General features: G+C 48.7%; 7 protein-coding genes across 16 annotated transcripts; 3 read left to right on the top strand and 4 right to left on the bottom strand.

Moving 5' to 3' along the window:
* Positions 1–3,977: 3,977 nt before the first annotated feature.
* creld1b (cysteine-rich with EGF-like domains 1b) lies at positions 3,978–44,249 on the bottom strand. 3 transcript variants are annotated; one of them, XR_011934205.1, is made up of 12 exons: positions 44,033–44,249; positions 40,462–40,631; positions 39,353–39,435; positions 35,983–36,093; positions 35,453–35,544; positions 18,885–19,061; positions 18,004–18,099; positions 16,660–16,743; positions 15,946–16,041; positions 14,636–14,776; positions 13,928–14,284; positions 3,978–8,498 (listed from the first exon to the last, which is right to left on the bottom strand). XR_011934205.1 is itself a non-coding variant. In XM_072472789.1 (11 exons), the coding sequence occupies exons 2-11, from the start codon at positions 40,615–40,617 to the stop codon at positions 14,064–14,066; spliced, it is 1,257 nt and encodes a 418-aa protein (XP_072328890.1). In that variant the 5' UTR covers positions 40,618–40,631; positions 44,033–44,249; the 3' UTR covers positions 9,752–14,063. The 3 variants fall into 3 exon arrangements, 2 of the variants coding, with proteins under 2 accessions (XP_072328890.1, XP_072328891.1); XM_072472789.1 differs by lacking the exon at positions 3,978–8,498 and having other exon boundaries at positions 9,752–14,284; XM_072472790.1 differs by lacking the exon at positions 3,978–8,498 and having other exon boundaries at positions 9,752–14,284; positions 43,893–44,038.
* Positions 44,250–57,480: 13,231 nt separating this feature from the next.
* Positions 57,481–179,089, bottom strand: LOC140388499 (interleukin-17 receptor C-like). The gene is made up of 19 exons (XM_072472788.1): positions 178,636–179,089; positions 142,095–142,116; positions 139,591–139,722; positions 133,325–133,420; positions 131,117–131,241; positions 128,429–128,531; positions 127,467–127,511; positions 125,906–126,036; positions 124,696–124,752; positions 115,646–115,703; positions 113,892–114,076; positions 112,826–112,876; positions 99,640–99,685; positions 95,020–95,165; positions 93,055–93,102; positions 90,374–90,431; positions 76,082–76,177; positions 65,347–65,400; positions 57,481–63,693 (listed from the first exon to the last, which is right to left on the bottom strand). The coding sequence occupies exons 1-19, from the start codon at positions 178,744–178,746 to the stop codon at positions 62,993–62,995; spliced, it is 2,265 nt and encodes a 754-aa protein (XP_072328889.1). The 5' UTR covers positions 178,747–179,089; the 3' UTR covers positions 57,481–62,992.
* Positions 179,090–234,248: 55,159 nt separating this feature from the next.
* Positions 234,249–351,551, bottom strand: LOC140388497 (interleukin-17 receptor E-like). 3 transcript variants are annotated; one of them, XM_072472786.1, is made up of 17 exons: positions 351,409–351,526; positions 312,359–312,374; positions 300,636–300,699; positions 286,994–287,137; positions 286,036–286,142; positions 284,002–284,125; positions 281,469–281,608; positions 280,564–280,620; positions 275,312–275,378; positions 272,720–272,892; positions 259,455–259,502; positions 256,261–256,306; positions 245,545–245,693; positions 241,006–241,071; positions 237,406–237,457; positions 237,075–237,179; positions 234,249–236,188 (listed from the first exon to the last, which is right to left on the bottom strand). In XM_072472786.1, the coding sequence occupies exons 4-17, from the start codon at positions 287,067–287,069 to the stop codon at positions 235,539–235,541; spliced, it is 1,860 nt and encodes a 619-aa protein (XP_072328887.1). In that variant the 5' UTR covers positions 287,070–287,137; positions 300,636–300,699; positions 312,359–312,374; positions 351,409–351,526; the 3' UTR covers positions 234,249–235,538. The 3 variants fall into 3 exon arrangements, with proteins under 3 accessions (XP_072328887.1, XP_072328885.1, XP_072328886.1); XM_072472784.1 differs by lacking the exon at positions 300,636–300,699 and having other exon boundaries at positions 351,409–351,551; XM_072472785.1 differs by lacking the exons at positions 241,006–241,071; positions 300,636–300,699 and having other exon boundaries at positions 351,409–351,551.
* Positions 311,204–311,510, top strand: LOC140387754 (histone H4-like). Its single transcript, XM_072470898.1, is given in 2 exon segments — positions 311,204–311,370; positions 311,372–311,510. Coding segments are annotated over 2 exon segments (306 nt in total).
* A 155-nt stretch (positions 351,552–351,706) lies between the features above and the next one.
* Positions 351,707–419,690, top strand: LOC140388498 (uncharacterized). Of its 3 annotated transcripts, none has more exons than XR_011934204.1 (2): positions 351,707–351,857; positions 416,736–419,690. XR_011934204.1 is itself a non-coding variant. In XM_072472787.1 (2 exons), the coding sequence occupies exons 1-2, from the start codon at positions 405,776–405,778 to the stop codon at positions 417,876–417,878; spliced, it is 1,455 nt and encodes a 484-aa protein (XP_072328888.1). In that variant the 5' UTR covers positions 405,746–405,775; the 3' UTR covers positions 417,879–419,690. The 3 variants fall into 3 exon arrangements, 1 of the variants encoding a protein (XP_072328888.1); XR_011934203.1 differs by lacking the exon at positions 351,707–351,857 and adding an exon at positions 405,746–406,035; XM_072472787.1 differs by lacking the exon at positions 351,707–351,857 and adding an exon at positions 405,746–406,087.
* A 6,615-nt stretch (positions 419,691–426,305) lies between these two features.
* On the top strand, positions 426,306–448,789 carry cidec (cell death inducing DFFA like effector c). Of its 4 annotated transcripts, none has more exons than XM_072472780.1 (7): positions 426,306–426,322; positions 429,698–429,777; positions 437,938–438,014; positions 440,232–440,370; positions 444,675–444,824; positions 445,019–445,206; positions 447,574–448,789. In XM_072472780.1, exons 3-7 carry the CDS (start codon positions 437,962–437,964, stop codon positions 447,707–447,709), a joined length of 666 nt encoding a protein of 221 aa, XP_072328881.1. In that variant the 5' UTR covers positions 426,306–426,322; positions 429,698–429,777; positions 437,938–437,961; the 3' UTR covers positions 447,710–448,789. The 4 variants fall into 4 exon arrangements, with proteins under 4 accessions (XP_072328881.1, XP_072328882.1, XP_072328880.1 ...); XM_072472781.1 differs by lacking the exon at positions 426,306–426,322 and adding an exon at positions 437,405–437,482 and having other exon boundaries at positions 429,331–429,777; XM_072472779.1 differs by lacking the exon at positions 426,306–426,322 and adding an exon at positions 429,335–429,543 and having other exon boundaries at positions 429,639–429,777.
* LOC140388495 (mitochondrial mRNA pseudouridine synthase RPUSD3-like) lies at positions 447,194–482,073 on the bottom strand. The gene is made up of 10 exons (XM_072472778.1): positions 481,766–482,073; positions 479,619–479,750; positions 478,838–478,998; positions 470,994–471,038; positions 464,870–464,963; positions 456,399–456,506; positions 455,197–455,281; positions 454,507–454,633; positions 453,402–453,541; positions 447,194–452,072 (listed from the first exon to the last, which is right to left on the bottom strand). The coding sequence occupies exons 2-10, from the start codon at positions 479,747–479,749 to the stop codon at positions 451,848–451,850; spliced, it is 1,116 nt and encodes a 371-aa protein (XP_072328879.1). The 5' UTR covers position 479,750; positions 481,766–482,073; the 3' UTR covers positions 447,194–451,847.
* Positions 482,074–516,458: the final 34,385 nt, after the last annotated feature.

Raw genomic sequence — 516,458 nt, 5'->3', positions numbered from 1 at the left:
CTGAGAAATATGTCACCGTTCCTTCACTGTCGCTGGGGCAATATCCTGGAACACCCTCCCTAACAGCACAGTGGGTGTACCTACACTTCAGGGGAGCCGATTTAGCTCAGTTGGCTAGACAGTTGGTTTGTGATGCAGAGCGATACCATCAGTGCAGGTTAATTTCCCATACCGGCTGATGTTATTCATGAAGGCCTGCCTTCTCAACCTTGCCCCTTGCCTGAGGTGTGGCGATCCTCAGGTTAAATCACCACCAGAAAGCTCTCCCCCTCAAAGGCTTTTAAATATCCTGGGGGGGAGATTTGTTAGTGCTCTTTGGGGGGGTTTAAACTAATGCAGCAGGGGCATGGGAACCTGGATTGTAGTTTTAGGGTAAGGGAGAATGAGAGTATAGAGGTCAGGAGCACAGATTTGACATCGCAGGAGGGGGCCAGTGTTCAGGTAGGTGGTTTGAAGTGTGTCTACTTCAATGCCAGGAGTATACGAAACAAGGTAGGGGAACTGGCAGTGTGGGTTGGTACCTGGGACTTCGATGTTGTGGCCATTTCGGAGACATGGATAGAGCAGGGACAGGAATGGATGTTGCAGGTTCCGGGGTTTAGGTGTTTTAGTAAGCTCAGAGAAGGAGGCAAAAGAGGGGGAGGTGTGGCGCTGCTAGTCAAGAGCAGTATTACGGTGGCGGAGAGGATGCTAGATGGGGACTCTTCTGCCGAGGTAGTATGGGCTGAAGTTAGAAACAGGAAAGGAGAGGTCACCCTGTTGGGAGTTTTTTATAGGCCTCCTAATAGTTCTAGGGATGTAGAGGAAAGGATGGCGAAGATGATTCTGGATATGAGCGAAAGTAACAGGGTAGTTATTATGGGAGACTTTAACTTTCCAAATATTGACTGGAAAATATATAGGTCGAGTACAATAGATGGGTCGTTTTTTGTACAGTGTGTGCAGGAGGGTTTCCTGAAACAATATGTTGACAGGCCAACAAGAGGCGAGGCCACGTTGGATTTGGTTTTGGGTAATGAACCAGGCCAGGTGTTGGATTTGGAGGTAGGAGAGCACTTTGGGGACAGTGACCACAATTCGGTGACGTTTACGTTAATGATGGAAAGGGATAAGTATACACCGCAGGGCAAGAGTTATAGCTGGGGGAAGGGCAATTATGATGCCATTAGACGTGACTTGGGGGGGATAAGGTGGAGAAGTAGGCTGCAAGTGTTGGGCACACTGGATAAGTGGGGCTTGTTCAAGGATCAGCTACTGCGTGTTCTTGATAAGTATGTACCGGTCAGACAGGGAGGAAGGCGTCGAGCGAGGGAACCGTGGTTTACCAAGGAAGTGGAATCTCTTGTTAAGAGGAAGAAGGAGGCCTATGTGAAGATGAAGTGTGAAGTTTCGGTTGGGGCGATGGATAGTTACAAGGTAGCGAGGAAGGATCTAAAGAGAGAGCTAAGACGAGCAAGGAGGGGACATGAGAAGTATTTGGCAGGAAGGATCAAGGAAAACCCAAAAGCTTTCTATAGGTATGTCAGGAATAAGCGAATGACTAGGGAAAGAGTAGGACCAGTCAAGGACAGGGATGGGAAATTGTGTGTGGAGTCTGAAGAGATAGGCGAGATACTAAATGAATATTTTTCGTCAGTATTCACTCAGGAAAAAGATAATGTTGTGGAGGAGAATGCTGAGCCCCAGGCTAATAGAATAGATGGCATTGAGGTACGTAGGGAAGAGGTGTTGGCAATTCTGGACAGGCTGAAAATAGATAAGTCCCCGGGACCTGATGGGATTTATCCTAGGATTCTATGGGAGGCCAGGGAAGAGATTGCTGGACCTTTGGCTTTGATTTTTATGTCATCATTGGCTACAGGAATAGTGCCAGAGGACTGGAGGACAGCAAATGTGGTCCCTTTGTTCAAAAAGGGGAGCAGAGACAACCCCGGCAACTATAGGCCGGTGAGCCTCACGTCTGTAGTGGGTAAAGTCTTGGAGGGGATTATAAGAGACAAGATTTATAATCATCTAGATAGGAATAATATGATCAGGGATAGTCAGCATGGCTTTGTGAAGGGTAGGTCATGCCTCACAAACCTTATTGAGTTCTTTGAGAAGGTGACTGAACAGGTAGACGAGGGTAGAGCAGTTGATGTGGTGTATATGGATTTCAGCAAAGCGTTTGATAAGGTTCCCCACGGTAGGCTAGTGCAAAAAATACGGAGGCTGGGGATTGAGGGTGATTTAGAGATGTGGATCAGAAATTGGCTAGCTGAAAGAAGACAGAGGGTGGTGGTTGATGGGAAATGTTCAGAATGGAGTACAGTCACAAGTGGAGTACCACAAGGATCTGTTCTGGGGCCGTTGCTGTTTGTCATTTTTATCAATGACCTAGAGGAAGGCGCAGAAGGGTGGGTGAGTAAATTTGCAGACGATACTAAAGTCGGTGGTGTTGTCGATAGTGTGGAAGGATGTAGCAGATTACAGAGGGATATAGATAAGCTGCAGAGCTGGGCCGAGAGGTGGCAAATGGAGTTTAATGTAGAGAAGTGTGAGGTGATTCACTTTGGAAGGAATAACAGGAATGCGGAATATTTGGCTTCTGGTAAAGTTCTTGAAAGTGTGGATGAGCAGAGGGATCTAGGTGTCCATGTACATAGATCCCTGAAAGTTGCCACCCAGGTTGATAGGGTTGTGAAGAAGGCCTATGGAGTGTTGGCCTTTATTGGTAGAGGGATTGAGTTCCGGAGTCGGGAGGTCATGTTGCAGCTGTACAGAACTCTGGTACGGCCGCATTTGGAGTATTGCGTACAGTTCTGGTCACCGCATTATAGGAAGGACGTGGAGGCTTTGGAGCGGGTGCAGAGGAGATTTACCAGGATGTTGCCTGGTATGGAGGGAAAATCTTATGAGGAAAGGCTGATGGACTTGAGGTTGTTTTCGTTGGAGAGAAGAAGGTTAAGAGGAGACTTAATAGAGGCATACAAAATGATCAGGGGGTTGGATAGGGTGGACAGTGAGAGCCTTCTCCCGCGGATGGATATGGCTGGCACGAGGGGACATAACTTTAAACTGAGGGGTAATAGATATAGGACAGAGGTCAGAGGTAGGTTCTTTACGCAAAGAGTAGTGAGGCCGTGGAATGCCCTACCTGCTACAGTGGTGAACTCGCCAACATTGAGGGCATTTAAAAGTTTATTGGATAAACATATGGATGATAATGGCATAGTGTAGGTTGGATGGCTTTTGTTTCGGTGCAACATCGTGGGCCGAAGGGCCTGTACTGCGCTGTATTGTTCTATGTTCTATGTAAAGGGGAAAGGAGTATATGTCATCTGGGACTATGGCGACTTTACACTTACACTTTACACCTCAGGGACTGCAGCGTTCAAGAAGGCAGCTCACCATCACTTTCCGAAGGGCAACTAGGGATGGACATTGAATGCTGGCCCAACCAGTGACACCCACATCCCGTGAATGAATTAAAAAAGAGATGTCTAACACAACCAAAGCATTATTCCTAAGTGTGTATGACATTATGTAGCTGCAGAGTTCCATAATATGCTGTTCTTTAAACACGTTGTCCAGATCAGGTATCCCAACCAACAGCTTTCACCTTCCAGTTTCACAGGTATGATTATCATCAACAAGGCACTGGGAAACTTCATCCCATCAGATCGTGGCAGTCCTGATAGTGTAGCTCTCCACAATTCCTTTTCAGTCGACTAACCGCTGATTTACGTTTCAGCTATTTCTGGTAAAACATCCAACTCTTTAGCATCTCAGAGCTATTCACGCAACCTGTTACATAGTGCATTACATATTGTTGCCAATTCGCACCAGAGATGCCAATAATGTTGCTCTTTTTAACTGGATACCGATATGAGTTATTAATGATGATATTGCTTTCAGAGTCGCCAGGTATCAGATGATACCACCACAAGGTTTAACCGGATATCGATCAAAGACCCAACAACCAGTTAGTTAGTTCTAGTTCAAAGTTAGTTTATTTACACACAAGAATTGCTTCGACATGCAACATAAAACACTACGAGCTAAAATACACCTAACACTACAACAACTGGTACTTAACTTCAGGCACCTGGCTTTATGCAGAGGAACAAGGCCTTTGTTCGGATCTTGCGTGGCTGGGTCTGGAGAAGTGGCTTCGTTTCTGCTGGGCTCATCCGTCTGGTAGCGATCGTTGGTCTTGAACTTGCTTCTGGTCGTGGTTCTGCAATTGGTATCAGGCGTAGGCCGGGCCAAAGGAGTGCCGGTGTGCCGGGGCCAAGAGACTGAACACATGGCAGTGTCTCTTTTTATCCTTTGGGGGTTTCGCGCTCTTTTGGGCGGTCCTTAGCTTTGGACCCAATAATTCGGCAGGCTTCGATTACTGCCTTCGATTTTAGCCAATAAAGGGGCGGGTGCCTTGATGGCTGGGCGTATCTTGAGCGATCACTGACCTTGGCTGTTTGGGCTTCCTGGGTGAAGGGAGTGGTGCCGATGAGTCTGGATTTGTATCTGATACCTGAGTACAAGTCTTTTGTTCTGGGGAAATGGCCATTAGAATGCAAATTGGCTGGGGGTTTCGATAGTGTCTGGTTATCTAGTGGCAAATATACACTTAAGCTCGGAGTTCGTCTGGATCCTGCATTGGCCATATTTGCCGTGATTCTTTGCAAGTGGCCATGTTTCCCTTTGTAAGTGGCCATCCCAGATGGCTACAATATTACTCAAGTAACAACAATGCTACATCATGTTTACATAACAAGCTTCATCACAGTGTTACTTTACAATACATTCACCACACTTTATAATATTGTTACCTTCCCTTGTTCTTTAAACTCTCGACAGGACATCCGCAATCATATTGTTTCACTGCCATATGTCGAGTTGGAGAGGTTGGGGTTGCTCTCCTTGGAGCAAGGGAATTTATGGGGCAGATTTGATAGCGATACACAAGATTATGATAGGTTTAGATAAACTGGGCTTAGATAAAGTGGGCAAGGAAAAACTGTTGCCTTTAGGTGATTGTGAAAGGACAAGGGGACACACAGATTTAAGATTTTAGGCAAGAGGTGTAGGGGGAATGTGAGGAACAAAATCTTTACGCAGCGAGTGGTAATGACCTGGAACTCTCTGCCCACGAGTGTGGTGGATGTGGAAATGATAAATGATTTCAAAAGGAAATTGGCTGCATAACAGAAGGAAATAAACTCTCAGGGCTACAGGGAGCATGTGGTAGATTGTTCAATGGGAAGCTAGCATGGACATGAGCTGGATGGCCTCCCTCTAAACTGTCAATGGTTTATCTCTAAATTAACATCACAAAAGAATAAATTACTTGGTTAGTATTACAGTGCTGTTTGCATGACCTTGCTGTGCCCAAATTGTCAGGTTTCCCATATTACATTGGTGACAACACTTCAAAAGTATGTCATTATCTGTAAAGCGCTTTAACACAGTGGTTAGTACTGTGCTTCACAGCGCCCAGGATGCCCGGCTGGGTCAATGTCTGTGTGGAGTCTGCACGTTCTCCCCGTGTCTGCGTGGGTTTCCTCCGGGTGCTCCGGTTTCCTCCCACAAGTCCTGAAAGACGTGCTGTTGTGGAATTTGGACATTCTGAATTCTCCCTCCTGTACCTGAACAGGCGCCGGAATGGGGCGACTGGGGGCTTTTCACAGTAACTTCATTGCAGTATTAATGCAAGCCTACTTGTGATACTAATAAAGATTACTATAATTATTGAGGCATCTGGTGGTCATGAAAAACGCTACATAAACGCAAAACCTGAAATTTATGCCTGTTGGCCGAATGCACTTGGTGAGCCCAAACCTGCTCCCGGCTACAGCCGGCCCCGGAGCACAATTTAATGCTGGCCAATTAACAGGCATTCAGTGTGAAAGGCACGCTGAGCATGGCCGACCACTGCCGTGGAGGGTGAGAAGAGGACAGACACTGAGAAAAAGCAGTGTGTAGGCGGACGCTTCTGATGGGCTCCCTCGGGGGGCAGCCCCTGTAGAGCTGTCTCGGGGAGCTGATGACAGGTGAAAAATAAATAGCGACAGAAAAACTATGCAAAGAATATCTAAGAAGCACATAACGTACGTCCTTCCTTGGATCGAGATTGATGCCAAAACGTGAAGGCCGCCTGATCAATCGGCTCAACCGTCAATCACAAAAGCAGACGGGCCAGGTAAAATAGTGTTCAATTGATCCCCTTAATGGGCTAAATTGCCCGCTAGATTGTCAGGGGACCCGCGCAAGAGTCAGAAGCATGCCCACCGACTAAAATAAAGGTCTCTGTGCCAGCCCCTTCTCCAGGACCACATCCATCCAATGTGGAGCCTTATCCGAGATAACAATCGCCGAATATTCTGCCTTCCGCATCCTGGCCAACAGCGCCTTCCTTATGAGAAACCAGTAATCCTAGGCTACACATTGTGTACTGGCGAAAAGAACGAATACTACCCATCCATTGGTTCATAAACCTCCATGTGTCCGCCTCTCCCATCTCCATCGGCTCCGGCCAGCTAGCACCACAGGCAATCCCATGATCTTTAGATTCTGCCTTTGTGACTTGTTCTCCAATCTTCCACTTTGGCTCTCAGTCCTTTGTTACACTCCACCACCCTCCGCAGCTCCTCACCCATCGAGATGGACTGGTCAATGTGCTGCAACAATGTCTCCTCCACCCCCTTCAACGCGTCTCTTTGCTCCCGCGCTGGCGTCGGCGTCTTTGCCAGAGCCTCCTTCATCGGGGCAAGTGTCTCATCCAGCCACTTCTTGAGCAAGCCATCCTCTCCTTGCGATGCCTGTCAATGTTTCTCAAACTCCCTGACCATCACTTTGGCCAGTTTATCCACTGTAATGGGCACGGCCCCATTCAGCGGGCCTGCTCCTGCCATTTTTCCTCCCGCTCCGCCGGCAGACTTTCGTTCGCTCTCCCCCTTTTCCCCCCAGATTCTTTTTCTGGGTTTTCGACGTCCATTGGTCACCTTAGACTTTCCAACATATAATCATTCAAAATTCTCCCCAAAAACTGGGTGTGAAGGGCCAAAAAACAGAAGCTCGAGCAGGAGCCAAGCAATATGTGACCTCCACCTACATGTCGCCACCGGAAGTCCCTATTTAAATACAGTATTGCCAGTGTCACAGTGGTAGCACTCACTTTTGGAAACAAACCCAATTCCTGGTCTTGAGCAGATGACCTATGCAGGCACTTTGGTGCAATACGAATGTGCATTGTCAAATAATACCCTAAACCAAGGTCCTATCTGCTTAAGATGAGACATAATAGATTCCATGGCACTATTCAAACAGCAGGGGAGGTCTCCTAATATCCTGCCCTGTGCTTCTTTACCCAAAAAGTGCTGAAAATTTGGACGCCACTACCACGATAATTGGGTGAAATGAATACTGGACAAACATGAGGGAGAAGGGAATAGAATGTTATGCTGATAAATTCCGATGAAAGATAGGAGGCTGAAGTGATAAACCATTCTTTATTGTTCACAAAATCAGCTAAACGCCCTTGCAGTTTCCTGGCGCATGTCTTTGATGCGCCTTTGCCTGTCCTAGTGCTGCTATGCAGTGGAACTCCAGTGGTTGCAGCATGACAGCTGAATTTCAGTGGGAGGATACTGCAGATGGCTTTGGAGGACAAGCTGAAACAACACTGGGCCTAAAAGGACTGCACCATGGCAGCAGCTGCCTGGATTTTCTGGCTGACACACGCAGGGAACTGCAAAGCAGGAGTATAAATGCGGTCACTCAGAGAGGATAACCGGTTCACATTCTCCCAGAATAGTACTTCATCGATCTCAATATTCTGTTGGAGGTTAGATCACTGGATTATTGTGACACCCTGCAAACTCCTTTGAATGCTGGACCTTCAGCCACAATGAGCTGGCAGGATTGCAAGCTGATCTTGCATTACAGAAGTCTGAGCTTCCACTGCAGTGCACAATGTTTGGTATCTTCTACTTGTGGTGCAATGGGAGTGAGACATCAGCCATTGGACACTATGATGTTTGGGTCCACAAGTGTGCTAATGGAGTTGTCCATCCATCCCTTACATGTTGGTAAGGCTGGGCTCGAAATTCTACACAAAGCCTTGTACCAAGTTAGTGCTGGTCTCCTCCATACTCCCTGCCCTTGTGCACAGGCTTTATGGCTGGCCTGCCAATACACCCAAGCATTTCATTGTGCATATTCAACAATCTTCTTTTATAGTCCTCACAGAAGTGCTTATTCGGGTCCTCTACAGCAGAACCCGTGCAATCTCCCCTTCCAGCGAGCTGGCACCTACTCTACCCTTGTCTCGCTTTGTCTGCAGGGACTCGGCCCTGCTTCCTTACCATGTGCTGATCCTGCCTCTAATCTTTCTCTAAAGTGCACAGTCAGTATTTGAGCTAGTGACCTAGACTAGGAACGCAAATGATGGTGTTCTTTGTTCATCACGGTCATCTTGTTCTTCCATCAATGTCTGGTCAGGTTACAGTTCTTGACATCTGAAAGAGGAAAGGCAAAATAGTAGGGTCGAAGTGAGGGGTGGAAAGCGAGTGATAGATGCTTTACACTGTCTGCAGTTTGCAAATCAGAAAAGATCGAGAGATGAGGGGCAGGTGGATGTAGAGAGAATTAGGCATGAGGTTGTCACTGTGGACAGTTTCAGCCCCATTCCTAAGACTGTGATAGCCATTATGGCAACCACTGTCACCTCAATGGGGGAAGGACATGCCTGTACCCTGCCAATTACGTCAACTTCTTAAGCGAGAGAAATGTGTTAGTACATGCAATTTGTTTGGATGATGTGCCGGTCATGGTTAAATAGCTGTTACGATGTGAAATCTTGAGAGATGTGAATGAGAGGTTTGCAACAATACGAAGGGTGTGTGAGGTAAAGCGAAGAATGCTAGGTATGAGCAATGAATGATAGATTGTTGGTAGATGAAGGATGGTGGTGCATTGTGCAATATATGAAGGTATATTCATTGACCATAACCACCCATCAGGTCACCAAGCACTCCCATGCATTGCATCCAAGTCCTTGTGGCTTGCCCATCATTATCTCTTTCAACTGAAGTTGCAAAGTTTGTCCTCTGTAGATATATCATATGTCCAGCATAGCAGAGAACCTTGGTGCATCCTCCCCTGTTCCACCATAATTAACTAGTCTTCCTACTCAAGACTCTGTTCCACAAACAGTTTAAGCTGTTAAACGAAATCAAGCAAAAATGCAACTCTCCTTTAAGAGGCAGAGCTTGGCTTTAAGTAGTGGGAGCCTTGAACAAACTTGGGCCCTCTGCTGTGGCATGCAGGCACCCAACAGTGGGTTTAGTGCTGGCTGTCTGCCAGTATCATTTAAATTAACAGCCAACAAGATGATGGTGCTCTGCCTGTATCAGAAGCAACGAGTGTGGGTTAATCAGACATCACAAGCTCATCAGCGGTGCCCCAACTGATTGGCAATCAATGTACAATTTCTAGCAATGTCTAAGCTGACAAACAAGCAGGGGAAACCAGTTCTCCACTACAATTCCATCCTCACAGTTAACTCCTGCTTTAACCAGCTTTATGTCAGAATAATGTTACAGCCTGACGTCACTTCAGTGAAGACAAATGCCATTTGTCAGAACGGGCTCCACTGACAGCTCACTTGTTCAGGAGAAATGGTTATGTGGCCTTATCATGACTTGGAAGGTTCCGCTAATGGAAGCTGCAGGCGCAAGGGCTTTTGTAATAAAGGACGAAAGCATCAACATAAAAACAAAGACACAATTCAACTTTTATTTACCACAAAATGTTTTTACTAGAATTTCAGTGCTAGCAGCGCCAGTGTTCAAGAGGATCTACCCACACCCATTTCCCCCATCCCACCATATTTTACAACTGAGGAACATAGCCATTGATTCCAGTCGAATTTTTAAAAAATTCAGTCAGGCCACTTCCAAAGGAAGGTTGAATTTAAGGTCAGAGAGTTAACTGGTTCCAGGTGAAATATCTGGGCACACTAATGAAACACTTCAAACTATGGAATCAGTCAAAAGAATGAATAGAACCAGATTGTTTTGCACTCACCCAGGTCCAGCACATTGAGTTAAATGAAGATAGCAACGAGTGCATGGCCCTGATTATGTAGCTAGCCTAAATATACAGATGCAGGGTACAATACAGAGAAATGTCAGTGTTACTTCTGCTCATCTAGTAAGGGCAGCATGAGAAATGTGCAGCATAATCACATATACAGCAGTTACTTTGTTTATAGAGAGGGAATACAGTCAGTGTATGATAGCAATACTCAACTAGTCCATTTGTACAGGGTCAGTAGCAGAAAATACACACTGTTACACTGGCCAATATGAAGAAACCTCCATTTTCTTCTTTAAAAAATGTATTTGGAATAACTGTCTATGATAGTAAAGCAGTAGGTTCCGAGTGAGAATATCTGGCTGAAGCTGAGGTATGTCACAGTCATGGGGTAAATATAGGAGAGCATACTTTCAGATTTAAGCAGTGGGGAATTGCAGAACATCTTTTGAAAGATGGAGGCAAAGCCTTCCTCCATTTAGCCCCAGGGTAAAACAATGGGAGATTCAGCACTGGCACTTACATCTTACACCAGCAGATGGCTGCTGCACTTTACAAATAGCTGCTTTTTGACATGGGTGGAACACACGACACACCTTCAATTAGAAAGAGTAAAATTCCCGAGTACAGCCCTTTGAGGTAAACTGCCAAACTAAAAACTATTAAATTATTTAAAGCTAATTTTGTGAATATATGGAAGGAAAACAATCCTATCAGACTAATTCACAGCCATGTCCTTTGACTCAAAACGAAATACAGAACAGGAAAGGGACACCTTAAAAATGAATGCTGGAAAGGGCGGCACAGTGGTTAGCACTGCTGCATCATGGCGCCGAGGACCAGGGTTCAATTCTGGACCTGGGGAGTTTGCACATTCTCCCCGTGACTGTGTGGGTCTCACCCACACAACCCAAAACGATGGGGGATAGGTGGATTGGCCACGCTAAATTGCCCTTTAATTGGGAAAAAATAATTGGGTATTCTAAATTTATTTTACAGAAACGAATTCCAGGTCAGCACGTTGATGCAGTGGTTAGCACTGCTGCCTCACGGTGCCGAGGTCCCATGTTCGATCCCGGTTCTGGGTCACTGTCCGTGTGGAGTTTGCAAATTCTCCCCGTGTTTGCATGGGTTTCGCCCCCACAACCCAAAGATGTGCAGGGCAGCTGGATTGGCCACGCTAATCTGCCCCTTAATTGGAAAAAAAATTGGGTACACTAAATTTATAAAAAACAACGAATGCCAGAACTATGGTTAAAAATGGGTTTTAATGAAGGGCCTATTTGCTATTAGAAGTTCTGGTAGATTAAAAATCTTTCTGCAAATCCTTCAAATTTACTGAGGGAGCAGGAGCAATTTTGAAAGGGAGTGTGGGGAGAAACTGGCTGGATGTCAAATGAAACATCAAAACCAAATCCTTCCCAATTCCATCCAGTTAAGGCTATACAGAGAACTTTCAACTGCTGCTCATTCTGATCCCATGTAACATGGAAAATAATTTCCCCACAGTTAAGTACAATAAATTAATACAGTTAATACAGAAACAACAAATGGCCAATTGTAAGAATTTGCAAAGTTCTACTTGGTGTGGGGTGTGGTGGGGTGATGCATCTCATGGGCAGATCTGTACTGTACTGAGAAAGGATTAAGAAAAAAGATTTGACACACACATACAGAAAATGCAGAACAACTAAATGCTGGAAATACACAGCAAGTCTGTCAGTATCTGTAAAGAGAAATCTATCTAGGGGTGTGTGCTGCTGAAGGCTACATACCCGAAAAATCTTAAGCTCCACATGTTCAGCAGAACATATCCAAAATATCATAACCAGTCTTTTTTCTTTACTGAAGCTGACAGAAGTTAGAAAATTCCTATTTCTAATATTTCACAGCTTATTTTCTGCAAATAAATCTTAAAATATAAAACAAAATAATATGCAAGAAGGAGCAGCAATGGGCCAGTGACAAAGATCAAAGATTGAAAGAACGGATTCATTGTAAGGACACACACACACACACACACACACACACACACTGGAATGGCTAGCCGAGAATCATTCCCCAGGAACTCTACACCCACTCGGATCCATGAACCATACCGAAGTCAGTAAGTGTTTGCAGGGGGAGAAATTGGAAGAAAAATAAAGCCAGATCTCTCAATTAAAGAAATAATGCTCAAGAAACAGATCAGTAAGATATAAATATAGATCCTTTCCAGTGTAAAGGTACATTCCAATTTCATGGTAGTTTAGTCATGGTATTATTTCACAGATCAGTTAGGGGCTCCAATGACGACGCTCAAAATTCACGATTATTACAGTTTGAACAAAGGCGCTGGTTGCTCCTCTGATGAACATACCAAAAAATCCTTTAAGCATACTCACATTCCTGTCTCAAAGAGGCATCAAGGATATCTTTTTCATAGTTCAATCTACTTATGCTTAATATGCCGACTCCCTTCCAAAATGACAGGCTCCATTCTCCATGAGAAGGCAAATACAGTACCAAGAGTTTGCATGCAATCTTTCCCAAATAGCTCTCTTCTGCCACTCACCTTAGGAACACAGCTGAAACCTGGTTTTACCCTCAACTCAGATGCTCCACCAGTTCTACCTCTTTGATCTAAAAAAGTTACCTCCAAGGGCACCTTCTGATTTTGACCACCTCCAATGTGTTATCTTTCAGCCATAATTTCCAAAAGCATGAAATGGAATCAGCTATCGTGCTTATGTCTCTTCTTACAATCCAAAGACTGTTGTTCCTATCGTCAATGCCTGTCGAAGACAAAGACCAGAACAAGGTTTCTACTACCTTAATGCTAAACTGAAGCTATCTTGCTCTACTCCAGCCATTATCTAAAATGCCTCTGATTTATGCTCCACCAGCTAACTCCTCAGGCAGATGCACAGATTTCTCATCCACATCTAATCCAACTTTCTTTCAGGCCTGTAACACTGCCTGCCTTTGTACCTAATGGAAGCCATATTCACGCTTTGACTATGTCACACCTAGACTCATTCAACATTTTCCTAACTGGATTTAACTCTTAACAAGTTGCACCTCACACAAAATACAACAACCCACACACTCAACCTCTCTCACCTCAATTAGTGTTCAATGTCTACTGACTGTATTCGCATTTCCATCTGTTTTCTTAACTGGAGGTCACTTAACATCTGCTATGAGGAGCATGCCACAAAGGTCAGGAAAAAGGTCACTTACAGAACAGCACATCAAGTATGCAAGCTACTTCCCAATAATCCCACCCCCACAAATTGAGAAGCAATCTTAACCTGATCTGTATTCATTCACACTTGACCCCATCACATCTTCAATCCATTTATCCTCATGAGTTGGATAACTTTAGGAGTAAACTTGCTTGAATGAAAACTAGGATCGTGAGACTGTGGTCAGACACTAAAGTGGGACTAGACCAATTACCAGACTCTGATCCTGGAAGAGTACAAACTGGGAATTGACAGGTTTATTAGACAAGGCCACGCTCCATTCAGCTGAAGTTGGGACATTTTTGCCAAAAATAAGATATTTTGTAAACGGAAGCACAGTTTTGCGGAGGGTGTTACAGAAGATAATTCTTCTCCCCTGAAAGTTAAATATGCTTCTGGGTCAAGACCATGCTGCAGCTTTTTACAATAAATTAGAACAGTGCATTATTCAGAAAAAACTATCATTGTACATTTCATCAAAACTCTGTATTCACCAAAAGTATAGCATGAGAGTTGTTTCGATATAAACAACCCCACGTATGCCATCTGAATATAAATAATCTTGTGTTTTCAGACATGCAGTTTACTTGTGTTGAATTCATAATTTATAGATTGCTATTTACCCATACTTCCAAGTGGCAATCCCAGCCGCTGGCTTGGTCAAAACAGTCCACTGGATAAGAAGCCAGTTTTGTTTTAGATAGTCAGCTATTACCACAGATAACCATCCGATTCACTGCACTCAAATTATGTTCCTCATTATTTTCCTTTAAGAAATCCATCTACAAGACGATCTGATTTCTCCGACAGCCAGTAGCCTGCCGTTGCGGCAATGGCACCAATGAAAATGGAGGTAAAGACCATATCCCCCTTTGCAGCAAGTGTTGCCAGTGCACATATGATGACACCAAAGAACATCTGCTGCAGAACCACCATCTCATCCTCAGTCACATTGTCAAAGAGGCCTTCCTCAGGGACAGCTGTTGAAGGAATAGAGAGAATTGAGTATCAGTTATTTAAAAATAAAACATTTCTATTTACAAATTTAAAGGGGCAGATGCAGAATAAAACGTTTCCGGCTCTGCCCCACTGAGCATTTCTTGGATGGTACCCCTTCCCCTTCCAGCTGCTAATTGATCTGCTGTGCATTTCCAGCACCTATTTCCCTTTATTATAAAAAGTTATTTCATCGACATTTTTCCAGCTAATGTAATATTGCCGTGCACTATGTTATATTAGCTCTACTTAAACTTTCAAAAGGGAATCATGGCTGTTTTATCCTGGAATAGAGGGATACAAGTCTGGGTTAGAAGAGGAGATGTAATACTTACGGGTCAACTTGTCTTCAACACAGAGATCATCCTGCTTCGAAAACCCATCAACACATGCACACGTGTAGCTGCCATCTGTGTTTTTACACTGCTCATGAGCACCATTACAGACTTGTTTCTCACTGTTACACTCATCAATATCTGTAAAAAAAACAGAACACATTGAGACACCAAACTTTTCACAACTGAACTATTTCTCCAGTCTCCAAAACACTTGGAACAGAACTCCCACTTCCTCTCCAGCTCCCAACCGAAATAGTTTTGAGCTGCAAACGCTCCTTTAATCTGAATGTAATTTACTGGAAGTGTTTGCTCTCCATCAAATTCTTCCATCAACTGGGATAGGGACACCATTGCACCTAAACCATAGACTGTTTCAAAAATAGGTGCTATCAATTTCACTGGTCCTCTGTTAAATTCTGTGCTGCAATCTGCTTGTAATGGATGTTGTTTGCCCTTCCTTACTTAGACTGTTCATAGAAACATAGATAATAGGAGCAGACCAAGCCTGCTCCGACATTCATTATGATCATGGCTGATCACCCAACTCAATAGCCTAATCCAGCTTTCTCCCTATGTTTTTTGATCCCAAAGTGCTATATCTAACTGCTTCTTGAAAACATACAATGTTTGGAACTCAACTACTTCCTGTGCTAACGAATTCCACAGGCTGAACACTCACTGGGTGAAAAAATCTCTCAACTGGGTCCTAAATCGTCTGCACCTTTTCCTCAGGCTACGACCCCTGGATCGCGACACACCCACCATCAGGAACATCCTTCCTGCATCCACCTCTGATTACTGACCAACGGAAGCAATTTATATATTTTTAAAAATCTTATTTTGAATAGTTTGTTGCGATATCCACCGAACCTAGTGGCACAGTGGTTAGCACTGCTACCTCACAGCACCAGGGACCTGGGTTCGATACCAACCTCGGGTGATGGTGTGGAATTTGCACTTTCTCCCCGTGTCTGCATGGGTTTCTTACAGGTGCTCCGGTTTCCTCTCACAGTCCAAAGATGTGCAGGTTAGGTGAATTGGCCATGCTAATATTTCCCCAAAACGTGAGGTGGGATTATGGGGATAGCAAGATAGGGCCGAGGTAGGATGCTCTATTGGAGCAAGGGCCGGTGCAGACCCGATGGGCCTCCTTTTGCACTGTAGGGATTCTATGATGATCTTCTATTCTAGTGAAAAGAGATCAGTTTCACTAATTGATCCTCATAACTAAAGCTTCTATCTTCTTGCTTTCTGAAATCGCTCCATGGGCTTGACAGCCTTCCTTGTGCACATACTAGAATACTTACCGAGGCACTTTGCGCCATCCATCTTGTAACCTTTGTTACACTTTTTACATCTGCTAGGTCCACCTCCCATGCAGGTCAAACAGGCCTTGTCACAAGCTAGAAATCAGACAAGTATTAGGTGTTACGCACGGCACAGAGTGTCCCAAAGCCTGGCAAATTGCTTATTTTCTTTTTATTAGTCTTCTTGGTCTCACTGAAGCTCACTAAGCACTGATAAAGAAAATAAGCTGGAAGAGTGGATTATTCTGCTCCTCGAGTTTAAGGCCACTTCCTCTTGACCATTACCAAATGCTTTGCTTAAATCAATGATTTCTAACCTGTTCTCAGGAATGCCTTGTAGTGACATGAAGGCAAAAATCACTCCACAATACTAACAAGTTGTAATAGCTAAACAAGCAAGAAATTGCTTTCACACGCTCAACTTTCCCTTGATTTTGTGTGGTGGTCTTTGGCAAGATGGTTGATGAAAATTTGCTCTCAACATTCTGGCAGTATCTGAAGACAGGAAATCTTAGAAGTAGGAATTACACATTGTCTTGTCTTGCAAGATTTTACTTTGGCGAAGGTCCAACTAAGATCAAGTACTTGTTAATGTGAAGAATCATGAGACAAGGGAGGGAAGTTCTGCATTTTCACTGCATTGTACTACGTCCTAAAATGTACAAACTGTAGCTGGAAGGATGATTTTATCATAGAAAGGAAAGCAACACTGACCTCTGCACTCATAGGAGCCATCCATGTTCACACAGTAATGGCCAGCTTTGCAGTTTGCCAACTCATTGTCACACTCATCAATATCTGAATGAGAGAAAAGAGATGATTAGATTTTGTTTAAACTAAGAAAATATCAAACAAGCTCTCAAAGATTCCAAAAATGCTTTTCGTACAAGTTACAAAAAAGTTGCCCCTCTCGATTAAATACTGTTTTAGATTTCTGGATTTGTGTTTAAACGAACAGCCCGTAACAGCCTCCCCGAACAGGCGCCGGAATGTGGCGACTAGGGGCTTTTCACAGTAACTTCATTTGAAGTCTACTTGTGACAATAAGCGATTTTCATTTTCATTTCATTTTTTCATTTTCATTTTCAGACCGCGACTCTCTCCACTTTGTGTTGTGATCTTGTACTTTGGTTCTAAACTGTCCCTAGTAATAATGAGTGGTTACTGGATCCTGTAAAATGTCAAACACATTTATATTGAATGTTATAGCTGTAACTAGCCCATAGTACGGGGGACGATTTGAACTAAGCTGGCTTTTTATTAGGAAGATCTAAAACTAGCCCCATCAACTTGCTCTCCCGAATCTTCTCGTCAAAGTGTTTATCTACTTTTCCCTTAAAAGATGCAATGACCGAAGCTCCCAATGGTAAAGGATTCAACTTATCTGGAAAGTGCTATGCAAGTGCAAGATCTTCCGGTCACAAATTTCTACAAAAATAAATTTCCTCTAGATTTGATAGATATGTTCAAAATCATGAGGGAGTTGGTCAGAGTATATAGGGAGAAATTGATCGTAAAAGATCAAGGCTGTGAGAGCACAGATATAAAGTGATCTGTAAAAGAAGCAAATGTGATGTGAGAAAACCCTTTCTCACATCAGGTCTGGAATGCACTGCCTGGAAGTGTGGTAGAGGCAGGTTCAATTGAGACATTCAAGAGGGCATTAGATGATTACTTGAATATAAACAATGTGCAGGGATACAGGGAGAAGGAAGGGAAATGGCCTAAGCCATGATGCTCATTTGGAGAGGCACGCTGGGTCAATTGTCCTCCTTCTCTGCCGTAACAATTCTGTGATTCTACTCTTCTCTTCTGACTAGCTAAGTGCCAACTTTAAATTGATAACCCCAGTCACTGATTCCGCAAACAAAGGAAAGAATCCATCTCAATGTACCATCTCAAAACCATTCATAATGTTAACCGAATCAACAGAAATACTTTATTTCAAGGCCAGAGGAAAGAATAATGAATTGAAGTGTTCCGACTGTGCATTATTCACGTTGAAGTTTAATCCTCAACAGGTCACAAGGATTGCAAAGATAAACAGCAAGAACTTACCTATACACTTATCAACATGCAGGAACCAGCCAACTTTACACTCTTGACATTTATAGTCCTCAGGGCCTGTGCACTTCTTACAGGATTTGTAGCATTCTGAAACACAGCAGCCAACAGGACATAAAATCAAGCTAACTGCGGTAATATCTCACAAAGCTTAGAAATCATTTTTCCAATTGAGGGGCAATTTAGCGTGGCCAATCCACCTACCCTGCACGTCTTTGGGTTGTGGGGGTGAAACCCGCACAGCCAGGGGGAGAATGTGCAAACTCCACACGGACAGTGACCCAGGGCCGGGATTGAATTGGGGTCCTCAGCACCGTGAGGCAGCAGTGCGAACTACTGCGCCATCTTGCGCCCTCGAATTGAGAATAATTGACAAAAAGAGGGGTTCTGGATTTGCCATTAGGCATGTCGATAAAAGCCATCTGATGAGAGGAGGATGTCACTTTCAGTTTTGATATCAAAGTCTGTTTGCTACTCTTGGAATCTTTGACAGATTTAAAATGTAGCTGAATACTGCAGCCAATGTAACAGAGTGAACATGCTCTCTGACATGTCACATAAAATCAATATTTAAAGAAAAATATAGATCAGAATTCTTACTAGTGACAATTGCTACTACAGTGTTCCATTCCACAGAAAGATTCTGCGCAGGCTTTGATTCCAAAAAAGATGCACCTCACACATAAAATGATCACTCGGATGAGATAGTCAGTGACTACTGATGCCAATGAAAACAAGATATAAAAATGAAATTTATTATGCATCTGCTTCGCCATTTATCTCCATGTACAAGATCTACACAGATTATTTGTGCTTTCCTTACATCGTCGGGTTATATTTACAGAATAAAAGATATGGAAATACATTTCACATACCTTGACATACCAATTGGGTTTCATTCCTTGACTCTTCAAAGTATCCATCAGCACACTCCATACAGATCGATCCTGCGTAGCCTGAATCACAATTACATAATCCAGTTCCAGATCGGGTTCCGTTACCATCACATTGACCATATCCATTGCATGGTTTTGTAGAGCCACCTGTACATGCTGTAAATATGGAATAAAAACTTAATGATTAGAATGCAATTGTTCCTTTGACAGCACCTTCCAAACCCACAATCTCCACCACCTAGGACAAGGGCAGCAGGTGCATGGAGCGTCACCACCTACAAGTTAAGCTCCAAGCCACATACCATCCTGACTTGGAACAATATCACCGTTCCTTCACTGTCTCTGGGTCAAAATCCTGGAACTCCCTTCCCAACACCATAGGTGCACATGCACCACATGGCTACAGCGGTTCAAGGCAGCTCACCACCACCTTCTCAAAAGTAATTAAGGAAGGACAATAAATGCTAGCCCGCCAACAAAGTCCACATCTGGCGATCGGATAAAGAAATTAAATCAATTACTTAGTTAAAACAATTATAGTGTCCAAGACACCAACTTGCAATTAGATAGGACCCATGATCTTGCAAAGCACTTTGCATAAGCATTAACAGACAAATCTGATATCAAATCTTGGTCAAAAAGGTAGGTTTTAAGAAGTATCTTGCAAAGAAGAGACAAAGTTGGAGCAGCTTAGGGAAAAAAAATCCAGAGCTTACAGCTCAAATAGCTCAAAGTGCAGTGGTCCCAACAGTGGGGCAATCGGAAAATTGATGATGCACAAGCGGCCAGAATTGGAAGAACAGGAGTACTGTAGGTGATTACAGATGTAGGGAGAAGACTTGCGCATGTCACTGGCTCAGGTACAACAAACTTAACAATTGATGATTGCAATATTAGGCTACTTACGAAGGCAGAGCTACTCAGCATTTTAAACTCTTAGGAACTTGAAAATAATTTCAATTTCAAAATCTTTCAGACAGTACCTCATGTATTGAACAGACTTGGAAAAAGAGTGTACAATATATTTTGAAGTTCAGAAATAGTATTTTGTGCCTCCTGCAGGGTCTGTGGCAATTATTTGAGATGCCATGCTTATCTTTTGTATTTTCTGCATCCAATTAACAACATACCCAACAATATGGTACGATAAGCAATCAGTACATCACCAGGCCACCCACAGTACAAAAACATTTTGGCCTTCCAGTTCTCAGAAATACTACTTCCCCTAGCCAAGAATTTCATAGTCAACTTCTTTGGAATAACCGCCTAAACATGATGCCACTCACAATCAGCTCAGAGACTGCATGCTATTAGGCTAGCTGGGGCATATGTCAATCACCTGTACAAGGAGGAAGCTGAAATTTTCAAAATATGCTATCCTTCCTGAAAGGGCAATTTATGCATCACAAGAGGATGAGAAACTCCAAAACAAATCATACAATAGCAAGTTGTACTTTTTATTAGAACAAAAGGCACTACAGGGAAATCAGATAAAGGTGATCAAAATTCTGACGGGTTTTTTTGTCAAGGTTAATGGGGAAAAAAGGTCAATGGGAAAAAATGAGCTGGAGTCAGTAAAAGGCAAAACACTTTTGAAACGGAGAGAAGTTAGAAGAAATCCTCCCCTACCGCCTCCATCCTCACCCAGAGGATGGATAGATGGAATGCTCTTCCAGAAGCAGCAGGAGAAGTATAATTCATTAAATTGGGGAAAACAATGTTAAAGGAAAGGGTATTGGGAATATGACTTTTTAAAGAGCTTGCACAAACACAATGGGCCCTTTTGTGTTGCAAGATGCTACGGTCATGAATTTCCTCTTTTGGCAGGTAAACTATGACAGCTGCCATAAGTTAAGGTCCACCTCAATCTCTTGATTCTTTGATACAGCTTCAGCAACCAGCCATCTCACACACTAGCAGCTATCAGGGAGTCCCTGGACAGAGCAGTCGGCTAGGAGATGGGAAGCTCCAGTTAAGCAGGAGTGGGAACATGTTGCCAAGCAGGAAGTCTTGTAATTTAGAGAGGAACATTTGTTTTCCGTAGCTAAAATAAATATATTGTCTGAAATACAAGGTTCAGTTGTCTTGTGTTTTGTTACTTATAGTTAGGGCAGTTTCATTTGGCATGGACTTCGTCACTTTAAGCCAATGAGGTCTGCTGCACTGCCATCAGTCAGGATGGGTAAAAGGAGATGAGACTAAGGTGCTGATACTGCAGTCATCAGTCAATGAAAACTTCTAATACATTTTGCAGCTACAAGTGAGGGGAATGCCCGGTTTACATTAGAAGATGAGACAGATATCTGCGGAAAAGAACCCTTCCTATTTACTTATACCAGCCGCTGCGCGGTTGCCACATGTGTGCCAGTATGTTGCCCTGCACACTGGGGAAGTCTGTAATTATGCTTTCAGGGAGATGGCTGGCACCCACATGGAGGAATTCAGCTCTTTATTAAAGTGTGCAGTCAGCCACTTGCATGAAACGTGTCCTGACTGCTCCCCAATGAATGCTGCATCGATGTTCTGTGGCAGCCTGGAAGGTGGTGGAGGTGTGGAAATTGAGAGCCACTCCCAAAATATTTGCCGTGTAGGAGTAGATTGGTTGAAAATCACTATGAAGTTGGCAGTTGCACAATGGCATTTTGGAAAAGGTCTATGACCATATGCATAATGCTTTGGAGAGATCCTCAGAGGACTCATTTGACCTATATGCATGTTGGGGAGTACAACTATGAAGGCTATTGAATTGGATGATCAGCCATGATCATAATGAATGGCAGAACAGGCTCGAAGGGCTGAATGGCCTCCCCCTGCTCCTATTTTCTATGTTTCTATTAAGCTGCTTTCTGCCATCAGATTGCCTGATTCTCCTGACCTGGACATGCTGCTGATACCACTTTTCCTCCATTATGGTGACAGAAGAGTGAAATGCCCACAAGATAAGTCACCCCTTTTCAGAAGTTGATCTAAGGTTTCGGTTTGGGGAAAACTGTCCCAAAACCTTTTCTGGGACGAGAGGGAAACACTAGGAGAAAATAAAGTGCAGGAGACAGTGACATTAAAACGTAAAGGAAATAAATATTTTTTTTAAATGTTTCTCAGAAGCCTGTAATAAAGTGAAGTTCATGTCCTCTGCAGCTCACTAACTCTTCAGTCATTATAGAGAGTGAGTTACTAGATTGGGATGTTTTGGATTGGAAAATTACATAGATTACCAAAACAGCATAAACCCAGGGAACTAGGAATTCTTAAACAATGCTGTGGCTCAACCTGGACAAAAGTGAAGTTTTCCCGGTGAACCAGAGAGGAGGAGGGGCATAGCTGGGGGGTTCTTCCATTTAAAATAGCCTGAAACAAATTCTGGTACCTGGGGATCCAGATAGCCCATGACTGGACTCAGACCCACAAGCAGAATCTGACTGACCAGTCTGGCGCAGGAAGTTAAAAAGGACCTACAGAGATGGGGTGCACACCTGCTTTCCCTGGTGGGGGAGTGCAAACAATCAAGATGAACATATTGCCCAGGTTCCTCTTCATATTCAGATCCATACCCATCTTCGTCCCCAAGGCCGCCACAACACTCCCATTCCCGCCAGCAAAAAAAACACTCAACCAGCCTACTGGTGGTAGCAACACTAAGAACCTGGAACCTGATGAGGCACCACTTCAGGCTAACCGAGGTATCCACCATGGCCCCCATTTGTGGCAACCACTTTATTCCTACTGCCATGCTAGACCCCACTTTTAAGATATGGAGACAGGACAGGGGGTCACTGACGGTTCGGGATTTTTACACAGGGGACAGACTAGAAGAGCTGACGGAGAGACCGGAACAACCGAACGGACAGGAACTCTGGCATTTGCAAATCTAAAACTTTCTCCACGAGGAGACGACGAGGTGCCTTAGGGCCCCGAGAGACACAATACTGGAGGAATTACTGGAAGTGGACAGACAGGGAAAAGGGAACTGCAGGGACGACTTTTAGAAAGGACACACTCTCCACTGGACGGAACAAGGGAGAAATGAGAAGAGTTAGGGACGGATGTAGGGTGGGGTCTCTGGAGCGAAGCACTGAACAGGGACAACTACACCTCCTCCCACACAAGGCTAAGCCTCATGCAGCTGAAAGTGGTACACAGAGAACACCTAACCTGAACCTGAATGAGCAGGTTCTTCCAGAGGTGGAGGACAAGTGTGAGGTCCCGGCCAACCACGCCCACATGTTCTGAGCATGCCCCAGACTTGTTGGATTCTGGACAGTCTTCTTTGAAGTAATGTCCAAGGTTGTGGGGGTGAGGTTGGAGCCGTGCCCGAGTGACAGTCTTCAGGGTATTGGACCAGCCAGAACTTCATATGGGAGAGAGGGCGTATGCCCTTGCCTTTGCTTCCCTAATTGCCTGCCGGGGACTCCTGCTCGGCTGCCGATCAGCAGCACCACCCACAGCTGCAGACTGGCTGGCAGACCTAACGGAATTTCTCTGAAGAAGATCAAGAACACCATCTGAGAGTCGGAGGACAGCTTCCACAAAGCCTGGGGGCCATTTATCAGCCTGTTCGAAGATCTGTTCAAAGCCAACAACTCAACACCGACACGGGGATCAGAGGGCCCAACACAAAGCGACAAGAAAAAGACAAACACCAAACAAACCACCTGCATGAAAGAAAGGGCCCAGGATAAGATCCTCAAATAGCGACCTCCAGTGGCGGCCAAAGAGGGGTCGGTCGCACATTTGATAGCTCCCGCCTGTAACGGACTTTTGGACCTTTTTCCCCCGGTTTCTTTTTGGATTTTATGGGATAAAGCAGTGAAGAGTGAGACAGTATGGAGAAATCCCCCCCCGGTGTATGGAGAATTGGACCAGAAGTGGATGTGTGAGACGACAAACGGGACAGCATGGCGGAGGGCAAGGGCGGTGGGAGACAGCATAGTGGTCGACGGAGCAGCTGGTGAAGTTTTTCGAGGATTACTTCGCCAAGCTGAAGGAGGACACACTGGACCCGATTAAGGCTTTGATTGATCAAGTGGTTCAGAATCAGGAAACCCATGGTAGAGCGATCCAGGAGGTCGAACAAAAGTAGTCCGAGCACGAGGAGTATATAGCCATGCTGGAAAGCAAGGTGGGGATGATGAACGACCACCAGAAAAGAATGCAGGAGAAGCTGGAGGACCTGGAGAATAGGTCCAGGAGGCAGAATCTCAGAATTGTTGGCCTCCCTGAATGCAGTGAGGGATCGGATGCGAGGGCCTACGTGACGGACATGTTGGAGAAGTTGATGGGGGCTGGGGCGTTCCCTCGACTCCTGGAATTGGACAGACTGCACAGAGCCCTCGCGAGGAAGCCCAGAGCGAACGAACCGCCGAGGGCCATGGTGGTACGTTTTCACCGTTTCATGGACAAGGAACACCATGTCCCTCATGGACATGGACATTTCATGGACAAGGAACACAGGGCAGCACGGTAGCCTTGTGGATAGCACAATTGCTTCACAGCTCCAGGGTCCCAGGTTAGATTCCAGCTTGGGTCACTGTCTGTGCGGAGTCTGCACATCCTCCCAGTGTGTGCGTGGGTTTCCTCTGGGTGCTCTGGTTTCCTCCCACAGTCCAAAGATGTGCAGGTTAGGTGGATTGGCCATGATAAAGTGCCCTTAGTGTCCAAAATTGCCCTTAGTGTTGGATGGGGTTACTGGGTTATGGGGATAGGGTGGCGGTGTTGACCTTGGGTAGGGTGCTCTTTCCAAGAGCCGGTGCAGACTCGATGGGCCGAATGGCCTCCTTCTGCACTGTAAATTCTATGAAAAATTCTATGAAACACGTTTTGCGGTGGACCAAGAAAGAGCGGAGCAGCAAATGGGAGAACTGTGAGTTGCGCATTTATCAGGACCTGGGAGCAGATTTGGCCAAGAGGCGAGCTGGGTTCAATCGGGCAAAAACAACCCTCTTTAAGAAGGCGGTGAAGTTCGGGATGCTGTACCAAGCCCGTCTGTGGGTCACACATGAGGAACTCCTACTTTGAAACGGCAGACGAAGTATGGAGCTTTATTAAAGAAATGAAGCTGGAGGCGAATTAAAAGACACTTAAGCCTTGGAGAAGTACTGTGGCAGCGATTTGCGGTGCTGGATTGTAAAAGTTTAAGTAGCTCTATGTGAAATAATTGGCTGTGTGGATGTTTAAAGGTAGGTCTGTCTTGCAGGGACCTTGTTAGAGGGGGGAAATGGGCTTTGAATTTAGTTCTGCTTTTTGGGTGACTATTTTTCTAAAGTGATTGTTTTTTCACTGTTTTTTTTTCTGTTGTTAGTTTACTGGGGAATGTGATGCTTTTAAAATGTTTATTCATGTGGGGGGGGGGAAGAGAGAAGAGTACAATAGGGAGACAGACTGCTTGCTGGCGGGGACGGGAGCTATCGAGTCAGCATGGGTCAGCTGACTCTCGGAAGCACAGTGGGGGGTGGACAGGTGTTAAACTGGAGCTTGACTTGGGGGATTGGGTTTTTAGTGTTGTTGCGGGGGGGTAGGGGAGCTGCTTTGCTGACAGGGGAGGAACGGTTACTAGGGGACAAATGGGAGGTCGGGAACAGCAACAGCCCGAGTGGGGACTCGAGGAAGCTGCTTTGCTGACAGGGGAGGAACGGTTACTAGGGGACAAATGGGAGGTCGGGAACAGCAACAGCTCGAGTGGGGACTCGAGGAAGCGGAGGGCGCGAGCTCGAGGCTGGCTGGGGGGGGGGGGTTGGAAGCCCCCCGTCCAGGCTGATCACATGGAACGTGAGAGGACTGAATGGGCCGGTCAAGAGGGCTCGCGTGTTTGCGCATTTGAGGGAACTGAAGGTGGACATGGCAATGCTACAAGAGAAACACCTAAAGGTTACAGATCAGGCGAGATTGAGGAAGGGGTGGGTTAGCCAAGTATTCCACTCAGGGCTGGATTCAAAGACGAGGGGGGTAGCGATCTTGATCAGCAAACGAGTGGCATGCGAGGCAGGGAGAATCGTGTCAGACAGGGGGGGGGGGTACATAATGGTGAGTGGGAAGCTGGAGGGGGTGCGAGTGGTACTTGTGAATATATATGCTCCGAATTGGGACGACGTGGAATTTATGAGGCGGGTGTTAGGCAAGATCCCAGACTTAAGAGTCACAGAACCTGCTCATGGGAGGGGACTTCAACACAGTCATTGATCCTGAATTGGACCGGTCAAATTCCAGGACAGGGAAGAGGCCAGCTGCGGCAAAGGAATTGAAGGGTTTTATGGAACAGATGGGGGGAGTAGACCCATGGAGGTTTGCACGGCCGAGGACGAAGGAGTTTTCCTTTTTTTCACATGACCACAAGGTATACTCTCACATCGACTTTTTGGTTCTGAGCAGGGCGCTAATACTGAAGGTGGTGGATACGGAGTACTCGGATCATGCCCCGCACTGGGTGGATCTACGGGTTAGTGCAGAGAGAGGGCACGCTCGCTGCGGAGACTGGATGTGGGGTTGTTAGTGTACGAGGCGGTCTGTGTGCGGGTTAACAAGTCCATCCAGAACTACCTGGAAACAAATGATATGGGGGAAGTCTCTGCAGCAACGGTCTGGGAAGCTTTGAAGGCAATAGTCAGAGCGAAATTAATCTCAATACGGGCCCACAGAGTAAAGGTGGAACGGGCTGAGAGGGATAGATTAGTGGAGGAGATACTCCAGGTGGACAGGAGATACTCGGAGGCCCCGGCCGCGGGGCTACTGAGGGAGCGGCGGAGGTTACAGGCGGAGTTTGGGCTGTTGACCACAGGTAAAGCAGTGGAACAGTTGAGGAAGGCAAGGGGGCGATCTATGAGTACAGGGAAAAGGCAAACAGAATGTTGGCGCACCAGCTCAGGAAAAGAGAGGCAGCCAGGGGGATAGGTATAGTAAAGAGTAGAGACGGTAATACTGTCCTGGACCCAGCGGGGGTGAACGAGGTGTTTAAGGACTTTTATAGTAAATTATATGAGTCAGAACCCCCGGCTAGGGTGGAAGGGATGAGGCAATTTGGATCAGTTGAGGTTCCCGAGGGTGGAGGAGGACCTGGTGGAGGGGCTGGGAGCCCCAATTGAGATTGAGGAAATAATCAAGGGGCTGGAGGGCATGCATTTGGGCAAGGGCCCAGGGCCCGACGGCTACCCGGTGGAATTCTATAAGCAGTTTTCAGAGATATTGAGCCCACTGCTGGTGAAGACATTTAACGAAGCAAGAGAGAAGGGAGTCCTCCCCCCAACAATGTCGCAGGCCTCGATTTCATTGATCTTGAAAAGGAAGAAGGATCTGGAGCAATGCGGGTCATACAGGTCGATTTCTCTCCTAAATGTGGATGCCAAACTGCTGGCTAAGATACTGGCCACAAGGATAGAGGACTGTGTCCCGGGGGTGATAGAGGAAGACCAGACGGGATTTGTTAAGGGCAGGCAACTCAAGGCCAATGTTCGAAGGCTTCTAAATGTTATTATGATGCCCTCAGAAGGAGAGGAGGCGGAGGTGGTGTTAGCGATGAATGCGGAGAAGACGTTTGATTGGGTGGAGTGGAATTAACTGTGCGAGGCGCTGGGAAGGTTTGGGTTTGGCGAGGGCTTTATTGACTGGGTGCGGTTGCTCTATCAGGCACCAGTAGCGAGTGTGCGTACGAACCGGCTGAGATCGGGGTATTTTGAACTACACCGAGGGACGAGGCAAGGGTGCTCCCTCTCCCTGTTTGCCATGGCGTTAAGAGCCTCTAGGAACTGGAAAGGGCTGGTTCGGGGGGGGTGAGCACCGGATCTCGCTCTACGCAGATGACCTGCTCTTGTACATTTCGGACCCGTTGGAGGGGATGGGGGAAGTAATGCGAACCTTGGGGGAATTTGGCAATTTTTCAGAGTATAAATTGAACATGGGAAAAAACGAGATGTTTGCGATCCAGGCAAGAGGAGAAGAGACTGGGAGAGCTGCTGCTTAGAATGGTAGGGAAGAGCTTTCGATATCTGGGAATCCAGGTGGCCCGGAAATGGGAGGTACTACACAAGTTAAACCTATCCCGGTTGGGACTTTAAGAGATGGGACATGCTCCCGTTATCACTGGCGGGGAGGGTACAGACCATGAAAATGACGGTCCTCCCCAGATTTCTGTTTGTCTTTCAGTGCCTCCCCATCTTCATCCCAAAGGCCTTTTTCAAGCAGGTGAATAAGATTATTTTGGGCTTTGTGTGGGCGAGTAAAACTCCACGAGTGAAGAAAGTGTTGCTGGAGCGCAGTCAGGGGGGAGGGTGGGTTGGTGCTGCCGAACTTCTGTAATTACTGCTGGGCGGCTAATATAGCCATGATCAGGAAGTGGGTAGTGGGGGAGGGGTCGGCATGAGAGTGGATGGAGGAGGCATCATGTAAAGACAGAAGTCTCGGAGCATTGGTAACGGCACCTCTGCCATTCTCGCTGGCCCGATACTCCACAAGTCCGGTGTTAGTGGTGGCTCTGAGGTACTGGGGGCAGTGGAGGAGATACAAGAGAGTGGAGGGAACATTGATTTGGACGCCGATTTATAACAACCACAGGTTTGTACCGGGTAGGCTTTTTGGCGGGTTCCAGAGTTGGCAGAGGGCAGGAATTAGAAGGATGTGGGGTCTATTTATAGATGGGAGCTTTCCCAACTTGAAAGCTTTGGAGGATAAATTTAAATTGCCAGCAGAGAATGGTTTTAGGTATTTGCAGGTGCGCGACTTCCTGAGAAAACAGGTGCCGGCCTTTCCGCTGCTGCTGCCATGGGGGATACAAGATAGAGTAGCTTCCAGTACCTGGGTGGGAGAGAGGAAGGTATCGGATATTTACCAGGAGCTTTCGGAGGCGGAGGAAACTCCGGTGGAGGAGTTTACGGGCAAGTGGGAGGACGAGCTAGGAGGAGAGACAGAGGCGGGTCTATGGGCGGATGCCCAAAGCAGTGCGCCAGGCTTAGCCTGATACAATTTAAGGTAGTCCATCGGGCACATATGACAGCGGCTAGGATGAGCAGGTTTTTCAGGGTAGAGGATAATAATAATCACTTATTGTCACAAGTAGGCTTCAATGAAGTTACTGTGAAAAGCCCCTAATCGCCACATTCTGGCGCCTGTTCGGGGAGGCCGGTACAGGAATTGAACCCGTGCTGCTGGCATTGTTCTGCATTACAAGTCAGCTGTTTAGCCCACTGTGCTAAAGATGTGCGAGGTGCACGGGAAGCCCAGCAAACCATGTCCACATGTTTTGGGCATGCCCGAAGCTTAGAGGGTTTTGCTAAGGCAATGTCCACGGTGCTAAAAACACGGGTGATGCCGAGTCCGGAGGTAGCAATCTTTGGACTGTCGGAAGATCCAGGAGTTCAGGGGGCGAAAGAGGCCAACGTCCTGGCCTTTGCCTCACTGGTAGCCTGGAGACAGAGCTTTGTGAGTAGTGTAAAAATGAAAACTTAAAAGAAAGTTTTTTCAACAAACAATGCTTTGGAACGTGCAAAATTTGGATAGTTAAACAGGGAAATCAGGCGTTTAGCAAAATAATGGCAAAAATGCACCTAGGTGAACCTAAAATACATCGCCTTTCTAGCCCAATCATGGGTTTAATAATGGAACAAGTCCTGATGATAACTAGAACAGTTATGGTATATGATTCTAAAGTTTTAATTCCGCTTTATTCTCAAAAGATAAAAATGAATGCCTGCTTAGGAACATTAGAAATGGGAGCAGGAATAGGCCATTCAGGCCAAAAAACCTGCTCTGCCATTCAATAAGATCACAGCTGATCAGATTATGGCCTCAACTCCACGTACCTGCATGCCTCCCACAATCCTCGACTCCTTTGTCAATCAAAAATCGAACTAAGCCTTGTATACATTCAACGACCCAGCCTCTACTGCCCTCTGGGATAACACTCTTAGGAGAAATTCCTCATCACCTCAATCTTAAATGGGTGATGCCTTAATGTGTAACTGTGCCCTCGAGTTCTTGATTCCCTCAAGAGCATCTAGTGTTAAAACCCCTCAGAATACGTTTCAGTAAGATCCCTTTTTCTGAACTCCAGAGTATAGACCCCAATCTGCTCATTCTTTCTTCTTAAGACAGTCTCTTCATCCCAGGAATCAACCTAGGGAACCTTACCTGAACTGCCTTCAATGCAAGATATTCCCCTTTAGATAAGAACAACAAAACTGGTCACAGTATTCTGGGTGTGGTCTCACCATGTCCTGTAAAGTTATAATGGCCTTCCCTACTTTTATACTCCATCCTCCTTCCAATAAAGGTTATTTTTTTTAATTGTAACAGCTTGGCTGTTTTAGATTTAAGTCAAATGTATAATAATCTTTATTAGTGTCACAAGTAGGCTTACATTAACACTGCAATGAATTTACTGTGAAAATTCCTTAGTCGCCAAACTCTTGCGCCTGTTCGGTTACACTGAAGGTGAATTCAGGATGTCCAATTCACCTAAAAAGCATGCCTTTCTGGACTTGTGGGAGGAAACCGGAGCACCGGGAGGAAACCCACACAGACACAGGGAAAATGTGCAGACTATGCGCGGATAGTGACCCAAGCCAGGAATCAAACCTGGGACCTGGTGCTGTGAAGCAACAATACTAACCACTTGTTCTATGTAGAAATAAGTACCTGTATCAGTCCAGGTTAGGACTTAAACGACCCCCTGCTAGAAAATAGTTTTAACATGAAGTATTTTACTCAATAGAATAGGTTGAGTTTGAACTGTAAAAGATTCTTACAGAATCTAAAATTAGAAGAGTATATAACTTTCCCATTTGTCTTTAAAAGATTAATAAATATAAACAAGGCCAAAACAAGGCCTATTTCAGATGATAATGTGCTTGGTACAACTTTCATGTTCCAACATCAAGTGGCTAAAAAAACATACACACAAATCATTATCTCATTCAGTTGTTTGCATATTGTACTGAATTACATCCACACCACCTGGCTCAGTTGCAAGGTAAGGGGAATATTTAAATTATGTATTTGCCAAAAGATTTTATTGGTTAATGGTTACCTCACAAATCTATGTTTCTATTATGAAGGTCAGAGCAAGTAAATGTTTAATATTAGCCTTGGGTAATAATAATGAACCAAGCATTCAGAGAACAAAGTTCTTTCAACATCCCCACTACACAATCAAGCAAAGTGCTGATAATGATCCAGGGTGCCAATAACGCAGGATATTAGAAGCCTTATCATATTTTATGTATTTTCATTTACAGTCAATCTTGGAGTAAAGTTAGAACATGGACCTTGGACAACCAGCTTCAACCTGAATAGAATCATCAATTGTAATCAACAGAAAGAATAAGAACATACTTCCAACAAGTCTGTAATTCTCCCTGCCATTAAGAACCACCCCCACCCCCCATGGGGCAGCATGTGGCGCAGTGGATAGCACTGGGACTGCGGCACTGAGGACCCGGGTTCGAATCCCGGCCCTGGGTCACTGTCCGTGTGGAGTTTGCACATTCTCCCCATGTCTGCGTGGGTTTCACCCCCACAACCCAAAGATGTGCAGGATAGGTAGATTGGCCACACTAAATTGCCCCTTAATTGGGGAAAAAAAAATAATTGGGTACTCTAAATTTATATATATATATATATAAAAAAGAAACCCCCAATGTTAATGGACATGCAAATAACATACGGGAGAAAAGGGGACGAATGGTTCCAGTTGGGTGATTTTGAACCCGGCACAGAATGTTTTTGCTTAAAAACAAAGTAAATGGGCCAGATCTGGTGGTCAGGCAGCGAAGTGGAGGAGTACACCACTGTCTGTGTTTTAAATGAGTTTGCAGTTGGAGCTTGCTCCTCCAGCAGCAGTATGAATCCATCAGTGAAGTTTGTATGGAGGCCTCATCCAATCCAGTGAAGCCATACATCCTTCGATTACTTGAACTGAAGATATCCCCTTGGGGTTTTCCTTCAGCTCGATGTCGGATGCTTTAATGTGCTTTTAATCATTTAAAATATTTTCTTTGTTCAACTTTTAATCCCTGCTCCCTCACTCTAGGTTGTGAACAGAGCACAGGTGGGGCAATATTGGGGGTTGGGAGGGGGATGTGGCGTTGGAGTGTTTTGACATTCCACCAGAGTTAAAGGGCCCCATTCCTAGCAGTTCTAACTTCATTTTTATTCACTCATGTGATGTAGGCGTCGCTGCCTGGGCCAGAATTTATTGCTCGTTTCTAATGGTCCTTGAACTGAGTGGCTTGTTAGGCCATTTAAGAGTCAACCACATTGCTGTGGATCTGAAGTCACATGTAGGCCAGGCAACGATGGCAGATTTCCTGCCCTAAGGGACATGAGTGAACCAGATGGGTGGTAAGTAAAGGACTATCAGTCCAAGTTTACATACTGATAGGTGAACAGTGCGCACACTCTCCCCTTTCTGGCAAACCACAACTTCTGGTTGTGGTTCTGCTGCAGCCCTCAATAGTGGTGAACAGCTCCATGTTTGCTGCTATTGGGACCACAAGAGCCAGACTTATATGTATTTTTCTGTTACACCAATGCTTCACATGAACACTTAAAGATAGTCCAACAAAAGCAATCAGTTCAATGCCACAGCATCATCATAAAGCATGTAAGCAGCAAGCAAGTCTTCTACAATATTCAAAGGATATTTCAATAGCTGCAGAGGTGTAAAAAGCATGCAGTCTCAAACTTTAGTTCCCATATGTACGCTCAACATTTTGAACTTATTTGCAAAATACAAGGAGAAAACACAAAATAATAAAATGCCTTGGTCAATGGAGCATTTCTTTCTGCTGAATGAACAAACAATTCTGTCACACATGTACTGGGATTGCGAGTCTCTACGTGGGATTTACAAACGGGGTTTAGATATTTCAGTAAGCTCAGGGAAGGTAGTAAAAGAGGGGGAGGGGTGGCATTGTTAGTCAAGGACAGTATTACGGTGGCAGAAAGGACGTTTGATGAGGACTCGTCAATTGAGGTAGTATGGGCTGAGGTTAGAAACAGGAAAGGAGAGGTCACCCTGTTAGGGGTTTTCTATAGGTCTCCGAAATGTTCCAGAGATGTAGAGGAAAGGATTGCAAAGATGATTCTGGATAGGAGCGAAAGCAACAGGGTAGTTGTTATGGGCGACTTAAACTTTCCAAATATTGACTGGAAACACTATAGTTCGAGTACTTTAGATGGGTCCGTTTTTGTCCAATGTGTGCAGGAGGGTTTCCTGACACAGTATGTAGATAGGCCAACGAGAGGCGAGGCCGTATTGGATTTGGTACTGGGTAATGAACCAGGACAGGTGTTAGATTTGGAGGTAGGTGAGCACTTTGGTGACAGTGACCACAATTCGATTACGTTTACTTTAGTGATGGAAAGGGATAGGTATATACCGCAGGGCAAGAGTTATATCTGGGGGAAAGGCAATTATGATGTGATAAGGCAAGACTTAGGATGCATCGGATGGAGAGGAAAACTGCAGGGGATGGGCACAATGGAAATGTGGAGCTTGTTCAAGGAACAGCTACTGGGTGTCCTTGATAAGTATGTGCCTGTCAGGCAGGGAGGAAGTGGTCGAGCAAGGGAACCGTGGTTTACTAAGGCAGTCAAAACACTTGTCAAGAGGAAGAAGGAGACTTATGTAAAGCTGAGACATGAAGGTTCAGTAAGGGCGCTCGAGAGTTACAAGTTAGCTAGGAAGGGCCTAAAGAGAGAGCTAAGAAGAGCCAGGAGGGGACATGAGAAGTCTTTGGTAGGTAGGATCAAGGATAACCCTAAAGCTTTCTATAGATATGTCAGGAATAAAAGAATGACTAAGGTAAGAGTAGGGCCAGTCAAGGACAGTAGTGGGAAGTTGTGCTTGGAGTCCGAGGAGATAGGAGAGGTGCTAAATGAATATTTTTCGTCAGTATTCACACAGGAAAAAGACAATGTTGTCGCGGAGAATACTGAGATTCAGGCTACTAGACTAGAAGGACTTGAGGTTCATAAGGAGGAGGAGTTAACAATTCTGGAAAGGGTGAAAATAGGTAAGTCCCCTGGACCGGATGGGATTTATCCTAGGATTCTTTGGGAAGCTAGGGAGGAGATTGCTGAGCCTTTGGCTTTGATCTTTAAGTCATCTTTGTCAACAGGAATAGTGCCAGAAGACTGGAGGATAGCAAATGTTGTCCCCTTGTTCAAGAAGGGGAGTAGAGACAACCCCGGTAACTATAGAACAGTGAGCCTTACTTCTGTTGTGGGCAAAATCTTGGAAAAGTTTATAAGAGATAGGGTGTATAATCATCTGGAAAGGAATAATTTGATTAGACATAGTCAACACGGTTTTGTGAAGGGTAGGTCGTGCCTCACAAACCTTATTGAGTTCTTTGAGAAGGTGACCAAACAGGTGGATGAGGGTAAAGCAGTTGATGTGGTGTATATGGATTTCAGTAAAGCGTTTGATAAGGTTCCCCACGGTAGGCTACTGCAGAAAATATGGAAGCATGGGATTCAGGAAGATTTAGCAGTTTGGATCAGAAATTGGCTAGCTGGAAGAAGACAAAGGGTGGTGGTTGATGGGAAGTGTTCAGACTGGAGTCCAGTTACTAGTGGTGTACCACAAGGATCTGTTTTGGGGCCACTGCTGTTTGTCATTTTTATAAATGACCTGGAGGAGGGCGTAGAAGGATGGGTGAGTAAATTTGTGGATGACACTAAAGTCGGTGGAGTTGTGGACAGTGCGGAAGGATGTTACAAGTTACAGAGGGACATAGATAAGCTGCAGCGCTGGGCTGAGAGGTGGCAAATGGAGTTTAATACAGAAAAGTGTGAGGTGATTCATTTTGGAAGGAATAACAGGAAGACAGAGTACTGGGCTAATGGTAAGATTCTTGGCAGTGTGGATGAGCAGAGAGATCTCGGTGTCCATGTACATAGATCCCTGAAAGTTGCCACTCAGGTTGAGAGGGTTGTTAAGAAGGCGTACGGTGTGTTAGCTTTTATTGGTAGAGGGATTGAGTTTCGGAACCATGAGGTCATGTTGCAGCTGTACAAAACTCTGGTGCGGCCGCATTTAGAGTATTGCGTGCAATGCTGGTCACCACATTATAGGAAGGATGTGGAAGCATTGGAAAGGGTGCAGAGATTTACCAGAATGTTGCCTGATATGGAGGGAAGATCTTATGAGGAAAGGCTGAGGGACTTGAGGCTGTTTTCGTTAGAGAGAAGAAGGTTAAGAGGTGACTTAATTGAGGCATACAAGATGATCAGAGGATTGGATAGGGTGGACAGTGAGAGCCTTTTTCCTCGGATGGTGATGTCTAGCACGAGGGGACATAGCTTTAAATTGAGGGGAGATAGATACAAGACAGACGTCAGAGGTAGGTTCTTTACTCAGAGAGTAGTAAGGGTGTGGAATGCCCTGCCTGCAACAGTATTGGACTCGCCAACACTAAGGGTATTCAAATGGTTATTGGATAGACATATGGACGATAAGGGAATAGTGTAAATGGGCTTTACAGTGGTTTCACAGGTCGGCGCAACATCGAGGGCTGAAGGGCCTGTACTGCGCTGTAATGTTCTATGACTATACTCACGGGAGCAGTCGGGTCCAAAGGTCCCAGGAGGACAACACACTTTGATGGTATCCATACAGAGCCACTGGAATAGATCTGGGTATTCCTCCTGCCTGCAAAGGATGAAACAGATGACAGAGTGAAATATGGAAAGTGGAATGAGTCCCTCATGCACTGGTCAGGTCAATGCTCCCCCAACAATGAAGGAGGTCATCGTATCCAGGTCAGTGCACAAAGAAATCACCAGTGGAAGAAAACCCCTTCCAGATAGTGTCAGGATGCTGTCCCCTCTCCTACAAGAAATAAAAGCCTACAAAGACACACACACTAGCGGCACTTGTAGAGTAGCAGCACATTTTTCTTGACCTAATTGGGTGTGTCTAAAGACAGTTCCACAGTCCAATTACAACTTCCAAAGTTGAGGAACAGAGGAGTTTTAGAATACCGCCAAATCACTCGCTGACCCGAGAGATGGTTGAGAGGCATTTATTGACAAGTATGGCAAAGAGAAGGATAATGCAAATAGCAGCATGACAAATTCAAACACTCACTTTTTGAACCACCAATTTTCAATGTGCTCTTCATTCTGTTCCACCATCTGATTACAGTCAAAATTCATGCTTTCACATACCATTTCTATGATTTCCAGCAGGCGAGTCTCACTACAAGCAACATAAAGAAAGGAAATGGGACTCATTAAAATTTTATGTACTAAAATATTAACACAATAATATTTAAGGTAATCACAATCACCACTCGAGGACATGCCAGCAAAAATGTGGCCACTCGGTCCACAAGTGGAACATGAGGAACAGCCCAAATGATGACTGTGGACAACCAAGTCAGGATATCGCCCATCTACTGAGCTTCTGCCCACAGATATCCATTCCTAGTGGCATCATACGGCAGATGCATTGGTACTCAACTTCCATAATTCCATATATTCTGGAAAGGTTCCTGCAGATTGGAAGGTCGCAAACATAACCCCACTATTTAAGAAGAGGGAATGAGAAAATAATTGAGGACTCTGGGTCGGTACTCGTTGGAGTCCAGAAGGATATTTGGGGGGGGGGGGGAGAGAGAAGGGGGAGAATCTTCTTGAAACTTACAGGATACTGTGAGACCTGGATAGAGTGGACATGGAGAGGATGTTTCCATGATTAGGAAAAGCTAGAACCAGAAGGCACAATCTCAGACTAAAGGTACGAACCTGTAAAACAGAGATGAGGAGGAATTTCTTCAGCCAGAGGGTGGCGAATCTGTGGAACTCTTTGCCGCAGAAGACTGTGGAGGCCAAATCACAGAGTGTGTTTAAGACAGAGATATAGGTTTATGATTAATAAGGGGATCAGGGCTTATGGGGAGAAGGCAGGAGAATGGGGATGAGAAAAATATCAGCCATGATTGAATGGCAGAGCAGACCCGATGGGCCGGGTGGCCTAATTCTGCTCCTATGAGGCAGCACGGTAGCACTGTGGCTTCACGGCGCCAGGCTCCCAGGTTTGATTCCCTGCTGGGATACTGTCTGTGCGGAGTCTGCGCGTTCTCCCCGTGTCTGCATGGGTTTCCTCCGGGTGCTCCGGTTTCCTCCCACAGTCCAAAGACGTGCAGGCTTGATGGATTGGCCATACTAAATTGCCCTTAGTGTCCAAAAAGGTTAGGAGGGGTTATTGGGTTATGGGGATAGGGTGGAAGTGAGGGCTTAAGTGGGTCGGTGCAGACTCGATGGGCCTCCTTCTGCACTGTATGTTCTATGTCTTATGGTCTTAAAACAAGGAACTAAAGACCTATCAGCCAGATGTCAGCAGGGCAAAAAAAATAATTGGTAGAGTCAACATGGATTTATGAAAGAGAAATCATGTTTGACAAACCCGTTAAGATTTGTTTTGAGGATATAACTAGCAAAATAGATGAGGGATAACAAGTGGATGTGGTGTATTAGGATTTCCAAAAGGCTCTTTATACGGTCACACACAGGCGGTCAATGAGCAAAGTTAGACACAGTATTGGGGGTGATATACAGGAATGGATTGAGGATTGGTTGATCAGAAAACAGAGTAGGAATCAATAGGTCACTCTCAGGTTGGTAGACCGTGACTAGTGGGGTACCGCAAGGATCAGTGCTTGCCCCTCACTATTCACAATCCACATCAATGATTTGGATATGGGGGACCAAATATAATATTTCCAAGGTTGCTGAGGACACAAACCTTAGTGGGAATGCAAGCTGTGAGGAGGGTGCAGAGGCTTCAAGTGGATTGAGACAGGTTAAAAGAATGTGCAAGACCACGGCAGATGGAAAATAATGTAGAAAAATGTGAAGTGATCCACTTTGGTAGGAAAAACAGAAGGGTATTTCTTAAAATACTTCTGAAGTGTTGGTGGCCAAAGAGACATGGCTGCTCTTCATTGGAAACTAACACACAGGTGCAACAAGCAATTATGAAGGCCAGTAATATGTCGGCCTTTATTGCAAGGCGATTTGAGTACAAGAGTAAAGAAGTCTTGCTGCTGTTGTATAGAGTCTTGGTGAGGCCGCACCTGGAGCATTGTGTACACTTTTGATCGCCCCTTATTTGAGAAAGGATATACTTGCCACAGAGTTCCATAAAGGTTCAGTAGACTGATTTGAAGAGACTGGGCCTGTATTCACTAGGCTAGCAGAATGAGGGGTGAACTCATTGATGCATACAAAATTCTTACAGGGTTGGACAGAGTGTCTCAAAATAAGAGGTAGGCCATTTAAAACGGAGATGAGGAAGCGTTTCTTCACTCAGAGTGGGGTATCATTGGAATTATCTACCTTAAAGGGCTGTGGAGGTTCAGCCATCTTATGTTCAAGACAGAGGTTGATAGATTTCTGGATATTAAAGATAAGAAGGAATATGGGGATAGTTCAGGAAAATGACACTGAGGTATTGAGGTATAAGATCAGCCATGATCTAGTCGAATGGCAACCAGACCGGAGAGGCCAAATGGCCTACTCTTGCTCCAACGATCCTATTAACACCGTCAGCTGAAGCCGTTGAATGGATTGTAGGCCTCCACATGAAACTATAACTGCTTCCCCAGCAATGGGAATAAAATAAATACAAGTAAGGAAGGCCTATGGCCCATTTAAATGTATCCATCCAAAAAGATCCCTTGACCCCCCACCCAGATGTTTTCTTAAATAATTTCTTGATTTTTACCGTTACCATAAATAACTTCTTTAGTCTTAAATTTACCTCCCTTCAGTTTGAAACACAAGCCCTTGTAACACTCTCAATTCTGTTTTGTCGTTATTTTCCAGATCTACAGTTTCCACAATTTTTACTGTCGCACCTTATATTCATCTATAAGAACAACTTGTCTTATCACCAATATATATGGCACTCAATGAGATCATGGTTAACATGCCACTGTAACTAATTTCACAATCAATGCATCAGTGGACCAATGCTCCAGGGCAGTACCAGAAAATTTCAAAGCTGGTATGCTGCAATTTTTTTAAATAGATGAATACTGTAATCTAAAATGAAGCAAACTAATAGAACCAATGACATATATTGGATTTAACTATCTTTTACCGTTAGACTGGGCAATCCTGCTGTATATACTTTCAGCATTTGCAGTTTCATTTTTCTTCTCTTGCAGAATCATGGCTTAATTATGGTGTGAAACATTTAATGAACTTGTATGCCACAAATGATGGTGGGAAAGCCACGTTTTTCAACAGAATATGGGAACTACCAACAGAAACCGGCAAACCATTTTAAATTTAGTTCGTAACAAATGTCTAAATCAACCTGATTCATCCTACATGCATAACTACCTCTCTATTTCAACAATACTGGTCATCCATAACACATCCAAGTACCTGACCTAAATGCACATGTTCCAACCTATTTGTAAATACACACTGACCTTTTAAGCGCTTACCTGATTTCATACTTTGCCAAATTTTTGTTTTCCCAGTCAGTGTTTCCACCACCAAAATTCTTGTTTGCAGTATTTTCCATTCCCTACAAACATAAATAAGGCAAAAGACTCTACTTACAATGATTTGAGTTAAGCCCCTTTTATTCAGCGCCATTGAATGTCTCATGTTAATTTTGTTAGAGCCCCAGCACTAGCTTACTTCGAGTTTTTTTTTCAACAACATATTTAGCTTCTTCCTCCCTTTGTGGCTACAGCTATGAAAGACAAGAATTGAAGCCACTGAATACATTTCAAGGCAAATGTATTCAGGAAATGCTAAGGAAAAGGAATAACAAACACACCATATAAAACTGTCAAAACCATTCCCACTAAAGGGATTAACTGAAGTTTGGAATTAAAATGTATATTCTTTCTGCTTGAATTGATTTAAAGATTAAAGTGCACCTTCTTACCAGCAGGCAAATTGCAACCAACCTGGTCTTTAAAAAGACAGCCCAGAAAACTGACTAACGAATTTCAGACTACATAATACACATCACTGGAGAACTATCACGGCAATTCTACAGGAGGAAGGAATGAAAACCACTCGCTCAATTCCAGTCTGGCATTCAAAGGTAAATTAGTCATCAATGCTGCAACATATGGTTCAAACACCAGGCAGCACTCGAGTTTGAGAAAATGTGTTCAAACCTCTTTTTTTAAGCCCCATTTGTGAAAGTAATTTATTGAACAGAATGAGGTAGACAGCCCAATGCTCTTTCCTTTCATTTTACTAAGGGGAAGCACTTTGCATTGACTTAATGCCTCCCCCTTTGGTCCCTTTTCAGATCTTGTATCCCACGACTCTTCAGAATCACAAGATGAGTGATCAGAGGAGACAAAACGTGGGTTGGAACTGAACAACTAAAACTGCATGACTTTGAGCCAGCTGTCTGGTCGCAGTTTCAGTTTTTCAGTCCTATCCCACGTCACACCAAGTTACTTCAATGACAATGCAGTTCCCCTCGTGGCGACAGTAACTTTATTGCAGTGTTAATGTAAGCCTACTTGTGACACTAATAAAGATTATTATTATAGCTAAAGTGAGATTCATAGCCACAATTCCTTACCTTTCTGAAGTTTTCAGTGATACGACGACAAATCTGACAGGAGTCCTGTTTTGTGGCAGTAGACTCCAGAGATAGCAGAGGATCTATAGAATAAAGGATGAACCATAGAACTGGGGAGATGAAGAGCCTGTGGCTCAGGAGCTGACAGATGTTCATTGTGAAGATCAGGGCTGCACAAAAAGGAAGAAAAAACATGAATCATATTAAAATAATTAAGTTCTTGAAAACTTCATAGAAACAAAAGTTGCACAGCCCTTGCATTGAATAGCCAATGAAGGTTGGATCCCATCCTTTCCCCAGGCCACGAATGCCAGCTACCAGTTATAGTTGTATATATAATGGAAAATAAGGGCACTAGATGGATGCACTATGTCAAATAGTCGTTCTTCAACTTTCCTTTGTTTCATCTGAGGCTTATATCCCCATTAAGACAATGGTGCCATCATTGATATTGCCTATTGTTAGTGTTTGCTGGTCATCATTCTACAAAGTTTAGAACTAATCCATGGCACTGAAGGAATTCCATACAGTCCCATTTTTGAAAAGAAAATGGAGTGATTGATACCAATAATTACAATATAAAATCAAATGCTGGAAGTAAGAAATGAAAACAAATCCAGAAAATGGCAAAAATACTCAGCAGATCTGTAAGAAGAGGAACACTCAACAGAAAACGTAAAAGATGTCCAAATTCTTTGTATAGAGCTAGCAGGAGAAATCCAAAGGAGTTCTATACATGCATTATACCACACTGCCCCCCTCAACTCAAAGCTACTTAGTGTCTTTCAATTTGGTTTAAAACTGTCCCTAATCAGTCCCTGGATGGCGAAAGTTCACTGAAGACAACAGGTTGTAGGGTGATGGCCCCTCTCCCTGGATGGTGAAAGCTCAGAGGACAGCAGGGTAGGTGGGTGTGATATTCTCCCCTCTCCCTGGATGGTGAAAGCTCAGAGGACAAATGGGTGGGTGTGATGTTCTCCCTAGATGGAGGAAGCTCTCGGAGGACAGCAGGGTGGGTGGGATATCCTCCCACTCCCTGGATAGAAGAAACTCTCTGAGGAGAGTAGGGTGTGCGTGATGTTGCCCCTCTCCCTGGATGCAGGAGGCTCTTGGAGGACAGCAGGGTGGGTGGGTGTGATGTCTTCTTCTTTCCCTGGATGAAGATCCCAGAGGACAGCAGGATGGGTGTGATGTTCCTCCCTCTCCCTGGATGCAGGAGGCTCTCGGAGTACAGCAGGGTGGGTGTGATGTTGTCCCTGGATGCAGGAGGCTCTCTGAGGACAGCAGGGTGGGTGTAATGTTGTCCCTGGATGCAGGAGGCTCTGAGGACAGCAGGGTGGGCGTGATGTTCCTCCCTCTCCCTGGATGCAGGAGGCTCTGAGGACAGCAGGGTGGGTGTGATGTACACCCTGGATACAGGAGGCCCTCTTGAGGACAGCAGGGTGGGTGTGATGTTGTCCCTGGATGGAGGAGGCTCTCTGAGGACAGCAGGTTGGGTGTGATGTTGTCCCTGGATGCAGGAGGCTCGCTAAGGACAGCAGGGTGGGTGTGATATTGTCCCTGGATGCAGAAGGCTCCATGAGGACAGCGGGGTGGGTGTGATGTTGCCCCTCTCCCTGGCTGGAGGAGGCTCTCGGAGGACAGCAGGGTAGGTGTGATGTTGCCCCTGGATGCAGGAGGCTCGCTGAGGACAGCGGGGTGGATGTGATGTTGCCCCTGGATACAGGAGGCTCCCCGAGGACAGCAGGGTGGGTGTGATGTTGTCCCTCTCCCTGGATGGATGAGGCTCTCTGAGGACAGTAGGGTGGGTGTGATGTTGCCCCTCTCCCTGGATGGAGGAGGCTCTCTGAGGACACAAGGGTGGGTGTGATCTTGTCCCTGGATGCAGGAGGCTCCCTGAGGACAGCAGGGTGGGCGTGATGTTGCCCCTCTCCCTGGATGGAGGAGGCTCTCTGAGGACAGCAGGGTGGGCGTGATGTTGTCCCTGGATACAGGAGGCTCCCTGAGGACAGCAGGATGGGTGCGATGTTGTCCGTCTCCCTGGATGGAGGAGGCTCTCTGAGGACAGCAGGCTGGGCGTGATGTTGTCCCTGGATGGAGGAGGCCCGCTGAGGACAGCAGGGTGGGTGTGATGTCCTCCCTCTCCCTGGATGGAGGAGGCTCACAGAGGACAGCAGGGTGGGTGTGATGTTGTCCCTGGATGGAGGAGGCTCTCTGCGGACAGCAGGGTGGGTGTGATGTTGTCCCTGGGTGCTGGAGGCTCTCTGAGGCAGCAGGGTGGGTGTGATGTTGTCCCTGGGTGCTGGAGGCTCTCTGAGGCAGCAGGGTGGGTGTGATGTTGTCACTGGATGCTGGAGGCTCACTGATGACAGCAGGGTGGGTGTGATGTTGTCCCTGGGTGCTGTAGGCTCTCGGAGGACAGCAGGGTGGGTGTGATGTTGTCCCTGGGTGCTGGAGGCTCTCGGAGGCAGCAGGGTGGGTGTGATGTTGTCCCTGGATGCTGGAGGCTCTCTGAGGCAGCAGGGTGGGTGTGATGTTGTCCCTGGATGCTGTAGGCTCTCTGAGGACAGCAGGGTGGGTGTGATGTTGTCCCTGGGTGCTGGAGGCTCTCTGAGGCAGCAGGGTGGATGTGATGTTGTCCCTGGGTGCTGGAGGCTCTCTGAGGCAGCAGGGTGGGTGTGATGTTGTCCCTGGATGCTGTAGGCTCTCTGAGGACAGCAGGGTGGGTGTGATGTTGTCCCTGGGTGCTGGAGGTTCTCAGAGGACAGCAGGGTGGGTGTGATGTTGTCCTTGGGTGCTGGAGGCTCTCTGAGGCAGCAGGGTGGGTGTGATGTTGTCCCTGGGTGCTGGAGGCTCTCTGAGGCAGCAGGGTGGGTGTGATGTTGTCCCTGGGTGCTGGAGGCTCTCTGAGGCAGCAGGGTGGGTGTGATGTTGTCCCTGGGTGCTGGAGGCTCTCTGAGGCAGCAGGGTGGGTGTGATGTTGTCCCTGGATGCTGGAGGCTCTCGGAGGACAGCAGGGTGGGTGTGATGTTGTCCCTGGGTGCTGGAGGCTCTCTGAGGCAGCAGGGTGGGTGTGATGTTGTCCCTGGGTGCTGGAGGCTCTCTGAGGCAGCAGGGTGGGTGTGATGTTGTCCCTGGGTGCTGGAGGCTCTCTGAGGCAGCAGGGTGGGTGTGATGTTGTCCCTGGATGCTGTAGGCTCTCTGAGGACAGCAGGGTGGGTGTGATGTTGTCCCTGGGTGCTGGAGGCTCTCTGAGGCAGCAGGGTGGGTGTGATGTTGTCCCTGGATGCTGTAGGCTCTCTGAGGACAGCAGGGTGGGTGTGATGTTGTCCCTGGGTGCTGGAGGCTCTCTGAGGCAGCAGGGTGGGTGTGATGTTGTCCCTGGGTGCTGGAGGCTCTCTGAGGACCACAGGGTAATAGAGATGCTGCACCTGGGTGGAAAGCCCCGGCCGGCCGGTCTCACTCCGACACACCCCCGGCACCTGCGGAAAATCAGATCACAAGACGGCTCCGGAAGGAGAAGACGGACAGAGCCGCGGAGGGCGAGCGGAACAATAATGGCGGCGCTCACCCGGAGATGGCAATAGGAAAGCCGGGTCCGCTCCTCAGCCCGGAGTCTCCGATCGCCCTTTCCCCACTACCTCACTCCTCTTTATTATTTTGCCTTTTTTTTTGTGGAAGGCTCGAGTTTTATTTAAATTTCCCTTTTCCCCAAAAATAAATTCCAGCGAGCGAACAACCTGCTGACAATCTAATAACATTCAACCTGATTGGCCGGCTGTCGGGAGCCGCGTAGGCCAATCCGATCGCGCCGTGGCGTTGGGGGCGTGGTCGGGAGGAGGTGACGTCACGCCCCACCGCGCACATGCGCAGTGACTGCGGGTGAGAGCACGTGCTCTGGGGTGGGGCAAGTCTGGCTGCAGGTCGATACAGGGCTCAGGTTACATTAGGTAGTATCAAGCGGGGAGGGGGTTGCATATAGGGTTTAGAATGAATACCACAATCTGATATCAAAGCAGCAAGTGCAAAGTCCTCAATTTAATTGAAAGCAAAATACTGTGGACACAGGATATCCAAAATAAAACCAGACGCATCTGAACATGATGATGGGAGCCCAGCATGTCAGTGCAAAAGATAAGGCTGAAGCATCTGCAACAATCTGCAGCTAGAGGTGCTGAGTGGTTGATCCTCCATCTCAGCCTCCTCCAGGTGGAATCATACTTGGCACAAAGGAAGATGTTTGTGGTTGTTGGAGGTCAATCATCTCAGTTTCAGGACATTACTGCAGGAGTTCCTCAGAGTGGTGTCCTAGGCCCAACCATCTTCAGCTGCCTCATCAATGACCATCCTTACATCACAAGGTCAAAAATGAGGATGTTTGTCAATGATCAGTGATTAACTCTAATACGCAACTCATCAGATACTGAAACAGTTCTTGTTCAAATGCAACAATATCTGGACAATATCCAGTCTTGCCTGACAACTTTGAAGTAACATTCACACCGTACAAGTGCCAGACAATGACCACCTCCAACAAGAGAGAATCTGATTTTTGTGAGGGCCACGAAGAATCCAGCACGAGTTTTAAGGATACAAAGTAATAACATTTATTTACAATAACATATAGATATATATATATAACAGCAGCAGCAACTTCCCTTGCTGCACACTCCTTCCTGCTGTTTCCAAACTGGTCAGCTTTATTTATACTTGGAGTTTACTAATGGTTTCTCCGCCCCCCTTATTGGGGAAGCTCATACTCCCACAGGATTGTGGGATTGTCATTAGTCCCCAGCCAATGGTAAGTAGGCAGGTTATAACACTGATCTTCACCCCTTGACGTTCAATGGCATTACCATCACTGAATGCCCTGCTATCAACATCCTGGGGGTTACCATTGACCAGAAACTGAACTGAATGAGCCACATAAATGCTATAGCCACAATCGCAGGTCAGATGCTAGGAATCCTGCAGTGAGTACTGACTCCCCAAAGCCTGTCCACAAGGCACAAATCAGGAGTGTGAAAAAATACTTTCTACTTGCCTGGACGAGTGCATCTCTAACTCTCAAGAAGTTCAACACCAGGATAACAAACTTGGCATCTACAGGGGCAGAGAACAACGAAAATATGGGCAAAAGACGGGACATACGGCTGAAGCGGAGGTGAACGCGAGACGACAACGGCAGTGAAAACCGTCCGGGGGAAGCAAGCGGCAACACCAACACCAGATCCATTCACGTATTACCCTCTGTAATTGTTCTGTAACTGTTTCTCCAGCGCCCAAATGCATATGTACCTCCCCAGCCCCCCCCCACAAACAGATGCCTACTTATGTGCTAAAAATAATATTGCCAATTGTACAGAGTTGCTGTTGTTGAGCTAGCGCAGAATACCCTACCAGTTATTTTATTCTAATTTTTTTTTCTTTTGTTTTTTGTGCGTGTTCCCTTCTCTTCTATGTATGTATATATATTTTATTCTGTGTACATAATGGTAAATATACTTTGCTCAAAAATCCTATAAAAAACATTTATTAAAAAAAAGAAGTTCAACACTGTCCAGGACAAAGCAGTCCACTTGATCAGCATCCCATCCACAAACATTCACACCCACCATCAGCAATGCACAGTGGCAGCAGTATAAACCATCTACATGATGAACTGTAGGAACTCACCAAAGTTCCGGAGACAGCGAATTTGAAACCCATGACTGTTGGAAAGAACAGGGCAACAGATACATGGAAACACCATTACCTGGAGGTTCCCCTCCAAGTCATTCACCATCCTGACTTGGTAATATATTGCCGCTCCTTCACTGTTCCTGGGTCAAAATCCTGGAACTCTCTCCATATCAGAACTGTGGGTGTACCTACGCCTCAGGGACTGCAGCAGTTCAAGAAGGCAGCTCATCACCACCGTATGAAGGGCAATTAGGGTGGGCAATAAATGTGGGCCTTGCCAGCAATGCCCACATCCCATTAATGAGTAAAAAGCATGGGCGGGATTCTGCGAAAACCGGCAGGGCGGGCAACTCCGGCGCAAAGGGGTGGCATGAATCACTCCGGCGGAGTAGTTTGCGCCAGCCAGCATGGAAGGGGCTTGGCTGCAACAAGTCAGTCAAGTATTTTTAAGGGGATGGTCTGAGGCGTTAGATGTCCCATGTCTTTACCGATATACCCTGCCCTGCCGTTGTCCCTGTCCCATTTTCCCCACCTTGTTGAGATGAGGAGAACTGTCACTTTAAGGCTTTGGAGGATGGCTGGAAACTGTGGAGCTATCAAAGTTAAGTGATGAGGAGAGATTAGACAAATTAGGCCCATTTTCTCTGGAATTTAGAATGGTATGGGGTGATCTGATCAAAGTCTTCAAAATATTAACAGGAAAAGACAGGGTTAGATAACGATAAACTGTTTCCACTGGTTGGAGATTCTAGACCTCGGGAGCATAGTCTAGAAATTAGGGGAGACCCTTCAGGGGAGATGTTAGGAAGCACTGCTACTCACAAAGGGTGGTCGAGGTTTGGAACACTCTCCCGTAAATAGAAATTGATGCTAGATCAGTTGTTCCTTTTAAACCTGACATAGATAATATTTTGTTAAGCTAAGGTATGAAGGAAAAGGGCCAAATGCAGGAATATGGAGTAAAGCCACAGATCATGCATGATCGCGTTGAATGGTGGAGCAGGCTCGAGGGGCTGAATGGCCTACTCAATCGTGCTCTGTTCCTAAACGTAGGTGACATTTTGTCATTTTTATTTACCTCACTTGGTGTGATAGTTCATGTTACAACCTGACAAAGAACTTTCAACCTGCTCTCTCATTGCACTTCAGCGTATCGGCATACAGTTACAGTTTTACAATTAATTTTCCACCTATTCCTATCGTGTTACATGTTGGTCCAGTTTTTGTGTTGTGAAAGTTCTGATCAATCCTACAGCTAAATAGTTCCATCCTATCCTATTACATTATCACCATACTGTCTTGTGTTGGTATAGCTCTCAATCCTATAATGTTTCTAAAACTCTTCCCCGTCCTAGTATGAAACTACACTGTTCCATGACGTTCAATTACACCTTTACCATGCTTGTCCTGTCGCAACTATTGTGCAATTATAGGCTCTTCTCATTTTGTAGTCATGTACCTGCTCAATCTCCATTAGTTCTGAGGAGGCCTCGGTGGTGGAGTTGAAAGGTAAGTGGGAGGAGGAGTTGAGAGAGGAGATCGAAGAGGGGACGTGGGCAGATGCCCTAGGGAGGGTGAACTCTTCCTCTTCATGCGCGAGGCTCAGCCTCATGCAGTTTAAGGTGCTGCACAGGGCACACATGACCGGGACAAGGATGAGCAGGTTCTTTGGGGGTGAGGACAGGTGTGTTAGGTGCTCAGGGAGCCCAGCAAATCACACCCATATGTTTTGGGCATGCCCAGCGCTGGAGGAATTTTGGAAGGGCGTAGCAAGGATGGTGTCGAGGGTGGTAGGATCCAGGGTCAAACCGGGCTGGGGGCTCGCAATATTTGGGGTGGCAGAGGAGCCGGGAGTGCAGGAGGCGAAAGAGGCCGGAATTCTGGTCTTTGCGTCCCTGGTAGCCCGGCGAAGGATTCTCCTTCAGTGGAAAGATACGAGGCCCCCAAGCGTGGAATCCTGGATCAGCGATATGGCAGGGTTCATTAAATTGGAGAGGGTGAAATTCGCCTTGAGAGGGTCGGTACAAGGGTTCTTTAGGCGGTGGCAACCGTTCTTAGACTTTCTGGCAGAACGATAGACATTGGTCAATGGCAGCAGCAGCTCGGGGGGTGGGGGGGGTTTACTTTATTTTTGTTTATGTTATTTACACTGGAAGGGTCTGAGGGGGTGTATACACCTGTTGTCTTAAGTCGGGGTGTTAATGTTAATTTATTATTTAGGTACAGGGGGGAGGGGTTTGGGGGGTTGCTTTTTTAGATTGTGTTTTGTACTTAACCCTGTTGGGTTCTTTTTTCTTTCTCATTTTGTTCGTGATATTTTATGAAAACCTTTAATAAAAATTATTTTTTTTTTAAAAATCTCCATTAGTTCTTCCATATCCCAAGCAGAAATGAGATGATTGATGGGGGAATATATTTTTGATAGCGTTGATGGAGGCGTCAATATTGACCAGGCCACCAGGAAAACTTTCAGCTCCACTTTCATTTCTGCCAACTTTATATCACCTGAAACCACAAGTTGGAACTTTGGCTCTAATTCCTTCAGTACAGTGCTGATGTTATGGCTCAGATATTGTGGTTGAAATATCAAAACGGTCAACATTTGCCGTCAGTCTGGGAACTGGAAGCAATTTCTGACATCCACACATATGTGTTAATTTTTGTCTTTGTTCCTTCAAGGGATTCGGGTGTCACTGCTAGGCCTGCATTTATTGTCCATCCCTAATTTCCCTGGAGAAGATGGTGGTGTGTTGCCTTATTGAACCGCTGCCGTCTATGTGGTGTAGGTACACCCATAGTGCTTTGAGGGAGGGTCCAGGATTTTGACCCCGTGGCAAAGAAGGAATGGCAATATGTTTTCAAGTAAGGGTGGTGAGTGGTTTGGAGGGCAAATTCCAAATGGCGGTATTCCATTATGCTGCCCCTGCCCTTCTAAATGGTGGTGGTCATGGGTTGGAAGCTGTTCTCTAAGGAGTCTTGGTGAGTTGCTGCCACTGTGCATCGGTGGTGGAGCGTGTGAATGTTTATGGAACAATGCCAATCAACTGGGCTACTTTGTCCAGGATGGTATCAAATTCCTCCAGTGTTGTTGAAGCTGCACTCATCCAGGCAAGTGCAGATTATTCCATCACATTCCTGACTTGTGCCTTGTAGATGGAGGACAGGTTTTGGGGAGTCAAGAGGTGAGTTGGTCACCGCAGGATTCCTAGCCTCTGACCTGCTCTTGCAGCCACAGTATTTATATGGCTAGACGAGTTCAGTTTCTGATCAATGCTAACCCCCAGGGTGTTGATAATGGGGGTTTCCATAATGGTACTGGCATTGTGTCAAAGGCAATGGTTAGATTCTCTTTCATTGGAGATGGTGATTGCCTGACACTTGTGCGACACGAATGTTATTTGCCATTGTTAGCCCAAGCCTGGATATCGTCCACACCTTCTTGCATTTGGACATGGACCACTTCAGTTTCTGAGGAGTCGCACATGGTTTTGAACAGTGAGTAGTCATCAGCAAACGTCCTCATTTCTGACCTTATGAACGAAGGAAGGTCATTGACGAAGCAGCTGAAGACAGTTGGTCCTAGGACACTATGCTGCCAAACTCCTGCAGTGATATCCTGGAGCCGAGATGACCGACCTCCGGCAACCATATTCCTTTGTGCTCTGTATGACTCCAACCAGCAGAGTCCTCCCTGATTCTCATTGGCTCCAGTTTTGCTGGAGCTCATTGGTGCCACACTCGATCAACTGCTAAGCCAAGGATAGTCACTCTCAGCACCTTTGTCCATGTTTACACCAGGATTGTAATGAGGTCAGGAGCTGAGTGGCCATGGCGGAAACCAGACTGAGCATCAGTGAGCAGAAAAATGCAGAAATCCAGACTTTGCTGGTAGTGATTCCCCACTCTACAATAGGGTGAGTTTTTGCATACGTTGTTGATGTTCTCGCAGATGGAAACCAATTAGAAATTACTGAATTGGTTGAGTTTTCATTTTCAGCTATTATTCTCACTGTAAAACCTACGCCAAATGGTGTGTAACTGGGGTTTTAGTAGCCTACTAAGTCATAATTCCTGCTGAACAACCTTTCTGGCCCTGAAAGATGAATTTTATCATAGAATTTACAGTGCAGAAGGAGGCCATTCGGCCCATCGAGTCTGCACTGGCTCTTGGAAAGAGCACCCTACCCAAGGTCAACACCTCCACTCTATCCCCATAACCCAGTAACCCCACCCAACACTAAGGGCAATTTTGGACACTAAGGGCAATTTATCATGGCCAATCCACCTAACCTGCACATCTTTGGACTGTGGGAGGAAACCGGAGCAGCCGGAGGAAACCCACGCACACACGGGGAGGATGTGCAGACTCCGCACAGACAGTGACCCAAGCCGGAATTGAACCTGGGACCCTGGAGCTGTGAAGCTATTGTGCTATCCACAATGCTACCGTGCTGCCCATATTTGTGGAATGTCAAATTTCTCAATTTGTACATAGAAAAATATAAAATAGAAGCAGGAAGAGGCCATTTGGCCCTTCGAGCCTGCTCTGCCATTCATTATGATCATGGCTGATCATCAAGTTCAATACCCTGATCCCGCCTTCCCCTCATATCCCTTGATCCCTATAGCCCCAAGAACTACATCTAACTCCTTCTTGAAATTACACAACTCAACTACTTCCTGGGTAGCGTATTCCACAGATTCACCACTCTCTGCGTGAAGAAATTTCTCCTCAGTCCTAAAAGGTTTATCCTTTATTCTTAAACTATGACCCCGAGTTCTGGACTCTCCCACCATCGGGAACATTCTTTCTGAAGCTACCCCGTCTAATCCTGTTAAGAGTTTTGTAAGTTTCTATGAGATCCCCTCTCCTCTTCTAAACTTCAATTCATATAATCCTAATCAATTTAGTCTCTCCTCACATGACAGTCACGCCATCCCAGGAATCAGCTTGTTAAACCTTTGCTGCACTCCCTCCAGAGCAAGATCATCCTTCCTCGGATAAGGACACTAAAACTGCACACAAAACTCCAGAGTGTGGCCTCACCAATGCCCTATACAATTGCAGTAAAACATCTCTATTCCTATACTCAAATCCCCTCACAATGAAGGTCAACATACGATTTGGCTTCTTTACTGCCTGCTGTACCTGTGCGCTTACTTTCCATGACTGATGCACAAGGACACCAAGGTCTCGCTGAGTATCCACCTCTCAATTTACATCCATTTAAATAATAATCTGCCTTCCTATTTTTGCCATCGAAGCAGATACCCTCACATTTGTCCACATTATACTGCATCTTCCATGCATGTGCCCACTCATTCAGCCTGTCCACATCCCACTGAAACATCTCTGCTTCCTCCTCACAGCTCACCCTTCCATCCAACTTTGTATCATCTGCAAATTTGTAGATAATACATTTAGTTTCCTCATCCAAATTATTAATATATAATGTGAACAATTGGGGTCCTAGCACAGATCCCTGCGGTACCCCACTAGTCACTGCCTGCCAATCAGAAAAATAACCATTTATTCCAACTTTTTACATCCTGTCTGCTAACCAGCGTTTTATATATCTCAAGACACTACCTGTAATCCCATGTGCTTTAACTTTACATGTTAATCTGCTCTGTGAGACCTTGTCAAAAGCCTTCTGAAAATCTAAATAAACCACATCCACCGGTTCTCCCTTGTCAACTCTACTAGTTACATCTTCAAAGAATTCTAGTAGATTTGTCAAGCATGATTTTCGTTTTGTAAATCCATGCTGACTTTGTCTGATTACACCCTGCTTTCCAAATGCTGTGCTATGAAATCCTTGATAATGCACTCTAACAACTTCCCTACAACCGACGTATGGCTCACTGGCCTATAGTTCCCTGTTTTCTCTCTACCTCCCTTTCTGAATAGCCGGGTTACATTCTCAACCCTTCAATCTGTAGGAACCATTCCAGAGTCCAAAGAATTTTGGAAACTGACCACCAATGAATCTACTATTTTTAGGGCCACTTCCTTAAGTACTCTGGGATGAAGATTATCAGGGCCTGAAGATTTCTCTGCCTTCAATCCCATTAATTTCCCCCAAACCATTTCTTTACTAATAATAATTTACTTCAGTTTCTGAGAAGCAACAGGTTTTCGTGAAAACTCCCAGTACAATATTCATGTCTTCCTTTGTGAATACAGAAGCAAAGTACAAATTTAGTTCCCCAGCCATTTCTTTGTTCCCCACTATGAATTAGCCCATTTATGACTGTAAGGGGCCTACATTCGTTTTTATTAATATTTTTCTCTTTACATACCTACAGAACGTTTGACAGTCAGTTTTTATGTTCCCGCTAGTTTATTTTCAAATTGTATTTTCCCCTTCTTAATCAATCCCTTGATCTACCTTTGAAAAGTTTATGATGTTTCAGTTCCGAAATCCCATGTCAATGTCCAAATTTATATTTCACTTCCTGTAAAATTATAAAAAAGTGTGGGGGAAAAAAACAACTTGTTATTTGCTGGTTTGCTGTCTATGAGAATTCTTCATTGTGATTGGCTCCTTAGCCTGACAATGGCATCATTATTGATGGATGCCAGAGATCCCTTGCAGCTGGGGCCAGAATGAAATTAACATCAGGAAATGCAAGCTGCAGAACTCACTTGATCTTTACGGACAGCTTTCTTCAAGGTCAGCAGCAAGTGCAGTCACTTCACTGACTGTAAAATTCCAGGCCAATATGCTTCAATCCTTGATCAGGGCTTGTACTCAGAGCTTAACGCTTCTCATTAAGCCAAGCTGGTAAAAATAAATCTGTGTGTTCAATTATAGCTTTACTAAGGTTTGTCTTTGCATTTCTTATATCAGCAAATGTTGTTTTTGACTGCAAGTCTTTTCCAATTCTCCTTACCTCGTGTCCAAATTAACCCTGATGCTCATCCATAAAATTTAGGCGAACATAGGAAGCTACGACTCGAGTCATAATATTTTATGAGAGGGTATTCAACCCGCATATTCATATTGTCTGTCTGAAAGACCAATCTGGCAGTGTGCAGGAAAGCTCCATTCTTCACTGATAAACGATACATCATACAGTTCTTGAAACCTGTCTGGATTGTGTACAGAACAGTATTGAGGCACGATCAATTGGACAAAGGACGATAGTTGAATCCAACTGAGGCTTTATTGCTATCAGATATGTGGCCTACCAGAGCAGCTGGCGAAATGGCTGCTGGCTGGAGGACATGCATATTAATACCCCGCCTCCTGGGCGGAGTCAGCAGGCAGGGTCTACTGGCAAACCTGTAGTACAGGTCCTACTGTACATCACCTAATACAGGTGCAACAGTGGTTTACCACATTCACCCCTGTTAAAAATTGAGTCCGGCGGGGGTGGTGGATAACTATATACAGCAATGAGTTAATATTTACAAGGTTTGAGCAAACAAATGTCCTTTGATGTCCGGTGGACCGGTCAGAGGTTTAGCCAGTCTGGGGCCTTGACGTTCCTCTGGGAGCGACGCAGTGGTGTCGGCGATGTTGGTGCTGATCTGGTCGATAGTGACTCCGGGAGCGTGCCAAAATCCTCTTCATCGTCGGGCATGGGCAGGGGGGGGGGCGGATGGTCCTGGGGGGAGTGCTGTTGGGAGCGACGGGGGAGGGGAGAGTGGCGCCGGGGGCATGGGGGTGGAACCTGCTGGTGCCAGGTCCCTGAGGGAAACAGTATCCTGGTGGCCGTCGGGAAACGCCACGTAGGCGTACTGGGGGTTTGCGTGGAGCAAGTGCAGCCTCTCCACCAACGGGTCCGCCTTGTGGAGTCGGACGTGCTTACGGAGAAGCACAGTTCCCAGAGCTGCGAGTCAAGTCGGGAGCGACACCCTCGATGTGGACTTCCTGGGGAAGGCAAAAAGATGTTCATGGGGTGTACTGTTAGTGGCAGTGCAGAGTAATGAGCGAATGGAATGTAGTGCATCAGGGAGGACCTCCTGCCAGCGGGAGGCCGGGAGGTTTCTGGACCGTAGGGCCAGCTGGACGGCCCTCCATACCATCCCATTCTCCCTTTCTACCTGTCCGTTTCCCCGGGGGTTATAGCTTGTCGTTCTGCTGGAGGCGATACCCCTGCTGAGCAGGAACCGGCGCAGCTCATCACTCATGAATGAGGATCCCCTGTCATTGTGGATGATGCCGGGGAAACCAAACAGAGTGAAGATTGTGTTGGGGGCTTTAATTACGGTGGCAGACATCATGTCAGGGCATGGGATGGCAAAGGGGAATCTGGAGTATTCGTCGATCACACTGAGAAAATATGTGTGATGGTCGGTGGAGTGGAGGGGGCCTTTGAAGTCCACGCTGAGGCGTTCAAAGGAGCGGGAGGCCTTCACCAGGCACGCGCAGTCCGGCCGGTAGAAGTGCGGCTTGCACTCCGCACAGACCTGGCAGTCCCTGGTGATTGTCCTTACTTCCCTCGGAGTAGGGCAGATTTTGTGCCTTAATGAAGTGGTACAACCGTATGACTCCTGGGCGACAAAGGCTGTCGTGCAGGGCCCGGAGTCGGTCTGCCTGTGCGCTGGCACATGTACCTCGGGATAGGACATCTGGAGATTCGTTGCGTTTGCCGGGGCGATACATAATCTCGTAATTATAGGTGGAGAGCTCAATTCTCCACCGCAAGATTTTATCATTTTTGACCTTGCCCCGCTGTGTGTTGTTGAACATGAAGGCTACCGACCATTGGTCAGTGAGGAGAGTGAATCTCCTGCCGGCCAGGTAATGCCTCCAATGCGGCACAGCTTCAACGATGGCTTGGGCCTCCTTTTCGACGGATGAGTGACGAATTTCTGAGGCATGAAGGGTGCGGGAAAAGAATGCCACGGGCCTGCCTGCTTGATTGAGGGTGGCGGCAAGGGCGATGTCTGATGTTTTCTTCTTGGAAGGGCAGTGTCTCATCTACAGCATGCATTGTGGCCTTGGCAATATCAGCTCTGATCCGGGCGAAGGCCTGTTGGGCCTCGGCCGTCAGGGGAAACTGGGTGGACTGTATGAGTGGGCGGGCCTTGTCCGCATAGTTTGGGACCCACTGAGCGTAGTACGAAAAGAACCCCAGGCAGCGTTTGAGGGCCTTGGGGCAGTGGGGGAGGGGGAGCTCCATGAGGGGGCGCATGCGGTCGGGATCGGGCCCCAGAACTCCGTTCTGGACCACATAGCCGAGGATGGCTAAGCGGTTTGTGCTGAACACGCACTTCTCCTTGTTGTAAGTCAGGTTTAGGAGAGTAGCGGTGTGGAGAAATTTAGCAAGGTTGGCGTCGTGGTCCTGCTGGTCATGGTCTCAGTGCTGCGTTGTCTAGATATGGAAAGGTGGCCCGCAACCCGTACCGGTCGACCATTTGGTCCATCTCCCTTTGGAAGACCGACACCCCATTTGTGACACCGAAGGGGACCCTAAGGAAGTGGTATAGGCGGCCGTCTGCCTCGAAGGCGGTGTGGGGAGCTGGTGGTAGGCAGATTTCAGGTCTACCGTTGAGAAGACCCGGTACTGCGCAATCTGGTTAACCAAGTCAGATATGCATGGGAGGGGGTACGCGTCTAGCTGCGTATACCGGTTGATGGTCTGGCTGTAGTCCACGACCATTCAGTGTTTCTCCCCAGTTTTAACTACTGCCACTTGAGTTCTCCAGGAGCTGTTGCTGGCCTCGATGATGCCTTCCCGAAGCAGCCGCTGGACTTCGGACCTGATGAAGGTCTTGTCCTGGGTGCTGTACCGTCTGCTCCTGGTGGCGACGGGTTTGCAATCTGGAGTTAGATTGGCAAAGGGGGAAGGTGGGTCGACCTTTAGGGTCGCGAGGCCGCACACAGTAAGGGGTGGTAAGGGCTCGCCGAATTTCAGAGTTAGGCTCTGGAGGTTGCACTGGAAGTCCAGGCCGAGGATTAGAGCAGCGCAGAGGTTAGGGAGGACGTAGAGGCGGAAGCCGCTGAATTCTATGCCCTGGACCGTGAGCGTGACCGTGCAGTACCCCCGGATCGCTACGCAATGGGATCCGAAGGCCAGGGAGATTTTTTGGTTGGCTGAGTATATCGTGAGGGAGCAGCGCCTTACCGTATCCGGGTGTATGAAGCTTTCGGTGCTCCCGGAGTCCAGCAGGCAGGAGGTTACATGTCTGTCAACTTTCACGCTGGTGGATGCGTTGGTCAGGTTATGCGGACGAGACTGGTCGATTGACATGGAGGCGAATCTTGGTTGGTCGTCGGGTAATGGGGCGGCTGGTGAGCCCGGGTCCTGGAACGCTGGTGGTGCCCATGTGCTGAGGGGTAGACAAGATGGCGATGCCTGAAGATCTTGAGGGTGACAAAATGGCGGCGCCCATGGAACGCATGTTGCGGGGGTGGAACAAGATGGCGGCACCCATAAAATGCACGTGTTGCATGGAGGGGAAGATGGCGGTGCCCACTGACCGCACATGGTCTGACGGGGGGGATGGCGGCACCCATTGTCCTTGACCGAGGGGGGTGGGGGCGATAGTGGCTACTGAGCGGGCCTGGCACACTGCGGCGAAGTGGCCCTTCTTCCCGCAGGCTTTACAAAGGGCAGCGCGGGCCGGGTAGCGTTGGCGGGGGTTCTTCCGTTGGCCGCAAAAATAGTATCGGGGGCCCCCGGGGTTCGCTGGCTGGCGTGCATCGCAGGCGTAGTGGGTGGGCAGCAGCGCCCCCGCTGGGGTGGCTATCTGTGGGGTCCACAAAGCGTAGGAGGGGTGGGCCGTGCTTGGGGTGTAGGACTGGACGTTGCGCAGGGCGACCGTCATGGAGAGCGCTAGCGTTTTAGTCTCTGCGAGGTCGCGCTTGGCCCCTTCTAGGAGCCGCTGGTGTATGAGATCTGACCCAATTCCAGTCACAAAAGCGTCCCACATAATGAAGTCTGAGTGTTCCGTGGCCGTAACAGCCTGACAGTCACAGTCCCGGACTAGTGGGATTAGGGCCCGCCAGAAGTCTTCTATGGACTCATCAGGGAGTTGAGAGCGAGTGGCGAGTGTGTGCCTGGTGAAGAGCGTGTTCGTTTTCTGTGTGTAGTTGTTCTTGAGTAGAGTCATGGCTTCGGTGTAGTTCGGCGCGCCCTGGATTAACGGAAAGACTTTGAAGCTCAACCTGGAATATAAAATCTGAATCTTCTGAGCCTCCGGAACAGGGGTTGGTGCTGCGTTGATATACGCTTCGAAGCAAGCTAGCCAGTGCTGGAAGTCCTTTCTGGCGTCGCTGGAGTGCGGATCCAGCTGTAGGTGATCCGGTTTGATACGGAGGTCCATCCTTAGAAATTGATAGCAATAAATTGAGGCACGATCAATTGGACAAAAGACGATAGTTGAATCCAACTGAGGCTTTATTACTATCAGATGTGTGGCCTCCCGCAGCAGCTGGCGAAATGGCTGCTGGCTGGAGGACATGCATATTTATACCCCGCCTTCTGGGTGGAGCCAGCTGGCAGGGACGACCGGCGAACCTGTAGTACAGGTCCTACCGTACATCACCTAATACAGGTGCAACAGTGGTTTACCACAAGTATAAAACAGATTATGTAAAGTGTGTGTGCAGGAGGCCCCTACAACAAACAATATTGCTGTTCTGAGAGTATTTGCATTTTCCATTATTTTAGCGGCCTAACACAATGAGCTCCATTTTCCAATTCATTTGGGTGTCACCTGTTTAAAGTTATGAAATGTTTAACAGAGCACAGAATAAATGAGCTGCCACAATGGTTTCACATTTCAGTTGATTCTTTCTAAATGATTAGTTGAGTTCAGCAAAAGTTGAACTCACTGGGTAACGCAGCTATATTTTGCAACACAAGCAAACAGTTCAGACTTTGGTTAAAAAATGAAGTTGTCTTATTGAATTTCTATTTTTCAATGGGACACTAAGGCAGACTTTCACCGTTTTCTTTAGCTAGTAATTCCCAGAACAGGTTGCCAGTGACTTATAACTTGAGGGGGCAGCATTCCACATCAAGTGTGGCTGAGCTGGAGGCTTCCCTATTCTTCCTGCCAGACATTGGTGTATATGGAAGGGTTTGCAGGTTGATGTGCTCAACCTGTTTGACCGCATTATGAATGCACCTTCCTTGGCCATCAAGTCCTGGGGTGAAACTTGAACCCGGAGCTTCTGCCTCAGAGGCACAGGTGCTACCCACTGCGCCACAAGCCCCCTGTCTTATTGTCTAGCTTCTATTTAACATGGTACTGATCCTGAATTTTACGACAGCAGAGGCAAAAGCAGGTCTGGAGTCCACACTTGCTGGCAGGACCACAGGAGGCCTCCCAATTGGCTGACAGCGAGCCTGTTGTCCAATTAAGGATGACGGGCAGCATCCTGATGCTACTGGCCCAATCAGAGGACCAGTGGGCCTGAAAACACGGCAATGTCACCGACGAGAGAGGTGAGTGCTGCTGAGGAATGTAGGCAACCCTGGGAGCGGAGGCAGGAAAACTTAAAAGAAATAAATCAAGGAGGCTGAATGTTCAAGGCAAACTCGTCTAAAGCCTACCCTGTCCACAGCCTCCTTTTGGGCTATCAAGCCTCCCAATATGGCGGGGGTGGGGTGGTTGCCCGGCCCTTGGTGAAATGTCCCTAATTGGTCCTATAAAGAGGCCCAAATTGAGCCTGGAACTATCTGATTGCCTCCTTGTAACAGTCAGCCACTCTGTATCCATTCCCAACACTGGTAAAATGTCCTATCTGCAGGGACTTATAGCTGCAGGGGTGCGTTGGCAAGGCCACCTCTTTGATCCCTCGTTCCCTGCCTTGAAGGGGCCTGTAAAGTCTTAGCTTAAATGTTTTCAAGCCAGAAGACTGAAAATGTATGGAGAATCAAGAAATTAGAGAACCGTGTAACAAGGAGTTGCACTATGATGAGGAATAGCCTCACAGAGAACATAATAGGAACAAAAGGTTCCAGTCAGAGGTGGGATGCAAAGTAGTTCAAAGAAATTATCCCAAAGACTATAGAGTCCAGTTTGTATGTGCAAATTGCCCAACCAACTGTTGTGGTCCATTGTATCCAAGTTGCATCACAGAATCCAGTGCACAGACAGATTGTTCATTAATCTCATGTTTTTTTTAAATGTAGAAATTGCAACATGGAAGCAAATTCCTGTCCACAACTCGCTGTTTAAACAAAATGTTTCTCCTGCTTTCTGTCTCATCATTTATTCCTGCATCAATGCTCCTTCTTTCTATATTCATTAACTGCTGGAAACACTCTATCCTGTCCAATAGCACAGTGGTTAGCACAGTGGGCAACAGCTGGCTTGTAATGCAGAACAATGCCAGCAGCGCGGGTTCAATTCCCGTACCGGCCTCCCCGAACAGGCGCCGGAATGTGGCGACTCGGGGCTTTTCACAGTAACTTCATTGAAGCCTACTTGTGACAATAAGCGATTATTATTATTATTAATAATGTAAGCCTACTTGTGACACTAATGAAGGTTATTATTATTCATGATTTTAAACACCTCCTACTAAATCATCCTGTAAACTCTTCTGGTGTAAGAGAAACAGCCCAATTTTTCAAAATGTTGTATTTGTATTTTCTCACATTAGCCAACATCTTCATAAATATGTACAGTAACCCCCCTATACCCCTTCAATATCATTCCAATTGTGTTGAGCACAAAGCTGCCCACAGTACTCCCACTCTGGTACTCCAAAGGTTTTAGATAGATTTACCAGTCCGTCTTCCCTTTTATATGTATACTTTGTGCCATGGGGAGCTGGTTAGCTCAGTTGGCCAGACAACTGGTGTGTGGATCAGATTAATGCCAACAGCATGGGATTCAATCTCAATTCCAGCTGAAATAGACTTGTGGCTTACCTCCTTGGCCGACCCATGGTAAAAGATTCACAGCATTTTGCCACGGTTTGTTGAATAATCACCAAGAACCTGGCTTTGGGCAGAGAAATTACGGCGGCAGCAACTTGCTGTAAACCTTGTATCTTTAGCTTTTCTTCAATGAGTTGCTGCTTTTAATGTCTTTTGAACTCGCAAATCTCTTTGCTCTTGCCCATCATCAACTGTCCTCCATTAAAACAATCAGTCAGAATTCCCAATCCTTCTTGTCATATACATCAGTACATTATGGTGCAATCACATACACACACTGATGGACATGCAGTAGGACCAACCAGCATACATAACACCGCAGCTAATCACCAGTGAGAGCACAAGCACTATAAAGACAGGGGACAGGAGAGTTCCCGCTCATTCTAGCAACAACCATCTCAGAGCACAGAGCTCATAGCCTGCATCACAGACATTCACCATGTGCTGAGTGCCTCACTATAGCTAGTGATAGGAAAGGGTCCACAGTTAAGCTGGTATTGCTTATACCCACGTTTACAGCATATTAGCATAGTTGAACAGTTAATAAAATAGTGTTACACCACTTCCAGCATTGTTGGCTTGTTTGTGAACCAGAACACCCAACAGAAATGTAAAGTTTGTGTACATGGACATTGAGTAGAGATGGAATTCAGCTTTGGTGTAATGCTCTGTGACTGCATTTGCTCTAAAGGCATAACCATGAAGAGTAGCAATTATTTCTCCATATAATTAAACAGAAATGGTCCAGTGATCCAGTCATTGAAGCATATTCAATCTATTATATCTAAGCAGTATGATGCAACCGACAACATTCCTCTCTATTTACAATACAAACATTTTATGTCCAAAAAAAAATGTCAGATTGAAAAAGTACTTGTGACTCATTGGTCTTTCAGCAGTTACAGAATTAATTGTCCAAACATTTAATACATTTGGCTACATTTTACTATGTTAGAGATGATAAAAAGATGCAAGCTGTTGGTATTCCAGTTCTCTAGAATTCTGATATTCTCGCCCAAATCCAGAGGAATACCTCCCAAATCCAATCTGGAGAGGCATCTCATTTGACACTTTTAAAACTTGTATTAGGCTGAGTAAGGAGTTATTTTTATGTACAAAGGAATGACCAGAAATAAATAAGATATATGAAATAAATTAATAGGTCAGTGAAACAAATACAGTGGAACTCACTATAGTAAATATCTGACAAAAGGTATTTGCCAACTTAGTGAATGAAACCAGTAGAGAAATTATTTTCCTATGACTTCCACATTTTCCAGAATGCTCAAATTAACTCTTAACCCTAAATGATGATCTGCTGTTGCCTCCCACTCCGTCCTCATCTCGCACCACGCCTGGTGCCACATGTCCTCTCTGAACCCTGCACTGGGAATATATTATGTGACTTCATTACCAGTTGAGATCTAACTGCAGCAGCTTACTTCACCATCCACAGACCATAGAATGACTGAGCTAAGAGAAACTTATGTCCTCGTTAAGATAAAAGCAAATTACTGCGGACGCTGGAATCTGAAACGAAAACAGAAAATGTTGGAAAATCTCAGCAGGTCTGACAGCATCTGTGGAGAGACCAGAGCTAACGTTGAGTCTGGATGACTCTTAAAGACCTGATGAGATTTTCCTGCATTTTCCATTTTTGTTTGTGCCCTCATTTATTGGCAGCAGTTATAGAATCATAAAGTCGTACAGTACAGAAGAGGCCCTTCGACTCACTCAGTCTGCACCAACAAAACTGCACTACATCTACATTAATCCATTTTCCAGCACTTGGCCCATATCCTTGAATGTTACGACATGTAAAGTGCTCATCCACATACTTTTTCAAAGGTTGTGAGCTTTCCTGTCTCTACTACCCTCCCAGGCGGTGCTTTCCAGACTCCCGCCACCCTTTGGGTGAAAACATGTTTCCTCAAATCCCCTTTAGACCCCTGCCCTTCACCTTAAAATTATGCCCTTTCGTTATTGACGAGGTTATGGTCCACAGGCCTGGAACTGGAAACAGTAGCCTCACGAGGGCCAAGTGACAATTTATAGAAGACAAGGTTGGGAGAACCAGCGGAACGTTGTTATGTGAAATAACATTATTTCAGTGAATAACTGAATAAATACTTTTGACAAATAGACTGTGCACTTAAATGGGCTCCACTAGTGTAGATGGAACCAAATAGTTGGGATGCTGAAGGAAGAATGATTCGAGGGAGATGTGAAAAAGGTGGAGAGAAGATCATCCAAAAGAAGGGCAATGATCTTGGGTATTCCCCATTGCTAACGTTTCTGGTTTCAAATGACTGATTTGTAGTGAAAAAAACTAAGCGATATCAGAGTGATCATACTGGATACAAAACATTTCAGGTATTTACACAGATGTACATATATATACACACACACATAAAAGACTACAGTTATAAAATTACTGAGTGCCTGAGGTTGACCGTCAGACCATTGGCTGAATACGGTCTTCCTGAAGTCTTTTCCAATAAAGTCTACTTCTGCTGCAGTGCATTAGATCCGTGGTGTTTTGTGTTTAAAATGGTCAAAACCTGAAGGCCAGACTGACAACACATCTTGGTTTGACAAGAATGTGTCTCTGGCAGTGAATACATTGACTTTTTTTTTGGTCCCTTCATTAAAGTAGCAAATCATTTCATGATTTAATTACTGCAGAAAATGAGAACTTTTGTTTTAGCTCAATAAGGTTTGCTACAGCTTTTGCTCTTCACCTTTGAAGCTGAAGAGAATTCCAGTATTGTGTTGCCAAATATTGGTTTAAAACACTTCAGCTGTTCCAACCATACCGACTAAAATATTATCTGTTTCAAAGATCGTCAGCAGACTTAAATTACAGTTATTGGTTTGGCATGCCGTACAGCTATTTTTCACAATCTTTCAACACAGTTGGATAGACACCTGGTGTTTAAGCAACACAGCAGGGGACAATTTTTGCTCAGTGCATTGTTGTATTGTCATTATGGTATTTTCAGACCATTGAAAGCATCTCTATTTGTATCAGTGGACAGTGCATCATTGCCTCATAGCCTTGTTGTCCTTCAGGTGTCCACTCTAACTTGCAGTTGTCCTGGCACCAGGTTAAATTATTTTGTTCCCACAACTGACACTCCTTGATGACGCCATGAAGACGGTTACTAATGGTTGACTGATGGCTGGTTGCTTCCTGCTCAGGTTTGAAGTTGGCCGGCACGCCAAGCTCTTGGAGGAACTCAGAAAGTTGAGCTGGCAAACTGTAGATTGGCATGTTACTAAATACCTCTGGTATTTCTTCCTTCTTCTGCAAGTCTTCAAAATAGACAACAACGTACTTCCCAGAAACATGTCCTTTCATGATATCAGGAAGAACACAGTTCAAGGAAGCCATAAATCCGTCATATGGGTCATATGTGGCTTCTGTGCTTACAGTGGATTGAAGCCATTCATTGTATTTCATACTGGCACCCTTCGAGAGGAGGATGACGATTTTTCCACCTTCATCTGCAACTTTTTTTTTCTGGGAATGGACCCATGGCAGGGGACCTTGGGCGCCCACTTCTCCACGTTTCCATAGGTCCACAATTACTTGGAATTGAAGTTCGCACAGGACAGACGCAAAAGTGTTAACCAACTTTTCAAACTGATTGTGATCCAGCGAATAGAGAAGGAGGACATTCCTATTACTCGAAGAATCTGGAAAAAGCCAAAAAGTATATTATAGGCCATAACATAAATTTTAAAAACGGCATTTAGATAGAATGCCATCACAGACTCAATGTTACATGGCACAGTATAAGGGATTGATTCTTTGTAAGTGCAACCATTGTTATGTAGGCATTGTGTTGACCATTTATGCAGAGCAAAGTCTCCTTAGTGGCAGTTGGATGAATGACCAGATAATCTTTTTTGACGGTGTAGAATTGTTAACTGGGGCACTGAGTGACCTTTCAGCCATTCATCAAATAGTGCTGTGGGGTACATTTGGTCCACCTGGACAGGCAAATGGGGACCCTGATAATGCAGCACTCTAGAGAAAGCTTAAGATCCCTGTAGAGGCCGATAACTTTAAACAAGAGAGTGGGATTCGAAGTGGCCATCTTAAAGGAATTGTATAACAAGATTTCAAGTTTGAAGACTTTTACTGTAATAAACTAACAAAAGCAGCATTGACTAAACATTACCAAGTAAGCAATTAATAGTCTAAACTACAGAAAACCTAACCCTTAATAATGCTTAAATGCAACTGATAATCCTATGACTAATTAGTATGCATTACAGCACATTCTCTGCAGGATTACAGTCCGTAACTATTCCCAGTTTCCAATAGATTCATGCCTGTCATAATTCGCAAAGAATCTGCAGCCTTCTCTCTGCTGACCCCACCAGTCACAACCTTTTGTCTCTGAGACCTCCTTCTCTCTCCCTTTCTGTCCAAAAACTTGAGAGACCAAAGTCTGTCTGCTTTGGTTGTGTCAACATCACAGACTAGCATCCGTATACCACCAACATTTATATGGTTAGTGCTAGTTAAACCAGACATGACCAGCTGATATTGCAACCCTGTCATTGAAGGACTTGAAAATGGAAATTATCTAGAGATGGGTCCTGAAGATTTCAAGTGATAGGGTTGTGACTATTTCCTCTGTCCACAGTTAGCTCAGCCAATTTTGCTTTTGTTTTCAGGTGTCAACATTTTGCACCTTGCTTCCAGTAAATCTCAGCCTAGGCTCCCCTGTCCTCGTGGTAACCAAGGCACGCATGCCTATTGGGCAGCGCTCACAAAAAGTCACATGATCCTAATCACAACTCCATTTTTGCTTATTTAGCTTAAGTTAAAGAGATGGTTTAAAACATAACAATCATGAAACCTCATGGGTTAATGGTGTGACAGTGAGGATGAAAATAATTGACAGCAACACGATATAGATAGACCATCAGAAGTGGCAGATGGAATTTAGAGAAGTGTGAGATGATGCATTTTGACAGTGGGAAGGGAGCAACAATATCGACTTAAAGGCATTGTGCAAAAGAGTATGCAGGGACAGAGGGACATACGGTTTTGTGCACAATTTTTTTAAAGCAACAGGACAAAATTGAGAGAGCATTTAGAAAAGCATGCAGAATTTGGGGCCTTATAAATAGAAGCATTGAGTACAAAAGTAGGGGATTTATGCTGAACCTTTAGAAAGCTCTGGTTAGGCCACAGTTGCCACAATTAGAATATCATGGCCAATTTCAACCACTCGGACATCTAGAATGTAACCAAGCATCACATATCTCGATATATTTCAAGTCCAGGCTAACAAACAAAAATGGCTATTTCTGTTACCCTCAGTAGAGGTTTACCTGCAACTGTAGAACCTGTTGCAAAGGGTTTCCATTTGATCACCTTTATACAACCTGGAGGAACAAAGCAAAATCTGAGTTAAGGTGGTACTCAAGAAAATAGCGACAAATAAGGAATAGAAGTTTGCTGAGATGGGTTGAGAAAATAGCAATACATTGATACAGGCAGGATTCCTGTTACATATTCACACAATTAAACTTCCCTCTAATCCTGTTAAATAGCATAATGATGTGAGTTTGATCAGGACCAATATTTAGAGGGAGGCAGAGGACAACACCGACACGGTTATAGTTTAAAAAAAAACGCATTTTATTCAAACTTCTATCAAAGTAGGTTACCGCAAATAAACACCCCGGGAAACATTCTTCCCAACAATCAACTATACAGTTTGTATAGAATTTCCTCCTTTTTCACCGCCCCCCCCCCCCCCCCATCAAACACGGTCACAAACATCCTCCACTTTTTCTCGAACTCCCCTGCTGAGCCCCTTAACTCATACTTTATCTTCTCTAACCGCAGGAAGTCGTACAGGTCACCCAACCATGCTGCTACCCCCGGTGGCGATGTCAACCGCCACTCCAGCAAAATTCTTTGCCGTGCAATCAGAGAGGCGAAGGCCATGACATGGGCCTTCCTACTCTCCATGAGCTCTGGTTCTCTGAAACCCCAAATATTGCCACCAAAGGGTCCGGGTCTGCCTCCTCCTCCACTATCCTGGCTAAGACCGCAAACACTCCCGCCCAGAATCTTCCCAATTTTTCACAACCCCAAAACAGGTGCGCATGATTCGCTGGCCCCCGCTCACACCTCTCACACTCATCTGCTAGCCCCTGAAAGAACCCACTCATTCTCGCCCGAGTCATATGCACCCTGTGCACCACCTTGAACTAATCGTTGCACAAGAGGAGGTCCCGTTTACCCTTCGCAGTGCCTCACTCCATACTCCCCAATTGATCTCCCTTCCCAACTCCGCTTCCCATTTCTCCCTGATCTTCACAACCTGCTCGCCTCCCTGCTCCCCCAGCCATTTATATATATCCCCAATTCTTCCCTTCCCTTCCACATCCGGAAGCAGCAGTCGCTCCAGCAGGGTTTATCCTGGCAATCTAGGGAACTCCTTTCAGACTTTTCGTGCAAAGTCCCTAACTGTAGATACCTGAACTTACTACCCCTCGGCAGCTCTACCCTCCCCCTTAGCTCCTCCAGACTGGCGAACCCTTCCTCCAAATACAAATCCCTCACCTTGACCAGCCCCACTTCCCTCCACCTCTTGTATACACTATCCATCCCCCCCCGGCTCAAACCCATGCTTCTCGCACAGCGGTGTTAGCACCGACATCCCTTCCACCCACAAATGCCTCCTCAGCTGATTCCATATCTTCACCGTGGACTGCACCACTGGGCTCCCTGAATACCTACTCGGAGCCATTGGCAATACTGCCGTCACCGTAGCCCTCAAGCTAGACCCCTTACAAGATTCCTCCTCCACCCTAACCCACTCTACCCCTTCTCCTTCCACCACCGCCGCACCTTGTCCACATTCGCCGCCCAATAATATTGAGTCTTACAACACCAGGTTAAAGTCCAACAGGTTGGTTTCGATGTCACTAGCTTTCAGAGCGCTGCTCCTTCCTCAGGTGAATGAAGAGGTATGTTCCAGAAACAAATATATAGACAAATTCAAAGATGCCAAACAATGCTAGGAATGCGACCATTAGCAGGTGATTAAATCTTTACAGGTCCAGAGATGGGGTAACCTCAGGTTAAAGAGGTGTGAATTGTGTCAAGCCAGGATAGTTGGTAGGATTTCGCAGGCCAGATGGTGGGGGATGAATGTAATGCGACATGAATCCCAGGTCCCGGTTGAGGCCGCACTCATGTGTGCGGAACTTGGCTATAAGTTTCTGCTCGGCGATTCTGCGTTGTCGCGCGTCCTGAAGGCCGCCTTGGAGAACGCTTACCCGGAGATCAGAGGCTGAATGCCCTTGATTGCTGAAGTGTTCCCCGACTGGAAGGGAACATTCCTGCCTGGTGATTGTCGCGCGATATCCGTTCATTCGTTGTCGCAGTGTCTGCATGGTCTCGCCAATGTACCACGCTTCGGGACATCCTTTCCTGCAGCGTATGAGGTAGACAACGTTGGCCGAGTCGCACGAGTATGTACCGCGTACCTGGTGGGTGGTGTTCTCACGTGTAATGGTGGTATCCATGTCGATGATCTGGCACGTCTTGCAGAGATTGCCATGGCAGGGTTGTGTGTTGTCGTGGTCACTGTTCTGAAGACTGGGTAGTTTGTTTGAGGTTGCGCAGTTGTTTGAAGGCAAGTAGTGGGGGTGTGGGGATGACCTTGGCAAGATGTTCATCTTCATCAATGACGTGTTGAAGGCTGTGAAGAAGATGTCGTAGTTTCTCCGCTCCGGGAAAGTACTGGACGGTGAAGGGTATTCTGTCGGTTGTGTCCCATGTTTGTCTTCTGAGGAGGTCGGTGCGGTTTTTCGCTGTGGCGCATTGGAACTGTCGTTCGATGAGTCGAGTGCCATATCCCGTTCGTACGAGGGCATCTTTCAACGTCTGTAGATGTCTGTTACGCTCCTCCTCGTCTGAGCAGATCCTGTGTATACGGAGAGCTTGTCCATAGGGGATGGCTTCTTTAATGTGTTAGGGTGGAAGCTGGAGAAGTGGAGCATTGTGAGGAAACAAACCTGTTGGACTTTAACCTGGTGTTGTAAGACTTCGTACTGTGCTCACCCCAGTCCAACGCCAGCCTCTCCACATCAATAATATTGAAGCAAGTTTGGCAACGCCAACCCCCCCCTGCTGCCTCTGCCTCTGTAGCAGGGTCTTCCTCACCCTCGGCACCTTCCCCGCCCATACAAAGTCAGAGATGATTGTGTCCACTTTCCGAAAAAAGGCCTTTGGTATAAAGATCGGAACAGCCTGAAAGATAAAGAACAACCTCGGCAGAATATTCATTTTCACCACTTAGTCCCTCCCCGCCAATGTTAAGTGCAGTGTATCCCATCTCTTAAGATCCTCCCTGGCCTCCTCCACCAGCTTCGCTAAGTTCCACTTATGGAGCCCCGTCCATTCCCTCGCTACCTGAATCCCCAAGTACCTAAACCTATCCCTCGCTACCGTAAATGGCATCCCCCCTAAATTAGCCCGCTGTGCCAGCTCATTCACCAGGAATACCTCACTTTTCCCTACATTCAGCTTGTATCCCGAGAACCCTCCAAACCTCCCCAACAGGCCCATAATCCTTCCCATACTCTCCAACGGATCCGAAACATACAGCAGGAGGTCAGCGGCATAGCGCGACACCAGATGCTCCCTCTGTCCCCTCATTATCCCCCGCCACCCTGCCGACCCTCTGAGAGCCATTGCCAAAGGCTTTATGGACAGCGCAAACAGCAGCGGCGACAGCGGGCACCCCTGCCTCGTACCCCTGTGTAAGTCAAAGCTTCGTGAGCTCATATCATTCGTCCTCACCCTCGCTCTTGGCGCCACATACAGCAACTGCACCCATGCCACAAATCTCGGCCCAAACCCAAAGCTTCGATCAAGTACCGCCACCCCATCCGATCAAATGCTTTCTCCTCGTCCATGGACACCACCACCTCCGGTACCATAGTGTTGAATCCCAAATTTCTTTCCTCTGTGAGTCTGGCCTCAATAAAAGTCGAGATGGATTTGCAAGTAAAAAGAAGTTATTTTATTCAGCTTGCAAGCTACCTAGTCCACAGTGATACAGATAACATGTTGCTGTCTGCAGCCCCGGGAACTAAGTGTAGGTCCCAGACAAAGAGATCAGTACTCATACATTCAAATGGCATCAAGTTTCACATACTCGACACCCATAGGTCATCCTATGTCCCTCCTGACTTGTTTGATCTATTCTGATTGGCTCACTTCCAATCCCTTTCTCCGGCCCCTATCAATGCAGCATCACTCTCATAGACACACCTCTTCCTGCTCTTTCCATGCGGTCTAAAATCCTTTGTCTCTACCTGCCAGAATCAAAGTGGCTTATTTCTACATTACATTAACTAATATCTCTAAAGTAACTATTTTATATCACATTCATCATTAGCTCTCGACGGATTCATCACCACATTCAACAGCCGTCTTATATTACTCGCGAGCTGCCTGCCCTTCACGAAGCTTCTGCAACCACCCCCGGGACACAATCCTCCCCGCCAGAAACTTAGCCAATACTTTCACATCCGTGTTCAATAGTGATATGGGTCTATATGACCCACATTCCGCCAGATCCTTCCATTTTTTTGGGATTAGTGTGATTACCACCTGTTTCATCGTCTCCGGCAACTCCCCCTTCTCCAGTGCTTCATTAAACGCCCCCAACAGATGTGGTGCCAGGTCCGCCTCAAATTCCTTATAAAATTCTGCCGGGTACCCATCCGGCTCAGGGGCCTTCCCCGACTTCATACCCCTGATACTATCCAGCAGCTCCCTCAGCCCCAGGGGCTCCTCCAACGCCTGCCTCTTTGATTCCTCCACCTGGGGAAATTCCAGCTCGTCCAGAAACCACCCCATGTCCCCCTCCTCTCCTCCTGGGTCTGATCATAAAGTTCCAGGTAATACTCTTTAAATGCCCCATTTATCTTCCCTGGCTCTGACACCACATCCCCAGTCCTATTCTTTACTATTTCACTGGACGCAGCCCGCCTTCTCCCTATACTCGTATTGCACCCCTCTTGCCCTAACACAGTTGCCCTACCGCCCTCCCCGTTGTCAGCCTGTCAAATTGCCCCTGCAACTTTTTCCTCCTCGCCAATCTCTCCACGGTGGGCACCCTCGAATATTCCCTGTCCACCTCCATTATCTCGTTCACTAGACGGTCATGTTTCACCCTCCTTGGATTCGCACAAACCTTAAATGAGATAATTTCTCCCCGGACCACTGCCTTCAGTGCTTCCCAAAAAATGCCCGCCAACTCCTCAACATTCTGATTGAACTCCACATAATCCCTAATCGCCAACCGCACCTTATCACAAAAACCTCCACCTGCCAACAACCCCGAGTCAAACCTCCACCCCGGCCTCTGCTTTCGTCCCGTACTGAACCGAATATCCAGCCAGTGGGGTGCATGGTCCGGGATAACTATCCCCGCATACTCTGCCCCCTGCACCCCAACCAAAACCTCCTGACTCACTACAAAGTAATCAGTCCTCAAATACACCTTATAGACGTGTGAAAAGAAGGAATACTCCCTTCCCCTTGGGTTCTAAAAGCACCATGGATCCACCATACGCATCCTCTCCATAAACCCCCCCCCCCCCCAGCTCCCTTGCCATTTGTACCCTACCCATCGACCTGGGGCTCGATCTATCCACCCTCGGCTCCAGGACACAGTTAAAATCTCCTCCCATGATCAACTGGTACGTGGCCAAATCCGGGATTGCTGCCAGCAACCCCCTCATAAAACTCACATCATCCCAATTTGGGGCATACACACTTAACCTGGTCCTTCACATGGAGGTGTGTCTCCTGCAAAAAGACCACCCCCGCTTTCAAGCCCCTGAGGTGCACGAACACCCGTGACCTTTTAACCGGCCCATTCAGTCCCCGGACATTCCATGTTACCACCCATACCGGAGGCTTGAGCCTCTAATCCCCTCTACCGTCTGTCATAGATCATAGAATTTACAGTGCAGAAGGAGGCCATTCGGCCTATCGAGTCTGCACCAGCTCTTGGAAAGAGCACCCTACCCAAGGTCAACACCTCCGCCCTATCCCCATAACCCAGTAACCCCACCCAACACTAAGGGCAATTTTGGACACTAAGGGCAATTTATCATGGCCAATCCACCTAACCCGCACATCTTTGGACTGTGGGAGGAAACCGGAGCACCCGGAGGAAACCCACGCACACACGGGGAGGATGTGCAGACTCCGCACAGACAGTGACCCAAGCCGGAATCGAACCTGGGACCCTGGAGCTGTGAAGCAATTGTGCTATCCACAAGGCTACCGTGCTGCCCGTCATCTTCCCCACATATCTCCTGCCTCTTTAATTCCACTCTGTACCTAGCCCATCCCAGATGGTCCCTTTCTTCGCACTTGACCATGTCATCTCTCACCCCCTGCCGTGTTGCAAACCCCCCCCCCTCCCCGCCGCTTTTCCCCTTCCCCTTCTTCCCTCCCCTTCCCATTTCCCCCCTCCCCTGGCCACCCCTCGTGGCCTTATCCCCCACCACCTCACTTCCGTTCACCAGCATAACCTGCTAGCATGGCTGCTCCTGCCCAAAGGCACATCCTAATGACCCCCCCTCCCTCTCCCCCCGCACTCCTCAGCTCAAATGAGAAGGCTCCCTGCTGACCTTACTCTCCCCCAACCAAACAAGGACTTCTCCTGAACTCCAGGTAGCCTTCTCCAAAAGCAAACAAACAGATGTTAAACACACAGTCCCATAAAACAGGATGGGGGGTGGGAACATCCATCCCCACATAAACTTTTCACCCCTACAACTCCTTACAATCTCAACATTGAACAGAACCCCCGCCCCCCCCCCCACCCCTCAGCAAAAAAAGGCGAAAGTCACCCAATCCCTACACCCACTTCAAACATGCTCCCGCCCATTACATAGTGCCAGCACCCCGGTTTGCAAGCATTGTCCACTCAGTTCTCCCCCAGTTTATGCTCCTTAATGAAGTCTTCGGCCACTTCTGGGGCCTCAAAATAATACTCCCGGCCTCCGAACGTCACCCATAATTTCGCCGGGTACAGCACCCCAAACCTGATCTGCCGCCGGTACAGCACCACCTTGGCCTTGTTGAAACCTGCCCGCCGTTTTGCCAACTCGGCTCCGATGGCCTGATAAATCCGGACGCTATTTCCCTCCCAGTCACAGCTACGCTTCTCCCTGGCTCACCGTGGAATTTTCGACACGGTTTTGTGAGCCACAATCTTGGCATGTACAGAGCAGATTTGAGATTGGAAAAGATATAGAGAACTGTAACACGTACATACTCCAAAACAAATGAAGAATTAGGTTGGAAAAAAGCATTAATATATTACGATAGGATCAGAGGCTCTTCCTGCTTGACTCAATGCTGAGCGTTCCATCTTACATTGCTTTTCCACTTATACATGGCATTTGTTTTCAGCTGGCTCTCGCATTACGAAAGCTTGTCTTATTCAGTGTTGTACTACTTTACCTGTCACCTGATTTTCAAAACTTATTGGGCAGGATTCCCGGTTTGCCGACGCCGAAATCGCGAAACGCGATTGGGTGGAGAATAGGTACAGACGCCAAAATCGCAGCGGGCGCCAATTTGACGCAAAATCGCGATTCTCTGTCGCCTCGACAGCGGTGTCAATGCGTACCGGTACGCACGTACAGTAAACACTGTTTGCACATCATTAGCGTGTCCAACCTGGTATTCTCCGGGGCCTCCGCGAATCTTGGCGGGTCCGACCCGGTGTTCTCCGGGGCCTCCGCGAATCTTGGCGGGTCCGACTCGGTATTCTCCGGGGCCTCTGTGAATCTCTTCCTCCGTTAGGCCGAGTTCCCGATGGCGCGGTTCACTTGTGCTTTTAAAAATCGTCAAACCGGCATTGTGGCTGATAAGGGAGAGAGAGGAGGTAGGGTACAGAGAGGTGCGACGGCGGGCTGCCGGGCTGGACTGTGGGGGGGGGGGGGGGGGGCCCTGCCAGGGCCGGGGGATTGGTGGGGGGGGGGGGTAACGGGGGTACAAGCCGAGTGGCCGGGGTGACTCCCTAAGGGACTAGGCGGTGCCTGGGAACGGAATGCCATTACCGTGGCCATCTTGCTGCACGCCCCCACTGGCCACCCATCTTGGCACCTGGTTCTGCAGAGTGACACCAGCCAATTGGGTGCCCCCACCCTCCACCCCACCCCCATCCCCGCACCTCTGCCACACCTTCCCCCCAACCTGGCCGCCACCCACCTGGGTGGCCCACCCAGGGCACCACCTACAGCCCCTACGGGGGCAGCGGTGCGTACCCCTGGCAAAGGCGTTGCCAGCCGACAGTACCTCTGACATCTGAGACAGGTGCCAGGGCCAGAGGCCCCCATGGTGCCAGCCACCGATGGGGCCAGGGGTGCAGGGATGGGAGTAGGGGGGTAGGGAGGGACATGCAGGGACAGAGCCAACAGTGCCTGGGGCCACCATGTAGCCCGGTGGATCTGGTTGGCACGGGGGTACACACCATGCTAACATGTTGGCCTTTCACCTCCTGCAGACAATGGATATTGGAATTCAACCAGCAACGGTGGCCTTCCTTCTAGTTGTTGCAGCTCTGGGGGATGCCCTGCGGCTGTAAGAGCGGGCGCTGCTCGAGGAGGAGGAGGGAGCTGCAGCAGCGGAGTGGACAACAGCAGAGCATGCCGCAGAGGAACAGGGGACAGCTGCCCAGGATGGATGGCGAGCCGCCCAACATGCCAAGGAGGAGGCACCAAGGAGGTGCCGCATGAGGCTTTGTGTGTACCGGCACCACCTGTCATTCGAGGAGCTGTAGCACCGGGCATGCTGTCGAAGACTCCGGCTAAGCCGAGAGACATTGTGACATATCTGCCAGATGATACGGGGGTATGGGGGAGGGCAACCGCTCCCGTTGGCCGTCAAGGTGGCGGTCGCCCTGAACGTCTACTCCACGGGGTCCTTCCAGGCGCCGAGTGGCGACCTGTCTGGGATTTCACAGACCTCGGTGCACAAGTGCACCCGTGCCATCACGGAGGCCCTATATGCCCAGGCAGCTCAATACATCCACTTCAATGTAGACCGAGCCCAACAGGATGCCGGGCAGCGGGATTCGCCGCCATCGCCAGGGTGCCACAGATCCGGGGGGGGAGGATCGACGGGATGCATGTCTCCCTGCAGGTACCTGCAGATAACAGGCCACTGTACACAAACCGAAAGGGGTTCCAGTCAATGAATGTGCATCTGATATGTGACCATCAGTTGCGCATCATACATGTCTGCACTCAATACCCATGTGCACGACTCCTTCATGCTGGCACACTCGACGATTCCCGAAATGTCTGAGACTCCCCCCACCTCCCGGCAGGGGGGTTGGCTTCTGAGCGGCAGGGGTTATCCGCTGCGGCCGTGATCGTGATCGAGCAGTGCGTCGGCCTCCTGAAGATGCGGTTCAGGTGCCTGCACCAGGCTGGAGGGGTACTCCAGTATGATGCTGAGAGGATCCCCCCGTATCATGGCTGCCTGCTGCATCCTCCACAACGTTGCGCAGTAGAGGCGCTATGTGCTGGAGGAGGTGGAACACCAGGCCTCGTCCAATGAGGAGGTGCTGGCCAGGAACACAGGCACTGCATCCCAACCACACACACCCTCACTCCCCAAACTCCCCCTGCCTGCAACTCCCTCCGTGATACATACCGGTCGCACTATGGGGTGGGGACCCTGGGTTGGCAGTAACAGTGGGTCTGAACGATGGAGGATGATGACAACCCGCTCTACAATGAGCCCTAGTGCTCCACATCATTTGACAATGTCTGACTCCTGCCTACAGTAGCAATTTCCACTGTCCATCTGGGTGACCCCTGCATGTGAGCTGGCCATTCCATCACACGGTCCCATTAAAACACCTGGGGTGGCAGTGGTGGGGACAGTCAGGTGGGGGAGGGGGGGGGGGGGGGTGGTGGAGCCCTGGTCACCAATAGGGTCCGCCCATTCCCCCCCAATGTCTGCCCATTTCCTCCCCTTGGCCAGCCCGGACCAGACCACCCCTCACATTGGACAGAGCACCAAGGCAGGTTGTAACAGTTGTTTAATGTGAACAAATATATACAGATTTATGCCCTAGCCTCTATAACTAAATTGTGCCCGGCACCCTTGCCAACTTAACTGGTGTCTAACTTTCTGGCCTTTTGGGCCCTAATGCTATGCCTAGGTGGTTCCCCAGACAGTACAGCAGGGGGCGGCCTGCTATGACTCCTACCCTGCGATCTGGATCCCCGTTGGCGGGTATCTTTTGGAGGGGGTCAGAGGTGCTGCGGTGTTCCGAGACATCCCCTACACTCTGTCCTTTTAACATTTCTAAGTTATTTTAAGTCCACATTTATAATAGAAACTTGCCGCTCTATGATGATCCTCCCACCAATGCTAGCACTGGTGCCTCCTACGGGCAGCTGTGTTCAATCGGAGGGGGGTGGGGGAGTCAGGGGGGTGACAAGTTTACTTCGGCTATTTCCATGATAAATGTTCACATCGGAATTTAGAATGCAAAACGATCACAGGAAGTGTACACAGATAGAAGACACATGTAAATTTCAAGCTTTTGAAATGCCTCAAAGCCATTGGCACAAGGAATTATTTTGTGTGCAATGCTTTTTGTTGTCGGAGTCCCATGTGGCTGTTATTCTCTATCAGCTACGTCCTACGAATAGCCATAAAATGACCAGTAAGTCTGCCTTTTTTTGGTGATCTTTGGTGAGGAAAGAACGTTGGCTAGGAACTGGGAAAACACCTTGTTCCTCATCAATTAGCACCGTGGTATTTCAATGCCCAGAGACAAGAGGATGCAACTCTAACAACCTATCCAATAGTCAGTACAGTACTGCACTAGAGCCTCCATCTATGTTAGGTGTTTAAATCTTGCTATGGGACTCAAACTTGAGGGTGAAAGTGCTCTGCTCGCGTTTGACAAAAATGTGATATTCACACAGAATACTTTTAAACTGCCAGGTCTCCTGTCTGGAGACTTTGGATTACAGAATGGCTGTTCCTTACCTTTCAGTAACTGTGTCTTGATAGTAATTGTGGCAATCACAATTAGGAAAAGTATCAAAACTAATAACAGAAAGGGAGCCCATCGCTTTCTGGCATCTGCAAACAGAAATAAGGCATCAGCAAGTCTACAATGCATTGGTAGAAAGCAGTATTGGTGACAATACAGATGTGTTTACATCATGAAGTCATAGTGACCTCCCCATCCCACTCATTATGCCATGGGTTGAATGCACGGACTAGGGTTTCTACAACCTGCATTGTAATGAAGAATTAACTGTGCCTCTATGTAGAGTCAGTGTCACTGGTAAACTTAGAAATGAAAGTAAGCAGAAGGGTGGGGGGGAAAGAGGGAGGAGACAGGGAACAATAGAGGGGAACCAGTGGGGTGGGGGGAGGCAAGGGAATGACAGCTGGAAGGAGGGCACAGGAAACAATAACAAACTTGGCATCTACAGGAGCAGAGAACAAGGAAAATCCGGGCGAAAGACGGGACGAACGGCTGAAGCGAAAACCGTCCGGGAGAAGCAAGCGACAACACCAACACCAGATCCATTCGTGTATTGCCCTCTGTAATTGTTCTGTAATTCCTTCCTCGGTGCCCAAATGTATATGTACCCCACCCAGTTCCACCCCCCCCCCTCCACAAACAGATGCCTATTTATGTGCTAAAAACAATATTGCCAATTGTACAGAGCTGCTGTTGTTGAGCTGGCACATAATACCCCACTGATGCACGATCAATCACGACTGAAGCGAGATTGTAGTCCAATTGAAGGCTTTAATGAACAAGTAGTTACCCCAGCAGCTCCGGTACAGAATGACTGCTGTGGGTGAAACACAGATTCTTATGCTCCGCCTGCTGGGCGGAACCAGGTACCGCGATACCCCTAATATAGCCCACCACATTCACCCCCTGTTTAAAAGTCCGGCGGGGGTGTTGGCCTTGCTTTTACAGTGGTAGAGGTTATAGCGGTACCCTTCGGTGCCTTTACATGCAATACACATATTTACAGACAATTATTTACAAGTTCATTTTACAATGAAACTATCAGCCGGCTGGGGCTCCTGATCATCCTCTGCGATCGTCACAGTCCCGGCAGTGTTGCTAGCATCGGCTCGGGCATCCATGGCTCTGGGAGCGTGTCGTCTTCAGCTTCATCGCATCTGGATGGGGCCAGTGGGCCTGGCCATCGTCGCCCTGGCGATGTCTGCTTTGATGCGACAGAAAGCCTGGCGGGCCTCTGCCAATAGGGGAAAAACCGTGGACTGGATTAGTGGGCGGGCCTTGTCCGCATAATTGGGGACCCACTGGGCGTAATAAGAAAACAAGCCCAGGCAATGTTTCAGGGCCTTGGGGGAGGGGAAACTCCATGAGGGGGCGCATGCGTTCGGTATCTGGGCCTCTGACTCCATCATGCACTATGTAGCCGAGGATGGCTAGGCGATTGGTGCTAAATACGCATTTGTCCTCGTTATAGGTTAAGTTAAGGATTTTTGCGGTATGGAGGAATTTGCGGAGGTTGGTGTCGTGGTCCTGCTGGTCGTGGTCGCAGATGGTGACATTGTCGAGGTACGGGAACGTGGCCCGGAGACCGTACCGATCAACCATTCAGTCCATCTCCCGTTGGAAGGTCGAGACCCCATTTGTGACACCAAAGGGAACCCTTCGAAAGTGGTAGAGCTGCCCATCTGCTTCGAATGCAGTGTACTTGCGGTCGTCCGGGCGAATGGGGAGCTGGTGGTAGCTTGATTTAAGGTCTACTGTGGAGAAAACCTTGTATTGCGCTATCTGGTTGCCCATTTCAGATATGCGGGGAGAGGGTACGTGTCGAGATGCGTATACCTGTTGATGGTCTGACTGTAGTCTATGACCATCCTATGTTTCTTCCCGGTCTTTACAACCCCCACTTGAGCTCTCCAGGGGCTGTTGCTGGCCTCAATAATGTCTGCCTTTAGTAACCGTTGGACTTCCGACCTAATGAAGGTCCGGTCCTGGGAACTGTACCGTCTGCTCCTGGAGCCGTCAGCCAAGGTGGAAGCGAGACCCCGGAAGTAGCGGTTGAAAGCTGTTGTACCCTCAATAACGACGCTTAGAGAGTAAAACGGTAAAGAAGGCTTTAATAAGCTAAGAACTAGCCTGGTGCCGCAACGGGTGCTAACTGGGTGCCGCCCACAAGGCAGTCCCTTATATACGGCTCCCAGGTGGGCGGAGCCGGAGGCAGAGTCCCCCAGGGTTCCAAGCCCGGTCTTAAAGGGGACATCACCTTACATTATGACAAGGGTACAGTAGTACAGTAACCGTTCATCACATTCACCCCCTGTTTTTAACATAAAGTCCGGCGGGGGTGAAGTGCCATCATAAGTCCATTTGTCTCGATGGCCTGATCGTCCTTATCGACCTCCTCAGCTCGGGCGGTAGTGCTGCGGACACAGACGTCTTAGTTGAGGGAACATGGAGCACGGTGGTCGGAGCCTTGGTCCGGGTCGGGGTAGGGGATCGGGGCGCAGGGGGAATAGCTGGGGCTGGGGGTAGCGGTGCCAGCGCCGGCGGGGTGTGTAGAGGGGGGGGGCGCGCGCGGTAGGTGCCCACCAACGGGGAGTGGGGCCGGGAGGGGGTGTGTTGTAGTGGGTGCCGGGTCCTGCAGGGGAGCTGCGAGAGAAGGGGCATCTGTAACGGGGAAACCAGCGGGTGCCAGATCCCGTAGGGAAACCGTATCTTGCCTGCCGTCGGGGTACTCGACGTAGGCGTAATTGGGATTTGCGTGTAGTAACCGGACCTCCTCGACCAGGGGGTCCGTTTTATGGCTCCTCGTGTGCCTCTGGAGAAGAACAGGTCCCGGAGCCGTCAGCCAAGGTGGAAGCGAGACCCCGGAGGTAGACTTCCTGAGGAAGACAAACATTCTGTTGTGAGGGGTCTCATTCGTGGCCGTGCAGAGGAGCGATGTAATGGAGTGTAGGGCATCGGGTAGGACCTCCTGCCAGTGGGTGGTTGGGATATTTCTCGACCGCAGGGCCAGAAGGACAGCCTTCCACACTGTCGCGTTCTCCCTCTCCACCTGCCCGTTGCCCCGCGGGTTATAACTGGTCGTTCTGCTCGAGGCAATGCCTTTGCTGAGCAGATACTGAAGCAGTTCATCGCTCATGAATGATGTACCCCGGACTTCCGGGTCGCGGCGATGCGGAGCTAAGCCGCGCGAGTCGGCAGCTCCCGCAGAAACGGACTTTTGGGCCCGCTAACGGAGCCCCAACGGACCTGTAAAAAAAAAAAACCGGTGGGGAAGAACAGAGGAAGCCCCCTACAGCCCTGCATGGACCGGACCCGCAGTGAAACGGCGAGGAAGGCGGCCCTGGAGCAGCGGGAGAAGAAAGAAGAAAAAAACAAAATGGCGGCGCCCATGGACAGAGAGGAGATGAAAGAGTTCATCAAGGGCTGCTTCGAGGAGCTGCGTAAGGAGATGGTGGCGCCTATACTGGCAATGGTGGAAAAACTTGGAGCAACCCAGAAAGCCCAAGAGGTGAAGATTCAGGAGATCCAGGAAAAAGTGAGTGAGAACGGCGACGAGCTCGTGGGCCTGGCGGAGAGACTGGAGCGGCACGAGGCGCTGCACAGGACGTGGGCGGGAAGACTCGAAGACCTGGAGAACAGATCAAGGAGAAACAACTTGAGGATCCTGGGTCTCCCAGAAGGAATGGAGGGGGCCGGTGCCAATGATCGGGACGCTGATGGGTGTGGAGGCCCCCCCGAGATTGCTGGAGCTGGATGGGGCGCACCGAGTGCTAGCGAGGAAGCCCAATGCAAAAGAGCCGCCAAGGGCGATGGTGGTGAGATTTCACCGGTTTACGGACAGAGAGAGGGTCCTGAAATGGGCCAAGAAGGAACGGAGCAGCAAGTGGGACAATGCGGAGATCAGAATATACCCGGACTGGAGCGCGGAGGTCGCTAAGCGGAGAGCGGGTTTCAACCGGGCCAAAGCGGTGCTGCACCGGAAAGGAGTGAAATTTAGAATGCTGCAGCCAGCGCGACTGTGGGTTACACATAATGGCCAACACCACTACTTCGAAACGCCCGAAGAGGCGTGGACTTTTATATTAGCAGAAAAATTGGACTCTAATTGAGGGTTTGTGTGGGAGGGGGGTGTTTGAGTGGTGAAGTATGATGGTTGTTGTACATAGGGAGTCAACCACGCGCAGGAAAGGATATATGGGCTGGGGGAGAGGGACAAGGCCATGACAGGAGCAGCGCCATGGGGGGCGGGGCAGGCTTTGTGAAGCGCGGGGTTGTCTTTCCCGCGCGCGGCAAAAAAAAAAAAAACGGGGCAGGAAGGGGAACAAAGGAATGTACATTGATTGGGAGATTCCCACACGGGGGGGTTAAAGGGATGGCGGGGGAAGCCGGGGTCAGCAGGTGTCAGCTGACTTACGGGAGGGATATGGGGGAGCAAAAAAGCTAGACGGGGATCTAGCGGGGGGGGGGAAGAGGAGGGGGGGGGGGAGAGGAGGGAGGGGGGGAAGGGGGGGGGAAAAGGGTTGCTGCTGCACTGGCCGAAAGAGAACGGGACACAGAAGAGGTGGCTGGGACGGGGGTCCCCCAGCTGGGGGACTGGAGAGTGAGGGAGACGCGGACAAGGGACTGGCCCAGAAAAGGAGATGGCTAGTCGGCGGGGGGGGGGGGGAGAGTCCCTCCAATCCGGCTGATAACGTGGAACGCTAGGGGCCTGAATGGGCCGGTGAAGCGGGCTCGAGTGTTCGCGCACTTGAAGGGACTGAAGGCAGATGTGACAATGCTCCAAGAGACACACCTGAAGGTGGCGGACCAGGTCAGGTTAAGAAAGGGATGGGTAGGACAGGTATTTCACTCGGGATTGGACGCAAAAAATAGAGGGGTGGCAATTCTGGTGGGAAAGCATGTGTCATTTGAGGCCAAGACTATCGTAGCGGATAATGGAGGGAGATATGTGATGGTGAGTGGTAGGTTGCAAGGGACGTGGGTGGTGTTGGTAAATGTATACGCCCCGAACTGGGATGATGCTGGATTCATGAAGCGCATGTTGGGACGCATTCCGGACCTGGAGGTAGGAGGCCTGATAATGGGAGGGGACTTCAATACGGTGCTGGACCCAGCACTGGACCGCTCCAGATCAAGGACGGGAAGGAGGCCGGCGGCGGCCAAGGTACTTAGGGGGTTTATGGATGAGATGGGGGGAGTGGACCCATGGAGGTTTGCAAGACCGCAGGCCAGGGAATTTTCTTTTTTCTCCCACGTGCATAAGGCTTACTCCCGGATAGATTTCTTTGTTCTGGGCAGGGCGCTCATCCCGAGAGTGGGGGGGACGGAGTATTCGGCCATAGCCGTTTCGGGCCATGCCCCGCACTGGGTGGAACTGGAGCTGGGAGAGGAGAGGGACCAACGCCCGCTGTGGCGGCTGGATGTGGGACTGCTGGCCGATGAGGTGGTGTGTGGGAAGGTGAGGGGGTGTATTGAAAGGTACTTGGAGGCCAACGACAATGGGGAGGTGCGAGTGGGGGTGGTATGGGAGGCGTTGAAGGCGGTGATCAGGGGAGAGCTGATCTCCATCAGGGCTCATAGGGAGAAGATAGAGGGAATGGAAAGGGAGAGGCTAGTGGGGGAGATCTTGCGGGTGGACAGGAGGTACGCAGAGGCCCCGGAGGAAAGATTACTTGGGGAAAGGCGACGGCTCCAGACGGAGTTTGATCTGCTGACCACGGGCAAGGCGGAGGCACAGTGGAGGAAGGCGCAAGGGGCGACTTACGAGTACGGGGAAAAGGCTAGTCGGATGCTGGCGCACCAGCTCCGTAAGAGGGCGGCAGCGAGGGAAATAGGGGGAATCAAAGATGGAAGGGGAGCCACGGTTCGAAGTGCAACGAAAATAAGTAAGGTATTTAAAGACTTCTATGCTGCTATACGTGGCGGACCCAATGGAGGGGATGGTGGAGGTCATGCAGACTCTGAAGGAGTTTGGAGAGTTTTCGGGCTACAAGCTTAATGTAGAGAAGAGTGAGCTTTTTGTATTACAGGCAGGGGACCAAGAAAGAGGGATAGGGGACCTACCGCTGAGGAGGGCGGAGAGGAGTTTTCGGTATCTGGGGATCCAGAGAGCCAGAAGTTGGGGGGCCCTACATAAACTGAATTTGACGAGGGTGGTGGAGCAAATGGAGGAGGATTTTAAAAGATGGGACATGCTCCCGCTCTCGCTGGCGGGTAGGGCGCAGTCGGTCAAAATGGTGGTCCTTCCGAGGTTTTTGTTCGTGTTTCAGTGCCTCCCCATCGTGATCACCAAGGGCTTTTTCAAGAGAGTAGGTAGGAGTATTATGGGGTATGTGTAGGCAAATAAGACCCCGAGGGTTAGGAGAGGGTTCTTGGAACGCAACAGGGACCGAGGAGGGTTGGCTTTGCCAAACCTAGAGAGATACTACTGGGCAGCAAATGTGGCGATGATCCGTAAGTTCGTTATGGAGGGAGAGGGGGCGGCATGGAAGAGGATGGAGATGGCGTCCTGTAAAGGAACGAGCCTGGGGGCGTTGGTAACGGCACCGCTGCCGCTCTCGCCGACAAAATACACCACAAGCCCGGTGGCGGCGGCAACACTAAAGATCTGGGGCCAGTGGAGAAGACACAGGGGTGCAATGGGAGCATCGGTGTGGTCCCTGATCAGGGGTAACCACCGGTTTGTCCCGGGGAAGATGGACGGGGGGTTCCAAGGCTGGCATCGGGTGGGATAAGAAGAATGGGGGACCTGTTCATCAACGGGACATTTGCGAGCCTCGGGGCACTGGAGGAGAAATTTGAGTTACCCCCAGGAAATGCATTTAGATATATGCAGGTGAGGGCTTTTGTGAGGGGACAGGTGAGGGAATTTCCGTTGCTCCCGGCACAAGAAGAAGATAGGGTGATCTCGGGGGTATGGGTCGGGGAGGGCAAGGTGTCGGAAATATACCAAGAGATGAAAGAAGAGGGGGAAGCGCTAGTAGAAGAACTGAAAGGTAAATGGGAGGAGGAGCTGGTGGAGGAGATTGAGGAAGGGCTATGGGCCGACGCCCTGGGTAGGGTTAATACCTCCTCCTCGTGTGCCAGGCTCAGTCTGATACAATTTAAGGTGGTTCACAGAGCGCATTTGACGAGGGCGAGGCTGAGTAGGTTCTTTGGGGTAGAGGATAGATGTGGAAGATGTTCAGGGAGCCCGGCGAACCATGTCCATATGTTTTGGTCATGCCCGGCATTGGAGGGGTTCTGGAGAGGAGTGGCGGGATTAATATCCCAGGTGGTGAAAGTCCGGGTCAAGCCAAGCTGGGGGCTAGCAATATTTGGAGTAGTGGATGAGCCGGGAGTGCAGGAGGCGAAAGAGGCCGGAATTCTGGCCTTTGCGTCCCTAGTAGCCTGGCGAAGGATCTTGCTATTGTGAAAGGAGGCGAAGCCCCCTAGCCTGGAGGCCTGGATAAACGACATGGCTGGGTTCATAAAATTGGAGAGAATTAAGTTTGCTTTGAGAGGGTCTGCACAGGGTTTTACAGGCGGTGGCAACAGTTCCTAGAATATCTCGCGGAGCGTTAGAAGAAGGTTGATCAGCAGCAGCAGCAACCCTGGGGGGGGGGGGGGGGAACGAGAGACTGTTTGAGGGGATGGACGAGCGGGAGATAGCATGGAGGGTGGGGGGAAACGGTACGCGCGGCCAAGAGCCAGTGTATAAAGCTATGTAAATACACCATCTTGCCTTGTATATATCTTGCTCAGGGAGAATTTGCGTTATTTTGTTACCGGGGGGGGGGTTATTGTTTGTAAGGGGAAAAAATTGTGTTGTTAAAAAACCTTAATAAAAATATTTTTTTTAAAAAATGAATGATGTACCCCGGTCGCTGTGGATATAAGCGGGGAAACCGAATAGGGTGAAGATGCTGTGCAGTGCTTTAATCACGGTGGCAGAGGTCATGTCGGGGCAGGGGATGGTGAATGGGAAGCGGGAGAACTCATCGATAACGGTGAGGAAATAGGCATTGCGGTTGGTGGACGGGCGGGGCCCCTTGAAGTTCACGCATAGTCGCTCAAAGGGCCCGAGGCCTTCACGAGCCGAGCCTTGTCTGGCCGGTAGAAGTGCGGTTTGCACTCCGCACAGATCTGGCAGGCCCTGACCATGGCCTTGACCTCCTTGGTTGAGTAAGGTAGGTTGCGGGACTTGATAAAGTGGACGAGCCGGGTAACCCCCGGGTGGCAGAGGTCATTGTGGATGGCTTGCAGGCGGTCCTCCTGCGCGTTGGCGCACGTGCCGCGGGACAGGGCATCTGGGGGCTCGTTGAGCTCCCCTGGATGATACTTGATATCATACGTGTAGGCGGAGAGTTCGATCCTCCACCTCAAAATGTTATCGTTTTTTATTTTGCCCCGTTGCGCGTTATCGAACATATAGGCAACCGACCATTGGTCGGTGACGAGGGTGAACCTCCTACCGGCTAGGTAGTGCCTCCAGTGCCGTACAGCCTCCACAATGACTTGTGCCTCCTACTCGACTGCAGAGTGTCGAATCTCGGAGGCGGTGAGGGTCCGGGAGAAGAACGCTACTGGTCTGCCTGCCTGGTTGAGGGTACCTGCCTGACGCATCGCTCTATACCTGGAAGGGGATAGTTTCGTCCACCACGCGCATAGCGGCCTTGGTGATATCGGCCTTGGTGCGGTTGAAGGCCAATCGAGCCTCAGCCGAGGGGGGAAATATGGTGGTCTTTATGAGTGGGCGGGCTTTGTCCGCATATTTGGGGACCCATTGGGCGTAATAGGAGAAGAGCCCCAAGCACCGTTTGAGGGCCTTGAGGCTGCGGGGAAGGGGGAGTTTCTTTAGGGGACGCATGCGGTCGGGAACCAGGATCCGGTTTTCCATGACATAGCCGAGGATGGCTAGCCAGGTTGTGTGGAAAACGTATTTTTCCTCGTTATAGGTCAGGTTAAGGGCTCGGGCGGTCTGGAGGAACTTTTCGAGGTTTGCGTCATGGTCCTTCTGGTCATGGCCGCAGATGGTGACATTGTCCAAGTACGGGTATGTAGCCCGCAAACCATACTGGTCCACTACTGGGTCACCCTTTGAAAGACGGAGACCCGGGGCGTCATTCTCCGACCCCCCGCCGGGTTGGAGAATCGCCGGGGGCTGCCGTGAATCCCGCCCCCGCCGGTTGCCGAAGTCTCCGTCCGACACCGGATATTCGGCGGGGGCGGGAATCGGGCTGCGCCGGTTGGCGGGCCCCACCGCTGGATTCTCCGGCCCAGATGGGCCGAAGTCCCGCCGATAAATTGCCTGTCCCGCCGGCGTGGATTAAACCACCTTTTGAACGGCAGGACAAGGCGGCGTGGGTGGGCTCTGGGGTCCTGGGGGGGGTGTGGGGCGATCTGACCCTGGGGGGTGCCCCCACGGTGGCCTGGCCCGCGATCGGGGCCCACCGATCCGCGGGCAGGCCGGTGCCGTGGGGGCACTCTTTCCCTTCCGCCTCCGCCACGGTCTCCACCATGGTGGAGGCGGAAGAGACTCCCTCCACTGCGCATGCGTGGGAAACTGTCAGCGGCCGCTGACGCTCCCGCGCATGCGCCGCCCCGAGATGTCATTTCCGCGCCAGCTGGCGGGGCAACAAAGGCCGTTTCCGCCAGCTGGCGGGGCGGAAATTCCTCCGGCGTCGGCCTAGCCCCTCATTCCGGACCTTTGGGGCGGCGCGATGCCCGTCTGATTGGCGCCGTTTTGGGCGCCAGTCGGCGGACATCGCGCCGTTTCAGGAGAATTTTGCCCCCCATTTGTGACGCCAAAGGGGACCTGAGGAAGTGGAAGAGCCGGCCGGCTGCTTCGAAGGCAGTATAGGGGCGGTCTTTTGGTCGGATGGGGAGCTGGTGGAAGGCGGATTTGAGGTCGACCGTGGAAAATACTCGGTATTGGGCGATCCGATTTACCATTTCTGCGATGCGAGGAAGGGGGTACGCATCAAGCTGCGTGAAGCGGTTTATGGTCTGGCTGTAATCCACGACCATCCGTTTCTTATCCCCGGACCGGACTACCACCACTTGTGCTTTCCAAGGGCTGTTGCTAGCCTCGATGACCCCCTCTCCCAGTAAACGCTGGACCTCTGACTTGATAAAAGTCATGTCTTGGGCACTGTACCGCCGGCTCCTGGTGGCGACGGGCTCACAGTCAGGAGTGAGGTTCGCGAATAGTGAGGGGGGTGCGACTTTCAGTGTCACAAGGCTGCATACCGTGAGGGGGAGGGGCAAGGGTCCTCCGAACTTCAGTGTCAGGCTTCGGTGGCTGCACTGGAAATCCAGTCCGAGCAGCAGGGGGGGGCAGAGGTGGGGGAGGATATAAAGTTTGAAACGGGTGTATTTGGCGCCCTGGATCGAGAGATCCGCGATACAGTACCCCTTGATTTGTACCGAGTGGGACCCGGATGCGAGGGCTATGGTTTGGGACACGGGATGGGTGCGCAAGGAGCAGTGCCTTACTGTTTCCGGATGAATAAAGCTCTCCGTGCTCCCAGAGTCGAAGAGGCATGAAGTGTCGTGCCCATTGACTTGGACCTTCATCATCGAGTTCTGCAGATGTTTTGGCCAAGTTTGGTCAAGGGTGATCGCTCCCACTCGTGGGTAGTCCGAGTCCTCAGCCGAGTCGGACTTGTAAAATGGCCGCCGCTGTCGGTCGCATGTGTCGGGTCGAGAAGATGGCCGCCGACAAGATGGCAGCTCCATGATTTGCATGAGGCGGATGACGCATCAGAAAAGGGCGTGTCGGGTCGGTGCGCAGCCGCATTGTGATGCCTGCGTGCCTGAGAGCCTGATTTTCGGGCCGGCTGTTCTTTGTTATTCTGGCCCTGGGCCTGGCCAGGCAGACCCTCGCAAAATGCCTCTTCTTCCCGCAGTCGCTGCAGATCGCGGAGCGGGCTGGGCAGCGTGGGCATGGATGCTGGCCCTGCCCGCAGAAGTAGCACGGTGTGCCCCCAGGATAGCGGGTCGTTGCGCGGCGCAGATCCGTAACGTGGCTGATTCTGAGGAAGTCCGAGGGGGGCTCGCAGAGTCCGCGGGGTACATACCCAAATTATGTCGGGCCACCTCCAGCGAGGAGGCGAGCGTTAGCGTGTCCTGGAGCTCTTTTGCCCCGTTTTCGAGTAGCCGCTGCCGGATGTAGGTCGCGCGGATGCCGGACACGAACGGGTCTCTGATGTGCAGGTTCATATGGGTTTCCCCTGTCACATCCTGATGGTCACAGTCCCTGGCACGCGCGGTGAGCTTTTCAACGAATTCGTCTAGCGATTCCCCCGAGCGCTGCCGTCAGGTAGAGAGCAGATGCCTGGCGTGTATCTCGTTGATGGGTTTGACGAACCGCTTGCGGAGTAACTCGACCGCCTCTTCATAAGTAGTCGCCTTTTCGAGTGTGGCAGAGATTCTGTGACTCACCCGGGCGTGGAGTAGGCGCAGCTTGCGTGGCCCCAGGATGGGGGTCTCTGAGGAGTCCAGATAGGCCTCAAAACATCGGAGCCAGTATTTAAAAATTTATTTTGCTTCCGGTGTCCGTGCTTCCAGGTTGAGCTTCTCTGGGTTTTATCCTGCGTCCAATCTGATGTAGTTTAGCTTATTAAATTGTTGTATCCTCAATAACGACGCTTAGAGAGTAAAACGGTAAAGAAGGCTTTAATAAGCTAAGAACTGGCCTGGTGCCGAGACGGGTGCTAACTGGGTGCCGCCCACAAGGCAGTCCCTTATATATGGCTCCCAGGTGGGCGGAGCCAGAGGCGGAGTCCCCTAGGGTTCCAAGCCCAGTCTTAAAGGGGACATCACCTTACATGATGACAAGGGTACAGTAGTACAGTAACACAAAAGTTCATCACAATAGCGTTCGCCGCCGAGACTGGTCCAGTGTCACTTAGGCAAGTTGTGGCAGAAGCTGAGAATCTCGTCGGACGATACACGGCCACCCGAGTCGGGGTCCTGAGACATCATGCAAGATGGCTGCCCCCATGAATCGCATATGGCCGGCTGGGAGATCTCATCAGGCGATACATGGCCAGCCAAGTCGGGGTCCTGAGACACCATCCAAGATGGCTGCCGCCATGAACCGCACATGGCCTGTGAGGAGAGGAATGGTAGCGGGCCCAGTTCGCCTGTGGAGACAGCGGCGGCCGACCGGGCCTGGCATACTGCCACGAGGTGCCCCTTCTTCCCGCAGCCCTTGCAGATTGCGGATCGGGCCGGGCAGCTTTGCTGGGGGTGTTTGTTTTGCCCGCAAAAATAGCATCGCCCCCCCCCACCGGGGTTTCCTGGCTGCCGCACTGCACAAGCTTGTGGGGAATTTAGGGATGCTTTGGAATCAGCCGCGGTTGGGAACGTAGGCCTGGGCGATGCGGGAGGCTACATCTAGGGAGTGCGCAAGTTTCTGTGCCTCTTTAAGCCTTAGCGTGTCGTTTTCCAGCAGTTGCTGGAGGATTTTAGAGGACAGCATGCCCACAACAAAGGCATCCCATATTAAGAGTTCGGTGTGGTCATTGGCTGAGACTTGTGGACAGTTACAGTTTCTACCTAACACTAACAATGCGCGGTAAAAATAGTCCGGTGATTCCCCTGGGATCTGCCGTCTGGTAGCTAAAAGATGCCGAGTGTATACCTGATTCACAGTGCGGACGTAGTGCTCTTTTAACAAAGTCATTGCGTCCTCGAAACCGTCCGCGTCTTCGATAAGCGTGTAGATTTCTGTGCTCACCCCTCAGTGGAGGACTTGCATTTTCTGTTCCCCCGTGGGGGTAGTCGGGGCCGTCCTGATGTACGCGTTGAAACATGCCAGCCAATGTTTAAAAGTTGCTGCTGCATTTGCCGCGTGCAGGTTGATTTGTAGACACTCTGGCTTGATGCGGAGAGCAGCCATTCTTCAATTCTTGTTCATTAAATTGATGCACGATCAATCACTACTGAAGCGAGATTGTAGTCCAATTGAAGGCTTTAATGAACAAGTAGTTACCCCAGCAGCCCTGGTACAAAATGACTGCTGTGGGTGAAACACAGACTCTTATGCTCCGCCTGCTGGGCAGAACCAGCAGGCAGGTTCCACCACTCATACTACAGTATAAGGTCCATCCCACCTCGGTACCGCAATACCCCTAATATAGCCTACCACACCCACCAGTTATTTTATTCTAACTTTTTTGTTGTTGTTGTTTGTTTTGTTTTTTGTGCGTGTTCCCTTCTCTATATATAATTCTGTGTACATAACGGTAAATATACTTTGTTCAAAAACCCAATTAAAAACATTTATTAAAAAAAAAGAAATCTGATAGTTTGACGCCTATATATTTGCATTGCACAGAACAGCATTGGATACACAATCCTCACTTTATACTACATCAAATATCAGTAAGGGTGCCAACAATGTCCCAGGATTCACACCAGGGCCAGCTCCCGATTTGTATTGAATGAAATCTGCTGAAAGTATCCATGTGTGAAACAGCGAGTGAGAATAGGACTGGCCCTGGCTGTGATACCTGTTGTGGTTGAAACCTTTTTGATGCCACCTATACTCATGCACTAATATTGGCTTCAAACGAAAGGTGGCAGGGGATGGCTGGAATCCATAGAATTGTGATCAGCAGCACCAATGCTTAGCAGAAGGGAAGAACAAAAATGGAAGCGATTTGGAGCAAGAGGCTACCTTGCTGGGTTACTTGAATGAAATTTGAAAGGGGAAGCAGATCTTTTACTGGTGCACCCAAATGTGTTTACCGCATCCTTCAACTGATATACCTGTTTTGTCTTGTTTTTCAGGTTCAGGATGACTGACACCATTGCTATAAACTAACTTTGTTAATAACACATTTTCAGAACATGAACAAACAACTGCAAAGCACCTTTAGATTTGTTGCAACCTACTCTATATGTGCTATCTGACCTTCGACCCTCAGGTCAGATGACCCCCATGAAGTGCAGAGTGGAATGTATTATATCCACTATTGGAGTCCACTTCCATAATCACCCTATTGTCACAACAGCCTTCTCTGCTTCTACTTGCATTTCAGGAGGCACAAAAGGCTATTTTACTTGATGCCTTGGTCATACTGTGTGACACTCCCTCCCTCATTTATATCCATTAAATGCCACTGTTTTTAAAATGTAGACTGACTGAGCATGATTCCGATATCTGTGCATGACTGCGTACCACCATCTGGCCACAGCATATGCACAAAATGCTGATTTCAGTGAAAAGAACATCCAAATTTGTTACTGAAGCAATAAAATTTCATTAGGCTAACAATAAATGATACAATACTTACACATCTCATAAGGACAGATGGTGATTCTGGGTGAGAACTTGACATCTGATCGCCAGACCTGAAAGATAGAAACGGCATTAGATCAGCTTGGTCATGAGTTGATTAAGGTTGCCATTTTCTATCACACATTATCCCATGCCTTTTGGATGAAGCATCAAACTGATTATGGAGGGCACGTTCTTGAATCCCTGTAATCCACATGGTGTAGGTACACCCAGCTACAGAAATGGTGAAGTAATTCCAGATGAGGATGTTGTGTGACTTGGAGGAGAGCTTCGAGGTGGTGACATTCCTATGTGCCTGCTGCCCTTGTTCTTCTAGGTAGAAGAGGTCAAGGCTTTGGAAGGTGCTATCGAAGGAACCTTAAAGTTGCTGCAGTGCATCTTCTACAAGGTAAAAGGGCAGCTCCAACTTAGTTCAAAATATTTTAAACTTCAGTATCCGCTTTAGCCTAGGCTCAGCATTTGACTCTTCCCAGAGTCCGAATATCATGGGTTCATGCCCAACTCCAGAAAATACTTAATCCTGGTTAAAACATCAGTGCAGTACCGAGTAAGTTGGCTTGTTCTTTCCTTTGTCTCTTCTTTTCCTTCCCTTTCCAAGGTATGTAGCAGTTTACTCTTTATGTTCAGTGGCCACATTTCCAGGCAAGAAAGGCAAGGTATTAAAGAATATTGTTGATATTCAATAATGCCTTTGAGTTTGCTACAAAGGGTGGTATCATCTTGACTGGTGTCTGCTGACTTCAAGAAAGTAGCAAAAAACTTTGATACTATAAGCTAGATTTTTCTGGAATGTTGCAGGTCAGGGAGGTGGTAGTGTCACTAGATTAGGAATCCCAGGGTATTGCGCTGGGGACCTACGTTTGAATCTCACCGTGGCTGATGGTGAAATTTGAATTCAATAAAATTCTGGAATTTAAAATCTGATGATGACCATGAAACCATTGCCAATTGTTCTAAAAACTCAGAAGGAAATCTGACATCCTTACCTGGTCTGGCCTACCAGGTGTGACTCCAGATCTACAGCAATTTGGTTGGCTCTTAAATTCCCTCTGAAATGATCTGGCAAGCCACTCATTTCAAGGGCAAATAGGGATGGGTAATAAATGTTGGCAGAGCCAGTGATGCCCACATCCTATGAATAAATTAAAAAAACATACCGATCCAGCACAGGGATTCCACCTTGTTAATAGTTTATGGAAATGTATCTATTTTTGAATGTATGTAATTTACTTCCTCTGTTAGCTGGAATGATGATGCAGAATCATATCAACACTGAAAATTTTCAGGCATCGGGTACCAATTACCCATCCTGACCCTGCTCACTTGTGCAGTGCATATTCTTACAGAAGGCAGTGAATTTACAGGCCAACCCCCAGTTCACTGGCCAGCAGATGGATTCCTGTGGTGGGAGGCCCAGTTTAGCTCAGTTGGCTGGACTGCTGGTTCGTGATGCAGAGCAAGGCCAGCAGCGGGAGTTCAATCCCCGCCCCGGCTGAGATTATTCATGAAGGCTCCGCTTTCTCAACCGTGCCACTCGCTTGGGGTGTGGTGATCCTCAGGTTAAATCACCACCAGCCAGCTCTCCCCCTGAAAGGGGAAAGCAGTCTATGGTCATCTGGGACTGTGGCGACTTTAATAAGCAAAATAATCAGATGCTGGAATCTGAAACAGAAATAGAGGACGCTGGACAAACTTGGCAGTCTGGCAGCATCTACCAGGAGAGAACACAGCGCTAATATTTTGAATCCTTCTGGTTCTCTGTCGGAAGAGAGGATGCTAAGATTGTTTCTCCATAGAATCAGCAGAGAAGATCTTATATAAATGCACATTCCTTGTTGTTTCCTTGCACTCTGACAAAGAGATATTTTTACTATTCAGCCTCAACAGAATGGATCAGAAATAGACAGACCGAACACACACCAGGCAGTCACAAAGATGCAAAAAAGTATCTAATTCCTCAGCGTGAACCCCTAATTACTCATTTCTGAATGGAGAAACCTCTGCCACTCACCACTCATCGAATATTCTTTTTTTTTAGTTCATTAACCAGAATATGCACATTTCTGCATTTAAAAACAAATCCTTCTCAATTCACGTTAGCGGAGGGTTTATGCATCATAATCACAGTATTCTAGCGCTGGCTATTGAAATTCTTTCTAAGGTTTGGGGAGAGTATTAGATCCAGGAGGTTAATTGCGGAAGTTAAATTAACATGGCAAGAAGTCAAGGATCTTTACTGGAATAACCAGATTTCCAAGAGACAAGGTAAGTGGTTCCGGGAAGGCTGCACTGCTTTACATGTTATTGATCGGTAAATAAACAGGAACTATAGCTTCCGTAATGCAGATCTTATCTGTCAGGACAGAATAAAAAGGTGTCTTTTAACAGTAATCCCTCACTCCTGATTTGAATTGGTATTCCTTTCCTACTTCCTGAAGGGGCCTGTCTTCCTGTGTGAGCCTTTCAGTGACCACTGGGGGGGGGGGGGGCGGTGGAAAACATCACAGTCAAGGCCAGACATGTCCCTCACTTAACTTCCAGTTAATAGCGATGTTGCTGAGGCTAACTGGTCTTTCCAGTCTACAGGATACATTTCTAAACCAGGCAATCCATTTGTCCTCGAAAACACTTTTAGAACTATTCCAGTCGTATTAAGAGGGCTACATACACACCAACCTGAATGCAGTCTTGGGAAACAAAGTCCAGTTGCTTCTTCTGGTCAAGCTGCATTAACCATGGAAGAAAACTGAGATTAGTAACAGTCACAAAGATGCAAAAAAGTATCTAATTCCTCAGCGTGAACCCCTAATTACTCATTTCTGAATGGAGAAACCTCTGCCACTCACCACGCATCGAATATTCTTTTTTTTTAGTTCATTAACAGAATATGCACATTTCTGGCCAGGCCGGCATTTATTGCCCATCCCTAATTGCCCTTGAGATGGTGGTGATGAGTCACCTTCTTGAACTGCTGCAGTCCATGTGATGTAGGTACACCCGCAGTGCTTTTAGGGAGGGAGTTCCAGAATTTTGACCCAGCGATAGTGAAGGAACAGCGATATAGTTCCAAGTCAGGATGGGGAGTAGCTTGGAGGTGAACTTGCAGGTGACGGTGTTGTCGTGAATCTGCTGCCCTCATCCTTTGAGGTGGTAGAGATCGAGGGTTTGTAAGGTGTTGTCGAAGGAACCAGAGTGAGTTGCTGCAGTGCACCTTATATATAGTACACACTGCAGCCTCTGTGCGCTGGTGGTGGAGAGGATGACTGTTTAAGCTGGTGGATGGGTGTCAGTCAATTGGGCTGCTTTGTCCTGGATGCTGTTGAGTTACAGAAAATAATACCGGTTCAGACTAATCCATAGTGAGTGTTTTGGGGGACGATTCTTTCGTTTGCTAAAAGTTTAGGCATATCAGAGCTAGGGAATGGAATTGGTTTTTCATTTTACACAATTGTCATCAACATCATGAGCTCCTAACTTATAGCATGGTCAGATAGAATACAACTTCCATGGATTGCTAAATATTATGGCTTAAACACAACCTCATAGAATACCACCTTTTACATCAATGACCAATATGTCCCCACTGAATGTCCCCATTGTATTCCCCATTGAATACAATTAGAAATTCATTACCAAATTCTGTGTATATTTTTTGTACTATTGATCTCAGTAAGGGGAGGGTTAGGGTTGATGAAACCCATTTCAATGGAGACCCTTTGGAGAGCTTAGAAAGTGCAGACTAGATGTAAATGAAAGGATTATTCAGAAATGGAATGAAAAGTCATTACCGTTGCTGCTGACAAGGAAAACAGTATACCAAAAGAAGTACTTCTGACATTTGTTTCATGGCATCAGCAAGCAAGATTATTTTTCTCCACATTACACTGTTTCAGTGAAACTCTTTTACAGTGCTTGCTTGATGGTGATTTGACCAGTCTTGTTTCAGTAAATGGCTGTGGGATGTGTCCCAGGTTACAGGGATATGCATGTCCAAAGACCAATATACAGAAAAAGACATGATACCGGCACTAGGCAAAGTGGGCAGCATGGTAGCTAGCACAATTACGTCACAGCTCCAGAGTCCCAGGTTCGATTCCCGGCTTGGGTCACTGTCTGTGCGAAGTCCGCAGGTTCTCCCCGTGCTGCATGGGTTTCCTCCGGGTGCTCCGGTTTCCTCCCACAGTCCAAAAATGTGTAGGTTAGGTGGATTGGCCATGCTAAATTGCTCTTAGTGTCCAAAAAGGTTAAGTGGGGGTTACTGGGTTACGAGGATGGGGTAAATACATGGGTTGAGTATGGTGCTCTTTGTAAGGGGCGGTGCAGACTCTATGGGCTGAATAGCCTCCTTCTGCACTGTAAATTCTGTGATTTCATGATTCTATAGTCATAGAGTCATAGAGGTTTACAGCATGGAAACAGGCCCATCGGTCCAACTTGTCCATGCCGCCCAGTTTTTACTACTAAGCTAGTCCCAGTTGCCCGCATTTGGCCCAAATCCCTCTAAACCTATTTTACCCATATAACTGTATCAATGCTTTTTAAAAGACAAATTTGCACTCGCCTCTACTAAGTCAGTGGTTGGTTTTCAGCTTACAAGCGCTTCAAAGCAGGACTGAGTTGTCCATTACAGATTTAACTTACCATTTTTACGTTCGGCTGCACATGCTCACACTTATCTCCTTTCACAGCACAGATTGAGAAGTTCATTTCCTTTTTTCTATGAGATATCGTCAAGGTAACATTTCTGTGCTTCAATTTGGTATCCACTTCCCATGGGAGTGAGTGATCTAAAAAAATTAATTGATAATAGGAACAATTATACGTATCATAATCAGTCTACAATTGTAACAATACATAAATATACAAGGGGAGGGAGTGGCGTGGTAATCCAGAGACCCAGATGGTGAAATTTGAACTCAATAAATATCTAGAATTAAAGCTCTAACGTTGACTATGTAACCATTGTCAATTGTCGTAAAATCCCATCTGGCTCCTCAGGCATCTGCCATCCCTATCATCCTCCATGTCATTCCTAGCAAGCCACTCGATTAGGATGGGCAATAAACACTGGTCCAGCCACCAAAGCCCACATCCAACCAGCTTTCATGGTGATATAGGTCAGTCAGCAGTTTTTAAAAAACGTTAAAGCCTCCATAGTCCCAGATGACCATAGGCGACTTTCCCCTTTGAGGGGGGGAGAGCTGACTGGTGGTGATTTAACTGGAGGATCACCACACCTCAGGCAAGGGGCAATATCCTCAGCTGGTACGGGAATTGAACCCAGAGTGTTGACCTTGCTCTGCATCACAAACTAGCTGTCCAGCCAACTGAGCTAAACAACACTCGTTTAGTCAGATGGTTAAATGGCTCCTTTACAGCTCTCCTGATCTTTGTAATATCTCATTATAAAAGCAGGTAAAGTTATGAAAGCTGAAGCCCCGTTTCTTAATTGTGCAATACCAGAACATAAAACAGCATCCAATATAAAATGCTGGGAAAGTGAATAGCTCCACAGAGGAAATTGCTACATTATTTATGTTTTGTATCCAAATGATATTTTACATATTATTACTAATTATGGTACAAAAGTAGTTGCTTATATCAAACAAGGTTTAACACTGACCCACATAAAGTGATATTAGAGCAGAAAACCAAAGTCACCAAGAGGTAGATTGTAAGGAGGGTTGAAGTTTGAGGAGGAGGAGAGGTCCAGCCGGGGAACTCAAGGCTTATTGAGATTCTCAGGGGGGCTTGACAGGGTAGATGGTGAGAGGTTGTTTCCCCCCAAAGTTTCCGATTTGAACATTGCGGTGTTTGCTCCGCTGGTGGCTGCTGAACTATGGACTCCCCATCGGAGATTTCCGATGCTTCAGTTTCCATCGGTGTTCATGGCCTCAGTCATCTTACTGTCTTGACCCCCTCGACGTCCCCTGACAGGCTGTTTCGGCAGCAGAGGCGGCTGGGTGAGGACGTGGAGTTCATGAGGAAGCAATCAAAGTGGTCACCTGGACCGAATGTGATCAAGTTGTTTTCGCACGATCAATAGAAAACCAGCAGAGGATAATTTTGGAGACCCACTGGGCAGCGTCTGCAAAGTTCAGAATACACATCGAATCACCTGGTACAAAGCGTCGAGGTGGTCAACGCTGAACGGGCAACGCCCTTGCAACTCCTTGATGTGGTGTACTTATGCCCAGGAAAATCATACCAAGGCGGGTTTGAAGCCCATGCCTCATCAGCATTTCAGCCGGGACTACCCCAGTCACAGTGTGTGGAGTGGTCCGGCAGCAAAATGAGAAACGAGCCAGCATGGTGTCTGTCAAACCTGAAGACTGCTTCTTGAGGCCCCTTTTGAATGTCTGTACCACCCGCTCCATTAAACCATTAGATGATGGGTGGTACAGAGCAGTATGAATGTGCTATACCCCATTCGCCTTCAGAAGCCCCCGAGAACACCTCCCTCGTGAATAGGGTCCAGTTGTCTGTAAGAGCACTTCCGGAATGCCGTGTGTGCAAAACGGCAATCGCAACCTCTCGATGGTTGCCCGGGAGGTGGTCGCCGCCATCTTGTGGACTTCCAGCCATTTTGAATGCCCGCCAATTAAGAGGAAGAACATTGAACACTAAAATGGCCAGCAAAGTTGGCATGCAATTGTGCCCATGGCCACCCTGGCCATTCCCAAGGGGAAAAGGCGTAGAGGTGGGAGCTTCTGGTGCTCCTGACAGATGGAGCTTTGCTGAGCCATCTTCTCAATGTCCACATCTTTGTCGGGAATGATGATGCACATATTCCATCCTCTGTCTACAGGAATAGCGCCAGAAGACTGGAGGATAGCAAATGTTGTCCCCTTGTTCAAGAAGGGGAGTAGAGACAATCCCGGCAACTGTAGACCAGTGAGCCTTACTTCTGTTGTGGGCAAAATCTTGGAAAGGTTTATAAGAGATAGGGTGTATAATCATCTGGAAAGGAATAATTTGATTAGACATGGTCAACACGGTTTTGTGAAGGGTAGGTCATGCCTCACAAACCTTATTGAGTTCTTTGAGAAGGTGACCAAACAGGTGGATGAGGGTAAAGCAGTTGATGTGGTGTATATGGATTTCAGTAAAGCATTTGATAAGGTTCCCCACGGTAGGGTACTGCAGAAAATACGGAAGCATGGGATTCAGGGAGATTTAGCAGATTGGATCAGAAATTGGCTAGCTGGAAGAAGACAAAGGGTGGTGGTTGATGGGAAGTGTTCAGACTGGAGTCCAGTTACTAGTGGTGTACCACAAGGATCTGTTTTGGGGCCACTGCTGTTTGTCATTTTTATAAATGACCTGGGTGAGTAAATTTGCAGATGACACTAAAGTCGGTGGAGTTGTGGACAGTGCGGAAGGATGTTACAAGTTACAGAGGGACATAGATAAGCTGCAGCGCTGGGCTGAGAGGTGGCAAATGGAGTTTAATGCAGAAAAGTGTGAGGTGATTCATTTTGGAAGGAATAACAGGAAGACAGAGTACTGGGCTAATGGTAAGATTCTTGGCAGTGTGGATGAGCAGAGAGATCTCGGTGTCCATGTACATAGATCCCTGAAAGTTGCCACTCAGGTTGAGAGGGTTGTTAAGAAGGTGTACGGTGTGTTAGCTTTTATTGGTAGAGGGATTGAGTTTCGGAACCATGAGGTCATGTTGCAGCTGTACAAAACTCCGGTGCGGCCGCATTTGGAGTATTGCGTGCAATTCTGGTCGCCGCATTATAGGAAGGATGTGGAAGCATTGGAAAGGGTGCAAAGGAGATTTACCAGAATGTTGCCTGGTATGGAGGGAAGATCTTATGAGGAAAGGCTGACGGACTTGAGGCTGTTTTCGTTAGAGAGAAGAAGGTTAAGAGGTGACTTAATTGAGGCATACAAGATGATCAGAAGATTGGATAGGGTGGACAGTGAGAGCCTTTTTCCTCGGATGGTGATGGCTAGCACGAGGGGACATAGCTTTAAATTGAAGGGAGATAGATATAGGACAGATGTCAGAGGTAGGTTCTTTACTCAGAGAGTAGTAAGGGCGTGGAATGCCCTGGCTGCAACAGTAGTGGACTCGCCAACACTAAGGGCATTCAAATGGTCATTGGATAGACATATGGACGATAAGGGAATAGTGTAGATGGGCTTTAGAGTGGTTTCACAGGTCGGCGCAACATCGAGGGCCGAAGGGCCTGTACTGCGCTGTCATGTTCTATCGCCAGTTTCAGAATTCTATGAATTACACTTCGTAATTCAAAGAAACGTAACAATAAATGCTACACGGTAGATTCCAACTGGGTTTGCCTTGTCGGTGCCTAACTGGCTGGCTTTATAGCCCATACAACTATCCATTGTTCAGGGGTCTCCCCCCCCTCCCTAATTGGGGAGCTCGTATTCTGCAAGGGACACGGGGAAGTTAATTGTTCCCACCCCATAAGATACTTGCAGGTTACAACAAAGCTGAAACTCAGTTAGTAAAATGCATTGCCTCTTGTAAATCCAAATCTGTAATGAGGGGGGGATTCTCCGACCCACCGGTCCAGATGATTATACACCCTATCTCTTATAAACCTTTCCAAGATTTTGCCCCGCGATGGGCTGAAGTCCCGCTGCTGGAATGCCTGTCCCGCCGGCGAGAATCAAACCACCTCTCTGACCGGCGGGACAAGGCGGCGCAGGCGGGCTCTGGGGTCCTGGGGGGGGGGGGGGGGGGGGGGGGGGGGGGGGGGCGCCGCGGGGCGATCTGGCCCCGGGGGGGGTGCCCCCACGGTAGCCTGGCCCGCGATCGGGGCCCACTGATCCGCGGGCGGGCCTGTGCCGTGGGGGCACTCTTTTCCTTCCGCCTTCGCCATGGTCTCCACTATGGCGGAGGCGGAAGAGACCCCCTCCACTGCGCATGTGCGGGGATGCCGTGAGCGGCTGCTGACGCTCCCGCGCATGCGCCGCACGACAAATTCATTCCCGTGCCAGCTGGCGGGGCACCAAAGGCCTTTCCCGCCAGCTGGTGGGGTGGAAATCAGTCCAGCGCGTACCTAGTCCCTCAAGATGAGGGCTCGGCCCCTCAAGATGCGGAGGATTCCGCACTTTGGGGCGGCGCAATGCCGGACTGATTCGCGCCGTTTTTGGTGCCGGTCGGCAGACATCGCGCCGATTGCGGAGACTCCCGCCCGAGAAGTGCCATAAAGAGCCATCAAGAAAACATGGTCGAGAGTCTATCAATAAACAAAAAACTATCAGGCGGTAAATCCTACTCACCAGCATCAAAAGGGCAACTAAAATTGTTGTGGTCTCCAGAGATAATCTAAGCAAAGAAGAAAACAGATTCAGAAGGGAAAATCAGCATCATGAGGTACAATTAGAAAACACATGACACAAGTTAGAAACAGTAAATAAATTCCATTTTTAATGGCTGGTTGATGGTCATCAAGTACTTTTTCTTTTAATAAACATTTTATTGAGGTATTTTTGGTATAGTGACAACAACAAAATAAACAATATACATGAAACCATAAACATAGTGCAAAAGCCATTTACCTCTCGTCCAGGTCCCACCCTTATTGACCCCCTACTCTAATCTAAACTACTCCCCCCCCCCCCCCCCCACCCCGTTTGCTGACGATTAATTTCCCACAAAGAAGTTGACGAACGGTTGCCACCTCCGGGTGAACCCTAACAGTGACCCTCTCAAGGCGAACTTGATTTTCTCCAAACAGAGAAAGCTAGCCATGTCCGATAGCCAGGTCTCCGACTTCGGGGGCTTTGAGTCCCTCCATGCTAATAATATCCGTCTCCGGGCTACCAGGGAAGCAAAGGCCAGAACATCTGCCTCTTTCTCCTCCTGGATTCCCGGGTCTTCTGACACCCCGAAAATCGCCACCTCTGGACTCAGCGCCACCCTTGTTTTCAACTCCGTGGACATGACGTCCGCAAACCCCTGCCAAAATCCCCTAAGCTTTGGACATGTGCAAAACACGTGGACATGATTCGCCGGTCCTCCCGCACATTTTGCACACCTGTCCTCCACCCCAAAGAATCTGCTCATCCGGGCCATTGTCATGTGAGCCCGGTGAACAACCTTAAATTGTATTAGGCTGAGCTTGGTACATCATGTTGCAGACACGCTGACTCTACTCGTCACGTCTGCCTATAGACCATCCTCTATCTCACCTCCCAGCTCCTCCTCCCACTTGCGCTTCAGCTCCTTGGTTTGCGCCTCCTCCGACCTCATAAGCTCCTTATAAATGTCCGAGATGCTCCCTTCTCCTACCCACCCTCTGGAAACTACCCTGTCCTGAATCCCCCTTAGCGGTAGGAGCGGGAAGGTTGACACCTGTTTACGAAGGAAGTCCCGCACCTACAGATACCTGAATTTGTTTCCCCTCACCAACCCAAACTTTTCCTCCAATGTCCTCATACTCTGAAAGATCCCCTCTATAAACATATCCCCCCTCATCTCAATCCCCGCTCTCCGCCATAACCGGAACTCCCGTCCATACACCCCAGGGCAAACCGGTGATTATCACAAATTGGGGCCCAGACCGATGCTCGCACTGCTCCCACATGCCGCCTCCACTGGCCCCAATCTCTCAGGGCCGCCAACACCACTGGACTGGTGGAGTACCGTGCCGGCAGGAAAGGCAGAGGCGCAGTTACCAACGCCACCAAACTGGTGCCCTTACATGAAGCCGCCTCCATACGCACCCATGCCAACGCCTCCCCCACCACCCACTAAATGATCATGGCTATATTAGCCGCCCAGTAATAGTTGCTAAAATTTGGCAGCGCCAGCCCGCCCTCTCCCCGACTCTGCTCAAGCATTACCTTCCTTACTCGCGGGGTCTTGCCCACCTAGACGAAGCCCGTGATCACTCTGTTGACCCGCTTAAGGGAGGACCACGGAATAAAGATGGGGAGACACTGAAATACAAATAGGAATCTCGGGAGGACCGTCATCTTCACCGTTTGCACCCTCCCAGCCAGAGACAATGGAAGCGCGTCCCATCTCCAAAAATTGTCCTTCATTTGGTCCACCAGCCATGCCAGATTCAATTTATGCAGCCGGTCCCATTCCAGCACCACCTGGATGCCTAGATACCTAAAGATTCCCTTTACTAACCTAAACGCCAGCTCTCCCAGTCACCTCTCCTGTCCCCTCGCCTGGACTAAAACATCTCACTCTTTCCCATATTAAGCTAATACCCCGAAAACCGGCCAAATTCCCCTCGAGTCCTCATGATTTCTTCCATCCCCTCTATTGGTCCGAAACGTACAGAAGCAGGTCATCCGCATAGAGCGAAACCCTGTGCCCCCCCCAGACCAGTCCTCTCCAGCTCCTTGGGGCCAACGGCTCAATAGCCAGCGCAAACAACAGTGAGGAGAGGGGGCATCCCTTTCTCGTCCCCTGGTGCAGTCTAAAATAGTCCGATGTTGTCCTATTCATCCGTACACTTGCCACAGGAGCCTGTAACAGTAGCCTGACCCAGTCAATAAAGCTCCGTCCAAATCCGAACCATCCCAGTATCTCCCACAGATAATCCCATTCTACCCAATCAAAAGCCTTTTCTGCATCCATTGCGATCACTACCTCCACCTTCCTACCTTCCGGGGGCATCATGATCACATTTAACAGCCTTCTTACATTGGCCACCAACTGCCTGCCCTTAACAAACCCCGTCTGGTCTTCCCCAGTAACGTCCGCAACACAATTCTCGATCCTGGAAGACAAGATTTTGGCCAGCAACTTGACATCTACATTCAACAGGGAGATCGGCCTGTAGGACCCACACAGCTCAGGGTTCTTGTCCCGCTTAAGAATCAGTGAAATCGTTGCCTGTGACATCGTCGGGGGCAACACCCCTCTTTTCCTTGACTCATTGAACATCCTCAACAACACCGGCCCCAATATCCCCGAGAACATTTTATAAAACTCGGCGATTATTCAATTGTTGAGACATTCTTTCAGGCTTCCTAACCTTTACCAGTAACAATTGCCTGTCACGTCTGCCGACTGTCAGTTCAGATACAACTATTTTTCCATCATGTTTCAGGTTGGTTCCTGGCTGTAACTTCAAGCACTTTCCAAACGTTCGACACTGTGTTCATCTTTGGATGAACGCCGGGTGCTGTGACTTTCACCGATATTGACATTGAAGTCTCCTATTTCACGTGGATTGTGGTATTTTATTGGATCAGGAGAAATAGCAGACGCAAATTTGACAATCTGTACTTCCCACACGGAGTATTTAACTCACACTACTTGAAACTGGCCTTTTAGAATTGGGTTAAAATTGGCCAAGATCATATTAAAGTCACCGAAGTACTTTGTGTTGAAAAATTGCCATCATTTTCATTTTAGCTTCAAGTTGAAATGCTAAATTTAATGCTGACCACTTTGTTTCCTGAGATCAGTTGCTATTATCATTAATTGCTGATCTATTGATTATTTCCACTGATTCATTTCTTTGATGTGCCCCGTCCGGACCCGGGGCCTTAGCCGCCTGCATGGCCTTCAAGCCCCCCACTATCTCCTCCAACCCGATTGGGGCCCTAACCCCGTCTATCCCCTCCCCGTCCACTTTTGGGAAATTCAGCCCCTCCAAGAAGTGCCTCATCCCCTCCATAGGGTGTTCCGACCTGTACAGCCTGTTGTAGAAATCCCTAAACGCCTTATTCACCCCTCCTGAATCACCAACCAGGTTCCCATCTCCGTCCTTTACTTTCCCTATCTCCCTGGCTGCCTGCCTCTTCCTACGCTGCTGTGCAAGCATTCTGCTGGCCTTCTTTCCATGTTCATACTTCACCCCCCTCACCTTTCTCAGCTGCTCCATCACCCTCCCTGTGGTCAGCAAGCTAAACTCCGCCTGTAACCTCCACCGTTCCCTTAAAGGCCCTGCCTCTAGGGTCTCCGCATACATCCTATCAATCTGTAGTAACTCCTTTACCAGTTGGTCCCTTTCCGCCCTGTCCACCTTCTCACTATGGGCTCGGATCGAGATCAGCTCCCCCTGACCACCGCCTTCAGTGCTTCCCACACCACTGCTGCTGAAATTTCCCCCGTGTCATTGACTTGCAGGTAGCTCTGGATACATTTCCTCAGCCGCTCGCACACCCTTTCTTCCGCCAAAAGTCCCACATCCAATCTCCAGTGCGGGCGCTGGTTACTGTCTTTACTAACCTGCAGGTCAACCCAGTGTGGAGCATGGTCTGAGATTGTGATCGCCGAGTGCCCCGTGTCCACCACCCCAGCCAGCAAGGTCCTGCTCAAAATAAAGTAATCAATCCGGGAATACACTTTATGCACGTGTGAGTATAAGGAGAACTCCTTCACCCACGGCTGTCCAAATCTCCATGGATCCACCACCTCCATCAGCTCCATGAACCCTCTTAGTTCCTTTGCCATTGCTGGCACCCTGCCCGTTTTAGAGCTTGACCGGTCCAAGCCAGGATCCATAACTGTTTTGAAGTCCCCTCCCATGACCAACCTGTGCGAGTCCAGGTCCGGTATCTTCTCCAGCATCCTCTTTATAAACTCCACATCATCCCAATTTGGCGCGTACACATTTACTAATACCACCTGCACCCCCTCTAGCTTCCCACTGACCATAATGTACCGACCTCCCACGTCTGAGACTATTCTACCCGCCTCAAACACCACCCGCTTATTGATCGGGATCACGACCCCTCTAGTCTTTGAATCTAGTCCCGAGTGAAAGACCTGACTAGCCCAGCCTTTCCTCAGTCTAACCTGGTCCGTAACTCTAAGGTGCGTCTCCTGCAATATTACCACATCCGCCTTCAATCCCCTAAGATGCGTGAACACACGTGCCCTCTTGACCGGCCCATTTAACCCTCGAACATTCCAGGTAATCAGCCTAGTTGAGGGGCTCATTGCCCCCCCCCCCCCCTCTGACGATAAGCCATCCCCTTTTTTAGGCCCGCCTCCAGCCCATGCTCCGCACCTCCACCGGTCCATCCCCAGGCAGCCCCCAACCTCCTCTCTGTCCCTCAGCCCAAGTCCCTCCCTCGTCAGCAGAACATTCACCCATCCTCCTCCCCTAGTAACAACACCCTGAAACCCAACACCTTTACTAAACCAAACATATGCACCCCCCGCCCCCCCCCACTGCGCTTCCGAGAGCTAGCTCGCCCAGCTAGCTTGGTGGCCCACATCCCCGGCGCCAGAAAGTATCCCACCTATTGTTCCCTTCCCCCCCCCCGCTCATACAAACAAACTCCAACATCAAACAATCCCCACACAATTGCCTAACAGAAAAACACCAAGATCAAAACAAGCACCTCTCAGTGCAACATTGCAAATGAAAACCTTAACTCACTCAGCTCTACCCCTGGTTCCAAATCAATGCAAACAGCATCGCAAACATCTTCCATGAAATGCAAAACGGGAAACTTTTTGCAAAAACAGAGAAAAAAAAAACCATTAACGTTGCAGCCAAGTTCAAAGGTTCTCAATCCATCACCAGCCCTTTCTTTTTCGCAAAGTCCCGGCGTCCTCAGGCGACTCGAAGTAGAAGTGCGTGACCCAGAGACGGGCTTGGTATAACGGTCCAAACTTCACCTTTTTCTTAAAAAGGATCGACCTGATCTGTTTGAAGCCTGCTCTCCTCCTGGCCACCGCGACACTCAGGTCCTGGTAAACCCGCAGGATGCTATTGTCCCATTTACAGCTCCGTGTCTGCTTGGCCCACTGTAGAAAGCGCTCCTTATCCGAGAACCTGTGGAATCTCACCACCATTGCCCTTGGGGGCTCTCTCATTCGCGGCTTCCTCGCGAGTGCTCTGTGAGCCCTATCCACCTCCAAGGGCCGGGAGAATGCCCCATCACCCAGCAGCTTCACAAACATGTCTGTGATGAATGCCCCAGCGTCCGTTCCTTCGGACCCCTCCGGGAGCCCGACAATTCTTAAGGTTCTGCCGGTGGGATTTATTTTCTAGATCCTCCACCTTCTCCAGGAGCTTCTTTTGCTGGTCCCTCAGCATCCCCACCTCCAGCTCCACCACAGTCTGATGTTCCTCCTGCTCAGCCAGCACCTTCTCCACCTTCTGGATCGCCTGATCCTGGGCGTCCAATCTATGCTCCAACCGTTCAATCGACTCTTTTATCGGGTCCAAGCAGTCCCGTTTCTGCGTAGCAAAGCCTTCCTGAATGACTTGCATCAGCTGCTCCATAGACTGCTGGGTCGACAAGCCAGAGGTCCGAACCTCCGCCGTGCTGTCTCCTGTTGCAGCTTCAGCCCCAGCCTTCTCTATCTTTTTGTTTCTGCCCTTACGAACACTTCTAGTCCTTCTCGCTATGCACCAAAGTGGGAATTCAGTAAACAATTGCCACTAACATCCGTTTTACAATTCAAGTCCGGTAGCAAAACGGGGGAAAGGTCCAAAAGTCCGACCAGAGCGGGAGCCAACAAAAGTGCGACTTACTCCTTCATAGCCACCACCAGAAGCCGTCATCAAGTACTTTTAATGGTTTAATGATTAATTTAAAAAAACATTTGGGAATTTTAAAAATGTACAATGAGTAACATTCTGTTCCTCTCTCATTAAAAGGTAAACAAACACTTGCTCAGGGTGTTCATTCAGGCAGAAGATCACTATTTTTAAAAAATATATATTTTATTGAAAGTTTTTGGTCAACCAACACAGTACATTGTGCATCCTTTACACAATATTATAACAACACAAATAACAATGACCTATTTTATAAACAAAAAATGAATCAATAATAAATAACAAAAATGAAAACTAACCCTAATTGGCAACTGCCTTATCACAAGTAACACTCTCCAAAAATATAATTTAACAGTCCAATATATAATTATCTGTCGCAACGACCTATACATATTATACAGTATATGTTAACAACCCTGAGAGTCCTTCTGGTTCCTCCTCCCCCCCCCTCCCCCCCCCTTCCCCCCTCCCCCCCCCCCCCCCCCCCCGATCCTGGGCTGCTGCTGCTGCCTTCTTTTTTCCATTCCATCTATCTTTCTGCGAGGTATTCGACGAACGGTTGCCACCGCCTGGTGAACCCTTGAGCCGACCCCCTTAGAACGAACTTAATCCACTCTAGCTTTATAAACCCTGCCATGTCATTTATCCAGGTCTCCACCCCCGGGGGCTTGGCTTCTTTCCACATTAACAATATCCTGCGCCGGGCTACTAGGGACGCAAAGGCCAAAACATCGGCCTCTCTCGCCTCCTGCACTCCCGGCTCTTGTGCAACCCCAAATATAGCCAACCCCCAGCTTGGTTCGACCCGGACCCCCACTACTTTTGAAAGCACCTTTGTCACCCCCATCCAAAACCCCTGTAGTGTCGGGCATGACCAAAACATATGGGTATGATTCGCTGGGCTTCTCGAGCACCTCGCACATCTATCCTCCACCCCAAAAAATTTACTGAGCCGTGCTCCAGTCATATGCGCCCTGTGTAATACCTTAAACTGAATCAGGCTTAGCCTGGCACACGAGGACGACGAGTTTACCCTGCTTAGGGCATCTGCCCACAGCCCCTCCTCGATCTCCTCCCCCAGCTCTTCTTCCCATTTCCCTTTTAGTTCATCTACCATAGTCTCCCCTTCGTCCCTCATTTCCCTATATATATCTGACACCTTACCATCCCCCACCCATGTCTTTGAGATCACTCTGTCCTGCACCTCTTGTGTCGGGAGCTGCGGGAATTCCCTCACCTGTTGCCTCGCAAAAGCCCTCAGTTGCATATACCTGAATGCATTCCCTTGGGGCAACCCATATTTCTCGGTCAGCGCTCCCAGACTCGCGAACTTCCCATCCACAAACAGATCTTTCAGTTGCGTTATCCCTGCTCTTTGCCACATTCCATATCCCCCATCCATTCCCCCCGGGGCAAACCTATGGTTGTTTCTTATCGGGGACCCCCCCAAGGCTCCAGTCTTTCCCCTGTGCCGTCTCCACTGTCCCCAAATCTTCAGTGTAGCCACCACCACCGGGCTTGTGGTGTAGTTCCTCGGTGAGAACGGCAATGGGGCTGTCACCATAGCCTGTAGGCTAGTCCCCCTACAGGACGCCATCTCTAATCTCTTCCACGCCGCTCCCTCCTCCTCTCCCATCCACTTACTCACCATTGAAATATTAGCGGCCCAATAATACTCACTTAGGCTCGGTAGTGCCAGCCCCCCCCTATCCCTGCTACGCTGTAAGAATCCCTTCCTCACTCTCGGGGTCTTCCCGGCCCACACAAAACCCATGATGCTCTTTTCAATCCTTTTTAAAAAAGCCTTCGTGATCAAGACCGGGAGGCACTGAAACACAAAGAGGAATCTCGGGAGGACCACCATCTTAACCGCCTGCACCCTCCCTGCCAGTGACAGGGATACCATATCCCATCTCTTAAAATCCTCCTCCATTTGTTCCACCAACCGTGTTAAATTTAACCTATGCAATGTGCCCCAATTCTTGGCTATCTGGATCCCCAGGTAACGAAAGTCCCCTGTTACCTTCCTCAACGGTAGGGCCTCTATTTCTCTACTCTGCTCCCCTGGATGCACCACAAACAACTCACTTTTCCCCATGTTCAATTTATACCCTGAAAAATCCCCAAACTCCCCAAGTATCCGCATTATTTCTGGCATCCCCTCCGCCGGGTCTGCCACGTATAGTAGCAAATCGTCCGCATACAAAGATACCCGGTGTTCTTCTCCTCCTCTAAGTACTCCCCTCCACTTCTTGGAACCGCTCAACGCTATCGCCAGGGGCTCAATCGCCAGTGCAAACAATAATGGGGACAGAGGGCATCCCTGCCTTGTCCCTCTATGGAGCCGAAAATATGCAGATCCCCGTCCATTCGTGACCACGCTCGCCATCGGGGCCCTATACAACAGCTGCACCCATCTAACATACCCCTCTCCAAAACCAAATCTCCTCAACACCTCCCACAAATAATCCCACTCCACTCTATCAAATGCTTTCTCGGCATCCATCGCCACTACAATCTCCGTTTCCCCCTCTGGTGGGGGCATCATCATTACCCCTAACAGCTTCCGTATATTCGTGTTCAGCTGTCTCCCCTTCACAAACCCAGTTTGGTCCTCGTGGACCACCCCCGGGACACATTCCTCTATTCTCATTGCCATTACCTTGGCCAGGATCTTGGCATCTACATTTAGGAGGGAAATAGGTCTATAGGACCCGCATTTTAGCGGGTCCTTTTCCTTCTTTAAGAGAAGCGATATCGTTGCTTCAGACATAGTCGGGGGCAGTTGTCCCCTTTCCTTTGCCTCATTAAAGGTCCTCGTCAATACCGGGGCGAGCAAGTCCACATATTTTCTATAGAATTCGACTGGGAATCCATCCGGTCCCGGGGCCTTTCCCGCCTGCATGCTCCTAATTCCTTTCACCACTTCTTCTACCTCGATCTGTGCTCCCAGTCCCACCCTTTCCTGCTCTTCCACCTTGGGAAATTCCAGCCGATCCAAGAAGCCCATCATTTTCTCCCTCCCATCCGGGGGTTGAGCTTCATATAATTTTTTATAAAATGTCTTGAACACTCCATTCACTCTCTCCGCTCCCCGCTCCATCTCTCCTTCCTCATCCCTCACTCCCCCTATTTCCCTCGCTGCTCCCCTTTTCCTCAATTGGTGTGCCAGCAACCTGCTCGCCTTCTCTCCATATTCGTACTGTACACCCTGTGCCTTCCTCCATTGTGCCTCTGCAGTGCCCGTAGTCAGCAAGTCAAATTCTACATGTAGCCTTTGCCTTTCCCTGTACAGTCCCTCCTCCGGTGCTTCCGCATATTGTCTGTCCACCCTCAAAAGTTCTTGCAGCAACCGCTCCCGTTCCTTACTCTCCTGCTTCCCTTTATGTGCCCTTATTGATATCAGCTCCCCTCTAACCACCGCCTTCAACGCCTCCCAGACCACTCCCACCTGGACTTCCCCATTATCATTGAGTTCCAAGTACTTTTCAATGCACCCCCTCACCCTTAGACACACCCCCTCATCTGCCATTAGTCCCATGTCCATTCTCCAGGGTGGGCGCCCTCCTGTTTCCTCCCCTATCTCCAAGTCTACCCAGTGTGGAGCGTGATCCGAAATGGCTATAGCCGTATACTCCGTTCCCCTCACCTTCGGGATCAACGCCCTTCCCAGCACAAAAAAGTCTATTCGCGAGTAGACTTTATGGACATAGGAGAAAAACGAGAACTCCTTACTCCTAGGTCTGCTAAATCTCCACGGGTCTACACCTCCCATCTGCTCCATAAAATCTTTAAGTACCTTGGCTGCTGCCGGCCTCCTTCCAGTCCTGGACTTCGACCTATCCAGCCCTGGTTCCAACACCGTATTAAAATCTCCCCCCATTATCAGCTTTCCCATCTCTAGGTCCGGAATGCGTCCTAGCATCCGCCTCATAAAGTTGGCATCATCCCAGTTCGGGGCATATACGTTTACCAAAACCACCGTCTCCCCCTGTAGTTTGCCACTCACCATCACGTATCTGCCCCCGTTATCCGCCACTATAGTCTTTGCCTCGAACATTACCCGCTTCCCCACTAATATAGCCACCCCCCTGTTTTTCGCATCTAGCCCCGAATGGAACACCTGCCCCACCCATCCTTTGCGTAGCCTAACCTGGTCTATCAGTTTCAGGTGCGTTTCCTGTAACATAACCACATCTGCCTTAAGTTTCTTAAGGTGTGCGAGTACCCGTGCCCTCTTTATCGGCCCGTTCAGCCCTCTCACGTTCCACGTGATCAGCCGGGTTGGGGGGCTTCCTACCCCCCCCCTTGTCGATTAGCCATCACCTTTTTCCAGCTCCTCACCCGGTTCCCACGCAGCTGTATCTCCCCCAGGCGGTGCCCCCCGCCCATCCCCTCCCATACCAGCTCCCCCCTCTCCCCAGCAACAGCAACCCAGTAATTCCCCCCTCCCACCCCCCCCGCTAGATCCCCCGCTAGCGTAATTACTCCCCCCATGTTGCTCCCAGAAGTCAGCAAACTCTGGCCGACCTCGGCTTCCCCCCGTGACCTCGGCTCGCACCTTGCGACGCCCCCTCCTTCCTGCTTCTCTATTCCCGCCATGATTATCATAGCGCGGGAACCAAGCCCGCGCTTCTCCCTTGGCCCCGCCCCCAATGGCCAACGCCCCATCTCCTCCACCTCCCCTCCTCCCCCATCACCACCTGTGGAAGAGAGAAAAGTTACCACATCGCAGGATTAGGACATAAAACTCCTCTTTCCCCCCTTTTTAACCCCCCTCTTTGCCCCCCACATTCGCCCCACCACTTTGTTCAAACGTTCTTTTTAATAACCCGCTCATTCCAGTTTTTCTTCCACAATAAAAGTCCACGCTTCATCCGCCGTCTCAAAGTAGTGGTGCCTCCCTCGATATGTGACCCACAGTCTTGCCGGTTGCAGCATTCCAAATGTTATCTTCTTTTTATGAAGCACCGCCTTGGCCCGATTAAAGCTCGCCCTCCTTCTCGCCACCTCTGCACTCCAGTCTTGATAAACGCGGATCACCGCGTTCTCCCATTTACTGCTCCGAGTTTTCTTTGCCCATCTAAGGACCATTTCTCTATCCTTAAAACGGAGGAATCTCACCACTATGGCTCTGGGAATTTCTCCTGCTCTCGGCCCTCGCGCCATCACTCGGTATGCTCCCTCCACCTCCAACGGACCCGCCGGGGCCTCCGCTCCCATTAACGAGTGCAGCATCGTGCTCACATATGCCCCGACGTCCGCTCCCTCCACACCTTCCGGAAGACCAAGAATCCTCAGGTTGTTCCTCCTTGCGTTGTTCTCCAGTGCCTCCAATCTTTCCACACATCGTTTCTGATGTGCCTCATGCGTCTCCGTCTTCACCACCAGGCCCTGTATGTCGTCCTCATTCTCGGCTGCCTTTGCCTTCACGACCCGAAGCTCCCGCTCCTGGGTCTTTTGTTCCTCTTTTAGCCCTTCGATCGCCTGTAGTATCGGGGCCAACAGCTCTTTCTTCATTTCCTTTTTGAGCTCTTCCACACAGCATTTCAAGAACTCTTGTTGTTCAGGGCCCCATGTTAAACTGCCACCTTCCGACGCCATCTTGGTTTTTGCTTGCCTTCCTTGCCGCTGTTCTAAAGGATCCACTGCAATCCGGCCACTTTCTCCTCCTTTTTTCATCCGTATCCAGGGGGGATTCCCTTCTGGTTTACCGCACAGTGTTTTTAGCCGTCAAAATTGCCGTTGGGGCTCCTATCAAGAGCCCAAAAGTCCGTTTCACCGGGAGCTGCCGAAACGTGCGACTCAGCTGGTCATCGCCGCACCCAGAAGTCAGAAGATCACTATTTAAACATTGCATCATGTTTGCTGAACAAGAATGCCTTGATGAAGGGACAATATTCCTCCCATGAAAATGTAAACAATAACAGCAACCTGGACTTAATGTCACACCTTTAGCACTGTAAAATATTCCAAGGTGCTTCACAGCTGCATTAGCAAACAAGGTTTGATACCGTGGTGCGTAAGGACATATTAGGGCAGCTGACAAAAAGCTGTTTAAAGAGGGATATTTTAAGGGCCATCTTAAAATCAGAGAGGTGGAGGGAGAAAATTCCAGAATTTAGTCTGGGCAGCTGAAGGCACAGACATCAATGGTGGAGCGAGTAAAATGGGGGATGTGCAAGAGATGGAAATTGGATAACCCCGAGGTCTTGGAGTAATTTACAGATATCGGGATGGAGGGATTTTAAAAAAAGGTGGAGGGCTTGATTCTCCGTTCCTGATGTTAAGTGCCGATGCTAATGGAGGATCTGTGGTGTTTCATTACGGGAAAAACGACGCAATACCCACACTGATTCCGGTACCGTGAGCACCGGCGCCACGTTAAACACCCGTGGAAAACAGTCGGAGAATCGCCGGGTCCCGGGCTGCACATGCGGAGGGCTGACAAGCTGCAGCCGCACATGCCTACACGCCCCCCCCCCACCCCCACGCGCACCGGTCGTGCCGGAAAATGTGGCTTCGGCCGTGCTGGACCGCATACCCGCCCACATCGACCCCACAGCCCACCCCACAAGTGGCCCGCGCCTTCGGGAACTCGGCCCATTGGAGGCAGAGCATCGTGGGTGGGCCGGCTGATGACGCTCCAACAGGGTTGCGACTGTGCGCGGCGTGCCTCCCGATGATGCCAATTTGGAGGGGCAGAGCATCGTGAACCAGCGTCAAACCGGTGCCTGCCCTGATTTCGGTGTCGGGAGCCGACATATGGTGGGACCCCCATCATATCACCCAGAGATTAGTGGAGTGTGTACAGACAGGGTGCCGATGTGTGTCTAGCTGCTTTGAAACTTTCCCAATTCCTCAAGACCATGCCTCTTAACCATGTCAACTCCACCTCCAATGATAGCTGTGTACAGTTTGAAACATATCTATCTATTTTTAATTCCTTCTTTTGACGCTGTAATGTTGGTAAATACCTTTATGCAGAGGGCTGGGTGAGGATCCACATTTCTGAATTCATTTCGTTGCTGATTGAAAGAGAAAATGGAAAGACTGAGAACAACACTTTTCATAAACACCAACATTTCAAGATTCAATGACTTTCGTTGAGGCTCAGGTTTCAGTGTGATTACTTTTACTCATTTCAACAAATATTATGATCAGTGTTGATAATGGCACTGCCACCAACACTGTAGCAGCACCAACACAAATACGAGCATCAATAGAGGTATCAATACTAACAACAGATCTTCTCTGTAAACCTCATCACTGTAGCTTTCCCTCAGTTTTGACTTTAGTACCATTTGATTCAAATCGTTCCTCAGACCTGGAGCACGAATAGGTCATTTGACCCCCTCGAGCCCACTCCACCTTTTAATAAGATCATGGCTGATCTGATTGTGACCTTAACTCCACTGTCCTACCTTCCCCCATAACCCTCAATTCACTTATCATTCAAAAATGTATCCAACACAGCCTTTGAATATATTCAATGACGCAGTCTCTCCTGCTCCCTGTGGAAGAAAATGCTGAAGAGTAACGACTCTCCAAGAGATGAAATTCTTCCTCTTTCCTGTCCCTTCTTTTTAAATAATGCCCCCTAGTTCTAGATTCCCGTTGAACCACTCTACGCTGCCGGGAAACCCGTGGGTGGGGGTGCACTGTCAGCGGAAACAGAGAATCCCAATTGCTGGGGAACAGGTTACTTAGTTGGATGATCAGCCACAATCCTAATGAATGGTAGAGCAGTCTCAAAGGGCCGAATGGCCTCCTCCTGCTCCTATTTTCTATGTTACACAATAGGTGACAGGATAAAAAAGTTAACATTTTGAGTGGAGCATTTCAGTGATGTGTGAGCATCATATTCATCTTCTAATTCGTCATTTCACTCAGATCAGGTACTTACCCTGCAGATAATCACTGTCATGATCCCACACATTACCATTCTCTGATACTCCAGATTAGTTTCAAGTTCAACTTAAATCGCAAAGACAAATGTAAGCTGTTCTTAGAACGATGTCAATGACCCCAAAAAGGACTTACATTATATTTAATCGTCCGTCTGGAGTGAGGGATCTCCTGACATAATGTACCACCCCCTGACCTTGAACAAAGGGAGATCTCCCCCTTCATGTCACATGGCGACGAAAACGTCCACTGAAGTGCTTTGCCCTCGTATTCCACTGCCAGACTGCTCCATTTCCAAATGTTTTCTCGAAATTCCTCAACTAAAAGAAATGAATGAAGTTACCAAAAATCAAAATCCACGTTGCATCCCTCTGAAAAAAATGTGTTTGGAGGGAACGCCACACAAAGGTAAACTGATCAAACCCTTTAAAATTGTTGACAGGCAGAGCTAGTACCAAATCAAAATATATGAAACTTATTAATTAGGGACTGAATGGGTGCAATAGGTTAGGCACCGGGGACCGGTTTAGCTCAGTTGGCTGTGAGGCAGAACGAGGTTAACTGCGCGGTTTTAATCCCCGTGAAAGTCCCACCTTCTCAACCTTGCCCCTCGCCTGAGATGTTAAACCACTCCGGTTAAACCACCACCAGTCAGCTCTCCCCCTCACAGGAGAAGCAGCTTATGGTCATCTGGGGCTATGGTGACTTGACTTTGCTTACGTTAGGCACCACCACCAAAACACAAGCATCATGTGCAGGAGTAGGCCATTTGGCCCCATCGTTACAGCAGTGGAACTGAAACCCAACACTGACTAGGGAAATAGGTTGTGAATAGCGAAGATGAAGTCAGCTTTTCTTTTATCAGGCTGTAGTGAATGCTGAATTGTTTGTCACCCGGCCGTTCTCTTCCGGAGTTTGCTTAGTGGCTGTTACCCAGTGCTAAAGGAAGCCCTGAGATAGTAGCCTTCATTAAACACACATGCTAGCGACCTGTTCCGATAATTACTCGCCATGGAAACAAATAAAAGTCTGCCTTAAGGCACCACTGGGTGTGGGAAGAGAATTGCTAACACAGGCACGCACACATATTACTGTATCACTGATGAATAGAAAGGGATTGGGCAGGATATACAATGAACAGCAAATTCACTACTTTCTGCTTTGTGCCTAAACCAAGGAATGTAATGTGATCCAAGTGATTGGGAAGTTACAACAGTTACCAGTCTGTATTGATTACAGTGAAACACAGACTACATTGTATACACCCCCACCAGGTGTGTTATCCGCAGGACCAACGTAAAGTAGGACAGGTGCCCACTCCACCACATATCTGCCCACCCCCAAGTTCACCCGCATAATACGGGGAGTGGGCGGGCACCAAAATCAGCAGCCCACCCACCATACTTAACTGGATGATTAAGGGTCAATTAATAATGATAATAATCTTTACTGTCACAAGTAGGCTTACATTAACACTGCAATGAAGTTACTGTGAAAAGCCCCTAGTCGCCACACCCTGTCGCCTGTTCGGGTGCACTGAGGGAGAATTCAGAATGTCCAAATTACCTAACAGCACGTCTTTCGGGACTTGCGGGAGGAAACCCACGCAGACAGGGGGAGAATGTGCAGACTCCGCACAGACAGTGACCCAAGCCGGGAATCGAACCTGGGACTTTGGCGCTATGAAGCAACGGTGCTAACCACTGTGCTACCATGCCGTCCATTGGGCTCATTGGCAAACTAATTAACATTGATAATGCGCTGGACACACCATAAAATGATTGTTGTGAACAGTCACGTGGAAGTGGATAAATGGAACAAAAACGTACATAAATATACAATGACATAAACACCTGAAAGCGGAAAGGTTTAGAAGCAGTCAAACTCACGCTCAGAAAAGGGGCATTTTTCACATCGTCTGGCATCTTCTATTGTTGCAGACCATACCTACCAAAACCAGAACAATATGTAAGCAAAGTCATTACTGAACCATGGTTGTCACAAATAGACTACACTGTAAGCAGGATACAGGATTTTAATCCATTGGAATATAATAATTTCCTCTGCTCAATTTAACAAAACTACAATGACAACAGTTACTTTGAAGCATTTTACAAAGAAAATACACAGCCAGCACATCTTGGTGCTCTTTTTTTGAAAAATAACAATGAGTACATTTGTACGTAGGTTCACACATGCACTGTGAATATATCAGTCCCACAATCACACAGCAAACTATTATTGATGAGTAGCATCAAGGTGTCCATTTACGTAAATGCAGTTTATGCATTGGGTTATAATCTAAAATTTTCCCCATGGTATCAAGTCAGATGTGACTTCATAGAGTGTCCTGGAATTGCATTTTCCTCTCATGAGCAGATTAGCAGCAGTGTGGGACTTCAGCCCTATACATGAACCTGCTGCTAATCTAATAAAATTCCTCATCAGCATCCGAGGGCACTCACTCACTCACTGGGTTAGCATAGCAGGGAGAAAGTTTGCTGCCATCTCTAAAAGATGCAGTTCAATAAAAGAGGATGTTAGTGAGTTGTAAGAATGTTGGAGATGGGGGAGGGTTCAGTTGCATGAATATTACTCAGTAGAGAAGATGTGTGAAGAGGTCAGATCAGTCCATAAGTCCATCAGTCCAAATGAGGGTCGTTTAGGAATCTGGCAACAGCGGGAAAGAAGCTGATTTTCCATCTGTTTTTGCGCGTTCTCAGACTTTTGTGTCTCCTGCCCGATGGAAGAAGTTAGAAGAGTGTAGAAGCCGGGTGAGAGCAGTCTTTGATTATGCTATCCGCTTTCCCAAGGCAGCGGGAGGTGCAGGCAGTCAATGGATGGGAGGCGGGTTTGTGTGATGGACTGTGCGGTTGGTGAGCAATCAATTGCACAAAGACGCAGATTGGGTACAACTGTGGCTTTATTACAGTCAGATGCGTGGCCTCCTGCTGCAGCTGGCGAAATGGCAGGGCAATGAAGGTCACGCATATTTATACAGATCTTAGTGGGCGGAGCCAGCCGGCAGGGGCTACCGGCGAACCTGTAGTGCAGGTGCTACCTTACATCCCATAATACAGTGGTTCACCACATTCACCCCCTGTTAAAAATGAGTCCGGCGGGGGTGATGTGAAACTATATACACATAGTGCAATTATGTACAGTGTTAAGAATGGGGAAAACAAGGAAGAAAAAAAGAAAAGTCCATGTTGACGGTCCGGAGTCCGTCACAGGTTCAGCCGATCCGGTGCCTTGGTGCTTCGTTGGGAGCGGCGTAACGGTGGCGGCGAAGTCGGTGCTGGCAGTGGTGGAGGTGGCTCCGATGGCGGTGGTGGCAGTGCTGGTGCTGGCCAGTCATCGGGGAACTCCGGGAGCGTGCCAAAATCCTCTTTGTCCTCTTGTGCGGGAAGGGGGGGGAGGGGTTTGGTCTGGTGGGGTCAATGTTGACGGCGTCGTGGGAGGGGCGCATGGGTGGGGGAGTGTGTTGGGGTGGAACCTGATGGTGCCAGGTCCCTGAGTGAGACAGTATCTTGGCGGTCATCGGGGAACTACACATAGGCATATTGAGGGTTGGCGTGGAGCAGATGAACCCTGTCCACCAAGGGGTCCGCCTTGTGGAGTCGGATGTGCCAACGGAGAAGGACCGGTCCGGGAGCTGCGAGCCAAGTCGGGAGCGACACCCCGGATGTGGACTTCCTGGGGAAGGTAAAAACACGTTCATGGGGTGTGTTATTAGTGGCGGTGCACAATAGTGACCGGACGAAGTGTAGAGCATCAGGGAGGACCTCCTGCCAGCGAGAGGCTGGGAGGTTCCTGGACCGTAGGGCCAGCTGGACGGCCCTCCAAACCGTCCCATTCTCCCGTTCTACATGCCCGTTTCCCCTGGGGTTGTAGCTGGTCGTCCTATTGGAGGCGATACCCCTGCTGAGCAGGAATTGACGCAGCTCATCGCTCATGAATGAGGATTCCCTGTCACTGTGGATGTAGGCGGGGAAACCGAACAGAGCGAAGATGGTGTTGAGGGCCTTGATGACGGTGGCAGGCGTCATATCGGGGCATGGGATGACGAAGGGGAATCTGGAGTACTCATTGACCACACTGAGAATGTGTGTGTTACGGTCGGTGGAGGGGAGGGGCCCTTTGAAATCCACGCTGAGGCGTTCAAAGGGGCGGGAAGCCTTCACCAGGTGCGCACGATCCGGCCGGTAGAAGTGCGGCTTGCACTCCGCACAGACCTGGCAGTCCCTGGTGACTGTCCTCACTTCCTCGACGGAGTAGGGCAGATTGCGAGCTTTGACCAGATCAAGTGACCCCCGGGTGACAAAGGCTGTCGTGTAGGGCCCGGAGTTGGTCTACTTGTGCGCTGGCACATGTACCTCAGGAGAGGGCGTCTGGGGGCTCGTTGAGTTCACCGGGGCGATACAAAATCTCGTAATTATAGGTGGAGAGCTCGATTCTCCACCACAAGATTTTATCATTTTTGATCTTGTCCCGCAGTGTGTTATTGAACATGAAGGCTACCGACCGTTGGTCAGTGAGGAGTGTGAATATTTTACCGGCCAGGTAATGCCTCCAATGCTGCACAGCTTCAACGATAGCTTGGGCCTCCTTTTTGACGGATGAGTGTCGAATTTCAGAGGCATGAAGGGTGCGGGACAGAATGCCACGGGTCTGCCTGCCTGGTTTAGAGTGGTGGCAAGGGTGACGTCTGAAGCGTCGCTTTCTACTTGAAAAGGCAGTGACTCGTCCCGGCCTTGGCGATGTCTTCTCTGATGCGGGCGAAAGTGCCGATTGGGTACAACTGTGGCTTTATTGCAGTCAGTTGCGTGGCCTCCTGCTGCAGCTGGCGAAATGGCAGGGCAATGGTGGTCACGCATATTTATACAGACCTTAGTGAGTGGAGCCAGCCGGCAGGGGCTACCGGCGAACGTGTAGTGCAGGTCCTACCTTACATCCCATAATACAGTGGTTCACTACAGCGGTGTTCACGACTCGTTGAAGTTTCTTGCTGTCTTGGGCCGAGCAGTTACCATACCAGGCTGTGAGGCAGCCAGATATGATGCTTTCTATAGTGCACCTGTAAAAGTTGGGAAGGGTCAATGTAGACATGCCGAATTTCCTTAGTTTCCTGAGGAAGTATAGGTGCTGTTGTGCTTTCTTGGTCGTAACATTGACGTGGGTGGACCAGGACAGATTTTGGGTGATGTGCACACCTAGGAATTGGAAGTTGTCAACCATCTCCACCTCGGCCCCATTGATCTTGGGGCAGTACGGTAGCATTGTGGATAGCACAATTGCTTCACAGCTCCAGGGTCCCAGGTTCGATTCCGGCTTGGGTCACTGTCTGTGCGGAGTCTGCGCATCCTCCCCGTGTGTGCGTGGGTTTTCTCCGGGTGCTCCAGTTTCCTCCCACAGTCCAAAGATATGCGGGTTAGGTGGATTGTCCATGCTAAATTGCCCTTAGTGAACAAAATTGCCCTTCGTGTTGGGTGGGGTTATTGGGTTATGGGGATAGGGTGGAGGTGTTGACCTTGGGTAGAGTGCTCTTTCCAAGAGCCGGTGCAGACTCGATGGGCCGAATGGCCTCCTTCTGCACTGTAAATTCTATGAAAATTCTATGCAGACAGGGATGTCAACAATGCTTTGCTTCCTGAAGACAATGACCAGCTCTTTAGTTTTGCTGACATTGAGGGAGAGATTGTTGTCGGTACACCATTCCACTAGGTTCTCTATCTCCCTCCTGTCTTCTGACTCATTGTTGTTCGTGATCTGACCCACTACGGTTGTGTCATCAGCAAACTTGGAGATGGAGTTGGAGCCAAATTTTGCCACGCTGTCGTGTGTGTATAGGGAGTATAGTAGGGGGCTAAGTACACAGCCTTGAGAGGCCCCGGTATTGAGGACTGTCGTGGAGGAAGTGTTGTTTATTCTTACTGATTGTGGTGTATGGGTCAGAAAGTCAAGGATCCGTTTAAACTAGTATGGCAGGGGGGTGGGCACGGGAGCAATAGGTCAGAAGGTGAGAGCATTGAGGGAGAACTAGGGAATAGGGACAGTGTGGCTCTGAGGCAGAGCAGACGGGGAGAAGCTGCTGAACACAGCGGGTCTGGTGGCCTGAAGTGCATATGTTTTAATGCAAGGAGCATTACGGGTAAGGCAGATGAACTTAGAGCTTGGATTAGTACTTGGAACTATGATGTTGTTGCCATTACAGAGACCTGGTTGAGGGAAGGGCAGGGTTGGCAGCTAAACGTTCCAGGATTTAGATGTTTCAGGCGGGATAGAGGGGGATGTAAAAGGGGAGGCGGAGTTGCGCTACTTGTTCGGGAGAATATCACAGCTGTACTGCGAGAGGACACCTCAGAGGGCGGTGAGGCTATATGGGTAGAGATCAGGAATAAGAAGGGTGCAGTCACAATGTTGGGGGTATACTACAAGCCTCCCAACAGCCAGCGGGAGATAGAGGAGCAGATAGGGAGACAGATTTTGGAAAAGAGTAAAAACAACAGGGTTGTGGTGATGGGAGACTTCAGCTTCCCCAATATTGACTGGGACTCACTTAGTGCCAGGGGCTTAGACGGGGCGGAGTTTGTAAGGGGCATCCAGGAGGGCTTCTTAAAACAATATGTACACAGTCCAACTAGGGAAGGGGCGGTACTGGACCTGGTATTGGGGAATGAGCCCGGCCATGTGGTAGATGTTTCAGTAGGGGAGCATTTTGGTAACAGTGACCACAATTCAGTAAGTTTTAAAGTACTGGTGGACAAGGATAAGAGTGGTCCGAGGACAAATGTGCTAAATTGGGGGAAGGCTAATTATAACAATATTAGGCGGGAACTGAAGAACATAGATTGGGGGCGGATGTTTGAGGGCAAATCAACATCTGACATGTGGGAGGCTTTCAAGTGGCAGTTGAAAGGAATACAGGACCGGCATATTCCTGTGAGGAAGAAAGATAAATACGGCAATTTTCGGGAACCTTGGATGACGAGTGATATTGTAGGCCTCGTCAAAAAGAAAAAGGAGGCATTTGTCAGGGCTAAAAGGCTGGGAACAGACGAAGCCTGCGTGGAATATAAGGAAAGTAGGAAGGAACTTAAGCAAGGAGTCAGGAGGGCGAGAAGGGGTCACGAAAAGTCATTGGCAAATAGGGTTAAGGAAAATCCCAAGGCTTTTTACACGTACATAAAAAGCAAGCGGGTAGCCAGGGAAAGGGTTGGCCCACTGAAGGATAGGCAAGGGAATCTATGTGTGGAGCCAGAGGAAATGGGCGAGGTACTAAATGAATACTTTGCATCAGTATTCACCAAAGAGAAGGAATTGGTAGATGTTGAGTCTGGAGCAGGGGGTGTAGATAGCCTGGGTCACATTGTGATCCAAAAAGACGAGGTGTTGGGTGTCTTAAAAAATATTAAGGTAGATAAGTCCCCAGGGCCGGATGGGATCTACCCCAGAATACTGAAGGAGGCTGGAGAGGAAATTGCTGAGGCCTTGACAGAAATCTTTGGATCCTCGCTGTCTTCAGGGGATGTCCAGGAGGACTGGAGAATAGCCAATGTTGTTCCTCTGTTTAAGAAGGGTAGCAAGGATAATCCCGGGAACTACTGGCCGGTGAGCCTTACTTCAGTGGTAGGGAAATTACTGGAGAGAATTCTTCGAGACAGGATCTACTCCCATTTGGAAGCAAATGGACGTATTAGTGAGAGGCAGCACGGTTTTGTGAAGGGGAGGTCGTGTCTCACTAACTTGATAGAGTTTTTCGAGGAACTCACTAAGATGATTGATGCAGGTAGGGCAGTAGATGTTGTCTATATGGACTTCAGTAAGGCCTTTGACAAGGTCCCTCATGGTAGACTAATACAAAAGGTGAAGTCACACGGGATCAGGGGTGAGCTGGCAAGGTGGATACAGAACTGGCTAGGCCATAGAAGGCAGAGAGTAGCAATGGAGGGATGCTTTTCTAATTGGAGGGCTGTGGCCAGTGGTGTTCCACAGGGATCAGTGCTGGGACCTTTGCTCTTTGTAGTATATATAAATGATTTGGAGGAAAATGTAACTGGTCTGATTAGTAAGTTTGCAGACGACACAAAGGTTGGTGGAATTGCGGATAGCGATGAGGACTGTCGGAGGATACAGCAGGATTTAGACTGTCTGGAGACTTGGGCGGAGAGATGGCAGATGGAGTTTAATCCGGACAAATGTGAGGTAATGCATTTTGGAAGGTCTAATGCAGGTAGGGAATATACAGTGAATGGTAGAACCCTCAAGAGTATTGAAAGTCAAAGAGATCTAGGAGTACAGGTCCACAGGTCATTGAAAGGGGCAACACAGGTGGAGAAGGTAGTCAAGAAGGCATACGGCATGCTTGCCTTCATTGGCCGGGGCATTGAGTATAAGAATTGGCAAGTCATGTTGCAGCTGTATATAACCTTAGTTAGGCCACACTTGGAGTATAGTGTTCAATTCTGGTCGCCACACTACCAGAAGGATGTGGAGGCTTTAGAGAGGGTGCAGAAGAGATTTACCAGAATGTTGCCTGGTATGGAGGGCAGTAGCTATGAGGAGCGATTGAATAAACTCGGTTTGTTCTCACTGGAACGAAGGAGGTTGAGGGGAGACCTGATAGAGGTATACAAAATTATGAGGGGCATAGACAGAGTGGATAGTCAGAGGCTTTTCCCCAGGGTAGAGGGGTCAATTACTAGGGGGCATAGGTTTAAGGTGAGAGGGGCAAGGTTTAGAGTAGATGTACGAGGCAAGTTTTTTACGCAGAGGGTAGTGGGTGCCTGGAACTCGCTACCGGAGGAGGTAGTGGAAGCAGGGACGATAGGGACATTTAAGGGGCATCTTGACAAATATATGAATAGGATGGGAATAGAAGGATACGGACCCAGGAAGTGTAGAAGATTGTAGTTTAGTCGGGCAGCATGGTCGGCACGGGCTTGGAGGGCCGAAGGGCCTGTTCCTGTGCTGTACATTTCTTTGTTCTTTGTTCTTTGATCCAGTTGCAGAGTGAGGAACCAAGTCCTAGGTTTTGGGGCTTTGATATGAGCTTGTCTGGGATTCTGGTGTTGAACGCAGAGCAGTAGTCAATAAATAGGATATCTTGTTGTCAAGATGCTCCAGGGATGAGTGTAGGACCAGGGAGATGGCGTCTGCTGTGGACCGGTTGCGGCGGTATGCGAATTGCAGTGGGTGTCGGCATTCCGAAAGTATGGAGTTGATGTGCCCCATGATCAACTTCTCGAAGCACTTCATTACGATCGATGGCATTTAAGTTAGATAACTGTGAAGTTATCCATTTTTGGTCAGAGGCATAAAAAGGCAACTTATTATCGTAACAGAGAGAAATCAAAGCGCTTCGGTGCAGAGGGATCTGGGTGTCCTCGCATATGAATAGAGAAAGTTAGTATGCAAATTCAGCAGGTAATAAGGAAGGTAAGTGGAATTTTGGCATTCATTGCTAATGGAATAGAAAAGTAGGGAGGTGCTGTTGCAATTGTATTGGCCACTGGTGAAGCCGCATCTGGAGTACTGCGCACAGTTTTGGTCCCTTACTTGAGGAAGTATCTAAATGCATTAGAGGCAGTTCACAGAAGGTTCGCTAGATGATTCCAGGGATGAAGGACTTGGCTTAAGAAGAGAGCTTGAGAAATGTAAGCCTATATTCACTGGGGTTTAGAAGAATGAGAGGAGATCTAATTGAGGTATACAAGATGCCGAAGGGGATTGGCTAAAGGGGATTGACAAGGTAGACGTGGAACAGACATTTCCTCTATTTGGACATTCTAGAATGGGAGGCCACAATTTTACGCTAAGGGGTGGAAAATTTAAAACAGAAATAAGGAGGAATTACTTCACTCAATGGGTCGTGAATCTGCAGAGTTTTCTACCCCAGAGTGCTCTAGACATCAGACACTAAACATGTTTAGGGGGATTGATAGGTTTGAATTAGTAGTGGGCAGGAAGATGGAGATGAGGCAGAGATGAGATCAGCCATGATTGTATTGAATGGCGGAGCAGGCTCAAGGGGCTGAACTGCCTACGCCTGCTCCTAGGTTTAGCACAGTGGGCTAAACAGCTGGCTTGTAATGCAGAACAAGGCCAGCAGCGCGGGGTCAATTCTGGTACCAGCCTCCCCGACCAGGCGCCGGAGTGTGGCGACTAGGGCTTTTCACAGTAACTTCATTGAAGCCTACTTGTGACAATAAGCGATTATTATTATTATTATTAGTTCTTATGTTCTGAAGGAGGCTGCACAACAGGAATGGCTCGCAGATTCTCAGGTGAATCCTTAGAGGTGGAGTTAGCTAAAACTAGGGAGACTCTTGGGCATTGAAAGCAGAAGTCCTATTAGGAGATGGTTCAAGCTGTTTGAAGGGAGATTGTACAGGCAGTCATTGCAAATTCCATCACCCGTGGAACTACTATATCATAGAGGAAGAGATACAATGACTTCCACAGGATTTCCAAGGAATTAAGGCAGCATTGCCACCCCACATTGTATACCACTGATAGAGCCTTCACCAATCTTTCTCACTAACATTACTTGCATTTTAGGGAAACCCAAGGACATTCCTGCAAACACAAGTTATTATATCAACTCACAAGGGATTTTGCTCGTCCTCCAGGACAATTTATTAAAGATTTGACTGAAATGTGAGCTTCTTCAGTTCACCAGAGGCAGGATTTTAAGGTCCTGTCACGGTGAGGGTGTGGCCCCATCAGGGGATGGAGCCATAATGCTAACGAGCGGTTCAAATGTCCATTGACTTCGGCGGGACTGAAGATCCTGCCAGTGGGAGGGAAGAGAATTCCGCCCAGGGTGTAACCGTCCAGTCATGGAGCAAGTAGCTGTAATGGATGGCGTTCACTGAAACAGTAGAACACTAGTCCTTATCTTAAACATTTTAGATAAAACAATACGATAGACACATACCTGCACGCACAAACAAGGGACGATGTCAGAGTAGTTGAGGGGCACATCACTCACTTTCTGGATAAACAATAATAAAGAATTATTACTCCCGTGCATTTCTAGAAAGCCGCATTTTACTGTTGTTGAAGCACAACCTACAGGCCGACCACGGCCGACCAACTCAATGGGGATGAAATTTGTCTTGGGCCTGAATAGAACAGCTGACGGCATATTGGTTATCTGTTTTATACCCTGCAATTGAATTAGCTGGGAGGAAGAAAGCAGGTGGTGTAAAAAGGGGTAGCTATTCACCATCAACTGTTTTCTTCTTTCACCCCTTACGCCTCTATTTCATGATCACAACATCAAACTGCCCTTCTCTCAAATCCATTTGCCAAAGGTGTAATATTCTTTTGCTTTCAGGTTACACAACCTAATTAAAGTTGGGTATTTTCCCCCCTTCTCTCACGCTCCCCATGAACCCTTTCGTGCCACATTTGGGATTCCCATGACATCACTTCCATCACCTTCACCTCAAAGACGTCCAGTCAGAGGTGGAGATCCTACCGATAAATCAGAATGTTGAGCGGGCCTTTCCCTCCACCCTGGACTCTCTGGATTGTGTACATGTGAAATGAAATGTTGAGAAAACCTTGTGAATCCAGCCAGGGCCTTCTAAAGTCTAAAACTGGCAGATAGTAATTGAAGAAACCCTGTCGCTCCAACCTGCAAAGTGGTAAAAAATAACTTGCCTCCCATTTTTTCAGGGGCACTGGGATATAAGATTTGATTGATCCAGGGATGCCCAGGTGTCTGCAGTGTTAGTTACAAACACACTCCCTGAGTAAAGACTGACTGTCTAGCAGGAGATACATTTTGATTGAATTTAGTCAGTAGTTAATACTGACACCGGTTCCAGACCAACCCCTCGCGGAGACCACACTACTCATGCTGTGCCTCTTCTTCAAAATATATAGTTATCATTTTTCTCCCTTCTTCGGTCTTCTACCGTCATATTTTTTTTACCTCCATTGGCATGGGGTAACAGCGAGCCCTCACTTAGTGCCACTCTGCAATAGCATGTGGTACTCGCCATATAAGGAATCAGGGCAGTCTTCTGATTCAATACGAGGACGGTTTGAAATCCAATAAAAGTTTTGGGCTTTGAAGAGTTAACAGATACTACAGATTTACACACCCACATATAATCAGGATTTCCAATGCTACTTACCAATTTTTCAGTAAACAGTGGGCTCTCAAACGGTGTCATCACATTATACTTGAACATTGTGTAGTAATTCTGTGGTACATGAATAACAGCCATTTGTGTCTTGATTTCTAATGTGGTACTTATGTTTGGAACTGTAATGCAAGAAATAGAGTTTGACGTGAGGAATCATGTCAAAACCATCCAGGGTCGAAGACGAATTAAGATTACAGAAAACTGGCACATGCTTAGTCGATGCAAACTCATGGCCCTCAGTTGTAGGGAGTCATGAATTGTCATGTCATGTCCTGTTCTGCTGTGCCATTATTTCAGGTCATTTTAAGCAAGAATCTATTAAGAAACTATTCACCGAGAAAGCTCCTAATTGTTCTTAGCAACTTTTACAGGTGTATCATAGAAAGCATTCTTACTGGCTGTATTACAGCCTGGTATGGCAACTGTTCGGCCTAAGACCGCAAGAAACTTCAGAGAGTCCTGAACACCGCCCAGTCCATCACACAAACCCACCTCCCATACATTGACTCTACCTACACCTCCCGCTGCCGTGGGAAAGTGGGCAGCATAATCAAAGATCTCTCCCATCTGGCTTAATCGCTCTTCCAACTTCTTCCATTGGGCAGGAGATACAAAAGTCTGAGAACACGCACGAACAGATTCAAAAACAGTTTTTCCCCCACTGTTACCAGACCCCCATGATCTGATTAATACTCCTGTATGCTTCACCCGATGCCGGTGTGTATGTATTTACATTATGTACTTTGTGTTGCCCTATTACGTATTTTCTTTTCATGTACAAAATAATCTGTTTGAGCTGCACGTAAAAGAATACTTTTCACTGTACCTCGGTACATGTGACAATAAACAAATCCAATCCAATCTTCTAATTGTACTTCAGTACATGATTGCAGGCATCATGTGAAAGATTTTAAACCCAAAAGGGTTAAAATGCTGACCACTGTACTTAAGAAGTTTGAGTTGTCAAGTTTCACCATTGTCGGTCGTTGAGTTTGTTTTACTTGGGACAGTGAGTTGGGTGTCACTGCCTCTCCCTCCATCTCTAACCTCCTCCAATGCCCACAACTTGTGCATCCCTAATTTTCTTCATCGTTGGTAACTGTACATTCAGCTGCTTATGCCCTCAAGTCCGGATGTCAACCCCAAACTTCACTGCTTCTCGACATCTCCCTCCTGCTTTAAATCGCTCCATAAGAAGCGACCTCTTTCAGCAAACATTTGGCCCCCTGTCCTTACTTAGCTCGGTGTTATGGCGTTGTCTGATAATATTCCTGCACTAAATGAAGTTGTTGTCATTGATACGTAAGCTTGTATATTTAGAATGCTATACAATAGTGAGTAAATCACCAGTCTGCAGAATCGTTATGATTCACATAATGAATTGTTTTGATATTTGTTGCATTGTAGCTTTAAAATCATCTTTGATCATTTACAAATTTCAGTTCTTTCCCCATTGCATTATAATGATTTTCTTTACTGCTTCCACATCATTGATATTTTTTTTTAAATCGATGATAAAATAGTTATGTCGATAGATGTGCTTCCTCACCCTTGCACCATTCTACGTTCTCCAGAAAATCTTTCACGGTACAATCTGTAAGGAACCACAAAAGACTCATTAGGAATTGTTTACCAGCACATGCATTTTGCGCAGCAGTGGAGCAGCACAGAACTAACCATCTTTAGATACTATGACGGTTCAACCAGAGATTCTTTACCATCTTTGGATCAGAATACTGAGGACATGTGCTCCAGAACTAGCCATATCGCTTAGTCAAGCTATTACTTCAGTTACGAGGAGAGATTGGGTCTATTCTCCTTGGAGAAAATAAGGCTAGCAGGAGATTTGATGGAGGTGTTCAAAATCATGAGGGGGCTGGACAGAGTAGATCGGGGGAAACGGCTCCCCCTTGTCAAAGGATCGAGAACGAGGGGGGCACAGATTTAAAATGTCACCCTGTTCCCGAGGACACCCAGAAAAACAGTTCTGCTTTTGGTGGGGCTTTGAAATGATTGGCCCAGGCCTTTAACTGAATAAGCTGGAAACCTCAGGAAAAAGGGTCCTCCAGCTTTGCAGCACTGCAGGGCTGTTATGAATAATCGATACACAGAAGATGCACAACACTACACATTGACTCTAAGCTTAAATTGAATAAATCGGTGGCCCTGAGGGGGAACATTGCTCGATGCTCCAAAAATAAATGGTAAGAAAAGGGATTTGTCATTTTTTGTGCGGTACCTAGGGATATTATAATCTTGCCCCTGGCAATATAAAAATCATTCCCTCCCCCTACAATGCTTGACCATCCACACAGTGCTCCTTTGCAATTCCCAAGAAGGAGCCGGTGTACTTCCCGGCCTCCTGACCAGTGCATTGCTCCGACTGGGTGAGCAAACCTCCCTCCCAATGAAAATGGTCACTTAAAAATCCACCCCGCTAACTCATTAGGTTTGGAGGGCTGGGGGTTTAATAATTCAAGGGTGAACACTGCCTTCAGATGCCTTACCCACCTTCAACTTTATGCATATGCTGCAAACGCTTTACACCTGTGTAAGCAGTTATCTGAACTTCACTCTCCACAGCTGTTTGAAAGCAACTCAACTCCACGGTTCCCTAGGAAGAAAAATAATGAGCAATTGTTTAATTTATATCTTTTTCTCTGCGGGCTATAGCAGTTGCATTGTCATCTTGGCCCAAAATGTTGCATTAGCTTATTATAACCAGCAGGCAATGTGACTGAGGCATGTTTCCTTTGTGCCCTTATGCACGATAAGTGCTGTCTCTTCCCTCCCCCATTTCTTCCCACATCTGTTGACACATGAGCCAGGCAAAGCACATGCGTATGTCTTTTCCCAGATGCTGTTTTGTCCTGGCACAGGGCGCCACTCCACACCAAGCATGGCTGGCCAATAGACTGTTCCCACTCAGACCAGCAGCCAGAGGCATGTTGGATGGACTTACAGCTTCATAATTAACATGTTTGGTCAGCTTATGAACGCACCTTCCATGGCCAACAAATCCTGGAGTGGGACTCGAAACTCAAACCCAGAGCTTCCAGCTCAGAGGCGGGGATTGTATGATTCGAACAGTGGGTGAGATTTGGATGGGTAGGAAATTAAAATGCTAAGAAAATGTCAAATCTGAACCCAATCCACCTCCAAACGCTCACTCCTGGTTTTAACAGACACGGGACATAGGGAAGCGATCAGTCAGCTCTCGGGAGGCAAACTGGTTGTTGAAACTGTTTAAAGAGGGTTGCTTCCCTCTACTTTGACAGTGTTTCCATTTATAACTGATGTGGGATAGCTCTCCCAGGCCGAAGAAGCCTGGCTGTCACAAGAGGCTATAAAAACTATCTTTACAGCATGGCTTGTGAACCAAGAGCAACAGAAGCGTTTCTTCCAGCCCCAACAAAGTAAACCCTACAAACATCCTCATGCTGACCCCCAGCACCATGATCTCTTACCCGGCTCCAGCCCCTGGGCGATCTCCCATCACCGCTAAACCTCCCGGCTCCTGGTTGGAGCCTTCTTCGTCCAACAAGCAGTCGAACAAGTCGATTAGGCTGGTTGTCAGACAGGAGTCCAAGGAAATAAAGTTCAAACACGTCCAGGGGTTAGAACGCCATATGGGAATCCTGTGCTTCCAGAATTGCTGAATGTAACCATTCCCCAGCACTCCAAAATCCCACCCCAGTGAATCTCAGTACTCTTGACTTCACTTTTCAGTCAAAGGGCTGAATTATTCGGGTGCATTCTGATCTGCAACCATTGGCAGAGCCATTGCATGGTTGTGCTAGGTGCTGTACCTGGATTCAGATTCCAGTTGCCCCTTAGCATTGATAGCAATGATTCCGTTATTCCATTACTGCCCACTGTAGCTGCACCGGCTCCTGGAAAAAGCAGTCCAGTTACTCCCACCCACCGGCTTTTTCTCTCCTTCAATATTTATCCCATTACCTTTCGAAAGCTCCAATAGAATCTTTATTCACCATCCTATGAGACAGTGCATTCCAAATCCTAACCATTCATTGCAAGAAATGTTTTTCCTTATGTTTGTAAACATTTATAAGATATCTTACCATAGAATCCCTACAAGGAGGCTCCTTCGGCCCACCTTCTAAACAAAAGCAATCTGCTCATTTCCTCGTGCAAAATTGTTTCATAAGGGAAATAGGTTTCTATCGGATTTCTTGGTGAAGCAGTGCTGCGCTGAGATTTGGTTTTTGGAAGTAAAGAACGGAAAATGCTGGAAATGCTCAGCAGGTCAGGCAGCATCGATGGAGAGAAGCAGAGTATGTTTCAGATTTGTGACCTTTCATCAGAACTGGAAGTTTGGCGATGTAACAAGTTTTATGCAAGTAAAAAGCGGAGAGAGAGTGGGGAAGAAGGACTGTGATTGGGGGCACCTTGGGGGGGGGGGGGGCAACAGGAGAGATTGAATAGCAAAAGTGACGCTGGTACAAGGCAAAAAGGAAATGATGGTGGAACAAATAACAAAAATATAGATCTAGAGGAGGTATAAACGGAGAGAATAAGCAGAATTATCACCATTTGCTGCTGCCCAAAACAAACATGATTTTGAGCCCAGAGGGATGTAAAGTATGTCATGGGAAGATGAGGTGCCGTTCCTCATTTGAGCTTCACTGTAACAGTGTAGGAGGATGCATTTAGGCAACAGGCAACCTGAAGCTCCAGGTCACGGTTGATGACTGAAAGGAGGTTTTCCACAATGGGGTCACCCAATCTGCCTTTGCCATCCCCAATTCATAGGAGACTGCATTGTACCAGTGACCCAAATTGAAAGAGGTATGAATAAATCATAAATATGGCGCCCGAGGCAGGGCAGCTGAGAGGTCATGGCATGGCGGGCTAATAGGAGGACGCCCACCAGCATGAGTTCCGTGGATGAATATCTCATGAGCTGTGCAATGGACAAAACGGGGTGAAAACCTACCATTGTGGCTGCCGGGAAACCTGCCGTTTTTCACGCCCGCCGCGGCACTTTGCGCACAAATTAGAAAATTCCACTGACTGGAAGGAGTGGTTGGGTCCTGGATGGTAGGAAGGAAAGGGGGGAAAAGTGCTGCATCTAAATTAACATTGACTAAACAGTATGTTTCCACATTTAGTCTAGTATCAAATTTGTTGACAAGTGATCAAGTGTCTAGGAGTTTTAACTCTTCCTCTTGAACTTACCATTAGGCGCGATCTTGACGATGAGGTGTATCGACGATCAATGTGAGGAAACTGAATTTTCAGCTGCGCACATGCGAATATCCCACCATTCGGCTGCATTGAAGTAATATTTATCAACCCAACGTCTGTAAGGAAAAGGAGGATTATTTTTTGTTTCCGAAAACCCACACGTTGACTCGCCCACTCTGTTTAATGCGCCATTGGTCTTAAAACCAATCTATTTGGAAAATGAATGAAAGGTGCAGTTCTTTTTTTGAAGGCTAATGTTTGTTAAATAGTGCATTCATAAATTCCCTGTCCATTTGGAGAAGGGATGGCAGGCTAAAGAAACAAATAATCTTTTTTTGAGATCTAGCGTTAAGGAGAAAACAGTAGTAATGTTCTAGTTTTCAAATGTAGGATTAACCTAAAAAGAGAGAGGGAGAGAGCCCATATAAAAGATGCAGTGCATGGGACTGGGTTGAGGTTTTGCTGGTGAAGAAGGCAAGTTAATTTGGACTGCCGCCAAGTATCTGCCTTATCTTTTCTATTTTCTGTCCACTACTTGCACACTCCCTCAAAGGTCTTGTGGAGTGGCACCACGGGTCATGTCTCGGCTCGGAGCTAGAAGCTCTGGGCTTGAGTCCCACGCCACAATTTGATGGTCAGGGAAAGTGTGTTCCAAATGTGGCCAAACAGGTTAATTATCAACCTGCGATTCTTTCCAATATAACAAGCGATACGAGCAGAAGAGTTTCTTGGTCAGCTTGGTGTTGCAGCTGGCCCAAGGACCAGGCCCTCATCACAGGCTGTGCTTTATTGCAAGCTTCTGCCTCGTTTTGAGAGACTGATGAAGAGGAGTGTTTCCTTGTTGTTTAGTTATTTTTCCACAACCCTAAGCTTCTGAAAGCTACAGTCCATGCCTGCCCCAATTTCCAGGGGTATATTTCATTCTGTGTTTCCTGTATGCACAGTCCTCATGGGAATCCCTCTGACTTTTCAGGTTTTGGAGGAAGTGGATTTATGAAGGCAATGGCAGACAGGTACAGTTATACCCTCTCTCACTCTGCCACCTGTACATCTGTGGCCATGAAAAGACTACAGTTTCCAGATGGTGTACAATTTTGCAGACAACTCTGGATCCCTCTCTGTGATGGAAAGTCTGTCGGTGACTGCAGATGTACCTTAAGCATTTACTGAGTTCTTCCAGGTTGGCATTTGCTAATGCAGCTATATGCCACCCTCCTTCCATGAACAATTCATCGGGGTCATCAATTACAGGACAATGAAACTGGGACTGGATCATTCTACAGGTGTACAGTTTATGGGCAGTTTCCTGCATGGCGTAGCATGGTTAATGTTTCTTTTTAAATACGTGCCGCTCCTTCGCCTACTTGTACACATCTCCCAATGTTTACGTATTGAATGGGAAATAAAATTACAATTGCTCGTGATTCACCCTAAGTAATAAAGTGTACACTTCACAGACTGGATGAGATCACTCATATACCCTTCAGCCAGTCCATAAGAACTTTTCTTTGACCATGTTTTGAGGTACATTGGACTGCTTGGTCACACTGCTGGGCTCCTCGCAATTGGAGATTGGAGCACATGGCCCGTGTGCAAAGGCGGTGCGCGGCCACCAGAAACCCGCTCACCTCCATAAGCGCCTTGAGGAACTCATTAACGGGATGGGGAGGTCCAGGTGCCAGTTTTCAAATCTGAAAATGCCAAACTCAAACAGTCTGATGAATATCAGTGAACTGCTGCCCAGTTCAATGCGGGAAGGTGTAAAATAGCATGATTAAAAACAAGAAATTTATGCCAGCAGGGGTTATGTTTTGGGATCGGATGTAGTGCCGTCTGGTTGGTTGTTTGGCCAACTCTCGGAGTGCCAAAACTTCTGAATTCCTACCTCCTCTTTGTGCAGGGCAGGGACAGGCCCCAACATGGTTGTCATCTGCCTTTGACACTTTCGCCAGCAGCTCCCACCTCCCCAAAGAGCTTGGCACCATAAATTAAATGTCCAGCTGGCGTCCGGCCCAAATAGGGCATTAATGTTTGAAGATCACGCCCCGCAGGTGTGGTGCAGGATCGGCATCCGGAAATTAGCTGGGTACCCGATTCCCAATGCCGATTTGAAAATCAAGCGCAATAAATCTGGATTTCTATCACAGTTTTGGGTTTAGCGCTTATGTAGATTTAATCTTGGACATTTCTTACTCATACCCTCATTATAATCTTCATCCTCACTTTCTGTGTCAACGTTGTTGTTTCTTTTGGATATGCTTCCACTTCCAGCCAGATTCCATTTACCCTCTCCCGCTGGTCAAAATAGGCAAAAATAGGCAGAGTTAAAATTTATTATCTTCGGCACATTCTTTTAAATAAATCAAGCACATTTATGTGGCACCTAACCATGTCTTCAGGACATCCTAAAACATTCTGCTGCCAATGAAGTACTTTTGAACTGCAGTCAAAGTTGTTATATAGATAACTGTAAGAGCCAATTGCATGCAGCAAGGTTTCATAGAACATAGAACATAGAAAATACAGCACAGAACAGGCCCTTCGGCCCACGATGTTGTGCCGAACCTTTGTCCTAGATTAATCATAGATTATCATTGAATTTACAGTGCAGAAGGAGGCCATTCGGCCCCTTGAGTCTGCACCAGCTCTTGGAAAGAGCACCCTACCCAAACTCAACACCTCCACCCACCACCAAGGGCAATTTGGACATTAAGGGCAATTTATCATTGGCCAATTCACCTAACCCGCACATCTTTGGACTGTGGGAGGAAACCGCAGCACCCGGAGGAAACCCACGCAGACACGGGGAGGACGTGCAGACTCCGCACAGACAATGACCCAAGCTGGAATCGAACCTGGGACCATGGATCTGTGAAGCAATTGTGCTATCCACAATGCTACCGTGCTGCCCTTAAGAACAAATAAATCTACACTATATCATTTTCCCGTAATCCATGTACCTATCCAACAGCTGCTTGAAGGTCCCTAATGTTTCCGACTCAACTACTTCCACAGGCAGTGCATTCCATGCCCCCACTACTCTCTGGGTAAAGAACCTACCTCTGATATCCCTCCTATATCTTCCACCTTTCACCTTAAATTTATGTCCCCTTGTAATGGTGTGTTCCACCTGGGGAAAAAGTCTCTGACTGTCTACTCTATCTATTCCCCTGATCATCTTATAAACCTCTATCAAGTCGCCCCTCATCCTTCTCCGCTCTAATGAGAAAAGGCCTAGCACCCTCAACCTTTCCTCGTAAGACCTACTCTCCATTCCAGGCAACATCCTGGTAAATCTTCTTTGCACCTTTTCCAAAGCTTCCACATCCTTCCTAAAATGAGGCGACCAGAACTGTACACAGTACTCCAAATGTGGCCTTACCAAGGTTTTGTACAGCTGCATCATTACCTCATGGCTCTTAAATTCAATCCCTCTGTTAATGAACGCGAGCACACCATAGGCCTTCTTCACAGCTCTATCCACTTGAGTGGCAACTTTCAAAGATGTATGAACATAGACCCCAAGGTCTCTCTGCTCCTCCACAATGCCAAGAACTCTACCGTTAACCCTGTATTCCGCATTCATATTTGTCCTTCCAAAATGGACAACCTCACACTTTTCAGGGTTAAACTCCATCTGCCACTTCTCAGCCCAGCTCTGCATCCTATCTATGTCTCTTTGCAGCCGACAACAGCCCTCCTTACTATCCACAACTCCACCAATCTTCGTATCGTCTGCAAACTTACTGACCCACCCTTCAACTCCCTCATCCAAGTCATTAATGAAAATCACAAACAGCAGAGGACCCAGAACTGATCCCTGCGGTACACCACTGGTAACTGGGATCCAGGCTGAATATTTGCCATCCACCACCACTCTCTGACTTCTATCGGTTAGCCAGTTCGTTATCCAACTGGCCAAATTTCCCACTATCCCATGCCTCCTTACTTTGTGCAGAAGCCTACCATGGGGAACTTTATCAAATGCCTTACTAAAATCCATGTACACTACATCCACTGCTTTACCTTCATCCACATGCTTGGTCACCTCCTCAAAGAATTCAATAAGATTTGTAAGGCAAGACCTACCCCTCACAAATCCGTGCTGACTATCCCTAATCAAGCAGTGTCTTTCCAGATGCTCAGAAATCCTATCCTTCAGTACCCTTTCCATTACTTTGCCTACCACCGAAGTAAGACTAACTGGCCTGTAATTCCCAGGGTTATCCCTAGTTCCTTTTTTGAACAGGGGCACGACATTCGCCACTCTCCAATCCCCTGGTACCACCCCTGTTGACAGTGAGGACGAAAAGATAATTGCCAACGGCTCTGCAATTTCATCTCTTGCTTCCCATAGAATCCTTGGATATATCCCGTCAGGCCCGGGGGACTTGTCTATCCTCAAGTTTTTCAAAATGCCCAACACATCTTCCTTCCTAACAAGTATTTCCTCGAGCTTACCAATCTGTTTCACACTGTCCTCTCCAACAATATCGCCCCTCTCATTTGTAAATACAGAAGAAAAGTACTCATTCAAGACCTCTCCTATCTCTTCAGACTCAATACACAATCTCCCGCTACCGTCCTTGATCGGACCTACCCTCGCTCTAGTCATTCTCATATTTCTCACATATGTGTAAAAGGCCTTGGGGTTTTCCTTGATCCTACCCGCCAAAGATTGTTCATGCCCTCTCTTAGCTCTCCTAAACCCTTTCTTCAGTTCCCTCCTGGCTATCTTGTATCCCTCCAATGCCCTGTCTGAACCTTGTTTCCTCAGCCTTACATAAGTCACCTTTTTCCTCTTAACAAGACATTCAACCTCTCTTGTCAACCATGGTTCCCTCACTCGACCATCTCTTCCCTGCCTGACAGGGACATACATATCAAGGACACGTAGCACCTGTTCCTTGAACAAGTTCCACATTTCACTTGTGTCCTTCCCTGCCAGCCTATGTTCCCAACTTATGCACTTCAATTCTTGTCTGACAACATCGTATTTACCCTTCCCCCAATTGTAAACCTTGCCCTGTTGCACGTACCTATCCCTCTCCATTACTAAAGTGAAAGTCACAGAATTGTGGTCACTATCTCCAAAATGCTCCCCCACTAACAAATCTATCACTTGCCCTGGTTCATTACCCAGTACTAAATCCAATATTGCCCCTCCTCTGGTTGGACAATCTACATACTGTGTTAGAAAAGCTTCCTGGACACACTGCACAAACACCACCCCATCCAAACTATTTGATCTAAAGAGTTTCCACTCAATATTTGGGAAGTTAAAGTCGCCCATGACTACTACCCTATGACTTCTGCACCTTTCCAAAATCTGTTTCCCAATCTGTTCCTCCACATCTCTGCTACTATTGGGGGGCCTATAGAAAACTCCTAACAAGGTGACTGCTCCTTTCCTATTTCTGACTTCAACCCATACTACCTCAATAGGGTGATACTCCTCAAACTGCCTTTCTGCAGCTGTTATACTATCTCTAATTAATAATGCCACCCCCCCACCTCTTTTACCACCCTCCCTAATCTTATTGAAACATCTATAACCAGGGACCTCCAACAACCATTTCTGCCCCTCTTTTATCCAAGTTTCCGTGATGGCCACCACATCGTAGTCCCAAGTACCGATCCATGCCTTAAGTTCACCCACCTTATTCCTGATGCTTCTTGCGTTGAAGTATACACACTTCAACCCATCTCCGTGCCTGCAAATACTCTCCTGTGTCAGTGTTCCCTTCCCCACTGCCTCATTACAAGCTTTGGCGTCCGGAATATCGGCTACCTTAGTTGCTGGACTACAAATCCGGTTCCCATTCCCCTGCCAAATTAGTTCAAACCCTCCCGAAGAGTACTAGCAAACCTCCCTCCCAGGATATTAGTGCCCCTCTGGTTCAGGTGCAACCCGTCCTGCTTGTACAGGTCCCACCTTCCCCAGAATGCGCTCCAATTATCCAAATACCTGAAGCCCTCCCTCCTACACCATTCCTGCAGCCACGTGTTCAACTGCACTCTCTCTCTATTCCTAGCCTCGCTATCACGTGGCACCGGCAACAAACCAGAGATGACAACTCTGTCTGTCCTGGCTTTCAACTTCCAGCCTAACTCCCTAAACTTGTTTATTACCTCCACACCCCTTTTCCTACCTATGTCGTTGGTACCAATGTGCACCACGACTTCTGGCTGCTCCCCCTCCCCCTTAAGGATCCTGAAGACACGATCCGAGACATCCCTGGCCCTGGCACCCGGGAGGCAACATACCTTCCGGGAGTCTCGCTCGCGACCACAGAATCTCCTATCTATTCCCCTAACCATTGAATCTCCTACAACTATTGCTTTTCTATTCTCCCCCCTTCCCTTCTGGTTTCAGGGACAATTGTCGTTCTGAATGACCAGTTAAGCTCTTATTTTCTTGGTATTGCTTTTGAGACGGGAAAACTGGCCAGGCTGACCAGGGTAACATCTTTCCCTTGGAAGAGGGTCTGTTATTCCCATCTGAGCAGTCACCTCAACACCACACTGAACCGTTAGCGTAGAATGGGGTTTGAACCCTGAGACAAGAGTGCTCACTGCCATACCCTGGCAATGCTACATTCACTAGGCATTACTACTGTGATATTTCTTCAGCTAGGTAGAAATTCGGGGGGGGGGGGGGGGGGGGGCACACTGTTCCCTGTCGAGCCCATAATTGTGGGGGACCAAATTTCAGGTTTGACCGTGCATGCTCAATAAACAACAGGGAGATTTTTAATTCAGGGCCTAATGGTGCCAAATTCAGCAGGAACTGTTTTAATAAGGACACGGGGCTTCCTCACTGGGTAAAGTAAGAACAAAGTTTTATTTACACGAGTGATATATATGCTACCCGGGAGATTCCTACTGGGTTTCTCTCTGGTTGGTGCCTTACTGGCCGACCTCATATATTCTGGGTAATTAAGATACCCCGCCCCTAGTGGGGGAAACTTGTACTCCGCAAGGAGCACGGGGAAGACAAGCATTCCCACCCCCTGGTCACATGAGGGGTATTACACCTGTGCTGCACATGCTCAACAGCGACTGAGAAATTGGTTTTGCACCAGAAAAACTGCAGCAAAATGGATACACAGAGGGTGGTGGGAATCTGGAACTTACTGGCTGAAAGGGTGGCAGGGGTAGGAACCCTCACAACATTCAAGAAGCATTTTGATGAGCACTTGAAATGCTACAGCAGATGTGGCTATGGACCAACTGCTGTAAATGGAATTAGAATAGGTATGTGTTTGATGGCCTGCGCACACACGATGTGCAGAAGGGCCTCTTTCTGTGCTGTAAAACATGGTTCTATGTTATCAGCCCAAAGCTGAATTCTGGATTCCATATTGTATTGAGTAATGATTCAGGTAGATGCATGGTCTTCCCAAGGAAAGCACAAGGTGGGAATGGGGCGCTTTATGGCCCACAGTGATTTTATCTCGGAGGTGGTCTTGTGGCGAGGTGGGTAGCGACCCGGTCTCTGAGCCAGCAAGCTCTTGGTTCGAGTCCCGCCCCAGAATTTGATAGCCACGGAAGGCGCGTTAATAGCAAGGCCAAACAGGTTTAGTGTCAACCTTCCAACACGTCAGTGGCTGGCAGCAAGAGCAAGAGACATTCCTGGTCAGTCATAATGCACAGTGACGATTATCGCCTCGGGCAATAGGCAAGCAACTTGTTCCAGGTAAAACTAGCTGTGGAAACAAATATATTTATACTCGGGAAAAAGAAGAGAACAACAACAAGCACTTGAGGTGATTAGAACAGATGCACTTTATGGAGAGTTAGATAAACAAGTGAGGGAAATAAAGTAGGACCTTTGATGAGGTCAGGTGAAGATGGGGAGGAGGGGGTTTGTAATTGAACATAAACACTGGTACGGACCGAATGGCCTGTTTCTGTTGTATATTTGTGCTGGAATACTGCCCTATTTATAGCAAGCAGGCGGAGTTCAAATTTTCACCTGTGAGTCTTGCTGGCTGCTTTCTAAAAACAAGTGCTTAATTTTATCTATAACTGGCCTCAGACTGCAGGAGACAGCAAGGATATTAAAGTGGCCTATAAGTACAGTAAAACCTTTTGCTAAGGCTCGCCATTGCTAAGATTGGCAAGTGATTGCTAACGGAATACAGCTCTCAGCAGTGGCCAATTTTTACTGAGCACAAGGAAAACAAACCTTTAACCAACTACCCTTTTGCTACGCGTTTAATAAATATTTGCATGCATAGTATAAATATATAGTTTCAAATTCATTTATGTATCTGAAGAAGCAATAGGGATTTATATCTGAACGCAACGCTAGGCACTGTGTCCACTAAAAACACTTCCTTAGATATTCAATGTCAGTGGAAATCACTGCAGTTTCTGAATGATTGCAGTCTTGAAATTCCTGAATGTTTGGGCAGTTTGACATTATTAATATTTAGTTCTTCAGTTTTCCTCACTCTTACCTTCCATTGTTATAGTCAGCTGGACACGAATACATGGGGTGCAAGACTCGTTTTCGTCACAGTAGAGTATGGTGGAAGTTGTTAAGTTAGTCAGGAGCAGTGTGTTCGCTTCATTATTTTGTTCACAGTTATCTGTTGATAAGATTTATTGAACAGCTCAGCATGGTAATTACATGGCGGATAGAATAGAAGGTACAAGGGTCGCTGGGCAAAGGCGGAATAACTGCTGGCGTGGGTGAAGTGATAACGTTAAAGCTCAAACATGAAATGTTGCAACAGCAGGGACAACAGCATACCTGCCCCATAATCTATAGTACGAACTTTGAAACCACAGAGAGAATTCAAGAAAGTAGATTCCATGGTACTTCACCATCTTAAGTAAGATTGACAGCATGTCATGTCTGGGTGCATGTTTCAGAAATGCTGCATGTACGAGGTGTGTCCCCCCCCCCCCCCCCCGCCGAAAATGGAAGATAAATTAAAGGCAACAAGGATGTGAGGCAGAATTTACTGTCCTCTCTTAAAAAATTTTTTTTTTAGAGTACCCAATTCTTTTTTTCCCCAATTAAGGAGCAATTTAGCGTGGCCAATTCATCTACCATACACATCTTTGGGTTGTGGGGGTCAAACCTAGGCAGACACAGGGAGAATTTGCAAACTCCGCACGGATACTGACCCGGTGCCGGGATCGAACCCGGGTCCTCGGCATCTTAAGGCAGCATTGCTAACCACTGTGCCGCCCCATTTAATGCCCTCTCCTGATGATAATTTGGTAACTGAGGGGCATCCCTGCCCTCACTCAACTATGGCCTGGCTCCCTCAGTGATCCCAGGAAACTCCGCGTATGTTGACGACACCAGCCGTCGCTCCTGCTGGCAATGGACAGCTCAGGGGTTGGGATTTCTAACCCCCACCCCCAACCCTGGTGTCCTTAGTCCCAGGAAAGGCCCATCATTGGCCAGTTAAGTTTGCGTTAAGCATTCAATTCCTCTGAGCCTTTCTCAAAAGGAGGTGACTCGCGGTTCCTGCCTTCTCTCCAGCTGGCGAGCAAGACCCAGGGGTTTCTGCAAAGTATGATGAGGATTAATTAAGACATCAGAGAATAAAAACAGAAAGTGCCGGAAATATTCAGCAGGTCTGGCAGAGGGACCTCTCACCACAGAGGAACAGAGTATCAGACCTGCCTTGAAAGCTGCATTCATAGCATGGCCAAATAGATTTACCCACCTGTTAATCCTTTCAATACGCCCGGTGGCAGGTGGTAAGACTGCCAGAAGGCAGCGCCAAACCACTGCGGTATTTTGCCAAGCATAATCATGGGCCAAACCAATGGACGTTGATGGTCGCCAATGCACTCTGAGAGCCTGGTACCTGAACGGTGATGGTGGTGTTGGGGGGGGGGGGGGGGCAGTACTTTCTGTTTGTTTTTCAGATGTCCAGCAGCCACTGTATTTCGCTTTCGTTCGGTTGAAGAGGAGGTTTTCAGGAAAGACACACGAGAGGAACTTGATCAGCAAGATACAGTTCCTTGAGTGCACACTTAGGAGAGAGAAACTAGAATGCGTGGCAGTGACAGGGAAGCAGAATATGGGGGAGACAAAGGAGGAAATACAGTGACAATTTAAGAACAACAGGTGAAAAATGTTGGCTCCCTGATGTGCCATCAATTATAACAAAGACGAGTTGTGGAACGAAACTGTGGCTTTAATAAGCTAAACGAGAACCTGCTGGCAACTGATCCTGAACTGGGGCAGGGCCAGAGGTCGGCCACCTTTATACAGAGCCTGAGGGGAGGAGCCACAGGCGGAGCCAGCAGAGACAACAAACAATATATACAATACAGTAACTGTGGTTTACCACAATATATACAATACAGTAACAGTGGTTTACCACAATATATATAATATAGTAACAGTGGTTACCACAATATATATAATACAGTAACAGTGGTTACCACACTCCCATCAAGGACTGTGAAAGTTGGAGAGCCAAGATCATTGGTGTTGTAGTAAAACGAATCAGCCAAAGAAGTTGGGCGGGATTCTCCATCCGTGCCTGCCCAGCGACTGGAGAATCCTTCCGGAGGTCTATGGACTTTTCCATTGTCCCGGTCTCGCCCGTGACAATCTTGTGGCGGGCGGGGTGGAAGAATCAAGCCCGTAACCTCTCCAGATTTTACATTCTGTAGCCAATTATGTTCCAATTGGAGTTCATAGTCATGTGACAGTAGCCTATGTAAATTAGGGACAGGGACTCTGATTGTTAAATTCAACAGCAATTGCCCTTCGAGATGACAGCGTGGGAGAGTTTGTGATGTGGGCTGGTCCCATTTTTGCCACTGTTGGAAAATGGAGGCTTAAAAATTTTAATATATTTTTGGAGACTGTTAATCAAGCTAAACATTAAAGGACAGCATATAATTCACAGCTAGATCACTGGTATGGCAATGATGCCAACAGAGGTGGTCTTACTATAAAATACTATTTCCAAAATAGGATACTTACACTTGGCTTCACATGAGAAGGCCTGCAAAGAAAAGGAGAGAAAAACACGTTTCAAAATTGAAGTGAGTAAAATTATAGCAATTTCATCTTAATAATAATATTTATTATTGTCACAAGGAGGCTTACATTAACACTGCAATAAAATTACTGTGAAAAAACCCTAGTCGCCACATTCCGGCGCCTGTTCGGGTACACTGAGGGAGAATTCAGAATGTCCAATTCACCTAACAGCACGTCTTTCAGGACTTGTGGGAGGAAACCAGAGCACCCAGGGGAAACCCACGCAGACACGGGGAGAAAGTGCAGACTCCGCACAGACAGTGACCCAAGCAGGAATTGAACCTGGGACCATGGCGCTGTGAAGCAACAGAGCTAACCACTGTGCTACTGTGCCGCCCTTCCTATTCGAGAGAACCCCGCCCCCCCCCCCCCAAAAGCATGAATATCTGAAATTCCAGTGCATGGCATATGCTTCTCCATCTCATAGTGGTCACAAAATGAAGGGCAAAGTTCGGAAATGACTTCTTTCCAATGCTGACACATGGAAGATGATAACATGTATTTATAATAGTGCCTGAATTGTAGTCAACAGCCCAAGGCACTGCCTGCAGGGGAAGCAGATTTTCAATAGAAAGAGGAGAGAAAACTAAATCAAAGTCATGAAAATTAAGACAAAGACTTTTGCCACCTCAGGGCGTCCACCCCAGGACATTCTGAAACACTCACACACAATTAAGAACTTTTGAAGTGTATTTATTGTTGCAGTGTAGGAAGTGCGGCAGCCAATATGCACATAACAAACTTTCAGAAACAGCAATGTTTTTGGAAGATTGGTTGAGGGATAGATATTGACCAGGACACTGGAGAGAGCTCGCTTGATCTTCGTTGAAACAGTATCATTGAGGGTCAGTGAAGGTGAAGGTTAGTGACAGTGAGGGGTCAGTGTCCATGTGGATGAATCAGGCCATCATTCCCTTATGACCTGATGTCTGCGTGTTTCTTAATGTCTGTATATAAAGATGCTGGAATTTTTAACCCCCCCCCCCAAAAAAAAGAAACAGTATCATTGGGTCTTTAAACCCCCCACCCCCCCACCTCAAGCAAGACGACATGGCCTCAATTTAACCAGCACCTAGAGATCCAGAACACAAAACGTTTCAAGGATACGTAGGTGAAAACATGAGTGTAATCATTGCTGTGATGACTGTGTCGCAACTAATTTTCTAATAATTGTCAGAAGACAGTATACAGTTAACCAGCAGGAAATGGGTGACTCATTCTGGTCGAGCAAGATGCCATTCTTCACATTACTAGCAGTCTGTGCTCCTCCCAAGCCTGGAATCAAAATCTGTTGAGTCACACAGCTCCTTCTCCCAAATCTGAGGCAAGTACATTTCTTGTCATTGTCCTGAAAACAGTCCCTCAATGCTAGCCTGTGGTCACTGCAGGAACTCCACTTGACCATAACTGATTGTGCGCCTGTCCATGGCCAGGGATAAGTTTCCCCCATCTGCTCGAATGGTCCTGACAAGGGCTTTCTTTCCCACCACTGCCCAACCTCCAAAGTGTTAACAGCTGGAACATAAGTATCCAGGAACATTAAAATACCAGCCAGTGACTCCAGCTTTTCTCTCAGACTAGATCTAAGCTGCAGGTTTTAAAGGCCCTCCAGCCTGCTGCAATCACACATGCTTTGCCCTGAAGGGGGCCATGCCGGGCGTCACGTGGCCTCCAAAGGTTTACAGAGGCCTGGGTCAGGAAGGTCACATGACCCCCAAAGTTCACCGCAACATCCATCCCCCCTCAGGTCCATTAGCACCTCCCCCTGGTACTGGAAATCTTGGTCTCAATAGCCCAGTCTCTCAGGGGGGCTCCACTTGCATTGGGAGTGATGAAGCGTTCTCCCTCAGGAGCTTGGGCTGGACTCTCCAATTTCGTCTGAGGGTATTAGTGGCTCCTTGGCCGTCGCTCCCCTTGCCAAATGACCACAGGTTCCGGATTTATGATGACTCCTTCGGCCACTTAGAGCCCATGATCGGTACTAACCATGGGTAGGTTGGATGTTGAAGCGGCTACTGCTTCCAGTGAAGCTCTTTTCTTCTTAATTATCCAAATGTTTCCATAGGATCTTATCCTGGATTTGTACCTCATCCTGTCTTGGGCTCAACAAACCCCCGAGACCCAGTGAGCTTCATTTCCAGAGTTCCTTATGAAAATTGGGTCAATTATTTCAAATGCTCTCTAGGCCCTCGATGAGTCATGGTGCCTTTTTTGGAGATCTTGCCTGGATGGCACCCTCCCTGCCAAATTCAGGAAGATCAGGCTCAGTCTGTTCCCCAAACGTTGGTCCGTCAGCACCTCCTATCATGGAATGGGGAGTAATCCTATACAACAACAAAAAAAATGTGAAACCGTGGTCGCCAATGAGTCCGGCGACTGGTTCCTCATTCTGGCTTTGAAGGTCTGCACAGCATACTCCGCCAACATGTTCAACGACGGATGCTGATTTTATGTGCCCATTAAAAGGCAAACTGCTGGAATGCCATACTGGCAAACGCGGTGCCATTGTCCGAAACAAGGCTCTTGGGAAACACCATGAACACAAAAACACTGGCAAAAACACTAGTCTGTAACCGCTCGGCACTCACAAACGATGAAGTGAACATCTGGTATACGTCCATCCATTTTGAATGGGTGTCTACCAACAAAAGGAACATGGTCCCCATGAAAGGCCCCACAAAGTCGATGTGTACCCTCACCCAAGGCCTTATTCCCAAGGGTGCAGAGGGGCGGGGACAAGTTCCGCTGTTCTTGACACTGGTCGATCGCGGTAGTAATGTCGGCATCGATGCCAGGCCACCACACATAGTTCCATGCCGAGATCTTCGATTTAGATATGCCCAGATGGGCATTATGCAACTCCTCCAATAACAGCTGTCTACTGGGGCCTGGAATAATGACACACGAACCCCACAGGAGCGCACCATCCTCATAGCTCAACTCATGTCTCCTCGTCAAATAGCTCTTTAATGTTTCCGAAACAGTATTAGAGAAAACACCATTCAAAATCAAATGCTTCATTTTTGACAGGATATGGTCTTTTTGAGTCTAAGACCCGAATTGGGTTGTGGACACATGGGAGCATCTCTTGGAAGTTTAAAGTCATCACGACTTCCTCAGGCACCAGTGGAGACTTGGAATTTTGGGCTAACAGGAGACGGCTGAAGGCATCGACGTGACATATCTGGGCACCAGGCTGATGCTCCACAGTATATTCATAGGCTGACAGTAGCAACACCTGGCGTTGTATTCAGGCAGAGGCAATGTGTGTGATCCTTCACCAATGTGAAATACTGTCCATAGACATATTGGTGGAATTTCTTAATGCTGAACACGACTGCCAACGCCGATTTTGAATCTCAGAGTACCCTTTCTCTGCCTCAGAGGGTTCAGGATACGTGAGCGATAGGCCTGCCTGATCCATTGGGCCATTGATGAGAAAGAATGGCTCCAATCCCATAAGGAGACGCGTCACAGGTGAGGACAATTTATTTTCGAAGGTCAAAATCAATCAATAACCCAGTGAACTGAAGGCGCTGTTTCACTTGATTGAAGGCCTCCACCTGGGATGATTTCCAAAACCATTTTTGGTGTGTCTTCAACAAAGAGGGCAGCACGGTAGCACAATGATTAACACTGTTGCTTCACAGCTCCAGGGCCCCAGGTTCGATTCCCGGCTTGGGTCACTGTCTGTGCAAAATCTGCATGTTCTCCCCGTGTCTGCATGGGTTTTCTCCGGGTGCTCCGGTTTCCTCCCACAGTTCAAAGATGTGCGGGTTAGGTGAATTGGCCGTGCTAAATGCCCTTAGTGTCCAAAAAGGTTAGACTAGGTTACGGGGATAGGGTGGAGGTGTGGGGCTTAAGTGGGATGCTCCTTCCAAGGGCCGGTGCAGACTCGATGAGCCGAATGGCCTCACACTGCAATGTAAATTCTAAAGCATGCAATGGCACTAACAGGGTGGGCAGCTTCGGAAGGAATCTACTGTAATAGTTAATTATCCCAAGAAGGACTTCAACTTACAGGATACTGCGAGGCATGGATAGAGTGGTCGTGGAGAGGATGTTTCCACTTGTAGGAAGAACTAGAACCAGAGGACACAATCTCAGACTAAAGGGACGATCCTTTCAAAAAGAGATGAGGATGAATTTCTTCAGTCAGAGGGTGGTGAATCTGTTGAACTCTTTGCCGCTGAAGGCTGTGGAGTGTCTTTGAGTCATAGTGTCTTTAAGTCAGAGATAGATAGGTTCTTGATTAATAAAGGGATCAAGGGTTATGGGGAGAAGGCAGGAGAATGGAGATGAGTAAAATATCAGCCATAATTGCATGGCGGAGCAGACTCGGTGATCCGAGTGGCCTCATTCTGCTCCTATATCTAATGGTCTTCTGCGTAGTGTTGTAGGGGCGGGCACTTCTCTGATGGTTTTTATCTTCTCTTCCACTGGGTGCTACTCTTTTGCGCCAACCCTGTACTCCAAATAGGTCACCTTGTTGGCCTGGATCATACATTTTTCCCTTTTCAAGTGCACACCAGCGTTTGAGAATCTATTGAGCACTACTTCCAAGTTGGCTAAGTGTTCCTCGCCTGAGGAACCAGTAATCAGGACATCATCTAAATAAATGGGAACTTTGGGAATTCCCTGAAACAATGTTCCATGGTGCGTTGGAAAATTGCGCGTGATGAAACGCCAAATGGTAACCAAGAGTACTCATACAAGGCTTTGTGCATGTTGATAGTAATGCACTGTCACAATGCCGCAACTAACTCCAGTTGCAAGTAAGCATGGTTCATGTCCAGTTTGGAGCATTTCAAACCCCAAGCAAGTTTAGTGTACAGGTTCTCAATCTTGGGTATGGGGTACCGGTCCAATTTGGTCGCTCAATTGACTGTTAATTTATAATCTCCGCAAATTCAAAACATCTTGTCTGGCTTGAGGACGGGTATAATGGGTGGAAAAGCTTATTTTGTACTTTCAGCTTAAAAGACAGGGTGCCATTTTCACCTTGCCTTTTATTCTAAATGCTGGCAGGGCACCATCATCAGGGTGTGGAGGATGGTTTGGAATGCATTCTAGCAAGGTGAAATGTATGACTAATCTTAAAGGTATGCATTCCATATTTAAAAGATTCTTACTGTTAGGACATTTCAAACAATGCTGGCTTTATTTTTAAAAGTTAACACACTAGGATGCCAGGTTTACTCACTTTTATTGCAAATTTGTGTCACGAGAGCCAGTACACAGCTTTGACAAAGAGTCACCCAGACTCGAAACGTGAGCTGGTTTAGCACAGGGCTAAATCGCTGGCTTTTAAAGCAGACCAAGGCAGGCCAGCAGCGCGGGTTCAATTCCCGTACCAGCCTCCCCGAACAGGCGCCGGAATGTGGCGACTAGGGGCTTTTCACAGTAAATTCATTGGAAGCCGACTTGTGACAATAAGGGATTTTCATTTCATTTTTCAGCTCCCTTTTCTCTCCACAGGTGCTGTCAGACCTGCTGCGATTGGCCAGCATTTTCTGTTTTGAGCCAGTACACACTTTGACTTTCAATTAGACAAGGAAATCACGGGAGGTACATTGCGAACCCTGTTTCCTTTTTTGAGTATGTGCAAATAGAATTAACTCAAGGGGTTGATTTATTTCGAGTTTGCTGCCGGCTTATAGAAAATTGGATCGCACCAAAATGGCAGGATTGGGAAATACAACACCGTCTATAGAGAGAGGCAAAGAAATCAAAAACATCCTTTTGTTTATAGACAGGTGGTGGGAGGAGAAATTAGTGCTGTTTAAATTACCCCCCCCCCCCCCGTAACTTATACAGTCACATTAAAAAGGTTGTAGTCTCAGCCTGTGACCTCATGAACACTATAAATCTTATAGAATTCTGAATTATAGGATTCTTTACATTTTCTGAGTGTGTTAATCTTAAGAATCTTAATAAGTTCTTAATAAGAGATCTGTTATAACATACGGTGTATATTTTTTCCGGAGACAATTTTGTTTAGTCTAAAAATTCCTGTATTGTTTTACTTTAGGGCCAAATTGTTAGTTAGTATCGCTGATTAAACTCTTCAGATTTTATTTTACTTGAGATTTTAATCTGGAAATAAATTCAAAAGGTAGATTTACCCTTGCCGGGGAGAGTAAAGGTAACAGATCGGAACAATCAAGTTAACTTGCATCTTTCCTTCTTCACAAGTGTCTCTGCAACTGGGTGAAGTGTAATAAATTATATAAATTGCCCTTTGTGGCCAGGGATGTGCAGGTTACAGGGATAGGGCACGGGAGTTGGTCTAGGTAAGGTTCTCTTTCACAGGGTCAGTGCAGACGCGCTGGGCTGAGTGGCTTCCTTCTGCAGTGTAGGGATTCTGTGATTCTATTCTATTATGAGCCAGTGTGTAATTTTACAGGCCTTTTATTTGAATGATGGAAATGTCTGGCCAAGATCTCCCTTCAAGTTTCTTGCCTCTGCTGCACTTATTTCTGTTTTCTCCTTCAGGTACACGAATGAAAGTGTTGGCTGCTCTGATCATGATGGCAAGTTAAGCAAACTGTGCAAGTTTTCCGATGCAGGGTTTCACTTGTTGGGGTTGAAGGGTTGTGGAGATCGGCAAGAAAGTGGAGTTGAGGCCAAGATTGGTTCAGCCATGATCATATTGAATGGCGGAGTAGGCTTGAAGGCCTGAATTGCTTATTCTTGCTCCTGGTTCTTATGTTCTTGTCACATTTGTTCCCCGAAAAATCCTCAAATGAAAAGAATCGCTCCTGGGGCAGGATTTTTGAAGATGTCAGGGTTTCCCACCCCACCCTGCCACCTGATGAGTCGGCAGCGAACGCATCCCCACCAATCACGTCCATTTAACCCTCCAGAGAGCATTATAATCGGCTGAGATGGGACCTCTAACCCTCACTTCGGAGGGAGTCCTGCCTCAGAGAGCTCCAGCAATCTGATTGGCTGGCAACTCTGTAGTTCCAGCAGATTCAGTGACAGCATTAGCAAGGACATGGACTACAGGAAAAGCCCCAGATGGTAAATCCCAGAATCTGGGACCAGCTAAGTGCAGGGGATCTCACAGCAGAGAGAAGAGGCAAGGCCTAGGGAGGGGATGTTGAGGGTGGGGGGTCGGGGAGGGAACAAGTTGGGGTTTTGATGGAGAGGTCAACTAGGGAAGGAGCACCTGGGGAAGGGGTGGGTGGTTGATCTTTTGGAGGGGGTGGAGTCCGTTATGGAAAGGGAGCCTCGGAGAGCAGCGCTCCTTCTCAATCTCGCTCAATTTCTGAGCAGGACAACCTACTGGTCCTCCCTTCAACGCACCCCCTCTTCCCCCCCCCCTCCCCTCACCCTCGCGCATGCCTCAAAAATTGAGACCAGGCAGGAAACACCCTCAAATTGCCAATAATTGGCCACTTAACGGCCACAAATAGGGCAAGGACAGGCTGGCTGCCGTTGGCCTAACTTGCCCCACGTAAAATTGCATAATAGGGCATTTGTGGGAGCAAAGCCTCAGGGGAATGTTATTGATGTTTCCGCCTGCAAACCCGCCTGAGAAGGGGTCGGTAAAATCCTGGCCCTGGTCCCACTGCTCACCTGAAGTGCTCCTTGAAATTGACACCCAGAGCCTGGGAATTTGCTCAGCTTCTGCTGTTGACCTTTACACCTGTGCCTCATGAGGATGAAAAGAGAGCAGATACATGGTGCTGAGATGGAGGAAGTGGACGGTAAGTGAATGAACAAGGGAGAGCCAAGAAGCCAGTCGTCCAGGCTGGACAGGAAATAGAGAAATACCGTCGTCAAACAGAAAGAAATGGGAGGGATTCCCAGAAAAAGCAGGGACTTTCTTGAAAAACTAACAATAATCCAATGTGAGAAGGAGAGGAAAAGCAGTGGGGCATTCAAGGTGTGGCATATTTGCTCCTAATGCTCCACTTTAGAGAGACATTTTCAATTGGCAAAGCATATGTACAAATCTTAATATGCTTATACTGCATTGACCAGTGGGATATTTTACAACAGGCACTTGTTTTATTTTTAAAAAATCAGCGCATATCTAACGTAATGTGCAGAGGGATGTAATAACGATGCAGTAAGAATTCTTAACTGATGAGCGCTGCTTCAAATTTGTTAATATTACCATCTCCATAATTACTCAGCAGTTGAGCTATGAATGTACTTTTGTGCACAGTTCATCGAATCCCTACAGTGCATTCGGCCCATCGAGTCTGCACAGGCCCTCTGAAAGAGCGCCCTGCCAAGAGTCAGGCCTCACCCTATCTCCACAACCCAGTAACCCCACCTAACCTTTTGAATACTAAGGGGCAATTTGCCATGGCCAATCTACCTAACCTGCATATTTTTGGATTGTGGGGTGGAAACTGGAGCACCCAGAGGAAACACACACAGACATGGGGAGAAAGTGCAAACTCTACACAAACAGTCACCCGAGGCTGGAATTGAACTCGGGTCCCTAGAGCTGTGATGCAACAGTGGCAACCACTGTGCCACTGAGCCACCCTGAAGTTCGTACAGATGTAAAATATTTAATCCTCATATAATCTCACAATACCTGCATAAAGGGATAAAAGAGTTTAACTTTAAGTATAAATGGTTAGCTCAGATAATGCAAGGTGTGTGGAAAATGTGGTTAGAAAATCAGAATCCTACAGTGCAAAAGGAGGCCATTCAGCCCATAGAGTCCACACTGACCCCCCAAAAGAGCACCCTACCCAGGCCACTCCCCGGCCTCATCCTCGTAACCCCACCTAACCTGCACATCTTTGGTTCAGAGTTATGTCAGGGAGAATGCAAAGTATCTCAGGGACTAGTTTTGATGTTTCTAATTAAGTTTATGAATCCAAGTTGTTGATCTAAGGGCAAAGTGGCCACACGCTTTTTTAATTAATTCATGTGGGCATCCTGGCTGGGCCAACATTTATTGCCCATTCCTAATTGCCCTTCAACTGAGTGGCTTGCTGGGCCATTTCAAAGGGCAGGTGACAACAATCCCAGAGGGGGTAGCTGAATCCGAGGAACTGGCACAACAATTGCAGAATGAGTTGGCAGAACATGCAAGTGGGCATGGTAATGGCAAGTGAAAGAGTACTGAAAGTGCGACACTGCACGGATTGATCTAATTCAGGCTTTTCCATATTCTTTGATGAATGCCCAAAGCTACGCCTTTGTTGAGACTTCATGTGAATTGATGCATAGCCTTGCAAAAAGGTCCAAGTGTATGTGACATATTTACATTTCCCAAAATTCATCACATGCCTACATACCAACACAAACCAAAATTACTTTGCGAATGATTAGAATCAATCTCACCTCGGTACACGTGACAATAAACAAATACATACCAGAACATTACTAACAAATAAAAACAAAAGTTTATATTGGATTTGATGATCTCTGGACGCCTCACGAGATCTAACGAGATCTCACGAGATGTCATGATCTCGATCTCACCCTCGCTGGGCGAGACCCAGATTTACATATTGAAGTGAGCAGTTACGCTCATGTCTCCCAGGCCATCGGAGCATCCCCCCACCCCCAACCGGGTGGTTGGGCTCTGGGCAGGGTGATAGCCTGGCACTCCCACTGTCACTTGGCACCTTGGCACTTCCAGGCTGGCAATGCAAAGGTGCCCAGGTGGCAGGTTGCCCGGGATCGGGCCCAGGGGTTTCGAGGACCCCCTAACAGGTAAATTGGGGGGGGGGGGGGGGGCGTTGAGAGATCTCTTCCTGCACCGACGAGCTAAGCGCGGCATCGGCGGGGCGTTCCTTGCCTAAGCGAATGGCAGGGCTGTTCTCAGCTCCACACCCCACTAAACACGCCCAAAACTGGACCCTGTTTTTTTCCTATTAAATCGTGCCCTGTGTGTCTCTCTGCACTGATGCTTCCCGGCTTGCTGGCTGTGCTTTTCCAGCACTCCGTTTTTATTCCAGATTTCAGGTATCCGCAGTATTTTACTGAAATCATTTTTTTCCACAGATTAACGCTATTTACAGAGCAACCAACAACAGTGAGTTGCCTAAGTCAGTTTGCCGATTGTTCAACCAGAAGCATAAATTGGTGTCACCAACTGCATCCATTGGCTTTGTGTCTCATCTGCTTCCTACAGTGCCAAAAAAAACATTGGCCCAATTGAAGTTGTTAGAGAGGCCACTTTGAGGACAGTCTCAGAAAAATTAATTTTGAAGCCAGGAAACACAATACAGTGAAAATAATAGTTGGCACTTACAAGCAGCAGGTGATTTATCAGAAAACTGCGGGCATTTTGCCCATGACCTGATGGTGATAGACAGAAGAGTGTAGGTAAGTTCCCTGTGATTTCCTGATGAACTGCATACTCCATTAGGCCCCGCTGGTGTTCCGGTGCCTCTTGAAGTTCCACCTCAGGTTTTTTCTGACATGAAACTAGCTTCCAAATAACCCTCACATTCGGGGAATATTGTTAATACAATCATTATGATGCTGCCACTAATAGTACCTAAAGTGCGCTGCATTTGTAAACAACTCATCAATTCTTCTGCTTTCGGAATATAGAGAATTGTAACCTGAAAGACAGACCCAAATCTTGGCTCTTTAGCAGTCCTATGCTTGTGGATAAAGCTGCAGGCAATGCCTGGCTGGTTTTATGGTGCTGTTTGTGCTTCAGTTTTACACAGAGGTTACTATTGCTGAAAATGTTATTGAGTAAAGTGCTTTCACAGCCTTTGCCAAAGCAACTCTGTTCCAAAGTTCAAGCTATGTCTATTTTAGTCACATAGGAATTTCCTATCGCTGCCAATACGTTACACCTATGTTACTTTGTTCGAGGAGTATCACCCTAATGAGGCAGTATGGGTTGAAGTCAGAAATAGGAAAGGAGCAGTCACCTTGTTAGGAGTTTTCTATAGGCCCCCCAATAGTAGCAGAGATGTGGAGGAACAGATTGGGAAACAGATTTTGGAAAGGTGCAGAAGTCACAGGGTAGTAGTCATGGGTGACTTTAACTTCCCAAATATTGAGTGGAAACTCTTTAGATCAAATAGTTTGGATGGGGTGGTGTTTGTGCAGTGTGTCCAGGAAGCTTTTCTAACACAGTATGTAGATTGTCTGACCAGAGATGGGGCAATATTGGATTTAGTACTTGGTAATGAACCAGGGCAAGTGATAAATTTGTTAGTGGGGGAGCATTTTGGAGATAGTGACCACAATTCTGTGACTTTCACTTTAGTAATGGAGAGGGATAGGTGCGTGCAACAGGGCAAGGTTTACAATTGGGGGAAGGGTAAATACGATGTTGTCAGACAAGAATTGAAGTGCATAAGTTGGGAACATAGGCTGTCAGGGAAGGACACAAGTGAAATGTGGAACTTGTTCAAGGAACAGGTACTACGTGTCCTTGATATGTATGTCCCTGTCAGGCAGGGAAGAGATGGTCGAGTGAGGGAACCATGGTTGACAAGAGAGGTTGAATGTCTTGTTAAGAGGAAAAAGGAGACTTATAGAAGGCTGAGGAAACAAGGTTCAGACAGGGCATTGGAGGGATACAAGACAGCCAGGAGGGAACTGAAGAAAGGGATTAGGAGAGCTAAGAGAGGGCATGAACAATCTTTGGTGGGTAGGATCAAGGAAAACCCCAAGGCCTTTTACACATATGTGAGAAATATGAGAATGACTAGAGCGAGGGTAGGTCCGATCAAGGACAGTAGCGGGAGATTGTGTATTGAGTCTGAAGAGATAGGAGAGGTCTTGAACGAGTACTTTTCTTCTGTATTTACAAATGAGAGGGGCGATATTGTTGGAGAGGACAGTGTGAAACAGATTGGTAAGCTCGAGGAAATACTTGTTAGGAAGGAAGATGTGTTGGGCATTTTGAAAAACTTGAGGATAGACAAGTCCCCCGGGCCTGACGGGATATATCCAAGGATTCTATGGGAAGCAAGAGATGAAATTGCAGAGCCGTTGGCAATGATCTTTTCGTCCTCACTGTCAACAGGGGTGGAACCAGGGGATTGGAGAGTGGCGAATGTCGTGCCCCTGTTCCAAAAAGGGACTAGGGAGAACCCTGGGAATTACAGGCCAGTTAGTCTTACTTCGGTGGTAGGCAAAGTAATGGATAGGGTACTGAACGATAGGATTTCTGAGCATCTGGAAAGACACTGCTTGATTAGGGATAGTCAGCACGGATTTGTGAGGGGTAGGTCTTGCCTTACAAGTCTTATTGAATTCTTTGAGGAGGCGACCAAGCATGTGGATGAAGGTAAAGCAGTGGATGTAGTGTACATGGATTTTAGTAAGGCATTTGATAAGGTTCCCCATGGTCGGCTTATGCAGAAAGTAAGGAGGCATGGGATAGTGGGAAATTTGGCCAGTTGGATAATGAACTGGCTAACCGATAGAAGTCAGAGAGTGGTGGTGGATGGCAAATATTCAGCCTGGATCCCAGTTACCAGTGGCGTACCGCAGGGATCAGTTCTGGGTCCTCTGCTGTTTGTGATTTTCATTAATGACTTGGATGAGGGAGTTGAAGGGTGGGTCAGTAAATTTGCAGACGATACGAAGATTGGTGGAGTTGTGGATAGTAAGGAGGGCTGTTGTCGGCTGCAAAGAGACATAGATAGGATGCAGAGCTGGGCTGAGAAGTGGCAGATGGAGTTTAACCCTGAAAAGTGTGAGGTTGTCCATTTTGGAAGGACAAATATGAATGCGGAATACAGGGTTAACGGTAGAGTTCTTGGCAATGTGGAGGAGCAGAGAGAACTTGGGGTCTATGTTCAAACATCTTTGAAAGTTGCCACTCAAGTGGATAGAGCTGTGAAGAAGGCCTATGGTGTGCTCGCGTTCATTAACAGAGGGATTGAATTTAAGAGCTGTGAGGTGATGATGCAGCTGTACAAAACTTTGGTAAGGCCACATTTGGAGTACTGTGTACAGTTCTGGTCGCCTCATTTTAGGAAGGATGTGGAAGCTTTGGAAAAGGTGCAAAGAAGATTTACCAGGATGTTGCCTGGAATGGAGAGTAGGTCTTACGAGGAAAGGTTGAGGGTGCTCGGCCTTTTCTCATTAGAACGGAGAAGGATGAGGGGCGACTTGATAGAGGTTTTTAAGATGATCAGGGGAATAGATAGAGTAGACAGTCAGAGACTTTTTCCCCGGGTGGAACAAACCATTACAAGGGGACATAAATTTAAGGTGAAAGGTGGAAGATATAGGAGGGATATCAGAGGTAGGTTCTTTACCCAGAGAGTAGTGGGGGCATGGAATGCACTGCCTGAGTCGGAAACATTAGGGACCTTCAAGCAGCTATTGGATAGGTACATGGATTACGGTAAAATGATATAGTGTAGATTTATTTGTTCTTAAGGGCAGCAAGGTAGCATTGTGGATAGCACAATTGCTTCACAGCTCCAGGGTCCCAGGTTCGATTCCGGCTTGGGTCACTGTCTGTGCGGAGTCTGCACGTCCTCCCAGTGTCTGCGTGGGTTTCCTCCGGGTGCTGCGGTTTCCTCCCACAGTCCAAAGATGTGCAGGTTAGGTGGATTGACCATGATAAATTGCCCTTAAGTGTCCAAAATTGCCCTTGGTGTTGGGTGGAGGTGTTGAGTTTGGGTAGGGTGCTCTTTCCAAGAGCCGGTGCGGACTCAAAGGGCCGAATGGCCTCCTTCTGCCCTGTAAATTCAATGATAATCTATGATTAATCTAGGGCAAAGGTTCGGCACAACATCGTGGGCCGAAGGGCCTGTTCTGTGCTGTATTTTCTATGTTCTATGTTCTATGTATCACTCAGTGAAGTATTTACTCTTTTAGTCAGGCTAACACTGGGTCAGTTGGATTTATTCCCTCCTCCTACTCAAAATAGTTTTGTGTTTTTAATATGGATTTTCGTCCCCTCTGAGGTTCCCCAATCAGCCCTCTCATATCTGTCTCCAAGTTGTCAGCACCTGTCTGTAACTCCTTGCAAAGGTGCAGCATAAGAGTTACAACTGACCTGGTCTCCGGACATTCTCCTTGGCTTTCATGCGATAAATTCCTCCAATGGGTCAAGGGTCACTGGGAGAGGAGGGGGGAGGTGTGATTCTGAATTTGGTCAACAAGTGTCAGATACTCACCATCGAATCAGTTGCCCATTCTATATCTTTTCAAATTGTCAGAGACTACCCCCTCCATGAGGGAATCATTTACATACAGGTTTGTCTCCAAACTAGTTGATGCAATGTGTTCCTCCACTAATTTAACATTCAATTCCATGTACTAATTGTTTTGTTATGCTCTTGACGTAGCACAAGCTGCTTCCTTGATGTACACTCTGACAAAGGAAGGTTCAGACTGGGAGATAGCTTTAACACATTTATTAAACTATTAACAATTCTCCTACTTGGATTCGACTCTCCTGTTAATTCTGCTATAGCTACTCAGACTGACTAACCAGTCTGCTACAATCCACATGGTGGGTGTGATGTGTTTCAATCAACCCTGTCTGTACTCACTAAGTGTCACCACTGGAAAGAGAAAGATCATGTGTGCTGTGTCCTTTTATATGGGTAGCCCCCTTGTGGTAGTGTCACCTCTGTGTGTGTCTTGACTGCCCATTGGTCGTGTCCTTTCTTACTGACCTATTGGTTGAATGTCTGTGTGTCATGTTTCTGGTGCCCCCTCTAGTGTCTAGCTAGGTGTAGTGTATGTACATTAACCCCTTGTGTATTTCCAGTAATGCATATCACCACACTAAAGTCGGTGGAGTTGTGGACAGTGCGGAAGGATGTTACAAGTTAGAGGGACATAGATAAGCTGCAGCGCTGGCCTTAGAGGTGGCAAATGGAGTTTAATGTAGAAAAGTGTGAGGTGATTCATTTTGGAAGGAATAACAGGAAGACAGAGTACTGGGCTAATGGTAAGATTCTTGGCAGTGTGGAAGAGCAGAGCGATCTCGGTGTCCATGTACATAGATCCCTGAAAGTTGCCACCCAGGTTGAGAGGGTTGTTAAGAAAGTGTACGGTGTGTTAGCTTTTATTGATAGAGGGATTGAGTTTCGGAGCCATGAGGTCATGTTACAGCTGTACAAAACTCTGGTGCGGCCGCATTTGGAGTATTGCGTGCAATTCTGGTCGCCGCATTATAGGACGGATGTGGAAGCATTGGAAAGTGTGCAGAGGAGATTTACCAGAATGTTGCCTGGTATGGAGGGAAGATCTTATGAGGAAACTGAGGGACTTGAGGCTGTTATCGTTAGAGAGAAGAAGGTTAAGAGGTGACTTAATTGAGGCATACAAGATGATCAGAGGATTGGATAGGGTGGACAGTGAGAGCCTTTTTCCTCGGATGGTGATGTCTAGCACGAGGGGACATAGTTTTAAATTGAGGGGAGATAGATATAAGACAGGTGTCAGAGATAGGTTCTTTACTCAGGGAGTAGTAAGGGCGTGGAATGCCCTGACTGCAACAGCAGTGGACTCGCCAACACTAAGGGCATTCAAATGGTCATTGGATAGACATATGGACGATAAGGGGATAGTGTAGATGGGCTTTAGAGTGGTTTCAAAGGTCGGCGCAACATCGAGGGCCGAAGGGCCTGTACTGCGCTGTAATGTTCTATGTTCTAATTAGATGTGCATTGTTCAAGTTTGTACACCAAAGAGTCTTGGCAACAATTTCTTGTCAATATAATTTAAACTGTCCTCCCCCACTCGTTTCTTTATTCTTCAAATCCATGTGCACGGTTCAGCTTCAGCGATTACCATTACCATTACGGCAAAACCCCCCCCCCCCCCCCCCGCTCCCAAGGATTCAGAAGCTCGGAATTCCTATGACATGCATGGAGCTATGGATAGTGATGGTAGAGGTTCCAATTTCCTTTCCATCACATGGCTGACCAGAATCTCTCCTGCTTTTACAGCCCACCATTGGTGGATGTAGGGAGTTACAAGCTGATACTCAACCTGTTTAGCCGCATTATGAACACACCTTCTTTGGCCATCAGGTCCCACAGTGGGACTTGAACCCAGAGCTTCTGACTCAGAGGCAGGGACACTACTCACTGTGCCACAAGCCCTCCATCACAGATTCTATGCCTGTGGAATCTGCAAGTGCAATATGTTCAATCGTGAGGTGCTACATTATTCCAAGAAGGATTGCGTCATGAGGTGGATTTTCCTATGGTGTTGGGGGAGGTGAAACTTGAGTCCACTCATATTGCCAGTATCAATTTCCTGACATTTTCATCAAAAGTGAGGGGAGCGATTGAACAGGAAGGTTTCTAAGTGTCATTTCAGGCTGGTTTAGCTGGGGTTTTTACCTTGGCTCTGTCGGCGAGTTCCCTTCCATTATCTAGCGACGTTTGGTCGCTTTTTTGGGCCCTGGGGAGTTTCTCTCCGGACTAGCCCACACTGGGAGCTGAACTCGCTGCCAGACTGGCTCCCCAGAAATCAGGCCACCATTTTGAAAGGATGCCCCGATCTCTCAGTGAGTTTGAGGACCCCCACAACCCCCACCCATGGGCAATATCATCCCCAAACACATGGGCATTACCACCCCCCCCTTCCCCCCACCAAATGAGGACAGCCCACTATGAGGTCACTGAGGGCCCCCTTTCAGGCCTTCTCATGTCCCTTTCAAGCCCCTCATCCCTCCTTCACCCCCCTCAACCTGCAGGAGGCCCCTTCATATTCATCCTTCACTCCCCCACCCTTCCCTCTTTACATGGGCATGGTCCCCCTCTGGCTCTGACTCTTGGCTGTGCTTCTGCCAGCCTGACAGTGCCAGAGCGTCACCCTGCTCTTTCCCAGGGGCCTCCATGGCCTGGGAGACCCCCCCAGGTGCAGTTCCGCCTGGTCCATGTTTGGTGGACCAGTACTAATCAGCACCCGGCTGGGGTCTCCCTGGGGAGGCCATAGATGCCGGGAGCCAGTTAGATCCGGTATCTGCCCGGTTAAGTGCATTCTTAAATCTTTTTAACCGTGCGAGACTCCCATCTGGCTAGATCTCACGAGGCCCGGCCATCCGGAATCCCAGGAGAGACCTCTCCCAGCATTTACTGGCCGCATTCTGCTCCAATTCCAGCGGGATGCAGCCGGTAGATCGTGCCCGAGGTTAACAATCTGAGAAAGGCATGGAATTCACTGTGACCAGGATTTTTTGGTCATGTCCACCCCAAGATCAGAAATTTCCATCAGAGGTCAACGGACCTTTAAATGGTCCATCAAATTTCCGTCCCGCCCGCAACGATTCCTGCGGTGGGCGGGACCGGACAATTCACTCCTGTTTTCCGTCTACATTTTCAGTCACGGGTTCTGGGCATTGCTGACGTGCTCCCATCCCTAACTGCCCTGAAGAAGTTGGTGCCTTCTCCATACAGTTGCAGTCCGTGTGGTGAAGGCATTCCCTCATTCCTCTTAGAAAGAGAGTTCCAGGTTTCTGGCCCAATGACAATGAAACAACAGTGATACATCTCCAAGTTAAGATTGGTGCGTGACTTGGGGGGGAGCTTGCAGATGTGCCAGGTCTTCCCTTGCATCTAATGTCATTGTCCTTTTAGGCAGTGGAGATCACCTTCAGTGAGAAACTTAAAATTCCAAACGACTAAACCGTTGTTAACACATTTTAAGTGCAGCATACTTCATTCCAGGCTTGGAGGGCCGAAGGGCCTGTTCCTGTGCTGTACTTTTCTTTGTTCTTTTTCTTTGTACATTCAACTCTGAAAACTTGTCCATTTTTAATGCAAAGCTATAAAAATACATTAAAAATAGCAAAGGGTAAGCATGGTGACGCAGTGGTTAGCACTGCTGCCTCGCGGCGCCGAGGTCCCAGGTTCGATCCCAGCTCAGGGTCACTGTCCGTGTGGAGTTTGCACATTCTCCCCGTGTTCGCGTGGGTTTCGCCCCCACAACCCAAAGATGTGCAGGGTAGGTGGATAGGCCACGCTAAATTGCCCCTTAATTGGAAAAAATGAATTGGGTACTCTAAATTTATGTTTCAAAAAATAGAAAATACAGAGCTCTTTGAGGTTACACTTTATACTGAGAACACTTGAAAAGAAATTACAAAGAAGCACCAGAGAAATTATTTGTTTTCTAAAGAACCCAAAATTCTGGGCTAATTTTTAATGTCTTGAAGCAATGCAAATGCAGGAAATTTGCATGTGTTGCTCTGTATCCTGGGACAGAGCCATTATAATGAGCCGAGATCCAATGCGGGGGGCACGAGGATCGATAGACTGACGTAAAAGATTGAGAAAATCCAGCAGTATTAAGTGTGTAACACATCTGCACTCAGGTTTGCTCAATCTTTTCTGCTGAGTGTTTATGTTCTGATTATGCCTGGTTCTGGAGAGAAGCGCACACCAAAATTCTCCCTCGCCAGGAGAGTTAATTAAGTGTACTCTACCCGAGGGCAGGCCCTTGATTTATTGTCTGCTGATGCTTCATTCTGAGCCACTTTCTTGCCAGGTTCTGTCGGTGGTGGTTTGCCATTGCTTTCCACTCACAAGGGCAGGGCGGAGGAGGCAGGTACCAAGTCTGCCTCAAGCCGGAACAAGAATGGAACCTGCACACTTGATGTTGTTCTGAGCCACGCGCCAGCTATCTTGCCAACTGAAATGACCAGCTGTGGTGATATGCTTATGGGCCATATCACAGTTGGATGTTGTGAGACCTCCAACCAGCAAGTGGCGGTACAGACATACCATGCGGTCTCAAGGCCAAGGTCATGTGACCCGTATATAAAGAGCGGCTCACCCGGCCATCTCCAGATGAACACGAGATAGAGGGTGATAAGATGTACATGTAATCGCTCAGCCGAAGTTGTAAGTTCGGAGGCAAGACACCAAGATAACGTGCTCTGTATCAGATTGCCTACTGCTCGGGACACAATAAAAGGATCTTGGTTGGGTGGTAGTCACCACTGTTGTATTATATTGTATATACTGCACTGCATACGAGGGTATTACGGTAAGGCCCCTGTACTACAGGTACGGGGGTAGATCCCTGCCTGCTGGCTCCGCCCAGTAGGCAGAGCATAAATGTGTGTGCTCTCCGAACAGCAGCCATTTCGGCAGCAGCTGTAGAAGGCCACACATCTCTGTATAATAAAGTCTCGATTACTCTCTACTCTCGTCTCGTCGTAATTGATAGTGCATCAATTTATTACACAGAGATTTTACAAAGATGGATCTCCGCATCAAGCCAGATCGCCTGCAGCTGCATCCTCAAGCAGACAACGCCAAAAAGGACGTCGCACATTGGCTATCTTGCCTTGAAGCATACATCGGCTCTGCGACAGACCCAATCCCAGAAGCACAGAAGCTCCAGATTCTGTACACGCGGCTGAGCTCCGATGTCTTTCCCCTCATCCAGGACGCGCCTACCTACGCAGAGGCCATGGCACTACTGAAGGAGAACTATGCTCAGCAGACCAACAAGATCTACGCCAGGCACCTCCTGTCCACGCGGCACCAACTTCTTGGTGAGTCTGTGGAAAATTTCTGCCATGCTCTTCTGGCCCTGGTGAGAGACTGTGATTGCCAGGCCGTTTCGGCCGCTGAACATTCTAACCTGCTAATGAGAGACGCGTTCATTACGGGCATAGGGTCGGCCTACATCCGCCAGCGCATCTTAGAAGGGGCTACGCTTGACCTCGCGGCGACAAAGAAACTAGCGCTCTCGCTCACAGTCGCCTCATGCAACGTACAGGCATATGCCCCCGACCGCACGGCTCACCTCTCCTGGGCATCGTGGACCCCGCCAGCGGCCACCCCATCATGGACCCCATCAATGACCGCCCCAGCCAACCCAACGCCTGCGCCGCGCGGCAGCCAACCAACCCCGGGGGACCCAAGTGCTACTTCTGCGGACAGACAAAACACCCCCGGCAGAGCTGCCTGGCGCGGAGCGCGCTGTGCAAGGCCTGCGGCAAGGAAGGACATTTCGCTGCAGTGTGCCAGGCCCGCTCAATCGCGCTATTGTCCCTGCACCCCCCGCGTGCGGCCAGAGGGTGCCGCCATCTTCCTCGCCTCAGACCATATGCGGCCCGTGGGTGCCGCCATCTTGCTCCCCTCACAACACGTGCGGCCCGTGGGCGCCGCCATCTCGCTTGCCTCACAACCAATGGGCGGAGCCATCTTGCCTGCCCCAGGACACATGCGGCCCGAGGGCGCCGCCATCTTGCCTGCCTCAGGGCACGTGCGGCCCGAGGGCGCCGCCATCTTCCCCGCCTCAGGACCCCTGCCCGTCGGGCACCTCATCGGGCCACTCATCACCTGCAACCTCCGACGACCAGCCGCGCTTCGCCTCCATCACAATCGATCAGTCCCGACCGCACAACCTCGCGATCGCGTCGACAAAGGTGAAGGTCGACGGGCATGAGATATCCTGCCTTCTGGACTCCGGGAGCACTGAGAGCTTCATCCACCCCGCTACGGTAAGGCGCTGCTCCCTCACGGTACACCCCATTAACCAAAGAAGCTCCCTGGCTTCCGGATCCCGCTCCGTGGCGATCCGGGGGTACTGCATCACTACCCTCACCATCCAGGGCATAGAGTTCAGCGGCTTCCGGCTCTACGTCCTTCCCAACCTCTGCGCTGCCTTGCTACTCGCCCTGGTTGTGAGTGCAACCTCCAGAGCCTAACCCTGAAATTTGGCGGGTCCCTACCACCCCTTACTGTATGCGGCCTCACGACCCTTAAGGTCGACCCGCCTTCTCTGTTTGCAAACCTCACCCCGGATTGCAAACCCGTCGCCACCAGGAGCAGATGGTACAGCGCCCAGGACAGGACCTTCATCAGGTCTGAGGTCCAGCGGTTGCTGCGAGAAGGTATCATCGAGGCCAGCAACAGCCCCTGGAGAGCCCAAGTGGTAGTGGTGAAAACGGGGGAGAAAAACAGGATGGTCGTTGACTACAGTCAGACCATCAATTGGTACATGCAGCTCGATGCGTACCCCCTCCCACGCATATCTGATATGGTCAATCAGATTGCACCATCTTCTCAACAGTGGACCTGAAATCTGCCTGTCACCATTCGCAAGGCGGACCGCCCGTACACCGCGTTTGAAGCGGACGGCCGTCTTTACCATTTCCTTAGGGTTCCCTTCGGCATCACTAACGGGGTCTCAGTCTTCCAATGGGAGATGGACCAAATGGTCGACCGGTACGGACTGCGGGCCACTTTCCCGTACCTGGATAACGTCACCATCTGCGGCCACGACCAGCAGGACCACGACGCTAACCTTTCCAAATTTCTCCACACCGCCAAACTCCTCAACCTAACCTACAACAAGGAGAAGTGTGTGTTCAGCACGAACCGATTAGCCATCCTCAGCTATGTGGTTCAGAACGGAGTTCTAGGGCCTGACCCCGATTGCATGCGCCCCCTCATGGATCTTCCCCTTCCCCACTGCCCCAAGGCCCTCAAACGATGCCTGGGGTTCTTTTCGTATTACGCCCAGTGGGTCCCTAACTATGCAGACAAGGCCCACACACTCATCCACTCCACCGGTTTCCCACTGATGGCCGAGGCTCACCAGGCCTTCAACCATATCAAGGCCGACATCGCCAAGGCCGCGATGCACGCAGTCGACGAGCCGCTCCCCTTCCAAGTCGAGAGCGATGCATCAGACGTCGCTCTGGCCGCAACCCTCAATCAATAAGGCAGGCCCGTGGCATTCTTTTCCCGCACCGTCCATGCCTCCGAAATTCGGCACTCCTCCATCAAAAAGGAGGCCCAAGCTATCGTTGAAGCCGTGCGGCACTGGAGGCATTACCTGGCCGGCAGGAGATTCACTCTCCTCACAGACCAACGGTCGGTTGCCTTCATGTTTAACACACAGCGGGGTAAGGTCAAAAATGATAAGACCTTGCGGTGGAGGATTGAGCTCTCCAACTTTAATGACGAGATTTTGTATCGCCCCGGTAAGTTCAACGAGCCCCCCGATGCACTGTCCTGAGGTACATGTGCCAATGCACAAGTGGACTGACTCCAGACCCTGCACGATGATCTCTGTCACCCAGAGGGCACCCGCTTTCATCACTTCATTAAGACCCGCAGATCTGCCCTACTCCATCGAGGAAGTCAGGGCTATCACCAAAGACTGCCAGGTCTGCGCGGAGAGTAAAGCGCACTTCTACTGACAAACCGTGCACGCCTGGTGAAGACCTCCCGCCCCTTTGAACGCCTCACCATGGACATCAAAGGGCCCCTCCACCGACCGCAACACGTATTTTCTCAATGTGGTTGACGAATATTCCAGATTATCCTTCGCCATCCCATGCCCCAATATGATGTCTGCCACCGTCATCAAAGCCCTCAACACTATCTTCGCTCTGTTCGGTTTCCCCGCCTACGTCCACAGCGACCGGGGATCCTCATTTATGAGCGATCAGCTGCGCCAGTACCTGCTCAACAGGGGCATTGCCTCGAGCAGAACGACCAGCTACAACGCCCGGGGAAACGGGCATGTGGAGCGGGAGAATGGGACGGTCTGGAAGGCCGTCCAGCTGGCCCTACGGTCCAGAAATCTCCCGGCCTCCCGCTGGCAGGAGTTCCTCCCCGATGCACTTCACGCCATTCGGTCGCTTCTGTGTATGGCGACTAACGAAACCCCCCATGAACGTCTCTTTGCCTTCCCCAGGAAGTCCACCTCCGGGGTTTCGCTCCCAACGTGGCTGGCAGCACCAGGACCCGTTCTCCTCCGCAAGCACGTGCGGCTCCACAAGGTGGACCCGTTGGTTGAGAGAGTACAGCTACTCCACGCAAACCTGCAGTACGCCTACGCGTACCCCGACAGCCGCCACCCTCAGGGACCTGGCACCAGCTGGGTCCCCACAACCCCCCCCCCACCCCATCTGCCCCGGTGCCACCCTCCCTTCCCCCAGCGCACCCCACTACAGCCCCCACTCCAGGACAATCCATCCTCTCCTTGGTCCCACCCAGGGATGAAGAGGATGTCGACACGCTCCCGGAGTCACCGACGACCAAGCCGACGCCTGACTCACCACCAGCACTGCGGCGCTCTTATCGACGGATCAAGGTGCCCGACCGTCTAAATTTGTAACCTTCTCTGAAATTTTAATAACAACCTGTATGTAAATAGTTTTCCACCATCCCCGCTGGACTCATTTTTAACAGGGGGTGAATGTGGTAGTCACCACTGTTGTATTATATTGTTATATACTGCACTGCATGCGAGTGTATTACAGTAAAGCCCCTGTACTACAGGTACGGGGGTAGATCCCTGCCTGCTGGCTCCGCCCAGTAGGCGGAGTATAAATGTGTGTGCTCACCGAGCTGCAGCCATTTCGGCAGCAGCTGTAGGAGGCCACACATCTCTGTGCAATAAAGCCTCGATTACTCTATACTCTCATCTCGTCGTAATTGATAGTGCATCAGGTTGGATGGATCAAAATGTTTGGTGAGTTCACTTGAAGTACAAGGGACCAAACACAACGCCAGCCACCCCACTCAGTGAGTTGAAAAACTCACATGGCTGTACAAAACAGTGAAAGGATGCTTTGCACAGTGTGGAAGCATGAGGACAGGGGAGTCATGGAAGTGGAGAATAAGGACAGGAATTCTATTATATGGGTAGCTGGGAGTTAGGTCAAGGGGAAGTTGGGTATGTTAATGTGGGGTTTTTGCGTGTGTCGGACCGCTCTGTTATTTAGAATGTTAACATGTTAAAATGTTAAAATTATAAATGCCTCAATAAAATGTTTTCTAAAAAAAAAAAATGGAAGCATGAGGGCCTGTAACAGAGCTCAGCTTCACACTTGTCTCTGCTCATCTGCTGTTGAAACACTTCTTTCATTAATTTGGATTTGGTGATTCCATTGCACTTCTGGCTGATCTCCCACATTATTCCTTAATAAACTGGAGGTCATCCGAAACTGCTGCCCCCAGAAAGCCTACTTTCCCATCACGCTTGTAATCTCTTCCAACCCCACAACTCAGATATCTGGTGCTCTGCCAATTCAAGCCCCTTGCACATTCCCGGTCAGAATTGCTCCAAATTGGTGGCTGCGTCTTCAGTCGCCTGGGTCCCAAGCTCTTGGATTCCCTTCTTACAGCCCTCTGCCTCGTTACCCTCACTTCTCTCTGTGAAGGTACTCCTTACAACCCACCACTTTGACCAGGATTTCGATCATCTGACCTATTGATCCAAATCTTCCAGTCAGCACTTCTGTTTTTGGGGCAAGGTTATATGGTTACCCAGGAGTTAGACTAGAATGTTTCTGTCTAACATTTCCTGGGTAACTATCCCGGTAAGTGTGTTGAAAATACCCGAAGTATCCCACTCTAATTGGAGACATTTTCAGAGGGTCTCAGGGAGCAGGGAAATTGCCCATTGGAAGTTCAAATCTCCCAAGCAATTCCCATGGAGATGGTGCGTTGGGAATTCTGGGGGGTGGAGGGAGGTTATATCTGGTTTCCAATGATCCAGAAACCAGAAGATCTGGCCCAATATCTCTTTATTTGACTCAGTGTCATATTTTGTCCGATAATATTCCTCTGAAGTGCCCTGGGATGCTTGATTATATTAATGGTGCTATATAAATAGAAGTTGTTGTTGGAGAATAATAGGTAGATGAGACTGTGTAACAAAGTTGTTGTTGATGTCCCTGACCATAAAAAATAAAGGAAGCAGCTTATCACAGCACATCTCAAATCTCGTCTGTTCATTACATCTGTCAATATCCCTCAAACAAGGTTAGCTTTTACTAAATTTAGAAACTCTGCAAGGAATTCATGGACCAACAACCAGCCTGTTCTTCTCATGTTGTGTGCTTGAATATTTTGGCTTGTGACATCAAGTGGTGCTCCAACAAATCTATTTTCTTGAGAAACACTTCCTCCAGCTATTCTCATCAGTGTGCCTGTGTTGCAACTGGCACAAGGCAATATTGTAACAGGACGCTTGTTTGATGCAATAGGCGCTAACATTTTATTGTAAATGAGAAGGAAGTATTGCAAAATTAGTTCCAAGATGCTGTTTCACAATATATTACTTGATAACTCTGTGCTAATCTCTGGATATGTTTCATAATAATAGTCTGATTCACTGAAATGCAACACTCTTGTATATACTTGTTGATCAGCAGTCTGAGTTAACGTCAGAGGCTTCAGGCATTCCAACATACTTAGCTGGATAGTTACCCAGAAAATGTTTATAACTCCTGGGTAACCATACGATCACACCCCTCCCCCCATCTCGATTCCATCCTCCTCGACACTCCCAACTACCTCTCCTCACTCCTCCCTGACCTGACTACCGCCCGACTGCGTGCCCTCATCACCTTGCCCACTTACCTCAACCACCCTACCCCCTTCGCTCACCCGGGTAAAAACCATTGTTAGTGGAAGGGAGGGATGGTACAAAGTGGACGTGGGTGGATCCAGGTGGAGGAGGGAAATGGGGGGGTGGGGGGGGAGGAAAGAATGAGAATCAAAGGAGAAATTGGGAAGGTTGATAGGTGAAGCAGAGGGGCTGGGAGGATGAGGCGAGGGGCAGAGCAGTGAAGGAGGGGTCGAGTGATGAGGACAGACAGAAGGGGGTCAGTAATTCCTCTACCGATTTGAACTTGCAGATAGATGAGGGCAGCATGGTGGCACAGTGCTGAGGGCACCAGGGACCCGGGTTCAATTCCGACCTTGGGTGACTGTGTGTGGAGTTTGCACATTCTCCCAGTGTCTGCGTGGGTTTCCTCCAGTTTCCTTCCACTGTCCAAAGATGTGCAGGTTAGGTTAATTGGCCATGCCAAATTGTCCCTTAGTGTCCACGGATTTTCAGATAGGTGTGGTTATGGGGATAGGAAAAGGGAGGGGTGTGTTTTTTTCAGAGGGTCGAAGTGCAATTACTCTCCAACTGAGACTCAGAATCCAAAATGACAGATAATTTTACTTTAGTCATATAAATGAATTTTACACAGTGCAAAGCAATGAATCAGACATTTTACTATCCTTCGGCCGATCAGATGGGCAGAACAGTAGCAGATGGAATTTAACCCTGAAAGGTGAGAGGTGATACATTTTGGGAGAGAACTTATAAGGCAAGGAAATACACAATGAATGGTAGGACGCTAGGAAGTACAGAGGACCATAGGGGCCTTGGGGTGCATGGAGGCTTGAAGGCAGCAGAACCAGCTGCTAAGGTGGTTAAGAAGGCATACCGGCTGCTTGTCTTTATTAGCCGAGGCATAACGTGTGAGAGCAGGGAGGTTATGGTGGACCACAGCTGGAGTACTGTGTGCAGTTCTGGTTGCTACACTATAGAAAGGATGTGATTGCACTAGACAGAGTGCAGAGGAGATCCACTAGAATGTTGCCTGAGCTGGAGCATTTCAGCTAAGATGAGAGGCTGTTCCGTGCTGGGATTGTTTTCCTGAGAGCAGAGAAGGCTGAGGATGGAACTGATTGAGGTATACAAAATTGGGAGGGAAATAGATAGGGTAGAAAGGAATAAACTTTCCCCTTAGACCATACGAAAAAGGAACAGGAGTAGGCCATTCGGCCCCTCAAACCTACTCCGCCATTCAATAGGATCATGATTGATCCAAAATTCCTCATGACCACTTTCCTGCCCTTTCCCCGTAACCCTTGATTCCCTTACTGATCAAGAATCTCTCTATCTCAGCCTTAAATATACATGAGGAGTCTGCCCCCACAGCTCTCTGTGACAAGGAATTCCAAAGACCCACAACCCTCAGAGAAGAAATTCCTCCTCGTCTCAGTCTTAAATTGGCAACCCTTTATTCTGAGAATACGCCCTCTGGTCCTAGCCTCTCCCAGGAGGGGAAACATCCTCTCTGCATTTACTCTGTCAAACACCTTAAGAATTCTGTCTGTTTTAATGAGATCACCTCTCCTCCGTCTAAATTCCAATGAGTAGAGTCCCAACTTGCTTAACCTTTGTTCATAAGACAATCCCTCCATACCAGGGATCATCCTAGTGAATCTTCTCTAAATCATCTCCAATAAACCATAAAATCATAGGGCGCGATTGCGTTGTTCCCGGCGTGGGTCCGGGCGTGCCGGGTAAAACCCGGGAGAGTTCCAAAACGGGCTCCGCGCCGAGCCAATCGTGAGTCACCGGACATGATCCGCCCATTTAGCACTGGTTTCCACAAACATGGAACAGGCGTAACGGCACCTGGTTTGGGGGGGGGGGGGGGGGGGGGAGTTGAACTGGACAAGGCGTTGTTAGCGGAAGTGGTTGGCTCGGGATATTTGCCGATTATGGGGCGGGATTCTCCACTCCCACGCCGAAGTGGCCGTGCCGTCATGAACGTCGTCGAGGTTCACGATGGCGCGGAACGGCCCCGGTCCCGACCGATTCAGGCCCTGACAATGGGCCAGGATCGGGGCCGCGTCATCTACACGCGCCAGGCCTTGTCACCCGCGTAAAAGCGGCGCCGCATAGATGACGCGGCCGGCACCACATAACGGGCGTCATCCGCGCTTGCGTGGTTGTCGTCCTCTCTAAATCCACCCCGCAAGAAGATGGGGGACGGATCTTGCGGGGCCGCGGAAGGAAGGAGGTCCTCCTTCAGAGAGGACGGCCCGACGATCGGTGGGCACCGATCGCGGGCCACCCCACATTCCAGGTGAAGCCCGGTGCAGGATCCCCCCTCGCCCCCCACAGGCCGCACCCCCAGCGTTCACGCACCGCCCACGGGTGCAGCGACCAGGTGTGGACGGCGCCGGGGGGAACTCGCCGTTTTGGCCTGGCCGCTCGGCCCATCTGGGCCTCAGAATAGCGGGGGTGCCGGAGAATCGCTATTTTGGGTGTCTCCGGCGATTCTCCGGCCTGCAGCCCGCGAAACTCGACCGGGCTGTTCCCGCCACTTGGGAGAATCGCGGGAGGGCGTCGGACCGGCGTCCCCGGAAATTTTGGCGGCCCAGGCGATTCTCCCAACCGGCGTGGGAGTGGAGAATTGCGCCCATGGTGTCCAACCATGCGCCACACTGGACTTGTGTGTGGAAAGGGGGAGGTGCTCCCAGCGGCCACAATGGAGGTTGGATATGGGGTTGTTGGCAGATAAAGAGATCTGTGAAAAAGTTGGGTTGGCTATCTGGAATTATGTGGAACATTACAAGACAGGTGAGGTCTCCGCTTCCATGTATGTGAGGTGCTGAAGGTGGTGATTGGGGGAGGGAGGAGTTTATTTTGATTCGGATGCACGATTGGGTGGAGAAGTTCGAGAGGCAGACGGTGGCGGAGGCCATGCAGGTGGTGGACCAGAAGTACTCGGCAGCACCTGAGGAGGCGCTGTTGAAGGAGAGGCAGAGACTCCAAATGGAGTTTGGGCTTATGTCTACAGGGAAGGCGATGGGGCAATTGCGCAGGGCCCAGGGGGTGATGTACGAGAATGGGGAAAAAGCCCAGGATGCTGTGCGTCAGCAGAGAAGGCAGGCGGCGAGGGAGATTGGACGGATGAGAACTAGTGGCGGTGCGGTGGTCAGGGAGTTGGGGGGGGGTTGTGAATGGGGCATTTGAGCCTTTTTACCAGAAGCTGTACAGCTCAGAGCTTCCAGTGGGGGATGAGGAGGTTCCTGGACGGGTTGTAGTTCCCGATGGTGGAGGAGGGGAAGGTGCAGGAGTTGGGGGCACTGATGGGGCTGAGGGAGGTAATGGATTGTGTGGGGCCTATCCAGTCGAGGAAGGGCCCGGACGGGTTCCCAGCAGAGTTTAATAAAAAGTTTGGTTCAGAATTGGGGCCCCTATTAATCGGGATGTACAATATGTCATTGGAGAAGGTGGAACTCTCTCGAAGCTGTCTCAGGGTTTTATCTCACTTATTTTTAAAAAGGTAAGGGTCTGGCGTAGTGTGAACCGTACCGCCCAATATCATTGTTGAACGACACGAAAATAAACGCTGCTGGTGACGCATATGGAGGACTGTGTGCTGGGGGTAATAGGAGAGGACCAAACCGGGTTCATGAAGGGTCTTTTTGTATGTGGGCGCTCTCCTGTTGTATGTTTCAAACCCGGTGGAGAGATTCGCTAGGAGTATGGGGATTGTGGGGGAGTTCAGTCTGTTCTCGGGTTATAAGTTCAACATGGGGAATAGCGGGTTGTTCCCGATCAATGTGCGGGGCAGCAGAGCAGTTTGGGGAAGCTGCCGCCTTGGCTGGTAGAGGTATCTGGAGATACAAGTGGCGAGGTGCTGGGCACAGCTGCACGAGTTGAACTTGGCGAATTTGGTTGAGGGAATGAAGGAGTATTTTAAGAGTTGGGATGATTTGCCATAATAATTAGCTGGGAGGGTCCAGGCGGTAAATATGACTGTGTTGCCAAAGTTTTTGTTCGCATTCCAGAACCTTCCAATCTTTGTGCCCAGGTCCTTTTATGGAGGGTCATTGAATGATGTTGGAGTTTATATGAGCGGGCAAGGTTCACTAGACTAGGAGGATGTTCGCAGGATAAGGAGAGGGGAAGGCTAGTTTGCCAAATCTGCAAAATTATTATTGGGCAGCAAATATAACAATGATTAGGAAGTGGGCAGTGGGGAGAGGCCGGTGCAGGGCTGATGGAGGAAGCCAGTTTGAGGGCATTATTGCTGGTGCTTCTTCCGTTTTCGCTGGCCAGGTACGCCACAAGCCCTGTGGTGGTGTCAGCGCTGAGGGTGTGGAACCAGTGTGTCAGCACTTCAAAATGGAAAGCATGTCCCTTTGGACGTCAATTTGCTGCAACCACAGGTTTGTCCCGGCTGGGTTGGATTTAAAGTTTAGGAAGTGGGGGTGAATGGGGAAAGAGTATTTCAAGGACCTGTTTATTGGGGGGGGGGTTTGCGGAGACAGAGGAACTGGAGGCGACCTATCAGTTACCAAAGGGGAATAGGTTCCGGTACCTGCAAGTTAGGCAATTCATGAGGAAGGAGCTGGCATTGTTCCCAGAGCTGCAGGATAAGATTCTGTCTGAGGAAGAGATTGCGGAGGACAGGGTGTAGGGCATATACGGGAGTTGATGGAGAGAATGTATTTTGGTGGAGGAAGCAAGGCGCAGGTAGGGAGGCTTCTGAGGCTGGGATATAGAGTGAGGTGTTCTGGAGGGTGAATTCATCCTTGTCATATGCTCAAGGTGGTATAGGGGCATACATGATGTTGTCCAGGATGAGCTGGTTCTTATTAGGGCTAGAAGTTTGGTGTGGGCAGTGTGCAGGAGGCCATATGTTCTAGGCATGTCAGACGCTGGAGGAGTTTTGGAAAGCTTTTGCAGACACAACGTCAAAGATCCTGGGGGTGAAGATGCTTCTGAGCCCGTGGGTGGCAATATTTGGAGTCGGAGGATCCGGGACTGCAAATGGGGAGAGAGGCGGACATGTTGGCCTTTGCCTCGCTGATAGCCCGGAGGCGGATATTGCTCGGGTGGCGGGACTTGGAGGCGCCTACGCTGGGCATGGGTGTGCGATTTGGCGGAGTTTCTGCACCTTGAGAAAATAAAGTTCGTATAAGGGGTTCGGATGAGGGATTCTTCGCGAGGTGGAGGCTGTTCACCGACTTCTTGAAGGAGTAATAAAACATCGGCAGTGGAGGGGGGGTCCTTTCTTTTGTTTGGAGTTTGATCTGATAAGCAAAAAGGGGGGGGGGGAGTGGGCTGGAGTGGGGAGAGGGGGCAGTTTGGATATGGTTATTGCATGTTGTGTGTTGATGTTGTTGCTGTTTCTCTTTGGTTTGTATATATGTGAAAATGCCTTTAATAAAAATATATATTTTTAAATAACCCCCTTATCCCTACTCACTGTTTCCTGTCCACTAGTCAATTCTCTATCCATGCCAGTATACTATCTCCAACACCATGAGCTCTGATCATGTAACTCAACCTTTTATGAGGTACCTTGTCGAACAACTTCTCAAAGTCCAAATACACTACATCTACTGGTTCCCCTCTATTCAATCTGGATGATATTTCCTCAAAAAACTCTAATAAATTAGTGAGATGCTATTTCCCTTTCATGAAGTCAGTATTATGACATGCTTGATTAGATTATGATTTTCCAAATGTGCTGCTAGTACTTCCTTAGTAATTGATGTTAAGAATAGATGTTAGGCTAATTGGCCTATAGTTAACCGCTTTTTGCTTCCCTTCCTTTATGAATAGGGGTGTCACATTGTGATTTTTCCAATCCTCCAGAATTCCAATTTTGGAAAATTACAACCAATGCATCCACTACCTCTGTAGCAGCTACTTTTAGGATGCAAGCCATCAGGGCCAGGGGACCTATCTGCCGTTAGCCTCATTAGTTTGTCTAATACTACTTTGAGTGGTGGTATTTAATTCCTCCTCAGCATTCTTTAGAATAATGGCATGTTCGAAGTTACTTCCACCGTACAGGCTGATGTAAAATATCTGTTTAACTCCTCTGCCATTTCCTTGTTCCCCCTAACTATCTCCCCAGATTCATTTTCTGAGGGGTCCATGTTCACTTTCACCTCTGTCTTTTTATATATTTAAAGAAGCTCTTAATGTCAATTTTTATATCCCTCACTAGTCTACCCTTGTAGTTTATTTTCTCTTTCTTTATTTTCTTTTATCCTCCTTTGCTGAATTCTGAATTTATCCTGGCTTTTGCCTCGTTATACGCATTTTCGTTCCAGCCACATAGTCATCCGATATATCCTGCTTTTCTACTCTGACTAGCACATGGCACTGGTAATAATCCTGAGATCACTACATTTCAGGTCCTACTTTTCAACTTATTTCCTAACTCTATATTCGGCTTTTGGACCTCACCCTCTTTGTTACCCATGTCATTGGTACTAATGTGTATCACGGCCATCGGCTGTTTACCTGCCCATTCCAGAATGTTCTGTAACTGCTCCGAGACATCCTTGAACCTAGCACCAAGGAGGCAACCTACTATCCTGGAGTATCGTTGTGGCCGCAGAAACACTTATCTATTGCCCTTACAATTGAATCTCCTGCAACTATTGCATTCTCACACATTTTAATTCTACCCTGTGCAGCAGAGCCAATTGTGGGGCAACAAATTTGGCTGTGCCTGCTTTCCCCTGAGAGGCCATTCCCCTCAACAGTATCCAAAATGGTATGTTTTGCAGGGGAATGGTCACAGGAGATTCCTGCACTGCCTGCCTAGTCCTCTTGCTCTGCCTGGTGATCACCCAGTCCCTTCCTGCCTGTGGAGTCTGAGCCTGCGGTGTGACCACCTCTCTATGAGTGCTATCCACGATACTCTCCTCCTCACGGATGCTCCACAGCGTTCCCAGCCACAGCTTCAGCTTCAAAACACAGACTTCCAGATATAGGTCGATACACGTCCTGCACACGTGCTGGCCCCGGGCACTGGAATAGTTCACAGGTTCCCACATGGAGCATGAGGAGTACACCACGGCTTGGAGCTCTCCTGCCATGACTTACCCCTTTAAATTAAATTACATTTTAGAAGATGCTTAATGTCAAATAATATCAATTACTATGGGCCCTTCTGTCCTGGTCCTCGTTACTACAAAATATAGCCCTCACAACAATAAATCACAAAATGATCTTACAAACTATAAGTGATAAATGTAGTAAATACTTACCTGACCTTACCCACTGCTTACCAATCAGCTCTCTCCCTTGCAGCCTCTACTGCTACAGCAGGGCAATACCACTTGTTGAAGAGTGAAAAAGTTAGAAAGCAAAAGAGTACCTCTCCCTCCTGCACCAAATTCCCACTGTGCTCCAAATTCCCGACTGTGTCTCACTCAGGATGTGCTCTCTCCCACTGCATAAGCAGAACAGCATGCAGAATAATGCTGACCGCTTGATCAACACCTCATCTGCCACCTTAAGCATTCATTTCCTCTGCCACATTCATATAGTGGCAACAATGTGAACCATCCACAAGCAACTCACCAAAGCTCCTTTCAAACCCACATCCCCTAACAACTAGGAGAACAAGGGAAGAAGGTGCATGAAAACATCACCACCTCCAAGTCACTCACCATTCTGCCTTCGAAATATACACTGTTCCTTCATAGGCGCCAGGTCAAAATCTTGGAATTCCCTCCCTAACAGCAGTGATATACCTACATCAAACGGGCTGCAGTGGTTCAAGAAGGCAGCTCACCACCACTTTCTCAAGTGCACTTTTTGGGATGGACAATAAACACGAGCCTTGACAGCAATGTTCACAAATAAAAATAATCTTCACAAAGTAATCTATGCTGTGTGAAGTGCTTTGAGATAAGGTACGGTATGATAATATATAAAAGCAATTTCTTTCATTCAGGCTGAAATATTCTGTGACCAATGCTAGCAGTGGCTTCAGGCTATGCCTCCACAACTTCCCAACAAACTGCCCCATGTGTTTGATGGCCCATCAGTGGTGCAAAATTTGACATTTTTCTTTTTTTTTGTGCAGGGAATAAATTCTTCCAGTGTCTAGCTCTACTCAAATTTCTCAAATCTTAGCTTTACAAGCTCTTTGATTACAACCCATGTTAAATACCCTACCTACCTCTATTACCATGTCATGGCCCACATCCAATCTTCTTTCACCTTCTCTCAGATCATTGTAAGGGATTTCACGGTATCATTCAAAGAGGAGCAGGTGGGGGTTCCCCTATTGTCCTGGCAAACATTTATCCCTCAATCACCCATCACAAAACAGTTTTCCTGCTCATTGTTGTCTGTGGGACCTTGTGCTGCCTCATTTTCTACTTTGCAGCAGTGACTACACTTCAAACATACGCCATGGGCTCTAACGGGCTTTGGGACATCCCGGGGTTCTGAGTGGTGTAACATAGAGGCAAGTCTTTCTTTTGCGTTCTTTTCCCCATTCAGAAGGATTACTTAGAAACAGAGTTTGATACCTCACAATCAATTCCTTTGGATTTGTTGCATCTTTAATAAAATCCTATGACTTACTAAAGTGCAACACTGTGTATCGAGTATCTTATAGGATGTGCCATGCTCCGGACTACATCACATATACACTGTATTGTAAGACAGTGAGGTTTTCTACTTAATTTAAAAATAAATTTAGAGTAATTTTTTCCCCCCCCAATAAAGAGCAATTTAGCGTGGTCAATCCACCTACCCTGCACATCTTTGGGTTGTGGGGATGAGACCCATCCAGACACGAGGAAAATGTGCAAACACAGTATCCTGGGGCCAGGTTCAAATCCGGGTCCTCGGCGCCGTGAGGCAGCAGTGCTAATCTCTGCACCACAGTGCCGCCCCCTAAGACAGCGCGTTATTAAGGGGAAGAGTTGACTTCATACAAACCATCTCAATTAGGGGGATGCTGTTGACTTAAAACATACTCCAACACATATTGCGGGTTTATAATTTATGCAAATAAGAATTGCTCACCTTATTTCCCAGTTTTCATCACACATGGTGCCATGACAGACAGCCATCCCTGAGCATCAAAATCACCACACTGAACAAATGTTGTACATTATGATTTGACAAGTATCGATGTTGGGAGTTGTCTAATTGTGATATATACATCGAACAAATAATTTAATGACTGGATCATTGTATTCTAGTCTTTGTTACTCAACCGCTTGTGGAAATGCACATCCAAAATTGAGAACCAGCACATTAGTCAAGCAGGGTTGGAGGATGGAGTGAGAATTGGACTGAGGAAGGGAGGGGAGGCAAAAAAAAGTGAAGGAAGTGGGTGGCGATTGGGGAAGTCAATCAGAGTTGGGTGAAACTCTCTCAATGGGGGTGTCACTCAACTGAGGGGAGGGGCATATTTGTAGTGGGTTCTTCTTTCGGAGGTTTGATTTTTCCTCTCCGTAAAAGGCCTTCTTCTCGTACCCTGAAGCTTAATATCAAGATCGGCAAGGCTGCACCAAGCTGGTTCGAGGTGGGGGGTTTGGGGGGGGGGGGGGCGGGGGTCAGTTGAACTGTCTGTCTACACCCTGTTATGTAAAGATCTGCTGCATTACATAAGGTGTTGCCTATCACTGGGTTGTGGTGTTCCTCTATGCAAAACCCATGGTACCAGTGAAGTCTCACAACACCAGGTTAAAGTCCAACAGGTTTATTTGAAATCACAAGCTTTCGCAGCTTCAAATAAACCTGTTGAACTTTAACCTGGTGTTGACAGACTTCTTACTGTGCCCACCCCAGTCCAGCACTGGCATTTCCACACCACTGAAGTATAACATTTCTGTGTATCCTTAGAATTAAAAGGCATCTTACACAGGACAGGGGTATCAGAGGCTGACACACCTTAATCGTGTAACTGTGCATCACACTTTAAAATACCTGCAGGGCAAGTATGATTTTCTCACATAATACAGTGACTAAGTGTGTGAGACCACCAAAACTCAATTCCAGGTAGGAAACCAGTACCGACTCAAAATGACTGTCATCTGCCTCAAACTCATTTCATCAGCAATGTTATTTTCTGACCCTCCTGCACAAATTATTCCTTTTACAAAAAGTTCAAGTTCACATGATAAGTAGGTTTAAAAAGAAAATCATTAAGCTTATCCAATGTCTGTTCGGACTCTCAGCATTTACAATACAGGCCACAATCCAAAAAAAAAAAAACAGGGCATTCGACCAAACGGTCCAGCCATCCCTGTTCCTCTAATCCTATCCTCACGTCCTTCTAATCACAGAGGAAAAGAGAGAGCTGAGGTCCCAAAGAGACTGGGTCTCTCCAACCCTCCCACCTCTCTCCTGGGGGTGTGGGGGGGGGGGGGGGGGGGCGCACAATGACTTCAATCTATCTGAAATGTTAATCTTTATTGGTGCCACAAGTAGGCTTACGTTACACGACAATTAAGTTACTGTGAAAATCCCCTAGTTGCCACACTCCGGCGCCTGTTCGGGTACACTGAGGGAGAATTCAGAATGTCCAATTCACCTAACAAGCACGTCTTTCAAGACTTGTGGGGGGAAACCGGAGGACACCCACGCAGACAAGGGAAGAACGTGCAGACTCCGCAGAGACAGTGACCCAAGTCGGGAATGGAACCCAGGTCCCTAGCACTGTAAAGCAACAGTGCTAAACACTGTGCTACCGTGCCACCCATATGGAACCCATGTCTGATGGGTTAAAGGTTCAGATCGCAGCACCTCTGCCTTGGGGGGGGGGGGGGGGGGGGTCATCCATCCACCCATATAAAGGTACACAATCCATTTCACTCAGGGGCCCAGCCCTGACTGCAGGCACTGAAACCTCTCTGGGGAAAATAATGAAAGAGAAAAAATACCTGGCAGCAACTCATTGACTGCGTCTGGGACGGGTGGAAAGGGGGTGGAAGAGGATGGGGAAGGGGTGGAAGAGGGTGGGGAAGGGGGTGGAAGAGGGTGGGGAAGGGGGTGGAAGTGGAAGGGGTGGAAGAGGGTGGGGAAGGGGTTGGAAGAGGAGGGGGTGGGGAAGGGGGTGGAAGAGGGTGGGGAGGGGGTTGGAAGAGGAAGGGGTGGAAGAGGGTGGGGAAGGGGGCGGAAGAGGATGGGGAAGGGGGCGGAAGAGGGTGGGGAAACATCATAGGGAAGGGGGCAAGACATCAAGGTCCAGAATAAGGTCTGGGGAAAGTCTCACCTGATGGGGACAACTGGCTTCCAGCAGCGGTCCGCGGAACGTCTCCAGGCTGCGGATCCCGTCCAGCCACAGCAGCAGCAGCAGCAGGAGGTGGGGGAGGTCGGGCTGCATGGCCGGGAAGGGGTGGCCCCCGGCTCTTTCAGGCGAAGGGTGGGGTGAGAAAGTCGCCTCCCAATCGTTTGGAGCGGCAGCGATCTGACTAAGTCACTGTCCCCATGGCACAAAAAACAAACAACTTCTCTCAGTAACAATCCACAAGGTGCCGCGATCCCGGGGGCAGAGGCACAGCCTGTCGGGCTGGGCGAGGGTCCAGGGGAGGTGGGGGGGAGGATCCGGGGGGATGGGTGTGGTTTTTTTTTTTGGGGGGGGGGGGGGTCCGCTCTGTCAGCCGCTGCGCTCTCCCCCTTCACCGCAGCAGGTTGCTCCCGGGAGTCCACCGGCTCCTGCAGCCCGCACCGCCAGCAGCCGACTGGACAACTCTCCAGAGTCCAAGTGCCTCCCTGTGGCATCAAACACAGCCGCCCGCCCCTTTCGCCCGGGTGGTGGTACAGGAGGAGCTCCCCAAAATGCCTGACAGCCAATGAACAGCGCGGAGGCAGCCCTGCCTTCAAAGCTTCAACTCCAAACTTTCAAACCCTGTAACCTCTGCAGTGCCTGGAATGGGAGAGTGGCCCGTTGGTTGCGACGTTAATCTCAATTTTAATTCAATACCCTTCTTCAGATAATGGATCATATTCCAAACTCAAACCAAATTTTGTGAAAAAGGACATCCACCCAAAAGGGAACGCAGTCCCCGAGCGAGCGCGTTTAGCCGCGTGATTCCCGTCGCTCGCAGTGCCGAGAAACACATGGCTATTCACTGTGACTGGTGTTGATAAAAGGGGCCTGAACGGGGATCGCGGGCGGTGGCTGCACATAGCGTTTTGTGCAGTGCAGAGATCCCCGAAACAATCCCCGACCTCCCTCCCAGCCTGAACGCACTACACCCGTTCCCGTCCCCCAACACCCACGCCGGGCAACCCCAGCCTGGTCGTGCGTGTGCAAGAAATGCCAGCTTGGCACCTTGGCAGTGCCAACCTGGCACTCTGACAGTGCCCACACCAGCTAGCAATGCCGCCTGGGCTCATTGGGTGCCAAGATGGCACTGCCAGGTTGCCCAGGTGACACCAGCAGTGCCAGGGCTCCATCCTGCCCAAAGGGCATGCAGCTGGGGACCTCTGATCCCCTGGGAGATCCTGCCCACGAGTGTCATTCCGTCTGGTCCCCATTTGTGCGGACCAGTGCTGAACGGCACTTGCCCAAGGTCTCCGAGGCAAAGGGGTTGAATCCCACAGCCGGCGTAGTGAACCGGGTAGATCCTGGGAGCAGGGTCCCCCAGCTTCACTGGTCACGCTGCGCCATGGCGAGCTGCTTTTCCGTCGCAGCGTGGCCGTTGGATCGCACCCACAAACCTAGTTTGGGCAAGGATTTCCCCTTTATATTCTGTCCCCCCGATGACAAACAGTTCCTTAAACATGGATAAGAACGGATACCGTCACACGCAGAACCCTTCCTCCCACTCCCTTAGGACAAACTTAATCTTCTGCAGGCTCAAAAATTCCTGCATGCCCCCCATCCATGCAGCCACCCCTGGCGGCACTACCGATGTATCATTCACGGGCAATCAAGGAGGCGAAGGCCACCACCCCCCCCCCCCCCCCCCCCCACCGCCGGAATTTCTGACACACCAAATATCGGCACCAGGGAGCACGCCATTACTTCTCACCCAATTCCTCCGACAAAGCCTTAAACGCCCCTCCCAAAACCCCTCCAGTTTCTCACACCCAGAATATATGGGTGTTGTTTGCCAGCCCCCTCCCACACTTCTCACAGCGATCCTCCACCCCTGGGTTGAATCCACTTATCCGGGCCCGTGCCAAACGCATCCTGTGCACCACTTTAAATTGAATGAGACTAATCCTTGCGCGTGAAGAGGTCGTGTTGGCCCATCACAATACCTCCTTCCATATACCCCACCCTAGTGCAATCCCCAGCTCCTCTTTCCATTTGTCCTTAATCCTGTTCACCAGCGGCGTCTCTTTCCCAGCCATCCATAGATATCCCCTATCCTCCCCATACATCTGGAACCAGCAGTTTTTCCAGGAGCGTATGTTCTGGTAATGAAGGAAACCCAAATAGTTATTTCCTTACTAAATCCCGCACCTGTAGGATTCAGAACTCACTTTGCCATGTGAACTCAAATTTTTCTCAATACTCTTCCCACTCCGCTATGGTCCGATACTGTCTTCTCCACCTCTTTGATCATCGCCCCCTATGCCTCCAGCCACTTCTCCACTCGCTCCAAGGACCCGCGTGCGAAGAGGTGCCACCGCACCCTCGATAGCCACTGACCAGTTCCCCTGCATCTCCGTGTGCTGTTGTCTGAATTCCTCCTTATTGAAGCTCATAAACTGCTCCATCTGCAATGTGGCCCTCAACGACAATCTTTCCCACTGCTGTTGCGCCATGAGACTCTGGTCGAGGGCTCTCACTGACAATCGGGTCGGATAGCCCGCCGTTATCCCACACTGGGGGAGAATCCACCACACTATTCTCTCCTGACAATTCGTCACCAAAACCCGGCCATTCAATGGGTAGAAAGTTCCAAAACCTACAGTTCCACGTAGGAGCCACCCTGTGTGCGACCGGTCACACAATGACTGCCACCGGAAGGCTTAATTGAATACTCTTCATTTTAATACCCTGATCACCTGCTGGATTTGTTTACATAGTTTTGTTACTATATGACTGTTACATGTTTTTAACTTGAGTACATAATCTTGGTTTGGGGTGTTCTTTGATATAGGGGGTCTCTGATATGGAGCTTCTCTGATATGGGGGGTTCTCTGATATGGAGGTTCTCTGATATGGTGGGTTCTCTGATATGGGGGGGTTCTCTGATATGGGGGGTGTTCTCTGATATGGGGGGTTCTCTGATATGGAGGGTTTCTCTTATATGGAGGTTCTCTGATATGGGGAGGTTTCTGATATGGAGGTTCTCTGATATGGGGGAGGTTCTCTGATATGGGGGAGGTTCTCTGATACGGGGGAAGTTCTCTGATATGGGGGAGGTTCTCTTATGTGGGGGGGGTTCTCTGATATGGGGGAGTTCTCTGATATGGTGAGGTTTCTGATATGGAGGTTCTCTGATATGGGGGGTTCTCTGATATGGGGGGTTTCTCTGATATGGAGGTTCTCTGATATGGGGAGGTTTCTGATATGGAGGTTCGCTGATATGGGGGAGGTTCTCTGATATGGGGGAGGTTCTCTGATACGGGGGAAGTTCTCTGATATGGGGGAGGTTCTCTGATATGGGGGAGGTTCTCTGATATGAGGGAGGTTCTCTGATATGGGGGACGTTCTCTGATATGGGGGAGGTTCTCTGATATGGGGGAGGTTCTCTGATATGGGGGGGTTCTCTGATATGGAGGTTCTCTGATATGGGAGGGGTTCTCTGATATGGAGGTTCTCTGATATGGGGGAGGTTTCCGATATGGAGGTTCTCTGATATGGGGGGGTTCTCTGATATGGATATGGAGGTTCTCTGATATGGGGGGGGGGGTTCTCTGATATGGAGGTTCTCTGATATGGGGGTGGGTTCTCTGATATGGATATGGGGGTTCTCTGATATGGGGGGGGGGTTCTCTGATATGGATATGGAGGTTCTCTGATATGGAGGGGGGTTCTCTGATATGGGGAAGTTCTCAGATATGGAGGTTCTCTGATATGGGGGAGGTTTTCTAATATGGGGGGGGTTCTGTGATATGGAGGTTCTCTGATATGGGGGGGCTCTCTGATATGGGGGAGGTTTCTGATATGGGGGAGGTTCTCTGATATGGAGGCTCTCTGATATGGGGGGATTCTCTGATATGGGGGTTTCTCTGATATGGGGTTGTCTGTTATTTTAAATATATATATATTTATTCAAGTTTTTCAACAAATTTTCAACAAAGACCCCACCCCCAACAAAAAGAAAGCAACAAGAACACAAGTAGAAATTATACATTGGATTTCCCCCATATACAGTAACCCCCCATATAACAGTAAAAAGCACAAATAGGGGAAAAAAAAACACCTTAACCCAAACGCCACCCCAAGAGAACCCCCCCCCCCTCACCGTCCCTGGGCTGCTGCTGCTGACCTCCTCCTAACGCTCCGCGAGATAGTCTAGGAACGGTTGCCACCGCCTGAGGAACCCTTGCACAGACTCTCGCAAGGCAAACTTTATCCTCTCCAGCTTGATGAACCCTGCCATGTCATTGATCCAAGCTTCCACACTAGGGGGCTTCGCATCCTTCCACAGAAGCAAATTCCTCCGCCGGGCTACCATGGACGCAAAGGCCAGAATACCGGCCTCTTTCGCCTCCTGCACTCCTGGCTCGTCCGATACCCCAAATAATGCTAATCCCCAGCTCGGCTTGACCCGGGCATTCACCACCTTGGACATAGTCCTCGCAAAACCCCTCCAAAACCCATCCAGTGCCGGGCACGACCAGAACATATGGACGTGATTTGCCGGGCTCCCTGAGCACCTCCCACATCTGTCCTCCACTCCAAAGAACCTACTCAACCTCATAGAACATAGAACGATACAGCGCAGTACAGGCCATTCGGCCCACGATGTTGCACCGACATGGGAATTCAAAAAACAAAAGCCATCTAACCTACACTATGCCATTATCATCCATATGCTTATCCAATAAACTTTTAAATGCCCTCAATGTTGGCGAGTTCACTACTGTTGCAGGTAGGGCATTCCACGGCCTCACCACTCTTTGCGTAAAGAACCTACCTCTGACCTCTGTCCTATATCTATTACCCCTCAGTTTAAGGCTATGTCCCCTCGTGCTAGCCATTTCCATCCGCGGGAGAAGGCTCTCACTGTCCACCCTATCTAACCCTCTGATCATTTTGTATGCCTCTATTAAGTCTCCTCTTAACCTTCTTCTCTCTAACGAAAACAACCTCAAGTCCATCAGCCTTTCCTCGTAAGATTTTCCCTCCATACCAGGCACCATCCTGGTAAATCTCCTCTGCACCCGTTCCAAAGCTTCCACGTCCTTCCTATAATGAGGTGACCAGAACTGTACGCAATACTCCAAATGCGGCCGTACCAGAGTTTTGTACAGCTGTAACATGACCTCATGACTCCGGAACTCAATCCCTCTACCAATAAAGGCCAACACTCCATAGGCCTTCTTCACAACCCTATCAACCTGGGTGGCAACTTTCAGGGATCTATGTACATGGACACCGAGATCCCTCTGCTCACCCACACTTCCAAGAATTTTACCATTAGCCAAATATTCCGCATTCCTGTTATTCCTTCCAAAGTGAATCACCTCACACTTCTCTACATTAAACTCCATTTGCCACCTCTCAGCCCAGCTCTGCAGCTTATCTATGTCCCTCTGTAACCTGCAACATCCTTCCGCACTGTCGACAACACCACCGACTTTAGTGTCGTCTGCAAATTTACTCACCCACCCTTCTGCGCCCTCCTCTAGGTCATTGATAAAAATGACAAACAGCAACGGCCCCAGAACAGATCCTTGTGGTACGCCACTTGTAACTGAACTCCATTCTGAACATTTCCCATCAACCACCACCCTCTGTCTTCTTTCAGCTAGCCAATTTCTGATCCACATCTCTAAATCACCCTCAATCCCCAGCCTCCGTATTTTCTGCAATAGCCTACCGTGGGGAACCTTATCAAACGCTTTACTGAAATCCATATACACCACATCAACTGCTCTACCCTCGTCCACCTGTTCAGTCACCTTCTCAAAGAACTCGATAAGGTTTGTGAGGCATGACCTACCCTTCACAAAGCCATGCTGACTATCCCTAATCATATTATTCCTATCTAGATGATTATAAATCTTGTCTCTTATAATCCCCTCCAAGACTTTACCCACAACAGACGTGAGGCTCACCAGTCTATAGTTGCCGGGGTTGTCTCTACTCCCCTTCTTGAACAAAGGGACCACATTTGCTGTCCTCCAGTCCTCTGGCACTATTCCTGTAGCCAATGATGACATAAAAATCAAAGCCAAAGGCTCAGCAATCTCTTCCCTGGCTTCCCAGAGAATCCTAGGATAAATCCCATCAGGCCCCGGGGACTTATCTATTTTCAGCCTGTCCAGAATTGCCAACACCTCTTCCCTACGTACCTCAATGCCTTTTATTCTAATAGCCTGGGACTCAGCATTCTCCTCCACAACATTCTCTTTTTCCTGAGTGAATACTGACGAAAAATATTCATTTAGTATCTCGCCTATCTCTTCAGACTCCACACACAACTTCCCATCCCTGTCCTTGACTGGCCCTACTCTTACCCTAGTCATTCTTTTATTCCTGACATACCTTTAGAAAGCTTTTGGGTTTTCCTTGATCCTACCTGCCAAATACTTCTCATGTCCCCTCCTTGCTCGTCTTAGCTCTCTCTTTAGATCCTTCCTCGCTACCTTGTAACTATCAAGCGCCCTAACTGAAACTTCACACCTCATCTTCACATAGGCCTCCTTCTTCCTCTTAACAAGAGATTCCAATTATTTGGTAAACCACGGTTCCCTCGCTCAACGCCTTCCTCCCTGCCTGACCGGTACGTACTTATCAAGAACACGCAGTAGCTGTTCCTTGAACAAGCTCCACATATCCAGTGTGCCCAACACTTGCAGCCTACTCCTCCAACCTACCCCTCCCAAGTCATGTCTAATGGCATCATAATTGCCCTTCCCCCAGCTATAACTCTTGCCCTGCGGGGTATACTTATCCCTTTCCATCACGAACGTAAACGTCACCGAATTGTGGTCACTGTCCCCAAAGTGCTCACCTAGCTCCAAATCTAACACCTGGCCTGGTTCATTACCCAAAACCAAATCCAATGTGGCCTCGTCTCTTGTTGGCCTGTCAACGTATTGTGTCAGGAAACCCTCCTGCACACATTGTACAAAAAAATGACCCATCTAATGTACTCGAACGATATCTTTTCCAGTCAATGTTTGGAAAGTTAAAGTCTCCCATAATAACTACCCAGTTACTTTCGCTCTTATCCAGAATCATCTTCGCCATCCTTTCCTCTACATCCCTAGAACTATTAGGAGGCCTATAGAAAACTCCCAACAGGGTGACCTCTCCTTTCCTGTTTCTAACCTCAGCCCATGCTACCTCAGAAGAAGAGTCCCCATCTAGCATATTCTCCGCCACCGTAATACTGTTCTTGACTAGCAGCGCCACACCTCCCCCTCTTTTGCCTCCTTCTCTGAGCTTACTAAAACACCTAAACCCCGGAACCTGCAACAACCATTCCTGTCCCTGCTCTATCCATGTCTCCGAAATGGCCACAACATCGAAGTCCCAGGTACCAACCCATGCTGCCAGTTCCCCACCTTATTTCGTATACTCCTGGCATTGAAGTAGACACACTTCAAACCACCTACCTGAACACTGGCCCCCTCCTGCGAAGTCAAATCTGTGCTCCTGACCTCTATACTCTCAATCTCCTGTACCCTAAAACTACAATCCAGGTTCCCATGCCCTTGCTGCATTAGTTTAAACCCCCCCAAAGAGCACTAACAAATCTCCCCCCCCAGGATATTTGTGCCCCTCAGGTTCAGATGTAGACCATCCTGTCTGTAGAGGTCCCACCTTCCCCAGAAAGAGCCCCAGTTATCCAGAAATCTGAATCCCTCCCGCCTGCACCATCCCTGTAGCCACGTGTTTAATTGCTCTCTCTCCCTATTCCTCATCTCATTATCACGTGGCACGGGCAACAACCCAGAGATAACAACTCTGTTTGTTCTCGTTCTGAGCTTCCATCCTAGCTCCCTGAAAGCCTGCCATCCTTGTCCCCTTTCCTACCTATGTCGTTGGTGCCAATGTGGACCACGACTTGTGGCTGCTCCCCCTCCCCCTTAAGGACCCGGAAACCACGATCCGAGACATCACGTACCCTTGCACCTGGGAGGCAACATACCAAACGTGAGTCTCTCTCGCTCCCACAAAATCTCCTATCTGTCCTCGCCCCTGTCATATGCGCTCTGTGAGTAACCTTGAACTGTATTAGGCTGAGCCTGGCGCAAGACGAGGAAGAATTAACCCTACTCAGGGCATCAGCCCACAGAGCCTCATCTATCTCCTCCCCAAGCTCCTCCTTCCACTTGCCCTTTAACTCCTCCACCGAGGCCTCCTCCTCTTCCTGCAGCTCCTGATAAATCGCCGAAAGCTTGCCTTCTCCAACCCATACACCCGAAATCACCCTGTCCTGAATCCCACGTGCTGGAAGCAGCGGGAATTCTCTCACCTGCCGCCTCACAAACGCCCTCACTTGCATGTACCTGAAAGCGTTTCCCGGAGTAAGCCCAAACTTCTCCTCCAGCGCCCCTCGGCTCGCAAACGTCCCATCAATGAAGAGGTCCCCCATTCTTCTAATCCCTGCCCGATGCCAGCTCCGAAACCCCCCATCCATCCTTCCCGGGACGAACCGATGGTTCTCTCGAATCGGGGACCAAACTGAGACCCCCACCTCGCCCCTGTGTCGCCTCCACTGCCCCCAGAACTTCAGCGTCGCCGCCACCACCGGACTTGTGGTGTACCTTGTTGGCGAAAGCGGCAGGGGTGCCGTCACCAGCGCCCTCAGGCTTGTGCCCACACAGGACGCCATCTCTAACCTCTTCCACGCCACCCCCTCTCCCTCCATTACCCACTTACAGATCATCGCCGCATTAGCTGCCCAATAATAGCCACACAAATTCGGCAGCGCCAGCCCCCACCCCCCCCCCCCCCCGTCCCTGCTACTCTCCAGAAACACCCTTTTCACCCTCGGGGTCCTATTCGCCCACACCAATCCCATGATGCTCCTGCTTACCCGTTTGAAAAAGGCCTTGGGGATCAAAATGGGAAGGCACTGGAACACAAAGAGAAACCTCGGAAGGACCATCATTTTTACCGACTGCACCCTACCAGCCAGTGAGAGTGGCAGCATATCCACCTTTTAAAATCCTTCTCCATCTGCTCCACCAACCGTGTCAAATTAAGCTTGTGCAGGGCCCCCCAACTCCTAGCTACTTGGATCCCCAGGTACCGAAAGCTCCTTTCCGCCCTCTTCAGCGGTATCTTGTTTATCCCCCTTCCCTGGTCCCCTGAGTGCACCACAAAGAGCTCACTTTTCCCTACGTTGATTTTGTACCCCGCAAAGTCCCCAAACTCCCTAAGGATCCGCATGACCTCCGCCATCCCCTCCACTGGATCCGTAACATACAACAACAGGTCATCGGCAGACAACGACACCCGGTGTTCCTCTCCCCCCCGAACCAATCCCCTCCATTTCCTGGACTCCCTCAGTGCCATGGCCAGCGGCTCAATTGCCAGTGCAAACAACAAGGGGGACCCCTGTCTCGTCCCCCGGTACAGCCGAAAGTACTCTGACCTCCGCCGGTTCGTAGCCACACTCGCCACCGGGGCTCTATATAGCAGTCTGACCCAACGGATGAACCCCTCCCCGAACACAAACCTCCGCAACACTTCCCAAAGATACTCCCACTCCACCCGATCAAAAGCCTTCTCCGCGCCATAGCTGCCACTACCTCCGCTTCCCCCTCCACCGAGGGCATCATAATCACATTGAGAAGCCTCCGCACATTTGTATTTAGCTGCCTACCCTTCACAAATCGTGTCTGGTCCTCATGAATCACCCCCGGGACACAATCCTCAATTCTCTTAGCCAGCACCTTCGCCAGCAACTTAGCGTCAACATTGAGGAGCGAGATCGGTCTATACGACCCACATTGCAATGGATCCTTGTCCCGCTTCAAGATCAAAGAAATCAGCGCCCTGGACATTGTCGGGGGCAAGGTCCCCATCTCCCTCGCCTTATTAAAAGTCCTCACTAGCAACGGGCCCAGCAGGTCCACGTATTTCCTATAAAATTCAACTGGGAACCCATCCGGCCCTGGGGCCTTCCCCGCCTGCATGTTCCCCAATCCTTTAACCAGCTCCTCCAGCCCAATCGGCGCCCCAAACCAGCCACCTGCTCCTCCTCCACCCTCGGAAACCTCAGCTGATCTAGGAATCGTCGCATCCCCTCCTCCCCCGCGGGGGGGCTCAGACCTGCACAGATCCCCATAGAAGTCCCTAAATACCTTGTTTATTCTCACCGCACTCCGCACCGTATTTCCCCCTCTATCCCTAACTTCACCAATCTCCCTCGCTGCGTCCCTCTTACGAAGCTGATGTGCCAGCATCCGACTCGCCTTCTCCCCACACTCATAAACCGCCCCTTGCGCTTTGCTCCACTGTGCCTCTGCTTTCCATGTGGTCATCAGGTCGAATTCCGTCTGGAGGTTCTGTCGCTCCCTAAGTAGCCCCTCCTCGGGGGCCTCTGCATAACTCCTGTCCACCCTTAAAATCTCCACCAACCTCTCCCTCTCCCTCCTCTCTCTTCTCCCTGTGGGCCCTAATGGAGATTAGCTCTCCCCTGACCACCGCCTTCAATGCCTCCCAGACTACCCCCATCTGCACCTCCCCGTTGTCAATGGCCTCCAAGTATCTTTCAATACACCCCCGCACCCCTCCTCATCTGCCAACAGTCCCGCATCAAGGCGCCACAGCGGGTGCGGGTCCCTCTCCTCCCCCAACTCCAGCTCCACCCAATGCGGGGCGTGGTCCAAGATGGCTATGGCCGAATATTCCGTTCCCTACACTTTCGGGATTTTGGACGTGGGAAAAGAAGGAAAATTCTCTGGCCTGCGGCCTGGCAAACCTCCATGGATCCACTCCCCCCATCTGGTCCATAAACCCCCTGAGCACCCTGGCTGCAGCCGGCCTCTGACCCGTCCTGGACCTAGAATGGTCCAATGCTGGGTCCAGCACTGTGTTAAAGTCCCCCCCCCCATTATCAAGCTTCCTGCCTGCAGATCCGGAATCCGACCCAGCATGCGTTGCATAAATTCGGCATCATCCCAATTCGGGGCATATACGTTCACCAGTACCACCCGCACGCCCTGCAACCTACCACTCACCATCACATATTGATCTCCATTATCCGCTACAATATTCAATGCCTCGAACGACACCCGCTTCCCCACCAGTATTGCAACCCCTCTGTTCTTTGCATCCAGCCCTGAATGAAAGACCTGCCCTACCCATCCCTTTCTCAGCCTAACCTGTTCTGCCACCTTCAGATGTGTCTCCTGGAGCATAACCACGTCTGCCTGCAGTCCCTTTAAGTGCGCGAACACCCGGGCCCTCTTGACCGGCCCGTTCAGGCCCCTCACATTCCAAGTTATCAGCCGGATCAGGGGGCTACTCCTTCAGGGAGACCCAGAATCCGAAGATTCTTCCTCTTCGACCTATTCTCCAGGTCCTTAAATTTTTCCTGCCACCTCTTGTGCAGGGCCTCGTGCGCCTCCACCTTCACCGCCAGGCCCAAGATCTCGTCCTCGTTCTCCGAGGCTTTTTGCCGCACCTCCCGGATCGCCACCCCTTGGGCCTTCTGGGTTTCCACAAGCTTCTCAACCGCCGCCTTCATTGGCGCCAGCATTTCGGTCTTCAGCTCCGCAAAGCAGCTTTTAAGGAATTCCTGCTGCTCCTTCGACCACTGCGCCCACGCTGCTTGGCCTCCACCCGCCGCCATCTTACTTTTCCTCCCTCGCACTTTCCGCTGCACCAGGATCACTTTTCTGACCGCTCCACTCCTGGTCCAATCCATATAATATCGGGGGAACCTTACTGTCACCTTCCCACACTGGGAGCCGTCGAACAATTGCCGTTGGGGCCCCTCTGAAGAGCCCAACAGTCCGTTCCCAGCGGGAGCTGCCGAACTTGCGACCTACCTAGGCATAGCCGCAACCGGAAGTCGGGGGTTGAATGTTATAGGGGGTTCTCTGATATGGGGGGTTCCATGATATGGGGCCTCTGTTAATGGGTTCTTTGTTAAGGGGTGCTCTGATATGGGGAGGGCCTCAAGTGGGGCATCTACTGGGGTGCCTGATGGGGAGGGCCTGGAAGGTGTCTCTAATGAGCTTCTGGTGCATGGGTCTGGTTCAGAGTCTCGAATGGGGGGACTGGTGGGGATCTGGTATGGGGAAGGTCACCCTCATGGATGCATTCTATTGGTGGGGGGGTAACCCAGCAATTCCCGTGGTGGGGATGCAGGAGGATTCCTTTACTTGTCAGTGGAGGCGGTGGGGGGCAGAATTTGTGTTGTGAGGAGAGGTCAGCTGCCGGACCTCGCTATCAGGACATCCGTTCAAAATGGAGGATCGATAGCAATATTTGCGAGAAAATCACTCACAATCACCGGCATGCATATACTTGCACGGCCAATGAGAGTGATTCGCTTCTGGCCGCTGCTTCCAATGCCAGTGCAAACCAGAAATGATTCAATTCTGGCAGGAGAACATCGTCTTTCAAATTGTTTTTAAAAATTCATTCACGGGAAGTCGGCTGCACTGGCTAGGCCGGTATTTATTGCCCATACCTGATTTCACTGAAGAAGATGGCGACGAGCTGCCACCTTGAACCACCGGTGTAGGTACAGCCACAGTGCTGTTATGGAGGGAGCTCCTTCACTCAGTGTTAAGTTTTGAAGATGTTCAGCTTCAGTGGAAGAGTTGAGGAGTCCGAGGGCAGAAAGGAATGGAATGGGGAATTAACATTTTGGGAAATTGGAATTTCGAAGCCACAAACTGTGGATTGAATCGAGGTTTTCTACAAAGCTATCATCCAATCACTAAAGGAGGCAGTGCTATCATCACTGGACAAGTAATCCAGAGAAACAGGGTAATCCTCTGGGGACCTGGATTTGAATCCCACCACAGCAGATGGTGGAATTATAAGAACCTCAATAAAGCCAGAGTTACGTGATGCGAGTGTGGGATCGGCTGTGTTTTCACCAGCTCCAGCTCTGCCCATCTTTCAATCCATATTTCCAATTCTAGTGCACATTATGTATTTGTCTTTTCTTGGGTTATTTGGCTTGTGCTGTGCCCCAGAAAGTGTTTGGTAGTGTTTGCGAGAAAGAGCAGAGATAAAATGTTAAAATCATCGTTTGTTCACAGTGGCCGGATTGGGCTGGGGTGGGGCCCAGTTTGTAGCGGTACAGTTGCTGTCGAGCGGGCTTTCGCCTAAGCAATGCTCTGTGCATCGAATGATGGCTGCCATTGGAGATGTTGCTTTTGCTGAAAATCTCGGCCTTGCGGTGCAGGTCGTCAGGGCTCACTTCCCAAAGTTGCAGAATACTTTTATGGAGGCAATGGAGCGCACAAGGAGGTTCTTGTACCTGAAAGAGCAATTTCCCTGGTGGGGCCTGTGTTGTCGAGATCCTGTTAAATGGCTTGTCGTCCATCCTGAACGTGAGGAGGGTATACCACTGGTACCGGCCCCTGGCGATAGGTGGTGGAAGAGTTCTGAAGGGAGTTTGAGGATTGGCTGCCATGTTTTGATAAACTTGATCTGGAGACTGGGTTTATCAGATTCGATGGAGGACAACATGTCCTGTCTTCAAGGCCGGCGGTCAGTCTGGCCCACCAATCACTGGTCTTGTATTGTCCTGTTCCTGATGCTCATTGTGAGTGGTTGAGATGGCCAAATCGGTCGAGTCCATCCCTCCCTGGCCAGGGCGGAGGCTGTAGACTGCCTGGGTGTTGGTGAGACAGCATGGTGGAAGAAATGATGACTCGTGCTTCAATCAGTGCCTGAAGAGCGCTCATTGATCCTGCTTTATTCTTGGCCTTTGCTTTCTTCATGCGTTCGGGGTCCTGAGGTGTGTCCTGCAGCTTGTCTGTTATCCTGAATATTACTCCCTGTTGATCATGTTGTTGTTTTCTTGATGTTGTCTTTTTTCCTACAGGAGAGTATGAAATCTGGGTGATTGGCCTGTACCATTGGTTATCCTGATTTAGCAAATGGGAAATGGGTACTGTGCAGTTTCACACCTAATTGTAATTATGCCTTATAATTGGGAGAAGAGGGTGCTCTTCAATATCACCTCCTGTCTTGTGGTGGAAGGTTGGGGTGGTCGGGTGAGTTGAACCTTGCTGTCTTTTGAGGATAGTTCTCCCCCGTTAAAGCACATCCGTTTCCGGTTTTTCATTTTTTCTTTCAGATCTGAATTTAAGATTGTCCGTTATCAGAGGAGGCTGAGGTGGGATTGATGCACTATCAATTACGATGAGACGAGAGTAGAGAGTAATCGAGGCTTTATTACGCAGAGATGTGTTGCCTCCTACAGCTGCTGCCGAAATGGCTGCAGCTCGGTGAGCACACACATTTATACTCCATCTATTGGGTGGAGCCAGCAGGCTGGGATCTACCCCCGTACCTGTAATACAGAGGCCTTACGTATTACATCTCATTTGTGTACTATATACAAACAGTGGTGACTACCACATTCACCCCCTGTTACAAAGAGTCCAGCGGGGGTGGTGTAAAACTATTTACATGTAAGTGTGCATTTTTAAAGTGTACAGTTCTGGAAAAGTTCACAAATTCAGCTGGTCGGGTGCCTTGATCCTCCGTTGTGAGCGCCGCAGTCCCGGTGGCGATGCAGGCGCCGGCTTGGTCGCCGGTGACTCCGGGAGCGTGTAGTCCTCATCTTCATCCCCGGGTGGAACCAATGGGAGGACGGATCGTCCTGGAGCGGGGGCTGTGGTGAGGTGCGCTGGGGGGAGGATGGGTGGCGCTGGGGCAGATGTGGGGGGTTACCCAGCTGGTGCCAGGTCCCTGAGGGAGACTGTGTCTTGGCGGCCGTCGGGGTACACCACGTAGGCGTACTGCGGGTTTGCATGGAGTAGCTGTATTCTCTCGACCAACGGGTCCGCCTTGTGGAGCCGCACGTGTTTGCGGAGGAGAACGGGTCCTGGAGCTGCCAGCCACTTTGGGAGCGAAACCCCGGAGGTGGACTTCCTAGGGAAGGTAAGGAGATGTTCATGGGGGGTTGCATTAGTCGCAGTGTAAAGTAGCGATCGGATGGAGTGGAGGGCGTCGGGGAGGACCTCCTGCCAGCGGGAGACCGGGAGATTTTTAGACCGTAGGGCCAACAGGACGGCCTTCCAGACCGTCTCGTTCTCCCTCTCCACCTGCCCGTTTCCCCAGGGGTTGTAACTGGTCGTCCTGCTCGAGGCAATGCCCTTGCTGAGCAGGAATTGACGCAGCTCATCACTCATAAAGGAGGATCCTCGGTCGCTATGGACGTAAGCGGGGAAACCGGACAGAGTGAAGATGCTATTGAGGGCCTTGGTGACTGTGGCAGATATCGGGGTATGGAATGGCGAAGGGGAATCTGGAGTATTCGTCGACCACGTTAAGGATGTACGTGTTTCGGTCGGAGGAGGGGAGGGGCCCTTTGAAGTCCATGCTGAGGCATTCAAAGGGACGGGAGGCCTTCACCAGGTGTGCCCGGTCTGGCCAGTAGAAGTGCGGTTTGCACTCCGCGCAGACCTGGCAGTCTTTGGTGACCGCCCTGACTTTGGCAATGGAGTAGGGTAGGTTGCGGGCTTTTATGAAGTGAAAGAACCGGGTGACCCCTGGGTGACAGAGACCATCGTGTAGGGCCTGGAGTCGGTCCACTTGTGCGCTGGCACATGTACCTCGGGATAGGGCATCGGGGGGCTCGTTGAGCTTACCGGGGCGATACAAAATCTCGTAATTGTAGGTGGAGAGCTCAATCCTCCACCTCAAGATTTTATCATTTTTGATCTTGCCCCGCTGTGTGTTATTGAACATGAAAGCAACCGACCGTTGGTCAGTGAGGAAAGTGAATCTCCTGCCGGCCAGGTAATGCCTCCAATGCCGCACAGCTTCAACGATGGCTTGGGCCTCCTTTTCGACGGAGGAGTGCAGAATTTCGGAGGCGTGGAAGGTGCGGGAAAAGAATGCCACGGATCTGCCTGCCTGGTTGAGGGTGGCAGCTAGAGCGACGTCTGATGCATCGCTCTCAACTTGAAAGGGGAGGGTCTCATTGACCGCGTGCATTGCAGCCTTGCCGATATCAGCCTTGATACGGTTGAAGGCCTGGTGAGCCTCAGCCATCAGGGGGAAAACTGTGGAGTGAATGAGTGGGCGGGCCTTGTCCGCATAGTTAGGGACCCACTGGGCATAGAATGAGAAGAACCCCAGGCATCGTTTGAGGGCCTTGGGGCAGTGGGGGAGGGAGAGTTCCATGAGGGGGCGCATGCGATCGGGGTCGGGCCCAAGAACTCCATTTTGCACCACATAGCTAAGGATGGCTAAGCGGTTGGTGCGGAACACGCACTTCTCCTTGTTATACGTTAGGTTCAGGAGTTTGGTGGTGTGGAGAAATTTGGAAAGGTTAGCGTCGTGGTCCTGCTTGTCGTGGCCGCAGATGGTGACGTTATTCAGATACGGGAAGTTGGCCCGAAGTCCCTACCGGCCAACTATTCAGTCCATCTCCCGTTGGAAGACCGAGACCCTATTAGTGACCCCGAAGGGACCCCTAAGGAAGTGGTAAAGGCGGCCGTCTGCTTCGAACGCCATATATTGGCGTTCCGCCTTTCGGATGGGGAGCTGGTGGTAGGCAGATTTTAGGTCCATTGTTGAGAAGACCCGGTACTGTGCAATCTGATTGACCATATCAGATATGCGTGGGAGGGGGTATGCGTCGAGCTGCATGTACCGATTGATGGTCTGACTGTAGTCAATGACCATCCTATGTTTCTCCCCAGTCTTTACAACTACCACTTGAGCTCTCCAGGGGCTGTTGCTGGCCTCGATGATGCCTTCCTGCAGTAGCCGCTGGACCTCCGATCTGATGAAGGTCCTGTCCTGGGCACTGTACCGTCTGCTCCTGGTGGCGACGGGTTTGCAATCCGGGGTGAGGTTCGCAAACAGGGAAGGCAGGTCGGCCTTAAGGGTCGTGAGGCAGCATACAGTAAGGATTGGTAGAGGCCCGCCGAATTTCATAGTTAGACTTTGGAGGTTGTACTGGAAGTCCAGGCCAAGTAGCAAAGCTGTGCAGAGGTTGGGGAGGATGTAGAGCCGGAAGTTGCTGAACTATACACCCTGGACGGTGAGGGTGGCGGTGCAGTGCCCCCGGATCTCCACGGAGTGGGATCCGGAGGCCAGGGAGATTCATTGGGTAATGGGGTGTACCACGAGGGAGCAGCGCCTTACCGTATCGGGGTGGATGAAGCTCTCCGTGCTCCCGGAGTCGAGAAGGCAAGATGTCTTGTGGCCATCGACTTTCACTGTCGTTGTCACGGTTCTGAGGTTGTGTGGCCGGGACTGGTCGAGCGTGTTGGAGGCGAGCTGCGGCTGGCGTTGGGGGTCCTGGGCTGGTCGGCGGCGGTTGCGGGCGACGAATGGCCCGATGAGGTGCCCGACGAGCAGGGGTCCTTGGGCACTGTCCAAAATGGCGCCGAAGATGGCGGCGCCCACGTGGCGGGCGGCATTAAAGATGGCGGCGCCAACAGGCCACAAAAGGAAGATGGCGGTGCCCACGGGCCGCACGAGTTCTGATGAGGGGAAGATGGCGGCGCCCACGGGCCGCACGAGTTCTGATGAGGGGAAGATGGTGGCGCCCACGGGCCGCACGAGTTCTGATGAGGGGAAGATGGCGGCGCCCACGGGCCGCACGAGGTCTGATGAGGGGAAGATGGCAGTGCCCACGGGCCGCACGTGGCTTGCGGGAGCAGAAATGGCAGCGCCCACAGGTTGCACGTTGGGGGTGCAGGAACAATGGGGCTGGTTTCAGCGGTGGTCGACCGGGCCTGGCACACCGCAGTGCGATGTCCTTTCTTCCCGCCGGCCTTGCAGAGTGCGCTCCGCGCCGGGCAGCGCTGGCGGGGATGCTTTGTCTGCCCGCAGAAATAACACTTGGGCCCCCCCGGGTTTGGCTGGCTGCCGCGCGACGCAGGCTTGGGGTTGGCTGGGGGCGGTCGCTGGTGGGGTCCAAGATGTCCAGGATGGGGTCGCCGTGTGGTCAGGGGCGTATGCTTGTCCATTACGGGAGGCTACCGTTAGCGAGGTCGCGAGTTTCTTGATCGCCGCGAGGTCGAGGGTACCCCCTTCTACGAGGCGCTGGCGGATATACACCAACCCTATGCCCGTAACGAAAGCGTCCCTGATTAAAAGTTCAGAATGTTCAACGGCCGAAACTGCCTGGCAATCGCAGTTCCTCGCCAGGGGAATCTTCCAATGACTCACCGGGGAGTTGTTGCCGCGTGGACAGGAGGTGCCTGGCATAGAGTTTGTTGATCGGCTGTGTGTAGTTCTCTTTCAGAAGCACCATGGCCTCAGTGTAATTGGGCGTGTCCCGGATAAGAGGAAAAATATCGGAGCTCAAGCATGTGTACAGGATCTGTAGTTTCTGTGCCTCTGAGGGTGGTTCTGTCACTGGTCCGATGTAGGCTTCAAAGCAAGCTAGCCAGTGGTCGAAGGCCGATGTGGCATTATCTGCTTGAGGGTGCAACTGCAGGCGATCTGGCTTGATGCAAAGGTCCATCGCTGTAAAATCTCTGCATAATAAATTGATGCACTATCAATTACGACGAGACGAGAGTAGAGAGTAATCAAGGCTTTATTACGCAGAGATGTGTTGCCTCCTACAGCTGCTGCCAAAATGGCTGCAGCTCGGTGAGCACACACATTTATACTCCACCTACTGGGCGGAGCCAGCAGGCAGGGGTCTACCCCCGTACCTGTAGTACAGGGGCCTTACCGTATTACATCTCATATGTGTACTATATACAAACAGTGGTGACTACCACAGGGATTGATATTGGTGTCTGAGGATTGGGGATGAGAATGGCCCTGTGTATCCATTATATGATGGTGGTTACCATGAGTCGGTTGGGTGTCTCCTCCTGGGGGTTTCCTTCTCCTTTTTTTCATCTGAGCGAGACGTTTGCTGGCCTGGTTCTGGTCGGGCCCGATGGAGTGGGTGGGGGTTCCCGGGTGGCGGGGGGAGAAGGGCCAACCTTCCCTCACAGGACGACCTATTATTTAGGGGCTGAATGGCCCACTCCTGTTTCTGTGATGGATTCTTCTTCTCCCGGGCTGGAGTCCCATCCTAGATAAGGTTAGAGTGATAATCCTTTCCCTCCTTGTGTGGGCATTGCCCTGGTGGGGTTGGGTGGGTGCGGACTCAGCGGGGTGTGGGTTTTTGGGGTGTGTGGGAGATCCGGGGGACATAATTTCCTGAATTTTCTTTTTGGACGGTGTTGGGCTCTGCTAGGCCTGGTGCCAAGGCTGGTATCCTGTTTTTCCCTAGGATTGGAGGTGTGGTGGTGGCAGGGAGGAGAGGGGGGGGGGGGGGTTGGTTCCAGGGTTCATGGAGATTTGGGGATGGACTGAGCACTGTACTTCATAGATTTCCTGGGACTTTTTTTCCATGTGATTAGTGTGATTCCCCTCTTATCAACTGGTGACTCCCTCTCCTCCTCGTTGGTGTGTCTTGGAGTGCTACCCGAGAAGTTGGGCTGTGGGTTGGATTTTGATTCCCTGTTCTGTTTTCCCCCCAATTTTTTTTCAATGTATGGTATTATTTTGTAACTTTTAGTGTCAATTTCTAAAATGTAAAATCCTAATAGATACACCTTTTTAAAAAAACTTAATAAAACTTTTGGATTTAAAATCTAATGATAACGGAATGATTGCCTTCATTGGACGGGGCATCGAGTATAAAAACTGGCAAGTCATGCTACAGTTGTATTGAACCTTGGTAAGGTCACACTTGGAATATTGCGCACAATTCTGGTCGCCACACTACCAGAAGGATGTGGAGGCTTTGGAGAGGGTGCAGAGGAGGTTTCCCAGCATGTTGCCTGGTCTGGAGGGTATTAGCTATGCGGAGAGGCTGAATACACTCGGACTGTTTTCATTAGAACGATGGAGATTGAGGGGTGACCTGATAGAGGTCTACAAGATTATGAGGGGCATGGATAGAGTGGATGGGCAGGCACTCTTTCCCAGGGTGGAGGGGTCAGTCACCAGGAGGCATAGGTTTATGGTCTGTGGGGCAAAGTTTAGAGGCGATGTGCGAGGCAGGTTTTTTCACAGAGGGTAGTGAGTGCCTGGAATGCGTTGCCAGGGGAGGTTGTGGAAGCAGATACATTAACGGCGTTCAAAAGGCATCTCGACAAGTACATGGATAGGATGGGTATAGAGGGATACGACACTAGGAAGTGCTGAGGGTTTTGGCCAAGAGTGGTATCATGACTGGTATAGGCTTGGAGGGCTGAAGGGCCTGTTCCTGTATTGTTCTTTGTTCAAACAAATAAGGTAATCTGCTGAAGTCAGGCCTGAAAGAAAATCTTTTAAAGTGAAGCCAAAATTAAAACCTGGGTGGATCACCAGGTTTGATGGGAAAGTATTGCTTCGGAAACTATTGAAAGAAAATGCTTGCTCCACTGTAATAAATCTGGAAAGGCAATAAAAAGGTTTTATGCAACGGAGCAAATTTAGTCTGAAAGCAGCATAAATAAGGTCATCTGTCTTTTCGGTCTCAATAGATAAGAAAATGTTTGTTCCTGATTGATAGGAACTTTACAATGTAGACCTTGAACAAGGCTTGGCAATGGAGTTTGAGAATAATTTGGACAAAGATTTTATTGTCTAGTCAATGTCTGTACTACAATGATTCTCGCTCCTTTACCACCTATACAGGTCCCAGATCGTCAATGGCCACATGCTAGAGTACTCACCTGCTGAATTCTATAGGTACTCCTCATCTGTATGTTGGATCATTATGACAGTATAGTCACATCAAGTAACATGTTGCCAGGAGACTTTTATAAGAGCATGATCAAAGTTCAAGTTATTACTTTAGTAGAGTTTGTTCAGTGACTATAATTCTATGATATCAGTATGATAGCAATGAACTGAAAGGAATATATTTGTACTGGGCTTTTGTGACACCACATCTTGAATATTGTGCGCAATATTTGTCTCCCTATTTGAAAAATATATAATTACGCTTCACTTGACTCTGTCCTGGGGTGAGGGGCTTATTTTATGAAGAAAGTTTGGGCCTAACGAATACGTCATGATCCTTTGGCTCACCCTTGAATCAATAGTGCAGAAGGAGGCTATTCAGCCTATCGAGTCGACACTGACCCTCTGAAAGAGCGCCCTACCTAGGCTCACTCCCCCACCCTATCCTCGTAACCCCATCTAACCATTAGACACTAAGGGGAAATTTAGCATGGCCAATCCAGCTAACCTGCACATCTTCGGAATGTGGGAGGAAACCTGAGCACCCGGAGGAAACACATGCTATCAGGGGGAGAACGTAGAACCTGCACACTGACAGTCACCCAAGGTTGCAATCGAAGCCGGGTCCCTAGTGCTGTGAGGCAGCAGTGCTAACCACTCTGCCACCATGTCGCCCCATAGGTCATGTACTGATGGCAAAATGTCTTCACCTGGATGCTGACAAAATGAGGGCTGTAGCAGCAATGCAGCAACCAATAGCTGTGACAGTAGTGCAACGATTTGTTGGACTTGTGAACTATCTAGCTAAATTTGTGCCCAATTTGTCATCGGGGAGGCAGTGGCATAGTGAAATTGTCACTGGACTAGAAATACAGAGACCCAGAGTGATGCTCTGGGGACATGGGTTCGAATCCCTCCAAAACAGGAATTTAAATTCAAGAAAAACCTGGAATTAAAAGTCTAATGATGACCATGAAATCATTGCTGATTGTTGTAAAAACCGATCTAGTTCACTACCCGAACAGACGCCGGAATGTGGCAACTAGGGGATTTTCACAGTAACTTTATTGCAGTGTTAATGTAAGCCCACCTGTGACAATAATAAAGATTACTGTCTTTTAGGGAAGGAAATCTGCCTTCAAAGAACAAAGAACAAAGAAAAGTACAGCACAGGAACAGGCCCTCCAAGCCCGTGCCGACCATGCTGCTACACTTCCTGGGTCCGTATCCCTCTATTCCCATCCTATTCATGTATTTGTCAAGATGCCCCTTAAATGTCACTATCGTCCCTGCTTCCACCACCTCCTCCGGCAGCGAGTTCCAGGCACCCACTACCCTCTATGTAGAAAACTTGCCTCGTACATCTACTCTATACCTTGCCCCTCGCACCTTAATTGACCCCTCTACCCTGGGGAAAAGCCTCTGACTATCCACTCTGTCTATGCCCCTCATAATTTTGTAGACCTTTATCAGGTTGCCCCTCAACCTCTGATGTTCCAGTGAGAACAAACTGAGTTTATTCAACCGCTCCTCATAGCTAATGCCCTCCAGACCAGGCAACATCCTGGTAAATCTCTTCTGCACCCTCTCTAAAGCTTCCACATCCTTCTGGTAGTGTGGCGGCCAGAATTGAACATTATACTCCAAGTGTGGCCTAACTAAGGGTTCTATACAGCTGCAACATGACTTGCCAATTCTTATACTTAATGCCCCAGCCAATGAAGGCAAGCATGCCATAACTGGTCTTCCTTACCTGGTCTGGCCCACTTAAAACTCCAGACCCACATCAATGTGGTTGGTTCTTAAGTGCCCTCACAGTTGGCCCAGCCAGCAACACCCACATCCCATGAATGAATGAAAAAGGACACGCCCTGGGGAGGCCAGAGAATCTGGCCTGGATATTACATCCAAGGGAAACAAATGTAAATCACACACGAGAGAGCAGCACTCCATATGAAGAAAGTTGAGGATGTTACAACAGAATGTGAAATCTTCCAGATTTCAACGTGAAGCAGCAACTCGATGAGACTTGGAAGGCATCAATAATAATAATAATCTTTATTAGTGTCACAAATAGGCTTACATTAACATTGCAATGAGTTGACTCAGCAGGGACACTGAATCTGACGGACAATCTGTTTGCTCAAATCAAGAGAACTGCCCAACAAGATGCAACTCTCCAAGTGCTACTAGAAGGAATGGTGAAAGGTTGGCCTGAGAGCTTCAAGGGCACATCTGTGGTGACAGGAGTATTTTGGGCATACCGAGATGAATTGACAGACCAAGATGGCACCATTTTAAAATTAAATTTAGACTACCCAATTCTTTTTTTTCCCAATTAAGGGGCAATTCAGCGTGGCCAATCCACTTACCCTGCTCATCTTGGGATTGTGGGGGTGAAACCCACGCAAACACGGGGAGAATGTGCAAATTCCAAATGGACAGGGCAGCATGGTGGCGCAGTGGCTAGCACTGCTGCCTCACGGCGCCCAGATGCCAGGTTTGATCCCGGCTCTGGGTCACTGTCCGCGTGGAGTTTGCACATTTTTGTGTGGGTTTCGCCCCCGCAACCCAAAGATGTGCAGGTAGGTGGATTAGCCACACTAAATTACCCCTTAATTGGAAAAAATGAATTGGGTACTCTAAATTTAAAAACAGAAATTCCACATGGACAGTGATCTGGGGCCGGGATCGAATCCGGGTCATCGGTGCCATGAGGCAGCAGTGCTAACCACTGCCCCAAAGATGGCACCTTGTACAAAGGAAATAGAGTCATTATCTCTAAGGAGATAGGAGGAGTGATGCTGAAGCGTATCCATGCAAGCCATCAAGGAATTGAATTGAGTTTCAGAAAGGCAAGATGGCTGAACGTGAGCAATGAAATTAATGACCGCATTGGCCAGTGCAGTACATGTAACGATATTCCAAGTGAAACAAGCTAGAGTTGCTGATGATACATGAAATCCCAGATGGACCATGGATGAAGCCAGGACCTCTTCACTCTAACAGGAACTGAATATCTTATCACTGCAGACTACTATTCTGACTACTGGATGTTAGACCAGCTGACCTCAATGACGAAAGGAGAAATAGTAGAACGTCTGAAACATACATCAGTTGTTACAGCATTCCTGATATTGTTATGAGTAACAATAGCCCGCTGTTCATGAGTGAAGAATTCAGCTGCTTCACAAAGGATTGGGACATTCAACACTATACACCAGCTCCATACTATCCCTAGTCGAATGGAAAGGCTGAGGCAGCAGTGCAAATGCCAAAGGAATCATTAAAAAAATCAACCAAATCTAGCACTGTTGTACAACAAGGCAATTTTTAAGTGGAGAAACACACCAACTGAAGGCATAGAAGGTTGTCCAATCCGAAATCTAATGTCACGCCACACACAGACTACTTTTCCAATAGCAAAAAGGTTACTGAAACCAGAAGTAATAACAGGCGTGAGTGAAAAAATCAAGCTGAAACGGCAGAAGCCAAATTTCATTTGTTCAAGACTGTCAAACTATCACCAGAGTTTTAAAATCTTTTTTCCAATTAAGGGGTGTAGCGCACAAAGACTCACGAGAGACGAATAGAGATGAAGTCGATGAGGCTTTATTAAGCGTGACTTGTTCCCCGCAGTTCAGTAGCTGACTGGCCTGCGGGGGAGAACTCCAGGTTCTTATACTTCACCTTCAGGGTGGAGCTAGAGGTCAACAGCCAAGCAGGACCTGGGATCTGTCAGCCAATGACATCACGGCTTCACAGTCCCACATGACCCCTAATGCATACTACCACATTCACCCCTTGTTAAAAATGAACCCGGCGGGGTGGTGCTTCGTATGGTGGTAAGGGTTTACAAGGCTGGTCCTGGGAGGAAAAACTTTTGCATGTACAGAGGTTTTTTTTTGTTTTGAAGTATTTACAGTAAAAGGGGGAAAAAGAAAACGTTCTCGTTACAGTCCACAATATAGTAGTGTTACATTGATGCCACAAGTCGGTCGGGCGGTCTGGTCGTCCTCGTCGATCGCCTCGGCCCCGGTGGTGGTGCTTGTTCCCGTGTTGTCGTCTCCGGGAACCTTACTGTTTCTGCTTCCGCTTCACTTCTGGTCGGACCTGGGAGGAGGACCGATCCCCCCGGGAAGGGGGCGCTCGCGGGGTGCGCCAGTGGCAGGGAGGGGGTGATTGGTGTCGGGGGGGGGTGCGTGTTGCCGGCGGGCGCCAGATCTCGCAGGGAGACCGTGTCCTGTCGGCCGTCGGGGTACTCCACGTAAGCGTACTGCGTGTTCGCGTGGAGGAGGCGAACCCTCTCGACCAACGGGTCAGACTTGTGCGCCCGCACATGTTTTCGGAGCAGGATGGGTCCTGGGACCGTCAGCCAGGTCGGCAGCGACGTTCCAGAGGAGGAATTCCTGGGGAAGACAAGGAGGCGCTCATGCGGCGTTTGGTTAGTGCTAGTACACAGTAGCGACCGGATGGAGTGGAGAGCGTCCGGGAGGACCTCCTGCCACCGTGAAACTGGAGGTCCCTGGACCGTAGGGCCAGTAGGACGGTCTTCCAGACCGTGCCGTTCGCCCTCTCTACTTGCCCGTTGCCCCGGGGGTTGTAGCTGGTCATCCTGCTCGAGGCTATACCGTTGCTGAGCAGGAACTGGCGCAGCTCGTCACTCATAAAGGAGGACCCCCTGTCGCTGTGGACGTAGGCGGGGCAACCGAACAGTGTGAATATGGTGTTAAGGGCTTTAATGACTGTGGCCGCTGTCATGTCAGGGCAGGGGATGGCGAAGGGGAAACGGGAGTACTCGTCCACCACGTTCAAGAAGTATATGTTGCGGTCGGTGGAGGGGAGGGGCCCTTTGAAATCCAGACCAAGGCGTTCAAAGGGACGGGAAGCCTTGATCAGGTGCGCACCATCCGGCCTGAAAAAGTGCGGTTTGCACTCTGCGCAGATGTGGCAGTTCCTTGTGACTGTACGGACCTCCTCCACAGAGTAGGGGAGGTTGCGGGACTTTATAAAGTGGTAGAGCCGAGTGACCCCCGGGTGGCAGAGGTCCTCGTGGAGGGTTTGGAGGCGGTTAATTTGTGCGTTGGCACATGTGCCGTGGGATAGGGCGTCGGACGGCTCATTCAGCTTTCCGGGACGGTACATGATCTCATAGTTGAAGGTGGAGAGCTCGATCCTCCACCTTAAGATCTTGTCGTTCTTAATTTTGCCCCGCTGTGCATTATCGAACATGAAGGCTACCGACCGTTGGTCCGTGAGGAGAGTGAATCTCCTGCCGGCCAGGTAATGCCTCCAATGTCGCACAGCTTCCACTATGGCTTGGGCTTCCTTTTCCACTGAGGAGTGGCGGATTTCTGAAGCGTGGAGGGTTCGGGTTAAGGGTGGCCGCTAGAGCTACATCGGAGGCGTCGCTCTCGACCTGGAAGGGGAGGGACTCGTCGATGGCGCGCATCGTGGCCTTTGCGATATCCGCTTTGATGCGGCTGAAGGCCTGGCAAGCCTCTGTCGACAGGGGGAAGGTCGTGGTCTGTATTAGGGGGCGGGCCTTGTCTGCGTACTGGGGGACCCACTGGGCGTAATATGAAAAAAAACCCAGGCAGCGTTTTAGGGCTTTTGAGCAGTGCGGGAGGGGAAATTCCATGAGGGGGCGCATGCGTTCGGGGTCGGGGCCTATTATCCCATTGCGCACTACATATGGCTAGCCGGTTTGTGCTAAAAACGCACTTGTCCTCGTTGTATGTGAGGTTCAAGGCTTTAGCGGTCTGGAGGAATTTTTGGAGGTTGGCGTCGTGGTCCTGCTGATCGTGGCCGCAGATGGTTACATTGTCGAGATACGGGAACGTGGCCTGCAACCCGTGTTGATCAACCATTCGGTCCATCTCTCGTTGGAAGACCGAGACCTCGTTTGTGACGCCAAATGGGACCCTTAGGAAGTGGTATAATCGCCCGTCTGCCTCGAAGGCTGTGTACTTGCGGTCACTTGGGCGGACGGGGAGCTGATGGTAGGCGGACTTGAGGTCCACGGTGGAGAAGACCTTATATTGGGCAATCCGATTGACCATGTCGGATATGCGGGGGAGAGGGTACGCATCTAGCTGTGTGTACCTGTTGATGGTCTGGCTATAGTCTATGACCATCCTTTGCTTCTCCCCTGTCTTTACTACTACCACCTGTGCTCTCCAGGGACTATTGCTGGCCTGGATTATGCCTTCCTTCAGCAGCCGCTGGACTTCGGACCGAATGAATGTCCGGTCCTGGGCGCTGTACCGTCTGCTCCTAGTGGCGACGGGTTTGCAATCCGGGGTGAGGTTTGCAAACAAGGATGGGGGCTCAACCTTGAGGGTTGCGAGGCTGCAGATAGTGAGTGGGGGTATTGGGCCGCCGAATTGAAACGTTAGGCTCTGCAGATTGCACTGGAAATCTAATCCCAGTAATGTGGGCGCGCAGAGTTGGGGGAGGACGTAGAGCCTGTAGTTTTTAAACTCCCTCCCTTGCACCGTTAGGGTCACTATGCAGAAGCCTTTAATCTGTACGGAGTGGGATCCTGCAGCTAGGGAAATCTTTTGCGCACTGGGACGGATGGTCAAAAAACAGCGTCCTACCGTGTCGGGGTGGATGAAGCTTTCCGTGCTCCCGGAGTCGACCAGGCATGGTGTCTCGTGCCCGTTTATCAGCACCGTTGTTGTCGTCGTCTGGAGCGTCCGGGGCCGTGCTTGGTCCAGCGTCATTGAGGCCAGACGTGATCGTAGTGTTTCAGCGTCTTCCTCGAACCCCGTGGAGCCGTCGACACTGGGGTCAGTTGTTGCCGTCCAAGATGGCGGCGGGGGTGAACAAAATGGCCGCCCCCATGCATCGCACATGGCTGGGGGGTCACAAGATGGCGGCGGGGGTGGATAAAATGGCCGTCCCCCTGCGTCGGACAGGTCTGGGGGATCCCAAGATGGCGACGCCCCTCCTCCCCTTGTGGTGGCTGGGACCCAAAATGGCGGCGCCTGCGGGTCGCACATGGGGCGCTGGGGGGGTTGGGGAGCGTCAGAAACGCGCAGATCGCCTTGTTCTCCGGGGACAGCAGTAGTCGGGACCCAAACTGGCTGTGCCTGCGGGTCGTACATGGGGCGCTGGGGGGGTTGGGGAGCGTTAGAAGCGCGCAGGAATCCTTGTTCGCCGGGGACCGCGGCGACCTCCCGGGACCGGCACACAGCCGCGAAATGGCCCTTTTTCCCGCAGCTCTTACAAGTCGCTGCGCGGGCCGGGCAGCGCTGCCGGGGGTGTTTCGCCTGGCCTAAGAAATAACAGCGGGCTCCCCCGGGACGACTTGGCGTCTGAACCGCGCAAGCCTGTGGGGTGGGGGGGAGGGGGGGGGGTTTGTCGCGACGGGGGTCCACGGAGCCCAAGGGGCTGCCGCGCGGTCGGGGGCGTAGGCGCGGGCGTTTCGCGCGGCCACATCTAGTGAGGCTGCAAGGGCCCGTGCCTCTGAGAGTCCTAGCGACTCTTTTTCTAAAAGTCTTTGGCGGATTTGGGAAGAGTTCATACCAGCCACAAAAGCATCACGCATCAACATGTCCGTGTGTTCCATCGCATTTACCGGCGGGCAGACGCAGGCCCGTCCCAAAATTAGTAGCGCGGCGTAGAAATCATCTATCGATTCTCCGGGACTTTGCCGTCTCGTAGCGACTTGGTAGCGTGCGTAGATCTGGTTCACTGGGCGAATATAGATGCTTTTTAGTGCTGCGAACGCCGTCTGGTAATCCTCTGCGTCTTCGATGAGAGGGAAAATTTCCGGGCTTACCCTCGAGTGCAGGACCTGTAGTTTCTGGTCTTCTGTGACCCGGCCGGGGGCCGTTCTGAGGTAGGCCTCGAAACAAGTCTGCCAGTGTTTGAAAACTGCTGCTGAGTTCACTGCGTTGGGGCTGATCCTCAGGCATTCCGGGATGATCCTGAGCTCCATAGTTCTTTTAAGCACGCTTAATAAATTGTAGCGCACAAAGACTCACGAGAGACGAATAGAGATGAAGTCGATGAGGCTTTATTAAGCGTGACTTGTTCCCTGCAGTTCAGTAGCTGACTGGCCTGCGGGGGAGAACTCCAGGTTCTTATACTCCGCCTTCAGGGCGGAGCTAGAGGTCAACAGCCAACCAGGACCCGGGATCTGTCAGCCAATGACATCACGGCTTCACAGTCCCACATGACTCCTAATGCATACTACCACAAGGGGCAATTTAGCATGGTCATTTCACCTATCCTGTACATCCTTTTGGGTTGTGGGGCTGAGACCCACGCAGACTCAAGGAGAATGTGCAAACTCCTCACAGACAGTGACCAGGGGCCGGGACTAACCCAAGTCCTCAGCGCCGTGAGGCAGCAGTGCTAACCACTGTGCCACCGTGCCGCCCCTAACTATTACCAGAGCTAAACATTGGTGAGCCTGTCAAGATGAAAATCGTCAACACTCTAAACAGGAGTCAGCCCATGTGGCAATGCGGAACATGCATGCAGAAATTGTCACCTCAATCGTACGCAGTGGAAGTGAGAGACCAAACATGCAACCACAGACATATACATACGAACAACTGGCGAAGCTGTTCCTTCACCTCGCACGGCCGGTCCGAGAGAAGGGATCTCACCAGCTGCACTGAGTACTGAACTACCATGAGTTCAGAGGCCCATGGATCCTCGGCAACAGCAGTGGAACAACAGCAGTTGCCACGGGAACGACACTCTCCAGACAAGGAGTATCACCCAGTCGAACAACCAATGACAATGCACACATGTACCAGAAAGAGGGTTGCACGGTTTAAAGATTATGCGGGTGGAGAGACTGACTTATAGTTGTTAGTGCATTAGCATGGTGGGTGTACAGTGGATAATTCACAGCTACACATGACCATGCTTGCAAACCTGTCTTTTGTTTGTTAGAAAAGAGGTTGTTTGGGTTTTGAAATGCAATAGTACTGCATGTGCTATCTGGTTACCCATAATCACGTGACCTCTATCATGAGGCACTCTCTCTGTATTTTCACAGTAACTTCATTGCAGTGTTAACGTAAGTCTACTTGTGACAATAATAAAGATTATTTATTATTATTACTCAGTTATTATTTTGGCAGCGCACAGCCGCCTGCAGGTTTCTCAGTGGCGGGATGTGGCTTCAATGGGAAATCCCATTGACAAGCGGTGGGAAGAAAGAATCCCGCCACCAACGAATGGCGCGCCGCCGAGAAACACCAAGACTGGGGGACCGGAGAATCCCGTCCTTTACGTCAGTTCAATAAAGACTTACACGGAGCGAGCACTGCAGACTTTGAATGAAAAACAACATCCTTAGAATAAAATATTTGTAATCTAATAGTCGGTGGCTATCTGCTGCAGCTATCATGGCAAATGGTAAAGAGAACAAAATGTAGGGCTGCAAAGAAAGGGGATTGGGAGTGAGAGTGGATGAGCTACTCTTTCAGAAAGCTGGCATGGACACAACTGGCCTCTTTCTGCGCTGTATCCATTCAGTGGTTCTTTGAGTAGCAAGCAGACATGTATTGGCATGTCAAATTGCTGATGCCATCTAAAAAAAACAATTCCTTTTAGTGTCATTGAAAATGTGAGTTATGTGCACAGGGTGTTAATTGTGCGATTCACATCTTATTTCTGGCTGATTTAAAGCTCTGAGATATAATAAGCGATGTGAAGATAACATTGAATGCACCAGAAAGGATGTTCAAACATGAGTCAGCCGTGCCGCCCCTGTTGCCGAAGGCAAATTCCATGAAATTGGAGAGAACAGACAGGAATCTGGGGCGTCATTCTCCGACCCCCTAGAGGGTCGGAGAATGGCCGTTGGCCGCCGTGAATCCCGCCCCCGCCGGTTGCCGAAGTCTCCGAAGGGAGAAAAGTCGGTGTGGCCGCCGTGAATCCCGCCCCCGCCGGTTGCCGAAGTCTCCGAAGGGAGAAAAGTCGGCGGGGCGTTAATGTCGCCGCTGCCGCGGAGAATGTCACGGGTCTGCGCAAGGCAGCCGATTTTCGGCCTGCCGATATTCTCCCTTCCGGATGGGCCGAAGTCCCGTCGACGTGATGACCGTTCACGTCGACGTAAATTAAACATCCTTTTCATCGGCGTGACCCGGTGCTCCAGGGTCACGCCGACCAGCGTGGAGGTGAGTGACGGCCTGGGGGGGTTGGCTCTGGGCAGGCAATGGCGTAGCCGCAGTCTGAATGCGTGAGGAGAGGTGTGTCTTGGGTTGTGTGTGTGTGTGTGCGGCGGGGGGGGGGGGGGGGGGGGAGGGGGGGGGTGGTGGTTAGAGTAGGCTGGGCTCCGGGGGAGTGCCGGGAGGGGGTCCGTGCCGGGGAGGTGGATGGGGGGTCCGTGCCGGGGTGGAGGTTGGGGGGGGATCCGTGCCGGGGTGGAGGTTGGGGGGGGGGGGGTCCGTGCCGGGGTGGAGGTTGGGGGGGGTCCGTGCCGGGGTGGAGGTTGGGGGGGGTCCGTGCCGGGGTGGAGGTTGGGGGGGGGGGGTCCGTGCCGGGGTGGAGGTTGGGGTGGGGTCCGTGCCGGGGTGGGGGGGGTCCATGCCGGGGTGGTGGTTGGGGGGGGTCCGTGCCGGGGTGGAGGTTGGGGGGGTCCGTGCCGGGGTGGAGGTTGGGGGGGGGGGTCTGTGCCGGGGTGGAGGTTGGGGGGGGGGGGGTCCGTGCCGGGGTGGAGGTTGGGGGGGGGTCCGTGCCGGGGTGGAGGTTGGGGGGGGATCCGTGCCGGGGTGGAGGTTGGGGGGGTCCGTGCCGGGGTGCAGGTTGGGGGGGTCCGTGCCGGGGTGGAGGTTGGGGGGGGGGTCCGTGCCGGGGTGGAGGTTAGGGGGGGGTCCGTGCCGGGGTGGAGGTTGGGGGGGGGTCCGTGCCGGGGTGGAGGTTGGGGGGGGGTCCGTGCTGGGGTGGAGTTTTGGGGGGGGGTCCGTGCCGGGGTGGAGGTTGGGGGGGGGTCCGTGCCGGGGTGGAGGTTGGGGGGAGGGGTGTCCGTGCCGGGGTGGAGGTTGGGGGGGGGTCCGTGCCGGGGTGGAGGTTGGCGGGGGGGTCCGTGCCGGGGTGGAGATTGGGGGGGGGGGGGTCCGTGCCGGGGTGGAGGTTGGGGGGGGGGGTCCGTGCCGGGGTGGAGGTTGGGGGGGGGGGTCCGTGCCGGGGTGGAGTTGGGGGTGGGGCCGTGCCGGGGTGGAGGTTGGCGGGGGGGTCTGTGCCGGGGTGGAGGTGGGGGGGGTCCGTGCCGGGGTGGAGGTTGGGGGGGGTGGTCCGTGCCGGGGTGGAGGTTGTGGGGGGGTCTATGCTGGGGTGGAGGTTGGGGGGGTGTCCGTGCCGGGGTGGAGATTGGGGGGGGGGGTGTCCATGCCGGGGTGGAGGTTGGGGGGGGGGGTCCGTGCCGAGGAGGGGGATGGGAGGGTAAGTGAGTTGGTCCACCTGGCCAGGTGCCAGCCTCCAACAGTTGGACCCATGCGGTCCATGCCACCTGGCTGGGTGGAGGAGGGGATATGGGCAATGATGACATGTCGTCGTTCCCCTCCCCCCCACCAGGCCGTCATGTTTTCAGATCATCCAGCGATGTTGGCCGCTGTGGTGGCAGCCGCTCATGTCAATGTTGCCCTGGATGAGGAGGAGGAGGAGGAGGAGGAGGAGGAGCGTGCCAGAGAGGCGGCGCAGGCTGCTGCAGAGGGGCAGGCGGCAGCCGCCCAGGCTGGAGGGACACATGACCGACAGGACGAGGGGGAGGAGGACGTCGCGGCCCCACGGCAACGGAGGCACCCGAGGGCGCCCCGTGTGTACCGGCCCCGGCAGTCATACCAGGACCTCACAGACCGGGAATGCAGGAGGAGACTCCGGATGAGCCGGGAAACCGTGGCACACATCTGCCACCTGCTGGCACACCTGTCACCGCGTGGCACTGGGGGGGGACACCCTCTCCCCGTGTCCGTCAAGGTCACGGTGGCCCTGAACTTTTATGCAACGGGGTCATTCCAGGCACCGAGTGGGGACCTGTCCGGCATATCGCAGACATCGGTGCACCGGTGCATCTGGGCAGTGACAGATGCCCTATATGCCATGGCGCACCGCTACATCCGCTTCCCCGTGGACCGGGCCAGCCAAGATGCCCGGGCCGTGGGCTTCTCTGCCGTGGCCGGGTTCCCCATGGTCCAGGGCGCGATCGATGGGATGCACGTCGCCGTGCGGCCACCTGCAGATAACAGGGCCGTGTTCACTAATAGGAAGGGGACCTATTCGATGAACGTACAGGTGGTCTGCGACCACCGCATGATGATCCTGCACGTCTGCGCCCGTCACCCAGGCAGTGTACACGACTCATTCGTGTTGTCGCGGTCATCCATCCCCGGCATGTACGAGGGACGCCATCCCCGGCTGAGGGCCTGGTTGCTGGGCGACAGGGGCTACCCATTGCGATCGTGGCTGATGACGCCTATACGGAGGCAACGCAATGAGGCGGAGAGCCGCTACAATGATGCCCATGTAGCGACAAGGGGAGTGATCGAGAGGTGCTTTGGCGTGCTGAAGATGCGTTTCAGGTGCCTGGACCTCTCTGGGGGCGCCCTCCAGTATCGGTCAGATAGGGTCGGCCGCATCATTGTGGTGTGCTGCGTCCTGCACAACATAGCCCAGCAGAGGGGCGATGTGCCGCAGGCAGAGGAGGGCGGAGTGGAGGAGCAGCAGGAAGAGGCCCAGTCCTCCCCAGATGAGGGGGATGGGGGCAATGGTCAGGGCAGACGGGGTAGACACAGGCGGGTGGCTGTCCACCGTTACCGGCTGGCCCAGCGGGCACGGGACAGACTGATAGACGCCCGCTTCACTGACTAGATGGGCGTGGGAATCCGGTAGTATGGCCACGGACCGCACACCATGGCAACAGCCGACCACCCACACCCCCCCACCCAGCACCCTCACCCCCCCTCCCCAACCCCACCCACCCCACCCGCATGCACACCACCCCCCATTGCCGATCCACCTGCGGCACAACGGGCCGGGCTCACACAGTTGCGGGTGGACGCGTGTCTATCTCAGGCCATGGAGGATGATGACAACCCGCCCTGCGGTGAGCTCCTGGCTCTACATCGTTGGACTATGTCTGACCCATGGCCACAGTACCACCATCCACCTGGACCATCCCTGCATGCGGCTGTGACACTGCAGCGCACGGTCCCGTCCTCTGCCCGGGGGATGTTGATGGCGGCCCAGGGGGAAGGGGGCAGACTCACCTGGGGCTGAGGTAAGACCACCCGTCACACACACACTTGCGCTCAACGTACATGACACCCCCGCACACTTTGGACAGAGCACAAAGGCAGCTTCTGTAGGTGTAACATTGACTTTAATAACCAAAGGAGTTCATGCACGTGCCCTAGCCCCTAAAACTCATCTGTGCCCTGCACCCGTGCCAACTTACTCAGTGTCTGATTGTTTGGCCTTACGGGCCCTTTGACTACGTCTACGTGGTTCCCCAGACGGTACAGCAGAACTGGAGGTGGACTCCTGTGATTCCTGCCCTCTGACACTGGATCCCTTTGGCGGCCGTTTCCTGGGGCGTCCTGGCCTAGATGGGCCAGGCTGCGGCCCGGGCGACTGGGATGGCGAGCTGCCAGCCTGTCCTGCCCGTTGCCCACCCGATGCACCTGGGACGGAAGGGGAGGGGAGTCCGAGGTGTCGCGGTGTACCGGGACCTCCCCTACAGAGGGAGCCGGACCACACCACCTCCTCCTCCCTCGGGGTGCCTGATGGCCCCCAGGCCTCTACATGGGTGGGGGATGCGAACGGACTGGCCATCCGACACCCCCCCGACATCTGGCACTGCCAGTTCTGGTGTTGCTATGTTGATGGCTGCAGGTATCGGTTTGGTCTGGCTTCTCCAGAGGCGAATACACTGTTTTACCTGCAGCTGTCCGTTTGAGTCCTGTTGGCTGATTTTCCCATCAGCCTCTTCCATTCGCCATTTTAAATCGGGGTTTGGCCATTCTAATCGGGAGTCAGCCATTTTACATGGCTACACCCTCCACAGGGGTGGGCTGCCATGGCGGGGGGGTGGTGCTGGGGGAGGCAATTGGGGGGGCAACAGTCACTCGCGGCACCACCATGCAAACACCTGGATCCCAACCCCATTCCGGGGGCAACCTTTGTCCCTGCCCATCTGCCCAACCTATCACCCACAAACCCCAATATCTGCTGAGGACTCTGACTGCGCAGCTGAAGGCTATCGCTAATAGTGAATTGGCAATCATGGTTAAGTGAGTACTTGACACATGCCAAGTGGATTCCAATGGGTGGACGGGGCATGTAGCATGTGGGAGTCATTGCCTAGCATTCCATTCGCACCTTGATGCCTGGACACTGTGCCTGAACACTGCAGGAGGCAACACCACACACGCAGCAGCCAACATCCGAACACCCAGGAGATGGGACACAACTTCGGAACATGACCACGGCCGGAGGGTGGGTGGGTGCCACGGGGAAGGGGGGTTGCCTGCAGAGATGGGCAAAGGGCCCGGGGGTCAGCCTGCATTGTGGTAGACAGTGTTTAATGTGCTGTACAATACCCCATTCCCGATAGTGCCCCCCCTCCACCTTCCCTAGCCCCCAACCCCACCCCCTCCCCACAGTTCCATCCCGGTGCCCTCAGTGATCCTCAATGCGCCTGGCCCTCCTCGCTCTACCACTATGTCTTGGTGTTTCCCCAGGATGCACGTCCAAGGTGGAGGCAGCCAGTTGCTTAACTTGTCCCATGGCCCTCGATGCCCCTGGTGGGAGTCCTCTGGGGGTTCTGGGCCCAGAGGGCCTGGTTCACTTGTCAGCGGCACGTGCACAGCCGTGCTGCCCTGTCCCGTGTGCTGGCTGCGAGACGCAACCTCATCAGAGGAGTGGAACTTGGGGGAGCTGGTGGCCACTGTCACCACTCCATGGGACGAGTCTGGGTTGGGACCCAGTGCCCCCGCCTCCCAATCGGTGCCCAGAGGGCTCTGGGGTTCATCTTGCGAAGGAGGGGCAGCTGGTTCGAGCCCTGGCTGCCCCGAAATCATCTGGCTCTGCCAGCCCTGGCGGTTTCCCAATGTCTGCACCATGGTGTCGATGCCCTCAGCGATGCTGCTCAGTGACTGGGACATGCTCTGCAGAGCCTCAGCCATGCCCATCTGAGAGCGGGACATGTCCCGCAGAACCTCATCAAGGTTAGCCTGGTACAGGGTGGCATCGCCCAGCGATTCGGACATTCTGCTGAGACCCTCAGCCATGGCCGTCACCGACTGCGCAATGTCTTGGACACCTTCACTATGGTGCCGACATCGTGCACCAGGCTTTCCACTGTGGTTGCCACCCTAGCACTGTTGGCCTCGGTGCCATTCATTGCCATCGCCATCTCCTACGCCCGTAGCCTCGGGGTCTCCTCCAGGTGGCTATGGATCTGCTGGAGTGACGCTGAAATCTCCCACTGAATGTCCCGGCTGCTCCCTATCGTCTCCATCAGCTCCGGATGACCCACTTCCAGAGGCTCAGCATCAGGCTGGGACCCAGCTGGGTCCTGGAATCCAGCAGACCTCCGACTGCTGTCTCACCTGGGGGTCCCTGCCTCCACCAGCTGTACATAATAATAATCATCTTTATTGTCACAAGTAGACTTACATTAACACTGCAAGAAGTTACTGTGAAAATCCCCAAGCCGCCATATTCCGGCACCTGTTCGGGTTCACAGTGAGAGAATTCAGAATGTCCAAATTACCTATCTGCACGTCTTTCGGGACTTGTGGGAGGAAACTGGAGCACCCGGAAGAAACCCTCGCAGACACGTAGACAGTGACCCAAGCCGGAATCAAACCTGGGGCCCTGGGGCTATGTAGCAACAGTGCTATTCACTGTGCTGCCGTGCTGCCCAACATCAGCAGCAGTGTGGTGCTCACCAGATTGTGCCCAGAAGCCTGTCCACTAACATGTTCCACCGAGGTGTGAGTATCTGCACTGGTGGAGGGTGGAGTTGACAACTGTGCCGCGACTATAACGGTTGCACCCTCTGATGCACGATCAATAACCTCAGAAGCGAGATTGGAGACAATTGAAGGCTTTAATACACTAGATGTTTCCCCCCAGCAGCGCAGGTACAGAAGAAAGCTGCTGGGGCGGCACGGGCTCTTATACCCCGCCTTGCAGGGTGGAGCTAACATACAAGCTTATCCAATGGGAATAACTACATTCTCCACCAATGGTATTCCGGCATTAATAGGTACCGTAATCCTCCTAACACAGACTACCACATTCACCCCCTGTTAAAAAAAAGAGTCCGACAGAGGTGGTGGCTTCGTATTACAACGTGATAAAAGTGGTAGAAGTTACAGTTATGAAGGTACCGTAATGCCTCCGTACAGCGTTTTGCCTCATTACAAATCTTAACTATTTACAACAGTAATGTACATTTCAAAAGGAAGCAATTAGTCGATCGGGGGCCCTGGTCGTCCTCTGCGATCGTCGTAGTTTTGGTGGCGAGGTCGGTGGAGGTTCGGGCGTCTGCGACTCCGGGAGCGTGGTTTCGGCTTCTGTGGCAGCTTCGTCACCCCTAGACATGGCTGGTGGAAGGGCCGACTGACCTGGGAAGGGGGCGGCTGTGGGATGCGCCAGTGGGCAGGGCCTAGACGGGGCTGGTGGAAGAACTGATCCACCTGGGAAGGGAACGGCTGTAGGGTGCGTCTGTAGGAGGGAGGGGGGAGCTGGTGGCGGGGGTGTGTGTGGGGATCCATCGGGCGCCAGGTCCCGTAAGGAGACCGTATCCTGTCGGGGTATGCCACGTAGGCGTACTGAGGGTTAGCGTGGAGGAAATGGACCCTCTCGACCAATGGGTCCGATTTGTGCGCCCGCACGTGTTTTTGGAGCAGGATGGGTCTGGGAGCTGCCAGCCAGGTCGGGAGCGAGGTCCCAGAGGAGGACTTCCTGGGGAAGACAAGGAGACGTTAGTGAGGTGTTTGGTTGGTCGTGGTACACAGCAGTGACCGGATGGAGTGGAGGTCATCCGGGAGGACCTCCTGCCAGCGGGAGACTGGGAGATTCCTGGACCGCAGGGCCAGTAGGACGGTCTTCCAGACCGTTCCGTTCTCCCTCTCTACCTGTCGGTTTCCCCGGGGGTTGTAACTGGTCGTCCTGCTTGAGGCAATGCCCTTGCTGAGCAGGAATTGACGCAGTTCGTCGCTCATAAAGGAGGACCCCCTATCACTGTGTATGTAGGCGGGGAAACCGAACAGCGTAAAGATACTATGGAGGGCTTTTATGACGGTGGTTGCGGTCATGTCGGGGCAGGGGATGGCGAAAGGGAACCGGGAGTACTCGTCAATCACGTTCAGGAAGTATGTGTTGCGGTCGGTGGAGGGGAGGGGGCCTTTGAAATCCATACTGAGGCGTTCAAAGGGACGGGAAGCCTTTATCAGGTGCGCTTTCTCTGGCCTGGAGAAGTGCGGCTTGCACTCCGCGCAGATTTGGCAGTCTCTGGTGGCTGTCCTGACCTCCTCGATGGAGTAGGGCAGGTTGCGGGTCTTGATGAAGTGGAAAAATCAAGTGGTCCCCGGGTGGCAGAGGTCCTCGTGGAGGGCTCGGAGGCGGTCCACTTGTGCATTAGCACATGTGCCGCGGGATAGGGCATCAGGAGGCTCGTTTAGCTTCCCGGGACGATACAAGATCTCATAGTTGTAGGTGGAGAGTTCGATCCTCCACCGTAAGATCGTGTCATTTTTTAATCTTGCCCCGCTGTGCATTATCGAACATGAAAGCAACTGACCGTTGGTCAGTGAGGAGAGTGAATCTCCTGCCGGCCAGGTAATGCCTCCAATGTCGCACAGCTTCTACTATGGCCTGGGCCTCCTTTTCGACTGAGGAATGGCGGATTTTGGAGGCGTGGAGGGTGCGTGAGAAGAAGGCCACGGGTCTGCCCGCTTGGTTGAGGGTGGCCGCCAGAGCTACGCTGGACGCGTCGCTCTCGACCTGGAAGGGGAGGGACTCGTCGATGGCGTGCATCCTGGCCTTTGCAATGTCTGCTTTGATGCGGCTGAAGGCCTGGCGGGCCTCTATCGACAGGGGAAAAACTGTGGATTGGATCAGTGGACGGGCCTTGTCCGCATAGTTGGGGACCCACTGGGCATAGTAGGAAAAAAAAACTAGGCAGCGCTTCAGGGCCTTGGAGCAGTGCGGGAGGGGACCTACATAAGGGGGCGCATGCGTTCAGGGTTGGGGCCTATCACTCCATTACGCACCATGTAGCCGAGGATGGCTAGGCGGTCGGTGTTGAACACGCATTTATCCTTGTTATATGTTAGGTTAAGGATTTTTGCGGTTTGGAGGAATTTTCGGAGGTTGGTGTCGTGGTCCTGCTGGTCGTGGCCGCAGATGGTGACATTATCGAGGTACGGGAATGTGGCCCGTTAACCGTACCGGTCAACCATTCGGTCCATCTCCCATTGGAAGACCGAGATCCCGTTAGTGACACCGAAGGGAACCCTTAAGAAGTGGTAGATCCGCCCATCTGCTTCGAAGGAAGTGTATTTGCGGTCACTAGTGTGGATGGGGAGCTGATGATACGCGGACTTAAGATCCACCATGTAGAAGACCTTGTAATGCGCGATCCTGTTGACCAGGTCGGATATGCGGGGGAGAGGGTACGCGTCGAGCTGCGTAAACCTGTTGGTGGTCTGACTGTAGTCGATGACCATCCTATGCTTCTCCCTGGTCTTTACAACCACTACTTGAACTCTCCAGGGGCTCTTGCTAGCCTCAATGACCCCTTCCCTCAGTAGCCTTTGGACCTCTGACCTAATAAAGATCCGGTCCTGGGCACTATACCGTCTGCTCTTGGTGGCGACAGGTTTGCAATCCGGGGTGAGGTTCGCAAACAGGGAAGGTGGATCGACCTTGAGGGTCGCGAGGCTGCAGACAGTGAGGGGGGGGGTATTGAACTCCCTTCCTTGGATTGTGAGGTTAGCTACACAAAACCTCTTGATCTCTACTGAGTGAGATCTGGAGGCCAGGGATATTTTTTTTTTTTTTTTAAATAATATTTTATTGAAAATTTTTGGTCAACCAACACAGTACATTGTGCATCCTTTACACAACATTGTAACAATACAGATAATAATGACCTTTTTTAAATTTAAACAAAAACAACAACAAATAAATAAATATTAAATAACAAAAAATAAAAACTAGCCCTAATTGGCAACTGCCTTGTCTCAGGCCACCCCCCCCCCCCCCCATCCCTCCCCCCCCCCCCCCAAGTCCTGGGCCACTGCTGCTGCCTTCTTTGTTCTCCCCTATCTATCTTTCCGCAAGATATTCGACGAACGGTTGCCACCGCCTAGTAAACCCTTGAGCCGACCCCCTTAGGACGAACTTAATCCGCTCTAACTTTATGAACCCCGCCATATCATTTATCCAGGTCTCCACCCCCGGGGGCTTGGCTTCTTTCCACATTAGCAATATTCTGCGCCGGGCTACTAGGGACGCAAAGGCCAAAACATCGGCCTCTTTCGCCTCCTGCACTCCCGGCTCTTGTGCAACCCCAAATATAGCCAACCCCCAGCTTGGTTCGACCCGGACTCCTACTACTTTCGAAAGCACCTTTGTCACCCCCATCCAAAACCCCTGTAGTGCCGGGCATGACCAAAACATATGGGTATGATTCGCTGGGCTTCTCGAGCACCTCGCACACCTATCCTCCACCCCAAAAAATTTACTGAGCCGTGTTCCAGTCATATGTGCCCTGTGTAATACCTTAAACTGAATCAGGCTTAGCCTGGCGCACGAGGACGACGAGTTTACCCTGTTTAGGGCATCTGCCCACATCCCCTCCCCTAGCTCTTCTTCCCATTTCCCTTTTAGTTCGTCCATCATAGTCTCCCCTTCGTCTCTCATTTCCCTATATATATCCGACACCTTACCGTCCCCCACCCATTTCTTTGAGATGACTCTGTCCTGCACCTCTTGTGTCGGGAGCTGCGGGAATTCCCTCACCTGCTGCCTCGCTAAAGCCCTCAATTGCATGTACCTGAATGCATTCCCTTGGGGCAACCCATATTTCTCGGTCAGCGTTCCCAGACTCGCAAACTTCCCATCCACAAATAGATCTTTCAATTGCGTTATACCTGCTCTTTGCCACATTCCATATCCCCCATCCATTCCCCCCGGGGCAAACCTATGGTTGTTTCTTATCGGGGACCCCCCCAGTGCTCCGGTCTTTCCCCTATGTCGTCTCCACTGTCCCCAAATCTTCAGTGTAGCTACCACCACCGGACTCGTGGTATAGTTCCTTGGTGAGAACGGCAATGGGGCTGTCACCATAGCCTGCAGGCTGGTCCCCCTACAGGACGCCCTCTCTAATCTCTTCCACGCCGCTCCTTCCTCCTCTCCCATCCACTTACTCACCATTGAAATATTAGCGGCCCAATAATACTCACTTAGGCTCGGTAGTGCCAGCCCCCCCCTATCCCTACTACGCTGTAAGAATCCCTTCCTCACTCTCGGAGTCTTCCCGGCCCAAACAAAACCCATAATACTCTTTTCTATCCTTTTGAAAAAAGCCTTCGTGATCACCACCGGGAGACACTGAAACACAAAAAGGAATCTCGGGAGGACCACCATCTTAACTGCCTGCACCCTCCCTGCCATTGACAATGCTACCATATCCCATCTCTTGAAATCTTCCTCCATCTGTTCCACCAACCGCGTCAAATTTAGCCTGTGCAATGTGCCCCAATTCTTAGCTATCTGGATCCCCAGGTAACGAAAGTCTCTTGTTACCTTCCTCAACGGTAGGTCTTCTATTTCTCTACTCTGCTCCCCTGGATGCACCACAAACAGCTCACTCTTTCCCATGTTCAATTTATACCCTGAAAAATCCCCAAACTCCCCAAGTATCCGCATTATTTCTGGCATCCCCTCCGCTGGATCCGCCACATATAGTAGCAGATCATCCGCATATAAAGATACCCGGTGTTCTTCTCCTCCCCTAAGTATTCCCCTCCATCCCTTGGAACCTCTCAGCGCTATCGCCAGGGGCTCAATCGCCAGTGCAAACAGTAATGGGGACAGAGGACATCCCTGCCTTGTCCCTCTATGGAGCCGAAAATATGCCGATCCCCGTCCATTCGTGACCACACTCGCCACTGGGGCCCTATACAACAGCTGCACCCATCTAACATACCCCTCTCCGAACCCAAATCTCCTCAACACCTCCCACAAATAATCCCACTCCACTCTATCAAATGCTTTCTCGGCATCCATCGCCACTACTATCTCCGTTTCACCCTCTGGTGGGGCCATCATCATTACCCCTAACAACCTCCGTATGTTCGTGTTCAGCTGTCTCCCCTTCACAAACCCAGTTTGGTCCTCATGAACCACCCCCGGGACACATTCCTCTATTCTCATTGCCATTACCTTGGCCAAGACCTTGGCATCTACATTGAGGAGGGAGATTGGTCTGTAGGACCCGCATTGTAGCGGATCCTTTTCCTTCTTTAAAAGAAGCGATATCGTTGCTTCTGACATAGTCGGGGGCAGTTGTCCCCTTTCCTTTGCCTCGTTGAAGGTCCTCGTCAGTAGCGGGGCGAGCAAGTCCAAATATTTTCTGTAAAATTCAACTGGGAATCCGTCCGGTCCCGGGGCCTTTCCCGTCTGCATGTTCCTAATTCCTTTCACCACTTCTTCTACCGTGATCTGTGCTCCCAATCCCATCCTTTCCTGCTCTTCCACCTTGGGAATTTCCAGCCGATCCAAAAACTCCATCATTCTCTCCCTCCCATCCGGGGGTTGAGCTTCATACAATTTTTTATAAAATGTCTTAAACACTTCATTCACTCTCTCCGCTCCCCGCTCCGTCTCTCCATCTTCGTCTCTCACCCCCCCTATTTCCCTCGCTGCTCCCCTTTTCCTCAATTGGTGTGCCAGCAATCTGCTCGCCTTCTCTCCATATTCATACTGTACACCCTGCGCCTTCCTCCATTGTGCCTCTGCAGTGCCTGTGGTCAGCAAGTCAAATTCCACATGCAGCCTTTGCCTTTCCCTATACAGTCCCTCCTCCGGTGCTTCCGCATACTGTCTGTCCACCCTCAAAAGTTCTTGCAACAACCGCTCCCGTTCCTTACTCTCCTGCTTCCCTTTATGTGTCCTTATTGATATCAGCTCCCCCCTAACCACCGCCTTCAACGCCTCCCAGACCACTCCCACCTGAACCTCCCCATTGTCATTGAGTTCCAAGTACTTTTCAATGCATCCCCTCACCCTTAAGCACACCCCCTCATCCGCCATTAGTCCCATATCCATTCTCCAGGGTGGACGCCCTCTTGTTTCCTCCCCTATCTCCAAGTCTACCCAGTGTGGGGCATGATCCGAAATGGCTATAGCCGTATATTCCGTTCCCCTCACCCTCGGGATCAATGCCCTACCCAACACAAAAAAGTCTATGCGTGAATAGACTTTATGGACATAGGAGAAAAACGAGAACTCCTTACTCCTAGGTCTACTGAATCTCCACGGGTCCACCCCTCCCATCTGCTCCATAAAATCCTTAAGCACCTTGGCTGCTGCCGGCCTCCTACCAGTCCTGGACTTCGACCTATCCAGCCTTGGTTCCAACACCGTGTTAAAGTCTCCCCCCATTATCAGCTTTCCGGTCTCTAGGTCTGGGATGCGTCCTAGCATTCGCCTCATAAAATTGGCATCGTCCCAATTCGGGGCATACACGTTTACCAACACCACCATCTCTCCCTGTAATTTGCCACTCACCATCATGTATCTGCCCCCGTTATCCGCCACTATAGTCTTTGCCTCGAACATTACCCGCTTCCCCACTAATATAGCCACCCCCCTGTTTTTCGCATCCAGCCCCGAATGGAACACCTGTCCTACCCATCCTTTGCGCAACCTAACCTGATCTATCAGTTTCAGGTGCGTTTCCTGTAACATGACCACATCTGCTTTAAGTTTCTTAAGGTGTGCGAGTACTCGTGCCCTCTTTATCGGCCCGTTAAGCCCCCTCACGTTCCACGTGATCAGCCGAGTTGGGGGGCTTCCCACCCCCCCCCCTTGCCGGTTAGCCATCATCTTTTTCCAGCTTCTCGCCCAGTTCCCACGCGGCTGTATTTCTCCCAGACGGTGCCCCCCCGCCCATCCTTTCCCGCACCCACTCCCCCCTTTCCCCAGCAGCAGCAACCCAGTAATTCCCCCCTCCCCCCCCCCCCGCTAGACCCCCCGCTAGCGTAATTACTCCCCCCATGTTGCTCCCAGAAGTCAGCAAACTCTGGCTGACCTCGGCTTCCCCCCGTGATCACGGCTCGCCCCCTGCGGCGCCCCCTCCTTCCTGCTTCTCTATTCCCGCCATAATTATCATAGCGCGGGAACCAAGCCCGCGCCTCTCCCTCGGCCCCGCCTCCCATGGCCAACGCCCCATCTCCTCTCCCTCCCCACCTCCCCCCATCACCACCTGTGGGAGAAAGAAAAGTTACCATACCGCAGGATTAATCATACAATCCCTCTTCGCCCCCCCCCCCCCCACTCGTCCCACCACTTTGTCCAAACGTTCATTTTCGTAGTCCAATCATTCCAATTTTTCTTCTACAATAAAAGTCCACGCTTCATCCGCCGTCTCAAAGTAGTGGTGCCTCCCTTGACATGTGACCCACAGTCTTGCCGGTTGCAGCATTCCAAACTTTATCTTTTTTTTGTGAAGTACCGCTTTGGCCCGATTAAAGCTCGCCCTCCTTCTCGCCACCTCCGCACTCCAGTCTTGATATACGCGGATCACCGCGTTCTCCCACTTACTGCTCTGAGTTTTCTTTGCCCATCTAAGGACCATCTCTCTGTCCTTAAAACGGAGGAATCTCACCACTATCTATGGCTCTGGGAGCTTCTCCTGCTCTCGGTCCTCGCACCATAACTCGGTATGCTCCCTCCACCTCCAACGGACCCGTCGGGGCCTCCACTCCCATTAACGAGTGCAGCATCGTGCTCACATATGCCCCGACGTCCGCCCCCTCCACACCTTCAGGAAGGCCAAGAATCCTCAAGTTGTTCCTCCTTGCGTTATTTTCCAGTGCCTCCAACCTCTCCACAGATCGTTTCTGGTGTGCCCCCTGTATCTCCGACTTCACCACCAGGCCCTGTATGTCGTTTTCATTCTCTGCTGCTTTCGCCTTCACGACCCGAAGCTCCTGCTCCTGGGTCTTTTGTTCCTCTTTCAGCCCTTCAATCGCCTGTAATATCGGGGCCAACAACTCTTTCTTCATTTCCTTTTTTATCTCCTCCACGCAGCGTTTCAAAAACTCTTGTTGTTCAGGGCCCCATATGAAACTGCCACCTTCCGACGCCATCTTGGTTTCTGCTTGCCTTCCTTGCCGTTGTTCGAAAGGATCCGCTGCAATCCGGCCACTTTCCTCTCCTTTTTCCATCCGTGTCCAGGGGGAACACCCTTCTGGTTTACCGCACGGTGTTTTCAGCCGTTAAAATTGCCGTTGGGGCTCCTATCAAGAGCCCAAAAGTCCGTTTCACAGGGAGCTGCCGAAACGTGCGACTCAGCTGGTCATCGCCGCACCCGGAAGTCGCCAGGGATATTTTTTGATTAACGGGGTGGACGGGGAGAGAACAGCGTCTTGCCGTGTCGGGGTGTATGAAGCTCTCCATGCTCCCATAGTTGATTAGGCAGGACGTTTCATGCCCATTGATAAGCACCGTCATTGTAGCAGTCGATAGTGTTCGGGGCCGAGACTGGTCCAGGGTCACCGCGGCTACTCGTGGCAACAGTTGAATGTTTTCTTTGGGCGGTGTGTGGTCAGCCGAGCTGGGGTCCTGGGAGTTCATCCAAGATGGCGGTGCCCATTGGTCGCACATGGCTGGGAGTGCACAAAATGGCGCTGCCCATCCATCGCACGTGGCGTCGGCGGGACAAGATGGCGGTACCTGGAGGCCGCATGTGGCCCTGGAGGGAGAAGATGGCGGCGCCCGCTGGCCGCATGGGGACCATGGAGAGGATTGTGATGGCGGTCCGTATTTGCCGCCGGAGACCGCAGCGACCGCCCGGGCCTGGCATACCGCCATGAAGTGGCCTTTTTTACCGCATCCCGTGCAGGTGGATGCACAGGCCGGACAGCGCTGTTGGGGGTGCTTGGCTTGCCCGCAAAAATAGCAGCAGGGCCCCCCGGGGTTGCCAGACCGTCTTGTACCACAAGCTTGTGGGGGGATGCCTCAGGGTCGGCCGCGGGTGGGGTTCCACACTGCCAAGGGGGCTGCCGCGTGGTCGGGGACGTAAGCGCGGGCGTTTCGGGAGGCCACATCCAGGGAGCCGGCAAGGGCCCGTGCCTCCTTGAGGCCTAGTGTCTCTTTCTCCAGCAACCGCTGGCGGATTTTGGAGGACAGCATACCTGTAACGAAAGCGTCCCGGATCAAATGTTCTCTGTGGTCGCTCGCCGAAACTTGCGGGCAGCTGCAGTTTCTCCTCAACACCAGGAGTGCACGGTAGAATTCTTCCAGTGATTCCCCAGGGATTTGTCGCCTTGTCGCTAGCAGATGTCGGGCGTAGACCTGGTTTACAGCAGTCCTTTCAGCAGCTCCATTGCTGCATCAAAATCGTCCGCGTCCTCGATGAGGGTGTAGATTTCTGGGCTCACCCTCGAGTGCAGGACTTGAAGTTTCTGTTCTCCCATGGGTGTGATTTTGGAAGTTCCGAGATATCCGTTTAAACACGCCAGCCAGTGCTTGAAGGTTGCCGCTGAGTTTGCCGCGTGGGGGCTGAGTTGCAGACACTCTGGCTTGATTCGGAGCTCCATTCTTTTAAATCTAGCTTATTAAATTGATGCACGATCAATAACCTCAGAACCGAGATTGGAGACAATTGAAGGCTTTAATACGCTCGATGTTTCCCCCAGCAGCGCAGGTACAGAAGAAAGTTGCTGGGGCGGCACGGGCTCTTATACCTCGCCTTGCAGGGCGGAGCTAACATACAAGCTTATCCAATGGGAACAAGTACATTCTCCAATGGTATTCCGGCATTACTAGGTACCGTAATCCTCCTAACCCAGACTACCACACCCTCGGAGCTCTCCTTCGAGGTGTTTTCCTTGGACTCAGGGGAGTGGGCTGTCCGCGATGGGCTGGCGTCGCCAGCTGTCGGACCTGCGGGAGAATGGACATGTGTCAGCGGGAAGGATGGGTCAGTTAGTAAGACAATCACTACTCGCATTTGACAGGTCCTCCGGGTGGTTCCCAGTGGCTACTCACCTCTGCGGCGTCTGCCAGCTTCCGCCTGGATGACCGCCCTGTCCTTGGTCATACCGGTCAGCTCCAGGGCATGATCCTCAAAGGAGTTGAGCATTCTCAAGTCCAGCATATCTTTGCCAGTCTGGGCTTCTCCTGCCGATTGTGGGAGAGCTTTTCCTGAGGAGACACAGAGAGAGCATCGTTACCACACGCGTGGTTCAGTGGAGGAAGAGGGACTGTGAAGGCGGGATTGGTGGGCAAGGGGGATGGAGGGCTGGGGTCACTTGGAGATGCTTCCTGATGTGTTGGGTGTTCTGGATCACATACAGGTCACCAACACTTGAAGTAGTGCAACACTATTTTATTAACAGGTAAACTATTTAAACATACTTGAACTGTGGATAAATGCGATACTAGCTTTAACTAAAGACCTTTGCCTTGTCCTAACCAGTTGATGCACTCAGCACATGGCGAATGTCTGTGTTGCAGGCTGTGAGCTCTGTGCTCCTAGATAGCTGCTATTCGAATGAGCGGGAACTCTGATGCCCCCTGTCTTTATAGTGCGTGTGCTCTCACTGCTGATTGGCTGCGGTGTTGTGTATGTTGATTGATCCCACTGTGTGTCCATCAGTGTGTGTCTGCACCATGATATACTGGTGTATATTATGACATCCCCCCTTTTATATAAAAAAATGTGCCTGTGTGACAATAAATAGAGTGTTGTGAATGTTCCTGACTACGTGTGTGTGAAATATTTACAGGACTATGTACATAAAACGAAGCTATTTACATGGGAAGGTGCCTGGTGCAGAAAAAAGTGTGTCACACAAATAACGAGATGCACACTATATACAAACCACTTGAACGATTAAACGGAAGAACAGAACAGACCCGAGAGTCCATTAGTGCACAAAGTTCACAAATTAAGTCTCTGAGGTGGGCGACAAATTCTGGTTGACCGCCTCAAGGGTGGGTCAGGAGCCACCGGCTGAGGAGCGGGCTGGACTGCGTCAGAGCGAGGAGGATGCAGAGTAACCGGAATCTCCGCATAGTCCAGGTCAGGGACAACAGGAGGGCATGGCACTGGTGGAGGATCATGTAGCGAGCGCGGAACGAGACGAAGGGCACGTCGATTATGGCGCAGAATGGAACCATCCGGTAGACGAACCAGGAACGAGCGGGGAGCCACCTGCCGAAAAACCAGAGCAGTTGCAGACCAGCCACCATTCGGAAGTGGACGTGGACGTTGTCATCTGGAGCCAGAGCAGGGATATCGGCTGCACGGGAGTCATGAGCCGCCTTGTGCTGTGCACGAGACAGTTGCATTCGTTGAAGGACCAGAACATGTTCGAGGTCTGGGACGTGAATGGACGGCAAGTCGTCTTCAGGGTGCGACCCATGAGCAGCTGGGCTAGCGACAGGCCAGTGGACAGTGGGGCCAAATAATAGGCCAGCAGGGCGAGGTAGAAGTCGGATCCCGCATCGGCAGCCTTGCAGAGGAGCCGTTTGACTATGTGGACGCCCTTCTCCGCTTTGCCATTGGATTGGGGTACAGGGGACTGGATGTCACATGCACAAAGTTGTACCTCCTGGCAAAGTTGGACCATTCCTGGCTTGCGAAGCAGGGGCCATTGTCCGACATCACAGTGAGTGGGATGCCGTGATGAGCAAACGTGTCCTTCCAGGCCTGGATGACTGCAGACGATGTGATGTCGTGCAAACGTACTACCTCCGGGTAGTTTGAAAAATAGTCTACAATCAGAACATAGCGTGCCCAGCGCGTGGAACAGGTTGATGCCGACCTTGGACCAAGGGGATGTGACCAACTCATGGGGCTATAGGGTCTCACGTGGTTGGGCCGGCTGGAACCGCTGACAGGTGGGGCAGTTGAGCACTGTGTTGGCGATGTCATTATTAATGCCGGGCCAGTACACTGCCTCTCGGGCCCATCGGCGGCACTTCTCCATGCCAAGATGGCCCTCGTGTAGCTGTTCCAAGACTAGCTGGCACATGCTGTGCGGGATAACAATGCGGTCCAACTTCAGGAGGACACCATCGACTACCGCCAGATCGTCTCCGATGTTGTAGAACTGCGGGCATTGGCCCTTGAGCCACCCGTCTGTTAGGTGGCGCATGACACGCTGTAGCAGGGGGTCAGCCGCAGTGTCGCGGCGAATTTGGACGAGGCGTTCATTCGTGGCCGGTAGATTGGAGGCCACGAAGGCCACATGGGCGTCAACCTGGCAGACGAATCCCGCTGGGTCACTGGTTGACTGCCCTGGACAGAGCATCGGCTATGATCAGGTCTTTGCCCGGGGTGTATACGAGCTGGAAGTTGTATCGCCGGTGTTTAAGCAGAATGCGCTGGAGGCGAGGCGTCATGTCGTTCAAGTCTTTTTGTATTATATTGACCAGCGGGCGATGGTCGGTCTTGACGGTGAATTGGGGAAGGCCGTACACATAATCATGAAACGTGACGACACCGGTCAAAAGGCCCAGGCACTCCTTTTCTATCTGCGCGTAGCGCTGTTCCGTGGGGATCATGGCATGTGACGCATATGCAACGGGGGCCCATGATGAGGCCTCATCGCGTTGCAGGAGCACTGCCCCAATGCCAGATTGGCTGGCATTGGTCGAAATCTTTGTCTCTTTCGCTGGATCAAAAAAGGCCAATGCCGGGGCCGTGGTAAGTTTGGGTTAAGATCTCTCCATTCGCGCTCGTGGGCAGGAAGCCATTGGAAGTCTGTCGTCTTCCTGACCAGGTTCCTGAGAGCTGTAGTATGAGAGGCGAGGTTCAGGATGAACTTCCCTAGGAAGTTGACCATGCCCAAAAATCGGAGGACCGCCTTCTTGTCCTCTGGCTTTTTCATGGCTATGATGGCACAGCCACCTTGTCCGCATCCGGACGCACACCCAACTGGGAGATGTGGTCCCCTAGGAACTTGAGTTCCATCTGGCCGAAGGAGCATTTGGCTCTGTTGAGGCGTAGGCCCTGCTCCCGTATGCGTTTGAATACGCGCTGGAGGCGATTGATATGCTCCTGCGGGGTGGTGGACCAAATGATTATGTCGTCGACATAGACGCGAACACCTTCAATGCCTTCCATCATTTGTTCCATAATCCTGTGGAACACTTCTGATATGATCCCAAACGGCATCCTGTTGTTACAATATCTGCCAAAAGGGGTGTTAAAGGTACACAGTTTCCTGTTGGATCGGTCTAGTTGAATTTGCCAGAATCCTTTTGAGGCGTCAAGTTTGGTGAAGAGCTTGGAGCGAGCCATCGCGCATGCGATCTCTTCGCATTTGGGGATTGGGTAATGCTCCCTCATTATGTTGCGATTCAGATCCTTTGGATCAATGCAGATTCTGAGCTCGCCGGAAGGCTTTACTATGCACACCATGGAACTGACCCAGTCGGTTGGTTCCGTAACTCTGGAGATCACTCCTTGGTCTTGGAGGTCCTGCAGCTGCTGCTTGAGGCGGTCCTTGAGGGGTGTTGGGACTCTGCGAGGTGCATGCACCACAGGCGTGGCGTTCTGTTTGAGTAGGATCTTGTAAGTATATGGGAGCGTGCCCATGCCTTCGAAGACATCGCGGTGCTGGTCGATGATGGCGTTGAGTTGCGCCCTGAAGTCAGCATCCTGGAAGGCAGACGTGTCATCAGGAGAGAGTGAACTCTTTGAACGAGGTTTAGCAGCTTGCACGCCTGTGCGCCAAGCAGCGGGTCCTTCGAGGAACCCACGATCTCGAAAGGAAGGATGGCTTTTCGTGACTTGTGCGTCACTTCGAGTTGGCATGAGCTGGTAGCAGGAATGATGTTGCCAGTGTAGTCCAATAGCTGGCAGGCCGATGGAAGAATGGTTGGTTTGACACGAAGGCTTTGGAAAGCAGACCACGCCATGAGATTGGCAGAGGCACCAGTGTGCAGGCGGAATTGTATTTGGGACTGGTTGACCGTAAGGGTGGAACACCACTCATCATCTGGATCGATGCTGTATACCGATGGCGGCTTATGTCTTTGATTCGGGGACAGCCTGTTTTTCGTTACGACACCGACTCGAAAAGGCGCCTTTGGGTCCTCGGTGTCACTGCTGTGTGGGAGGTCGGAATCGGACCCGGTGACCGTGGGTTGAATTGCCCGAACATTCCTGCACGGCTGGCTGAGACAATATGAATTGGAAGTCTGAGCTGCTCGACAGCAGGCAGCATAGTGGCCAAGTCTTCCACATCGTAGGCATTGCCGAGATTTTGCGGGGCATTGCTGCTTTAAATGGGTGGAGCCACAGATGCCGCACGTCATGACGTTAACACGTTTGCTGCGCCACCGCGCATGCGCGGTGCGGTCATGCGTGGTGCGCGCCTGCACATTACGTTCCTCCACGTCGCCGTCCCCTTGTTTGGTGCGTACAAGCGCGGGAGTCCGTGAAAAGCACGCGAAATGGCTGCCCTCATCCAGGCTGAGGCCATGGAGGTGCTCAATCACTTGGACCCGTTCCGCCTCGTGGGGACCTTGCCGCGCCGTTTTAGCCACTTGTATATGGGAGTGCCGACTGGTATCATTTTCATGTAGGACACGGGTCTCAATGGCGGTCGCTAGGGTGAGTTGCTTTACTTTGAGGAGCTGCTGACGTAGGGGGTCCAACTGAACACCAAAAACGATTTGGTCGCGTATCATGGAGTCGGAGGTGGGCCCGTAGCTGCAAGATTGCGCAAGAATGCGGAGGTGCATTAGAAAGGATTGGAAAATTTCGTCCTTACCCTGCAAACGCTGCTGGAACACGTAGCGTTCGAAACTTTCATTCACCTCTACTCTGCAGTGAGTGTCAAATTTGAGGAGAACCGTCTTGAACTTCGTCTTGTCTTCGTCATCTGCAAAGGTGAGAGAATTGAAAATGTGGATGCCATGGTCCCCGGCCGTGGAGAGGAGAAGAGCAATCTTTCTGATGTCCGAGGCGCTCTCCCTGTCCGTGGCTTCGAGGAAGAGCTGGAAGCGCTGTTTGAAAATCTTCCAGTTGGCCCCGAGGTTGCCAACGATGCGGAGCGGCGGCGGCGGGCTGATGTTGTCCATGTTGCTGGATGACGGAATGCTGGCAGAAAGCAGATCACTTGCAGGTAGGTCTAAGAAGCGCTAGTATGCAACCACACCTGGTATCATGATGTGTTGGGTGTTCTGGATCACATACAGGTCACCAACACTTGAAGTAGTGCAACACTATTTTATTAAAAGGTTAACTATTTAAACATACTTGAACTGTGGGTAAATACGATACTAGCTTTAACTAAAGACCTTTGCCTTGTCCGAACCAGTTGATGCACTCAGCACATGGTGAATGTCTGTGTTGCAGGCTGTGAGCTCTGTGCTCCTAGCTAGCTGCTACTCGAATGAGCGGGAACTCTGATGCCCCCTGTCTTTATAGTGTGTGTGCTCTCACTGGTGATTGGCTGCGGTGTTGTGTATGTTGATTGGTCCCACTGTGTGTCCATCAGTGTGTGTCTGCACCATGATATACTGGTGTATATTATGACACTCCCTGGGGGAGTGATAGCCCCCATACTGTTTACAACTTCCCTGACATTGGCTGTTCACCTTAACAAAGATGACCTGCTCTCTCGTGTCATGTATTGAATACCACCTTGGTGAAAATCTCTTTAACCTCAGTCATCTCTGTGCTGAAACTAAACTGACCACCATAGACAAACAAGGGTAGCACGGTAGCACAGTGGTTAGCACAGTTGCTCCACAGCTCCAGGGTCCCAGGTTTGATTCCCGGCTTTGGTCACTGTCTGTGCCAACTCTGCACGTTCTCCCCGTGTCTGCGTGGGTTTCCTCCGGGTGCTCTGGTTTACTCCCACAGTCCAAAGATGTGCAGATTAGGTGGATTGGCCATGATAAATTGCCCTTATAGTGTTCAAAAAGGTTGGGTGTGGTTACGGGGACAAGGTGGTGGCGTGGGCTTAAGTAGGGTGCTCTTTCCAAGGGCCGGTGCAGACTCGATGGGCCGAATATCCTCCTTCTGCACTGTAAATTCTATGATCTACATTTTGTGGATGACTTAGTGAAGTGGCCCACTCTGCACAAGAATTGCAAGCCACTCGATCTCTCCCATTCTGCATCCAAGGAAGTTGACCGGTCCTTGAATGTTACCAAAACAAAATTTGTATGTCAACCCACACCTCGTCAACCAAATGTTCCTTCACCCATATTTGTGAAAGGGGAGACCCTGGAATATGTTAAGTACTTTGCATACCATGGTAGCCACCTCTCTTAAAAGGCCACTGTCGTCAAGGAGATTCAACACCAGATTAGGTGTACTACCTAACCTTTCTACAAACTATGGCAGCAAGTCTTTGACAATGAAGACTTCCACAAATCAATAAAAGTCCTAGTGTACAGCGCAGTTGTTTTCACCACATTCTAACGCCCCAGCACTTTGTATCAAAGACACACAAGAGCCCCAGAGAAATTCCATCGACAATGCATCCAGCACAGCCTCTGGACTCAATTGTCAAACAAATGCTAGCCCCATTCTTGAAGTCAGCGTTACAAACATTCAGGCAAAAACTCGGCAAAATCAATTTCGATGGACGGGACATTGTGCCTGGATGGTCGAAAGAATCTCCCCCTTTCAGGCCCTGTTTTCTCAAATCTTGAAAGGCCAATGTTCCAGGGAAGGACAAAGAAAATGCCCCAAAGACACTGTGAAAATCTCCTGGAAGCATGGTAGCATTGATATTTGTGACTGGGAGGAACATGCTACCAATTACTCAAAATGGTGACAACTTGAGCATGAAACTACATCATGCTTTGAGTCTCAATGTCTTAATGATGATGCAGAACAGCAGCAGCGAAGGGAAGAAAAGAAAGCAAATCCTGCATTCCGGATCCCACTACCTCTGGTATATCCTGCCCCATTTGTCCAAAGATCTGTGGGTTGAGGATTGATCTATTTAGTCACATGAAGACCCATGGTAGAAACACACGTCCCGGAGCAGATACCTTTCTCACACGGAGAGGCTGAATTATCATGCTCTCTGGGTTCTAGTACATCGGGGTGGGTGTGAGGGCAATACTGGTGATATCCAGGTTACAATACAGTCAGGTGTGAATGGCACTGATTCTCAGGAATCTAAGTTTCTAATACAGAGGGAGTGGTATAGGAATGACATTCATGGATTTCAGGGTCTAGTTCAGTGGGAGGAATTTGTCTTTGATACTCAGGAATTCTTGATTCCAATCAACGCAAGGAATATTGATAGACATTAACCTAACCATCCCTTCCTATTCTCCTACTCTAATATTGCTGATGCTAAGGCAGAAAAGGGGGATGAGAAACTTCTGTTATGTGGAGATTGGGGAAACTGGGGCTGGTGCCCTTAGAGAGGTTGAGAGGAGATTTGATTGAGGTGTTCAAAATCAAGAGGGGTCTGGAGAGAGTAGATTGGGAGAAACTGCTCTCATTGGTGGACGGATCTAGAATGAGAGGCCACTGATTTAAAGTGATTGGCGAAAGAACCAGAGGTGAAATGAGGAGAAATGTTTTTTACGCGGCGTACGATTAGGTTCTGGAATGCACTGCCTGAGAGTCTGTTGGAGGCAGATTCAATCGTGACTTTTAAAAGGGAATCGGATAATTATCTGAAGGGCAAAGATTTGCAGGGCTGCAGGGAAAAGACATAATGGGACTAGCAGAGAACCATTACGGACAGGATGGACCTGTGCTCTAACCAGTCAATGGATCTATCATTGTTGTATACATCGCCGTAATTAAGCTCTTTTGTCTCAGTACTTGTGAACCTCTTTTATGGCACAGGTAACATGTCTCCTTTCATATAATGTAATACTCAGTGAACAACCTCCTTAATATGTTTTTTTTTAAAATCACAAACAAGTCCTTACACTGAAGCTGAGTAAACATCCAGTGCATTGAATACACATGTACCTGGCTGTTTTTCCCTCTGCACCTAGTTAGTTCTCTTATGTACATATGCGACCAAAATCTCTCAATGGATTAGAGAGAGACGGATATAACAGCAAGGGTGGGAAATATAAATCAGTGCTTTGTTATAAAAAGGACATGGATTAATTAGCTGGTACGTTGCGTTCACCGCAGATTCATCAATTTTTAAGGCTGATGCACCAGGAAAACTGTCTCAAGCTCAAGTTGGTGTTTGGACACCAAGCTGAGGAGGAGGGAGCGTTTGGTGCGAGGCAGATTTCTGAAGCTCAGAGTTATTTCCGCTGGATCTCTAGTTTTCCATCCAAAGTCAACTTCCAGGTTGTGCAAGACTTCCTCCGTTTTGTAACAGCCAAATGGATCTTTTGACCTTTCGACAGAAAATGGATGGCCAAAGGTTAATATGCAAAATCTTGACATGAGGTGATGTTGGTTGCAAAGATATTTTCTCCCCAAAAAAATGTATTCATGCTTGTATGCTCACCCAGATCAAAATTCATCACTAATGGGAAGCCACAAAATAAGACTTTAGGAATGTGAATGAATAGAAGTGGTGGGTGTGAGGTGCCTGGATACCAAGAGCACAGAGGAATTAAATCAAGCACATATTAATTTTGATCAATACCTGATGTGTTAAGTAAGTTGGTTCAACATTGACTGCAACTGGATGCAGTGAAACTAGAAACAGGCTTCTGACACAGGAGATGGTCCAACACTGTTTTATTGAACGTCCTGATTGCTGTACATAGAGTGTTAACTCACAGCAGACTATCAGTCTAACTGATAACCTCCTATTGGCTTGACCAGACTAACTCTCTACCTCATGGTGATAGTGCTCACTGGCTTGTGCACTCTTACTATCTCAGTAGCTGTGTCCTGTAGAGAAAGGGAGAGTCTTAATGCCCTGTGTGCTTTATAGTGGTGGTGTCCTGTCTGGTGATTGGTTGTTATGTGTCGTGTGTGTTCATTGGTTATCCTGTGTGTCAATCACTGCCTGTCTACATCTCATTATATACATGAGTGGATATTGTGACAATACCTTTAATAAGGACACAGGGAGTCCACACTGAGTAAAAATAAGAATGAAGTTATATTTACAAACAATATATATACATTTCCCGGTAGACCCCTAAGTTCCTTCTAGTCGGTGCCTTACTGGCCGACCTTATATATTCTGAATAATTGAGATACCCTGCCCCTAGCGGGGGAGCTCATACTTCACAAGGAGCATGGGGAAGACAAGCATTCCTACCCTGTAGGTCCCATGGAAGATATTACAATACCCTTAGCCCTTGGGTAGTTTAACTTCTTTTTCCTTGACGTTGATGGTAACATGGATTTAAGGAGCAGACAATGGACCCAGAATATTACTGCCCATCCTATCACAGGCGTGTTTCCCATTCTTCACTATGAAGCATCATTATTATAGGCTCCAGCCATTGTTCAGCATTACTTTCCTAAGATAAAGGTAAGGTAAAGTTGCCATAGTCCCAGATGACTGTAGGCTGCTTTCCCCTTTGAGGGGGAGAGCTGACTGGTGGTGGTTTAACCTGAGGATCACCACACCTCAGGCGAGAAGCAAGATTGAGATGGCGTTGACCTTGCTATGTGTCTCTGTGAAGCTGATTTTAAACTATGATCCACAACATGAAAAATATTCACATATCTCAATACCTCCCTCCACATGTAACACCTTTACATTCTGAACACCAGTCGCTTGGGTTAAATCTTTAACAAACTCCGCTCTCCTACTGTTGCGTTTAACCTTTCGCAGAATAGCCGACTTCTTGGAGTCCTTTGCTTGCAATGGATTTCCTACCTTTCTGTTTGCACAGTGTCCTTCATTATGGATGGGTGCAAGAATCATGAGGTTCACTCCAAAAAAATTACAGGCATAATTCTGACATTTAACCGCAATGGCCTTAATCCTTCTTCCCTCACGCTCCCCCTTGTTTCTGGTGAGACATTTTGAACAGGTCAGGCCCAACCAACCTCAGTCTGAGCAGTCACATTCCTCACAGCAGAGAAGCCCATGCCCCTGCAACTTTGTGCACTGCTCTATCCTCTTTCTCAGCTTTTGCATTTTCTCAGACTGCAGGATCTTACGCACCAGAAACTTAGTGCCTAACCCGAGGCTGCATGGAAGTTCGGGAGCGGAGAGCAATGTGCGCACCAGGCTTGAAAAATCCTTTAACATTCGGTATTTGGGGATCTTGGTAAATATTTCTGGAATGTTCTCTTTGCTACATAGTCCACCAAAATAAATAATACTGTAATCTTTAATCCTCCTGTTTCTTAAAAAGTCATTGTAAACACAAGCCATCGAGGTATTGAAAAGGTCGTGTACGTCACTGTGCTTGACTTTGCTTCCTGGGTCCAAGTTGCTCCATTGGTTGTACATTTTTTGGCTTCTTTTTGACCAGATGATTATTATCTTCCCTCCTTCGCGCTCTACAAGTTCCCTCTTGCTGTAAAGCCAAGAGACAATGCCAATCTCTGCCACTCTGCCAGTATCCCATAGGTCCAGGATGATGTTGCAGTGTAGTTCCGTCTTCAAGATATCTGCAAAAGCACAGATCAATGTTTTGTGCTCTTCAGAATCTGAAGAATACATCACCAGCACTGTTCTTCTCCAAAGTGGGGCTGCAAAGATACAAAAAAAAATAGAAGATTTAGGATCATGCTCCTTCACTGAAATAAGTATCACTTTTCTGCTTGGAGGGTGACAACGTTGGTTGTGGCTTTCTACGCTCCAGCCATTGTTCAGCATTATTTTCCAAAAACTTCATCTCATTTGTGAGATAAGACAGGGAGCGCTGGCAGACTGAAAACATTTCGCACTGAGCCCACTTTTGGTTGTCCTTAGTGTTCACAGACTCCAGCAGGGGCTACCGGATTTTGACTGTGGTTGATGTTCCCGAAAGGAGCAGTCACAACAAACCCATCCCTCGCCCAGAAGAAGCAGACGGAACTCATGGATTTGAAAGGGGTCCGGGTGTGCAGTTATAAACCACTGTCACCGAGGGATATATGGGTGAATGGATGTGGCAGCTTTTCTGCAGAAGCCAAAAGCATACAGGTGAGAAGTTTATGTCGGGTAGGGGATGGCTGGGGATTACTGTGGGAGTGTGACTCCATCCCCAAGGTATGAGACTGAATGATGCATGGTTATGGGTAAATTTGCAACCAGCGTACAGAGCTGACATCTCTGAGAGACCTTTTGACTGCAATGTTAACTGGATTGACTCCAGAACACTTTTTGTGTTGCGGATTTCAACCAAACGTACCTTCAAAGAGAAGGTTTTTTTCAATGTTAAACAGTGAGTTGTTACGATGCGTTGCTTGAAAGGGTGGTGGAAGCAGATTCAACAATAACTTTGAAAAGGGAATTGGATACAGTATGTACTTGAAAAGGAGAAATTTGTAGAGCTATGGGGAAAGAGCTGGAGATTGAGACTAAATGGATAACTCTTTCAAAGAGCTAGCACAGGCATAATGGTTACGGTTCTAAAATATATTTTTATGTTACCTGATACTTTAGTTGTAAATTTCCAGATGATATAAACAAACAATACTGCAACAGCTAACGCAGCCAATGTGCCCAAGATTCGTAGGCCTATCCAATGACGAGGGTCTGTAAAACAAAAGACAAGCACAAAAAAAGACATTTTAGAAAACAAGTGGGAACAGAACAGATTCGGATTGAATTCAATAGAAATGATCATTCTTATAGAAATTGAAAAATGCATTGTTCGAATTTTCAGAAACTTGAAGTTAGAATATAAACATTCGTGACATATCACACTCGCCGTACAATAAATTACAATATTTGGTCTTCTAAAATAAATTGTAACACTTACAGTGTGGACAAAGTAGCTGCTTCCCAGAGAAAGCCACATCAGAACGCCACACCTGGGAAAGAGATTTTAACAAGGTGTTAAATTCTCTAATAGATACTGCTGCGACAGAGTGGTTCCACGCCAATTTATCTGCTTCGTATTAAATAACTTGCTTTTGATCTTTTATTTGATCATACCTCTACCTGCTAAAGAACAGTTTAGTCTAAAGCTTCCATTATGTGGTGGGGGGAGAGAATTGGTGGCTTTGCTGATGGGAGTACTGCACAGCAGTCAAAGAGTCAGTAATCATAGAGTCATATAGTACAAAAGAGGCCCTTTGGCAGATTGTGTCTGCACCAACACAACTACACTGAATCTACACCAATCCCACTTTCCAGCACTTGGCCCATAGCCTTGAATGTTATGGCATTTCAAGTGCTCATCCATGTAATTTTAAAAGATTGTGAGTTTTCTCACCTCCACTACTCTCCCAGGCAGTGCCTTCCAGACTCCCACCGCCCTCTGAATGAAAAGATTTTTCCTCAATACCACGCTAAACCTCGTGCCCCTCACCTTAAAATTACGCCCCGTTGTTATTGACCCTTCAACTTAGAGGGGCCAGCTGCTTCCTATCCACCCTGTCCATTCCCCTCACAATCTTGTACATCTCAATCAGGTCCCCCCTCAGCCTTCTCTGCTATAAAGAAAACAACTCGTGCCTATCCAGCCTCTCTTCATAGCTTAAATGCTCCATCCCAGGCAACATCCTGGTGAATCTCCTCTGCACCCTCTCTAGTGCAATCTCATCTTTCCTATAGTGAGGCTACCAGAACTGCACACAACACTCCAGCTGTGGCCCAACCAAAGATTTGTACAGCTCCAATATAACCTGTCTGCTCCACCCTGCCAATCTTCGTGTCACCCACAAACTTACTCATCAGCCCTACACACATTCTCATCTATATCGTTTATATATATCACGAATAAAAGGGGACCCAGCACTGATCCCTGTAGTACAGTGGTATAGTCCCTGTAGATTAGTGGTACAGTCCCTGTATAATAATATAGTAATCTTTATTATCACAAGTAGGCTTACATTAACACTGCAATGAAGTTACTGTGAAAAGCCCCTAATTGCCACACTCCGGCGCCTGTTCGGTAACACAGAGGGAGAATTCAGAATGTCCAATTCACCTAACAGCACGTCTTTCGGGACTTGTGGGAGGAATCCGGAGCACCCGGGGAAACCCACGCAGACACAGGGAGAACGTGCAGACTCCGCACAGACAGTGACCCAAGCTGGGAATTGAACCTTGCCCCCTGGCGCTGTGAAGCAGCAGTGCTACCCACTTTGCTACCATACAGTGAATAATGGTACAGTCTCCATGGTACAGCAGTATAGTGGTACATTCCCTGTAGTACAGTGGTATAGCGGTACAGTCCCGGTGGTACAGTCCCGGTGGTACAGTGGCATATTTGTACAGTCCCTGTAGTACAGTGTATAGTGGTACAGTCCCTGTGGTACAGTGGTATAGTGGTACATTCCCTGTAGCATAGTGGTACAGTCCCTGTGGTACAATGGTATATTGGTACAGTCCCTGTGGTACAGTGTTTCCATTCACGGAGGATCCGCCAATTCTAATATTGTATTCAAATTCAGAGGGTGCGGACACATCATCAATAAATCATTCATCGTTCACCGAAAAGAGAACTTAATAAAGAGGCATACAGATACAAGCTAACATGGTGCTACATCCAGAAGTATTTCAGGCAGAGCTCAGGTTCAAGGCATAAGATGTTGCGCTTCTTTCAAAAGTTTCTATTGCCCTGCAGAGCTGGTTCCTCGAATGTAACAAAGTGGTCCAGATACTCTGAAAATAACTAGTTAATGTTTAAAGTATTAAATCTCAGCAACAGTGAGATTTCATGTGCCAACTACTAACAGGTTCAGTCATGGATTATTAGATCACTGCTGCTTCAAAGTACTCCACCACCCCTACAAACAGTGTATTTGCTTTAATGGGTTAGGAACGTAAAGTCAGTAATACCCGCTCTCCACTTGGAACTTAAAAAGTATCCATTATTGCAACAGTAAGGGGCTGGTTAGCTCGGTTGGCTAGATGGCTTGTGTGTTGTTCAGAATAACGTCACCAGCACAGATTCAATACCTGTTCTGACTGTGGCAGACTTGGGACCTGCCACCTCACCCTCAACATGCTTGACATACAGTGGAACCCTTCAAGTTAATTAACCAATTGTTTCTCTCTTTCTCTAATGGAAAGAGATACCTACTGTCCCTTGTGGACAATGGCTATTTGCCTACCTTCAGTATAAAGCTGGTCCACAGTGATCTTGGAAATAGAACTTCAACAGACCAAAGGGATGGTAAATGTTAAATGAACGTTTCACTGTATGTCTCCTTGATACTGAATTGTATTAACAAATTGGCTAGAAGTGATAGTAAGTTAGAGGTAAATGTGTTCCCATGGGATTCCTCTATTTAATGGTGATATTAACCCATCAGTTAATCAGTCGTCCAATGTTACCACAGCAGTTTATTTTCTAGTTTATTTTTTCTCTCAGGTTCTCAATTCTTTTCCCACCACAAAGTGTGATGGAAGGTCGAGCAACCAAAACCATGCTTAATCTTATTTTATATTTCACCATGGCTTCCACAAATGGACGACTTCTTGACTTTACCGGGTCAAAATGACGCTTTATCAATGTCACTTTACCAAGCTGTTTTCGCTAATCGAGCTGCTGATCCCTGTTCCTGGGATACCGGGAGAGGGTGGTGTTGATGAAAACTCCTGGGATATTGGGAGAGGGCAGTGTTGATTCCTGTTCCTGGGATATTGGGAGACGGCAGTGTTGATAAAAGCTCCTGGGATATTGGGAGAGGGCAGTGTTGATGAAACTCCTGGGATATTGGGAGAGGGCAGTATTGATGGAAGCTCCTGGGATTTTGGGAGAGGGCAGTGTCGATGAAAGCTCCTGGAATATTGGGAGAGGGGAGTGTCGATGAAAGCTCCTGGGATATTGGGAGAGGGCAGTGTTGATTCCTGTTCCTGGGATATTGGAAGAGGGCAGTGTTGATGAAAGCTCCTGGGATATTGGGAGAGGGCAGTGTTGATGGAAGCTCCGGGGATATTGGGGGAGGGCAGTGTTGATGGAAGCTCCTGGGTTATTGGAAGAGGGCAGTGTTGATGGAAGCTCCTAGTATATTGGGAGAGGGCAGTGTTGATGAAAGATCCTGGGATACTGGGAGAGGGCAGTGTTGATGAAAGCTCCTGGGATATTGGGAGAGGCAGTGTTGATGAAAGCTCCTGGGATATTGGGAGAGGGTGGTGTTGATGGAAGCTCCTGGGATATTGGGAGAGGGCAGTGTTGATGAAAGTTCCTGGGATATTGGGAGAGGGTGGTGTTGATTCCTGGTCCAGCGATATTGGGAGAGGGTAATATTGATGAAAGAGAAATCCCTCCAGTTAACTTTAGTCAACAAGCCAGTGTGAGCAGTGTACAGGATTTCCCATGCTGCGCATCTTCCCATGGTTATATTTTCAATGTAATATTGAGAAATCTCCTGTCGAGTACCTTTAAGATAATTGATGAGTTACCTACCCTTACGCAGAATTCACCACTTTCCACAGGCAAGATCATAAGGAGTTTTTGGGTGCTCAATTCAATCTGAGAACGATATGAAGATTTTAGAATGAAACATCCATTGGGATTACATAGAATTACATTGGCTACACAGTAGAGAAATATGCCATTCAGTCCAAGAGGTCCATGTCGATGTTTATGCTTCACTCGACTTTCATCTTTCTTATAATAAATATAACATCATAACCATATATTCCTTTTGTCCTCAAATGTTTGTCTCGCTTTCCCTTGAATATATCTATACTATTCACCTCAAGCACTCTCTGTTCCACATTCTCACCAGGCTTTGGATAAAGAAATTTCTTCTGAATTCCCTATTGGATTTCTTGCCAACTATCTGATATTGGTGGCCTCAAGTTATGCTCCTCCCAACAAGAGGAAATATTCTTTATTGCCTGGATTTTCTCCACAATAGCGAGTCTGGATGTCGTGGCGAAGATGACGTAAGTGGTTGAAAATCCAAATCCTGTCCCTGAACATAGAAATCCCATTTTTGTGGTGGCAGGAATGGGGACGGTGTTTGGTGACTGCAGGTTTTACAGAGGCAGCTGGTCATACAATTCATCAGTTGCCTACACTCAAGTGTGATTTTGGCAGCCTTGGACCATTGATCCCGAAGTATGGAGATTAGACCTGGAAGAGCAGGTCTGAACTTTGCGGATTCGTTTGGAAAGTAAGAGGTGTGGTACCCCTTTGGATCTGGTCCGGAATATCTTTGAGGGACATGAGGTGCTCTTTGGTGGAGATAAGATGCACTTTGGTGGAAACTCAAATGGCCTTTGGAATTGTTAAAAAGTAGGCATAAATGTGCACGAACCATCACTGTCAAACTCACTGGAACTGTCAATACACCTGTCAAAACTAGCAGAAGCATGTGCCAAGAGGATGTGGGATGTGTCAAAAGTGTCAAGAAGATGTTCGGGGCAGCACGGTAGCCTTGTGGATAGCACAATTGCTTCACAGCTCCAGGGTCCCAGGTTCGATTCCAGCTTGGGTCACTGTCTGTGCGGAGTCTGCACATCCTCCCCGTGTGTGCGTGGGTTTCCTCCGGGTGCTCCGGTTTCCTCCCACAGTCCAAAGATGTGCAGGTTAGGTGGATTGGCCATGATAAATTGCCCTTAGCATCCAAAATTGCCTTTAGTGTTGGGTGGGGTTACTGGGTTATGGGGATAGGGTGGCGGTGTTGGCCTTGGGTGGGGTGCTCTTTCCAAGAGCCGGTGCAGACTCGATGGGCCGAATGGCCTCCTTCTGCACTGTAAATTCTATGATTCTATGATTCTATGATTCTATGTGTCAAGAGTGTCAAGAACAGCTTTCAAAGGAAGCTGTCAAAATGTCAAGAGGAACTGTCAAACATACCTGTCAAAGCAATTAAAAGTCATACTCTTTATGGAATGTAAATGATTGCTTGCTCTTTCACTCTCTCTGTTGACATAAGCCTGAGAGCTTCCATTACTGTATTCCTGGACAAGATAGTTTCTCTATTACTCCTACTACCACTTCACTACTCTTCACTGGACTTTCCAACCTTACCTTATATAACTAAACACTACTCCTCTCACCCTGAGTTCCACATATTACTACCTTTTCTGGCAATATTCTTCCCAGACTACATCCATTACCATTAAAGATTGACTAGTTCCCGTATCTCTTAAAATTGTGACTTCTTTACCTACTCCTCCTGATACACATGAGTAAACTTTACCCACACAAGTAATTTCTTTAAAGAGATCTGGCACCTTCTTATCAATCACCTCTTGATCAGGCTGTACAATCTTTTGCACCTCCTTCGCTTCCCTTGGGCTTTCCTTTACCACTTTAACAAAACCCACTGTCTTATCCTGCTTTACCACATCAGCCTTCCCAGTGCTTTTCTTCAACCACCAACACTGTGACTTTACATGGCATTTTTTATTACAGTGAAAACATTTGAAACTTTTCATTTCTTTTCCACCCTCCTGGATTTCTTTTTTAATCTGAGGTATACTCTCTTTATTGTCTCCCATCAGATCACCTTTACCTTTACTACTTGAGTATTTCTCATGTCCCCAGTTTCTATCCCTCACAGGCTGAAACTTTAGTCGGAAACCAAGCTTTGATTTATGAACTAATTCATAATCATCTGCCATTTTTGCTGCTAACCTTACAGTTTTAAGCCTCTGCTCTTCCACATGAGTTCTCACTACATCAGGAATTGAACTTTTAAACTCCTCCAAAAGTGGGCTTCAGGTACTAGTTCATATGCACCTAGCATGGACTTTTTCACCTCCTCATACAACCCAGATACCTCCTCCAGTAGTGATGCAAACACTTCACTAGCCTTGCCTACCAGCTTTGTTTGAATCAGTAATACCCACATGTCCTGTGGCCGTTTCATTTGTTTAGCCACATTCTCAAAGGAAATGAAAAAGGCTTCTACCTCCTTCTCGCCAAACCTTGGCAATGCTTGGACATAATTAAATAGATCCCCACCAAGCCTTCGACTATGATGCTCTTTCTCACTATCCTCATCACTATCATCCAACTGTACGTTTCCCTTTACGTCTGCCAATTTTAACTGACTGTCATGTTTCATGGCCATTTTCTGAAGTTCAAACACTCTCTATCTTTTTCCCTGATCTGGATCTCCCTTTCTCTTTCTTTTTGTTCTGCTAGGGCTATTTTTTCTGTTTTCCTTTCTTCTCTCTCTTTTTCTTCTCTCTCTCTCTTTCTCTTTCTTTTTCCTCTCTCTCTCTTTCGTATTCAAGCTGCTATAATTCTTTCTCATGTTCCATTTGTTTAATTTGCAACTGGATTTTTGCTATTTCCAATGAGTCAAACTGTATCTCAGGCAACTTCAAATGCTTTGCCACCGCCATAATTACTTCATTTTTTTGCATTTTGTCAGGTAATTTTAACTGCAATGTTTTTGCCAAATCTAACAGTCTGCTTTTAGTCTCTGTCCGTAAGGTACTGCGTGTGACCGTCTCCACCCCCAAAAACCTCTGAGCCTCTGAAAGAGCCATTGTCCACAACACACTGCCTCCTTAAACTATAATACCACACCGGAAAAGCAACCACAATATGCTCACCCCTCACTGTCTTTAAGTTCACTAAGCCAATCCAATAGATAGACTTTTATCCCGGACGAGCCCCCAATTTATTACAGGGCCAGGGTTTAGAGAACCCCAAAGTGTATCATGGAGTTCACCTGACCCGCATCTTTTAATAGATTGTGGTATGGGGAGCACACAGCCCACTCTACAGGTGTGGTACAGCTGAAATGTAAAAGTACTTTTTAAAAGCAAAACAATGTTTTTTCTATGAACTCAAGTTAACCTTTTAAAAAGATACAGTGAACATCTTAGCAACCATTAATTCAAATACAACCCCCAAAGAATACAACACTAAGTAATTCTTAAGCTGTCCTTTTAGCATCCAGAAGACTTTAAAAAAAACTTTCAGCAGAAGCACATCAGGTTAAACTCACTACTAAGAGCAGTTATTAGTTTTAAATCACCAAAGGATCGATTTACATTCTTTAGATTACAGAGAGAGACTCTAATACACCTTCTGGCTGTGACTGCAGCTATCCAGCTCCAGGGACCAGCATGGTAGCATAGTGGTTAGCACAATTGCTTCACAGCTCCAGGGTCCCAGGTTCGATTCCGGCTTGGGTCACTGTCTGTGCGGAGTCTGCACATCCTCCCCGTGTGTGCGTGGGTTTCCTCCGGGTGCTCCGGTTTCCTCCCACAGTCCAAAGATGTGCAGGTTAGGTGGATTGGCCATGATAAATTGCCCTTAGTGTCCAAAATTGCCCTTAGTGTTGGGTGGGATTACTGGGTTATGGGGATGGGGTGGAGGTGTTGACCTTGGGTGGGGTGCTCTTTCCAAGAGCCGGTGCAGACTCGATGGGCCGAATGGCCTCCTTCTGCACTGTAAATTCTATGATTCTATGATAAAACACATCCTGCAGCAAACAGCCTAAAACAAAAATAAAAAGCTGACAGACAGCCCAGCTCCACCCACTCTCTGACATCACTGCAGTAATAAACACCCATTTCTTAAAGGTACTCTCAGTACAGATATTTATATACTCACCCATTTATAAACACCCATTTCTTAAAGGTACTCTCACATGACAGTCCGCCCAAATTGGTTGTCATATTTCATTCTTCACCGCTGTCAGGAACTCACATAGTTTTGGGTGAGGTAGGGACTGTATATATTGTGATACACAGGGCATTACAATTGTGTTTGAAGGATCAGATGGACAAAAGGGTTCTCCCATCTGTCCTTGATTCCATGCTCATATGTTTGTATCTAGTCAATCTACAAGAAGAAGCTATGAGGCATCTCACAGCTGTCTGCATGGAAATAGTTTCTTCTGAATAGCAGTCCAAAAGTCCAAGGTGACAAGAGTTGTTTAGAAGAAAGGTTATTTTGAAATTTATCAGCTGGCAGGACTCTTAGCAGGCATGATTCCTGGCAACGATTTAGATATCACATAGTTCTGACCTGGGTTATGCTGTGGATCAGACTCGTGTTTTTGCATTCCTCTCCTTCTGTCTTGCATAGAGCAGCACTGAACGATGCTGGGGTGTGTGAAGCAAAGGTCAGCAAGAGTTTGTTTGATTCCGTTGCCAAAGTCACGTTCCAATCAGTTTCTGCAAACAAAAGAGTCTCTGTGATGTTAGGAAGTCTAATTAATGATAGCAAACTATCAGTCTCAAGTCTATCAAATTAAAATAAAGATTTTCTTTAATTTGCTGAGGCGTTTAAGTGCATTGGATCATTTAATGCTTTAGAAAACACAGTATATAGGCAAGTTGTTGTCTGTTTACTGCCTGTACAGCAATCACCAACCACCCCCCACAGCCCCACCATTCCCTCTCTCTACCCCCTCTCCCCCTACCATTCCCCCTCCACTCCATCTCCTGCACCCCCAACATTTCCCCTCCCCACCATCCCCGCTACCCTACCATTCTCCTGCTCCCCACCATCTCCCTCCCCACCTTCCCCACCATCCCCTGCCCCCCCACCATTCCTACTCCCCCTCCCCTGCCATCCCCCGCTCCCCCATTAATCCTCCTCCCTGCAATCCCCCCTCCCCACCATCCCACTCTCCCCACCACCCCCCTCCTCCCCTACCATTCCCCCGACACTCCCCGCCCCCCCACCAATCCCCCTCCCCCCAACCCCTGCTCCCCTACCATTCCCCCTGACACTCCCCACTCCCCCAGTAATCCCCCTCCCCGCAATCCCCCTCCCCGCCAACCCCTGCTCCCCTACCATTCCCCCTCTCCCGCACCATTCCCCCTCCCCTGCCATTCCCCATTCCCCCGGCAGCCCCCGCTCCCCCACCACTTCCCCTCCCTCGCACCCATCCCCTACCATTCTCCGCTCTCCCACCATCCTCCGCTCTCTGTTCTGGCAACATCATTCCTAAAATGAAGATCACCTCAGTTTGTTCTTGAAAATAACTGAATGGCTGTGTCAATCATCAAGAGTAATATTGCCTCCAGCACCTCGCACTGTACGAGGAAGACCATCAACATCTAACCCAGAACGAGCTCTCCTCCTGCCATTCTTTCCTTGCCCGCAAACTTGCAAATGCACTCCAAAAATGAAAAACCAGACACACTTGAAATGAAGTGAAATGAAAATCGCTTATTGTCACAAGTAGGCTTCAAATGAAGTTACTGTGAAAAGCCCCTAGTCGCCACATTCCGGCACCTGTCCGGGGAGGCTGGTACGGGAATTGAACCCTGGCCTGCCTGGGTCTGCTTTCAAAGCCAGCGATTTAGCCTTGTGCTAAACCAGCCCCTGAACAACTCTCAGTCTCCCGCCCACAATGCCGGCGACCACTCTTCCCAGTGGGCCATCTACAGCCCTCGGGTGCTCCAATTGGTCCTCCCTAAATGGACGGGGCTACTGGAGGCAGCCTGCTGATTGGCAAAGGAGAGTGGGAATTATGTCGATTCATTGCCAAGAATGTGGCAAAACAGCAGCAACACGAGGCAAAACAGCGTTAGCCAAGAGGCTGCCCAGTGGGAAGAAGAGCACCTGAGAGCGTCAAAACTGACAGAGAAACCTACATCAGCAGGTTGAAAAATTGAGGCTGTTATCATTTTAACAAGAGGCGATTACAAGATGACTTGATAGAAGTTAGAAATGATGAAGAGATGGAGCAGAGTAAATAGAAATAGATTTTGTTTCCAATGATTGAAGGGTCTAAAATGATGAGACGTAAATATAATATTCAATGTAAAAGATGAGACTTCCGGGTGCGGCGATGACCAGCTAAGTCGCACGTTTCGGCAGCTCCCGGTGGAACGGACTTTTGGGCTCTTAATAAGAGCCCCAACGGCAATTTTAACGGCTAGAAGCACTGTGTGGTAAACCAGAAGGGAATCCCCCCTGGAAACGGATGGAAAAAGGAGAGGGAAGTGGCCAGATTGCAGTGGATCCTTTGGAGCAGCGGCAAGGGAGGCAAGCAAGAACCAAGATGGCGACGGAAGGTGGCAGTTTAACATGGGGCCCTGAACAACAAGAGTTTTTGAAATGTTGCGTGGAAGAACTTAAAAAGGAAATGAAGAAGGAGCTGTTGGCCCCGATATTACAGGCGATCGAAGGGCTAAAGGATGAGCAAAAGACCCAGGAGCAGGAGCTTCGGGTCGTGAAGGCAAAGGCTGCCGAGAACGAGGACGATATACAGGGCCTGGTGGTGAAGACGGAGATGCACGAGGCACACCTTAAACGATGTGTTGAAAGACTGGAGGTACTGGAGAATAACGCGAGGAGGAATAATTTAAGGATTCTTGGTCTTCCTGAAGGTGCAGAAGGAGCAGACGTCGGGGCATATGTGAGCACGATGCTGCACTCGTTAATGGGAGCGGAGGCCCCGGCGGGTCCGCTGGAGGTGGAGGGAGCATACCGAGTGATGGCGCGAGGACCGAGAGCAGGAGAAATTCCCAGAGCCATAGTGGTGAGATTCCTCCGTTTTAAGGACAGAGAGATGGTCCTTAGATGGGCAAAGAAAACTCGGAGCAGTAAATGGGAGAACGCGGTGATCCGCGTTTATCAAGACTGGAGTGCGGAGGTGGCGAGAAGGAGGGCGAGCTTTAATCGGGCCAAGGCGGTGCTTCACAAAAAGAAGATAAAATTTGGAATGCTGCAACCGGCAAGACTGTGGGTCACATATCAAGGGAGGCACCACTACTTTGAGACGGCGGATGTTTATTGTGGAAGAAAAACTGGAATAAGCGGGTTATTAAAAAAGAATGTTTGAAACAAAGTGGTGGGGCGAGTATGGGGGGCGAAGAGGGGGGAAAAAGATGAGTTTTATGTTATTAATCCTGCGATGCGGTAACTTTTCTCTCTTCCACAGGTGGTGGTGGAGGGAGGAAGGGAGGTGGAGGAGATGGGGCGTTGGCCATGGGGGGCGGGGCCAAAAGGGAAGCGCGGGCTTTGTTCCCGCGCTATGATAATCATGGCGGGAATAGGGAAGCAGGAAGGAGGGGGCGTCGCACGGTGCGAGCCGAGGTCACGGGGGGGAACCGAGGTCGGCCAGTGTTTGCTGACTTCTGGGAGCAACATGGGGGGTGTAACTACGCTAGTGGGGGATCTAGCGGGGGGGGGGGTGGGAGGGGGGAGTTACTGGGTTGCTGCTGCTGGGGAGAGGGGGGAGCCGGAATGGGGTGGGGTGGGCGGGGGGGGCACCGCCTGGGGGGGACACAGCTGCGTGGGAACCGGGTGAGGAGCTGGAAAAAGGGGATGGCTAATCGACAAGGGGGGGGGGGGGGGGGGGAGCCCCCCAACCCGGTTGATCACGTGGAATGTGAGAGGGCTGAACGGGCCGATAAAGAGGGCACGAGTACTCGCACACCTTAAGAAACTTAAGGCAGACGTGGTTATGTTACAAGAGACGCACTTGAAACTTATAGACCAGGTTAGACTACGCAAAGGATGGGTGGGGCAGGTGTTTCATTCGGGGCTAGATGCGAAAAACAGGGGGGTGGCTATACTAGTGGGGAAGCGGGTTATGTTTGAGGCAAAGACCATAGTGGCGGATAGCGGGGGCAGATACGTGATGGTGAGTGGCAAATTACAGGGGGAGGCGGCGGTCTTGGTAAACGTATATGCCCCGAACTGGGATGATGCCAATTTTATGAGGCGCATGCTAGGACGCATCCCAGACCTAGAGGTGGGAAAGTTGGTAATGGGGGGAGATTTTAATACGGTGCTGGAGCCAGGGCTGGACAGGTCGAGATCCAGGACTGGAAGGAGGCCGGCTGCAGCCAAGGTGCTTAAAGATTTTATGGAGCAGATGGGAGGAGTAGACCCGTGGAGATTTAGTAGACCTAGGAGTAAGGAGTTTTCGTTTTTCTCCTATGTCCACAAAGTTTATTCGCGAATAGACTTTTTTGTCTTGGGAAGGGCGTTGATCCCGAAGGTGAGGGGGACGGAGTATACGGCTATAGCCATTTCGGATCACGCTCCACATTGGGTAGACTTGGAGATAGGGGAGGAAACAGAAGGGCGTCCACCCTGGAGAATGGACATGGGACTAATGGCAGATGAAGGGGTGTGTCTAAGGGTGAGGGGGTGCATTGAAAAATACTTGGAACTCAATGATAACGGGGAGGTCCAGGTGGGAGTGGTCTGGGAGGCGCTGAAGGCAGTGGTTAGAGGGGAGCTGATATCAATAAGGGCACATAAAGGAAAGCAGGAGAGTAGGGAACGGGAGCGGTTGCTGCAAGAACTTCTGAGGGTGGACAGGCAATATACGGAGGCACCGGAGGAGGGACTGTACAGGGAAAGGCAAAGGTTACACGTAGAATTTGACTTGCTGACAACGGGTACTGCAGAAGCACAGTGGAGGAAGGCACAGGGTGTACAGTATGAGTATGGGGAGAAGGCGAGCAGGTTGCTGGCCCATCAATTGAGGAAAAGGGGAGCAGCGAGGGAAATAGGGGGAGTGAGGGATGAGGAAGGAGAGATAGAGCGGGGAGCGGAGAGAGTGAATGGAGTGTTCAAGGCATTCTATAAAAGATTATACGAAGCTCAGCCCCCGGATGGGAAGGAGAGAATGATGTGCTTCCTGGACCGGCTGGAATTTCCGAAGGTGGAGGAGCAGGAGAGGGTGGGACTGGGAGCACAGATCGAGATAGAGGAAGTAGTGAAAGGAATTAGGAGTATGCAGGCGGGGAAGGCTCCGGGACCGGATGGATTTCCAGTCGAATTTTATAGGAAATATGTGGACTTGCTTGCCCCGATACTGATGAGAACCTTTAATGAGGCAAAGGAAAGGGGACAGCTGCCCCCGACTATGTCAGAGGCAACGATATCGCTTCTCATAAAGAAGGAAAAAGACCCGCTGCAATGCAGGTCTTATAGACCTATTTCCCTCCTAAATGTAGACGCTAAAATTCTGGCCAAGGTAATGGCAGTGAGGATAGAGGATTGTGTCCCGGGGGTAGTCCATGAGGACCAAACTGGGTTTGTGAAGGGGAGACAGCTGAATATGAATATACGGAGGTTGCTAGGGGTAATGATGATGCCCCCACCAGAGGGGGAAGCGGAGATAGTGGTGGCGATGGATGCCGAGAAAGCATTTGATAGAGTGGAGTGGGATTATTTGTGGGAGGTGTTGAGGAGATTTGGCTTTGGAGATGAGTATATTAGATGGGTACAGCTGCTGTATAGGGCCCCGATGGCGAGCGTGGTCACGAATGGACGGGGGTCTGCGTATTTTCGGCTCCATAGAGGGACGAGGCAGGGATGTCCTCTGTCCCCATTATTGTTTGCACTGGCGATTGAGCCCCTGGCAATAGCATTGAGGGGTTCCAGGAAGTGGAGGGGAGTACTCAGGGGAGGAGAGGAACACCGGGTATCTCTTTATACGCGGACGATTTATTGGTGTATGTGGCAGACCCGGCGGAGGGGATGCCAGAGATAATGCGGATACTTGGGGAGTTTGGAGAATTTTCAGGATATAAGCTGAACATGGGGAAAAGTGAGCTGTTTGCGGTGCATCCAGGGGAGCAGAGCAGAGAAATAGAGGACTTACCGCTGAGGAAGGTAACAAGGGACTTTCGCTACTTGGGGATCCAGATAGCCAAGAATTGGGGTACATTGCATAGGTTAAACTTAACGCGGTTGGTGGAACAGATGGAGGAGGACTTCAAGAGATGGGACATGGTATCCCTGTCACTGGCAGGGAGGGTACAAGCGGTTAAAATGGTGGTCCTCCCGAGATTCCTCTTTGTGTTTCAGTGCCTCCCGGTGGTGATCACGAAGGCTTTTTTCAAAAGGATTGAGAAGAGTATCATGAGTTTTGTGTGGGCCGGGAAGACCCGAGAGTGAGGAAGGGATTTTTGCAGCGTAGTAGGGATAGGGGGGGGGGGGGCTGGCGCTCCCGAACCTAAGTGAGTACTACTGGGCCACCAACATCTCAATGGTATGTAAGTGGATGGGAGAAGAGGAGGGAGCGGCGTGGAAGAGATTGGAGAAGGCGTCCTGTAGGGGGACTTGCCTACAAGCCATGGTGACGGCGCCGTTGCCGTTCTCACCGAAGAAATACACCACAAGCCCGGTGGTGGTGGCTACTCTGAAAATTTGGGGGCAATGGAGACGGCATAGGGGAAAGACGGGAGCCTCGGTGCGGTCCCCGATAAGAAATAATCATAGGTTTGCTCCGGGGAGAATGGATGGGGGATTTGGAACATGGCAAAGAGCAGGAGTAGCACAATTGAGAGATCTGTTTGTAGGTGGGACGTTTGCAAGTCTGGGAGCGGTGACCGAAATATATGGGTTGCACCAAGGGAATGCATTCCGGTATATGCAACTGAGGGCTTTTACGAGGCAACAGGTGAGGGAATTCCCGCAGCTCCCGACGCAGGAGGTGCAGGACAGAGTGACCTCAAAGAGATGGGTGGGGGATGGTAAGGTGTCAGACATATATAGGGAGATGAGAGATGAGGGGGAGATTATGGTAGGCGAGCTGAAAGGGAAATGGGAAGAAGAGCTGGGGGAGGAGATTGAGGAGGGGCTGTGGGCTGATGCCCTAAGTAGGGTAAACTCATCATCCTCGTGTGCCAGGCTAAGCCTGATACAATTTAAGGTGTTACACATGGCGCATATGACTGGAACACGGCTTAGCAAATATTTTGGAGTAGAGGATAGGTGTGCGAGATGCTCGAAAAGCCCAGCGAGTCACACCCACATGTTCTGGTCATGTCCGGCACTACAGGGGTTTTGGGTGGGGGTGACAAAGGTGCTTTCGAAGGTAGTGGGGGTCCAGGTCGAACCAAGCTGGGGGTTGGCTATATTTGGGGTTGCAGAAGAGCCGGGAGTGCAGGAGGCGAGAGAGGCCGATGTTGTTTTTGCCTTTGCGTCCCTAGTAGCCCGGCGCAGGATACTGTTGATGTGGAAGGAAGCCAAGCCCCCGGGTGTGGAGACCTGGATAAATGACATGGCAGGGTTTATAAAGCTGGAACGGATTAAGTTCGTCCTAAGGGGATCGGCTCAAGGGTTCACCAGGCGGTGGCAACCGTTCGTCGAATACTTCACAGAAAGATAGAGGGAATGGAAAAGAAGAAGACAGCAGCAGCAGCCCGGGGGGGGGGGGGGGGGGGGGGGGGGGGGGGGGGGAGGAGGAGGAACCAGAGGGATTCTCAGGGATGTTAATACATAAGTATAATATGTATAGGTTGTTGTTATAGATAATTGTATATTGGACTGTTAAAACATATTTTTGGAGGATATTTATCTGGGACAAGGCAGTTGCCATTTAGTTTTGGTTTTGTTTATATATTATTTATTTCTTGTTTATAAAACTGGCCATTGATATTTATATTGTTAGATTACTGTGTAAAGGATACACAATGTACTGTGATGGTTGGCCAAAAATTTTCAATTAAAATATATATTTTTTAAAAATTGTAAAAGATGAAGGAGAGACAACGGGAGAAACTATTTTACACACCGCGTTAGGAGGCCATGGAATGCAATACTGCCGAAGAGTATGCTGGAGGCAGATTCAAATTCAGCTTTCTAATTTGTAGAGTTATCTAAAGAGAAAACATTTGCAGTGCTATGGGGACAAGGCAGGGGAGTGGGGTTACCCGAGATGCTCTTGCAGAGAGCCAGCATAGGCCCAAGGGGCTGAATAGTCTCTTCCTGTACTTCAACTATTCTAATGGTCCTATCAATAAGCTGAAAGGTTCTCATGGAGTTTTCTGAGTCAACCTTGCTGAAGGTAATATTATGTTGTAAAGCATGCTATCAACACAGCTTCGGATTCAATGACTAAAACATGCAGGCAGAAATTTAAGAAATCAACAAACAATGTACAGGGAAGTAGTTTTCCAGCCTAAAGGCACATGGCAGATATGGCTGGAAAGTGCAAGTATAACACACAATTAAGGTTTTCCATTTAATGTCAAGTGACTAATTCCAGGAGATAGTCCCAAATGGTTTACGGAAGAGGTTGTTTAAAAATGTAAAAATCCCAGATAGGTAGGGTCGTGGTATGGCTTTCGTGAGCACAGGTAAGTTCACAGGAGGTTTTTTTGGGCAGGTGGGGGGGGGCCTCACATTCACCCGAGCATGAATCACTCTGCAAGTCAGATGATCAACATCCCGAGGCGAGGTCAGAGGTTTCATTGGAGGCGGTGCAGCAAAGGTTCACTAATTGTTCCTTGGGATGAAGTGCAAAGATGTGCAGGTTAGGTGCATTGGCCATACTAAACTTTCCGCTTAGTGTCCAAAGGGTGTGCAGGTTAGGTGCATTGGCCATACTAAACTTTCCCCTTAGTGTCCAAAATTATGCAGGTTGGGTGGGGTTACGGGAATAGGGTGGAGGAGTGGGCCAAGGTAGGGGGCTCTTTCAGAGAGTTGGTGCAGACTTGATGGGCCAAATCGCCTCAGTCTGCACTGTAGGGAGTCTATGAGGGAGTGTCATATAATGCGAGGCTATCTAAATTCAGTCTATATTCTCTGGAGATTCGAAAAATGAGAGGTAATCTCATTGAAACATTACTGGCGGGATTCTGCAATAATGGGGCTATGTCCCCACGCCGGCATGAAAACCGGCACCAACCACTCCGGCGTCAACGGCCCCCGAAAGTGAGGAATTCTCCACTTTCTCGGGGACTAGGTTGACGCCGGAGTGGTTCCCGCAGCTCCAACCAGCGGCGAAGGGCCGGTGCGAGTCCGCGCATGCGCAGAACGGCGGGCGTATTTCCGCGCATGCGTGGGGGTTCCCTTCTCCGTGCCTGCCCCCGGGCGATATGGCGGAGCCCTACAGGGGCCCGGCGCGGAGGAGAGAAGGCCACCACGGAACCAGCTCGCCCGCAGATCGGTATCTATCCTATCCCCGTAACCCAATAATCCTTCCTAACCTTTTTGGTCACTAAGGGCAATTTATCATGGCCAATCCACCTAACCTGCACGTTTTTTTGTGATGTGGGTCGAGGGGATAAATAGTAGCCAGTTCAGAAAAAGCACCATACCTAGCCCTGCTCTTCTTTGAAATAGTGCAATGGGATCTTTCACATCCAGCAGAGAGGACAGATGGCCCAAAGTTTAACATCTAAATCGAAAGGTGACATTTTGGGCAGTGCAGCACTCCCTCAGTACTGTTCTGAAGCATCAGCTTGACTTTGGTGCGCAAATCTCGAGAGTGGGACTTGAAATGATTCAGAGGCGAGAATTCAAACCCACTGAACCACAACAGGAGAGACTGAAACTTCTCAGAGAGTGGCATACATATGCATCTGTCTGAAATTCAGGAGTGTCAGAGCGGATGGGTAGGAAAGCACGGGTGAGTGATGAAGAGACATGCCAGTATAGCAGGCAGCACCATGTAACACCAACACGTGCACATTAGACAATACCTGTCTTCCATTGGCATTGGTCAGTTTATAAAGTAAAAGTGAAGTCGCTACAATCCCAGTTGATCATAGGCTGCTTCCCCCCTTTGAGGGGGAGAGCTGACTGGTGGTGGTTTAATCTGAGGATCACGAGGTTGAGAAGACGGCGCCTTCACAAATATCCGCAGCCGGTACGCGAATTGAACCCATGCGCTGCTATCTACGCTGTCTCACAAACCAGCTGTCCAGCCAACTGAGCTAAACTTTGCTCACCTTATACTGAGTGAGTAAAACCAGATTTATGCACTGATAATCCTGAACCAGGGAAAGAGGAAAGAAAGAACAACAGACTTCAATTTTCGAGTGCTTTAGAGAGACACCAGAAGCTCTACAAGTCCCGAAAGACGTGCTTGTTAGGTGAATTAGACATTCTGAAACAATGTTTGTTTTGGACGCCACCTGGAAAACTGTGAACAGTTTTGGCCCCCTTTTATCTAAGGAAGATGTACAGGCATTGGGGGAAGTCTTGAGAAGGTTCAAAAGGTTGATCCCGGGTATGGAGGGATTTTCTCATGAGGAGAGGTTGAGTAGGTTGGGCCTGTACTCATTGGAGTTTAGAAGAATGAGAGGCGACCTTATTGAGACATTCCCAAGGGGCTTGACAGGGTGTTTCCCCTTTTGGGAGAGTCTAGGACCAGAGGTCATAATCTCAGAGTAAGGAGTGACCCATTTAAGACAAGAGATGAGGAGGAATTTCTTCTCCCAGAGGATAGTGTATTTGTGGAATTCTTTACCGCAGAGAGCTGTAGAGACTGGGTTGTTAAGTATGTTCAAGGCTGAGATAGACAGATTTTTAATCAGTAAGTGAATAAAGGGTTATGGGGATACGGTGGGATCTGAGGATTAGCACATTAGATCATCATGATCATATTGAATGGTGGAGCAGACTCGATGGGCCAAATGGACTATTTCTGCTCCCCTGTCTTATGGTCTAATGCAAAAATAAACAGATAACTTGCTTTTGTGATGTGGATTGGGGGCTAAATATTGGCCAGGACAACAGGGTTAAAGCCCCCACTCTTCTTCAAAATGGTGCCAAGGGGAGTTTTTATGTTCATCTGGAGAGGGCAGACAGAACCTTGGTTCAACATCTAGAACTAAAACCTGGCAACGTCAACCTTGTCTATTCTGTGCTTAAGTCCTGCAGACTTTCCTGATAAACGAGCTTGATATATTCCTATTCTTCTCCTGACTGCTAAAATGTGCACCATGGTTCCCTCGGAATATTTAGGCACACGCTGATTTAAAAGCTGTAAACACTGCAGTCTTAAAAATGTAACAAACACATCTGACATACCTGCTCTGTTTCGGCACTCAACGTGGCTGCTGTTTTTATATTTAAACTGCGAAAGAAAATAAAGGACATCAATGTGATGGGCATCAGATCATGAAAATGGAGGTGGGTGTGCCAAAACCAACATCATTTTATCTCCACTCGTGGATCACTGTCACAGATAGCTTCATTTTACAAGCTCATTCATGAGGCCAGGAAAGACTTGCTGTCAAAGCATTGTTGGATCAGAGCTCCGTACAATTACACTAGCTTTGATCTCTTTATTTATCAGCACTTCCATCTGTTCCAGGTAAATCCAGTATCTGGAAAATCTTCGTCGAGGTGAGCTATTGAAAATGTGCAGTTTTGGATCTGGGGCCAGTGGAGGAGGCATGTAGGGGGCGATAAGCGCATCGGTGTGGACCCCAATCTGCGGCAACCACCGGTTTGTCCCGGGGAACATGGATGAGGGGAAACGACTGTGGAGGAGGCCGGTGATTGTGAGGATGGGGGATCTGTTCCTCGAAGGGAGCTTTCCGAGCATGAGGGCGCTGGAGGAGAAGTTTGGGCTGGCGAGAGGGAACGACTTTAGATACTTACAGGTGCGGGATTTTGTACGCAGACTGGTGCCGTCCTTCCCACGTCTCTCGCCGAAGGGGAGGCAGGACAGGGTAGTTTCTAGGGGAGAGGTGGGAGTACAGACGTCTCAGACGTCTACAAGGAACTAATGGGAGCTGAGGATACGCAGACCGAGGACCTGAAGCTTAAGTGGGAAGAGGAGCTCGGGGGGGGAGATGGAGGACGGTGTCTGGGCAGAAACCCTGAGCAGAGTAAACATGACCGCAACATGCGCTAGGCTCAGCCTGATCCATTTTAAGGTCGTGCACTGGGCCCACATGATGGTGGCCCAGATGAGCAAATTCTTCGGGCTGGAGGACAAGTGTGCTAGATGCGCCGGAGGGCCGGCTAACCATGTACACATGTTCTGGTCGTGCCCTAAACTCTGGGTACTGGCAGGGATTTGCAGATGTCATGTCCCGGGTATTGAACACTGGGGTGGTAATGAGCCCTGAGCTGGCAATCTTTGGGGTTTCGGAGGACCCGGGAGTCCAGGAAGAGAGAGGCCGACGTTCCGGCCTTTGCTTCCCTGGTAGCCCGGCGACGAATACTGTTCGGATGGGGGGACTCAAAGCCCCCGAGGGCTGATGTATGGCTATCGGACATGGTGAGCTTTCTTGGCCTAGAGAAACTCAAGTTCGCCTTAAGAGGTTCGCTACTAGGGTTCGCCCGAAGGTGGCAGCCATTTATTGACTTCTTTGCAGAGGAGTAAGTGTCAGCAGGTGGGGGGGGGGTGGGGCTAGGGTAGAGTAGAGTAGAGTAGGGGGATATTGAGGCAGGTCCCTGCGTGAACAGAGCCGTGGTTTGCACTATGTTTAATTTGTGTCTTGACGTCTTCTTTTTTGTACTGTACAATGTCACATTTTCTATATGCCTAAAATACCTCAATAAAATTGTTTGTTTAAAAAAAAAGAAAATGTGCAGTTTTAACACTCAGTACAAACAAACTATTGTCCATGGAGGAGTCAAAAGCAGCGTAGATTAGGCGGATCGGTTGTGCTAAAATTGCCCCTTAGCGTCCAAAGATGTGCAAGCTAGGTGGGATTACGGGGATAGGGCGGGGGAGCGGGGTGATCTTTTGCAGAGATGGTGCAGACTCAATGGGCCAAATGGCTTCTTACTGCACAGCAGGGTTTCTATGGTGCTGTTTAAATGTATGTGTGGGTCGTGCATGGTGAGGTGAACCACTGTAATAGGAGATGTAAGGTAGGACCTGCACTACAGGTTTGCCGGTAGCTCCTGCCGGCTGGCTCCGCCCACGGAGAACTGTATAAATATGCATGACCTCCAGTGCCCTGCCATTTCGCCAGCTGCAGCAGGAGGCCACGCATCTGACTGTAATAAAGCCACAGCTGTACCCAACTTTAGTCTTTGTGCAATTGATCGTGCATCACGTGGTCCCACCTGCTGTACAGGGAAGTTCGTTTAGTACCGACAGCAGGATTTTGCCGTGGACATTTGTGTCTCACCTTCAGGCTGAAATGAGGGTCAGAGGCTCGCCTTGTGTGGGAAAGATGCCAGGGTCTGCTTGCTCTGCTTCCCGCACTATGAGGCCCCCTGCCTGCCACTTTATTAATACTGGCAGCAGCTGCATATTGCCCTCTAGTGGGTACCAATTGCTCATTTAAGGGCTTTAATTGACAGCGTGAGGCCTTTCCCCCCCCGGATTTAATTGGGCTCTTGAAGCTGGAGGGCTAAACAGAGGTTGCCCAGCTTGAAAGCAGCAGCAGCCTACAATGGAGAGCATGTAAGGGAGAGGTTGCTTCAAAATGTAGGCGTGCTTTCTCCAGCTTCTTAAAATTTAAACAAAGAAAATGATCCTACCAGGTGGCCTGTGACTGCTCCAGCACCCAGTCAGGCAGGGAGAGCCTCTAGGCCTGTCTGTCCACTACCACCGCTCTTCACACACCCAGCCACTGCCTAACGTTAGGAGGCTGCTTTAAGGAGCTGAATTGTCCCCCAACAGCTCCAGGAAAGTTCCAGTCAGCCTCTAATTTGCATTAATAGGCAGGTCATCCACTCATTGCACACAGGCGGGTAGCCTTGCCATTACCTCCACCCCACGATTCCTGCAACATCGCCAACTCAGCAGTTGGGTGGAGCCTGGAAACCAGCACGCCGGCCAACACCAGACCAAACCTCAGTATTCAAACCTCACCAAATCCCTGTACGCCTACCTTCTTCTTGTATTCCTATCCCCTAGCAATAAAGGTCACTCTGCTAATTATCTACTCATTGCTTCCAGTACCTGCACGCCAACCTTCTGTCTTTCTGGCACAAGTACACCCAAGTCTCTCTGAATATCAACATTTACAAGTTCACCTCAGGGTCGAATACGGCGGCAAGATTGTGAACAGTCTGGTTCAGGATCAGAGAGTTGCCAAGGAGAGGGATGGAGTGAGCGGCGAGGGAACAAAATTTGTCACGGGGATTAAAACAATGGCATCGGTCTTCCCAATATTTAATTGGCTCATCCAGTACTGAATATCAGGCAAGCAATGTGACTAATTGGAGGCAGGGGCGGGGTGGAGAGACAGGTGTGAGGTAGAGCTTTCACGCTGAAACATAAGATATTGTGAATAAGTGAAGCTCTCAATTACCTTAAAACACATCTGAGAATGTCTGTCAACGCTCTTAAAGATATAGCCCTGTGGAAAAGAAGGAAAGGAAACATCAGCCACTATTTGAGATGAATGTGGTGTCCTCCTGTTGTAGTTACCCCTGTTGTTGTCCTGCGACACACTCCTCTGTCTCGCGCCAGCCTCACACATCCATTGTAGCTCATCCACGAACATTCTGTGACGCCCATCGTTCAACTACACTTAGCTGTCACCCAACTTTCTCCTGCCCTCCATCTTGCTCTCGAGAGGAGATCTCTGTAGTTTTCTGGTTATTTTCAAAGGGCCGAAATACGGACATTTTCTTTTCCGTACCTCATTTTTTTAAAAAAGAAAAGAGTTCTTTTTGCTCTTCCAGTTTGAAGTACCCCTGGCTGGTAGATGTCTCTGGCCTTTGAAAAGCTTTTGTTTTCTATACTGTGTAGCTTCGAAAGAATTCCAGTTGGATAACTAAATCTAAGGGGCAGAATTGGGCGGAAAGGGGGGGGGGGGTGCCCCAATCCCTTCCAACAACACAATTTCCCCCTCCCGATCATATTGGCCGACAACTCTCCCAGGCTGGCCATCCTTCCAAGGGTGGACGGAAGTCCTGCCAATCAGAGCTCAGCTGAGCGTTGATATGGCAGTGGGCTTCCGAGAGTCGCAGGAATCCCAGGATGGCGAGAGCTAACGCCTTGCCATCCTAAACATTCTGCCCAAAGAGACGGGCACACGGCCAGCTGGACAGCAATGTGATAGTGTTAACCCCTTGTGGACCGCAGTCACATTTCTGAAACAAACCAATAACTACCATATTCTCATTTTCTTTGTCTTATCGCAAAATATTACATCTGGAAATGTTTTGCTATGTTTTTATTATTTATGTGCTTCTTTTAATATTGATTAATAATTACAGAGAGAGTTATTTTAGGCTCTTACAAACAGCTGGGTTGGACCCGGTGGTGATGTTAAACTTTTAATAGAGCGGGAGCTTGGCAATTTAAATATTATAATGAGGCTGGGAGCTTCACCGCATACCTGATTTACATGTTTAATCCTGGCTGGCTGAGTTTACTGGACCCCAGGAAAACTGGCAGCCCAAGCGAAGCAGACAACCTGTCAGGAAATATTCAGCTGCCCCGGCACAGCATGTGGGGCAGGAGCCTTACTCCCTGCCCGGTGATCGGATATACCCCACACCCGCCTTTCCAATGACCAGGCATACCCCCATCGCCCCACACCAACACACCAACCCCCATCCAAAGATTGTGTTGATTAGGGATCAGGCCAGCCCTGGGATGGCACATTGCCACCATCGAGGTTGGGGATTGGATACCTGAAAGGATCCGAACCGCACCCCTTACCAGAGGTCAGGGATCAGACTGCCCCACCCACCCCCCACCTCACTCCTTACCTGCAGCTGAACGGTCCAGAATGCCCCCTACCTGACTGGAGGTCAAATAGGTCAATAAGGCCAGTTTCTAACCTGTGATTCTGTTTAAAGAAAAATAGCACGTGCTGTGCAGTCAGAACTCCACAGCTTGCGGACAAAGCAACCACCCAGCTATTCCACTTACCAAACCCACTCCCTGTTAATATTGATTCCATTGAGTGTATAGCACAGGAACAGGCCATTCTCGCAGCCCGACTGATCTATGTTGGCGTTTATAATCCCCAAAGCTTTTCTCCCACTACTCTTCATCTAATTCTATCAACAGATCTAATTCTATCTACCGATCCAGGATGGCACCGGAGCGAGGCGACTTCTTGCAAGCTGTGTCCAGCATACCCTCTAGTTCTATCTTTTACTCACGTTCTATGCTTCTAAGACTTCATTCTAACTGTTTCATCAGACTTTTCAATGGACCTGCCTAGTATTAAGTTGATCTTTTCTCCACATCTTGCTATAACTGTAACATTATATTCTGCAGTCTCTCCTTCCTTCCCTATGTACGGTATGCATTGTTTGTACAGCATGCAAGAAACAATACTTTTCACTGTATGCTAATACATGTGACAATAATAAATCAAATCAAATCAAAACAGATCTTTCTATTCAATTCTCCCTCATATATTTATCCTTTAATGTATCTATGCTATACTGCTCCTTGTGGAAGTGAATTCCACATTCGAATCACTCTCTGGCTAAAATAGTTTGTCTTGAATTTCTGGGAGCCCCTAATGAATCCTATTGTATATTTATGGCCTCCAATTTTTGGACGCCCCAGAAGTGGAAACATTTTCTATGGCCTGAATTTCCATAAAGTCGGAAGGGTTCCGTGTCTCAGCCGAAATGGTACCGGTGCCCGGAAGTCGGATGTCCACCTGCCGCTGAACCCACAATGTCCACCTGGGGTGACGAGGGACGGGGAACCGGGGGCAGGAGGTATATCGCACATGGAAAAGTGCAGCTGCCTTAAAACAGAAGCAATTTTGTTCATCAAAGTTTCAGAAACACAACTGCTGGTCCTTAGACGTTGCGGAACCGACCAGCATTCTTCGGAGCGGTACCCTTTTAGGAAGGTCAGGTGACCTTTTTGAGCGATCAGATATTTTTAACAAACAGGAATATGTATAAAGTGGAAAAGCTCTGTGGAACTGTCTAGCTATCAAGTGTTTTAAATTTCCCACCCTTTAAAGGAACTGCTGGAACTCTCAGTTGAAAAAAAATCAGTGATTGCAATTTCAAGACATGTTTTGTTGACATGAGCCTGAGAGTTATCATTGTAAGATTAGTGCTGCATGACTTCATCCATGCCCTCTCATCACAGTGCGGGGCCTGTAAATTCATAGTTTGATTGACAGCTCCAAGTGGTCATAAACAGATTAGCTGTCTTTCATAATTACATATGATTACTATGTTTACATATAAAAACAAAATATTAACATCGAACATTAGTTGGGGGGGGGGAGGGGGACTGTGTGTGTTAATGGTGACTATGGATGATTGCTGATTCCATTTTGTCATTTGTTTATGTGAACATGCAAGCTAATGTTTGGCGTTTGGTGGGAGGATGGGATCGTTGTTATTGATATGGGGATTGACATATTTGTTACTGATTATTGTTTATTGTTGGTGGGTGTAAAGTTGGGAGAAAATGTGAAAAAGGAGAATAAAATGTTTTTTTAAAAAAAACAACAAAATACAACAGATGCTGGAAATTGGATATGGAAAATGGAAAGGCTGTAAAACCTGAGCAGCTCCGGCAGTATCTGTGGAGAAAGAAACATAGTTAACATTCCAAATCCAATATGACACTGCTTCAGAAATGAATAGTCATGTTGGACTCAAAAAGGTAACTCTGTTTCTCACACCAAAGAGGCTGCCAGGCCTGTTGAATTTTTCCAACAATTTCTATGAATACGAATGTTTGTTTTTACAAGGGGGATCATAGAAGGAAATGTTTTTATAATGGATTAAATACTTGAAATGATTTAAATTAATCAGTCTTTTATCCTGGACAGTGTTTTTCTAAATATAGTGAAGCCTGTAATAGATTCTTAAAATGTTATTTTATTTCATCTCCCTATGGCTCCTGAGGTCTGCCCATGGTGGATACTGGGTGAGATGGCATAGAGGTTGCAAGGACAAAGCGTAGTGGGCCATAGGTTGGACAAGGGGCTTTAAAGGACCTAGGGGGGTGGGTAGAGGGTACTGGTTGACATGAGGATTTAGGAGGGGCCCTGAGGTTGGAGACATGAGTGGGACATGGAGAGTGTGTGGGGTGGTGAGAAGGTGCGAGGGTTACAATGTTGTTTTTTGTTTTATTGTTTATATTACAACTGGGACAAAGTCCCAGAGCCAGTCTCAGCACACGCCAGGCCCTGTGGCTGCTTCCAAATCTTTCCTGCCTGGCATCAGTGATCAGCCACGCCCCTCAGGAATGAAACCCAACCATTTGGGGCCTTCGTTCAGAATCAGGGGCGAAATTCTCCGACCCCCCGCCGGGTCGGAGAATCGCCGGGGGTTGGCGTGAATCCCGCCCCCGCCGGTTTCCGAAGACTCCGGCACCGGATATTCGGCGGGGGCGGGAATCGCGCCGCGCCGGTTGGCGGGCCCCCCCCGCTCGATTCTCCGGTCCGGATGTGCCAAAGTCCCGCCGCTAAAATGCCTGTCCCGCCGGCGTAAATTAAATCACCTACCTTACCGGCGGGACAAGGCGGCGCGGGCGGGTGGGCTCCGGGGTCCTGGGGGGGGGGGGGCGAGGGGCGATCTGGTCCCGGGGTGTGCCCCCACGGTGGCCTGGCCCGCGATCGGGGCCCACCGATCCACGGGCGGGCCTGTGCCGTGGGGGCACTCTTTCCTTTCCGCCTCCGCCACGGTCTCCACCATGGCGGAGGCGGAAGGGACTCCCTCCACTGCGCATGCGCGGGAAACTGTCAGCGGCCGCTGACGCTCCCGCGCATGCGCCGCCCGGAGATGTCATTTCCGCGCCAGCTGGCGGGGCACCAAAGGCCTTTTCCGCCAGCTGGCGGGGCGGAAATTCCTCCGGCGCCGACCTAGCCCCTCAATGTTGGGGCTCGGCCCCCAAAGATGCGGAGCATTCCGCACCTTTGGGGCAACGCGATGCCCGTCTGATTTGCGCCGTTTTGGGCGCCAGTCGGCGGACATCGCGCCGTTTCCGGAGAATTTCGCCCCAGGAGTGAGTAGTCAGGTCTCTGTGTCTCCCCTATCAAACCCATTCATTATCTTAAAGGCCTCAATCGAGTTACCCACAGCTTTCTGTTTTCTAAGAGAGAAGATCAAAGCTAGTTGGGCTCTTCCTAATATTTATACCCTCCGAGTTCAGCTATCGCCATTGTTTGGCCTCCACATATTTCGGGCACGATTCTCCCAAAAACGTTCGAAGTTCATTTGTGGCAGGTTTTTCAGGGAGTTTCCCGCCGTCTCTGCCGGCGAGTTCCTCACCCCTATTCAATGACACTTTGTCACGTTTTGGGGCCCTGGGGGGGTTTCTCACCGGTTTAGCCCACACTTAGGGCGGGATTCTCCGTCCGCGTTTGCCCAACAACCGGAGAATCCCGCCCGAGGTCAATGGGCTTCTCCATTGTCCGCGGCTCGCCCAGGCCTTTCTTGCGGTGGGCGGGGCGGAAGAATCCAGCCCGTAGAAACGTTTTTAGCACTGGGGAGTGAACTCAGAGATCAGTCCACCATTTTGAAAGGGTGCCCCGATCTTTAAGTGAGCCCGTGGGTCCCCCACCCCCCCCCCTACCCATGGGTAATGTCCACCCCTCACATACATCGGCACTACCCCCCCCCCCCCAAGTGAGGTCACCCCGCTATGGGGTCCCTGGATGTCACCCTTTTTTAGACACCAAGGGCAATTTAGCATGGCCAGTCCACCTAACCTGCACATCTTTGGACTGTGGGAGGAAACCGGAGCACCCGGAGGAAACCCACGCCAGACCAGAACTGTGCAATTTACGGAAATTTACAGAACAGCAAGAAAAATTTTACAGAGCTCACATATCTAATGATATTCAGTCAACAATATGAGAGAAACACCAATGGTAGGGGATGGAATATTTTGGGGTGGGTGGGTATGAGGTGTCTCAGTGGTGATGTCCCTGGGAACTCTGGAATAAACTGAAATTATGCAGTGCCAGTCTCTTACACCAGAGGGAGCCAGCACATAGCTCACTGAGGTGCTCTGAGCAGAAATGGAGTATTGCAACCTTTCCCCAATTCAGCAATGTGAAGAGCATGGGCTTCAAAATGCCAAGGCATTGGAGAAGGGAGGTGTCATTGATTTGGGGGCAGAATCTGGCTTTGTTGGGTTTCAGCCCACTGTAACTTGCTGGTTATAATGTTTGGTAGGTAAACCTTCCACTCACTCCTGCCCCTCGCAGAAGGGTACATCCCCAGGAAATTCTGGTATGATGCGCTCCTTGGTGCTTTTGGCGGATCCTGGGGCCCGTGCAAAGGGTCAAAATCTTTTACCAGGGAAAGGAAATTCACCCAGGAGGAAATCAATTCCTTTCCCAAAAGAAATAAAACCAAATTTGTGAATCAACCACGTTTTGAGGTCATAAGAGGGCAGGAAACCAGAGTGTGAAATCCCATAAAGGCAGGAGGCAGGCTTGGTGATGCCTCCCACAGCCCAGCTTCGCACCAACCACATCAGGAAAATGGGCATCGTTTATCGTCAAGTTTCTGGACATTTCTACCATTTTTCCAGAGAGGGGATTTGGAAATAAGAGTTGCTTTTTATGTTGATTTCCTTTATCATAACCAAAATTTATTTCCACAAGTTTAAAAAAAGACACCCAGGTCAAAAGTGTTTTTTGTGCTGGATGGAAGCGTTTCGCCCAGAACGGAAACAATTAAAGTGTCCATTTAGCTTCTGTCTGCAAATGAAAAACGTTTCGCACGAAAATGGAGTTGTTTTGGGGTGACCGACAGGACGGGCTGATTGGCTGGCTGATGGCCAGTAGTTGAGGTGGACTTTAAGCTGCAGCCTTGTTTACGTTGGGCTGAATAGCTAGAGGATGCCGAGGAGCGTGCCGAAGGCGCTCGCTGGATCAAAGCCCAGTCTCATTGGGTTGGCCAATCTACAGAAAGGCAAGTGTTGGATGGGGGGGTGGGTGGTGGGACTGTATTTGCAGAGAGGGGCTCTCAGGACGGCATCAGGACTAGCATGAGCACTTCCGACCTAAAGTGGCAATTGGTGCAAGTCAAAATGGGTCGACTGCCTGCAACAGGCACCCGGTGATTAGACACGTTCGGAATGGAGGTGGCCACATCATCAGGGTTACCGGGCAAGCAAGGATACCGCTCCTATCTTTAGCCATTACTACCCTCCTGTTGCTCAGCAGATGTGAATAGACAAGTCGGGAAGTCTTGTTACAACTGTACAGGATATTGGTGAGACCACACTTGGGAGGACTGATGCAACCATCAATTCACACGAGACGGAGAGTTGAAGTGAACAGTGGTTTTAATCAGCTACAACTGTGCCTGCCTGCGACTGCTCTGTACTGAGTGTGCCTCCAGGCTGCATCTCTGTATACCTCCCCCGAGGGGGCGGAGCCACAGGCAGAGCCCACAAGGGCATCAACATAATACAATACAATGTAATGCAATTACAATGGTGAATGGTAGCAGTAATACATTCACCACATTCACCCCCTGTTAAAAATTGAAGTCCAGAGGGGGTGAAGTGTGCTCACAGATCGAGTCTGTCCGGCGCCTTGATCGTTCACTGCGATCGCCTGACCTCTGGTTTTGTTGCGGGCACGGGTGTTGAACTCGTCGTTGTGGGCACGGGTGTTGGGCTCGTTGACTCCGGGAGCGTCTCTTCTGGAGCTTCATCACTGTAGGTTGGCGATGGGGTGAGGTGTAGGCCATGTAGGGGCGGGGGCGGTGTTCGGTGTTGGGTGGGGGGGTAGGTGATGGTCACAGGGGAACCCGCGGGTGCCAGATCCCAGAGGGAGACTGTATCTTGTCGACCATCGTGGTGCGCCACGGAGGCATACTGAGGGCTGGCGTGAAGGAGCTGGACCCTCTCGACCAGGGGGTCGGACTTATGGCTCCTCACGTGCCTTCGGAGGAGGACAGGCCCCGGTGTTGTCAGCCAGGATGGAAGCGAGACCCCGGAGGTGGATTTCCTGGGGAAGACAAATAGGTGGTCACGAGGGGTCTCGTTCGTGGCTGTGCAGAGGAGTGACCTAATGGAGTGGAGTGCGTCAGGGAGGACCTCCTGCCAGCGGGAAACTGGGAGACTCCTAGACCGTAGGGCCAGAAGGACGGCCTTCCATACCGTCGCGTTCTCCCTCTCCACCTGTCCATTTCCCCGGGGGTTGCAGCTGGTAGTCCTGCTCGAGGCAATGCCCTTACCGAGCAGGTACTGACGCAGCTCATCGCTCATAAGCAAGGAGCCCCGGTCACTGTGGACGTAAGTGGGGAAACCGAACAGGGATAAGATGCTGTGCAGGGCCTTAATGACAGTGGCCGAGGTCATGTCAGGGTATGGTATGGCAAAGGGGAAACGGGAATACTTGTCAACGATGTTAAGAAAATACGCGTTGCGATCAGTGGAGGGGAGGGGCCCTTTGAAATCAATGCTGAGGCGCTCAAAGGGCTGGGATGCCTTCAGCAGGTGGGCCTTGTCTGGATGATAGAAGTGCGGCTTACACTCCGCGCAGACTGAGCAGTCCCTGGTCATGGCCCTGACCTCCTCGGTGGAGTAGGGAGGTTGCGGGCTTTGATGAAGTGGAGAAGCCGGGTGACCCCCGGGTGACAGAGGTCATTGTGGATGGCCCGGAGCCAGTCATCTTGCACGCTGGCGCATGTGCCGCGGGACAGGGAATCTGGGGGCTCGCTGAGCTTCCCGGGACGATACACAATATTGTAATTATAGGTGGAGAGTTTGATCCTCCACCTCAAGATTTTATCATTCTTGATCTTGCCCCGCTGTGTATTGTTGAACAAAAAGGCTTCCGACCGTTGTTCAGTGACGAGGGTGAACCTCCTACCAGCCAGGTAGTGCCTCCAATGCCGCACAGCTTCCACAATGTCTTGAGCTTCTTTCTCGACTGAGGAGTGTCGAATCTCGGAGGCGTTGAGGGTACGGGAAAAAAAGGCTACGGGCCTGTCTGACTGGTTAAGGGTAGCGGCCAGAGCGACATCTGATGCGTCGCTCTCCACCTGGAAGGGGATGGACTCGTCCACCGCGTGCATCGCGGCTTTGGTAATATCTGCTTTGATGTGGCTGAAGGCCAATCGGGCCTCAGTCGTCAGGGGTAAGATGGTGGCTTTGATAAGTGGGCGGGCTTTGTCCGCATAGTTGGGGACCCACTGGGCATAATATGAAAAAAACCCGAGGCATCTTTTCAGGGCCTTGGGGCAGTGGGGGAGGGGGAGTTGCAGGAGGGGGCGCACCCTATCCAAGCCATTCATTATCTTGTAAGTTTCTATTAGATCTCCCCTCAACCTCCTAAACTCCAATGAATATAATCCCAGGATCCTCAGACGTTCATCGTATGTTAGGCCTACCATTCCTGGGATCATCCGTGTGAATCTCTGCTGGACCCGCTCCAGTGCCAGTATGTCCTTCCTGAGGTGTGGGGCCCAAAATTGCTCACAGTATTCTAAATGGGGCCTAACTAATGCTTTATAAAGCTTCAGAAGTACATCCCTGCTTTTATATTCCAAGCCTCTTGAGATGAATGACAACATTGCATTTGCTTTCTTAATTACGGACTCAACCTGCAAGTTTACCTTTAGAGAATCCTGGACTAGGACTCCCAAGTCCCTTTGCACTTCAGCATTATGAATTTTGTCACCGTTTAGAAAATAGTCCACGCCTCTATTCTTTTTTCCAAAGTGCAAGACCTCGCACTTGCCCACGTTGAATTTCATCAGCCATTTCTTGGACCACTCTCCTAAACTGTCTAAATCTTTCTGCAGCCTCCCCACCTCCTCCATACTACCTGCCCCTCCACCTTTCTTTGTATCATCGGCAAACTTAGCCAGAATGCCCTCAGTCCCGTCATCTAGATCGTTAATATATAAAGAGAACAGCTGTGGCCCCAACACTGAATCCTGCGGGACACCACTCGTCACCGGTTGCCATTCCGATAAAGAACCTTTTATCCCAACTCTCTGCCTTCTGCCTGACAGCCAGTCGTCAATCCATGTTAGTACCTTGCCTCGAATACCATGGGCCCTTATTTTACTCAGCAGTCTCCCGTGAGGCACCTTATCAAAGGCCTTTTGGAAGTCAAGATAGATAACATTCATTGGCTCTCCTTGGTCTAACCTATTTGTTATCTCTTCGAAGAACTCTAACAGGTTTGTCAGGCAAGACCTCCCCTTACTAAATCCATGCTGACTTGTCCTAATCCGACCCTGCACTTCCAAGAATTTAGAAATCTCATCCTTAACAATGGATTCTAGAATCTTGCCAACAACCGAGGTTAGGCTAATTGGCCTATAATTTTCCATCTTTTTCCTTTTTCCCTTCTTGAACAGGGGGGTTACAACAGCGATTTTCCAATCCTCTGGTACTTTCCCTGACTCCAGTGACTTTTGAAACATCATCACCAACGCCTCCACTATTTCTTCAGCTATCTCCTTTAGAACTCTAGGATGTAGCCCATCTGGGCCCGGAGATTTATCAATTTTTAGCAATTTTTTTTTTTCTTTTTTCAATAGCCAAGGATGGCCAGTCGGGTTGTGCGTAAAATGCATTTCTCCTTGTTATAGGTGGGATTGAGGGCTTGGGGGTTTGGAGAAACCTCTGAAGGTTGGCGTTGTGGTCCTGCTGATCATGGCCGCAGATGGTGACGTTGTCCAAATACGGAAATGTGGCCCGCAGCCCAAACTGGTCCACCATTCGGTCCATCGTTCTTTGGAAGACCGAGACCCCGTTGATGACGCCGAAGGGGACCCGGAGGAAGTGGAAGAGGCGGCCGTCTGTCTCAAAGGCCATGTAGTGGCGATCTTCCGGGCGGATTGGAAGCTGGTGGTATGCGGACTTGAGATCTACTGTGGAGAACACCCGGTAGTGTGCAATCTGATTCACCATGTCCGCTATCCGAGGAAGGGGGTACGCATCGAGTTGCATGTACCGGTTTATGGTTTCGCTGTAGTCTACAACCATCCGGTTCTTTTCCCCGGTCCTGGCGACCACCACGGATTCTCCAGGGGCTATTGCTGGCCTCAATGGCCTCAAGAGCCGCTGGACCTCTGACTTGATAAAAGTCCTGTCCTGGGCACCGTACTGCCTGCACCTGGTGGCGACGTGTTTACAGTCGGTGGTGAGGTTCGTGAAATCCTTGTAGTTGCACTGCCTTCAATTTTGGTCTCCTTATTTAAAGAAGGACGCACTTATATTGGAGGCACATCAGAGGAGGTTCACTCAGCTGATTGCTGGGACGAAAGGGGGTGACTGATGAGGAAAGGCTGAGCAGGTTGAGCTGGGAGTTTAGAAGATTGAGGGGTGATCTTACTGAAACAGTTTGAGTGGGTTTGACAGGTTAGATCTTGATACGATGGGGCACAGTTTCAGGACAAGGGATCTCCCATTTCAGATGGCGATGAAGAGGAACTTATTCTCTCAGAGGAGGCTAATCTTTGCTAATCTGAGCGCAGTGGAATATCCAACAAAGTTGAGTGAGGCAGATTTTTGATCTACAAGAGAGTCAAGGGTTATGGGGGGGTCCATTTAAAATTTTTAAGACTATGAATTAATTTGGCTTCAAAGTGGAGAGAGCAAATGTTTTAGCAAGGCACAAAATAAACAATAAACAGAAGACGTACTATGTATATCAATAAGGCGTTCTTCATATTGTATTATTCCGTGAAGGTAAATTGGATGGATGAGCAATCTGATCGTAACTGTTGCTCTACATGTCAAACTAATGGGAAAAAAGCAACTAAAGAACTTGATTCCAACCTTGACTCACCAAACATTAACTCAGTTTGCCCTCAGAAGAGACATTAATGCAAAATACTTGAATATCCAGTCCCAATCGTGAGGTGGTAGATATGCTCCTAGGTTCTGCTATTGTGTAACTTGATAGAAGAGTGGGTGAGTCAACCACCATAAAGGTGAGGCACTCCGACTGCTTAGGAGAGCGATTGTTACCACCCACCCCAAGGAGCTCCCTGAGGGTTGGCCCGAATTTCTAACATTGTTAAATATTTCTATAACTCTTCACTGTGCTTCTCACTAAAATTATCCAGCTTCTTTTTTATAAAATGCCAACAGACCCTGAATCAAAAGCCTTTCTCGGGCAGTTATTCCATCTGGCTACTATCCTACAGGAAAATAAAAGTTTCCTTATCTCTACGTTGCTTGATGCATTGAATTTTGCACCTGCTCTTTAGACCTTTTTTCTACCTTATCTACACCTTGTCTTCAGGGAAGGTAAAAGTGTAATACTTCAAACCCCAAAGTCACCCTCCTCACTTTTCTCCCTACCTTTTGCTAACCTTTTAAGGGTTAGAACAAAACTGCAACATATTGCAGAACTGGGCTCACAGCTGATCTGTTCAATGTCAGTACAACACTTTCTCTGACTCAGAGGGCAATGCTGACCAGATTTAACAGAGTGCCCAATTTAACGCAATAATGGCTGCCTCTTCGGGCCCTTTCAGAAGGTACAGCCAAGCTGATGGAGAGCCTGGAGCATGAGAGATTTTGGGTTGTCACCAACCGCTTGATTAGTACATTCGCTGCAAGCTATGCCCTGTTCCAGTAAGCTATCTAGAAAGATGTCAAACTGGAGGAAGGATTAGAATTTCCGGGACTTTTGTATTTTGCCGTACTGAACTCTGTTGTACTAAATGCATCATATGTTTAAAAAAAAGACAAACTGATCCTCAGTTTTGATTCCCGCTAAGTGGTTCAGTAATGTTAACTGTCTGAGCTTACATTGCAGAACGGCGTTTATTGAACTGAGGTGCCACCTCAGTCCAAAGTGATTAAATGTACGGATTATTTAGTAGAGATGTTTGCAAGCAAGGGCTCTAAATGGTTCCGCAAGGCCCCTTCATGTTTGTTCTGGCAGAAGAATGTAAAAAAACCCTAGGCAATCTGGGTCCATGTTCTGCACGAGCTTTTTTCAGTGTGAATTTTGTCCTGCAGCAGCACTATTACCCGGCCCTTTGACAGAACATTCATCAACAGAGAGCCCGTTATTCTGGATTATCCCATAGACTATCTATTGCCATCGTGTCCATTATCAGACTGATTGAATTATTCAAATGGCAACCAAACCTCTTCAAGCAAATCAATGTTTCTGTGCTGTACATTCATTTTATTTAATTCTATAATCCTCTGAACATAGAATCCCTGTAGTGCAGGAGGAGGCCATTCGGCCCATCGGGTCTGCACCAGCCCTCTGAAAGCGCACCCCTCCTAGGCCCAATCCTGCACCCTATCCCTGTAATCCCACCTTGGGGCAATTTATCACAGCCAATCCACCCAACCTGCGCATCTTTGAGCTGTGGGAGGAAACCTGAGCACCCGGAGGAAACCCACGCAGACACGGGGAGAATGTGGAAACTCCACACAGTCACCCGAGGTCGGAACCGAACCCAAATCCCTGGTACTGTCAGGCAGCGGTGCTAACCACTATGCCAACGTGCCGCCGCGGCACAGTTGGTAGGAAGGTATGACCATTTATTGCATTCTAAAAACACACGCCCTTGTCCATCCGCTGACGTTTAAAATCATCCCTTAATCTCCCCAAAATTCTCTGTTTCTATAGATCATTGATCCTCCCAGTGATTGGTGGCGCTGTATCAGATTGACACTTACAGACTTTAAGAACTCGATCGTTGACTCCTCCAATTCATTACAGGACCCATCAGATTTCCAGCAGAGGGCGACACGAGGTTTAATGTAGCATTTGCCAGAGAAACGGATCGCCATGTTGTTGTTTCGATGAACCAGATCAGAGAAATTACTCGACCTCCACAAATCAGGACCAACTGTTCATAAAGATTGTGAAGCAAACTTCAAACTTCATAAATCAAGGACAACACGATCGCTTTTGGTTTCCGCGAAGTATGTTATATACAACTGTGTTTGCAAAATGAATCTTAGAATCTAACAGTGATGAAACAGTTCATTCGCCCTATCATGCCTATGCTAGTTCTCTGAAAGTGCTATTTAATAAGTCTACTATTTTGCATTTTGCTTAAATTCACTTCAGGTATAAATCCAATAAATCCAATCCATGGAGCAGTGGCACATTAAGAGATCATAATGTGTTAATGGCAGAACAGAGGTAAACAGTGTGTCAACGGACAACTTGGACCAGGGAACAATGCAGCTTGATGTCACCGCCAGACACATCTTCCCTTCACTCCCCTTGTCAGCATTCCGTTCCCTCCGGGATATCCTGGTCCACTCCTCCATCATCCCAAAACCTTCCCAAGGTACCTTCCCATGCAATCGAAGAACGTGCAGGACCTGCCCCTTTACCTCCTCCCTGCTCATCATCCAAGGGCCTAAATATTCTTTTTAAGTGAGGCAGCGCTTCACGTGCACCTCCTTTAATCTTGTTGATTTGCTGCTCCCAGTGCGACCTACTGTACATTGGAGAGACTAAACACAGACTGGGTGATCGCTTTGCAGAACACCTCCGGTCCGTCCGTAAGCAGGACGCTGACCTTCCTGTCGCTGCCATTTCAACTCACCATCCTGCTCTCACGTCCACATGCTGTCCTTGGCCTGCTGCAATGTTCCAGTGAAACCCAGTGCAAACTGGAGGAACAGCACCTCATCTTCTGATTAGGCATGTTACAGCCTTTCAGGCTTAACATTGAGTTCAACAACTTCAGACTGTGAACTCTCTCCTCCACCTTCACCCTATTTTTAATTCTATCCATTTATTTTCATTACTCCATCAATCCGTTTTCCCCTTACCATTATCTCCCTTCCCCCACCCCAGCCCACTTGGGCCATCTGTTCCCTGTTCTAAGTTGTCCTTTGATACACTGCTCACCTCTGCTCTGCCATTCATACATTCTGATCTCTTAATGTACCACATCAGCACCCTTCTTAGTCATTATCACCACCATTTAAATTCCTTTTGTTTATGTCCATGACATCTTTGTCAATCGCCATCTATCGCTGGCCTTCCATCCAGCCCCACTGCTCCACACACCTCCCCCTGTGCCGCCCCCCCCCCCCCAACAGTATAAGTCTCGTCCTATTTCCAATTCTCTCTAGCCTTAACAACGAATCATCCAGACTCGAAGTGTTAGCTCTGTTTTCTCTCCACAGATGCTGTCAGGCCTGCTGAGATTGTCCAGCATTTTCTGTTTTTTTGCTGTAAGCATAAATGATCTCAGATTCTCAAGTCTCTCCACATCACTGAACTTCCTCGTCCTTGGTTGGAAATTCCCCCCTGTCCCCTTCCTAATGCCTTGACATCCTTCCTCAAGTGTGGTGGCCAGAATTGAACTCATTGGTGCATATATTGATGTTCTGGGGTCCGCATATAATGTTTAAATCCATGCTCCAATTAATTAACAGCCTTCTCCAGTCAATGTGACCATATCAAGGCATCAATATCCTTAGACGGCAAAGCTCAAATATGCCAAATGCAACTTTATGAAAGTAATTTTAAAGGAAAATTATCTATTTAAATTCAACAGACAAATTGGAATCAGGAATCAGCTTAAAAGACTTGTCGATCACAGGCTTCTTTACGGAATGGTTAGTGAACATTAGGTAATTACACCCTTTATTTTCCCATATCAGCGGGACACCTAGGTTTTATTTTAATGATCCAATATGTTCAACCTTGCATTTACCCACGTTAAACTTCACCTGCAATTCCTTAGCCCATCTATGGGCAGCACGGTAGCACAAGTGGCTAGCACTGTGGCTTCACAGCGCCAGGGCCCCAGATTCGATTTCCCGCTGGGTCACTGTCTTTGCGGAGTCTGCGCGTTCTTCCCACTGTTTGCGTGGATTTCCTCCGGGTGCTCCAGTTTCCGCCCACAGTCCAAAAACGTGCAGGTTAGGTGGATTGGCCATGATAAATTGCCCTTAGTGACCAAAAAAGGTTAGGAGAGGTTATTGGGTTACGGGGATAGGGTGGAAGTGAGGGCTTAAGTGGGTCGGTGCTGACTCGATGGGCCGAATGTATGTTCTATCTAACTTGCCTGCATCTACTCTGGTCTCTTCTACACACAAATTAGGAGCAGGAGAAAGCCACTCAGCCCCTCAAGTCCTCTCCACTGGCCACTTGAACAATATTCTTTTCTTCCTGGGAGAATGACTCATTTCTCTGCCATTTTCCTTCCTGTTGCCATTCAAAACACTCATATGATAAAGTTTGTGCTTTTCCTCAGTTTAATGACATAAGGCATTTAATTATCTTTGTTTCATACTCACAGGCTTCGGGGGTGTCGGTGAAAGGGCAAACCTTTGTCCGATGGCTATCCAGCCCAGGGTAAAATACCTAAAGAGACCAGTTAACTCTCTTCAATACATTTTCTCCACTGGTCAAAACAGTATGCAATAGGAGACAGATTCGCACAGGAGTAAATGCTGTGTTGATAGCTCAGCAAGCTCACTAAGTAAGAAGTCATGGTTCGATTCAAGACCGATTCTCAAAGACAAGTGTGGTAGTCGGTATTGGTGGTATTACGGTACCCTGAATAATGCTGAAGACCATTGGTGTGGGAGGTACCTGAGACTGCTATTTCATTGGTGAAGCCTGCCTGCTGGTTCCGCCCAGTAAGGCGGAGTACAAGAGCCTGTGTCTCCCCAGCAGCTGCATTCTGTACCTGCACTGCTGGGGGAAACATCTAGTACAATAGAGCCTTCAATTGTCTCCAATCTCGCTTCAGGAGTTATTGATCGAGCATCAATTTATTGTACTAGATTTTAAAGAATGGAGCTCCGAATCAAGCCGGAGTGTCTGCAACTCAGTTCCAACACGGCAAACTCAGCGGCAACCTTCAAACACTGGCTGGCGTGCTTCAAAGGGTACCTCAGGACGGCCACTACTGAACGTACGGAGGACCAGAAATTGCAAGTTCTCCACTCGAGGGTGAGCCCAGAGATCTACACCCTCATCGAGGATGCGGATGATTTCGAGGCCGCAATGACCCTGCTGAAAGGACACTATATTCGCCCTGTAAACCAGGTCTACGCCCGACATCTGCTAGCGACAAGGATACAAATCCCCGGGGAATTGCTGGAGGAGTTCTACCGTGCGCTCCTGGTGTTGGGGAGGAACTGTAACTGCCCGCAAGTTTCGGCCAGTGACCACACAGAACGTTTGATCCAGGATGCATTTGTTGCAGGTATGCTGTCCTCCCAAATCCGCCAGCGATTGCTGGAGAAAGAGACACTATGCCTCAAGGAGGCTTGGGCCCTTGCTAGCTCCCTGGATGTGGCCTCCCAAAACGCCTGTGCTTACGTCCCTGACCGCGCGGCAGCCCCTTGGGCAGCGTGGAACCCCACCGCGGCTGACTCCGATGCATCCCCCATCAAGCTTGTGCTGCGAGACTGCCAGGTAACCTCGGGGGGCCCCGCTGCTATTTTTGCGGGCAAGCCAAGCACCCCCGGCAGCGCTGCCCGGCCCGCTCCTCCACCTGCAAAGGGTGCGGCAAATAGGGCCATTTCGTGGCAGTATGCCAGGCCCGGGCGGTCGCGGTCTCCGGGAACGAACCGGGACCACCACCACATTTCTCTCCACGAGCCACGTGCGGCCAGCGGGCGCCGCCATCTTTCTTCTCCAGGGCTACGCGCGGCCTCCGGGTGCCGCCATCGTGTTCCCCCAGGACCACGTGCGACGATGGGCGCCGCCATCTTGTACACCTCCAGCCATGTGCAACCAGTGGGTGCCGCCATCTTGGCTGGACTCGCAGGACTCCGACTCAGATGACCACACACCACCCGAGGAAAACATCCAAATTTTGCCACGACTAGCCTCGGTGACCCTGGACCAGTCTCGGCCCCGAACACTCTCGACTGCGACAACGACCGTGCTCATCAACGGGCATAAAACATCCTGCCTGATCAACTCCGGGAGCACAGAGAGCTTCGTACACCCCAATACAGTAAGGCGCTGTTCTCTTCCCATCCACCCAGTCAAACAGAAAATCTCCCTGGCCTCCGGGTCTCACTCGGTAGAGATCAAAGGGTTCTGCATAGCAAACCTCACGGTCCAGGGAAGGGAGTTTAAAAATTACCGGCTCTACGTCCTTCCTCACCTCTGCGCTGCCACGCTCCTAGGGTTAGACTTCCGATGTAACCTCCAGAGTTTAACTTTTAAATTCGGCGGCCCTATACCCCCCTCACTGTCTGCAGCCTCGCGACCCTCAAAGTTGATCCGCCTTCCCTGTTTGCGAACCTCACCCCGGATTGCAAACGCGTCGCCACCAGGAGCAGACGGTACAGTGCCCAGGACCGGACCTTCATTAGGTCGGAAGTCCAGCGGTTACTGAAGGAAGGTATTATTGAGGCTAGCAACAGCCCCTGGAGAGCTCAAGTAATGGTTGTAAAGACCGGGGAGAAGCATAGGATGGTCATCGATTATAGTCAGACGATCAACAGGTATACGCAGCTCGATGCGTACCCTCTCCCCCGCATATCTGATCTGGTCAATCAGATTGCACAATACAAGGTATTTTCCACGGTGGATCTAAAATCTGCCTATCACCAGCTCCCCATCTGCCCTAGCGACTGCAAATACACTGCATTTGAAGCAGATGGGCGGCTCTACCACTTCCTAAGGGTTCTCTTCGGTGACAAATGGAGTCTCAGTCTTGCAACGGGAGATGGACCAAATGGTTGACCAGTACGGTTTGCGGGCCACGTTTCCATACCTCGATAACATTACCATCTGCGGCCATGACCAGCAGGACCACGACACCAACCTCCGAAAATGTCTCCATACCACAAAAATCCTTAATCTAACATATAACAAGGACAAATGCGTGTTCAGCAGCGACCATCTAGCCATCCTCGGCTACGTAGTGCATGATGGAGTTATAGGCCCAGATCCCGAAAGCATGGTGTTCCCCCTCCCCCACTGCTCCAAGGCCCTGAAACGCTGCCTGGGATTTTTTTCGTATTATGCCCAGTGGGTCCCCAACTATGAGGACAAGGCCCGCCCACTAATTCAATCCGCAGTTTTTCCCCTGTCGGCAGAGGCTCGCCAGGCCTTCAGCCACATCAAAGCGGACATCGCAAAGGCTACGATGCACGCAATCAACGAATCCCTCCCCTTCCAAGTCGAGAGTGACGCATCCGACGTAGTTCTGGCGGCCACCCTCAACCAAGCGGGCAGACCTGTGGCCTTCTTCTCACGCACCCTCCATGCTTCAGGAATCCGCCATTCCTCAATTGAAAAGGAGGCCCAGGCCATAGTAGAAGCTGTGCGGCACTGGAGGCATTACCTGTCCGGCAGGAGATTCACTCTCCTCACTGACCAACGGTCAGTTGCTTTCATGTTCGATAATGCACAGCGGGGCAAGGTAAAGAACGATAAGATCTTACGGTGGAGGATCGAGCTCTCCACCTACAACTATGAGATCTTGTATCGTCCCGGGAAGCTAAACAGGCCTCCTGATGCCCTATCCCGCGGCACATGTGCCAACGCACAAATGGACCGCCTCCGGGCCCTCCACGAGGATCTCTGCCACCCGGGGGTCACTCGATTCTTCCATTTCATTAAGACCCGCAATCTGCCCTACTCCATCGAGGAGGTCAGGACCGCCACCAGGAATTGCCAAATCTGTGCGGAGTGCAAGCTGCACTTCTACAGGCCAGAGAAAGCGCACCTGATAAAGGCTTCCTGTCCTTTGAACGCCTCAGTATGGACTTCAAAGGGCCCCTCCCCTCCACCGACCACAACACGTACTTTCCGAACGTGATTGACGAGTACTCCCGGTTCCCATTCGCCATTCCCTGCTCCGACATGACCACAGCCACCATCATAAAAGTCCTCCATAGTATCTTCACGCTGTTTGGTTTCCCTGCCTACATACACACAGCGATAGGGGGTCCTCCTTCATGAGCGACGAACTGCGTCAATTCCTGCTTAGCAAGGGCATTGCCTCGAGCAGGACGACCAGTTACAACCCCCGGGGAAATGGGCAGGTGGGGAGGGAGAACGGAACGGTCTGGAAGACCGCCCTACTGGCCTTACGGTCCAGGAATCTCCCAGTGTCCCGTTGGCAGGAGGTCCTCCCGGATGCTCTCCACTCCATCCGATCACTCCTGTGTACCACGACCAACCAAACCTCTCACAAACGTCTCCTTGTCTTCCCTAGGAAGTCCTCCTCCGGGACCTCGCTCCCAACCTGGCTGGCAGCTCCTGGACCCATCCTGCTCCGCAAACACGTGCGGGCGCACAAGTCGGATCCTTTGGTCGAGAGGGTCCACCTCCTTCACGCTAACCCTCAATACGCCTACTTGGCATACCCCGACAACCGACAGGATACGGTCTCCCTACGGGACCTGGCGCCCGCTGGATCCCCACCCACGCCTCCACCACCGACCCCATCCTCCCTCCCACCGGCACACCCCACAGCCGCCCCCTTCCCAGATGGATCGGTCCTTCCACTGGTCCCATTTAGGGGTGATGAAGCTGCTGAAGAAGCCAAAGCCACGCTCCCGGAGCCACGGATGCCCGAGCCGGCGCCTGCATCACCGCCGAAGCTACGACGATCGCAGAGGACGACCAGGGCCCTCGATCGACTAATTGCTTCATTCTGACTGTAAATAATTACTGTAAATAGTTGTGACATGTAACGAGGCAAAACACTGTGCTAATGTATACCGGGTACCACCATAACCTACACCTCTACCACTGTATAACGCGAGACCACCACCCCCGCCAGACTCTTTTTTTTAACATGGGGTGAATGTGGTAGTCGGTATTAGGTGTATTACGGTACCCTGAATAATGCTGTAAGACCATTGGTGTGGGAGGTACCTGAGACTGCTATTTCATTGGTGAAGCCTGCCTGCTGGCTCCGCCCAGTAAGGCGGAGTACAAGAGCCTGTGTCGCCACAGCAGCTGCATTCTGTACCTGCGCTGCTGGGGGGAAACATCTAGTGCAATAAAGCCTTCAATTGTCTCCAATCTCGCTTCAGGAGTTATTGATCGAGCATCAACAAGTAGGGCAACAAATGCCGACCTAGTCAGGAACGCGCTTGAAAGAAGAGAAAAATAAGCCACATGGCTTCCTCTGGTAATGGCATGCCTGGTCATGGCAAATGAAGGTTATAAATCCCTGGTGGGGATCGCTGGTGGGATTTTCCAGCTATTCCTGCTGGCAGGATCGTCCAGTCCCACCGACAGTGACTCCCTGCCGCGGGTTCCCAGGCAGAGGAAGGTGCGAACAATGGGAGACCCCATTGACAGTGGCGGATCCGAAGATCCGTGTCGGCCGGAGGAGGGGGGGTTGAAGGGTGGGGGGGGGGCACGCCCTCGGTGTCAGCATGCCATTCTACTATTTAGGATCTTCCTTTATGTGAAACAAACTTGTTTACACAACAAAGGAAATCCTGAACTGGAGATTATCGGGAAGGCAGCATGGGAGTCTGGAGTGGACTAGCCTGGAATGATAATGAAGAATCAAAAAAGAAAATAATTCATTAAAATTATACTTTAATCATCATTTTACCTGCATGCAGAGGCAAGGAAGCAGGTATTCGTAAGTCAGAGAGGACGTGGTGTTAATCTGCAATGACACATGGGAAACAATTCAAAAGGACAGGCAACATGCTCAACCGCGCACAGAATGAAGAGATTGCGAGTTCAAAATGACCAGAGTATAAACTTCAGAATATTCCCTAACCGCGTCCCAGTTAGTGCACTAGCTCTACCTACGCAATGCACCATTTTACCCAAGTTAAGACTGGACAATGTACAAATGGAGCCTGCATTTCAGAACACAAAAAACTGTCAATACATTGAACATTTGTTTGTGCATAGAAATGCTACGCTGTCAAAGGGATAGATCACAAGTTGCACATGTGGCAACAGCTTTTGAAAAGAACGCACGGATTTTACAAGATCACTTGTCTTTGTTCCTGTTCCGATGTCCCATTTTCAGCAGCAGGTTCTCTAAAGTTACGCTGAACGCTGCTCACTAAAAGGGGAAGAAATGTTCTGCGGCGCCTTTCTCAATCTCGGGGCACTTCAAAGCGCTTTTCTGCCAATGCAGTAACAAAAGCAAAATACCGAGGATGCTGGAATCTGAAACAAAAACAGAGAACGCTGGAAAAACTCAGCAGGTCTGGCAGCACCTGTCGGCAGAGAGTTAATGTTTCGAGTCCGCCTTACCCTTCTGAAGTGTTACCGGACTCGAATCTTTTGAAGCATAGTCACTTCCGTCATACCTTTTTGCAAATGCCCCCATTAAACATCACTTGAGTCAGAAACCTGCAATGGATGCTGGCCTTGCCAGTGATGCTCACTCCCCTTTTAAAAATCTGGGGTGTTGCTGGGTTGAAGCCAGCCCCTGCCACGCATCGAAACCCTCGTTGCCTCTCAACTGATTTAAACTTATGTCAGTCGGCTTCTTACCAGTTGAACTGAGTGGCCCTTCAGCTCGCGACACACCAGGCCCCGTTTGTAACATAACATGGCTTTCACCACATGGCCTGGCGGAACAGTAATTATAATCTGCTTCTTCTGAGGAAGAACGGAATAATTCATCTCTGGGCCTACAGTGAAACAAGAGAATAGTTAAACAATATTTATATATTATATATATCCAAACAATGTAATATGCATGAAGAGTTCATTAGTAAACTTTGTCAAATCCATCAGCACGGTAGCATGGTGGTTAGCACAGTTGCTTCACAGCTCCAGGGTCCCAGGTTCGATTCCCGGCTTGGGTCACTGTCCGTGTGGAGTCTGCACATCCTCCCCGTGTGTGCGTGGGTTTCCTCCGGGTGCTCCGGTTTCCTCCCACAGTCCAAAGATGTGCGGTTAGGTGGATTGGCCATGCTAAATTGCCCTTAGTGTCCAGAAAAAGGTTAATTGGGGTTACTGGGTTAAGGGGATGGGGTGGAGGAGCTGCGTGCTTGAGTGGGGTGCTCTTTGCAAGGGCCGGTGCAGACTCGATGGGCCGAATGGCCTCATTCTGCACTGTAAATTCGACGATTCTATGATAGCAAACACAGCTCAATAGGTTTCAGTATGTTTTCAACTTTTGGTCTTATTGTTTAGTTGAGTCAGCTGAGGGAGGGTGTTCACAGTCGTTCCATATTCCTCTTGGCTTTCCAGGTTAATTTTGAAAAAAATTTAGAATACCTAATTATTAAGTTTTCCAATTAAGGGGTAATTTAGTGTGGCCAATCTACCTACCCTGCACATCTTTGGGTTGTGGGGGTGAGACCCACACAAACACGGGGAGAATGCTTAACAGCACCAGGGAACCGGGTTCGATTCCCGGCTTGGGTCACTATCTGGGCAGTGTCTGCACGTTCTCCCCGTGTCTGCGTGGGTTTTTCCGAGTGCTCCGGTTTCCTCCAAGAAGTCCCGAAAAGACGTGCTTGTTAGGTGATTTGGACATTCTGAATTCTACCTCTGTGTACCCGAACAGGCACCGGAATGTGGCGACTGGGGCATTTTCACAGTAATTTCATTGCAGTGTTAATGTAAGCCTACTTGTGACACTAATAAAGATTATTATTATATGCAAACTCCACACGGACAGTGATCCGGGGCTGGGATTGAACCCGGGTTCTCAGTGCTGTGAGGCAGCAGTGCAAACAACTGCGTCACCATGCCGCCTACTTTCCGGATTGATATTTTTAAAATTTAATTGACGGGATGTGGACTGGAACAGCCAGCGTCTACTGCCTAATTGCCTGTAAGCAGGTGGTGTTCAGCTCTCTTCTTAAATAAAACCGAGTGGCTTTCTAGGCTTTTCCAGAGGGCAGTTATCAGTCAGCCTCACTGCTGTGGATCTAGAGTCACATGCAGGGGCCTAGACAAGGTAAGGATGGCAGATTTCCTTCCCTGTAGGACATTACTGAACCAGATGGGTTTTTGCCCCACTCCAGTAGTCTCATGGTCACCATTCCTGAGTCCAGTTTTTTAATTTCAGGTTTACTTAATTAATTGAATTTAAATTTCCCCAGCTGCATGTGATGAGATTTGAATGGTTGCTACCAGATCATTAACCTAAGCCTCTGGATTACTAGCCCAGTAACATAACCAGGCTCCCTCCACATACTTCCAGAATGAATACTAAAGGGGATATATGATGCTCAGCTGCCCAAGATGTGCAGGTTAGGTGGATTGGCCATGCTAAATTGGCCCTTAAGTGTCCAAAGGTTAGATGGAGTTACGAGGATAGGGTGGAGGAGTGGGTCTAGGTAGGGCGCTCTTTCAGAGAGTTGCTACACACCCGATGAGCTGAATGGCCTCCTTCTGCACTGGAGGGAGTTTGTTATTCCAAAGGCCCCAAGGCTCCCCTTGCAAAAAGTTTCCATAAAGTTTGGATAAGCTGGGCCTGTATCCATTGGAGTTTAGGAGGACAAGGGTATCAAAGATTATGGGGGGGTAGATAGGAAAATAGCATTGAGGCCACAATCAGATCAGCCATAAAATGGCAGAGTAGGTTTGGGGGGCTGAATGGCCTGCGCCTGCTCCTAATTCATCTGTTCATGGGTATGAATGCATTTGATGTTTAGGGGCCACCAATGGTTGAGGCGAGGGGGGCGGGGCAGGATACTGGGAGGAATAAGCAGTGCAGCCTCCACCAGTGTGTCGGCCAGCTTCATTTTGGATTTTCATACAGACCCACCCTCGCAAACCAGCAATGCAGTTTTTCCATTAATGCGCTGCACATACCTCTCCCGACAGTGCACTGGTAGCTTGGCACCAATTTACTGCACATACCAATTACCTGTTACTGCACATATCCTCTCCACAGTGAAAAAAAACACAGGCTAGATTTGCCAAGAAGCAACTGGCATCCATTAAAGTATAGCCAGTCTTCTGAGTCTGAGAGACACTGAAACTCAATCGAAGAAAACAGAGTGCCACATGAAGGTCACTGTTGTGGCGTTTGTCTGACTATGTAACATTGAGATAGTGATGGTACCAGTTCCATAATCCTCCACATTGTATTCTTCAATTAAATGTTGTCCATAATCTGGGATTGTTTTAACCGTAACTTCCACTCGAGACCCAGCATCTGATTCAAAGCATTCATATATGAAGTTAGCCTGTGTACAGTTAAAAGAAAAGCATCTCTGTGAATGTGCTCGGCACTGTAATCCACATTCAATCAAGAAACACAACCAATGACTTCCTGTGAAAATTAGACTGAGTGTGTATCGCACAGCAATACAAACACAGGGAGAGGAGATCCGTGTGGGGGCACAACCCCAACAGCCATGCCAGGATTGTGCCTGCTGCGAGACTCTGCCATTACCCCTCATCAGTTTTCTTCTGAGCACTTCCAAGCCTGCATCCCTTACTAAGGATCCTCAAAATACCGCCATAAGCTGGCTGGCCAGAGGTGCTTGTGCCGTCCCAGCAAAGATGTTCAGCTGTCCCTTTTTCATCCTTGTTTTCAAATCCATCCAAGCCCCCGACCCCTCTCTATCCCTGTAATCTCTCCATCTCCACAACCCTCTGAGATATTCAAGCTCCCCAAATTCTGGCCTCTTGTGCATCCCTGATTTTATTTGTTTCACCATTGGACGCCATGCCTTCAGTTGCCAGCAACCCTCAAGCTCTGGAGTTCCGTCCCTCAGCCTCTCCGCCTCTCGTTTCTCCTTTGTGATGCTCCTGAAAGCTCACTAGTTATCTGATCTACCATCTCCTTATGTGGCTCACTGTCATCCTTTATAAAGTTCCTCTGAAGCACCTTGGAAGGTTTCAGTATGTTAAAGGCGCTATATAAATGCAATTTGTTATTGTCATCCCTGAAGAACTTTGTGTCACAGAGATGCTTAAAGAAAATTCAGAAAATCTGCTTCCGTTCCCTGTACTTTGGCATCCAGGCCTCAAGCCCTGTCTAGAGAGCCTGCTGGGCCCGAAGCCTAGAATTCTCAGCCAGGTGGCAATGCGGCCAGTGGCTGGGCACTGTGTCCGGATGATCAAAAAGTGTACCCCCCACCCCCGGCCAACCCCCTCCCACCACCCACCCCCCCCCACCCTCCACCAGCTCCCTTTTTCTCAAATCTCAAAAGGCCAACCTTCCAGCAGGGACAAATTATTTCAAAGACACTCTGAAACTCTCCTTGAAACACAGCAGCAACCCTGAGTAGGTGTCATCCTCAAATCAAGGGACAGATGACAACGAGTATGGCAAGCCCCAACTGAGGCCCGAGGAATGATTCAGAAAGCAGTGGCCCTTGACCCCAAACTCCCTGACATCAAAGGACATGTCAAACCCCCAGAAGGCTGTGCAATATTACACTTGGGGATGTTCTGACTGAATTTGTAGACACTCCACTGGAAGTCTACCTGAACAGCCATAGAGAATTGAGGCCACAGTGATTAAGCCTGACCACCTCCCCATCTCATGATTCATTACGTTTCCATCTCAGGTAAAATACTTCAGACCAACAGGATTTAGAACCCACAATGGAGTGTTCTCAGCATGAGATACGGAAGGTTTAGAAACCTAAATAAATATACCCCCATAGTGAAAAACTACCAGTCGAGTTCCATACTTCCAGATTCAGTGTGTGTCCTACACATATTTATAAACTTGAGGCATTTTTATCCAGGTTTTTGGTTTGTCCGTTTAATTTTAGTTTTTTTTTCCAAACCATATATCTTCACCTACACTTCTTTCTCTTTGGTGATTAGTGGGGAGACGAAGGAAGGATTCGCGGCTGATTATCAGAGCAGTGAACCACATTACAAATGTCCCTTCTCTGGCCGTCAACTCCTAGCGTGGGGCTTGAACCCAGAGCTTCTGGCCCAGAGGCAGTGACGCTGCCACTGCGCCACAAGACCTCCTATCATTTCAGTCATCGTACATAAGCAGTTTGAGAATCGATTGTAGTGTGGACGTAATTCACTCAAAGTTGTAGGTTTTGACAAAAGAAAGGCCAATGAGTGGAACAAATAGGTATTTTTTCCTGGACGTTTGAAGTAACCTTATGGGATGTGGACTCACTGCATCGATGGGCCGCATGTGGTTTCTCCATCTGACTTGAACTCCATCGTTTCTGTTGCTCCTGTATTGAAGGAAGTGAATTTGTACACCTTCAATTCTCACTGGCACTGGAGGAGAGACAGAAATTAGAGTGAAGTGAGAAACTCTGAGAGCCAAAAAAGAAAATGGATTCATATCTATTGGCTAATTAAGTTGGTCAGATGACATCAAGTCAGCAAGGTAACAACTATCAGAAACAATTCTACACGTAGTTTATGGTAAAATAATTATTCTGGGTTTTAGACTATTGGATTTTAGCCTGACTTGAACTCTGGAGTCAAACCTGGATTGAAAACAGCGAAAAGACTTTATCCTGCCTGGGTTGAGAATCCTAGTGGTACCAGCCGTCATAGTGGGTACATGGAGGGTCAATCGATATCGGAATGGGCTCCAAAGGCTAACAACCTGGACTCATTGTTGGGACAGTGGGTGCATTTCTATCAATCTGGCTTGGAATTGGGCCAATGTTTGGATGTTTTTTAACTGTGATCTCGCTGTTAAGATGTATTTTAACTGAGATCTCGGGTTGAGATGTATTTTAACTGTGATCTCGGGTTAAGATGTATTTTATCTGTGATCTCCGGTTGAGATGTATTTTAACTGTGACCTTGGGTTGAGATGTATTTTAACTGTGATCGCAGGTTGAGATATATTTTAACTGTGATCTCGGGTTGAGATGTATTTTAACTGTGATCTTGGGCGGAGATATTTTGTGATGTGTGCAAACGGGTTGCCCACACCTCACGAGGAGAGCATTGAAATTTTTAATTTTATTCTAACTCAAGTAGATCCTATAAAAGAGACTCAAATATTCCAGAATATTCTGTTCAATCAACCTTCAACACCATGTTGCACAGCATTTGATGTGACATCCTTGATAGTCAACAAAGAATAAACCTCATTTGACATCAGCTCCTACCTGGGTTGTTTAGATCGACGTTCACTCGGACACATGGGCTGCATTTCAACGATGAACATAGCAGTACGGTGGACATGTGAAGATTAGACAAGCTCAGATTGAATCCATCAGGAGTTTCCACTTGCTCCTGATGCGTGAAACTCTCTGTGAGAAACATTAACAAATTAATTTATGTGTGCCAAGGGTTGGGGCTGCATTTGTAATTTTTACATCCATCCAACACACACATTTGCTTTTGGGAGTCATAATTGCCTCCAACATGTCTATGGTGGATGTGCGTTTCTCAGAACTAAAATAAGCTACCATTAAAGGTTTCGGTTCACGTTATCTGACAAGACTTCTATCAATGTAAAGACCCAAATGCATTGCTATCTATAGGCATAACAAACACTGCAGGGAAAGGGTTAAAATCCTTCCACATTGACAAAACCCAAAATGAGCTTTGAAATTGTATGTTTATATTTGACCAGTTTGCATTTTTAATATATATATATTTAAATACATTTAGAGTACCCAATTCTTTTTTCTTCCAATTAAGGGGCAATTTAGCTAGGCCAATCCACCTACCCTGCACATCTTTGGGTTGTGGGGGCGAAACCCACACAAACACAAGGAGAATGTGCAAACTCCACACGGAGAGTGACCCAGAGCCGGGATCGAACCTGGGACTTCAGCGCCAAGAGGCTGCAGTGCTAACCCATTGCCCCACTGCATTTTTAATATATGATAGAACTATTAATATAGAGTTTAACCTGACATGCCCAGATGTGTTACCTCAGTCTTATATCTATTATAAAAACTTTAAAACAATTATGATGAAATCAGAGGCATAAGGGACTTCATGTGACTATCAGCCATTGTATATCAGTACTCGAATAGGTGGATTGAAGAAATAAAAATCTTGGCTTATTTTCCACCTTTCGTATCATCCCCATTGAACTCCATATTCTGAGCATATCCATTACTCTGAGAAAATGCTCAGGTTTTTGTTACATCTGTTCTGTCTCAGCAATTGCCCAGTCAAGAGGCGACATGAGAAGGTTGCTCTGTGTATTTTGCTCTTGCGCACCATCTAGTGGTCACTTAAAGAGCCTCCTTTGCCGCAGCCAGGAGCAGATTTGAGTCGTGGGGGTTTAATTGGCAATGTTGTGGGCCGCTTGGGGAGTGGGTAGGATAATGAACCTGGAAAAGATTCAAGAGATACACAACATTCACCCCAAACATTAGAGATTTGAATGTGAAGTTGGGACAGTGGGCATCACTCCAACCTCTGAGCCACAGGTTTCGGGGTTCAAGTCCCACTTCAGAGCAAAAAGACAATCAAGGGTGACACTCCAGCGGAGTACTGAGGGAATGCTTCATTGTTGGATGCGCCGTCTTTCAGATGAGACAGTAAGCCAAGTCCCCATGTACCCTCTCAGGCTATAAAGTGCTTTGGGATGTCTGGTGATTATGAAAAGCACTATATAAATGCAAGTCTTTCTGCTTTATTTTTCTTAAATGATTTTAACTGGCAATTGTTAAAAATAGCAGGGGCGGAGGCTGGGGTCGTGTGATGTGAGCGCGGGAGTGGTCATGTTTCTGTGAGCTCGGCTATGCTCATCCTTTAATCCGTCACTTTATCCTGGTGCACGCTTCATGTTCATCTTTTTCTGGCTTGTATGTGCTTTGTTCCTGACTGGTGTTTCTGTGAGGAAGAGCCGAGATAAAATGGTAAAATCTTCATTTGTTCGTGGTGGTCGCAGTGGGGCCCAGTTTGAAGTGGCACAGTTGCTGCTGAGCGAGCTCTCGCTGTGGTGGTACATCTGGGTGATGGCTGCCATCAAAAATGTTATCTTGGCTGAGGATCTCGGCTCTGCGATGCAGGTCATTAAAGCTCACTTTGAAGAATTGTGGGGTACTTTTACGAGAGCGGCGGAGGTGCACGGCAACTTTCTTGCACTTGAAAAAGCGTTTTTCCCTGGTGTGGCCCGCCTTCGCACTGATGAAATCCTGCTGCATGATGTGTCGGTCATCCTGTCTGAATCTGGAGAGGGGGAGGGCTGGGTGAGTCCCTGAACCTGGTCACTGGCGAGATGTGGGTGGCAAGTTCCCGATTGGGTTCCAAAATTGGTTGCCTGCTTTGGTAATACTGATTTGGAGGCTGGGTGCTCCAGATTCAATGGAGCACAACGTATCCAGTCTTTGAGGCCAGCTGTCTGTCTGGCCCACCGATCGCTGGTTCTTTATTTCCTATTCTGAATGCTTGATGATTCACCTGAGGAAGGAGCAGTGCTCTGAAAGCTAGTGATTCGAAACAAACCTGTTGGACTTTATCCAGGTGTTGTCAGACGTCTTACTGTGCTCACCCCAGTCCAACGCCAGCATCTCCACAACATTGATGCTTGTTGTGAGGGGTTGGAAATAACTGAGTCCAGCGAGTCATTCCCCCCAGCTGGGGCCTCGGTTGTGGACTGCCTGGGTGTCAGAGAGATGGCATGGTGCAAGCGATGGTGTCTCGTGCTGTGGGCGGCACGGCGGTGTAGTGGTTAGAACTGCTTCCTCATGCCGCTGAGGATCCGGGTACGATCCCATGTTTGTGTCGGTCTCACTCCCATAACCCAAAGATGTGCAGGCTAGGTGGATTGGCCACGCTAAAATTGCCCCTTAATTGGAAAAAAAAAATTGGGTACTCTAATTTTTTTAAAATAAAATGGTGTCTTGCGCTTCGATTGTTGGAATCCTTGAGAGATCCTGGGCGGCACAGTAGCACAGTGGGTAGCACTATTGCTTCACAGCGCCAGGGTCCCGCGTTCGATTCCCGGCTTGAGTCACTGTCTGCGCGGAGTCTGCACGTTCGCCCCATGTCTGCGTGGGTTTCCTCCGGGCGCTCCGGTTTCCTCCCACAAGTCCCAAAAGACGTGCTTGTTAGGTGAATTGGACATTCTGAATTCTCCCTCGGTGTACCCGAACAGGCGCCGAGAGTGTGGCGACTAGGGGATTTTCACAGCCACTTCACTGCAATGTTAATGTAAGCCTACTTGTGAGATAAAGATTATTATTATTATTAGAGTGCTCATTGATCCTGTCTTATCCTTTATACATAGGAATTAGGAGCAGAAGTAGGCAATTCAGCCCTTCAAGCCTGCTCGGACATTCAATCAGATCACGGCTGATCTCTTCCTGGTCTCAAATTCACCTCCCCACCTGTTCCCCATATGCCTTGAACCATTTTTTATAAAATCAGAAATATATCTATCCTCTTGCTGAAACCATTTAATGATTCAGAATCAGACTCCACCCCATTATGGGCAGCAAGTTCCACAAATGTTGTATCCTCTGCGAGAAGTAGTTCCTCCTTATCCCAGTTTTAAATCTGCCACCTCTCATCCTATATCTGCAACCTCTCATTCTAGATTTCCCCACAAGGGGGAGCATTTGGTCTACATTCGCTTTATCAAACCCTCTTAGTATTTTAAATACTTTGATCAGGTCTCTCATTTTTCTAAACTCCAGTGAGTATAAGCTCAAACTGTTTCACCTCTCCTCATACGTCAGCCATTTGATCCCCGGAATCAATCTGGAGAACCTCCTCTAAACTGCCTCCAATGCCACCATATCCTTCCTCAAATAAGGAGACCCAAACTGGACACTATACTCCAGATGTAGACTCACCAACACCCTGTACAATTGCGACAACACTTCTCTACTTTAATACTCAAGTTCTTTTGCAGTGAATGCGAAAATTCCATTTGCCATTTTTATTACATGCTGTACCTGCACCGACTCCCTGCGATTCGTGAACAAAGACACCCAGATCCCTCTGCCCTGACGCATTTTGAATCTGCTTTCCATTCAGATAATAATTTGCCTTTCTATTTTTTCGGCCAAAATGGATAACCTCACACTTATCTACATTAAACTCCATCTGCCAAGTTGTAGCCCATTCTCCTCGCGTTTTTATATCCATCTGTAAACTCCTTTATGTCCTCTTCATGCTGTCCCACCTATTTTAGTATTATCTGCAAGTTATGCTTTGTTACACTCTGTCCCTGCTTGCAGATCACTTATATAGATTGTAAACAGTTGAGGTCTGAGGACTGACCCCTGCAGCACCCTCTAGTTACAGTTTGCTAGCCAGAGAAGGACCCATTTATCATGGCCCTCTGCTTTCTGTCAGTCAGCCAATCCTCAATTCAATCTAGTACTCTGCCTCCAATCCCTTCTGGATCAGTCTTTTATGCGGTACCTTGTCAAACCCTTCTGGAAGTCTAGATATACCACATCCACATGTTCTCCAAGTTTGTCAAGCATAACTTACTCTTCATAAAACCACGCTGACAATGGTGGATTGAGCTTTGTCTTTTCCAAGTGTTCAGTCATCTACTGCTTAATGATTGATTGCAGCAACTTCTCCACCAGAGGTCAAGCTAACCGTCTATAGTTTCCTATTTTTTGCCTCCCTCCATTTTTAAAGAAAATATTTTTATTCTCCTCCTTTTTCACATTTTCTCCCAAATTTGCACCCATCAACAATGAACAATAAGCAGTAACGAATGTAATGTCAATCCCCATATCAACAACAACCATCCAATCCTCCCACCAACCCCCAAACTACTGCCCGCATGTTAACATAAACAAATAATAAAAAAGAATCAGGAATCACCCATAGTCACCATTATCACATACAGTCCCCCTCCCCCCAACCCCTCCCCCCACTAATGTTCGATGTTATCCAATTCTTGAAAGTGCATAATGAATAACGCCCATGAATTGTAGAACCCCTCCATCCTTCCCCTCAGTTCAAACTTAACCATCTCAAGAGTCATAATTCCAACAGGCCCCCCCACCACCCCAGGGCACACGGTGGAGAGGCTGATCTCCATCCCAACAGGATGCACCTTCAGGCGATCAATGAAGCGAAGGCTACAACATATGTCTCCTCACCCGGTTTCCAACCCTGGCTGGTCTGACACCCCAAATATGGCCTCCCGAGGGCCCGGGTCCAGTTTCACGTGCACCACTTTAGAGATTATCCTAAAAACCTTCCAGTAATCCTCCAGCTTTGGACAGGATCAAAACATATGAATGTGATATGCCCAATCCCCCCCGCATTGTTACACACATCCTCTACCCCCTCAAAGAGCCGGCTCATCCTCACCCTTGTGAGGTGTGCTCTATATACCACCTTCAGCTGTATCAGCCCCAAACCTCGCGCATGAGGTGGAGGCGTTCACTCTCCGGAGCACCAGAACCCCTCCTCCATGCGCTCTCGCAACTCTTACTCCCACTTTCTTTGATCCCTTCCAGTGGTGCCTTCTCCTCTTCCAAAATAACCCCGTAAACTGCCGACACTACCCCTTTCTCCAGTCCACCTGTCGTCAGCACCTCCTCCAGCAATGTGAAGGCCGGCTCCACTGGGAAGCTCTGTATCTCCTTCCTGGCAAAATCTCGAACCTGCATGTATCTAAATATTTCCCCCTGCTCCAGCCCATACTTCGCTCCAAGTTCCTCTGTATTAACTGCAGTTTTGGAAAAATGTTACTCTACCATGAAGACAGAGGCAAAATATTGGTTCAGTGCCTCCGTCATCTGTGTTCCCCATTATTACCTCACCAATATCGTCCTCTAAAGGGCCAACATTTACTTTAGCTACTTTCTTCCTCTTTATATACTTAGAGAAGCTTTTGGTATCAGTGCTTATGTTTTCTACGAATTTTCTTTTGTAGTTCATCTAAGCTCTTTTGATTTTATTTTTAGTTGCCTTTTGCTGAACCTTAAAATTCTCCCAATCCTCCATGTTACCACTAGCTTTTGCAGTATGGTATGCCCTAGTTTTTGCCTTTATGTCTTCTTTGACTTCCTATTTTAACTATGGAACATTTTTCTCCCTTTTACAATTCCTCTTCCTCTCAGGAATATACTTTAATGGAGAGGTATTTAATATCTCCCTGAACATCTGCCATTGTTCCACAATTGTCCTACCCTCAATTATTTGTGCCCAGTCTACTTGGGCCAACTCTTTCTTCAGGCCTGTATAATTATCTCTGCCCAACTCTAAAACTCTAGTATGTCATTCTTGTCTTCTCTCGTTCAATGTGAATTTGAAATTCTAGTGTGCTGTGGTCACTCCTTCCAAGAGGATCCTTAACGCCAAGACTATTTATCAATTCTTATTTGTTACATAAAACTAAATCTAAAATGGGCTGCTCCCTGGTTGGCTCCATACCATATTTTGCTCTAAGAATCAATCCCTCATACACTCTATGAAATATCCCTCGAGGCTACCCTTGCCAATTTGATTAATCCATTCAATATGCATGTTAAATCACCCAAGATTACCGTTGTATCCTTCTCACAAGCCCTCTTTATTTCTTGGTTTATACTATGCCCCACTTTGGAAGTATTGCTCGGGGGCCTGTAAATTACTCCTACCAAGGAGTCTTTTCCTTTGTTTTTTATTTCCACCCAGATCGATTCAACATTTTGGCCATTAGTACCAATATTATTTCCTAATACAGCCTTGATGTCATCTTCAACCAATAAATCAACTCCACCTCCTGTTTCATCCTGTCTATCCTTTCGAAATACTGAGTACCTTTGGATATTCAACTCCCAGTCCTGGTCTTCCTACACCATGTTTCAGTAATCCCCACCAAATCATACCCATTTGTTTCTATTTGTGCTGTCAGCTCATTGACCTTATTCTGAATACTACGTGCACTTAGGTACAAGGTTTTTAAACATGTCCCGCTGATTTGTTTTTGCCTTGCAGGATTTTCTTGTGCACTATTCTCACATTCTGACCTCCTTTATTTACCTCTGCTGACACACATTTGTCTTCGCATGCAACATGAAAGATATCTTTATCCTGCAAAGTGCCCTGCAGTTCTTCTGTAATCCTGGATGTTGCTACCGTTGATCATGTTGTTCATTATCTGTTGTTGTCTTTTCTCCTGCAGGGACGTGCAAAATGTGAGCGTGTTGCCTGTGTTGTTGATTCTCCTGATCCAGCAGCATCATATTATCCATAGAATCTCCACAGTGCAGAAGAGGGCTATTCGGCCCATTGCGTCTGCACCGACCCTCCAAACCAGCACCATACCGAGGACCACTCCCCCCACCCTATCCCTATAACCCGGTAACCTCACCTAACCTGCACATCTTTGACAGTAAAGGGGTAATTTAGCATGGCCAAGCCACCTAATCTGCACATCTTTGGACTGTGGGAGGAAACCAGAGCTCCCGGAGAAAGCCCACGCAGACACAGGGAGAATGTGCAGACTCCACACAGTCACCTAAGGCCGGAAGTGAACCCAGGTCCATGCCGTTGTGAAGCAGCAGTGTTACTACTTTTTAAGTTATCGAATGTTAGAATCCACGCTTTTATCCTGCGGATTTCTTTATCCTGTGGAGGACTGGGTTCATTCCCTTGTCGGATTTTTTCTTCTCCTGGTTGAGGAGGTTGTTTCTCTGGGAGACTGTCGGTTTGATCGTGATCCAAATGTGTTTCTGCCGGTCCTCTCTTCATTTTGGTCCAGAATGATCTTGGTTCTGCCTAAGGCCTGGATTGGGGTTTAGTTGTGGTGTGTGGCATGTTTGTAACTCCCGTTAGGACTGGGATTTTGATGCATTTTCTTTTGTTTTTGTAAGAATTAATCCGCTCTTGGCTTCCATGTGAGTGCAGATGGTTCTGGTGTCTGAAGAGAGGAGGCTGCGATGTGTCGGCGGTGTCTTTGGTGCTACTGGAGTCAAAGGGGATGTATGTTGGTGCGCACCTGACCATGGCGCGGGAAACTCATCATGATTTTTCATCGAAGTGGTGCACCGTTTTGTCTTGGTCATGTTTTTATGATTTTGCCTGACTATCCCTCGATCTCCGGTGGGGCTATATGAATGCCTAATCCTGTGCAATGATTAGATTGAGCCGATTGTCATGTTATTCTCCTGCTCCACTCTGTACTCATGTACATTACAAGCCTTTTCTTTCTTCTTCCTACTTATTGGGATGTATTATTTTGTAACTTTGGTGCATAATTCTTTAAAATGTAAAATATCAATAAATGTATGGGGCTGGATTCTCCACGGCAGGCTGCTCCGTTTTACCGGCAGTCCGGGGGTTTCCCGACGGCGTGGGGCTGCCCCACAGTGGGAAACCCCATTGACCAGCCGGCGTAACGGAGAATTCCGCCGGCGGGGTGAAATGGAAATGTGGCGGGGCGGAGAATCCGGAAAAACACAAAATAGAAATCATCAGATCTGTAGAAATCTACAGGCATGGGTTGGCGGTAAATAGTATCCTGTAGTTGTGACATTCTGACCATGCATTGAATGAGAGTGACTGCGACCAAACATTTTAGATGGTTACCAAGTTATGCAGAGAGTGAAAATATTCACAACAAAACTCACAATTATACAACATGGTCCAACAACACATATTATTCACACAAAAGAATATAGAGAGTGTAGCCTGGAGGAAGCAGAGAACTACAGTAGAAATAGATTAATCAGAATTTACAGAAGAAAATTGAACTTCAGAACTAATTCACAGGACAGAGGGACTTCCGGTGACGGGGATGTGCTGAGTAGTCGCACATCAGGTGGCTCTCCTCCAGATCACAGCAAAATAGGCACTTTTGGCTGCATTTAGCTTGGTACCCAAAAAAGGCAAAGACCAACGGAATGTGGATCATACAGACTCATTTCGCTGCTCAATGTGGATGGGTAAATATGCTCAAATTTCCTGGCCAAGGGACTGGAGAACTGCGTACCAGAGGTTGTTGCAGAGGACCAGACAGGGTTTGTTAAAGATAGACAGCTAACTGCGAACATCAGACAGCTGCTGAATGTGATACTGATCCCATCCAGGGAGAGAACACCATCTCCCTGGACGCAGACAAGACCTTCAACAGAGTCGAGTGGAAGTACCTCATTGAGGTACTGCGGCGGTTTGGGCTAAGGACAGATTTCACCGCCAGGGTGAAACTCCTGTACAACGCCCCCAAGGCGAGCGTTCGGACCAACACCACCAGCTCAGAATACTTCCAGTTGTACAGAGGCACCAGGCAGGGATGCCCGCTGTTCCCGCTCCTGTTCGCCCTGGCAACTGAGCCACTGGCGAACGCCCTGCGAGATCCGAAGAGGAGACAGAGAGCACAGAGTCTCGCTCTATGTGGATGACGATCTGCTCCTCTACATCTCAGATCAGACCTGTACAGCGGCATGAACAAAATCATAAAGCTTCTGGAAGAGTTCGGAGCCTTCTCAGGCTACTAACTCAAACTGGGCAAAAGTGAGGTTTCCCCAGTGAACCCAAACGGGGAAGGGGCAAAGCTGGAGGGTCAGCCATTTGAAATAGCCCGAAACAATATAAGCTTCTGCTCGGCGATTCTGCATTGTCGCACGTCCTGAAGGCCGCCTTGGAGAACGCTAACCCGTAGATCAGAGGCTGAATGCCCTTGACTGCTGAAGTGTTCCCCGACTGGAAGGGAACATTCCTGCCTGGTGATTGTCGCGCGATATCCGTTCATTAGGGTTAGGGTTAGGGTTAGGTTTCTACAAAGATGCAAGAAGGCAGACAAGATCCCGAAAGGGCTACAGATCACAAACCCACTCAAGTCGACCTACAACATAGACTACGCTGAGAGACTCTGCCGTCGCACCTCTCTCACACTCTTCAACCACCTCGTACGCCAGCTCTACAGCAGACAACGCAACCTGGAAACCAAGATAGAGGCCATATTCTCAACTTGCGCTCAGGAAGCAGCAGACCAGCTGCGGAACACCGCCAAACAGATGAGACAACAATACTATGCCGCCTATATGCATACCAAGAACAGGAAGCTTGAGAAATTCGGCATCACCACCAGCAGCAACCAAGCCACCCCCGGTAGCACAGTAGAAAACAATACAGGGAAATCTATTGTCAACTTGTCAGACTACACCCTTCAACCAGACAAAATCGAAGTCCTCAGCAGAGGGCTCAATTTCTGCACCACCACCAAAATGGACCCCATCAGTCTCGTGGCAGACATGGAGGAATTCATCAGGCGAATGAGGCTCCGAGAATTCTTCCGCAGACCCAAAGAGGCCAACAGCGGACCCAAGCAGACTACCAATGACCGGAACAGCAGACCGAGAGATCTGCGGTGCGGCAACCGAAGAGGAAAGAGTCGAATTGGACCCCTCCGGAAGGCCGCTGCCCTAGACTCGACATGTATGCTCAAGCCGTCAGGAGTCGCCAGATTCATCAGTGGCATTCACAAGACAGCCCCGACCGTCACCCAAGCACAACACAATGCCATCCGCGCTCTCAAGACAAACCGCAGCATCGTCATCAAACCAGCAGACAAAGGAGGGGCCACTGTCATACTGAACAGAACGGACTACTGCAAAGAAGTATACCGACAACTGAACAACCAAGAACACTACAGACAGTTACCCGCAGATCCGACCAAGGAACACATCCGCCAACTTAACCGGCTGATCAAGACCTTGGATCCAGGTCTTCAGAACACCCTACGTGCTCTCATCCCACGTACTCCCTGCATTGGAGATCTCTACTGCCTCCCGAAAATACACAAGGCCAACACACCAGGCCGTCCTATCGTATCAGGCAATGGGACCCTGTGTGAGAACCTCTCTGGCTACATCGAGGGCATCTTGAAACCCATCGTACAAGGTACGCCCAGCTTCTGTCGCGACACGACGGACTTCCTACAGAAACTCAGCACCCATGGACCAGTTGAACCAGGAACATTCCTCGTCCCAATGGACGTCTCGGCACTCTATACCAGCATCCCCCATGACGATGGCATTGCTGCAACAGCCTCAGTACTCAACACCGACAACTGCCAATCTCCAGACGCAATTCTGCAACTCATCCGCTTCATTCTGGATCACAACGTCTTCACCTTCGACAACAAGTTCTTCATCCAGACGCACGGAACAGCCATGGGGACCAAATTCGCACCCCAATACGCCAACATCTTCATGCACAAGTTTGAACAAGACCTACTCACCGCACAGGACCTTCAACCGACGTTATACACCAGATACATCGATTACATTTTTTTCCTTTGGACCCACGGCGAAGAATCACTGAAACGACTACACGATGACATTAATAAGTTCCATCCAACCATCAGACTCACCATGGACTACTCTCCAAAATCAGTTGCATTCTTGAACACACTCGTCTCCATCAAGGACGGTCACCTCAGCACTTCGCTTTACCGCAAACCCACGGATAACCTCATGATGCTCCACTTCTCCAGCTTCCACCCTAAACACATTAAAGAAGCCATCCCCTATGGACAAGCTCTCCATATACACAGGATCTGCTCAGACGAGGAGGAGTGTAACAGACATCTACAGACGTTGAAAGATGCCCTCGTACGAACGGGATATGGTGCTTGACTCATCGATAGACAGTTCCAACACGCCACAGCAAAATACCGTACCGACCTCCTCAGAAGACAGACGTGGGACACAACCGACAGAATACGCTTCGTCGTCCAGTACGTTCCCGGAGCGGAGAAACTATGACATCTTCTTCACGGCCTTCAACACGTCATCGATGAAGACGGACATCTTGCCAAGGTCATCCCCACCCCCCCCACTACTTGCCTTCAAACAACCACGCAACCTCAAACAAACCATTGTTTGCGCAAACTACCCAGCCTTCAGAACAGTGACCACGACACCACACAACCCTACCATGGCAATCTCTGCAAGGCGTGCCAGATCATCGACATGGATACCACCATTACACGTGAGAACACCACCCACCAGGTACGCGGTACATACTCATGCGACTCGGCCAACGTTGTCTACCTCATACGCTGCAGGAAAGGATGTCCCGAAGCGTGGTACATTGGCGAGACTATGCAGGCGCTGCGACAATGAATGAACGGATATCGCGCGACAATCACCAGGCAGGAATGTTCCCTTCCAGTCGGGGAACACTTCAGCAGTCAAGGGCATTCAGCCTCTGATCTACGGTTTAGCGTTCTCCAAGGCGGCCTTCAGGACGCGCGACAACGCAGAATCGCTGAGCAGAAGCTTATAGCCAAGTTCCACACACATGAGTGCAGCCTCAACCGGGACCTGGGATTCATGTCGCATTACATTCATCCCCCACCATCTGGCCTGCGAAATCCTACCAACTGTGCTGGCTTGACACAATTCACACCTCTTTAACCTGGGGTTACCCCATCTCTGGATCTGTAAAGATTTAATCACCTGCTAATGCTCACATTCCAAGCATTGTCTGGCGTCTTTGAATCTGACTATATATATGTTTCTGGAACATACCTCTGCATTCACCTGAGGAAGGAGCAGCGCTTCGAAAGCTAGTGACATCAAAACAAACCTGTTGGACTTTAACCTGGTGTTGTAAGACTTCTTACTGTATATAACAGGGAGTGTCAGATCCTCTGCACTCACAGTATAGACAGCAAGCTGAATGCACCTGGTTGTTCGGCTGTTTGTTTTGTTAATAAAAAGAATTCTGGTGAAGGGAGTTCTGCCTCCGTGGACTTATTACACCAAGGGCCCGAAGAGACACAATGTTGAAGGAGCTACTGAATATGGACAGCCTGGGAAAGGGGACCAGTGAGGACATAAACGGAAAACTTTAAGAAAGGACACGCTCCCCAGTGGATGGAACAAGGGAGAAATTAAAAGACAAGTTAGGGACGGATGTAGAGTGGGGACTCTGGAGCGAAGCACTGAACAGGGCATCTCCACCTCTCCTGCGCAAGGTTAAGCCTCGTTCAGCTGAAAGTGGTGGACAGAGCACACCTGACAAGAACCCGAATACGGTTCTTCCCGGAGATGGAGGACAAATATGAACGGTGCCAGAGAGGCACGGCCAAACGTGCCCACATGTTCTGAGCATGCCCCAGAATTGTCGGGTTCTGGACAGCCTTCTTTGAGGCAATGTCCAAGGTTGTGGGGGTGAGGATGGAGCCGTGCCCAAGAGTGGCACTCTTTGGGGTATCGGACCAGCCAGAACTTCATATGGAGAAGAGGGCTGAACCCCTGCCTTTGCTTCCCTAATCGCCTGCTGGAGAATCCTGCTGGGCTGGCGATCAGCAATGCTACCCGCAGTGCAGACTCGCTGATAGTCCTATCGGAATTTCTCCGCCTGGAGTAGATCAAGTACACCACCGAGGGTCTGAAGATGGCTTTCACAAACCGTGGGGGGCCATACATCAACCTGTTCAAAGCCAACAACTGATAGAGTGTGGGGGGGGGGGGGGGGCAAAGGAGAGGTGCAGAGGGGGCAAAAAGGAATAACACGTAAACTGTTACCGTCTCATCTATCTTTATGTACAGTGTAAAAATTTTAAATTTAATACAAATATTTTTTTTAAAAGCAGAAGAACGAAACTGCAGGAATATCAGACATAAGCAATGGCACCTTGAGAACTACAATAGAATATCCATTATCTGCATTCCCATTATTTACGCTCTCAATTCTCCACCAGATTTTTCTTTACAGAAGTCATATTTCAGGTTTGGTGATTAGTGGATGCCAACGTTGACATGATATATACATTTCTGTATACAATATATAAAGGGGAAAGAAACAAAACAGAGAGGACCACTCAAAACACTAATGGATAGGAAATGTGGGGATGATTGACTCTCTACCAACCTCCATTGTTCTGAGGGTTAGGGAAGAGAGCTCCCCTTCATGATGAACGCTAGTCACATTTCCACTGCAAAGTAAGAAAAAAAAACTTTAATTTCTATACTGCCTTTCATGACCTCAGGACATCCCAAAGCACTTCTCATTCAATGAGGTATTTTGGAGCTTTCGTCACTGCAACACCCAATTTGTACACAGCAAGCTCCCTCTATTGTCGTGAGTAATGATAGGGGGCGGGATTCTCCCTAAGTCCCCACGCCCGCCGGCAAACGGGCGAGAATCACTCTGGACCTTTTCCTCGAAAGTCTGGTGTGATTCTCCGTTTTCCAGGAGGCTAGCAGGGCCCCAGCGTGCGTCCAGCAGCTCTGGGTGCCGGCGGGGCCCTGCTGTCCAGACTGAGCGGTCGTGCATGCGCATGGGGGCCTTAAGCTGGTCAGCGCATGCGCACGGCGGCCCAGTTCAGCGCGGGCGACTCCAACATGGCGGAGCCACACAGCGGGCCTGCGCGGAGTAAGGTAGGTCCACCCCCAGATCGCGATGGCCCACCGATTGGTGGCTCCCGATCGCGGGCCTGGCCACCGCTGAGGCTCCCCCAGGAGTCAGATTCCCCCCCGCCCCACACCAGAACCACCACCGCGGCCGTGCGTCCGAGCTCCCGCCAGGTGGTACCAGATGTAAACCACGTCGGCGGGAGTTCAGCCGGTTGACTGCGGAGATTTGCCGCGGGGGCCTGTTTCAGCGGTCCCCAACCGGCGCCGCGTCGACTACGCGCCTGCGCGACTGGTGGGTCCGCAGAAGCGCCGCCGTACCGGATTCCAGCGTGACCGTTTATTCTCACCCCTGCCCCCCGTGCGACTCTGGCACGGAGGGTCGGAGAATCCTGCCCCAGATCTTTCAGTTTCGTGATGCTTTAAAAATTGAATCGACAGTCAAGTCAGACTTGAAGATCTTAATATGCAGCTCTGAGCTGTAAGCACTAACACGAACAAGATGATGGACTTAAGCCAATGTGAGTTAACTCACACGATTATGTACTGGTTATGTCAAACGTCAAGGGAAACCACAGTGAATGAAAGCTGCAGCATCTCCAACACACCCAATCTGCTCCTCAATCACCACCTTGATTTTTCAGCAACATTTGTCGGTTTGAGATAATCTTACTTGCGAGAATTTCTCTGCTAAACACAGCAGGAGCCCACTTCAATTTAAGAGCCTTTGATTGGGCGCAGCATGCATGGTTAACCATGAGGCATGTTTGGCAGCTGACCAATCTCCTCCGAGAGTGCAAGGCAGCGCTGGGTTCAAAGATGTGCAGGTTAGGTGGATTAGCCATGATAAATTGCCCTTAGTGTTGGGTGGGGTTACTGGGTTATGGGGATAGGGTGGAGGTGTGGACCTTGGGTAGGGTGCTCTTTCCAAGAGCCGGTACAGACTCGATGGGCTGAATGGCCTCCTTCTGCACTGTAAATTCTATGATAATCTATGATTAATCTAGGACAAAGGTTCGGCACAACATCGTGGACCAAAGGGCCGGTTCTGTGCAGTATTTTTCTATGAGTGAGAAGGGAACATCTGTCTTCAAGAGATGTCTTAAGAAAACGTGCTCAACTTCATTCTCTTTCCTTGTGGGATTATGATTGGAGACGTGTCACTGGGAGGCCAGGAACACAAGGGGCGGGATTCTCCATTAGCCGATGCCGAAATCGGTTAACATGATTGGGAGGAGCATACGCCAAAATCGCGGCAGGCGCCGATTTGATGCCAAATCGCAATTCTCCATCACCTCGACAGCGGTGTCAATGCGTTTCACTCCACACGTACAGCAGACACCGTTTGCATATCATTAGTGGGTGCGACCCGGTATTCTCTGGGGCCTCCGCGATTTTCCGCCTCCAATGGGCCGAGTTCCCAACGGCGCAGTTCACTTGTGCTTTTATAAATCATGAAACTGGCGTGGTGGCTGATGAGGGGGAGAGAGGGGGTATGGAAAGTGTCCAATATCGCCATAGCTGGCTGACAGTTGTGCCGCTGGCCGGGGGGCTTCTGCCAGGAACCGGGGGAGTAATGAGGGATGGCCAGGAGGTAGGCTGTGGGGTCGGGCTGGACGGGCACGCAACACCATTGCCGCAGCCGGCAAGGCAGCCATGCAGCTGCGCACTCCGCTTACAGCCCACTTTGAACTTAGTGCTACGGGTCGCTTAGTTTTCCCCCTGGCTGCCCTCTGGCCCAGCCCACCCATCAGCTGTATGGACGCGCTCCAGCACAACGAATGCCAACTTGTTGGCTGGGATGGTGTGTGTGGGGAGTGTAATGTGTAAATGCGGCTGCAGCTTGTCAGCCTCCCAAGGTGTCAATCACGGACCTGGCAAATCCCTCACCGTTTCTCATTGTAATCGATTGTGCTCCACACAGCACCAGTACTAGCTGCTTAATAGTAGCAGAATCGGTTCAGGTGTGGTGCCGGTTTTTCTGTCGTGGAAGTTCACGAATTCTGTGTTGGCGTCAACACTTGGCGTGATTCTCCGGTCTCCGATGCTGAAATCGCGTTCGGCGATCAGCCGCAGAATCCCCACTGGCGGCGAAATGAGACGGCACCGCTTTTGCGACGCTCCGCCCCCTCCAAAATGGTATACTCACAGAGTACGCCGTATGCCGTATGGACGGCCTCAGGCTATCACCTGAGACCCTCCCCCGATGCCCCGTCCCCAATGGGCCGAGTTCCCGATGGTGTGGGTCACTCATGCTATTTTTCTCCGGGAACCCGGTGTGGCGGCTGCGGACTAAGTCCAGCGTCACCACAGTCGGGGGTGGAGCCGATCCGTGGGCAGGGAAGGCTTTGTCGGGGGCTGGGGGCACTGGTGGGGGGTGGTGCAGGTGTGGTGGGCCTGGCCAAAGGTGGGCACTATTTGGCAGGCCGTGTCCGTGTGCGGCCGAGGCCATGTTGTACTGCACGGCTGCTGGAAGCTGGGTGCCTGCTAGCCCCCCACCAGATGGAAGATCGGTGGAGGTTTTGTGCCATTTTTTCGGGCGTAAAATGCCACTGCTCCCACGGCGACGTCAGCACTTAGTCTCAAAATCAGAGAATCCATGAACACAAATATACGGAGGTTGTTAGGGGTAATGATGATGGCCCCACCAGAGGGAGAAACGGAGATAGTAGTGGCGATGGATGCCGAGAAAGCATTTGATAGAGTGGAGTGGGATTATTTGTGGGAGGTGTTGAGGAGATTTGGTTTTGGAGATGAGTATGTTAGATGGGTGCAGCTGTTGTATAGGGCCCCAGTGGCGAGCGTGGTCACGAATGGACGGGGATCTGCATATTTTCGGCTCCATAGAGGGACAAGGCAGGGATGCCCTCTGTCCCCATTATTGTTTGCACTGGCGATTGAGCCCCTGGCGATAGCGTTGAGGGGTTCCAAGAAGTGGAGGGGAGTACTTAGGGGAGGAGAAGAGCACCTGGTATCTTTGTATGCGGACGATTTGCTACTATACGTGGCGGACCCGGCGGAGGGGATGCCAGAAATAATGCGGATACTTGGGGAGTTTGGGGATTTTTCAGGGTATAAATTGAACATGGGGAAAAGTGAGTTGTTTGTGGTGCATCCAGGGGAGCAGAGTAGAGAAATAGAGGACCTACCGTTGAGGAAGGTAACAAGGGACTTTCGTTACCTGGGGATCCAGATAGCTAAGAATTGGGGCACATTGCATAGGGTAAATTTAACGCGGTTGGTGGAACAGATGGAGGAGGATTTCAAGAGATGGGATATGGTATCCCTGTCAATGGCAGGGAGGGTGCAGGCGGTTAAGATGGTGGTCCTCCCGAGATTCCTCTTTGTGTTTCAGTGCCTCCCGGTGGTGATCACGAAGGCTTTTTTTAAAAGGATTGAAAAGAGCATCATGGGTTTTTTGTGGGCCGGGAAGACCCCGAGAGTGAGGAAGGGATTCTTACAGCGTAGCAGGGATAGGGGGAGGCTGGCACTACCGAGCCTAAGTGAGTATTATTGGGCCGCTAATATTTCAATGGTGAGTAAGTGGATGGGAGAGGAGGAGGGAGCGGCGTGGAAGAGATTAGAGAGGGCGTCCTGTAGGGGGACTAGCCTACAGGCTATGGTGACAGCCCCATTGCCGTTCTCACCGAGGAACTACACCACAAGCCCGGTGGTGGTGGCTACACTGAAGATTTGGGGACAGTGGAGATGGCATAGGGGAAAGACTGGAGCCTTGGGGGGGTCCCCGATAAGAAACAACCATAGGTTTGCCCCCGGGGGGGAATGGATGGGGGATATGGAATGTGGCAAAGAGCAGGAATAACGCAACTGAAAGATCTGTTTGTGGATGGGAAGTTCGCGAGTCTGGGAGCGCTGACCGAGAAATATGGGTTGCCCCAAGGGAATGCATTCAGGTATATGCAACTGAGGGCTTTTGCGAGGCAACAGGTGAGGGAATTCCCGCAGCTCTCGACACAAGAGGTGCAGGACAGAGTGATCTCAAAGACATGGGTGGGGGATGGTAAGGTGTCAGATATATATAGGGAAATGAGGGACGAAGGGGAGACCATGGTAGATGAACTAAAAGGGAAATGGAAAGAAGAGCTGGGGGAGGAGATCGAGGAGGGGCTGTGGGCAGATGCCCTAAGCAGGGTAAACTCGTCGTCCTCGTGTGCCAGGCTAAGCCTGATTCAGTTTAAGGTATTACACAGGGCACATATGACTGGAGCACGGCTCAGTAAATTTTTGGGGGTGGAGGATAGGTGTGCGAGGTGCTCGAGAAGCCCAGCGAATCATACCCATATGTTTTGGTCATGCCCGGCACTACAGGGGTTTTGGATGGGGGTGACAAAGGTGCTTTCAAAAGTAGTAGGAGTCCGGGTCGAACCAAGCTGGGGGTTGGCTATATTTGGGGTTGCACAAGAGCCGGGAGTGCAGGAGGAGAGAGAGGCCGATGTTTTGGCCTTTGCGTCCCTAGTAGCCCGGCGCAGGATATTGCTAATGTGGAAAGAAGCCAAGCCCCCGGGGGTGGAGACCTGGATAAATGACATGGCGGGGTTTATAAAGCTAGAGCGGATTAAGTTCGTCCTAAGGGGGTCGGCTCAAGGGTTCACCAGGCGGTGGCAACCGTTCGTCGAATACCTCGCAGAAAGATAGACGGAATGGGAAAAAGAAGGCAGCAGCAGCAGCCCAGGATCGGGGGGGGGGGGGGGGGAACCAGAAGGACTCTCAGGGTTGTTAATATATACTGTATAGTATGTATAGGTCGTTGCTACAGATAATTATATATTGGGCTGTTAAATTATATTTTTGGAGAGTGTTACTTGTGACAAGGCAGTTGCCAATTAGGGCTAGTTTTCATTTTTGTTATTTATTATTTATCCATTTTTTTGTTTATAAAATAGGTCATTGTTATTTGTGTTGTTATAATATTGTGTAAAGGATGCACAATGTACTGTGTTGGTTGACCAAAAATTTCCAATAAAATATTTAATAAAAAAAAAAAATCAGAGAATCCAGCCCTTAGTCTCAGAAACAGATAATCCCACCCAAGATTTGTGGTTAATCTTCAGCCTTCTGCATCAGTCCAAAATCATGCAGACTGTACAGAATCTATCACATGCTGCACCTCCAGCCTTTGATAAACAACTCCCTCACCCCGATCCTCCCCTGGACAACTTTCACCCTGAACATGGCCCTTGTCCGTCCAAGTTCAAATTAGGAAATACTGCCGGCCACTTAGCAAGAATTCCTCAGAATCCTCTGTGCTCTCAGACACCACAACAGTGAATTATGAGTCTGTAATCCTTGCTATGGCAAACCTGGTCTATGTATCTGTTCTGATACCCTGTACACTATAATACTCACTAACACTCGTAACTGATAAATTAAATCATTTCGAGGCTGTAGGAACTAATCCTCAGAATAAGTCAGTGGGTCTGTTCAACAACACAACACAGTAGGAATGATTTACATCAGGATTAATAATTCAAATTATGTTCTGCTTCTTCGTGTAGCCTAAACTGCTTCCTTGATGACATCCCTCTGACAAAGGAAGGTTCAGACTTGGAGATAGGTTTAACACATTTATTGAACAGTTAACAATTCTCCTACATGAGTTCGACTCTCCTGCTAATCTTGTTATAGTAACTCAGTCTAACTAACCAGTCTGCTCTAATCCATGAGGTGGGTGTGATGCTTCCTGATCTGCCCCTGTCTCGCTGAGTGTCGTCTATGGAAAGAGAAAGAGCATGTGTGCCCTGTCCTTTTATATGGGTAGCCCCCTTGTGGTAGTGTCACCTCTGGGTGTGTCTTGACTGCCCATTGGTCGTGTCCTATCTTACTGACCTATTGGTTGAATGTCTGTGTGTCATGATGTCTCTGGTGCTCTCTCTAGTGTTTATTTAGTCTTAGTGTATTTGCATTAACCGCTTGTGTATTTACAGTGATGCATATCACCACACAACTGTGTAACACAACGATGCAAATTAAGCAAAATAACTAGCTACAGTTGCCACAAATGATTAACCCTGAAATCATCCATTAACAGAGAATATCAAAACATCAACTAACTATTGACTATTTTACCAGGTTACACTTTTGTGTACCTTTCATTGCCTTAGTCAAGAAGGTAATTTTGAGTGCAGAGGTAATTGTCAGGGGACTATCCAACGGTGATGTGGTGGGGGATGTGGGGTGGGGTGGGTGGGGGGGGGGGAACACAAACATGCCCTCCTCAACACTCACACACATAACCTCCCTCATTGAAACCGGAAAGGGAATGGTGCTTAAAAAATTCCCCACCGGTAATTCAAAAACATTCAGGCTAATTGTAGTGCTCCATAAAAACACAAGAGATGGGAAGTGTAGGCCAATAAGCTCTTCAATACAATTGTGATTGACCTTCTACCCCTAACTCCACCTTCCTGCGCTCTCACAACAATTATTTTCGTACCCAGGAATCCATCAATCACTGGCTTACACATATTTTTGCCAAAACAAAAATTCCAAGGATCCACAACACCTTTGAATGATGAATGTCTCCTCATCTCACTTCAAAATTGCTGGCCCCTTATTCTGAGACTGTGACGCACCAGCCAGGAAAATCATCCACCCAGCATCTCCCCTGCCAAATCCTTTAAGTATTTTCCTGGTTTCAAAGCCTAGGTTTCAATTCTTCTAAATTCCAGGGAATGTTGATCAGCCAGGATAGCACAGAACAGAGTTTAAACCATGGCCCTCGCTGATCACCATGGCTCAGCTATATCTGGAATCATTCAATCATTTCAGCCGGTTCCACCAAACGTACTTTAGTCATTGAGTGGAACTAAGTATTGAGGAGAGGATATGGGGCATTATTCTCCGTTAGCTGGCGCTGAAATCGACAAAAGGCGATTGGGCGGAGAATCGGTTCCAACGGCAAAATCGCGGCAGGCGCCAATTTGACGCCAAATCGTTTGCATATCATTAGCGGCCCCGACCCGGTATTCTCTGGGCCTCTGCGATTCTCCGCCTCCGATGGGCCGAGTTCCCGACGGCGCGGTTCCCTTGTGCTTTTAAAATCATGAAACCGGTGTGGTGGCTGCTGAGGGAGGGAGAGGGGGTACGGAAAGTATCCAACATCATCCTAGAGTGCCGCTGGCTGGGGGGCTTCTGCCAGGACCGGCGGGAGTAGTGGGGGGTGGCCAGGAGGTGGGCTGTGGGGTCGGGCTGGACAGGCACGGAACACCATCGCCGCAGTGACAAGGCAGCCATGCAGCTGCGCACACCGCTAACAGCCCACTGTAAACCTAGTGCCACGGGTCATACAGGTGTCCCCCAGGGCACTCGCTGGGTGCCCTTTGGCCCCAGCTGACCCATCAGCTGTAATGGCACGCTCCAGCACAACCAGTGCCATCTTGTTGGCTGGGATAAGTGTGTGTGGGCAGTGTAATGTGGATGTGCGGTTGCAGCTTGCCAGCCTCCAGAGTATCAATCATGGACCCAGCGAATCCCGCACCGTTTTTCATTGGAATTGCTTGTGTTCCACGCGGCACTAGTGCGAGCCCCTTAACAGTAGCAGAATTGCCAGTGTTTCTATCGTGAAAGTCCACGAATTCTGCACTGGCGTCAACACTTAGTCTCAGAAACGGAGAATCACGACCGTGAATCTACCAGCAAGAACCCTTCCTCAAAACTCTTGGATTCACTGTCTTTGCAAATTCCCACCCCTTTTCCAACTTGTATTTACTCTCTGAACTCCTTGAATGTGTTGTCACCTCCCAAGTCCATACCCATCTTTTCCAGAGTTTTACTTGAATTGCTCCAATCGGGTTTCCTCTGCTTCAACAGTGAAGGAACAGCTGTGTGAAAGTCACAAAGTGCATCTCATGTGTCTGTGACAAAAATTTACTCGCTCCTTGTGCTTCTTGGCCCGCCTGCAACCTTTGACATGGTTGACCGCATCATTCATGTCCAACATCTCTAGTGAGACTGCTCTCATCCGCTTCTGTTCCTTTCTGTCTAAAGAGAGAATCATCCGAGTTGGCTTCACATCCTGCTGCTGCACTATACCTCTGGAATCTTTATCCTTTTCCTCCGCCTCTTTCTCATCCGCAAGCTGATCCTTAGCAACACCATCCAAAAATATTTCATCAATTTCCCCCTGGGGCTATTCACTGTCTCTAAATAATCAGATTGCATTCTGTACTGGGTCAGCAGACATTCCTCCAATTAAATATTAGACACTATTGCCCTGAGGTTGGCGTCACATGAATATTAATTTTAAAATGTGAAACTCTGACTGAATGTGAGGATGGCTGGACCCTGAGATAAGGGGAATCGAAAATAGCACAATCAAAACTCTTTCAGTTGACCAGAACATTCACATATCCAACCAATGAGTTTCAATAAGAGCAATGTATTTAGTGATAGCACACCTGTGAAAACCAGGGCTGGCATCAAAACTTTTTAAAAAAACTTTCCTAACCTTGCCACTACACCTTACTGCAGAGCCAACATCTACAACAGAGGTGGAGGCAGCCTGTTGACTGCAATATCCTGATGCCTAGGGGCTGGTTTAGCACAGTGGGCTAAACCACTGGCTTGTAATGCAGAACAAGGCCAACAGTGCGGGTTCAATTCCCACACCGGCCTCCCCGAACAGGCGCCGGAATGTGGCGACTAGGGGTCTTTCACAGTAACTTCATTGACGCCTACTTGTGACAAATACGATTTTCATTTCATTTTCATTTCTATGATGACCTTGGACATCCTCTAGTGGCCCGAGCCCTGGAGGGCCCTTAGCGGCCTGCACTGCTGGAGTCGGCGCGGACACAGGCAGAGGGGACTCTGAGGGGCTGCGCACTCTTGGAGTGTCCTGAGTGGAGGAGACGCTCATTCTCCCTGCAGGACCCTGGCATGACTCTTGCAGGTGATGTGATACCTGGGGGGGAGATCAAGTTGCCTCATCCCTATGCTGCCTACATCCTGATGGTGCCCGCCAGGCTGTGTGGCCATGGAGTGCAGGGCTGAGCCCAAATCCTGCTGGACAAGGCCTCCATGGTGGTTGCCAACCTTCCCATGGCGGTCTTGAGATGCTCGCAGGTCGGATCCATGCCATCATTCAGAACGTAGACAGACCCCTCCATCATTCGCTGAGTGACTCTCAAATCTGTGCCGGATGTTCCGACGCCTCCCTTTGCATCTCCACCAGTGAGCTAGCAGCCGCTTCCAGAGGCTCATCATCTGACTGGGACTGAGCAGGTGGCTGGTCTCCAGCAGCCCTGCGAGTGCCGGAGACCTGGGCTGCCCCTGCCTCTGATTGCTGCGGGGACGTGTATGTGAGGCGTTCCGCAGAAAGTGACCCCGAGTCTAATCTAGAGTTACGCCTCACCGGGATACATGTCTCTGTACTGGTGGAGAGTGCAGGAGCGCACTGTTAAGGTTCTTCATGAGTCCCCTTATCCTCCAACATGTTCTGGGGGCTCGGAGAGCTATTCAGCTGCCTGGATGGCCGCAATATGCTCATGGGCAACCAGGGATGTCAATAAATGTGGCTGTCTCATCGAACATACGGGTCACATGACCCCCGGCCTATCAGGGCAAAGCAATTCCAGCAGGCTGGCAACCTTTAAGACCTGAAAAACAGGTCCAGGCTAAGGGAAGAATTGGAGTCACTGGCTGGTGTTTTAATGTTCCTGTATACTTTCTATGAATTGTTTTGGCCTCTAAATAAACTGTTGCGGATCCACTGGTGGTCGCCTGGACGTCTTGTTATTACAGTGGCTTTGGATTGTCATGTTCCAACAACTATTTGTTTTTTAATATAATAGTTACAGATCATGATTTGGCAAAATTCAGCCTGAGAAATCTTAAATTTGATTCTGTTGGGTCTGAAGTTGGGACGACAATGGCGAATCTAGACACAAAAAGTGCCAGTGATTTCTACACATGTTCCTTGGTGGAAGCTAGGCTGATCAAAAAGTGTAAGATTGAGGTCCCCTCACAGGTTTGAGCTGCGTAACTTTGCACCTACCCTCTATTCCCCAGCTAGCTGTTTCCTCAGTTCCTTTCCCCCTCCAGCAGCGATTTGACTGAAGAAGCATCATGTCTGGCAGAGGGAAAGGAGGCAAAGGACTGGGCAAAGGCGGAGCAAAGCGGCACCGCAAAGTGCTTTGTGATAACATCCAGGGCATCAACAAACCAGCAATCCGCTGCCTGGCTCGCCGTGGCGGGGTCAAGCGCATCTCGGATTTGATCTTTGAGGAGACTCGTGCTGAAGGATTTCCTGGAGAATGTGATCAGGGACGCGGTCACCTACACTGAACATGCCAAGCGCAAGATGGTCACCGCCATGGATGTGGTTTACGCTCTCAAACACCAGGGTCGCACTCTCTATGGATTCGGCAGCTGAGAAAATCCATTTAACAATTTAACAAATCCTTTCCCCCTCCATTCATTCTTGGCTTTTTGGCTAAGATCAGTGTGAGATCAGATGCAATACCTATTCTTGTCAGCTTAGATCGTGTATGTCTCTCTTGTAGGGACCAGGATTTGGATTCAATCTTAAACTGAATTTTTTTTGGAGCAAGTAAGGAGATGGATTAGGGGCTTGCCCCGTCCACTTCGCATTGGCTTTGTAACACAGAGAAAGGAATAAAATGGTTTTTTTTTTTTAAAGTTCTTCGGCCCTCCATCCTACAGCCATTAGACCTTGAAATGAGACACCAGCTCTAAACTCTTCCACTCTCAACCCCCTGCTTACAGAAGCCATATGAAATCCATCCGTTTGATCACTAACCCCTCCCTGCCATTCCCACCCACACAAGCTTTTCCATTTTCTTCTCCTACACCCTGTAAAGCGCTTCGAAACCTCTCTCTGCCTGTCAGAGAAAGACCAGCGCCGTGGCAAATCCAGTGGCCTACTCTCACAAATCAATTAAACAGTCGAATGTACTCAAGGCCATATTATGCAGAGCATTTTAACTGTAAAAAAATAAAGATTAATTATCCATAGAAATGTTGCCCTTTGTGGCTACAATTAATTCTACCCGACCCAGCCTACATTCCCATGAGTTGCTTACTGCTGATATTACAGGTTTGACAAGGGATGCATTCATGTGCATTTTTCAATTGGTTAGTGGATAAGCAGGTCCAAACATCTTCAGCATTGATCAAGTCAAAACGATTTTATAATAATGAGAATTGAACCATGAAACAAACAAACATACAGAGAAGATTAAAATGGAAAATATCACCTACCTATATCAAGCTGTTCCTGTGAAAAGAACGGAAACATTTGCTTTAGTCAGTTCAGTTCAGTGCCAGATTTCATAGTTTAAATAAAAATAAGAGTTCTCTATATTGAAGCCATTTTACCAAATAAAATACAGCTCATTAATATAATACTTGATATAAGGTTGAATTCTCCAACCTCCCAGCTGCATGTTTCTCGGCAACGGGAGTCGTTTGCTGTCAGCTGGATTTTCTGCTCCCACTGCAGTCAACGGGAATTCCCATTGAAGCCACTCCATGCTGCCAGGAAACCCGCAAGCAGGGGTGCGCTGCCGGCGGGAACAGAATCCCACCGCCAGCGAATGGCCGGAGAAATCAGGCCATAATATAGGAATATAATACAGCACATCAATATAATGGAGGTGCTCTGATGCAGTGGGTGGCGTCCCTGCCTCTGAGCCAGAAGCTCCGGGTTCGAGTCCCACCCCAGGATCTGATAGCCGAGGATGGTGCGTTCACAACCCAGCCAAACAGGTTGAGTATGTCGACCTGCAAATTCTTCCAAACACGCTAATGGCTGGCGGTAAGGGTGGGAGAGATTCCTGGTCAGCCACGCTTGGCCTGGAGTGGCGCCCCTCAACCTATAAGACCCTGGTGACAGATTAACAGACCTGTTCTGGGAATTACTAACGATGGAAACAGACAAAAGTCTACCTTAGTGTACTACTAGGTGTGGGAAGAGTATTGTAATTGGAACATCAATATAATATATGAATATAATACGAATATCATACGTCACATCATAGAATCATAGACTGTGCAGTGCAGAAGGAGGCCGTTCGGCCCATCAAGTCTGCATCGGCCTTATCCCCGTAACCCAGTCAACCCACCTAACCTTTTGTACATTAAGGGGCAATTTAGCATGGCCAATCCACATAACCTGCATATCTTTGGACTGTGGGAGGAAACCGGAGCACCTGGAGGAAACTCCACACAGAGGGCGAAATTCTCCGGAAACGGCGCGATGTCCGCCGACTGGCGCCCAAAACGGCGCCAATCAGACGGGCATCGCGCCACCCCAAAGGTGCGGAATGCTCCGCATCTTTGGGGGCCGAGCCCCAACATTGAGGGGCTAGGCCGACGCCGGAGGAATTTCCGCCCCGCCAGCTGGCGGAAACGGCCTTTGTTGCCCCGCCAGCTGGCGCGGAAATGACATCTCCGGGCGGCGCATGCGCGGGAGCGTCAGCAGCCGCTGACAGTTTCCCACGCATGCGTAGTGGAGGGAGTCTCTTCCACCTCCGCCATGGTGGAGACCGTGGCGGAGGCGGAAGGGAAAGAGTGCCCCCACGGCACAGGCCCGCCCGCGGATCGGTGGGCCCCGATCGCGGGCCAGGCCACCGTGGGGGCACCCCCCAGGGTCAGATCGCCCCGCGCCCCCCCCAGGACCCCGGAGCCCGCCCACGCCGCCTTGTCCCGCCGGTAAGCTAGGTGATTTCATTTACGCCGGTGGGACAGGCAATTTATCGGCGGGACTTCAGCTCATCCGGGCCGGAGAATCGAGCGGGGGGGGGGGGGCCCGCCATCCGGCGCTGCGTGATTCCCGCCCCCGCCGAATATCCAGTGCCGGAGACTTCGGCAACCAGCGGGGGCGTGATTCACCCCAGCCCCCAGCGATTCTCCGACCCGGCGGGGGGTCGGAGAATGTCGCCCAGACAGTCACCCGAAGCTGGAATTGAACCTGGGACCCTGGAGCTGTGAGGCAGCAGTGCTAACCACTATGCCGCAGTGTCGCCCCTAAATAAAGGTAATTGGCGTTGAAGCTATTTTACCAAATATGATACATCATATGTAGAAGTATGAGCATGTCAGAATGTATGTGTGTCAGAGTGTCTTAATTGGGACAACATTCTCTTTCTTCTCACTCAGCATGTTAATTATTCCAGCACAAAACAAGGCATACTGCACAACAGAAATCCCATGCAGTTACAGGGAATTCTGTACTCTGCTCAACGCATGTGAGAAATATCCCAATTCAAAACATAACCGTCAGAATCTTCACAGTCAATGACCCAGGCAGAACGGAGGAAGGCTTCCTGGAGCTAAGCACTTACTTTACAGCTTGTACTGCTCCAGTTGGACAGGTTCCTGACACGACCAAAAAATATTTGTTGAAAACATTTAACAGGAATCACACAGCACGTGACATACACCACAGTCTCTGACTGTCAGGATGAGCGATTTCCTGGACAGAACAGGATTATTTCCTGGAACCGGAGGTTATTTTCTTCTAGCAGAAATAAAAACAAGAAGTGGGTTGCAGAGGAAGCCATCCGCTGACTTTCCAGCAATCTGGAGACGTTTAGCGCAAAGAGGTGAGGCTGTTTGGGTGGGCAAGATTGGCGTTGTCTGCTGTGTCTTCATGTCTAAACAGAGTGCCAATAATCTAAGGATCACTTGGTCACATATTTGTGAGTCAGCACCCTCATGAGAACAAGGAAAAGGATGATAAACTGAAAACCAACAAACAAATAAAGAATACCGATGATTCAACCAAGTAAGAACCTTATGTAAAAGGCAGGAATGGGAAAAGAGCTTTCAACCTGTTGTTCATCCAGTGAGCCAACCATCTCAGCCTGAAATCCAACCACTCCCTCTGCCACTATTAAGCCCATTTAGCAGATTATTCCGACAATATATTACGACTGGGGAGTTAGGGAGCTGACAATATGGCCCTCACACCACAACCCCCTCCCCCAAGGACTTGCTCTGAGCAGTCATGGATGGCATGCTTGTCAAAGCACCCAGACGTTAGAAATTCCAACACGATCATGTTCAACAGTACGCTCCAATCCCGTTTAATTGCAGATAATGTGGTTTTAAATGGTTTTGAAAGAATTTAGCTTCTTGGGGTCTAAATGAAGGTGAGCGCGGGGCCCTGCAAAGTGCAAGTCTGCCACTGATGCCTACAATATTGGTGTATTTAGCATCTGGATCAAAAGGAAGCACCAATGTAGAGCAGCAGGCAACAGGCCTGCAGAATCCGAAATAGAGACTGAGCATTTCAGATGCATTGAAGTGCAACGTCCACGAGTGACTGCCACAATAAATACCTCCAAAAGTTCCGACCAGCTTTAACTGCTAGAAAGGCTTCCTCCTGGTTGGTGCTGCCCATGGTGGTGGGTTGGGGGTGGGTTGGAGGGGCGGCTAGGAACTGGAGGTGGCCAAGCAGAGGCAGAAATGGCAACAGGGCCTTAACTATGCCCTTTGACCCAAGCTACCAGAAGATAGGTCCATCTAAAACCTAGAATGGACATCAATTCAGCACCACATTGGCACTGCTACACGTTGGCACCGCTACCCACCACTTGTTTTTGGTTCTATTACTATTCTATTTTTCACTGTAAACTGAGAAATCGTGACACAAAAATCAGAGTAATGTCATGATCAGAAGACATGAAGAAAATATAAAAATATATGTCTATATCTTCCTGGCTATAGAAAGAATTTATGGAAATGAATGAACAGATAATTGGCTGCCACTGACCACGTGATGGCAGTTCTAGAAGTTTTTGAGCAGTTTAGGAACAGACAAAGTCTAACACATCAAACCCCTGGAATGTAACATTGTATAAACATTACAGCCAAGCCAACACAATGGATTAGCAGACATGACGTCGGCCCCAGCCAGCTATGGTTTAAAACAATGCTGTGCCAATGGTTCCACAGTTACCAGCTCAAAACACAATCAGCCGGATTCTCCGTTCCTGAGACTAAGTGTTGACGCCGGGACAGGATTCGCGGAGTTCTACCTCAGCAAGACTGCCGCCGGACCTGGATCGATTCAGCGCTGGTTAAGAAGCTAGCACTGGCGCCACGTGGAACACAATCGATTCTAATGAGAAGCGGTGGCGGATTCGCCTGCTGCACTGTAAATTCTATGTCTATATCCAGGTCCACGATTGGTACTCAGGAGGTTGACAAGTTGCAACTGCATATACACACTTCACTCTCCACACACACCATCCCAGCCAACAAGATGGCAGCAAGGCCCCGAAGTTCACCGCCGTATAACTGGAGACCCTGCTAGACACCATGAGGAGAAGCGGGCAACCCTATACTCCGGGGTGGGAAGGAGGCTGCCAGCCGCCGCCGCTCGCCGGGCCTGGACGCAGGTGGCAGAGGTGGGCAGCGCCTTGGGCAACACCACCCCCCAGGAGAAGGCCGCTCATAAGCAGCAGGAGCAGGAGAAGACTGGGTGGGGACCGCTGGACCCGAGGCTCCTCATCGCAACAGAACAGAGGGCACTGGACATGGTCAGCAAGCCCGAAGAAAGGGCAATCGCTGGGGAAGATGTCGGCATCGGGTAAGGAAGTGACACCACTGAGTTGCGATTTCCCATGGCTCGTGTGTCACACACCCCCCGCCACCACCCTCACCACACCCAAACCACCCTACATCCACACCATCCTTACCCTCATACCACCCTCACACCACCCCCACACCCACACCACCCTCACACCACTCCCATACACCCGCTCCACCACCACCCCTCCACCCCCCCCCCCCCCTCCAAAACACCACCCCCCCCAGCCCGAAATGCTATCATGCATCTTGTCTTGGTGTCTTGCATTGGCTGCTGGTAATGGCGTGTACCCTTCTGGGGTCCCCCGACCCCAGCTGCAACCCCAGGTGCCAAGCAGCGATGAGGACGACATCGACACGGAAGGGAGCCCTCCACCCGCATCCCACATCACCCTGGAGCTAAAGTCTAGGGATGTCACTGATTTCCCGTCACAGCTGTCTCGAATACCCTCCACCATTCCAGACACACTCACCTCGGTTTGGCACTTTAGTGATGAGGCTCCTGGGGCACTCTCTGGTGCGCACCACACACATGCTCCAGTGTAGCAGGTGGAGGTAGGAACTCCCAAGGGGGCGGAATGTCAGAGGGTGGGCCGACCCCAGGGTCTAGCTGCCATCCAGACTGGTTTCAGGCTTCTGGAACAAACGATTGTGGAGATTCAGTCACGGAGCCAGAGACCACATGGGGGGTTGTCGGCAAGCATCCAGCACCTGCAGGTGCACGTGGAGTTGGAGGAGTACAACCACGGCAGGAGCAGGGGGTGGTGCCACCCATGCGTGCCACACAGGCCAATAGCGCACAGGTGGCATCCGCACTGGAGGCCTTGAGGGGGGAAGGTTTCGGCCATGGATCAACATGTCCAAGGCCTGGGGCACTCTGTACAGGCGGTGGTCAAGGCCCAGAACAGGGCTGCCCTATCACAGGCAGCCATGTGCCAGGGGCACCTGGACACTGCAGCAGCGCTCCTGAGCGTGGCCCAGTCACTGCGGGCCAAGGCTGAGAGCATCAGCGACATTGCCCAGGTGCTGGCCGATGTGGTAGACACAGAGGGAGGTGGCCCAGAGCCAGGGCGAGATGGTGCAGTCATTGGCTGATGTGGCGCACACCCAGAAGGTGGTGGCGCAGTCCCAGACGGACATGGTCCCTGAATCCCTTTCTTTCCCTTATTTCTCTTTTATTGTGTGAATGCAAATGTGGGAGATATCAGAACTGGCAGAACTGGTTTTGACTGTGTGTAAAATAAACCAACCCTCTGATTTTACCCCATCTCGAGTTTCCTGTGGGGTTATTAGTAGAGGAGTGGATCACTCCAAAACTGAAAGGTTGGCGAAAAGGTTTGACACCTGGAAAGTGGGATATCAAAAATGAAAAACAGCTTTCTGTTTACACTATTACAACAAATGATTTAATTCAGCAGAACTCCAGTAAGTTGCAGGTTGACAGAATATGATTGCACAGTGTATTCAGAAGTTGAACAGCGTTGACTCGCTTATTCATTACTGGAAAGTAATCATCGTGGTTGGAGTTACTCTGCGCTTTACTGTAAATTATGCCCTGGCAATGTGAAGCGTTTTTGATCCACAGTAACCACATTCAAAATGCAGTGACTCATTTTCTAACAGGTTTATCGAAGAGTAAATAGTTGGGTGAGTTGATGCTGACTGTGTCAGCAAAGGGTTATATTAAGTAACGGTGAGTAACAGAAAGGGCAAGATTCTTCAATGAGGAAACATTTAGAATCGTTGAATGGTTACAGCACAGAAGAAGACCATTTGGTCCATTGTGTCAGTGCCGGCTTGCAACAAGAAAAACTTACCCAGTCTCGGCTCTCCCCCCTTTTCCCTCTAGCCCTGCATTCTTTTTTCTTCAGCCAATTCTCTTTTGAAAGCCCCGATTGAATCTTGCTCCATCAATTTGGTGCTGTGCATTCCAAATCCTAACCCCTCGCTGCGTAAAAACCCTTCTCCTTCTGTTTCCGTTGCTTCTATTACCAATCACCTGAAATTGGTGTTCGCCACCTTTGAGCACGTCTATCCAATCTCCGCAAATCTTCTCTTCTTCGAGGTGAACAACCTAAGCTCCTCCAACCTGTTCACTCAACTGTTCTTTATCCTGGTGAACCCTTTTTGCATACTTTCTAATGCCTTCACATCCTTCCTAAAGTGTGGTGCCCAGAATGGGACACAATACTCCAGCCGAGGGTTTTATACCTACCCCCGTCACTGAAAAGTGTTCAAGCCTTGATTTTAACTTAAAGCCGGAGAATGGCATCCCGGTGCTGAGGTGAGCGGGTAGCTCCCGTGACAATGATTGCATAATAATAATCTTTATTCGTGTCACAAGTAGGATTACGTTAACACTGCAATGAAGTTACTGTGTCAAGCCCCTAGTCGCCACACTCAGGCACCTGTTCGGGTACACAGGGAGAATTCAGAATATCCAAATACACCTAACAAGCACATCTTTCGGGAATTGTGGGAGGAAACCGGAGCACCCGGAGGTAACCAACGCAGACACAGGGAGAATGTGCAGACTCTGCACAGACAGTGACCCAACTGGGAATCGATCCGGGGTCCCTTGAGACCCAGACCATTGTAAGCCTCAGACCCCATTTGAAAATCAATCTCAGACTCCTTTTGAACCCACGTCTTTGGACTGTGTGCTGGAAACCGGCCGTCACACTAACATGCCTCTGGGTCCCTGACTGCATCGGGTTTATGAGTGGGCGGGGCAACTCCAGTAACCCGGGACCCGTCTGAGCGGCAGGTGTTTGCCGGGACTGGCCTGCCCTCCGACCGTCCGGTCCCTTGGCTGCTCCTACCTCCACCTGCTGTACCGGATCAGCTGTGTGGTGCGCACCAGTTAGTGTCCCAGAAGCCTCATCACTAAAATGGCCAACCGAGGTGAGGGTATCTGCGGTGGTGGAGGGTGCAGGGGACAGCTGTGACGCAACCTTGGTGTCTTCATCGGAGCTGCGGTCAGGGGTACCCTGGGGTGCCATGTCCCGTATGTTCGTCCCCTCCGTGGTGGTGTCGTGTTGTGTTCTTCCATGTCTGTCTGTCCCCTGTGTGCTAGTGTCCTGTGTCATCGTGTCGTGTCTGTCTGTCCCCTGTGTGCTTGTGTCCTGTGTCGTCGTGTCGTGTCTGTCTGTCCCGTGTGCTAGTGTCCTGTGTCATCGTGTCGTGTCTGTCTGTCCCCTGTGTGCTGGTGGCCTGGGTCGTTGTGCTGTGCCTGTCTGTCCCGTGTGCTGGTGTCCTGGGGCGTCGTGTCATCACTGGACTGGGCCGGAGGTCTCTTGCTGGAGCTGCCCTCCCCATCGCTGCTAGAGTCCCTGTGGACTGGCCGCCCAGGCGCTGGCCGGGAGCGGTGCAAGCCTGATGCGCCCGGTTGGTCTGCGTCGGCTGGCCGTCCAGCCGCTGGATGCGGGCGGTGTCAGCCAGGTGCTCCGGGTCGGTCACCGCATGGTCCTGCGACACACAATACACCATCATGGTTAGGCAGGTGCTTTGATAGTTGTCATGCAGGCAGATTCAATAGCTGCAGTTCAAAATTGACCAGATCGAATGACTAAGATAGAGGTAGTGAGGTTATTTTCCTCAAGGGCATAATTCCGCTTGACTTGATGGAAATGTCATGTTTCAGCTTGAGAACTTGACTGTATCGTACATTGCACAATACTGGAAATACAGAAAATGCAGAACTGGAGACAGGAGTCTCTTCCGGCTATCAGGAAGAAGCAGGATGCAGAAGCTGGTTTCAAAGGTACTGGCCAAATTGTTATGTTCTGAAGGAGAGTAAGTATTTCAAAACCAATTCTACTAGCCATCAGTAAAACAGTAAAACAACTGTGGTTTCTATTAGTGGCAGGAGTGCAGGAGTGGTTGATGCTGTGAATTTACAAACAACTTCAATTCATCGTAATCAAGCAGTGCTTTTCAAACATTTTTTTCCGGGACCTCCTTTCACCAACTGGTCGAATTTCGGGCGCCAAGCCAGCCGACCTTCACAACACACGCCAGTTGACCATCATGACTCACGCCGGTCGATCTTCGCAACCCACGCCGGCCGACCTTCGCAACACACGCCACGTTCGCTTACGTTTAATGTGAAAAGCCTGCTTGGTCCTCACGATCTCACTCCAATCAGGTTCACAGGAGGAGAGGGCAATGTGCATATCTGGTGCAGAGTGAACGGAAAATCCAACCAGGCACATGTAGGTCGTCATGTCGGGTAATAGCAACAAAATGCTCATTTTACTCAGCACTGGATATTCCTGGGAGAGGCTACTCCAGAATGCGAACAGCCTCTTGGGCTTTTGCCATGTTTTTAATATGTTGTTACAGGTCAAGTACAGCAGCTTAGTCTTTTCACTTGGAATCAGCTGGAAGTTAACAATTGACATGACTTATTGAGATTTCCAGAAGGTCTTTGACAAGATGCCGTATAGGAGACTGTTAAATAAGTTAAAAGCCCATGGTGTTAAGGGTAAGATCCTGGCATGGATAGAGGACTGGCTGACTGGCAGAAGGCAGAGAGTGGGGATAAAGGGGTCTTTTTCAGGATGGCAGCCGGTGACGAGTGGTGTACCTCAGGGTTCGGTGCTGGGACCACAACATTTCACAATATACATTAATGATCTGGAAGAAGGAACTGAAGGCACTGTTGCTAAGTTTGCAGATGATACAAAGATCTGTAGAGCGACAGGTAGTTTTGAGGAAGCAAGGGGGCTGCAGAAGGATTTGGACAAGCTATGAGAGTGGGCAGTGAAGTGGCAAATGAAATACAATGTGGAAAAGTGTGAGGTTATGTACTTTGGAAGGAGGAATTTAGGCATAGACTATTTTCTAAATGGGGAAATGCTTAGGAAATCAGAAGCACAGGGGGACTTGGGAGTCCTTGTTGACGATTCTCTTAAGGTTAACGTGCAGGTTCAGTCGGCAGTGAAGAAGGCAAATACAATGTTAGCATTCATGTCAGGAGGGCTAGAATGCAAGACCAGGGATGTACTTCTGAGGCTGCATAAGGCTCTGGTCAGATCCATTTGGGGTATTGTGAGCAGTTTTGGGCCCCCGATAGATTTCATAGAATTTACAGTGCAGAAGGAGACCATTTGGCCCATCGAGTCTGCACTGGCTCTTGGAAAGAGCACCCTACCCAAGATCCCTACCTCCACCCTATCCCCATAACCCAGTAACCCCACCCAACACTAAGGGCAATTTTGGATACTAAGGGCAATTTAGAATGGCCAATCCACCTAACCTGCACATCTTTGGACTGTGGGAGGAAACCGGAGCACCCGGAGGAAACCCACGCACACACGGGCAGGATGTGCAGACTCCGCACAGACAGTGACCCAAGCCGGAATCGAACCTGGGACCTTGGAGCTGTGAAGCAATTGTGCTAACCACAATGCTACCGTACTGCCCTCAGGGAGGATGTGCTGGCCTTGGAAAGGGTCCAGAGGAGGTTCACAAGAATGATCCCTGGAATTAAGAACTTGTCGTATGAGGAACGATTGAGGACTCTGGGGCTGTACTCGTTGGAGTTTAGAGGGATGAGGGGATCAGGGGTTACGGGGAGAAGGCAGGAGAATGGGGATGAGAAAATATCAGCCATGATCGAATGGCGGAGCAGACTCGATGGGCCGAGTGGCCTAATTCTGCTCCTATGTCTTATGGTCTTATGATCTTATGACTCTGGGGTCTCAACCTCAGAAGGAATTTTTCATCCACCACTTCTCTTTCAAAATCTGAAACTTCTCTCATTTGCCAGTTCTTCCCTGCATATAACACACATGAGCTTTGCACCCTTATTTGCTTTGGCACAATTGACAAAAACATAAAGCAAGAAATCATCTTTCCACTGTTTTGTTACTGAGTTAAGTTTCTTCTGTGTAGGCCCTGCCCAGTAGGTGACGAATGTGATATAAAATGGTTACTTTAAATATATTAGTTACTGTAATGTAGATGTAGGCAGGTCTACTTCATGTTAGTTCACAGACAAAGGATTTCAGAGAGCATGGCAAGGAAGGGGTGTTTAGTGTATGAGGAGAAAAGGATGCTGGGTAACAAGAGGCCAGGGGAAGGAATGAGAAGTTAGCCAATTAGGATGTATGGCCAGGTCAGGAGGGGTATAGGATGACCTATGGGAATTGTGTATGTGAAACTTGATGCCATTTCAATGTGTTTGTAGAGATGTCTTTGTTCTCCAACAGCACTTGATTCTGGAGACCTACGAGACTGCTTGTGTTCTGGATTTTTGTGAAACGAGTCAGACTTGCAAGTTGAATAAAAATGACTAATGCTATGCCTACAAATCCATCTCGAGTTTTATTGAGGCCAGACTGACGGGTAAAGAAAGTTATGTTTTGTCATTTGGTGCCGGAAACCCGGGATTTCTCAAGACGGTTCTGACCAACCGCGAAATCTGAATTAGACTGATTTTGGCCAAGGAAAGTGGAAAAGGGCCCACAATGTATAGCTGGAAAATGACCGCGCATTGATTTTTCCCCTCTTCTTATGGTCTGATTAGTCTGGTCACTCGCGGTTGGTACGGAAAGATCGTCTCGACGAAATCAAAGGTCAGTCTGGGGATTAGGAATTTAACTGATGGGATTTCATAATTGATGATTCGGTTTTGGGTTAGTTTTGGAATTAATGGGACATCAAAAAATGATGGTTTAATTCCATGTGTGAGTGTTTTTGGAGAACTGATGGGACCTCAGGATGAGGATTTAGTTCAATGAGTGTTTTTAAATCTATAGTTGATTAAGCTAAAATTGTATCCTTCGACTGTAGTGGCGAGAAACGATAAATTTTAAAACAAACTGGATACTGCATGTTAGTTAAAGCAGAAGTCTCTCAAAGGGTTAACAGCCGCTTGAGATAACAGGCAGCTTGTGGTGTAATTGGATACCTTTCTTTCGAGTCAGTGAAACTCCAGCAAAGTTACGTTTTGAATTAATTAAAGGAAACCAGTGGATTTCTCCACCTCTTTGATAAAAGTTTATTATTTTAGCAAGCAATTGATTGACATTGCCAGAATCTTAAGTTTTAATTACTTGAAATAATGTTTATCTCATTTTATTTGTGAATTAATAGAAACTTAAAGAAACACACTGACACCATTTTAAAAAGTGTAAATCTGGAGATGACAGTTGATTTTGCTCCGGTATAAATCACCGCAGCTAACTGCTCCCTCATTGATAGCAGCCAACATTTTTGTGAATGTAAGAAAATCTTGTTAAAAGAAAAATTGTTAAGATAAAGAATTAATTAAGTTGTAAAAGTTATACAAGTTTGTGTTAAGCAAATCGTAAATTCAGTTCGGAGTTGAGATCAGAGCTAAGCTTGCAGGTTGCAGTAATTCAATTTGAATTTTCAAACATTTTAAGTTTTAAAAGAACACTGTTAAAACCTTTTCAATAATTTTGCCAAGTAGCAAAAATTGCCATTGGTTATAAATAGGCAAATAAAAAAATAAAAAATAAAAAAGAGAGCCAAAGTATGAAAGCTAAAGAGTTAATTAGATTATGGAGACAATATTGTCAACGAGAGAGGGATAAGATCATGTTATTAAGTTGGCAAGAAAATGCCCTTAAAATGGGGATTCCAATTAGTGAAAGGGGGAACCAGAAAACTCTGGAGATCTTGAAAAAGGAGTGTGCATTCAAAAAAAACAAAAATAACACGCAAGTAAAGAGAGGGTGGACTTGAGTTAAAAAAAAGGGAGCTACATAGTTCAATGGCTGGCCTTGCATTGACAGAGGATGAAGATGTAGAAAATTTGACCAGGTCGGCTAGAGTTCCGACTGCACCAATAGCATTGTCTGCACTAATTCCGGAACCACCAAAGTATCATAATTTATATCCAGTCACTGCTCCCTAGATTCAAATCATGCCAGCCTCTCCAGCCCCTTCGGTTGATAGCGTGGGTCCTATTTTACCATCTTCACTGTCTGTGAGAGAAGGGGAGCTCTGTTCCACAAGCCCAGTTAGCTCTAGGACCCGATCTCGGACAATGAGAGAAGGGCCTGATCCTATCCAGAAACAATCACGCATACCACCTAGATCCCTTCAGACCGATATGGTAGGACAGAAAAGTACGAGAACAAAGGAAGAGGATGGGGATGGTTCTGAGCAGCTGGAGCTCCCCCTAGTGACATCGGCGACGGACATGGAAAAGGGAAATATTATCTACATTTGTAACCCCAACCAAACTACAAGGACATTTTGTTTATGCAGAGGTGATGTTCTTCGATGCCCCCATATACGAGGGAAGGTCATCAGGTTATCGGACACTGCAGGACTCATGAAGCAATTGCACCGGTCCCGGCGATGGGAAGGGAACATTAAATGGACATTGCCTTGTTTTTGGAGTACATGTAAATTTGATTTTGGATGTGTTAAGATTGGTGCCATAAAGGTAAAATCAGACCGTCAGGAGAGGGTAGGAAGAGGTTGTGAGAGAGGGGGCTGGAGAGAGGACGCGGCGTGTAAGGAGGGGAGTACAACTAGAACGTAGCTTATCGGGAGATACACGTAATTCATTTAGGGCCCAGACTGAGGAAATCCCGGGTAGTATGAATCTCTTCTACCAGATTTACCACCGCTTGTATAGCCAGGGACGGGTTGTCTGCTACCCAAACCCCGCAGCGGTGTCTAGGTTATTTTCTGTTTCACCGCTTTGGGGCACTCCCCAAACGATGGTTCATTCTCAGCGTTCTGAGCCACTGCTGGAGCAAGTCACTCTTCTTTACGATCCGGGTTCAGCACCACCGGATATTTGCCTTCCCCTGCCTCGGGATAATTCCCACTCACAGTATGATAGGTTGCAACGGTGGAGGGCGTACATACCTAGCCACTTCACTCCCAATAGGGACTACCGGTCGTACGAGAATTGTTTCAGCAGTGACGGGTATGACTGTTTGCTGGCAGAGGTGGAAACAAATATAACATGTCTGTTCCCCACCTGTACGGACAGGAGGTGTCATATCACCCAGGCGTCTGGCCAATGAGTTTGTTACAACACCACCTGCGTTCCATTGAACGCCGGCCTCCAGCTCCTTTGTGGCTGGGTGAATGTCTCTCATTTCACTGTTGGGACTAGTGCTTTCCGCATTGCTAGGAGGCTCGAATGGGCGTTCCAAAGCTGGATAAACTGGGCTACTGGGGGATCCCTACGATATACTGATTGTGATGCTAGCCTGTACACGGAGCAAGGATACTACTTTTTTTAAATGGCACAGCGACCAATGTTTTGTCACCCCCATTTCCCTGCCAAATTGCTATTGGGACTCTAGCCCCTGCCACAGTCCCCTGCCCCTTGGCGTGGATGCTACATAATCAGTTAGCACGCCGGGCAGTCTCAGCTGAATTCTGCGAGAACTGGAAAAAACCTCAGGTTCTCGCACCTAACCGGGGCCACTCAACCGGGTGGGGAATTCTGAGCGTCTTGACACTGGGAGGTGTGGGAGGTTCCTTGGCGGTCAGCGATAGGAATTATTTTATTTGTGGCCTTACCATCCTGGGAAACGAAACCTTGGGAGCCCTCGGGGCAATAATCAAGGAATTGTCTCAGCTGCGGTTGTTTGCACTGCAGAACCGGTATGCTCTTGACTATCTTCTGGCCCGTGAGGGTGAGGTATGCGCCATAGTGCAGGGCAAGTGTATCATGGGAGTTCAAGACTTAACCGCTAACATCACTAAATTTATGGATTGCATACGGGATCACCTGGACGGAATGCAAGATCCTGGCTCTTGGGGTAACTGGGGATTTGGAGGTTGGAAGGACTGGTTGATAAATATGGCCATGTATTCAGCAGTGGCACTCGGCTGCATCTTTGTGGGCTTGGCCATCCTTAAATGCGTGATGGGTAGAATGCGGGGTGCACTGGAACAGATAGACGCCCCTAGAATCTTGGCTGTTAGGATCCACGAGGGTGCAGCGGATGAGGGCGGGCTACATCAGGAATTGGAAATGCAGCGACGAATTATTTTAGGTGAGGGGCCGTAGCTACGGATTGAATAGCTAGGTTATCATGAAACGATAAAAGGAGGGAATGACGAATGTGATATAAAATAGTTACTTTAAATATATTAGTTACTGTAATGTAGATGTAGGCCTAATTCATGTTAGTTCACAGACAAAGGATTTCAGAGAGCATGGCAAGGAAAGGGTGTTTAGTGTATGAGGAGAAAAGGATGCTGGGTAACAAGAGGCCAGGGGAAGGAATGAGAAGTGAGCCAATTAGGATGTATGGCCAGGTCAGGAGGAGTATAGGATGACATATGGGAATCGTGTATGTGAAACTTGATGCCATTTCAATGTGTTTGTAGAGATTTCTTTGTTCTCCAACAGCACTTGATTCTGGAAACCTAGGAGACTGCTTGTGTTCTGGGTTTTTGTGAAACGAGTCAGACTTGCAAGTCGAATCAAAATAACTAATGCTATGCCTACAAATCCATCTCGAGTTTTATTGAGGCCAGACTGACGGGTAAAGAAAGTTATGTTTTGTCATAGGTACACAGTCAACTTTTGTCTCTGGCCATCACTTATTTGTAAGAAAACAATTAATCTTCACAGTCCTCTTGCCTTGCTTGCCAGCAGATAGAAAATGGAAGAAGCTCTCCTCCATGATTTGGCACCAAAAGCACAAACATACTTGACGTCAGGTGTGACCTGCTCACTGCTGCCACTTCTGGCCGGAAGGCTGCACACACCCTTATTTCTTCTCATTTGAAAGATGGCAGCGGTCGCCATTCTCAATAAAAATGTTGGGAGCGCTGATTGGGCACTTCCCCAGCGATTTGGACCACCGCAAGAATGCCACGACCGACCACGCTGCCACTCTCCCGACATCTGCTTGTGACCTGCCTTCAGGTCACGACTCACAGATTGAAAAATCTTGTCATAAAGCCACTGGCGTATCAAGGAAGCTTTGTTCCAACAGGACTTCAATTGCACTTTACAGGTAATAATAATCTTTATTGTCACAAGCAGGTCTACTGTGCCGCCAGATGTAGCAACATAGGAACTGCTAGATTTCAAAAGTACATTTGTTAATTTTCCACCATCCTGGAGTCACATGGGGGTGTGTGTTTTTAAAATAATAATAATAATAATAATAATAATAACAATAATAATCGCTTATTGTCACAAGTAGGCTTCAATGAAGTTACTGTGAAAAGCCCCTATGCGCCACATTCCGGCACCGGTTCAGGGAGGCCGGAACGGGAATTGAACCCGCGCTGCTGGCCATTTTCTGCATTATAAGCCAGCTGTTTAGCCCACTGTGCTAAACTAGCCCCTAAATATGCTTTCATGGGATGTGGGCATTGAGGCTGAGCCAGCATTTCATAGAATCATAGAATTTACAGTGCAGAAGGAGGCCATTCGGCCCATCGAGTCTGCACCGGCTTTTGGAAAGAGCAGCCGACTCAAGCCCACACCTCCACCCTATCCCCACAACCCAACCCAACACTAATGGCAATTTTGGCCACTAAGGGCAATATATCATGGCCAATCCACCTAACCTGCACATCTTTGGACTGTGGGAGGAAACCGGAGTGCCCGGAGGAAACCCACTCACACACGGGGAGATCGTGCAGACTCTGCATAGACAGTGACCCAAGCCGGGAATCGAACCTGGGACCCTGGAGCTGTGAAGCAATTGTGCTAACCACTATGCTACCGTGCTGCCCGCAAATTTATGGGGTGGCATGGTGGCACAGTGGTTAGCATTGTTGCCTCATGGCGCCAGGGACCCGGGTTCGATGCCAACCTCGGCTGACTAGCTGTGTGGAGTTTGCACATTCTCCCCATGTCCGTGTGGGTTTCCACGGTGTGCGTCCGGTTTCCTGCCACAGTCCAAAGTTGTGCAGGTTAGGTGGATTGGCCATGCTACATTGCCCGTTAGTGTCCAAAGATGAGTGGGTTGTTGAGGTTGCGGTGACGGGTGGGGGCGTGGACCTGGGTGGAGTGCTCTTTCAGAGGGTCGGTGTAGAGTTGATGGGCCGAATGCCCTCCTTCTGTACTGTAGGGATTCTATGGATTCCAAGATATATCTGGCTGCAAGTGACACTGATTCTCTTGAATCTGTGTAATCAATAGCACACGTGGGTCCAGAAATCACGCAGCACTTTACATCATAATTACACAGGGATTGTGGAATTTTCAATTCCATGTAATCATTCTGTTGAATTTAACTTTCCCTCACGGGTAATGTTTGGTCCAGGAAACACGCCAATGAAGAGTAAGAGAGATTGGTGTGTGCTTCACAGAATCTTTACAGTTCAGGTTGGCCACTCTGAATGAAGACTCAGTGCTTACAGCTGATTCATCACTCCCCATGCCATCAAATATTTAACAGTAAGTTTGCATTCGCATAGAGATTTTTCAGACGCCTGCAGGCTTTCAAGCAGAACTGAACAGGTTGGATGGAAGGTCTCCTTTGTGCTATCAATAAAATATCCGACACGACTTCCGGTTGCGGCGATGACCAGCTAAGCCGCACGTTTCGGCGGCTCCAGCTTCGACGGACCTTCGGGCTCTTCTAAGAGCCCCAACGGGAAAACATTTTTTCTGACGAAACCCGGTGTGGGGTGAGGCAACAGGGAGTCCCCCCCAGTGGGAAAGAAAAATATCGGCGGCGGCGGCCAGATCTCGGAGAATCCTCGAGGGCAGCGGCAGAAGAAAGAAAGGAGCAAGATGGCGTCGGAGGGAGCCCAGGCGACATGGGGACCGGACCAGGATGAATTTTTAAGACGGTGTGTGGAGCTGCTAAAAAAGGAGGTGCTGGCCCCGATGCTACAGGCAATCGAGGGGCTTAAAGAGACACAAAAGGCCCAGGACATAGAGCTCCGTGTGGTGGAGCAGAAGGTAACGGACAACGAGGACGAGATCCTGGGCCTAGCGGTCAAAATGCAGATGCACAAGGCGCTCCATAAGAAGTGCATCGAAAGGATTGAAGTCCTGGAAAATAGATCAAGGAGAAAGAACCTCCGGATCCTGGGTCTCCCCGAGGGAGTGGAAGGAGCTGATGGCGGGGCTTACGCGAGCACAATGCTACACTCGCTAATGGGAGCTGAGGCCCCCTCGGGCCCCTTGGAAGTGGAAGGGGCCCACCGGGTCCCAGCGAGGAGACCAAAGGCTGGAGAACCACCTAGGGCGATGATTGTGCGATTTCACCGCTTCAATGACAGAGAGGTGGTTTGAGATGGGCCAAGAAGGTACGAAGTAGCAGATGGGAGAATGCGGTGATACGAGTGTATCAGGATTGGAGTGCGGAGGTGGCGAGAAGGAGGGCGAGTTTCAATCGAGCCAAGGAGGTGCTGCATAAGAAGAAAGTGAAGTTCGGGATGTTGCAGCCGGCGCGATTGTGGGTCACGCACCAGGATAGACATTACTATTTCGAAACGTCGGAAGAAGCATGGACCTTCATTCAAAAAGAGAAACTGGATCAGAACTGAGGGGCTGATGTTGGAGGGGAACGACAATGTTGATGTATAGAGGTGTAAATTGGGGAGGGGGGACACTGAGAAATGTGGGCGCCGGTGGGGGGGGGGGGGGGGGAGAAGAAGAGACACAGGCGGGGATGGGGAATGGGAACGGGGTGGTAGGGGGAGCTGCGGCATGGGGGGCGGGATGGTTCTAGAAAGCGCGGGGTTTCTTTTTCTTTTCCCACGCCAGAGAAATGATGGTGGGAAGATAGGCGCAAGGAGGATGGGAGTTCCTCACATGGGGGGGGGGGGTGTCAAGGAGAGAGCGGGAGAAGCCGGGGTCAGTTGAAGTCAGCTGACTTTCGGAAGCAATATGGGGGGAGTAACCATGCTAGATGGGGATCTAGCCGGGGGGGGGGGGGGGGGGGGGGGGGGGGGGGGGGGGGGGAGGAGACAACTGGGTTGCTGCTGCGGAGATCGAAAGGGAGCTGGTAAGAGAAAAGGTGGTCGAGGCGGGAATGCGACGCCTGGGGGACGGGTGGGTGCGCGGAACCGGGACGTGGGACTGGCCCAGAGAGGGTGATGGCTAGTCGACAGGGGAGGGGGGGCGGGGTGCAGGAGGGGAGCCCGAGTGTTTGCGCACTTAAAGGGACTGAAGGCGAGGAGGGCTGGCGCTGCCAAACCTAGGGAGCTACTACTGGGCAGCAAACGTGGCGTAAGTGGGTTATGGAGGAAAAGGGGGCAGCATGGAAGAGGATGGAGATGGCGTCCTGCAAAGGAACGAGCTTGGGGGCGCTGGTGACGGCACCGCTGCCGCTCTCGCCATCAAAGTACACCACGAGCCCGGTGGTGGCGGCAACGTTAAGGATCTGGGGCCAGTGGAGACGGCATAGGGGTGCAGTGGGAGCCTCGGTGTGGTCCCCGATCAGGGGTAACCACCGGTTTGTCCCGGGGAAGATGGACGGGGGGTTCCAGGGCTGGCACCAGGCGGGGATTAGAAGAATGGGGGACCTGTTCATCAACGGGACATTTGCGAGCCTAGGGGCACTGGAGGAGAAGTTTGAGCTACCCCCGGGAAATGCATTCAGATATATGCAGGTGAGGGCTTTTGTGAGGCGACAGGTCAGGGAATTCCCGCTGCTCCCGACACAGGAAATTCAAGACAGGGTGATCTCTGGTGTATGGGTCGGGGAGGGCAAGGTTTTGGCAATACACCAAGAGATGAAAGAAGAGGGGTAAGCGCTAGCAGAAGAGTTGAAGGGTAAATGGGAGGAGGAGCTGGGGAGGAGATCCGAGGAAGGTTTGTGGGCTGACACCCTGGGTAGGGTTAATTCCTCCTCCTCATGTGCCTGGCTCAGCCTGATACAATTTAAGGTGGTTCACAGAGCGCACCTGACAGGGGCGAGGTTGAGTAGGTTCTTTGGGGTAGAGGACAGATGCGGAAGGTGTTCAGGGAGCCCGGCGAACCATGTCCACATGTTCTGGACATGTCCGGCAGTGGAGGGGTTCTGGAGAGGAGTGGCGGAAGCAATATCTCAGGTGGTGAAAGTCCGGGTCAAGCCAAGCTGGGGGCTTGCAATATTTGGAGTAGTGGACGAGCCGGGAGTGCAGGAGGCAAAAGAGGCCGGCATTCTGGCCTTTGCGTCCCTGGTAGCCCGGCGAAGGATCTTGCTAATGTGGAAGGAGGCGAAGCCCCCTAGCGTGGAGGCCTGGACAAACGACATGGCTGGGTTCATAAAGTTGGAGAGGATTACGTTTGCCTTAAGGGCGTCTGCGCAGGGATTCTACAGGCGGTGGCAGCCGTTCCTAGACTACCTCGAGGAGCGTTAGAGCAAGGTCGGTCAGCAGCAGCAGCAACCCTGGGGGGGAGACACGAGAGATTGCTTGAGGGGACGGATGAGCGGGGGATAACATGGAGCGGGGGGGAAACTGGCACGAATGGGCGAGAGCCAGTGTATAAAGCTATGTAAATATATCATCTTACCATGTATATATCTTGCTCAGGGCGATTTTGTGTTATTTTGTTACGGGGTTTATTGTTTGTAAGGGGGAAAAATTGTTTTGTTAAAAAACTTTAATAAATATATTTTTTTTAAAAAAGGGACTGAAGGCAGACGCCACATGCTTCAAGAGACGCATCTGAAGGTGGCAGACCAGGTTAGGTTAAGGAAAGTATGGGTGGGACAGGTGTCCCAGTCAGGGCTGGACGCAAAGAATAGAGGGGTGGCCATATTGGTGGGAAAACGGGTGTCGTTCGAGGCTAGGAACATTGTAGCGGACAGCGGGGGCAGATATGTGATGGTGAATGGCAGACTGCAGGGAATGGAGGTCGTGCTGGTCAACATATATGCCCCGAACTGGGATGATGCGGGATTTATGAAGCGGATGCTGGGACGCATCCCGGACCTGGAGGTAGGAAACCTGGTAATGGGGGGGGGGGGGGGGGGGACTTCAACACCGTGCTAGATCCAGGGTTAGATAGATCTAGATCCAGGACCGGAAGAAGGCCGGCAGCGGCCAAGGTGCTTAGGGGGTTTATGGACCAAATGGGGGGGTGGATCAGTGGAGATTTGCTAGGCTGCTGGCCAAAGAGTTCTCCTCTTTCTCCCATGTCCATAAGGTATACTCCCAGATAGATTTCTTCGTTTTGGGAAGGTCACTGATTTTGAGGGTGGAAGGAACGGAGTACTCGGCCATAGCTGTTTCAGACCATGCCCCACATTGGGTGGATCTGGAACTAGGAGAGGAGAGGGAGCAGCGTCCACTCTGGCGACTGGATGTGGGATTATGATGGCGGATGAGGGAGTCTACGGAAGAGTGCGGGGATGTATCGAAAGGTACCTGGAGGCCAACGATGATGGGGAGGTCCGAGTGGGGGTAGTATGGGAAGCACTGAAGGCGGTGGTCAGGGGACAGTTGATCTCCATCAGGGCTCACAAGGGGAAAACTGAGGCCAAAGAAAGGGAAAGATTACTGGCGGAGATTGAGTGTGGATAAAAAATATGCGGAGGCCCCGAAGGACTATACAGGGAGAGGCGACGACTCCAGACGGAGTTCGACCTGCTGACCACAGGGAGAGCAGAGGCACAGTGGAGGAAGGCACAGGGGATGAGATATGAATATGGGGAAAAGGCGAGTCGCCTGTTGGCCCACCAGCTTCGAAAGAGGACAGCGGCGAGGGAAATAGGGGGGAGTTAGGGATGAAACGGGAACCACGGTGCGGAGAGCAGGGAAGGTGAATAAGGTGTTCAAGACCTTTTATGAGAGGTTATATAGGTCCCAACCCCCAGAGGGAAAAGAGGGGATGCAGCAGTTTCTGGACCAACTAAGGTTCCCGAGGATGGAGGAGCAGGAGGTGGCAGGCCTGGGGGCGCCAATTAGGGTGGACGAGGTGACCAAAGGGCTGGGGAACATGCAGGCAGGGAAGGCCCCGGGACCTGACGGGTTCCCGGTGGAATTTTATAGGAAATATGTGGACTTGTTGGCCCCGCTGCTGGTAAGAACCTTTAACAAGGCCAGAGAAGGGGGGACCCTACCCCCGACAATGTCAGAGGTGACAATATCACTAATCCTGAAGCGAGATAAAGACCTGCTGCAATGCGGGTCTTATAGGCCTATCTCACTCCTAAATGTGGACGCCAAGTTGCTGGCAAAAGTGCTGACAATGAGGATAGAGGATTGTGTCCCGGGGGTGGTGCACGAAGATCAGACAGGGTTCGTAAAGGGGAGACAATTGAATGCCAACGTGCGACGGCTATTAGGGATGATAATGATGCCCCCAGCAGAGGGGGAGGCAGAGATAGTGGCGGCAATGGATGCAGAGAAGGCATTCGATAGAGTGGGAGTATCTATGGGAGGTGCTGAGGAGGTTCGGGTTCGGGGAGGGGTTTGTCAGCTCGGTTAAACTCCTCTATGGGGCCCCAATGGCACGTGTAGTCACAAATCGGCAAAGGTCGGAGTATTTTCGACTACATAGGGGAACAAGACAGGGATGCCCGCTGTCCCCATTAGTGTTCGCGCTGGCAATTGAACCACTGGCCATAGCGCTGAGAGACTCCAGGAAATGGAGAGGGGTGGTTAGAGGGGGAGAGGAACACCGAGTGTCACTCTACGCAGATGACCTACTGCTATATGTGGTGGATCCAGTGGGGGGATGATAGAGGTTATGCAGATATTGAGGGAGTTTGGAGATTTCTCGGGATATAGGCTTAACATGGGAAAGAGTGAGCTTTTCGTGATACACCCTGGGGACCAGAGTAGAGGGATAGATGGCCTGCCGCTAAGGAGAGTGGAAAGAAACTTCCGACACCTGGGGATTCAGATAGCCAGGAGCTGGGAAACCTTCCACAAACGCAATCTGACTCGGCTGGTGGAGCAAATGGAAGAGGATTTCAAAAGGTGGGATATACAGCCGCTGTCACTGGCGGGCAGAGTGCAGGCGATTAAGATGATGGTCCTCCCGAGGTTCCTATTTGTGTTTCAATGTCTCCCTATATTGATCACTAAGGCCTTTTTCAAAAAAATAGACAGGAGCATCATGAGCTTCGTGTGGGCAGGGAAGGCCCCGAGGGTAAGGAGGGGGTTCCTGCAACGTAGCAGGGACAGAGGGGGACTGGCGTTGCCGAATTTGGGCGACTATTACTGGGCCGCCAACGTGGCGATGATCCGTAAGTGGATGATAGAGGGAGAGGGGGCGGCGTGGAAAAGGCTGGAGATGGCATCCTGTAAAGGAACAAGCTTAAAAGCGCTGGTGACGGCGCCACTACCGCTCTCCCTGAAAAAGTTTACCACGGACCCAGTGGTGGCGGCAACATTAAGTATCTGGGGGCAATGGAGGCGACAGAGGGGTGTGTTGGGAGCCTCGGTGTGGTCCCCGATCAGGAACAACCATAGGTTTGCCCCAGGGAGGTTGGACGGAGGGTCCCAGAGCTGGCACTGGGCAGGAATTAAGAGAGTGGGAGACTTATTTATAGATGGGACGTTTGCGAGCTTGGGAGCGCTGGAGGAAAAGTATGAGCTGTCCCCGGGGAATATCTTTAGGTATATGCAGGTGAGGGCGTTCACGAGACAACAGGTGAGGGAATTTCCACTGCTCCCAGGATCCAGGATAGAGTGCTTTTGGGGGTGTGGGTCGGGGAGGGCAAAGTGTCCGAAATATACCGGGAGATGAGAGAAGAGGGGGAGGAACTGGTAGAAGAACTGAAGGGAAAATGGGAAGAAGAGCTCGGGGAGGAGATTGAGGAGGGTTTGTGGGCTGATGCCCTAAGTAGGGTAAATTCCTCTTCCTCGTGTGCCAGGCTTAGCCTGGTCCAATTTAAAAATGTCTAGTTCAAAAATGGAGGGCACAGAAATGCAGTGCCAGTTCAGTGGTGGGTGTAATATTGAATCTGCCCTGTGTCTGTTCTCACTGATTTTCTCCACTGGAAAGAGGCAGATCATGTGTGTGGTGTCCTTTATATATGGGTTGGTATAATGCCCCCTGTGGTCGTGTCACCTCCTTGTGTATCGTGAATGTCCATTGGTCGTCTCCTATCTAACTGATCTATTGGCTGAGTGTGTGTGTGTGTGACGTTTCTAGTGTTCCCTCTAGTGTCTAGCTAGCCTACATGTATTTACATTGATGCACATCACCACATCCCCCTTTTTTATATGTTACATATTTTGCTGTACACTTTAGGAAAATTGAACAAAGAACAGGGAGATAAGGTAAGGTATATACAAGTCATGGGAACAGTGATTAAACAATAAGTCCAAATCATTTGTGTGAGTCCATAAACCATCAATCATCATGTTCAAATGTCCCTCTTGGTTATGAACGCCATCAACGTCCCTGTGCCACAGGAACCAAGAAGTGGTCAAATCACTTCGCTGTCTGATTTGGAGTCTTTTTCTTTTTTTGATGTTTGTGAAGGTGCTGTCGGATGGCATCTTGTAGCTGATAAGGTGTTGATGTTGAAGATGTACCATCAACAATATCATTCGAGGTCATGGATGTGCCATATGTTGAAGTTGGATAAGACTGTACATACTGGTTCTGGTCACGTGCTGTGCTGGAAGGGTGATCCTGCTGAAAATCATTGAAGCTTGTCGAATTGGAAACAGAATTGCTGCTCGCATAAATACCTGGTGATGGTGTGAAACTAGAACCTTGATCTGATAGGAATATGCCGTCTGGCAAGGCTGGGGTGCAGCTAATCCTGGGCTGTAACTAAGGCATCCAGTCTGTAGTGCAGATTGCGCTTGCGGTAATCCTCCTTCGGTCTTGATTCCATTAGTGGGCAATCCGTAGTGCTGGCCTGTTTGAGAATATGCTGCATAGACTGCTGGCTGCAGCATGCCTGAATACTGGGTTTGTCCAGCATGAGTTGTCATTGGCTGCACTGCTGGTGTGGAAAAATTGTGTGGATATAGCTGTGGTGAATATTGGTGTATTCCTCTTGGACAATAGCCGCTGCTTGTTATTACTGACCCAGTGTAATTGTTAAGTGATCCATCCCCTGTCGTTGTGGCATCTGCTGTCACCCTGAGCGTGCCATCACTTAGGTTGCGGCACTCCCTGTCTGGAATAAAGTCCGGCTTACGTGAATCAGAGTCGGCGTTTGGTTGCTCCCCATCTGGAGTCTGGTCTGTTTTAACTGAGTCAGTGTTGGTTTGTTGATGCTCCCAGTCTGGAATCTTAGCAGTTTCAGTGGAGTCAGCTGAGATTTCTTGAAGCTGCACGTCTGGAGTCGGAACATGCAGGAATGCATTGACTTGTGGAGAGGTTCGAGCGAATGAGGGTGGAAGTATCATGGTGTCACCAGAGTTACCAGTGGTCTCACAGTGATCGTCGAGTGCCTCTGTACACACTAGCTGAGGTCTGTCACTTTGCACATCTTGCATGGGAAGTGGGATGATGTCGTCACTCGTCTCACATACCGTGGGTAGATCCTCAGTAGCTGCTTGTTGTTCACTTGGGTTGGGTAAATTGTCAGAGCCTTCATCTGGTGGTGCAAACTATGTGGGTGGACTGTCATTGGCTTGCTGTTGTCCTTCATTTGGGCTTGGACTGTCATCGTCGCTTTGTTCTTCACTGTAGAATGATAGACCGTCATGGTCGTCCTGCTGTGCACTGGAGCGTGGTAGACTGTCATAGTCTTCTTGCTGTTTACTTGAGCATGGCAGACTTGCATCATCTGCTGCTAGTTGGTCAGAGGAGGTTGCTAGACCCTCATGGTCTTGTTCCTGCAAGGACTGCACGTCGGAGTCTTGCGTTGCTTCTATCGTGGAGGCTGTCCACGAGCGGAGGCTTGTGCCACTGAAGTCACGTCTTGTGTGTGTAAGGACTGCGCTCTGGAGTCTTGCGTTTCTGCAATTGTGGAGTCTGTCCACGAGCTCGCTGTGGAGGCTTGTGACACTGGAGTCACTTCTTATTCATGCAAGGACTGGGGTGTGGAGTCTTGCGTGTCTTCTTTCGTAGAGTCAGGAACCCTGAGCGGTGCGTGGACCACTCTCTGTGTGGCAGCAGGCCGCTCTCTGTGGGCGTGTACCGCTCTCGGTCTCTTAATTTCAGGCTGCAGCATCATCCTGCACTCACGAGTTGGGATGTCATATCTGCTGGGCTGAAGATCCTCAAATCCAAAGAACAAATCCGCGTCTGCGTCGGATTCAATACTGGGGTCGTCAATGTGCAACACGTCTAGTTGCGGTTTGAATTTGGTACTGGGGTAGCCTTCCAAGGTGATAGGTTCGTCCGAGTCGTAGTCTTCTAGGACCATGTCATCACTGTTTGCGTTAGAGCTGTCATTGGGCTCGCGAGGTCCAGAGAAAATGTAAAGGTCGGTATCGAAGTATTCAAGGTCGGAATCATCGGTTTGGGCGTAGGTAACTGCTTGTTGCAGGGTTCTTCGGAGGTCAATTTCATTCCCTGGTTCAATTTGAGGCATTGTGCTGTCATTCCAGGTGAAGGAAGGTTGTTTTACGGCTTTAAAAGATTTTCTCTTTGATTTGGGACGTTTCCCCTTTAAATGTGCGTGGTCCGGGGCCTCTGACGTCATGACGCATGTGACGTAGCGCGTAGGAAGCAATTGCGCATGTGCAGATTGCTGTTCCTTTACATTGGGCCTTTTTGGTGATTGCGCATGCGCAAATTGACATTCCCGTTCTGTGGGCTCCTCACGCAACTGCAGTCCCTGTAAAAAGATGGCCACCGACCAAAATCGTTCTCTGCTCCGGGATTTCGGCCTCGAGGTGAGTACTGGCGCTTCTCTTACCTTTTCTTACTGGTTGGAGTGTGTTTTCCTCACAGTATTTGCCGAATTTGTCCAGGACTGCCTGGAAGTCGCTCCTGTTTTGCCCCTTGGAGAACTTGAATTTTTAAAAGATTTATTTTGCTCTGGCACTGGCGATGGTGAGGAGAAGCTCTGTTTTTTCAGGATCAGCCACTTCTTCTAGTTCAGCTGCCACCAGGAAGATTTCAAACTTTTGCCGGAATGCCCGCCAGTTTTCACGGAGATCGCCGTGGCACTGGAGCTGCTGTGGAACCCGGATCTTGAACATCTTGCCTGGGTATTGTTGCTGGTTGTCACTGTACGCTGAGGTATGGCTATATGGATTGAAACAGGTCACTTCTGGTACCATGATTTGTTATGTTGTAGGAGTAACATAAGCGGCTTTCTTGTGGCGCACTTGACAAAGGAAGGTTCAGACGTGGAGATAACTTCAACATGTTTATTAAACTATTTACACTTCTATTACTCGGGTTCGACACTACTGCTGATCCTACTGCTACCCAGACTGACTAACCAGCTGCTGCAATCCACGTGGTGGGTGTAATATTGAATCAACCCTGTGTCTGTTCTCACTGACTGTCTCCACTGCAAAGAGGCAGATCATGTGTGTGGTGTCCTTTATATATGGGTTGGTGTAATGCTCCCCTGTGGTCATGTCACCTCCTTGTGTATCGTGAATGTCCATTGGTCAGCTCCTATCCAACTGATCTATTGGCTGAGTGTGTGTGTGTGTGTGAGTGATGTTTCTAGTGTTCCCTCTAGTGTCTAGCTAGCCTACATGTATTTACATTGATGCACATCACCACAGTATTCACACGAGAGAGAGGGAGAGGTGTTTCAGGCGAGAGAGGGAGAGGTGTTCACAGGAGAGAGAGGGAGGGGTGCACAGCGGAGAGAGGGAGAGGTGCACAGCGGAGAGAGAGAGGGAGAGGTTCATAGCGAGAGAGGGAGAGGTGCAGAGTGGAGAGAGAGGGAGTGGTGCACAGCGGAGAGAGAAGGAGACGTGCACAGCGGAGAGAGAGTGGTGCACAGTGGAATGAGAGGGAGAGGTGCACAGTGGAGAGGGAGAGGTAACAGTGGAGAAAGAGGGAGAGGTGCACTGTGGAGAGGGAAAGGTGCACAGTGGACATAGGAGGGAGAGGTGCACAGTGGAGAGAGAGGGAGAGGTGCACAGTGGAGAGAGAGGGAGAGGTGCACAGCGGAGAGAGAGGGAGAGGTGCACAGCGGAGAGAGAGGGAGAGGTGCACAGCGGATAGAGAGGGAGAGAGAGATGCACAGCGGAGAGCGAGGGAGAGGTGCACAGCGGAGAGAGAGGGAGAGGTAACAGTGGAGAGAGAGGGAGAGAGGTGCACAGCGGAGAGAGAGTGGGAGAGGTGCGCAGCGGAGAGAGAGGGAGAGGTGCACAGCGGAGAGAGAGGGAGAGGCGCACAGCGGAGAGAGAGGGAGAGGTGCACAGCGGAGAGAGAGGGAGAGGTGCACAGCGGAGAGAGAGGGAGAGGTAACAGTGGAGAGAGAGGGAGAGAGGTGCACAGCGGAGAGAGAGTGGGAGAGGTGCACAGCAGAGAGAGAGGGAGAGGTGCACAGCAGAGAGAGGGAGAGGTGCAGAGTGGAGAGAGAGGGAGTGGTGCACAGCGGAGACAGAGAGATGCACAGTGGAGTGAGAGTGTGGTGCACAATGTGGAGAGAGAGGGAGAGGTGCACAGCGGAGAGAGAGAGGGAGAGGTGCACGGTGGAGAGAGAGGGAGAGGTGTACAGTGGAGAGAGGGAGAGGTGCACGGTGGAGAGAGAGGGAGAGGTGTACAGTGGAGAGAGAGAGAGGTGCACAGCGGAGAGAGAGGGAGAGGTGCACGGTGGAGAGAGAGGGAGAGGTGTACAGTGGAGAGAGAGAGAGGTGCACAGCGGAGAGAGAGGGAGAGGTGCACAGTGGAGAGAGAGGGAGAGATGCACAGTGGAGAGAGAGGGAGAGATGTCCACAGGAGATAGAGGGAGAGGTGCACAGTGGAGAGAGAGGGAGAGGTGCACAGCGGAGAGCGAGGGAGAGGTGCTCAGCGGAGAGAGAGGGAGAGGTGCACAGCGGAGAGAGAGGGAGAGGTGCACAGCGGAGAGAGAGGGAGAGGTGCACAGCGGAGAGAGAGGGAGAGGTGCACAGCGGAGAGAGAGGGAGAGGTGCACAGCGGAGAGAGAGGGAGAGGTGCACAGCGGAGAGAGGGAGAGGTAACAGTGGAGAGAGAGGGAGAGAGGTGCACAGCGGAGAGAGAGTGGGAGAGGTGCACAGCAGAGAGAGAGGGAGAGGTGCACAGCAGAGAGAGGGAGAGGTGCAGAGTGGAGAGAGAGGGAGTGGTGCACAGCGGAGACAGAGAGATGCACAGTGGAGCGAGAGTGTGATGCACAATGTGGAGAGAGAGGGAGAGGTGCACAGCGGAGAGAGAGAGGGAGAGGTGCACGGTGGAGAGAGAGGGAGAGGTGTACAGTGGAGAGAGAGAGAGGTGCACAGCGGAGAGAGAGGGAGAGGTGCACAGTGGAGAGAGGGAGAGATGTCCACAGGAGATAGAGGGAGAGGTGCACAGCGAAGAGGGAGAGGTGCACCATGGAGTGAGGTTTACCGGACAGAGGTCCACAGGTGGGAGAGGAAGCCAGCAGAGGGGCTAAGGTTGCAGGAGGCATCTCAGCGGTGAGAGGGCCCATCACCAGAGGCTCAGATTCCTGTACCAACAGCAGTGCATCTACAAGCTCAAGTTATTGGCAAGTAGTCCACCGACATCTGCAACCTCCTTCAAAATGATCTCATCGCAGCTGGGCCTATCATGCACTGCCCATCTCTGGCAAAGTCACCATCATTCTCAATTTCTTCCTTTGTCTCTTGTTTCTTTCAGCATGTCACTGGAAACTTCTTGAAGATCTCAGTCAGTTGTCCTTAACCTGTATGTCAGGCAACGGGCAGGCTACTTACAGGGGATCAACATAGATGAGCTTTCTCTGCAATGACAATAGCCAGGAGTGGACACATGCACAGTGGTAGCATTGCTGCCTCACAACACCAGGGACCTGGGTTCGATTCTGGCCTTGGGTGACTATCTGTGTGGAGTTTGCACATTCTATCCATGTGTTTGCCCTGAGTGCTCCAGTTTCCTCCAACAGTCTAAAGGTGTGCAGGTTAGGTGGATTGGCCATGGTAAACTGACCCTTAGTGTCCAAAGGTTGGGTGGGGTTGCACGGACAGGGGGGGGGGGGGGGGGGAAGAGGAATTGGGCTGAGGTGGGGTGCTCTATCAGAGCAGGGGCCAGTGCAGGCTCCATCGGCCAAATGGCCTCCTTCTGCACTGTATAGATTCTATGAGACTATGATTTCCCCAAGAGATGTCACAATGCGTTTGTACTGTGTTCGTACAGCATTTCAGAGCTTGACGTTGAGGGAACCAGACTTAAGGGGCTGGATTCGCCAATGCCGAAATTGCGTTCGGCGATAGGGCGGAGAATCCCTGATGATGACAAATCGTGGGCGGCGCCGCTTTGGCGATGCCCCGCCCCCTGAAAAGCAGCATACTCCAGGAGTACGCCGCGCGCCGTATCCACGGCCCTGCGATGCTCCGTCCCTGACCGTCTGAGTTCCCGATGGCGTGGGACTCTCATGGTCTCACCCGTCGGGAACTCAGCGTGGCGACTGCGAACTCAGTCCAGCGTTGCCACAGTCGGGGGATGACCGATCCGCGGGCAGAGGGGGCTTTATTCGGAGCCGGAGGCACTGTGGGGGGGGAAGTCCGGGGTGCGCGAGCCTGCCGAAAGGGGGAACTGTTTTAGCGGTCTGGCTCCGTGGGCTGCGTCCGCCATGAAATACAGCGCGACCACTGCAGACCGCCACCGTTCGCATGCGCGGACACAGACCCGGAATGCTCCGGGCCTTTATCGGCAGCTAGAGCTGGGAGCTCTACGTTGCCTGGCTGATAGCACCCCCCAACCCCGGAACAGGGAGTCGGTGGCCTGTTTTGGGCCAGTTTTCCTGGCGTAAAACACCAGCATTTTCACGCCGGCATGGGGACTTAGTCTCCCAAACGGAGAATCCAGCCCAAGATTTGCCTCATAGGAGACAGAAGCTATCCCGTCTTCAATGCTGGCTCATGACACCTGGCAAGAAATCTACCAATCAGGTGCGGGAGTTCTACAACCTGACCACCAGGTATGTCCCTGAGCAAGTCATTGGCGTGTTGAAAGTGTGCTTCAAGTGACCTGATCTTCCTGGTTGCTCCTTCAGTATTGGCCAGCAAGGGTGTCCAGAATCATTGCAGTGTGATGTGTCTTGCACAACATTGAGTTGCAGAGAGAATAATAGCTGGAGAATGATCACTGAGCTTGAAAAAGGGGAGGAGAAATATGAAGGGTGGGGGGGGGCATCCATCGCCTAATTGACTGTGTACTCAGGTTGCTCTCCTACATTCTGACTGGGTCAGGTGACAATTAAAAACCCATCCCCTACAACCCCCACCGCTCTTCACACAGAACAGTTCTTCACTAATGCATCAATCTGTTGCACATCCTCCCAAAGTGCCCAGTCATGTACTGAATTATCAAGAGCAGGTTGGCACTGGGGATACAAGAGTGGCCATGATGTGGAAGTGGTATTAATTAATACCTTTTATGTAGCAATTATCTTATTGAATGGCGGAGCAGGCTCAAAGGGCCAGATGGCCTACTCCTGCTCCTAGTTCTTATGTTCTAATCACCATGCGATCTGCTACAGCCATGGATTAGGCATCTGTCACTCTGCTTAATGTGGTAGGCATGCTGGCATCCAAACCCTGCATGGCTGTGGCATTGGCCTGCATGCCCTCCCTTAGCATCCAGGTGTGAAGCTCCCTGGAGTCAGCTCCCCTCCCATGGCAGGCAACCTCCCAGTTGTGCCACCAATCCCCCAGCAATCAAATTGATCTCCTTCCTCCTCTCGCTGTTGCGTGGAATGTTGTCAGTCCCGTGGAAAGCTGCTGATGGTACTTAAACCATTCTCCTTCACAACTTCCCTGGGGAGGATTGCATCCTTGGTGCGGACTTTCCACAGCCTTCTGTGCATCCTGGTCTGTTCATGTTCGCTGTAAAACTGTAAATCGCTAGGTGAAAACTCTCACTGTTTAACTGGGTCCACGGTATGGCTGGACATCCTGTGTACTACACCCTCAGAAAGGTTGGAGCCCTCTGAGGAATCGTGTACCTCCACGGACTAGGAGAGGAAGGCCTGGAAGTCAAAAGCCTGGAAAAATAACAATGGGTCATCTTATTGTTTAGTCACTGATGAAATAAAAAGGACGTTCCACAGGATGTCACGGCACAAAAGCGGGCTACATGACCCAAAGGTCCACACTGGGATTTATGCTCCACTGGAGCCATGTATTAGAGATATTTGTATTTGAAAGTTCTCAGTTCTGGTTGGGAGACTGCAGATGTGACACTTATCTCCATGGCAACCTCCTCTACATCTGTTAGCTGTCCAATTTGTGGCTGCTCAAATCCAGTCATCTCCATGTCCTTCGCACGTTGTGCTCTCTTCTCCTGCAAGGGGTAAAAACTCAAACGTACGAGTGACTGAAGGTCACATACTCACCTGAAATTCAGTGAGGGTGACAATCAGACAAACACATCACTTTGTGTAAGCAATGGGTTGAGTGGCAGATAGATACATGGATGGCGAGGAAGTGGCTCAAGGTTAAGGATGGGTGGTGCTGAAACTCAAGTGGATGTGAGAACTGATGTGGTCAAGTATATCGGTCAGCCAGAATAATGGGGCTTTGGTGGAGTTGCAGTACAGATGATAGGTGAATCATCAGATGTGCTGATTTTTCCCAATTAAACTGCTTTCCACGATCAGGACACCATGTTCCTGCTGCTCACGTTCTCTTGGTGACAGCAATCGGTTCCATCTCCCCATCGCTGGTGAAAACGATGTCCTTGCTGCTCCAGACTGCACCCAGCCATTCCGCACCTTAAACATCCACTCCCTCCACCACCGGCGCACGGTGGCCACAGTGTGTACCATGTCGGATATGCGCTGCAACAATTCACTAAGGCTCCTTCAACAGCACCTTCCAAACCTATGCACTCTGCCAGCTAGCAGGTCAAGAGCAGCACGGTCATGGGAACACCACCACCTGCAGGTTCCCCGGCGAGCCACTCCCCCCCCCCCCCCCTTTGACTTGGAAACTATATTGCCGTCTCATCACAGTCACTGGGACAAAATTCTGGAACCGCCTTCCTAACAGCACCATGCGGCTACCTACAAAACACGGACTGCAGCTGTTCAAGAGGGCGGCTCATTACCACCTTCTCGAGGGCAATTAGGCATGAGCAATAAATGTTGGCCTAGCCACCGGCGCATACATTCCATGAACAAATTCAAGGGAGGTATCATTGCTCTTTGTAATCCATCCTAGATACCATTCACCAAATTTCATTTCTGCATTGCCCCTTTAAATAGTGGAGATCAGATTGTGTCAGGCCAGTGTGAGTCATGCCTGCTGCCCAGCTTAGTGATGTAAAAACACAGGAGAAAGAATGTAATGATGCACTCGAGTAGAATTCAGAGAATTCAATCTGGTAATTTAAGTTCCATGCTTTGCACACACAATCTGACCGCCCCTCCCCACCAACGATAACAATAACAAGGGATCAGTTCTGGGTCCTCTGCTGTTTGTGATTTTCATTAATGACTTGGATGAGGGAGTTGAAGGGTGGGTCAGTAAATTTGCAGACGATACGAAGATTGGTGGAGTTGTGGATAGTAAGGAGGGCTGTTGTCGGCTGCAAAGAGACATAGATAGGATGCAGAGCTGGGCTGAGAAGTGGCAGATGGAGTTTAACCCTGAAAAGTGTGAGGTTGTCCATTTTGGAAGGACAAATATGAATGCGGAATACAGGGTTAACGGTAGAGTTCTTGGCATTGTGGAGGAGCAGAGAGACCTTGGGGTCTATGTTCATACATCTTTGAAAGTTGCCACTCAAGTGGATAGAGCTGTGAAGAAGGCCTATGGTGTGCTCGCGTTCATTAACAGAGGGATTGAATTTAAGAGCCGTGAGGTGATGATGCAGCTGTACAAAACTTTGGTAAGGCCACATTTGGAGTACTGTGTACAGTTCTGGTCGCCTCATTTTAGGAAGGATGTGGAAGCTCTGGAAAAGGTGCAAAGAAGATTTACCAGGATGTTGCCTGGAATGGAGAGTAGGTCTTACGAGGAAAGGTTGAGGGTGCTAGGCCTTTTCTCATTAGAGCGGAGAAGGATGAGGGGCGACTTGATAGAGGTTTATAAGATGATCAGGGGAATAGATAGAGTAGACAGTCAGAGACTTTTTCCCCAGGTGGAACACACCATTACAAGGGGACATAAATTTAAGGTGAAAGGTGGAAGATATAGGAGGGATATCAGAGGTAGGTTCTTTACCCAGAGAGTAGTGGGGGCATGGAATGCACTGCCTGTGGAAGTAGTTGAGTCGGAAACATTAGTGACCTTCAAGCAGCTGTTGGATAGGTACATGGATTACGGGAAAATTATATAGTGTAGATTTATTTGTTCTTAAGGGCAGCACGGTAGCATTGTGGATAGCACAATTGCTTCACAGATCCATGGTCCCAGGTTCGATTTCGGCTTGGGTCATTGTCTGTGCGGAGTCTGCACGTCCTCCCCGTGTCTGCGTGGGTTTCCTCCGGGTGCTCCGGTTTCCTCCCACAGTCCAAAGATGTGCAGGTTAGGTGAATTGGCCAATGATAAATTGCCCTTAATGTCCAAAATTGCCCTTGGTGTTGGGTGGAGGTGTTGAGTTTGGGTAGGGTGCTCTTTCCAAGAGCTGGTGCAGACTCAGGGGGCCGAATGGCCTCCTTCTGCACTGTAGATTCAATGATAATCTATGATTAATCTAGGACAAAGGTTCGGCACAACATCGTGGGCCGAAGGGCCTGTTCTGTGCTGTATTTTCTATGTTCTATGTTCTATGTTCTATGTTCTAATCTAACGACCCCCCCACACAACCTCCTCACCAAACAATCTAAACCCCACACCCAAGCCCACAAACATTCTGCCTTCGGATCTCACCTTTTCATCGAATTTGGGGCCACAGCTACAAGGTCACCCCCATCCCAAACTGAGAATTCATCCCTTTCCTACTTGAGAATTGGGCAAAAGATAGTTTCACTGACAAAGACTCACTTGCCATTAAATCACAAGACCTCGAATGTGGGGCTGGATTCTCCGATCCCCCACGTCGAAATCGCGTGCGGCCGATGGGGCGGAGAATCCCCGATGACATCGAAATCGGGGGGGGCAGCGCCGCTTTCGCGATGCTCTGCCCCATGAAAAGCAGCGTACGTGACGAGTACGCGGCACGCCGTATCCATGGCTTCCGAACATTGGCTGAGGCCCGCCCTGCGATGCTCCATCCCTGACTGGCCGAGTTCACGACGCATGGGTCGCGTGTGGTCTCACCCGTCGGGAACTCAGTACGGCGGCTGCGGACTCAGTCCCGCGCCGCCACAGTCAGGGGAGGGCCAATCCGCAGGCAGAGGGGGACATATTCGGGACTGGGGACACAGTGGTGGGGCAGTCCGGGGGACGCAAGCCGGCCAAAGGGGGGGACTATTTTGCGGGCCGGGTCTGTGAGCGACATCCGCCATGAAGCACGGCGCGGCCGCTGCAGGCTGCCGCCATGCGTATGCGCTGCCGCTGACCCGGCAACACTCCAGGCCGTATCGGCAGCTAGAGCTGGGAGCTCTTCGCTGCCTGGCTGCTAGCTCCCCCAGGAACAGGATATCGGCCGTTTTGCGCCAGTTTTCCTGATGTAAAATGCTGCCATTTTCACGCTGGCGTGGGGACTTAGTCTCCAGAATGGAAAATCCAGCCCGTGGTCTCTCACTTTGATTTCCAATGGCGGTAGCAGATTCTCTACATCAAAAACGTTTCAGGTAGAGGCTACTGGAAAGAACTGAAGACATTCCCATGGTCTGTCCCCAGTTATGAGTTAGTACCTGCGTTGTATTTTCCATAAACAAACAGAAAATTCTGGAATTACTCATCAGGTCAGGCAGCGTCGGTGGAGAGGAACAAGGTGCCGAATATTACTGCCCTGTCACTGCGTAGGCCAGACCGGGAAATACGGCGAGCCGTTCAAACATCCATCAACTTTAGCGGGAATATTCTGTGGGCAGGAGAGGCTGTAAAGCTTGTGACATGGTTAAGGTTTCCGGTGAAGACAATTCTTCATCAGTTCTATATCTCCATTTCTCTCTTCTGACCATTCCCTGAATTTTCTGTTTCCCAGCATCTGCTGTGTTTCACTTTTAATGGGTTAATCTACGTAACATTCATTGGGCCGAATTCTCCCAACTTGAGACTATGCCGGTGCAGGAATGTGGATGCTGATGGGGAAAAACGCCAAAACCCACGCAAACACGCCGAGAATGTGCAAACTCCACACGGACAGTGACCCGGAGCTGGGATCGAACCTGGGACCACGGCGACATGAGGAAGTAGTGCTAACCACTGCACCACCATGCTGCCCGACTCTGGAACACTCTTAAGTGTTGGCACAAATGCAGGCAAGAGTTTGGTTCTTCATTTCAAAAGCAAAATACTGCAGCTGCCGGAATTCTGGAATAAAGTCAGAAAATGCTGGGGAAGCACTCAGCAGGGCAGGCAGCATCTGTGGAGAAAGGGACAGGCTCGTTGGCATTCCATTTTGGCCTATCTCCCTTTTTTTTTTAAAATTGTAAATCTCCCGCCTGACATTCCCTCCGAGTGAACTGCAAACAAACCACCTGACAAGCTGCAAAAGTTTTAAAAATGAATAAAGAAGATTCCAGCACTTTCCAGGTTGGACTTGTGGGTTAATTTTGACACAATGATCACCCAGTTATGGCTTAATCTCCTACAAACCCGTCAGGTTTCGGGTTCAGATCAAATTCTTGAGCTTGGACACCTTTCAATTTAGCTCTTGCTGCTATTGAAAGTTCCACTTTTCATATCTCTTCAGAAATTTAAAGTCCCTACCTGCTAAAACTTTTGATCATGATGGTTAGCTGATAAAAACAAGGGTTTGCTCTTCAATGATTTGGTTGGTTATTGCGTTGTCTGGCATGGAACGGCACAATGAAGCCCAGCGAGGTCCGATCCTCAAGTGAAGCTCAACATTAAGCTCGAGGTGCAGCATCTTGCCCTTCAACTCGGCACTCAACAGCACTCTGGACTCAACATTGCTTTTGTCAACTTCAGATCATAACCTTGGCCTTCATCTTGTCTTGGTCTCGGAGTTTTTTAAATTAAATTTTTGGTTTTCTATTACTTCTTTGCGCTTTCACACTACATTCAGATTTTGTTTTCATGCCGCCACTCACACCTCATTTAGACTTTGTTTCTTCGCTACATCCATGAGCACTCCCTTTGGCTGTCGCATCATAAAAACCTCTGCTATTTACCCTGCCCTGTCCGCCACCCTATCATTTCCCTTTTGTCCTTCCTGCACCCTCTCCCTTTCCACTGACTTAAAAACTCTTTCTTCAGTTCGAACGAAAGGTCACCCAACCTAAAACATTAACCTGGTTTCTCTCCACTGGTGCTCTGGAGATTATTCCAGCCTTTTCCATTTTTATTTTAGATTTCCAGTATGCTTTTATCCTAAGCAACGGATGGGATTGGAATAGAATGGTAGAATTTACATTGCAGAAGGAGGCCATTCGGCCCATCGATTCTGCACCGGCCCTTGGAAAGAGCAGCCTACTTAAACCCGCACCTCCACACTATCCCCGTAATCCAGTAACGCCACCTAACCTTTTTGGACACTAAGGGCAATTTAGCATGGCCAATCCACGTAATCTGCACATCTTTGGACTAGATGGACCACAGTGCCCTTCATGGTAAACAGCCTGCAAACACTCCCTGGAGTGCATTAACCTGCCCCACACAGAGTACCCCCACCCTGCGCCAGCAAGCAGACTTGGGGCAACCAGCTGACAAAGTGTGCCAACAAACTGGCTGACAATCTGGGCAATAAAGGCTCAACTATCTGTTGTGAGGGTGAAGGTTCATTAATGTCGAGGCACATCCTGTGTCAGCACACCGGCTCCAGGCCGCCTCAATAAATCTCGGACACAACCAGATTGAGTAACCAGTTTTCAGCCAACACAGCCAGAAATAAAATCGGTACTAAATGATTCAGATTTCAGCAGTGAGCCCACTTAAGCCACAGCTCGACTGAGATTGTGAAGAAAGGCCATCGGGTTCTGTGAAGTAGATTGAAACCCCACATTGCCCCACTTGTGCACGTGTAAAACCAGAATAATGCACAACCCTGTGACTCCATATGTTTGATAAATGCTTTTACAAGACGACAGTGCTCCTTTAAAGACCATGCCACTTCTCAATCTTCCTTATTTGAATAAGAACAAGCTCAACCTCAAGTCTTGGAAGGCAAAATTTCCAAAATGTGACTTTTACATTGTCCTGTGTTCCTCAATTATTTAATTAGATCTCACATATTTTTCCCTGGGTTGTCAATTTCAAATCTCTGTATTGGTTACATTCCTTCTGCCCCTCACTCTACATCTCAGCCACTAGTTTCCAATGTACAAACTTTAAGAATTCTTGTCCCCCTTTACTAACTTGTGCCATGCGGTGCTCTTTTTTAAATTCTCAACTGTATGCGCAAAATTTCACTTTCTTCCATTTCACAGGTCAGTGAAGGCATGCTTATCCTTTGACTTTACAGTGAGCAATATTTAACCATAGACTTGGCAAAGTGCCAGTTACGTGCCATTTCATAACTTTACTACAGATTGTAAAGTGGAGATACACACGTCCACACTTCTTGGTCACTGATGAGTTCATTCCTCAGTGACCAAGAAGATTCTTCTCTTAAGAGTTCACAATTGTACCTCCTTTTTATTTTATTTTATTTTTATGTACTTAATGATCTGTTTGAGGTGCTCGCAGAAAAATACTGTTCAGTGTACCTCGGTACAGGTGACAATAAACAAATCCAATGCAATCCCTCCAATTGGTTTACACAGGAGGCTTCTCCTTATTGCTATAATATACACAGGAAAAATTTCATAGAATCACTACAGTGCAGAAGGAGGCCATTCGGCCCATCAAGACTGCACCAGCTCTTGGAAAGAGCAACCCGTAACCCAGTAACCCCACCTAACCTTTTGGACACTAAGGGGCAAGTTGGCATGGCCAATCTATCTGAATGCACATCTTTGATCTGTGGGAGAAAACTAGAGCACCCGGAGGAAGCCCACGCAGACACAGGGAGAAAGTGCAAACTCCACACAGACACCCGAGGCTGTAATTGAACCCGGATCCCTGGAGCGGAGGCAGCAGTGCGAACCACAGTGCCCCCATGCCGGCCTCTAATGTGAAGGTAAATAGTCCCAGGTGACGATTTAACCTGAGGATCACCTCACCTCAGATGAGGGGCAGGTTCGAGAAGACGAGGCCTTCGTGGCTCACTCTGCAACGCAAACCAGCTGTCCAGCCAACTGAGGTAAACGGACCCTCTAATGCATACAGGAAGCCTCTCCTCATCCCCTCAATGTGCACAGGAGACATCCCCTGAGCTCTTGTAGTGGAGGATTTGCCTCATTCCTTTGCTATTATATCCTTAGCACCTCAGTATACACATGAGAGTGTTCCTCAACTCCTCAGTGTACACTGGATTATACATACAATATATTCCTCACGCACCCCTCAGTGTGCATTCAGAATATACCCCACTGGAGTACAGATGTGAATCTACTCAGGGGTACACAGGCTATCACCCCTCTCTCATCATTCTACACAACTAAAATACTGACAGTTACAGAACTGAACATTCACGTCTGCCCCTCACAAAAACACACCCGTCAGAGAATAGCCCTGTGTAACAGGCACAGCGATTGCCCACTGGTAGAAGGCTTCACTTGTCGTCAATCGAAAATCCGACTGAAACATATACCTGAGGAATAAACGAGTTTTCTAGCTTCAGGGTCAGGTCTTACCTGCTGTCCTCCGAAGTCTCCATAGGCACCACGCCTGGTCACCTGCCTGACCTCGCCTCGTCCCCTGCTCAGCAGAGGGCTGACCAAACACAGGGAGAAGAACAAGCGTCTGCTGATGGGATCCATGCGGCCTCAAAAATAAAAAATACCCATTGGAAACTCCCGGCACTGCTCGGGGACAGCAGTGCGGGGAGATCAGCGGCAGGCGAGTGAGTGAGATGTCGGCAGGCGATGTTGGCTCAGGAATGTGTGGGCCGGTCTGATGCTGCTGGGAACACCCCCAGGACCGACTGTGAAAGCGGAGGAACCTGAACACCCAACAATGAGCACCTGCGCCGAGACTGGGCGCACAACCCCCTCGCCCGCCAAGACCTCTTAAAGGGGCAGCGCCGCAGTCAGCTCCACCCTGAACACCGAAGGGGGAATCAGTCTACCCGGAGTCATGACATGTAAGTTTACTCAAACGCAGGCTCAGAGTCTCGAACACTGCAGCCAGAGAGTTCCTTTGATTCATTGCTGGAGGGGGGTGAGGGGGGGTTCTACACACATTTATTCATAATGTCCCTTATCCTACCTGTGGGCAGCACGGTAGCACTATGGCTTCACAGCGCCAGGGTCCCAGGCTCGATTCCCCGCTGGGTCACTGTGCGGAGTCTGCACGTTCTCCCCGTGTCTGCGTAGGTTTCCTCCGGGTGCTCCGGTTTCCTCCCACAAGTGCCGAAACACATGCTATTAGGACATTCTTTTTTGGACATTCTGAATTCTCCCTCCATGTACCCGAACAGGTGCCGGAATCTGGCGTCTAGGGGCTTTTCACAGTAACTTCATTGATGCGACCATCAATTCACTGAGAGACACGTTGAGAAGTAAACCGTGGTTTTAATCAGATTACAACTGAGCCTACCTGTGACCGGTACAACAATGAATGCGGCCCCGCAGGTCAGCTGCCTTTATACTTCCTGTAAAGGGTGGAGCCATGGGCGAGCCCGTACATGCCCCGACATATCCCCCTGTGGGTGAAGCCGTACAATGGCCCATAGGTGGAGCCCACAGGGTTAAACACATAACGTAACATGATACAGCAGTAACATGTTATCACAGTGCACTGGTGAATTAACAGTAGTTCCATTCACCACATTCACCCCCTGTTTAAAAAATAAAGTCCGGCGGGGGTGACGGGTTTACAGATTCAGACGGTCTGGTGCCCGGATCGTGTGTTGCGACCGCCAAAGCACTGGTGTTGCAGCCGTTTCGGGTTCCTGTGGAGCTGGGCCCGGAGCAAGCACAGGCGTGGACTCCTGAAGCGGCTCCTCCGGAGCTTCATTCCTGTGGACCGATGCGGCGGGTGGGAAGGAGCACGAGAACCATATCGGGGTAGGGGCGCTGAACATGGGAGGTTGGATAGGGGTAGGGGCGCTGAACATGGGAGGTTGGGCGGGACCTAGAGTGGGGGTGCAGTAGTGGTCGTGGTGTCAGAGCCTGCGGGCGCCAGGTCCTGGAGGGAGACGGTATCCTGCCGGCCATCGGGGTGTCTGATATACGCATAGTGTGGGTTGGAGTGCAGGAGCTGGACCCTCTCTACCAGGGGGTCGGTCTTATGGCTCCGAACATGTTTTCGGAGAAGGACTGGACCCGGTGTCATCAGCCAGGGCGGAAGCGAGGCCCCTGAGGTAGCTCCCCTCGGGAAAACAAACAAGCGGTCATGAGGGGTCTGGTTTGTGAATGAAAAATGAAAATCGCTTATTGTCACAAGTAGGCTTCAAATGAAGTTACTGTGAAAAGCCCCTAGTCGCCACATTCCGGCACCTGTTCACGGAGGCTGCTGCGGGAAGGCTGTGGCCGCGCAAAGGAGGGACCTAATAGAGTGGAGCGCATCGGGGTGGACCTCCTGCCAGTGAGAAACTGGGAGATTACTGGACCGTAAGATCAGTAGGGCGGTCTTCCAGACCATCGCATTCTCCCTCTCCACCTGCCCGTTTCCCCTCGGGTTATAGCTGGTAGTCCTGCTCGAGGCGATGCCCTTACTGAGCAGGTACTGATGCAGTTCATCGCTCATGAACAACGAGCCCCTGTCGCTGTGGACATAGCTGGGGAAACAAAACAGGGTGAAGACACTATGCAGGGCTTTGATGACTGTGGGAGTGGTCATATTGGGGCAGGGAATGGCGAACGGAAAACAGGAGAACCCGTCTGTGATGTTCAGGAAATACGTGTTGCGATTATTGGAGGGGAGGGGCCCTTTAAAATCGATACTAAAGCGTTCAAAGGGCCAGGACGCCTTTACCAGGTGGGCCTTATCTGGTCAATAGAAGTGCGGTTTACACTCCGCACAGATTTGGCAGTCTCTGATTACAGCTTTGACCTCCTCGATGGAGTAGGGCATGTTGCGGGCCTTGATGTAGTGGGCGAGCCGGGTGACCCCCGGGTGGCAGAGGTCATCGTGGATAGCACGTAATCGGTCATCTTGCGTGCTGGCGCACGTGCCGCGGGACAGGGCACCTGGGGGCTCGTTGAGCTTCCCAGGACGATATACTATATCGTAGTTATAGGTGGAGAGTTCGATCCTCCACCTCAAGATCTTGTCATTCTTGATCTTGCCCCGCTGCATATTGTCAAACATAAAGGCAACTGATCGTTGGTCGGTGATGAGGGTAAGCCTCCTACCAGCGAGGTAGTGCCTCCAGTGCCGTACGGCTTCCACAATGGCTTGGGCTTCTTTTTCGACTGAGGAGTGTCGAATTTCAGAGGTGGTGAGGGTGCGGGAAAAGAACGCTACCGGTCTGCCTGCTTGGTTGAGAGTGGCGTCGAGAGCGACCTCTGAGGCATCGCTCTCCACCTGGAAGGGGGTGGACTCGTCCACCGCGCCCATTGCAGCTTTGGCAATGTCCGCCTTGATGCAGTTGAAGGCCTGGCGAGCCTCGGCTGCCAGTGGAAAAATGGTGGCCTTAAATAGTGGGCGGGCTTTGTCCGCATACTGGGCGTAATAGGAGAAAAATCCAAGGCACCTCTTCAGGGCCTTGGGGCAGTGAGGGAGAGGGAATTGGAGGAAGGGGCGCATACGGTCAGCGTCGGGCCCTAGGACCCTGTTTTCCATGACCTAGCCGAGGATGGCTAGCCTGGTTGTGCGGAAAACGCATTTCTCCCTGTTGTAGGTGAGGTTGAGTTTTTGGGCGGTTTGGAGAAATCGGTGGAGGTTGGTGTCGTGGTCCTGCTGATCATGGCCGCAGATGGTGACATTGTCCAAGTACGGAAACGTGGCCCGCAGCCCGTACTGGTCCACCATTCGGTCCATTGCTCGTTGGAACACCGAAACCCCGTTTGTGACGCCAAAGGGGACCCGGAGGAAATGGAAAAGGTGGCCATCTGCCTCAAACGCCGTGTAGTGGCGGTCCTCCGGGCGTATTGGGAGCTGGTGATATGCAGACTTCAGATCTACCGTAGAGAACACGCGGTAGTGCGCAATCTGATTTACCATGTCTGCAATCCGGGGAAGGGGGTACGCATCGAGTCGCGTAAAGCAGTTAATGGTCTGGTTGTAATCAACCACCATCCGGAACTTTTCCCCGGTCTTGACGACCACCACCTGAGCTCTCCAGGGGCTATTGCTGGGATCTATGACCCCTTCCCGCAAGAGACGCTGGACCTCGGACCTAATGAACGTCCTGTCCTGCATACTATACCGCCTGCTTCTGGTGGCTATTGGCTTACAATCGGCGGTGAGGGTCGCAAAGAGGGGGGGGGAGGGTCCATTTTTAGGGTCGCGAGGCTGCATATGGTGAGCGGGGGCAGGGGCCCCCCGAATTTAAGAGTTAGGCTCCTGAGGTTGCCCTGAATATTGAGTCCTAAGAGGAGAGGAGCGCAGAGGTCTGGGAGCACATATAGTTTAAAATTAACGTACTCAGCGCCCTGGATCGCTAGGATTGCAGTAGTACACCCTTGGATTTGCACCGAGTGCGACCCAGAGGCGAGGGAGATAGTTTGTCACGTCAGGAATATTGGGAGCGAACAACGTCTTACCATGTCCGGGTGAATGAAGCTCTCTGTGCTCCCGGAGTCGGAAAGGCAAGGTGTCTCGTACCCGTTTACCCGGACGGCCATCATGGACCTCCAGAGGTGCTTCGGTAGCGACTGGTCCAGGGTGACCGCACTGAGCTGGGGGTAGCCGGCGGCATGATCGGAGGTGCTGGGGCGGCCCCGCGATAGCTGCTGTCCATGTCGTTCGTACATCTCGGGCGTTGTAGCAGATAGTGGCCAAGATGGCGGCCTCCGTTGGTCAAGCGTGGCGGGCGGTGAGGACGATGGCGTCCAAGATGGCGGCCCCCATGGATCGCACGTGGCTGGCCGCGTGGGGGAGGATGGCCAAGATGGCGGCCCCCATGAGTCGCACGTGTTGTGTGGAGGCGGAGGCGGCAGACACGCTGCCACTTTGCGGGTCTGCGGGCCTGTGGGTCTGTGGATTGGGTCTGTGAGTTCGAGTTTTTAGACCTGGCCAGGCAGACCTTGGCGAAGTGTCCTTTTCGCCCGCAGTTACTACAGTTCGCTTTGCGGGCCGGGCAGTGCTGTCGGGGGTGTTGGGACTGGCCGCAAAAATAGCAGGGCAGCCCCCCATGATGGGCGGGTGGCCGCGCGGCACAAGCTTTGGGTAGTCTCTGGTCGGGGGCCCACGAGGGGTCGCGTGGTCGGCGGGGAACGCAGTAAGGCTCTGAAACGCGACCTCCAGAGAGGTAGCTAGTGTTACCGTGTCCTCCAGGTCCTGGGCCCCTTTTTCGAGCAGGCTCTGTCTTACATAGTTCGATCGGACCCCCGCCACGTAAACGTCTCGGATAGCGAGCTCCATACGCTGAGGGGCCGTAATGGCCTGGTAGTTACAGTTGCGCGCGAGGGTTTTGAGGTCGCGTAGGTAGTCATCTAGCGACTCCCGGGGCGCTGGCGGCGAGTGGTGAAGATGTGTCGCGCGTAGACTCGTTCACGGGCCGTACATATATGCGTTCGAGTAGTGCGAGGGGCTCTGTATAGGACGCGGCGCCGTCGAGCTGGACAGAAATACAATGGCTCACCCATGCGTGGAGAAGACTCAGTTTCTGTTCGTCCATGACGGATGGCGTAGACGACACGGCGAGATAGGCCTTGAAGCATCGAAGCCAGTGCGAAAAAATTTCTCTCGCCTCCGCGGCCTGTGGATCTGGTTCCATAGTAGTATTTTAAGCTGATTAAATTGATGCAACCATCAATTCACTGAGAGACACGTTGAGAAATAAACCGTGGTTTTAATCAAATTACAACTGAGCCTGCCTGTGACCGGTACAACAATGAATGCGGCCCCGCAGGTCAGCTGCCTTTATACTTCCTGTAAGGGGTGGAGCCATGGGCGAGCCCGTACATGCCCCGACATATCCCCCTGTGGGTGAAGCCGTACAATGGCCCATAGGTGGAGCCCACAGGGTTAAACACATAACGTAACATGATACAGCAGTAACATGATATCACAGTGCAATTGTGAATTAACAGTAGTTCCATTCACCACATTCATTGCAGTGTTAATGTAAGCCTACTTGTGACAATAAAGAATATTATTATTTTTCATTGATCCATTTAGCCTGATCGCTTGCAGCACAACCAGTGCCATGCAGCCTTATCGAAAAGCTGCCACAGACACTCTTTCATAATGCAGGCACAAAAGAAGAACTGTAGCACCGCTCACCCCCAACCCCACTTAATAATAATAATTTTATTATTGTCACAGGTAGGCTTGAATTAACACTGCAGTGGAGTGGTGCAAACAACAATCTATTCCTCAATACCAGCAAAACTAAAGAGCTGGTCATTGACTTCAGGAAGCATAGTATTGCTCACACCCCTGTCTGCATCAACGGGCCAAGGTGGAGATGGTTAACAGCTTCAATTTCCTGGGTGTGCACATCACCAAAAATCTGTCCAGGTCCACCCACGTCAACGCTACCACCAAGAAAGCACAACAGTGCCAATACTTCCTCAGGAAACTAAGGAAATACGGCATATTCACATTGCCACCTACCAATTTTTACAGGTGCACCATAGGAAGCATCCTATCTGGCCCAAGACTGCAAGAAACTTCAGAGAGTCGTGAACACAGCCCAGTCCATCACATAAACCTGGCTCCTATTGACTCTATCTACACCTCCCGCTGCCTTGGGAAAGCGGGCAGTATAATTAAAGACCCCTCCCACCCAGCTGACTCACTCTTCCAACTTCTTCCATCGGGCAGGAGATACAGAAGTCTGGGAACACGCACGAACAGACTCAAAAACAGCTTCTTCCCCGCTGTTACCAGACTCCTAAACGACCCTCTTATGGACTGACCTGATTAACACTACACCCCTGTATGCTTCACCCGATGCCGGTGTCTATGTATTTACATTGTGTACCTTGTGTTGCCCTATTATGTATTTTCTTTTTTTTAAATTTTATTTTCATGTACTTAATGATCTGTTTGTGCTGCTTGCAGAAAAATACTTTTCACTGTACCTCAGTACATGTGACAATAAACATCTACATCCGCAATGTAGGTACTGTGAAAACCCCCTCACGTTTCTGTTCTTCGCTTACCTTTGCATGAGCAATGGTGCTCATTCTGCTGAGGCACGTCTCTGCTCAGCCTGGATGCGGTTCAGGAGCTGCAGACCGGTGGGGGAGGGGGGACGGACGGGACATACAGTGTGATGTGAGGGTGAAGGACGCTGCCTGAGGTGATGTGTCTCAATCATTCCAAAGATATGCGCACCAGGTGGACTGGCCATGCTAAATTGCCCATTGTGTCCAAAGGTTAGGTGGGGTTATGAGGTTACAGGGATAGTGTGGGTGAGTGGGCCTCGTTAGGGTGCTCTTTCAGAGGGTGGTTGTCGATTTGATGTGCTGAAAGGCCTCTTTCTGCATTGTAGGGATTCTATGATTCAGCTACATGACCGGAACCCCCACCCACTGTGTGGATAAGTCACATCTTTCAGGAACAGGAGAGGAGGCGAATGGGTATAAACACTTTCAGAAATAGAGGCATGGGAGGGAACAAAATATGACCTAAAACAAAACACAACTTTCAAACCTCATCGGCAAGAATGAGCCACAGACCACAACAGGAAGTATAGTCACCTCAAGGAGTGACTGTGGAACGAAAAGGTCTGTGTAAGCGATAGGAAATCAGGTCACAGATCTAGTACTTTGTTGAAAGAAAGTGTGCAACCATCAAAAGCAAAGCTGGAAAAGTACCACACGTGATACCCGAGCCATGCATACATGGGTACGCGGGGTACTGATAATCCTCCAGGCAAGGCGGTGGTATAAGTCACAGCATCTACAACCTCTACTGTGCAGAAGGAGGCAATTCGTCCCATCGAGTCTGCACCAGCCTTTGGAAAGAGTACCCTCTTAAGCCCACACCTCCACCCCATCCCATAGCCCAGTAACCTAACCTAACCTTTTGGACACTAAGGGGCAATACAGCATAGCCAACCCACCTAACCTGTACATTTTGTTTTTGACTGTGGGAGGAATCCGGAGCACCCAGAGGAAACCCACGCAGACACGGGAAGAAAGTGCAAACTCCACACAGTCACCCAAAGCTGGAATTGAGCCTGGGATCCTGCTGCAGTGAGGCAGCAGTGCTAACCACTGTACCAGCGTGCTGCCCTTACTGTAGTTAACCAAGAAGCCAGGGCCAATGCTCTGGGGACATGCCTCAAATGGCAGCTGGTGGAAATTAAATTTAATAGATTAATAAATCTTGAATTAGAAGTTAGAAATTCAAGTTTGAAGCTAGAAACACAATTAGAAATTGTGACGATGGAACTATAATTAGTTCCATCTAGTCAGCGCAGTGGCACAGTGATTAACACTACTGCCTCACAGCGCCAGGGACCCAGATTCAATTCCAGCCTTGGGTGACTCTGTGGACTTTGCACTTTATCCCCAGTGTCTGCGTGGGTTTCCTCCGGGTGCTCTGGTTTCCTCCCACAGTCCAAAAATGTGCAGGTTAGGTAGATTGGCCGTGCTGAATTGCCCCTTAGAGTCCAAGGATGTGCAGGTTAGATTACAGGGTAGGGTGGGGTGGGTGGAGGAGTGAACCTGGGTAGAGTGCTCTTTCGGTGGGTGGGTGCAAACTCGATGGGCCAAATGCTCTCTTTCTGCAATGTAGTAATTCTATGCTCATAGTCATGGAGTTTTACAGCACAAAAAGAGGCTCTTCGACCCACTGTGTCAAGCACCTATCCTAATCCCATTTTCCAAAACGTGATCCATAGCCTTGCATGCTAAATGCTCTGTCCAACAGTCATTGATTGTAGTAAAAACCACCTGGTTCATTAATGTCCTTTAGGGAAGGACATCTGCCATCCTTACCTGGTCTGGCCTATATGTGACTCCAGATTCACAGCAATGTGGTTGGTTGATCCTTAAATGCCCTCTGAAATGGCCTAGCCATTTATATCAAACCGCTACAAAGTCAAAAAGGAATTAAACCAAACAGACTATCTGGAGTCCAGAAACGATGGCCACATTGACCCACTCAGCCCTGTCGACCCTGCAAACTCCTTATTAGTAACATCTAGGGGCTTGTGTCAAAATTGGAAGATTGTACCAGAAACTAGACTGTCCCACAAACTAACTGAGCAGGCGCCTGGGGCCAGCCACAGGAAACAGCTTCACTGCGGGTGAAGAAGCAGTTGTCGTCTTCCGGGTTACTGAGCCATTGCAATCCCGCCAAACCCTTGCTCATCACATGTGATGCTTCACCCAATGGCATTGGGGTCATCCTGTCCCACTGGATGGAAAATGGAAGGGAATGATCAGCTTCACCTCCCTTACGTTGGCTGCAGCGGAAACGATGTGCGTGCAGATTGAGAGGGAAGGTCGGGGCGGTGGTGTATGCAATGAAATCTTTTCATCAATTCGTCTGAGGGCAGCACGGTAGCGCGGTGGTTAGCACTGTTGCCTCACAGTGCCGAGGTCCCAGGTTCGATCCCAGCTCTGGGTCACTATCCGTGTGGAGTTTGCACATTCTCCCCGTGGTTATGTGGGTTTTGCCCCCACAACCAAAAGATGTGTAGGGTAGGTCGATTGGCCACACTAAAATTGCCCCTTAATTGGAAAATCTGAATTGGGTACTCCTAAATTTTAAAAGAAAAATTGTCTAACGACTGCCACTTTATTATCGTTACGGATCATAAGACTTTGCTCGGGATTTTCAAGGAGGATAAGGCAATTCCGGCCATTGCTTCTGTGCCAATCAAGCTCTGGGCCTTGTTACTAGCTGCCTATGAGTATTCTTTTGAACATAGTCCGGGGACGCATATTTTGAATGACGACGCACTGAGCCGGTTGCCTTTGTTGACTGGCCCCTTACCTTCCCCCAGGACACCCGAGGTAATCATGACTCTGAATTTCATGGACTCTACCTGTCACGGTGTCGCAGATCCATAAGTGCCCCTAAATGGATACGATCCTATCAAACATTCGGCACATGGTCTTATATGGAGAAAAGCACCGACAGCTCCCAGGCGAGTTAAGGGCATTTTCCTTCAAGCTGTCTGAGTTCAGAGTAGAGGAACACGGTTAATCGCCCTAGACAAAGGACAGGAGTTGTTCTCAAAAGACTTCCATAACAGTCATTCAGGCGTGTCGAAGATGAAAATGCTGACACACAGTTACGGTGGCGACCGGGCCTTGACGCAGATGTTAAGAAGATGGTCCAACAATGCTCCATTTGCCACGAGCATCAGAAGCATCCGGCCGGCCCCGCCATCATTGGGAATGGCCAGGCCGATTGTAGGCGCAGTTGCATGCCGACTTTTCCCGTCTGTTTCAGGGATCCATATTCCTCTTATTGATTGACGCCCATTCAAAGTGGCTTGAAGTGCACAAAATGGCGGAAACCACGACATGGACGACCATCGAGAAGTTATGTTTATCGTTTTGCACATACGGCCTCGCTGAAGTATTTGCCACTGATAACTGCACTCCTTTCATGAGTGAGGATTTCATGGGTTTTTGAAGGAAAATGGTGTGCAGCATATTAGAACCATCCCATACCACCCAGCTTCTAATTGTTTAGTGGAGCGAGTGGTGTAAACATTTAAACGCCACAAGAAACAGTCTTCAGGACCGATGGACATTGGGCTGGCTCGTTTCTTGTTTTGCTACAGGACCACTCCACACGCAGTGATTGGGATAGCCCCCTCGGAATTGCTGATGGACCGGAGACTTCGTACCCGCCCTGACGTCAACCTTCCACTTTGTACCACTCAGTGTTTGTTTGAAACTTCGGCAAAGAGGCCCAGTGGATCTCCGGTGTTTTCCTTCGCTTGACACAGCCGGTTTCTTATCAGCTGCAAGCCGAGGGTGGTGCTATATGGAAGCACCTTAACCATATTCAATTCAGGCGACCTCGTCTTTGGAAAATTCCTCGTCCTCAGAAACTTTTTCCAAAACGGCATGCTGCCTGATCAGGCCACAGCGGAACTCCAAGGGGTTCAAGACGCCGAGATGACTGTGGATGTCGACTCGGACTCAGTGATGGAGATGCAGGAGGTCTCCAATGGGAAACCTTTTACAGGAATTGTAAAATTAAATAGATTTTTTTTGTTTCGACATACTTGGTGTGGACACTTTGTTGCCCTTACAAAAGGGACAGTATAGTCAGAAGAATTGACACCGTTCTCCGCAACAAAGAGTGTGAGTCCAGACGGCTGTGGTGCGTGTCCAGTGCCAGGATTTGGGATATCTGTTCCAGGCTGGAGAGGAACTTGCAGTTAGAGGGACAGGACCTTGTCATCATGGGTGGAACATAAAGGAAGAACTAGCGGTAGCTGTCATGATATTCAAACATACATCATAACACATACATAATGATAGACAGACCAACAGACCAATTAGCACACATAACACGACAGCCAATCACAGACAAGAGCAGACACAGTATAAGACAAGAAACACGACACCTCCTGGCCAGTCCATCTGGAGACAGCACAGGACCAGGACCTCATTTGCAAGACACTCATACAGTCACCACGTGCTGAGTACCAAGTCAGATGTGTAAATAGTTAGTTGGAATAAAACTGCGTTGTACCAATCGCAACCGTGTTGGTTTGTCTGTACCTCAGAGCACCTAACACCTCAGTAGCTTGTCAAAAAGGAACCATGATAAGCATGGGAGATTTCAATATAGGGGGCAGACTGGAAAAGTTAGATGGGCAAAGAAGTTTATAGAATATTTCTGGGATAGTATCTCCGACCAACATGTTCTGGAGCCATCCAGAGAGCAGACTATACTAAACCTGGTATTGCACCACGAGATGGGATTAATTAATGATCTCATAGTGAAGGTACCAGCGACCATAATATGATAGAATTTTACATTCATTGTGAGGAAGAGAGGAGTGGGTCTGAGACTATGGGCTGGATTCTCCATTTTGGAGACTAAGTCCCCATGCCGGCGTGAAAATGGTGGGGTTTTACGCCATGAAAACTGGCGCAAAACGGCCACTGAATCCCCGTTTTGCTGGGGGCTAGCAGGGAGGCGGCGTAAAGCTCCCAGGTCTAGCTGCCGATACGGCCTGTAGCATTTCCGGGTCAACGGTCGTGCATGTGCACAGCGGCGGCCTGCAGCGGCATGTGCATCATGGCAGATTCAGCCCGCGGACCCGAACCGCAAAAATAGTACCCCCTCCCCCTTCGGCGGCTCGCGTGCCCCGGACCACCTGCCCACAGTGCTCCAGCCCCGATTGAAGCCCCACCTGCCCGCGGATCAGCTCTCCCCTGACTGTGGTGGCGCCGGATTGAGTCCGCAGCCGCCACGCTGAGTTTACGACGGGTGAGACCATGAGAGTCCCACGCCGCCGGGAACTCGGCCGGTCAGGTACGCCGTATTTCAAGGGGCGGAGAATCAGAAAACGGGCGCCGCCCCTGATTTCATCGTCAAACCGGATTCTCCGCCCCGTCGCCGAACGCAATTTCGGCGTCGGGGAGAAGAGAATCCAGCCGTATGTTTTTAAACTTAAATAAAGGCAATTATAAGGGCATGAAAGCTGAGCAAGCTGAAGTGACTTGACAAATTAGGTTAGTCTTTATTGTCACAAGTAGGCTTCCATTAACACTGCAATGAAGTTACTGTGAAAATCCTCTAGTCACCACATCCAGTGCCTGTTCGGGTACGCAGAGGGAGAATTCAGAATGTCCAAATTACCTAACAGCACGTCTTTCGGGTCTTGTGGAAAGAAACTGGAGCACCCGGAGGTAACCCACGCAGACACGGGGAAAACGTGCAGACTCCGCACAGACAGTGACCCAAGCGGGAATCGAACCTGGGACCCTGGTGCTGTGAAGCAACAGTGCTAACTGTGCTACCATGCAGGAATAGGTCAATGAAGATGCAGTGGCAAACATTTACGGGGCTATTTCAAAATACACAAAATAGATACATTCCAATGAGCAAGAAAAAGTCACACCCCATCTGCGGTTAACCAAAAAGGTTGAAGATAGTAAAAATTTCTATAATATATTAAAAAGAAACAATTTAACAAAATGAGCGTTGGTTCCACAGAGATGATCTGGCGAATTGATAATGGAAAACAAGGAAATGGCAGATGAATTGAATAGGTACTTTGCATTAGTCTTCACTACAGAGGATTCAATTTATACAGAGTATAAATCAAGAAATGGAAGGTAGGAACGCAGGACAATTACGGTCACCAGGGAAGCGATAAGGAGTAAACTGTTGAAACTACGAGCTGACAAGTGCCTGGGTCCTGATGGACTTCATCCTAGGATCTTAAAAGAAGTGGCTAGTGAGATAGTTGGTGCATTGGTTTAAAATTTCTGCAACTCCTTAGATTTGGGGAAGGTCCCATCAGATTGAAAGATTGCAAATGTAACTCTGTTATTCCAGGAAGGAGGGAGACAGAAAGTGGAAAACTATAGGCCAGTCCTGTCATTGGGAAAATGTGAGAAGCCATTACTAAAGAAGCTATAGCAGGGTACATGGGAAGGTTCAAGGCAATCAGACAGCATCAGCATGGTTTTGGATTGGATTGGACTGGATTGGATTGGATTTGTTTATTGTCACGTGTACCGAGGTACAGTGAAAAGTATTAAGCAACTTATTGGAGTTCTTTGAGGAAGTGACAGGCGCAATGGATGAAGGGGTGGCTACACTGTTCTTAAATTTCCCAAAGGCATTTAATAAAGTGCTGCATCAAAGCTTTTTGTAGAAGGTAAAGGCTCATGGTATGGGGGGTAATATATTGACATGAATAGAAGATTGGCTCGCTAACAGGAAGCAGAGAGTAAGCATTAATGGGTCTTTTTCAGGTTGACCAGATGTAACGAGTGGTGTGCCACTGGGATCATTGCTGGGGCTTCAACTGTTTATAATTTATATAAACAACTTGGATGAAGGGATTGAAGAGATTGTTGCCAAATTTGCTGGTGACACAAAGATAGGCAAGAAAGTAAACTGTGAATAAGACATGAGGAGGTTACAAAAAAATAGATAGGTTATGAGTGGGCAATGATCTGGAAAATTGAGTATAATGTGCAAAAATGTGAAATTGTCCATTTTGGCAGGAAGAATAAAAGATAAGTATATTATCTTTTAAATCGCTGGCTTTGAAAGCAAACCAAAGCAATCCAGCAGCACGGTTCGAATCCCGTAACAGCCTCCCCAAACAGGCGCCGGAATGTGGCGACTAGGGGCTTTTCACAGTAACTTCATTTGAAGCCTACTTGTGACAATAAGCGATTTTCATTTCATCTAAGTAGTGAGAGATTGCAGAGCTCGGAGATACAATGGAATCAGGGTGTCTTAATGCATGAATTCAAAAGGCTAGTATGCAGGTAGAGCAAATACTTAGGAAAACTAATAAAATGTTGTGGTTTAGTGTGAGGGAAATTGAAAGGGCGGCACGATGGCGCAGTGGTTAGCACTGCTGCCTCACCGCACTGAGGTCCTGGGTTCGATCCCGGTCCTGGGTCAGTGTCCGTATGAAGTTTGCTCATTTTCTGCGTGGGTCTCATCCCCACAACCCAAAGCTGTGCAGGATAGGTGGATTGGCCACACTAAACTTGCCGCTTAATTGGGGAAAAAAATTGGATATTCTAAATTTTTTATTTTTTTTAAATTTTAAATGAGGGAAATTGAACTTAAAAGTAAGGAGGTTATGCTCCCATTCTACAGGGCATTTGTGAGACCACATCTGGAGCACTGTGTACAGTATTGGTCACTATTACGATGCCGGAGCAGACCCCAACAATTGCTAGGATACTGGACAGAAACCCCAATATTTTATTTTTATTTTGTAAGACTGTGAGGAAAGGATACCTCCCTCCAGGCATGAATTTACTAAGAAATAACGATATGGTATATTAAAATATCTTTACCATCACACCAGAAAATAGCTCCCACTCAAGAAGACACTGCCCAAGAGAAAGGAGCCCACTTGATAGGCACCCCATCAACAATCTTAAACATACACTTTCTCCACCAGCAGTACACGATCTCCAAGATGCACTGCAGAAACTTACTAAGGCTCTTTCAACAGTGACTTCCAATCCTGTGACCTCTACCACCTAGAAGAACAAGGGCAGCAAGCACATGTGAGCATTACCTCGTGAAACGTTCCCCTCGAAGTCACACACTATCCTGCATTGAAACTATGTCGCTGTTCCTTCACACTGTCAAAATTCTGCAACTTCTTCCTAACTGCAGTGTGGATGTATCCACATCAGATGGACTACAGTAATTCAAGAGGGTGACTCATCACCATCACCTTCTCAGGAAATAATGTTTCATAGAATCATAGAATTTACAGTACAGAAGGAGGTCAATCGGTCCATCGAGTCTGCACCAACTCTTGGAAAGAGCACCCTACTTAAGCCCACGCATCCACCCTATTCCCGTAACCCCACCTAATCTTTTTGGACACTAAGGGCAATCTATCATGGCCAATCCACCTAACCTGCACATCTTTGGTCTGTGGGAGGAAACCGGAGCACCCCGGAGGAAACCCACGCAGACACGGGGAGAGCGTGCAGACTCCGCACAGAAGTGACCCAAGCCAGGAATCGAACCTGTGTCCATGGAGCTGTGAAGCAACTTGCTAACCACTGTGCTACCATGCTCCACTAGTCATTGCATGAAAAAATAGGGCTTTGGAATTTTAAAATAAAATTTTATTATGAATACAATATTAAAGTCTTATAACTTCACACATGAAAAGAACAGTTTAATAATAATAATCTTTATTATTGTCACAAGTAGGCTTACATTAACATTGCAATGAAGTTGCTGTGAAAATCCCCTAGTCGCCACACAGCTTACAATTAACCCGTAACACTAATAATCAATTCCCCATTAAACAACAATGAAAGAAACACAGATTTCATTCCAGCTTTAAAATCATCAGGGCCTAGAGTTATAATTGCTTTGCAGAACAGGTGTGGGCCCCGGTTAGAACTCCTTCAGACTCTGGCTGAACGTCTTCAAATAGCTGCTTCAACTTGGTGGTTTCAGCCTCTTCCTTGTCTTCAGACAAGACTGCTTTGTTTTAAAATATTATTACTATTTTTAAAAAAAAATCCTACTGGGAAAGAAAACTGCCTTTACTTGTGGACTCTGTGGTCGCCAGATCAGACCTCTTCAAAAGCTTTCTCAAAATGACTCTCTCTCCCTTAGCTCCACGCAGCACTGACATCATGTCCCCGAGCTGAAAAACAAATTAACTTGTCTGGGACTGAAAGCACATTAACTCCCCAGAGACTGTCCCCAGTCAAACCACAGTGCATTAGCCCAGACTGAAAAACACATTTCTCTTGGTCAATTTCACCTTCTGACTGCTAAAAGCAATCAAGACCTGCAAAACAGAATTATTTTTTAAAAAACCTGACCACTGCAGTCAATGACACTCTAACCCCAAGCGTTTAACCCTTAAATTGCCAAATACATTTATAATCCAATTTTCCTGAAATCTTCCATTCGTCATTGAACAAGCTATTTTGTGAATGCGGGGCAAATTCAAAGGGAAATAATGTTGATGGGGGAGTCAAGTGGCCATGTGAAAGGGAGGCCACCTATTGGGAAAGAACTTGGGGGAGCAATGATCCAAATGGTTAAAGCCAAATGTTATATTTTTCCTATCATTTTTAAATGTAACTTTTTGATTCAAATGTGAAGTTAAAATGTTTGAAGTACCATATTACATTTGACTTTTTCTGAGGGATCATATCCCCAGAACCTTTAGGAATGTACGCAGGAATAGGACAAAGAAGTGCAACATGGTGAGGAGTTTGTACCGGTAATTCTAATTTTATTATTGGAAACCATTTCTAACGAGGCATCAGTTTTTATATCCTCTGAGTATTGGAGAATAAATGAACCTATCTAATTGTGTGCCATTTTGCAAAGGAAATCGAGTACCATAAATGGAAAGAATGACATTATCTCCAACGTGGGTTATGATGGAAACTTTTAAACAACATTTATAAGCATGCACTAAATTGTTGGAGAAGTACTTTGCAGCAGCGCTAAACCAACTTAACATGGAAAAAATCTATCTTCATTCACCTTGTTTGCTCCTTTAATCATTTTGAACTCTTCCATTTACACTTTTACTTCAAATATTGAATAAAAAATATCCTCTATATCCTTACTTAAATTAGACAAAGTAAGTTTAACATTTTAAGAGTGTGATGCCAATTGAAAAGGTTTCCATCCCTCCAGTTACTGCAGTTCTTATCACAGTAATCTGGGTTAAATACTACAAACACACGCACACTTCCGCCACGTTTTGAAGCGCGACCTACTTAGCATCTTCATTTTAAAGCATTCTTAAATGATCGAGTCACTTGTGTGCCCATTCTAAAATGTGAAAGAAAATTAGGATGAAAGTGAGGAGGCAGCAGAAGAAGCTGAGCAGCAAGAAATTATCACATTTCTTCAATGATCTTGCTCATTCTACAGCCCTTGTTACATATTTCATTCATCCCTTAACCCTGCATTAAAGAGTACTGGCACCTTTCAAGCCAATGTAAATGGCAGAGGATCATACGCTGCTCTCCCCTTTGAGAGCTGACTGGTGGTGATTTAACCTGAGAGTCACCACACCTCAGACGAGGGGCAAGTTTGAGAATGCGGAGCCTTCATGAATAACCTCAGCCAGCACAGGGATTGAACCCGCGCTGTTGGTGTCACTCCGCATCACAAACCAACCAACTGAGCTAACTGATCCCCAACCTTTCAAGCAACTTCTACATCAATAACATATCGGGCGGCACGTTCGCACAGTGATTAGCACCATTGCTTCACAGTCCCAGGGTCTCAGGTTCTATTCCCGGCTTGGGTCACTGTCTGTGTGGAGTCTGCACGTTCTCCCTGTGGTTGCATGGGTTTCCTCCATGTGCTCCGGGTTTCTCCCACAGCTCCAGAAAGACATGCTGTAATGTGATTTGGACATTCTGAATTCTTCCTCAGTGTACCCGAACAGACGCAGGAATGTGGTGACTAGGGGCTTTTCACAGTAACGTCATTGCAGTGTTAATGTTAGCCTACTTGTGACAATAAAGACTATTATTATTAGCAATGCAAACTCAAAAACTGTTCTAAAACCATACTGCAGGTTAAGTGCGGGAAATGTAATCCTTAACACGTTTTAGTGCCACCCATTCATTTCGCATCCAAGTGGCAACCCAAGGTGCATTTCTCAAATCAAGATTTTTTAACTCACACAACTACTAACACTTCAGAGTTGATGGTGGAAGATTGCAGTTGCTCCTCTTTGGATCCTTGAGATGGTCCTGGCTGGTGATTTCTGGTTGCTCAAACCTGTGGTTGGTCCCAGCTTGTGCAGTCTGGCCCCATTGACTTCAGCCTCCACGCCATGGGTTGGTTGAGGGGTTGGTTGGTGAAGGAGTGGACAGGTAGAGGGCATCACACACTGCTCCCTTGTATGACTGCCGCTCCCATCAAGTTGGGATTCATTACTTACAAAGATCAAGGATTAGGATGGCATTGAGAGGCTGGGCAATCGTTTGCTTCGAGAATGCAGTTCAAGAACATGAAGCTTGTTGAACCACTATGGAGGTAGATGAAGGATTGTAAGTCATATGCAAACAGCTCACTGAATAAAATAAGGTGCCAGGTTCAGTCTCCCAGATAATCCTTGGTTAGCCCAGGTCATTAATACCCAGAGATTTGTGCTCTATTTGAGTGAGAAAGACGATGTTGGGCATCCCTTCTTGGTCGGCCCCTGGCAAAATGCGCTGCATTGCCCTTCTGAAAGAGAGGGGGAGAGTGTTGGTTTAAAAAGTTTGCAATGTGTATAGCTTGTGCACACCGTGCATGTGCTAGGAGGAGAAACAAGGTGGAATGACACTGAGGAGAGGCGGGGTGTAACTGTGTGGAATGTGAAGGAGTGCAGGAAAAAATTGTGAGAAGAGAATATTGTTAATCTGTGCTGTGAAGACAGCAAAGGAAACAGGGAGTGTGCTTGGCTATACGGACATAAGCGGCATGCCCATGTAATGTATGCCGAAATATGTGACATGGGGGGGGTAACTATTGAAAGTGTTGTAGGAATGTTGGTGAGAGAAGTGGGGAGATAATGAACTAATGAGAGACATTGAGCTGTACTCACACTAGCTGCTCCGATCAGGTTATTGAATCTCTTGCAGCACAGGAGGCAGATCCTGTGAGGGTGACTATCATGTACCGCTCTTCAGGCCTGCTGGTTTGCGGACCTGTCGAGGCTCCTGGGAGTGTAAGGGGAACGATAGTTCTCTCCTTAACCTGACCTCCTCCATGAGGACCTTTAGCAGAGGCACTGAAATTATTGGAAATAGAAATCAGGAGAGATGTAAAGAGGCTGCCTAATTGTTGCACAAAGTCTATCTCACTGTGTCTAATTTGCATTTGATAAGAGTAAAAAAGGTTTGTTGCTGGGAGGTCAATTTGCATTTCCATTCATAATCTTGAGTTGCTGCTTTTTTATTACATACTTGCACTGCTATCTGGTAGACTTCCTTTCAATTATCCTTCATTAACATTTTACAGTTTACTGCATGACTTTAATTATTTGACTCCAGTTTAATGATATTTTTTCCTCCTGGTTTGTAGAGGTATTCATATCATAATCATCACAATCTGGGCCTGAAACAAATAATACTTTTAAAAAAACATAAGATGGATTGTTAAAAGGTACAGACATTTTTTGTTATATACACAGGAGAATGGACTTGAAGAACACTGGGGTGTCAGGATGGCTACATTGGATCAACTAACAGTGCCATTGATTAGCTGAACAGGTCGGCGGGGATGCACAGCCTGAATTCAGACATACAGCTCCTGCTGTAGACCCCAGCGGTCTTCGTAACTCTTTGCAAGCATTGCCTGTCTATTACCAGGACCTGATCAAAGCCTTGAGCGCCCTTGCCTCGTGCTCCAGATTTCCCTTGTAGCGGTTGTCACCAGGGAGCCAATGCTCATGAATCCGCATCTCCATTTCTGTAACCTGTAACATTCTGAATTCTCCCTCTGTGTACGTGAACAGGCGCCAGAATGTGGCGACTGGGGGCTTTTCACAGTAACCTCATTGCAGTGTTAATGTAAGCCTACTTGTGACAATAAAGATTATTATTATTATTCAGGTGGTTGACGGGGGGAGAGCTGTTCTTGGAGGGATTGGAGTTTCCTCAGGTGAGTGAGGAGTCGTGGGAAGAATTGGAGGTGCCGAAGGGGTTAGAGGAGGTCTGCAGGGCCTTGTGAAGGCACCGGGACCAGATGGGTTCCTGATAGAATTCTACAAGAGGTTTGCGGATCAGCTGGCCCCATGGGTGCTGGGGATGTTTAACGGCTCATTGGTGTGGGGGTGTCCCACAGGCACTGGGGAGGTGCCCATCTCCCTCCTTCTAAAGAAGGTCACGGACCCCACAGTGTTGATCGCACAGCCCAATTCCTTTACATAACGAGGATGCAAAACCTTTGGCCAAGGTCTTGGCTTTGAGACTGGAATCTTGCCTCCCGGAAATAGTGGGGTTTGTGAAGGGTAGACAGTGTCGGCTAATGTGGGGCGATTGCATAACATGGTCCTCACACCGGCATTGGGGCCAGATCGGAAGTAATCGTGTCTCTGGACGCAGAAAAGGCGTTTGACAGGGTGGATGGAGCTACCTGTTCACAGTTCTACAGGTGTTTGGGATCGGTCCAGGGTTGGTGTCAGGGTTAGGCTGTTATATGAAGCACCGTCTGTGAGTGTGCGAATGAACAACTTGAGTTTGGGGTTGTTTAGGCTGTACAGGGGGCAAGGCAGAGATGTCCTATGTCCCTTCTTCCATTCGTGTTGGCGATTGAACCATTGGCAATCGCTTTGAGGCCTTGGATCAGTGGAAAGGGATTGTGAGGGGGAAGAGTAGAGCATAGAGTGTCTCCATACACAGATGATTCGCTGCTATACGCAAGGAATCCTGGGTCATTTAGGAGGGACATATTGGGCATATTGAAGACGTATGGCTCTTTTTCAGGGTATAAACTGAATGTTGGGAAAAGCAAGCATTTTGTGGTTAGCCTATCAAGGGCTGGGCTGGCAGGACTGCCATTCCGTCTGGCGGTGCCTAATTTTCGCTCTTTGGGGATCCAGGTGTCCCAGGATGGGGAGTGATTTCACAAGTTAAATTTTAAGAGCCTGGTGAGTAGGGTTAGAATGGATCTACAAACGTGGGACTGCCTCCCATTGCCGTTGGCAATCTATTAATATGAATATTTTGCCACGTTAGTGTTCTTGTTTCAGTGCCTCCAGTTTTTCTACCGATGTTTTTTCAGGAAATGGGGTGGCTCATAACAGGTTTCATTTGGGCAGGGAGAACGCCTCAAATTCGGAGTGGAGTCCTACAGCGGGAGAGGGAGGCGGGGGGTTGGTGCTGCCGAACCTGATGTATTATTATTGGGCGGCTACTGCACAGAAGGCTTTAGCATGGTTTGGGTATCGGGAAGTTGTTTGGGTGAGGATGGAGTCGGGATTCTGTAAAGGGTCGGTCTTGGAGGCGCTGGCAACGGTGTCTCACCTGTTTGCTCCAGTGAAATATTCTTCGAACCCGGTGATGGTCTCCAAATTTAAAATATGCCGACCACTCCATCAGCATTTTAAGTTCGAACCGGGAGTGCAGGAGGCGAAAGAGGCCGGCATTCTGGCCTTTGCGTCCCTAGTAGCCCGGCGAAGGATCTTGCTAATGTGGAAGGAGGCGAAGCCCCCCAGCCTGGAGGCCTGGATAAATGATATGGCTGGGTTCATAAAGTTGGAGAGGATTAAGTTCGCCTTGAGAGGGTCTGCGCAGGGGTTCTACAGGCGGTGGCAACCATTCCTACACTATCTCGCGGAGCGTTAAGAGGACGGTCGGTCAGCAGCAGCAGCAACCTTGGGGGGAGGGTGGAGGGGACGTCCTGGGAGGGGGGGGGAGGGGGGGGAAGGGGGGACTGCCTGGGAGGGTGGATGGGCAAGAGATAACATGAAGGGTTGGGGAAACTGGCACATACGGGTGAGGGCCAGTGTACAAAGCTGTGTAAATATATCATTTTGCCATGTATATATCTTGCTCTGCGCGATTTCTCGTTTTAACAAATCTATTTTTTTTTAAAAAAGCATTTTAAGTTGAGGACAGTTTCAGGGTGAGCCCTATCTGTAGGAACCATTTGTTTGAGCCAATGAAATTGGATGCTATATTTGGGGGGGTGGAGAGACAATAGGCTGGAAAGGATGAGGAACTTGTTTCTGGGGGAGCGGTTTGCCAGCTGGGAAGAGTTGAAGGAGAAAGCTGGGCTTGATGGGGCTGATGTGTTCAGATATTTACAAGTGCGGGATTTTGTTCGGCGGGCATTTCTGACATTCCTGGAGACATCGCCATCTACCTTGCTGGAGAGGATACTCTCTTGTGCGGGGTCAGAGGAGGACAGCACCTCTGGGATATATGGGTGGATCGTGGGTGAAGAGTAGCTTTCGGTGGAAGAAGTGAAGGCCAGGTAGGGGGAGGATCTGGGACCCATTTTGGAGGAGAATGTGTGGAGTGATTCCCTTCATAGGGTGAATGTGACGTCATCCTGCACAAGGTTGAGTCTGATTCAGCTAACGGTGATGTTTAGGGCGCACCTCACTAGGGCCAGGATCAGTCAATTTTTTGAAGGGCTCAAGGATAAGTATGAGCGGTGCTCGAGAGGGCCTGCTCACCAAATGCACATATTCTGCGCCTGCCCTAAGCTGGTGGATTTTTGGGGCCTTTTTTTACGCACCATATTGACTATCTTGAATGTGGATCGATGGCCATGTCTGTTGGTAGCTGGATTTGGAGTGTCAGACCAGCCGGTGCTGAGGACGGGGGTGGGAGCGGATGCTTTGGCATTTGCCTCTTTGCTGGCCCGGAGGCGGATTTTGTTGAGTTGGAGGCTGGCGACTGCTGCATGCAGCAGTGCCATAAACCATAGGTTGTGTTGGTTCACAGACTCCCAAGATGCATACGTCTTTTGCGGCCTTGGACCATGTGTAAGTACGTTCTCCCAAGCTGCACCCCCTTTCCAGTTATCTGAAAAATCTGTTTCTTTCTTTTTGGTTGCATTTCAGCCCCACACTCCTGACCTTCGGCCACGTGCCTCTTAAAGGGGAAGTGTGGTGTGTTTAGTGCAGGTGCTTGGAATCATGCAAGAAGTGAATCTGACCAAGCTGAAAAATATTGAAATGTAGCCACCCTCTTCCAGCAGCTTGTCCTACTCTGTATGGCCTATTCTCCAAGACATGCTCGATTCCAATGTCAGGATGCATCTGGTTCGTGCAGAAGCCTTTAAAGAGCAACAGTGGCTCGTTGGTCTAGGAGTATGATTCTCGCTTTGGGTGCGAGAAGTCCCGGGTTCAAATCGCAGACGAGCCCCATTTTCAGGGCAGCATGGTAGCATTGTTGATAGCACAATTGCTTCACAGCTCCAGGGTCCCAGGTTCGATTCCGGCTTGGGTCACTGTCTGTGCGGAGTCTGCACATTCTCCCCGTGTGTGCGTGGGTTTCCTCCGGGTGCTCCGGTTTCCTTCCACAGTCCAAAGATGTGCAGGTTAGGTGGATTGGCCATGATAAATTGCCCTTAAAAGTGTCCAAAATTGCCCTTGGTGTTGGGTGGGGTTACTGGGTTATGGGGATAGGGTGGAGGTGTGGACCTTGGGTAGGGTGCTCTTTCCAAGAACCGGTGCAGACTCGATGGGCCGAATAGCCTCCTTCTGCACTGTAAATTCTATGAAATCTATGAAAAAAAAACACTCCTTCAACACCTAAAACACCACTCCCTGCAGGGTTTTGCAATTTCAAACCATTATAGAAAGCAACAAACACTTGTAGAATCATAGCAACAGCCAGAAGAATCAACCAGCAACTACCCTGTAAGTAAGTGATGATCAGTTTTTTTGCCGTTTTGTGCAAAGGAGTGAGCATTAGTTGGAAAGTTGCTACTGTTGGTATAAAATCAGCATTAGATGCTGATTGACCTCATGTTCTGTCTGCTCTCTATACTTATGGTGGGCATTCACTAATGTGCGCGCTAACACCCTCACCAATATGGCAACTGGTGCAATTCAACGTGAAGTGCACTATTTTGGAGCTCTAAAGGCAGTCGGAGCACTTTTCTTTGAGCAGAAAGCTATTGACTCAATCATACAAGCTAAACTAAGATGATCAGTTACATCAAATCAACTTTTGAAACCAATGTGATTCCTCATTAATTAAAACAACATTATATTCTGGTAATAGTTAACAGTTCACACAGGTTCAATGCAAATTACAAGAAGAATTTGAAAATATGTAAAAGTGAAGAATATTGTTCCATACATTCTCCCTCATGTAGTGCCATTTTGCCTATGGGAATAGCTATGATAAGATTTACTTTTGACTAGCAGAGCTGGCATGCAGTGTGTTTCTATTAACTTCATACCATAGAGGAGAAGACTTAAAAAAACAATGCTTCCTATTTGAGGAGAGTCAGTTTAATAGCCTAAAGCTATGACATTTCAATTCTAATTGTGTCCGATTAGTTTTGATAGTGCGATGCTTAATCTGCAGAACGGAACACCAGTGTACACCTCTCTTTACTGCAATGTTGCCCAAAAGGGAATTGTGTACGTGCTGACTGGAAATGAATTCAGAGCCCTGCCTCCTGGCAATTCATTGATAATAAAGCAGAAAACATGCAAGTGCATCATTTCATAACACGGAAATGATTTCACGCAGAATTTTAAAAGTCCCCAGCCATCCAACGGCCCATGTGGACATTTGTGATGTGCAGCTTTTTACCAAGCTGGGAAACAATCAGGGAGGAGGAATAATGCACATTTTGTTCAAAGACCTGGTACAGGCAAAAGAGGTTGAATGGCTTCCCTCTGAGCTACAAGGTTCTCTGATTCTAGTGCAGCTGCCTGTTCGACTCTACTAGAACAGGGCACCAGATTAGAATCCAGCCTCATGATTAGCCAATCATCCAATATATTATTGATCCTTTCTATCTTGTTTGCCTTGTGTAGCGCACAAAGACTCCGAGAGACGAATAGAGTGAAGTCGATGAGGCTTTATTAAGCGTGACTGTTCCCCCGCAGTTCAGTAGTAGACTGGCCTGCGGGGGAGGACTCCTGGTTCTTATACTCCGCCTTCAGGGCGGAGCTAGAGGTCAACGGCCAACCAGGACCCGGGATCTGTCAGCCAATGATATCACGGCTTCACAGTCCCACATGACCCCTAATGCATACTACCACACCTTGCAAATAAAGGGAGTGGTGCCCAATAGCATTTAGCATCAACCTAACGAAACATTTGAGATTCAGAGATCGAATTCTCCGACAATTCTATTAAAATTGACAAATCTCAAATGTGCGACATTACTAATGTATTTTTTAGTTGTTTTATGGAATGTGGACATCTCGGGTGAGGCCAGAATTTGTTGCCCATCCTCGAGAAGGGGGTGAAGAAACGTCTTCCTGTGCTGTATTGATCTTTGTTCTTGAATAGCTGCGGTCCATCTGGTGCAGATGCATTGCTACGACGAAGGGAGTTCCAGAATCCCGATCCTGCAATAGTGAAGGGGGAACAGCGATTTCTTTCCAAGTCAGGATGATGGGTGGTTTGGAGTGGCAATTACAGGTGGTGTTCCCATGTAACTGCTGCCCTTATCCTTCCGGTGGCGGAGGTCACATGTTGAAGTGAGCTATATGGTTTACACTGATGCCTCCGTGTGTTGGGATTGGAGGGAATGAATGTTCAAGCTGGTGGATGGGGTGCCAATCAAGCAAACTGCATTGTTCTGAATGGTGTTGAGCTTCTCAAGTGTTATTGGACTGCACTCATCCAGGCAATTGGAAAGTATTCCACTCACTCCTGACTGGTGCCTTGGAGATGGTAGACAGGTTTCACTGAGTCAGGAGGTGAGTTATGTGTCTCTGAATTCCAAGTCTTTAATGTCTCTTGTAGCCACAGTATTTATATGGCTGGGTCAGTCCAGTTTCTCGTCAATGGTAACCCCGAGGATGTTGATAGTGGGGGTTCAGCGATGGTAATGCATTTGAATGTCATGGGGAGATGGTTAGATTCTCTCCATGAAGTTGGCTATTGTCTGGCACTTATTACTTGCAATCTTTCAACCCAGGTTTGAATGTTTTCCAGGCCTTGCTGAATATGGGCGTGGAATGTTTCAGTTATCGAGAAGTTGCACACGGTACTGAGCATTGTGCAACCGTTGGCAAACATCCTGATTTCTGACCAGATGATGGAAGGAAGCTCATTCGTGAAGCAGCTGAAGATGGTTGGGTCTGGGAACGTATCCTGAGAGATTCCAGGACAGTCTTCAGGAATGTCGCTATGTGACGGAGCTATCTTCAAATACCATTCACAGAAAAAGCCAATATCTTCCAACTTTTGTTACTCAAGAAGGCGCTTCAGTCCTGCAGAATGCCTTATGGACTAAGATCAGCACCTGGTGCATTGCAGAAGATAATTTCTTTAGTCTTGTCAGACATTGAGGAGACACTCAATCTTGTGAACATTGTCCTTGTCCATGGAAGGGACAAAGCAGAAACACGATCAGCGGCGATCAGCACTGCTCGCTTGACTTGCACAACACAATTTGGGGCTCAACAAGGAAAAGTGCCATTCATGGCATTCAAGATAGACTTTCTATGGCACAGGGTGTAAACAGCGCGACTAATGGCTAAAGACAACGTCAGAGCCATTCACGTGCTGTCAAACCCGTCTAATGTGAAAGTTGTCATTGTTCTATTACTACCACTTTTATTGCAAATTAGTGCGGAGTATGCAAATATCACGGAGCCTTTTTGGAAACTACTGCGCAAAAATGCACAATGGGAATGGACAAGCGAACAGTGAACAATGTTTGACACGTTAAAGATGAAGATAGCATCTCCGCCGGTCCTTGCATATTTCAACCCACATGTGGGAATTTATGCCACAATAGACTGGATTGGATTTGTTTATTGTCACGTGTACCGAGGTACAGTGAAAAGTATTTTTTGGCGTGCAACTCAAACAGATCATTTAGTACATGAAAAGAAAATATGTCATAGGGCAACACAAGGCACACACTATAAATACAGACATTGGAATCGGGTGAAGCATACTGGGTGTAGTGTTAATCAGGTCAGTCCATAAGAGGGTCATTTAGGAGTCTGGTGACAGTGGGGAAGAAGCTGTTTTTGAGTCTGTTCCTGTGTGTTCTCAGACTTTTGTATCTCCTGCCCAATGGAAGAAGTTGGAAGAGTGAGTAAGCCAGGTGGGAGGGGTCTTTGATTATCCTGCCTGCTTTCCCCAGGCAGCGGGTGGTGTAGACAGAGTCAATGGGTGGGAGACGGGTTTGTGTGATGGACTGGGCAGTGTTCACGACTCTCTGAAGTTTCTTGCGGTCTTGGGCCGAGCAGTTGCCATACCAGGCTGTGATGCAGCCAGATAGGATGCTTTCTATGGTGCACCTGTAAAAGGTGGTAAGAGTCAATATGGACATGCCAAATTTCTTTAGTTTCCTGAGGAAGTATAGGCGCTGTTGTGCTTTCTTGGTGGTAGCGTCGACGTGGGTGGACCAGGACAGATTTTTGGTGATGTGCACCCCTAGGAATTTTAAGCTGCTAACCATCTCCACCTCAGCCTCATTGATGCAGACAGGGGTGAGTGCAGTACTTTGCTTCCTTGTGTCAATGACCAGCTCTTTAGTTTTGCTGGCATAGAGGGAGAGATTGTTGTCGTTACACCACTCCACTAAGTTCTCTGTCTCCTTCCTGTATTCTGACTCGTCGTTGTTCAAGATCTGACCCACTACAGACAAGTCGTCAGCAAACTTGAAGATGGAGTTGGAGCCAAATTTTGCCACGCAGCCATGTGTGTACAGGGAGTATAGTAGGGGGCTAAGTACACAGTCTTGCAGGGCCCTGGTATTGAGGACTATCGTGGAGCAGGTATTGTTTATTCTTACTGATTGTGGTCATGCATCAGGAAATGCGATTGGAACTGTGCTCTCACAGTACATTAAAGGGAGCGAATGACCAATCATGAAGCTTCGTGCTCATTGTCGAAAACTGAACACATAATATATTGGAGAACAGGGAGTACCAGCCCGGATTTACACTCATAAACATCGGCATGACAATCTATATGGTAGAACGTTCATTCTCCGCACCGATCCCCAAGTATTGACTACATTGTTAGCCACGTCAGGATCTGGTCATCGACCTCGACAAATCTACAGCTGATCAGATGTTCTTCACCAGAACAACTTTGATGTTGAATGCCTTGAAGGTTCATGGAACTGAGTAGTTGACAGGCTCAGCTGTGTTACTATTGCAGATAGCTGGCAACTTGGAAGACTAAAGGTAGAATTTTAAGATTAGGGAGCGATCGGTGATCAGTGATGTTGATCATCCTTCTCATCAACCTCCTGGAATATGGGCTGAGTGCTGGAAAATGGGATTAGTGCAGTCAGATCTTTGATGTCTGGCATGAACACAATGGGCCGAATGGCCTCGTTCCAGGCTGTAAACATCAATGAGGCTATGAATCAATTTGAAGATGAAGAGTTTAAATGTGATACCTTGAGGAGGATGGATCCAGTGTGGGTCAGTGAGAACAAAGTGATGATGAGTGAATGGGGCTCGAGGCTCTCCCCACACCTGGTGGCCGCACCTTCTGTTTCTTAGACCTTAAGCTCTGGAATTATCTACCTAAACCTCTCTGCATCTTTATTGCTTTTCCCTCCTTTAAGACGCCTCTTCAAACTTACCGCTTTGACTAAGCTTTTGGCCGCTTGACCAAATGGCCTCTTGACTTTCTCAGTGACAAATTTTATTGATGATCCCATGGAGTGCCCCAGGACTGCAAGTTGCTGTCTTGATATCTTTTTTATGTTTGGCTGGGCAAATAAACGTTTGGATAAGACGTTAAACCGATGATCCATCAGTCCTCTTGGGTGCACCTAAGAGATTCCTTGGCACACTATTTTGAAGAAGAGCAGGGAGTTCTCTGCTGTGTCCTGGCCGGTATTTTATTTTTTAAGGCGATGGTTAAGGACTATTTTTACATGATCACACAACTATTTATGAGATTGATCACTGTGAAAATCCGCTGCCGTGTTTCCTACAGCAGTAACTGCATTCCCAAAAAAAGTCTGTAATTGCCTGTAACGGTCAAAGAATTTTAAGGATCGACTTACTTCACTCGTGCAAGCAGTGCTGAAACAATCACATTTCTCTGGATTATAATTAATAATTTTCATTATCTTTGGTTTATACCACAGTTATCATATCTATAACTGAGGTTGACTGTCAACGACTTACGATACTTTGATAAGTGTATATCCAATAGGCTTAATGTTGTGGAGATATTTATCATACTTTTGACTGGCAGTGATGCATGATCTATTTCCTGCATTTCTGATGTGCAGAATCCATCAGTCACCTCTTAATGAATAAACCAACACGTATTTCAAAGACTATAAGTAAAGGGATATTTTAATAATGAGGAATATTGTGTTCAATATCTTTATTTTTAAATTTATTCTTTCATGAGAGTTGGGCGACATGGGCAATAGCAGCATTTGTTGCCAGTCCCTAATTACCCCAATTAAGGGCTGACCATGGGCGGCACGTTGGCGCAGTGGTCAGCGCTGCTGCCTACGGCACCGAGGTCCCAGGTTCAATCCCGGCCCCGGTTCACTGTCCATGTGGAGTTTGCACATTCTCCACATGTCTGCATGGGTTTCACCCTCACAACCCAAAGATGTGCAGGGTAGGTGGATTGGCCACACTACGTTGCTCTTGATTGAAAAAAAAATTGGGTACGCTAAATTAATTTTTCTTTTTAAGTTAAAAGTCTGTAGTCACATGTAGGCCAGACCAGATATGGATGAACCAGATGGGTTTTTATGACTATAGATTTTTAAAAATATTTTTTAATAAGGCATTTATATATATAGGGCGGCATGGTACCACTGTGGTTAGCATTGTTGCTTCACTGCGCCAGGGTCCCAGGTTCGATTCCCGGCTCAGGGCCCTGTCTGTGTGGAGTCTGCACATTCTCCCCGTGTCTGCGTCGGTTTCCTCCGGGGGTTCTGGTTTCCTCCCACAAGTTCCGAAAGACGTACTTGTTAGGTGAATTGGACATTCTGAATTCTCCCTCAGTGTACCTGAACAGGCACCTGAGTGTGGTGACTAGGGGCGTTTCAGTGAGGGGGGGCGGAGAAACCATGAGTAAACTCCAAGTATAAATAAAGCTGGCCAGTTTGGAACCAGCAGGAAGGAGTGTGCAGCAAGGGAAGTTGCTGCTGCTGTTTTATATATATATATATATGTTGTAAATAAATGTTATTACTTTGTATCCTTAAAACTCGTGCTGAATTCTTCGTGGCCCTCATAAAAAAAATATAGATACATGAAACACAACCAAAAAAGAGAACAAACAGGAAATCTCACAACAAATAAATAATACCCCACCGACCCACCCTCCCTGCCGTTCCCCTCCACCCACCCCGCTGATGGCGTAACTATCCTTGAAGAAGTCACTAAACGACTTCCATCTCCGGGCAACCTCCCCCCCCCCCCACAGACCTTCTCAAGGAGAACTTGATTTTTTTCCAGCTTAAGGAATTCCGTGGGGTCGCTCACCCACACCCCCAGGTTCAGCAACCCAAGCCCCTCCACTCTAACAAAATCCGTCTCCGCGCAACCAGAGAGGCAAAGGCCAAGACGTCAGCCTCTCCCGCCTCCTGGATTCTGGAGTCTTCCGACACTCCAAATATCGCCACTTCTGGACTTGGGTCAATCTTCACCTTCACTACCTCAGACATAACGTCAGCGAAACCCTCCCAAAAGCTTCCCTGATGCACTATCAATTACGAGACGAGAGTAGAGAGTAATCGAGGCTTTATTAAGCAGAGATGTGTGGTCTCCTGAAGCTGCTACCAGAATGGGAGCAGCTCGGTGTGAACACACATTTATACCCCGCCTACTGGGCGTGTTGAATCCTCAGTTTCTTTACCCGTCAGTCTGGCCTCAATAAAATTCGAGAGGGATTTGCAGGTACAGCATTTGTTATTTTATTAGACTTGCAAGTCTTTCTCAGTTCACAGCGGTACAGATCACATCTTGCTCTCTGCACCTCCGGAATCAAGTGAGGATATGAGACAAAGGGCTCTGTACTGATACATTCAAATGGCATCAAGTTTCACATACTCGACGCCCATAGGTCATCCTATATCCCTCCTGACCTGTTTGATCTATTCTGATTGGCTCACTTCCAATCCCTTCCTCGGGCCCCTATTACTCAGCATCCTTTTCTCCTACCTTGGTGGACACACCTCTTCCTGCTTTTCCATGCGGTCTGAAATCCTTTGTCTGTGAACTAACCAGAATTAAACTGGCCTATCTCTATATTACATTAACTAATATCTCTAAAGTAACTATTTTATATCACATTCGTCAGGCGGAGCCAGCAGGCAGGGATCTACCCCCATACCTGTAGTACAGGAGCCTTACCGTATTACCTCTAATAACAACTATTATACAATCAGTGGTGACTACCACATTCACCCCCTGTTAAAAAAGAGTCCAGCGGGGGTGGTGGAAATTTTGTTTTACAGGTTTGTGAAATTTTAAGTTTACAGTCTGGTGAAAATTTACAAATTCAGCTGGTCGGGTGCTTTGATCCTCCGCTGTGAGTGCCTCGGTCCTGGTAGTGATGCAGGCGCCGACTTGGTCGCCTGTGTCTCCGGGAGCATGTTGTCCTCATCTTCATCCCCGGGTGGAACCAGTGGGAGGACGGATCGTCCTGGGGTGGGGGTTGTAGTGAGGTGCGCTGGGGGGAGGGTGAATGGTGCCGTGGCAATCGGAGGGGGGGGCCGGATGGTGGTGGGCCATGGGTGGAGATTCAGCTGGTGCCGGGTCCCTGAGGGAGACTATGCCCTGGCGCCACGTAGGCGTACTGCGGGTTCGCATGAAGTAGTTGTACCCTTTCGACCAACAGGTCCGCCTTGTGGATCTGCACCTGTTTGCAGAGGAGAAAGGGTCCTGGAGCGGCCAGCCACGTTAGGAGCGAAACTCCGGAGGTGGACTTCATAGGGAAGGCAAGGAGACGTTCATGGGGGGTTTCATTAGTCGCAGTGCAGAGTAGTGATCGAATGGAGTGGAGCGCGTCGGGGAGGACCTCCTGCCAGCGGGAGACTGGGAGGTTTTTAGACCGCAGGGCCAGCAGGACGGCCTTCCAGACCGTCTCATTCTCCCTCTCCACCTGCCCGTTTCCCTGGGGGTTGTAGACAGGACCTCGAGGGTTGTAATCTCGGGATTACTCCCTGTGCCACGTGCCAGTGAGGCTAGAAATAGGAAGAAAGAGCAGATAAACACGTGGCTAAACAGCTGGTGTAGGAGGGAGGGTTTCCATTATCTGGACCACTGGGAGCTCTTCCGGGGCAGATGTGACCTGTATAAGAAGGACGGGTTGCATCTAAACCGGAGAGGCATAAATATCCTGGCCGCGAGGTTTGCTAGTGTCACACGGGAGGGTTTAAACTAGTATGGCAGGGGGGTGGGCACGGGAGCAATAGGTCAGAAGGTGAGAGCATTGAGGGAGAACTAGGGAATAGGGACAGTGTGGCTCTGAGGCAGAGCAGACGGGGAGAAGTTGCTGAACACAGCGGGTCTGGTGGCCTGAAGTGCATATGTTTTAATGCAAGGAGCATTACGGGTAAGGCAGATGAACTTAGAGCTTGGATTAGTACTTGGAACTATGATGTTGTTGCCATTACAGAGACCTGGTTGAGGGAAGGGCAGGATTGGCAGCTAAACGTTCCAGGATTTAGATGTTTCAGGCGGGATAGAGGGGGATGTAAAAGGGGAGGTGGAGTTGCGCTACTTGTTCGGGAGAATATCACAGCTGTACTGCGAGAGGACACCTCAGAGGGCAGTGAGGCTATATGGGTAGAGATCAGGAATAAGAAGGGTGCAGTCACAATGTTGGGGGTATACTACAGGCCTCCCAACAGCCAGCGGGAGATAGAGGAGCAGATAGGTAGACAGATTTTGGAAAAGAGTAAAAACAACAGGGTTGTGGTAATGGGAGACTTCAACTTCCCCAATATTGACTGGGACTCACTTAGTGCCAGGGGCTTAGACGGGGCGGAGTTTGTAAGGAGCATCCAGGAGGGCTTCTTGAAACAATATGTAGACAGTCCAACTAGGGAAGGGGCGGTACTGGACCTGGTATTGGGGAATGAGCCCGGCCAGGTGGTAGATGTTTCAGTAGGGGAGCATTTCGGTAACAGTGACCACAATTCAGTAAGTTTTAAAGTACTGGTGGACAAGGATAAGAGTGGTCCGAGGATGAATGTGCTAAATTGGGGGAAGGCTAATTGTAACAATATTAGGCGGGAACTGAAGAACATAGATTGGGGGCGGATGCTTGAGGGCAAATCAACATCTGACATGTGGGAGGCTTTCAAGTGGCAGTTGAAAGGAATACAGGACCGGCATGTTCCTGTGAGGAAGAAAGATAAATACGGCAATTTTCGGGAACCTTGGATGACGAATGATATTGTAGGCCTCGTCAAAAAGAAAAAGGAGGCATTTGTCAGGGCTAAAAAGCTGGGAACAGACGAAGCCTGCGTGGAATATAAGGAAAGTAGGAAGGAACTTAAGCAAGGAGTCAGGAGGGCTAGAAGGGGTCACGAAAAGTCATTGGCAAATAGGGTTAAGGAAAATCCCAAGGCTTTTTACACGTACATAAAAAGCAAGAGGGTAGCCAGAGAAAGGGTTGGCCCACTGAAGGATAGGCAAGGGAATCTATGTGTGGAGCCAGAGGAAATGGGCGAGGTACTAAATGAATACTTTGCATCAGTATTCACCAAAGAGAAGGAATTGGTAGATGTTGAGTCTGGAGAAGGGGGTGTAGATAGCCTGGGTCACATTGTGATCCAAAAAGACGAGGTGTTGGGTGTCTTAAAAAATATTAAGGTAGATAAGTCCCCAGGGCCTGATGGGATCTACCCCAGAATACTGAAGGAGGCTGGAGAGGAAATTGCTGAGGCCTTGACAGAAATCTTTGGATCCTCGCTGTCTTCAGGGGATGTCCCGGAGGACTGGAGAATAGCCAATGTTGTTCCTCTGTTTAAGAAGGGTAGCAAGGATAATCCCGGGAACTACAGGCCGGTGAGCCTTACTTCAGTGGTAGGGAAATTACTGGAGAGAATTCTTCGAGACAGGATCTACTCCCATTTGGAAGCAAATGGACGTATTAGTGAGAGGCAGCACGGTTTTGTGAAGGGGAGGTCGTGTCTCACTAACTTGATAGAGTTTTTCGAGGAGGTCACTAAGATGATTGATGCAGGTAGGGCAGTAGATGTTGTCTATATGGACTTCAGTAAGGCCTTTGACAAGGTCCCTCATGGTAGACTAGTACAAAAGGTGAAGTCACACGGGATCAGGGGTGAGCTGGCAAGGTGGATACAGAACTGGCTAGGCCATAGAAGGCAGAGAGTAGCAATGGAGGGATGCTTTTCTAATTGGAGGGCTGTGACCAGTGGTGTTCCACAGGGATCAGTGCTGGGACCTTTGCTCTTTGTAGTATATATAAATGATTTGGAGGAAAATGTAACTGGTCTGATTAGTAAGTTTGCAGACGACACAAAGGTTGGTGGAATTGCGGATAGCGATGAGGACTGTCGGAGGATACAGCAGGATTTAGATTGTCTGGAGACATGGGCGGAGAGATGGCAGATGGAGTTTTGTAAAGGCCCCGAAGAATCCAGCACGAGTTTTAAGGATACAAAATAATAAAGTTTATTTACTATAACAATATATACATAGTCATAGCAGTAACTTCCCTTGCTACCTTCTCCTTCCTCTTGGTTCCTGGACTGGCCAGCTTATTTATAGTAGGAGTTTCTCCGCCCCTCTCATTGGGGAGGTTCATACTCCCATAGGATTGTGGGATAATCATTAGTCCCCAGCCAATCGTCAGTAGGCAGGTTATAACATCCCTCCCCCCCAAAGTCCAAGGAATCCACCGTAGGCCCTGGCGAAGGAAGGCGTCGAACTCGTTTGGCCGCAGGCCGGACGCCATTTGCACGCGGCGCTGGATCAGGCGGCGTATAACGAGACGGAGACCGGCGCTTCCGTGATGAACGGCGCGGTTGTACATCCACGGCCTGTGGACCCGAGGATTCCCCCTCTGATCCCATCCTCGTCGCCAGTTTTGTAAAGGCCCCGAAGAATCCAGCACGAGTTTTAAGGATACAAAATAATAAAGTTTATTTACTATAACAATATATACATAGTCATAGCAGTAACTTCCCTTGCTACCTTCTCCTTCCTCTTGGTTCCTGGACTGGCCAGCTTATTTATAGTAGGAGTTTCTCCGCCCCTCTCATTGGGGAAGTTCATACTCCCATAGGATTGTGGGATAATCATTAGTCCCCAGCCAATCGTCAGTAGGCAGGTTATAACATGGAGTTTAATCCGGACAAATGTGAGGTAATGCATTTTGGAAGGTCTAATGCAGGTAGGGAATATACGGTGAATGGTAGAACCCTCAAGAGTATTGAAAGTCAAAGAGATCTAGGAGTACAGGTCCACAGGTCATTGAAAGGGGCAACACAGGTGGAGAAGGTAGTCAAGAAGGCATACGGCATGCTTGCCTTCATTGGCCGGGGCATTGAGTATAAGAATTGGCAAGTCATGTTGCAGCTGTATAGAACCTTAGTTAGGCCACACTTGGAGTATAGTGTTCAATTCTGGTCGCCACACTACCAGAAGGATGTGGAGGCTTTAGAGAGGGTGCAGAAGAGATTTACCAGAATGTTGCCTGGTATGGAGGGCATTAGCTATGAGGAGCGATTGAATAAACTCGGTTTGTTCTCACTGGAATGAAGGAGGTGGAAACCTGATAGAGGTACATAAAATTATGAGGGGCATAGACAGAGTGGATAGTCAGAGGCTTTTCCCCAGGGTAGAGGGGTCAATTACTAGGGGGCATAGGTTTAAGGTGAGAGGGGCAAGGTTTAGAGTAGATGTACGAGGCAAGTTTTTTACGCAGAGGGTAGTGGGTGCCTGGAACTCGCTACCAGAGGAGGTAGTGGAAGCAGGGACGATAGGGACATTTAAGGGCACCTTGACAAATATATGAATAGGATGGGAATAGAAGGATACGGACCCAGGAAGTGTAGAAGATTGTAGTTTAGTCGGGCAGCATGGTCGGCACGGGCTTGGAGGGCCGAAGGGCCTGTTCCTGTGCTGTACATTTCTTTGTTCTTTGTTGTTCTTTGTCATCCTGCTCGAGGCAATGCCTTTGCCGAGCAGGAACTGACGCAGCTCATCACTCATAAAGGAGGATCCCCGGTCGCTCTGGACGTAAACGGGGAAATCGAACAGAGTGAAGATGGTGTTGAAGGCTTTAATGACCGTGGCAGACGTCATATCAGGGCATGGGATGGCGAAGGGGAATCGGGAGTATTCATCGCCCACGTTCAGGAAGTACGTGTTTCGGGCAGTGGAGGGAGGGGCCCTTTGAAGTCCATGCTCAGGCGTTAAAAGGGGTGGGAGGCCTTCACCAGGTGCGCTCGGTCTGGCCGGTAGAAGTGCGGTTTGCGCTCCGCGCAGACCTGGCAGTCTCTGGTGACAGCCCTGACCTCCGCAATGGAGTAGGGCAGGTTGCGGGCCTTTATGAAGTGAAAGAACTGGGTGACCCCTGGGCGACAGAGACCATCGTGTAGGGCCCGGAGTCGGTCCACTTGTGCGCTGGCACATGTACCTCGGGATAGGGCATCGGGGGGCTCGCTGAGCTTACCGGGGCGATACAAAATCTCGTAATTGTAGGTGGAGAGCTCGATCCTCCACCTTAAGATTTTATCATTTTTGATCTTGCCCCGCTGTGTATTATTAAACATGAAGGCTACCAACTGTTGGTCAGTGAGGAGAGTGAATCTCCTGCCGGCCAGGTAATGCCTCCAATGCCGCACAGCTTCCACGATGACTTGGGCCTCCTTTTCGACAGAGGAGTGCCGAATTTCGGAGGGATGGAGGGTGCGGGAAAAGAATGCCACGGGTCAGCCTGCCTGGTTGAGTGTGGAGGCCAGAGCGACGTCCGATGCATCGCTCTCGACCTGAAAGGGGAGAGTCTCGTCGACCGCATGCATCGTGGCCTTGGCGATGTCTGCCTTGATGCGGTTAAAGGCCTGGCGGGCCTCAGCCATCAGGGGAAAAACTGTGGACTGAATGAGTGGGCGGGCCTTGTCCGCATAGTTAGGGACCCACTGGGCATAATAGGAGAAAAACCCCATGCATCATTTCAGGGCCTTGGGGCAGTGGGGAAGGGGGAGTTCCATGAGGGGGCGCATGCGGTCGCAGTCGGGCCGTAGAATTCCATTTTCAACAACATAGCCAAGGATGGCTAAGCGGTTGGTGCGGAACACGCACTTCTGCTTATTGTATGTGAGATTAAGGAGTTTAGCGGTGTGGAGAAATTTGAAGAGGTTAGCGTCGTGGTCCTGCTGGTCGTGGCCGCAGATGGTGACGTTATCTAGGTATGGGAAGGTGGCCTGCAGTCCGTACCGGTCAACCATTCGGTCCATCTCACGTTGGAAGACCGAGACCCCGTTAGTGACGCCGAAAGGAACCCTAAGGAAGTGGTAAAGGCAGCTGTCTGCTTCGAACGCAGTGTATTGGCGGTCCGCCTTGCAGATGGGGAGCTGGTGGTAGGCAGATTTCAGGTCCACTGTTGAGAAGACCCGGTACTGTGCAATCTGATTGACCATATCAGATATGCGTGGGAGAGGGTACGCGTCGAGCTGCGTGTACCGATTGATGGTCTGACTATAGTCAATGACCACCCTGTGTTTCTCCCCAGACTTTACTACTACCACTTGGGCTCTCCAGGGGCTGTTGCTGGCCTCGATAATGCCTTCCTGCAGCAGCCGCTGGACCTTCGACCTGATGAAGATCCTGTCCTGGGCACTGTACCGCCTGCTCCTGGTGGTGACGGGTTTGCAATCCGGGGTGAGGTTTTCAAACAGGGAAGGTGGGTCGACCTTAAGGGTCGTGAGGCCGCAAACGGTGAAGGGTGGTACGGGTTCGCCGAATTTTAGAGTTAGACTTTGGAGGTTGCACTGGAAGTCCAGGCCGAGTAACAGGGCAGCGCAAAGGTTGGGGAGGACGTAGAGCCGGAAGTAGCTGAACTCTACGCCCTGGACGGTGAGGGTGGCGGATTTCCACGGAATGAGATCCGGAGGCCAGGGAGATTCTCTGGGTAACAGGGTGTACCGCGAGGGAGCAGCGCCTTATCGTAGCGGGGTGAATGAAGCTCTCCGTGCTCCCGCAGTCAAGAAGGCAAGATGTCTTGTGGCCATCGACTTTCACCGTCATCGTCGCGGTTGCGAGGTTGTGTGGCCGGGACTGGTCGAGCGTGATGGAGGCGGGTTGCGGCTGGTGTTGGTAGGCCCCAGGCTGGTCGGCGGCGGTGGCAGGCGATGAACGGCCAGATGAAGTACCCGATGAGCAGGGGTCTTGAGGCGCCATCCAAAATGGCGCCGAAGGGTCGTGTACCCCACAGGGCACACATGGCGGGTGGCGTTAAAGATGGCGCTGCCCACGGGCCGCTCGTGGTCTGCTGGGAGGACGATGGCAGCGCCCACGGGCCGCACGTGGTCTGCGGGGATGAAAATGGCAGCCCCCACGGGTCGCACATGGTGCAGGAACACTGGGCCTAGATACAGCAGTGATCGACCGGACCTGGCACACAGCAGTAAAATGTCCCTTCTTCCTGCAGGTCTTGCAGATTGCACTCCGCTCCGGGCAGCGCTGCCAGGGGTGATTTGCTTGCCTGCATAAATAGCATTTGGGACCCCCGGGGTTGGCTGGCTGCCACGTGGCGCAGGCTTGGGGTTGGCTGGGGGCGGCCGCTGGTGGGGCCCACGATGTCCACGAGGGCGCTGTGCGGTCAGGGGCGTACGACTGTACGTTATGGGAGGCTACCGTTAGCGAGTTCGCGAGTTGCCTGGTCACTGCGAGGTCAGGCGTACCCCCCTTCTAATAGGCGCTGGCGGATGTACGCTGACCCCATGCCCGTAACAAAAGCGTCCCTGATTAAGAATTCTGTATGTTCAGTGGCCGAAACTGCCTGGCAATCCTCGCCAGGATGTGCAGAGCACGCCAGAAATCGTCTAATGACTCACCGCGGAGTTGCTGCCTCGTGGACAGGAGGTGCCTGGCATAGAGTTCGTTGATCGGCCGGATATAGTGTCCTTTCAGAAGCTCCTTAGCTTCAGGGTAAGTGGGCGCATCCCGGATAAGGGGAAAAATCTCGGAGGTCACCAGTGAGTACAGGATCTGGAGCTTCTGTGCGTCTGAGGGTTGTTCAATCGCTGGTCCGAGGTAGCTTTCGAAACCGGCTAGCCAGTGGTCGAAGGCCAACGTGGCGTTGGCTGCTTGCGGGTGCAGCTGCAGGAGATCTGGCTTGATGCGTAGTTCCATCGCTGTAATAGCTCTGTTTAATAAATTGATGCACTATCAATTACTCTCCCCTAGACACTATCTGCCTATTTATCCCTCCTACTCTACTCCAATCCTCCGTCTGGGACTCTTCCCCCTTCATGAGCACCTTGTAGATATCCGAGGCTCTACCCTCTCCTCCTTCTCCTCCAGAGACTATTCTGTCCTGGATCCCTATTGGCGGGAGGCGTGGCAAGGATGGGACCTGTCTACATCCAAAGTCCCGCATCTATAAGTACCTAAAGTCATTTCCCCTTACCAGCCCAAATTTCTCCTCCAAGCCCTCAAACTCGCAAAGCTCCCCTCCAGGAACATATCGCCCACCCTCCCCACCCCCGCCCGCCGCCATGTTCGAAACCCTCCATCCATGTTCCTGGGGGCGAATTGATGGTTATCACATATTGGAACCCAGACAGACGCACCCACCTCCCCTACATGCCTCCTCCACTGACCCCATATCCGCAGGGCCGCCCCCACTACCGGACTGGTGGAGTACCTGGCCGTCGACAGTGTGGTGTTGGGTGCTCTGAGGTACAGATGAACCAACACGGTTGCAATTGGTACAACGCTGTTTTATTCCAACTTGCTATTTACAGATTTGTCTTGATACTCTGCACGTGGTGACTCCCTGAGTGTGTTGTTAATCAGGTCCTGTCCTTGTCCTAGTCTCTAGATGGACTGGCCACCAGGTGTCGTGTTCCTTGTTTTATACTGTCTCTGTCCTTGTCTGTGATTGGCTGTCGTGTTATGTGTGCTAATTTGTCTGTTGGTCTGTCTATCATGATGTGTGTGTTTGAATATCATGACATCCCCCCTTTTTTTACAAGATTATGTGCCTAGGTGGTTATAAATATGAATGTGTCCTGAGTGCAGCTAAAAGTGTGTGTGCGTGATATTTACAGCATGTACATGTGTCGTAACTATATACATGGGCGATGTCGGGTGTGTCATGCTAACGAGGTTGTACCATAACAAAACAAGAAAAAAAACTTTGAAGTGTGGTCCGGTCAAACGAGATCTGGAATGATAAAACAGTAACATGTTACAATACAATAGTTGCTAAACTTTGACGAGTGAACAGTCTCATAAGTCCAGTCTAGTAGATGTGCGACGAATTCGGGTTGACCGCCTCAAGGGTGAGTCAAGAACCACCGGCTGAGGTGCGAGCCTGGCCACGGGTGGCGATGGAAGGGGCATGGTCTGTGGCAGCTCCACGAAGTCACTATCAGGAACCAGTGGAGGACCCGGCGTCTGTGTACTGTTCCGTTGCGAGCGTCGAAGGAGGCGAAGGGCTCGCTGATTGCGCCTACGCACGGATTCATCCGGCATGCGTACTAGGAATGAGCGGGGAGCCACGCGTCGGAGAACTTCAGCAGGTGCTGACCAGCCACCATCTGGTAGATGAATGCGGACTTTGTCTCCAGGGGCCAGGGGGGGAAGATCCGTTGCCCTTGTGTCGTACGAACTCTTCTGGCGATCACGCTGCAGTTGCATTTTATGCAGTACCGTAGCATGGTCTGTTGTTGGTGCCAGGATGGAAGGCACAGTTGTTCTGAGGGTGCGACCCATCAGCAGCTGTGCTGGCGAGAGACCCGTGGCTAGCGGGGCCGAGCGATAGGCCAGCAGGGCGAGGTGAAAGTCCGATCCGGCAGCAGCAGCCTTGCAGAGGAGCCGCTTGGCAATGTGAACGCCCTTCTCCGCCTTTCCATTGGACTGGGGATGCAGAGGCTGGACGTCACGTGTGTGAAGCCATATGAGGCGGCAAAGGACGACCATTCATGGCTGGCAAAACAGGGCCCATTGTCCGACATGACAGTCATCGGAATGCCGTGGCGAGCAAAGGTGTCTTTGCAGGCCCTGATGACCGCAGACGACGTCAGATCGTGTATGCGTATGACTTCTGGGTAATTGGAGAAGTAGTCGATGATGACAACATAGTCCATGCCAAGTGCGTCAAATAGGTCGACACCCACCTTCGCCCAGGGGGACGTCACCAGCTCATGGGGCAGAAGCGTCTCAGGAGGTTGCGCCGGCTGAAACCTTTGGCAGGTTGTACAGTTGATCACCATGTTGGCAATATCGTCACTGATGCCCGGCCAGTATACCGCCTCTCGGGCCCTCCGTCTGCACTTCTCGACCCCCAAGTGGCCTTTGTGCATTTGATTGAGAACCAGCTGTCGCATACTGTGCGGAATGACGATCCTGTCTAGCTTCAGAAGGATCCCATCAATGGTGGCTAGGTCATCCTGTATATTATAGAACTGCGGGCACTGCCCTTTGAGCCAACCTTCTGTCATGTGGCGCATCACTCGCTGTAAAAGGGGGTCGGCCGCTGTCTCTCTGCGTATGCGGGCCAGACTGGAGTCGTAAACCAGCAGATTTGCCGCTGTCAAGGCCACTTGTGCCTCGACTTGACATACGAACCCCTCCGCATCTGGTGGTGTACTCACTGCTCGGGATAGGGCATCCGCCACGATGAGGTCCTTCCCTGGAGTGTAGATCAGCTGAAAATCATACCTCCTGAGTTTAAGTAGGATGGGCTGGAGGCGAGGGGTCATGTCGTTCAGGTCCTTGTTTATTATGTTGACCAGGGGGCGGTGGTCAGTTTCGACCGTGAATCGTGGAAGACCATATACATAATCGTGGAACTTGTCCAAACCAGTTAGCAAGCCCAGGCATTCTTTTTCGATTTGCGCGTAGCGCTGCTCTGTGGGGGTCATAGCCCTTGATGCATAGGCAACCGGGGCCCATGACGACGTGTCATCCCTCTGTAGGAGCACTGCTCCAATGCCGGATTGGCTGGCATCAGTTGAGATTTTGGTGGGACGAGACGTGTCGAAGAACGCCAACACTGGTGCCGTGGCAAGTTTGTGTTTGAGCTTCTCCCATTCCAGCTGGTGTGTATGTTGCCACTGGAAGTCTGTGGATTTTTTTACGAGATGGCGCAGAGCCGTTGTGTGGGAGGCAAGGTTGGGAATGAATTTCCCGAGGAAGTTGACCATGCCCAGGAATCGTAGTACAGCCTTCTTGTCGGCCGGCCGCGGCATGGCTGTGATGGCGCTCACCTTGTCTGCATCCGGACGGACCCCTGACCGGGAGATGTGGTCCCCCAGGAACTTCAATTCGATCTGGCCAAAAGCACACTTGGCTCGGTTGAGGCGCAGGCCATTTTCCCGTATGCGGGCAAAAACGCGTTGGAGACGATGAATGTGCTCCTGCGGTGTGGTGGACCAGATGATGACATCGTCCACATATACGCGCACCCCTTCGATGCCTTCCATCATCTGCTCCGTGATTCTGTGGAAGACCTCGGATGCCGAGATGATGCCAAATGGCATCCGGTTATAGCAGAATCTGCCGAAAGGGGTGTTAAAGGTGCATAGCTTTCGGCTGGACGGGTCCAGTTGGATCTGCCAAAATCCTTTAGAAGCATCCAGTTTAGTGAATATCTTGGCTTGGGCCATTTCACTGGTGATTTCCTCCCATTTAGGTATAGGATAATGTTCCCTCATAATATTATTATTGAGGTCTTTCGGGTCTATACAGATGCGGAGCTCGCCAGAGGGCTTCTTGACACACACCATGGAGCTGACCCATGGCGTGGGCTCCGTGACCCTGGATAGGACCCCTTGGTCCTGGAGATCCTGCAGCTGCAGCTTGAGGCGGTCTTTAAGTGGCGCAGGAACCCTGCGAGGTGCGTGAACGACCGGGATGGTGTCCGGTTTGAGGCGAATTTTGTATGTGTATGGCAGTGTTCCCATGCCTTCAAATGCCTCCTGGTTGTGAGCGAGGAGCGATTGTAGATTTGCGTTGAACTCAGCATCCGGGAAGTCAGATGTGTCGTCTGGAGAGAGAGACAGAATTCGCTGTACAAGGTGGAGAGCCTTACACGCCTGTGCGCCCTGCAAGGAATCCTTCGATGAGCCAACTATTTCAAACGAGAGTATGGCTGTGTGCGTTTTGTGTGTCACCTGGAGCTGGCAGGATCCCATGGCCGGGATAACGTTCCCGTTGTAGTCGACCATCTTGCACCGGGATGGCTGGATAGGTGGTTTGACCTTCATGACATGGAATGCTGAATGCGCTATGAGGTTGGCGGATGTCAGGGTGGCACTCCATTCATCGGCCGGATTAATGGTGTTGACGCGGTTCACATCAATGACCTCAACCCGGAAGGCATCTTGGTCATCTGTGTCGTTGGGTTGGATGTCCTGATGTGTGGGCTGGATGGTCCTCACGTGTCTGCGAGGTTGTCGGAGATGTGTAGGATCCATCGGTTGAACCGCTCGACAGTAGGCAGCGTAGTGGCCCATCTTGCCACAGCGTAGGCATTGTCGTTTTTTTTTAGGACATTGCCCTTTTAAATGTGCAGCTCCACAGTTGCCGCACGTCATGACGTCACGGCGTTCATTACGCCACTGCGCATGCTCAGTTCGGTCTTGCATCGGGCGCGTCTGCGCAGTGCGTCTCTCGATGTTGCCGTTGGTTTTGGCGCGCACAAGCGCGGGAGACCTCGAAAAGCGCGCGAAACGGCCGCCCTCGTCCGGGCTGCGGACCGGAAGGTACTCGATTGCCTGGATGCGTTCGGCCTCGTGGGCAGCCTGGCTTGGCAATTCGCTCGCTAGGGACCCCCTCCGTGCCGATTCGGTCTCCTGGAATTGGACAAAGCGGCTGGTCGCATTTTCATGGAGGACACAGGCTTCCACCGCAGATGTTAAGGTCAGGCCTTTAATTTTAAGAAGCTGCTGGCGTAGGCCACTGGAGGCAACGCCAAAAACGATCTGGTTCCGGATCATGGACTCTGAGGTGTTACCGTAACCGCAGGACTGCGCGAGTATGCGGAGGTGCGTCAGAAAGGGTTGAAAGAGCTCATCCTTACCTTGCAGGCGTTGCTGAAAGATATACCTCTCAAAGCTTTCATTTACCTCAACGTTGAAGTGCAGGTCGAGCTTGAGGAGGACCGTGTCATATTTGGATTGGTTCTCGCCTTCCGCGAACACCAAGGAGTTGTATATATCGATGGCGTGCTGACCTGCGGTAGTGAGGAGCATGGCAATCTTTGTTTCGTCCGAGGCACCCTATTTTTCGTTGGCTCGCATGTACAGTTCAAATCGCTGCTTGAAGAGCTTCCAGTTGGTGCCCAGGTTCCCAGCGACTTGCAACGGCTGCGGTTTGTTGTTGACGTCCATGGCTCAGGATGGCAGATTTGCCGGCAGGTATCGATCCACTCACTTGGTACCATGTGGTGTTGGGTGCTCTGAGGTACAGATGATCCAACACGGTTGCAATTGGTACAACGCTGTTTTATTCCAACTTGCTATTTACAGATTTGTCTTGATACTCTGCACGTGGTGACTCCCTGAGTGTGTTGTTAATCAGGTCCTGTCCTTGTCCTGGTCTCTAGGTGGACTGGCCACCAGGTGTCGTGTTCCTTGTCTTATACTGTCTCTGTCCTTGTCTGTGATTGGCTGTCGTGTTATGTGTGCTAATTTGTCTGTTGGTCTGTCTATCATGATGTGTGTGTTTGAATATCATGACAGACAGGACCAGGGCTGCCAAACTGGTGCCCCTTCACGAAGCCGCCTCCACTCGCTCCCAGATAGACCCCATATCTACCATCCACTTCCTTATCATAGCTATGTTAGCCACCCAGTAGTAGTTGATCAGACTCGGCAATGCCAGTCCCCCCTCGTGCGGCTTCTTTCAAGCATCGCCTTCTTCACCCGCGGGGATTTTCCCGCCCAGATAAAGCTCATGATGATTTTGCCAGTCCTTTTGAAGAACGACCGTGGGATAAAGATCGGGAGGCACTGGAAGATGAACAGAAATCTCGGGAGGATTGTCATCTTTACAGTCTGCACCCTCGCCGCCAGTGACAGCGGGAGTGCATCCCATCTCCGAAACTCCCTCTTCATTTGTTCCACCACTCTCGTCAAATTTAACTTATGCAGCCTGCCCCAGTCTCGTGCCACCTGTATCCCCAAGTACCGGAAACTTTCCTCCACCAGCCTAAATGGCAGCTCCTTCAGTCTATTCTCCTGGCTCCTTGCCTGCACCACAAACATCTCACTCTTGGCCATATTTAATTTGTACCCTGAGAACCGGCTGAACTTCCTCAATGTTTCCAGTATATTTTCCATCCCGGCCAGTGGGTCCGACACGTACACGAGCAGGTCGGCCGCATAGAGAGAGACCCTATGTTCCACCCCCCCTACTCATTCCTTTCCACCCCTTTGCAGCTCCCAACGCCATCGCCAACAGCTCTATGGCCAGCGCGAACAGCAACGGGGAGAGTGGGCACCCCTGTCTCGTCCCGCGATGTAGTCTGAAATAATCTGACATTATCCTGTTCGTCCTAACGCTAGCTTTTGGGGCCTGGTACAATAGTCTGACCCAATTAACCAGTCCCTCCCCGAACCCAAACCGTCCAAGCACCTCCCACAAATAGCCCCACTCCACCCGGTCGAAGGCCTTCTCAGCGTCCATTGCCACCACTCCCTCCACCTCCTTGCCCATCGGGGGCATCATGATCACATTAAGCAATCTTCTCAAGTTAGCTGTCAGCTGCCTGCCTTTCACAAACCCTGTCTGATCGTCCCCAATCACCTCCGGTACGCAGTCCTCAATTCTAATTGCCAGGACCTTGGCAACAACATTGATCAGGGAGATTGGCCTGTATGACCCGCAGGATTCCGTGTCCTTGTCCCGCTTCAATATCACGAGATGGTGGCTTGCGACATCAGCGGCGGCAGGGTTCCTCTGTCCCTTGCCTCATTAAAAACCCTTGTCAGGACCGGTCCCACTATCTCTGAGAACTTGTAAAACTCTACTGGGTATTAGGCCCCCCAATACCTCCTCCGCTCTAATCGGAGCCCCCAGCCTGTCCACTAGTCCCCTGCCTACTTTTGGGAAGGTTATGTCGTGTTGGGTGTTTCGCTATACAGACAAACCAACACGGTTGCAGATGGTACAACTCTGTTTTATTACTATCAATAACAACATCTGTAAACTTGTGGCTGTGGTTCGTTCTTTACCCTTTAACCTGTGGACCCAGCCCTTACACTATCTCAGAGAGGCACTCAGCACATGGTGTATGTCTGAGTGGCTTGCTGTGATCTCTGTGCCCTGAGCTGTCTCCTGCTGGAATGAGCGGGAACTGTGGTGTTCCCCCTTTTATAGTGCGTGTGCTCTTGCTTGTGATTGGCTGTGATGTTGCGTGTGTGTTGATTGGTCCGTTGATCTGTCCATCAGTGTGTATGTGTGTTTGCACCATGATGTTTATCTGAATATCATGACATCCCCCTTTTTTTACAAGAATATGTGCCTATATGGTAATAAATATAGATGTGTACTGAGTGCAGCTGAATGTGTGTGTGCAATATCTACAACATGTACATGAGGCTAAACTATATACATAGGAAGGTGTCAGGTGCAACATAGCAACGAGGTTGTACCATAAACAAAACAAGTGTAATCATCAAACATCAAAAACGAACTCCTGTAACGACAAAAAGAGAAACATATTAACATTGTGGCATAACACTTTAGTGAGTCCAATGTTCAAACAGGCTCATATGTCCAGCCTAGTAGGTGGGCGACGAATTTGGGTTGGCCATTAGGGTGGCACACCATTCATCACCCGGATTAACGCTGTTCACTGGCATCGGCTGGTGGGTCCTGCTTGGGGACATCCGGTTCCTGTCAATGACCGCGACGCGGAAGGCTTCCCAGTCGTCGGTATCACCGGTCTGTACATCGTCAGGGTATGACTCGGTGTATGGAGGCTGAATGGCCCGCATGTCCCTGCGAGGCTGGCGGAATTGGGGAGCGTTGGCAGGTTGAGCTGCTTGACAGCAGGCAGCGTAGTGGCCCATCTTGCCACAGCGGAGGCATTGTTGATTCTTTTCTGGACATTGCCGCTTTAAATGTGCGGATCCACAGTTGCCGCACGTCGTGACGTCATGGCGTCAACAAGACTGGATGGCACAGTGGTCCTGAGGGCGCGACCCATCAACAGCTGGGCTGGTGAGAGGCCAGTGGAGCCGAGCGATAGGCCAGCAGGGCTAAACAGAATTCAGACCCGGCATCAGCAGCCTTGCAGAGGAGCCGCTTGATGATATGAACGCCCTTTTCCGCCTTGCCATTGGACTGGGGGTGCAGAGGGCTGGACGTCACGTGTGTGAAGCCATACGAAGGAGCAAAAGAAGACCATTCTTGGCAAAACAGGGGCCATTGTCCGACATGACAGTAAGCGGACTGCCATGGCGAGTGAAGGTCTCTTTGCATGACCTGATGACAGCGGACGATGTCAAATCGTGCAGGCGTATGACCTCTGGATAATTCGAAAAGTAATCTATGATGATGACGTAGTCCCTGCCAAGCGCATGAAAAAGGTCCACACCCACCTTCACCCAGGGGGACGTCACCAACTCATGGGGCTGAAGCATCTCTGGGGGCTGCGCCGGCTGAAACCTTTGGCAGGTGGGGCAGTTGAGCACCATGTTGGCGATGTCTTCGCTGATGCCCGGCCTGTACACAGCTTCTCGGGCCCTCCGCCTGCACTTCTCAACCTCGAGATGACCTTTGTGTAGTTGTTCGAGGACCAGCCTGTGCATGCTGTGTGGAATCACAATCCGGTCCAACTTTAGGAGGACATCGTCAATTACGGCCAAGTCGTCCCGGACATTGTAGAATTGTGGGCACTGTCCTTTGAGCCACCCTCCCGTCATGTGGCGCATCACACATTGTAGAAGGGGGTCAGCCGCAGTCTCCCGGCGAATACGGGCCAGACTTGCATCATTAGCTGGCAGATTGGCCGATGTGAAGGCCACATGCGCTTCGACCTGACAGACGAACCCCTCCGAATCGGGCGGTCTGTTCACTGCTCTGGATAGGGCATCCGCGATGATGAGGTCCTTTCCTGGGGTGTAGACCAGTTGGAAGTCATACCTCCGGAGCTTGAGCAGAATGTGCTGGAGGCGAGGGGTCATCTCATTCAGGTCCTTTTGTATGATGCTGACCAGGGGGCGATGGTCGGTTTCCACGGTGAACTGAGGGAGACCGTACACGTAGTCGTGGAACTTATCTATGCCGGTTAACAAACCCAGGCACTCCTTCTCGATCTGCGCATAGCGCTGTTCTGTGGGGGTTATGGCCCGCGAGGCATAGGCGACCGGGGCCCATGATGCAGTGTCATCCCGTTGCAGGAGTACCGCCCCAATGCCGGACTGGCTGGCATCAGTCGAGATCTTCGTATCTCGAGAGGTGTCAAAGAATTGCAATACCGGGGCTGTGGTGAGCTTAATTTTGAGCTCTTCCCATTCTTTCTGGTGTGCGGGCAGCCACTGGAACTCCATGGTCTTCTTCACTAGGTGGCGAAGAGCCGTTGTGTGGGAGGCAAGGTTGGGAATGAACTTCCCCAGGAAGTTGACCATCCCGAGAAAGCGTAGCACTGCTTTCTTGTCTGCCGGCTGCGGCATGGCTGTAATGGCGCTCACTTTGCCTGCATCCGGACACACTCCGGGATATGTGGTCCCCCAGAAACTTTAGCTCAGTTTGGCCAAAAGAACACTTGGCTCAGTTGAGGCGCAGGCCATGTTCTCGTATCCGAGCAAAGACACGCTGGAGACGACTGATGTGCTCCTGTGGTGTGGTGGACCAGATGATGACGTCGTCAACATAGACACGCACCCCTTCGATGCCCTCCATCCTCTGTTCCATGATTCTGTGAAATACCTCGGATGCCGAGATGATGCCAAACGGCATCCTATTGTAGCAGTACCTGCTGAAAGGAGTGTTGAAGGTGCACAGCTTCCTGCTGGACTGATCCAGTTGAATCTGCCAAAATCCCTTCGAGGCATCAAGCTTTGTAAAAATTTTAGCCCGGGCCAAAATATCCTGGGTGTGGGGTAGTGTTCCCTCGTGATGTTGTTGTTCAGGTCTTTCGGGTCAATGCAGATTTGAAGTTCGCCAGAGGGCTTTTTAACGCACACCATGGAGCTGACCCATGGCGTGAGCTCCATGACCCGGGATAGCACTCCTTGGTCCTGGAGATACTGCAGCTGCTGCTTGAGGCGGTCCCTGAGTGGTGCTGGGACTCTACGAGGTGCGTGAATGACCGGGGTGGCGTCCGGTTTGAGCCGTATTCTGTAAGTGTAGGGCAGTGTGCCCATGCCCTCGAATGCCTCCTGGTTGTGGGCGAGGAGCGAGTGGAGCTGTGCCCTAAAGTCTGCATCCGGGAAGTCTGACGTGCCTTCTGGAGACAGAGCGTGTACCCGCTGAACGAGGTGGAGAACCTTGCACGCCTGTGCGCCTAGCAGGGCGTCCTTTGATGATCCAACTATCTCAAAGGACAGTGATGCTGTGTATGCATTGTGTGTCACCTGGAGCTGGCAGGATCCCATTGCCGGGATAACGTTCCCGTTGTAGTCGACCATCTTACAACGGGATGGCCGAATCGGTGGTCTGACCTTCAAGGCGTAGAAGGCTGACCATGCTATTAGGTTGGAGGAGGCACCAGTGTCTACATGGAATGTGATTGGTGATCGGTTGACCGTTAGAGTGGCACACCATTCATCACCCGGATTGACACTGTTCACTGGCATCGGCTGGTCGGTCCTGCTTGGGGACATCCGGTTCCTGTCATTGACCGCAACACGGAAGGCTTCCCGGTCGTCTGTATCACCGGTCTGTATATCATCAGGGTATGACAGGGTATGAATGGTCCGCACGTCCCTGCGAGGCTGGCGGAATTGGGAGCGTTGGCAGGTTGAGCTGCTCGACAGCAGGCAGCGTAGTGGCCCATCTTGCCACAGCGGAGGCATTGTCGGTTCTTTGTTGGACATTGCTGCTTTAAATGTGCAGATCCACAGTTGCCACACGTCGTGTCGTCATGGCGTTCGTTGCGCCATCGCGCATGCGCAGTTCGGTCCTGCGTAGAGCGCGCCTGCGCGTCACGTCCCTCTGCGTCAACGTCTCTTTTGGCGCGTACAAGCGCGGGAGGCCGCGGAAAGCGCGCGAAATGGCTGCCCTCGTCCGGGCCGTGGGCCGGAGTAATTCAATCGCCTGGACCCGCTCGGCCTCGTAGGACCCCTGCCTTGCCGATTCGGCCGTGTAGGATCCCTGCCGTGCCGATTCGGCCACATGATATTGGGAGTAGCGGCTGGTCGCATTTTCATAGAGGACGCAGGCTTCGATGGCGGTGGGGTGGCTAGGGTGAGGCTTTTAATTTTGAGGAGCTGCTGGCGTAGGGTGCCCGAGGTGACCCTAAAAACTATCTGGTCCCGAATCATGGAATCGGAGGTGGCCTCGTAACCGCTGGACTGCGCGAGAATACGGAGGTGTGTCAGGAAAGATTGAAATGGCTCATCCTTACCCTGCAGGCGCTGCTGGAAGAGGTACCTCTCGAAGCTCTCATTTACCTTGACGCTGAAGTGTTGCTCGAGTTTAAGAAGGACCGTCTTGTACTTCATCTTGCCCTCACCTTCCGCGAACACCAGAGAGTTGTAGATGTGGATGGCGTGTTGCCCTGCTGTGGGGAGGAGGAGGGCGATTTTCCTGGTGTCCGAAGCATTCTCCCTTTCTGTGGCTTCCAGGAAGAACTGGAAGTGCTGTTTAAACAGCTTCCAGTTGACGCCGAGGTTTCCAGCGATTTGGAGCGGCTGCAGCGGGCTGATGGTGTCCATGGTGCAGGGTGGTGGATTCCTGAAGATGTGTAGGTAGGTCTTACAGTTGCTGGGTTCCAATCCTGGTACTATGTCGTGTTGGGTGCTCTGCTACACAGACGAACCAACACGTTTGCAGATGGTACAACTCTGTTTTATTACTATCAATAACAACATCTGTAAACTTGTTACTGTGGTTCGTTCATTACCCTTTAACCTGTGGACCCAGCCTTACACTATCTTGGAGAGGCACTCAGCACATGGTGAATGGCTGAGTGGCTTGCTGTGAGCTCTGTGCCCTGAGCTGTCTCCTGCTGGAATGAGCGGGAACTGTGGTGTTCCCCCTTTTATAGTGCGTGTGCCCTTGCTTGTGATTGGCTGTGATGTTGCGTGTGTGTTGATTGGTCCGTTGATCTGTCCATCAGTGTGTGTGTGTGTTTGAACCATGATGTTTATCTGAATATCATGACACACAGGACGATAAGGTATATTTAATTGGTGATCATTGGCTTTGATCTTGTGAAATGGGTTGTAGAAATGCAGCAGTGAAAGAATTTCCTGCAGATGGGCCAGTCTAAGGCAACAAAGGTGCAATCACACTTTGTTACATTTTGTGTTAGTTCAAACTGAGTTTTGTGGACACCAATGCTATGTTTGCGGATTAACTCCAAACCCCATGACCCAAACTGACTGACAAACAAAATGAACTTAAACTGTTAGTGAAAAGACGATTCTTCCCTTCCCATCTTTTTCAACACATAAGTATCTGTAGCTTCCGGTGACGGCGGGCGGGAGGCAGCCGCACAATGGAGGGCTCCCGTTCGGGAACGGCATTTCCGGGGCTTTAAGGGTCCCAGGGTCCACGGAGGTGGCAAAAGCAGGGAGAAGGCACAGAGGAGGCACAGTGAAGGCACAGTAAAGAAAAATGTCGAGGGTGAGCAAATAAACGGCCGTACAAAAAACAGCTGAAGGTCCGTCGGGGAGTGGAAAGGTCACCACGGGGTCACCAAGGAAAATGGAGGCTGGAGCACCAGGGGAGGCCGCATTGCTTACGGCTGAAGAAATAACTAAGGTGATGGCTGCGGAATTCGAAAGGCAGTTTACAAAATACATGGAGACAATGAGGAAGGAGATGAGGGAGGTGTGCTGGTGGAGGAGGCGATTTCCCCAGTGACGACGACGGTGGCGAGTGCAGTAGCGGAGGTGCGGGAGAAAGGGGAGGTGCTGAAGGAAGTGGAGGAGACATTATTGCAGCACGGTGATCAACTTACCTCGATGGGGAAGGAGATGCGGAAGGTGATGGAGATTAACAAGGATCTGCGAGGAAAAATGGACGGGCTGGAAAACAGATCCAGGCGACAGAATTTGAGGATTGTGGGGCTGCCCGAAGGAGTTGAAGGACCGAGGCCGACCGAGTATTTTGCCGCGATGCTGGCAAAACTATTGGGATCGGGCTCACCGGTCGTGGAGGCCTGTAACAAAGGCGAGTGAGCCGCCAAGGGCAGTTACTCTGTGCTTCCGTAGGTACAGTGCGAAGGAGAAGGTCCTGTGCTGGGCCAAGCAGAAGCGGGTGGTGCAGTGGGCTGGAGCTGGTATCCGTGTATACCAGGACTTTACGGTGGAGATGGTGAGGAGGCGGGCTGCCTTCAACCGGGTGAAGAGGGCACTGTACATTAGCAAGGTGCAGTGCGGCATTGTATATCCAGCGAAGCTGAGGGTGACTTACAAGCTCAAGGAATTTTATTTTGGAACTGCGGAAGCAGCGGAGGAGTTTGCGAAGGCAGAAGGACTGTGGCAGAACTGAGAAATTGAGAAATGGCCATGTGCCGATGTAACCTCATGACTGTATTTTCTTCTTTTCTGTTTCACTGCGTGCGGGTGTAGGGGCTAAAGGAGCCAATGTTGTATATATTTGGACAAGGGAAGTGATGGGACTTTCACTCGAAATGAGGGCTCTTTGGGGTGTAGGTGGATATGCGGGGTTTGTGTGCTGAAAGGGGATTTCTGGGCTTTCCTAGGGCCGGGCAAGGGGGAAAGGGATCCGGGTGGGGGCCTCCACGCTGGCCGGTTTAAGCCGGCCAGTGAACGGGAGTGAGGTGGGGGGAGGGGCTGCGGCCATCGGAGCCTGGCAGAACAGGGTCCGAGTGGTCTAGCCGGGGTGGAAAGTTGGGGGGAAGGAACCGAGGTTGGGGGGAGGAGTTTTACAGGAGGCAGTGGACGGGAGGAGTTGGAGAGTTGGGCGGGGGGGTGGTTTACAACTCTTGGGTATCCTGTACGGTACTCTTTCAGAGGTTGGATGGCGTTGAGTGTAGGGGGGGAAGGGAGAGTGGACTCTATAGGTCAATGGTGACCATGGGCGGTCCCGGACTCCTTTTTCTTTTTCTCCTTTGTTTTTTGTTTCCACCGTGGGAGGGTTTGTTTTATTGGATGCATATATTGACAGGTGGGCCGTTGTTTGGGGTGGTGGGAAGATGGGATCTTTGTTATTGTTAAGGGGATTGGTTTTGTATTTGTTACCATTTACTGTCTGTGGGTGGGGTGTAAGTTTTGAAGGAAAATGTGAAAATGGAGAATAAAAACTTTTTTTTTTTAAAAACCACATAAGTATCTAATTTTTGATCAATATCTTTGTCCATGTGGGAAACCTGACACATTCAAACCTCTATCTTTAAAACAGGAATGTTAGAATTCTGGCCACGCAGGAGACATTGTTTGTCTGAAACCCAAACTGCTGCCGTGTACATAAACTCTTAATTTTTTAAGAACTTCTGTAGACCCTGTGGGGTAGGTACACCCACAGTACTGTAATCAAGGAAATTCCAGGATTTTGATCCAGCAACAGTGAAAGAATGGAGATATCGTTTCAAGTCAGGATGGTGAGTGACGGAATGGAAGTGGTGGTTTTCCTATGCATCTACTGTCTTTGTCCTAGGTTGTCGAAGGAGCCTTGGTGAGTTACAGTAGTGCATCTTGTAGATGGTACACACTGCTGCTACTGTGCGTTAATGGTGGATGGAGTGAATGTTTAATTAGGGTGGCAGATGGGGTGCCAATCATGCGGGATGCATTGTTCTGGATGGTGTCAAGCTTCTCGAGTGTTATTGGAGCCTCACTTATACAGGTAAGTCTTCCATCATCTTGTAGATTGTGGGCAGGCTTTGAGGAGTCAGGAGGTGGATTACTCACCACGGAATCCCAACCTTTGACCTGCCCTTGTAGCCACAATCATTATTTGGCTTCTCCAGTTGGGGAGATGGTTAGACTAGATGAAGCAGCTGAATATGGTTGGGCCGAGCCCCCTGAGGAACTCCTGCAGCGATGTCCTGCGACTGAGGTGGTGGACATCCGTCAACCACAACCATCTTCCTTTGTGCTAGTTATGACTCCAATCAGTGCTAGTTATGATTCCAATCAGTGCGAGTTATGACTCCAATCAGTGGAGAGTTTCCCCCTTATTTCCACTGACTGGTAGGGGGGCTCCTTGATGCTGCACCTAGTCAAATGTTTCCTTGATGTCAAGGAACAAATAGCATTGTGATGCTTATCTGATGACATAATTCCAAAAGTGCCAGTTCCCCTGAATGTTCCAGATCAATAAGTGGTATGTAAGCCACCTAAGACATTCATTTCAATGTTTTATGACAGGAGATGGAAGAAGAGGTAGACACCCAGGTTCCAGCCATCCAAGTGACTATTCATGGCTATAAAAATTTGCCATCTGGGAAGTTGACAAAAAAGTATAAGGTCAAAATTCAATCTGTCTACAGGTCATTCACCATTCTGTTAGGGGAGACAAGAAAACATGATCCAAGAACATTCTATGTGAAAGTAGGGAAGATTAGGAAAACGAAGACCCCAGTGATCCACTGCTCGGCACACAAGTGGAGAATGTTTTCCATAGAGCGCTGGCAAGTTACAATCCCACTTAAGGAATTTCTTCAGATGTGTTTGTGTGCACCTGTGCGTGTACTTTCTCAATTTACATTTAACCTGTTTGAATTTTCAATTTATCCTGACGTCTTTAAAATTCTGCCCCGGTGATACACAGTGATCAGTGTATTGGAATACAATTCCACCATCATTCCTTGTCTGTTGTTCAATGTAAATATAACAGCTACTTTTCATGTCTGATTCAGCTACAGGTGCAGTTCGAAGGTATAGATATTAGTCTGGGTCAAAAATAGGCCCTCAAGCCTCTGTACATATTCAGAGAAAATTGCCCGTGCTTGTCAGGCCCCTAGATATGGCTTGCCCTACAAAAAAGACAATTATGGGCCAATCACCTCACAGGTAGCAGTTATTAGTCCCAGTAGAGTTGGGAGAGGGCTTGTCCAAGAATTACCAAATGTGAGGCAGGGGTCTAGTCCCATCATCTCAGGTATTTTACCAACTATTAGGCTCTCTCACACCCCGTCACCCCTCATGCTCCCACGTACCTTCCATACAAATTCATGCCACCCCCTAGGCCACCGCCAAGTTACTCACCCAGTATCTACTATAAGTAGACATTGGGAGCCATGTGAAGATGTAAAAACAGCATTTACAATGTAAATCAGTTCTCACATATATATCTGATAGTGGGAAAAAACTCTCATTCATGAAATCCATTTAAAGCTTTTAAATGTCAAGTGGTTAATCTCTTATAAAAACAAATGCACTTCTTATCAGACTTCCATGGACAGTTAATCCTTTAATACCCTCTTTAAACTGTCAATCAAACTGTGAACTCAAAATCCCTTGCTGAGATAATTGCGGCTTTTGAAACTCAGCCAAGCTTTCATAATGAGAAAAGAACAGCACTTGGGGAAATATTAACAAATAGCCCTCTTGAAATGGCACAAATTTTTTTTGGGAGTACCCAATTCTTTTTTTTTCCAATTAAGGGGCAACTTAGCATGGCCAATCCACCTGCCCTGCACACCTTTGGGATGTGGGGGTGAGACCCACGCAGACAGGGGGAGAATATGCAAACTCCACACGGACAGTGACCCGGAGCCAGGATCGAACCTGGGACCTCGGCACCATGAAGCAGCAGTGCTAACCACTGCACCACCGTGCCGCTCAGGGGATCAGTAGAGTTGAAGGTTTAAGGTTATTAACACAAACGGAGAGGTGAGGTATATGTTGGAGAATGAGAGGAAGGGATTTGTATTTCTTTGGTTTGAGCTTCTTTCAGTCCATTGAAAGCCACATGAAGTATTATTTTGCCATCAAGTGAAAACAATATACCAAGTTGGAGCAAAATATAACTGGAGATCGCTTCTTGGCCTTTTGGCTAAGATCAAGCATCAGATCAAGCTCAAGATGAGGTGCAATACTTTTTCTTGTCAGCTTGAATCTTGTTTGTCTCTCTTGTGGAGAATATGAATTTTTAAAATAAATTTAGAGTACCCAATTCATTTTTTCCAATTAAGTGCCAATTTAGCGTGGCCAATCCACCTACACTGCACATCTTTTGGGTTGTGGGGGCGAAACCCACGCAAACACGGGGAGAATGTGCAAACTCCGCACGGACAGTGACCCAGAGCCGGGATCGAACCTGGGACCTCGGCACCGTGAGGCAGCAGTGCTAACCACTGCGCCACCGTGCTGCCCGTGGAGAATATGAATTGGCTTCAGTTTGAATTTGAAATAGTTTTCGGAGCAAGCAATGAGATGGATTAAGGGTTTGCCCTGTCCACTCTGTGCATTGGCTTTCATAGAATCATAGAATTTATAGTGCAGAAGGAGGCCATTCGGCCCATTGAGTCTGCACCAGCTTTTGGAAAGAGCACCCTACTTAAGCCCACACCTCCACCCTATCCCCGTAACTCAGCAACCCCACCTAAAGGCAATTTATCATGGCCAATCCTCCTAACCTGCACATCTTTGGACTGTGGGAGGAAACCGGAGCACCCAGAGGAAACCCATGCACACACGGGGAGAATGTACAGATTCCGCACAGACAGTGACCCAAGCTGGGAATCGAACCTGGGACCCTGGAGCTGTGAAGCAACTGTGCTAGCCACGGTGCTACTGCGCCGCTCACTTTGTAACTTTAAGGATGGGATAATTTAAATATGTATATATATAAAACTGGAGAGTAGCACACATGAAACAGCAAGTAGAAAACAATGAACACAATCACACTCTCCACTCCCCGAAGGGTTTTCTTCCTCAACCTGCATCCAGGTCAGGGTTTACATATTAGTCAGGGCCTCCCTGGTTAAGGGTAAGCCCCACCCCCGTTACCAAGGAAGTTAATATTCCATGGAGGCCACAGCAATCAGATTATCCTTTACTTTATAGTCCCCAGGGGCTTCCCGCCCTTCGGGGCGGACCCCGTACCTGGTTTCAAGTGATTGGACTTCATTCCAATCGCTTGGTTCGACTTCTCCAATACTGGAGCTGTTCCCTGATCGTTGGGCGGTCTTTAAGTGTCCGTTAACCTCTTTTGTGTTGGCTCCTGCTGGCGCCGAGGAGTCTGGCTTGGCCTTGTTTACCTCAAAATGTTTTGATTGTTCCCGGGGATCGCTCATTACTATGTAGATGGCTGCTACATTACTATGCAGATGGCTGCTTGTATCGATGCTGTCTGGGTTTCTGCAGAGTCTAATACACAGTAAACCTGCACCTGCTAGTTTTTGCCTGTGTTGGCTGAATTTCCCTTCAGCCTTTGCGGTTCTTCATTTTAAGTCGGGAAGTGGCCAACTCAGGTGGCTACAAAGGAAAGACAGAACCTTTAAAAAACTAAAACAGCACAAAGTCAATTAATTCACAGGATATGGGCATTGCTGAGAAGGCCAGCATTTGTCTGAGATAACTAACGGCAAGTACTCAGCTTTCCTCCCCCGGGCAGAAGAGACCTTCGCACCATAAAAAAATCTAGCCTCGAATATTCATTTTGTACTGGGGAGAAAAAAGAAAATTCCTTCTCCCCAAGATGCATAAACCGCCATGGATCTGCCCCGCCCACCCCCAATCTCCTCCATAAATGCCAACCAACAACACCTTTGCCACACCCAATACGGGCCAATGACTTTGGCTTAGACCTGTCCAGTTTCAGGTTCAAGATACAATTGAAGTCGCCTCCCAGAATGAACTGATGCCTGTCCACATCTGGCATTGCGGCCAACAGTCTCCTCATGAATATTACATCGTTCCAGTTTGGAGCGTGCATATTCACCAACACCGCTAACTTACCTTCCCCGTGTCGATAGCATGTCTACCTCCCAGATCTGCCACAACCCTTCCTGTAAGAAAACGGACCCTTTTGTTAACTAAAATTGCCAACTCCCGGGTCCTGCTAGCAAAGCCTGAGTGAAACACCTGGCTCACCCAATCCTTTCAGAGCCTAGTCTGAACCTTACCTGGAGGTGGGACTCCTGAAGAAGCACCTCTTCAGATGAGAAAAAACTCCCAATTGTTTCACCAGGCCCCCCCAAAGCCCGAGCGTTCCAAGTGACTAGTCTGATCAGGGGTCTCTCATCCCCCTCCTCCATCTCAAATGGGAAGCACGGTAGCATAGTGGTTAGCACAGTTGCTTCACAGCTCCAGGGTCCCGGCTGGGTCACTTTCTGTGCGGAGTCCAAAGATGTGCAGGATTGGCCATGCTAAATTGCTCTTAGTGTCCAAAAAGGTTAAGTGGGGGTTACTGGGTTACGGGGATAGGGTAGAACGTGGGCCTGAGTAGGGTGGTGTCTTTGTAAGGGCTGGTGCAGACTCGATGGGCCGAATGGCCTCCTTCTGCCCTGTAAATTCTACGATTCTATGATTCTAAATCTGCCATTTCCACCACGATGGATTATACCCTCCTTCTGCCAAGTTCCTAGAAGTGAGGCCTGCCCAAGGTGGCCACCAGCTCCACCTATAAGATGAGACCCCCAACAGAGAGCCCCCATCACCCCCCCATTAGACCCTGAACAGAGACCTCCCATTATACTCCACCCCCACCAGACTCCGGCAAAAGACCCCAACTGAGCCACCCCCATTAGCTTCCTGCTATGAAAGACTGAAAGTCAAAGGACTTAGCTGCTTTTGATGTGGTGAGAAACTGTCAATCATAGCACGTGTGTTTATAAAAATTGTGGTTAGCAGTAAAGCAGGGTAACTGAGATACATTCAAACATGAAGGAAATGATCAATAAACAATTCACCAAGCAGTTATCTCTGGAGTAATAAAGCTGTCAATTACTGGCTAATGCAATGGCAGTGTGAAATTGAATGGATGATCTGCATTTCAAAGGCCATCAATGGATTTGAAAGCTTTTGATGTGTACTGGGCTTTCGAGGAAGCCTCTGACACTTTAACAGCTACTGCTTTGAACACTTCTATCTAGGCAGCAGATGTTAGGAAAGGGTAAGTGAAACTGCAGCGAATTTTCAACCTACTGCCTGGACTCGTGTTCAGCTTACAGGCAGTGGTCTCTGATGGGGAGACTGATGAGGGTCTCTGATGGGGAGGGGGTTCAGATAATCCTCATGTGTGTATGCCTCGGGGGCTGACCTGTTATTCCCAGTGCCACCTACCACCTACTGCCAGTGGTAGGTGGAGGGGAGGGGGGAGAATATGCATTGTGTGGGGGAGGGAATCAACCGTTGGACCTCAGTATCCGGCCACCCACTCAAAGTAGCAACCCGACACCGGGATTCCGATCGAATCCTGCAAGCTCCCTGCCATGTATACACGGCAAAGGTGGGGAATCGCATACCAGGCCCCAGTCATAGAGGTCCCATAGCCACGCCGCCACCTCTGGTGGCGTATCCGACCTCCAGTTCAACAGGATACTTCCCGGGCAATTAGAGAGGCAAAGGCCACAACATCGGCCCCCTTCCCCTCCGCCTGTTCCAGCATTTCCGCTACCCCAAAGACTGCCACCATTGGGTCCGGCCGGACCTCCAGCCCCACAGTTTTGGACAACGTCCCGAACACCACTTCCCAGTATCTGTCCCACTTCTCACAACCCCAGAATGTGTGTCGGTGATTCGTCAGCCCTCACCCGCACTTCCTGCGCTCGTCAGCCACCCCGTGGAACCCACTCATCCTCGCCCGAGTCATATGCACCCTGTGCATCACGCTGAACTGAATCAAGCTCATCCGCATGCAGGACGAGGTTGAATTCACCCTGAACATTTCCTCACGCCACAAACCCCAGTATATTTCCCCCCCCCCAACTCCTCCTCTCACTTGCACTTTATCCTCATCACTTGAGCACCTCGCTCCCGCAAACACCCAGATATATCCCCAACCCTACCCTCTGTCGACTCGTCCGGGAGCAGCAGATGGTCCAATAGGGTATACTCCGGCAACCTGGGAAACGTCCTCCCCTCCTTTCTTGAAAAGTCCCGCACCTGCATATACCTAAATTCACTCCCCTTCAACAACTCAAACCTCTCCTGCACCTCGTCTAATCCTGCAAACTGCCCTTCCAGATACATGTCCCTCACCCTCCCTCCACTTCCCATCCATCTCTCTCTCTCTCTCTCTCTCTCTCTCTCTCTCTCTCTCTCTCTCTCTCTCTCCCCCCCCCCCCCCCCCCCCCTCTGAGATCACCAGTTTGCAAAAGAAGGCCTTCGGGAGAAAGATCGAGAGGGTCTGGAAAACAAACAGGAACCTTAGCAGCACATTTATTTTCACTATCTGCACCCTCCCTGCCAGTGTCAGGTGTAATGTGTCCCATCTCTTTAAATTCCCCCTTACCTCCTCCACCAACCACTTGTGCATCGTAGCCCATTCCCTCGTCACCTGAATCCCCGAGTACCTGAACCTTTCCCTAGCTACCTTAAATGGCAACATCCCCAAGTTGGTTCCCAGCCCTGCCGCATTCACACCCAGAGAAGGTCCCAAACCTCTCCATTATTCCCATTATCCTCCTTATACTCTCCAGCAGATCCGACACAAACAACAACAGATCGTCAACATACAATGACACCTGGTGCCCCCCCCCCCCCCCTCCTCACAATCCCTTGTCACTCTACTGACCCCCGAAGGGCCATCTCCAAAGGCTCAATCGCTAGCTTGAACTGCAACAACAACAACGGACACCCCTGTCTCGTACCTCTGTGCAGCCCAAAACATACAACAGATGCACCCATACCACGAACTTTGGGCCAAACCCAAACCTAACCAAGATTTCAAACAAATACCTCCACTCCACCCAATCAAAAGCCTTTATTGTATTGATAGAAACAATAATCTCCGGCACCCGCCCCACTGATGGCGTCTTAACTACATTTCAAAGCCTGCTGATATTACTGGATAGCTGCCTGCCCTTTACAAAACTGGTTGGGTCCTCCACCACCATCCCTGGAACACATCCCTCCGTCCTTCCTGTCACCAACTTAGCCAGCAACTTCAGGTCAGGGTTTAACAACGAAATGGGCCTATGTGACCCACGTTCCAATGGATCCTTCCCCTTCATCGGGATTAATGTGATCGACACCTGCATCAAGGTCTTTGGCAGCTCCCTCGTCTCCAATGCCTCCCTAAACATCCCCAACAAATGCGGTGCCAATTCCGTTGCAAACGCCTTCTAGAACTCTGCCGGAAAGCCATCAGGCCCCTGAGCCACCCATGGGGCTGGTTTAGCTCAGTTGGATGGACAGCTGGTTTGTGATGCAGAGCAAGGCCAACAGCATGAGTTCAATTCCTGGACAGGCCCTTTGCCTGAGGTTGGGTGATCACCACCAGTCAAAGGGGAAAGCAGCCTGTGGGACTATGGTAATTACACAGTGATACGAGTAGACTGCCTGTGTCCAAAATTGGAGTAGGTGAAAGGGGTTTGTGCAGAGTTTAGGCAGAGTGCAGACATTCCATTAAATCCTTTAGGGCAGCACGGTAGCATAAGTGATTAGCACTGTGGATTCACAGCGCCAGGGTCCCAGGTTCGATTCCCTGCTGGGTCACTGTCTGTGGGGAGTCTGCACGTTCTCCCCGTGTCTGCGTGGGTTTCCTCCGGGTGCTCCGGTTTCTTCCCACAGTCCAAACACGTGCAGGTTAGGTGGATTGGCCATGATAAATTGCCCTTAGTGATCAAAAAAGGTTAGAAGGGGTTATTGGGTTACGGGGATAGGGAGGAAGTGAGGGCTTAAGTGGGTCGGTGCAGACTCGATGGGCCGAATGGCCTCCTTCTGCACTGTATGCTCTATGTTGTATGTTCTATGACGTCATTCCCTTGACACTATCAATCACCTCCCTTAGTCCCAGAGGCTCATCCAATGCTTGCCTCTTCTCTTCCTCCAATCTTGGAATCGTCCCATTTCCCCTTCCTCTCCACCCAGCTCCGCCCTATATAACGTTTCAAAGCACCCCCAGAACACCTCATTTATCTCCACCGGCTCTGCCACTGCTTCCCCCCTCTCCATTCTCACCTTTAAAATTTCCCTGGACCCTGCCTGCCTCCTCAGCTGATGGGCCAGCATGCGGCTCGTCTTCTCCCCATATTCGTAATGAACCCGCCCCTTCATCCTCCTTAACTGCCCACTGCCTTCCCCATTGTCAATCTATCAAACTGCCCCTCCTGCAACCTCTCCGCCAGCAGCTCTTTAGTGTGGACCCCTGTATTGCTCCTGTCCACCCCAACTGTCTTATCCAACAACTGTCCGTGCTCCTCCCTCCTCCTCCTGTCTCTGTGTGCCTTGAACAAGATAATCTCCTCTCAGACCACCGCCTTCAACATCTCCCAGAATATGGCCGTCGACACCGCCCCCGTTCTGATTGATTTCCACATATCCCCGATCACCAACCTCTCCTTTTCACAGAACCCTTTGTCTGCCAACAAATCCAAATCCAGCCTCCATCCCGGCCTCTGCACCTGCCCCTTGCTGAGCCTCACCTCCAGCCAATGTGCCGTGTGATTGGATATTAGAATTCCTGCCTTCTCCACCCCCACCATCCCCAACAACACCGCCTGGCTCACCACAAAGAAATCAATTCTCAAGTACACCTCATACATGGGTGAGGGTGAGAAGAAGGAGTACCCTCCCCCCAACCCCCTCAGTGGTTCTTAACCCTCCAGGGGTCAACCATTCCCATCTGGTCCATAAACCCTCCTCAACCGTTCTCAACCTCCCCATTGACTTGGGGCTCGACCTGTCCATCCTCGGTTCCATCACGCAATTAAAATCTCCACCCATAATCAATTGGGATCGCTCCCAGCAAACCCCTCACAAACCCCACATCATCCCAATTCAGCACATACACATTAACTAGCACCACCGGTGTCCTCCCCAGACTCACAAACCACGTTATGACAAAATGGCCACCCCCTGCGAATTTGAGTCAAACCCGAGAGGAATACCTGTCTCACCCATCCTTTCCTCAACCTAACCTGGTCCTTCACTCGGAGGTACATCTCCTGTAAGAAGATCACCTCCGCCTTCAAACTCCTCAAGTGCGCAAACCCGGGACCTCTTAAGCGGCCCGTTTAACCCCCGGACGTTCCACGTTACAATTCTTACCAGAGGCTTATGCCTCCACTCCCCTCCATCGTCCACCATCATCACCCTCTGGCTCCACCTCCTCTAATATCACCCTAAATTAGACCCATCCAAGATGACCCCTCTTCATCCATGACCACGCTCAATCTCCAACTCTGCCACATCGCAATCCCCCCTCTCTGCCCCTTCCCCCCTTCCCTTACCTGGCCACCTCCCTCGACCTCCTCACCCACCTCCCCTCCATTCACCAACATTATCTGCCAGCGTGACAGCTCCGGTTCGAAACCCCCCGCCCCACCCCCCCTCCAACCCGCAGATTAAAAAAACAACCAAAATCACAATCCACCCCTTTCAAAAAATACACCACAGGTGGCTATGGGATGGGGGGGGGGGGGGGGGGGGGGGGGCGGAGAGAAGAGAAGCTACCCCCAGAAAAACTTTTTTTTCTTTTTAGAAATTTAGAGCACCCAATTTAGAGCATTCCAATTGTGAGACCCATGCAGACACGGGGAGAATGTGCAAACTCCACACGAACAGTGACCCCAGGGCCGGGATCAAAACCGGGTCCTCAGCACTGTGAGGCAGCAGCGCTAACCGCTGCGCCACCATGCCACCACTACCCCCATACAAACTTATAACTCCCCAAACTACAATATACAATTGCATCAACCCCAAGCAAAAGAAAAAAAAAACACCATCCGGCAACATACAACAATCATAACCTCCAATCTTTACAGATGCAGCTCCTCCATCTAACACCAATTCGCACTTCTCCCCCAGCTTGTGGTCTTCTAGCGTTTAGAAATAGTACTCCCAAACTTTGAATGTGACCCAAAGTTTCGCCGGGTACAGCATCCCAAACCGAACCTTCCTTCGGTACAACACCGCCTTGGCCCTGTTGAATCCTGCACACTTCTTCGCCAGCTCCGCACCAATATCCCTATATATTTGGACATGGTTCCCCTCCCATTCGCAGTCTCACTTCTCACTGGCCCATTCTTTTCCTTCTCCACGAATTTATGCATCTGCGCAATCACCGCTGGCGGTGGCTCTCCCGCTCTCGGCCTCTGCCTTAAAGACCTGTGGGCCCTGTCCACCTCTGGGGCCTTGTCCAGCACTTCCTGCTCCACCAGCCCGGCCAACATCCTTGACACATATTTTGTGACACTCGTTCCGTCTGCACCTACTGGCAGCCCCACAATTCGTAGGTTCTGCCGCCTGGACCTGTTTTCCTGCTCCTCCACCTTCACCATCAGCGACTTGCATAAATCCCCACCCCCGCCACCAGAGACATGATCCGGTCACTCTGGTCAGACACCACAGCCTCCACCTCTTGTATCTTTGCCCCTTGTGCTTCAAGGCACTTCTCCGCTCGGTCCATCGACCCTCCCAGAGGTGCTACTGCTCCCTCAATGGCCTTCGCTCAGTCCCCATGCATCTCCTTCCTCTGCTGTCGAAATTCATCTTTGATGAAGACCATCAACTATTCAATCTGGGCCTTTCCCACTGGTGACGACCCTTGCCCTTTGACATTTTTGCAATTATTGCTGCGCCACAGGTCCCCTCCAATTCCTTAGCCAGGTCTTTGACTGTTTTTTGCCGGGTCTGGTAGCCAGTGGATGTACCAGTCTTGGGGAGAACCTTTCCCTCTACACCTTCTGTACCACTTTCCTGCCAGAGCTACCCCACTTATGGGGATAAAGTGACCAAACCAACGCCTTTGAACCATAGCTGCCCTGTGTGCAATCACTCACTCCATGGCCGCCACTGGCAGTCAACCTACACATCCTTGGACATGACGGGACAATTTAGCATGGTTAATCTATCTAACCTGCACATCTTTGAACTGTGGGAGGAAACCGGAGCACCTGGAGGAAACCCATGCAGACACGGGGAGAAAGTGCAAACTCCACACCAACAATCAGTCATCCAAGGTCGGAATTGAACCCGGGTCTCTGATGCTGTGAGGAATCAGTGCTAACCACTGTGCCACCATGCTGCCCTTTCAAAATTATCTGAACAATGTTTCTTTTTTGAAGGACAATATGGTGCTCCAACAAGTCAGTGCAGAAAAAGTTGGAGCAAAGGTTATTAGAAACTCCAATAAACTGTAAGCAGTCCATTGGCTTGTCAGAGTGTAAACTGCTTGTCAGATTTTCTATTTGTAATAGTTTTTCTCTTCTTTCTTCAGTGGACCATTGACAAAGTTACGTCGAGGAGTCTTTTCCCCATCGAAGGTAAAAATTCTGATCTAGATGTAACATTGACACTAGTAGATCTCAAAAGTCTCACCACCCTTCCAAAGAGAGTGGAAACAGAGGAAAATGTAGAACAGAGTCAGCAAAGCTCCAGGAAGTCATCAATAATAACAAATTTCTCAAAGCTGCTAAAGAACCTGGAAAGGGAAGGAAAGATACAAAAGAAGGCTCGACACGCTGATAAAGTACCGATACATATATATCTGATCAGAGAAGCCACCACAGAGAGTCTGCAAACACCCCATAATGCATGGTCAATCACTTGTATTCAGCAGCAGGCTGCTCAACCATCTCCGATGAGCAGTCCACTAGAATCCAGCATTCATACTTTATATAAGGCATTTCCCAGGACTGATCCAAAGGCTTCTAGCATTCGTACCATTCGTACTTTATATAAGGCATTGCAAAAGACTAATCCAAAGGATTCTAGCATTCATACTTTGTCTCAGGTATTTCCAAGGACTGATCCAATAGATTCTAACACTCATACTTTGCCTAAGACATCTCCAAGGACTGATACAATAGATTCTAGCAGTAAGACTTTATATAAGACTTCTTCAAGGACTGATCTGAAAGATACAAGCATTCATCCTTCTGAAAGAAAGACATCTCCAAGGACTGATCTAAAAGACACTAACATTCGTCCTTGTAGAAGGACACCTCCCAGGACTGAAAAGATAGATACTAGCATCCGTCCTTCTCGAAAAAGGACAACTCCAAAGACTGTACAAATAGATACTAGCGTTCGTCCCTGGGAAAGAAGAACATCTCCAAAGACTGTACAAATAGATACTAGCGTTCGTCCCTGGGGTAGAAGAACGTCTCCAAGGACTGTACAAATAGATTCTAGCGTTCGTCCCTGGGGTAGAAGAACATCTCCAAGGACTGTACCAATAGATACTAGCGTTCGTCCATGTATAAGAAGAACATCTCCATGGACTGAACAAATAGATACCAACATTCATCCTTGTGGAAGAAGAACATCTCCATGGACTGAACAAACAGATACTAACATTTGTCCTTGTAGAAGAAGCAATTTGATGAATCCTGAAAGACGGCATTGCAATTACTATTGAAGTATCAGGTGATCGAGCAAGTGCGCACCTACCAGAAGCAACAAATGATAAACTCTCCAAGCTTCTCTTCATCGATGACAAGTTAAAGATCACAAGTTAAAGACGTTCCAAACATTGAACTTTTATCTATTATTCACCTTCTACCAAATTACTTTTACTCTCAAAGACTGGACACTGTTTAATTCAAACCATAGGAGTTTTAGAGTTACTAAGATGTGGTCCTCTCAAGTTACCTCTTATTACTATTGAAACATGATTCGTAAATCATTAGGGAACTACCGTATTTACTACACATCCTACCAACCAAGTGATGAAGTAGAAGACTACATAGTGCATGGATTTCCCGATGAGACCTAGTTTTGTAGAAGACTATTCTTAAGCACCAGTTGGATCACTCAATACACAAGCACCTAAATGATGATTAGAACTGGAACTTCAGCCGATGTTATAAAAGCTTGAGGCAATTGCAACCTTAGAAAACATTGCAGCTGTATTGGTTGTTGATTCCACTGCCCGTAATAAAATCATCAGGAAACTAAAAAGGATTATATTAAGGCACTTGCTAATGTTAAAATTTGCTATCCTTCTTAAGCCTGCAGTTCTCCAAATACTAAGCTTGCAGTCAAGAGGTGACACTAACCCTGCCTGCATGGCTGAAACTAGGCGGAGCAGCAGCTAAAATGTGTGAGGCAATTTACCTACCATGATCCTACAATTTTCCAGAGGTTGCTTTCTTAGTCCTGTTCTTCTGAGCAGGGGAGAGGGACACTCACTAGAAGGCAGCATCGCCCTTCTTTAAATATGTAGATTGGGCTATGGAACTAGTGGGTCCTAGAGTTAACAGGAAGCCTGGACGGGGAACCAGCTCTCAGTGAGGAGGGGGCCTGAGGAACCCCAGACAGGCAGGTGTTTTCTGTTAAGTATTCTTGTAGCTTATGAGGAGTAGGAGTGTTTCTCTGTGGCCTCTCCTGCCTTGGCATTGCACCCCCCCCCACCAAATCCAGATTGCAATGTCCACCCAACACATCTTCCAATCACTTAGTGCTGGGGCCTGTTACTGCCACACTCAACCTGACGCCCATGATTGCTAGCAAACAGACGTGAAACCCCCAGGCCTCACTTACATGGATGGTCCGCCTCCACTTTCAACCACAGGACTCCTGGCTGGGAATTCAAACTGGAGCCCCAGTATGTTTTACACACTATATTTTTGATAAACCCAACACAACAGTGTACTCCACAGAAGCATAATGCAAAAATGAGCATTGAGTTTAAGAAGGCGACATTAAGAGATTTGAACAACAGCTAGGTCTAAAGCGGGTCTTAAAGAAAGAGATGGATGTCGTCAGGGAGTTCCAGAATGGGGAACTTAGGCATTGAAGGCACATATGCTCTGGCGCAAGAAAGAGGATGGTGATCAATGTACAAGTAAGAGTCAAGGAATGGAAACTTTTAGGGAGGGGTGTTGTAGAATTAAAGAAGGTTAAGAAATGGAGAGGGGTTAGACCTTGAAAGGTTTAAAGCTTAAGGATGAAACTTCTAAATTGGAGGTGCTAGGGAACTGTATGGAGGTCAGTGAGAACAGGAATGATGAATAAGCAGAATGGCCTGGGACAGGATGCAGGCAGCAGAGTTTTGGGTGAATTGACGATTATCCAGTCCAGGCAATGCTTCATAAACCAACCTATTTACATTTTTTTAACCCTATTCCTTCCTTACTGGAGACAATAGCAATGTAATACATACATTCAACATTTGACCATTCCACATTGTTATTAAGCTGTCTCTTATCAATTAAATGATGTTAAGAAATATCCTCATGGGTGTGCTATGTATGGGATGGGTATGAAATGAAAACTGCTTATTGTCACAAGTAAGCTTCAAATTAAGTTACTGTGAAAAGCCCCTAGTCGCCACATTCCGGCGCCTGTTCGGGGAGGCTGGTATGGGAATTGAACCGTGCTGCTGGCCTGCCTTGGTCTACTTTGAAAACCAGCGATTTACTCCAGTGTGCTAAACCAGCCCCTAAATATGGAGTGCTTAAATAGTGATCTCACTGCGTTCTGTACTTCTGGATGAAATGTGATCACCGAACTCTATGAAATGGTCCATGAAAAAGCACATGTGGTGAATGTGGTATATGTACAGCTTGAAGTGTGAAAATAGCAGATATTTTCAACATTGACACGCAAACTTAATGACCACAAAAAAGACAAACATTTTTTGACAAAATGCTTGACGTCACTGAGGAGATTGCCTGTAGAAGGCAATATAGAAGGAATTACTGAGCTCAATAGTTTATTTTTTATTTATTCATTCATGGGATGTGGGTGTTGCTAGGTCTATTGTCCATCCCTAATTGTCCTTGAATTGAGTGACTTGCTCATTTCAGGGGACATTTAAGAGTCAACCATATTGCTGTGGATCTTGAATTACTTATAGACTAGTCTGGGGTAAGGAAGGCAGATTTTGTTTGCTAAAAGTGATAATGAAACTGATAGATTTTTACTTTAGTCACTGATAGTTACATGGTCGTTACTGAGACTACTTTCAATTCCAGATTTTTAATTAATTTATGCAGTAGAATTTGAACCCATTTCTCCTGAACATTGGCTTGAGCCATTGGATTACCAGTCCAGTGACATTTCTACTACCACACCATCTCCCCTCAATTAGTCTGTGGGACAGATTTGTTTTTAGTACAATCTTCCAGGTCCTAGATGTTAGTCAGGTGGATTTTGCAGGGTCGTCAGGCTGGCTGGACAATGTGGCCATTGTTGTTTCTGGTGCTGACATTGATGGTCTGGTTAGTTTAATTCTTTTTTAACTGAATGGCTTGCTAGGCCATTTAACAATCAACCACATTGCTGTGGGTCTGGAGTCACATGTAGGCTAGACCAGGTAATAAGGGTGGCAGATTTCCTTCCTTAAAGGGCATTAGTGAACCAGAAGGATTTTTATGACATGGTCATCATTCAACATTTTAATTCCAAATATTTTCTGCTGAATTCAAATTTCACCATCAGCCAGGGTGGGTTTTGAACCCAGGTCCCCAGAGCATTACTCTGGGTCTCTGGATTACTAATTCAGTAACAATACTGCTACGCCATTGCCACCACATCCCCTACTCTTGGTAAACCCATTCAAGACTGTCAACCAGAAATCCCTTGCTAATGACACCATCATCTCCATCCCAATCCATCAATACTAGCCTCCTTTTAGGGTACCAGTCATTACTTCCTTGTGTGGCAGTATTAATCTCCTCTCAGTATTGAAATACAGCTGCCAGAGCAATCTCACCACCAAAACGTCAGTAATCCTTCAGGGTGAATGGAAAGAAGAACTTTCATGATAACTCCCTTTCACATTACCAATTAATTACTTTTGATGTGTACTCAGTCCGAAAATGTAGATCAATGTTTTACAAATGTTTTATAAACTTTTTTCCCCCGGGGACCCACTTTTGCCAGCTAGTCAAACTTCGGGATCCAACTGGCCACCCCTCGTGGTAGAGGCCACATTCGCTTACCTTTAATCCGAAAGGGGAGCCTGCTTTGTCCTCATGATCTCACTCCAATCAGGTTCAAAGGAGCAGAGAGCAATGCGCATATGAGGTGCAGACTTCAGTTAGTTCCTTTGTGCCATCTTCATCTTTATGAAAACGGAAAATCCAAACTCACACATGTAGGTCATTGTAAAGGCCAATAGCAACAAAATGCTTATTTTACTCAGCACTAGATTCTCCTGGGAGATGCTACTCCAGAATGCTGACAGTCTCGTGGCCGTTTGGCATGTTGTTGATGTGGTATTTACAGGTCAGATAAATTTGGAGTCAGCTCTAAGTTACTAACTGACTCTGTGGTCTCAACTTCAAAAGGAATTTCTCATCCACCACTTCTCTTTCAAAATCTGAAACTTCTCTCATTTGCCAGTACTTCCCTGCATATAACACGCATGTCCAAATGCACGAGACCTGGACAATATCCAGCCTTGGGCTGACAGTGGCAAGTTACATTCATGTCACACAAGTCCCAGTGTCCTACAAGAGAGGATCTAACCATCGCCCCTTGACATTCAATGACATTACCATCACTGAATCCCCCGCAATCAACATCTTGGGAATTACCATCGATCAGAAACGAGCTATATTCATACTGTGGCTACCAGGGCAGGTCAAAGGCTAGGAATCCTACGGTGAGTAACTCACCTCCTGACCCCCCAAAGCCTGTCCACCATCTACAAGACACAAGTCAGGAGCGTGGTAGAATACTCTCCACTGGGGCAGCACAGTGGTGCAGTGGTTAGTGCTGCTGCCTCACAGTGCCGAGGTCCCAGGTTCGATCCCGGCTCTGGTTCACTGTCCGTTTGCACATTCTCCCTGTGTTTGCGTGGGTTTCACCCCCACAATCCAAAGATCTGCAGGGTAGGTGGATTGGCCATGCTAAATTGCCCCTTAATTGGAAAAAATTAATTGGGTACTCTAAAATTTAAAAAAGAAAAGAAAAGAATACTCTGCACTTGCCTGGATGAATGCAGTTCCAAAAACACTCAAGAAGCTCAACACCAATCAGGACAAAGCAGCCTGCTTGATTTCTCCTCCTTCCACAAACAGTCAAACCCTCCACCACCGATGAACAGTGGCAGACAAGTGTACCATCTACAAGATGCACTGCAGTAACTCACCAAGGTTCCTTCGGCAGCAGCTTCCAAACCCACAACCACTACCATCTAGAAGGACAAGAGCAGCAGGTACCTGGGAACCCCACCACCTGGAGGTTCCCCTCCAAGTTACTCACCATCCTGACTTAGAAATATATCGCCATTCCTTCACTGTTGCTGGGGCAAAATTCTGGAACTTCCTCCCTAACAGCACAGTGGGTGTACCTGCACCGTAAGGACTGCAGCAGCTCAAGAAGGCAACTCACCACCGCCTTCTGAAGGGCAAGTAGGAGTGGGCAATAAATGCTGGCCTAACCAGCAACGATCACATCCCATAAATGAATAATAAAAACAGGGCTCTGCATCCTTATTTGCATTGGCACAATTGACAAAACCATATCTTAAGAAATCATTTTTATCCTGTTTTATTCACGATTTAAGTTTCTTGTTTGTAGGCTGTTAACCAGAAGCCCTGGACAGGAGCTAACACTAGCGCTGCTCTGTCCTGCCCTGGAGTCTCCCGAGTAGCTCTCTCCAGCAGACTCTATTGTGAGATCCTGTCCAGTAGGTATGTTCTTATGAGAGTTTCTGGCAAGCTCTAACTTTTAAGAAAATGATTAATCTTCACAGTCCTCTTGCCTTGCTTACCAGCAGCTAGATAATGGAAGAAGCTCTGCTCTGTGATTTGGTGCCAAAACCACGTACATGGAGGGCCCTTGATATCAAGTGTACATGTAGAGTGCATGACCTGCTCACTGCTGCCACCTCTGGCCAGAAGACAACACACAGCCCAATTTCTTTTCATTTAAAAGGTGCAACCACCGCCATTCTTAATGTAAAAGCTATTAGCGGCCTTTGGCTGCCTCTCCTGCGATCAGGACCACCACGGGAACAGCACGACTGATCGCTCCGTGACTCTCCCGACACCCGCCTGTCACCCATCCGCAGGTTACAACCTGCACTTTGAAAAACCCTGATGTAGACAATGGCATCACAGGAAGATCCCACAAACAGCAACAAGGTGAATGACTTGTTAATCTGTTAGTTGGACACTAAGAGAATGCCCCTGTTCTTCTTTATATCTTTTACATGCACCAAAACGAGTTATCCGTTAACACCTCATCTGATAGACTGCACATGAACAGTATGGCATTGAAGTATCAGCTTAGATTGGGTGTTTAAGTTCCTGAAATGGGGTCATAGCCCCTAAAAGGGGAGTGCGACCCACAGCCAAGCTGACACTTGCAGTATTCCCCAATTCACATCAACAGCCTAGGTTCCTTCTCAAATGTTCACAATTACCACCAAGTTTAAAGAATAACCAACTTGCGTTCCCTATCAACCCTTTCCCAATCCCTTGTGTTAATAAAAATCCACCTCAGTGTTGTAAGCATTTCAGTTTTGGGGAGGTTCCTCCAACCTATTCTTCAGCAATTAGGTGAATTGGACATTCTGAATTCGCACCACAGGCAGATACAGGAATGTTTGGATAGTAGGCATGATGCTATTTAATCCTCAGTGCTGAAAAGACCAATGAATAAATTTCAAGAAGGACTAGCCATGATGCTATACTGCCTGTGTGGAGTCTGTACGTCTGTGTCTGTGTGGGTTTCCTCCGGGCGCTCCGGTTTCCTCCCACAAGTCCCGAAAGTTGTGCTGTTAGGTGAATTGGACATTCTGAATTCTCGCTCAGTGTACCTGAACAGGTGCTGGAGTGTGGTGACTAGGGGCTTTTCACAGTAACTTCATTGCAGTGTTAATGTAAGCTTACTTGTGACAATAAAAAATATTATTATGATTATTATGAAAGGGAACAGACTTTCTGAGGTATGAACGTTTATCTTTCTAGCCTGGTAATCATAACCAATTCATGTTTGGAAAAGTGCCTGGAAAAGGTGAGTCAAAAAGTAAAAGTTCTGAAGAAAGACAGCAACAGGTTCAGAATTCGGCAAAGCTACCCATCTCATGTTGGGATAGTTATGAATTGGTTTTGCTGGCTGCAGAGAAAAAACATTGCTAGTTCGTTGACACCCTGTCATCCAAGCCAGTGAAGGTTGGCTGACTAGCTATTTTATGCCAAAACACATCCACACTTTTATGCTAAGTGCGTGACATTGGCTGCAGTTATGTATTCTGAAATTCACTTCATCTGCACAGGGTGACATAGGAAGTATTTACACGCTGCTTCACCTACCCTAAAAATGCCATCACCTGAACCTATCTCTTGCATGCCCAAAGCTGATCATTATTTGCTGAATCAAGAATTCTTGAACACATTGCCTCATGGTCTAACTCTGACTTCGTTCTTGACACCCAGAAGAACCTTTAACAGATCTGCTGATCCTCCTCTGTAAGAAGTCTTCCAACACCAGGTTAAAGTCCAACAGGTTTGTTTCAAATCACTAGCTTTCGGAGCACAGCTCGTTCCTCAGGTGAATCCTCCTCTGAGCAGTACACGAATGGAATATCATTTGACATCAACTCTGCAACTCTTCACCCAATGATGTAGACCCATCCATACTATAAAATAGGCACTGTTGTCTGACTTAGTCTCTATTTTAAATTAAACCGAGGTTTAGTGGGATTTGACAACCAAAAATTGGCTAAGAGGACATTATAAACTTTGGAGTCAAATGGCGATTGAGACAAATGCAGGATTAACAGGAATTTTGAACAAAGCAGTTTACAGGAGGGAAATCAGGCATGACTACACAATCCATATCTTTTTGGTGCATTTCCAAGTGACCTTGCAATATAGGCACAGAATGTGCTGCTCCTGGTGCATTTCACAACCAATTAACCCTTCCTGAGAATGATGAGATAATTCTGACAGATCCCCAAATCATTCAACCAATTAGTTACCCAGCAACATTCTAAAGTCCACCATTACAACATCCTTTATTTTAACCATTGCGACGTGTTTGCACCGACTGACCCGATGAATCATTCCCATCGTCTTTTACCAACTCGAAACTGTACTAGTCATACGATTCACTCATAATGACTGTGTTTCCTGACATTACATACTTCAACAAATGACCTTTTTGAGTTACTTTATGTTTATTTCAAGATTTTAGCTTAGATATTGTTTTTTTTTAGATGTTCGGGTTGATGTATGTGAAACTGACCCATCCATTGAGGGGTGGGTGTCTGGTTTAACTATCAGTGCGTCTATAATAGACTCAAATGTTTTGGGTTTTTTTAAAATGGCAACATTTTTCAGCAAATCCACGCCAGCCAGAGGACAACTTTTCATTGGAATCATTTACCGTGCTGGGATTTGAGCGGGGGATCCCAGAACAATTGCCCCTCGGTTCGTAGTTTACCCGATTTGGGGTTAAAGCCAATTCAAATAAATCAACCAAACCGAGGGACAAATTAAAGGGACAGCCCCTTAAAGGGACCCTGCACGGGCTGAATGTTAATGGAGGTGGTGTCATCGCAGAGGGGCAGTTAAGCAGAGCAGCTGGTGTCCCCCTTGGAACAGGTTTGTCTGTATAAATAGCAGTCTGCTGGAGAACATAGGCACAAGGTTTGGCTGGATTTGGGTGAGTGCAGGTATTATCTAGGGCACGTGTATCCTTTATCCCCTTTAGAGAGTATCCCCTTAGCTCATCCCTAAAGTGTGGCATAGAGATTGAGAAACACGTGGGACGAGAGATCCGCAAGTTGACCAGGTCTTATTTCACCTAACTTCAGCGGGCTGGCGGATGTTGGTGCAGCTTGTGTGAGCTCAGCGTTGCTGACTCCTCCCTGTGTGGCCCAGCCTGACTTTTTAATTGATGGTAATTATTATTATAGTGGGCGGTTCTTGCAACACATTTAATTAAATCGTTGACGCAAGGTCGGTGTGACTCTTTGTGCGGTTGTTCCATTTGGTCTTCTACTCGGTTGCAATCCCCGGTTACAGTTCCTGGAGTTACTAACTGAAATTGACGAATATTTTTAGGTGGGTCAGGATGTGAAATTGCCCTCTTTCCGTTGTCATTTCATGGGTAAACTACGTAAGCGGGAGAGAAGAAAGCCCCTTTTCCATTTGGACATATGACTGATTACCTTTTCACAACACATGACTTAAAAACATCATGGTGAAACGTTTACGATATAACTTCTGACTTGGTTTCTCCCCCCCCCCCCCCCCTCAGTGAACCTGCCTGAGGATGGAGGGCCACATGCTGCCCCAACTCGTACCCAACCCTGGGGTGGGGGTGGGAGAGAATATTGCAGAGCTAGAACTATGTGGTCTTTAATGATACAGCCGCGACAGTTCCTGTGGGGAAACGTTGACCATAAGACATGGGAGCAGAATTAGGCCACTCGGCCCATCGAGTCTGAAAGGGTGGTTCCAAGTGCGCCACTATTAAGGTAAAGCAAACTCTGCTGCCCCTGTCGGGCACCAGCTCCTGTTCAACCATCTCCCCTGTGATTATTGACCCGGGTCCCAATTAAGCAATGTCTTGATTTTAAAATTCACATCCTTATTTTCACCCCCTCTGTAGCCTACTCCTGACTATGACCCTGTGACATTTGCAATCCTATTTTAATTGCTCCACCACAGGAGATGCTTTCAATTGCTGAGGTTTTAAGCTCCTTAAATTCCTTCCTTAAGCGTCAGTCTATCTACTCCGTTTTCCTCCTTTTTGAAGACATTCCTTTTAAAAACTACTTCTGTCTTTTTGTAAGAAGTCTTAACAGCACCAGGTTAAAGTCCAACAGGTTTGTTTTGAATCGCTAGCTTTCGGAGCACTGTTCACCTGAGGAAGGAGCTGTGCTCCGAAAGCTAGTGATTCGAAACAAACCTGTTGGACTTTAACCTGGTGTTGTAAGACTTCTTAATGTGTTTACCCCAGTCTAACTCTGGCATCTCCACATCATGGTTTTGTTATGATTGTGTCTGGACTTGCGCTGTTGGTATGTTAGTAAATTCTACCTTTTTGAACGATGTACAATACAGACTCCGGAGGCCCTACATCAAACTTGTGTGATTGTGACTGATAGAAAATCATAGAATTCCTACAATGCAGAAGGAGGCCATTTGGCCCACCGAGTCTGCACTGACCTTTATAAAGATCACCTACGTAGGCTCATTCCCCCACCCCATCCCCTCAACTCCACCTAACGTTTTTTTGGGACACTTAAGGGGACATTTAGCATGGCCAATCGACCTAACCCGTACATCTTTGGACAATGGGAGGAAACCCATGCAGACACTCTGAGAAAGTGCAAACTTCACACAGATACGGGGAGAAAGTGCAAACTCCACACACAGTCCCCCAAGGCTGGAATTGAACCCTGATGCTATGAGACAGCAGTGCCAGCCACCATGCTGCCCCTTGTAGATATTTAGATGATATATTACACATTAAACATTAACTCTTTTATGCTACTCAGTGCCAGATTCTATTTGATAATACTCGTGAGCAATTTTACTATGTTAACATTGATAATATTTTAACTTGTGTTTGTGTAATTGATGCCATGCAATCAAGGAAGTGCCTTTCCTCTGGTTGGATTCTCCCTGTTGCACCTTCTAACCATGTTGTGCCTGCAGTAGATCAGGTGCACCAGCTGAAACAGCAGTGCCCTTATTAACCCCTTCCTCTATATATTGGCTTTCTTTCAATCCAACTCTGACATTGAGGAACGGCTGAGGACTCTGGGTCTGGAGTTTACAAAGATGAGGGGGGATCCTATTGAAACTTACAGGATACTGCGAGGCCTGGATAGAGTGGACGTGGAGAGGATGTTTCCACTTGTAACACCATCTCAGACTAAAGGGACCATCCTTTAAAACACAGATGAGGAGAAATTTCTTGAGCCAGAGGGTGGTGAATCTGTGGAGGCCAAATCACTGAGTGTCTTTAAGACCGAGATAGATAGGTTCTTGATTAATAAGGGGGATCTGGGGTTATGGGGAGAATGCAGGAGAATGGGGATGAGAAAATATCAGCCATGATTGAATGGCGGAGCAGACTCGATGGGCCGAGTGGCCTAATTCTGCTCCTATGTCTTATGGTCTTATGACTGACTTGCCACCTCTTCAGTCTTCAACTTTTCATTCCAAGTTTAGCTTAGCTGTGGCCCTAGATATTCGCTTGGATATAATGATGCTGGGCACGCATTTTCAACTCTGGATTATCGAGGCACAGTCTTAAAGCCACTCTATCACATTTATACAGTAGCCAAACTGGGGTGGAACTATACAATTTTCTTGTGATTCAAAATGGATAACTTAACTTTCACTGGTTCACCCTTGTGTACTTTCCTGACTATTTTTCATAAGGTTTACTAAGAAGCAGTTAGTGGAATGAGGCCAGGAATGAAGTGTAGAGCTGTTTACTTCACAGTTAGTGAATATACAAACTAACTGATAACATTTATCCAGCTAGTATTTTTATCCAGCTAGTATTTTCCTTTCTGGTATGTAAGTAAAATAATAACCTACACAGCCTCGCCCTGGTTAGTGGGCTCCATACACTTTAAATCTGTTTATAGTATTGAATCCGAGCAATGCATTTATGCAAGGTCCAGCTAGTTTTCCTTCCAGCAACCACCCCCCCCCCCACCCCACCCCACCCCACCTAAACATGGTACATTTGCATCCTTTTCAATAAACCCTTAAAATTGTGGGTTTTGTTCTCTTGTTTTCTGTGTTGTAGAAAGTTGAGGCTTTTTCTCTGATCCAAACTTTTGTATGGGTCTTGTTGGAAGGGCTGTTAATTAATTCTGTTACTACCAACTATCTTCTTTCCTTCAAGGAACCCCCTCCACAAAGTTTCAAATCCGCTTAATAAAATACTCAATAGAATGGATATTCCAAACTCCGAATGTGTGTGTGTATGCCTGGGATGACGTAGCATCTCCCCCATTATCAGTGATCATCACTAACAATTTCAGCGTCAGACTTTACCAAATACCTTTTCTCCCTTTTCTTTTAAAGCTACAGTAAGTGAATTCATTGTGTTTTAAAATGCAATCCAAAGTGGCCCAACCCCAGATGATTTAGGTGAGTGAGGAAGGAGAACTCTGATTTTGAAACGTGATAATAAACACTTTTCATTAACACACCTTCTGTGGAGCAATAACTGTCTTTGTTGGTAGAACTTTGATCCATGTGAGTCATTCACCTTTAATTGGAAACGGTGGACTTTTACCGTCAGAATTTAAAGAGTGGACAAGGAACACAGAGGCTGGAAAAGGACTGGATCAGGAAGCTTTAAACATTAAGATCAACTGAAAAGTGAGTGCTGTCTTTCCATTTTGTATTTGTCTATTTAAAAATTTGTATTATGTCCATAGTCTGCTTGGCTTGGGCAGAATTGACCATGTGCCAGGTGTATAAAAGTTTGTTTTCCTTTTCCATACACGAGACTTCATAGGACGTGGGTGCAGCTGGCCAGGCCAGCATTTGTTGCCCATCGCTTATTGCCCTGAACTGACTGACTCAGGGCTGTTGACAGTCAACCAGAATGCAGTGGATCTAGTCACAGTAGGCCAGATTGGGTAAGGACGGTACATTTCCTTCCAAAAAAGACATTTGTGAACCAGATGGAGTTTTCCAACAATCTATGATGGCTCTCAGACTAACTTTTCAATTCTAGATTAATCAAATTTAAATTCCACCAGTTGACATGTTATAGGAATGAACCCATGTCCCCAGAGCATTAATCTGGGCCTCTGGATTGCTAGTCCAGTGACATTCCCACTACGCTACTGGGTCCTGCCCTACTACAGTGAAACCGTTACATTGAATAGAATTTGAATCTGTATGAATTGACAAGTTTCTGTACTGGGGAGGGAGGGGGGGGGGGGGGGGGGGGGAGTGACACAGTGGTTAGCATTGCTGCCTCACAGCGCCAGGGGCCTGGGTTCAAGTCCAGCCTTGGGTGGCTGTCTGTGTGAAGTTTGCACTTTCTCCCTGTGTCTGTGTGGATTTCCTCCCACGGTCCAAAATGTGCAGGGTAGGTATTCAAAGGTATGCAGGTTAGTGGGGTGCGGGCAGAGTGAGCCTAGGTAGGGTGCTCTTTCAGAGGGTTGGTAGAGATTCTAAAGGCCTCCTGCACTGTAGGAATTCTATGGTTCTAGTGTCTTTAGGAAGGGTGTAGTGTGCATCTGTGTAAAAAGGTTCTCTCCTGTCAGTTCCAGCATTTGCACAGTAATTATTCTTTATTGTTAATGTATGGATCATAAGGTGGCAACTTTGTACCAAAATAAAACATTGGACGGAATGTAATTTTGCTCACCGAAGAAAGTGGGTGAGCACTGGGAGAATCTTAACCCAGTGTAGCTTCTTAACCCAGTGTAGCTGCCTATTGCAAACAACGACTTGCACTTGCAAGGGATCTATAGCAAAATGTCCTCCGGTGCTTTGCAAGAAAGTTTATAAAACAAAATTTGACACCGACTCACGAGGAGGTATTGGGGCAGATGACCAAAGATTTGGTCAAAGATGTTGTTTTTGAGCAGTCTTAAAAGAATAGATGGACACTAATTAGGAGTAGGCCACTCAGTCCCTCCCAATTCCCACCTACCCACATTAACCTTTCACCCCCTTGCTTATCAAGAATCTATCCGCCGCCTTTATCTTAATGTTTAAAGGTTCTGCTTCGCCACCTTTTGAGGAAGAGAGTTTCGACGACTCACTCTCCTCTTGAGAGAAAAAGATTGTCCTCATCTTTTTAAAACAAAAAGTGACCCCTAGTTCTCGATGCTCCGGCAAAATGAAACATTCTCTCTGCATTGACCCTGTATCTTGTATGTTTTAATCAAGAAAGAGGTAAGAGGCAGAGATTCTTGGGAGAGAACTCCAGAACTTGGCAGCTCAAGGTGCAGCTACCAATGGTGCAGCGACTTTAATTGGAGATCCCTTTAAGATGCCAAAATTAGGGAAGCACCGACATCTCGGCGGCTCATAGGCCTGGCGGAGATTATAGATGGGAACTGGCAGGATTTGAGAATGAGGATTCTACTTAAAAGAAAGAAAAAAATATTGTTGCCTAATCGGGAGCCAACATAGATCAGTGAACACCAGGATGATGGTGAATGGAACTTGGTGCAAGTTTGTAAAAACAGCAGAGTTTTGGAATTAGTTGAAGTTTATGAAGATGGGAACTCCAGTGGCTGTGTTGAGCAGTTGCATACGCGGTGACTCCCGATGGGGCACTCTGTTTTTGGTTCTTTTTGCCAATGTACGGGCAATTTTTTTTGGGGGGGGGGGGGGAAATGGGAATAGTTTGGTTGAATAAGATATCCCCCGTTTGTGTAATGTCCAGCAGAAGCAGTTCCAAGCAAAGGAATGCCGACGGAGTCTGCTCCAGCAGGGGAATGCATGGCAGTAGCGGCTTCTGCTGAGGTTGGGTCCCCTCCGTGGATGACCAAGAGGTTGGTTAGCTTCCCGGCCAATGAATTTAGGAAGCATGACTGAGGATTTAAAGAAGGCAATGGAGGGGGCTTTGGCCCCAATTGTGCGTCCATGGAGAAGTTGAACCGGTGGATGTAGGTACACGAGATTATTCAAAAGGTTGAGGTAGTGCTCTCTGATTGGATTGCCTCATTGGAGACAGAGCTGATGGTGGATGAGTGGAGGGTGCTAAAAGGCCAAGGTGGACGACCTGGAGAACCGCTCCAGAAAACCTTGAGGATTGTCAGGTTGTCGGGGGCCTGTCAGGTTGCCGGGGTCCTGGAGGGCTCCAGCTCCACGGATTATATGACCAAGATGTTTGGAAAGTTGGTGGGCGGGTAGGTCTTTTCAACCCCTTCTGTTTTTGACCATGCCCATAGATCACTGAGGCTTGGGAAGTGTCCGAAGGATAATGAGTTTTCCTTTTATTTTTCTCGCATCTACCAGGTCCCCTCCCAAATCGACTCTGTGATGGGTAGAGTCCTTCTCACGGGGTTGAAGGGGGCAGGTTACTCAGCGATCATTTTGTTGCATCATGCTCTGCGTATTTTGTGGATTTGTTGTTGGAGCCGGGTCACTCTGCAACTCCTGTGGAGACTGGACAAGGCAAGTATCCTCTGCTATTGGGGAGTTTGGTTAAATTTAGCAGGAATGAAACCAAACTCCCCAATAGTTTCATTCCTGCTAAATTTAACCAAACGCCCCAATAGTTAAGTTTAGCAGGAATGAGGCGGTCTCATCATCCATGCTCTGGGAGGCCCTGATGACGGTGGTTAGGGGGAAGCTAACTTTGTTTATGCGCATGGGGTTAAAGGAGGGAAGGTAGGAGTCAGAGGCTGGTGACATTCTCTAGGTGCCCCACCAGTACCCTATGCCCCAACGCCGGAAGTGCTGACAAACAGAAAGAATATACAAATGGAATTTGAGTTGTGACAACAGGAAAGGCGGTGACCCAGTTGCGTCGCTCAATGAATATGGGGAGAAGGCCAGCCGACTGGTTCACCAGCTGAGGCGGCGGGCAGCTTCCAGGTCAGGGACTCGGTTGGTGGGGTTGCTTCTGCCCCAGAGAAGGTGAATGAGGCGTTTGAGGGCTTTCTATTGTGGGTTGCATGAATCAGAGCCTCAAGTTGGGGACTCCTCAATGAAACATTTAGAACAACAAAGAACAAAGAAATGTACAGCACAGGAACAGGCCCTTCGGCCCTCCAAGCCCGTGCCGACCATACTGCCCGACTAAACTACAATCTTCTACACTTCCTGGGTCCGTATCCTTCTATTCCCATCCTATTCATATATTTGTCAAGATGCCCCTTAAATGTCCCTATCGTCCCTGCCTCCACTACCTCCTCCGGTAGTGAGTTCCAGGCACCCACTACCCTCTGCGTAAAAAACTTGCCTCGTACATCTACTCTAAACTTTGCCCCTCTCACCTTAAACCTATGCCCCCTAGTAATTGACCCCTCTACCCTGGGGAAAAGCCTCTGACTATCCACTCTGTCTATGCCCCTCATAATTTTGTATACCTCTATCAGGTCGCCCCTCAACCTCCTTCGTTCCAGTGAGAACAAACCGAGTTTATTCAATCGCTCCTCATAGCTTATGCCCTCCATACCAGGCAACATTCTGGTAAATCTCTTCTGCACCCTCTCTAAAGCCTCCACATCCTTCTGGTAGTGTGGCGACCAGAATTGAACACTATACTCCAAGTGTGGCCTAACTAAGGTTCTATACAGCTGCAACATGACTTGCCAATTCTTATACTCAATGCCCCGGCCAATGAAGGCAAGCATGCCGTATGCCTTCTTGACTACCTTCTCCACCTGTGTAGCCCCTTTCAGTGATCTGTGGACCTGTACTCCTAGATCTCTTTGACTTTCAATACTCTTGAGGGTTCTACCATTCACTGTATATTCCCTACCTGCATTAGCCCTTCCAAAATGCATTACCTCACATTTGTCCAGGTTAAACTCCATCTGCCATCTCTCCGCCCAAGTCTCCAGACAATCTAAATCCTGCTGTATCCTCAGACAGTCCTCATCGCTATCCGCAATTCCACCAACCTTTGTGTCGTCTGCAAACTTACTAATCAGACCAGTTACATTTTCCTCCAAATCATTTATATATACTACAAAGAGCAAAGGTCCCAGCACTGATCCCTGTGGAACACCACTGGTCACAGCCCTCCAATTAGAAAAGCATCCCTCCATTGCTACCCTCTGCCTTCTATGGCCTAGCCAGTTCTGTATCCACCTTGCCAGTTCACCCCTGATCCCGTGTGACTTCACCTTTTGTACTAGTCTACCATGAGGGACCTTGTCAAAGGCCTTACTGAAGTCCATATAGACAACATCTACTGCCCTACCTGCATCAATCATCTTAGTGACCTCCTCGAAAAACTCTATCAAGTTAGTGAGACACGACCTCCCCTTCACAAAACCGTGCTGCCTCTCACTAATACGTCCATTTGCTTCCAAATGGGAGTAGATCCTGTCTCGAAGAATTCTCTCCAGTAATTTCCCTACCACTGAAGTAAGGCTCACCGGCCTGTAGTTCCCGGGATTATCCCTGCCACCCTTCTTAAACAGAGGAACAACATTGGCTATTCTCCAGTCCTCCGGGACATCCCCTGAAGACAGCGAGGATCCAAAGATTTCTGTCAAGGCCTCAGCAATTTCCTCTCCAGCCTCCTTCAGTATTCTGGGGTAGATCCCATCCGGCCCTGGGGACTTATCTACCTTAATATTTTTTAAGACACCCAACACCTCGTCTTTTTGGATCACAATGTGACCCAGGCTATCTACACCCCCTTCTCCAGACTCAACATCTACCAATTCCTTCTCTTTGGTGAATACTGATGCAAAGTATTCATTTAGTACCTCGCCCATTTCCTCTGGCTCCACACATAGATTCCCTTGCCTATCCTTCAGTGGGCCAACCCTTTCCCTGGCTACCCTCTTGCTTTTTATGTAAGTGTAAAAAGCCTTGGGATTTTCCTTAACCCTATTTGCCAATGACTTTTCATGACCCCTTCTAGCCCTCCTGACTCCCTGCTTAAGTTCCTTCCTACTTTCCTTATATGCCACACAGGCTTCGTCTGTTCCCAGCCTTTTAGCCCTGACAAATGCCTCTTTTTTCTTTTTGACGAGGCCTACAATATCATTCGTCATCCAAGGTTCCCGAAAATTGCCGTATTTGTCTTTCTTCCTCACAGGAACATGCCTGTCCTGTATTCCTATCAACTGACACTTGAAAGCCTCCCACATGTCAGATGTTGATTTGCCCTCAAACATCCGCCCCCAATCTATGCTCTTCAGTTCCCGCCTAATATTGTTATAATTAGCCTTCCCCCAATTTAGCACATTCATCCTCGGACCACTCTTATCCTTGTCCACCAGTACTTTAAAACTTACTGAATTGTGGTCACTGTTACCGACATGCTCCCCTACTGAAACATCTACCACCTGGCCGGGCTCATTCCCCAATACCAGGTCCAGTACCGCCTCTTCCCTAGTTGGACTGTTTACATATTGTTTTAAGAAGCCCTCCTGGATGCTCCTTACAAACTCTGCCCCGTCTAAGCCCCTGGCACTAAGTGAGTCCCAGTCAATATTGGGGAAGTTGAAGTCTCCCATCACCACAACCCTGTTGTTTTTACTCTTTTCCAAAATCTGTCTACCTATCTGCTCCTCTATCTCCCGCTGGCTGTTGGGAGGCCTGTAGTATACCCCCAACATTGTGACTGCACCCTTCTTATTCCTGATCTCTACCCATATAGCCTCACTGCCCTCTGAGGTGTCCTCTCGCTGTATAGCTGTGATACTCTCCTGAACAAGTAGCGCAACTCCGCCTCCCCTTTTACATCCCCCTCTATCCCGCCTGAAACATCTAAAACCTGGAACGTTTAGCTGCCAATCCTGCCCTTCCCTCAACCAGGTCTCTGTAATGGCAACAACATCATAGTTCCAAGTAGTAATCCAAGCTCTAAGTTCATCTGCCTTACCCGTAATGCTCCTTGCATTAAAACATATGCACTTCAGGCCACCAGACCCGCTGTGTTCAGCAACTTCTCCCCGTCTGCTCTGCCTCAGAGCCACACTGTCCATATTCCCTAGTTCTCCCTCAACGCTCTCACCTTCTGACCTATTGCTCCCGTGCCCACCCCCCTGCCATACTAGTTTAAACCCTCCCGTGTGACACTAGCAAATCTCGCGGCCAGGATATTTATGCCTCTCCGGTTTAGATGCAACCCGTCCATCTTATACAGGTCACACCTGCCCCGGAAGAGCTCCCAGTGGTCCAGATAACCGAAACCCTCCCTTCTACACCAGCTGTTTAGCCACGTGTTTGTCTGCTCTATCTTCCTATTTCTAGCCTCACTGGCACGTGGCACAGGGAGTAATCCCGAGACAGGTTGGACAGGTTGATCTTCCCGAGGAGGCAGATTGGGCTGGAAGAGATCATGAGTTGCATTAGGCTAATGCAGATGGGTAAGGTGCCAGGGCCACATGGGTTCCCCATTGAATTTTATAAACAACTTGCTGGACAGCTGGTCTCACTTTTGCTAGATATATTCAATGATTCCATATCTCTGGTGTTATCGCCCACGCTGACACAAGCATCAATTTCCTTGATTTCTGAAGAAGGACAAGGATCCCATGGAATGAGGACCTAATCAGCCTATTTTGTTCATTGTTAAATGCTGGCGTTGGCAACGAGGCTGGAACCCTGTCAACCGGAGGTGGTTTTGTAGGAGCAGACTGGATTTGTGAAGGGCTGGCAGTTCCTGTACCAGCCTCCCCGAACAGGCGCCAGAATGTGGCGACTAGGGGCTTTTCACAGTAACTTCATTGAAGCCTACTTGTGACAATAAGCGATTTTCATTTTTCATTTCATCAGCCAATATCAGGAGATTATTAAATGCTGTGCTCTTGCTTTCCTCTGAGAGCAAGCCAGAGGTGATCATGCTGGATGCGGTGATGGCATTTGACAGGGTTGAGTTGGGATACCTCTTTGCGATCGTGGGGCGGTTTGCCTTCGGCCTAAATATGTGTCATGGATTAAGCTTTGATACAGGGCCCCCTTCTCAAATGTGCGTTCTGATGCCCTGAGTTTGGCTTATTTCCAACCGGAGAGGGGTGCCTGTGTCTCTTTTGCTGTTTGCATTAACAATCAAGCCATTGGTCGTTGCATTGAGGTGGAGGGGGAAGGAGCCGAGGGTGTCCTTGCATGCAGGCGATCTGTTTCTATATATTACGGACCCTCTCCAGTTGGGAAGAAAATTGAGTTGGCTCCTTCTTGAGGTACAAGCTAAATCTGAGAAAGAGTGATGTTTTTCCGGTGACATCCCCCCCACACACACTTTTCTTTGGGCTGGTAAGACTTCTCTGGTGAATAGGATGTTTTTGCAGAGGGGCAGGCAGTTGTGGGAAGGGGCTTAGCTTTACCCAATCTGTTATGTTATTACTAGGTGGTTTATATTGATGAGGTGCGGGAGTGGTTCAAGGATCCAGGATCGATTTGTGCAGATTGAGGAGGTTTTTAACATGTAAGCCAATTCCTTTATATCTTCACTTTGAAGTTACCTCTTTTACCTCTCATTGTTTTTCTCATTGGTATGCTAATTTGCATATCAAAACATCACTTCTGACAGCTGCCCTTATCAATTCCCCTTTTTAATTTAACTTTTTAAGAATTCCCCAATTCTTAACATGGGAACGATAAGCACTGATTTGGTGGGGAAGTGACAACACAATGAAGAATTTGGAAGAGGACAGAAAAGTTGGAAATGAGGTGGTGCCAGCAGATAGTTGGATATTCCTCTGAATTTAAACTTCTTCACTACAAGACATTTAACTCTGTATCCTTGGGTAAGGGTGTTACATTCTGACTGGGGTTGAGGTGAGGATTAGGAGAGATTTATTTGAGTGCAAGAATATTGTATTTCACAATCTCCATTTAATCCATTCACTGATCCTTGGAACTTTATTTTTAATTTGGCAGGTTAAACCTTTGTGAAAGTTGAAAATGGAATATGCAAAGAAATCCCTCCGTTTCTTATCTCCCAGTTCAATCTCCAGGTAAGATCGCCCACCTGTTGTTTTCCTAGCTCATCGGATTGTGATTGAAGACATGAGAATTTATTTTTACTGATCCTTCAATTCATACCACCACTTTGCTGTTTTTGTGGCCTTTAGGAACTGGGTTATGGGGATAGGGTGGAGGTGTTGACCTTGGGTAGGGTGCTCTTTCCAAGAGCCGGTGCAGGCTCGATGGGCCGAATGGCCTCCTTCTGCACTGTCTATGAAACACACTTTTCATGAACTGTTCAGGAGATTGTACTGTTGACTCTTGACCCTCCAACACTCTGCTGAACAAGACTGGTGCACCTACTGGTAGCTAGTAAAGGCTGCAATGGCAACCAATAAAACTTTTTGAGAGAATGGTATAGGGAAGGAGACTTTACAAATGTGTCTACTTTGTATATCACCTTGATTTAATTCCAATCAATAAGCCAACTATAGTTCCACCAATCCCTTAAAATAAGACTTTCAAAAAGGGAAAACAAATGGTCTGACATTTAGATAAAATACCATTTCACAGTAACTTCATTACAGTGTTCATGTAAGCCTACTTGTGACACTAATAATAATTATTATTCCTCTTTCTTGGCCATTTGAATCATTGGTTTATATATTTTAGCAAGGAATGGAACAGATTGGTTAACTCAATAGTGCTTGGCAGTTTAGATCTCATTCTTTGGATTATTGCCTGTAATTAGAACACCAAAATATTGTACCCAAACAGCCATGTGAATATTCTGGAATTAAAGAGAATGCTGGAAAATCTCAGCAGGTCTGACCGTATCTGTAGAGAGAGAAAAGAGCTAAAGTTTTGAGTCCAGATGACCCTTTGTCAAAGCATAGAAAGTGGGGGATATTTATACTGTGGGGTGAGGGAATGAAAGATGAGTCATAGCCACAGAAACCAAGGGAAAAGAGTGCTAAAAGTGACTGAAACCAAGGGAAAAGAGTGCTAATGGCAGTCCCCAGAGAGAATAAAAGGTGTGAAAGGCTAAACGGCAGAAAAATCATCTGACGTTGTCGAATTCGATGCTGAGAGCCCGGAAGATGAGATGCTGTTCCTGCAGTATTCTGGAGCTTGCAACATATTGCCTTTATGGGGAGCATGGTCAGTACAATGACCGAGAGGTTTCAAGAGGTCCAATTTGGTCTTTTGTGCCAAAGAGCACATGCAACAATTTCTTTCCATTGCTTTCTCTCCAGGCTAAACATTTGACAACATCTGAGTTCTCCATAGTTACAAGTCTACTTCAGACTTATCTTGCCTCTGGGTTAGGACATAGAATTTACAGTGCAGAAGGAGGCCATTCAGCCCATCGAGTCTGCACCGGCTCTTGGAACGAGCACCCTACCCAAGGTCCACACTTCCACCCTATCCCCATAACCCAGTAACCCCACCCAACACTAAGGGCAATTTTTGGACACTAAGGGCAATTTAGCTTGGCCAATCCACCTAACCTGCACATCTTTGGACTGTGGGAGGAAACCGGAGCACCCGGAGGAAACCCACGCGCACACAGGGAGAACGTGCAGACTCCATACAGACAGTGACCCAAGCCGGGAATCGAACCTGGGACCCTGGAGCTGTGAAGCAATTGTGCTAACCACAATGCTACCGTGCTGCCCACGTTGTTTTTATAATGAGGCATTTTTACGTGGGCAATTCATTGGCTACTTGACAGGCTGGTGGAGTGCCTCTAGCCTGGCTCCTACACTTTGAAATGTTTAGCTTGGTTAGCCCTACCAGAAGTTATATTGCCTCAATCATGGCTGTTGATCATTGGAGATATGCCTGGATCAGCCCTATGGCACATGTGCCAGGAATAGACAGGAAATACAGCCTTTCTGAAATAAAATGTTAAATCTATTTTGCCCCAGGGAACAAGTTATTGGTTTTGTTAATGTAAGATTCAGTAACTAATTAAGCACCATACTGGAGTGCTTTTCTCATTCACATACCTTTACAGCACAGTTAGAGGCCATTCAGTTCATCATATCCATACTAGTCAACAATGATCTGACTACACTAATCCCATCTTCCAGCGCTTGGTCTATATCTCTGGAGGTTACAGCAGCCCAAGTGAATATCTAAATGTTTTGTAAATGTTACAACAGTATCTGCATGGCCACCCTTTCCTTAGCAGTCAACCCAAGCAAATGTCTCTGTGGCAGTAGGTATATGAATGGGCATCTCCAATTTTGTCTTTTGAATAGGTGTGTGTCTGCCAGTGCATCAGCAACATCCCAACTGTTGCACAGTTCTCCGCAGCAAAGACCGTTCAGGGTGTGCAACTGGGATCGCAGCCTGAAGAAAGGCGTCATGGCTGAGGGCCTTCAGAATTTACTGGACAAGGTGAAAATTAATTTGCTAAATCTACTTTCCGTCATTTTTGGTGTGGGCTGGCAATTATTTTGTTTTGTACAAGGAAGTCCAAACTCTCATTTGTCTAAAGGTAAAATACCGCGGATGCTGGAAACCTGAAATAAAAACAGAAAATGCTGGAAATACTCAGCCGGCCTGTCAGCATCTGTGGCGAGGAACCATTAACATCCCGAGTCTGTATTACTACTTCAAGGCTCTGGAGAAGAGCCATAGGGACGCAGAACGTTAACTGTTTTTTCTCTCCAAATGCTGCCAGACTCGCTGCAGTTTTCCAGCATTTTCTGTTTTGCCAGGCCCCAGTCCCTGCCTCGGGGGACTGAGTGAATGTAATTTGTTGTTAACCCAAACCTCATCTGGTTGTTCCTATCATTTCAGAAGTTGGTCTTTGACCCTTTGTTTTTAAATATGGAATTAAAATATTTGCTCAAGTAGCTTGTGACCGAGGTTCATAAGCATTTGTAAGGTGCCAAATTCTTCTTTTTATCTGTCTATATGCATGTGCAACACCAGGTAACCAAATACGGACTGCTTTCTTCATCGTGCATTTGCTTGTTTTTGTTTATTGGATGTGGGTAGTGCTGGCAAGACCATATTTATTACAAATGCCCTATTCTTTGGTGAGAAAGTGTTTCTTTTAGTGTGTTAGCTGAGGAATTCCAGAATGTTGACTTGTGACGAATAAATAATTGGTGGCGTAAGGCTGGTTGCTGATGTTTCCGTGATGTTGCTGCTCTCCTTCTCTGTGGTATAGCGGCCATGGTGATGGGGCCAAGGGAGATGCTGTCAAAGTTTGAATTGCTCTACATGGTAAATACTGCAGCCAGATGTGGTACCGTTCCGTGGCAGGAGAGCAAATCAAACCGACTGCTTTGTCCTGAGCGGGATTAGGCCAGTTGTGGCACAGTTGGACAGATGAGCACTCCACTCCTCGAGTCTGTGAATATTGAAGAGATTGAAGGAGTTGGCAGGTGAACCATTTATCAGAGTGCCCAATTATTTCCCTGTTTTGAGCTACTTTGGTTCAGCTAATCTTTGGTTAATTCTTGACCATTCCCCCTGCCCTTCTCCCTCCAACAGAATATTGATCGTGGAGGTTCCTGTGATGGTACTGTTGAAGCTAGGGGAAGTAATTGGTTCCATTCTTAAAAGATGTTCAATGGCTGGCACCTGGCAACAAATACTCCGATTGGGTTCCGCCAGGGTCACTCCGCTCCTGACCTAATTGCAGCCTTGGTCCAAACATGGACAAAAGAGCTGAATTTGAGGTGAGAGTGACTTTCGCTTGATATCAAGGCAGCATTTGAATGTGACCTCAAGTGACCTTAGCAAAAATCAGGGGGGAACTCTCCACTTGTTGGGAGTTATACCTGACACAAAGGAAGACAGTTGCTGGAGGTCATCTCCGTTCTAGGACATCACCAGAGGAGTGTCCTATGTGAAATAATCTTTAGCTGCTTTGTCAATGACCTTCCTTCATTGTGGAAGATCAGAAGTGGGGATGTTATGTTCAGCACGATTCGTGACAACGCTGATACTGAGGTATTCCATGTCCACCGTGACAATATCCAGGCTTGGGCTGACGAGTGGCAAATAACATTTGTGCCACACCAGTGCCAGGCAATGACCATTTCCAACAAGAGAGAATCTAACCATCGCCCCTTGGCATTCAATGGTATTACCATTGCTGAATTTCCCACTGCAAACATTCTGTGGGTTACTGTTGACCAGGAACTAAACTGACTAGCTACATGACTACTGTGGCTACAAGAGCAAGTCAAAGGCTAGGAATCCTGTGGTGAACAACTTGCTCCTGACTCCTCCAACTACAAGATACAAGTCAAGAGTGTGAATAGTCTCTGCTTGCCTGGATATGTGGCAGCTCCAACAACATTCTAGAAGCTCGACACCATCCAGGACAAAGCAGCCAGTGAAGCTGACATCCCTTGAATTAACTTTTAAAGATACTTTTCTCTTAATGACTACAATATGTCCAGGTTGTGCTGTAGGCTGATGTTGGTCATGAATTTAATGTGTGCAATAGACAGTGATTTAAGACCGCTCCAGTCCTGACCTTGAGGGGAATTAAGGTCATTTAAGTAATTGAGAACTAGTTCGACACAAGACTGCATCTTGAGAAACTCCTACCGTTGCAAGCACTGGTTTCTGTCAACCACAACCATCTTCCTCATTGTTTCTGACTCCAGCTTCTTGATTATTTTCTATTGATGTACGGCTGCTTGGTGGCACTCTTAGTTGAATTTTACCGTGATGCCTTTTTTAGCCTCCAATGGTTCAGGCAAAACCTCTACAAACTATTGATGAGTAGGTGTCATTTGGTTTCTTGGAGAAGACTGAGGTGGAGGAAACTGGCCATCTTAGATTTGTCCTGGCTTTGTGCTAAGACCACCCTGACCAATTTTGCTGTCTGAGAGATTGCAGCTATGGTACTGGCATAGCTTAGCTTGGCAAGGGTGTGATAGGAGGAAAAACATTTTTTCATGCAGTGATTGGTTAGGATCTGGAACGCACTGCCAGAGAGTGTGGGAAAGGCAGATACAAATGATGCATTCCAGAGGGAATTCAGATTATTATGTGAAAAGGAAGAATTTGCAGGGCTAAGGGGAGAAGACCGGGAAGTGCTGCTAGGTAAATTGTTTCCTCATTCAGAGAGGCAGCACCGACACTATGGGCCAAATTGCTGCCTTCTGTGCTGGTTTAGTTCTTCCACATAAGTCTTCAGAGCTAGAGCAGGGACACGGTGTTGTAACCTTCTTGGTTCAGTCTCTTCCTTATGTCACCTGGAATAAAGAAAATCGGCATTAACCAAGACGGTGACCTCTGGTCAAGTAGCATTGCAATAATGCTGAATAAAGTTGCACTAGGGATCTTGTAGCTCATGATGCACATTGGTTCATTTTTGATTAGTTTCTTTTGAAACTGATACATGAACCCAAACGTCTATCCTTGCATACTCTTTCACCCAGAAGGCAACTATTTTTCCTTAAAATGTCTTCTTTCCTGGGATGTGCGCGTCACTGGCAAGGCCCAGCGGTTGTTGCCCATCCCTAATTGTCCTTGAATTGAATGGCTTACTTGCTCGACCATTTCAGAGGGCATTTAGAATCTACCACATTGGAGTCCCATGTAGGCCAGTGCGCGGACGAAAGGCAGATTTCCTGTCCTAAGATGACACGAGCGAACAAATCGGTAATGGTTTCATGATCATCATTAGACTTCCAAATTCAGAATTTTAAAATGGAATTCAAATTCCGCCACCTGCCATGGTCAGATTCAACATTGATTCAGCAGATATTGAAGTGTTGGGTACTCTTGAGACACAGACGAACCAACATGGTTGCGAATGGTACGACGCAGTTTTATTTCATTTAACTATTGACATAGTAAACTCTGGGACTCAGCACATGGTGACTGTCTGTGTGGCTGGCAATGAGGTCTGTGCCCTGAGCCGTCTCCTGCTGGACTGCCCAGGAAGTGTCGTGTTCCTTGTTTTGTACTGTGTATGTTCTTGTCTGTGATTGGCTGTCGTGTTGTGTGTGCTAATTGGTCCGTTGATCTGTCCATCATTATGTATGTATGTATGTGCTGTGATGTTCACTTGAATATCATGACAGACATTACCCTAGGTCTCTGGTTTACTACTTCAGCGATAACACTACTGCCTCGTTCTTCAGCTTAGTTCAGTTTAAACCGCCCCCTTCAGCTTAATTAAGTTTAAATTAGTTTTTTAAAGCCGACAGCAAGGTTAAATTATAGTAAGCTAACTGAGAAATGGGGTGGGGTGCTGCTTTTTTTAAGATTGACATCTTTTTGGGAGATTTGCTCCAGGAGCTGCCTGTATTTACAGACCACCTTTTTGGCCTCTTTTTGAATTGCACCACAATCTCCCTATCACTCTGCCAAAGCTAATTATTAACCTTGTGTGTATTGTAGATATTTTACTGCTTTTGGTGCAATATTGTTTAGGTTTGAGTCTTGCGTAACCCAGCTTGCTTTGTTTTTGCCACTACTCTTTCCTGTGTTTGAACCATCAGGGGCTGCTTTAGCACAGTGGGTTAAACAGCTGAGTGGGCTAAACGGCTGGCTTGTAATGCAGAACAAGGCAGCAGCGCGGGCTCAATTCCCGTACCCCCCCACCCCCCCCTCCCCCAAACAGGTGCCGGAATGTGGCGACTGGGGGCTTTTTAAAGTAACTTCATTGAAGCCTACTTGTGACAATAAGCTTTTATTATTATTATTTTACACTTTTACTGAAGGTTCAAGAATCACTGCACATAACATCCAGCACCTCGTTGCTACTGGAGGAGGATGGGACTGTCATTGAGACAGAAGAATTCTTTCAGACTGTACCAGATAATACTCTGTTCATGGCACTTGAGAAGGGGCAGAAATGGACACCACCAGAGGTGAGGAACGCAGCAGCATTTTAAAATTCTGTCATTTTATTGAAGCATGTCATCATTCCAGGTATTCTTCAAATCCATAAATCTTGAAAAAGCACAATCCTGGGGATAAGCTTATGGTAGTCCCAGAGTTTCATCTTTTTAAGATATTGCCTGGTGCTGAGAATAATTGTCAATTTTTTTTGTTTTAAAAACAGAATAGCGGGTTTCATCTGGGTTTCACAGATAGGTTGCGTAGAAGAAAAGATGTTGCCAGAATAACCTTTGACCTCTACAAAGAAAATCCTCAGGACTTTATTGGCTGCCTGAGTGTAAAAATGACATTCTATGGCTCGTATTCCCTATCGTATGATGTCCAATGTGTGGGAGCAAAGAAAATAATGCGGTAAGCAAATAAGATTTCCAAACTAAAATCATTGGATTGCTGATCAAGCGTGTTGTGGCTCCAGTGTTTTCCACTTTTTGAGTAGATATTGGTAGTAGGATTCATAGCACAACTGGTATTTTTAAATTCCAAAGATGCCAACCCAGGGCCCTCATTTCATGAAAATAATTGTCCTGACATGTCTAATCTTCAGCATGCGCGATATTTGGGAACCTGGCATTTGCTTTGGGGATGATTTTTTTTTTCTCTAGGGCTAGGGCAGTTTTCGGGTTGGATTGAAACCTGATGAGGCTTGGGTGGCAATCAAATTGTTCGAAGGTTCAGTGTCTAATTTGACCTCAACATGCCTGTGAAGCACCTTGAGGTGTTTCCTATTAAAGGTGCTGTGCTTAAAAACAAGGTATTGCTGCTGTTATCCAGAAATCCCATTCTCTGATCCCTGGCCTATCTCTCCTTGTTCCGTGTCCCTTACCAAACTGTCACTGAAATCCCGTTTCTCTACTCTTCTTCCATCCCCCCCCCCCCCCCCAATGCCCCCACAAATCATGCCATCAAACCCCGCTTCCTTCTCCTTTATTCCATCTCTAAAAACTTTTGCCCTCCTTCCATACGTATGAAAGGAATGTCCTTTCTCTTCTCGTGTCTTTGCTCTCAGCAATTGTGCATCATAATTTCACTTGCAATATGCAATTGAACTTTACTGTGTGGCTGCGCAATTTTGCCCTCCATCAGCTTCATGTCCCATTCATTTTCCCTTCCATTTTATTACTTGTTATTTAGCATGATGAGGCCCCCTCCAACTTGTGTCTCTTCTTCCTCCTTCCCTCTTATCCTCCATTTACGAGGGTAATAAACTACCTCGTTATTTCTCCATTCCACTCCTACCACCCTACCTCTCCATGTCTTGTCCTGCTTGAATAATATTTTGTCTTTTTTTTTTTCTCGCACGTCCATCACCTCTACGGCATTGTGATCCCAAAGCAATGGCAAATAGTACTTAACCCTGATAAGTGTGAAATGATGCACTTTGGAAGAAGAAACAGGACCAGGAAGTACGTAATGAATGGCAGGACAAGGTATTGAAGCTCAGGAACAGATGGAGTTTAGGATACATGTTCACAGATCCTGAAGGCGGCTGAGCAGGTGAATAGGGAAGTTGACATTTGGGACACTTGCCGTTATCAGTCATGGCATAGAATATAATAGCAAGGAGGTTATGATAGAGCTGTACAGAATGTTAGTTAGGCTGAAGCTAGAGCATTGTGTGCAATTCTGGTCATCTTGCTGTAGGAAGGAGGCGATTGCACTGGAGGGGGCACAGAGGAGATTCACCAGGATGTTGCCTGGGATGGAGCATCTGAGCTATAAGGAGAGACTGGATAGGCTTGGATTGTTTTCCTTCGAGCAGAGAAGGCTTGCGTGGTGGGTATGATTTGAGGTGTACAAGATTGAGGGGCTTGGTCAGGGTAAATAGGAAACAGCTGTTTCCCTTTGTTGAAAGGGCATAGTTTTAGGGTGAGGGACAGGAGATTCCGAGGGGATTTGAGAAACAAAATTCACTGAGGGTGGTGAGAATCTGGAATGCACTGCCTGGGAAGGTAGTGTAGGCTGGACACCTCCACCTTTAAAAAGCACTTGAAACACCATTGCATTCAAGGATATGAGAGAAGTGCTGGTAACTGGGATTAGCTCCAGAATAGAGGCAGACTCGATGGACTGAAGGGCCTTTTCTACGCTGTATGACAGACTGCTGCAACATCAAGCATTCTTTTCAGTTTGAAAATTTACTGGAGGACAAACCTGGATATTTCACTACAAGAAATCTTGCAACCTGCTGTGAACCTTTTTTTGTTTTACACAATCCTCACTTCAACCTTCAAATCTACGGTAATTTGTAAAAGTGCACCCTTTATCTGTATTCCGTCTTGCACATGCATGGAACTGTGTTGCATTGACCCGGGATTAATGTGTGAGAATGGAAAAACTGTTATTTTGAAATTTATGCTGCTGAATTATTTAATTGAAATACACACACAAAAGTAAGGCGACCGACCTCTTTGATACAAAACATACTGATTACAAGCAGTAAGAAAACAAATATATGCTTATACGCTTGATGCAATTGCAAAGTTGGTTCTTCCATTATTAACATCATCAACCTATACCCCATTTACTTCTCCTATCAAGTGGAAATGAGATCTAGTTTTTATCCAGCCCTAAGGTACCAAGTTTACAGAAGAGATTTACTTAATTGCTGACTTTGATCCCATAGACTAATTGCACTGTCGACTGGATTTTACACAACCTTTGAATAGCTCTACCTGTTTTCCAATGCCTTTCTATTCATTCTTTTCTGTTTGTTCTTAGGGAAGCCTTGCGTTTGACAATGTTTACTATGCAAGCTACAGGTCATGTTCTACTTGGAACTTCATACTATGTGCAGCAGCTGTTGGATGAGGAGGAAAAACAGGCAGCAGTCAAACCCCTCTGTGCCCTTGAATGAAATGTCTATTCTTTTAACACCTGTAAATGAACCTTTACCAGAAATCTCACTTTTGGTGTAATTTTTGTAGCTACAAAAGGTTGCCCTGAAAGAATGCATCCTGGTGTACAATAGAATGCTTTTGGTGAACTTGATGCAGAAATATATCAGAACATGTGCATTGATTATGGTATGTAGCATTTGAGGATATGAACCTGATTGCTTCATTGTGCCAATTAAGGAGCTATACTCTTACAGCGTAACACTTGTATAATTGGAGAATATATCTCCAGTATTTTTGTGGAATAATCATGCATTTGACTGAATATTTTAGGCTTCAATAATATCCATCAAAGTCACTATTTTCTCTAGCAAGCTCAGTTCCTGATTTGAAACTGGGCTATTAACTTTCTGGGGACAGGTTATTTCCCCTTTGAACGAGTGCTGCTCGTGTTCTTTCTGCTCACCTCCTCCTACACAATTTCCTAAATCAGTTTGTGTAGCTGGAGGTCATTGGTTAAAATGGAACTGGCACTTTTAACAAGTGAATGACTTTAAGCCACACCAGTGCATGGGTTCAGGAAAGACAGCAGCCAAGCTGTACAATTCTACTTTGTTTTTTCCCATCCTCCATTTTAATCTGCAATGCTATTGATCTGATCAGCCATATTCTAGAATGAATAGGATGTGGTAATATATTGCTTAATTTATTCTTGACTGCACAATGGAGCTGTAAATGTTTAACTAACGGACTGCAGGATTTATCCAAATTTTCCCCAATAAATCGTTTGTGGATGATCCTGTATAAAGACACTCAGCAGGAGCCACCTCTGGGATCTGCCTCCCTTCAAGAAGGAAATGATGGAGTTGACTAAAATCATGGGTATATGTTGAATTATTTTCAATGTGGCTATAATAAAAATGAATATGACAACACATTTAGCCCAGAAAAATGAGCACCACATATTAAATGTGGTCCTATTGCAAGCATACTCCTTACTGAGTTTTGGTTCCTTTGCACTAAAATGCTTCCTGTATAAAGTTGACAAGTGAAAAATATTTGTAATTACAAAGTATTTATTAAACCAAATTTTGACTGCAGTGTATCCTGACAAATCTTTTGTGAAGAGTTGTATCCTGGCTGAGAGCATTTTACCTTTTTTAGATGTACAACTTGATTACCATCAATTCAGTGTTTGATCTCGTGGTTTGGGCTTCCACTAATACAAGGTTTGGGGTGGGGAGAAGAGCAGGAGTCTGTGTTGGCTCTTTGAAAGAGCAATGCAGTTAGTCACACTCCCCGTGCTCTTTCCCCATACCCCTGTAACAAGTGCATCTGCAAAGACTTTGCTCGGTACTAAATCATGATATTGTGTGCCCATCATTACTCCTCGCCCTAATCTGCCTTTGTGCTCTTGTGCGCATGTCTAGTTCAAGTCATAAAGTAACAAAATCAAGGTAAAAATTGAACACCACCCCTGCAGAATACAAGCCATTATCCCATTAATATTAATAGAAAATCCCAGGGATAAAACATAATGTGAGACACGTCTTAAAACCCTTTTATTCTTTTAAACAATGCAATTCTGGGCCATTATTATAAATGACTTGATTAAAAATTGGCTTGTTCAAGTTTTAGCATTAAATTCCCAATGACACTATCTAATGTCTTTGTAGCACTGATATTTGAATTCTCAGTCTATACTATACCAGAGACTGGGTTTTAATCAGAAACATTGGAACATGTGTTTTTTCACCAGTTTATTTCGAACCAGGAGGCCACAGTGGGTTTTGATTTTAAAAATGCTCTTGGTTTGTCTTGCTCAGCGAAACACTCGAATCAGGTTGTGGGCTTGCATCACGTGCTTCAGTGATGACTTGGTGACCACAATACTAAGGTGCCCCAGTACTGTGGCTTTGCTTCCCTTGTTGGAGGAACTTTAGTTCAGCTCACATGTTCCTCTTTTTTTTAGTGTTCTCCTATTGCCCAGCATCTGAGGTGAAGTTCAAAATGCAGACTTTTAAAATTAATTCATGGGATGTGGGTGTTGGTGCCTGGGCCAGCATTTATTGCCCACCCCTGAGGGCATTAAGAGTCAACCACACTGCTGTAGGTCTGGGAGTTACAGAGCAGAAGGGCATTCGTGAACCAGATGGGGTTTAACAACAATCAACAGTAGTATCATTTGAATTCCAGATATTTTATTGAATTAAAATGTCATTATCTGCCATGGCGTGATTTGAACTCTGGATTACTAGTTCAGTGACAAATCCATTACGCCACTGAATCCCCTGCTCCCTTATTGGAGCATGTGAGGTCATGGTGCACACTGCTGTTGATTGATGTACAGACAGATGTTTCATTTGGATTACCAACCGTTTCACTTCTTTCCAAAATTAACTGGCAGGCTATTTCTAAACTGTCAACCAAACACAATTTTTTGTTTTTAAAAAAAAGTTCAGATAAGAGAATGTTCCTGCCTCGTCTTGTGTCTGGTAGAGGTAATACTAAAATCTACTATATCTCACAATACTGTCAATTTAGTAACAGCCCAAGTTTGACAACTTCATAGAACTAGAAAGCGTATCAAATAAAAATAGTTGTGCCCTCACTTTTCAAAAATAGTACTTCTACTCAAATATGAATCAACCGGAGTGACTAAAGGGGTTGTACCAGATTAATAACTCAGGCCACTTTCACTGACTGGTGTGGTTTCAAAATCTCTCATGCAGGTGATATTTATTTTATAAACAAGTTCCCTCACAGTTGCTGCAATAAGTGTGTGTTCCGTGCTGGACCATAGCATACATCAACAAGAGATCGACAGCTGCAGGTCAATGACTAAGGAGCTTGTCAGTCAATGGTTTTCCTCCCACTCCCTGTCAAGAACCATGAATTGCAGGTTGATGAGTATAAAAATTGTAAACCTCAGGAAACTTGTACAATGACTTTTGCAAGAGCAATCAATAATCACTAGGCGCTGTAGATGCACTTGCAATCAGACATAATCAGCAACCGTTATAGACAAGCAGGCGTAGTGGCAGGTTGTTGCTGGTAAAGTACAACCCGAGTGGAATAGGTTATGATTTCTTTCATTAATCTGTATCCCCCACTTTCTCAGGTAATGCATTCCAAATACTAATCACTCTGTGCAAATTATTTTCTTCATGTCACCTCTGCTTCTTTTGCCAATCAGCTTAAATCTTGCCATCTGATCATCAACTTTTCAGTCAGTAGGAACTTCATTTACTGTAATTAAAACCCTTCAGAATTTTAAAGGCCTCATCAAATTCTTGGCGCACTGTTAGCACAGGCAGCTGCCAGCTCGATTCCCTCATATAAATGCTTCATCTGGCCACTGCCAAATAACCCTTTCTACTCGGAAGACATTTTACAAAGTTATAATGTTTTGTATTTATGCAAGACTGGTGTCGATCCATCCTGCTTTGACTCCTGGATATAGGCCTTATGGGGCTGCATGTGGGTATAGTGAATGGCTCCCAGCTTCTGCCTGGAACCACAGCGTCAGCAGGGATACCAAAGATAACCTAGGAACAACTGTCCCTGGAGTAAGCGGGATTTACAACTCGTTGGAGTGTACCACCCTGTCCAGCATCACAGTCTGGTATTTCACCGTGATCTTTTTCTTTTTGATCCTTTCCTCCTGATTCTTCCCTGTCTCACCCAAGTGGTCATTCTTATCAAAGCTTAGACAATAAGTGTCAGCAGGATAGAGGTGTACAACGCACACGATTATGTTTTCAGCCACCATCTACATAGGCTAAGTGTTAGCCAATTATCAGAAATTCAAAACTCCGGCTGTTTTTACTCTCCTGCACCCAGAAGAATTAAGGTACGGCGCACCAAGATTATTTCTGGATAAAAATAGATTTTGGTAAATATCACAACACATTTCTACAGCAATTCTTATTACAGATAATTGTTCAGATTGTTTTATGGGACAGATACCTTATCTGGAATGGAATCTGCACTCATTCAAGCCCATTCTCTCATTGCATGCATGTGAGGAAACATGCCCGATCTTGCAGATTTCTAACCATCACTTACAGTTGGATTTTACTGCAAGATAAATGGCACAGAGAAATGATACTTCTCTAACCCAGAGTACTGGCTTGAACTACTGCTGAACGCAGTTCCTTATTTTCTTTTTGTCATATTTTCTTCAGCAAACTCATTCATTGTTAAACCCAAGAGTTCCAGAGTCCTAAGGAAGTAAGCTGGTGGAGCCACCGTAATCATGGTCGCTGATTTCTTTGTTTCAAACGGTGGAATTACAAGTTTGTGTAAGTGAAGGTGAAGTGGCATTTTCCACATCTGTTTCTGGTCGAAATGCAGCATCCGCAGCAAGGATTCATCCAATACCTAAATGAGTTAAGTAAAGGGTCAGCAAGGGTTTCCAATACCTTGGTGGGCAGCACGGTAGCAAAGTGGTTAGCACAGTTGCTTCACAGCTCCAGGGTCCCAGGTTTGATTCCCAGCTTGGGTCACTGTCTGTGTGGAGTCTGCACGTTCTCCCAGTGTTTGTGTGGGTTTCCTCCGGGCGCTCCGGTTTCCTCCCACAGTCCAAAGATGAGCAGGTTAGCACATGGATTAGCCATGTTAAATTAGCCCTGTTAAATTGCTCTTGGGTCAGGTGGGGTTACTGGTTTATGGGGATAGGGTGGAGGTGAGGGCTTAAGTGGGGTGCTCTTTCCAAGAGCCGGTGCAGATCCGATGGGCCAAATGGCCTCCTTCTGCACTGTAAATATGATATCTACTGATACTGGGACAGACACAAGACTAATTCAACTTCAAGTTAAGATTTGGACATAAATGTCTAATGTATCCCTGAGAGCATAGGGGAAGATCCTTAAGACTGGAAATATGATGATGTTAGCATGAATCAATGATTATAATAATAATCTTTATTAGTGTCACAAGTAGGCTTACATTAACACTGCAATGAAGTTACTGTGAAAAGCCCCTAGTTGCCACACTCCAGCGCCTGTTCGGGTACACTGAGGGAGAATTCAGAATGTCCAATTCACCCTAACAAGCACGTCTTTCGGGACTTGTGAGAGGAAACTGGAGCACCCGGAGGAAACCCACACAGACACATGGAAAACGTGCAGAGCCGCAGGCAGTGACCCAGGTCGGGAATCAAACCTGGATCCCTGGCGCTGGGAAGCAACAGTGCTACCCACTGTGCTACCGAGTCACCCTATGAGGATGGAGCAAAATCATCACAGCTCATTTAATTCACAGATTTATAAACAATAAAGGTGGTGGTAATAGACTTCAGGACATAGATAAACTAGTGAAAATAGCAGTCGCATGGCAGGTGACATTTAATGCAGAGCAGTGTGAAGCAATACGTTTTTGGAGGAAGAACGACAAACTGCAATGTAGACTAAATGATACAATTTTAAAGGGGGTGCTGGAAGAGAGAAGGGAATTTCAGAGTTTCCAGAATTAGAGGAATGTTAATATCTCTGTGGATCTAGGCTGGAGATTAGAACGATAGGGAGCGGTGAGGCATGGAAGGTTTCGAAAACAAAGAATAAGAGTTTTAAAATTCCTCTCACGCATGCACACTCATCGCAACCCTCAACCCTACCCAGAAAAACTACTTCCCTTCTGCTCATCCTTCCAAACAATATCCCATTCCTACTTCAGCATCCTATCCTTATTATACTGCTACAGTGGAGTTACCTGAGTTTGAGGAATTGCTGATTCCACTGGAAGGCAGAACGGAACTCCAAGAACCTTTCCCAGTCTCACAGAATGAACGTGATCGCCAAGAGCGGCACAGAGTTTGACAGTGAGGTGGACCTGCAACAGGCTCTCAAAGGCTGGGGGAGAAAAACATGCAAACATTGGAAAATTGTCAATCTTAGTTAGGAAATAGCAACAGCTTAATTAAAGTGAAGCGACACAGCCCTGTTATCAAAAATATTTCACTGTTGGAAAATGTCATGGGGATTGGGACTGGTGTTTAAAACTTAAATGGGAGCTAAAATAAGAATGATAGATCTATGTATGATTTTTGAACAATTTTTTTAATTTTAGACTTTCTGGGACTCAGACTGTTTCTTAAATCGGTACAAAGCTAAGAGTTCAGGATGTGAGCCAACTAAATCATTTTTTCCCCACCATTTGTCAACTTTCAGTAATGGAGACAAAAATGAGAAAGACACAATCTGCTGGCCTGTGCAACTGACCTCCGCTCTTCTATCTTTGTGGCCATCAGAAATTGAGGCAGTGAAGATCACCAGCATAGAGGCATCAAAGAGGCTCCATTCCCAATTATGAAATTAGAAACTCCCAAAACTCCCGTTGCTCAGCTTAAAATATTCCTGGCCCTTTCCCTAATCCTGTTTCAGCCCAGGTTCATTTCTGTCAATTCGCTCGTCAATGGAAGGTACAGACAGCAACCGCTGCTTCTTCTAATGAATGAAATGAAATGAAAAACGTTTATTGTCACAAGTAGGCTTCAATGAAGTTACTGTGAAAAGCCCCTAGTCGCCACATTCCGGCACCTGTTCGGGGAGGCTGGTACAGGAATTGAACCGTGCTGCTGGCCTACCTTGGTCTGCTTTCAAAGCCAGCGAGTTTCTACACACCAAGTTCCAGTAAAGTATGGGCATGTTACCACTCCACCTAGGTGTAGACACTAGCTCATATTCCCCTGCAAAGATAGGTTTCTCCCCACTCTCACCATTGCCTACACTATGACGACTCCCAAGCCCATCTCGTATGCACTCCTTTCACTGATAAAATAGGGAATATTTTGACAGCTGATGTCTGACTGACTCACATGTAAGAGGCTGAAGCTGTACCAATGCACAGCTATCTGTAGTGTCCAGGACCTTGTACCGTGTAACAGCCTTCTTTACTTCCTTCCGCTGAAAGTTTCCAGGAGTGGGATGAAACACAGGAACCACCTATCATTGCCATAAAATATGATGAAGCAACATCATTGCAAGTTTTACAAACCCATGTAGGCAGGAATAGTGATTGTATATCTATGCTACATTTCTGTCACTACATGACTACTGGGGATATGGGGCTGTCATTACTTCCAGAATAGAGAAGTGCAGTCTAGATTATCAAAGCAGCAGGAATTCGAACATGTTACTTTTTTATATTTCTTGTATTTCTTCTGCAAGAGAATTAGTAGTCAACTGCATGCAGGCTGCTTCCAATGATTTTACTTTGTTATCAATAGCAGGAAGAATGCTTTGAGATAGAAAGATAGATGTCCCACTCATATTCTCTCCCTTCGTCTAGAGATATGGCTCAGCATCTCGTTCGACAGCGGAGCCAACAGCAAGATCTCATGATAAAGAGATCCCATGTGAAGAAGCCCATGTATTGCCGTGCATGAATTACACATTGCAGTACACGGTTGCCAGTTTCTGATTTTCCACGTATTTCTCACTAACCTGCCACCTTGTCTCACTGTTCGTTCTGAAGTGGAGGGGGGTGTATTAAATAGAATAATTACCAGATTATGCTCCCCAATATTCTGTTTTTTCAAAGCAACACTGATTTCTCCCTCCACAGGTTCTGGGACACCCACTGTCACTGCGCTGTTAAAAAAGGAAAACGCAGTAATTATAAATACAAAAGAGAATCCACCAACACGCAGAACTCTGAAGCAGTAGGGTGCAATTCACACCATCTTCATGTGCCATACATTTATCATTTCAAATCTTTGAACTTAATACTGTTATATAGAATAAATTGATCCAGTAAATTTATATAATTAAACAATGAAAGGACTTCATTATACAGTACCTTCTCTTGTCCTCAGGGCTTCTTAAAATAGTTTACATCCAATGTATTACTTCTGAAATATTGTTCTTACGTCGAGAAGTTAAGAAATTTAAGAAATAATTATGTGTTGAAAGCCAAGCAATTGAAGGGGATGTGTTCATTCCCTCACCGCCTCCTTCAACATCTCATAACAAGTTTCACAACCTTTCCTATTCTGCATCCCAGCCACTCGCCTCCTATTCTGCCTCTTGGGCTCTCTTATCTTCTGTGATACCTCTTGAGCAATATTCTCGCACCCCTGCTCACCCCTACATATCCTACCATATTCATGTCCCTCCACCATCTCTTAGCCACACTTGCACATCTGCAGCGACACAGGTCCGGCAGCTGGCCACAAAATCAGTTGAGGGCAGAATTTAGCACAGAGATTTCTAAAAGCAAGAAAGAAGACAAAATACATCTATGTTTTTTAATGCAAGGTGCATTTCAAAACATTGCTCAAAACGCTTGACAGGTATTTTAAACTGCTGGTTGGAGTGCTATTGCCAAGTCAAAATGGGGTACAAACGTAGTTAGTGATGGCCCTGTGCTCATGAATATCCAGTTTATGCCCTATTACTCACGGTGCTCAGTAATGCACAGCCACTAGCATCTATGACATTGGCACCTTAACAGAGCAAAGCTTGCGTGAAGTAGCTTTGATATGCTTCGAATGCAGAGAAAATCTAAGAAAAATCTAATGCCCAATTCTGGGTGTATCTAAATGGCAGCTCTATTTTATTGTCAAGTAGTTAAAAGGTTGTGTTTCCATTACACTGTTATTGCAGATTTTGTTCCTTAGATTAGTATGTGTGACACAAACCCCAGGTTAGCCTATCTTCGCTTTTATACTTTTCTTTTTTACGATTTGTATAATAACTCAACCATTACCAGTAATTGGCAATTGCTTCCTTCTTTCTCCGAGCTTGTATGAAGGCATCCTCAATGTGTTTGGTGGTTTGATGACAGGTGGAAAGCAGCACTAGGCCAGAATAGTCCCTGTTAAGAAACAGTGCAATATTCATCTGTTTACCAAGGGTTATCTTCCGTCAATACAGAATGAATAACTGAGTTAGTCATGTACAATATGCAGAATTGTATCCACATTCGAGTGTCCTGAACCCAGGTTTTTTGGTATCAGTTAGGGACCAGTAACGTTTTGTTTAAAATAGAGATTCAAGACACTTGCTAAAAGAATAAAGAAACAAAATTCCATGTTTTTTGAACAAAGAAAACAAACATAACTAAATTTAAGCTCAGAAAGATAAAACAATTTACAATATCTATCTTATACTTCTGTGAGAAAGAAAGCTGCACCATAGTGAAGGTTTCTTTACAGGAAGTACCAAACATCACAAACGTCTAAGAAATAGCTTATTATGTACTGTACAGATAAAACTATCATTTTGTTCTGCACTTACACATAAGTTACAATGGCCACTTACATATAAGTTACAAAGGCTTAACAAAACAAAACCCAGCACAAGTAGGATTAGCACGATTTAAACATCATAGAATTATCATAACTCAGAACCTGCCTTTTCTGCTGCACACTTTCTTTGAACGCCAGAGTTCAACAACAATTGCATGTTGTTATCCATAATCTTTACACGGTCTACCAAAGGTAGTGAGGATACATTAAAATTTTCTTTTGCAACAGTTTGACCAGTTTGTATTTCTATTTTGAACATGGGTTTTCAACCTTTCTGGTGTAATTGCAAACCAATAATATTCTTCACATGTAGATATATATTATTCACTCAATATTTACAAATGATTTTATCATAGGTTTTTCAACATTAATCCAGAAGAACATGGGATTTTTCTTACTCTTTCCCTCTGTTGATGGAAACAAGCCTTCAATGGGTCCTCTTAAGTTTCAAAGGAAAATATGCATGTCTGTTTGAAAAGCAGCTTCAAAATTATCTTCTTCAACAACAGACTTTGTCATTTCATTGTCTGATCAACACCCTGGGCGAGATTCTCCGACCCCCCCGCCGGGTCGGAGAATCGCCGGGGGCTGGCGTGAACCCCGCCCCCGCCGGTTGCTGAATTCTCTGGCACCGGATATTCGGCGGGGGCGGGAATCACGCCACGCCGGTTGGCGTTGCCCCCCCTGCGATTCTACGGCCCGGATGGGCCGAAGTCCTGCCGCAAAAATGCCTGTTCCGCCGGCGTAGATTAAACCACCTACCTTACCGGCAGGACAAGGCGGCGCGGGCGGGCTCCGGGGTCCTGGGGGGGGGGGGGCGCGGGGCGATAAGGCCCCGGGGGGTGCCCCCACGGTGGCCTGGCCCGCGATCGGGGCCCACCGATCCGCGGGCGGGCCTGTGCCGTGGGGGCACTCTTTCCCTTCAGCCTTCACCATGGCGGAGGCGGAAGAGACTCCCTCCACTGCGCATGCGCGGGAATGCCGTCAGCAGCCGCTAACGTTCCCGCCCATGCGCCGCCCGGAGATGTCATTTCTGTGCCAGCTGGCGGGGCACCAAAGGCCTTTTCCGCCAGCTGGCAGGGCGGAAATTCGTCCAGCGCCGGCCTAGCCCTGTAAGGTTGGGGTTCGGCCCCCCAAGATGCGGAGCATTCCGCACTTTTGGGGCGGCGTGATGCCCAACTGATTTGCGCCGTTTTGGGCGCCAGTTGGCGGACATCGCGCCGATACCGGAGAATTTCGCCCCAGATGAAAAAACCTGAACTGAGGGAGTTTTCTTCGCTGTAGTCGTCATTTTCGAGCTTATCCAAGAGATGTCCCACAGCCTTCTTTTTGCACATCTTCGTATTCTTCTTGTTGAGGTTTGGAAAATGGAATCTTAATCGCTACTTCTTTCACAAATTAATCCAAATATTTGTTTGTTCTCTTATTTTCCAATTCTTTTCCAAGCTTGTTAATCTTTTCGTTCAGGTCAACAACTGTTTTGGTCATTTCAATTGCCTTTCAACAACTTCAGCTGGGGCATTAAGCTCATTTTGCAATCTTTCTTCCATGGTTGCTGACTGCTCCTCAAGACTTCTCCATTCACTCATTAGATCCTCAATCTGTTTCTTCTAATTTTCTTACATGCTTTTAAAGTTCGGACGTGCTCTTCAAAACTGTGTAGCTCATCCTTCTTATTCTCCAGAATGCATCGAAGTTCAAGAGGTTCATTGCTCTTTTCATGCTGAAATTCCAACAGTTCATCAGTCTTGGTTTTTAATTCTGCATTCAACCAATCATCAGCAATTCCTGTTCATGTTCAAGGTGCTTTTCACCATAGGTAGAGATATCTGATACTTTAAGTTCATCAAGTTTTCATTGAAGATTTATCTCTGCTGAATATGCTTCTACCAGTTTATCAATTAGACATTTCAGGACCTCATTTAAGTGTTCCACTCCCTGTGACCGACACTCCAGCATTCTCACCACCTCTCGCTGCTCATCAGCAAACTCATCTTTTGTGCATGAAAGTTGGTTCGGTATGCTGATCGGTTTTATCTTAGCAGGAGGTCTTGTGGCACAGTGCGAGCGACCCTACCTCTGGGTCAGAAGCTCCGGGTTCAGGCCAACGCCAAGACTTGTCGACCAGGTAAGGAGAATTTAGAATACAGTTCAGCGGGCTGATAAAAAGCTTGGGAATCCTTTTCCACTATTCCCCAAAGGGAAAAGGTGTGTGAGAAGGTACGCTTAAAAAATCCTTAGCAGAGCCTAATTGCTCATACAGCCTTTGACATTCTTGCATTTCTCAGAATCACCTTTCTTGGTCCTGGGTTAGTTGTTTTTCCACCTCATTCTGCCTAGCATTATGAGCTTGGGGAACAGTCCAGAATGATACGCCTGCAGCATCCGTTTCGCTCACCTCAAGAGGATCTCTCAGAACTCTCAGTTCAAACCTGCCAAATCATGACCCTTCCATTTAGGTAAACTGAAAACAATTTCCACCACAACAATTCTGTTCATTAAGTCACTTCGTAAATTGACTTCACACCAGGGAGCAGGTTTCTAAGTCCCTTAAAGACCCCTATTGATACCTTTTGTTTCATCAAACCAGATGGAACACAAATCATAACATCAGCCACCATTAATATTAATGACTGATCTGCCTCACAGGGCAGCACGGTAGCACAGGGGTTAGCACTGTTGCTTCACAGCACCAGGGTTCAATTCCTGGATTGGGTCACTGTTGGTGCGGAATTTGTACGTTCTGTGTTTGCGTGGGTTTCTTCCGGGTGCTCCGGTTTCCTCCCGCAAGTCCTGAAAGACATGCTTGTTAGGTGAATTGGACATTCTGAATTCTCCCTAAGTGTACCCGAACAGGCGCCAGAGTGTGGCGACTAAGGGATTTTCACAGTAACTTCATTGCAGTGTTAATGTAAGCCTACTTGACAATAATAAAGATTATCCATTAATGACAATGGATCTTGAGTGGATCCCTGGCTGAACCGGGAAATCTGTGTATTCCCACTAACGAGGTTAACTCTGAATGGGACAACGTAACTCAGGCTATGGGCGTATCCCTCTGACTCTGCTGCTAGCAGACATTTTTACCTAAAATTGACTGCTACATCTTGGACCCCATTTCTGGACCCAAGTTCCTAATATCTCCCTATCATGACAGGGACAGACTCGTAAGCATCAAGTACCGCAGTTTTAACAACCTCATAATCTGAGGATTGTTCGTCCAAAAGGGTAGAATATACATCCATAGCCTTGCCAGCCAAAACACTTAGTAAAATTAGAGTAAATGTGTCCTTTACCCACTTTGGCTTTGTGGCCACCTTTACAAACAAGATAAATTATCTCTCAACACTGTCTTTAATGAGTTTAGGCACTATCCAATCGCTTTGTTGTATCAAAACTTGAGAGTGTGACTTGATTCCTCATCCGAACTACCAACTCTCTTCATCCAGTAACCGAAGCTTTTCTTGAGCCAGTTCATGCGGTCTGATTTCTTTCTTTCTTTGAAACTCAAGCTTTTGAATTGCTATTCTTCGCTTCTTTCTTTTTCAAGATTTTTCATTTTCTTTTCTATCTCAAGTTGCTTCATCTGCAATTCACTTCTAGCCAACTCAACTGAAGTTCTAGCTGGATTAACTTTTCCTTCCTCCTGTCCCAGATACTGATCAATTACCTGAATTACATCTGCTTTCTTAGCCCCTGCTCTCAACTCTAACTCTTAGAACATAGAACATGGAACAATACAGCGCAGTACAGGCCCTTCGGCCCACGATGTTGCACCGAAACAAAAGCCATCTAACCTACACTATGCCATTATCATCCATATGTTTATCCAATAAACCTTTAAATGCCCTCAATGTTGGCGAGTTCACTACTGTAGCAGGTAGGGCATTCCACGGCCTCACTACTCTTTGCGTAAAGAACCTACCTCTGACCTCTGTCCTATATCTATTACCCCTCAGTTTAAAGTTATGTCCCCTCGTGCCAGCCATTTCCATCCGCGGGAGAAGGCTCTCACTGTCCACCCTATCCAACCCCCTGATCATTTTGTATGCCTCTATTAAGTCTCCTCTTAACCTTCTTCTCTCCAATGAAAACAACCTCAAGTCCATCAGCCTTTCCTCATAAGATTTTCCCTCCATACCAGGCAACATCCTGGTAAATCTCCTCTGCACCCGCTCCAAAGCCTCCACGTCCTTCCTATAATGCGGTGACCAGAACTGTACGCAATACTCCAAATGCGGCCGTACCAGAGTTCTGTACAGCTGCAACATGACCTCCCGACTCCGGAACTCAATCCCTCTACCAATAAAGGCCAACACTCCATAGGCCTTCTTCACAACCCTATCAACCTGGGTGGCAACTTTCAGGGATCTGTGTACATGGACACCTAGATCCCTCTGCTCATCCACACTTTCAAGAACTTTACCATTAGCCAAATATTCCGCATTCCTGTTATTCCTTCCAAAGTGAATCACCTCACACTTCTCTACATTAAACTCCATTTGCCACCTCTCAGCCCAGCTCTACAGCTTATCTATATCCCTCTGTAACCTGCTACATCCTTCCACACTATCGACAACACCACCGACTTTAGTATCGTCTGCAAATTTACTCACCCACCCTTCTGCGCCTTCCTCTAGGTCATTGATAAAAATGACAAACAGCAACGGCCCCAGAACAGATCCTTGTGGTACTCCACTTGTGACTGTACTCCATTCTGAACATTTCCCATCAACTACCACCCTCTGTCTTCTTTCAGCTAGCCAATTTCTGATCCACATCTCTAAATCACCCTCAATCCCCAGCCTCCGTATTTTCTGCAATAGCCTACCGTGGGGAACCTTATCAAACGCTTTGCTGAAATCCATATTCACCACATCAACTGCTCTACCCTCATCTACCTGTTCAGTCACCTTCTCAAAGAACTCAATAAGGTTTGTGAGGCATGACCTACCCTTCACAAAGCCATGCTGACTATCCCTGATCATATTATTCCTATCTAGATGATTATAAATCTTGTCTCTTATAATCCCCTCCAAGACTTTACCCACTACAGACGTGAGGCTCACCGGTCTATAGTTGCCGGGGTTGTGTCTGCTCCCCTTTTTGAACAAAGGGACCACATTTGCTGTCCTCCAGTCCTCTGGCACTATTCCTGTAGCCAATGATGACATAAAAATCAAAGCCAAAGGTCCAGCAATCTCTTCCCTGGCTTCCCAGAGAATCCTAGGATAAATCCCATCAGGTCCCGGGGACTTATCTATTTTCAGCCTGTCCAGAATTGCCAACACCTCTTCCCTACGTACCTCAATGCCATCTATTCGATTAGCCTGGGGCTCAGCATTCTCCTCCACAACATTATCTTTTTCCTGAGTGAATACTGACGAAAAATATTCATTTAGTATCTCGCCTATCTCTTCAGACTCCACACACAATTTCCCATCCCTGTCCTTGACTGGTCCTACTCTTTCCCTAGTCATTCGCTTATTCCTGACATACCTATAGAAAGCTTTTGGGTTTTCCTTGATCCTTCCTGCCAAATACTTCTCATGTCCCCTCCTTGCTCATCTTAGCTCTCTCTTTAGATCCTTCCTCGCTACCTTGTAACTCTCCATCGCCCCAACCGAAACTTCACACCTCATCTTCACATAGGCCTCCTTCTTCCTCTAAACAAGAGATTCCACTTCCTTGGTAAACCACGGTTCCCTCGCTCGACGCCTTCCTCCCTGCCTGACCGGTACATACTTATCAAGAACACGCAGTAGCTGATCCTTGAACAAGCCCCACTTATCCAGTGTGCCCAACACTTGCAGCCTACTTCTCCACCTTATCCCCCCCAAGTCACGTCTAATGGCATCATAATTGCCCTTCCCCCAGCTATAACTCTTGCCCTGCGGTGTATACTTATCCCTTTCCATCATTAACGTAAACGTCACCGAATTGTGGTCACTGTCCCCAAAGTGCTTTCCTACCTCCAAATCCAACACCTGGCCTGGTTCATTACCCAAAACCAAATCCAACGTGGCCTCGCCTCTTGTTGGCCTGTCAACATATTGTTTCAGGAAACCCTCCTGCACACACTGTACAAAAAACGACCCATCTATTGTACTCGAACTATATCTTTTCCAGTCAATATTTTGAAAGTTAAAGTCTCCCATAATAACTACCCTGTTACTTTCGCTCTTATCCAGAATCATCTTCGCCATCCTTTCCTCTACATCCCTAGAACTATTAGGAGGCCTATAAAAAACTCCCAACAGGGTGACCTCTCCTTTCCTGTTTCTAACTTCAGCCCATTCTACCTCGGAAGAAGAGTCCCCATCTAGCATCCTCTCCGCCACCGTAATACTGCTCTTGACTAGCAGCGCCACACCTCCCCCTCTTTTGCCTCCTTCTCTGAGCTTACTAAAACACCTAAACCCCGGAACCTGCAACATCCATTCCTGTCCCTGCTCTATCCATGTCTCCGAAATGGCCACAACATCGAAGTCCCAGCTACCAACCCATGCTGCCAGTTCCCCTACCTTGTTTCGTATACTCCTGGCATTGAAGTAGACACACTTCAAACCACCTACCTGAACACTGGCCCCCTCCTGCGACGTCAAATCTGTGCTCCTGACCTCTATACTCCCATTCTCCCTTACCCTAAAACTACAATCCAGGTTCCCATGCCCCTGCTGCATTAGTTTAAACCCCCCCAAAGAGCACTAACAAATCTCCCCCCCAAATCTCTTCTGCTAATGCAATTAGCATAGCTTGGTTACTAGTTGCAAATCATTCAGGATACATCTTCCCCTCTCCAGAAAGGTTGTGGCAACTGGCAAAGCCATTCTGAAGTTTAATTGGTACAGTAAAATTCATTGTGTAAATTTAATCAGCCTTAACCTCAGCAAGTAGCAGGACTCTGCAATATCTGTCGGTGGATTTGAAATTCCACAAGAGTCCCAATTTATGTTATGATCCTGGGCCAGGATTTTGGTATTACCTAGTTCGGGACCGATAAGCAAGTACACAAAGTTTGAGATTCAAGACACTTGCTAATAAAGAGAATAAAGCCGCAAGGTTCCATGGTTTTTGAACAAACTAAATAAGCTTTATTGTACAAGGTCAGAAAGATAAAACAATTTACAACAGAACATCACTGCTCCAAAGGGCTATCTTTTCCACAACTGCCTGCAACACAAAGCCACCAATCTTCTGCTGCCTTCTTCAATTTCCAGGGATTCTCCCAAGTCCTTGCTACATGGTCTGCCACTCACAGACCCATTCCTGTTTGGAGCCTCTTTCTCTGCTCTCTTGTTAAACTGGGACCTGTCCCTGTCCCCTCTTTGTCCCCTGTCTGGTACTCTTCTTTGACTATGGTACCTGCTCCTCGGTCACCTGATTGGAGTTTTTGCACCATTTTCTTTTTATGGAGGTGCACTGGGCCCGTTCTGGGACTACAAAACTCCAGATTGCGTAAACACCGCCTGCTCCCAGTCCACGCATGTGCAGAAACCCCCGAGGTCTGTGGCATTTGGATTCCTGACCCCCACTCACCAATAAGGTAAGTTGGATCTTGTAGCAATGAGACTTTATCTAAGTTGTCGTCTTACATGTATGTCAACATATAATAGTCTTCTGAATGTCAGGATTACTTCCAGGGAATATCTTGATCTGTGAGAACAGTCTGGAATTGCGCTTCAAAATTTGTGTTGTAAAGGTTGACTTGAAGCTATCACCTCTATATCACTGGTGCCATTGAATACATGTTGCTATAATCAGTATACTGCAATATCATTACTCCACTATTTGCTTTGTTCTGACTAGGTTTGGCTGTAATGTGTTTTGAGTACAGTATAGGACCAGTACTATTGCGCAACCATGCTGCCCTAGATTCACAATACTTCCTAACGAAGAATTGTCAGGATTTCACAATGAAGCCACTTACCTGTTACTTGCTTTTACAATGTGGAGTTCTTTCGAAAGATTCAATCGCTGCTGAAGTTCTGGAAGCAGTGAGGTCAAACAGAGGTCTTCTTTACCTGACGGACATTTAAAAAAAATAAAAAATGATTTGCCTCTTCTAAGCAATGATTCTCATTCAGTCAGCCGTAACTAATCAGCTTTTGTAGTTTGGTTGGAGCTGTCACAACACTAAAATGTCATGGTCCATTGCTGCTCATGTTCCATCTATTTATTCATTTAGCAAATGGAAAGGGAGTAACATAGGAACGGGGTAGGCTATTCGGCCCACCAAGCCTGCTCCACCACAAACAGATCACTGCTGATCATCTAACTCAAAGCCATTCCCCCCCCCACAACTATCCCCATTTTCTTTGATGTCATTGGTATCCAGAAATCTTGCCCTTTGTTTTGAACATACTGAATGATTGAACTTCTACAGCCCTCGGAGGTACAGAATTTAAAAGATTCAACAGCCTCCGAGTGGAGAAATTCCTCACCTCAGTCTTAAATGGCCTGTTCCTTATTATGAGACTGTATCCCTGGTTCTAATGCAGTCAAAGGAAACATCCTGTCTGCATCTCTAGCCCTGAAAGAATTTTGTAAATTTCAATGAGATCACCTTTCATTCTTTGCAATTCTAGAGAATGCAGGCCCAGTTTCCTAAATCTCTGTTCTTAAGACAATCCCAACATCCCAAGGATTAGTCTGGTGAATCTCCTTTGTACTCCCGCTGTGGCAAATATATCCTTCCCTAGAATACGAGACCAAAACTATACACACCACTCGAGGTGTGATCCCACCAAGGCTCTGTATAATTGCAGCAAGACATCTTTACCCCTGTACTCAAATCCCCTTGTGATGAAGGCCAACATGCCATTTGCCTTCCTCATTATTTGCTGCACCTACATGTTAGCTTTTAGTGACCCATGAACAAGAATAGCCAGGTACCTTTGGACATTAACACTTCCCAACATCTCATCATTTAAGGGATCTGTTGCCTTTCTGTTTTTTCGACCAAAGTGGATAACTTCATTCTTATTCACATTATAATCCATCTGCCATGTTCATTTTCTTCATTTAGCCTGTCCAAATCCCCTTGAAGCCTCCTTGCATCCTCCTCACAACTTACATTCCCAACTAGTTTAGTCTCATCAGCAAATTTGGAAATATTACATTTGGTCCCCACATCTAAATCATTCATATAGAATGTGAACAGCTGTGGGCCCAGCATTGATCCTTGCGGTGTCCTACTATAACAGCCTGCTATCTTGAGAATGACGTGTTTATTCTGACTTTCTGTTTTCTGCCTGTTAACCCATTTTCAATCCATACCAATATATTACCCCCAATCCCATGTGCTTTAATTTTGCTTAGTAACCTCCCATGTGGGACCTTATTGAAAACCTTTCGAAAGATCCAAATATATCACACCCACTGGTTCTCTTTTATCTAAGTTACAAATAACATCCTCAAAAAATTCCAACAGGTTTGACAAGCATAATTTCCCTTTCAAAAATCAAGTTGATTCTGCCCATTCATATCATTATTTTCTAAGTGTCCTGTTGTCACATCCCTTATAACAGATTCTAACATTTTCCCCACTGACATTAAACTAATAGGTCTGTAGTTCTCCATTTTCCCTCTCTCTTCTTAAATAGTGGGGTTAACATTTGCTACTTTCCAAGTCTGCGGGAGCCTTTCCATCTATAGTATTTTGGAAGATAGCTACCAATGCATCCGCTATCTTTATCGCCACCTCCTTCAACACTCTGGGATGTAGTTCAGCTGGTCCAGGGGATTTAACAATATTCAATCTAATTTTTTTTTTTGAGTATTATCTCTTTGTCAATACTAATTTATTGTCGTTCTTCATTTTGATTAGTGCCTTGGCTCCCTAATATTTCTGGGAGATTTTCTGTATTTTCTTCCGTGAAGACAGACACAATGTTTTGTTTCTCAGCCAATTCCCGATTCTCCATTATAAATTCTCCTAGCTCCACCTGTAATGGACCCACAGCTGCAAAACACTGCAAAAACACTCCAGAAATTACACTTAAACTGAAAGGATTGCAAGAGGTTTCCCTGTGATGCCATCAGAGAGAGATCATCAAGGTCCCTGTTTGTGTATGTGTGGGGCGAGGAGTGTCTGACCCCAGCTTCTTTGCAGTACTCTCGGTGGGAGAGTTCTGACTCAGTTTCTGAAGAGCATTCAATCTACCCACTTTCTCTAATAGCAATACTAGCAAGTCAAGTCCTCTTAGTATTTTCTTTTAAGTGGTGAACAAAGGATTAATACCAACCTCTATCCCTCCCACTCTTTCCCTTGACCCACATACACAGTTGTCAAAAAGTCCCTTACCATTTTCTACACAAAGGATTCTAGCACTCTTCTTCCAACAAAAAATAAAACATTTCCCTTCCAATAGCTGCCCATGTACAACTAGCTTCCATAATATTCATACTTGTCTTTACAAGATTCTATTGAAACTATTGTTTGTAGTATACATAAACAATTTGGAGGAAGATGTAGCTGGTCTAATTAGTAAGTTCGCGGATGACACCAAGGTTGGTGGAGTGGCAGATAGTGTTGAGGATTGTCAGAGGATACAGCAGGACATAGATAGTTTGGAGACTTGAGCAGAGAAATGGCAAATGAAGCTTAATCCGAACAAATGTGAGGTAATGCATTTTGGCAGGTCTAACATAGAGGGGAAATATACTGTCAATGGCAAAACGTTTAGGAATATAGAAAGTCAGAGAGATCTGGGCGTGCAGGTCCACAGAACTTTGAAGGTGGCAACACAAGTGGACAAGTTAGTCAAGAAAGCTTACAGAATGCTTGCCTTTCATTTAGGACCGTGGACCTGCATCGAGTATAAAAACTGCCAAGTCGTGCTACAGTTGTACAGAACCTTGGTACGGCCGCACTTGGAATATTGCGCACAATTCTGGTCACCATACTACCAGAAGGATGTGGAGGCTTTGGAGAGGGTGCAGAGAAGGTTTACCAGGATGTTGCCTGGTCTGAAGGGTGTCAGCTATGTGGAGAGGCTGAATAGACTCGGACTGTGTTCATTAGAAAGACAGAGGTTGGGGGATAGAGCATAGGGTGTCCTTATATGCCGGTGACTTGCTGTTATGCATTTCGGAACCGAGTGTGTCGATAGGGGGAATATTGGAGCTGCTTTGAGTGTTTGGGTCTTTCTCGGGGTACAAACTAAATCTAGACAAGAGTGAGTATTTTGTGGTGTCTCAGCCGGGGGTGGGGGCAGGAGTGGGGGGGGGGGGGGGGGGGGGGGGGTTGCCATTCCGTAGGGCAGGGACTTTAGGTAACTGGGGATGTCCCCGGGGAAATACTCAGGGAGTCCGGTAATAATAGCTTCATTGAGAATTTGGAGGCAGTTTCGCCAACACTTCGGGTTGGGGGCAGGGTCATGGGAAATGCTGATTCGGGGGAACCACAGATTTGAGCCAGGGAAGTGGGATGGATATTTTCGGAAATGGGAGGAGAAGGGAATTAAGACACTGAAAGATTTGTTTCTTAGGGGTCGGTTTGCAGGTTTGATGGAGCTGGAAGCGAAGTATGGGCTGGAGCAGGGGGAAATGTTTAGATACATGCAGGTTCGAGATCTTGCCAGAAAGGAGATACAGAACTTCCCGGAGGAACCGGCCTCCACATTGCTGGAGGAGGTGCCTACGACAGGGGGACTGGAGAAGGGGGTAGTGTCAGCAGTTTACAGAGCTATTTTGGAAGAGGAGAAGGCACCACTGGAAGGGATTAAAGCAAAGAGGGAGGAAGAGTTGGGAGAGGATATGGAGGAGGGGTTCTGGTGTGAGGTGCCCCGGAGAGTGAATGCCTCCACCTCGTGGGCGAAGTTGGGGTTGATACAGCTGAAGGTGGTATACAGAGCACACCTCACGAGGGCAAGGATGAGCCGATTCTTTGGAGGAGTAGAAGATGTGTGTGAACATTGTGTGTGTGTGTGTGTGTGTGTGTGTGTGGTGGGGGGGGGGGGGGGGGGGGGGGGGGGGGGGGGGGGTAAACACGTTCATATGTTTTGGTCCTGTCCAAAGCTAGAGGATTACTGGAAGGAGGTTTTTAGGGTAATTTCTAAAGTGGTGCTCGTGAAACTAGACCCGGGCCCCGGGAGGCCATATTCGGCATGTCAGACCAGCCAGGGTTGGAAACGGGTGCAGAGGCAGATGTTGTAGCCTTCGCCTCGTTGATCGCCCGAAGGCGGATCTTGATGGGTTGGAGAGAAACTCTCCACCCTGTACCCTGGCGTGGCGGGGGGGACCTATTGTAATTCTTGACTCTTGGGAATTCTTGACTCTTGAGAAGGTTAAGTTTGAACTGAGGGGAAGGATGGAGGGGTTCTACAATTCATGGGCATTATTCATTATGCGCTTTCAAGAACTGGATAACATCGAACATTGGTTGGGAAATGGGGAGGGAGGGTTGGGGGGAGGGGGACTGTGTGTGTTAATGGTGACTATGGGTGATCCCTAATTCCTTTTTGTCATTTGTTTATGTGAACATGCGGGCTAATGTTTGGGGTTTGGTGGGAGGATGGGATCGTTGTTATTGATATGGGGATTGACATATTTGCTACTGATTATTGTTTATTGTTGGTGGGTGTAAATTTGGGAGAAAATGTGAAAAAGGAGGAGAATAAAAAATATTTTTTTTAAAAAAAGAAAGACAGAGGTTGAGGGGCGACCTGATAGAAGACTACAAGGTTATGAGGGGCATGGATAGAGTGGATGGGCAGGCACTCTTTCCCAGGGTGGAGAGGTCAGTCACCAGGGGGCATAGGTTTAAGGTCGGTGGGGCAAAGTTTAGAGGAGATGTGCGAGGCAGGTTTTTTACGCAGAGGGTGGTGAGGCCTGGAATGCGTTGCCAGGGGAGTTTGTGGAAGCAGATACATTCGTGGCATTCAAAAGGCATCTTGACAAACACATGGATAGGATGGGTATGGAGGGATACGGCATAAGGAAGTGCTGAGGGTTTCGGAAAAGGTTGGTATCATGACCGGTACAGCCTTGGAGGGCCGAAGGGCCTGTTCCCGTGTTGTATTGTCCATGTTCTTTTATAAAATTAGTGTTTCGAGCTACTTGAATAATATCACTGCTCGTAAAACCAATTGCTCAGCACAGGAAAAGGAACATAACCCTGGCTCAAAATTGCAATTCTGTAGCAGCACATTACACCTGAAACGTGTGCAATATCACTACGGTTTGAGTGTACGAGTTTGAATCTAACAATCAGAATAGTGTGGGCCCAAGCCAGCTAAGCTTGTAATTATGTGCTAGAAAATAAAGTGATATTTTATACATCTTTTTTTCTGCTTTCCAATGTTCACTTCTCCCTGCCCCTCCTAAAGGTATCAACTTCTTCCCAGTGTCTGTTTCCATGGTGCAGAGTTATCCTACAGTACTCCTTTCACAGAGTATGGTTATTTTTGTGTGAGCATCGTCAGTGAGTGTTAAACAGAAGAATCACTGCTGAGGCTAACTGTCCTGACCCAGCGTATGGACACATACACGTCACAAGTGCACTCTATGGTTCCGTCAATCTGAACATAGCCCTTTATCATTGTCTCCTGGTCGGCATGAGCTATTGCCTCAGTGAATTATTCTGAATGGTTTTCTTCACCCAGGAGCAGAGCAGAATAGAAATTCAAACTCGCATCCTCCCACACATTGCAATTAGAACACTAATTATGCTGTCATTTTCTCCCTTTATCATTTTACCAATGCTCAGTTAAGAGGAAAGCTGGATAGTTATTTCCAGAAATTAATCAGGGGTGTTCTGTAACTATCCACCAAGAGCTGCATAAGGAGAGCTTGGCAGCAAGTAACTCTACATCTAGTTTTTCCTTTCTCCGTGGCGAGGTACTGAGCCCTTATTCAATGCCACTGTATGGCAGCAATTTTTAGATCAGAGCTTCACTGTGAAGGTAAGGGCTGATCTGAAGATACATCCTGCAATTTTTAGAACCCCAATACCTGATATAATCCATACTGGAGTGTTATTTTTAATCTGGTTCAAATAGGAGATTGGAAAGATGACAAACACTTCAACTCAGGAATATGCACATTGTTACCTGTAATGGGAAGCCCTGGAGGTTTATTGATGCCGATCAGAGGATCTGGTAGAGAAGCAAACATTAAGTTAGGAATCAGCTTATTCGGTAACACACACAATACATTAAGGGAAATGCTATCAGCCATGCCTCTGAACACAACGACACAGAAACATGGAGAACACATCTTCATTGCTTAATAAAACTATTTACATGGAACGGAAACCTTGATCTGAAATTGGCTGAAGGGAATAACGGCAAAGAAATTAAGCCTGCAAACTCTCAACGTTAATGTATCTCAAGTTCTTTAAAATGCTTCACATGACTTACAGAACATGCATCAAACAAACATTTATCCCTACTCTTCTGGAGCAGTCAAATCTCTTCAGTAAATACTTGTGTTTCTATACCTGTGAACTTTCAGCATAGCAAGACATAGATGTGAAAGGACAAAGTCACTGCACAAAAATGTAATAAATTATTAACTCTTTTTGTATATTCCCAATGTTCATAATGTTAATTAGATGGCAAATCTTTCCATACTGCACTTTAACCACAGTGGTTCAAATGGATTGCACCAATCCAAATCATTTTTTGTTTTTATTTATTCATTCGTGAAATATGGATATTACTGGTAAGGCCGGCATTCATTGTCCAGCCTGAACTGCCCTTGATAAAGTGGTAGTGAGTTACCTTATTGAACTGCTGCAGTCTATGTGGTGAAGTTACTCCCACAGCTCTGTCATGCAGGGAAAATGATGAAGAACTGTGATTTAGTTCAAAATCAGAATGGTGTGTGACTTAAGAGCAAAGGGTAGGTGTTGATCTTGCGCCACCTGACCTTGTCCTAAGTGGCAGCAGTTACAGGTCTGGAAGGGGTGCTAGAAGTCTTGATGAGTTGGTGCAATGCATCGTTTGATGGTACACGACTGCAGGTATTGTGTGCCAGCAGCAGAGGGAGTTAAAATTGAAGGTGGTGGGTGGGATGTTGATCAAGCGGGCTGCTTTGACTTTGATGCTACTGTAGGAGCTGTACACATCTACGCAAGTGGAGAAGATTCCATCAAATTCCTGATTTGTGCCTTGTAAGTGGTGGGGCTTCAGTGAGCTCAGCAGGTTACTCACTTGAAATAGAGTATCCAACTTCAAAACCGCCCTCGTGCCACAATATATATGTGGCTGGTCCATTTAAGTTCTTAGTCATGGGTAACCTCCAAATATATTGATGGTGGGGGATCGATGGTAATGCCACTGAATGTCCAGGAGAGCTGATTAGATTCTCTTTCATTGGAGATGATTGTTGCTTGCCAGTTATGTGGCTCAAATGTCACTTGCCACTTACCATATGGAAATGGTAGCAAGATGGTGATGTTACATTAGTAATCCAAGTTCAAATCCCACTATGACAACTGGAGGAATTAGAATTTAGTCAATTAAATAAATCTGGAATAAAGTGTTGGTCTCAGTAACGGTGTGCATGAAATTATCAGAATGTTGTCACTGTTTCAAAATAAAGGGTTTCCTGGCAGGAAGTTACAGTCAAATCAGCAGTGATCTTACTGAATGGCGGAGCAGGCTGGAGGGGCTGAGTGGCCTACTCCTGCTCCTAATTCGTACGTTTTGTATGTTGTAAAAATCCACCTGATTCACTAATGCCCTATAGGGAAGGAAACCTGCTGTCCTTACCTCGTCTGTACTATATGTGACTCCAGACCCACAACAATGTGGTTGACTCTTTCCTTCCCTCAGAAATGGTCGAGCAAGCCACTCACTTGTACCAAACCACTCACAAGCACCTTCTCAAGGGCATTTAGGAATGAACAATAAACATTGGCTTTGAAGAAATTGCTCACACCCCGAGAATGAATAATGTTGTTCAGGTCTTGCTCACAGTTTCATCATCTGAGGGTCTCGTCTTAACTTCTGTAGAATCACCATGTCAGGTTTTTTAGTGCCAATTAATCTTTATTAAATCATAACAGAGTAAATGTAAAGTAACACAACTCAAATTAGTGGAAAATTTGATTACTTCACAAACTATAATGCAAGTAAAATTCTTGTGTAACAGTTACTTTTCTTTCTCATCTACAGAAGCTATCAGACGTTGTTTTTCTTTCAAGACTTTCGACAAGATTCTCTGATTTGAACAAGACAAGTCAATAAATACATTAGTGACTGGGACTAAGCACTTTGAAATAACAAAGCAATAACTGCCAATTGATCACATCATCAAAACGCATCCCTAAGATGTCTGAATTGAAATGAATAACTTGGCCTCTCTCTTTCATACTAGTCTCAGGCAAAACAACTATTTCTGTAAATTGTATGAAATAATCAGTATTTATAAACTTAATTTTTATTTTTTTGAGACAGACCCCAACTAAAACAGCAACTGAATTGAAATGGGAAAGTGAAAGGGAGACTTAGAAAGAGAACTGAACCTCTCATTTGCTAAGGGAACAAAACAAACTGAGGTTTGGACACTAAAATGTTCTGGTAAAACTGACCCTGTTTAAAAGATATAAACGGGCACAGATCAGTCCAAGCTGAGCTATTAGCAGTTGAGTCCACTGGTGCAGTACAAGCAGGCTGAAGAGGCTAAATCCAGAAGCTGAGCATAAGCTTCTGCAGCTTTTTCTATTACTTGAAGATAACATTGGTGGGCCTACCGCCACCAGACCAGGTTTAGTAAATTCTGTAGATGGACGCCATTTTTGGTGAAGACTGTGTCATTGGAACTCGGGTTGGTTGTGTGCTGCTGTTGGCTGGAGATCAGACCAATTCCTAGGAGGAGGAGAGGAGGTGAAATTCTTTGCGAGAAAGACAGAGTTTGAAGGACTTAAAGACGGAGCGTGATCACCAAACTCTGAGTGAACTGCTGAACCAATTCGTAATCGGCTACTTAAAGTGCAATTTATAGTTTATATTCATCCAAGAATTTGCCTGTTAATTCATGTTTAACTCATGTTAATTCTGGATGTTAGAGTATATGATATATATTCTTTGCTTTGTTTACTGTCCACTAACAAGGATGTACGTCAGTTATAGCTCTCCAGGGGTACGTTTTATGAGTACAGGGAGAAGGCCAGTCGTCTTCTGGCTCACCAACTCAAACGGCAAGCGGCCTCCAATGAGATCTCTCGGATACTCAAAACGGGCAGCAACCTCCGGCTTTTAAATCCTATTACTGCGACCGGGATAAGTCAGAGCCCCCTGCATGTAAATCGATCATGTCTGACTTCCTGGATGGTCCGCCCATCCCAACTGTTGATGTGGGTAAGAGCTGTGAGTTGGACTCCCCGTTACTATCTTTTTAAGGTAAAGATAGATAGTTTTTTGAAGAATAAAGGGATTAAGGGTTATGGTGTTCGGGCCGGAAAGTGGAGCTGAGTCCACAAAAGGTCAGCCATGATCTCATTGAATGGCGGAGCAGGCTCGAAGGGCCAGATGGCCTACTCCTGCTCCTAGTTCTTATGTTCTTATGTTACGCCCCGATGAGATTAAAAAATGTATTGAACTGATGCAGTCTGGCAAGGACCCGGGCCTGGACAGCTTTCCAGTCGGGTTTTACAAGACGTTCTCGGAACAGTTCATACCCTTGATATTGGGTATGTTTATTGACTCCCTGTATCGGAGTTTATTGCCTCCAACTCTCACTCAAGCCTCTATTTCCTTTCTCCTTAAGAGGGACAAATGCAATTCATACCGATCCATCTTGCTTTTAAAGACGAACGTTAGGCTGCTCGCTAAGGTGCCAGAGCTCCTGTTGGAACCTTGCCCCCCCCAAATATAATTTTAATTTTGGGAACCTATTTGTAGAAGGGTGGTTTGCCAGTTTAGGCAGCTGGCTAACAAATTGCAGCTGCCCAACACTAGCCTTTTTCGATATATTTAGGTTTGTGGCTTTTCTCGTAGGTTTTCTCCTCCTTACCTTTGGCTCCACCTTCCTCCTTGCTTTTAAAAAAAATAGATTTAGAGTACTCAATTCTTTTTTTCCCCCAATTAAGGGGTAATTTAGTGTGGCCAATTCACCTACCCTGCACATCTTTTTCGGTTGTGGGGGTGAGACCCACGCAGACTCGGGGAGAATGTGCAAACTCCACACAGACAGTAACCCGGGTCCTCGGACCTTCCTCCTTGCTGAAGAGGATTTTATCCTTGGCTCAGTCTGGCGAGGGGTCTATATCGTACCTATATGGCTATAGTCTCTTGTCAGATACCGCCCACTAAACAGGTTGAGGGTGAGATGGGAGTGTGAGCTGGGTCCTACACTTATTAATGAGGCTTGGAGGGAGGCTCTTTACAGGGTCAACTCTACCTCCTCACGTGCCTGGTTGAGCTTAATTCAGTTCCAGGTGTTACACAGGACACACTTGACTAAGGCAAGGATGAATGGGCTTTTTCTCAACATAGAAGACAGACGTGATCATTGTTCACTTGCCCCAGCTAACCATACGCACATGTTTTATTCCTGCCCCAAACCTGCCAGCTTCTGGGTTCCTTTTTTAGCATTTATCAGATACTCCGGGTGGATTTAAATCCATGTCCATTGGTAGCTACATTTGGGGTTTCAGATTCACTGCCATTTCACTCTGGGGTAGGGGCAGACGTTGTCACCTTTGCCTCGCTGATAGATCAGAGATGAATATTGCTTCATTCGAGGTCTCCCATTCCACCAGTGCTTCTGCTTGGTTGGGCGATTTAATGTCATTCCTACACTTAGAGAAAATTAAATTCGCTATCGGGGGTCAGCGGGGAGGTTCTGTCTGAAATGGCCACCGTTTATTTTCTTTTTTAAGGATCTAGACACCATCAGCTATTAGGGGGTTTAGTTAGTGTTTAAGTTTAATTATGTGTTTTTGTTTTAGATTTGCTTGTAAATTTTGTTTTTGCACTCTTGCGTTTTTGTTGGTTGATTATTTGCTATTTTATTTTGTAAAACTTCAATAATGGTTGATATTTGCTATTTTATTATGTAAAACTTCAATAAATATACTTTTTAAATGTATTTGCTTTGATGATTCTTGTACAGTAAAAATACTTTTGTTTTAAGCTATGGAATCTTGTGGCTTAAGTCTTTAGTAAATAACTGGGATCTCATATTTCTTCTACATAAAAATAGTTACTGGGGTCTCCGAGACAATGTCTCAAATTAAGATGATTTTTAAAACCTTCATTATTTTGGTCAAATCAAAGAAACAAAAAACATGCTGCACCTTAATTTTTTTTTGATCCGGTGTGAAAATGGTTGTACTGCTGCAGTAGTGACAATACTGTGACAAAATCAGATACTTACCTTGGTTTTGAATCAACAGTTGCAGTTCGGAGCTAGTTTGCAGTGGGTCTCGGAACTTCCAGCCCTGTGGCGGTTAGGAGGTGGCTACAGATGAGTAGTTAATGTTTTTCTGTTCTTCAGTCTAGAAGCCAGCTCTGCGCCCATGCACAGATGAAAAGAAGTCAAACGCCGTGAAAACAGCAGGTCAGATGTGCACCATTGCAGAAAGTGTCCCCCAAGGAGTAAGGCACTGGGAGGAGAACAGGGAGAAGGTCCCAGACTAAGAAAAAGGTTCCAAACCAGAGATTGGAACAGAATGTGATCCCAGGAGAAGGTCTCAGGCAGGGACAAAGACAGGGATTAGATAGAGGACCCCATAAGACAGTCCCAGGTAAGGGACAAGGACAGATATCAGAAACAGATCCTGGTAAGTAAAGTTTGGAGAAAGGGGCAGCGAAGTGAACTCCAAAATTAAAGACAGAGCTGCAGGGAGCAGACCTGAAGGAAAATGGACTTGAGAGAAGACTTGAAGATCTGAGAAGACAGTCAAAGGTTGGTGACTCCTTACTGCGGGCCTTTTGGAACTTCTCCCTGCCTGGCACGGCCAAAGCAGCAATCCAAGTGGGAGCAACCTTTGGAGAGAAATCCGAGACGAGTCCTTTAAACGTGGAGGTTGGAATCCCTCATGGAAAAGACAGAATTTCAGTGAGACTGGTTGGCGCTCTGTGTAACAAGTGTATTGATAGGTTGTTGAGAAATTCATAGAATCTGCTTGAGCCACATTGATCATTTACTTTGGAGTTTGGTGTGTTTGACGACAGTTCACCTGTTTATTCACATGTAGCATAGACATACCCTGAATATTAGACTATAAGCTAGATATGGTCAAATGGTTTATCTTTCCAAATTTGTGTGTGTCTGCGAAGGTACAGCTGGGGTGAAGGAATATTGAATAATTGAATTATTTTCTTGTGTTTGTATTGAGATATTTCCAAACCGTCTGTTGTAGCATAGTTCATTTTTCTTGTTTAAGACATTTCTTATTCTTTGTGTTTAAAGTTCATCAGAGAGGCGGGCGGACGCGCTTGCCTTTGCCTCCCTGATCGCCTGCCATAGAATCCTGTTCGGCTGGCGGTCGCAGCACCGCCCAAATCTGCAGACTGGCTGTCCGACCTCTCGGAATCTCTCCAAATGGAGAAAATCAAATTCGCCATCCGAGTGTCAGACGACGGCTTCCACAGAACGTGGGAGCCATTCACCCAATTGTTCCAGGACCTGTTTGTGGCCAACGAACGAGAGGAAGAATAGCCAGGTAGCCAAGAATCAGGGAGGAGTAGCCGGGGCATTGGGGGGGGGGGGGGGGGGGGGGGGGGAGACGACAGGAAAGCAGGGGGGGGGGGGGGACAGCTAAGCCTACGAGTAAAGAAAGGCGAACCACGGGAGGGGGGGGAGGGGAGGGGAGAGGGAAGAGACGGGGAACAAGAGAGGAGAATCAGGGAGGTGGGGGAGGCAGGGAAATGAGAGCCGGAAGGAAGGCACGGGATACAATAATGAACAGGGCATCTCCAGGAGTAGGGAACGAGGAGAATGAAGACGAAAGACAGGCGGAACGGCAGAAGTGGCGGTGAGCGAGAGACGGCAGCGAGATCCGTCCGGGAGAAGCAAGCGACAACAACACCAAACCCATTCGAGTATTGCCCACTGTAATTGTCTCTCCGGCACCCAAATGTATATTTACCTCTCCAGTCTCCACCCCCGCCTCCCTCCCTCCCGCAAACAGTCGCCTACTTATGTGTTGTAAATAATTTTGCCAGTTGTACAGAGTTGCTGCTGTTGAGCTGGTGCACAATACCCTACCAGTTACCCTATTTTACTTTTTTTATTGTATTTTTTTTACTATTTATTATTTTCTTTTCTTTGGCATGTTTGGGTGTGCCCTTCTCTTCTATATATGTGTGTATATATATATATATATATGTTTCTTATCCTGTGTACATAACGGTAAATATACTTTGTTCAAAAACCCAATTTAAAAAATTTATTTTTTAAAAAGTTCATCAGACGACTCTTGTGAATTTGTTCGGTAACTTTCCTCTATGAACAGAAAGAAAAATAGGATCTATCAAGCCAGGTTCCACTCTATCTGACTTGTCCAGCATTAAAATCAGCTGAGATTGTAACAATACTTCAGAAGCTGGGCTGAGAGGCACATTTATTATATCAAAGTAACAGAACTCTCTATCTAGCCTGTCCAAGAGATCACTAACCTGGGAATACTGAATATTGACAGTGGATGCTGAAAGTTACATTCCTTTGCTGTACCGAGTTGAAGGTATTGACTACTTACTGGAGTAAAGTTCCACAGACACCTTATGGTATCTGACCCACATACTCACATAAAACAGTAGTGACCGACAACATAGCATTTAACCAGAGGCAGCATAGATGAGACTCCTGGACACACAAAGGGCACACAATTTGTCACAGGTCCTAATGCAGGTATAGATTTACAGCCCTACGAGTATGCTGCACACAGCTTTTCTTTAACCTCAAAAAAGGTGGAGTTGATTTGACTGAAATTGTCACTCACTTTCCTGGTACACCACACTGGTTGCTAGCATGTCCAGGAGGTTGTCTCTGGTCAGTTTCTGGAGCACTGGGATACCTGGATCCCGGAGGATATTAACAGCTTTGTCTTTTTTCAAATGCTGCCCACGTTTCTGTATCTGTTCCTTTAGCTGTATATCATACCTAAAAAGAAACAGGGATATAGAATGAAATATAAAGCAACTGTACTCTTTTCACTCCTCTCTCGACTTCTAAATCCAGAATCATCTGTCCCTCTGGAATTCCCAGCTCCAGTTCTACCTGTGTCAGTTTTTCAAATTCTAATCCAGCCGTCCCTCCGCTCACAACACTGCCTGCATTTTATCCCTTATAGGTTCCTACTTATTATCCTCATAAGATGAATTAACACTCTAATATAGTTAATGGTGCTTTTTGATCAAGCTGCCAAGAACTTACCCTTTCCCATCCTCCCTATCCACCCACTATACAATGGGAAACTTCCCATGGGGAGGTCCACTATCATTTGAGACACGGTATGAAACTTGGGTTTTGTCATTGCAAGACTAATACAACACCAGTGTACATCCCTGCTCTGCTGTTCTTCGACAATTCCACTGTTTAAAATGCCCCTCTGCGTATGAGCTCAGTTTTGCACATTATTGTGATTCTCTGACAATACACTAAAGACATCAGTTTGCATTCCCTTGTCTAATAATGGTTGGAATGTTACCCATACATTGCTAAGTATTAAACTGTGCCTGGATAAAATAAAATACTGGGAAATAAATTATTTACTCACTCACCAGGACACTGGACTAGAGAGGTGTAATGCTGAGTCAGTCACAAGTCTTCTTATGGAAAAACAGGAGTGTCCATGCATGACTGCTGTCCGAGTCATATTTCCTGTCCAGATTTGTTTCCTTATGTGATTCATCCTGAAGTGAAACCACAACTACATGAACAACTCAACCGCAGCAGGGTCAGCACAGTGGCACAGGGGTTAGCACTGCTGCCTCACGGCATCGAGCACCCGACTTCGATCCCGGCTCCGGGTCACTGTCCGTGTCGAGTTTGCACGTTCGCACCTTGTCTGCGTGGGTCTCACCCCCACAATCCAAAAAGATGTGCAGGGTAGGTGAATTGGCCACGCTAAATTGCCCCTTAATTGGGGAAAAAAAATAATTGGGTATTCTATTTTAGAAAGAAAAACTCAACCGCAGTTGAAGCTCATAGGGCGGCATTATATTCTCAGAACCTTTCTTATGTCTTCCAGACAAAGCACAAATCACCCTAAGTTATGCCTTCATCTGCCTTAAATAGGGGAGTGGGACTAATTGGAGAGATTTACCAAAGAGCCAGCATAGGTAGGTTGAGTAAAATGGTAACTCTCAGTGCTGTATCATTCTTTGATTCTAAATATAACTAGATTCTACAAACAAAGAGGCCAATAAAGTCCTGAATTTTAATAAAAGTTCAGTTGTGGAGAATTTGCCATAAACAATGACAATCTACAGCATCGTTAAATATTAGCAAAATTACTTGGGCTTCCTATTCCTCCGTTTGCTTATGTAGATCAGTGTTATCCCCACAGCATTACTGGCAGGAACCAGATTAATCTCATTGGTAGGCAATGCAAGTGACCCAGATGCTATTCAATGTTTTATCCTCGTAACATGTTTGACTGTATAACTATTAGCCTAACAGACTCAATGCTACAAGCAGAACCTATGTTACAGATAAATTATAGAAATAAATTTATTCTAAAGTTAGCAAAAACCAAGCCAGAATAAGTTACTCATCCCGGATGGCATGCACCACTGGGTGTTGATGGAGCTCAGACAGGAAATAGTAAAGGCCCTAATCATTTATTTTAGTCCTGGCTAGATGTGCAATTTTTGCCAAAATCTAAATAATCAATTTAATATTTCTGTTTAAGGTTGGAATGAAGAGATGTTTCAGATGTGGGAAAAATACATAACTCTTGTTAGGGATTAATGCTGTTTTAGAAACAGGAATTCATTTCAGCCAACACAGATTAAAGGTAAATTATGTTTGCTGAATCTAATAAGAGTTCTTTGGAGAGTTAATTGATTGGATACATACATGGATTTTAAATGTTTTAATGAGGTCTGTAACAGAAATACCAGCATATGGTACAAAAATGAATGTTTCTGATCCATCAAGCATCAAAAAGGTTAATGGGTTTTGCCAGATGGAAAGTGGAACACCACAGATGTTAGTGCTGGGGTAATCTATATTCCTCATTGAACATCACTAAAACAGGTGGTCTGGTCATTGTCACCATGTGGGACCATGCTGTGTTTAAATTGGTTGATATACTTACCTACTCTACTGGTTGTAAGGCACTTTAAGAGCCAAGGTTGCATGTGAAATCAGTATAAAAAAGCAAATTTTAATCCTTTCCAGTAATACAAATAAGTGTGCATGCAGAAAATGTGCCCATGAAAAGATGTTGGCAGGTAAACAGTGAAGACTGTAGAAGACTCCAGAAGGAATGGGTGGCACAGTGGCTAGCACTGCTGCCTCACAGCACCGGGAACCTGGATTCAATTCCAGCCTTGGCTAACTGTGGAGTTTTTTGTTCTCCCAGTGTCTGTGCAATTTACACCCGGGTGCTCCGGTTTCCTCCCACAGTCCAAAGATGTGGTTGGGTGGATTGGCCACGCTAAATTGCTCCTTAGTGTCTCCCAAAAAAAAGGTTAAGTGGGGTTACTGGGTTAGGTTGAGGGCGTGTATCTAGATAGAGTGCTCTTTCAGAGGGTCGGTGCAGACTCAATGGGTCGAATTGCCTCCTTCTGCACCCTGTAGGGATTCCATAAAAAAAGAATAATTGGCAGACAGGTGGCAGATGCAATTTAATGTGGATAAGTGTGAATGAATACACTTTCCAAGTTTAAAAAAAATGTACACACAATGGAAAGATGCTAACCTGAAAAAGTGTGAGCACAGATAAAGTTATAAAGTCAAATTAGAAAGAGGAATGCTGGATAAATATTTGAGCCACAGGAAGGTGCAGAGCAATGTGCGGGTGGGGGGGGAAGAGTTTTCCAGTTGCTCCCGGGAGGGTAGACTTGGATCCAATGGTCCCATCCGAGCGTTTCTAACCAGGCAGCGGTTCCCGGAGACTGGCTGCAATCGACTGCCGTTTCTCACTGACTCCAGTTCCGCCTCCCGGTGCGATTCATCTGGATAAATGTCTAACCCGCACCTTCCTGAGCTTCACTTTCTGACGGCCGGTCAGAAACCGGAGCTCCGAGGATTGGTTCCGGCCGCCTCCCCCTGAGGGAGCCCAGGATGAAGTGCAGCAGCTTCTTGTGTACGAGTCCCTCAATATATACCATTCATGGTGGTCTGCACCTCCTGTTTCTGCTTATTACACTACATCCAACGTTACTGGAGTGAATGGTTTTTTTTGAGAGAGAATCATTGACATAGATTGCAAGATTAAGTGGTCCAGAGGGTATTTTTTAAAAGCGTAATCCAAATAAGTTAGTCAGAAAGGGTGACCATCATTGAGAATAAACCATAACTGGAAGGTCCAAGCACACCTGTTTATTTAGCATCATTCTCAAACCCAGCTCAGTCACTTCCCAATCACAAAAGCACTCTATACTCAACTCACCCCAATCCCTGGGCGCGATTCTCCACTCCCGCGCCGGTTGGGAGAATCGCCGGGGTCGCCAAATTTTCCCGCAACGCTGGTCCGATGCCCTCCCGCGATTCTCACAAGCGGCGAGAACGGCCCCGTCGAGTTCCGTGCGGCACAGGCACCGCAGCCCCGCAAGATCTGTCTGACATCTTCTTGCGGGGCGTGTGGTGTTGGGTGTTCTGACACACAGATGAGCCAACACAGTTGCATATGGTACAACGCTTCTTTATTTAAACTTACTATTTACAGTTTGGTCTTTGCACTCTGCACGTGGGGGGTTCCCTGCTTGTGGTGTTTTAACAGCTCTTTCTTGTTCCCTTCTCCCCAGACCTACTGACCACCAGGTGTCGTGCTCGTGCTTTTTATGTGGTTGGTGTTCTTGTCTGTGATTGGTTGTGGTGTTGTGTACTCTGATTTGCCTGTTAGTGTGTCCATCATGATGTGTGTGTTTGAATATCATGACATCCCCCCTTTTTACAAAGATATGTGCCTACGTGGTAATAAATATGATCGTGACGTGAGTGCATCTAAGAGTGTGTGTGTGTGTGCCGTGTGCAGCATGTGCATATGACGGAACTATGTACATGGGGCGATGTCGGGTGCGTCACATGAATCAAGTTGTACCATAACATAACATAAATGCGAACGAGAGAAGAAGAAAAAAAAACTTGAACAGTTGTCCAGTCAGACGACATCTGGAACGATAAACAACAACAGGTTATCATGTAAAATTGTGCAACTTGTTAAACATATGAACTGTATTATAAGTCCAGTCTAATGGGCTTGCGACGAATTCGGGTTGACCGCCTCAAGGGTGGATCAAGAACCACCGGCTGCTGTGCAGGCATGGCCATGGGTGGCGATGGAAAGGGCGTGATGTGCGGCAGCTCCACAAAGTCATCCTCGGAAGCCTGTTGAGGATCTGGCGTGTGCGTGCTGTGTGGCTGTGAGCGTGGAAGTCGGCGAAGGGCGCGCCGATTGCGGCGACGCACGGAACCATCCGGCATGCGAACCAGGAACGAGCGGGGAGCCACTTGTCGGAGGACTTCGGCCGGTGCTGACCAGCCACCATACGGTTGATGGACGCGTACTTTGTCTCCGGAGGACAGGGGGGGCAGGTCCGTCGCTCGTGTGTCGTACCGACCTTTCTGGCGATCACGCTGCAGTTGCATGTTCCGAAGAACCGCCTCATGGTCTGTTGTCGGTGCCAGGACGGAAGGTACCGTCGTCCTGAGGGAGCGACCCATTAGTAGCTGCGCTGGCGAGAGGCCCGTGGATAACGGGGCCGATCGATAGGCCAGCAAGGCAAGGTTAAAGTCCGATCCGGCAGCAGCCGCCTTGCACAGGAGCCGCTTGGCGATGTGGACACCCTTTTCAGCCTTCCCGTTCGATTGTGGATGCAGAGGGCTGGATGTCACATGAGTGAAACCATATGCTGCGGCAAAGGACGACCATTCACGGCTGGCAAAACAAGGTCCATTGTCTGACATGACAGTCCTTGGAATGCCATGGCGAGCAAACGTTTCCTTGCAGGCCCCAATGACTGCGGACGACGTCAGATCATGGAGAGGCATGACTTCCGGGTAGTTGGAGAAGTAGTCTATAATAACAATGTAATCTCTGCCGAGCGCGTGAAATAGGTCAACACCCACCTTCGCCCAGGGGGACGTCACCATCTCGTGTGGTAGAAGTGTTTCCGGAGGTTGCGCCGGCTGAAACCTCTGACAGGTTGTGCAGTTGAGCACCATGTTGGCTATGTCTTCATTAATACCCGGCCAATATACCGCCTCCCGGGCCCTTCGTCTGCATTTTTCGACACCCAAGTGGCCTTCGTGTAGTTGATGAAGAATCATCTGGCGCACGCTGTGCGGAATAACGATCCTGTGCGATTTCATAAGGACCCCGTCTATATTGGTGAGATCATCTCGCACATTATAAAACTGGGGGCACTGCCCTTTTAGCCACCCTTCTGTCATGTGGCGCATCACTCGCTGCAGAAGGGGGTCAGTCGCCGTCTCTGCGCGTATGTGGGCCAGACTAGGATCATCAGCTGGCAGATTTGCTGCTGTCAGAGTCACGTGTGCCTCAATTTGACGCACGAACCCCTCCGCATCTGGTGGTGTGCTCACTGCTCGGGAAAGAGTGTCCGCCACGATGAGTTCCTTCCCCGGAGTGTAGATCAGTTAAAAATCGTACATCCTGAGTTTAAGTAAGATGCGCTGGAGGCGAGGAGTCATGTCGTTCAGGTCTTTGTTAATGATGTTGACCAGGGGGCGGTGGTCAGTTTCGACCGTAAATCGTGGCAGGCCATACACATAGTCGTGGAACTTGTCCAGTCCAGTTAACAAGCCCAGGCATTCTTTTTCGATTTGCGCGTAGCGCTGTTCGGTAGGGGTCATGGCTCGTGAGGCATACGCAACCGGGGCCCATGATGACGTGCTGTCTTTTTGCAGGAGTACCGCTCCAATACCAGATTGGCTGGCGTCTGTTGAGATCTTTGTAGGGCGAGTCGTGTCAAAGAAGGCCAGCACTGGTGCCGTGACCAGTTTGTGCTTGAGCTCCTCCCATTCCCGCTGATGCGATTGGTGCCAGTTGAATTCTGTCGATTTTTTTACAAGATGGCGCATATTTGTTGTATGAGAAGCCAGGTTGGGAATGAACTTCCCAAGGAAGTTGACCATGCCCAGGAATCTTAAGACAGCCTTCTTGTCAGCCGGTCGTGGCATGGCTGTGATGGCGCTAACCTTGTCTGCATCGGGACGGACCCCTGACCTTGAGATGTGGTCCCCGAGGAATTTCAGCTCCGTCTGGCCGAAGGCACACTTCGCACGGTTGAGACGCAGGCCATTTTGTCGTATGCGGGTAAAGACACGTCGTAGACGATGCATGTGTTCCTGCGGAGTGGTGGACCAAATGATGATATCGTCCACATATACACGTACCCCTTCGATGCCTTCCATCATCTGCTCCATAATGCGGTGGAATACTTCAGATGCCGAAATGATGCCGAATGGCATCCGGTTGTAGCAGAATCTGCCAAAAGGGGTGTTGAATGTGCATAGTCTTCGGCTGGCCGGGTCCAGTTGGATCTGCCAGAATCCTTTGGACGCATCCAATTTAGTGAATATTTTGGCTCGCGCCATCTCGCTGGTGAGGTCTTCTCGTTTCGGGATGGGATAGTGTTCCCGCATGATGTTGTTATTCAGATCTTTTGGATCTATACATATACGGAGCTCGCCAGAGGGCTTCTTTACACAGACCATGGAGCTGACCCATGGCGTGGGCTCCGTGACCTTGGATAGGACCCCTTGGTCCTGAAGAATCTGCAGTTGTGCCTTGAGGCGGTCTTTGAGTGGCGCAGGAACCCTGCGAGGTGCGTGAACGACAGGGATGGCGTCCGGTCTGAGTCGAATCTTGTACGTGTGTGGCAATGTCCCCATGCCTTCAAAAACCTCCTGGTTGTGAGCAAGGAGGGAATGGAGATTTGCGTGGAACTCAGCATCCGGGAAGTCGGATATCTCATCTGGAGAGAGAGACATAATGCGCTGTACCAGGTGAAGGACCTTACACGCCTGTGCGCCCAGTAACGAGTCCTTTGATGAGCCGACAACTTCGAAGGGGAGTGTGGCCGTGTACCTCTTGTGAGTCACCTGTAGCTGGCAAGATCCTATGGACGGGATGACGTTCCCGTTATAGTCAACCATCTTAAGCCGGGATGGTGTGATGGGTGGTTTGACCTTCATGGCCTGGACTGCAGAGTAAGCAATCAGGTTGGCGGATGCGCCGGTGTCCAGACGGAAGGCGACGCGCGATCGGTTGACCGTCAGGGTGGCACACCACTCATCGGCTGGATTGATGGCATTGACCTTGTTGACATCAATGACGGAAACTCGGAAGGCATCCTGGTCATCTGCATCACTTAACTGGAAGTCTTGATGCGTGGGCTGGACGGTCCTGACTCGTCTGCGAGGTTGTCGAGGATGCGCCGGATCCATGGGTTGAGCCGCACGACAGTGGGCTGCGTAGTGGCCCATCGTGCCACATCTGTGGCACTGTCGGTTTTTTGCAGGACATTGCCCTTTTAAGTGTCGACCTCCACAATTGCCGCACGTCATGACGTCACGGCGTTCGTTGCGCCACTGCGCATGCGCAGTGCGATCTTGCGGTGGGCGCGCCTGCGCAGTGCGTCCCTCGTTGTGGCCGTTATTTTTGGCGCGCACCTGCGCGGGAGACCGCGAAAAGCGCGGGAAGCGGCCGCTGTCGTCCAGGCCGTGGGTCGGGAAGTAATCGACGGCCTGGATGCGTTCGACGTCGTGGGCGGCCTGGCTTGCCGATTCGACGGCTGGGGACCCCCTCCGTGCCAACTCGGACGCCTGAAATCGGGCAAAACGGCAGGTAGCATTTTCATGGAGGACACAGGCTTCCACAGCAGACGCTAAGGTGAGGCTTTTCATTTTAAGAAGCTGCTGGCGTAGGCCACTAGAGGCAACGCCAAAAACAATCTGGTCCCTGATCATGGACTCTGTAGTGGTGCCGTAACCGCAGGACTGCGCTAGAATCCGGAGGTGCGTCAAAAAGGGTTGAAAAAGCTCCTCCTTACCTTGCAGGCGTTGCTGAAAGATGTATCTTTCAAAACTTTCATTTACTTCAACTTGAAAGTGCTGGTCCAGTTTGAGGATGACCGTGTCATATTTGGCTTGGTTTTCGCCTTCTTCGAACACCAGTGAGTTAAAGACATCGGTTGCGTGCGGACCTGCGTAGAAGAGGAGCATTGCAATCTTCGAGTCATCCGAGACATTCTGTTTTTCGGTGGCACGGATGTACAGGTCAAATCGCTGCCTGTAGAGCTTCCAGTTGGTACCTAGGTTCCCCGTGACTTGCATCGGCTGCGGTTTGCCGGTGTGGTCCATGTCCAGAATGGCAGGTTAGTAGGCAGGTATCGATCCACTCCTGTACCATGTGGTGTTGGGTGTTCTGACACACAGATGAGCCAACACAGTTGCATATGGTACGCTTCTTTATTTAAACTTACTATTTACAGTTTGGTCTTTGCACTCTGCACGTGGGGGGTTCCCTGCTTGTGGTGTTTTAACAGCTCTTTCTTGTTCCCTTCTCCCCAGACCTACTGACCACCAGGTGTCGTGCTCGTGCTTTTTATGTGGTTGGTGTTCTTGTCTGTGATTGGTTGTGGTGTTGTGTACTCTGATTTGCCTGTTAGTGTGTCCAACATGATGTGTGTGTTTGAATATCATGACAGGGCGGACTCGGAGAGGACGGCAACCACGCATGCGCGGGTGACGGCAGTTATGCGGTGCCGGCCGCGTCATGTATGCGGCGCCGCCTTTACGCGGCGCCAAGGCCTGGCGCATGTAAATGATGCGGCGCCGGTCCTAGCCCATTATCGGACCCTGAATCGGTCGGGATAGGGGCCGTTTCGCGCCGTCGTGAACCTCGACGGCGTTCACGACGGCGCAAACACTCTGCCTCCATTTCGGAGAATCCCGCCCCCTCTATTCCATCCCACCGTCGGTGTGCATTTTCCAGTTTACATCTTAGTCTCCCCAACTCTCTCCCCCATTATTAATTCAGGTGGCTACCATCTTCCTAACCATTCACTTTCTACTTCTTGGTCTTGTCACTGTCAGGCCGAGCTGATCTGCTTCGCTCAGAACATTGTGCTGCAGGATGGAAACCCTGATCTATGCTGATGCCAGAAATTCTCCACTTGCAGTCAACAACAGAAAATCTATTCCTGGCAGAAAGTAATGGCAGGGGATATGAGCTACATCAAATTCAAGAACGTCACTTTATATAGTAAAATACCCCAAGAGGCTCTATGAGAATTATCAAACAAGGTTTGACAATGAGCTGCATAAGGATATTAATAATAATTATCTTTATTGTCACAGGTGAAAAATGAAATGAAAATCGCTTATTGTCACAAGTAGGCTTCAAATGAAGTTACTGTGAAAAGCCCCTAGTCGCCACATTCCAGCACCTGTTCGGGGAGGCTGGTACAGGAATGAAAGGTAGGCTTACATTAACACCACAATGAAGTTACTGTGAAAATCCCCTAGTCGCCACACTCCGGCACTTGTTCGGGTACAGTGAGGGAGAATTCAGAATGTCCAATTCACCTAACAAGCACGTCTTTCGGAACTTGTGGGAGGAAACCGGAGCACCCGGAGGAAACGAGAGCACCCGGAGGAAACCCACCCAGACACGAGGAGAATGTGCAGACACCGCACAGACAGTGACCCAAGCTGAGAATCGAACCTGGGACCCTGGCACTGTGAAGCAACAGTGCTGACCACTGTGCTACTGTGCCGGTATTAGGATGGCTAAAGAGATATGTGTTCATGAGAAAAGGTGGCGGAGAGGCAGAGCGGTTGAGCGAGGGAATTCAAGAGGTTATAGGGCCTTGCAACTGATAGCAAGTCCAGCAATTATGGGATGATTAAAATCAGTGGAGGGATTCTCCGCTGCCCGTCGCCATTAGTGGGGTTCCCAAGCTGGCAGAGAATCAGGTGTCGGGCTAAAAACAGGATTGGCACCGGTGTTGTTGAAAACTCACCACTATTCTTAGAAGTCCCCCTATACCAAAAAGGGCTGACATTCTAAATGGTGAACAGGGATTCTCAGTCCCTGACTCCTATGCAGGCTTTGGAGGGGGCTATTCAGGTCAAACTATGTTTTCAAGTTATCTCCCGGCATAACCCATATCTTCTTCTACTGACTTCTATTTACTACTAACTTCATCTGCTTACCACTTAGTAGCATCGATCCTGGGTCCCGCATTGCTAAGTAAGTAAAGTAGACTTTGGAATAACCACTGTTTCAGGTTAAAACTTTTAAGTTATTTTATTATTATATTTTTTCTTTTAGAAGCTGCAATCACTGTCTTTACAGAAAGGTAAAAAGATCTTGCTTCTGGACCCTCCTGGTTGGTTAAAGGGACCTTCAGGCCCACCTTGACAATCAATCTTCTTTAAAGCCTGGTCTTCTTTAGATGTATTCGCTGGTTAGCTCGGTTGCTATGTCCTAGCTTTCCCATGTACTGAGCTGTGAGAGCTGGCTCTGCTGGCTGTCTATGAGTTGATTCTGAGCTGACTCTGCCTACTCTTTAAATTCTGGTCTTCCTTAGATGTATTCGCTGTTTTAGATCGGCTGCTTTGCTTTGTCCCTTTCCCATGACCGAGCTGACTGTAAGCTGACTCTGCTTTCTTCTCTGTTCCCTCTCTGCTTCTCTTTCCCTCTGCTTCTCTGCCCCTTTCTCAGGGTTTATATATTTTTCTAACAGTTATTAAGTTTTTTTGACTTTATTGTAAAGTAACTTTTATTTCACTTGGACTGTAAAAGGTACCTTTAATCTAAATGTTTCTAACACGACTAAGTATTCATTTTGGGCATGGCCTCAGCCCATAGATCTGATTACATTGTGTCCTTTGTTATGTTCAAAATGCTTTGATTTCAATAGAGGTGCGAATTTTGGTTCCTGTCATTTCTACAGTTTTATTATCGAATTGTGTCCCCAGCTCATAATTTTGACTTTGATTTGGGTCTAATTTGTGTTCTTGTAGACAGATTGTCTCCAGTTTTCTTTAATTTACCTGATGTCAGCAGAGCTTCACACCTATATATTTGACCCCCTAGTCATTCTTTTCTATCTGCTGATTTTACTTCAATGAAGGTGTGAATCATTGCTTTTAGCGTAATGCTAAAAATCCACTTGGTTATAACTTGAAAGGTTTACATTTATCACCTAACTCAACTGAAACCCTCATCCATGCTTTTCCAGATGCTTACTAAGATGGTTAATTTCAATGAAGGTGTGAGCCATTGTTTTTAGCTTCATACAAAAATCCTGTTTGTTTGCTAAGCCTGTTTGGAAGAAGGAATCTGCATTTTATAATCCTGCTCTTTGCAGCTGCTGTTAACCCTTCGTGGGATCTTTCCCTACATTCTCTCATGTCTCTCTCAGGCCAGATATTGCCCAACTTCCATGTGTCGAATGACACATCTTTCCATATTATCAATTACACCGGGCACCAATCCCATTCCGATGTTCCGGTCCTTCAGCAGCGACGGCACAGAACTACACACCCTCGCACTGGTGGGAAAATGCAGATAGGTTATTTGCACCTGTTTGAATCTGATTAACGGGCTGGAAGCCTGATTCTCCAGGCCCCCATGATACTCCAGGCCTCTCAGCCATAATTCACATGGGTGTGGATTGGTGCAGGCATTCTCAAGCGTGACCCTGACATGGTGGACCCCATAGGTCAAAGAGTCCAGTGTGTAACGGAGGTACCCCCCAAATTCCATTGAAGATTCCCCTTCCCCCCATAGTACAAATCCTATTCCCCTGCTCGATTGCCCCCTGGGTCCCCCATCAGAACCCTCGCCCACAAGCGCCCACATCAGAACCCCCCCATCAGACCCCCAACAGAGACCCGCAGCCCCCCCCCCGTCAGAGACCCGCAGCTCCCCCATCAGAGACTACTGCCTGAAAGCTGAACAGAGCCCAGGCAGTAGGACGAAAAATCACTGCAGTTTCACTTACCCTTTCTTAAAATCTATTGCCTCAGACAGAATTGTTCAAAGCAGCAGCTATTAAAAGTGTATGGCTTCCTCCAAAGCCCAGGACAGTTCAAAGAGCTTGAAAGCCTTTGAAATGCAGATCTTCCATTCAATTTCATACTGCGATATATTGCATTAACCAGTGATTGACAGTTTTATTACTCCAGAGACAGCTGTTTTGTGGATTGTTTATTTATTTTTTAATAAACATTTTATTGAGGTATTTTTGGTTTTACAACAACAACAAAATAAACAATGTACATGAAACATAGTGCAAAAGCCGTCTTCCTCCCTTACAGGTCCCACTTTTATTAACCCCCTACTCTAAGCTAAACTAACCCCCCTCCCCCCACCCTTTCTGCTGACAATTAATTTTCCGCAAAGATGTTGACGAACGGTTGGCACCTCCGGGCATACCTAACATTGACCCTCTCATGGCGAACTTAGTTTTCTCCAGAAAGAGGAAGCTAGCCATGTCAGATAGCCAGGTCTCCGACTTCGGGGACTTTGAGTCCCTCCAAGCTAATAGTATCCGTCTCCGGGCTACCAGGGAAGCAAAGGCCAGAACGTCTGCCTCTTTCTCCTCCTGGATTCCCGGATCTTCCGACACCCTGAAAATCGCCACCTCTGGACTCGGTGTCACCCTAGTTTTTAACACTGTGGACATGACATCTGTAAACCCCTGCCAAAATCCCCTAAGCTTCGGACATGTCCAGAACATGTGGACATGGTTCGCTGGCCCTCCCGGACACTTTGCACACCTGTTTTCCACCCCAAAGAATCTGCGCATCCGGGCCACTGTCATGTGAGCCCGGTGAACGACCTTGAATTGTATCAGGCTGAGCCTGGCACATGTTGTGGACGCGTTGACTCCACTCAACATGTCCGCCCATAGACCATCCTCTATCTCTCCTCCCAGCTCCTCCTCCCACTTGCGCTTCAGCTCCTCAGTCTGCGTCTCCTCTGACCCCATATGTTCCTTGTAAATGTCAGAGATGCTCCCTTCTCCTCCCCACCCCCTGGAAACTACCCTGTCCTGAATCCCCCTTGGTGGTAGGAGCGGGAAGGTTGAAACCTGTCTACGTAGGAAGTCCCCCACCTGCAGGTATCTGAATTTGTTTCCCCTCGCCAACCGAAACTTCTCCTCCAGCGCCCTCATACTCAGACAGCTCCCATCTATAAACATATCCCCCATCCTCTCAATCCCTGCTCTCCGCCATATCCGGAACCCCCCCATCCATACTTCCCGGGGCAAACCGATGATTATTACAGATTGGAGACCAAACCGATGCTCCATCTACTCCCACATGTCTCCTTCATTGCCCCCAGACTCTCAGGGCCGCCACCACCACGGGGCTGGTGGAGTACCATGCTGGCAGGAACGGCAGAGGCGCAGTTACCAATGCCCCCAAACTGGTGCCCTTGCATGAAGCCGCCTCCATATGCTCCCATGCCGACCCTCCCCCCACCACCCACTTGCTGATCATGGCCATATTCGCCGCCCAGTAATAGTTACTAAAATTTGGCAGCGCCAGCCCGTCCTCTCCCTGACTCCACTCAAGTATTACCTTCCTTACTCGCGGGGTCTTGCCCACCCAAACAAAGCCGGTGATCACTTTGTTGATCTGTTTAAAAAAGGACCGCGGAATAAAGATGGGGAGACGCTGACACACAAACAGGAATCTCGTGAGGACCGTCATCTTCACCGTCTGCACCCTCCCAGCCAGTGACAATGGAAGCGCGTCCCATCTCTGAAAATCGTCCTTCATTTGGTCTACTAGTCGGGTCAGATTTAATTTATGCAGCCGGTCCCAATCCCACACCACTTGGATACCTAGATATCTAAAGCTTCCCTCTACTAATCTAAACGGCACCTCCCAAAATCGCCTCTCCTGTCCCCTCGCCTGGACCGCAAACATCTCACTTTTCCCCATATTTAGCTTATACCCCGAAAACCGGCCAAATTCCCATGGAATCCTCATAATTTCTTCCGTCCACTCTGTTGGGTCCGATACTTACAGGAGCAGGTCCTCTGCATAAAGCGAGACTCTGTGCTCCACCCCCCCCCCCCCCCCCCACCCCCGCCCCACCCCCACCCCCGGACCAGCCCCTTGAAGCTCTCAGAGCAATTGCCAGCGGCTCTATAGCTAGTGCGAACAGTGGGGAGAGGGGGCATCCCTGTCTTGTCCTCCGATGCAATCTAAAGTAGTCCGATGTTGTCCTATTCATCCGTACGCTCGCCACAGGAGCCTGATACAGCAACCTGACCCAGTCAATAAAGCCCCGCCCAAATCCGAACCGTCCCAGTATCTCCCACAGATAGTCCCATTCTACCCGATCAAAAGCCTTTTCTGCATCCATTGCGATCACTACCTCCACCTCCCTACCTCCCAGGGGCATCATGGCCTACTCCAGCTCCTAGTTCTTATGTTCTTATGATCACGTTTAATAGCCTTCTTATATTGGCCACCAACTGCCTTCCCTTAACAAACCCCGTCTGGTCTTCCCTATAACGTCCGGAACACAATCCTCAATCCTGGAGGACAAATTTTGGCCAGCAGTTTGGCGTCCACATTCAACAAGTATATCGGCCTGTTGGACCAACACAGCTCCGGGTTCTTGTCCCGCTTCAGGATCAGTGAAATTATGGCCTGTGATATCGTCGGAGGCAGCACCCCTCTCTCCCTTGCCTCATTGAACGTCCTCATCAACAACGGTCCCAATATCCCAGAGACCTTTTTATAGAACTCCACTGGGTACCCGACTGGCCTCGGGGCTTTACCCGACTGCATGGCCTTCGGACCCTCCACTATCTCTTCCAACCCGATCAGGGCCTCCAGCCCTTCTACCAGCTCCCCGTCCACTTTTGGGAAATTCAGCCCCCATAGGAAGTGCCTCATACCCTCTGGCCCCGTTGGGGGTTCCGACCCATACAGCCTACTGTAAAAATCCTTAAATGCCTTGTTCACCCCTGCTGAATCTCCAACCAGGTTCCCATCTCCATGGCTGCCTCCCTCTTTCTAAGCTGCTGTGCAAGCATTCTGCTGGCCTTCTCTCCATGCTCATAGATCGCCCCCCTCACCTTTCTCAGCTGCTGCACCGCCCTCCCTGTGGTTAACAAGCCAAACTCCGCCTGTTGCCTCCGCCGTTCCCTTAAAAGCCCTGCCTCTGGGGTCTCCGCATACCTCCTATCGATCTGTGGTATCTCCTTTACCAGTCGCTCCGTCTCTGCCCTGTCCACCTTCTCCCTGTGGGCCTGTATCGAGGTCAGCTCCCCTCTGACCATTGCTTTCAGTGCTTCCCAGACCATCGCTGCTGAAATTTCCCCCGTGTCGTTGACCCGCAGGTAGTTCTGCACACATTTCCTCAGCCGCTCGCACACCCCTTCATCAGCTAAAAGACCCACATCTAACCTCCATTGCGGGCGCTGGTTACTGTCTTTACTAACCTGCAGGTCAACCCAGTGTGGAGCATGGTCTGAGATTGTGATCGCCGAGTAGCCCGTTTCCACCACCCCCGTCAGTAAAGCCCTGCTCAAAATAAAGAAATCAATCCGGGAGTACACTTTGTGCACGTGTGAGTAGAAGGAGAACTCCTTCACCCTCGGCTGCCCAAATCTCCATGGGTCCACTCCCTCCCCCCCCCCCCCCGCCATCTGCTCCATGAACCCTTTTAGTTCCTTTGCCATTGCTGGCACCCTGCCCGTTTTTGAGCTTGACCGGTCTAAGCCCGGGTCAATAACTGTGTTAAAGTCCCCTCCCATCTCAATAAAATGTTTATTAAAAAAAAAGGCCCCTCCCATGACCAACTTGTGCGAGTCCAGGTCCGGTATCGTCCCCAGAATCCTCTTTCTAAACTCCACATCATCCCAATTTGGCGCATACACATTTACTAATACCACCTGCACCCCCTCCAGTTTCGCACTGACCATAATGTATCGACCTCCTACATCCAAAATTATTCTACCCGCCTCAAACATCACCCGCTTATTTATTTTTTTAACAAACAATTTATTTTATTTTTTAAAAAATATTTTTATTCTCCTTTTTCACATTTTCTCCCACATTTACATCACCCATCAACAATAAACAATAATCAGCAAGGTATGTCAATCCCCATAATAACTACGATCCCATCCGCCCACCAACCCCCAAACCTCAGCCAGCATGTTTACATAAACAAATGACAAAAAGGAATCAGGGATTACCCATAGTCACCCTTAATCTACACAGCCCCCCTCCCCCCCCCCCCCACCCCCCCCCACCCAACTAATGTTCGATGTTATTCAGTTCTTGAAAGTGCATAATAAATAGTGCCCATGACTTGTAGAACCCCTCCGAGCTTCCCCTCAGTTCGAACTTAACCTTCTCAAGGGTCAAGTATTCCAACAGGTCCCCCCGCCACGCCAGGGCACTGGGTGGAGAGGCTGCTCTCCGTCCCAGCAGGATCCGCCTTCGGGCGATCAACGAGGCGAAGGCTATGATATCTGCGTCCGCTCCCGTTTCCAATCCTGGCTGGTCCGACAGCCCGAATATGGCCACCTGGGGACCCGGGTCCAGTTTCACACGCACCACCTTGGAAATTACCCTAAACACCTCCTTCCAGTACTCCCCTAGCCCCCCCCCCCCCCCCCCCCCCCCCGCAACGCTCACACACATCCTCTACTCCTTCAAAAAATCGGCTCATCCTTGCCCTCGTGAGGTGCGCTCTATATACCACCTTCAGCTGCATCAGCCCCAACCTTGCACATGAGGTGGAGGCATTCATTCTCCGGAGCACCTCACACTAGAGCCCCCTCCTCTATAACCTCTCCCAGCTCTTCCTCCCACTTTGCTTTGATCCGTTCCAGTGGTGCCTTATCCTCTTCCAAAATAGCTCCGTACACCGCTGACACTGCCCCCTTCTCCAGTCCCCTTGTCGTCAACACCTCCTCCAGCAATGTGGAGGCTGGTTCCTCCGGGAAGCTCTATATCTCCTTCCTGGCAAAATCCCGAACTGCATGTACCTAAACATTTCTCCCTGCTCTAGCCCATACTTCGCTTCCAGCTCCCTCAATCCTGCGAACCGACCCCGAAGAAACAAATCTTTCAGCGTCTTAATCCCCTTCTCTTCCCATTTCCGAAAACTTCCATCCCACCTCCCTGGCTCAAATCTGTGGTTCCCCCGAATCGGCATTTCCCTTGACCTTAAACCCAACCCGAAGTGTTGGCGAAACTGCCTCCAGATTTTCAATGAAGCTATTATTACCGGACTCCCTGAATATTTCCCCGGAACTATCGGGAGCGGCGCTGTTGCAATTGCCTTCAGCCCCGACCCCCTGCACAAACTCTCCTCCATTCTGACCCACTGAGAATCAACCCCTCTGACCCAGCTCCGCACTTTCTCCACGTTCGCTGCCCAGTAGTAGTACAACAGGTTCGGGAGACCCAAACCCCCTGCCTGCCTTCCCCTCTGTAGCAGCACATTTCTCACTCTGGCCACCTTCCCTCCCCATATGACTGAGGTAATTCTTCCCTCAATCTCCCTGAAAAAAGACTTTGGCAGGAAAATCGGTAGGCATTGAAAAATAAACAGGAATCGCGGTAACACATTCATTTTAACCGCCTGTACCCGACCTGCCAGTGACAGAGGAAGGCCGTCCCACCTTGCCAGATCGGCTTTCACTCTCCCCACCAAACTCGTGATGTTGTACCTGCGAAGCCTCCCCCACTCCCGGGCAACCTGCACCCCCAGATACCTAAAAAACCCTGCTCTACGGAATGGCAGCCCCCCCACCCCTGCCCCCACCCCCGGCCGAGACACCACAAAGTACTCACTCTTGTCCAGGTTCAACTTGTACCCCGAGAAAGACCCAAATACCCGCAGTAGCTCCAATATTCCTCCTATCGACGCACTCGGCTCCGACACATACAGCAGCAAGTCGTCGGCATATAAGGACACCCTATGCTCTCTCCCCCCCCCCCCCCCCCCCCCCCCCCCCCCCCCGCACTATTCCTTTCCATGCTCCCGAACTTCTCAATGCGATGGCCAACGGCTCAATCGCAAGTGCAAACAGCAGGGGGGACATAGGACATCCCTGTCTCATCCCACGGTGGAGAGAAAAGTATCTCGAACTGATATTATTAGTGCGGACACTCACCTTTGGTTCCTTATATAATAGCTTTACCCAGTTCACAAATCTTGGTCCAAACCCAAACCGCTCCAGCACTGCCATCAGGTACCCCCATTCTACCCAATCAAACGCCTTCTCGGCGTCCAATGCCACAACTACCTCTGTTTCCTTTCTTTCCGCCGGTGCCATAACAACGTTCAAAACCCTCCTAATGTTCGAAAACAGCTGCGTCCCTTTCCCGAACCCCGTCTGATCCTCCCCTATCACCTTCGGGAGGCACTCCTCCAGCCTACCCGCCAGTACCTTCGCCAACACTTTTACGTCCACATTCAGAAGTGATATGGGCCGATACGACCCACACTCCGCCAGATCCTTATCTTTTTTTAGTAACAGGGAAATCGATGCCTGCCCCAAGGTTTGCGGCAACACCCCCTTCCCTATCGCCTCTTCAAACATCCCCACCATCAGGGGTGCCAACCTATCCTTAAATTTTTTATAATATTCCACCGGAAACCCATCCAGCCCTGCCACCTTCCCCGACTGCATCCTCCCAATCGCATCCTTTATCTCCTGCTCCACTATTGCTCCTTCTAATGTAGCCCTGTCCCCCTCCCCTAGCCTTGGGTACTCCAACCCATCTAGAAATTCCTGCATCTCACGGTCTCCCCCGAGTGGCTCTGACTTGTACAACCTCTCATAAAACTCCTCAAAAACCTTGTTAATCAGCACTGGGGCCACCACCAACTTCCCTGCCCTATCCCTCACCTGAGGAATTTCCCCTGCCGCTGCCTCCCTCAAGAGCTGACCTGCTAACATGCCTTATCTCCATGTTCATAAACTGCACCCCTTGCTCGTCTCAGTTGGCGCAACGCCTTCCTGGTGGACAGTCGGTCGAAGCTCGCCTGTAGTTCCTTCCTCTTTTCCAGCTTCGCCGGGTCCCCATCCTCTGCATACCTCCTATCTACCTCCAACATCTCATCTATTACCCTCTGCCGCTCCAACCTCTCCTCTTTCTCCACCCTGGCCTTAAACAAAATGACTTCACCTCTCACCGCCGCCTTTAGAGCCTCCCAGACGACTGCCTTCGACACCTCACCCGTACAACTGAAACCTACATATTCCTTAATTACGTTTTCAATTTTCTCACAGAATACTTGGTTCCCCAAAAGCCCCACATCCAGTTTCCACCCCGGTCTCTGCGCTGCCCCCTTCTCTAGCACCATATCCACCCAATGTGGAGCGTGATCTGACACTGCAATTGCAGAATATTCCGACCCCTTGACTCCAGCCAGCAAAGCCTTCCCCACCACAAAAAAGTCGATCCGCGAGTATACCTTATGGACCGCTGAGAAAAACGAATACTCCCGTTCCCTTGGGTGCAGGAACCTCCAAGGGTCCATCCCTCCCATTTCCACCATTAGCCCAGCCAGCGCCTTCGCCCCCCTGATGGGACCAGCGAGCGTGGCCGTGATCTGTCCAACCTTGGCTCCTGCACCAGGTTCTAGTCCCCCTCCCCACAATCAGCTCATGCGTGTCCAAGTCGGGAATAGCCCCAAACACCTTCCTCGGGAATCCCACATCGTCCCAATTAGGACCGTATACACTTAACAGCACCACTAATCTCCCCTCCAGTGCCCCTGTCACAATCACATATCTACCCCCCCTGATCTGCCACCACCTTCTCCATCTGGAAGCGTACCCTTTTGCTGACCGGCACCGCTGCCCCTCAAGCCCTTCCATCAAATCCGGAGTGAAACACTTGGCTAACCCAGTCCTTTTTAAGTCTCACCTGGTCCTTCACCCTCAAGTGAGTCTCCTGCAGCATTGCTACATCGGCTTTCAAACTTTTAAGATGTGCAAGCACCCTTGACCTCTAGGCCGGACCTCCTAGCCCTCTCACGTTCCACGTGATTATCCTTATTGGGGGTCTCTCACCCCCCCCCCTTTTCTTATCCACCATCACCATACCACCGGGCCCTGCCCCATAAGCCTGACCCGCCCATGTCCATTGTTAACATCGAACCCCTTCCCCTCCTCCCAAGAACCCCCCTTACAAAAACATCCCCCAGTATCCATCCCTCCACCCCCTCTTGCTCGCCTCGTAGGCCCATTGAAGCCTGCTATCCAGGCTCCAACGTCCGCAGTCCTCCTCTCACCTCACCCTCATTCACTAACTGACTTTAGTTAGCTAGCGCGGGTGGCTCCCCCAGCCAAGACCTCTCGCCCCCTTCCGCCCAGTCCCAGAGAAAGAAACACCAAAACAAACCCAACAATCCAACCCCTACAATTCACTAACATAACATTTAACCGTCGCAACACAGAACATCATTAACTTGAACTCTGTAACAATGCAAAGAGAAGTAAATTGCAATACAAATCAGTAAAAAGAAAGTTGTAACATTTGTACATTTTCCAGCCACTCAAACACAGTCCACAGTCTCTCTCCCAGTTCCGCTCTTCACGTCTGTCCCAAGCCTTCTGCCCTCACGAACGCCTCAGCCGCCTCCGCTGTCTCAAAATAAAAGTCTTTGGCTTTATATGTTACTCTCAACTTCGCCGGGTACACCACACCAAATCGCACCCCCTTCTTGTACAAAGCCGCCTTCACTCGCCCAAACGCCGCTCGTCTTTTTGCCAACTCCACCGTCCAGTCCTGGTAGATCCGAACCGCAGGACCATCCCACAGCACCTCACGCTTCTGCTTCGCCCAGCTTAATACTTTCTCCTTCATGCAAAACTTATGGAAGCAGATAATTACTGCCCTTGGCGGCTCGTTCACTTTGGGCTTCGGCCTTAATGACCGATGAGCTCGGTCTAGCTCATACAGGGTGGGGTTCTCACCCTCCCCCATCAGCTCTGCCAACTTCTTAGCGAAGTATTGCGTTGGCCTTGGGCCCTCCGTCCCTTCGGGCAAGCCCACAATTCTCAAATTGTGCCGCCTTGAGCGGTTTTCCAAGTCTTCCAGCTTTGCTCGGAGTCCTCTGTTAACCTCCACCATCCTCCGCAGCTCGTCCCCCATCGAGGTGACCTGGTCGCTGTGTCGTGTCACGGCCTCCTCCACCTCCTTCATCTTCTCGCCCTGCTCTCTCACCTCGGCCGATGCCTTTGCCACCTCCACCCTCATCGGGCCGATTGCCTCCTCCAACAATGACCTCAACACGACCGCCATCTCTTTCCTCAGGACCTCCATGTGCCTCACCAAACGTTTTTCCAGCTCCACCACCATCACCTCGGTCATCTTCTCCACCGTAAGTAGTGCGGCCCCGCCTTGCAGTTCGGCTTCCGCCATCCTGTCGACACTTTTGCTCGTCTTCTCCTTCAGCGGCGAACCCGCGTTTCCTCCTTTCTTCGACGCTGCTTTTCGCATCCTTTAGCGGCTTATTGTTTTTTATTTTCTTTCCTTTCTCCTCTCTCCCCCTTCACCCTCCTGCCCTTCATCAATCTGACATTCTTCTTTTTTGAAAAAAAAACTTTCACCAAACTCCCTTAGAGCTTCTTTCTTTCTCCTCTACATTCACCTGGGACCAGGCTTCAACCTTCTTTCTTCTTCCTAGGTGGGAGCCATCCGACGTGGAGCACCCTCCCTACATGATGCCCTGGCCTCGGGCCTGCCGCCACGGCCTCCTCATAGCTCCGCCCCCGCTGCTCCGACCTGCCGGGCCCGGCGCCTCAGCCCCCGCCGCCCGACACCCGCGCGGGGTTCTTCGCTGGTTTTTAAACCGGCCCCGCTGGCTGCTCGTGACGGCCCCAAAGGCCGATGATATTTGGGGGGGTGCATGAGGACTCGGGGATTTCCCCGAAATCGCCACGAATCGCGGCCACCGGTGGGAGCTCTTGTTATTGCGGCCGCCCTGCTCGCCCACGCCACCGGAAGTCCCCAACAAACAATTTTATTGAGGTATTTTTTGGCATTGTAAACAGTTACAGATTACAGAAATATGCAAACATCAACAGAAAACCAACATTTCAACCCAACCATAATGCACATACCCGCTCCTCTCCCACCTACACTCCCCGCCTGTTTATCCCTCCTACTCTACCCAAATCTCCCCCCCCCGCCCCTGCTGACGCTCACTCTCCCACAAAGAAGTCAATGAATGGTTGCCACCTTCGGGCGAACCCCAATACAGATCCCCTCAAGGCGAACTTGATTTTTTTCCATACCCAGAAAACTTGACATGTCCGAAAGCCATAGTCCGGTTTTTGGGGGTTTGAGTCCCTCCATGCCAGCAGTATTCGCCGCTGGGCTATCAGGGAAGCAAAGGCCAGAACATCAGCCTCTTTCTCCCCCTGGACTCCCGGGTCCTCCGAAACGCCGAAAATTGCCACCTCTGGACTCATCACCACCCTTGTTCTCAGCACCCAGGACATGACCCCCGCAAATCCCTCCCAGTATCCCCTAAGCTTAGGGCATGGCCAAAACATGTGGAGGTGGTTCGCTGGTCCTCCCCCGCATCTAGTGCACTTGTCCTCTACCCCAAAGAATTTGCTCATCCGAGCCACCGTCATGTGAGTCCAGCGAACAACCTTAAACTGAATCAGGCCAAGCCTGGCACACGTTGCGGTTGAGTTTACACTACTCAGGGCTTCCACCCATACCCCATCCTCCATCTCCCCGCCAAATTCCTCCTCCCATTTGAGTTTCAGCTCCTCTGTCTGGGATTCTTCCCCCTTCATGAGCACCTTGTAAATATCCAAGACTCTACCCTCTCCTCCTTCTCCTCCAGAGATTATTCTGTCCTGAATCCCTATTGGCGGGAGGCGTGGGAAGGATGGGACCTGTCTGCGTACAAAGTCCCGCACCTGTAAGTACCTAAAGTCATTTCCTCTATCACCCGCTTATTGATCAGGATCGCGACCCCTCTAGTCTTTGAATCTAGTCCCGAGTGAAAGACCTGACTGACCCAGCCTTTCCACAATCTAATCTGGTCAGTTACTCTAAGGTGCGTCTCCTGCAACATTACCACGTCCACCTTCAGTCCCCTCAGTTGAGTGGACACGCGTGCCCTCTTGACCGGCCCATTTAGCCCTCGTACATTCCAGATGATCAGCCTAGTTGGGGGGCTCATTGCCCCCCCCTTTGGTTGATCAGCCATCCCCTTTTTTGGGCCAGCCTCCAGCCCATGCTCCGCGCCGCCACCGTCCGCCCCCAGGCAGCCTCCGCCCCCAACCTCCTCTCTGTCCCTTTGCACAAGTCCCTCCCTTGTCAGCAGAATATTTCCTCCCCCCCGTAACAAATCAATATAACTCAACCCCTTTAATGAACCTAACATATGCACACACCCCCACTACGCTTCCGTGAGCTAGCCCGCCCAGCTAGCTTGGTGGCCCCCACCCCTGGTGCCGAAAAGTCTCCCACCTATTGTTCCTGCCCCCCTCCCCCCCGCTCATACATACATATTCCAATGACAAACAATCCCTGCACAATTGCCCGACAGAAAAAACAGGAAGAAAAAAAAATGCTAACAAAGATCAAGTAAGATGTTCAAAATCTAAACAAGCACACCTCCATCCCCCAATAGTGCAAATGTAAACCTTAACTCACTCAGTTCTGCAACTGGCCCCAAATCAGTACAGAAGGCATTACAGACAGCATCCACAAAACGAAAAACTTTTTTGTTAAAAAACATGAACGTTGTAGCAAAGTTCAAAAGTTCTCAGTCCACCACCAGTCCTTTCCTTTTCGCAAAGTCCAGCGCGTCCTCAGGCGACTCAAAATAAAAATGCTGTTCCTCGTACGTGACCCAGAGATGGGCCGGATACAACACTCCAAACTACAGCTTTTTCTTAAAAAGGGTCGACCTGATCTGATTAAAGCCTGTTCTTCTCCTGGCCACTCTCCACACTCAGGTTGTGGTAGATCCGCAGGATACTGTTATCCCATTTACAGCTCCCTGTCTGCTTGGCCACTGTAGAATGCGCTCCTAATCCAAGTACCTGCGGAATCTCACCACCATTGACCTCGGGGGGGTTTCCCATTCGCGGCTTCCTCGCGAGTGCTCTGTGGGCTCTGTCCACCTCCAAGGGTCAGAAGAATGCCCCATTCCCCCAGCAGCTTCTGAAACATGTCCGCAATGTATGCCCCAGCGTCCGCTCCTTCGGACCCCTCTGGGAGCCCAACAATTCTCAGGTTCTGCCGGCGGGACCTATTCTCTAGGTCCTCCACCTTCTGCAGGAACTTTTTCTGCTGGTCTCTCAGCATCCCCACCTCCAACTCCACTGCGGTTTGATGTTCCTCCTGGTCAGCCAGCGCTTTCTCTACTTTCTGGCTCGCCCAATCTTGGGCATCCAATCTGAGCTCCATCCGCTCCAATTGACTCTATTATTGGGTCCAAGCAGTCCCGTTTCTGCTTAGCGAAACCTTCCTGAATAACTTGCATTAGCTGCTCCGTTGACCGCTGGGTCAACGAGCCAGAGGTCCAGTCCTCCACCATGCTTTCTCCCACTGCAGCTTCAGCCCAAGCCTTCTCTGTCTTTTTGTTTCTGCCTTTACGAGTACTTCTAGTCCTCCTCTCCATGCACCAATGTGGGAATTCAGTACACAATTGCCTCTGTCATCAATTTTTCAATTCAAGTCCGGTAGAAAATCGGGGTGGAAAGGTCCAAAAGTCCGACCCGAGCGGGAGCCACCAAATGTGCGACTTACTCCTTCATAGCCGCCACCGGAAGTCCTGTGGATTGTTTATTGATCTTTCCCTTCACGCCTGAATGATCCTGTTTTGATGCTAAGCACAATGTTTGTAAACACTGTTGCTAAGATGGACAGGTCCTCACCACATCAAAACAGCAGCTATGTGCTTTGACTTCCGTTCTTCGTTTTAACAGCAGGTAGCTGGGAGGAGGGCGTGGGGTCTGAAGGGGAGTCGGGTCACCCTCATCACTGTGTCCTGTGGGGGTGGTGACCCATAATTCCTGTGGGGGGGGGGGAAGGATGTCACTATTTATCAGTGGCGGATGGGGGCAAGTGGGGTCCGCTGCCGGCTCTCAGTATCGAGCTGCTGGCTCAAAGTGGCTGCCCGATACCGGAATTGTAACAGAATCTCCCGAGCTCCCCTCCATGTATAATTTTACATGTAAAAGGAGAGAGCTTTGCTCCTGGGCACCGCTCTTAGTGCCGACGGGTGCCAAGAGCGATTCTACTCCAGTGAGAGCACTTAGTCTCCAGAATGGAGAATCCAGTCCAGTGATACAGAAGTTGTCAGAATTTGAACAAAACAGATCTCAGAGCATTTTACGGCTGGAGGAGGTTAAGGGTTAAGCAAGGGCAAGGACATGGAGGGATTTAAAAACAAGGATGTGAATTTTTAAATTGAGGTGATGATTAACCAGGAACCAATATAAGTCTGTGAACACGGGGGTGGTGGGTGTACAGAATGTGTTGCAAGTTAGGAGAAGGGCAGTCGAGTATTAAAAAAATATTTTCATTCATATTTTCAATATTTTAACATTTTTACAAAGAATAAACATAAACCCAACGCAACCCCCCCCCCCCCGCCCGCAATCTGCACCCCCTTCCCCTTGATGGCAGCCAGATCCCCAAAGTGTAAGATAAACAAACCCCATCTCTTGTGGAACCCCTCATCTGCCCCTCTCAGAGCAAATTTTACCTTCTCCTAATACAGGAACTCCATTAGATCCCCCAGCCGCACTGAGGCACTGGGGGAAGAAGTTGACCTCCACCCCTTGAGCGATCAATGAGGGGAAGGCTAAGACATCTGCCCTAGCACCTGTCTGCAACTCCGGTAGGTCTGACACGCTGAATATGGAGCTGGATTCTCCAATCCTGTGGCAGAGTGTCCACGCCACGTCGCGTTTTACGACGGCGTGAACGGGCCGCTCCCACGACTAATTCTGGCCCCTACAGGGGGCCAGCACGGCGCTAGAGCAGTTCGCGCCGCTCCAGCTGCAGATCCTGGCACAGAATGTGCGCCGCGGGATCCGCGCATGCGCAGTTGCGCCAACCAGGACATGCGCAGTGGCGCCGGTGCCAATGCGCGCATGCGCAGTGGCCTCCTTCAACGCACTGGCCCCGACGCAAAATGGCGCAGGACTACAGGGGCCGGCGCGTAGGAATGGAGGCCCCCAGCCACAGAGGCCGACACGCCGATTGGTGGGCCCCGATCGCAGGCCAGGCCACATCGGAGGCCCCCCCTGGGGGCGGACCCCCCCCCCCCCCCTCACAGGCCGCCACCCGATCCTTACACGCCGAGGTCCTGCCGGCTCAGAGCAGGTTAGAACGGCGCCGGCGGGACTCGCCTCTTTTCTTATGGCCGCTCGGCCCATCCGGGACGGAGAATCGGCGGGCCGGCCACGTAGAGCGGCCCGCGACCGATGGTTGCGCCAATGGCGCCGATTCTCTGCTCTGCGGAGAATCGCATGCCGGCGCCTGGGCGGCGTGGGGCTTTCGCGGGGATTCTCCAGCCCGGCCCAGGGCTGGGAGTATCCCGCCCAGGCCCTCCAGGGGACCAGGCTCCAAATCTATGTGTAGGACCACTGGCACAGTGCTCAAAAACGACCCCCAAAACCCACAAAAAAGTTGTAACTCGAGTCCACCTGATGCACCGCTGGAAAGAACGAGTACTCCCCATCTCACGGATATAAAAACCTCCATGGGTCTTCCTAATCTCCTTCTAAATCCAAACCAGCACCTTCGCCACCCCTCCCGCCGGGGCCAGTGACGTGGATGGGACCTATCCACCTTCGGGTCCAACACTGTATTCCAGCCCCCCCCCATATCAACTGGTGAGTATTCAAATCTGAAATGGCAGCCAACATTTTCTTCACAAATCCAGCATCGTCCCAGTTTGGTGCATACACATTAACCAGCACCACCAGCCTCCCTTCCAACACACCCGTTACTATCACATACCTGTCCCCCGGTACACCACCACCACTGTCTCCATCTGGAACCTTACTTGTTTGCCCACCAGTACCGCTATCCCCAGGTTTGCTGTCAAAGCCCGAATGAAACACGAGGCTCACCCAGCCCTTCCTCAGCCTCATCTGGTCCTTCACCCTCAGATGGATCTCCTGTAACAGCACCATGTCTGCTTTCAGGTCCGACAAGAGTGAGAAAACTAATGCTCTCTTCACCGGTCCCCCAACTCCTGTACATTCCATGTTATCAGTCTGACCAGGGGTCTCTCACCGTCCCCCCCCCCCCCCCCCACCCCCCAACCTTCCTATCTGTCATGACCACCCACCCAAGCCCTGCCTAGTTGGGGAGACCCAGCCTTAGCCCTAATCACCGTCAAACCCTACCCCTCACCCACGTTCCCAGAATCCCAACCACTTCCTCTTGAAAACAGCTCACCCAGTATCGTCCCCATCCTCCCACCATTCACACCTCCCAGGCCCATCGAAACCTGCCCAAACAGGTTCCAATTACTGCGGCCCCTCCCCGCACCTCGCTCCCATTCACTAGCCAACATTCCGTTTGGTAGCGTGGCAGCTCCTGCCAGAGCCCCCTCCCCTACATCGAGACAACACACCAAATCCCCACACACCCAAACCCTCATAACTCCCAACACCCTGAAACACAACAAACCCCCAAACCCAACAAACCGCAAATCCCCACCATCATCCCCAAAGCACCCCAGCCCAAACACATCTTACACGGATCAATTAAAGATAAACAGCCAATAAGGGAAAAGAACATAAAGGAAAAAAAGAGTAAAAACTGTCAAAAGTCCAAATTTGGTCCAGTCCCAGGCCTTCCGCCTCCACAAATCACTACGCCTCCACCGCCGTCTTTGAGTAGTAGTCCCTGCCCGTTATTTGTGACCCTCAGTTTCGCCGTGTAGACCACACCAAACTGTACAGTGAATTAATATAATGGCGTCTTAGTCCGACCAAAGGCCGCCTATTCCTCGCCAGCTCCGTCGTAAAACCTGGTATATACATGTACCGTTATCGTCCAACTTCACCTCCCGCTTCAGCTTCACCCACCTCAGCACCATCTCCTTTACCTGATAATTGTGAAAGCAGGTGATCACAGCTCTCAGCGGTTCATTTCTTTTTGGTTTTGACAGAGTGACCAGTGGGCCCTGTCAAATTCGTAGTGGGGGGGAGGGCGTGGGTCCTCCCCTTCGTCCATTAACTTTGCGAACATCTCAGCAAAGTGCACTGTAGGCCCCCGGCCCTCTAGCCCCCTCAGGCACACCCACGATCTTCAAGTTCTGCCATTGTGACCTGTTCTCCAGGCCCTCCGCTTTGTCTCTCAGCCCTCTATTACTTTCCACCACCCTCCGCAGTTCCTCATCCATCGAGGTGAGCTGGCCGTTGTGACAATGCCTCCTCCACCCCCTTCATCTTCACTCCTTTCTCCCGCACCACCAACTTCGCCAATGCCTCTTTCATCGGGGCAAGGGTCTCACCCACCCACTCACTCCTTGAGCGAGGTCATCATCTCTGTCCGATACCTGTCGAACTGTTTTGAAAACAGCCGCCCAATCTCCCCGACCATCTTTAACACTGTGATGGGTGCGGCACCACCCAGCTCGCTCGCGCCATCTTTTTTCCCACTGAGCTCCTCACCACATTTGACGGTGGACTTTCGCTCACTCCTTTTCCCTGGGTTCTATCTTCCAGTTTTTCACATCCTTGAATAGCCTCAGACCTTCCTGCAACTTCTCACATAAAAATTATTCTAAAAAACTGGGTGTAAAGTGATGCGTTGGGTAGGCTGGGTCGATGTGGACTGCACTTGATGCAGTGTGGCGAGAGACAGACTTCCAACACTTGATAACATTCAACACGATTTTATTTAACATCTAAACTATTATACATGTTCAACTGTGGGTTGACACTATGCTGACTTGACTGGAGACCTGATACTAGCCTAACCAGACTTACTAGCTACCACATGGTGTTGGCACTGGCCAGCTCACTAAGTCTGACTGTCTCAGAGGTTGGTTCCCGAGAGAGCGGGAAAACTGGTGCCCTCTGGCTTTATAGTGGTCTTGTTCTGTCTGGTGATTGGCTGCTCTGTTCTGTGCTCTTACTGTGTGTCAATCACTGCCTGTCTGCACTCCATTGTATGCATAGATGTATATTATGACATCTCCCCCCCCCCCATTTTTTTGTTGCTGTATTGTATGTGTTGAGATAATAAATATTAAGGTGCATGTGCGTGTGGATGTGTATATGTGCGTGACTATATACAGAATGTGCTAAAATGACCTTATGTACACAAGAAGGTGTCGCTAGTGCAGATAAAGGGCAGATGAAACGGTAACAACGATATTTACCGAGGTCAAAACGATAAGATAACACAGTTGTGCAAATGTTTAGTCTATAAGTTTAGTCTCTGCGGCGGGCGACGAATTCTGGTTGACCGCCTCAAGGGTGGATCAGGGACCGCCTGCACTTGGATAGGCGGGACCGCCGCCAATGCGGTGGTCGCAGAGGTCGGCAGGATTGCTGGTAGATCGGTGGCCTCGTGGTAGGGCATGTCCGGAGGAAGCATTGTGTGAGGCGGGACATCATGGTTAGGTGGCGGGCGTGGAACTCTGCGCAGCGCCCGCCACCTGTTGCGTCGTAGGAACGATCCATCAGCCATGCGGACAAGGAACGATCTCGGAGCCACTTGCTTGACCACCACAGCTGTGGCGGACCAGCCGCCGTCAGGCAACTGCACACGAACACGATCAGTTGGGACCAGCTCAGGGAGATCCATGGCATGAGTGTTGTATGCTGATTTCTGTTGGGCCCGAGACTGCTGCATCTTTTGTATGACCGTGAGGTGGTCAAGGTCTGGAACGTGGATGGCTGGAACCGTGGTTCGCAGAGTGTGGCTTATGAGCATCTGCGCGGGAGACAACCCAGTGGACAGCGGGGATGCTCTGTATGCCAGCAGCGCCAGGTTGAAGTCGGAGCCTGAGTCTGCAGCCTTGCATAGTAATCTCTTGACGATATGGACCCCTTTTTCGGCCTTCCCGTTTGACTGCGGGTAGTGGGGGCTGGAGGTTACGTGACGGAAGTTGTATCGGCGGGCAAAATCAGACCATCCTTGGCAGTAAAAACAGGGACCGTTGTCACTCATCACCGTGAGCAGTATCCCATGCCTGGCAAACGTTTCTTTGCATGCTTCAATCACCGCCTTCGACGTGAGGTCGGACAGTTTCACCACTTTAGGGTAATTGGGGAAGTAGTTGACCAGGAGGACATAGTCACGCCCCTTGGCGTGGAAAAGGTTGACACCGACTTTGGACCATGGGGAGGTCACTATCTCATGTTGCTGCAGAGTTTCTTTGGGTTGAGCTGGCTGAAATTTCTGACATGTAGTGCAGTTGGGGGCCGTGTTGGCAACGTCCTGGCTGATGCCCGGCCAATAGGCTGCCTCTCGAGATCTGCGACGACATTTCTCGATCCCCAGGTGACCCTCATGGAGTTGGCCGAGCACCATAGCTTGCATGCTCTGCGGAATCACAATCCTATCGAGCTTCATGAGGATGCCGTCCACCACCTTCAGGTCGTCCTTGACATTATAAAACTGGGGACACTGTCCCTTCTGCCAGCCATCCGTGAGGTGCTGCATCACACGCTGTAGCAGAGGATCCTTGGCCGTTTCCTCACAAATTTGGATGACCCTCTCATCAGTGGCCGGAAGGTTGGAGGCACACAATTGCACCTGCACATCGATTTGGCAGACAAAGTCAGTTTGTTCACATGGTATGGTGATAGACCTGGAAAGGGCATCTGCAACAATGAGTTCTTTGCCTGGCATGTAGACAAGTTCAAAGTCATAGCGGCGTAGCTTGAGAAGGATTCGTTGTAACCGAGCGTCATGTCATTCAAATCCTTCTGGATTATGTGGACTAGCGGCCTGTGGTCCGTCTCAACCTTGAATTTTGGGAGGCCATACACATAGTCGTGAAATTTGTCGATTCCCGTTAGGAGGCCCAGGCAGACTTCCAACACTTGATAAGATGCAACACGATTTTATTTAACATCTAAACTATTATACATGTTCAATTGTGGGTTGACACTATGCTGACTTGACTGGAGACCTGATAGTAGCCTAACCAGACTTACTAGCTACCACATGGTGTTTGCGCTGGCCAGCTCACTAACTCTGACTGTCTCAGAGGTTGGTTCCCGAGAGAGTGGGAAAACTGGTGCCCTCTGGCTTTATAGTGGTCGTGTCCTGTCTGGTGATTGGCTGCTCTGTTCTGTGTGCTTACTGGTCATCCTGTGTGTCAATCACTGCCTGTGTGCACTCCATTGTATACATAGATGTATATTATGACATAAAGAGCCTGAAAATTATGACTCTGGCAGGAGCCACCAAACATGTGACCTCCACCTACATGCTGCAACCAGAGTTCGGGCAGCAGAGGTTTTGATAATCATAAGTTTATGGATAGTGGGATGTCACCAGGAGTGCATTTACATTTGGGGAGACTGTGTCATAGTGGTAACACCATTGGATGAATAACCCAGAGGCCCAGACTAACACTCTGGAGTCACGGGTTCAAATCTCAGCATGGCCAATGGTGGAATTTTAATTAATAAATCTGGAATTGAAAGCTATTCTCAGTAATGGTAACCATTAAACCATCAATGATTGTTGTAAAAATCCATTTGGTTCACTAGTGCCCTTTAGGGAGGGAAATCTGCAATCCTTACCTGATATAGCCAACCTGTGACTCCAGACCCACAGCAATGCAGTTGACTCTTAACTACCCTATGCAATGGTCTTGTAAGCTATTCAGTTGAAGGGCAGTTAAGGATGGACAACAATGTAGGCCTTTCCAGTGACACCCATTAAAGAATAATTTTTTTTAAAAAATCAAGTCTAGAGGTAACAAAGGCATGGACGAGAGTTTCAGCAGTAGACGAGCTGAGGCAGGATGGAATCCTGCTGGTTTAGCACAGTGAGCTAAACAGCTGGCTTGTAAAGCAGAACAAGGCCAGCAGCGCGGGTTCAATTCCTGTACCAGCCTCCCGAACAGGCGGCGGAATGTGGCGACTAGGGGCTTTTCACAGTAACTTCATTTGAAGCCTACTTATGACAATAAGCAATTTTCTTTTTTTTTTCATCAGGAAATGGTGGAACTAGACAGTTTTAATGATGGAGTGGATGTTCATCTTGAGGTTAAATATGATACCAAAGTTGTGAACAGCCTCAGACAGAGAGATGGAGCCAGAAAACTGAGTTTGTGCAATAACCAAAGACTTTGATCTTCCCAATATTTATTTAGAGTAAACCTCTACTCATCCAGTAAGGATGTTGGATAAGCAATCTGACAATTTAGAGACAGTGGATGGGGGTTAAGATTGGTGAGGTAGAGCTGGTTATCATCATCATACATATAGAAACTAACACTGTTTTTCGATGATGTCACTGAAAAGCAGCACACAGATGAGAAATAGGAGGGGAGGCAAGTAAGAAAATCCTTGGTGGAGAGGAACAATAATTACTGCACCATTTGCCTTGGGTATTAATTCAAGTGATGCGGTATCAACTTGTCAATTTGCTGGCATCGCAGCTAAAATTTGAACAGATTTGTAGAATGCATTACTTCCCTATGACTGGAGTAAATGGGAAATTGGATTGGATTGGATTTGTTTATTGTCCCGTGTACCGAGGTACAGTGAAAAGTATTTTTCTGCGAGCAGCTCAACAGATCATTAAGTACATGAGAAGAAAAGGGAATAAAAGAAAATACATAATAGGGCAACACAACATATACAATGTAACTACATAAGCACTGGCATTGGATGAAGCATACAGGGTGTAGTGTTAATGAAGTCAGTCCATAAGAGGGTCATTTAGGAGTCTGGTGACAGTGGGGAAGCTGTTTTTGAGTCTGTTCGTGCGTGTTCTCAGACTTCTGTATCTCCTGCCCGATGGAAGAAGTTGGAAGAGTGAGTAAGCCGGGTGGTGGGATCTTTGATTATACTGCCCGCTTTCCCCAGGCAGCGGGAGGTGTAGATGGAGTCAATGGATGGGAGGCAGGTTTGTGTGATGGACTGGGCGGTGTTCACGACTCTCTGAAGTTTCTTGCGGTCCTGGGCCGAGCAGTTGCCATACCAGGCTGTGATGCAGCCCGATAGGATGCTTTCTATGGTGCATCTGTAAAAGGTGGTAAGAGTCAATGTGGACATGCCGAATTTCCTTAGTTTCCTGAGGAAGTATAGGCGCTGTTGTGCTTTCTTGGTGGTAGCGTTGACGTGGGTGGACCAGGACAGATTTTTGGAGATGTGCACCCCTAGGAATTTGAAACTGCTAACCATCTCCACCTCGGCCCCGTTGATGCTGACAGGGGTGTGTACAGTACTTTGCTTCCTGAAGTCAATTACCAGCTCTTTAGTTTTGTTGGCATTGAGGGAGAGATTGTTGTCGGTACACCACTCCACTAGGTTCTCTATCTCCCTCCTGTATTCAGACTCATCGTTATTCGAGATCCGGCCTACTATGGGCAGTGCAGTAGCGCAGTGGTTAGCACTGCTGCCCAGGTTTGATCCCGGCCCCCAGCCCATGTGGAGTTTGCACATTCTCCCCATGTCGGTGCGGGTCTCACCCCCACAACCCAAAGATGTGCAGGGAAGATGGAATGGCCACGTTAATTTACCCCTGAATTGGAAAAAAAAAGAGTTGTTGGCATATTATTGGACTGGTAACCCCTAGAATCTGTTCCGAGGAGGCCATTCCACCCATAGAACCTACACTGACCCTCTGAAAGAGCACCCTACCAATGCCCACACTCCAGCCCTATCCCCATAGCTCCATAACCCCACCTAACCTGCACATCTTTGGACTGTGGGAGGAAACCCATGCAGATATGGGGAGAATGTGCAACTTCCACACAGACACTCACATTGAATTGAACCCGGGTCCCTGGCGCTATAAGGCAAAAGTGCTAACCGCTATGCCACCGTGCCACCCTGAACTAATAATCCTGATTGCAAGTTCAAATCCAACCATGCTATTTTAAAAATCTGTATTTGGTTTAAAGTAAGGCTGCTGGTTAACAAACATTTCCTTCTCTAGTATATCTTCTCTAGCATACTCGCTCTCACCAGTTTAACCAGCCTGTAAAGAGCTGAGCAAATTAATGCCTTATTAGTAATGCCCACATCCCAAGAATGAATTAGAAAAAGGTTCTTCCTGTGCTTCATTGCTGTAAAGCGCTTTGAGATAACCAATGGTCATGAAAAGCTCTGTTTAAATGCAAGTCTCTTATCTTTCTGTTGAAGTAGATCATTCCCTTGGCGAGAACATAGAGAGAAGCTAGGTGGGATGATCTCAATTTTCAACCATTTAAAATAATGAAGCTCCATTATGAACATTTACCTGTTCAATATTCCTATAGACTGTTATAGACCATCCTGTATGTTCAAAACACCGAAGTTTACAGGTAACAATTCAGAAAAAAATTAAAGACCAGAATATTTGAGCCAGATTAATAAAAGAAGAAAAAATAATTAACCTTAACATATAGACAGATAGAAATTGAAGTATCATACAATTATAAGGCTTTGAAAAAACTGCAATATAATATATGTAACTAAATGTAACTGAAAGAAATCCCTCAACAGTTGACATTTCAAACATACTAATGTATAAATGTACTAAAAGCAGCTCAACTACAAGAAAGGGGAACGGAGCTAAAATTAGCCCACGTAAATGCTACCACAAAGAAGCATTTGAATTGAAATGGTGCAGTATACACTTCCCAGGCAAAGATGATGGACATGCTTTTATAGTTGTTGGCATTATCTGTGGAAATGGTAGAGATATCACCAAAGATATCCAGCACGATTCTCCGGCCGCGATGCGCTCAAGGGAGAGCACAACGAGGCTGGAGAATCCCGGGAGATGCCTCAACTGAGACCCCCCCCCCCCCCCGAGACAGCCTCTGCGATTCACCATGTCTCGCAGGATGTCAAAGTCGGAACTCCATCCCAAATGGGCGTGACGAAACGCCACTCCCGGAGATAGGTTGGAAACCTACTTATGATCTACCTGCCCAGGATCCGCCGAGCTCTGTCGAATTTCCGGCCTGCCCAGCGAGCTTGCAGCTGGGCGCCGATTAGTTCTGGTCCACACCAGGCAGAACGGCACCCAGGGGGTTTCCCAGGCCATCGGACATCCCTGGGTAGTCAGGGTAAGTGCAAGGTGATCCCCTGGCCCTCTCTCTGGAATGTGGGCACCTTCGCACTGCCCAGCTGGCACATTAGGACTGTCACCCTGGCACTTCCAAGGTGACCAGATGGCACTGCCAAGGTGGCAGCACGACCTGGGTACCAGGGTGGTAGTGCAAGTGTGCCCAAGTGCCAGGGCGGCAGTGCCAAGGGTCGGGGGTGAGGGGGCCATGCCCATGAAAGGAGGGTGGAGGGGGGTTTGATGGGTGGGGGGGTGCAGGGCAGGTACTTTGGGGCCTCTGGGAGGTTAGGGGGTGATGGGTGGGGATCCTAGAAGGGAGGGGGTACTGTAAGGGGGCTTGAGGGGGCCTGAAGAAGGGGGACCCCAGGGATCCCATAGCGGGGTGTCCTCTCTGGGGGATGTGGGGTAATGTATTTGGGTGTGGGGGGGTGACATTGCCCATGGGTGGAGGATGTAGCTCACTTAGAGATTGGGGCCCCTTTCAAAATGGCGGCCCAATCTCTGAGTTCAGCTCCCCAGTGCTAAAAAACGTTCTATGTGTGGGCTCAACCAGTGAGAAACATCCAAGAAACTCCCTGAAAACTCGCCACAAATTAACTTGGAAATTTTTGGGAGAATTGTGCCCATAGATCTTAAGATCTCCTACAACTTATTTTCCAATGCACTGACATAATCACACAGTTGTTGATGGTGCAGGAAAATCAGATGCATAATTGGAGTGTCTGATCCCCTGAATCAAACTGGGAATTTGCTTAAATAAGGTGTTATTTGGAGACAATTTGAATGTTTTGCTCGCAGATCAAAGTAATCCCCAATCAAGGTAATTCAATAACCAACGGAGGAATGCCAAAAAAACTACGTTTCTAGCATTGACAAGGAGGGTGACAAATTTGACAATTTAAATAATTAGTGCTTGATATCTAAATTTTTGTCATCAAAAGGTAATCCAAAGCAGATTGCATGGGACTTTTTTATTTTTAAAGATTCTGGAAAGGTCCCATTTCTGCTCTACTCTGCAGCCTATGGAGTTGCAATGCCTCTCAAGTGTTAATTGAATTTACGCAGGCATTCACCCTTTTCCTCCCCTCAGTAGGTTAGTTTCCTCTTAATGCACGGAGATCACATTAAGCAACAGATCATTTTGTCTGTTCTTGTTGTATTTTCTAAGGGGTTGATGATGATTTTGCAAACAATCAGAAGATACGTGCAGTAATATTGCTGTATTACTTGTTTTTGGTTCTTTTACATCTCATGTTGTTTATAGAATGCTTTTCATAGAATTCATAGAATTTACAGTGCAGAAGGAGGCCATTCGGCCCATCGAGTCTGCACCGGCTCTTGGAAAGAGCACCCTACCCAAGCCCACACCTCCGCCCTATCCCCATTACCCAGTAACCCCTCCCAACACTAAGGGCAATTTTGGACACTAAGGGCAATTTATCATGGCCAATCCACCTAACCTGCACATCTTTGGACTGTGGGAGGAAACCGGAGCACCCGGAGAAAACCCACGCACACACGGGGAGAATGTGCAGACTCCGCACAGACAGTGACCCAAGCCGGGAATCGAACCTGGGACCCTGGAGCTGTGAAGCAAGTGTGCTAACCACAATGCTACCGTGCTGCCCTGTGCTGCTTTTGCTGAATGAAACGATGATGAGTTACTGTGCCATCAATAAAATGCCTCAAAAAAGGAGCAAAACTATAAAAGAAACTCAACGATAACGCAAAGGAAACTTACAAAATTAAATAATATTGCCACCTCACGTTGACTATGCCAGTCCCTCTGGTGCTCGTCAAGGAAGGCTTCACACGTACCAGCGGACACCACATGTTACATTTCCCGGGATCAACTGTTTATGGGATGTAGTCAGAAGAGAAATTGATACTCTACCAAAGTGACAAGCACTGCAGTTGAAAAAAGGAGTTGATTGTCTGAAAGTACGTTGAAATACTGTGGTGTGAAAGGCACGCAATAAACGTAAATGGGACTTTTTAATTTTTACTTGTTAAACCGCTAACTTTGAACTTATTGAGATCGACTCTGCAGAAACTGACTCTCTGTTGGTTCTGTCTCGTGCTTTTGCTCCGATTGGCTTCAGTGTATTTTGAGAAATTGATCATTTCCAAAAATGGCTCACGTGTAGAAGGAAAATTCTTCTGCTTTT

Source organism: Scyliorhinus torazame, chromosome 13, assembly GCF_047496885.1.
Source record: "Scyliorhinus torazame isolate Kashiwa2021f chromosome 13, sScyTor2.1, whole genome shotgun sequence".
Taxonomy (NCBI): domain Eukaryota; kingdom Metazoa; phylum Chordata; class Chondrichthyes; order Carcharhiniformes; family Scyliorhinidae; genus Scyliorhinus; species Scyliorhinus torazame.
The sequence above is the reverse complement of the archived record's forward strand: the minus strand, read 5'-3'. Positions and strand labels throughout refer to the sequence as shown.

Bases quoted from the DNA above. Each gene is read 5' to 3' on its own strand.
- LOC140388497 (XM_072472784.1), bottom strand. From the start codon at position 351,534: ATGGATCCCATCAGCAGACGCTTGTTCTTCTCCCTGTGTTTGGTCAGC. The intron at 272,893-275,311 runs GTGAGTATGAAA...CTTTATGAACAG, and splicing joins CACCGACACCCCCGAAGCCT to TTGGTCCTGATTTGTGGAGG. The intron at 237,180-237,405 runs GTAAGTGTTACA...TTTGTTTTACAG, and splicing joins GCAGCTACTTTGTCCACACT to ACCCTCGTCATTGGATAGGC.
- LOC140388498 (XM_072472787.1), top strand. From the start codon at position 405,776: ATGGAAGAAGAGGTAGACACCCAGGTTCCAGCCATCCAAGTGACTATT. The intron at 406,088-416,735 runs GTGCGTGTACTT...TTCTTTCTTCAG, and splicing joins AGATGTGTTTGTGTGCACCT to TGGACCATTGACAAAGTTAC.
- LOC140388499 (XM_072472788.1), bottom strand. From the start codon at position 178,746: ATGCAGCCCGACCTCCCCCACCTCCTGCTGCTGCTGCTGCTGTGGCTG. The intron at 112,877-113,891 runs GTAAGTCCTTTT...TCTTTCAATCAG, and splicing joins GACGGACGATTAAATATAAT to CAACGAAATGAATTCAGAAA. The intron at 93,103-95,019 runs GTAAGTTAAATC...TGGTTAATGCAG, and splicing joins TGCAGCCGAACGTAAAAATG to CTTGACCAGAAGAAGCAACT.
- creld1b (XM_072472789.1), bottom strand. From the start codon at position 40,617: ATGAACATCTGTCAGCTCCTGAGCCACAGGCTCTTCATCTCCCCAGTT. The intron at 39,436-40,461 runs GTAAGGAATTGT...TTATGTTTGTAG, and splicing joins TCACTGAAAACTTCAGAAAG to GGAATGGAAAATACTGCAAA. The intron at 35,545-35,982 runs GTGAGTGTTTGA...CATCCTTTGCAG, and splicing joins GAAAATTGGTGGTTCAAAAA to GCAGGAGGAATACCCAGATC.
- LOC140388495 (XM_072472778.1), bottom strand. From the start codon at position 479,749: ATGAATCACATAAGGAAACAAATCTGGACAGGAAATATGACTCGGACA. The intron at 478,999-479,618 runs GTGAGTGAGTAA...GTTTCTTTTTAG, and splicing joins CTCTCTAGTCCAGTGTCCTG to GTATGATATACAGCTAAAGG. The intron at 471,039-478,837 runs GTGAGTGACAAT...CTTCTCTACCAG, and splicing joins CAGTGTGGTGTACCAGGAAA to ATCCTCTGATCGGCATCAAT.
- cidec (XM_072472780.1), top strand. From the start codon at position 437,962: ATGGAATATGCAAAGAAATCCCTCCGTTTCTTATCTCCCAGTTCAATC. The intron at 438,015-440,231 runs GTAAGATCGCCC...TCTTTTGAATAG, and splicing joins TCTCCCAGTTCAATCTCCAG to GTGTGTGTCTGCCAGTGCAT. The intron at 445,207-447,573 runs GTAAGCAAATAA...GTTTGTTCTTAG, and splicing joins GGAGCAAAGAAAATAATGCG to GGAAGCCTTGCGTTTGACAA.